This window comes from Microcaecilia unicolor, chromosome 9 (genome assembly GCF_901765095.1).
Source record: "Microcaecilia unicolor chromosome 9, aMicUni1.1, whole genome shotgun sequence".
Taxonomy (NCBI): domain Eukaryota; kingdom Metazoa; phylum Chordata; class Amphibia; order Gymnophiona; family Siphonopidae; genus Microcaecilia; species Microcaecilia unicolor.
The window spans coordinates 211,101,510-211,607,031 of NC_044039.1; the positions used below are offsets into that span (position 1 = coordinate 211,101,510).

The 505,522-nt window shown below is 44.1% G+C and overlaps 2 protein-coding genes across 3 annotated transcripts; one reads left to right on the forward strand and one right to left on the reverse strand.

The window, feature by feature from the left end:
* Positions 1-1,834: 1,834 nt before the first annotated feature.
* TTC8 (tetratricopeptide repeat domain 8) lies at positions 1,835-67,578 on the reverse strand. Of its 2 annotated transcripts, XM_030213766.1 has the most exons (14): positions 67,416-67,578; positions 50,935-51,055; positions 47,284-47,347; positions 43,374-43,533; positions 40,761-40,850; positions 38,971-39,015; positions 30,374-30,459; positions 29,975-30,062; positions 24,978-25,088; positions 18,543-18,679; positions 11,445-11,619; positions 8,374-8,496; positions 5,332-5,415; positions 1,835-2,503 (listed from the first exon to the last, which is right to left on the reverse strand). In XM_030213766.1, the coding sequence occupies exons 1-14, from the start codon at positions 67,515-67,517 to the stop codon at positions 2,387-2,389; spliced, it is 1,503 nt and encodes a 500-aa protein (XP_030069626.1). In that variant the 5' UTR covers positions 67,518-67,578; the 3' UTR covers positions 1,835-2,386. The 2 variants fall into 2 exon arrangements, with proteins under 2 accessions (XP_030069626.1, XP_030069627.1); XM_030213767.1 differs by lacking the exons at positions 43,374-43,533; positions 50,935-51,055; positions 67,416-67,578 and having other exon boundaries at positions 47,284-47,338.
* An 18,988-nt stretch (positions 67,579-86,566) lies between these two features.
* On the forward strand, positions 86,567-474,566 carry EML5 (EMAP like 5). The gene is made up of 45 exons (XM_030214976.1): positions 86,567-86,624; positions 87,328-87,529; positions 163,029-163,188; positions 168,838-168,936; positions 169,829-169,897; positions 195,886-196,071; positions 211,209-211,344; positions 220,477-220,678; positions 240,675-240,812; positions 241,245-241,501; positions 244,427-244,639; positions 262,014-262,181; positions 265,593-265,699; positions 266,740-266,858; positions 280,625-280,811; positions 291,263-291,368; positions 302,737-302,830; positions 311,928-312,028; positions 312,933-313,135; positions 329,132-329,243; positions 332,881-333,008; positions 334,019-334,160; positions 336,255-336,407; positions 337,202-337,333; positions 342,465-342,553; positions 345,080-345,256; positions 348,162-348,363; positions 367,627-367,753; positions 373,285-373,299; positions 380,160-380,168; positions 388,847-388,925; positions 399,468-399,597; positions 401,806-401,904; positions 411,570-411,590; positions 417,467-417,640; positions 421,129-421,337; positions 422,314-422,471; positions 433,282-433,396; positions 437,920-438,108; positions 452,061-452,233; positions 452,497-452,659; positions 457,507-457,610; positions 459,924-460,077; positions 471,715-471,815; positions 474,530-474,566. Exons 2-45 carry the CDS (start codon positions 87,333-87,335, stop codon positions 474,564-474,566), a joined length of 5,934 nt encoding a protein of 1,977 aa, XP_030070836.1. The 5' UTR covers positions 86,567-86,624; positions 87,328-87,332.
* Positions 474,567-505,522: the final 30,956 nt, after the last annotated feature.

The window sequence follows — 505,522 nt, forward strand, 5'->3', positions numbered from 1 at the left end:
TTCCACAATTTCTAGTGCAGTGCTAATCGGCGATGCCCGGTTACCACTGGGTTACCACAGGAACCCTTACTTCCACCTCAATGGGTGGCAGTAAGTGCTCCCCTCCGCATGGCCAAGTGGTAAGAATAATCTTACCGCATGGCCATGTCTTTTTTAGGGGTTTTAAACCGCTGCGGTAGAAAGAGCCCCTGCGTGAGGCAAAAACAGTTCCCCTGCTACCGCAGAGACCTTTTTACCACAGTTTGGAAAAAGGACCCCTTAGTAAATAACCCCTAAAAGCATTTGGGTTACTTCTACTTTTCAAATACTGCACAATATTCAGAGAGCACAGCTTTCTGTGTTATGGCTGCACAGTCAAACACGTAATGACACACCCTCTGATGATTTCCCTTTTAAAGTACGCAATGGATTGCTAACTGCTGAACAGGGAATCTATTTTTATAGGTTTCCCTATGGAATGGGATTATCAATAGAAATCAAACAAAATAAAACATGGAAAAGAAAATAAGATGATACCTTTTTTATTGGACATAACTTAATACATTTCTTGCTTAGCTTTCGAAGGTTGCCCTTCTTCGTCAGATCGGAAATAAGCAAATGTGCTAGCTGACAGTGTATATAAGTGAAAACATTCAAGCATTACTATGACAGTCTGACAGGGTGGGAGGATGGGGGTGGGTCGGAGGTATGCATGGGGACATCAAAGCATTTCATTGATAATCTAACAGGATGGTGTGGGAAGGTGAGAGGAGGGTGATAAACGGAGAAATACAACTTTATGGTTTATAATGGGCTAGAAAACCCATGCATACCCCCACCCTCCCACTCTGTCAGACTGTCAAGGTAATGCTTTGATGTTTCTCTTATATACACTGTCAGCTAGCACATTTGCTTATTTCCGATCTGACGAAGAAGGGCAACCTTCGAAAGCTAATCAAGAAATGTATTAAGTTATGTCCAATAAAAAAGGTATCATCTTATTTTCTTTTCCATGTTTTATTTGGTTTGATTTCTATAGATTCTACATGGAATGTTGCTATTCCACTAGCAACATTCCATGTAGAAGTCGGCCCTTGTAGATCACCAATGTGGCCGCGCAGGCTTCTGCTTCTGTGAGTCTGACGTCCTGCACGTATGTGCAGGACGTCAGACTCACAGAAACAGAAGCCTGCGCAGCCTTCTACATGGAATGTTGCTAGTGGAATAGCAACATTCCATGTAGAATCTCCAATGGTATCTATTTTACTGTCATAGTAATGCTTGAATGTTTTCACTTATATACACTGTCAGCTAGCACATTTGCTTATTTCCGATCTGAGGAAGAAGGGCAACCTTCGAAAGCTAATCAAGAAATGTATTAAGTTATGTCCAATAAAAAAGGTATCATCTTATTTTCTTTTCCATGTTTTATTTTGTTTGATTTCTATAGATTCTACATGGAATGTTGCTATTCCACTAGCAACATTCCATGTAGAAGTCGGCCCTTGCAGATCACCAATGTGGCCGCGCAGGCTTCTGCTTCTGTGAGTCTGACGTCCTGCACGTCAGACTCACAGAAACAGAAGCCTGCGCAGCCTTCTACATGGAATGTTGCTAGTGGAATAGCAACATTCCATGTAGAATCTCCAATAGTAGCAACATTCCATGTAGAATCTCCAATGGTATCTATTTTACTGTCATAGTAATGCTTGAATGTTTTCACTTATATACACTGTCAGCTAGCACATTTGCTTATTTCCGATCTGACAAAGAAGGGCAACCTTCGAAAGCTAATCAAGAAATGTATTAAGTTATGTCAAATAAAAGAGGTATCATCTTATTTTCTTTTCCATGTTTTATTTTGTTTGATTTCTATTGATAACCTTAAGAGTGGACTAACACAGCTACCACACTCCTCTACCTATGGAATGGGAGAAACTCTTCACAATAAGGATTCTAAAATAAAAACCCCACCCTTTAATTCAAGAAAATTAAAATATTTTATCTATTCCTTGCGTGGATAGGAGGCCTGTAAGGTCACTATCACATAACATACCTGCTTCTGTTCCAATTTGCATAACCTAGAAAGGAATGTATAACACATTCACTAAAAAGGTTTCAAACACTGGTGCTATTAGCAGGGCTACATTTTCATCGCAGCATTTTTCAGGAAAGAAAATCCTGGACAATTTTCAATAAAAATTGGTAAACTATGAAAAAGGAAGGATCCTCACAACTAAGAGAGAAAGCTGTCAACGTGGGCTACTGTTAAGTCAGGTTAAGTCGTACTATTTTAGCAAAGAGACTCGTTGCATAAAATTAGATTCTGCTAAAATAGAATGACTTGTTGTAAGATAACACACCTTAAAAGTAGCCCATGTCGATAACTTTCCCCCTAAATGCTGGATCACAGCATAGCGAAATGCTGCTTTAGCTGCTGGATGAGTTGCCGTGTGTCAGCGTGGCTGGGAAAAGCTGCCTCCGACTTCTTTGCGGCTATGTAACTGCTTTGAAGATCTCCAACCTGCAATAAGCAGAGCACAGATGAACACGTTGATTTGATTTTCTGCTAGAGGGAGGCAATTGCGTGTAAGGGTTGGATCTGGACGGTACCGAGGGATATCATGGTCCTGATGATTTTTTTTTTTGTTTTAAACTGGGCTCCGTTATATTTTTCTGTTTATTAATTTTGTGCCTTTGATATATTAAACTTGATGAATCGCTTTTTACAAAAAAGTGGCAAAGTGATGTACAATATAATAAAAACATAAGAAAAAGGTTAAAAGAACACCCATTCCAAAGAAAAAGAAAGAAACAGATGTAAAACAAGAGAGTACAGACAACCGCAGGGTCGGGAAATCCTAGGCAGTCCGCTCGGGTCTATGTGAATGGAAAAAGCTTTTTCAAAGAGGTAAGTTTCTAAGATAGTTTTAAATTTAGCATAAAAGTGCTCCAAATGAATAGGGGAAGGAAGGGAGTTCCAGAAGGAAGGGGCTAGCCAGAAAAAGGCTCGAGTGCAAGTGGAGTCAAGATGTGCTGCTTTTAATGGTGGAATTCTAAGCAGATTGTCATTGATAGAGCAGAGGCTTCTTGTAGGAGTGTAAGGGGATAAGGAGGGTGAAGAGGTAGGAAGGTGTGCCAATGCAAAATACTTTGTGCCTTGCTTACTAACATGCGTTAACCAGTTAATGGCCCTTATTTTAGGAGCACCCCATGTGGAAATAGAAACTTTTACGTGTGTAGAATGGCTTACACATGTAAAAGCTATTTTAGAAAGGGGACTTTTTCCATATGGGGATGACCTTCATATTTCCTTTGGTAGGATGCATGGCAGTGGCGGGCCTAACATATTGACACAGACGCCCTCATTTTACCAACTGTAGGAAAAAACTATTCTCTCTGCATTTATATCTGCCTGAAGGTACAAATAAGTGTCTGCTGTAGAGGAAGGTGTCAATGTCAAAGTCTGCCTTCCACCATCCACGCCTGCTGCCCCTTCAATTTCCCCTCCCTTTCAATGCACCTTTCTCCAATCACCTCCATATCTCCTCCAGGGTTAACAACCGAACCCCTTCCCCAATCCCTCCAAAACACGCGTCTACTCTACCGCAGGCCATTTTTCAGCGTGCCTTTGTAAAAGGCTAACCTCTGGAACCAACTTCCAGTGTCTTTGAGGTCTTGTACCCAGTATCTTCAATTCAGAAAGTACCAAAAAAACTTTCCTGTTTTGCAAGGCAGATTTATCTAATGTTATAGTTTACGGTTAAGATGAGATTTTTTTTTTTAAGTTTATTATTATTTTGCTTCAATTATTTGCAGTTCCTGGACTGATTGGTCCAGTTCTTGTGATCCGCCTTGAACTGAACAGGTATAGGCGGAATACAAGAAGCGGTATAACATAACTCCAGACTTCGTTCCTTTTATCTCGCCGCACCTTATGCCTGGAACAGACTTCCTGAGTCATTACGTCTAGTTCCATCCCTGACCGCCTTCAAATCCGGGCTAAAGGCCTACCTGTTTGATGCTGCTTTTAATTCCTAACATGTCACCTGCTCGTAACTTTTATCTTGTCTTCCTCTCTTCAATAGTCTCTTTTCCCTATGGGTCCTGTCTGTCTGTCCTACCCTTATCAAAACAGCAAAAGTAGAGGCTGACAAATGCGCAAACCAATAGGGAGATAATATAAAAAAACAGTTTATTCAGAATATTCATATCAAGGACCCGACATGGTCCGTGTTTCGGCGCCAAAGCGCCTCTACTTTTGCTGTTTTGCTTGGATTTTCCGTAGAGGCTCCTCCTGTCTTCTTGGATTTGTCCTACCCTTATCCCTTATTTGTCCTGTCTGTCTGTCCTGATTTAGATTGTAAGCTCTTTTGAGCAGGGACCGTCTTTTCTTCATGTTCAATTGTGAAGCGCTGCGTACGACTGGTAGCGTTATAGAAATGATTTATAGTAGTAGTAGTAGTAGAAGCCTGCCCTTGCAGATCAGCAACGCGGCCGCGTAGGCTTCTGTTTCTGCGAGTCTGACGTCCTGCACGTACGTGCAGGACGTCAGACTCGCAGAAACAGAAGCCTACGCGGCCGCGTTGCTGATCTGCAAGGGCAGACTTCTACATGGAATGCTGCTAGTGGAATAGCAACATTAACATTCCATATAGAATCTCCAATAGTAGCAACATTCCATTTAGAATCATTCCTATGTGTCCTTCTACCCTTATCCTTATTGGTCCCGTCTGTCTGTCCTGATTTAGATTGTAAGCTCTTTTGAGCAGGGACCGTCTTTTCTTCATGTTCAATTGTGAAGCGCTGCGTACGACTGGTAGCGTTATAGAAATGATTTATAGTAGTAGTAGTAGTAGAAGCCTGCCCTTGCAGATCAGCAACGCGGCCGCGTAGGCTTCTGTTTCTGCGAGTCTGACGTCCTGCACATACGTGCAGGACGTCAGACTCGCAGAAACAGAAGCCTGCGCGGCCGCGTTGCTGATCTGCAAGGGCAGACTTCTACATGGAATGCTGCTAGTGGAATAGCAACATTAACATTCCATATAGAATCTCCAATAGTAGCAACATTCCATTTAGAATCATTCCTATGTGTCCTTCTACCCTTATCCTTATTGGTCCTGTCTGTCTGTCCTGATTTACATTGTAAGCTCTTTTGAGCAGGGACTGTCTTTTCTTCATGTTCAATTGTGAAGCGCTGCGTATGACTGGTAGCGCTGTAGAAATGATTTGTAGCAGTAGTAGTATAACAACATGTGAGAGATAAGCAGAAAAAGCAGAGGGATAGGGCCGAGAGAATGTCACGGAACATGAGACCACTGTTTTAAGCTGGCAGATTTTTGAGATTATTACCTTGTTGGAGAGGGCTGCGAAATTGTAATGAGGTTCATACATGTGAGGTGCCAGACTTGAAGCAGTCTGCAGGAGAGCTCGTGCCTGTGTGGATGGAAAGTAAGAAGCACAGGAAAAAAAAAAAAAGAAGTTACCATTTTCAAAGCTCCAAACAGACTTCAAGTATTAAAAAGGGAAGTGGTGTCACCGGCAAACCACCTTTGGTTAAGATATTTGATGACTGGGTTTGCTTTGCTATAAATGACAACTGAAAGATACAAAATGGAAAACCCATTTGATTCCACGTTTTACTGATCTGTTTTTATTCCTCCCACATTTTGCTGCAGCCTCAGATTTTCTCAGGACTTTTATACCTCCACAATTGTCAGAGCAGCAGCACTAGTCAGATATACTTTTTTTTTTTTGTTTTTTTTGTTACATTTGTACCCCGCGCTTTCCCACTCATGGCAGGCTCAATGCGGCTTACATGGGGCAATGGAGGGTTAAGTGACTTGCCCAGAGTCAGAAGGAGCTGCCTGTGCCTGAAGTGGGAATTGAACTCAGTTCCCCAGGACCAAAGTTCCCCAGGACCAGAGTCCACCACCCTAACCACTAGGCCACTCCTCGCTACTATTGAGATTCTACATGGAATGTTGATATTCCACTAGCAACATTCCATGTAGAACTCGGCCCTTGCAGATCACCAATGTGGCCGCGCAGGCTTCGGCTTCTGTGAGTCTGAGGTCCTGCACGTACGTGCAGGACGTCAGACTCACAGAAACAGAAGCCTGCGCAGCCTTCTACATGGAATGTTGCTAGTGGAATAGCAACATTCCATGTAGAACCTCCAATAGTATCTATTTTATTTTTGTTACATTTGTACCCCGCGCTTTCCCACTCATGGCAGGCTCAATGCGGCTTACATGGGGCAATGGAGGGTTAAGTGACTTGCCCAGAGTCAGAAGGAGCTGCCAGTGCCTGAAGTGGGAATTGAACTCAGTTCCCCAGGACCAAAGTTCCCCAGGACCAGAGTCCACCACCCTAACCACTAGGCCACTCCTCGCTACTATTGAGATTCTACATGGAATGTTGCTATTCCACTAGCAACATTCCATGTAGAAGTCGGCCCTTGCAGATCACCAATCGGCTTCTGTGAGTCTGACGTCCTGCACGTACGTGCAGGACGTCAGACTCACAGAAACAGAAGCCTGCGCAGCCTTCTACATGGAATGTTGCTAGTGGAATAGCAACATTCCATGTAGAATCTCCAATAGTAGCAACAGAATCTCCAATAGTAGCAACATTCCATGTAGAATCTCCAATAGTATCTATTTTATTTTTGTTACATTTGTACCCTGCGCTTTCCCACTCATGGCAGGCTCAATGCGGCTTACTTGGGGCAATGGAGGGTTAAGTGACTTGCCCAGAGTCACAAGGAGCTGCCTGTGCCTGAAGTGGGAATCCAACTCAGTCCCTCAGTTCCCCAGGACCAAAGTCCACCACCCTAACCACCAGGCCACTCCTCCACTTTATTTGGGAAACTGTAACCCTGTTATAATTTCTTGCACTAAGATACTAAAATGGGTGAGATCCTTTTAAGAACTCAAGCTTCTTGCTGCAACCTCTACAGCATTCTCACTCCCCTGATCTAATACCTATGTTTCAGGGCCAAACGAGAAATTCAGAAAAAGAGATCTTAACCCTATTTGTCTATAAAACCATAAGCAGTTATCCTTTACTATGCTACAAACTGGAGTAAAAGGGAATTATTTAAACTGACAAAAACAGCATGTCTGTTTAACACGACAAGTGGGGAAAACATGCAGAGCATGGCTTATGAAATTCTTTCTAACCCCTCTGCACGTGTCTGCATGTGTATGTGTGCACGCATGAGGCTGAAACAACTGTGGAGGTGGGACGTAGATTTTGTAGGTTGAGGCAGTTGTGGAGGGTGGTGGTGGGACAGTTTTGAGGAGTCATCTTGGGAAATGGAGCGGTTTGCAGGGTGGTGAGCCAATTGACATAGTAACATAGTAACATAGTAGATGACGGCAGAAAAAGACCTGCACGGTCCATCCAGTCTGCCCAACAAGATAACTCGTATTTGCTGCTTTTTGTGTATACCCTACTTTGATTTGTACCTGTGCTCTTCAGGGCACAGACCGTATAAGTCTGCCCAGCACTATCCCCGCCTCCCACCACCGGCTCTGGCACTGACCGTATAAGTCTGCCCAGCACTATCCCCGCCTCCCAACCACCAGCCCCGCCTCCCAACCACCGGCTCTAGCACAGACTGTATAAGTCTGCCCAGCACTATCCCCGCCTCCCAACCACCAGCCCCACCTCCCAACCACCGGCTCTAGCACAGACCGTATAAGTCTGCCCAGCACTATCCCCGCCTCCCAACCACCAGCCCCACCTTCCAACCACCGGCTCTGGCACAGGGGAGGAGTCGTTCTCGAGGGTGGCAGCAGTTTGCAAGGTGTTGTAGCAGTTATGACAAGAGCCAGTTTGGGGGTGGAGCAGTTGAAGGGATGAATTTGGGGTTAGGAGCAGTTTGTGATATGGTGGCATAGTTTAGGGTGTAGTTTTTTGGGGGGTGGGGCACTTTGTAGGATGGTGAGGAAATTGAGGGGTAGCAATTAGTAGTTTGGTGGGGTAGTTGCAGGGTGGTAGAAGTTTGTGAGGTGTTGGGATAGTTTCTGGGGATGGGGTGGTTTGGAGGGGAATGAGAGAGAACAGGGAGAGGCAGTCTGAAGGCTAACTGCTGTGTTCCGCTGTACGTAAGTTTCTATGCCATAGATGATGGAACTCCTTCTCCATAGAAATGTACTGGACCAGTTTTGAAGGGAAGCCTATTTTCTTTGGAACCCTTGGCCCAACTTGACCAATTTTTGAACTCCATGGAGGCACGTCTATAAAAAGCAGCATTTGCACAGGAGATATTGGGGAACTGTACGATGCATTAATGCAGATATTACAGCCAAACTCATTTTAAAGAACCCAGAACCTTCCTTCTGCAGCAAAGGGACAAACCTGAGGTAGAACAGTTGTGATACTGACCTGCTCAATGTTGTTCTTGTGCATCTCCAGCACAGCTAAATTGTTGTAAGCCTCAGCATAGTCATTGTTATTGGCTAGAGTCAGCTTGAAACACTGATAGGCCAAATTTACATCTCCGATTCCCTAAAAACAATCGCGAACAAAATTACTTCTGTTGCCTGAAACATTCCAGGGTTGTCCTGCCTGCCAATGACCGATACATGACAGAGGATTATTTTGTATGAGCTCCTGGAGAGATGGCTGTCGGTCAGTGCAAGTTAAGGAACAAAATAAGTAAAGGTGAAGAGTCTTTAAAAGTATCTCCCTAAGGAGAGAATAAACTAATTTTACTTGTAGACTACTCTGAAAATGAGCAAAAAGCATGAAAACCGAAGGCAAATGCTAACAATGACTTGGGAAAATACAAAAGGTTTTCATGAAAATACATGAAATACACAAACCTAGTAATCGGTAAGGGATTGATTCATCCAAATTTGGGATTTAGAATGATTTCTAGTGTTAGTCCTCATGAAAGTAGGGAAATAAACAACAAGAATACAAGACGAGGACTTTTAATTGACTAATATTAATACATTTATACACTGGGGTTTTAGTTTCTGAAAGCTAGTCAAACATGTATTTAGTTCTGTAAAAAAGCATGACCTATATATTTTGTTGTGGTTAAAGATATTCATGAACTTTGGCAATTAAGAATATATCATATCCTGTGTCTAAAAACAGCACAGCGAAAAGCTACATAAACTCACTTTAGACAATGGCTTCGGAATTAATTGGCATGGTTACGACTCTGCTTCCTACATGCTGAAGTTAAGATTCACTACAAATATTCCTGCCATTCATTTGCAATCAACAGGTCTAATTCCTTTTGCTTGCCACAGTTATTTTGAGCATCTGAACTGCCTGTGACCCTTGAGAACCAGAGCTGGACATATATCTCCTCCAAACCCATTATCATTTCTAGCATCCATCCTCTTTCTCTAGACATATGCTGCTCTTCAAAGTGAAAGAACAGCTGTGGAGGATACTTTCAGCCTGTAATCTGGAGATTTTCTTTGTTTCATCAAATTTTCTTTTCAAAGGTGGAAGGTACAGCCATACTTCCTACTATGGGATACTGAAAAGTGGTTTAAGCAATTAAATTCTGCTCAGTGGGCCATCCTGAATATTTCCCCTGACAGCTGCGGCTCTATGCAGTAAGGTGGTATTCTTTTAGGGGAATGGGAAATGGGACTTGATATACTGCCTTTCTGAGGTTTTTGCAACTACATCCAAAGCAGTTTACATATATTCAGGTACTTATTTTGTACCAGGGGCAATGGAGGGTTAAGTGACTTGCCCAGAGTCACAAGGAGCTGCAGTGGGAATCAAACTCAGTTCCCCAGGGTCAAAGTCCACTGCACTAACCACTAGGCTACTCCTCCACTCATTCCACCAATAAGAGCCAACCTCATCAGTGATGTCACAATGGCTTGATTGCCCAATACTTGGCTCACTTCTGATATTGTGATGTCATAAGGGAAATGGGACTTGATATACCACCTTTCTGAGGTTTTTGCAACTACATCCAAAGCAGTTTACATATATTCAGGTACTTATTTTGTACCAGGGGCAATGGAGGGTTAAGTGACTTGCCCAGAGTCACAAGGAGCTGCAGTGGGAATTGAACTCAGTTTCCCAGGATCAAAGTCCACTGCACTGCGATACTGTTATAGAACAGGTTCTTGCCATGCAGCATCTAGCCCCACCCATTCTCCATCCAAACGTATGACACTGCCCTTATAGAATAGTGTTTGGTGTGCTTATGCGCGTTCCCCTGGAATCTATATAGCTCGACCGAAATTTCACACACAAATCCGGTTATATTCTGGATTTGCGCACACAATTTACTTAAGACAATCAGTACCGATAATTGCTGCTTAAGAAGCAATTATTGACACTAACTGGCATTTGTATTCTGTAAAGTGGTGTTTGAAAATTGTAATGCGCGCAGCCGAAAAGTGGATGTGACCACAGGCGTGGAATGGGTGGGTCATGGGCATTACAAAAATGTATGCACAGGGTTACAGAATATACCTGCTCACGCCTAGGCGCCAATATTTACACCAAGTAAATGGATGCACCTAGAATTAGATTTAGGCGCAGTTTATAGAACACAGCTAGGCGGAAGTTTTTTTGGTACCGATTTTTCAGGAGCCATATACAGAATCTAGTCCATTATGTGCAACTTTTCTCTGCGTTTGCATGTGTAAAGGGGCGTGTACATGTGAGTGCCTTGATATGGAGCTGCCCTTTCAGTGCCGGGGTGGTCTGAGGGCAGAGCTGAACGTTATGTGGTCACAGACAACATTCATAGTGCTGGTATCTGCATGGGTAACTAGACACGTAGGAGCACACAAAAGACAGTTCTATCTTTGCTCAGTTAGCTATGCAAGTACTCAAACTCAATAAAGGCTGGCACTCACATAACTTTTGGGTCTGCAGCTATGGGACAGATTCAGCCCACAGACGTCAGTGGCTTTAAAAGCACTGACCACTGCAGGCTAAATATGAGAGATATGTGCAGTGACCAGTGCCCCATGACACTGGCTGTGTCTACTGTGCATTGTAACTCTCTATACTACATGACACCAGGGGTATAGCCAGCCCTCCAAATTTGGGAGCACACAGGGGTGGACGACAACGTATTCCTCCCTCCTCCTCTTCCCCGCCCACCGAAAGTGCTAAACATACCTTTGCTGGCGGGGATGCCAAGGCCTAACCAGCCAAATAAAAATACTGGCGTCGGCAGCTGAATGCATGCCGCCGACTTCAGCGCTAAAAAAAAAACAGCACAAAGAAGAGGGAAGTGGCTCGTGCACCTGTATTTATTTGGCTGGCAGTGCTTCGGCATTCCCATCGGCAAAGATAAAGGCTGCTGCAGTTCTGGGGGGGGAGGGGAGGGGGCAGGCTCCCATGGCTATGCCACTGCATGACACTCGGCTGTCCTTTTCAGTAGTAGCACTGTTTGATGTTAAAAGTGAACTAGCAGAATTGCAGCCTGTACAGTCTCTACATACATTTAAATTTCTTACCATAGCCACATGCCCCAAGTTGTACCAAACATCTGCCGTTTCTTCGTCATTCTCAGCCAGAGAGAGCGCTCGCTCAAAGGAACTCAGCGTCATGTCATACTGCTGGGCATAGAAGCAGCAGATGCCCAGGTTGTTGAACAGCTGGCAGTTATACACACCCATCTGCAGGAGTCGCCTAGCTCAGTATTAGAAACACACAACATTAAAAAAAGAGTTTTCCTTTTAGAAGTGTTTTTATTTTTTAAGCTATTTGCAGTTATGAGTCCAGTGTAAGTATACCAAAGAAAACAGCATATACAGTGCTCAAGGGTTACCTTCTAGGAAATGTCCATCACTGGATTTCCCGATTGTGTGGAAGACTATCCTGGTCTGCCCACTGTTTCCTTTTCTATTACATATGCCATCTATTTTTGGCCACACCACTTGGTTCATGTACTATCTCTAAGCACATCGGGCATTGCAGCTTTCTGACGTTTGCTATTTAAAATATCCAAACCACACAAAGCACCAGGAGCCTCCAATAAACGGGACAAAGATCTTTAACTGTACACTGTTAACATAGTAACCTCCCAACCACCAGCCCCACCTCCCAACCACCAGCCCCGCCTCCCAACCACCGGCTCTGGCACAGACCGTATAAATCTGCCCAGCACTATCTCCGCCTCCCAACCACCAGCCCTGCCTCCCACCACCGGCTAAGCTTCTGGGGATCCCTTCCTTCTCAGCAGGATTCCTTTATGTTTATCCCACACATGTTTGAGTTCCGTTACCGTTTTCCTCTCCACCACCTCCCGCGGGAGGGCATTCCAAGCATCCACTACTCTCTCCGTGAAAAAATACTTCCTGACATTTTTCTTGAGTCTGCCCCCCTTCAATCTCATTTCATGTCCTCTAGTTCTACCGCCTTCCCCTCTCCGGAAAAGGTTTGTTTGCAGATTAATACCTTTCAAATATTTGAACGTCTGTATCATATCACCCCTGTTCCTCCTTTCCTCCAGAGTATACATGTTCAGGTCAACAAGTCTCTCCTCATACGTCTTGTAACGCAAATCCCATACCATCCTCGTAGCTTTTCTTTGCACCGCTTCCATTTTTTTTTTTTAACATCCTTCACAAGATACGGCCTCCAAAACTGTACACTGTTGATCAATCACATACATGATGACCCGACACGGGCTATGTTTTGGCACGAAATGCTTGCCTCAGGGGTCGTATGTAACAAAAAACCTTAAATAACAAACAACAGCTTTCCAGGCGAAGACACAAGAGGTGAAATCCTTATTCCTGATCAATGCTGGTATATCGAACACTGTGTCGTCATACAAACCGAGCGACTTGGTGTTCGATATACCAGCATTGATCAGGAATAAGGATTTCACCTCTTGTGTCTTCGCCTGGAAAGCTGTTTGTTATTTAGGATTTTTTGTTACATATGACCCCTGAGGCAGGCGCTTCGCACCGAAACATGGCCCATAACGGGTCATCATGTGATAGATCAATGCTGTACAATTAAAGATCTTTGTCCCGTTTATTGGAGGCTCCTGGTGCTTTTGTGTGGTTTGTACTGTGTTCTGTGGTTTGGACCCTCTCTCTGCTGTTTCACTATTTAAAATACCATCTCTACCAGTAATGGATTTAATAACATTACTGGTAGAGATTTCATCAAGGCAAACACGAGAGGCAGGAAGCACCGGAGGTGAACACAGTCGAAGAGGATAAGTCCCAGCAGAAAGTGGAAAGGTGCCCCACTTAAGTAACAAACCATCTCATGTGCAAAACCCCAAAGTGGCCATGTTTTGGCAAACGCCTGCTTCAGTAACTAACCAAGAGACAGTGTACGGAAAAAGAGCCAGAAAAATGGATGAAAGTGAATGAAAAACAATGAAGACTCCTTTCATCCATTTTTCTGGTTGTTTTTCCACACACTGTCTCTTGGTTAGTCACTGCTTCTCGTTGATATACCACCACCAATTTTATACATAGCCCTTTTTTTGCATACGCTTTAGCTCGACTACTTTCTAACCTTACTGCTCTGTTTGACCATGTTGCCGTAGCAATTTTAGCATTGACTGTGTTTCTTATTATTTGGAGTCCATTCTAAAACTTTTAGGGGTTTATCAGCACTTGGCCTCTGAATCTCAGGTGTTCTCGGTGGTTACTAAATCTTTTAAATTACTTTGGAGGCTGAAGCGTATTAGGCCCTTTTTCCCAATTGAAATTTTCAAATTATTTGTCCAATCTCTTTCCTTTACCCAATCTGAATATTGTAATTCCGTCTATGCAGGATGTAAAGAACGTATCTTAAGGAAATTGCAAACTGCCCACAATACTGCGGCTAGACTGGTCATGCATGTACCACGCTTTGAGTGGGCTACTCCTTTGCTGATACATTTGCCCTGGCTTCCCATTAGGGCCAGGATCATATTTAAAATCTGTGCTCATATTTCAGATTTTGTGTGGTATTGCCCCCGACTACATGTTGCCCCTTGTTACTTTGCCTTCTCACAATTCAATCTTTGGCGCAAGAGTATCTGTACCTTCATTTTCCTACCTGTAAGCTTGGTATGAAAGGGAAGATGCTATTGTTAGGAGATTTCAACCTGCCTGACGTGGATTGGAACGTCCCGTGGGCAGAATCGGAAAGTAAGGAGATCGTGGACACCTGTCAAAAGTGCCTTGCTCAGGCAAATGGTGACGGAACCCACAAGGGAAGGGTCGACGCTGGATCTAGTGCTCACAAATGGAGGAAGTGTTTCCAATATCTGGATGGGTGCCCACCTATGTAATGACGACAAACACACGATATGGTTTAATATAAGGGCAAAGGCAGTGGTATGTGGATGCACAAACTCAAAGCACTGGATTTCAGACGTACCGATTCTGGAAAAATGGGGGAATACCTGAAGAAGGACCAGTATTAATGCGTCTTCCAGACTTCGCCAGTCCAAATAAATCATGTCCAATATGATCACAGGTATTTTTCATGCCTTTGCCTTAAAGCTTGCACATTTTAGGGCAGAGTCTGACTGCTGGCGCTGTAAGCAGCCCTTTCCCGCCGTGACTCTCTGCCAGCGCAGGCGAGCCTCTTTTGGCAAGGTTGAAGAACGGTTTGTACCATTCTCTTTACCAGCAGCTGCTTCTGGGAATATTCCTGCCGCCTCTGCAATCGTCTGAATCTGGTGTAGCTTGCCTTCTTTATAGAATCTCAAGGCAAATGGGTAACCCCATCTATATCGAATTCCCTGAGAGCGCAGGAACTATGTGAAGTGTTTGAGTTCTGCCCGTCTTTTCAGCGTAGACGCCACTAGGTCTTGGTATATTTCAATTTGATAGCTGTCCCATTTAAAGTCTGCTATCTTGCAGGAGGCTTGCATGATTTTTTATCCTGAAGTCTGAAAAACAGGCTATCAGGTTAAGAGGTTTATTGGATCTTGGGGCCCCCAAGGACCGGTGCGCTCGCTCTATGCGGATTTCTGAGGGGTCTAGTGTTATCTGTGCCTCTGCTAGGAATGCACTTGCCATTTTTTGTATCACAGCCTTGCAATCAGAATATAATGGCGAGTCGGGCAGGCCCCGAAAGCGTATATTACAACGTCGACTTCGGTTCTCCAAGTCTTCGATCTTATCCCATATTTGAGGTGCCTCAACCTGTGCCTCCTTGTTTTGCTGTGCTAACATGGTAAGAGACTCCGCATGTTCTTCAAGTCGCTCATCTGCCTCCTCCACTCGGTGTCCCAGCACCCCGATCTCACCTGTCAGATCCGCCCCTAATATGGCCAGGTCATTGCACACTGCTTTTAGGTCTGTCTTAATCTCCTGCAGCCATTGCTTTATTTCTTCTAGGGGCTCCGGGTCCTGCTCTATAGATCCTCCAGAGAGGAACAGCAGCGGTGAATTCAGGGTGGCTCGGTGCGCCTTAGGATCGGGCGCTCGCGTTTCTCCGTCGTCCGCGTGGCTTGATGCGGCAGGCCCCGCATATGCGAACCCAGACAGGTCTGGTTTCGATGCCTGGGAACGTTTCTGTTACGCTTCTCTGTTTGTTCGGATATTTTCTCAGTGCAACAGCCACGGTGGTGCTTGTTTTTGCTCAAAGGCTAGCCGAAGCTCTCTGCCTAGGCAGCCATCACGTTCGATGATGTCACTTCCTCCTATACTACTGATTCCAATACACCTGAAGTGACTCCAACCCTCAGGCACCACCCAGCTATTAGAAAGTGGAGAAAAAAAGCCTCAGTAATACCACCCAGCCAGCATGGATTCTCCAGCTATAAGGCGTGGGCCCGGTAAACCATCATACGCGGCTCAAAATAAAACTCCACAGATTCTTATGCTGAAACGTTTACTGAAGAGTCCAAGTAACAAACCTGTGTACATGTACAGACCACAAAATACATTTTATGCTGCTTATCCCAGAAATAAGCAGTGGATGGCATGGATGGGCAGACTTATCTGCCTTCATTTTTCTCTGTTTCTAATGCAACATACTCCATTCGTATTATTTACAAGTATCTTACCTTTTTTTACATTTTGATATTATGTTCTTTTTACCAATAACATTGTTGCCCATTTTTATATGCTATCTATTTATATTGTTGCAGACTGTCATCCCCTGATGCTGGTGCTTGCCAATATGTGGCCACGTCCGGTTTTTACAAATGAGATGGTTCATCAATAAAGGCATTTCATGAAGACAAAATCGGTTTTGGAACCATCACTGCTATCTAATGGGATTGCTTTTCTTTTCTTTTTTAAAGCTCTTCAGCACACTGTACTGTATAATAATCTTTGCCAGCTATGTTGAAATTCACGGCTCTAGGCTGTTCTTTAAAAGAAAAGAAAAAAAATGAAACTCAGTGGGCAGAGGACGTTTCCAAAGGTCAGCATGTTTGTTGCATGGCATTCTGAGGGGACCATGCTCATGGGAGCTTAGAGGGAGACTCGCCCCAAAACACTAGAACTGAGTGTAACAAGGAACAAACACAGCCCCAGACCTATGTCATACAATTGCTTATTCTTCTGACGTCAGAAGGTAGTGGGTGGAGGACAAGAGAGCAACAAGTAAACACTCAAAGAACAAAAGCTGTATGTTGCAGGGGCCCAAGATGGGTGGGCAGAAGAACTCTGCCTTGTCCCAAAAGTGATTTGGTCTCTCCCTCTCTCGTCTGTATGCCATATGATCTCTGAAACATCACCCCCCCCCCCCCCCGGAATACCTTTTAAATAGATTTTCACCAGCAGTGAGCAGTGACTAATACACCTGCTCATGTTGGCCCCACAGCCTTCCCTCTGATGCAAATTCCTGTTTCCGCATAGGCGGAAATACATCAGAGGGAAGGCTGTGGGGCCGGTGCGAGCAGTATGCATAGAGTCACTACTCACTGCAGGCAAAGATCTGCTATTTACAAAGTATGCAGGAGGGACAGTTGTTGGGAGTTTTCGGACGGTGGGGCTTGGGGATCCCTGCCAGCCACATCATAGGTGTGGTGCTACTGGGTGGGCCTGAGGCCAAAGTGGGTGGGCCTGGGCCCACCCTTGGCTACGCCACTGGTATGTTGCAATTAATTTGGTCTATTTCCGTATCTTGAGTTGCTGGACTGGCTGTTATCAAGCCTGGATGTCAGAAAAACTCAACAGAAAGATGTTCTTCCAGGGGAACATGGTTCCATTCCCACTGCAGCTCCTTGTGACTCTGGGCAAGTCACTGAACCCTCCCATTGCCCCAGGTACAAAATAAATATCTGTATATAATATGTAAACCGCTTTGATTGTAACCACAGAAAAGCAGTATATCAAATCCTATCCCCTTTCCTTTCCTCATGTAGATCATGTAGTGGAGGAGTGGCCTGATGGTTAGTGCAGTGGGCTGTAGACCTGGGGAACCAGTTTCAATTCCCACTGCTGCCTAATGGTCAGCAGTGGGTTCCTGGGGAACCAGGTTCAATTCCCTCTGCAGCTCCATGTGACCCTGGGCAAGTCACTTAGCCCTCAATTGCCCCATATATAATATATGGAAGTGGAGGAATGGCCTAGTGGTTAGCGCACCGGTCTTGCAATCCAGAGGTGGCCAGTTCAAATCCCGTTGCTGCTCCTTGTGATCTTGAGCAAGTCACTTAACCCTCCATTACCTCAGGTACAAACTTAGATTGTGAGCCCTCCTGGGACAGAGAAATATCCAGAGTACCTGAATGTAACTCACCTTGAGCTACTACTGAAAAAGGTGTGAGCAAAATCTAAATAAATAATAATACTTAAGATTGTGAGACCACCAGGGACAGTGCAAGTACCTGGATAGTCATATGTAGACTGCCTCAATTTGTGCTTCAAAAGAGGCGGTATATCAAAAATTGAGAAATTTAAAACTTACTCTTTTGAAAATTATGGAGCATTGCCTTTTTCAACTCCCACTAAAAATGTTTTTTTTTTCCCCCTCCGATTGTATGTTGCACAAATCCCACTGAAAGAGACTTTTCCCCCAGATTGGACTAACCTGAATGCTGCTTTACAGAACTAATCCCAGTGTGTGTAACCAGAATCACACAGCTTGTGTTTCCATATCATCCAATCACTTCTCCACCCACCATGCCTGCCTGTCTTGTCTTTTTTTCTTCAGTGCTTCTCCCCAGTGGCGTAGGAAGGGGGGGGGCGGTGGGGCGGTCCGCCCCGGGTGCACGCCACTGGGGGGGTGTCGGCTCCGTTGGTTCCCTGCTCGCTCTGCCCCGGAACAGGTTACTTCCTGTTCCGGGGCAGAGAGAGCAGGGAACCAGCGGAGCTGACGCAGCTCCCAGCAACGTGCAGTCGGGGCGGATCGGCCCTACCGCCCCGTCCCTCACCGCTTTGCGATGTAAGTATGTGCTCCGGTGGGGGGAGGGTGCGCTGTGCTGCACCCGGGGGTGGGGAGGGGTGCGCAGCCGTGACCCGCCCCGGGTGTCAGCTGCCGTCGCTACGGCACTGCTTCTCCCAAATGGATTTAGCAGAATTATTCCCAGCAAACTACTGCTGTTGGAATTACAAAGCACAGAGTTGGACCTGGGACAACTGTGGCGTTTTGCTTACGCACGAATGTACAAAAGCAGACTTAACAACAACAGCTGGGAGCACCTGTAAAACCGAAGAGCTATCTCAGGTTGATCCGAGTAGAAATGGTTGCTTCCAATGCATGCGAGAGCTTCCATGTGAGTGTTATCCTGTTTCAGAACATCTTTGTAGTACTCGGTAGCTGTTGTCATATTCATTTCCTGTTTCCCCAACCAACAGTAAAAGGAAAGAAAAGGTTCATTTTTTTTTTATCACTTTCAAATTTTGGTAATGATTTGACATTTAATATACCTTCAATCAAACTGAATGCAAGTTACACTGCAACTCATAATTCTTTAAATATCTGCGGTCCCACATTCATTCTAAGTCCCCTAGGGTTCCACTTTTTACTGCAATATTAAATTAATGCTCTCCATTAATCTATAATTTCGCTAAGTTTTTAAGAATGGATGATAAAGCATTAAGATCCATGAAGAAGTAGTTGATTTATCCAGTGTACCAAATGCTGTGCGATCCTGCAATAAAGCTGAGGCTTCTTGCTCTGAAAATCCATATGCGGTTTGCCGGGAACTTTCTGCCATACTTGAAATCGTAGATTACTAAATACAATGGCCTACTGAACTTGCTATATAAAAACCTTCAATCAACCAATAAAACTATTGTATTTAATAATCTATGATTTCAAGTATGGCAGAAAGTTCCCGGCAAATCGCATATGGATTTTCAGAGCAAGAAGCCTCAACTTTATTGCAGGATCGCACAGCATTTGGTACATTGGATAAATCAACTACTTCTTTTTTTTAATATATATTTTTATTGAGGTGCAGGACATTCACACTTCAATACAACATATGTATATTCATAACAAAGCAAGAATATAAATACAAAGTGTAGGCTTACTTCATACATCAAAACTGATAACCAGACGCAACCTTTTATAAATGCCAACTCTCTGCCTGCCGCTTTATGCAAACAAAGACAAACACCTAACATTGCAAGCGTCTTATCCACCTTATTTTATTTGTAAACCCCCCCCCCCCCCCCAAACAGTTATCTCCTGCTTCCCCCCCATCCCATCTCCCTCTACCCCCCACCCCCACCCGCTCCTGGAGAAGATTGAGACCCTGCATGTAACACTGCATAAAGCTGCCACAGAGAACTGTACGCCTGGCCGCTCTTTTGCCCAGAGGACTGAAGCCGTTCCCTCTCCCAGCGAGCCATCTGTGTCGTCTTTACCGTCCAGTGGTGCACAGTCGGTGGTTCTTCTGCTACCCAATTCACTAGTATAACTTTCCTAGCCAGCATTAACACCACAGCCACAAAACGCACCTGGGAGGAAAATAGCCCCTGCGCTCTCAAATGTGTTTCACCTCCCAGGAGCAGTACCTTATAGGACCATTCAACTGGAACGTCTAGCATGCGCTCTAGAACCCCCAACCAAAACGTATGGAGTTTCATACATCCCAGAAAAGTATGGACAAGGGTGCCCACTCTTTGTTTACAGCACACACACTTACTATCCTCCCAAAGCCCCATTTGCTTCCCCTTCTCCCTAGTTATAAAAGCACCAGGTAACAATTTAAACTGCATTTCTTGTAAGTTAGCACTGAGTTACTTTGAATGCCCCCGTAAAGTATGCTGAAAGCATTCCCACTGTAACCTCTTCTCCCAACTGCTCCCCCCACCGCTTGGCTAAGCCATCAAAAAAGGATGCCTCCTTCTGCTCTTTGCCTAAGGCATACCAAACTGCAAGCTTATTAGCCTCCTTTGGGACCTGGCAAAAGATCTTATCCAACCAAGAAAAGGTCGGCCCGCAGGTTCTCTTAGAGGTTAATGTCGCACAGTAGTGCCTCCATTGCAAAAAGGGCAAGAAGTCTGCACTTACCCAAACTCCAGGTCTCCTGCACCTGCTGAAAAGTAGGAAAAGGGGCCCCCCCCCCCCCCCCCCGGACCCGTAAAATGTCCCACATACAGACATCCTTTCCGCACCCACGCCTTAAAACGCGTCACTCCCTGCCCTGCCGTGAACTGGGGATTATCAACTGCCACTAAGAAAGGAGAAGGACCCGACGCTCCCCCCAGCCCTCCTCTCCACCAAACCCAAGCGCGCCTCAGCGGGCGAAGCAGGGGATGCAGACCCTCCCTCCTTCCCGCCGGCACCTGCAAAAGATTAAAGACCGAGTGTAGTGATGACCCCTCCTCCCAAATAGACTGCGGTGCAAATAAATCAACTACTTCTTAATGGATTTTAAATGCTTTATCATCCATTCTTAAAAACACAGTGAAATTAAGAGACCAACAGAGCAGCATTAATTGAATATGGAAGTAAAGAGTGGATCCCTAGGGGACTCAGAATGAATGCGGGACTGCAGATATTTAAAAAATTACAAGTTACAGTATAGCTCGCATTCAGTTTGATTGAAGGTTTTCATATAGCAAGTTCAATAAACCATTGTATTGACATTTAATAAGAAATAAAAGAATCCATGATTAAGAATTTGACAGAATGGCAGTGATTTCACATTAACCTTATAATGAAGAGCTTTAAATGCAGAAAAACAATTGCTTTCTTGCTATGTCAAAGACTGAGGAGGAAAAAAAAAACCTGAAGCTACAAACAAACACTATTTAACAGCAACATTGAAAAGGCACATTCTTACTGCAGAGGATCTAAACCAAATAATTCTGTACGACAAAGCATGCACTAAATGCAGCCTGTAATAAAAGCTAAAAGATTTTCTAAATAGATGCCATAGTGATCTGTTTCATATAACCGGGGTAAAGATGCACTAAGAAGGTTTTTGTCATTTTTGGAGGTAATTTTATAGAGTCATTCCCGTGTGCGTACTTGGCCGCATATATACCCATAAATAAGCACCGTGATGTGAAGGTGTGTACGTTACTGATGGGTGTGTGCTTAGACCATTAAAATACACTAATCTACATGCACACGTATGTAATATACAGCCTTAATGTACACCAGCTCTCCAGCAGGAGTGAGTGACCATGCTGACAAGCAAGGCAAGGTGTGGCCTCTGCTACATATGCTGGCAGGTGTCCTGTTATAAGATCACCTATCAAGTGTCTAATAGGAACCTATTCTATGAAGGACAGAAGATGCTTACTTTCCTTTACAGGACACTAGTGTAACTGGACAGACGTAATTAAACTCTGGAATTCGTTGCCAGAGAATGTGGTAAAGGCGGTTAGCTTAGCGGAGTTTAAAAAAGGTTTGGACGGCTTTCTAAAGGAAAAGTCCATAGACCATTATTAAATGGACTTGGGGAAAATCCACTATTTCTGGGATAAGCAATATAAAATGTTTTGTACTTTTTTGGAATCTTGCCAGGTATTTGTGACCTGGATTGGCCACTGTTGGAAACAGGATGCTGGGCTTGATGGACCTTTGGTCTTTCCCAGTATGGCAATACTTATGTACTTTGCTTCTATAAGTAACTGTGCCTAGGTGCTGGAAATGCACATGTACCTTATAGTATTCTTTAAGTTATCGGTATGCCAGTCCCACCCACAGCGTACCTATACGTGCACCACCTACCTGTCAAATACACAAGACATGTATTTACAGACATATATATGCATATGTGCACATTGATATGCACTGTATATACCAAGATTCTAAACTTCTGCATACATATTTCATGCAGAAATATTAGCATCTACCTTATAGAATTACCCTTTTTGTTTATGGGAAAAATGCTTAGTGCATCTGGGCCATGAGAGCTACCAGTACCCGAGCCAGAGTGGTTTTTCTTCTAGAATATTTACAATTTGGAATCTCTTTAAAGACAAGAAATATTACCAAAATACTGAGACTTTCTTAATTAGCACAGTAAACTATTCTTACAATTGTGAAATATTTTCATCCTTTAATAAATTTAAGAAGGATGACAAGGCGGTTTTAATAAGGATGACAAGGCGGAGGTAGGCCTGCATTTTATCCCCTTTTTATCTTCCACAAGAATGGTCCTGTGGTTCCGAAATCAGGGAGTTGAGGTCCCATCATCAATATCTTTGTCCAATGGTCAAAGCTTTACAGTCGACTCTGAAACCAGAGTATTAGGGGTCTTACTTGATTCTTCACTCACCATCTCTTCCCATATTGATCAGCTATGGAAGAAAACACTATTCAAAATGAGACGGCTACATCTTGGCAGACCATTCTTCAACCAAAAAGCCTTTGCACAACTAGTCCAAATGTTAGTCCTACCTCACTTAGATTACTGTAACTTTCTATTTCTTGATATTCAGTGTGAATATCAGAAAAAAAACTTTAAATCATACAGAATACTGCTGCAAGTCTAATATACAGATTGAATAGAAGTACTAGTGTTTCAACTCATCTAAACAAAGCACACTGGCTTCCCATAGCAGAAAGACTCAGGTTCAAAGCTGCTTGTTTAGTTTTTCAAATCTTACGGGGCTTCACCTCTGAACTGCTGACTACGGCCGCTTTGCTATATCTGGTCCAGTCTAACAGACTGAAACAACAACTAATGCTAACCTCACCATTTCAGAAGACAATTCGAAATCAGAAGATTTTCAGTTCTCTATTCCCCTTATGTGGAGTCAAAATATGGAACTCTCTACCTATTCCCATCGGAACAGAAAACAGCTACCTCAGCTTCAGGAAGAGGCTAAAAACCTCTCTCTTCCCAAAGACTGCTTCGTAATAATCCATCATGACTTCTACTTCCTAGTATCATCCATTATCCTTTCCTTGAATGTTTTTAGTCTCTTGCCTTAATCCAATGGTCTCTTAATGTTTCTCATACCTCACAGTAACACTATCTGCTTTTGTCACGTCTAGAATGTAAACCGCACTGAACCCTGGAAAGGGGATATTAGCAGTATACAAGAATTGAATTGAACCTTCTCCTCTTCCCTTACAATGTTCTACGATAGTCCTTGCTAATCTGTGGTCTGCACCACTCAGTACAGCCTATGCCACCATGGGAGGCACTGGCTGGGCCTTTTTTAAGGTATGAAACTTGCCATCCTTACAAAGAATCAATGGAAAACTGCGCAATGATCTTAAGACCAAAGTGTTATGATGAGCAGGAGCCTAGCTTGGGAATCAAACTTTGATGAAACAATTAGTAACCATCAGCTTTACTTACTAAGTGAAGAACAATTATACATGGTGATTACTGTGCCTTAATAAAAGGTAGTTGCCTGTACACATAAGCATCGCCATGATGGGACACACCAAGGGTCCATCGAGCCCAGCACCCTGTCACCGACAGCGGCCAAAAGAACAAGCAATTTGTCCCGCCCATCCTAGAAATACTGTATTATTCCCTCGTCCATTCAATAACATTCTATGGCTTTTTCCTCCAGGAAGCCATCCAACCCTTTTTTGAAGTCCACTAAGTTAACCGCCTTATTTTTCCGGCAGCGAATTCCAGAGTTTACCTACGCATTGAGTGAAGAAAAATTTCCTCCGATTCGTTTTAAATTTACCACACTGCTGCTTCATCGCATGCCCCCTTGTCCTAGTATTTTTGGAAAGAGTAAACGCTCCACATTGACCCGTTCCATTCCACTCATCATCTTATAGACCTCTATCATATCTCCCCTCAGCCGCCTTTTCTCCAAGCTGAAGAGCCCCAGCCTCTTCAGCCTATCCTGATAGGGAAGTCGTCCCATCCCCTGTATCATCTTTGTCGCCCTTCTCTGCACCTTTTTCCAATTCCGCTATGTCTTCTTTGAGGTGCGGTGACCAGAATTGAACACAATACTTGAGGTGCGGTCGCACCATGGAGCGATACAACGGCAGAATAATATCCTTATTTTTGTTTTCAATCCCTTTCCTAATGATACCCAACATTCTATTTGCTTTCCTAGCCGCAGCAGCACATTGAGCGGAAGTTTTCAACGTATCATCAACGACGACACCTAGATCCCTATCTCGGCGTGTGACTCCCAACGCTGAACCTTGCATGACGTAGTTATAGTTTGGGTTCCTCTTTCCCACATGCATCACTTTCCACTTGTTCACATTAAACGTCATCTGCCATTTAGACGCCCAGTCTCCCAGTCTCGTAAAGTCCTCTTGTAGTTTTTCACAATCTTCCCGCAATTTGACTACTTTGAATAACTTTATGTCATCGGCAAATTTGATTACCTCACTAGTTATCCCCATCTCTAGGTCATTTATGAATATGTTAAGTACCAAGTACCAAGCTGTGAACAACCTATAGGGGCTGCCACTTGCCTGGGGGTTTCTTGGCAGACTGCTAGCAGATGATTTGCCAATGCCTTCCCCAGTCATATTTATCCCCAGGCTAAGGCTGGCTACTCATCTACGTACTAAGTGGATGGACAGCTGAGTTGGCCCGAGGCCGGCAACCAGATAGAAATTCCAGCACGGGATTCAAATTCAGGTCATGGGCACAATAGGCTCAGTAGCAATCAACTGTATCTTGATGTTTTAATACCCTACTGTAAATTCGTAAACCTGTTTACAGTAATACTCACCTCCTGAATCCTGGCGATGCCACAAAGAAGGTTTACTTCTCCTGGAAATCGATCTAACCCTTGTTTGAAAAGATTTAATGCTGTTATAGGTTGGTCCAAGCGCGTATATACCTAAAAAATGTAACGCAAAAATACACAATACAGTGACTTTTTATAACCGCCACAATGTTACCTGAATGTAAGTTCCTGAGTGAAAAAACAGGTTATGAAAAAGGAAGACTACAGCTTATGGATAAAGAAAAATGTTTTTAACACCAAGAAATTTCAAATTTTACTTCAAGCCTGCACAAACACTCTATGATTCTGTTATGCTACAAAAGAAATTTGTATCATTTTTAGCAAGTCCATGAAAATTTCTTCTTCCGGAAACTGATTTCTTTTAGGCATCTCACAAATTCTGGGGTCCTTTTACAAAGGCGCGCTGAAAAATGGCTTGAGGCCGTGCAGGCGCAGGTTTTGGCCACACACCGATCCATTTTTCAGCACACCTGTAAAAAAAGGCCTTTTTTTAAACATTTTTGCCAAAAATGAACGCACAGCAAAATCAAAATTGCTGCGCATCCATTTTGGATCTGAGATCTTACTAGCAGCCATTGACCTAGCGGGGTAAAGTCTCACGAGGTAACCGGGCAATAATGACCTACACGCATCAAATGCCACTTGGTGCGCGGCCAAAAAATACTTTTCAGACACGCGCCAAAAATGAAATTACTGCAACAGCCACACGGTAGCCAGGCAGTAACTCCATTTCAGTGCATGTTGGGCGTGCGTAGACGCTTACACAGCTTAGTAAAAGGACCCCTATATCTGTAGAAATGATTACTGCCTCTTTTTTGCCATCATTTTTAAAATCTGAATTATATAGAAGGGGTTGCTTTATTCCATCGCACCTGTTGTGCTCTTCATTCATAGACTTAGGTATACTGTCGTGTCAAAACTGATGCCTAGTCAATGTGAACATTATCTGAGATTCAGCTTTTTTTCTTTTTAGCTCCCTCTCTCTGGAATTGCCTTCCTAAAACTATTAGATTGGAAGAATCGTATATTAAGTTTCGCAGACTTCTAAAAACACATCTATTTCAGAATACATTTGAAAGTAATCTGGGATGAAAAAGGGGAACATGGGCAGAATGAATACGCAGTAACAAATCATATGTTTGCTATATAAACTTGTTATGAATGGATTGTCCACTGATGTTTTTACTTTTTAGAATGGATGTTTTTAGCTTGCTGTGCTTTCCTGTCAAATTAATGGAGTTCTTATATGTTGTTTTAAATTTGATATTTTATTAAGATGTAAACCGTTCTGGTTTGTGTATGCAATAAGAAACGGTATAGAAAATAAATAAACGATTTTCAGGTGCACCAATTGTTTAACTTAATGAGGAAATTTGGTTTTGAGCCAGTTACAACTCAGGCCTCTGGCTAAGAAAAGAATCACATAAAGTGTTCCTGCAGATGGGCTACATTTTAAATAGAAGAGTGTGTTTGCCCCATGGTTTACCTGACTACAGGAAAGTGAGAGTCAATAAATGAGTGCTAGGATAATAAAAATGCATCATCTACAACTTATTTGTTGTAAGGAGGTTGGAGGGCCTAAGCAGGTCAGGAGGAGGTATGGGGCCAGACTACATTCCCCACAAGGCCCTGAGAGAAGGAATCGGGGGGGGGGGGGGGGGGGGGGGGGAGGTCCCAAACCCCGGGAGGGACACCACGGGGGAGGGAGGGGGAAAAGGACTGGAAAGAGCAGCTGTTTTGGCAGACAAGGGCCAGAAGGGGGAGCCGTGATGACAAAGCTCAATTCCCTTGGGTCAGAAATCAGTACAGGATTCCTCCCACCTGGGAGGGGGAGGAGGTCTCTAACCAACAAACTAGCAGAGAAGCAGAGTTAATGGAGTGCTTGGAGGAAGGAGAGTCTGGAGGGCCCAGCACACCAGGTTTGGAGGAACCGGTTGAAATGAACTGTAATTGTACTCTGGGGCAGAGTTGCAGGGACTGAAGGCAGTGGGTGGTCACAGGAGTCAAGTAGCTGTGTTGTGGGAGGTGTACTGCCATTCTGCAACCACCCAAGAGGAGAGACTTTTAAAGCTGAAACCCAGGCGGTTGGAACCGGGAAAACTTGGATTTAAAGGGAAGGTTTTTCCTTTTTGTGTTTTGTTTTGGAACTGAATGGGACCTTAACCCCTTTGAACTGAGATTTGTGGAGGAGGGGAAATAAACTGCTTTGAACTAAAAGCTGTGTTGTCTGGAAGGACTTTGTTTTTGGACTGCTGAAGGGAGCCCACCATACCCCTGAGGGTTTGCTACCAGGATTACAGTTATTACATTGTTCACCCTTGATTTTAATAAGAGGGTAAAGAAATAAAGCCTTTTACTGCAGATGACAAGCGCCATTATCATGGTCTGATCTGACATAGAGCCCTTCTTCAGATAATGCTTTTTATAAGCAGGGAAACAGCAGGTGGCATTAATATGTCAGATATAATCTAATCATTTCATGTTAAAATAGGTGCATCAACTAATAAATGATGCATTTACCTCTAACGTATGCGGCATCTGTCTTGATTGAAAAGCGTCAAAGGCAGAAATAGCAAGAATCAGCTGAACAGGCTCAAAGGGCCCTTGATTCTCAAAGTCAGGCCTCTTTCTTCTCTAATAAGGAAAGAAAGTTCCATCCTGCGGAGCAAGGATAGGCCCACTGGCTCTTTCCATTATGCTGTAAAAGTCCCACAGAGAGGGAGCTAAATGACAACAGCAATTAGGATAACTTTAACAAGCCAGAAAGACTGGGGGGGGGGGGGGGGGGGGGGGGGGGGGGGGGGGCACCTGCTTCCACTTCTGTTTCTCTGCCTGACTAGGAGCCACTATGGCTGAAAATTCACTGGCTTAGTAGTGTTCAGCAGAAATACTGTGGCGTTCTTTTACTAAGGTGCACAGAAAAATGGCCTGTGCTGTTGTAGGTGCAAGTATTGGACGCGCAGGTCCATTTTTCAGCGCACCCGCAAAAAAAGGCCTTTTTTTTTCCTTTTTTGGCCGAAAACGGACGTGTGCCCAAATAACAAAACTGGCGCGCATCCATTTTCGGCCTGAGACCTTACCACCACCCACTGACTTAGCAGTAAGGTCTCACGCGTTAACCAGGCAGTAATCATCAGCGTGCGCACACTGCAGATTACCGCTTGGTTAGCGCCACGCGGTAGAAAATAAAACATTTTTTCTGCCGCATGTATCAGATGCGTGTAAAAAAATGGAATTACCGCCCAGGGCATGTGGTAGTCGGGGAAGTAGTTCCAAATTGACGAGCGTGGGATGCACGTAGGTGCCTACGCAGCTCAGTAAAAGGGCCCCTGTATTTGCAACCTTCAGAGAGGAAGAGATCTCATTACAGAGAGGAGGGGAGGGCATATGCTGTGAGCAGTGTAGACAGCAATGTACTATAACAGAAATATAGTATCCTTATGCTCTTCTTTACCATGCTCAAGTTTAAAAAAAAAAAATGAATCTTAGTAGGTTCTGATACCTCTTAAAGCTTGAGTAGAGAGGTGTGGTAGCCGTGTTAGTCCACTTTTAAAGGTAATCATCAATAGAAATAAAACATGGAAAAGAAAATAAGATGATACATAGTAACATAGTAGATGATGGCAGAAAAAGACCTGCATGGTCCATCCAGTCTGCCCAACAAGATAAACTCATATGTGCTACTTTTTGTGTATACCTTACCTTGATTTGTACCTGTCCTTTTCAGGGCACAGACCGTATAAGTCTGCACAACACTATCCCCGCCCCCCAACCACCAGGCCTGCCTCCCACCACCGGCTCTGGCACAGACCGTATAAGTCTGCCCAGCACTATCCCCGCCTCCCAACCACCAGCCCCGCCTCACACCACCAGTTCTGGCACAGACCGTATAAGTCTGCCCAGCACTATCCCCGCCTCCCAACCACCAGCCCCGCCTCACACCACCAGTTCTGGCACAGACCGTATAAGTCTGCCCAGCACTATCCCCGCCTCCCAACCACCAGCCCCGCCTGCCACCACCGGCTCTGCCACAGACCGTATAAGTCTGCCCAGCACTTTCCCCGCCTCCCAACCACCAGCCCCGCCTCCCAATCTTGACTAAGCTCCTGAGGATCCAAGATGATACCTTTTTTTATTGGACATAACTTAATACATTTCTTGATTAGCTTTCGAAGGTAGAAGGAAGAAGGGCAACCTTCGAAAGCTAAATCAAGAAATGTATTAAGTTATGTCCAATAAAAAAGCTATCATCTTATTTTCTTTTCCATGTTTTATTTTGTTTTATTTCCATTGATTACCTCTTAAAGCTTGTGAACCGTCTCCTGAAGACACATTTAGCCAATCAGGTTTTCAAGTTCACCACAATGAATATGCAGGAGATAAATATGCATAGATTTGCATACAGTAGGTTTATTCACTGTGGTGAACCTGAAAACCCAACTGGCTAGGCATGCTTCAGGAAAGGGCTGGGAAGCACGGGTTTAAAGAACTAACAAATAAGCTCTGGAGACCTCACTTACTGTTGCTTTTTTCTGGTCCTTTCAAAGCACACCATTTACTGAGACTCCACTTTTCACCAAGTTATAATTGCATTAAAAAAAGCAATCGCAGGGGGCAGGAAGTGACGTCAACTGGGAGATGGCTACCTAGCCGTCGAGCTCCTCCACACTTTGCTGCTATTAGCAATCATTAACGTGTCCAGACTGCTTCATTACCGATCTAGATTGACTGCCTGAGGGTCTAAATGCTCTGCGGAGAGGGGGAATCAAAAAGGCAGGCCCGCTGAATATCGCCGGATGGCTGGTTAAGTACCATTTAACCAGCCAGGTGCCATTCACGGGCAGTTAAATGGTTTTAAATATCAGCCGTTAAGAAATATCAGTACAAATGGCTGCTGGTTCCTATGAATAAATCAGCTCTAAAATCACTGCTTTAAGTAAGGTAGTTCAGTGAGATAAGACCAGCCATTGTTCACCTACTTTTGCCAAGTAAAGGAACGTATCTACCATATCTTGATTGCAGAGGGCCGATTTAAACTGCTTTTCAGCTTCCCGGTACAATCCTAACCTGCAGAAACAGTGAAAGAGGAAAAGAATGGAAAAGCAACAAGCTTTCTGGCCTGTGGAGTTGGAACTATATTGGCCTGCCTAAGGATTAACAATCGTGCAATTCTAACACTGCTGGCAAAGCAGGGTGCCGAGTTTAGTCCGATCACAGTCCATAAACTGAAGCAAGAACAAGTAATTGTGAACAATCTAGCGTACTCTTCGGGCAAGACAGTTTCTCGCAGCTGCCACCACTACACAGGTAGTTAGACAGCGGAGGGCAGGGAAAGGTCAGTCACAACAAAAGCAGGAATTTAGAAACTCTCTCCTTACCTGTAATAACATTTCCCAAGCTGCACTTTCCACCACCAGTCCTTGAACTGCGCATATTCTGTCGCGAGAGCTGCTAAATCCAAAGCCTTATAATTAAAATAAACAAAAAACAGAATACACAGTTTATGCTAAAATTTCAGGTTTCTATTCTTATTTTTTAAAGCAGAGTAGAGAGAATTATAAGGATGGGCATAAGGAACATGGGTATAATTCTGACTTTCTTACTGACTCCCTATGTAGTTTTATTAAGCTTACAGAACGATTATTGCATATTGAATATAACATAGTCCCATTTCACCTCTTTTTACAGACACACAGTCAGATTCTGTATAGGTTGTGGATCTCAGATCTGCACATAAACTAGTAAGCTAATCAGGTGCTATCAATAATTGGCAGTCGTTAAGCATTACATGCAGATCTGCCCTACGACCCATTCTAACACATGCACGCCTAAATGTAATGACGTGCAACTCCAAAGGGGGTGTGGCCATGCAAGGGACATGGGTAGGTCGGGGGTGTTCCCAGGATTTAGGCACGGTATTATAGAATAACGTCATTTATGTGCCTAACTGCCATTAGCTGGGTGTCAGAATTTACACCAGCTTATGGCAGGCGTAAACGCTCACGCTCAAAGTCAGGCGCGAGATGCATGCTAAGCTAGTATTCTGTAAAGGTCGTTCCGCACAGAGCACCCTCTGCAAAATACAGTAATACCTCGGTTTTCGTTGACTTCGGTTATCGTCGGTTTTGGTTTTCGTTGATTTTTTTTCTGCGAAACATTTGTCTCGGATTTCGGCGGCGTGCCCATGTGACCTCGCTAATTTTGCGAAAACGCGTTCTCCTGCTCAGTGTGGCGTTGTTTCTCGCGTCTAGCCAAACAATTCCATTGCTTTCCAGTGTTTTTGTGCTTTTTTAAAATTCATATGGAAATAATTGCCTCGGTTTTCGCCAATTGTTTTCGGACGGATTATCGACGAAAACCGAGGTATCACTGTACTGTCTTAGCACGAATCATCCTGGTGCTAACGTTGGCACCTTTTACTGAATTTCCCTCAAAGTGGGGCGTATGCTTTAATACATCTGGTCATAATTATGACTGCCAGTCAGACACAGATGTGCTGCTGCAATGTCCAGAGGGGGAGAAGGGATATACTTTGACAGAATCCACAGAAGAAGCTCCACTTTCTCTTTTCGCTTCTCTCCTCTTTCAATCCATGACTTGAGCTCACTGACATGCATTTAGAATGAGTTTGCCTCTTTTACCTAACGCACTATTGCTGAAGAACTACAAATTGCACATCTTTCAGCTACCACTACCATTAGATCAAAATATGCAAGACATTAAAATCCATCCATGTATCTTGGCTTGCCAATCTTGGCACCGTGCCATGCCGAGGATAAAAATACAGCAGCAAGACACTGCAGATATATTACTTTCCAAATCAAAAGAAACTGCATCTTTTCATAAATATTTAATATTTATATCCTCGTTTGATGTGAACTGACAGATTGTGGTGTAAGATGACAGTTCTGCGGTAGATACATATCACTGGGGAGTTCTCACGTGGTGCACTGAATTTTATGTTGGAAACCACAAAATGTATTTATTTATTTATTTGGATTTTGCGCACACCTTTTTCAGTAGTAGCTCAAGGTGAGTTTCATTCAGGTACTCTGGATATTTCTCTGTCCCAGGAGGGCTCACAATACCTGAGACAATGGAGGGTTAAGTGACTTGCCCAGGATCACAAGGAGCAGTGGTGGGATTTGAACCGGCCACCTCTGGATTGCAAGACCAAGACTGGTGCTCTAACCACTAGGCCACTCCTCCACTCAGCAACATTCCATGTAGAATCACCAATAATAGCAACATTCCATGTTCCACTGCACTAACCACTAGGCCACTCCTCCACTAGCAACATTCCGTGTAGAAGCCTGCCCTTGCAGATCAGCAATGCGGCCGCACAGGCTTCTGCTTCTGTGAGTCTGACGTCCTGCACGTACGTGCAGGACGTCAGACTCACAGAAACAGAAGCCTGCGCGGCCGCACTGCTGATCTGCAAGGGCAGGCTTCTGTTTCTCTGTCCCAGGAGGGCTCACAATCTAAGTTTGTACCTGAGGCAATGGAGGGTTAAGTGACTTGCCCAAGATCACAAGGCGCTGCAGTGGGATTTGAACTGGCCACCTCTCTGGTCTAACCACTAGGCCACTCTTCCACTAGCAACATTCTGTCTAGAATCTCAAATAGTAGCAACATTCCATGTAGAATCTCAGATAATATCAACATTCCATATAGAATCTCAAATAGTAGCAACAGAATCTCAAATAATTTATTTGGATTTTGCTCACACCTTATTCAGTAGTAGCTCAAGGTGAGTTACATCCAGGTACTCTGGATATTTCTCTATCCCAGGAGGGCTCACAAACTAAGTTTGTACCTGAGGCAATGGAGGGTTAAGTGAGTTGCCCAAGATCACAAGGAGCAGTGGTGGGATTTGAACCGGCCACCTCTGGATTGCAAGACCAAGACTGGTGCTCTAACCACTAGGCCACTCCTCCACCCCAAAGAATCTTGTTACTCTTTGGGGTTCTACATGGAATGTTGTGTTACACTTTGAAATTCTGCATGGAATCTTGTTATTCTTTAGAATTCTAGAATCTTTATTTATTTATTTAGATTTTGCTCACACCTTTTTCAGTAGTAGCTCAAGGTGACTTACATTCAGGTACTCTGGATATTTCTCTGTCCCAGGAGGGCTGACAATCTAAGTTTATACCTGAGGCAATGGAGGGTTAAGTGATTTGCCCAAGATCACAAGGAGCAGCAGTGGGATTTGAACCAGCCACCTCTGGATTGCAAGACCAGTGCTCTAACCACTAGGCCACTCCTCCACTCCTACTAGCATTAAGACTGCAGTTACCCACCTAACGTAATGCGTGAGCACCATCGCCAGTTGAATGGCTGGTGTAAATGCTCATGCCTTACTGCTGTCAGTTAGCATGTAACTGACAATATTCTAGAACTTGTGTGCTTAAGTGATAGGCCCGACCCTGACCTCTCCATGCCCCTCCCATTCCACAAGTTGCACGCTATGAATTTTGCACACTCGATTTGTAGAATACTAAGGGACTGCTAATTAGTACCAACTGACATCAATTACACCCAATTATTGGTCGTTAACACCTAACTCTGCAACAATATAATTAAGGGGCCCTTTTACTAAAGGCTTGCTGCATGGCAACCCAGAACACCTGCCAGCCCAACACAGGTGCCGGTAGTTCCGCCCCCTACCGCGCGCCATTTACGGTGCTACAGAAAATTGTTTTACCGCAGCAGTTACCTGGTGGTGATCGGGCAGTGCTGCATGCTGCCCAGTTACCACTGGGTTAGCGTGGGAGACCTTACTGCCACATCAATTCTGGTCGCCGCATCTCAAGAAAGATATAGTAGAATTGGAAAAGGTGCAGCGAAGGGCGACTAAAATGATAGCGGGGATGGGACGACTTCCCTATGAAGAAAGACTAAGGAGGCTAGGGCTATACAGCTTGGAGAAGAGACGGCTGAGGGGAGACATGATAGAGGTATATAAAATAATGAGTGGAATGGAACAGGTGGATGTGAAGCGTCTGTTCACGCTTTCCAAAAATACTAGGACTAGGGGGCATGCGATGAAACTACAGTGTAGTAAATTTAAAACAAATCGGAGAAAAGTTTTCTTCACCCAACGTGTAATTAAACTCTGGAATTCGTTGCCGGAGAAAGTGGTGAAGGCGGTTAGCTTAGCAGAGTTTAAAAAGGGGTTGGACGGTTTCCTAAAGGACAAGTCCATAAACCGCTACTAAACGGACTTGGAAAAATCCAAAATCCCAGGAATAACATGTATAGAATGTTTGTACGTTTGGGAAGCTCGCCAGGTGCCCTTGGCCTGGATTGGCCGCTGTCGTGGACAAGATGCTGGGCTCGATGGACCCTTGGTCTTTTCCCAGTATGGCATTACTTATGTACTTATCAATGGGTGGAGGTGAGTGCTCCCCCTGAAATAGCCACGCGACAAGTGCACACGGGCATTTCATTGTTCCACCTTTTACCCGCTGCGGTAAAAGGGGGCTCTATACAAATCAAAAACACATGCTGACGCTAGCGCAGGGCCCCTTTTAATGCAGCTTAGTAAAAGGGCACCAAAATGCCGTATTTGCTCCTAAAGAACCCACACAAAAAAACAAGTAGAAGATAGCAGGGAAAGACCAACTACTGTAGCCACTGCCTGCGCAGCTGTCAGCCACAGTGTGACCGCCTGCACGATAACTTGGTTGTAGGGGGTGGAGTCAGGAACACAGAAGGGCTCTTAGTTTCTTACCTTCTACCCCACACCATCTACAGATGGACAGGGGAAGGGTCAATCCTTGACATGGTATACGGTAGGGAGGGGGATGAAGGATTTTAGTTTTTCTATTGAAAGGGGATGCCACTTGGGGAGCACAGGGACTTTTTTCAGAATCTTCCAGAAGCACCGACAACTGTTTTAGGCAGCTAGTGCCCCCAAAGGTAAGTTAATTACACCTTAGGAGTGCAACGAACTATAAAAGGGTTATTATCACAATCCATATTAACATAGCAATGAGCTCATTTGCAAGTACTTGCATGTGACATTATATTACCATGCTTTGACCCAATTTATTTTGCATTCAAAGCTGCATGTTAATTCAATTCAATTCTTGTATACCGCTAATTTCCCCTTTCCAGGGTTCAGTTTACATTCTAGGTGAGACAAAAGCAGATACTGTGTGTTACTATGAGGTATGAGAAACATTAGAGACCATTGGATTAAGGCAAGAGACTAAAAACATTCAAGGAAAGGCTAATGGATGATACTAGGAAGAAGAAGTCATGATGGATTATTACGAAGCTGTCTTTGGGAAGAGAAAGGGTTTTAGCCAGGGGCGTAGGCAGCCCTGCCATTTTGGTTGGGCCCAGAGTTAACCTGGGTGGGCCCTTCCCACCCCCTACCCTTACCCCTGTACAATATAGTGTTGTTTTTTTTTAATGACCCAGCATCTGCCCATTTCTCTCTGAACCTCCTCCCCTGGTTCTACCTCAGAGCTGTTGCCCATCGCAATTCCTATAGGCAACCTACGCCAGCTCTGCAGGGTTCTTCTACCACATCCCCAGCAAAGAAACAAGAAGTGACATCATTGAGGGCAGGACATGACAGAGAGATGCCTGCAGGGCTGGCACGGGATGCCTATAGGAATTGCTGCCGGCCGTAGCTCTGAGGTAGACCTGGAGGGGGGGTTCGAGAGAGAGACGGGCAGATGCCAGGCCACCAGTGGAGAAGAGGGAAAGAGAGTAGTGAGGCCTCATGGGCTGCTGACTGGGTGGGCATGTGCCCACCCAGGCCCACCCTTAGCTACGCCACTGGTTTTAGCTTCTTCCTGAAGCTGAGGCAGCTTTTTTCTGTTCTGATGGGAATAGGTAGAGAGTCCCATATTTTGATTCCAAGTACAGGGAATAGAGAACTGAAAATCTTCTGATTTCGAATTGTCTTTTGAAATGGTGAGGTTAGCATTAGTTGTTGTTTCAGTCTGTTAGACTGGACCAGATATAGCAAAGCGGTCTTAGTCAAAAGTTCAGAGGTGAAGCCCTGTAAGATTTGAAAAACTAAACAAGCAGCTTTTAATCTGAGTCTTTCTGCTATGGGAAGCCAGTGCAGTTTGTTAAGATGAGTTGAAACACTAGTATATCTATTCAATCTGTATATTAGTCTTGCAGCAGTATTCTGTATGATTTGAAGTTTTTCTGATATTGACACTTAATGGCAATAAATAGAAAGTTACAGTAACCCAAGTGAGGTAGAACTAACATTTGGACTAGTAGTGCGAAGGCTTTTTGGTCGAAGAATGGTCTGACTAGACGTAGCTGTCTCATTTTGAATAGTGTTTTCTTCCATAGCTGATCAATATGGGAAGAGAAGGTGAGTGAAGAATCAGGTAAGACCCCTAATACTCTGGTTTCAGAGTCGACTGTAAAGCTTTGACCATTGGACAAAGATATTGATGATGGGACCTCAACTCCCTGAGTTTGGAACCACAAGCCCTTGGTTTTTTTTTGCGCATTCAGTTTCAGTTTATTGGTCAGGGCCCAGGTGCTAACAGCAGTCATACCATTCTTTACAGACTGAGTTGGATCTTTGTTTGATACTGTTACTGGTAAGAGACGCAGGATATCATCTGCGTAGGATAATAGTAGTTCATTAAGTCCTAGGTGTATTGAGGCAAGGGATGACATAAAGAGGTTGAACAGGATGAGTGAAAAGGGAGATCCCTGCGGGACCCCCCAGTTAGTAGACAAGTTGGAAAGTTGGTTGTTTTGCTTAACAGAATAACTTTGATTTGAAAGGAATTCACTGAATCATTCCAGAACAGTCCCTGTTATTCCTATCTGATCCAGACATTCGAGTAGCAATGCGTGGTCAACTGCATTGAATGCTGCCGATATATCAAATTGGAGAACAATTACTTGGTCGCCTTTGCATTGGTGGTGTTTGACATGTGTAGTTAGAACTAGCATTAATGTTTCTGTACTATGTGACAATCTGAAGCCAAATTGTGACCAGTGCAAAATAGAAAAATGTTCCAGATAAAATGAGAGTTGTTTACTAATGTAGATTTCTAATGCTTTAGTAAAAAGGTATGCTTGCCAGTGGACGGTAGTTTGCAGGCGATGTTACGTATAGCCCATATCCCTTCAGTGGTGGAGTGAGAACAATTTTGCACGTATCAGGAAGAAGAGAGCCGGTTTTTAACAGCTCATTGAGATCATCAAATAACAAATTTACCGCTTCCATAGGGATGGATTTGAGTAGTTATTTTGAGCATTGATCCAGGGAGCAGTTGGCTCGGGAGCATTTCAACGGTATGATTTCATCTCCACCACCGCGGGAGGTGGTGGAGATGAAAACGGTAACGGAATTCAAACATGCGTGGGATAGGCATAAAAGAATCCTGTGCAGAAGGAATGGATCCACAGAAGCTTAGCTGAAATTGGGTGGCGGGGGGAAGAGGGGTTGGTGGTTGAGAGGCTAGGATAGGGGAGGGCAGACTTATACGGGGTCTGTGCCAGAGCCGGTGATGGGAGGCGGGACTGGTGGTTGGCAGGCGGGAAATACTGCTGGACAGACTTATACGGTCTGTGCCCTGGAAAAGACAGGTACAAATCAAGGTAAGGTATACACATATGAGTTTATCTTGGGCAGACTAGATGGACCATGCAGGTCTTTTTCTGCCATCATCTACTATGTTACTATTGAACTTATATCTTCAGATGTTAGTAGTTGAAAAGTTTCCCAGTTTTGGTCAGTTTTGAGTCCTTGGGTTGTAGGATCTCCGGTGATTAAGGCTGAACTACGGGTTGGGCTATTTTCCTGTGTTGGAGTAGCCTTAGATAGTTCGGACTAATTTGGAGGACCTTATTGGCGAAATGAACACCTCTTAGAGAATAGGCTTGGCTAGGTCCTATTGCTGAAATGAAACTAATTCCTTTATGGGGGTTTAAAGAATAACAACTTGGATTTTTACCTGCATCATTGATTGGAAAATCATTAATTGTGAATACTGGTTCATTAAAAATATTTGGAGGTTCAATCAGCTCTTGGAAGCTGGTAGTTTTAAACTGTTCATAGTGCTGCAGCATGCGTACAGTTAGTCTCCCGCTCAATATTTTACTTGGAAGTACCTTCACCATGTTTTTCAGCAAGCTTATGTTATGTGGGATATTACTGAAGAGTGGGTTTTAGAGGAGATTTGACTGAAAGTGATTCCTTCAGCCAAGAGTGTGTCTGATTTCTATAAGGCTCTTGGATGAAACGTTATAAATGTCCCCTTGGCAAAGAAAACACATGGGAGCATGTCCGTGTCAGATAAAATGTTGGGCCATTTCTGGTCAAAAGGTCCCCATGCAACTTTATCAGCTGCTGTAAAGCAATCGCTATTATTCTTCAATCATCGAGTTCTTTGGACTTCTGTAAAGACAACTAAATGTAGTGAAGATTAAAGGATCAGCAAAGAATAGTACAAACAGGACCTTGGCTCCTGGAGTCATATGATTTTCTATTGTCCAAATGTTCATTTTTTTCTGGTTAGAGGTTTAGAACAGTCTGCTCAATTTTGCAACTTTATCCCCTAAAATAGTAATCTGTAAGTCCACTGTGTTAAAATATATATATTGTCATCTGAGGAATCTTTTCTGCTAGATTTTCTATTGTTCTTAGCATTGAAGATGGTAAGTTACTAGATGGAAAGATGATGCCAACTTTTATTTCCATTGCTGGTGGAATTGGTTGTGTCTTGTTAGGAAACATGACCGGTTATGGATTTTAAGTGTTCTAGCAAAAAAAAAAAAAAAAAAGTACTAACGCGATGAGATAAATTGGTCATTACGTTGGGGGTGGGAGAGGGGACTGTACGTTGTGCTTAATAGAGGTTTCTCTATGCTGCACACATTAATGTTTAAAAGTTTACTTGTTACATCCATCAGGGAGTGACAGAAATAACAGAACAAAACCCATAAGAACAAAATGAATTCTGAAATTGAGTCTTACATTCTTGACGTCATTTTCATGGTGGAAAATATATTCAAACAGGGTCTGTGAAGAGAAGATGTTAAACAAGGTCATAAATAAAAGAAAACCAGAAAGAACTGGGAGCCCTGCTATTCAAATTCCCATCATACCATACTAAAATCCCCTTCTCATAAGCATTACCAGTGGACCGTACAGGTCTTTTTCTGCTGTCACCTACTATGTTATGTTACCATACTGGGACAGACCGAAGGTCCATCAAGCCCAGTATCCTGTTTCCAGCAGCAGGCAATCCAGGGCACAGGTACCTGGCAGGACCCAAAAGGAGTAAAATAGATTTTATGCTACTTAACCTAGGAATACTGAAAAAAAACTCCTAAGCCAAACTCTGCTCTCTTCTCCAGCAGTTAAAACAAATACAAAATAGCAGAGAATATTAAACGGGATAGCGTAATTGACTACGTGAGGTACAGTCTTATATAGCTAACACGGCTGTTTTCATTTCACTCAACGGTGAATCGATGCTCGTGTGTATATTTCAATCATTGACTCTTCCCCCACCTGCCTATATCTTTTTCAAATTTTTCATGGACATGCATATACTTAAATACTTTCTAACAACACAGCACTTATCTGTTCATATTGGTGTGCTCTTGTGCCCCGACAGGTGCCTGTTTCGCTACGCTTTGTCAAGGGGGAGTATCACCAAATTGACCTGGATTGGCCACTGTTGGAAACAGGATGCTGGGCTTGGACCTTCAGTCTGTCCCAGTATGGCAATACTTATGCACTTATATATACTTATGTACTTATGTCCCACTCTCTATCATTTTCGTCACCCTTCTCTGTACCTTTTCTAATTCCACTATATCTTTTTTGAGCTGTGTTGACCAGAAAGAACTAACCAGTATAGTCTATCTAGATATTTCTTGAAAAGGACAGATCCCCTCAGCCATCAAGCATGATCACTTGTAAGATATACTCTTTATCCAGGATGGATCTTCTGGCCTCTCTCATTAGGATCTCACTATCTTCCAGTTTCTTCCATCACCAGGAACACAGCATACTCACCATGTACTTCCACTGCCACTCTTTCACCCTATGATAGATTTGCTTTGCCGTCAGCACGTGACATGAATACATGGTGAGCACATTTCTTTCCCAGTGAGTGCACACCCCAGTAAGCCTTCTCTGTCCTCTTCCCCTTTCTGTTCCCTATCTTACCCAGGCTGACATTCACTCTCTTCTCTCTTTTACTCCCTCCAGCTCCCTTCCACCATCGCTGGTGCAACCTGAACTCCAAATGAGGCTGAAAACACAGCCACCATCTCATCTGCCCCCCAAAAAGGTACATATAGATCTGGAAATTCCCATGTGTTCTTTTAAAGGAAAATTACAATAAAAAGTATGGACAAGGAGACCACAAACTTTGTATATGTCTGTTGCTTTATGTCAACTCTACATGGTTAATTAAGTTCTTTGAAAATTGGAAAATAAACACTTATAATACTTATACCATTGCTTAGGAATATTTGAGAAAACATTTTTTTACATTTTCTAAAAGTAGGTTGCAAAGTTTTTCCATCTTATCTACTTGAACACTAGGCCATAAAGGGGGCCTTCACTTTCCCTTGTGCAGACCAGTTTCAGGCTGGAACTTGAGATGGAAAATAACAAATCAAAGGAATTTGTGATAATTACTACCAAAGTGTTCACTGCTATTACTGAAAATTCACAGTGTGCCAGTGAAGGCCAACATAGCTTGAGTGAAAAATAAAATATGAAAGAGCATAAACACTGCAGGTACATACCTTTGCCAAGTTCGGTTTTTTAGCATATTTTGCTAAATTCAGTCTAGACAGATTAATAAATGGTCCCTCAGGATTGGTAAGCATTGAAGCCTATGGAAAAAAATATACATCTGTTGAAAGACTCCAACAAAATATCTACAGTAGTAAAAAAAAACATATAAATATAGAAAGAACACACACACAAAATGTATTGAGATAGGCTTTACCTTAGATTAAAAAACTGGAATTAAAATATGCTAGTCTGGTAAAATGGAGTCACAGAAAGATAGAGCTGGAAGAGTCCTCAAATAATTGTATAGCCAAGTAGGTCCTAAAACTCTTCCACGATAGGATTTCACCACCTGTTACCCTTACAAAATTCTTCAGCTTGCCTGCCTTAGTCTTCTTTTACAATGTAAGGAGAAATTAAGGCTTACCTGATAATTTTCTTCTAGTCTCACTAGACTAGTCCAACATGTGTGGGTATTATATCCATCAATCAGGAGGTGGAGACAGGAAAACACAGAAGTGTACCCTGCTGTATAAGACTAGTCTACAACTCAAGTACTGTACTTCAGTATTTTGATAACAAAGCAGTGGAAAATCCTGCCAGGAAATTCAAAGTTCATTCTTCATTCAATAGCTCATCACTTTAATTAAAAAAAAAAAAAAATGAACAGGAGTTAAACTCCGAGGAAGAATTATGAATTATAAACCAGGGTGGGAAGTTGGACTGATGTTGTAAGACTAAAGGAAAGAAAATTAGCAGGTAACCCTTCATTTCTCCTTCCTTAGCATTCTCACCAGACCAATCCAAGACGTGGGAGATAAAGTAGTCTTCACGAGGGGAAGGAATCAGGGTCTCTTGTCCATAGTACCTCTTGCCTAGCAGCAACATCTATTCTATAAAACTTGGAAAAAGGTGTGCAATGAACACCGTATCATTGCTCTACAAATATCCTGCAGAGAGACAGCTCTGAAGAATGCACCCTTAGCAATGAGGGGAGCTGTTTCCCTGCCAGGTGGTAAGATCAGCTCTTGCACATAGATTGCCTTTACCATCAACACAGATACGATGGGAGGCCACACGAGACAAGGCATTTTTTTTTTTTGACTGGTGCCAATTTTATGGAATAGGTTACCAATATTATTTACAGCAAATGTTCATTTAAGAAATTTAAATCTCTGCTAAAAACTTATTACTTTCCATTGGCATTTAATTTGGCAGGTAAGAGGCATTATATTTGTTACATTTGTACCCCACATTTTCCCACCTATTTACAGGCTCAATGTGGCTTACATAGTACCGTGAGGTAGTAGTTACCTCGGGTGGTGAAACAAATACAAAGTGATGTTATAGTCAGTGAGATAAATATATTATAGACACAGTAGGGAAGAGGAGTTATATAGAGTTCATTATAAGTTTTTGTTTCTTTGTGTTGCTGGGTTAAGGCATTTAATTTCGGTCAGTAGGGTATGCCTTTTCGAACAAGTTGGTCTTGAAGTTGAGGTGGTTATATGTTGTGCTTGAATACAGAATGCTGTGCATCTTCATAGTTTGGTTAGAATGTATTGTTTGACTCTGAATGGATGTACCGTATTTTTCGGACTATAAGACGCACTTTTTTCCCCCAAAATTTGGGAGGAAAATGGGGGGTGCGTCTTATAGTCCGAAGGTAGCGAGCTCCCTCCCCCCGAGTTCGGGATCGCCCTCCCCCCGGCCCTGTCACCACTTCTCCCCTACTCACGTCACGCGATGTTCCCTGGTGGTCTAGTGACGTCAGGGCAGGAAAGAGCCCCCTCTTTCCTGCCCCGACGTCACTAGACCACCAGGGAACATCGCGTGACGTGAGTAGGGGAGAAGTGGTGACAGGGCCGGGGGGAGGGCGATCCCGAACTCGGACAAGACGCACTGGAGCACCTAGGTTTTAGATGAGGGAAAAAGGAAATTTTTTTTTTCCTATTTCCCTCCTCTAAAACCTAGGTGCGTCTTATGGTCCGGTGCGTCTTATAGTCCGAAAAATACGGTATATCTTTCCTATGATCTGTTCAAGGCTAGCAGTATAGGAAATGTTAACAAACAATAAAGCAGTGGACACTTCTTGTGTTTTTCTACCTCCACTTCTTGGTGAACGGACACAATGCCCACACATCTTGGAGCAGTCTGCTAAGAATGGTATGGAAGCTTAAAATATTTATCTCATTAACAAGCTATTTAAAATGACTAAAATGTAAAGAGTTAAATCACTGAAATGATATAAGGAGGCAAGGAGCAGAGGCATTTCTTTTTCGCCAATAAGGAGCCCTGTGCAGACATTCCCTCAGACAGACCCAGTCCAACACCTGAATGTGTGAAGAGCAGAAGCCTGCATCAGACCAGGGCTGTACCACCCTCTCCTGTCCTGGAAGCAGATAGAGCCCGTTTTCATATTATCATTTAAATGGAGACTAGGCAGCAAGACCTTTTAGAAGAGCAACTGGTGAATGAATTTCCATAAGTGAAAAGCTATTTACCTGTGGAAAAAAAAAAAGTTTGAAAACTGCTCCCTCCCCCACTTAGATTGCTTTTGGATTTGTAAGTATCTAATTAAACCATGAAACCCTTTTTGTAGTAACATTGCCATATTTGCTTACTGTTCCCAGCCTGACAAATCTTCCAGATGCACTGGTAATAGGGCGAGCAGTGTGGGCTGTTCTTGGAGTTCTAATAGCTTGTTCCATAGTGCCTGGTCGTCCAGACTGGGTACTGGGACGCAAAAACCCAGTGAGGGGTCTTCCTGATTGAGTTATGGGCCTGCAGAGAACAAACTAGTGTCAACGCTGAAAACAGTTCAGAAATGTCTAGGTGCAGAGAAGAAAATAAATATTTGCTCTTAAGATTTATATTTAAAATTCACAGTCACTCTGCTTCAACGTTTCAAAGCTAGGAAACCTGTTCATCCCTATGGGTGAGTATTTAGCACTCAAAACAACACCATATTAGGTTTTCGTTTTATTTTCTTCATAATCTGGGGTTTTATGGCACCTTATTACATTCAGATATCCTGGTAGAACTATCAGAAAACTGTAGTGGAAGCCAGTGCCATAGCGAGGGCGGCTGACACCAGGGGCGGGTCACCGCTGCGCCCCCCCCCCCCCGGGTGCAGCACGGCGCCCCCCCCCCCCTTGGTGCGCACCCTCCCCCCTGAAGTGCGAGTGTGTGTGACAGAGAGAGAGTGAGAGTGCTGGGTGCGAGTGTCTCCCCTCTGTCCCCCCTCCAGCCACCCCAATGCTTTTCTCTCCCCTGCTCCCCCTCCAGCCATCCAGCGAGTCTCCTCTGTCCCCTGCTCCCCCTCCAGCCATCCAGTGAGTCTCCTCTGTCCCATGCCCCCCCTCCAGCCACACAGCGAGTCTCCTCTGTCCCCTGCTCCCCCTCCAGCCACCCAGCGATTCTCCTGTGTCCCCTGCCCCCCCTCCAGCCACCCAGCGATTCTCCTCTCTCCCCTGCCCCCCCTGTAGCCACCCAGTGAGTCTCCTCTGTCCCCTGCTCCCCCACCAGCCACCCAGTAAGTCTCCTCTGTCCCCTGCTCCCCCTCCAGCCACCCAGCGAGTCTCCTCTGTCCCCTGTCCCCCCTCCAGCCACCCAGCGAGTCTCCTGTGTCCCCTGCTCCCCCACCAGCCACCCAGCGAGTCTCCTGTGTCCCCTGCCCCCCCTCCAGCTACCCAGCGATTCTCCTTTTTTCCCTTGCCCCCCCTGCAGCCACCCAGCGATTCTCCTTTTTCCCTTGGCCCCCCTCCAGTCACCCAGTGAATCTCCTGTCTCCCCTGCCCCCCCTCCAGCCACCCAGCGATTCTCCTGTTTGGGAGGGGAAAACTAACTTTAAAAGGTAGACGGGGGAAGGTGGCCTGAGAGAAAGAGGGTTGCTGGCTCTTCTTTTTTCCCTGCACATGCAACACTGCCAGGTAAGCACTGGGCCAGCTTTACCTATAGGGCTAAAGACATCACAAGTTCAGGTGTTTGGTGCCCTTTATTTCTGACGCCCTGGGCCAGAGCCTCACCTGGTCCATAGGTTAAGCCAGCCCTGTTGTTATCTGCCTACATTTTTCTCTGTTTCTATAAACAATAAAAATGCCCAACAAAACAAAGTAACCCCAGATTCTATATATGGCGCCCAGATATGCGTTAGATACATAAGCTCAGAACTACCAATAATTAGGTGCTAACAACCAATGATTGAAGTTAATTAGCATCCATTAGAATCTGTGCACGTATCTGGCTGCATGTTATTCTATAAGGCAGTGTGCCTAACTCCCATAGCGTGAATCTCAAAATGGGGGCATGACCATGGAAGGGGCATGGGTGTGCTGGGGCGATCCAAAAGGTTGTGGGCATGGTTATAGAATACTGGGTCAGCATTTACACCAGGTTTCAGCAGGCGTAAGTCTGATGCCTAAAGGCTGCATGTAGGAAAGCACTAAGCATGATTTTATAAACAGCACGCACCCTTTAGAGAAACACGCTTAGTGCGGATCTTTTCGGAGCCCATTTTTAAGTGCAATTTACAAAACCGGCCCTAAATGCATAAGTTCTCGAAGGGAAAGTCTATAAATCATTATTAGCAATGAAGGTTTGAGAAGGCCACTATTTACCACTGAGGAAAAATAATAAGGAATTCATCTATTCCTTGGGATTCTACCAGGTACTTGTAAACCTGGACTGACCACTGTCAGACGTTAGATGCTGGTCCAATTCAGTACAGCCTCTCTTGATGCTCTGCTAGTAATTTTGTCCTTCCTTTTACCTTTGTAATGTATGGGAGCTTTGACTGAGCTTCATGCAAACTACTTACCCTGATAACTGCTCCTTTTCATTTTTTCATAGCTAACTTACATATTTTACCATCTGTCTTGATATATTGTCTGTGATTTAATGTTATTTTATGAATGCTCATTTGCAATCTGTCTTGATCTTTTTTGCTAGGTGGACTATAAATTTTAATAAACAGTAATATAGCGTCTCTTTCCTTAAGCTATTATAATATACTTCCTTCTTCTGATAATTATATCAGATTTGATTGCACGATTGTCGGTATTACCAAGCAGCCCCACTACTCCTTTGAATCAGGTTCTGCAATCCATAGAGAACAGTTCTAACAGCCCTTTGTTGGTTCCAGTACCTGCTGTTCCACGAAGCACCCATCCATAGCATCCAAAAGCTTTGCCTCCCAAGCATGCCCTGATGAGACATCTACCTACTCAAATATTTCTCTACCCCAGAGGACTCACAATTTAAGAGTTGGATTTACTAATGTATATTAACATATTAATGTGAATTAATGCAAAGTATACTTTTAGTTAATAAATAGCTGCCATTGACAATAGCTGGGCTTGCACTGTCACACTGATATATGTTAATAAATCTAGCCCTGAGCTTGTACCTGAAGCAATGGAGTATTAAATGGAGTATTAGACTATAAGCTCTGTCGAGCAGGGACTGTCTCTTCATGTTCAAGTGTGCAGCGCTGCGTATGTCTAGTAGCGCTTTAGAAATGCTAAGTAGTAGTAGTAGACTTGCCAAAGATCATGAGGAGCATTAAATGTGGCATGTGAACCTCTGCTCACAATTCACTGCTTTAATCACTATTCCTCTACTCGGTACTGGATATTATTCTAATCTCCACTGACAGCTGTTTCATAAATTCTCCTGCCTTTTTGTGAAAAAAAAAATATTTTCTTCATCTTAGTGACAGAGGCAAATGGCACCTTACTAGACTAACCAGTTTATTGAGGAATAAGCTTTCAAGAACCACATCTCACAGTGGACTCTGGTCCTCGAAAGCTAACAGACTAACAGAAACTCTTTTTGGTCTTTATCTTACTGCCCAGGCTAGGCCCTTTAAGTCTCAGGTCATCAATCCCTTAATTCTTCATCTTCCTTTCTCCTGAGAAATTCTTGCTTTTTAAACATTTACTAGCCGTTAAGCCCATAAAAACGGGCAAGATTTCCAGCTACCCTCCTCGCCGCCGCTCCCTCCCCCCTCCATGCCGGGCCCCCTGCACTGACCTGACAGCGCCTCTCACCTCCGTGTGAAAGCTCTGCTGCTGCCTGCAGCGCTTCCACACGGAGGTGAGAGGCACTGTCAGGTCAATGCAGGGGGCCCGATACGGAGGAGGGCGGGAGCGGCGGCGGGGATGGGGGGGGGGGGAGGATGGAGGTTGGTGCGCGCGATGTTCGTTTCCAGGCGGCAGCGTCCGACAGTGACTCCGACTCCGTTTCCCTCTCTGTTCCGCCCTCTGACGTCATCACGTCTTGACACGAGGGCGGGATAGAGAGGGAAGTCTCTATTGTGCATTTGCAGGTGAGTCGGTCACTTGTCGTTTATATGTTTGATACTTTTGAGGTCTTTGAAAGGCTGTATCAAACCTCTCCTTTAGGAAATAGATAATTGTGTTACTTTTTATTATTTAGAAAATAAATCAATACAGTGTCTACCAGTGGTCACAAGTTATGACCTGTTGAGAATTAACATATAAAACAGTTCACATGCAACTTTTGTGCTGTTACCTTACAGCGGGGCTGGGTCCTCCAACCTGACCTGTGCCAGGGAGCTTCAGAGATGTTCCAGGACCTGTACAATAAGACACAGTGCAATATTTTATTCATCCTTAGTGGAAGAGTGCATAAGCCTTTCAAGTGATCTTTCCTTGCAGCCACAGTATAATCAAATATTCCCCTTTGTGGTATACTGTTACAATGCAGTGCTATATTAATTATTCATGAAATGTAAAGAAAATATATTCCATATGTTTTAGGGTTAGCAATTACCAACACCATATGAGAATCTATGTTACAAGAGTTACAAAGGAAGGAGGGCGGGACACAAATGACAACTCTAGCAAAAAGAAAAAAACGGAGCCATGGATTTGACAGGTGTGCGGATGCCAAGTGTAAACAGGGTGCCCATGCACCTGGCAGAAGTGACTGACCAGAGTGGAACCTTTGGTCAGAGATTGGGGTAGGTGGGCAGCCAGCCAGGCCCAGCTTTGACAGGACAAGTATCCTGACACCCACCACACCTCCAGTGTAGTTGCTCTTTCTGGAACTCCGTAGGAAGAGGTACAAAGAATAGAGAGCAGGGATCAAGGGGCACTTCTGGTCAGCTCTAACGGTGAGGGGTATGTGCACAGTGCTGTCAGCTCCTACATACTTCAATTAGTTGTGGGTGCAAGGGCCAGCAAGGATTAGAAGTAGGGAAAACATAAAAGAGATTGCTGGTAGGGTATTGGCTGCCTTCTCCAGCAGCACTCCATATCGCTCATCACTCAACCGTAATGATGCTAAGCAACACCACAATTTCTCTCATATAATGGCAATGAATACTTTCATGAGACTATAGTTCTGTGAAGTGCATTCAAATTTTTAATTTTAGAAAGTTTTTAAGAAAAGGGGGGAAAAAGCCTCTGAAAGAAGCCCAACCACCAACCCAAAAGATAGTTAGTAAAAACGAGGATTGAGGAAAATCAATGGGCTGTTTTATCTTCACTGGCACAAAAAAAAAAAAAAATCCTTATTTCTTTAGGTATAAATGTAAAAATGCTAGCTTCACAGAACTGACTTCGGATGGATCCCCAAAAGAAATGAAAAATTACTTAATTTTCAAATGCAATGAACAACGTGCAAGTGGTCGGTCCGTCACACCGACTTTGGCCAGAACGTGCCTGATATTATTGGTCTCCCACGCCTTGAGACAGCACATAGCAAAACTCTGGCCAAAGTCGGTGTGCCGGACCGACCACTTGCACGCGTTGGCCGGACCGACCACTTTCACCCCCCCAGCGCGGACCGCCCCCCCCCCTTCCTACGCTACTGCTAACCGTGCTACCACCTCCTCCAGCAAAGTGTTCCAGAGATTAACTATTCATTGAGTGAAAAAGTATTTCCTCCTATTTGTTTTAAATGTTTTCCATGTAACATCCTTGAGTGTCCCCTAGTTTTTGTACTTTTGGAACGAGTAAAAAAAAACAAGAATTGATCCACTTCTACACCACTCAGGATTTTGTAGATCTCAATCTTATCTCCCCTCAGCCGTCTCTTTTCCAAGCTGAACAGCCCTAACCTCTTTAGCCTTTCTTCATACGAGAGGAGTTCCATCCCCTTTATCATTTTAGTCGCTCTTCTTTGAACCTTTTCTAATACCGCTATATCTTTTTTGAGATACGCTGACCAGAACTGAACACAATACTCAAGGTGCGGACGCACCATGGAGCAATACAAAGGCATTATAGTATTTTCGGTCTTATTCACCATCCCCTTCCTAATAATCCCTAGCGTCCTGTTTGCTTTTTTGGCCGCTGCCGCACACTGAGCAGAAGATTTCAGCGTATTATCTATGATGACACCCAGATCTTTTTCTCGAGCGCTGACCCCCAAGGTGGACCCTAGCATCAGGTAACTGTGATTCGGATTATTCTTTCCAATGTGCATCACATTGCATTGTCCACATTAAAATTCATCTGCCATTTGGACCCCCAGTCTTCCAATTTCCTAAGGTCTTCCTACAATATTTCACAGTCCGCACGTGTTTTAACAACCTTGAATAGTTTTGTATCATCTGCAAATTTGATCAACTCACTTGTCGTTCTGATTTCCATATCATTTATAAATATGTTAAATAGTACTGGTACCAGTACAGTTCCCTGCGGCACTCCACTGTTCACTCTCCTCCATTGAGAGAAATGACCATTTAACCCTACCCTCTGGAATGGTAATAAGTTCGTCTTAACATAGAACATGACTATAATATCCCAAATGGTACCTCTTGGTTAAGGCTGCCATGCAAGAATTGATTCAATTGGAGTGCCTAAATTTATCTTGGTTGGAAAGAATGCATGCAGTTCCGATCTCAGGAACCTTAAAAATCCTTGGAGTCACTATCGACCGCCACCTAACACTCGAAACTCATGCAAACAACACAACTAAAAAGATGTTCTACTGCATGTGGAAACTGAAAAGAATAAAACCACTCTTCCCAAGATCCGTCTTTCGCAGCCTAGCGCAATCCCTTGTGCTCAGTCATCTGGACTACTGCAAATCACTGTAAGCAGGATGCAAAGAGCAAATACTGAGAAAACTTCAAACAGCCCAGAACACAGCAGCCAGACTCATCTTCGGAAAACCAAAATACGAGAGTGCTAAACCCTTACGAGAGAAATCGCACTGGCTCCCACTCAAAGAACGCATTACTTTTAAAGTATGCACATTAGTCCACAAAATCATTCACTGTGAAGCCCCAGCCTACATGTCTGACTTAATAGACCTACCACCCAGAAACGCTAAAAGATCATCCCGTACTTTCCTCAACCTCCACTTCCCTAATTGCAAAGGAATAAAATACAAAACACTACATGCATCAACCTTTTCTTACATGAGCACACAATTCTGGAATACACTACCACGCAACCTGAAAATGACTTGCGAACTAACCAACTTCCGCAAATTATTGAAGACTCATCTCTTTGATAAAATTTATAGAAAAGATCAAAGCATATGAAGTCCACACACTGTTAATAAATTTACGCACACTATTAATAATTTTACCACATGCATACCATTACTCATAATATTTTTTTTTTAATAGAATGTTCTCCTATTACTATTCTGCTGTCCTATCATTCTTCTTGCTGTTTCCTTCCATTGTTCCATTGTTCTTTCAATTGTTCTTTCCCCTCGATGATACTTGACTTGTCTTGTCTTCGCATAACTCGTCACAATGTAATCAATAACCAAGCTGCTACAATTGTACTTCCATCTTTACAACATATTGTAAGCCACACTGCACCCGCAAATAGGTGGGAAAATGTGGGATACAAATGCAATAAATAAATGTTCAGTGGAATTTCAGTCAGCTCCTGGGGAAGAGGGTAACCTTCAAGCAGACGTGGAGAAAGTTCTCAGGCTACAACCCTTCAATTAAGATGTTAATGTAGTTCAGCTATCTATAGGAAGTGAGAAATGGACCAATGACTCCAGGGAGACGGGACTACGATGATAAAACCTGACAACTTTATTCACAGACTCGACACAGTACTGTGTTTCGGCCACAGGCCTGCCTCAGGAGTCTAAATTATTAAAATAAAAACACCAAAATTAATATAAACATCTTTGGGTGCTGTGAAGAGTATTCTGCAGTTACTTAATCTGAAATCTTGTACATACGTGCCACCTGAGCAATAGCGTTGTCATCCAAGATCATTTCTGCAATCCCTTCCTGGTCTACATCAATTTCATCCACATAGACCATCTCAGTCAATGCTCTTGTCTTCAGACTCCAAGCAGCCTGCATTAAAAGGCAAGATAAAGCAGAAGCAAATATGTGTATTTTTCTTCAAATAACTAGCAAAGCAACCTGAAACATTTCAAACTCAGAGTATGCCAATATTATATCCCTCAGTATTTTAATAAGGGCAATGTTACAAAAGGAGGAAGAAATAAAGTTGAAGCTAGGTCACAATAACATACGTGGAGGGGCATAATCAAAAGGGACACCCAAGTTTTTCTGAGGACGTCCCCGTGAAGGGGCGGGGAAACCGGTATTATCGAAACAAGATGGACGCGCATCTTTCATTTCAATAATACGGTCGGGGACGCCCAAATCGCAAAATTTAGGTCGACCTTAGAGACGGTCGTCCTTAGACTTGGTCATTTCTGATTTTCGGTGATAATGGAAACTGAGGACGCCCATCTCAGAAACGACCAAATCCAAATCCCTTTGGTCGTGGGAGGAGCCACCATTCGTAGTGTACTGGTCCCCCTCACATGCCAGGACACCAACTGGGCACCCTAGGGGGCACTTCAGAAATTGCTCTCAGGTGCATAGCTCCCTTACCTTGTGTGCTGAGCCCCCCTCCCCAAACCCACAACTGTACAGCACTACCATAGCCCTTACAGGTGAAGGGGGGCACCTAGATGTGGGTACAGTGGGTTTCTGGTGGGTTTTGGAGGGCTCACATTTACCACCACAAGTGTAACAGGTAGGGGGGATGGGCCTGGGTCCGCCTGCCTGAAGTGCACTGCACCCACTAACACTGCTCCAGGGACCTGTATACTGCTGTCATGGAGCTGGGTATGATATTTGAGGCTGGCATAGAATTTTTTTGAGGGTGGGAGGGGGTTAGTGACCAATGGGGGAGTAAAGGGAGGTCATCCCCGATTCCCTCCGGTGGTCATCTGGTCAGCTTGGGCACCTTTTCATGGCTTGGTCGTAACAAAAAAAGGACCAAGTAAAGTCAGACAAGTGCTTGTCAGGGACGCCCTTCTTTTTTCGATTATGGGTCGAGGACGCCCATGTGTTAGGCACGCCAAAGTCCTGCCTTCGTTACGCCTCCGACACGCCCCCAGGAACTTTGGTCGTCCCCAAGACGGAAAGAAGTTGTGGACACCAAAAAATCGGCTTTCGATTATGCCGATTTGGGCGACCCTGGGAGAAGGACGCCCATCTTCCGATTTGTGTTGAAAGATGGGCGTCCTTCTCTTTCAAAAATAAGCCTGATAATAACATAGTAGATGACGGCAGAGAAAGACCTGTACAGTCCATCCAGTCTGCCCAACAAGATAAACTCATATGTGCTACTTTATGTGTATACCTGACCTTGATTTGTATCTGCCATTTTCAGGGCACAGACCGTAGAAGTCTGCCCAACACTAGCCCCGCCTCCTACCACCGGTGGTCAATATACGATAAGGTCTTCAACATTTTATTTTGCAATTTCATGAAGATTAAGAGTTCATATTGCCTGTAGTATCTTAACATATAGCTCTGCACTTTTATTTGCGTGTGGAAATGTGACTGTCAAGCACATTATTCCACAGCTGCTTAATCCCTATAGCTTTAGGGTTTGATTGTGGGTTTTTTTTTGTTTTTTTTTTGGGGGGGGGGGGGGGGTTGGCAATCCTGTGTTTTAGAGTAGTAAAAAAAAAACTGTGATCTTATTAGAACGCAATAAAAAATGCAGAGCAAACCCTGACTAGGAATTACCCACAAAAAATTAAAAATAGGCCAGAACACAATACGAATATATTACTGATATAACCTCCAATTAGGATCCTAAAATATTTATTTAGTTGAAACATTATAAGATTTATCTGATGAAGCCCTCTGTAGCTGACCTGGCATTTTACCTTGCGTAACATGATATGGAGCTCTGAACTCTAAATGACATACAGTTTTTAAAATAGGGGTGTAGGTTTTCTCTCTAAATGAATAATTTCCATGGCCAGAACCCACTTCCTATGTCTACAGTGAAAGAGAATCTCTTCTCATTCTGTTCTAGGCATAGTAAAATTATTTTGCACTGGACTATCATCCACAAATGAGAAAGACAAATACTGATGAACTAGTTTTACCTTGTTTACATGGAGAGGAGGCAAAGCCTGCAGACAATGTATTTCTGGTTTATAACCCTAGTGTAGTCGCTGACAGAATTCAGGTTGAAGTACGGTACCACTGGCAGTAACAGACAACTCATATTTTTAAAGCCTGAAGGGTTTCACATCTGAGGTGTGCATCAGTACCTGGGGCTCAAATACCATGAATAAATAACAGAAGAGGATTTGAACAATCCCTTTAATGATATTTAGCTTTTACACTGCTATGGTTGAATAGAGGGAAAGAAGCTACAATGCACTGAATATGAGATTAGTCGACAGTGTTGCTAAACACTACTGAAAACATAAGTGAAGGCATACATCCCGATTAAACAGATCCCAATCCAAAGCAATGAAGAAACACAGAAACAGAGAAAATAATGGTTAATAAAGATTTATTTATTGCATTTGTATCCCACATTATCCCACCTTTTTGCAGGCTCAATGTGGCTTACATTATACCGTAATGGCGATCGCCATTTCCGGAATGAGAAATACAAAGTAGTGTTACATTAAAGTTCATAAATGTTAAAGTAAATTATAAAGTAGATTGGATAAACAGTTCATTACAGGCATAAGAGATAAGGAGGTAAGACGACATGGCCTATCAAGAATGCTCATCCATACTAACTACTAAACTCTACAATCTCTTCCTCTACTTTAGATAATCTTGGTACTTTGTCCCATGCTTTCTTGGCTTCAGATATGGTCCTCATCTCCACCACCTCCACACATTCACCACCCTTTCCATAAAGCAATTTCTTTTAGGATTACTTCCGAGTCTCTCTCCTCTCACCTTCATCCTATGCATCCTTAATCCTAAGCTTTCTTTCAATTGAAAGAGGCCTGCTCCATGTGCATTTATACAACAAAGGAAACGTCTCCTATTGTATCAATCCTCATCTGCCCGTCTTCTAGATTTTTAAGTCTGTCCCTATATGCTTTATGACCAAGACCACTGATTTTTTCAGTAGTCACTCTCTGGACTACAGTGGGGGAAATAAGTATTTGATCCCTTGCTGATTTTGTAAGTTTGCCCACTGACAAAGACATGAGCAGCCCATAATTGAAGGGTAGGTTATTGGTAACAGTGAGAGATAGCACATCACAAATTAAATCCGGAAAATCACATTGTGGAAAGTATATGAATTTATTTGCATTCTGCAGAGGGAAATAAGTATTTGATCCCCCACCAACCAGTAAGAGATCTGGCCCCTACAGACCAGGTAGATGCTCCAAATCAACTCGTTACCTGCATGACAGACAGCTGTCGGCAATGGTCACCTGTATGAAAGACACCTGTCCACAGACTCAGTGAATCAGTCAGACTCTAACCTCTACAAAATGGCCAAGAGCAAGGAGCTGTCTAAGGATGTCAGGGGCAAGATCATACACCTGCACAAGGCTGGAATGGGCTACAAAACCATCAGTAAGACGCTGGGCGAGAAGGAGACAACTGTTGGTGCCATAGTAAGAAAATGGAAGAAGTACAAAATGACTGTCAATCGACAAAGATCTGGGGCTCCACGCAAAATCTCACCTCGTGGGGTATCCTTGATCATGAGGAAGGTTAGAAATCAGCCTACAACTACAAGGGGGGAACTTGTCAATGATCTCAAGGCAGCTGGGACCACTGTCACCACGAAAACCATTGGTAACACATTACGACATAACGGATTGCAATCCTGCAGTGCCCGCAAGGTCCCCCTGCTCCGGAAGGCACATGTGACGGCCCGTCTGAAGTTTGCCAGTAAACACCTGGATGATGCCGAGAGTGATTGGGAGAAGGTGCTGTGGTCAGATGAGACAAAAATTGAGCTCTTTGGCATGAACTCAACTCGCCGTGTTTGGAGGAAGAGAAATGCTGCCTATGACCCAAAGAACACCGTCCCCACTGTCAAGCATGGAGGTGGAAATGTTATGTTTTGGGGTGTTTCTCTGCTAAGGGCACAGGACTACTTCACCGCATCAATGGGAGAATGGATGGGGCCATGTACCGTACAATTCTGAGTGACAACCTCCTTCCCTCCGCCAGGGCCTTAAAAATGGGTCGTGGCTGGGTCTTCCAGCACGACAATGACCCAAAACATACAGCCAAGGCAACAAAGGAGTGGCTCAGGAAGAAGCACATTAGGGTCATGGAGTGGCCTAGCCAGTCACCAGACCTTAATCCCATTGAAAACTTATGGAGGGAGCTGAAGCTGCGAGTTGCCAAGCGACAGCCCAGAACTCTTAATGATTTAGAGATGATCTGCAAAGAGGAGTGGACCAAAATTCCTCCTGACATGTGTGCAAACCTCATCATCAACTACAGAAGACGTCTGACCGCTGTGCTTGCCAACAAGGGTTTTGCCACCAAGTATTAGGTCTTGTTTGCCAGAGGGATCAAATACTTATTTCCCTCTGCAGAATGCAAATAAATTCATATACTTTCCACAACGTGATTTTCCGGATTTAATTTGTGATGTGCTATCTCTCACTGTTACCAATAACCTACCCTTCAATTATGGGCTGCTCATGTCTTTGTCAGTGGGCAAACTTACAAAATCAGCAAGGGATCAAATACTTATTTCCCCCACTGTAACTCCATCCTGGTTATATCCTTTTGAAGGCGCTGTTTCCAAAACTGCACGCAGTATCCAAATGAGATCTGAACTTAGAAGCACTATCTCCGCCCTTCTCCATTCTTCCTATACACCCAAGCATCTTTCTGACTTTTGCCTGCACCATTTCTTGCGATTTGTGTCGAAAGATGGGCGCCCTTCTCTTTCGAAAATAAGTCTGATGGTCACTATAGTTAATCCACTCTGGGTGATAATTGTATGTGAAATGCAAATGTTGTATTTATATTATCGTTACTCAGAAGTTGAAGGGGTGGGGGGAGGGGGGCCTCATCATCAATAAAGATCTCCGCCCTCCTACTATATGAAGTGGGAGAGATCGTTGGGGTTACACTTTGGAAAGGGGGGGATTTAAGGGGGGGAAGGGAAGTGGGGGAGGGTTATATGAACGGAGGAGGAAGTACATTGCGCTAGAGCTACTTCTGATTGGCTGTGGGTTACTATCATTCACAGTAATGAGTAAAGATTTTATACTAGTGGGGATTGCATTATTTGCCCCTTCAGGCAGAGGTCTCCGAGTTGTAGTGAGAATGTACCTCGGGTGGGGCTGGGCACCCGAGATCACCAACACTGGTTTCAATTTTAGGAATTACAAACACACAATGACAAGCAGTGGGAGTTAAATCCACACACTTTATCACATGGAATGTGGGGGGAATCGCTACTCCAGTGAAACGGGCAAAGATTCTATCAAGGCAGATATTGCATGTATACAAGAAACACGTCTATCTGAGGAAGAACACCAAAAATCGAAGCGGAATTGGGTAGGGGAGGTTTTTTCCTCTTCCTCATCAGGACGTAAAGGTGGAGTAGCTATCCTAATTAAAAAGGGATTGGCGGCTAGGGCAGAGCTGATAATGAAAGACCCTCATGGCAACTATGTGTTAATTCATCTTTGGCTCCAAAGTAGGGAATATCTCATTCTAGGTCTATATGGCCCAATAAATATGATCCTAAATTTTACCAAGCGTTGACACAAATTTGCTCTCCATATAAATCTCTTAAATTATTGGTTTTGGGAGACTTTAATTTAGTTTCTGACCCAGTGTTAGATTGTTCGGTCCCTAGAGCAGCTCATAGGTGAAGACCACACTCTCGGGCTCTGCCCCTTTTCATGAGATCTCTTAATCTTACTGACACGTAGCGTACCCTTCATCCTGGGGGACGAGACAAAGTGCCGCACGAAAGACTCCTGAAGAAATTGCAGAGTCATGGAATCGGAGGTAGGGTATTATTATGGATTAAGAACTGGTTGAAAGATAGGAAGCAGAGAGTAGGATTGCGTGGCCAGTATTCTCAGTGGAGGAGGGTAGTTAGTGGGGTCCCGCAGGGGTCTGTGCTGGGTCCGTTGCTTTTTAATGTATTTATAAATGACCTAGAGATGGGAATAACTAGTGAGGTAATTAAATTCGCCGATGACACAAAATTATTCAGGGTCGTCAAGTCGCAGGAGGAATGTGAACGAGTACAGGAGGACCTTGCGAGACTGGGAGAATGGGCGTGCAAGTGGCAGATGAAGTTCAATGTTGACAAGTGCAAAGTGATGCATGTGGGTAAGAGGAACCCGAATTATAGCTACGTCTTGCAAGGTTCCGCGTTAGGAGTTACGGATCAAGAAAGGGATCTGGGTGTCGTCGTCGATGATACGCTGAAACCTTCTGCTCAGTGTGCTGCTGCGGCTAGGAAAGCGAATAGAATGTTGGGTGTTATTAGGAAGGGTATGGAGTCCAGGTGTGCGGATGTTATAATGCCGTTGTATCGCTCCATGGTGCGACCGCACCTGGAGTATTGTGTTCAGTACTGGTCTCCGTATCTCAAAAAAGATATAGTAGAATTGGAAAAGGTACAGCGAAGGGCGACGAAAATGATAGTGGGGATGGGACGACTTTCCTATGAAGAGAGGCTGAGAAGGCTAGGGCTTTTCAGCTTGGAGAAGAGACGGCTGAGGGGAGATATGATAGAAGTGTATAAAATAATGAGTGGAATGGATCGGGTGGATGTGAAGCGACTGTTCACGCTATCCAAAAATACTAGGACTAGAGGGCATGAGTTGAAGCTACAGTGTGGTAAATTTAAACGAATCGGAGAAAATTTTTCTTCACCCAACGTGTAATTAGACTCTGGAATTCGTTGCCGGAGAACGTGGTATGGGTGGTTAGCTTGACGGAGTTTAAAAAGGGGTTAGATAGATTCCTAAAGGACAAGTCCATAGACCGCTATTAAATGGACTTGGAAAAATTCCGCATTTTTAGGTATAACTTGTCTGGAATGTTTTTACGTTTGGGGAGCGTGCCAGGTGCCCTTGACCTGGATTGGCCACTGTCGGTGACAGGATGCTGGGCTAGATGGACCTTTGGTCTTTCCCAGTATGGCACTACTTATGTACTTATGTACCCATCTCTGCCGAGTGCATGGAACTTTCTCCCGCATAGATTATATATTAGCAGACCAAAGGGTTTTTCCCTGGGTACTTGAAGCTGAAATTGGTCCTGAGGAAGTCTTGGATCATGCTTTAGTGTGGACTGATATAGAAGCCCCGGATTTCTTTCAGACTAAACCTGGGTGGCGGTTTCTGGCCTACTTATATCATAATATAGACTTTAAGAAATACTTTTACCTAAAGTGGAATGATTACGTACAATTTAATAAGGAGCATCTAGAGCAACAAACCCTTTTTTGGTCAGCAGCAAAAGCAGTGATGCGAGGAGAAGTGATAGCTTATGTCCATGCCCGTAATAAGAAAAACTCTGCAGCTATAGTATACTTAGAATCACAGTTAAGGAAAGCCAAGTCACGGTACATGCGGAGCCCAAATACTGTGACTCCAGAACAATTGCACACTGTTCAGGTGACACTTAATTCACTCCTCCATGAGCGGGCTACTCATTCTGTATTCTATTGTAAGTATAGGCTTCAGAGATTTGGTAACAGATCAGGACCTCTATTAAGTTTTCAACATTTTTATTGATGACAATCAAAATAAAATACATTCCACATCTGGCATAAATAAAATACCAACATAGCTTCAGGACCTTTATTAATGCGATTGGCAAAATCATGGGGGCCACGCAAAGTGATAACAGCAATTAGAGATCATAAAGGCTACATACGAAACAAAAGTGAGGAGATAGCAAAAAATTGTGAGAGAAAATCTTTGATAAATTGTATGATTCTCATAAAGCTCCAGATCCGGCCTCTTATTTGAACCAAGTTGGGCTTTCACAGTTAACCCCTCAGGAAATACAGGACTTGGAGGATCCCATAGACGGGAAAGAATTGCAGGAAGTGATCCGGTAATTACCTTTATTTTCAGCGTCTGGCCCAGACGGGTATACGGGAGAGTTCTATAAGATGTTGCCCCCCTCATTTTTAAAACCTCTCCATGCTTATTACGAACAAGTTATCACAGATGGCAAATTTCCTCCTCACTCAAATGCCGCCTTAATATCATTGATACCAAAACCGGGGCGCCTGGAACATCAGGCAAACTCTTATCGCCCTATCTCGCTTTTAAACGTAGAAGACCTTAAGATCCTAGCAAAAAATACTAGCAAACCGTATATCTAGGCTGCTCCCTTGATTGATAGGAGTAGAACAGGTGGGTTTTATCAAGTCTCGTCAGGCAGTTGGGAACGTTCGTCGCATGTTATTAGCAGGCCAACACAACGGCCCTATTATTTAGTCTTGACGCGGAAAAAGCCTTTGACAAAATGGGTTGGGACTACCTATTTGGTACTGTTCGCTATATGGGTTTTCAGGGATGGTTTTATAAAGGCAATACAGGTTTTGTATACAGACCCTGAAGCTTCTATATCGATAAATGTAGTACGTACAACCCCATTTAATATATCGCAAGACACATGTCAGGGATGCCCACTATCGCCCTTGTTATTTGTCATCTTGGTGGAACCTCTATTGCGAGCCCTGAAATTGGCGGGAGGGATTGCTGGAGGTAGGTGGGGAGATGGTGAAAGCTTTGGCATTTGCAGATGATTTAGTGGTGATAACAAGGAATCCTGAACGTTCACTAGACTGTATGCTAGTTGATTGGGGGTTTAGTCAATTTTCAGGATTTACATTAAACCTTCAAAATCACATGCTCTTTTAGTTCAGCAGGGTGGAACTGGTTGTTGGAGGGAAGGTTTCCCTTGTCCTGGGCGGGAGGCAGCCTTAAGTATTTGGGGATATACCTACCACGAGATTTGACTCAATTATATGTGAAAAATGTGTCTAAACTGCTCATAGATACCTGCAATAGATTGCAAATGTGGCAGGAATATCCTTTATCACTGTTAGGAAGAATAGCTTTATATAGCATGTTAATAATTCCCAAATGGCTATATGTTTTCCAAACTTTGCCATTATATCTCAAGCCAAAAGATTAAATACAATTAAACAAATACCTGCAATACTTTCAATGGCGGGGGAAGAAAGAAAGACTGCCCCTCAGCATTTTACAAGTGCCAGTTGAACATGGAGGATTGGGCCTTTTAAGCATACGTCATCTTACTGTAGCCAGTGGTATGAGGCACATCGCTGACTGGTATCGCTCCATGTCAGATTTCTCAGCTACTTCAATTGAAACGACATTAACTCAAAATACCCGCTTTAGCTGTTTACTGCATACCGGGGGCGGAAGCATACCCCCAGTGTTGCGATCTTCCTCAATATTTCCAACAGCTAAGGCAATACGGCGATGGATTTGAAGACACCATCATTTCTCAGCAAAGACTACTCCATATGTATCTATTTGTGACAATCCAAGATTCCCCCCTGGAGTAATATATAAAGCATTTCACAGATGGCGGCGGAAGGGGCTAGTTTATTTGACACATGCCTTGACGGAGGAAGGACGGCTTGAGCCTTTTGTGGAGTTGCAGAGGAAATTTTCACGGCCACTGTCTGATAACTTCCATTACCTCCAATTAAAACATTATATTGCCAGCTTGTCTTGGGAGGCATTGACCGAGGATGTGCAGGAGGAATTGGCTTCAGCGCTCTCCCTAGGTGCACAACAGAAAGTACCATTGCCCATACATGACAGGCCCATAAGAGACACTGCAATCGAATTAGACTTTTGTAAGTTTACCCAATTATGGAGTACAGATCTGGGGATATCTCTTCCAATAGAAGTGTTCAAGACCCATGTGTTATCTTTGCGCAGGACTTCCATGATAACGGCCCATTGGGAACTACAGTATAAGTTCATCTCTCCACGGCGGGCCTTCCATATGGGAATATCTGGCATTAATAATGAATTCGGTACGGGAGGGGGAGCCTTTGCCTCCTTCAATGAGGGAAGCTTGGTTGGCTGTCATCCCAAAGCCAGATAAGGATAAAACGGATTGTGCATCCTATCATCCCATCGCCATTTTATTTATTTATTTTTTATTTATTGCATTTGTATCCCACATTATCCCACCTATTTGCAGGCTCAATGTGGCTTACAGAGACCTGTTTTGGCGACGCCATTCCAGGATATCAAATACAATTGGTAATGCAAAAAGAATAAAGATAGGAAAAGAGATCTAAGCAGATAGTTATTGAAGGATGACTGTCAGAACAGGGTAGTTTGTTGAGGTGGTAAAAATTTTGGCAAAGGTACTGGCCAATCGTTTGGCAGGCATGCTTCCTGGTCTAAATATTTTTATTGGTTTTGTTATAAGAGAGAAAGTAACAACGAGTAACAATGTTTATCTAATACAGAATGTAGTGAAGTACAAATCTTCAGGTTCAATAACAGGAGCTTATATGAGAAAAACAGAGGAAGAGAAAAAAAACTGAGGATTTATTTAACACATAGAATAATTCATGCATATGTCACAAATACAAGATAACCTGCAATAGAAACACTACTCATCTTGCTATTGGGAAGTGTGACAATAGCAGAAACCATTTTTTCTTATACAAGACAAAGCGAGGTAAGCTTGAAATCATAAGTTCCACCATTCTTGATGAGTAGCTAGATGCAGAACTTTCCAATGTGAAAAAACTACCGTCAAAGCTAAAGAAAGCATGGTGTTGACAAGCATACGTTCATCGGAATTTAACATGCTTCCTAGTTTGATCCATCCGGACCAGGTAGGTTTTGTGGCAAAGAGGCAGGCCATGGATAATATTCGAAGAACACTAGATCTGCTTTATGTATCTCAGGTCTCGGATCTGCTGATGTGTCTCCTTGGATTGGACGCAGAAAAGGCCTTTGATAGGGTCCATTGGGGATACCTGGATAAGGCTTCGTTTGGGGTGGGTCCATTTTATTGTTTTTGGATTCAGGCTTTTTACACTTCCCCAAAGGCATGTGTGCCGAAGGGATCTGTACTGGGACCGGTGGTATTTAACATATTTATAAATGATCTGGAAATGAGAATGACAAGTGAGGTGATTAAATTTGTAGATAACATAAAACCATTCAAAGCTGTCAAAACACAAGCAGACTGTGGAAATTGCAGGAAGACCTTAGGAAATTGGAATACTGACTATCCGAATGGAAGATGAAATTTAATGTGGATAAAAGCAAAGTGATGCACATTGGGTAGAATAATCCAAATCATAGTTACCCGATCCTAGGGTCCACCTTAGGAGTCAGCACACAAGAAAAAGATCTAGGTGTCATTGTAGACAATACGATTAAATCTTCTGTACACTGTGCTGCGGTGGCCAAAAAAGCAAACAGGATGCTAATAATTATTAGGAAAGGGATGGTAAATAAGACCAAGAAGTAACTGAAGAAGGCAGGCTTGGGAACCTGCAGTAAAGAAACACACAATCAGGCTTGAGATCCTACAGTAAAGAAACCCACAATCAGGCTTGGGATCCTGCAGTAAAGATACCCACCCGTGGCTGTTACTGCATGGCTATCGGGCGTGGCCCCTATGGTGAAGGGGATGCTGGTTTCAATGTGATAACCAGTAATAGCTCAGCCATCATGGACCAACGCAATACATCACGCACACAAAATATAACATACTTTGACCTGAGTAAATGGCTACTTAATGGTGGAATTGCAAAACAAAAACATATTAGTGTTGTAGAGCACAATTTTCTCTTTCAGATGATATTGTTCACAAGCTGATTCAGGTAGACTCTTTTTTAATAATTGGCTTTGAACTTTGGTACATTTTACCATTTGCGCTGACAGTGCCAACTTTGAAGAGATCCTGCAGGGCGGTTATAGGTGCTGGTTAGTTGCAAATCTGGCAGTATTATGTCCTCAAGTCTGTGTCTTTGTTTGCATAGAAGTTGTTGCGGTCTGAATATTGGTCCAAATATGTTCCGATGAGTCGCGACCAATTTTGATGCACACTTTGAGTCAACTTGTTTGACTGGATTTTGCATCCATAATGTTAAAATGTATTTCATCGGAATTAGCATCAAAAACTGTACAGGATTTGAATTTTTTAGCCATTCTTACAAATGTGTTTGGATTTTATTAGACCCCAAAAATGGCATTTTGGTAAATGTCGCGCACTCATGGACTGACAACCTTTCAGAAAAGGGGGTCTAGATCTGCAACTATTGCAGCTAGAGACCTCAAATTTTGGGAAACTTCATTTAACACCTGACTCGCGCAACAGATAAAATTTGAACAAAATTGGAGACATGATGGTGGGAAGGTTTAGACCACTTGGCATGGAATGACCCTATTCTTTGTCTCCACCTCCTCCATTAGGAGGACGTTCCATGTATCTGCCAGCTTTTGGTACAGAAATATTTTCTTAGATTACTCCTTAATCTATTCCCTTTCAACTTCATCCCATGCCGCCTCATTCCAGAGATTCCTTACAGTTGAAAGAGACTTGCCTCCTATGCATTTATGCCACAGAGATATAGGTGTAATGAAACTCTGGAATTCGTTGCCAGAGAATGTGGCAAAGGCGGTTAGCTTAGCGGAGTTTTAAAAAGTTTGGACAGCTTCCTAAAGAAAAAGTCCACAGACCATTGTTAAATGGACTTGGGAAAAATCCACTATTTCTGGGATAAGCAGTATAGAATGTTTTGTACTTTTTTGGGATCTTGCCAGGTATTTGTGACCTGGATTGGCCACTGTTGGAAACAGGATGCTGGGCTTGAAGGACCTTTGGTCTTTCCCAGTATGGCAATACTTGTGTACTTATGTAGGTATCCACTCACAACAGGTCAATAGCTGGTTTAAGTTGGCACGCCTAAGTGCACCATGCAATGTGCACAACTGATAGTATTTTATAAGTTGTGTCTGTCGCTTGGTCACATACCCATGACCTAACCATGCTCCACCCATGTGTACGTCCCCATTGCTATACAGCTTTAGCATGTACCAATGCTGTAGCCATCTGGGGGCCTCAGGCCCCTCTGCTTTCCTGGCTGGTGAGGATGCCAAGCCCTGCCAGCCAAAGACCTGTCCTGCTTGAGTCATGCCTGCAGCAACACTTATTCCGAAGGCACGATTTGCCACTACTGCCGGCTCTCTCACAAATGCTCAGTTCAGGTCTGAGCATGCACGGAAGAGCCGGAATTAGCGGTGAAATGCACCTGCTGAATAAGTGCTGCTGCAGGCACGACTCAGGCCAGTGAGGTCTTTGGCTGGCAGCGCTTGGCATCCCAGTCAGCTGCCAAGGGTGGAAACCGGAGGGGGTACATAAGTACATAAGTAGTGCCATACTGGGAAAGACCAAAGGTCCATCTAGCCCAGCATCCTGTCACCGACAGTGGCCAATCCAGGTCAAGGGCACCTGGCACGCTCCCCAAACGTAAAAACATTCCAGACAAGTTATACCTAAAAATGCGGAATTTTTCCAAGTCCATTTAATAGCGGTCTATGGACTTGTCCTTTAGGAATCTATCTAACCCCTTTTTAAACTCCGTCAAGCTAACCGCCCGTACCACGTTCTCCGGCAACGAATTCCAGAGTCTAATTACACGTTGGGTGAAGAAAAATTTTCTCCGATTCGTTTTTAAATTTACCACACTGTAGCTTCAACTCATGCCCTCTAGTCCTAGTATTTTTGGATAGCGTGAACAGTCGCTTCACATCCACCCGATCCATTCCACTCATTATTTTATACACTTCTATCATATCTCCCCTCAGCCGTCTCTTCTCCAAGCTGAAAAGCCCTAGCCTTCTCAGCCTCTCTTCATAGGAAAGTCGTCCCATCCCCACTATCATTTTCGTCGCCCTTCGCTGTACCTTTTCCAATTCTACTATATCTTTTTTGAGATACGGAGACCAGTACTGAACACAATACTCCAGGTGGGGTGGGGGGAAGAAATGAATGCCTGCCCACACACACTGTGCTAGGCCCAACCAGAATTGGCCATCTAGCACTTACACCAGTAATTGCCAATTACTGACACCTCTGATGCACTTAAGTGTTGTTATTCTGTAATATATGCACTTAGCACCTAACACTAGATATTAGTGACAGCAAATAAACACCATGAGGCAATACCTCTTGTTTCTGTGTTACTAATTTTCAATACCTCAATCTCTAAGAATAAGACGGAGAGAAGCCACCAATTTATTTGGCTAACCTAAAAATTAAGTTAGTTGGATTTATATATTATTTTCATTAATAGCTCAAGGTAAGTTACATTAAGGCAGGACTACTCAATTCCTGTCCTCAAGGTCCACAGGCAGGCCAGGTTTTCAGGACATCCACAATTAATATTCATGAGAGGAATGTGAATGCACTGCCTCCCTTTTATGCAGAACTCTCTCATGCATGTTCATGGTGGATATCCCGAAAATCTGGCCTACCTGTTGACCTCGAGGACCGGAATTGAGTAACCTTGCATTCAGTTACTCTAGGGGAATTTCCCTGTCCCTAGAGTAGGGCTTCCCAAACTGAGTCACACAGGATGTATTTGGGGTTACGACTCAGCCTAGAAGTACACAGAGGTTGCGGACGTTGCAGTGGCTGTGACTATGGAGTCACAGGTCAAAAAATATCAGAGGCAATAGAGGACTAAGTCAGTGTTTCCCAAGACCGGTCCTGGAGTACCTCTTCCCAGTCAGGTTTTCAGGATAGCCACAATAAATATGCATGAAAGAGATTTGCATATAATGGAGGCAGTGTATGCAAATCTCTTTCATGTATATTCATTGTGGATATCCTGAAAACCTGAGTGGCAAGGGGTACTCCAGGACCGGACTTTGGAAACACTGGACAAAGTGACTTGCCAAAGATTATATATATACATATACACACATATTTTAACACTCAACACACCAAACATATAAATGGCAAGTGACTGACTCACCCGCAAATGCGCAGTAGAAACTTCCCTCTCTGTCCCACCCTCGCGTCAAGATGTGATGACGTCAGAGGGCGGAACAGAGAGGGAAACGGAGTCAGACGCTGCCTGCCGTTGCCGCCTGGAAAGTTGAAACGAACCAACATCGCCGGCGCACCAACCTCCACTACCCCATCCCCGATGTCATCGTAGCCGCTGCCTCTCCCGCCCCCCTGCACTGACATGAGAGCGCCTCTCACCTCTGTGTGGAAGCGCTGCAGGCAGCAGCAGAGCGATCTGCTGCTGCCTGCAGCGCTTTCACACGGACGTGAGAGGCGCTCTCATGTCAGTGCAGGGGGCCCGGCACAGAGGGGGGAGGGAGCGGCGGCGAGGAGGGTTGCTGGACATGGGGAGAGAGCAGGGCAGAGAGGAGGGTTGCTGGATATGGGGGAGGGCAGGGGAGAGAGCAAGGTTGGTGGACGGGCTGAGACCAGGGGAGCGAGGAGGGCTACTGGACATGGGGGGGAGGGCAGGGGAGAGAGGAGCAGGAGGGTTGCTGGACATTGGGGGGGGAGGGCAGGGGAGAGAGGAGCAGGAGGGTTGCTGGATATGGGGGGGAGGCCAAGGGAAAGAGGAGGGTTGCTGGATAAGGAGAGAGGGCAGGGGAGAGAGCATGGTTGGTGGACGGGGGGGGGGAGGACAGGGGATACAGGAGGGCTGCTGGACATGGGGGGGGAGGGCGGGGGAGAGAGCAGCAGGAGGGTTGCTGGACATGGGGGGGAGGCTAAGGGAAAGAGGAGGGTTGCTGGATATGGGGAGAGGGCAGGGGAGAGAGCAAGGTTGGTGGACGGGCTGAGGCCAGGGGAGCGAGGTGGGCTGCTGGACATTGGGGGGGGGGGGGGGAAGGCAGGGGAGAGAGGAGCAGGAGGGTTGCTGGACATGGGGAGAGATCAGGGCAGAGAGGAGGGTTGCTGGATATGGGGGAGGGCAGGGGAGAGAGCAGGGTTGGTGGATGGGCTGAGACCAGGGGAGAGAGGGGGGCTACTGGACATGGGGGGGGGGGGAGGGCAGGGGAGAGAGGAGCAGGAGGGTTGCTGGACATGGGGGGGAGGCCAAGGGAAAGAGGAGGGTTGCTGGATATGGGGAGAGGGCAGGGGAGAGAGCATGGTTGGTGGACGGGGGGGGGGGGGGGGGGGGAGGACAGGGGATACAGGAGGGCTGCTGGACATGGACAGGGGAGAGAGGAGGTTTGCTGGACATGGATGGATGGAGGTGAGAATTATTACATTTTTGCAAAACACAAATTTCCCCGTTTTAACGGGCTTAACGGCTAGTTCAGAAATAAAAGAGCAGAGTCCCTAATGTAGGCCCTTGGGCCCCCTACATATATTGCTGCTGCAGATACTCCCAGGCCAACCTAGTTCATGTCTCTCTCTCTACCTGATCGCAAGGCGTCTCCTCCAGAATCCGGCTGCAGACCTCAGAGCACAGCTGGAACTTCCTACGCCTGAAATAACTCCAAGCCTGGAGCAGCGGATCCATGTCCAGGCCCACCCCTCCCCCCGGGCTGCGGTGCCTCTTTCTTCCACTCCCCAGAGTGCCAGATCGGCAACCTGGACCTGTGGCGTCCTCAGTGCCCAGCAACCCCTCAGTAGGGGCCTGTCAGACAGGCACTCATGCACCGCCTGCAAAACTATAGATTTTTTTTAAAGCATGAAAGAATAAAAGCAAAGCGGGAGACCCCTCTCTGCTACTCCTTACGAACCTTAAACAAAAAAAAACCCTAATAACTCGTATTACATTAATATTACGAAATATACGAAGTGCAAAATGAAGCAGGCAGTGGTTAAGACCGCCAAGGGAGAATCTGTTAGGACCCTTGCACCAGCCCTTTTCTATGAGGTTTGATCGAGAACAGGAGGCGGCATGATGTCACAAAGTTGAAGGCACTTATTTGGTTAATCTCTGTTTCCCCTTCCGCGGGCAGCCGTCGTTCTGCGTACACTGAAAACAAAGCCAACAAACCTATGATGAGCTGCTGCATTTACGTTGTCGTTCTTTATTGTTGGCAGGGGCGTAGCCAGACAACAGATTTTGGGTGGGCCTAGGCAAGAAATGGGTGGGCACCAAGTGTTCTCCCCCCCTAAAAAAAAAATATCAGCTGGTGGGAAAACGCTTCTTTCCACCTTGGCAGCAGGAATGCACGGAAAACTGAGCATGCACAGGTGCCGGTGTTGTGGAGAGTAGCATTTTCGTTACCTTCAGGGGGAAATCTTCAGCTGGTGGAACTTGGGATTCCCACCAGTTACCACTAAACATGTGCTACTGTTGGGTGGGCCTGAGCCATAAATGGGTGGGCCAGCCCACCTGTGGCTACGCCACTGATTGTTGGTAGCATTTTTCTTTAATCTTATATTTTCAAACATGCCAGCTTGTGCAGCATACGGATGTACACTGAGGAAATTTAATAACGGAATAACTTTTCATAGGCAGAGTAGTAATTTGTTGTAAATCGTAATCAGTGTGTCATTTGGAGGGGCTGGTTATACGGATACTCTCTAGCATGATATATTCATGCAGATATTTTTTTTCTCCTGTAAAGGGCCACTAAAACAGACATCATGTTATGAGAATCAGGTGCTAAACATTCAGATTTTCTAATTATCTATTTTTTTATTTACTTATTTATGGCAGTTATATCCCACATTATACTTGATTTATGTTGAAAACCTGGGAGTATTTAACATTTTTTTTTATTCCTGTGTCTAGATCAAAAGAGAAAAATGGTATGTGGGAACTTGCTCCTTTTGTTTTGTGGAATGCAGTAGTATATCATAAAAATGCGCTTAATATTATTTATTACTACTATTTAAAATAAATAATGGGGGCAGGGCTACCTTCATGCAGAAGTCCACAGTCACTCTAAATGTGCCAACATTTTCCAGTTCTGTGAAGTATATTTATTTCTTCCAGTCAGTTTTCAACAGCATTTTCTCAGTTATTACCCAACTGCAAACACAATTATAATACTAACTAATCAGGGCCCTGTTTACTAAGCCACGCTGTAGGCGAGCTAGTGTTTTTAGCATTCGTTAAAAATTTGTGCACGCTAACGCTAGAGACACCCATATGGGTATCTCTAACGTTAGCACGTGCTAATTATTAGTACACGCTAAAAATGCTAGCACACCTTAGTAAACAGGGCCCTAAGTTTGGGATGTTACTGAATTATATTATTCTGTCTCACTGTATTTCCAGTTTTGGCACAGTATAAATCATCACAAGGACAAAATATAAGAAAACCAATAGACTGCATTAGGGGCTTATAGCATTAAAGAAAATACTCATTTTTATTATTTTGTCTTATGAAAACCACTTGTCCCTGAAACATGCTCAAAACAGAATAATACATTTGTACAAAATAGATGAGGGGAAGATGTGATTCCATGTGCCCCAATGAAAGGAAAATGTAATTTTACTTCCAATCTTTATAACACCAAACTTCCCAAGGCAGATAACAACAACAGTTAAGATTAACACATCAGTAAATGGGATATTCTCACTGAAATTTGGCCATATATTACTGTATTTATAGAACAGTGTAGAAAAAGGAGCACAAAATATAGCCTTTATTAGTGCTGTTTCCACCAGCTACAATAAGTTTTGAAGCTGTTTTAGCGATATTCAGTTTAGACTTCATGATATGTATATCTACATATGGGACGCTTTCAAATAAATTGAAAAGCTGTCAAATAAGTAAAAAAAAAAGTTTGTTCTCCACCTTTTAGCCTATCCAACTGGAACAGCTTTTGACTTTTGAAAGATGGACCATTTGTGTATTATTTTTCTACTAGCCGTTAAGCCCGTAAAAACGGACGAGATTTCCAGCTACCCTCCTCACCGCCACTCCCTCCCCCCTCCGTGCCGGGCCCCCTGCACTGACCTGACAGTGCCTCTCACCTCCGTGTGAAAGCGCTGCAGATCGCTCTGCTGCTGCCTGCAACGCTTCCACAAGGAGGTGAGAGGCGCTGTCAGGTCAGTGCAGGGGGCCCGATACGGAGAAGGGCGGGAGCGGCGGCGGAGATGGGGGGGAGGGGGAGGTTGGTGCGCGCGATGTTCGTTTCCAGGCGGCAGCGTCCGACAGTGACTCCGACTCCGTTTCCCTCTCTGTTCCGCCCTCTGATGTCATCACGTCTTGACGCGAGGGCAGGACAGAGAGGGAAGTCTCTACTGTGCATTTGCAGGTGAGTCGGTCACTTGCCGTTTATATGTTTGATACTATTCTATAGAATACAGTAATACATGGCCAAATCTTAGTGTATCCTGTTGGGTTCATCTTAACTGTTGTAATCTGCTTTGGGAAGCCTGGTGTTATAAAGATGGAATATATTGAAATTAAATGGAAGTAAAATTAAACTCTCACATCATTGGGGCACATGGAATCACATCTTCACTTCATCTCTTTTGTAGAAGTTTACATTTTGTATACACAAATAGATTATTCTGTTTTTAGCATGTTTCAGGGACAAGTGGTTTTATAAGTCAAAATAATAGAAATAAATATTTTGTTTCATGCAGATCTCTGGTTTCTTTAGACGTAACTAAATGGGCTATGTGCCCCTAATGCAGTCCATTGGTTTTCTTATATTATTTTCTTATGATGACATATCCTGTGCCATAACTGAAAACTCTTTAACACTTCTATCTGATCAATAATAAAAGGAGCTCAATGTGACCACTGTCCACCCTAAAAGGTTGTTTTGTGGCTGTACATGAGGAATGCTGATATTGCATAAATAAGTGTGTGCTTTTGTTCCTAGTCATGCATCAAAGATTATCTACACATGGGGCCCTGTTTACTAAGCAGCGTTATAGGCACGTTAAACATGTACATGCCTACAATATCCCTATAGGTGCCTCCATGGTTAGTGCGTGCGCTGTGTAGGTGTGCTAAAAACACTAATGCACCTTAGTAAACAGGGCCCATGGTAAGCTTTGACATAAATAAAAAGCCTGTCAAATAAAACCACTTACACACATAGGCAGTCACAAGCATTTGCTATTGTTTTTATATAGAAATCTCTTTATTATCATCATAAGCAAAAATAAAGGAATATAGGGCTGGATTCTATATATCACGCCTAAAAAATTGGTGCCGAAAAAAAAATATGCCTAGGTGTATTCTACAAAGTGCACCTAAATTTAGTCATACTTTATAGAATATGCCTACATTTCGGCGGTTTATAGAATATGCTGAGTACCTATCTGCATGGATCTATGTCGGTGATATTGGGTCTCCACTGCACACCATTCACTGTTGCTGAAAAGCTAAGTACCAACTTTGAATGTAAAGATAAAATAAGAGAGACTGAAATAATTGATATGAAGAAATGCTACAAGTAAAAAAAAAATCAAAACTTGGGATCGATGAGGATTTCGCTACCGCCTCTTTTCAAAATGCTTGGCTCACAATAGCCATTATAGAGGTCGGTATGATAATCTGAGGACCCTATAGTGAACGCCTCTGAGCTACTAGATTTAATGAGGAGATAATTGAAGCTGAGTATATTGAAAGCGAATGTATTCCTATGGGCATCTCTAGCGCTTAGCGTCACCTATTTTTGGCGCATGCTAAAAACGCTAGCGTGCCTTAGTAAAAGACCACAGTAAAGGAGAAATTAGACCTTACCTGCTAATTTGCTTTCCTTTAATCCCTCCGGACCGGCCCAGGATTGGACTGATGGGTTGTGCACGCCTACCAGCAGGTGGAGACTGAGAAAAAAACTCTGACTCTAGCGAGCCAATAGGAGCCCTGGTCATGTGACCCTAGCCTCAGTATTTTCATAACAAAGCAGAAAGAACAAACAGTCTGTGCCTCAAGGAATTCAAGCAGCCAGAGAGCACTAGTAAGTACGTGCTCTTATTATAATGGCTCACCGAGTACCCTAACCAGAGCATCGGTATGGCCAGATTATCCTGGCTCACCACGTACTCTAACCAGAGCAGCGGTATGGCCTTATCACAATGGCTCACCGAAAACCCTAACAAGAGAATCGGTATGGCCTTATCACAGTGGCTCACCGAATACCCTAACCAGAGCATCGGTATGGCCCAATCATTGTGGCTCACCACGTACTCTAACCAGAGCAGCGGTATGGCCTGCATAGAAAATGCATCATCTTTTTTTTTTTTTTTTTTTTTAAACTTGCAAACAAAACAGCTCTGCAACCAACAATTGAACATAGAAACTTAGACAGAAATATAGAACACGGGAGGGGCCTGGGCCGGTCCGGAGGGATTAAAGGAAAGCAAATTAGCAGGTAAGGTCTAATTTCTCCTTCCTTAGCATCCCTCCGGACCGGCCCAGGATTGGACTGATGGGACGTAACAAAGCAGTAGTCCTACGGGAGGGACCCCAGCAGACCCGCTGAAATCACTCGCGACGCAAAAATCGCCTCCTGCCGACACTGCACATCAAGCCTGTAATGCTTAGAAAACGAATGGAGAGAGGACCAAGTTGCTGCCTTACAAATCTCCGCTGGTGGAACCAATGAACACTCGGCCCAGGACGCCGCTTGCCCTCTAGTTGAATGAGCTTTAACAGAGTTCGGGACAGCTTTACCTGCCAAAAGGTAGGCTGACCCTATCATCTCCTTGATCCACCTAGATAATGTGGGCTTAGAAGCCGCCAGCCCCTTACGGTGACCGGCCAACAGTAGAAAAAGACGGTCCATGCGTCGAAAATCTTCCGTAACTGCGAGATACCGCTTAAGCACTCTTTTAACATCCAGAGTATGTAACTGTCGCTGTTCCTGCGTCCCTGAGGCCGATCCCAAAACAGGAAGAAACACTGACTGGGACAGATGAAAACGGGATACCACTTTAGGCAAAAAGGAGGGAACCGGATGAATAACCACACGCTCCTTGGAAAACTGCAGAAAAGGAGGTCTGCATGAAAAAGCTTGCAACTCTGAGACTCTCCGAGCCGATGCAATAGCCACCAAAAACACTGTCTTAAGCGTTAGATCCTTCAAAGAACATGCTTGCAAAGGTTCAAAAGGTGGTTTCGTGAGAGTCGAAAGAACCAGATTAAGATCCCAAGATGGAAAGACTGATCTTACCGGAGGACGAAGAAGGCTGACTCCCTTTAAAAAACGAGCCACTTCGGGAAGACAGGAGAAAGATTTACCTCGAATCCGACCTCTAAAGCAGGAAAGAGCTGCCGCTTGCACCTTAAGAGAAGAAAGAGACAGCCCTTTATCCAACCCTCGCTGTAGAAAATCCAACATCTGAGGCACAGATGCTCGAAACGGAAGGATGTCAGCCTCTGCACACCAGGCCTCAAAAATTCTCCAAGTACGAATATAGTTTAGCGAAGTGGAACGTCGACGAGACCTAAGCATGGTGGAAATCACCGGTCCTGAAAAACCCCGTTTAGCTAAACGGGCTCGTTCAAGAGCCAAGCCGTAAGACAAAATCGACCCGGATCTGGATGTGGAACTGGCCCTTGAACCAGCAAAGTCCTGTGAACTGGGAGCCGAAGAGGAGGCGCCACCAATAGCCGCTGTAGATCCGCGTACCAAGGACGCCGCGGCCAATCCGGTGCTACCAAAACTACCGGTCTTCCGTGATCTTCGATCATCTGTAGGAGACGGCCTATTAGCGGCCACGGAGGGAACGCGTAAAGAAGGTCGGAGGGCCACTGTTGCAAGAGAGCGTCTACCCCTGCCGCTCTTACATCCTTTCGACGACTGAAGAAACGAGGGACTTTCGTGTTGAGATTGGATGCAAACAGATCTAGAACTGGAGTGCCCCAGCGCTCCACTATCAACCGAAACGCCTGATCGCTGAGCGACCACTCCCCGGGATCGAGAGTGTGGCGACTGAGAAAGTCGGCTTGAACGTTTTCCACTCCGGCCACATGCGATGCTGAAATGGCCGAGAGGTGAATCTCCGCCCAGGCGAGGAGACTCTCCGCCTCCCGACACAATAGACGACATTTCGTTCCCCCCTGACGGTTGACATAGGCCACTGCCGAGGCATTGTCCGACAGAACTCTGACCGCTTTGCCTATTAGTAGAGGCCTGAAGTGCTGCAGGGCCAACCGGATCGCTCTGGTCTCCAACAAATTGATTGATTGAACTGCTTCCAGTTGAGACCAAAGACCCTGGGCCCACTGCCCCAGGCAATGCGCTCCCCAGCCTCGGAGACTGGCATCTGTTGTTAACGGTATCCAGCGAGGAGATTCCAAAGGCATGCCTACTGTGAGATTCTTCATCCGCAGCCACCAAAACAGCGAGCTGCGCTCTCTGTTGCGGAGAGGCAGACGCTTCCATAGTGACTCCCTCTGAGCGGACCAACGCGATAGAAGAGACCACTGAAGAGGCCTCATATGGAGTCTGGCCCAGGGTACTACTTCTATGGTGGCTGCCATGGATCCGAGAATCTGAAGATAATCTCGAGCACACGGATGCTGCTGTTGAAGAAAGGCCCGAATCTGAGACTGCAGTTTTTGAATCCTGGCCTGCGGTAGAAACACTCGGCCTTGTGTCGTGTCGAACGTGACGCCCAAATACTCCAGAGATTGAGAAGGAACCAACCGACTCTTTGACACATTTACTACCCAACCTAGAGACTGCAAGAACTGCATCACTCGTTCTGTGACACGACAACTCTCGTGATAAGACTTTGCTCTGATTAACCAGTCGTCTAGATATGGATGAACCAGAATCCCTTCCTTCCTGAGGGCCGCAGCCACCACGACCATAACTTTGGTGAAAGTGCGGGGAGCCGTCGCCAAACCGAAGGGCAGAGCACGAAACTGGTAATGCTGCCCTAGAATTGCAAAGCGCAAGAACTTGTGGTGAGCCGGACGAATGGGAATATGCAAATAAGCCTCTGTGAGATCCAAGGCTGTCAAATACTCTCCCTGGCGCACTGCGACTATGACTGATCGCAGGGTCTCCATCCGAAAACTTGTGACTCTGAGAGCGCGATTGACCGGCTTGAGGTCCAAGATAGGGCGAAAAGAGTCTTCCTTCTTGGGAACTACAAAATAAATGGAATACCGGCCTTGCCTGTACTCGGAAGGAGGGACTGGACAGATAGCGTGAAGATCTAACAGCCTCTGTAGAGTCTCCCGAACTGCCCTCACCTTGAGAGGAGAACGACAGGGAGACTCCAGAAAGGCGTCTGCAATAGGCCTTGCGAACTCTAAGGCATAACCGTCTCGTATAACTTCCAAGACCCACTGATCTGAAGTTATGTGGGCCCACCTCTGATAGAACTGAGAAAGACGAGCTCCGACAGGCACCAGAGGAGAGGCCCTCGCCCCTTCATTGGGAAGGACGGGTCTGTGATCTAAAACCTGGAGAGGAGAAACTCGCTCCTCTGCGAGTACCCCGAAAGGACTGTGTCCTATTGTAGAACCGAGATTTATGAGGTTGAAAACCCCGACCAGTCTGAAATCTACGGAAACCTCTACCTGGACCTCTACCAGAGAAGGAACCTCGACCGGACAGGCGGGGTCTATCTTGCGGCAATCGAGGAACTTTAGCATCTCCTAAGGAATTAACCAACTTATCCAATTCTTCCCCAAACAAAAAGGACCCCTTAAATGGAAACTTGCTCAATTTGGATTTGGAGGCCGCATCCGCCGACCAACCTTTCAACCACAGCGACCGGCGAGCAGCGACTCCCAACGCCAAAGACTTAGAAGATGCTCGCAACAAATCATATAAGGCATCCGCCAGAAACGCCGCTCCCGTTTCAATCCTAGCCACCTCTAGATCAATAGCTTGAAGATCATCCGAAGTCCTGTCCAGAACTCTCTCTGCCCACCTAAAACAGGCCCTAGCCACTAAGGACCCACAAATGGCAGCCTGTACTGCCAAGGAAGAAACATCAAAACTATTCTTGAGCAGAGAATCCAGGCGTCTGTCCTGAACATCCCTAAGAGCTGTTCCGCCATCTACGGGGACTGTATTCCGCTTATTCACCGCCGACACCACGGCATCCACGACCGGCACCTTAAGCAAAGACTTATCCACTTCAGGGACCGGATAGAGACGAGACATAGATCTGGACTGCCGGAAAACCGCATCTGGGGACTCCCATTGCGCTTTAATAACATCCCAAATATCCTGGTGCATAGGAAAAGTCTTGGTAGCAGACCTAGAGCCTTTAATCAAGAAATCGACCTTACGGACTGCCGAAGCTGGCTGTAAATCTTCAAAGTTCAAAGTAGAAGACACCATAGAAATTAGCTCCTGCAAATCATCCTTATGGAAAACTCTGGCTACAGCAGGATCTTCTCCCTGAGCAAAAGAAGTAGCCTCAGGATCTGGAGAAGAAGATTCCTCCCAGATATGTTCCGCCAGATCTTCCTCTTCTTCTAAGAAGGGCATTTCCTGCTCATGAACTGACTCCAAATGCTCCCGCCAATCTCCCTCCCTAGATCTCTTAGAGGGAGGGGGAGCAGCCATACTCAAAGGCCCTAGCTCAGCTGAAGAATCCCCTTTCTGCAGCAAAAAAGCTTGATACATCTGGAGCACAAACTCAGGAGGAAACCCCCCTGCCTGAGTAGGCCCAGCCTGCATCAGTGCTCCTGCAGAAAAAACATCCAACGGAGGTACCGAAAGCCCTGCAGGCTGCGAGGGAGAAGGAGAGGGCGAATTCAAAATGGCCGCCGTTCGCGCCAAAACCGGCCTTCCGGAGTCCGGGGGCGCGCCTGACCCTTCTGCAACCACGGGATCAGAGCGCGCCGGTGAAGAGACCGAACCAGCTGACTGAACCGCTGCCGGCAAAACCGGACCCGACGCTCCCGCTAGCGCTGTACAATACTTACAAGCGCCTGAAGATGAAACCCCCCGACGCTGACAAACGGAGCAGCGCTTAAGTTTTTCCGACATCGCTGACGCGCGCGTGCCCACGCGTGCGCGCGCGTACCCAATTCGCGCCGAAACTGTACTTTTTTTTTTTTTTTTCCTAAACAGCGCTTCAATTAACAACACAAATCCCCCGAAAACAAATAGAAAAGGGAGCCAGGCCAGGCAAAGAAAAAACTGTGCTCTTTATGGTTCTCTGCTGTGGAAACGCTAATCAGCCACACCACACACACTTGACAGTAACAGAGCTGCCTGCTCGTTTAATCAAAGGGGACTGAAGAGATCATAAGTACATAAGTACATAAGTAGTGCCATACTGGGAAAGACCAAAGGTCCATCTAGCCCAGCATCCTGTCACCGACAGTGGCCAATCCAGGTCAAGGGCACCTGGCACGCTCCCCAAACGTAAAAACATTCCAGACAAGTTATACCTAAAAATGAGGAATTTTTCCAGTCCATTTAATAGCGGTCTATGGACTTGTCCTTTAGGAATCTATCTAACCCCTTTTTAAACTCCGTCAAGCTAACCGCCCGTACCACGTTCTCCGGCAATGAATTCCAGAGTCTAATTACACGTTGGGTGAAGAAAAATTTTCTCCGATTCGTTTTAAATTTACCACACTGTAGCTTCAACTCATGCCCTCTAGTCCTAGTATTTTTGGATAGCGTGAACAGTCGCTTCACATCCACCCGATCCATTCCACTCATTATTTTATACACTTCTATCATATCTCCCCTCAGCCGTCTCTTCTCCAAGCTGAAAAGCCCTAGCCTTCTCAGCCTCTCTTCATAGGAAAGTCGTCCCATCCCCACTATCATTTTCGTCGCCCTTCGCTGTACCTTTTCCAATTCTACAATTCTACTATATCTACTATATCTGTGGCAGAGAAACCAATTTAGCCTCTTTTTACTTCTGGCTGCCTCTCCCCAAAGGTAAAATGCCCTTGCTAATCAAAGGGCTACCCTTCCCTTTGAAATTGAATTAGATAATAAGGGAGGAGGGGAGGAACAAGGGGGGAGGGACCCGGGACACCCGAGTTTTCACCCCTGAGGCTGAAAGTCAACCAAACTGAAAAGAACACCTAACAAGCCTCAAAGAATTCCTGTGGCACAGAATAAAGGCAGACTAAAGCCAACAATAAAGAAAAAGCTGAAAGACAATATAGAGAGACTAATGGGCTCACTCCTACCTGCTGGGAGACTGAGAAATACTGAGGCTAGGGTCACATGACCAGGGCTCCTATTGGCTCGCTAGAGTCAGAGTTTTTTTCTCAGTCTCCACCTGCTGGTAGGCGTGCACAACCCATCAGTCCAATCCTGGGCCGGTCCGGAGGGATGCTAAGGAAGGTGTGTTTTCCTTAAGCAGTTGTACTAGGCAATGACTTAATTTTGTTCTGCTTTACTGTGTTGAATTTTCTTTCCTTTTATATATGATCTGCCTTGCCTGCATGAAGATTCTATATTTGATGTAGCGAAAAATGCGGTCACGTAGAATGAACACAAATTAAATTTGTGGTTCAAAGTAATTCTTCAGGGAAAAATAAATTGAACCCTTACGTCTACAGAATACATTAGAAGTTCTGGCAGAGACCCATTTGTCAAGTATGCATTCTTCCCAATTAATATTTCCAAACTAATAAAGTGCCTTTGATTATTTGGAAATGTTCATTGGGAAGAATGCATACTTTGTGTATGGGTCTCTGCCAGAACCTCTAATGTATTTCAGTAACATAATTAAATGAAATAACTTCTTCTGAAGGATATAGGTACATGTGGAGATGGAGGAGATTACTTGTGGGGGTGGGCAAAATTTCTGTCCCTGTGCTGGTTGGAAGGTGGGAAGTGGAGTTTGAGAATGAGAGAGTAGCTGGACTGGGACTGTGGATCTGAGTTTCAGATACAGAGAAAGAGATACCAAACAGGGACAGATGGGCAGGGTGATGCATGTGAGTTGTTGAGTGTCTGCCTCTTCCAGTTTGCCTCTCACCCCACAAGGAGGCCGATGCTCAATGCCAGGCACTAAAGCCCACAACATAAAACCCCATAGCACTATGATATTGCAGAAAAAATAGCTAAGCAATGCTCAAAAGAAATGTTATGCAAATGATATGTACGGTTAATTGTATATAAGTATTGCCACACTGGGACAGACCAAAGGTCCATCAAGCCCAGTATTCTGTTTCCAACAGTGGCCAATCCAGGTCACAAATACCTGGCAAGATTCCAGAAAATACATTTTATGCTGCTTATCCCAGAAATAAGCAGTGGATTTTCTCCAAGTCCAATTTAATAATGGTCTATAGACTTTTCCTTTAAGAAGCCGTCCAGACCGTTTTTAAACCTCGCTAAGCTAACTGACTTTACCATGTTCTCTGGCAATGAATTCCAGAGTTTAATTACACGTTGAGTGAAGGAAGATTTTCTCTGATTTGTATTAAATGTACTACTTTGTATCTTCATCGCATGCCTCCTAGTATTTTTGGAAAGAGTAAACAAACGATTCACGTCTACCCATTCCACTCCACTCATTATTTTATAGACTTCTATGAATGCCAGTAACTTCAGGATCTTTGATATAGTGCTGTTGAAAATCACTGTTCATGTGGTCAACAAGAAGATGCTGGACTGGGGAGCTAGTGCTGACTGAGAGCCAAATATTAAAATACGGTACCTGCATATATTTCTGTTTGATATTTTGTATTATTTTGCTGTGCATTGCTTTGATGTTTGTTACATAATTCCCTGAAGTACCTATAGTGTACATAATGCCATCAGTAATAAAGGTACTGGGGGAAACAGCTGGTAGACAGTGAATGGGTCCTTCCCTGCTGTGTTCAAAATGGATGTGCAGCAATTTTGATTATGCCGCACGTCCATTTTCGGCAAAAGAAAAAGGCCTTTTTTACAGATGCGCCTACACTACCGCAAGCCATTTTTCAGCGCATCTTAGTAAAAGGACCCCTAAATGCTTCAATCTGAGTTGATATTGGCCAGTCTATTCTAAAGATACAGACAAAAAACACCATCGAAGGTGTTTCCAAGTATAACTGAACAATCAGTTATACTTGCACAATAGACTGGAAAAGCCAGACGATGAAAAAACTCTTCACGTAGAGGTACAAACCTCTTTCAATTTGTTTTGTGTTCGCTGTGATGCTGTTAAAGTCACTACCCACTATAATATTCATGCCAGACAAACCAAGTAAAGTAGTGAAAATTTTTTTCTTGGGTCATTTGGTCAGCGGCATACTGAGGGTGGTGCTGTGGGGGCGGTCCGCCCCAGGTGCACGCTGCAGAGGAGGTGCAGGAAGCAGCCGCACAGCTGTCGGCTCCACCAGGTCCCTGCTCCCTCTTACGTTACTTCCTGTTCTGGGGCAGAGAGAGCAGGGACCTGGCGGAGCCGACTGCTGCATGGCTGCTCCCAGCACCCCAGGAGGTAAGAGCAATGCACTGGGGGGGGGGGGTTTGAGATGATACGCTGGAGGGGGGGATGCTGCTGCATACAGGGGGTGACGCTGCACCTGGGGGGGGGCGCTGCATCGGGGGTGAGGGGGGGTGCGCAGCGGCAATCTGATCAGGGTGGCAGCCAACCAAGGAACACCACTGCATTTGGTAAATAGTGGCAGTATTTTAAAGGTTCCTCAAAACATCTCCCTTAAACTACTATCCACCTGCCATTATGATCTTTGATCACAATGTGTTCCTCAAAAACGACCTGTTTGTGAATAAGGATAGCTACTTCTGCCCTCCTGCTTACCGAGCAAGATGAACAGAAACATTTACCAACCCATTCTTGCACCAGTCTTCTGTGCTCTGTATCATTTAAATGGGTTCCTGCAGCATTGTTATTCCAGCACCCATTCTTTTCAGAGCTGTGAGGCCTTTTTTTCTTTTTATAGGTGAGCCTAGGCTACGGATTAAGAACATAAGAATAGCCATACTGGGTCAGACCAATGGTCCATCTAGCCCAGTATCCTGCTTCCAATAGTGGCCAATCCAGGACACAAGTACCTGACAGAAACCCAATTGGTAGCAACATTCCATGCTACCAATTCCGGAGAAAAGTCACTTCCCCCATGTCCATTTCAATAACAGACAACTGACTTTTCCTCCAGGAACTTGTCCAAACCTTTTTTTAAACCTAGATACGCCGACCGCTGTTACCACATCCTCCGGCAACGAGTTCCAGAGCTTAACTATACTTTCAGTGAAAAAATATTTCCTCCTATTTGTTTTAAAAGTATTTCCATGTAATTTCATTGAGTGTCCCCTAGTCTTCGTACTTTTTGAGAGTGTGAAAAATTGATTAACTTTTACCTGTTCTACACCACTCAGGATTTTGTAGACCTCAATTATGTTACCCCTCAGCCATCTCTTTTCCAAGCTGAAGAGCCCTAACCTCTTTAGCGTTTCCTCACATGAGAGGATTTAGTCACTCTTCTTTGAACCTTTTCTAATTCCGTTATATCTTTTTTGAGATACAGTGACCAGAACTGAAGGCAATACTCAAGGTGAGGTCACACCATGAAGCGATACAGAGGCATTATAATATTCTTGGTCCTATTTTGTATCCCTTTCCTAATAATTCCTAGCATCCTATATGCTTTTTCGGCAGACGATTTCAGCGTATATAGTCTACAATGACACCTAGATCTTTTTCCTGAGTGCTGACTCCTAAGATAGACCCTAACATCAGATAACTAAGATTTGGATTATTCTTCCCAATGTACATTACTTTGCATTTGTCCACATAAATTTCATCTGCCATTTGGATGCCCACACTTCCAGTTTCCTAAAGTCTTCCCGCAATTTTTCACAATCCACATGTGTTTTGACAACTTTGAATAGTTTTGTGTCATCTGCATATCTAATCACCTATCATTTATAAATTTGTTAAATTGCACCAGTCCCAGTACAGATCCCTGCATGCCACTATTCACCCTTCTCCACTGAGATAATTTGCCATTGAACCCTACCCTCTGTTTTCTTTCCAATAACTAATTCCTAATCCACAGAAAAACATTGCCTGCTATCCCATGACTTTTTAATTTTCTCAGGAGTCTCTCATGAGGAACTTTGTCAAAAGCTTTCTGAAAATCTAGATAGACTACATTAACTGGCTCACCTTTATCCACATGTTTATTTATGCCTTCAAAGAAATGAAGCAGATTGGTGAGGCACAACTTCCCTTGGCTGAATTCATGCTGACTTTTAAACCATGTTTGTCTATGTGTTCCATAATTGTATTCTTTATAATAGTTTCCACTATTTTCCCTGGCACTAAAGTCAAATCATATATAAAAGGAAAACAAATTGACATTTCGTCCTTTAGATTGTAAGCTCCTTTGAGCAGGGACTGTCCTTCTTTGTTAAACTGTACAGCGCTGCGTAACCAGTGGTGTGCTGGAGCCGGCTCTCACCGGCTCTGCAGAGCCGGTTGTTAATTTTTGAACAATTTAGAGAGCCGGTTGTTCTGCTCTCAGCTAGGACTTGAATGGAGTTTATTTTTTCACAAATTGCAGCAGGAGGCTGGAGGCACGCATGCCCAAACACACCAGCTGTCACCTGATATTGGTGCATGCGTGGTGTGTGGCAACCCTGCCTCCTCGTGCTGCACTGCAGGCAAGAGGATCGTGTGCATCCTGGAGTTCCTGATTCTCTCTTCCCTGCTCCTGCCCTTCCCACTGCCCCATGCATTGAACTTTGTTTCTTCCCTCCCATATCCGCTCCCTCTCCCTGCCTCCCTCCTTCAACCTCTCCCCCCCCCCCCCCCCCCCCCCCCCCCCCGCATTGGATCCTTACTTACTTGCAGGCAGGCAAAGGACACTGTCGGGACCAAGGAGGTTTGATGTGATGAGCTGCAGGCAGCCGATCTACTCCACCAGAAAGGAAACCAATTTGTTTAATCTTTGTTTTCACTCCCCCCCCCCCCACAGCTGTCCTCTAGTGAACTCTCAAACCAAACAAAGCAATCAAACCTACGATCTGCTGCATCCACATTCTCGTTTTTTTTTTTTAAATTCTTGGTCCATCTGTAACAAATCTAAAGCTGTTTCAATTGGATTGGCAGTGCCTTAAAAGGTGGAGGACAAAAGTTTTTGTTTCGGTTTTTTTTGTAACTTATTGGACAGATTTTTTTATTTATTTGAAAGCTTCCCATATAATATAAATATCATGAAATAACAATTGAATATCACTAAAACATCTTTAAAAATTATTATAGCTGGTAGAAATAGCAATCTTAAACTTTGTATTTTGTGCTAATTTTTCTACACTAAAAAAAATAATAATAAATACACTGTCTGTATACAATACAGATGGCCAAATTTCAGTGAGGATATCCTGTTTCCTGATGGGTTCATCTTAACTGTTGTTGTAGTCTACCTTGGGAAGCCTTGTGTTATAAAGATGATGATGGAATATATTGAAATTAAATGGAAGTAGAATTAAACTCTCCTTTCATTGGGGCACATGGAATCAGATCTTAATCTGTTTTGTAGAAGTTTACCTTTTAGATACACAAATGGATTATTCTGTTTTGAACATGTTTCAGGGGCAAGTGGTTTTATTAGTCAAAATAAAAATATTTTGTTTCTTGCAGATTTATTTTGTTTAAACATAAATGGGCCATAAGCCCCTAATGCAGCCCATTGGTTTTCTTATATTTTGTTCTTGTGATAAATTATACTGTGTCAAAACTGAAAACTCTTGTCTCTATCTGGTCGATAATAAAAGGAGCTCATTGTGAACACTATCCACCCTAAAAGGTTGTTTTGTGGCTGTACATGAAGAATTATGATATTGGCTAAATATGTGTATGTGTGTGTCCTTAGTCCTGCATCCTAAGTTTATATAATCCTTTCAAGAAATCCAGTTAATCTTTTAACTTTTTAGTGGAGCATAACCGCAGAGTCATCGTATGGTCGCATCTTCAATATCGTAATACTAGTGCCCATCTAAGGAACAGCCAGGTTATTTTGAGTTAGTCTTCACTTGCTTTCCTTGTGCCATCACTATTCAGCAGGTAGGCAGTGTCTTAAAAGATGGAGGATAAAGGATTTTTTTTTTACATTAAAAGAAGGTAAATTTGGATGTAAGGATTGTTTGAAAACACGCTCTCTCCCCGGGTATAGCCAGCTCTGCAAATGTTGTTTTTTTTTTGGCGGGGGTGCAGAGGTGGACGGGGGGGGGGGGGGGCACAGAGGTAGGTGGGGCGCAGAGGTGGACCAGGGAGAGAGCCTGTTTTTAAAAATTTACCAGCACACCACTGTGCGTAACCCTAGTAGCGCTCTAGAAATGTTAAGTAGTAGTAGTAGAAATTCAAAAGAGAAAAGTGGATAAAATGTAAATCATTGCCTAGTACAACTGATTAGGGAGAACACATCTGTACCAGAATGAACCATAGGAAAACTAATCCGTAATCCTACAGGAAACTGGAGGAACAGCAGCTATGGCATAATGGCAAAATAAAATATGTTGGATCCTACCCCCAAGCCAGAACTATAACCTGAGCAGGAACAATAACTACAGCAACAGAACCTGACACTGTCTTTGCCTTTATAAATTCATTTTATTGCTACTATAATTATTTTATAATTCTCGTATTCTGTACTACTAGTGAGGCAGCCTGGACAGAGAAATCATATTAATTTGCTAATTCTGTTTAACTTTGGTTCAGTCCTGCAAGTGGTAGAATTCCATCTGGTTTTAATTACTCAAATGTCTAGCTTTTGCTAGACTAGAGGTTAGAAAGGTCAGTGAGAAATAAAACTTTCTTTGTCCCTTTTTGAGTGATGGATTGTTAAGGCTAGTTCATAGGCATAATAATAAACCACATCTGGATGCCATTCTAAGCAAGGCATACTGGACAGTCTCGAGGGGATCAGCAAGCAGGCAGTTTTAAAAGATTAGGCTGAATGCTGTTTAGAGAGAAGGAGATAGTTTAGATTTAAATAATTCTTGATAATTTAGATTTTGTCTTATAAGGAATTCTGATTTCTGCTTATTTTAAAATATGTTTTATTCTGTTTACTTAATAAGTTCTATTTCTCCCTGTAAAATATCTTTTTAATTCAGTCTTTGTCTGCAGTTTAAGAGGTCATCTGGTTTGAATTATCCACAGTCCTAGCTAGTTCTGTGTATGAAGCTAAAGGTGAAAGAGGTCAGGAAAAGTCAACTCTTTTCCTTGATTGATTATAGCTAAGTGTAGGACTGGCCTCCTGAAAGTAATAACAAACCATGTCTGTGTGCCATTAAGCAAGACTAATCCCTTAATGAACCCAGCTAGTAATAATAAAATGCAGGAGATAGGTGCCACATTGTCTAGTTTGAGAGGCCCCAGGTCGTAGGTCAGTTTAGGAAATATCTGAAACCTATGTAACTGATATTTTGAGTAAATGTGTAGAGATAATTAGTTCAAGACAGGTTAATCAATCTATTCCTTACCATCTGGTGAGAAAGGGGGGCTAGAGGGGTTTAGGACCATATATAAATGAGAACAGAAGCAGTTTACGTTAGAGAAGGAGCCGAGACGAGAGAGACAAGACACAGAGAGTTGAAGAGAAGGAGAGAGCTAGCGCTGATGTTCTACTTTGTTTGCTGGCAAATAAAGAAGACTTCTCTCTCATTCTGCTAACAATAGTGGTAATTCCTGCATCACTAGCTCTTATCTTTATATTCATATTCAGTGGTTCCAGTCACTTAGGGCCCTGTTTACTAACCTGCGCTAGCATTTTCAGGGTGCACTAAAATTAGTGTACGCTAAATGCTAGAGTCGCTCATATGTTGTAACTTTGTCTTTAGCGCATCCTAATCATTAGTGCACGCTAAAAATGCTAACGCACCCTTAGCGCTACTTAGTAACCAGGGCCCTTAAGTTGGTATACATGGATAAAGTGGTGTGATTACCGTTAGTCTATTTTAAAGCATGGAAACAGAGTCGTTAAGAAAAAGAAACAAAAAGAATAAAGTGATACTATGTTTTGTTGGACAAACTTAATCCGTATAAACTGTAACTTTGTCACCACTGATGCATATAAGGTAGACCTTTTATTTAGTTGGTAAGTTATATTCAGAGCAACTTACATATACTTATGCCGGCCCAGTCTGCCCTTAACTCTGCCTCCAGGTCTAGGCACGTTTTTTGTGCATAAAATTATTTGTAGGAACCTGCGCGAATTAAAAAAAAAAACCCGGTTAACTAGCACTATGCGGCAAGTCCTAGGTTTAATAATCAGACACCACAGGCCATTCCCTGATCTACTGGTGCGCGAGCGTCGCCACCACCACGTGCAGCGCTCCCGCCACACGCCGTGACACGCATGCGCCAGTCGACCCTCTGATGCTGCTGGCTAGTGGATGTGTCGAAACGTGAGCCTTGCTGCAGCTGCCCGGGCAGGGCGTTAGTGCGGCTGCGCTGAATGATTTGAAGGAAAAAAGGAGGCGGTACTTGGACGTCTCGGAGGACCTTCTGGCTACATAGTTGATCAGTGAGAGGCTCGTACACTCGTTGCCGTGCAGCAGCTCTCTACTTCCAACTTGTCTGGGATCGCCGTCGACAGCCCCCCCTCCCGCAGCTTTCCTTCTCCGGCGCTCCGCCCTCCTCTGACGTAACTCGTATAATTCTCCAACGGAGTCCACACGGTCCGATTTCCACTCAAAGCGGGGGGCGCATCCGAGGGAGAGAGGTTGTGCCAGAGAGGGGTCGTCTGGGCTCAGGGAGGAGGAGGAGGAAAGCTGCGGGATTGGTGCTGGGTGATCTCAGGTATGGGCAAACTGAGCGAGGAGATACGTTTTGAGCGGGGAGAGCGCGAGACCACAGAGAGGGGAGACCTGTTTTTCCGCTGTCGGAGTGCACGTGAGCGTGTGAGGGCAGCCGAATGCGTGTGTCGCGCGGACAGGGGAGAGAGAGAGAGAGACGTTGGACCGAAGTGATGTGAGGGGAGTTGCGCGTGAGAGTGTGTGTGAGGGACAGCAGTCGAATGCGTGTGTCGCGCGGACAGGGGACAGAGAGAGGCGTTGGACGGGAGAGAAGGCAGCCCACAGTCAGGGGGGAGCCCTGTCCTCCGTTGTCTGAATGAGGTGTGTGAAGCAACCGAATGCGTGTGTCGCGCGGACAGGGGAGAGAGAGAGACGTTGGACCGGACAGATGTGAGGGGAGATGCGCGTGAGAGTGTGTGTGTGAGGGACAGCAGTCGAATGCGTGTGTCGCGCGGACAGGGGGGAGAGAGAGAGAGAGAGAGACGTTGGACCGGACAGATGTGAGGGGAGACGCGCGTGAGAGTGTGTATGTGTGAGGGACAGCAGTCGAATGCGTGTGTCGCGCGGACAGGGGAGAGAGAGAGACGTTGGACCGAAGTGATGTGAGGGGAGACGCGCGTGAGAGTGTGTGTGTGAGGGACAGCAGTCGAATGCGTGTGTCCCACACCTAATGCGCGTGCCTTGGTGTCTTCCGCTGTCCCGAGCAGTGAGGATGGCCGACAGAACAGCCCCGACCTGTCACCTGCGGCTGGAGTGGGTGTACGGCTACCGGGGCCACCAGTGCCGCAACAATCTGTACTACACGGCGGCCAAGGAGATCGTCTACTTCGTGGCCGGGGTTGGTGTGGTCTACAACACCCGCGAGCACAAGCAGAAGTTCTACCTGGGCCACAACGACGACATTATCAGGTAAGAGGAGGCTCCTCCCTACTTTTCAAGAGCCGGGTGGAATTATGTATCCCTGGCTCTTTAGTAGAGAGGTGTGGGAGCCGTGTTAGCCCACTCCTAAGGTTATCACTGGAAATCAAACAAAGTAAGACATGGAAGAGAAAATAAGATGATATCTTTTTTTTTTTTATTGGACATAGCAGATTTAGCACACCCAGGCGCTGTACAGCAGATCATGGGGACGTGTCGGCAGTGTTCAGCACCTTGGAAAGCTCCCTGTGGCTCGCCCCACGCCATTGGCACAGGGAATTTTTTCCCATCTCCGGTACTTAGATGGCTGGTCTGCAGTGAATCACAGAGGGCTGGCGGAATCATCCTAGCTCCCCCTCGCCCCTTATATTCACACTGCTTCTTGATAAGCAAATGCACTTGTTTGCACCACATGCACCCATCTTTCGAAGAAGTTGGAATCTGTGTGGTTTTTAAGCTCTCATTCCTCACGCTAGATGTATATGACTTTCAGAAGGTTTTTGTAGGGATTTGGCCCCTTATGCTGCATACTACTGCATATCATTTGCTGGTGGAAGGAAAGTGGTCGGTGCATTTTGAAGGGGTTCGGGATGCTGCATATTAATCAGGTTGGATGGAGATCTCAGGGTTTCTTCCCAATGCACCAAACCAATCTTCTGTTTTTCATAGTATTCAGAATGAGTATGCCTGAAATAGATCGGCATACAATAGAGTACATAAGTATTGCATACTGTGACAGACTGAAGGTCCATCAAGCCCAGCATCCTGCTTTCCAACAGTGGCCAATCCAGGTCACAAGTACCAGGCAAGATCCCAAAACAGTACAACACATTTTATGCTGCTTATCCTAGAAATATGCTGGCAGTACATGCAAAGCTGTCATATGCATACTTATTGTGGATCTCCTAACACCTGACTGTGTAGGAGTGTCCAAAGGACAGAGTTGAGAGTCACTGGTTTAGAAGGAAGACAGATCTAGGTCTTTGGCTTTCCAGTGCCCTAACTTGAAAGGGAACATTTTGACATTGAATGTGGTAACTCCCAAGCACCACAGAAAAATAGATTCATTGAGAGGGAAGGAGACAGAAAAATAGTAAGATTCATTGAGAGGGAAGGAAAGGCAGAGCATCTGCATTATCATCCTTACTCAGGGTGACAAATGTGCATGACACTTCTGTATTGTGACAACTGTGTTGGGCCCTAGTGACATGTCTGTTGTGCAGCAGGTGGTGTGTTGCTGCCAATAGAATGTTTCAAGTTAAATAATTAATTAATGCTATAGTTCATGTCATATTATCTGCTGAAACTGCTCAGATCACCTCTTCCCTATGCTTCGTAATCCCGGTGTTGTATCTGGAAAGATTTTTTATTCATTTATTTATTTTCAAGACTGTATAATCTAAAATCCTTGGTGTCTTACAATAAAACCATACACAATATAAATTCAGAAACTATAACATGACAAAGACAAACAATCATTTAGCCATTAAAACATCAAACTTAGTATAAAAATCCAAGATTAACTCAATCAGTCAGCACTTTTTACTATAGTAAAATCATAGTCCAGTAAAGTAAATGCTTCTGTTTTTTTTTAGTATCTCTAATCATCACCATAAATTTGCTGAAATAGTATTGTCTTCAGTTCCTTTTTAAATGTCAAGTGATATGGAGCATTTACTTTTAGAGTAAGATCTGTAAGTCTACAATCTAATGGTGCAAAAAGAGGGGACTTCTAGTAATATCTTATCAGCTGAACGTAAAGCTCTGGTAGGTTGGTAAATCTTCAAATTTGCTGCGATGATGAGAGGGATCGTATTATTCAGAACTTTTAAAGTATCTTAAATTTTATTCGTTGCTCCACCGACAATCAGTGCAGCGATTTCAAGACCGGAGTTCCTGTCAAAACCCAAGCTATGGTGTTTTGAGCCCCTTGCAAAGCTCTGAGAAGGTTTTTAGGTAACCCAATTAACAGACTATTATAATAGTCAAAGTAAGGAAAACTAATGCTTTGAATAACAAGTCAAAAATTAGAAAAGAGATTTCTCAGTCTTCTCACCAGTTTCAGTTTTAAAAACACTGAGCTTATTTCAGAAACTTGGAATTTTATTGTCAAATGTGAATTGAGCATTACTCCAACAATCCGGATATTTAAACCATCAATAGAAAAAAAGTGAGGAGTATTGACAGCAGAATAATCAGATAAAAGCAGCATTTGTGGCTTTGACAAATTGAGCTTTAAATGGTTACCTATCAAACATTGACCCAATTGTATGCAAATATAAAAGTAAAGCATCTAGAGAGTCATGAATGGTCTTGTCAGTCTTCAGTAGAAATTGGATGTCATCAGCATAAACAAACAATTATGGACACTATTTGGCATTAATTATAATTTATGCGCCGAACTGTCTAGGCGTATTCTATAATGTGATGTGTGTAAATTCTTAGTTGCATAGTTCAAAAAGGGGACATGGCTACAGACGTGGAATGGACAGGTCGTAGGCATTTCTACAATCTATATGTGTTATTATAGAATATACCTGGTCTGTACCTAATTTAGGCGTCGGAATTTACACCAAGTTTTACTTGGCGTAACTGCCCATGACTAAATTTAGTCATACGGACCGGTGCTTGGTGTATTCTATAAACTGCGTGGAAATTTAGGCTTATTCTATAAAGTATGCCTAAATTATGACGTACTTTATGGAATATGCTTAGGCGTATTTCATTTCTTTTTTAGACATGATATATAGAATCTAGCCCTTTGGGTCTAAATGTTTGTTAAGTGGCAATTATCAGTACTGATTGGCTTGTTAACTATGACTGTATTTGCACGTGCAACTTAAGTTATATTATATAGAATCCATGGGAAATTGTGTAACAATATGCAAAAGGGGAGCAAAAAGATGTTAAACAGAGTTGCTAAAAGAGCAGAGCCTTGCGGGAACCCGGCTGATCATCCAAAATCTTCTGAATTGATCTAATACTTTTGCAAGTCTCACTGATACTAGTAACATTTAGGGGGGAGGAGGACAGTTGTTTCGGAGGAGCTTAGCGAATAGGGTATATAGCATTCTCTTTTCACCTCTAGTAGGATTTAATAAGTACATTTTAGAGTAGGGCAGTGGTTCCCAAACCTGGTCCTGGAGGTACCCCAACTAGTCAGGTTTTCAGGATATCCAAAATGAATATTCATGGCAGAGATTTGTATGCACTGCGTCTACTGGAATAGGGTCTTAATGATTTCAGCTTGGTATTTAGTAGACAATTGTGCAGGTTAGAAAACTACAAGCATGACCACTGCTGGGAGGCCTCTGTTACCAGGAAGCACATGGCTGAGCTAGGCAAGTGAGGGTGAGCTGTATTTAACCAATATGTGATATATAACATCTGATTAAAGAAGCCCTGACTATTTGTGATCTTTATTTCTGAGATTTTGTTGGTAATTTCCAATTGATTTATGGACTGATGTTAACCACTTTAGAATAACTCTGCTAACTTTAGAATTGCTTGATTGAACTTTTTCATTCATTGTTCTCTACCTTTGAAGTAATAACGCACAAACTCATTGGAAGCCCATTAAAGAAGTTTGTGCTCCTGGCTTTTAATTCTCTTAAAGCTTAGGTTTAGAGCTGCCACAACAAATCTTCTATTTCAATATGGCTCTGGTCTACCTTTGCCTTGGCATCTTTCTGAACACTTGTGCTTGGAGGGGCTAAACAAACCCAGTCTAGTCCCACCCCCAAGTTCTCTAGTTGTTGGTTAGGCAAATTATTGGTAGGGCCATGGCCCCAGTGACCCACCCCATTCCACTGCCTATATGAGATCCCATTGCCTTGTGACCTTGGCTCGTGTCTTTTATGTGCTGCCAGTTTCCTTTTTCTTCTGCTTCCCCATGGCGTTTTCAAATGCCCATGACTTACAGAATTTAGATCTTTGTGCATTTTCTACAGTGTTGTAAAACAGTGTATTGAAAGCAGACAGTTATGTAACTTAATCACATTATTCCTTATCCCTGTTTCTTTTTTTAGTCTCTTATAAAGATGTATGTTATTGTTACTGTGTAACTTGAGAAAATGTTCATACTCATTCTTAGATTTCCCTTGTTTCTCTTTCCTATGAGACAATGGAGTTCTTTACAATTCCTTTATTATTTCAAATTGTAAACCACTGTGTTAAAATTATAGGAAAGGTGGTATAGTAAATAAACCATATAAAGAATATGATGGCGCTGTTAAAAAAACTATAATGTAACAGAGAGAGGGAACTAAGTACAAAAAAAGTCCAAGCAGAAAAACAGCACAAAGGGCCTTTAAAAACAAAGGGAACACAGTTCTTTCATCAAAAGAATCCTTTAATAGTAAAATGTGATAGTTTTTAAAGGCCCTTTGTGCTGTTTTTCTGCTTGGAGCTGTTAAAACTATCAGAAAACACAACCAGCCAATGGGATGAAGTAAAAAAAAAAAAAAAAAAGTCCTTTATTCAGAAGCACCAGTGACTGGACCCGACATGGTCTGCTTCAGGGGTCGCAATACAACTTGCCAAGCAAAGATAAAAAATCAGGGAAACCTGGTGTAAAACACTAGCAGCCAAGTAAATCTGTTTGTAGTGTCAGACGGACGCAGAAGTGCCTGACGAGCAAACAGCTTGGCAAGTTGTATTGTGATCCTCGAAGCAGGCGGTTTTACCTCCGAAACATAGACTGTGACAGGTCTAGTCACTGGTGCTTTTGAATAAAGGACTTTTTTTTACTTCAACCTGTTGGCTGGCTGTGTTTTGTGGCATCCTCTACTCTTACTTTGGACTAGACTTAGATTTCTCTACTTCTTGTATTTTTGGCTTCTCGCTGTTAAAACTGTGGCATGCTTTAGAATCCTGTTTACAAGAAAGTTGATGTGTAGATTCAAGCTTGTTTTTATTACTGCACTATTTTGGGTACTTGTAAATCTTGTGTAATATGTAAGAAAGGTAACAAAATACACAACCTATTATTTTTGTCCTTTTTTTGCCATAAAGTGTATATTTGTTGTACCTTGGGCTCCCCTTCATAAGAGTTGCCTAATTATTAGAGCAGGGGGAAGTTCAATTCGAATCCCACTGTGACTGTTTGTGATTTAGAGTAAGTCACTTAGCCCTTCTTGCTTCAGGTACAAACGTGAAAGACAATTCTGTAAACGGATACCTAAATTTTAAAGGGTCATGGGTTTGATATACTGCCTTTCTGTGGGTACAACCAAAACTGTTTACATATATTATATGCAGCTACTTTCTCTGTCCCTAGTGGACTCACAATCTAAATTTTTGTACCTGGGGCAATGGAGGGGTTAGTGACGTGTCCAGGCTCACAAAGATCTGCAGTGGGACTCGAATCCAGTTCCCCAGCCCACTGCACTAACCATTAGGCTACTCCTCCACTACTGCCAGACAACAAAGGTAGAAAAGGCATTTTATTTTGAATTTATTAACTGAGTTACGTTATCTTGAGAAATGTGCATAGCGGATGTCATTTTATTGTGTTCAGTAGAAAAAGAAATACATTTCTGGTTTTATTTCTCCACTATTGCAGTACATGGTGAGGTTCTGAGTTCAGCTTTTGTCTACATATTTTTATTTCAAAGTTCTGATCCCTTGTTCTGTATTTGTTGAGAGACTGTCAGTGTGATTGTAATGGTAGGTGGGAAGATTGGAGGAGAGGCAGAGAAGATAGGGAATTGGGAGGAGGAGGGGGCTTCTTTATTTTCTGCCCTAGGCCCTAGCATGTCTAACACTAGTCCTGACCCTTGCTGTAGCTGGTAGGGATCCCCAAGCTCCATCGGCTGAGGACCTTCTGGCAACCAAAACTCCCTTCTACTAAGGTTTGCAGACAGCGGCAGCATCCTTGAGCCACTGACAACTAAGCATACGCGGTTGCCGGCATCATTGCTGCTGCCTGCTAAGCTTGGTAAAAGGGAGTTCTGGCCATCTTTGGAGGAAGTCTTCAGCTGGCAGAACTTGGGGATCTTCAAGAGCCAAAGTATATTTTGTGTTGGGAGGTGCTGGGGGGGGGGGAGGGGTGGGGTGGAAGGAGGCGGGGCAGTGAGAACATTTTTCTGCCCACCCACTTTGGGTTCAGGCCCACCCAAAACTGGCTGTCTGGCTATGTCACTGCATGGCGCACTTTGGCACACCCTCTCATGCCAGCCACTGAGCTGCTCTAGGTAAGCGTGCTTATCTTCTGGCACACCAGTGCAGCATTGCACTAATATTCTCTAACAGCTTAGGCATGCCATTATGTAATTGACGCTAAGCATAGCCCTTAATGAGGCATCAGTTCATAGCATTTCTGCCTCAGGGGCCCTTTGACCAAAGTGCAGTAAAAAGTGGCCTTATTTTGTCCTTACATGGGTCATTCCCACAGGCTAAGGCCATTTTTACCACTGGAATTTTCTCTTTTCTCCGTTAATGATCACATGCTGATTTTCCCATTAGTGCATGAGCCCCTACCATTACTTAGGCAGTAAGGGCTCACATGCTAAGCACGTGCTAAACTGTTAGCATGCGGCAATGTAGCTGCACTAACTGATTAGCGCAGAACATGCCCACTCTCTGCCCCCAGACTCCAAAAATACATTTTATTTTTTAGCGCATGGTTAGCGCACGTACATGCAAAAATTCCAAGGGACACCTGAGTGCATCCCGCGACAAGCCCTTTTTTGCAGCGTAAGCACGTGTTGTTGCTTACCGCAGCTTCGTAAAAGGACCCATTAAATTGTAAACCCTCTGGAGATGGGAAAATGCCTACCTGAATGGAACTTACCTTGTGCTACTGCTGAAAAAGGTATGGACTAAGTCCCAAATCCCTTCCCTGTTTCATCCTTGATCTGCTTTTACATCTTTTGCTTAACACTGTAATATTTTTCCTACTATTAGCTTGTCAGTATTAAAATATTTTGTCATATTTTACATGATAAATCCTAATTTTGTAAGACCACCGTCAAACCCTCCCTTTTACAAAGCCATGCTAGTGGCTGCCGAGCGGCAATAGCAACAGCTCATTCAAAGTGAATGGGCTGTTTTGCCACTACCACACCGGCAGCCGTTAGCGCTGCTTTGTAAAAGGGGGGAAAGTTAGCAGAAATGATAATCTGCTACCGTGGGTTTCTTTAAATCATAATTGTTTCAATTGATTAGCATATTTTTTCTTTGTATGAGAGTTTTTTTAAATTCAGCAGGTTTTTTTATTTTATTCGAAGCCTGTGTATTCCAGTCAAAACAGAACAAAATGTTAGGATTCTTACAGCGACTGCTGTACAATGAGCGTTTTACAAGTTTCCTGTTTCTGGTTTCCATTTCTTTTGCTGGTAGAAAGTACTATATCTTGAAGTGGTACCTAAAAAGTTGTATTTGAAATTAAATTTATGATCTGGTGATCTCAGTTAGTCTCCTGTTAATTTCAAAGATTGTGAAGCCTGCAAGAAATATCTTCTGATGCACTACAAAGTTTGCCATTGCTGAAAGGGTACTTCTCATCTGTCTCCTGGAGGCACATCTGGCCAGTCAGGTTTTCTGAATTACCATAATGAATATGCATGAGACAGATTTGCGAATAGTGGGTCTCCATTATGTGCAAGCTTATCTCATGCGTAAATTCTGGTAATCCTGAAAATCCAGCTGATTAGATGTGCGTCCAGCTGTTATCTGGAGGGATGTCCCATTCAAGAGCTAAAGCAAAGCAATAGCTGCAGTGGACTTCATCTCTGGCTGCTATGGAGATGGGCTATATGTCTACAAGTGAGAGTGCATTAAATAGAACACACAATGGGGGGGGGGGGGATTCTATATATGGTGCCTAAAAAATCCGCGTAGAAAACATTTCCGCCTAAGCATATTCTATAAGATTTAGACATCATAGCTCTTAAATCTATGTACCTCCATTTACACCAACAAAAACATGGCGTATATCCCGTCACATAGATTTGGGCTTAATTGGCCATATTCCATGGCATCCCACAGATCAATCAAGAGACTTGTGGGTTGTATCCCTCTACCAGCAGGTGGAGATAGAGATCCTCCGAGGTTTGCTATATGTGGACCTGTGCAGCCAGCTGAACCTCAGTATTCTCTCTATCTAGCAGGTGGAGGGACATCTCTGTGCACTCTGGTTTGATCTGGCTACTGGTGTCCTTTGGGCCTAGTTTAGCACAGACAGGGATTGAGTGGCTGTTTGCAGCTTGTGGTGTACACCTGGTGGTGCCAGGTCCCACCCGGTCTCCCCCTACCTTTCCTCCGTCGCCCGGGGCTGTTGCCTGATCGGGTGTTTCCTTTCTCTCCTGACTAAAAAAAAAAAAAAAGGTAAGAGACTTTGTTTTTGTTTAATCATACGGAGGAACTAGACGTTCTGCCGAGTCAGTTTTGGGGCAGGCGTTTGTGGAGCATGTCCTAGTGGAGGAGTGGCCTAGTGGTTAGGGCGGTGGACTCTGGTCCTGGGGAACTGAGTTCGATTCCCACTTCAGGCACAGGCAGCTCCTTGTGACTCTGGGCAAGTCACTTAACCCTCCATTGCCCCAGGTACAAATAAGTACCTGTATATGTAAGCCGCATTGAGCCTGCCATGAGTGGGAAAGCGCGGGGTACAAATGTAAGAAAAAATTTCTTTTTTAAATGTCAGTGCCTTCCCTTCTGGCCTTCAATCAGATAACTGCCCATTGGGGGATACCAGAGATGGACTTAATGGCCACCACATTCAATGCGAAGGTTCCCCATTTCTTCAGCAGGGGACGAGAGCTGGGCTCAGAAGGCATCGATGCCCTTCTTCAACCTTGGCCTAGGGGCCTGCTCTATGCCTTCCCCCTTGGCCAATGGTGGGCAGGTTACTGACTCGCATTGCCAGTCATCCCGGTCGAGTGATCCTAGTGGCCCGGATTGGTCCAGACGACCCTGCTATGCAGATGTGATCAGGCTTCTGTTCGATTGTCCTTTTCTGCTACCGGCGCAGGGCGGTCTCCTGCTGCAGGGGCCAGTCACAATGGAGGATCCCTCCCCCTTTGGTCTTACAGCCTGGCCCTTGATAGGGTGAGGTTGAGAAGAAAAGGGTATCCGCACGAGGTTATTGCTATGATGCTGTGGGCTCGGAAAAGATCCACCTCGATATCTTATGCTAGGGTGTGGCGTACCTTTGATTCGTGGTGTGTGAGTTTGGGATTGTCAGTGGCTTCGGCTTCAGTATCGGTTATCCTCGCGTTTCTTCAGGAGGCTGTACAAAAATCACTCTCGTTGAGTTCTCTTAAGGTGCAGGTGGCAGCTCTGGCATATTTTAGAGGCCGGGTTCAGGGGGCGTCCATTGCCTCCCACCCAGGGGCGTATCTGCGTGGGGCCTCAGGGGCCTGGGCCCCCGCAGATTTCGCCCTGGACCCCCCTACCGCTGCCAACCCTCCCCCTCCGTTGCTCGCCTACCTTCGCTGGCGGGGGACCCCAACCCCCGCCAGCCGAGGTCCGCGTCCTCCTGCCGCTGCCGGCTGCCTTTGGTCCTTTAATTCTTCCATTGAAGCTGGCGCCGACGAAAGTTTCTTTTGAGTCTGACGTCGCTGCACGTTGTACGTGCAGGACGTCAGACTCAGAAATTGTTTCTGAGTCTGACGTCCTGCACGTACAACGTGCAACGTGCAGCGACGTCAGATTCAAAAGAAACTTTTTCGTCGGCGCCAGCTTCAATGGAAGAATGAAAGGACCAAAGGCAGCCGGCAGCGGCAGGAGGACGCGGACCTCGGCTGGCGGGGGTTGGGGTCCCCCGCCAGCGAAGGTAGGCGAGCAACGGAGGGGGAGGGTTAGCAATGGCAGCGGCTGGGGGGAGGGGGATCGGCAATGGCGGCGGCGGCGGCGGCGGCGGGGGGGGGGCTATAATGTGCCCCCCCTCTCTGGCCCTGGCCCCCCCTACCGCCGCAGTTCAGATACGCCCCTGCTCCCACCTGGATATGGTTTGTTTCTTGAGGGGCGTAAATTGTTTGCGCCCTCCTCACGTGCCAGTTCTGCCATCCTGGAACCTTAATCTAGTTCTCAAAGCACTTCAGCGTCCTCCTTTCGAACCCTTATTGGGGATTACGATTAAGGATCTCATTTCCACTTGGGGCAGTCCCTGCGATTGCCGGCCTTCCACCAGGAAGATTACCCTGAGCAATTCTGGGCTGCTCGCTGCCTCGATGTGAGACAGGCTCTTCTCAGGTATTTGGAGGTGATGAATGAATTTTGTCTTTCTGACCATCTCTTTGTCCTTTTTGGAGGCAGTAAGAAGGGTCTTATGGTGTCCAAAGACACCATAGCCCGTTGGTTGCGGGAGGCCTTTTCTTCGGCATACGTGGCATTGGGCAAGCAAGCCCCTTTGCAAGTTCGTGCTCATTCTACGCGAGCTCAAGCTTCCTCTTTTGCAGAGTCTCGTTTGGTTTCTCTGGAAGATATCTGCAGGGCAGCTACATGGGCTTCGATCCATACATTCACTTGTCATTATCGGGTGGATGTGGCAGCTCGTCAAGATGCAGTGTTTGGCTCGTTGGTGATTTCTGCTGGGTTGGGGGTGTCCCGCCCTACTTGAGGACTGCTTGGGTACATCCCACAAGTCTCTGGATTGTTCTGTGGGACGCCATGGAAGGAAAAATTAATTCTTACCTGATAATTTTCTTTCCATTAGTCCGAACAGATTAATCCAGAGGCCCCCCCCCACTGGGTTTACTGTCTGCGGTTTTGTTGCGGTTGGTTAGTTTTTTTTCGGGTTCCGTTGTTCTGAATGTTCCTTCATTTGATTAAAAAATAAATAAATATAGAAGTGGTAGAAGTATGTTGGGCAATTGGTCTGACAATGTCAGGAGAGTTTTCTATTGTTTCCATTCCACTGCTTTGGTATCCTTCATACTGAGGTTCAGCTGGCTGCAAAGGCCCACATATAGCAAACCTCGGAGGCTCTCTCTACCTCCACCTGCTGGTAGAGGGACACAGCCCACAAGTCTCTGGATTGATCTGTTGGGACTAATGGAAAGAAAATTAGCAGGTAAGAATTAATTTTTCCTTCTGTAACAGCAGGCGTAAATTTTGGAACGCCCACGATATATCCATTTCCCTGCCTATAACCGCGCCACTTTTTGCCTGCACGCATTAGAAGTTTGGCGCACTGCGTTACAGAACACACTCAGCGAGTTGTGCACATAAATTCTGATTATTGTTAATTGTGCTCATTGTTTAGAAGTATGTTGGGCAATTGGTCTGACAATGTCAGGAGAGTTTTCTATTGTTTCCATTCCACTGCTTTGGTATCGTTCATACTGAGGTTCAGCTGGCTGCACAGGCCCACATATAGCAAACCTCGGAGGCTCTCTCTACCTCCACCTGCTGGTAGAAGGACACAGCCCACAAGTCTCTGGATTGATCTGTTGGGACTAATGGAAAGAAAATTAGCAGGTAAGTATTAATTTTTCCTTCTGTAACAGCAGGCGTAAATTTTGGAACGCCCACGAAATGTCCATTTCCCTGCCTATAACCACACCCCCTTTTGCCTGCACGCATTAGAAGTTTGGCACACTGCGTTACAGAACACACTCAGCGAGTTGTGCACATAAATTCTGATTATTGTTAATTGTGCTCATTGTTTAGTGTCATCAGTGTTGGTTAACTTGTTAAGCCAATTAAGTTATGCACACTTGGATTTCAGAGTGGAACTCTACACACACTGTATAGAATCCGGGGGGAATGGGGAGAATTCTGTAAATGGCACTCAAAATTCAGTGCTGGGAAATATCAGTGCTAAGGACTAGATTCTATATGTGCCGCCTGAAACATCGGCACCGAAAAAAATATGCCTAGGCATATTTTATAAATTGTTCCTAAATATGCCTAAATTTCTGTGCAGATTATAGAATACGCCAAGCACCTGTCCAAGTGAGTAAATTTAGTCGCAGGCAGTTAGCCAAGTAAAATTTGGTGTAAATGCCAATGCCTGAACTAATTCAGGCGCGGTCCAGGTGTATTCTATAACAATGCGCATAGATTATAGAAATGCCCACAATCTGCCCAGTCCATGTCCATAACCACGCCCTTTTTCAACTATGCGACTTAGAATTTACATGCATCACTTTATAGAGTACGCTTAGTGTCAATAATTGCTTGTGAACTGACAGTTATCAGAGCTGACTGGCTTTTTAACTAATTAAATTGCGTATTCAGATCCAGAATAAGTTGTGCTATATAGAATCCAAGGGTAAGTGCTGTTCTACAAAGGACACGTGTCCTTTATAGAATAACGTTTGGAACGGATTCCCATGTACAAATGTGGGCACTGGACTTTGCAAGCTGAAATCTGGTGTAAATCCTGATGCACGAGTTAAGTGCAGATCCCCTATATTCTATTACACTGCGCCCAACTTTTTGAAACACTACTGACCTGCCCCTTCCATGGCCACACACCCTTTTGGGTTGCTCTATGGGATTTGGGTGCCCGGCATTATAGAATAGCGTGCAGCCAGATGAACGCAGAAATCCTAATTGGTGTCAATTAACATCAATAATTGTTAGCCCTTATTTATTGCTCATCAGTGGCTAATGATCTAATTAACTTGCGCACAGCTCTTGGACTGGTGCCCAAATTTGGGCAAAAAAAAGGAGGAAAACACCTCACGTAACCGTAAGCGGCAAACAAGAGTGAGGTGAGTCCAAAGAAGATATTAAGAATTCTTCATTGAAAACAGCATAAAAGTGACCCGACACGGCCATATTTCAGCACAAAAGCCTGCCTCAGGGGTCAGGATGATCTACATATTTATATTTTATTTATGTATTTATTTCATTCCTACAATAAGATGTGTCATTATTCTTTCATTCATACATTTAGATATGTGGTGGGGCATAATCGAATGGGGTGCCCAAGTTTTCCTGAGGACGTCCTCACGGCGAAGGTGCGGGGAAACCCGTATTATCGAAACAAGATGGGCGTCCTTCTTTCATTTTGATAATATGGTCGGGGACGCCCAAATCTTAACATTTAGGTCGTCCCTAGAGATGGTCATCCTTAGACTTGGTCGTTTCTGATTTTCGGCGATAATGGAAGCTAAGGACACCCATCTCAGAAGCGACCAAATGCAAGCCCTTTGGACATGGGAGGAGCCAGCATTCGTAGTGCACTGGTCCCCCTGACATGCCAGGACACCAACTGGGCACCCTAGGGGGCACTGCAGTGGACTTCAGAAAAAGCTCCCAGGTACATAGCTGCCTTACCTTGTGTGCTGAGCCCCCCCCAAAACCCACTTCCCACAAGTGTACACCACTAGCACAGCTCTTAGGGGTGAAGGGGGGCACCTAGATGTGGGTACAGTGGGTTTCTGCTGGGTTTTGAAGGGCTCACATTTAGCACCACAAGTGTAATAGGTAGGGGGGGATGGGCCTGGGTCCGCCTGCCTGAAGTGCACTGCACCCACTAAAACTGCTCCAGGGACCTGCATACTGCTGTCATGGAGCTGGGTATGATATTTGAGGCAGGCAAAAAAATATTAAAAAAAATTTTTTTTTGAGGGTGGGATGGGGTTAGTGACCACTGGGGGAGTAAGGGGATGTCATCCCCGATTCACTCCAGTGGTCATGTGGTCAGTTCGAGCACCTTTTTGTGGCTTTGGTCATAAGAAAAAAAGGAGCAGGTAAAGTTGTCCAAGTGTTCGTCAGGGACGCCCTTTTTTTTCCATTATGGATCGAGGACACCCATGTGTTAGGCATGCCCCAGTCCTGCCTTCGCTACGCCTCCGACACGCCCCCGGGAACTTTGGTCGTCCCTGTGACAGAAAGCAGTTGGGGATGGCCAAAATCAGCTTCCCATTTTACCGATTTGGGCGACCCTGTGAGAAGGACGCCCATCTTGCGTCCTTCTCTTTCGAAAATAAGCCTGATAGTCTCCCAACAATGCATAGATGTATATTTAATTTGTTTGTAATTTTAATACCCATGTATATATATATATATGTTTTGCTTTAGTACTCTGTTTATGTTTATATTTTCACAGTGTCTTTTCACGGACTGCCATTTTTGTTAGGTTTTACCCAAGTGCTTCTAAATATTATTTTTATTTAATTTGTTTGTGTATTGTATTTATTTATGTTTTATGTTTATTTTTATGTAGATCAACCTGACCCCTGAGGCAGGTCATTGTGCCAAAACACGGCCGTGTCGGGTCGCTTTTATGCTGTTTTCAATAAAGACTTCTTGATATGCTCCTTGAATTCACCTTACTCTTTTGTTTGCCGCCCAAATTTGGACACCATATATTGAATCTGGAGGAATAGTCTCTTTGCAGTGCATTTTCATGTGCAGAAATAGCAAGACAACACTGGACTCATTTCCTCCCTGTTCTTTGGACAGACTCTTACAGGTGCAGATATTTAATTTCGTCTCCTCTGTACTTTAGAATGTCTTGCATGAGATGCTGCCTTTCTCTCTTCCTTTCCCCACTTTCTTTTCTTCTTTTTCCACTCAGTACAATATGTGCCAGGTTGCCTGGATCTCTCCACGTGAAAATCTGCCGATGAATAGGCAGAGGACACAGCATTTTCTGAGCCACTGAAATCCTTTGTGCTCTGATTTAAGAAACAAAATGTCAGGCTGAGCTCATGTTGTATTTATAGAGCCTCTAGTCTTAAAAAATGGTCTTTAATAAATAGCACCCGGACTGCACATCTTCCAGAATTTACAAAACATCAGCAAAGAAGTAATAAAATAGAAATCTTTAACATGTAGCCTTATTGTATGCATCTTTTCATTTAGGTAAGTCAATGCTATGTGACATTAAAATCAGAAAAATAATTCTCTGATGAACCTGGCTGATACACTTTCATTTTCCACTGTTAAGCGGAAGCAATATGTTTAATTGCATTAGTCATAGCTGTGCTGTCTAGCACAAAACAGAATTTTGTTTTTCATAGATTTTTCTTCCGTCTTGATATGTAAGGGCATAGGTTGAAATTCACAGGGAATCCTACGCTGAAAAAAACATCTCTTCGTTAATCTGGATTTTCATTAAAGCGTTTTGATCAATTAATAGCCACACAGCCTATGGTGCTGAGAAGTCAGAGGTAAAACAAAACAAAACATGTTTTTAGTGGGGGGGTGGGGGGCTGGATTTACGTCTCTGTGTTTCCTTTCCCTACGGTGTAGGTTTGAATTGGTAAACCCAAGCTTCATGCAGGGATCAGATTAATGTGACAGCATGCAATATTCATTCACACAGAAATGCTGTCTTGATATTTGCATCCATTCTATATGCGGGAATTCTACCTTACATGACAGAGAGCTGGAACAGGTGCTATTTTAGAGGACAGGACACTAGTAGACCTTAACTAATAGTTAATTACTTCAGGGCCGCAGTGAAAAGTCAGGGTCCCTGACAAATTATGCTTGCTTTAAGGAGAATGCTGATAATAGCTGTAGTAGCAAAGTGGTTAACAAATGTTATCTCCTTCCAGCACAGGTTTTGAATTGTATCTTCTTCACTTCTTCCATAAATATCTGCTTTAGCTGCCAGCTCAGCTGTGCTCGGGGATCACAGAGATGCAAACTGATTTCTATCCATTCAGATTTCTTAACAATATGTCATTTGGATGCTTCAATAAAATGAGTCCTCTTTGAGCGAAATCAGGATGCAGGCTTATTTCTAAGTAGCAAAGTGAAGCATTTCCACTGCTTAAGAGGGCTGGGGATAAATGTTCTTACTTTAATCTGACACTGAGTATCAGTAAAAGATGAGTCACAGTGTGAGCTCTGTTAGGTTTTCTCCAGCATTTTCTAGTCTGTGTTTTATACTGAGAAGTGACAGTACACATCAGTGTGATTGCATGAGCTGAATTGGGGCAGGAGGCCTTAAGTCCAGCCAGACAAAGGGGGAAGTGAAACAAAACGCCTTTATTTAACAATTATTGAGTCCTGTTTCTTCACAGTGCAACAAAATAATGAGTAAGGTCTTTCTTAGGTTCAGAGACAACCTTTACACAAGCTTGTAAACTACTGGCTTTAACCCCACAGTACGAGCACGTATACACATCCACTTGCCAGATTTTACCGCATGGGTCTTCCACCAGATCTCAAGAAAAGTGTCCTTATGAAGCTTAAAGCTTAGCCTATCTTGATTCATGTCAGGTAGCTTCCACACACTATACTGTGGAGACGCACACTCCAGGGTGGCTTCTCTCCTCCCAGGGCCTCCCTGTTGGAAACCTCTGTTATGGGGCCCCCCCCCTGCCCTATTCAGCTTCAGGGCTTTTAGCTCCATCCTGATCTGAGCCCCCGCCCCCTGCCCTTGTGACTCAGCAACTGCCTCCGCCTCAACAGACTAGTGTCCCCTGCTGCAAGGAGGTTGAACTGCATCATCCGTGAGGGAGTACTCTTCACTCTACTGGCCGCTCCCTCACAATCAGAGTGAACCTGTTGTTGGAAGATAGGATGAGAAAAGGGTAGAGGTGGATGATGAAATGAGGGAAGGGGCATAAAGTAGATTATGTAATGCTGATGGATCTGTTCTTGCTGTTATAGTTGTTAAAACTCTAAAATTACAAAAAAAAAAAAAGCAGACTTGTTTTTACCTTTAAGGAGGTCTGTACGGTATGACCCTGTTATTGCTAAGCAACACATAGGCACAAATTGCTCCTTAAAAGTGTTTTATACTTTATGGGATTCCTGCTGCAGATAACTCGAGCTAATCTGTAGTAAAAGACCCCCTTAATGCTTTTATGAGCAATATCTCCTGTTAAAAATGATGAGGTCAGTGTATTCTATAAGATTTAGGCATGGCATATAGAATATTCTTAGTTGATATCCCAGTGCCTAAAACTACGTGCATCCATTCACACCAACAAAAACGTGGCGTAAATCCTTGCGTGTAGATTTACGCGGACTGGGCCATATTCTGTAACAACGTGCGTAAATTTGGGAACACCCTTGAAACATCCATTTCCCCGCCCATAGACACGTCCCTTTTCAACTGCACACTATAGAATTGAGGTGCAGTTCATTACAGTATACCTTTAGTGAGTTATGTGCGTAAATTCTAATTATTGCCAATTATTGCTTGTTAAGTTCTATTAGCAATGCTGATTGGCTTGTTAAGCCAATTAAGTTATGCACATTATTATGGAACACGCTTAGATTTAGGCACAGAACGCTAGGTGCGATATATAGAATCTGGCAGATATTGTGTATGCGGGTAGGCTACTTTCTTTTTTTCTTTTTGATATTTTTCCTTAATTCCTCCATATTTTCTGAAACCCCCTCACTCTTTGTGGAAATAGAAAGTGGTCGTTAATTGCTTTTTCATCAGATTGGATTTGATCTGTTTTTCCTTATTGTTGTTTTTTTTCTCCATATTTCAGGTATTCACTTGTATATTATTACTCATAAATTCAATAAATATAAAATTTTAAAAAAATGAATCCACAGAATCTCCGTTTTGCTTGAGTTTACTTGAGTAATCATTAACAATACAGTTTTCTTGCTTGTTTGGGGAAAAACAAGAAAAGACACTTGCATAGGGAAAAGTTAATGAATGTAGTTTACATATTGGTTTAAAGAAATTTTGGATTTTTAACACAGTGCAACATGAGGTTCCTTTTTCCTTCCATTTTAATTCATCCTTGAGATTGAAGGAGTTGATTATGGAAATAAATTATTTGCTGCACTGAAGGTTTCATTCTAATCAACTGCACTTATATTAGAGGAATGATTGCTTAATCCTATCATTGCCAATTGTGCAATTGAATTAGAAAAACCACTGTCACAGTGCCTTTTGAGAGAGACTGCCTGTCTATTGTGGACATATTTAAAAGTGTGTTTGAATGAATTAGAAAAGAAATGCTCTGTGAAACTCAGGCTACATTTTTTTTTTATTTGCATGAAGTCTTTATTGTCAAATAATACAACAATTCAGGTACATAGAACACCATGTATTACACAATACACTTTAAAGCACATCATAACTCACAAGGGCGCCTATTTGACTATGCAAAAAAAACAAACCAAAACTTCAATCTTTTTTGAGATTTATATTGTTCTCCTATTCCCAACCCTCCCTTAACCCCCCTCCCCCTAGGTCTAGCACCATCTTAATCTATATCATCATCTAAGTTATACATGAAGAATAAAAGGATCCCAAATCAGGCGCCATCTACTCAATTGGTTACGCCGTTCCGCTAGTAATCTTTCCATCTCACATACATGCCTCAATTTATGAAGCCGTGGAGCTGAGGGCTGCCTCTAACAGGCTGCAATTACAATTCTGGCGGCACACATGGCATGTCGCAACAAAATTTGCTGGGTAGAGGAAAGACCCAACAGTTTTGCTGAAAATAAGAAAAAGGTCGGATTCCAAGGAATTGGACCTCCAAGCCATGTCTGCAGTGTGTTACGAACAGATTTCCAGTAAGCACAAACCTTCCTACATGTCCACCATATGTGGCCCATTGTGCCCTCAACACCACAACCCCTCCAGAACAACCCTGAAGTTGTAGGGTAAATGCGCTGGAGATGCCCAGGCGTCAAGTACCAGCGAAACAGCACCTTTACCGCATTTTCCTTAAAGGGTACATGAGACGACACCCCCACCGCAGCCCGTTCCAATCTCTCCCATGTCGCCTCCTCCAGAACTACCCCCAGTTCCCCTTGCCACCTCTTCCTATGGAGCGTATAATTCGGGGTTTGCCTATTGATAATACTGTAGAGGCGGGATATCAGCCCACTTGTCTTAGCTGGTCCCTCGCAAATGGCCTCGAGGGCTGACTGTTCCCTAGTTACCACCTCCTGAACTGCCTGTGTCCTAAGGAAATGGGATAATTGAAGATAAGCATACTCATCGGTCCCCACTATCGGGAATTTCTCCAGGGCCTCAGGATACGACATTAAGGCCTTCCCCACAAACAGTTGACCCCATTGTCGCAAACCTTCCCCATGCCATCTGGTAAAGATGCCCCTTTCCGTACCTGGGTAAAACAATGGGTTGTATGCTATGGGAGACAACCGGGACAGCGCAGAGCATCGCTGTGGAAATAGTTTATCCCAATTTAGGAAGGTGCCATAGATAGAGGGACACAGTCCTGTCCCCAAGGTCCTAAGCGAGCCTGGGATCCACATGAGTGCACCCAATGGCCTCTCACCTATAGTATATTGTTCCAAGTGCACCCACTGACGATCGGGATATTCCTGGAACCACTCCACTGCCGCGCGCACTTGAACTGCTCTATTGTACCAAGCCAATTGAGGTACCCCAGCCCTCCCCTCCTCCTATCCTGATATGGGACAGTGCACGCCAAGCGTGGACGCTTACCTGCCCAAATGAAGCGCACAAGACGATCCTGTAATGCTGCAGGGTACATTTTTTTCACTATTTTAAATCCCAGATATATTATGATAACAGAGGGGCCTTTCTATATAATATGTTAAGTTTGGATTAATGCACTATAACACAGAATTTTGGTGTGCAGCAAGCCCAAAACTAATGCTGCTTCAAGAAGCGACGTTTCCAGAAATTTTTATTGCAGGTCATATGTTCACATTTAGATTAATACACGGTACCTGCTCCCAGTTAGTGTAGAAATGCTTACATCCAGATTCTATAAACGATGACTAAAGTTGTGCATGCAAATCTGTACACATAGCTGATTTGTGTGTTCATCTTAATTGTTTAACAAGCTAATCAGTGTCTATAATAGCTGCTAAGCAATTGGCACTAATTAGAATTTACACGTGCAAAGTTCCTTCTGGCCACGGCCATGGCCACTGCCTTGTCGAATTGTTTCTTCGCTTTCTTTTTTTTAAACATATTTTTATTATTTTCCATAAAGCCATCTGCAAAACATCATCCAATAATGCATCATAATACAAAAATCCAAGATCTATTGCCATAAACATGTTCCCCAACTACCCTCTCCCTCCCCCCTTCCCCTCGCCAGGAGTAATTTCATACTAATCATTTATTCTCCTCTGTAGAGGCTCAACAACAATTAAACAGATATCCCTCTCCATGTCATATATGAGGACCAATTTTTAAAAAACTTCACCACTCGACCTCTTTTCACCGCTGTCATTTTGTCCATTTTGCAACAAAAGTCCACTTTAGCAAATGCTTGTTCCAATGATGGTGCCTTGGTTTGCTTCCTAAGTCTCGCAATTAGAGTCCGGGCTGCTGTAACCACATGGGACAGAAGACAGTGAAATTAACTATGTATACCTGGCACAGGTATATTAAGTAAACATAGCCCTGGGTCCAAAGCAATAGCTATCCCCAACTTACATTGTAGTTGTGCAAGTAAATTTGTCCAAAATGTCTTTATAATTGGGCAATCCCACCACATATGCCAAAAAGTGCCCTTGGCCCCACATCCTCACCAACATGTCGCCTTCCCAGTCTTTAAGATTCGTGTTAGTCTGTGAGGGGTGAGGTACCATTGATATAACATCTTATATCCGTTTTCCACCAGGGGTGTCGCCACAGAGAAAGTCAGGAGTTTTTTTTAAATATCTTGAGCCATTTATCCTGCTCATATTTCACTGATAAAAGTGCCTCCCATTTATCTGTATATTGGGTTAGGGGGACAGATTGATGTAATAGTGCTTTGTATATCCTGGATAGTCCACCCTTTCCTGCCCCCACTCCCATCGCCCTCTCTAACTCTGTCACTGTTAGCCCTAGTTCATCCTTGGCTTTCCGGTGTATGAAATCCCGAACCTCCATGTAATAGAATATATCTTTGTTCGCTAGGCCATACTCCTCCTGTAGAAATTCAAACGAGTGACATTTACCTTCATCCCATAGTTGTCCCAGTACCCGCAAAGATGAAGCTGACTATTGTCCATACACTCCCTCCCTTACAGGTATACCTAAATAAAGACACCAGGGAAAAAGAGAGAGAATTTAGGTTGGTTATTCATCAGCTAGATACTTTAGTTAAAAAACAACAGTTTCTTCGCTTTCTGATCCTCGGACACCTACTCCCTCCAGGATATACACTCTATTGGCTATCTTTGTATCATTCACAAAAAGACAAACCTTTCCTTCTAACCCTTCAGCAATATCTCTCTCAAATATATTAAACAGTATCGACCCCAGCATCGACCCTTGAGGGACTCCATTGCTCACTTTCCTTTCCTCCCAGTGGATTCCATTTACCACAACCCTCTCGCCTATCGGTCAACCAGTTTCCTATCCTGTTCACCACTTTGGGCAATGGCTAGAAGGATGCTAGGCTGCATAGAGAGGGGTCTAACCAGCAGAAGAAAGGAGGTGTTTTGCTGCCCCTCTACAAGTTGTTTGTGAGGTCCCACTTGTAGTATTGAGTTCAGTTTTGGAGGCTGTATCTTGCTAAGGATGGAAAAAAAACTTGAAGCGGTGCAAAGAAATGCTACAAAAATGGTATGGGATTTGCATTGCAAGGCGTACGAGGAGAGTCTTATTGACCTGAACATGTATACCCTGGAGGAAAGGAGAAACAGGGTGATATGATAATACAGACATTCAAATATTTGAAAGGTATTAATCTACAAACAAACCTTTTCCAGAGACGGGAAGGTGGTAGAACTAGAGGACATGATTTGAGGTTGAGGGGGGGGGGGGGGCAGACTTGGGAATAATGTCAGGAAGTACTTTTTCACAGAGAGGCTGGTAGATACTTGAAATGCCCTCCTGCGGGAGGTGGTGGAGATGAAAACAGTAACAGAATTCAAAACTGCATGGGGTAAGCACAACAGAATCCTGTTTAGAAGGAATGAATCCACAAAGCTTAGCAGAGATTGGGTAGCAACACCGATAATTGGGAAGCAAAGCCAGTGCTGGGCAGACTTCTACAGTCTGTGCCCTGAAAATGGCAAGGATAAATCAAGGTCAGGTATACATTTAAAGTATCGCATACAATGAGTTTTTCTTGTTGGACAGACTGAATGGACCGTACAGGTCTTTATCTGCCATCATCTACTATATTACTATGTTACTAAGCATATTCTGTAAAGTGGTGCGTGTGAATTCTAATGCATAGATCACAAAAGGAGGTGTGGCTATGGGAGGGGCATGGGCGGGTTGGGGCATTCCTAAAATTTACATGCACTGTTACGGAATATGCCTGATCCAGGCCTAAATAAGACATGGACATGTAGACCAGGTTTAGTTGGCATGAATGGCTGCGCCTAAATTTTAGTTGTGGGACGGCTGCTATGGGTATTCTATAAACCATTCCCAACTTCAGGCGAAGTTTATAGAATAGCACTAAGCACTGTTTTCAGCACTGATATTTTTGGCACCATATACGAATCTGGCTCTTAGCGCCTACTATTTAGGAGACTAAGTGGTCCTGCATTAACTCTGTGTTAACCAGTTAGTGGATGGTAAGAGTAACACACTAACTGGCTAAGGCTTCCACACTTACTCTTCATTCATGCCACACTCCCTGACTGAAAAATTCAGTAATGCATAGTTCAGTGTATGGAAATGGGCAAACTACTGCAAACCCCAGTAACCCTGTCACATGGTAGCCTGTTTCCATGAGTTAACTGTGTGTTAACCCCTGGATTCCGTTTACGGTGCCCAGATTTGGACACACTTCTGAGACATGCGTGCAACTTAATTGGATAATGAGGTGTTAACCATCAATAATTGGATGCTAAAACCACCATCAATAATTAGATGCTAAAACCAATCATTGAGGTTAATTAGCACTGATTAGGATTTATGCCATTCTATAATGCTTAGAGCCTAAATCCAATAGTGTACAACCCAAAAGTGGGTGTGGCTATGGGAGAGGCATTGGCGAGTCAAGGGTGTTCCAAAAAGTTGCACCCAGTGTTATAAAATACTGAGTTTCCACACCCAGCTTGAGTGCCAGGATTTACAGCAGGTTTCAGCAGGCATAAGTTGGGCATAGAGTTGGGCATAGGAACTAGCGCTTTGTCCCCTATAGAATAGCGGTTAGTGCCAGTCTTTTCTGGCACCCATTTTTGAATGTGATTTATAAAATTTTCCCCCAACTGCTTAACACCTTTAGTAGAAGGGTCCCACAGTGTGGGTAATGTGAGGATGGATAATTCAAAGCTTGAAGAATGGTCTGCAATTTGACTGCTAAGATTTATTTTAAATTTACTACACTGTAGTTTCATTGCATGCCCCCTAGTCCTAGTATTTTTGGAAAGCGTGAACAGACGCTTCACATCCACCTGTTCCATTCCACTCAATATTTTATATACCTCTATCATGTCTCCCCTCAACTGTCTCTTCTCCAAGCTGAAAAGCCCTAGCCTCCTTAGTCTTTCTTCATAGGGAAGTCGTCCCATCCCCGCTATCATTTTAGTCGCCCATCGCTGCACCTTTTCCAATTCCACTATATCTTTCTTGAGATGCGGCGACCAGAATTGAACACAATACTCAAGGTGCGGTCGCAACATGGAGTGATACAACGGCATTATAACATCCTCACACCTGTTTTCCATACCTTTCCTAATAATACCCAACATTCTATTCAGTGGCGTTCCTAGGGGGGCGGACACCCGGGGCGGCGCCCCGCCCCCCGGGTGCAGCGCCCTCCCCCAATGCAGTGCAGACCCCCCCGGGTGCATGCCGCTGGGGGGGGGGGATGCCGCAGCGCGCGCCTGCTGCGAGTTTACTAACTTTGCTCGTTCGCTGCAGCTCCCTCTGCCCCGGAACAGGAAGTAACCTGTTCCGGGGCAGAGGGAGCTGCAGCGAATGAGAGACGTTAGTGAACTCTCGCAGCAGGCGCGCGCCGCGGCACCCTCCAGCAGTGTGCACCCGGGGTGGACCGCCCCCCCCCCCCGTGGTACGCCACTGATTCTAATCGCTTTCCGAGCCGCAGCAGCACACTGAGCAGAAGGTTTCAGTGTATTATCGACGACGACACCCAGATCCCTTTCTTGGTCCGTAACTCCTAACGTGGAACCTCGCATGACGTAGCTATAATTCGGGTTCTTTTTTCCTACATGCATCACCTTGCACTTGCTCACATTAAACGTCATCTGCCATTTAGCTGCCCAGTCTCATAAGGTCCGCTTGTAATTTTTCACAATCCTGTCGTGAGTTAATGACTTTGAATAACTTTGTGTCATCAGCAAATGTAATTATCTCGCTAGTTACTCCCATCTGTAAATCATTTATAAATATATTAAAAAGCAGCGGTCCTAGCACAGACCCCTGAGGAACCCCACTAACTACCCTTCTCCATTGTGAATACTGCCAATTTAACCCCACTCTCTGTTTCCTATCCTTCAACCAGTTTTTAATCCACAGTAGGACTTTTCCTCCTATCCCATGACCCTTCAATTTCCTCTGTAGCCTTTCATGAGGTACCTTGTCAAACGCCTTTTGAAAATCCAGATAAACAATATCAACCGGCTCCCCTTTGTCCACATGTTTGTTTACTCCTTCAAAGAATTGAAGTAAATTGGTCAGGCAAGATTTCCCCACACAAAAGCCATGCTGACTTGGTCTCAGTAATCCTTGTCCTCGGATGTGCTCTGTAATTTTGTTTTTAATAATAGCCTCTTTGAATGAAAAGAAGGGATTGTGAAACTTAATACAGTAGTTGGTAGGGATGGTTAGTCTGGATAGGCTGACATTTTCCTTGTTTTTATGGATGATTTTCACATACTATAAAATAAAATTTGTATCTGTATGTTATAAGTGGAAGGACAATGAGGTTACTCTGGGAAGACTCTGTACTTTTAAACCTATTACAATGCTGGGATAATATCAGTATTTCTTGCATGAGAATTTTGTCAGTATCACTTCACAAAAAAAAAAAAAGAGGCAAACCTTGTTTTTGTACTGCAGTTTGGGGTTTGCATAGCAACAGTTGCTATGTAACTTTTTTCTATGTCCTGAATCTAGCAGTTGGTAGGAAGCATGCAGACCTCCTGCTGGCAGATGGCACTGAAGAGGTTTGCAAACAGAGGAACAGCAACTACTTAAAGCTGCCAGCTGGATCCAGTATTTCAGGACAGGGTCATTCAATTCTTACCTGACTGCATGCATAGTTTTGTAGTTTTGATTTTTGTAGTTTTTTTTTTATTTTTGTAGTTTTGATTTTTCTAATATAGAGAGGTGTGGTAGCCATGTTAGTCCACTTTTAAAGTGGCCTAGTGGTTAGGGTGGTGGACTTTGGTCCTGGGGAACTGAGGAACTGAGTTTGATTCCCGGCACAGGCAGCTCCTTGTGACTCTGGGCAAGTCACTTAACCCTCCAAAACAGGGCCTCTCAACCCAATCCCTGGGGAAAAATGCAGTCAATTAGATCAGGATATTCAGAATGAATATTGTAAGCAGGTGCCTCTAGGTGCAGCCAAGGATAGAACAATCTCCTTCAGTCACAGGCTCCTGGTACAGTCAAGAAAACAAATGTCCACCAGCAACTTCAATTTTAAGGCTTTTATTCCATGCAGGTTTCTAGTAGACCTGATACACGGTTCCAACAGCAGCATTCACCTTCAATCTTAAACACATGTAAGCCACCTGAAAGTGTGTGGCAAATAGTCCCCTTTAAGCAGTAGGCTACCAGCACCTACCAGGATTCAATACAGGCTCACAGTCAGCTTCAGTCTGGGCTCTTTATCCAGTGCACAGTAAACAGTAGTTCAATTCCCAAGACAAACAGTTCAATCAGTTCATCATCCCAGTTAAATCACAAAGCAGCCTTTACTTTCAGGAGGTTTTGATACTTTAGGGACTTCCTCACACCCAAGGGATTTCAGCCTGCTTCAGTACTTTAGGGACCTCTCTTGCCCAAGGATTTTCAACCTGCAACTGTTTCTCTCCTCCTGAACTGAACTCCTCTGGGACTCCTTCCCACCTGCCTAATCAATCCCTGGCTTCTGCTCTCACAACGAATCATTCTCCTTCCACTAGCTTCCCCCACACCCATACCAGCTGAGTTAAGCATTAGACTAATGATGAGCTCCTATACACAGGGTTTCCTATCTCTCTTTCCCCCTAGTGGCAGCCACTCTACACATCCTCTACACTCTACACATCCTGCCAGCTTACACCCATGTCTTCCCCTATTGCAGCTAGGAGTCCAGTCCGGGTTCCTCATCTCACCCCCTGGCTCCTTGCCTGCAATGCCTTCTGGGACTTGTATTTCAAACTGACACTGCCTTAACCCAACTATCCTGGATGTGACTTTAGCACAATATGCATGAGAGAGATTTCAATATAGTGGAGGCAGTGCATCAGATTTATCGCAGTGCATATTCCATGTGGATATTTTGAAAACCTGAGTAGCTGGAAGTATTGTGAGAACTGAACTGAGAACCTTTGTTGCAGAAGAAAGGAAAGGAGGAGCAGTGGATTGTGGAGAAAGAGGAAGCAGTGAGAATAATGTAAGGTATGCCACACTGGGTGAGACCAAAGGTCCATTGAGCCCAGCATTCTGTCTCCAACATTGGCCAATCTAGGCCACAAGTAGGTACAAACACAATGACAGAAAATCACTCAGACTCATCTGCAAGAAACACAACTGCACCTTAAGTGGCCCTAAGGTTCAGGTAGTTCTGTCCCCAAGAAGGAATAATGCCAATGCAGAAATATGTAATATGGGTAAGTTACAAAAAATACTGAGGGTTACACAAAATAGTTATGTAGATAATGTATATATATCAAGATTCAAGGTTAAATTTATTTGATATACCACCTATAAGACGAGCAATCCAGGTGGTTTACAATACAATTATGTAAATAAAAAGAAAAGAAAAGAAATCCAATAAAAATAGGAAAGAAAAGAAAATGATATTTCACCAAAGGACTCACAGGTCACGGCCCCCACTTTCCCACAACTCTCAACACAGGCAAAGAGAGGAGTTCATTCTGTAAAGGCTTTTCTGAATAAGTATGTTTTTAAACTTAATTTAAAATTTGAAAGGAAAGGCTCCATTCTGAGATTTAAGGGGAGTCCATTCTATAGCGTATATATATGTTTCATAACTACAATACTTTCCTGAGACTACAAAGCAGCAGCTATATTAGGCTATAGACCATATGTCTGAGAATAACCAATCCTTAGCAAGCTAAGGACAAGTGATTGACTAGCCCCTGAACTATAGAAGAAATCCTGTTCTCTCAGCTTTAGAGATCTGTAGCTTCAGTGTCTGATGGGAGATGAATTGGTTCCTCTTCAAGGATCTAACTGTACACAGTGAACCTCCTGGTTAGTATCAGGTATAGTCCAACAAGTCCTTGGCAGCTGGATACTCAGTCTGGTAGAAGCCATAAATAATCATCTCCTTAATTCTTCCTTGTACTGAATTTAGCACAGAAATATACAGTTCATAGTCATTACTGACAACTCAGGCCCTCTCCTCAGAGAGATGTGTATGCCACCAGATCTTCTTCTCTTCTGGTCCTCCGGTCCAAGCCCGATGTCTGCTCTGTCCCAGTGGTCCACAGGTGACTATCCTGGACCAATCAGGAACCATATATATTATATCCAGCAGATGATATACAGTCACAAAAAATGAGGGGCTCCTGGGATTCCAGATGATCCTCCTTATGAGGAGTGATGCAGGATGCCTCACTAACAGGGTAGTTAACGAGGATTATCTCATTCCAGTGTTTCTGTGAAACTCTGTCCTTTACAGTGTCACATGATATACACTGGAGGGTAAGTGCAGGTGGACAGCATGTCCTTGGATGATTCCTAGAAATAAATCCGGCCCTTACTGCTCTTACTCAGAGACAACAGGAGGCCTCCCCAAGCCTACATGTAGCTTGTCTAAAACCCTTTTAAATCCAACTGTGCTTACATCTGGCAACAAATTCCACAGCTTCATTGTTGGTTGAGTTAGAAAAGTACTGACTTCAAAGCATAGGAGCCAACTCTGTGGGTGTTGTGGATGCTTGAGCATCCCCGGTATTGAACAAACTCCTTGGCTGTGTTGAGGGAGTAATTTCTTCTGGGTTAAATACCCCAATAATTTTGAAAAGTTGGCTTCTATGTTTCAAAGTATTAGGAATGAGCTGTGTAATGGTTGGGGGGGGGGGGGGGGGGGGGAGAGAGAGAAAAAACAAGCACTTTGAAAGACAGAGAAAATACATACTGTGAGGAGATGATTTGAGAATGAACAGTAGGGTGGTAGTAGGGAGGAGGCAATCATTGAGTATAAACAGTTTCAAGAATCATTGAGTATAAACAGTTTCAAGAAAAATAAAAATAAGAAAGAACTGAAGTGAAAAAGAAGAGAAAATTCAGATGCAAAAAATACTTTAAAAAGTGTTAACCAATCATTGTCTATCATTTACATTTGTTGTACAATTTTATCTGACTGCCACAAAGAATTCTTGTGTAGTAGACTTCACTGCATCAAAATATTGTGGTAAAGTATTCCCCTGGGAGTGAGAGAACATTTGCATATAAATTATGAGGTAGTTTCCTGATTGGCTGTTGAGTGGTAGGATTTCCAGATTGAAGTCTGTGTCCCATTTTCTTCTCATTGCTATCATGAGATGAAGGCCTTGTACATCAGAATGGTTTGGTTCGAGAGAGGAGGTGACCGCTGCATTCTGTCACTGCAGACTCCAGTGAGGCATAGATGCACGTACTGAAACCACCTTGCTGTGAAATTCATTTGCTTCATTTCAGTCTTTCACCGTGGCAACATGACACTCATGCTTTAAACCCTTGCCATTTGTACAGCTAAGAAAGAAAATACATTTCTCACATTGTAGACATTTATTCTTTAGGATAAATGGCATAGTTGGGCAGACTGGATAAGCCGTATGTTTTTTTTTTTTTTTTTTTCTGCCTACAGTTTTCTCTATTTCTATGTTAGGATGTCATTGTCCTTATATTTTTGTGAATTTACTTCACTTAAAAAATTTGAAATTTTATCAGTGAGGTCAGTATTTAAAGAGTTTCTCTGGTTAAGTTTTGGAAATAACCAGACAAACCTTGAGGTTTGAAATTTCCCTCCTGCCTTCCAGTTGAAATTTTGTCTAGGCAAATTTACCTGCAGAAAAGGAGGCTGCACTGGTGCGTTCCCAGTTCTGTCCAGGTATGCAGCAGGTCTGAAGTTATCCGGATAACTTTAATTTGGGTATTCGCCTGGCATGGTTTTAGTTTGACTATCCGGATAGAGTTAACGTGGCAAGTACCTCGGTGTTTCGAGAACACCATGGGGTCCTTTTACAAAGGCGCACTGAAAAATGGCTTGTGGTAGTGTAGGCACGGGTTTTGGGGGCCAATGATCCATTTTTTAGCGCGCCTGTGAAAAAGGCCTTTTTAAAAATTTTTTGCTGAAAATGGACGTGCGGCAAATGGAAAATCGCCGTGTGTCCATTTTAGGTCTGAGACTTTACCGCCAGGCATTGACCTAGCGGTAAAGACTCATGCAGTAACCGGGCAGTAATGACCTTCGCACGCCAAATGTCACTTGGCGCGCATTCGAAAATAAAAAATATTTTTTAGATGCACGTATCGGACGCGTGCCAAAAATGAAGTTACTGCAAGAGTCACGCAGTAGTCGGGCAGTAACTCCATTTTGGCACGCATTGGGCGCGCGTGCACGCTTATGTGGCTTAGTAAAAGGACCCATATACTTGGTATCAGCAGGTGCTAGAAACCACAGTAGAAATATCACTGTACAGCTCCACACTTTCCTCTGGTTGTAAAGTGAAATGGAGCCAATAAAGAATCAATGAACTTTATTCCTTTAGAGTAAAAGTATATATCTGAAGCAAGGGGAAAGGGGAAACTCAGAAACTTGTTTGTCAGATTTACACCAATTAAATAACACATGCCCCATTATTCCCAATGGGTTCTATCTACTAACTGTGCACTTAACTCTAGTTAATGTGTCTCTGTGTGTTAATATACATCATTAAATGACTCTTTAGATTGTAAGCCTTCTTGGGAAGGGACCTGTAAATTTCACCTGACTAATTCACCTTTAGCCCAGATTTTGGAATCTAAAATCTAAACATTGTGGGGAAATAGCACAACCCCCTCTCCTCTTACAAGGTATACAAAAAGGCAAAAATTCAGTGATCAATGTAAATCAATAAACATAAGACAAAGCTAAACGCAATTACAAAGAAAGGATAACAGCAGAGATTATTATATAATCATAGACTGTAGAGGCTGACCGAATTTCAGTTACAGGCCACAAAAGCAGAATTCATGTCTTCAGTTAAAAAGGCTTTTATTCTTACCACTTTGTGTTTTAAAGTGACAAAAATAAAAGCCTTTTTAACTATTAGAAGACATGTATTCTGCTTTTGTGGACTGTACTGCTCTTTCTGCAGAACTTTTGTTTTCCTCTTCTGGATTTCCTTGCCAAATTTCAGTTACAGCACCAAAACTGGCCCAGAATCCTTTTTCTGCCCGGTTTCAGTTTTGGCTGAAAGGTTATTTATATTTGTGGCTGTTTTCGGTTTCAGATGAAAATATCCATGTTTTTTCGATTTCTGCTTTGTCCCATTTGTCTGCCTCCTCCCCCATAGGCCCCTGGACCTATCTTACAACCCCTGATGTTCTAGGGGTATAGTTGGGGCAGGAGTGATCTCCAGTTACTTCTGGCCATTCCAGCTCTACTCTCAACGTGGCTGCCACAACTGTGGCATCGCGCCTGCCCTGACTATACCACTAGATGTATTATCTTATTAGAACCTAACGGTGTACTTCGCATATCTTCCATGTTGAACCGGAGGAAAAAGCCTCAGCATACTCTGTATTTTTTGGCTATACAGCTCTATAATTTGTTGGAGTTTTAACTGTCATCATAGACAAAAAACCTCCCGGTAGTCTTTAAAGTTTATACCCAATCTTAAATAAACTCAGGTAAAACACCACTTATCTTGTTGATCAGGTCGCTGTCCCGTGATCTGTCGCCTATTCTGTCAATTCCACGGAATAGGCGACAGAGCCTATAGCTGTATAGCCAAAATATACGGAGTCTGTTGAGGCTTTTTCCTCCGGTTCAACATGGAAGATATGCGAAGTGCACCGTTAGGTTCTAATAAGATAATACTGTAAGTAAGGGGTTCCTAACTTATCCTCAAGTGAAGTTTGTAGGTATACCACTAGATGACCAGGGATTTTAAAGTAGTCGGGGGGGGGGGGGGGGGGAGTTACTCTTTGTATTCTTTTTGTGTACTGAGAGTGCAAATAATTCAGTTATGTTCTTGCACAATAGCATATATGGTAGTTAGAGTGCTGCAAATAAATACTTTTGATGCAAAATTTTAGCAGGAGTTTAAGTCTGTAAATTTGGGATAAGTTCCTTAGGAATTTGCCTAAATAACAATGAACAACGGCAACGTGGCTACAGGGGCTGATAATTTGTTTTGATAGCACCAATATGGTGACAGCGTTTGGGGGAGGGGGGGGGAGTGTCGGCTTCAGCCTTTTGACATCATGCCGGCTCTTGTCTTATTAAACCTCTCTTGCATCACCTTGGCTGTTTTACACTTGAAAAAGAAACCCTATGAAACCATTCACCTGGCTTCACTTCAGGTTCTTGTCTTAACCGTAGACTTTGTCAGTATTCAATACCTTCTGCTTACTCCCTTTCTTGAGCTCTCAGGAAACCTTGGACTGTCAAGGTCCATATCTTGGGGTGGTGGACTTTGGTCCTGGGAAACTGAGGAACTGAGTTTGATTCCCGGCACAGGCAGCTCCTTGTGACTCTGGGCAAGTCACTTAACCCTCCATTGCCTGCTGCATTGAGCCTGCCATGAGTGGGAAAAAGTGCGGAATACAAATGTAACAAAAAATAATAATAAAATAAATCTCCTGCATCTGTTTTTAGCAGCCAATTCTTGCACAGCATGCCTTGGTGGGAGAGGACCCCATCCCCTCCTTACTCACTATTCCCTTGGAAGGAAGTTATACTACCTCTGGGAAATGGAGACTCGTCTTTCCTTTGCCCCAACTGGTGTACTGAATGGAGTAATAACCCCCCAGCTTCTTAAGGTACAAAGAACCTGCTGGTGAATTTCCATCTCCTAGCTCTTAAAGGGCAAGAGTTCTTTGGGAGTTTCCTGGTCAATCCTAGCTATTTACAAAGTCAGCTTCTAAGTTAATTGAGGGAATCCTGCCCACTGCCTTCATAGGATCTTGATTCTAGACTCCTCTCGCTTCTTCATAATGGAAGAACTTCATCTTCATTTCCCTTTAATTCAGTGAGGATTTTCTTTCATACTTTTAGGTTCAGTCTCTTGTCTCCCCTCCCTCCTTCTGATACCTGCTTTGAGGTTGGGAAGAGCAGCTGCTCTGTAGCATGGAATTTTATTCCTGGTTTTGGACTATCTCTTACCAGGCTTTTCCATAAACTGCCCTTAAGCTCATATACTTCCTTACCACAATATATAAAATCATTTTCTTGATTTATCCCTAAGATAATATCAAGTCAACAGTGTTGAATATGAAGAACAAGATCCCCGAGTTCAACTAAAGAGCATTAATTGCAGGTTACAAGAAACCAAGATAAGTAACTTAAAATTTGTGTTTGCCTTTATCAAATTAAATACAAACATTATCAAATTAGAAGAACAATGAGAAAATACTGGAATGTCCTATTACAGTATCCAGTTGTAAACAATTTGTTGAGCCAGTCTTAAACAAAAGGAATACAGACCTAAAGCTCTCCCTTGCTTAGAGTCTCTACTTAGCCCCAAAGAGGAGAATAAAACAGTTTTGAGATCTCGCGTTACATACCCGTAGTTGCTGTATGTATAAAATTTTGAGGGGTGTAAAGGTGAGGTGGGGATACAGATCAATGTTAATTTAAATGAAATAGTATTTTTCACTATGAAAAATCTCAGTGGAAATTTTCGGGAAGATCATGCCAGATCACTCACCCCAAACTTTTCTGAATTTGCTTCTGTTGCCCTGTTGCACCTGGAGTAGAAGGTCAGGGCAAGGCTGGCTTAACCATCAGGCAGACTAGGCAGTCACCAAGGGTGGAAGCTTCTTGAGAGTGGCAAAGAGCAGATGCAGTCAAAGCAAAGCAATAGCTGACGAGCCAGGCACATACTCCCTAACGCTAGAAAGTTGTGTGCCCAAATTTCTAGCTAGTGTGCAAATTTGAGTGCACGACGTATAGAATAAGTTCAGTTGCGGGCATAACTTAGGGCCCCTTTTACAAAATGGCAGTAAGCCCAATGCGGGCTTATCGCTCGCTAAAAAGGAAGTACCGCCGGGCTACTGCAGCAGTCTGGAGGTACTTCCCACTCCCCGATGTGCCGTCATATCCGGCACTACAAATATATATTTAATTTTGTAGTGCAGGTGTGTTCCTGGTAGTAATCGGTTAGTGCTGTATGCTGCCCGGTTAGCGCGGGAGCCCGTACCACCACCTCAATGGCAACGCAGCAAGTGCTTTACTTGCCGCATGGCCATTTCCTGCAGAAAAGCAAGACATACCATTTACCTGCTGCAATAAAAGGGGGCCTTGACGTGCATCAAAAACATGTGCCGACGCCAGTACAGGCCCCCTTTTGCCGCAGCTTGGTAAAAGGAGCCCTATATGAATTGCTTAACTGTTAATTGGCCTTAACAACCTATTATTGGCTGTAATGGTTATTAATTAGCAGTAATTGGCACTGATTTATAGTTACATGTGTAACTGCTTTAGTTGGTATTTTATAAATTGTTCTTTCAGATTCCAGAGCGCACAACTCCAAGGGGGCATGGAACTTGGGAGAGGCATGGCTGGATTGGGGATTATATAATGCTAGCAAGAACGCACCTAACTGCCTAAAGTTAGGCACGTAAATGCGGACTTACACTAGTATCCTGTAACGGATGTTTTGTGTACAACTGCCATTATAAAATTCGTGCTTAGCTTAGGCGATCTATAAAGAATTCTTCCCTTACTGTACACTGAAAGAGCCATCAGTGCACATCAGGGCATAGTTTGGCCTGTAGGGCAATTTTCAAATCATCTATTTACCCACGTAAATGGCTCTTAGAAAATGAAATGTTTTTTGTTATGTGTGTGGATCATCTATGTAAAGAAAGTTTAATATTAAAAAAATATGTTTTCCAGTTATGCATATTTATGGGATTATTCTGGAAGGGGTGGTGTTGGTATGATTATGAGTGTTGAATTTAATTATCAGTCTTTCAGGGGGAGCCTATAGGCCTGAAAGTTCACATAGGACACCTAATAGCCTTTCACCAGCCCTGGGAGGCGGCAGCTGATGGCTCCAACTGGTACCTTTTTCTTTGGGTTTGAGAAAATTACTACTTGAACCAGCCACCCGGCATCACTAGGCCTGCTGTGCTTATGGCTTATTTCCTGTTGGAAAAACCTCACGGCTCTTGCGAGTCTGACCTTGGATAACCTAGGAAGCTTCTGTACTATTAAACATGACTTCTGCTTCCGGCATGGAGGAAAAGAAGAAAATAGTGGGTAGGTGACATGCCCTATCAGAGGGGTGATAGGGATGGGGGTGGGGAGAGGAAGGGAAGTCTTGTGTGTCTATTCCAAATGCAAACGAGAAGAGAAGGTTATTGTGGACTGGTGAGCCAGGGACAGGGGTTTAAAACTTGGTGACAATTCCTGAAAATTGGGGACATATGGTTACCATAATTTGAAGCAAGAGGAGGCTGAAAGGCAGAGCTTCCCATTCCCAAACTGTGGGTTGGGACCCAAGCGGGGTCACAAAATCTGCATTCGGGGTCATGACCTGGGTGGGCTGTCCATAGCTGCATCATTATTCTGCACCTCTGGGGGGGTCACACAATTTTATTTGGCCATGTTCTGAGGTCATGGCCACAAAAAGATCAATAAGCACTTCTAAAAGGCAACCTGAGAATAGGACCCAGCTCGGCAATGCGGGATATCACCTATTGTGCGGTTCCCATATTATGTATTAAGGATTGTTCTTTGCAATATTGAACAGTATGAGGGAAGATGTGGTTTCACTTAAACCAGATGGTAGATTGCATCTTGTTTGCGACAGGATAGAAAGATTGTTACAGCAATTATTTTTCCTGGGCGTGCTTTCCTACTGAAGTAATCATTTTAGCACTGGTGGGAAGCCTGCAGCAGTTATTCAAGTTTTCTTGCTGCAAAGCTACAAACTGATAATAGAGCTTGTGCTGAGGGAAAAGGGCATTGTATCTATCACTGTCTGCCTTCTTTTCACCACTGGGTTACAGCGTCTCTAAGAAACAGCAGGGCCAGAACTGGAAAATTAGAAATTTGCTCCATTTTCTGCTGTTAACTATCTCAGTGGGAGACTGAAAAAGCAGTCTGTGTTTTCAGCCGACCAGGACTGCTCCCCTGTCTGCACGTAATGTCAAACCCAGAAGATTTTAAGGATTATTCATATGCCATTGTCAAAGAACAACATGGTTTTACACTGCTAAAAATGGAGTCTTTGTAGGCTGTGGTACCTTCTATTGGATGAAAATAAGGATTATTCAAAACATGATTTTATACATGGGTATTGAGACCAGCTAGCTCCCCTCTTCAGGTTGGGTTTATGTAATTTCAAAAACTCATATATAATGCAACCCTGGTTTCACCTCAAATGTTCTGGGCACCAGCTAGCCCTTTGGGTCAGCACCCGAACCACTGTCAGTACAAAAGTGTTAGCTTCTTACTGAGCTGGATGCAGGCCAGGACCAGACTTACTCTGTTATGCCGTAGGGTTAAAACCACACTTTTGCTTTATTTTCTGCAAATAAATGTTACTCTCACCCTAAAGAAATACTCAGGTCCAGGTTTTATGAAACAAACAAATTTTACTTGAGTGATTCAACAGGCAGATTATCCAAATTTCAGATTTTCTGAAAACAAACAGTTCAGTTTATATCCAAACTGATAACTTGCTCAAAAAGAAGGTTTTTTTTTGTTACGTTTGTACCCCGCGCTTTCCCACTCATGGCAGGCTCAATGCGGCAGGCAATGGAGGGTTAAGTGACTTGCCCAGAGTCACAGGGAGCTGCCTGTGCCGGGAATCAAACTCAGTTCCTCAGGACCAAAGTCCACCACCCTAACCACTAGGCCACTCCTCCACTGCAACTTAAGTGAAGGACAATGTAGTTAAATTGTAATAAAGATGCTGAAAGGGAGGATCTCATGGTCCTTGTCCTAAAAGTATCCCATTCTTTTTTGGAGAGAAAAGTTCAACTCAGTTTCCCAGTTGGTAGTGAGAGTAGAGCAATGGTTCTGTTTGGAATTTTGTGGTAGTTTATATATTGTAGAAGCAGATTGACATAGGGTTGAGAAACTTGAGACGGATTTTAGTCGAATATCTGATGAAGGGTATAGCTGTTCAATTTCTTTGATGAGCTGATCCCAGAAGACTTTCTGCGTATTGATGGCAAAAATCCTGAAAAGGAATAATGTTAGCATTGGACAACAGATTGGCAGGGTACCAAATATTAGCAGAAAGCCATAGTGAGCAAACCTTTACTCTTAAATTGAAAGTTATGCCATATAGATGTGTCTAGTGAATTAGACCAGGAGAGGTTTAGTATAGAATGGACTAGGTTGGTGGAACGAGAGGTGTTCTTTAGAATTAAGAGATCAGAGTATCTAAATTTGTTCATGGTAGGCAGCTAATGTAAGAAAAGAGGACTAAATTTTTCTTGTTCAAAAGTAACTCGTGGGAATGACAGAATAGGGGGAGGAGGAGTACCAAAATTTGGCTTGGGAAATATGAAAGGCTTGATGGTATTGTTTAAAATCGGGAATATTTAGGCCACCTAGATTACAAGCAAGTTATAATTTCTTTAATTGCAATTTGAGGTGTTGTAAATTTCCAAATGAATTTTGAGTTTTTTTTGTAGAAGGAGTCTTTAAATATGATGGGTATCATACTGAAGAAGTAGTTGATTTGGGGTGTCAGAACCATCTTAACAACTTCAATTCTGCCCCATGAGGAAAGAAAAAAGGTAGACCATGTGTGTAGGAGATGTTTGTCTGTCTGTAATATAGTAGATTAAGTTTTAAGGGTTTCTTCTGGAGAAGAACTGTAATGTATGCCTAGTTATTTCAATTTGTGGTTCCAAGATAAAGGAGTAGTGGGCAACTTGTGATTTTAGAACAAATTTATATAGAGGCATAAGAGCAGATTTGGACCAATTAACTTTATAGCCAGATATATTTGAAAATGAGTTGATGCATGTAAGGAGGTGAGGGATAGAGACCAAAGTTAGATATAGTAAAATGTCATCTGTGTAAATGGACAATTTGAAGGATTCATTTCTCGGTTGTATTCCTTTGATATTAGGGTTGAAACTAATATAAATTGCTAGAGGTTCAAGGACCAGGTTGAATAAGAGAGAAGAGGGCAGCCTTGTTTGAGTCCTCTTTGTAAGGAGAATTTTGGAGAGGAAATCCCATCCGCAAAATTAAAAGTTTGAGGGGGGGGTCATAAAGATATTTAATCATATTTATAAAGGTATTGTTGAAGCCAAACCAATGGAGCATTTTAAAAAGGTAGGGCCATTCAATATGATTGATTGCTTTTTCAGCGTCTAGAGATAAGGTGACTAATGGGAGGTTAATATCTGTGGAATGTGTTAGGATGTTCCAAAAGAGCCTGGAATTGTCAGATGGAAATCTGTCTAGTGTGAAACCGTTTTGGTCGCAATGAATGAGTGATGAGATGACTTGTTTTAGCCTATTAGCGAGAATTTTGGCGTAAATTTTATTATCTAAATTTATCAGGGATATTGGATGGTAATTTGAAGCACTGGCTGGGTCTGCACCAGATTTGGGGATAACAATTATTTTAGATTATAGAAAAGTACCCTTTGACCTTTAGAATGAATCAAACAGTCGTAGAGAGTAAGGAGTTAAGGGCCTAGTATATGAGCTAATGCGGCATAAAATTCAATGGTTAGGCCATCATTACCAGGCGATTTATTTCTAGGCAATTCTTTGTTTGTTGACAGAATTTCTGAGAGAGAGATGTTAGCATCTAAGGCTGCTAGTTGGGCAGAGGAGAGAGTGTGGTGTGTAAGATTATTTAAGAAGTCATTAAAGAGGGAGTCTGAAGGAGTAATTTCAGAACTGTAAAGTTTCTGATAGTACTCAGAAATTGCTGGACAATTTGAGTCAGAGTAATGGGTGGTACCATTTGAGTCTGTAATGTGAGTTATTCTGGTCTAATTTGTTCTATATTTAAAAAATTGTGCCAACATATATAGCCAGTCTTATTATTTTCTGCATAATATGTGGACTTTTGTAAGAAGATGGAAGAAATTGCTTCTTTACTTAAAATGGTGTTATATTTGTATTTGACTGTAAGGAGTTTATGGTAAGTCTTCTGGGTTCTTTTACTAAGGTGCATTGAAAAATGGCTTGCGGTAGTCTAAGCAAGGGTTTTGGATGTTTGCCGATCCATTTTTCAGCACGTCTGTAAAAAAGACCTTTTTAAAGTTTTTGTCAAAAATGGACATGTGGCAAAATCAAAATTGCTGGGCGTCCGTTTTGGGTCTGCGACCTTACTTGCAGCCATTGACTTAGCGGTAAAGACTCGCACAGTAACCTACGCATGTCAAATGCTACTTGGCGTATGTCCAATATGCGCATCCAAAAATAAAAATGATTTTTCAGACACTTGCATCAGACGCATGCCAAAAATGAAATTACCGTAAGAGCCACGCGGTAGCCGGGCAGTAACTCCATTTTGGCGCATGTTGGGTTCACGTAGACGCTTACACAGCTTAGTAAAAGGGCCCCTTAGGGTCCTGGGAGTGTAGGTAATCATTTTCTAGGTATTTGATTTCTTGTTCAAGATTGTCTAATTCTTTTTTTTTTTTTTTTTTTGCAATGCCAGCAGAATAATTAATTAATACACCACAAATAGTGGCTTTGTATGCATCCCACCATATGTTTACAGGATAGTCATGTATGCTGTTATTTTTAAAGTCATCCACAGCAGATTGTTTAATAGATTTCTCTTTAAGGAGGTCAGCATTAAATCTCCAGGAGGGTTGTTTGTTAGGAGAGGTGACGCTGGTTAGAGTGATAGAGACGGCAGGGTGATCTGAGATGTGGGTACTATGAATGGATGAGTCTGTAACCTAGAGAGCTTTTTAATCAAGAAGTGCTTGTTGATCTTTAGTCTAATGATATTGGCAGTTTGATTTGCTATCAATAAATTGGTCCAGTATTAGATTGAAATCACCCCCTAAAACAATATTGGAGGTATGGGAGTTATTAATTTCTAGAGCAAGAAGATCGAAGAATTCTGGGAAGGCTTTGTTTGGGGCATAATATTAATGAAAGTATAAGGGGTATTATTAATCAAGGCTTCTACATTGGACCATCTGTCTTCCAAGCCTTTGGATTGGTTAGTGATATATATTAGAAGGGATTTGATAGAAGATTGCAAGTCTATTTTTATTTTTCTTGATAGCAGGGAAGAAAGCAGCAAGTAGAAAGCATTTGCCAGGGAGAAGTCTAGTATCAGCATCTGATAGATGGGTCTCCTGGACAAAGGCTAAATCAGCTTTTAAATTGGAAAGGTTTAGTAAAAGCTTCTTCCTTTTTATTAGGTTATTTAACTCTTTAATATTAATGGATACAATTCTCATGGAGTAATTGTAGTAATATACTGTATATAATCTCTAAAGAAAGCAATAGCAATATATGTGGGAGAGAGGAGGTGAAGTCCATAGCACTGGTAATGGTGAAAAAGCCATAGGTAAAGGCACTGAGTGGAGATAGAAAGTTAAGATGAAAACCAGTTGTGATATAAGTGTTAGACCCCTAACTTTAAGGTTAACTAACAAGGCAGAGTTAGAGAATAGTGCCAAACGATTTGGAGAGTTGATGGCAGACTTCAGCAGTATATAAATCATATAACAAATTTTGAACAATATTATTCATTAAGCAAATGTTGTAAATTAAACAACTGTGACAGCATTGCTATTGTAGTTGAAACAGAGAAAGCATGCTATAAAAATTTACAGGATTAACCATATGTATTAGAGAGTCACCGTGTAGTAGAGACTTGCACGGGAACGGGGTTTGCGGGAATCCCGCGGGGACGGAAGCAGTTCTGCGGGGATCGCGTGGGGACGGAAGCAGTTCCTGTGGGGTTCCCGTGGGGATGGAAGCAGTTCCTGTGGGGTTCCCATGGAAGTGTATGCTGCACTTCCGCCAGCCTCTCACCTACCGAGTACCAAGTTCTTTGAGTGCTGTCTCCTCCTCCTCCTCCTCCTCCTTGCGTTAACAGCACAGATATGGAAAGTCTCCATTAAGGAGGTGGTAGAGATACAAATGGTGACGAAATTCAAAAAGGCATGGGATGAACACAGAGGATCTCTATTTAGAAAATGGAAGTTATAAAAAACCTAAACTTAAATGGCTGCATGTGTGTGGATGTGTCGCGTGACACTTAGATGGTGACTCCAGCTGTGATGAACTAGGGCCAATATCGGGAGATCTGTATGGTCTGTGTCTTATATATGGCAATCTGGTTTAGGATGGGCTGGAAAGGGTTTAGACAGCAAGTTTAGTGGCTGGAACCAGGGCTGTGGAGTCGGTACAAAAATCCTTCGACTCTGACTCCAACTCCTCAGTTTATGGTACCTCCGACTCCAACTCCGACTCCTCAGTTTTTAATATGTATTTTTTTTGCATGTTGACTGAAAGAGTGCAGCATGCAAGGCTGCATGTTAATGTTTGGGTTTAAAATCTATGTCATTGTGACTTTTTATTTTATTTATTAAAGAAACTATAAACATTAATCCTAAAGTTTAAACAAAAAAATACATAAAAAACAAGGTTATGTTTATTGTTTTTTTATCAAGTATAAAGTCATCATAGCATTAGCAAGTATAAAAATCTGGAACAACCACATCCTTTGGAAATTCTAGAACAACATCCTTTGGAAATTAAATCAAAATCAAAGTTAACCTATATAAATCAAAAACATTTGGAAAACCTAAAACAGCTTATATATTATTTAAACTTGGCATATATAGCTGTAGAATAGCTGTTAAACATAATCCAAAATTAACTAATATATTGTTCTTAGAAACAGAATTGCTTCTGCCAGATCCTCCTTCATAGAAGCCCTTAAATCTGATTTGATTATTTTCAGTGCTGAAAACAGTCTTTCAAAACTGACTTGGGTGGGTGGCATTGCTGTTACGGTTCTAGCTGCATCACTGACAATCTCTGGATAAACAATGATGGCTTCTTCTATAGTCAGTTTTGATGAGCGGTCAAACTTTTCCACTTCTTTTAATCCTTTAAAAAACTCTTGCATGAATTTCTTTATATGGACATTTACAGGTTGCTTTTCCATGCTTAACCGACATCGCTTTGCTTTTGAAGCTTCCATTTTGTCCAAATAGGCTTGAAAATTCTCTTCTTCATTTGAAGAGGATGAACCTGAGTTACCATTACCACCAGTATTTATAGCTTTAGCTTCATCCAGTGGTTTATGAGTTTCAGGTAGCAACCCTTTCATGCGAACTGCTATGTCATAGAGTGCCTGTTTTTCTGTAGCAATTTGGTCACTGCTCAACAAAATTCGGCTCATTGAATCAACATAAATAGCAGCTAAGAGAATTTGATTATCCAGCAAGAGCTCCTCTCTTTTTCTCATTGAAGATACAATGCCATCAGCAATTAACCTCCCACTTTTGTTAAGGTTATATATCAAGCCCTTCCATTCCAAGAAGAATTTACCTGGTGTTAAATCTTCATATTGCAGCTTCTTGGTAACAGCAAAAGGGTAAGAAAGTAGCCTTTCTAATTCTGTAACTTGAGCCCACTGGTTTTCTTTTAATGAAACATTTACATTGTCCAGTTCTTCAAGAAAGTCTTTTAGTTCAAGCAAATGCTTTATCATCAAGTAAGTGCTTCCCCAGCGCATTGCTTGATCCAAAATGGCTCCTTTTCCAGCACGTCTCTTCAGAATAGCATCTATTTTAGGGATCCTGGCTGCAACAGCTACTTGCCTCAACTTGCTAATTAGTGTAGCCGCATGACGATCCTTCAATCCATCACTTATTGCTAGTTGCAGAGTATGAACAGCACAACACAACACATATGTTGAATGGTAATAAGCTTAGATGCTTCTTCAGCAATATCATCCAAACTTTCAAAGCTTTCTTGAATTGCAGAACTGTCATCTTCTGATATTTGTATGCTGCTTTCTTCATCAACTTACTTCATTTTTTCAATTGTGCTTAACATATTTGAAGCATTCTCAGTTACAATACATAGAATGTGTTCCTTTTTAATTTCAATCTTCTAAAACACATTCCACTAACTTCTGCAGATACTCACTGGTATGATGTGCCTGAGTGTCCTTTACTCCTAATGTCCGGGTTATTGTTTTTTTTGTTTTCATCAGCAAATCTAACATTAATTGCAAAATAATTGACTCTGTGACGTGTGCATGCATCCATTTTAATAAAGACAAAACGTCCCTTCAGACTTTTTCTTAGTTCTTCCTTCTTACATTTGGCCTCTTCAAGTATAAGTTTCCTTATACTTTCTCGTTCCAGAGAAACTCCAAGCTTTTTAGCCATTTCTCCATTTAAGCCTAAAAAGGCTGGTTGTGAAAAAAAAGGTAGTGGTATACTATTCTTTACTGCCATTTCAATGATGTGGTTTTTGAATTTTTCTGGTGTCATTGTTATAGTAACTTTGTCAGCTGTAAAAAATCTTGATAGTTGTGTCTGGCCTCCAGTAGATTTCTGATCTTTTATTGACCCTGAAGTAGATGGAATGTTTTCATTGCTATCTTTCTCATTCACAGCTTCTAACACTTTAGGATGGAAACGCTGCAAGTGTCTTTTTAAATTTGATGCTCTTGTAGGTGCATTTTTTTCATAACCACTGAAACTGCTAATTTTTGCATCACGTGCTTTTTCACCATCATCATCTTCTATAATACATTGACATACATAATGTTTCCCATCTGTTGATATTGTAAAGTGTTCATAAACAGCAGACTTTGTCATGTTTCCTGACATTCTTTTTGCCATTATGAATGGTGTGCCACTTCCACTAAAATATAAAGCTCTTCTTGCAGAGAGAGAGGAAGTTGGGTTGAGTCTCTCTGCTGCCTTATCTGTGTGTGCTGAATGATCTTCTCTTGGAGCTTAAGTTCACTGTGGGGTCAGAGAGGAGGTGCTCTACAGCAGGTCAGTAAATGCAAAGGGAGACTGAGCAGAGGGAAGCTCTCCAGCAAAATAGTTCAGCTGGACTTCACACTAGTGAAACAACTAGGTACTAAGCTTTATTCACAGCAGAGAAGTACTTTATTCAAATGTATGGGGAGTCGGTACATTTTTGCCGACTCCAACTCCGACTCAATGTACCCAAAATTGCTGCTGACTCCGACTCCACGACTCCGACTCCACAGCCCTAGCTGGAACATGAGGACAGTTCTGGACAGACTTTTACGGTCTGTGTCCTGCAAATGAGAAGATGAATAGGCTGGAGTGGGCTTTGAGGGCAACTCCAGCAGTTGGGACATAAGGATAGGGCCAGGCGGACTTCTATGGTCTATGTCCCAGAAAAACCACAGAAAGACCATAATCAAGTATATAATATCACATTCAATGTTGATTTAATCATGAATTGATAATGATTGTGACTATTGGGCAGACTGGATGGACCGATCCGGTTTTTATCTGCTGTACTCTCTGCTTCCGGACTGATGTGCAGACCTCAGCTCTGACATGAGCATCAGATGTCACCTGACCTACTGACGCGTGCATTTGGTAATCTCTTAGCACACAGTGCCAGTGAATCAGAGAAGTCTTATATGTGTGTACCAGAGTGTTCCAACTTCTGTTCCTTCCTTGCCTGCAGTGCTGCGGCTCAAACCCAGAGACTGAGAGAGCTGAGAGGAATTTTTTTTAATATACCATTGAATTCTTATGGGTGAGGACAGGTTAAATTCTTGCGGGGACGGGTAAGATTCCCCGTGGAGATGGGCGGGGGCAGGTTAGATTCCCCACGGGGACGGGCGGGGATTGGATTTCTGTTCCCGTGCAACTCTCTACCGTGTAGTAAAACAGCTTTAAAACACATACTAAGTGGATTCTTAAAAGGAGATATGTGGATATAAGCAACATGGAGAAAACTTCAAAATGTGTTCAGAAATTGTTTTAAAGATTCCGGGTCGTCAAAGGAGTGGGTGGTGTTATGAACAGTTACCTGCATGTGGGCTGGATATACGAAGCCAAATTGAGCGCCCAGAGCTTTCAGTTGGTCTCTTAGTTGAAGGAATTGTTTATTGGCTACTGCCACATGCTGGCCAGAAGATTTCAGCATATTGTCTACAATGACACCTAGATCTTTTTCTTGAGTGCTGACCCTAGCATTTGGTAACTGTGATTCGGATTTTTCAGATCATGGTGGAAAAGCTATCTCTTCAAGGGGTCCTTTTACTAAGGTGCGCAGAAAAATGGCCTGCGGTAATGTAGACGTGTTTTTTGGGCACGTGCAGAATTATTTTTTAGTGCACCTACAAAAAATGCCTTTTTTGACAAAAATAGACATACTTCAAAATGAAAATTGCCGTGCATCCATTTTGGGTCTGAGACCTTACCATAAGCCATTAAGCTAGCGGTAAGGTCTCATGCAGTTACCGGGCAGTGATGGTGTACGCGCATAGCTGCCGTGCACCAGAAAATAAAAAATATTTTTCAGACGCGTATAGTGGACGTGCTCCAAAATTGAAATTACCACAAGGGCCACGCGGTAGCCAGGCGGTAAATCCAATTTGGCACATGGGTGCGCATAGGTGCCTACGCGGCTTAGTAAAAGGGCCCCCAAATTCTCTCTCTCTTAATTTACCTCAGGCCTTCTGTCTTCCTCTGGTTCACTTACATAGATATGTTTTACCCCCTGATGAAGCCAGTTGGTGAAATAGAGATCTGTGTAGAAGGGGAAACATTACAGAAAAATGTTTTTGCATGGAATCTACACTTGAGCAGATCAGTGAATGGATTACATTGTGAGAGTATTCTGCACAAAGACCCAAATTCAATACACAAGTGCATTCCCCCGGATTCTATATAGTGTGCTTAGATTTAGGTGCCAAAATCGGCATGGATTCTTTAACACTGCGCAAACTTAATTGACTTAACAAGCTAATGAGCGCTGATATCAGCACTTAACAAGCAATAATGAGCACTGATTGGCACGGATTAGAATTTAGGCGCATATTCTGTAATGATGTGCACCGAACTTCTAACACATGCAGGCAAAAGGGGGTGTGGTTATGGGTGGGGAAATGGGCATTTCATGGGCGTTCTGAAATTTAGACATCTATTTATAGAATATGGCCCAGTGCGCTGAAATATCAATTAAGCGTATTCTATAATTGGCGCCTAAATCTAGTGCTGATTATAGAATACACTTAGTCGGCACTGATTTCAGCGCCAATTTTTTTTAGGCGCTCCATTATGGGGTTTTTTTTTTACATCATGGGTGATCAGACTGTGTTTTGAAACAATTAGTTGGAATTGCATGGATCAGTGCAGTGATGGAGATATAATGTCGCCTGCTCAAACTGCATGTTTGAGGCACATTTGTTTCTAAGCCCCAACCAATATAAAAAATATTTTAAATTTTAGTATTGTCCTTGGTAGACAATGAAATAAAGGATTTAATTAATTTATAAAGCAATATGTCATAGATATTTTACAAAGTAATATTATGCCTTGTAGCGCTATAGAAATTATAAATAGTAGTAGTAGTAATATTAAACATTGGGTCTCAAAAACCTTTTCTGTGCCATCTTACTGGTGTCATGCTACTGTCTAGATTATTTTCATTCATTTGGTATGTTTTTCCTTTCAGTCACCTGGGGTAGAGCACCTAGGGCTCTTTTTACAAATTGATGGTAAGCCCAACACGAGCTTTCTGCTCTCTGAACAGGAACTACATCCTATTGAAAACACACCTTGTAGTGTCCACTGCCTGAACTTTTAGGGGCCCTTTTTACAAAGCCGCAGGAGGGCTAATGTAGGGGTAGCATGTGCCAAATTGGCACTACCGCTGGGCTACCATGTGTGCCCGGTGATAATTCTGAGTTTGCCGCACACTGAATCCCACGGTAGAAAATAATTTTCTACTGCGAGGCATTCCCGGCGGTAATCAGCAGTTGGCACGCTCTGCATGGTTACCACATGGGTAGTGCGTGAGCCCCTACTGCTAGGTCAATGGGTGGTGGTAAGGGCTCAGGCCATAAGTAAGTGCACGCTAGTTTTAATTTCAGTGCACTCCCATTTCCCAGCCCATTAAAAAAAGCCCTTTTTCTCAGCCACGGTAAAAATGGTCCAGCGCGCACCCAAAATATGCACCCACACTACCACAGGCCACTTTTTACTGCGGGTTAGTAAAAGCAACCCTTAGTTTTTTAACACAAAACATGCAAAGCTAAATTTAACTTTCAACAATTTTTTATTAATAATCCAGCATGTTAAACATAACTCACAAGTGTAATACAGCATAAATTGTGTATCACCAAACAAGATCATGTAATTCACTTTCAAATATTTAACATTTTTCTCTCCCCCCCCCCCTCGAATGAGATAATCATGCCCTGTACATTGCACAATAATATAAATGTAAACCAAACAAGTTGGGTGAATAATTCAAGAAGTATTTTAACACTAGTAATGTTATCTACACATAATCCCACTCTTTCAATTAGACTCTCCCCTTTCTTTTATATCAATTCTCTTCCCATCTTTCCCCAGGTAACCTGGTCTCTTATGGTCCCCTAAGACAATTGATGACATGCAAAGCTAAATTTAAGTGCTATGTACCAGTAGTCAGCTTTTCATCTGATGCATTGTAAGTCTGCTAGTGGGGAAACTACCTCAGACTTACAGTTAGGAATCATATTTCTTCTTGCGTAGTATTGATATTTCTAAATAGTCAATAATCTATTAGTAACTTAGGGGCCCTTTTTGTATCAAATTGTAACTACCACCCGGCTATCGAATACCCCGGGCTGTAATTCCATTTTTTTGTTACATTTGTACCCCGCACTTTCCCACTTATGGCAGGCTCAATGCGGCTTACATATTATATACAGTTACTTATTTGTACCTTGGGCAATGGAGGGTTAAGTGACTTGCCCAGAGTCACAAGGAGCTGCCTGTGCCTGAAGTGGGAATTGAACTCAGTTCCTCAGTTCCCCAGGACCAGAGCCCACCACCCTAACCACTATTGACACGTGTCCAAAATGTGCTAGAAAGTTTCTACCGCATGGCACTTTTCCGGCAGTAATTGGCAATGTACCCGTGCTGACGATTGCTGCCCAGTTAACACGTGAATCAAAAGAAAAAAAGCAGATTAAAAAAGACAAAAAAATAGAACAGGAGGGTAACAGAAGAAGTGGTTTATTACAAGTTACCCAACGTGGCCACGTTTCGCCCTCAGGCTGCGTCAGGGGTAAAAAAACTAATAGGGGTAAAAAGCAAAGTGAACCCCTAAAAGTAAGTCATACAACCACCTTACATAAGTGCTTCCCAAGCTTACTCAGCAAACTTCACAATGCTATGTTGACTGGCAGCATTATCATTCATAATTATCATTCATAATGCTGCCAGTCAACATAGCATTGTGAAGTTTGCTGAGTAAGCTTGGGAAGCACTTATGTAAGGTGGTTGTATGACTTCTTTTAGGGGTTCACTTTGCTTTTTACCCCTATTAGTTTTTTTTACCCCTGACGCAGCCTGAGGGCGAAACGTGGCCACGTCGGGTAACTTGTAATAATTTCTTCTGTTACCCTCCTGTTCTATTTTTTTTGTCTTTTTTGATCTGCTTTTTTTCTTTTGATTTGCTATTTCTGTGGCAGATCTTTGCCTTTTTTTGTTTCTGTCCAGTTAACACGTGAGACCTTACCACTAAGTCAATAGGTGCAGGGCGGTAAGGTCTCATGCTGAAAATGGATACGTGCTGGTTTTAATTTTGCCCTACATCCATTTTCGGCCACAAAAACAGTGGCCTTTTTGCAGACATGCTGAAAAATGGACCTGCGCGCGTCCAAAAACACACACCTACACTAGCGCAGGCCATTTTTGGCGCACCTTAGTAAAAGGGCCCCATAGTTTACAAAGAAAAAATGAAATAGAAAGTCATGCAGTCGATTTACTAACAGTGGTTATCAGCAAGGTCACCTACTGGCAATTAATGTATTGATGGTACTGTTGGGGCAAGACATATTGGATCCTCATCATTGTATATGAGTTAAGGAAGAAAGGAAGACAAAGGGGCCGATATTCAGATTGCGAGAGGGAGCCCGGCTAACTCACACGATCGGCGGTCAGGGCTGTTTCCAGTGACCAGCATTGAATATCCGGTTTATTTTTAGTCAGTGTAAAGTTAACCGGCTAAGTCGATATTCAAAGATAGTCGGTTAACTTTAAACTGGCTAAAGATATGCCAGCTTTTTAAGAGCTGGATTTGAATTGAATATTTGGTTATAGCTGGCTATATCACGCGATATAGCCGGTTATTTCCTAGGCGCTAACTGGGAAAATTCAGCAGGCGATAACCAGCTATCCCCTGCTGAATATTGCTGGATAGCCAGTTAAGTGCTGTTTAACCGGCCAGCTGTTGTTCCTGGCCAGTTAAATGGTTTTGAATATCTTTCATATTTGCTGTAGGTTTGGCTGCAGATTTGTAGTAAATTCCTCTTCTCCTGGATTACTACAGAGAAAACAGGAAATGAGAAGAAGTTTGAACTTGTAGATAAGACCATAGGAACATAAGAGTCTTGCATCCTGCCCCATGTGTTGACCAGTCTAGGTCGCTTGGCAGTACCCAGCAGATGCTTATGGGAAGACTTATTTCCTGTCACTCGGAGGAAAGAGGTGGTGATTCAGGTCTACCTAGGCAATAATTGGTAATGAACCTATTATCCAAAATTTTGTGCAAACATTTTATAAATCCAGCTATACTACTAGCCGTGATAGCAACCCACAGCAATAAAGTCTGCAATTTAATTGTGTGTTAAGTGAAGAGATACTTTGTTTAATTTGTTTAAAATCTACTACCAATTAGTTTCATGGGGTGTTCCTTAGTCCTAATACTATTTGAAAGGGTAAATTCCGTATGAAATCGTTCCACTCCTGTTTCATCAGAAGAGCTTTAAGCTATTTAGCCTTTCTGTCTGAGAGAGGTCTTCGTTCTCCTTTATTATTTTTGTTACCCTTCGCTTTACCATTTCTAGTTCTGCTATAATTTTTTATGAGCTAGAGTGGCTAGAACTGCATTCAGTACTCAGACGTATATTTATTCTGTAGATCCATACAAAGGCATTATGATATTTGCAAAATTATTTTCTGTTCCCGTCTGAATAATTCCTAACACAGTTTTTTTGAGAGCTGCCTTGAACCAACATAGAGTGTCTGAAGCTAAGTTTTGCTTTAAAAATGTACAGACTAAGGGGCCCTTCTACTAAGGCATGATAGGCCTAATGCGGGCCTACTGCGGGACGTGCTGAGGCGTCCCATGGTATTTTGGCCAACAGAATGTGCTTCTCCTATGGTAAAATTTTTTTTTGCCATGGGAGATGTGTCTGGGGCAGGGGCATAGCCAGACCTTGATGGGAGGGGGGCCAGAGCCCAACGTTTGTGTGTATGTGTGTGGGGGGCATTTTGGCCCACCTCCCTGCTGCTGCCCCCCCTCATCGCCGCTGCATGAAGGTACTTGGCTGATGGGGTTCCCTAACCCCCCTGCCAGCTGAAGCATTTGTCCCGCGCTGGTCTCGCACGGCACGACTGAGAAAAGCAGGGTATGCAATGCAGCGAGACCAGCGCTGGACAAACACTTCAGCTGGCGGGGGTTGGGGGCTGCCACCAGCCAAACCGAGGCCCCAGAGCCAATTTGGGGGGGCATCCCCCCCCCCCGTAGCTATGTCACTGGTCTGGGAGCGGAGAGTAGGTGTGCCTGCACTAATCAGGTAGAGCAGGCACATTATTGCATGCTACTTGAGTAGCGTAGCAATAGCACGGGAGCCCTTACTACCTCCCATTTAGATGACGGTAAAGGCTCCCGGCGGTATTGGCCATGTGCTAATGGGGAAATTAGTTGTGGCCATTAAAAAAAAAAGCCGACCGCAGCCATTTTTCAGTCACACTAGAAAGTGGCCAGTGAACATGATAAAACCCATGTGTTAATCACAGCAGTGGCCACTTTCTAGTGCGCCTTAGTAAAAGGACCCCCAAGATTACCCATGATATGTACCTTGTTTAGTTCTGCAGTATTGGTTATTGTATAATGCAGTTCAACTATTGAAGTCTCATTATTTTTTGTGGCATTACTTTTATAACAAGATTTTTTCACTAAAAATGTGCAGACTAAATACTGCAAGCTGTAAAATGCCATACTTTAACACACCTTGTCTACTTCCTTCATTAATTATATTATGTTAAACCTACTTTTAGTTGTGACTTGCTCAAGACCACAAGGAAAGAGAAATCAAATGAAAAGAAATAAATACATTTCATGCTATTCTATGTTTGGTTTTGTCTCTGAATTGATCATAATAAGTGAAGTGATATGTTTAGGGAAAAAAAAGCCATTTTCATTACTTAAAGCATTAGAGACATAAAGGTGTTGTTTCTGCATGATACAATAATTCTAAAACAGGAACCCTTCACCATTTAAGGTTTTCTTGTATGACTGGCTTTAGAGAAAAAAATAATTCTGTCTTTCCATTTAGTTGAGTGTTCTCAGAAATGCAGTGCAATTAGTAAAAGTGCTGGGAACTCTCTAATGTCCAAGGAATGGGTAATTTCTTATGCGTTTTGCATCTAAAGAAGATATTTTGCTGGCATTATTCAAAGATGTGATTATGACTGCTCTTGAATTTATGACTCGGTAAGTCAGGTTCTTGCAAGAATAATTGTATATCACCATCAGGAAGTCATTAGAATTAATCAGATTTAAATGCTTTAATAGCAGCCTATCCCCTTCTCTCTCTAAAAAATTGATATTAGACAGAGGTACAGTCATATGTAATAGAAACAATTTAAATCTTAAAGGAGCCCTTTGGTAATAAATCAACTTCAGAAAACGAACAGAGTGTAAGGGCTGATGCCAATTGAACAAAGTAGAAGTTCAATTATATGTTCAAAGCATCCGAATATGGAGCAAACCAAGGTGAACTTATCTGATTTGAAGCTAATGAGACGCTATATCATTGACTGCTTTCAATGTCCAACAAGGATCCCTGTTTCAAAATCTTCCTCAGGGACGCCAGTGCCAACTTGTGAACAAGTATCCTTATTTCCTGAAGTTTTTTTAAGGACACCAAGTTAAACTTAGGAATGGATCCTACTGCTACTACTATTTAGCATTTCTATAGCGCTACAAGGCGTACGCAGCGCTGCACAAACATAGAAGAAAGACAGTCCCTGCTCAAAGAGCTTACAATCTAATAGACAAAAAATAAAGTAAGCAAATCAAATCAATTAATGTGTACGGGAAGGAAGAGAGGAGGGTAGGTGGAGGCGAGTGGTTACGAGTCAAAAGCAATGTTAAAGAGGTGGGCTTTCAGTCTAGATTTAAAGGTGGCCAATGATGGGGCAAGACGTAGGGGCTCAGGAAGTTTATTCCAGGTGTAGGGTGCAGCGAGACAGAAGGTGCGAAGTCTGGAATTGGCAGTAGTGGAGAAGGGAACAGCTAAGAAGGATTTATCCATGGAGCGGAGTGCACGGGAAGGGGTGTAGGGATGGACGAGTGTGGAGAGATTCTGGGGAGCAGCAGAGTGAGTACATTTATAGGTTAGTAGAAGTTTGAACAGGATGCGAAAACGGATAGGGAGCCAGTGAAGCGACTTGAGGAGAGGGGTAGTATGAGTAAAGTGACCCTGCCGGAAGACGAGACGGGCAGCAGAGTTTTGAACCAACTGGAGAGGGGAGAGGTGACTAAGTGGGAGGCCAGCAAGAAGCAGATTGCAGTAGTCTAAACGAGAGGTGACAAGGGTGTGGATGAGGGTTTTGGTAGAGTGCTCGGAAAGAAAGGGGCGGATTTTAAGGATGTTGTAAAGAAAGAAACGACAGGTCTTGGCAATCTGCTGGATATGAGCAGAGAAGAGTCAAAGATGACCCAAAGGTTTCGAGCTGAGGAGACAGGGAGAATGAGAGAGCCATCAACAGAAATAGAAAACGGGGGGAGTGGGGAGGTGGGTTTGGGGGGGAAAATGAGAAGCTCTGTTTTGGTCATATTTAATTTCAGGTGGCGTTGAGACATCCAGACAGCAATGTCAGACAAGCATGCTGAAACTTTGGTTTGGATGCAAGGTGAGATATCAGGGGTAGAAAGGTAGATTTGGGAGTCATCAGCATAGAGATGGTAGGAAAAGCCATGGGATGAGATTAATGAACCAAGGGAAGAAGTGTAGATAGAAAAGAGGAGGGGACCAAGAACAGAACCCTGAGGTATGCCGACAGGCAGAGGGATAGAAGTAGAAGAGGATCCACCAGAGTGAACACTAAAGGTGCGGCGGGAGAGGTAGGAAGAGAACCAGGAAAGGACAGAGCCCTGGAATCCAAGTGAGGACAGGGTATCGAGAAGTATGCTGTGATCGACAGTGTCAAAAGCAGCGGAAAGATCAAGAAGAATGAGGATGGAATATTGACCTCTGGATTTAGCCAGTAATAAGTCATTGGAGACTTTAGTAAGCGCAGTTTCGGTTGAGTGGAGAGGGCGAAAACCAGATTGTAGTGGGTCAAGAATAGCATGTGAGGAGAGAAAATCAAGGCAGCAGTGGTGAACAGCACGCTCAAGTAATTTGGAGAGAAAAGGAAGGAGGGAGATGGGTCGGTAATTAGAGGAACAAGTAGGGTCGAGTGAAGGCTTCTTAAGGAGAGGTGTGACTACAGCATGTTTAAAGGCAGCAGGGACAGTCGCAGTGGAAAGTGAGAGGTTGAGAATGTGACAGATAAAAGGAATAAGAGTAGGAGAGATGGCATTAAGAAGGTGGGTGGAAATGGGATCAGAGGAACAGGTGGTACATTTTGAGGAAGAAAGGAGAAGTGTAGTTTCCTCAATAGTAACTTCAGGAAAGGAGGAAAGGGAATGAGGAGAAGGAGAGAGAGGAGAACGGACTAGTGGAGGGAGAGGTGGCGAGGTAGAGAATGCAAGGTTTATCTTTTGAACCTTGTCGTGAAAGAATTCAGCAAGGGTCTGAGGAGATAATGAAGGGGGAGTTGGGGGAGGGGGCACCTTGAGGAGAGAGTTCAATGTGGTGAAGAGAAGTCGAGGGTTAGAGCCAAGAGAGTTGGTCAGTTGGATATAATAATCCTGTTTGGCACGTAAAAGAGCAGATTGGAAGGAGATCAGCATGAACTTAAAGTGTAAGAAATCAGCAAGGGCCCGAGATTTCCGCCAGAGGCATTCGGCGGAGCGGGTACAGGAACGTAGGTAGCGGATATTAGAAGTCAGCCAAGGTTGGGGTTTTGTACGCCTTATAGGGCGGGTCATCAAAGGTGCAAGAGTGTCTAAGGCAGAGGATAGAGTATTGTTGTAAGAAGAAACAGCCTCATTGACAGACGTGGATGGTGCCACAGTAGAGAGGAGGTTTGAAACATGGGAGGATAGAGATGAAGGGTCAATATCGTGAAGATTCCTAGATAAATTAGATTAGATAACATAGGATGGGACTGGGAGGGAGGAGATTTAAGTGTGAAAGTTATAAGATGGTGATCAGAGAGGGGAAGATCAGAGGCAAGGAAACTAGAGGGTGAACAGTTGGAGGAGAAGATGAGATCAAGACAGTGACCATTTTGATGAGTGGGGGGAGGTGGAGCATAGTTGGAGATTAAAGGAGGACGTTAAAGCGAGTAACTTGGAAATATAAGAGTTGGATCCTCCATTTTGAAAATGTCAAGTGTGGCCCCGCCCTATTTACCCACATATAATTAGTACATAGTAAAAGGTCATCATTGCTGGATAATTCTTGGTATGACCTTCTTGGATTTTATATGCCATATAAGAAATCTTTACAACAATCTTTTCCTTATAAAGCTGTTCATTTGTGGTGTTCCCTTCCTATCATGTTAAGAACAATACCTACATATTCCTGTTTTTGAAAAAATGTGAAAACTTATCTGATATGTACTGCCTCTCCTTTTGTTGGTCCTTTAAAAGGTGCCACAGCCTATAAAGCATTCAGTCCTACATTACCGTTGCTGACTTTCATCACCAGAAAGCTACTGTGCACCGCAAGGACTCTACAGGATTTTGCCTGATAAAATACCATAATGGTACTTCATATCAGGTAAGAGTGTTTCAGTGGGAAGGGCCCCCAAGCAAAATATCAGAAAGGACTCTAGGGCAAAAGGGGTCCATCTCAAAAGATAAGGGAGTAGCTACAAGTGGCACCTTCCTTCTCTGGGCCCCCTGCACTGCTGGGGTATTTGGGGGGAATTTACACAATTCTCGGAGGACTGTGTTTATGAGGAGCTAGCTAAACTAAAAGTAGACAAAGCGATGGGGCCTGATGGGATACATCCGAGGGTGCTCAAGGAACTCTTGAGAAGTTCTGGCAGCTCCGCTGACTGACCTCTTCAATGCTTCCTTAGAGTCTGGAGTGGTCCCAGAGGACTGGAGAAGGGTAGATGTGGTCCCTTTGCACAGTGGCGTTCCTAGGGGGGCTGACACCCGGGGCGGATCACCAATGCGCCCCTCCCCCCCGGTGCAGCGCGACCCCCCCTGGCGAAAGGACACCCCCCCACCCCAGCGAAAGAACCCCCCCCCCCACGGGTGCACGCTGCTGGGGGGGTGCCGCGCGCCGGTCAGCTTCCTTTCTTTTCCATGCTCCCTCTGCCCCGGAACAGGTTACTTCCTGTTCCGGGGCAGAGGGAACATGGAAACGAAGGAAGCTGACCGGCGCGCAGCACCCCCCCCCCCCCTTGGTACGCCACTGCCTTTACACAAGGGTGGAAGTAAGTCAGTCTGACATCAATAGTGAGTAAACTGATGGAAACACTTCTAAAACAGAGAATTGTGAGGTCTCTTGGCTTCACTAGAGGCAGGTCTTATCAGATGAATCTGAGTGATTTTTTTCGACTGGGTGACCAAACAGTTGGACATGGGAGAGGCTCTGGGATGTGGTGTATTTGGATTTTAACAAGGCCTTTGACACAGTTCCGCACAGGCGACTCATAAATAAACTGAGTTCTCTCAGTATGGGACCTAGAGTAACTGACTGGGTAAAAAATTGGTTGAGTGGAAGGAGACAGAGGGCAGTGGTAAATGGAGCTTGCTCTGAAGATAAGGATGTTATCAGTGGAGTGCTGCAGGGATCGGTCCTTGGACCGGCTCTTTTTAACACCTTTGTGAGTGATATTGCAGAAGTGATGTCTGGTAAGGTTTGTCTCTTTGCGGATGATACCAAACTGTGCAACAGGGTGGACACCCTGGAAGGTTTGGATGACAGGAAGGACCTAGCGAAGCTTGAGGAACGGTCCAATATTTGGCAACTAAGATTTAATGCTAAAAAATGCAGGGTCATCACTTGGGTCACAAGAATCCGAGGGAATGGTACAATATAGGGGGTGAAGTGCTTCTGTGTAAAAAGGAAGAACAGGACTTGGGGGTTATTGTGTCTGTTGAACTTAAAGTGGCCAAACAGGTAGAAAAAGCGACGGTCAAAGCCAAAAGGATGCTTGGGTGCATAAAGAAGAGGGATGACCAGTAGGTAGAAGGAGGTGATGGTGCCCTTGTATAAGTCTCTGGTGAGGCCCCATTTAGAGTACTGCGTGCATGCGTGCAATTCTGGAGACTGCACCTACAGAAAGATATAAACAAGATGGAGTCAGTCCAGAGGGTGGCTACAAAATTGGTAAGGGGTCCTGGACATAAAACATATAAGGACGGGCTTATGATCCTCAACATGTATACGCTGGAGGAGAGGAGGAAAGAGGAAATATGATAAAAACATTTCAATATCTCAGGGGCATTAGTGAACAGGAAGAGATCCTTTTTCAAATGAAGGAAAACTCTGGAATGAGGGGGCATATGATGAAGTTAAGAGGCTCCTGGTGGAGGTTCTGGAGACGAGGACGGTGTCAGAGTTTAAGAAAGCATGGGACAAGCATTTGGGATCCCTTAGGAAAAGGAGGAGTTAAGAGTTATGGAGGAGGGGTAGCCTGGATGGACCATTTGGCCTTTATCTGCTGTCATATTTCAATATTCATAGAAACATTGAAGTACATACATGCTTCTATGGTTATAAATTTTTATCTATATCTCACCAGGGGAAGAAAGAAGGGGGAATTGATATCCTATATAAGGATTTTTTAAAATATTAGTTTAGAAGAATCATTTAGGTTACTATCCTTAGAGGTCTTGTCTTGTCTTGTCTGATATCGGACTCCTCATTAGTGGGCTGTTTGAGCTGTATTCTTTTTTACAGCCCGCCTGGAAAATGGTTGAATGCTAAGGATGATTTTTATGAATTTGTGGGAAAAAACATTTTAAACTCATGTTACAGCCTACTAGTGGGTGATATAAATATACATTTGGAATTAATAACTGATGCAAATGTGACTGAACTAATGACATTTCTGAATATTTTAAATTTCATAACATCTCAGCTCATCTCAACACCAATTTGATTTAATTACTTATTCCAATGTATCTGAGGGAGTAATACCTTTTTCAAAACCAACTTGGAATCGAGTTATCTGGACACATCACTTTCAGGCTTCTTTTAATATATATTGGTCAGCAGTATCACAGAATAAAATCACACCACCTAGGTCACTTCCAATAATAAAATAGTGCAGGTGAAAAATTGATCAAATTAAATTCTGGGAAGATATTATATTGCAGATTCCATTATCCAAGGTAGATCAGGGTGCCTGCTTGAATGATTGGAACAAATACTGTGAATTGGTATTAAATAATATAGCCCCAGTGTGTGAGAGAAAAATCAAGCATCTGGGTAATAAATGGTTTACGGTTGATTTAGCAGAGATGAAGCGTAACTGTAGAACTCTTGAGAGATTATGGAGAAAGGATAAATCACATCAAAATAAGAATGGGAAAGGGAAATGGGACTTGATATACAGCCTTTCTGAGGTTTTTGCAACTACATTCAAAGTGGTTTACATATATTCAGGTACTTATTTTGTACCAGGGGCAATGGAGGGTTAAGTGACTTGCCCAGAGTCACAAGGAGCTGCAGTGGGAATCAAACTCAGTTCCCCAGGATCAAAGTCCACTGCACTAACCACTAGGCTACTTCTCCACTGGCGAAGGGCTATAAATGCTTATTAAAAAGAAAGCCATTGTAAATGCCAAGAAAAAGCATTTCTCAGAAATAATAGAGACATCTCTAACGTGAGAAGACTTTTCAATATAATCAAATCTCTTACTGACCTGTCCAAGGTTTCTAAGAAATCAGGGGAATTACTACCAAAAGCTGATCAGTTAGCCTCCTTCTTCCAAAAGAAGATTCAGTCTCTATTTGAGCAATTACATACATATGATAATATTAAGGATAGACTATGTAATTATCTCCCTCTGGCTGAGGGCTGTTTGTCAGATTGTGGGGTCCTTTTACTAAGGTGTGCTGAAAAAAAGGCCTGCAGTAGTGTAGGCGTGAGTTTTGGGCGTGCGCAGAATCTTTTTTCAGCACACCTCTAAAAAAGGCCTTTTAAAAATTTTTGCCAAAAATAGATGTGCGGCAAAATGAAAATTGTCGCTTGTCCATTTTGAGTTTGAGACTCTACCACCAGCCATTGACCTAGCGATAAAGTCTCACGCAGTAACCGGGCAGTAATGACCTACACACGCCAAATGCAACTTAGCATGCATCCTATACGCACGGCACAGAATAAAAAAACATTTTCGGCCGAGCATATCTGATGCTTGCCAAAAATGAAATTACCACAAGAGCTATGCGGTGGCTGTGGTGTTAACTCCATTTTGGCGTGCATTGGGCATGCGTAGACGCTTATGCGGCTTAGTAAAAGGGCCCCTATATTTGGAGTACTTTTCACAAGGTTTCTTTAGATGAATTGGATCCTTTTACAAACATAGAAACATGACGGCAGATAAAGGCCAAATGACCCATCCAGTCTGCCCAAATTTGCAAAATCACACTGTTATTTAGACAACTGCCCAACCTATTTAATGAAACTGATGCCCGCAGAGTTTAAATAAGTTTTACTTCAATGGATTGATGATCATCTTAATACTGGTATGTTTCTCGAAAAGTTTGTTAATATTGTTTTAACACCTATACTAACCAAATTCTTCTGCAAAAGGAGATGTGGCAAACTATAAGCCTGTTACGTCTATTCCCTATTTTACCAAAATAATGGAGGCACTGATAGCTAAGCAATTGAGTCTTATTTGGATCAGTTTGGTCTACTACATGGTTCATAATCAGGCTTTAGTATAAACCATAATACAGAAACCTTGCTTGATGCACTATTGGATTATGTTAAAAATCTTTTAAGTTGGAAACAAGGTGCTGTTATAATGCAATTGGATCTATCTAGCGCCTTTGATTTGCTGGATCATGCAGTTTTGCTAGAAATCTTGGGCAAGTTCGGTATCTTCTTATCTTCTCAGCATAATAAATATAAACCTACCACTTTAAATATCCCCAACTACTCCCTCCTCATTTCGGATAGCCTAAAACTACTCGGAGTCACAATCGATCGGCACCTAACCCTGGAAACCCAAGTAAACTGCACCACAAAGAAAATGTTCTATTCGATGTGGAGACTTAAACGTATAAAACCTTTCTTTCCACGAGATGTTTTCCGCAATCTAATACAATCAATGGTATTAAGCCACTTAGATTACTGCAACGGAATCTATGCAGGATGCAAAGAACATTTAATCAAGAAACTTCAGACTGCCCAGAACACAGCGGCAAGACTGATCTTTGGAAAATCAAAATTTGAATCTGCCAAGCCCCTTCGTGAAAACTTACACTGGCTTCCCATTAAAGAACGCATCACCTTTAAGGTCTGTACCTTGATTCATAGGATCATCTACGGAGAAGTTCCCGAATACATGTTAGATCTGGTGGATCTACCACCCAGAAACAGTTCCAGTTTCTCCCGATCCTACCTAAATTTATATTATCCAGATTGCAGTGGCCTTAAATACAAATCTACCTATGCATCCAACTTTTCCTTCATAGACACACAACTATGGAATGCACTACCCAGAACCTTAAAATCAACTCAGAATTATTTAAATTTCAGAAAATTATTGAAGACCACCATGTTCAAAAAGGTATACCTTCCAGACTCAACCTAATCTTAATTTTTCCTGTTTTCAGCAAAATCCATGGACCTTATTATCTTGTATTACCCTGTAATAACTGTTGTTATCTCTGTTGTTTTATATGATATCTATACGCTTAATAACCTACTATTACATTGTTCATTTTTACTTTCTGAACTGTAGCCTACCCTATGGTTATGTGTAAGCCACATTGAGCCTACAACTAGTGGGAAATGTGGGGTATAAATATATTAAATAAATAAAAAGTAACATGTTTTGGCTTGGTTTAGGGGCTTTTTGAATGCTAGACCCTATTAAGTTCCAGGATGGTTTGACGGAAAGATGGTCATTACATTCAGGTGTACCTCAAGGTTCACCGTTGTCATCGATTCTGTTTAATGGCCTAATGTCATCACTAGTTAGACTCCTGGAGAAAGAAGGCTATAAGAACTATATATATTTTCAGATTATAGTACTATTATATTCCTTGTCTCTACCGATCTATATGATGTGTATAGTTCAATTTCCTGCTGTTTTTCACTTATTTCTAATTGGATGTCTTCTCACTATTTCAAATGAAATAAAGAAAAAACAAATTTTTTATTAATAGAGACAAAATCAACACAAGAAGTAAAATCTAAGCTGACTATTGATGGTGAAAGTTTTACACTAGATCAGTCTATAAAGATACTAGGTATTATTTTGGATAACAGGTTGACTTTGGAACCTCGATAAATTAAGAACTCCTTGTATATCATGAGAAGATTAAGGGCTATTCATACATTTCTATTGATTGACCAGTTCAGACTTGTACTTCAATCACTGATGCTTAGTAGGTTGGATTATTGTAATATTGTTTACTTAGGATTACCAAAGTACCTACTGAGAAAATTACAAACAACCCAGAATATTGCAGTTCGCCTGATCTATTCTCTCAGAAAATCAGACAAAATAATAGTTTACTTTATTAAACTCCATTGACTCCCAGTTGAGGCTAGGATAGCTTTTAAATTGGGATGTTTTTTTATGGAAAATTATGCATGGATTAGTACTGCCTTATTTGATATCTCTTGTGCATTATGCGTTAGGTGGAAAATTGTATAACACTCAAAATTCTCTCTTGTATGATTTTCCGAGCCCTAAGGGTATTATTTTGAAGAGATATTTTATGCGTCTGTTTGCGTATCAGGCAGCTAAGTTCTAAAAATCTTTATCCAGTAGTTTATGGTTTTTATCTTCTCTTTACATGTTTAAGAAGGGTCCGAAGACCATGTGACTAAGAAATAATGGGTGTTAGCTTTGTTGGGTTATTCTATATTTGTTACTGTGGTCTAGAGTCTTATTGTAATCTGCTTTGAAGTATGCAAATGGAACTAGGGGACTATAAGAAATTACCTCTAACTGTACCTGTAAAAGCTTGTAAGAAAAGCAACGGCAAGGCAGGCAAGCAGAAATGCTTATTAGCAGAAGCATCCACTTTCTGCCTCTGCAGAGCTATTAGTAGATTTCAGCTATCCATGCTGTTGTCCACAGTACTTTGTAATAGAAGCAGTGACTTGGTATAAGCCTCATATGCACACGAAAGAGTTTGGCTAGGCTGTGCTCTGCACGTTTGTAAATATGCAAAATTTATCATATGAAAATGAGTACACCCTTGGAAAATAGAAACAAATGGTTTTGACCAGAGACTCCTCTGCACAGTGACAGCTGTACTGGAGTAGGATGGTAGGGCAGATAGCAACATACCCATGGTCAAGTTGGTTGAGTTTATTTAGGGGCCCTTTTACAAAGGCGTTTAAGGGCCTAATCGCGTCCAGCGTGTGCTAAATTGGCATTACTGCCCAGCTACCGCATGCCCTGGGCGGTAATTCTGAATTTACTTGGTGGTAAACAGCAGTGGGTGCGCCGCACTGCATGCTTACCGCCCAGGTAGCATGTGAGACCTTACCGCTAAGTCCATTGGTTTGGCAGTAAGGTCTCAGTCTGAAACTGGACACACGCTGGTTTTCATTTTGCCGCACGTCCATTTTCCAGCCCCTTAAAAAAGGCCCTTTTTCCAGGACATGGTAAAAAAATGACCCAGCGTGCGCCCAAAAGATGCACTCGCACTGTCGCAGGCCACTTTTTGCTGCGGTTTAGTAAAAGAGCCCTTTAGTGTATGATGCCACGTGTCCGTGTAAGAGCTGTTTATCTTATCCTACTTTAAGTGACTGAAATTGATTAAGCAGTTTTGACAGTGGCTCATATCAGCTGTAGACATCTGCCAGATTTAATTTTATTATATAGTCTACTTTTAGCAAGTAAATTGAGGTTCGAGGCAGATGACAGCATCAATAAAAATCTTACTTCCACTTCCAGAACAGTTTAGTAAAGAAATATTAAATGTAACACTAGACCATTTATGGCATCAAAACTGAATTACTTTGTTTTCTTGTAAGTTTGTAGGTCCTGTGATTTTGTCACAGAGATGTACCCAAAAAGAATAAAGATGGGATCAGCTGTATTAACAAATGTGCCTTTTAGTGATTGGTTCTAAGGCAGCTAAGTCAATGGCTGGCAGTAAGGTCTCAGACCCAAAATGGATGCGCGCCAAATTTTATTTTGCCGCACGTCCATTTTTGGCAAAAATTCAAAAAAGGCATTCTTTTACAAGAGCGCTGAAAAATGGATCTGTGTGCTCCCAAAACCCGGTCCTACACTACCGCAGGCCATTTTTCAGTGCACCTTAGTAAAAGGACCCCTTTTATGTGTCACTATACTATTTGTGCCTAAAAGGGGCGTCCAAGGTTTCCTGAGGACGTCCTCGCAGGACGTCCCGGCGAAGGGGTAGGGAAACCCATATTATCGAAACAAAATGGACGTCCATCTTTCGTTTCGATAATACGGTCGGGGACGCACAAATCTTGAAATTTAGGTCATCCCTAGAGATGGTCGTCCTTAGACTTGGTTGTTTCTGATTTTCGGCGATAATGGAAACTAAGGACACCCATCTCAGAAACGACCAAATGCAAGCCCTTTGGTAGTGGGAGGACCCAGCATTCGTAGTGCACTGGTACCCCTGACATGCCAGGACACCAGCCGGGCACCCTAGGGGGCACTGAAGTGGACTTCAGAAAAAGCTCCCAGGTACATAGCTCCCTTACCTTGTGTGCTGAGTCCCCCAAAACCCACTCCCCACAACTGTACACCACTGCCATAGCCCTTAGGGGTGAAGGGGGGCACCTACATGTGAGTACAGTGGGTTTCTGGTGGGTTTTGAAGGGCTCACATTTACCACCACAAGTGTAAAAGTGGGGGGGGGGATGGGCCTGGGTCCGCCTGCCTGAAGTGCACTGCACCCACTAAAACTGCTCCAGGGACCTGCATACTGCTGTCATGGAGCTGGGTATGATATTTGAGGCTGGGATACAGGCTGGCAAAAAATATTTTTTAAATTTGTTTTGAGGGTGGGAGGGGGTTAGTGACCACTGGGGAGTAAGGGGAGGTCATCCCCGATTCACTCTGGTGGTTATCTGGTCAGTTCGGGCACCTTTTTGAGCTTGGTCGTAAGAAAAAACGGACCAAGTAAAGTCGTCCAAGTGTTTGTCAGGGACGCCATTTTTTTTCCATTATGGGTCGAAGACGCCCATGTGTTAGGCACGCCCAAGTCCCGCCTTCGCTACGCGTCTGACATGCCCCCTGAACTTTGGTAGTCCCCGCGACGGAAAGCAGTTGGGGATGCCCAAAATCGGCTTTCAATTATGCCGATTTGGGCGACCCTGTGAGAAGGATGCCCATCTTGCGATTTGTGTCAAAAGATGGGTGTCCTTCTCTTTCGAAAAAAAGCTTGTAAGCGGTTTACAATAAAAGCAATAATTGTATACATACATAATAAGATATCAGCTACTACAAATATATTCTATAAAGCAAAACAGTCATCACATTTACTCAGCATCATAACATTGTCTGAACAATAGAGTCTTTAAAGGTTTGCAGAAGGCATAATAGGATGAAAAAAATCAGAACTACAATTAGCCCAGGAATTCCAGGAATAAGGTCCAACATTTGAAAAAGCTTGTAATCCTGGTAATGCAAAAAGTCTTTTTTGTGAAGAACGCAATCATTGTGCAGGTAAATATTTAAGACCCTGTTTACTAAGGCGCACTAGCGTTTTTAGTGCGCGCCAATGCTAGAGACACCCATATATTCCTATGGATGTCTCTAGTGTTAGCGTATACTAGGCCCCTTTTACTAAACTGCGACAAAAGGGGGCCTGCGCTGGCATCGGTGCACGTTTTTCACGCGCATCGAGGCCCCCTTTTACCGCAGCAGGTAAAAGGGAAGTCTCTCTTTACTGCAGGAAATGGCCATGCGGCAAGTATGGCACTTGCCTTGCGGTCATTTCAGGGGGGGGGGGGAGGAGCCCTCACCGCCACCTATTGAGATGGCGGTAAGGGCTCCCACACTAACCCGGCGGTAAATGAGCAGTGTGCGGCACTGCCCAATTACCACCAGGTACACTTCTGGGGTACAAACAAATATATTTTTGTAGCGCCGGATATGACAGCTTGCTAGGGGTGGGACGTACTGCTGGGCTGCTGTGGTAGCCCGGTGGTACTTCCTGTTTAGCGAGCGATAAGCCTACATTGGGCTTACCACCACTTAGTAAAAGGGACCCACTAATTTTTAGCACGCGCTAAAACTGTTAGTGTGCCTACAACGTGGCTTAGTAAACAGGGCACTTAGTCAATTTCCTGGATAAATACAAAGGACAACCTAAAAACAATGCTTTGAAAACAAAACATAAAACTTTGAATTCCATCCATTTAGAAATAGGTAGCGAATGCAGGTTATACAAAATTGGAGTAATATGGTCAAACTTTTTGCACCAGATATAAGCTGAGCAGCTCTGTTTTGTACCTGCTGCAATCTCTGTAAGGTTACTTTCCTTGAACCAATCAATAAAAAATTATAGTAGTCTAATCTGTTTATAATGAAAGCTTGCACTAATATCAACAAATGTTCTTTAGCAAGTAAAAATTTCAGTTAAGTCAACAAACGCAGATAATAAAAACAGGCCATGCCTGTGCCTAAGTCTAGGTGCATCAATTTACACCAAAGAGAACTCAGTGTAAATACCAGCGCCTAAGTTAGGCATAGAGCAGGTGTATTCTATAACCATGCGTGTAGATTTTCGGGCCACGTTGTCTTTTTGGCAGCGTGCATTAGAATTTAAACGCACCAATTTACAGCATACGCATAGCAAATTGTGCACATAAATGGCCCGTCCAGTCTGCCCTTCCACATGCCTATCCCACACTTCCTTAAATTCTGGCGCAGTCTTTGTCTCCATGATCTCCACCAGAAGAAGGCCATTCCACACATTCACCCTCCTTTCCGTGATGGAATTTTTTTTTTTTAAGGTTCCTCCTAAGCATATTTCCTCTCAACTTCTTCCTACGCCCTGTCATTCTAGGGTATTCCTTCTTTTGAAAAATGCTCACCTCCTGTACATTGATGCCACTGAGCTATTTAAACATCTCTATCATAACTCCTCTCTCCCACCTCTCTTCCAGCGTATACATGTTGAGGTTTATAAACCTGTCCCCATATGTTTTATGATGGAGACCGGTTACCAATTTTGTAGCTGCCCTCTGGACCGACTTCATCCTGTTTATATCTTTCTGTAGGTGGGGTCTTCAGAATTGCACGCAGTACTCTAAATGGGGCCTCAGCAGAGACTTATACAGAGGCACTATCACCTTTTTTTTCCTGCTGGTCATCCCTCTCTTTATGCACCCAAGCATCCTCCTGGCTTTGACCGTTGCTTTTTCTACCTGTTTGGAAGCTTTTAAGGTCATTGGACACAATCACCCCCTTGTTAAGTAATTAAATTGTAGTCGCAAATCCAGAATACAACCAGATTGTGTGCGCAATTTCGACCATGCTATAGAGAATCCGAGGGTTAGCGTCAAATTGTGCATTAAAATTTATAGATCTAGGGGTATATGTGCTCTGCCTGTTAGTTTTCAGGACTGTCCCAACTCCTAAGACTATCTGATAGCATAAATAACTGATCCCTATTAACTTGATTCACACAGTTTATGAATTTATAAATTTCATATTCCTTCTCAATGTTTTTTTTCCTAAAGAGCCATAACCTGGTAAGATTTGCTGCAGAAGTGAGCCATCTCATTTCCTTAAATTAATTAAAACAATTAACATGCTGGCCCCCTGATACCTATTAAATTAGTTTTTTTCTCTCCCTGGGTCTATTTCTGTAACTCTGCACTCACTGGAGCAGCACAAAGCATTGTTCTGCACATTTACTGCCATACAGAACATACGATTTGATGGATGTGGCATGAAGCTCAGAAAATGCAACTTGCTAATGTTTAAGGGAACTTTTAAAAAGTGAAGAGGATGTTCACTCGTTCATCTTGATAATTCTGTTCTTCCGAGCTTTTAATTCGTAAGCATCTGGCACATGAGTCCCACCAAAAAAGCAGGCACTTGCATTGTCAAGAATGGATCTGGGAGACTGCTAGTATCGGTAGCTGTTTAGATCATATTGGAACACCAGAACCAAACTGGCATGCTGGAATTTCTCTGTTTAACTTGGGGGTCGATAATGAGCCAGCAGCACTCTGTATTTTGCTAACCACTGTAGACATTAATCCGAGAAATTCAATGCTGTGCCATGTCCAGGCTTCCGCATTGAATTTCCAGGTTTGTAGAGCTGGCTAAAGCATAGTGTTGTAGCTAAGGTGGGCTATGGGGGCCTGGGCGTCCCAAATTGGCTGTGGGCCTCAGGTTTGGCTGGCGGGGGTCCCCAACCCCCGCCAGCTGAAGTGTTTGTCCTATGCTGGTCTCGCTGCATTGCCTACCCTTCTCTTCTCGGTCGCACTGTGCACACTCATTTTAGTCAAACTGAGCACACACGACACTTTGCGCATTCTCAGTTTCAATAAAATGAGCATGTACAGCGCAGCTGAGAACAGGACAGGCAATGCGAGACCAGCATGGGACAAGCGCTTCAGCTGGTGGGGGTTGGGGACTCCCGCCAGCCAAGGTATCTTCATGCAGCGGTGGTGGGGGGTGGAAGCGGCAGTGTGGGACAGGAAACAGCAGTGGGGGGGGGGGGGGTGGCGGGGAGGCGGACCAAAATGTCATATCAGAAATGTGCCCATTTATCAGTTTAAACTATACATGTTTATATTGGATATTATTTATGGGTTTTGATTTTCAATTAGTGTTTAGTTTGTTTTTTTTAATCTGTATTTTATCTGTTTACACGCCTGAAGCAGGCCTTACAACCAAAACACAGCCCATGTCAAGTCAAGCTTGTATTGATCCAATAAAATTGTGTATGTGACCCACCTGGTTTCTTTGTATTTCTGTCATCCCCGCTGTTGTTTACTCTTGTTATTGGTCTGTGAATTGGTTCTTCTGTTTTTTTGCATCCCTCCATACAGGATAACATAACATAGACTTGTTTGCTAAGCAACTGAACCAGCCTGCCCAGTCACAACTGAACTAAAATGATTTTGCTGCATACTTTGCCAACAAAATTAAAAGTCTTCACCAGGATTTACAAGCAGTCCCACCCAGTCTCCAGCCAGCTAACCCAGAGCGCACAAACTCGCCCCCTCCTGACACAGACATATAGGACTTTTTAACCCAATAACAGAGGAGGGCCTTGACAAAATTCTAAGAAACCTTTGTCCAACTACCTGCTCCCTTGAACCCTGCTCATCAAAGATAGTGCAGCAGGCAAGCAAGGTCCTCATTGAAGGCACCACAAAATTCATGAACTCCTCTCTTTCTAATGGGCAACTACCAACAGCATTAAAAAGGGCAGTGGTGCGTACTTTGCTAAAGAACAACCAACCTTGACCAGGACAAACTTGAAAATTACCGGCCAGTATCCAACATCCCATTTTTAGGGAAACTTATAGAACAGTCTGTGATCAACTCAGTGATTGTCTAGAAGAGAGAAACTGGCTAGATCCATGTTAATCTGGATTCAGACCCGGTTAAAGAACAGAAACAGTCCTTGCATCCCAACTAGATGATCGCAGAAACCGAGAAAGGGGATTTGCCTCAGTACTGCTGAATTTCTCAGCAGCTTTTGACAATATGGATCACGATATTATGCTAGCACGACTGGCAGAAACAGGTATCAGTGGAACAGTACTTGCCTGGCTCAGATCCTATCAGACAGGCAACAGTCCATAGTGTTCGGAAGCACCTCATCACCACCGTGGGCATTGACCTGTGGGGTACCAGAAGGATTGATACTGTCATCTATTCTATTCAGTAACTACCTCAAGCCACTAGCCAAGCTGATTCAGTCAATGGACATTCGGTTGTACATCTATGCGGATGACGTGCAGCTACTCATATGCATTGAACCTGACTTACACACAGCCCTGAATAAACTGACTACTTGTCTAACATCAATTCAGGAATGGGCTAAAAACAGCAAACTTTGCCTGAACCCAAGTAAAACTGAGCTTGTATGGGTCTGTAACACAAGCGAGGACATACCTGACATCAAAATCTCTTTTGGGAAATATGAACTCCTCTCAAATCACAAGTCAGGAATCTTGGAATACAGCTCGATTCAACACTTACTTTGATCCCCCAAATCCAAGCAACATTCAAGAGCATCTTCTATCACTTGCAACAACTATGCTGCCTGTCTCCTTACACTGAGAAGGCAAGCCTTGTCTCAGTTGTGTGTGCATAACATCAAGGCTGGATTATTGTAATGCACTCTACACTGGTCTGACTGCAAATGGTTTGCACCAGCTCTAGTTGATTCAGAATGCTGCAGCAAGACTAATAGAAGGTTGTAAGTGACGTGACCGCATCACATCATTTTTGCATAAACTTCACTGGCTACTAGTACAATATAGAGCCAAATTTAAAACTCTCTGTTTGACCTTCAAGGCTTTTAAAGGAAATGGCCCAGAGTACTCGAAGAAGAACAGGATCTCCATCTACACACCTTCAAGGTCACTAAGGTCCTCTGAAGGAGTTTCCCTAACCACACCCTCTCCAAAGGACATCACACGATGTGATACCCACAAGTGAGCCTTCTCCAGAGTAGCCCCCACACTCTGGAATACACTCCCTGAAAGGATTTGTTTAACACAAGACTATCTCTACTTCAGGAAATAGGTGAAAGCCTGGCTCTTCAACCAGGCCTTTAACGAAAGAAGTAACTGACACTGGCTGCACATATTATAGCAGGACATGTTTACATAAGTACATAAGCACTGCCACGCTGGGAAAAGACCAAAGGTCCATCAAGCCCAGCACTCTGTCTCCGACAGCGGCCAATCCAGGCCCCAAGAACCTGGCAGAAACCCAGAATTTAATAACGATCAATGGACTTTTCCCTCAGGAATCTGTCCAGACCCCCTTAAAACTTAGCAAGGCTAGCTGCCATCACTACCTTCTCCGGCAATGAGTTCCAGAGTCTAACCACACGCTGAGTAAAGAAAAACTTTCTCCAATTTGTTTTAAACCTACCACATTCTAATTTCATCTTGTGTCCCCTAGGTCTATTATTGTTAGAAAGCGTAAACAAACACTTCACATCTGTCCGCTCTACCCCACTCATTATTTTGTAGACCTCTATCATATCACCCCTCAGCCGCCTTTTCTCCAGGCTAAAGAGTCCTAGCCGTCTTAACCTCTCCTCATAAGGTAGTCGTCCCATCCCTTTTATCATTTTCGTCGCCCTTCTCTGCACCTTCTCCAATTCCTTTATATCTTTTTTGAGATGAGGCGACCAGAACTGAACACAATACTCCAGGTGCGGTCGCACCATGGAGCGATATAACGGCATTATAACATCCTCATGCTTGTTTTTCATCCCTTTTCTAATAATACTCAACATTCTGTTCGCCTTCTTAGCCGCCGCAGCACATTGAGCGGAAGATTTCAACGTTCTGTCCACGATGACTCCCAGATCCCTTTCTCAGTCCGTAACTCCTAAAGCGGAACCTTGCATGACATAGCCGTAATTCGAGTTCCTCCTTCCCACGTGCATAACTACTCCTACTCTAGCCAAGACGTTCAAGCACCTTTCTGACCTCATTTGCAGCTCTCTTTAACTAGTTCCTTATTTTCTTACTCCTGTTACTCTGTGTTATCTATCTATATGTTCCATGCTGTCAGTTAGCAGAGCCAAATGAGCTGAGTTGCGGTGAGAAGTGTAAAATAGTTAGTTAAAATAGACTAAAACATTGAAGAGAGGCATCTAAATGTGTTCCTAATTTTGTATATGGGCTTAGGTTTTGTAACCAATAAAAAAAAAAGCTGCTATCAAATATTATAAAACATATATTAGGCTAATATCCTTAATACGTAGCAAGTTTTAAAATATTGGAAAACTCAAAAACACTAAGATGGAGTCAGCAGTCCAGCAGCGAGAGGGGTGCTATCCAGTCTTTTGCATTGAGTGTCACATGTATGATTATCTCCCAGTTGGTGAGATGTCATATGTTTGCGCCCAATGCAAAGAGCTCCTAGCTCTTAGAGAACATGTCCGTTCTCTTGAGGCTAGAGTAGCAGACTTGGTGGAGCTGAGGGAGACAGAGAGGTACATAGAGGAGACCTACAGGGATGTTGTAGAGAGGTCCCACCTCCAGTCTAGTAGCCCTTGTGCTACCTTGGAGGAGGGAGGTCTCCTAGAAGGAGAGCATCACCCTGGTGAAGTAGGAAGTACTCCTTTAGCCAGGACCTGCCCACCAGGGGATGTACTATCCTCTCGCACTGAGGATATGTCTCCAAGTGCTGCCCGGGAGGGAAAGGTTAGGACAGCTGTTGTAGTTGGTGATTCGATCATTAGGCATATAGATAGCTGGGTGGCTGGTGGACGTGAGGATCGCCTGGTGACTTGCCTGCCATCACCTAGATAGGATTTTAGATAGTGATGGGGAGGAGTCAGCTGTCTTGGTACATGTGGACATAGGAAAATGTGGGAGAGAGGTTCTGGAAGCCAAATTTAGGCTCTTAGGTAGAAAGCTCAAATCCAGATCCTCTAGGGTAGCATTTTCTGAAATGCTACCTGTTCCACGTGCAGGGCCCAAGAGACAGGCAGAGCTCCAGAGTCTCAATGCGTGGATGAGACGATGGTGCAGGGAGGAGGGTTTTAGATTTGTTAGGAACTGGGCAACATTCTGGGGAAGGGGGAGCCTATTCTGAAAGGATGGGCTCCACCTTAACCAGGGTGGGACCAGGCTGCTGGCGTCGGCATTTAAAAAGGAGATAGAGCAGCTTTTAAATTAGAAATGGGGGGAAGGCCGACAGTCGCTCAAAAGCGCATGGTTCGGGAAAAGGTATCTTGCAAAGATACCTCACAAACAGGGAAGATAGGGTTTCTGGATAGTGAGGTTGCACAACAGACCATGGTAGGCCAGGTGCCCTTAAATACAACTAAAGATCAGACAAAAGATGTCAAATCAATAGTGTCAGGTACTAAGCATCATGCAAAAAAGAACAACAAACATACTCTGAAATGTCTATATGCAAATGCTAGGAGTCTAAGAAATAAGATGGGAGAGTTGGAATATATTGCACTAAATGAAAAATTGGATATAATAGACTGGTGGAAGGAGGATAACCAGTGGGACACTGTCATACCGGGGTACAAAGTATATCGTAATGATAGGGTAGACCGGACTGGTGGAGGGGTAGCATTGTATATTAAAGAGAGCCTTGACTCAGATAGATTACAAATTCAGCAGGACACAAATCACACCTTTGAATCACTGTGGGTTGAAATTCCATGTATAAAAGGGAAAAAAATGGTGATAGGAGTGTACTACCGTCCGCTTCGCCAGGATGAGCAGGTAGACACAGAAATGATAAAAGAAATCAGAGACGCGAACAAAATGGGCAATGTGATAATAATGGGTGACTTCAATTATCCAAATATAGACTGGGTAAATGTAACATCGGAACACGCTACAGAGATACAATTCCTTGATGAAATCAAGGACAGCTTTATGGAGCAACTGGTGCAGGAGCCGACGAGAGAAGGAAAAATTCTAGACTTGGTCCTTAGTGGAGCGCATGATCTGGTGAGGGACGTTATGGTACTGGGGCCGCTTGATAACAGTGACCATAATATGATCAGTTTTGACATCAACCTTGAAGTAACTGTACACAGAAAGTCAAATACGTTAGCGTTTAACTTTAAAAAAGGAGACTATGATAAAATGAGAAGAACGGTAAAAAAAAAAACTTAGGGGGGCAACTGAGAGAGTAAAAACTGTACAACAGGCGTGGACGCTGTTCAAAAATACCATCCTGGAGGCCCAGGCCATACATATTCCGCGAATTAGAAAAGAAAGACGGAAGTCCAAAAGACACCCGGCCTGGTTGAAAAGTGAGGTGAAGGAAGCTATTAGGGCTAAAAGAAACGCCTTCAGAAAATGGAAGGAACCGTCTGAAAATAACAAGAAACAGCATAAGGAGTGTCAAAGCAAATGCAAGGCGCAGATTAAGAAGGCCAAGAGGGAGTATGAAAAAAAGATAGCATTAGAGGCAAAAAAACATAGTAAAAATTTTTTTCGGTATATTAAAAGCAGGAAGCCGGCAAAAGAATCGGTTGGGCCGCTGGATGACCGAGGGGTAAAAGGGGCGATCAAGGAAGACAAAGACGTAGCGGAGAGACTGAATGAATTCTTTGCTTCAGTCTTCACCGAGGAAGATTTGGGTGGGATACCGGTGTCGGAAATGGTATTTCAAGCGGACGAGTCGGAGAAACTTACTGACTTCACGGTAAACCTGGAGGACGTAAATGGGCAGTTCGGCAAACTGAAGAGTAGCAAATTTCCTGGACCGGATGGTATTCATCCTAGAGTACTGATAGAACTGAAAAACGAGCTTGCGGAGCTACTGCTAGTGATATGCAACTTATCCTTAAAATCGAGCGTGGTACCGGAAGATTGGGGGGTGGCCAATGTAACGCCCATTTTTAAAAAAGGCTCCAGGGGAGATCCGGGAAATTATAGACCGGTGAGTCTGACGTCGGTGCCGGGGAAAATGGTAGAGGCTATTATCAAAAACAAAATTACAGAGCACATCCGAGGACATGGATTACTGAGACCAAGTCAGCATGGCTTTTGTGTGGGGAAATCTTGCCTGACCAATTTACTTCAATTCTTTGAAGGAGTGAACAAACATGTGGACAAAGGGGAGTCGGTTGATATTGTGTATCTGGATTTTCAAAAGGCGTTTGACAAGGTACCTCATGAAAGGCTACAGAGGAAATTGGAGGGTCATGGGATAGGAGGAAATGTCCTACTGTGGATTAAAAACTGGTTGAAGGATAGGAAACAGAGAGTGGGGTTAAATGGGCAGTATTCACAATGGAGAAGGGTAGTTAGTGGGGTTCCTCAGGGGTCCGTGCTAGGACCGCTGCTTTTTAATATATTTATAAATGATTTAGAGATGGGAGTAACTAGCGAGGTAATTAAATTTGCTGATGACACAAAGTTATTCAAAGTCGTTAAATCGCGACAGGATTGTGAAAAATTACAAGAGGACCTTACGAGACTGGGAGACTGGGCGGCTAAATGGCAGATGATGTTTAATGTGAGCAAGTGCAAGGTGATGCATGTGGGAAAAAAGAACCCGAATTATAGCTACGTCATGCAAGGTTCCACGTTAGGAGTTACAGACCAAGAAAGGGATCTGGGTGTCGTCATCGATAACACACTGAAACCTTCTGCTCAGTGTGCTGCTGCGGCTAAGAAAGTGAATAGAATGTTGGGTATTATCAGGAAAGGTATGGAAAACAGGTGTGAGGATGTTATAATGCCGTTGTATCGCTCCATGGTGCGACCGCACCTTGAGTATTGTGTTCAATTCTGGTCGCCGCATCTCAAGAAAGATATAGTAGAATTGGAAAAGGTGCAGCGAAGGGCGACTAAAATGATAGCGGGGATGGGACGACTTCCCTATGAAGAAAGACTAAGGAGGCTAGGGCTATACAGCTTGGAGAAGAGACGGCTGAGGGGAGACATGATAGAGGTATATAAAATAATGAGTGGAGTGGAACAGGTGGATGTGAAGCGTCTGTTCACGCTTTCTAAAAATACTAGGACTAGGGGGCATGCGATGAAACTACAGTGTAGTAAATTTAAAACAAATCGGAGAAAATTTTTCTTCACCCAACGTGTAATTAAACTCTGGAATTCGTTGCCGGAGAAAGTGGTGAAGGCGGTTAGCTTAGCAGAGTTTAAAAAGGGGTTGGACGGTTTCCTAAAGGACAAGTCCATAAACCGCTACTAAACGGACTTGGAAAACTCCAAAATTCCAGGAATAACATGTATAGAATGTTTGTACGTTTGGGAAGCTTGCCAGGTGCCCTTGGCCTGGATTGGCCGCTGTCGTGGACAGGATGCTGGGCTCGATGGACCCTTGGTCTTTTCCCAGTATGGCATTACTTATGTACTTATGTACTTATGCAAGGACTTATTTTTAAAGCAATAAGGCTATAAATGCAAGTCTTATTACTAAAAATGTATTTGAAGAATTTGTTTTACTGTCTGATAATTTGACCACTATTAGGGGTTTGCTTTGCTCCCTACTCCTATTAATTCTTTTTACCCCTGACGCAGCCTGAGGGTGAAACGTGGCCACATCGGGTAACCATTGTAATGTAACATACTATCCACCTTATAAATGAAAGAGAGAAACGCCTAGATTTCGACCCAAATCGGGAGATAGACGTTTATCTCACAAAAACGAATAAATCGGTATAATGGAAAGCCGATTTTGGACGTTTTCAACTGCACTCCATCGCGGAAGCATACAAAGTTGACGGGGGCGTATCGGAGGCGTGGCGAAGGTGGAACTGGGGCATGGTTATCGGCCGAGGAGAGATGGGCGCCTTTTGCCGATAATGGAAAAAAAGTATGCGTTTGTAGCTAGAATTTGGGGCACTTTTCCTGGACCCTGTTTTTTCACGAATAAGGCCCCAAAAAGTGCCCTAAATGACCAGATTACCACCAGAGGGAATCGGGGATGACCTCCCCTGACTCCCCCAGTGGTCACTAACCCCCTCCCACCACAAAAAATGATGTTTCACAACTTTTTATTTTCACCCTCAAATGTCATACCCACCTCCCTGGCAGCAGTATGCAGGTCCCTGGAGCAGTTGTTAGGGGGTGCAGTGGACTTCAGGCAGGTGGACCCAGGCCCATCCCCCCCTACCTGTTACAATTGTGCTGCTTAATGCTTAGTCGTCCAACCCCCCCAAACCCACTGTACCCACATGTAGGTGCCCCCCTTCATCCCTTAGGGCTATAGTAATGGTGTAGACTTGTGGGCAGTGGGTTTTGAGGGGGATTTGGGGGGCTCAACACACAAGGGAAGGGTGCTATGCACCTGGTTGCTCTTTTACCTTTTTTTTTTGTTTTTGTAAAAGTGCCCCCTAGGGTGCCCGGTTGGTGTCCTGGCATGTGAGGGGGACCAGTGCACTACGACTCCTGGCCCCTCCCACGAACAAATGCCTTGGATTTATTCGTTTTTGAGCTGGGCGCTTTCATTTTCCATTATCACTGAAAAACAAAAACGCCCAGCTCACAAATTGTCGAATAAAACATGGACGTCTATTTTTTTCGAAAATACGGTTCGGTCCGCCCCTTCACGGACCTGTTCTCGGAGATAAACGCCCATGGAGATAGACGTTTTCGTTCAATTATGCCCCTCTAAGCCATACTTTGTATTGTTGTTTGAATATTTTTACTGCTGTATTGCTTATGTTTGACTTATTCTTGCTGTACGTCGTCTTGAGTGAATTCCTTCAAAAAGGCAGTAAATAAATCCTAATAAATAAATATAGACATAGACGCCAAAGAGGCGCCCTGATAGGTGAAGGGTCATAAGAACGAAGACCTTTTGCAGCAGCTTATCCTGAAGAGGTTTAAGCCTTAGGTAAAAGGGCTTTTTGGGTACTGATGATGGCAATTTGCCAAGTACTTGGATGATGACAATTGCTTCTATGGATGGTACAACGCAGTTTTAAACAGGCCATGTTGACGTGTACAGTGAGGGTATCTATAGTAGTCATCGGAGGTCAGGGAGAGGGTTGGGAGTTGGGGAGAAAATGTAAAAATGTATGAGGACACAGATATAACACAGATATTCTGTAATCCGTGTTTTGTTTTGTGATTTTGTACAATGTGCTATGATGGTCAATAAAGAGATTTAAACATAAATATAGACATTCTGCATATATGCTTCTAAGGCCTTAGCAGAGGAAATTAATTTTTAAATATGGTCTTTGTCTTGTTTTACAGCTTGGCTTTGCATCCTGAGCGAGCTCTGGTGGCCACAGGACAAGTTGGGAAAGAGCCGTTTATTTGTGTCTGGGACTCGTACACAGTTCAGACCATATCAGTACTGAAGGATGTGCACACGCATGGGATAGCTTGCTTGGCATTCGACTTAGATGGGCAGGTATGTTCACATTAATATTCTTATTCTCCAGCTTTCCTTTGCTGAGTTTCATATATTTTCTCCTAAGAGTTCTTTTCTGCAGCCTCTCCCCCGTAGGTCTCTTTAGATGGCCATGATACTCAGCGTCTAGAATTTTCATGTTTTTTTGCATGCATTTTCCCATTTCTTGAGAGGTTGCCGTCCCACTGGGGTCACTTGTTCCTAATGAAAATACATGAGTCTAAATGATGATACTTTAAAAGCTGTGGTTCATATCCTGTTTTGAAATTATCATATAATTGGGTTCTGCACAGTAATTGTAAAATTTGCTGAAAAGTGGTATTTTAAAACTCTGTTGCTTAAGGTCCTAGAACTCCTATTCATGATATACACGTGTAAAAACTGGCACATGGACATATAGCATTCACCTGTAAAATCCAGTTTAAGAAAGTAGATTTCTGTACATCACTACTACATGCTTGTGAAAATGGGGGGGGGGGGGGGGGGGGTATTGTGGGCGAAGCTAGGGCAGGACTAGGACAGAACTACAACATTTGTATTTTTATTTCATTAAGGGAATACACATGAATGTCCTGACAGGTAAACTTCAGAATTTACACCTGCTCATTCCAGCAAAAAGAGTGCTGATAAGGTGCAGTGAAAGCTGCCCTTTTACCTCACCTTACAGGCTCTTCTCCCCAATGATGTCCAAGCCCTCTGATCAGAACCTCCTCCCCCCTCCAATGATGACTACAGTTACAGTTTATTCACACTTTATATACCGCTTCCCTACTATAGTAGTTGAAGCGGTTTACAATAACAAAAGTAAGAACATATTAAAATATCAAAAGAACTCCATAAAAATAGTAAAGCACAATCACCCAAGACCATTCAATCATACAATATAAAAATAAAGATAATATTTATCTTCCTCTACATCTTCATTTGTATCTAAGCTCACCGATATTTCAATGAGGCTAACCCACAGGAAATGAGACTAAAAAAGCCCTCTGAAAAAAGTACGCCTTCAACAACTTCTTAAACCGATCAAGGGATTGCAGCTCCCATAGCTCTAGTGGCAGAGCATTCCACAGTTGGGAAGTCAAACATAAGAACTCCCTCTTATATGTAACCTCCAGCCGAGCACAGGTTACTGCTGGCACTTGTAACAAACATTCAGCCCCAGAACACAATATAGTACTAACAACTTACGCAATGTCAGTGTTATGATAAATTTTGTGTGTCAAAACCAAAACCTTGAACTGCATCCTATAATACATGGGTAACAAATGATGATTTATATATAACGGGGTAATATGATCATACCCACCCAAATCCCCCAATAAACGAATCCCCGTATTTTGCAGAGTTTGCAACTTACGCAATTCCATCTGAGCAATCACAACATGGCATTGACATAGTCCAACTGAGACATAAATAAACTATGCAAAAGAACAAAAAAAGAATCGTGACCTATCATACTACTCTTGGATCACAACCCCCCCAGCTCATAACCATCTTTGATCAGAAGCCTCCTCCATGCCCCTCTTCCTTGACCAAACCCCTCCAGATCCCCTACCCATTCCTGGGTCCTACTGTGAGGTAATCGTTGGTAGTGTAGTAAACCTGGATTTGGTCAACGGGAAGGGGTTTGGAGGGGTTTTCTGGACCTCCGGTCTGAAGAGAGTGGGGGATTGGAGGGGGTTCTGATCTGGGGTGGTTATCAGTGGGGGACGAGTTGTGATCTGGGTTAACAATATCAGGAGGAGGGGTGGTTGTGATTGTGATTGTGGGAGGATGACATCTTGGGTGGATTCTGATCTGGGGGGTAACATTATCTCGATGGGTGGGTTGTGATCAGGGGGGAGGTTCCTTTAAAGTATTTTTTATCATAAGAACATAAGAATAGCTATACTGGGTCAGAACAATGGTCCATCTAGCCTAGTATCCTGCCTCCAACAGTAGCTAATTCAGGTCACAAGTACCTGACAGAATCCCAAATAGTAGCAAGATTCATGCTATTGATCCCAGGGATAAGCAGTGGCTTTCCCCATGTCTATCTCAATAGCAGAACATGGACCTTTCCTCCTGGAACTTGTCCATATCATTTTTAAACCCACATACACTAACTGCTGATACCACATCTTCTGGCAACAAGTTTCAAAGCTTAAATATTCGTTGAGTGAAAAAATATTTCCTTCTATTTGTTTTTAAAGTAGTACCATGTAACTTCCATGAGTGTCCCCTAGTCTTTGTACTTTTTGAAAGATTAAAAAGTCCTAAACCACTCAGTATTTTGTAGACCTTTATAATATCTCCCCTCAGCCATCTCTTTTCCAAGCTGAAGAGTCCTAACCTCTTAAGCCATTCTTCATATGAGAGGAGTTCCATTCCCTTAATCATTTTGGTCATCCTTCTTTGAACTTTTACTAATTCTGCTATATCTCGACCAGAATTATACACAATAACTCAAGGTGTGGTCGCACCATGAAGCAATACAGAGGCATTATAATAATCTTTGTCTTGTTTTCTATCCTTTTCCTAATAATTCGTAGCATTCTGTTTGCTTTTTTGTATGGCACCACACACACTGGGCAGAAGATTTCAGTGTATTGTCCACGATTAAACCTAAATCTTTTTCTTGAGTGCTGACTCCTAAAGTGGAACCTAGCATCATGTAACTATGATTTTGATTATTCTCCCCAATGTGCATCACTTTGCACTTGTCCACATTAAATTTCATCTGCCATTTAGATGCCCAGTTTTCCAACTTCCTAAGGTCTTCCTACAATTTTTCACAATCTGCACGTGTATTAATAGTTTTGAATAGTTTCTTGTCATCTGCAAATTTAATCACCTCACTTGTCATTCCCATTTCCAGGTCATTAATAAATATGTTAAATAGCACCTGTCCCAGTACAGATCCCTGAGACACTCCACTGTTCACCCTCCTCCACTGAGAAAATTGGCCATTTAACCCTCTCCCCTGTTTTCTATCTATTAACCAATTCCTAATCCAAAAGAGAACATTACCTCCTATCACATGAGTTTTTAATTTTCTCAGGAGTCTCTCATGAAGGACTTTGTCAAACAATTTCTGAAAATCTAGATACACTGCATCAACTGCACACCTTTATCCACATGTTTATTCATACATTCAAAAAATGAAGCAAATTAGTGAGGCAAAACGTCCCTCAGCTGATCCATGTTGACTCTGCTCCATTAAGCCATGTTTATCTATGTGTTCAGTGATTTTATTCTTTATAATAATTTCCACTATTTTATCTGGCACTGATCTCAGGCTTACCGGTCTATAATTTCCCAGATCACCCCTGGATCTCTTTTTTTAAAATAGGCATTAAATTGGCAACCCTCCAATCTTCAGGTGCTAGGGACAATTTTAACGACAGGTTACAGATCACTAACAGCAGATCTGCAGTTTCATATTTGAGTTCTTTCAGTACCTCGGGGTACATCTTCTTCTGTAAAGACTGAAGCAAAGAATTAATTCAGTCTCTCTGCTATGGTCTTGTCCTCCCTGAGTGCCCCTTTTAACTCCTTAATGATGTAATGGTCCCACAGATTCCCTCACAGGCTTTTTGCTTCTACCTGAAAAAGTTACAACTGGGGCATTCGGCACTGCTCAACCGTCCTCTCTCCTTTGCCACCAAGAAGAATAGACATGACCAGCTATTTCTTTGACAATTTGGAATTTATTATGGCCACAGCCAAGCACTTTACATTACATCTTATAAATCGCATTTACTTCTGTTTGCATTTCATAAATTTCTATAGCATCACAACTCATAGGAAAACCCCTAGATACACAGCTTGTCATTCGCTTCCTGTTTTATCGCGCTGCCGGTTGTGCCGTCAAAGCCCACCCCCCCTGCTATAAGGTCTGTTACTTATAGCACCCGCCGATTAGGGTATCTCCCGTTTAAGGACGCACCCTGCATAATCTCTGGGCCTCCCGGCCGTTTAAGCCAGGAGACAATATTATCAAGCTAAGTGAACTTTGACCTGGCCCCTTGCCGGTCTTAACCTTGCACTTGACCTTGAACGTCAGCCAGTATTCCCCGCTCCCGAGGAACCATTCTGTGGCAACATGCTGTATACCCCCCCCCCCCCCCCCCCCCCCCCCCCCCCCGTAGTTTTACCTAATCCCTCTCCTCTGGCTTGCTGCTGCCTGCCGGAAAGACCTTTTCTCACCTGCTGTCCCTCTTTTAAGCCTTCCTTCCCCCTTCCCCCCTCCCTTTCTCTCCCCTGTTTTCTTTAACCCTTTCCTTCCCGCTGGCCTGCAGCCCAGTTGTGTGCGGCCTCCCTATTTGGTTTGGCCTCCTCCTTTACTATGAGATTTTTGCCTCCGTGGTAAGTTTCTTTTTGTATTCTGTTTTGGCCTTCTTTATCAATTCTTTGTGTCTGTCTTGCCAGTGTTTATGTTGCTTCTTGCTTTCTTCATTCGGATCCTTTTTCATATTCTGAAAAATGCTCTTTTGGCTCTAATAGCCTCTTTCACTTTTCCCTTTAACCATGCTGACTGTCATTTCTCTTCTTTCCATCTTTATTAATACAAGGAATATATATGATCTGGGCTTCCAAAATGGTATTTTTAAATGATGTCAATCCCTGATTTACAGTCCTAATCTTTGCAGCTGAGTCTTTCAGCTTTTTTTAACCATATTCCTCATTTTGTCATAGTCGCCCTTTTGAAAATTTACACCCCTGTTTATTAAGCTGCACGGCGATGCTGATACAGCCCGTTCAAAGTGAAAGAGCTGTGTTGGTATTACTGCATCAACAGCTGCTAGCACGGCTTAGTATACAGGGGGGTTAATGTTTTATGATTCTTCAGGAGACCTTTTATTTGTACATTTTGTAAATTTTTTTCCAGTTAAAGTGATGTCTTATTTTTATCTGTTTATGTTATAGAATAGACCCCTGAAGCAGGCGTTAGTTATGCCGAAACACGGGTCATCAATAAAGTATACTTTTTCCATTCTTGAGAGCCCTTTGTGCTTTTTTTCTGGACTGCTTGTGCTGTGTACTTTGACCCTCTGCGCTGTATGTTGCTTAATATTTATTAGAAAATTTTAGACGTTAGAATCCCCTTCCAGATTAATGACTACTGAAATCCTGCACACAGGAAGAGTTGAATAGGTAAAAAAAATGTACACTTTTCTCAAAAGCTTACTGGTTCCCAGTTCAGAAGTCTGCTACATATATTTGGCTCCTGGAAGGAAGGAAGATATGAACTAGCTGATTTGATCTTTTCTCGTCTATATTTGTCCTCAGTATTGGATATGCATTTGTTGTAAAGGTCTGAATCTTTGAAGGTCCTAAATTTCTACAAAATCTGTGACCCAAGTACATAAGCCAACAGTATCCAGAAAAATATGATTTGGTTCAGAGATATAGGTGGGAGGAAGAGGGCGGGATATTGGGAAATGTATTTTTCTGCATTAGTTTTTTCACTCTTGCATTTCTCATGAGAGATGCCCACATAAATCTTTGTGAGTGATTTTTTTTATGTCAAAACAAATTCCAAACACATTTGCCAAAATATAGGGTAAAGAGCTTGTCCTCCATGAAATTAATCTTTAATTTTGATAAATTACTTTTATTGTATTTTTACACTGGCCTTCCTTTGCTCTTGCCTTCAAACCTTAGCGCTTGGTGTCTGTTGGCCTGGACTCGAAGAATACAATCTGTGTATGGGACTGGAAGAAAGGGAAGATGCTGTCCATGGCCCCTGGTCACACCGACAGGGTAACTGCTCATTATTTTTACTTAGCTTTGCATGCAAACTGTAAGGATGTGGAAAATGCAAAATACGGTTTATTTCACATTAATCCTTGCCAATGTGTAAATAACTGCAGTAAGCTGTAATAGGATAAATTCTGTACAAAATGCAGAAAATTGTCAAATCAATTATTTCCACAATATCTTGTCAGTTTTAAAAGTAATATTAAAATAAAGATAGCAGCCATAGCTTGGGATGCATTGAAGGTAGTTCACATGACCCCTTTGGGGAATGGATTAAGAGGGTAATTACTAACATGCGTTAAGGGAATAACATGATTTTAATTCTTGTTAAACAGCAAAATTGTGCCTTATTTTACCAGGCTACCGAGTAGCGAAATGTAAAACATGCAAATGCATGCAGAACACCTCATTCTTATGTAAATAAAATAGGGCCTCCTGTGTTGAATTTTGCAAGCTGCGTTATTTCTGGAAAAATAATGCCAACTCAAAGCTGCTGTTTTTCCTGCCCAGGAACATTGGGCTAGAAACATACAGCCCGATTTGCATTTTGCTGACTGCCACCGGCATTGTGCCCAGAAATCAAATGCCAAGCCATGTCCAGACTCCAGAATTGAATTTCCAGGTTTGCGGAGCTGGCTAAACCATAGCCTGTTCAGTGCGATATTCAGCATTTAACTGACTATGATGAACTGCATCAAAGTAGGACTGATTTTTTTTTTATGCAGTTACCTTGGCCATTAAGTGCTGAATATCGGCACTTAAACAGCCAAATGCTTCACACACTCGTGTTTCTCCTCTTCAAACATGGCCTCTTTCACAGATATTGTGAAACACAAGCATGTTTGTCTTCACTTTATCTTCTGGGTCTTGACTGCAGTCTTGATTTTTTTTCCAGATATTTGATATTTCTTGGGATTTGTACCAACCAAACAAACTTGTCAGTTGTGGTGTTAAGCACATAAAGGTACCGTACCAAGGTCATATTTTTTTATCCTTCCACTATATGCTGAAATTCATATTTTTCAAAGTGTATTTTATGCTAACATTTCTTGTTTGTTTTTTGTTCAATAATCTACTCTCTCCACAGTTCTGGGTGAATGACAAAACAATTTACATAGGCAATAGCAACAGAACAAAATATAAAGACATTATAGTCCTTTATTAGACAAGATCATAGTTAGGGTCACTTACCACAGAATGTCATAGTGCACACTGTTTGCCAGATTGAGCAACAAAACATTGTCTCAATAAAAAAAAAAAAAAGCCTCTAATCCAAAACTTACCACCCTACTCTGGAAATGCTGTTGAAATGTGAATGCCTGTAAATTAGAGATGTGCATTTGGATTGTTAGAGCACCTTAAAAAAATGTAGGGCCCAGCATTCAAAAGGGTTTAACTGGGCAGAAGAGGCCCCACTGAGCAGGCCGGCCACCGACATTTAATGGCACTTATTCAGGCAGTGCTGCTCACTATCTGCTCTAATTACCCATGTTAAGAGCAGGCAGTGGAAGGTTAAAGATGGGAAGGAGCCAGCACTTAGGACAGCCTTTTCTGGCCCATGCCTGCTTATCTTGGCTGCCTAGCTAAGCGGGCACTGGCACCCACATAACTTCCTGGTCACCATTCCGCCCTCCTTTTCCAGTCCTGGTCCCCCTCCTTTCTGATTACCCTATCTTCCCCACTCAGTTCCCCATACTACTCCCCCCCCCCCCCGGTTCTGATTCCCCCTAGTACCCTATTCCAATTTCATCATTCCTGCCCCCCCCCCCCCATCTGCCCTGACTCCTATCCACCTCTGGGTCTTATCTAACCTGGTTGTCTAGTGGTAGGAGCAGTTTCCTTCCGCTCTCACCCTGTCTGGCTCCCGGTTCAAAATGGCAACGCTGATCCCTAGGGGTAAGCCTTCAGCATACCTTTGTGAATACTGGCTGGGTCCTACATAAATGCTGGAGGCCAAGACCTGCCTGGATAGGCCTGGATATTTAATGCCAGTACCTTTGTAGAAGCAAGGCTATGTATGGGAAGGAGTGGCATTGAGTGGTGTAGTCACAAATTCAGAAGTGTAGTTGAAAGCCACGCCCATACCTGTAACCACACCTACCTCTGAAACCATACTGGATAGGCCTGGATATTTAATGCCAGTACCTTTGTAGAAGCAAGGCTATGTATGGGAAGGAGTGGCATTGAGTGGTGTAGTCACAAATTCAGAAGTGTAGTTGACAGCCACGCCCATACCTGTAACCACACCTACCTCTGAAACCATACTGGATAGGCCTGGATATTTAATGCCAGTACCTTTGTAGAAGCAAGGCTATGTATGGGAAGGAGTGGCATTGAGTGGTGTAGTCACAAATTCAGAAGTGTAGTTGACAGCCACGCCCATACCTGTAACCACACCTACCTCTGAAACCATACTGGATAGGCCTGGATATTTAATGCCAGTACCTTTGTAGAAGCAAGGCTATGTATGGGAAGGAGTGGCATTGAGTGGTGTAGTCACAAATTCAGAAGTGTAGTTGACAGCCACGCCCATACCTGTAACCACACCTACCTCTGAAACCATACTGGATAGGCCTGGATATTTAATGCCAGTACCTTTGTAGAAGCAAGGCTATGTATGGGAAGGAGTGGCATTGAGTGGTGTAGTCACAAATTCAGAAGTGTAGTTGACAGCCACGCCCATACCTGTAACCACACCTACCTCTGAAACCATACTGGATAGGCCTGGATATTTAATGCCAGTACCTTTGTAGAAGCAAGGCTATGTATGGGAAGGAGTGGCATTGAGTGGTGTAGTCACAAATTCAGAAGTGTAGTTGACAGCCACGCCCATACCTGTAACCACACCTACCTCTGAAACCATACTGGATAGGCCTGGATATTTAATGCCAGTACCTTTGTAGAAGCAAGGCTATGTATGGGAAGGAGTGGCATTGAGTGGTGTAGTCACAAATTCAGAAGTGTAGTTGACAGCCACGCCCATACCTGTAACCACACCTACCTCTGAAACCATACTGGATAGGCCTGGATATTTAATGCCAGTACCTTTGTAGAAGCAAGGCTATGTATGGGAAGGAGTGGCATTGAGTGGTGTAGTCACAAATTCAGAAGTGTAGTTGAAAGCCACGCCCATACCTGTAACCACACCTACCTCTGAAACCATACTATCTAATTATGATTCAGTCCAGGATTAACCATTAAACAAAATAAGCACATGCTTATGGCACTAAGGGAAGGGAGACACCATAGAGTTTTTTTTTTTCCCACTAGCTCTCATGCCCTTAATTCTTTCACTACAGCACTACACCCATTATCCAACATGAATTTCCTTGTTTTTCTAATCATAAATATATATGATGTTTTGTTTCATACAATAATAATATTTTTCAGCACTTACTGAGTCTTAATGTCTTGTCAGCTAAGCAATGGAAGAGCCTGGGGGCACCATTGCTGGGCTGTGCTTAGAGCATCTGTTGACCTTAATCCATCCCTGTTGTGATTATATAGTACTCCTGTTCCTAGGGATTTATAAATTGAGTTGGCAGCAGTCAGTGATTTTAAAGTCTTGGACCACTGTGTGCTGAATTTGACCCAGATGTTTTGTTTAATTATGTATCACCTACAAGCCATTGAAAGAAAATTATCAGGTAAGACATCATTTTACTGTACTCTGGTCAAAACAAAAGGAGTTTTCACCAGCTCTAATTCAGAATGCTGCAGCACGATTGATAGAAGGCTGAAATTGGTTTGACCGCATCTTATTTTTCTGCAACCCCCCCCCCCCCCCCAAAAAAAAAAAAACATTTCCTTCTATTTGTTTTAAAAATATTTCCATGTAATTTCATTGAGTGTCCCCTGGTCTTTGTTCTTTTTGAAAGAGTGAAAAATCAATTCACTTTTACCCGTTCTACACCACTAAGGATTTTGTAGACTTCAGTCATGTCCACCCTCAGCCATCTCTTTTCCAAACTGAAGAGCCCTAACCTCTTTAGCCTTTCCTCATATGAGAGGAGTTCCATCCCCTTTTCATTTTGGTCGCTCTTCTTTGAACATTTTTTAATTCCACTATGGGGCTTATTTTTGAAAGAGAAAAATGTCTAAAAAGTGGCATGATGCCGCATTTGGACATTTTTCTCACAAAAATGTCCAAATTAGTATTTTTGATACCTACTTTTAGGTGTTTTTCTATGAAGTCCGTTAGAAGTGCTTTCAAATCACAAGGGGGCATGTCGGGAGTGTTTCACTTGGACATTTTACAGCCATAATGGAACAAAACAAAATCGTCCAGGACTAAAACCAAGATATTTTGGTGTAGACCTGTTTTCAGAATGAATAAAGCACAAAAATGTGCCCTAAATGACCAGATGACCACTGGAGGGAATCAGGGCTGACCCCCTTTCACCCCCAAAAATGTGAATAAAAGTATGATATACAAGCCTCTATGACAGCTGCAGGTGTCTTCGATTTAAGGTACTTTATAAATGCCAAAATAAATAAATACACCATCATCACTGCTTGTTCTGTACCACCTAATAAGCTTTGTCACTATTCTTTGAGCTTCGCCAAGGGAGAACCACCAACAGAAATGGCAGCATAGATTTTGAAATGTTTATGCTTTAAAGAGCAAAAGAAGAGTGAAATGAGTTAATATATCAATATTTCATTATGGAGTGCCTGTCGTAAGCTATGACTTGAATCCAATTGAAGTCTCAAGAGTCTGACTGAAAATCCATACTGCCTGACAAATTATAAAGTAGAGCTGGCTCAGTGACTAGGGACACCTAGTCATGTGTTCTAAGGGAATTAACTGTTCCCACGGACACTACATGGATAAAACTTGTACTTAAACACACCTTAAGGTCTGATTTACCATTTTCCATGGGGAAGAAAGCTCAGTTAATCAGGCCGTTCTGGGCGTAATTGGTGGAGCGGGCTAAATATATGAATAGAGAAATACTGGTTAGCTGTTTTTTATTCCGTAAACGGCGCCGTTTGTAGATTAGTACTCAGCGTGCATTTTTTTTTCAGCACCCAAATTTGGGTGCCATTTACTGAATTTAGTCCTCTATGTATAGCTGAGTAGTTTAGTTTGACAGCTTTTTCCTAGCTTAAATCGCACTGCTTATCTTTATGGATAGGAACTGAATATTGCTTCTTTGCAAAATCCTAGCCAAAAATGCCCCTCCTCCCCTGAGGTACTGTCTGGATATTGCTGGAGCATTTAAAGGGAATTTCTGGTAGCAATATTCCTGTGATCGTACTGAAAATTCATGGACAAGAGGACTTAGGGGCTTTTTTAGTAAGAACCAAATTCTATAAATGGTGCCTTAAAAATCAGCACTGAAAAACCATGCGGTTAATGTGACTCTACAAACTACACCTAAAGTTAGGTGTAGTTTTTAGAATATGCTCATGCACCGTTCTTGCAACTAAATTTTTTGCGCACCCATTTAGGCCACCTAAAACCAAGCCTAAATACCTTCACCTAAGTTAGGCGCAGATCAGGTGTATTCCACAATAGTGCGCACAGTTTTTTGAAATGCCCACAACCTGCCCATTCCACATCCGTGGCCATGCCCCGTTTTCGACTGTGCGTGTTGGAATTTACCCATACCAGGTTGTAAAATATGCCTAGAAAGTTGCACTTGTACATTCTAATTAAATCCAATTAGTACTGCTAATTGATAAGTACCAGTTATTGTCGCCGATTGGCATGTTAATTAAGATGTGCATGCAATTTGGCCACGTGGCCAAATTAGCGCGCACAAGTTGAGGTGCCATTTATAGAATTTAGGGGTAAGTGCTTTAAGCATCAACATGGAAATTAGTGCACGAGCATGGTAACTGTTGCTATGCTGGCATTACAGCGTGCACAATTTCTTGCATTAACTCCATGCCTTGTCAGGAAGCAGGAATTGGATGGGTTATGGGTGGAGAACGGGCACGGACAGGACATTGCAGTTAGGACATGGTACTTACCGTGTGCTGTCCCTAGTGCATTTAGCACAGGCTACTTACCGTGTCCTTTCACTAGTTCACTTAGCACAGGATACTTACTGTGTGCTGTCTCTAGTGCAGTTAGCGCATAGTGCTTACCTTGTGCTTCACTAGTGTTGTTAGAGGAGGTGAGGTTATTGTTTGCTCAAGAGATGGTGTAAAGTGCTTCTGTGCTAATTGTGAATAATCTAAGCAAATGGTAGAGAACCTTTCTGTGCAGTAACTGCAGGGGACATTCTGGGCAACCCCCAATAGTTATCACACAGCCTTTGCACTTACTGCACATTCATTTATGTCAGCACAAAAATATACTGCCTTATATTTTTATTGGTAACCAGAACTCACATTCTATATATGGTGCTCAAATTTGGGCGCAGTCCTGAGATGCACTCTCAACTTACTTGGTTAATAAGTCAATTAACAGCAATAATTGGGCACTAAATTTTGGGAATTGGCACCAATTGGGATCGGCGTGTGCATCTTGCTACGCGCTGTTCTGTAACACTGCATGCCCAAATCCCATAGCGTGCGACCCAAAAGGGGGTGTGGCCATGGGCGAGTCAGGGGCGTTATGAAAATTTGCATGTGGTATAGAATACCAGGGATGCATGCCCAGTTTGGGTGCCAGGAAATATACTGGGTTTTAGCAGGCACAAGTCGTGGTGCCCAAATTTGGGTGTGGGAATTTGTTCTAGAAAGGGCGCTCAATACAGAGCGCCCTTTATAGAATAGTGTTGGGTACTGATTTTTCTGGTGCCCAAATTTGGGTGCATTTACTGAATATTGGGCTGAACATTTTTTGCTTTTAACCCCTAATTAGATTCTAAATATGTTTAACTAGGAGAGTAATTTAGACACTTGTTTAGAATAGTGCTTTACTTTTTGTCTTTTGTGAACATTATCTTTAAAAAGCAAAAGAATATAACTGTGGAACAAGCCAAACTGCTCTTGGAACTCAGCACTAGGAGGGGATTAGCAGTAAAAAGATGGAATCATGCTTTCTATTCTGGTGCACAGTGCAAAATTACAATTGTTCTGTAACTTCTCTCCTGTGGTAAACCAGTGAATGCATAAAACTGCTTTTCTATACAAAGAGGACATGATACTCAAAGGCAGTGACTCCATTTTACTCTTCTGAAAATAGATTATAAATTCTTTTTATTCTCTCATTGATATCAATTCACTGAAGCTCATAAATTGTTGCTTTTGTGAAAAGGAAATGCATTTTAATCTGAGCCATATTCATCTTAAAGTAAAAACCTGAGGGACAAGTACAGTATGTGCACAAAGGAAGAGCAGGACTTGGAAGTGATTGTATCTGATGATCTTAAGGTGACCAAACAGGTACAAAAGGCAGTGGCAAAAGCCAGAAGGATATTTGGATGCAGCTAGAGTAGCCAGAGGTGAATTTCTGGGTAGACTGGGTGGGCCCACACATTTCCGCCCCACCCAAATACTTTGGCTAGTGGAGATCCCAAAGCCCCACTAGCTGAAGACATCCTCCACCAGCATTCCTTTGGGCCACGTGAACACTGGGAAAGTTTGCAGCGTGTTTCTGTCCACCAATGCCTGCACCCAGGGGCATAGCCAGAAGTTGATGGGGGGCTGGGAGTGGACTGGGGGGGCTCAAGCATTTCCTCACAGTGACCTGGATTGACCACTGTTGGAAGCAGGATACTGGGCTAGATGGATCATTGGTCTGACCCAGTAAGGCTATTCTTATGTTCTTATTTTTTGTACAGAACCTCTTCCAAGGCAGAGGGTTGAGCAGGTCTTCTATCAGAGACTGTACACGCTGCATATTACCTTTATACTGATTGAGACTTATGACTGTAAATGCTTTATGCTGAGAACTGATGTTTTCCCCCTTTACCATTCAAGTTTAAATAACCCTCATTTTGGTTGTAATTTCACCTTCTGGCCAGGACTGACTTATTGAGTGAGTGTTGAATGAATGGATTTTTTGTTCCTTTTGACCTCCCAGCTTGCTGGTCCCAGCCCTGACCTCCCAAACCAGTCCAAAATTTACTAATAGTAACCCACCCTAATGCTGACCAGATAACCAAGGTCTGCAAAAAGAAAGATATTTTGTTGCATTATTTAAAAACAAAATAGCCTCTGTTACATGTTATACGTCAAATTTAGATTAAGGTGGTTGGTCTTTGTGTTATCTGAGCTACTTATAAATAAGACCACCCAGTAGCAGGGCCTTCAAACCCAGTAAATTTATTATGAAAACCACAACAGGTCTTTAGGTATCACCTAGATCTAGGATACAAAGGCCATTATTTTAAGAACCCCTATTTGTGATTTGAATATGTATAAACCAGCATTTAGATATGTATATTGCATTGGCCTGTACCAGCAAATATTTGCAGGTATCGGAGGGCTAACAAACCTCTTGATGAAGGGTGTAGGAGTCCTTGTGGGCAGGTAATAGCAAGATAGAAACCTTGCCCCATTGCAATCCAACTTAAAGCGTTTAAGCTTCAGGCCAAGAAAATCTGTGCCATGGGGAACAGCAGTTTGAGGGTTATCATGGCTTTCTCCCACCCAGTCTAATTGGAGCCTGGGTATTTTTCTAATTGTCTGGACTGATATGGCATGTCCTTTTTGCAATATTTTCTTACATTGTAAATTTTCCTAATTTTCTGTAAGCCACATTGTGCCTGCATAAGTGGGAAAATGTGGGATACAAATGAACCATAAATAAAAAATACATGACTAAATCCCGAATTTATAAAGCCAGGATATACATGTCCAAATCACAAAAATGTGCATATTGCAAGGGGGCATGGTCTGGATGGGGCTAGGATAGAGCTAAAATATACATGTGCTTTCCCCATTTCAGAAGGAGAATGCACACCTATGTTCCTCTGATATCAATGCCGGGTTATTTATCTACTCCTGGGGACACCTAGGTTATATAAAGGTGCTTGTGTTGTACGTTGCTCTACTGGAGGGATTAGGAGAGGTTGCCACCTTAATCCCCTATTGTGTTTTGTCCCCCTCCCCCCCCCCCCCGCCCCCAAAGTGATACTGACACGTGATATTATGTACTGTGGCAGCTTAGGAAAACAGGTGTGTATGTTTCTACACAGGAAAGTTTCAAGTTGACTTTCTATCCCCCCCCCCCCCCCCCCCGGGTACTCCGTCAAGGCTGCTTACATTCTAATAAAAGAGGGGAGAAATTCTGTGTAACACGAGATAGAATAGTTCAGGGACAGGGGTAGAAGTACAATATTGATAGGAAAGAGTGAAGGGTAAACACAAAAGAGGTGCACTAGTGACTTCCAGAGTCCAAATGATTGTCCAAAACATTTTGGCATAAGTGTGAAGGTCTGTCAGCAGAAGGCATCAGAGAAAAGGAATGTCTTTAGATCAGTTTTGAATTGGTCAAGAAATGTCTGTGTAAGGAAGTGTTGAGGTAGTAAATTTCATAGCTGGGGGCCCTGTACAGAGAATATGGAACCTCTAGTGTGTTCATGTGTAATGTCTTTATAGGTGAGCACTGTCAGATGGTTCTGATGGGGAGGTCTAAGGGCTCAAGATGGATGATAAGGTATTATATAGCAAAAAAAATGTGCTTGCTCCCCTGTGGTTAATATTTTGAAAACTAAAAGAAGACGTTTGTAGGTTATTTGTGAGTGAGAGGTATTCAGTTTGCTGCTTTTAAATGTGGTGTGATATGTTCGAATTTGCCGACCTTGTTGATAAGGCGGAGGGCTGTGTTCTGGACTAGCTATAGTCGTCAAAGGTGTTTCACTTTGATGCCTCTCTAGAGAGAATTTCAGTAATCTAGCTGACTAATTACAAGTGAATGGATGAGACTATTTAAAGCTGGAGGATGCAATAAAGATTGAACTGAATGAATTAGTCAAAGCTTATAGAACTACCGGTGAACCACTTGTCCCATTTGTAGTTGAAACATAAGTTTGGTGTCTAGGATCACACCAAGGAGTTAAGTAGTGTTTGCTAATGGGATTGTACTATTATTTAGAAAGACTGGCTGTTCAAGAGTTTTTACGGCGTTATTTAGGAAAAGATGGTTGTCCCTAAGCCAATTTAGCTGTGCTAGTTTTCTATTAATGATGGTGATCTCATGGTAATCTAGGGAATAAAGAACACTGAGAGGCTGGATGTCATCTGCATAGACAAACATTGTTATGTCAAGTGACTGTGCCAGGGTGAGTAGTGGAGCTAAGAAAATGTTGAATAGTAGTGGGTACAGAATGGAACCTTGGGTTACTCCTGATTCTGGAGTGTACATGGTAGATGTTTCATTTCCTTGGTAAACTGTATTTTCTGGATGCCAGATAATCTTTAAACCAGTCATAAATAGTGTCATTGAGACTAAGCTCGTATAGGCGTCGAAGAAGTAAGGTGTGGTCGATAACGTCGAATGCTGCCGTAAGGTCTAACAACAGGAGACAAATATATTTAGTGTGGTCAAGGTGGTAGTGTATGAGTGTGGTAATCCCTAATATTGAGGGTGTACTACTTCAGTGATTTTAGCTACAAATGGTAACTTAGCTATAGGGTAGTAGTTTGCTAGCTGAGAAATGGACACAGATGATTCTGAGCTTGGGGGTGGATGGTCGCTATTTTCCACTGTGTAGGAACTGGTGTGAACCATTGTGAAAGGAATATAAAACAAAAATGAGAATGTTATAAAGCCTGTGTATTGCTCCACAATGCAACCGCATCTTGAATACTGTGTGCAAGTTTGGTATCTGCACCTCAGGATCTCAGGTGGGAAGGGAGAGAAGAGGAGTGATGATGGACCTGGGAGGAGGGGGCTGCAGGGAAGGGGAGAGAGAGAAAGACTGGGTGGGGGGGAAATGAGTAGGGAGAAAAGGGGAGAGGCCCTGGACCATAGGAGGGAGGAAGAGATGCCAGACCCTTGGGGAAAAGGCTTAACCATTAGACAAGGTGACATCTGAGGCTGGGGATTTTGGTGCTGTTTACCTCCCTGAGCCATTGCCTCACTTGGTTAAGCCATTTGGGGACTTTACCCCCAGTTTGGGAACCACTGGAACAGGGTTATCTCTCAACTCTCTCACTGTCCCAAGTCCCATTAGACAAGTTGATATTTTTAAGAATTTTGTGGTAGTCCTTTTGTAATATTTGTTCAAATTAATCTTAGTTTAGCAGGTAAAGCAGCTTCTGAGCTAGGAGGAAGGAATGCCCTGAGCTTGATCATTCTATACAGTGAGCTGTTTGGAGCTGCTGGAGCAGGGACTGTAAGGACAGGAGCTTAGGGCAGCCAGAACTGGGACTATAAGGACAGGAGCTTAGGGCAGCCGGAGCTGAGACTGTAAGGACAGTTGCCATACATTTGGTAAAACGATCATTACTATGGGCAGGCTGTAAAAAAAAATGTAGCCAAACAGAAAAGGAAATAGGAAGAAAACAAATAAGAAAAGCAACCTAATGCTGGTGTCTGATTTTTTACTTGCCCCTTAGCATTATTATAATTGCGCTGCTGGGAATTAAATATCTTGGGAAGAACCTGGTTTTCAGTTATACTTAGTCATCTTCATACTACAGCATTTACCAGTCTTGTGCACCTTTGACATTTTCATTAATTTGCAGTCTGATTATGATTCATTTCTCTCTATGCACACTGAAGCCACATGAAACCTAGCAGGTGTAAAAATATTCCGATGGGATTCAGCATGTGTCTTGTCCGGTCACATTCTACTGTTGTGTCAAACAGTCCTTGTAGTGCTGTTTCCATAGCAACAAGGGCATTAAAAGCTAGGGCTAGATTTGCTAAAAGGCGTTATCATGTTACCACACATTTACATGCATGAACGTATGTTATTTATTGCACGTCTCATTTTATGCAATGGGACCTGGCTGTTGTTAATGTCTATTAGTATGTTAACATTCATGATCACAGTTGTGCACTGCAGTAAGGGGTCCTTTTACTAAGTTGCGCTGAAAAATGGTCTGCGGTAGTGTAGACGTGTGCTTTGGGTGTGCGCAGAATTATTTTTTAGCACACCTACAAAAAATTCCTTTTTTATTTTTTTGCCGAAAACGGATGTGCGGCAAAATGAGAATTACCGTACATCCATTTTGGGTCTTACTGCCAGCCATTGACCTAGCAGAATCTGGGTGGTAATGACCTACGTGCGCCAAATGCCACTTGGTGCGTGTCCATTATGCACGCTCAAAAATAAAAAATATTTTTCAGACGCGCATATCGGACGCGTGCCAAAAATGAAATTACTGCAAGGTAGTCAGGCGGTAATTCCATTTTGGCGCACGTTGGGCACGCGTGGACGCTTATATGGCTTAGTAAAAGTACCCCTTTATCATTCTTGACGTAATTAACTTTTGTGCCTCATTTTGAATTGTCCAGGTGTGATTAGTATTAGTAGTAATACATAAAAAAGTTTTGAAATTTCTGAAAAATTGTAGGAGGTGTTCTGTGTATTGTGTTGCAAAATCAACAAACTGCAGTATATTATTAATGGATAAAAAAAAGAGAAAAACAAAAATCTGTATTGCTGTAGTGATTGAGCAAAAAAAAGTCATGGTCTTACTGATATTCGATACTTTTATATATTGTATTTCTGGGAAACTATACTGCTGAAAAATATATTTCTCTTAACTATTGCCTAAGAAAGGGGAAGGGGAAGGGATTTTGAATATAACTCACATCTTGTTTAGTTATAGCTCAAGGCAATTTACATTCAGATGCAGTAGATATTTTCCTGTTCCCAGAGGACTATATATTGCAAGCCTAACCACACGGTTACCGCAGGGTGCAGAATGCAGAGCGGGGTTGAGCGTGCGAGTTAACACACACACAACATATGGCCTCACACTGTAATGTATGGTAATAAACTCTTTTAAATATTCTGTACAATGTAACGTGTGTTCCGAGAGTTTTTGCAACACAGATGCAAGTATTTTTTTCATCAGGTCTGAGGCAGCATAGAAGGGTTCGCGGAGAGGATCTGATGCCAGTTTTTCAGATTTAACTGCCAGTTTGGCTTATTTTGCAACCAGAAGGAAATTCCTGCAAGTTACAAAGGCAGATGGGAGATAACAGACGTGCATGTGTCCGAACAAAACCAGAAGTAAAAGCACATATTGGTGCCTTTTCTTCTGCACTTAAATATGAGCCTTGTGTTAGTGTGTGTTAGGCACGCCCCAGTCCCGCCTTTGCTACGCCTCTGACACACCCCTGTGAACTTTGGTCGTCCCCGCAACGGAAAGCAGTTGAGGACGCCCAAAATCGGCTTTTGATTATGGCAATTTGGGTGACCCTGTGAGAGGGACGCCCATCTTGCGATTTGTGTCGAAAGATGGGCGTCCTCTTTCGAAAATAAGCCTGAAGATGAATGCACAATACCCTAAAAACCTCTGGTTTTCCAGCATTTTGCCATGCAGTTAATGCATAGAATATTTAATTACGTACATTAACTAGCAGAATGATGGTGGTTTACATTAAAGATGTTAAGATTAGAAAGGAACGCCAGTCGGTGTGATAGACTACTACTGCTAGTGCTACTACTTATCATTTCTATAGTGGTGCTAGATGTACGCAGGAAGGGGAGACACCTTAATGTCAGTTTGCAAAATTATTGGATTGCTGGTTTAATCAGAGACTTTGAAAAGAAGATTACTTTGGAGGCAAAAACACAAAATAAAAGCTTTTTTTAGGTATATTAGAAGTAAGAAGCCGGTAAAAGAATTGGACCGCTAGATGACCAAGGGGTAAAAGGGGCACTCAGGGAAGACAAGGCCATAGAGGAGAGATTAAACAAGTTCTCTGCTTTGGTTTTCACCGAGGAAGATGTGCGATAGATACCAGTGCCAGAAATGGTATTCAGTGCTTGCAAGTGATAGACATTCCTTCACATGTAGAGCTATATATGGGCGTGTTGCATGTGGAGAGAACATCCTGCCATTGCCACACATGTTTTCTGGACAAGGGGAGATGTAGTGATAAGCCATTATTAAAATGGACTTGGGGACAATCACTGCTTATTTCTAGGATAAGCAGCATAAAGCTTATTGTACTGTTTTGGGATCTTGCCATGTACTTGTGACCTGGATTGGCCACTGTTAGAAACAAGATGCTGGGCTTGATGGACCTTTGGTCTGTCCCAGTATGGCAAAGCTTATGTTCTTATTTGAGAAGATTTACCAAACAACTTTAGAGGGAGCACATCCCAGATGCGTGTCTGTGTCAACCAGTTCTGAAAAGGAAAGAAGTCCAGAAAGTACTTCCTATATATCTAGTTTGCTTTATTAAACTTTGAAGCTAGCACTGCCCTTCATTTTAGTAATTACTTGTTGACCATGTGGCTCAACAAGCTTGGGGTAGTAAAATCATGAAAAGCGCTCTTCAAAAAAAGTTGAAAATCAACAAGAAAATGTTAGAGAAAAAGGTGGCAATGCTTTGCGTTCCACACATCCTGTATGCGTTCCAATGATGTCATACACATAGTAACATAGTAACATATACATAGTAACATAGTAGATGACGGCAGAAAAAGACCTGCACGGTCCATCCAGTCTGCCCAACAAGATAACTCATATGTGCTAATTTTTGTGTATACCCTACTTTGATTTGTACCTGTGTTCTTCAGGGCACAGACTGTATAAGTCTGCCCAGCACTATCCCCGCCTCCCAACCACCGGCTCTGGCACAGACTGTATAAGTCTGCCCAGCACTATCTCCGCCTCCCAACCACCAGCCCCGCCTCCCACCACCAGCTCTGGCACAGACCGTATAAGTCTGCCCAGCACTATCCCCGCCTCCCAACCACCAGTCCCGCCTCCCACCACCGGCTCTGGCACAGACCGTACAAGTCTGCCCAGCACTATCCCCACCCCCCAACCACCAGCCCCGCCTCCCGATTTACAATTGTTGTGCCTACATTTAGGCACAACAATTTACATCAGTGAAAACCTGGTGTAAATCCCCACACGTAAATTGGGCATGGATCTCCCTAATTCTATAACATGCATAAATTGCAGGAACACCCCAACCTGCTTATACTCCTCCCATTTCCACGCCCCCTTTTTGGGTCTGCGCACCAGAATTTACATACACCTACCTTTTATAGAATATGCCTAAAAAGATGCATGCATACATTCAAATTTATTGCCAATTAGTGCCAGTAATTTGTTGTTGCTCAGTTATCAATACTAATTGCCTCGCTATTCAATTAAGTTCATGTGCAGATTGGGTGTGCAACCAAATGGTGAGAGCATGATTAAACACAAGGAGCTTTCTTCCCCATCTACTGTCATGGGTGGGGCTGCCTCATGCAGAGACTATAAAATAAGAAGGAGGATCAGATATAATCACTGGTTCTGTAGAACGCCACCACACCTTCCTGGGTTCAATACCAAGAAAGGAGCACAAAAAGAGGAAAACAACAAAATCTTCCACAGGAAGTCCACAAACAACCAACAAGTAGTGGAAGTCACCAAGAAAAAATGTTTCAAAGACATACAAAATCTTCTAAAAACAACAGGTGTTAAAATCCATAGGGTTTATTGATTCAACATAGGTTACATCTCAATCCAAAGAAAGACCCAACACGGGCTGTGTTTTGGCATTCAAGCCTTCCTCAGGGTTCCTATTCCAAATCAGTTTGGATTGAATACATCTGTTCTGCTTATCTCCATGGCATTGCTACTTGCTAAATTTGACTGGTTATCCTCAATATTTGGTTGGGATTATTCATTTGTTTCAGCAGCCTTAGGAATAGGACCCCTGAGGAAGGCTTGCATGCCAAAGCACGGTCCGTGTTGAGTCTTTCTTTGGATTGTGGTGTAACCTATGTTGAATCAATAAAACCTATGGATTTTAACACTTGTTTTTAGATTTCTACATCTTTGAAACATTTTTTCTTGGTGACTTCCACTACTTGTTGGGTTGTTTCAGTGTCAAAAAGACTTTCTTTTCAATACTTAAAGCTCAGTAGGATCCAATCAGTGATGTACACTTGTGTTGGGGGAGCAAATACAATTCATCCCTGCTGCTAGGACTACAAGTTAACACACTAATCTCTGATAGATAATGCTTTCTGGTGAGTTTAATCATTCCACAGACAAGGAATCTCAGATGCTGATGCAATGATGACTAGTTTAAGGCTTTATGTTGCTAGAGTATTACAATGTACAGTATGTATCAGAGAAATAAGATGTCTTTACAAATTATTACAGCTAGAGTGGGCAAAAAGTATCTAAATAATAATGCAGTCTTTTTTTCCTTTCGCTTCTTACAATGCACAGAAAACAAACACTTCTCTCCCTGTTTCCTAAGATGGTCACAAGAAGCAGTCTGTTTAATTTGTCTGACAGCACAAGCTGTTCTTTCAGAACCTAACCAAAACTACCAGAGAGAAAGAAAACTTCTCTCCATCTCAGCCAAGGACACTTTTATCAGAGTCTGGGCTATGAGCCAAGGCTGTTCTTGCTGTTGTAAGGCTGGTACAAGTAGCATGAGAACTGAATTAGCATGAGGAACTTTACCATTCTGAGTTTAAATGCAAAGAGCTTATCAGTAAATATCTTATCTTATCTGATTATCTTGGTGAACAACTTCAGATTACTGTGAGGGTTAGTACCAGTAATCACCACTGAGTGTGGTAGGATAAAGACATGTATAAAGTAACTGTTTAGCACTCTGGAATTATAAAACCATAAGGTTCATTTTCAAAGCTCATAGATTTACAAAGTTGCATAGGTTCCTATGTAATTTTATAAGTCTATGTGCTTTGAAAATGACCACATATATCTCCCACTTAGCTGTCCTTGTCTCTAACCCTCTAAATCTATATCGTTCAACTACAAAACACACAGGGATCTGTATTGGGACTGATACTATTTAACATATTTATAAATGATCTGGAAATTGGAATGATGAGTGAGGTGATTAAATTTGCAGATGACACAAACTATTCAAGGTTGTCAAAACTCATGCAAATTGTGAAAAATTGCAGGAAGACCTTAGCAAACTGGAAGACTGGGTATCCAAATGGCAGATGAAATTTAATATGGACAAATGCAAAGTGATGCATGTTGGGAAGAATAATCAGAATCATAGTTACCTGATTCTGTGGTCCACTCTAGGAGTCAGCATCCAAGAAATAGATCTAGGTGTCATTGTAGACAATACATTGAAATCTTCTGCCCAGTGTGCGGCAGCGACCAAAAAAGCAAACATGATGCTAGGAATTATTAGGAACGGGATGCAAAATAAAACCAAGAATGTTATAATACCTCTGTATCGCTCCATGGTGCAACCTCACCTTGAGTATTGTGTTCAATTCTGGATGCCGTATCTCAAAAAAGATATAGCGGAATTAGAAAAGGTTCAAAGAAGAGCGCCCAAAATGACAAAGAGGATGGAATGCCTCCCATATGAGGAAAGTCTAAAGAGGTTAGGCTTCTTCAGCTTGGGAAAGAGACGGCTGAAGGGGATATGATTGAGGCCTATAAAATCCTGAGTGGTGTAGAACGAGTAGAAGTGAATCGATTTTTCACTCATTCAAAAAGTACAAATACCAGGGGACACTTGAGGAAGTTACATGGAAATACTTTTAAAACAAATAGGAGGAAATATTTTTTCACTCAAAGAATAGTTCAGCTCTGGAACTCACTTCTGGAGGATGTGGTAACAGCGGTTAGTATATCTGGGTTTTAAAAAGGTTTGGACAAGTTCCTGGAGGAAAAGTTCATAGTCTGTTATTGAGACGGACATAGGGGAAGCTACTGCTTCCCCTAGGATTGGTAGCATGGAATCTTGCTACTAATTTGGTTTCTGGCAGGTACTTGTGACCTGGATTGGCCACTGTTGGATAATAGTCACAGTGATTTTGATGTAGTGTAGTATTGTGGTTTAAAAATTTGTGATAATAATAAAGCTTCTACATATTGTACTGGATTAAAAGTGGAGATTGATTAGTATTTATTATATAGGTTGTAACCACTTTTATTTAGATTGTGAACCCAGTTTATTTTTTAATTCATATTCATTGTGGATATTCTGAAAACCTGACTGGCCAGGTGGTCCCTGAGGACTGAGTTGAAAACCACTGCTCTAATCTAGTGTTTCCCAAGTCCGGTCCTGGAGTATCCCTTGCCAGTCAGGTTTTCAGGACATCCACAATGAATTTGCAGGAGCTTGATTTGCATACACTTCCTCCATTATATGCAGATCTCTTTCATGCATATTCATTGTGGAATATTCTGAAAACCTGACTGGCAAGGGGTACTCCAGGACCGGACTTGGAATGCACTGCTCTAAACTATGTAGAAGAAACAAGCCTTGGCAACATCTTAGAAAGCTTTTAGCTAGAGCAGTTTTATATGTGGTTTAAAGAGACAATGTTTCTTGCAGTCAGGTTGGCTGTAGAAGCCTGAATCTTAAAATATGGCAGGATCTTTCCAGCCATCATCAGGGTATCAGCACTGAATATTGCTGGCACCTGCATTATTTCCAGTTCTTCTCAACTCAGCTTTCAGAATACCCTGCTCCTGCCTAGATTCAAGATGGTCGGTTAGTGGCAATATTCAGCGGTACTGCCTGGTTAAATGCTGCTGAATATTGGCAGTCGGCCCGCTGAGTGTGATTTAAGTGGGCAGGAGCCACTCCTGTCCATTTAAATCACTTTGAATATTGACCTCAAAATATGTAGATTGGCCAGTCGCTTGAGGAAAGAGCTTTTGTAGATGTTTGGTTATGTCTTTGTCTGTGGAGAGAAAACAAAATCAGTGACTGGTGGTGATATTCTGGCAGTTTTTATATTTTGACAGGTTTGCATCCTCTCGGCAGTAGGAACCGAAGCTAGCAAAGATAATACAGCTTCAGCTGATGACAAACTGATACCTAGTCAAAATATCACCTCAGGGATTAAACTGCCACTTCCCTCTCCCGCCCCCCCCCCCCCCCAAGATATCCACTACTAAAGTAGTTTTATTGAATCAGTGGTTAGGGTTGAAATTGAGTTGCCTCCATACTCTAGTCTAGCTTGTCCTGAATGCACTTTCTTGGCCAGAGCATGCAATGAGATTAGTTTATTGTCCTCTAGGGCTTTCTTCTCCAACACAGTTTTCTACCTTTGATGCCTATGCAAAACTTTGCTTGTATTATTAAAAAGAGGTGCTGGAATCCAGTCTTCCTTGCCAAATAATATGATGGAAAGGCTGGAATGGGTGTCATTTACAACAAATCAATTTGAGAATAAATAAAGGTAGCCAAGCCTGAAATATAATGGCTATTCAAAGATTTCACAAGGCAGATTGTATATACCATTATCATTTCTCTAAGTAAGGCTGCTAAGTCACTCAGCCAATAAAACTTGAGTGGTAATAAATTCTATAGTGTAAATTGAATTTAAACTATTTCCCAGAAAATTACCTTTTGTGCTTTATGTTCAAACTACTTCTGTTTTCTCAATTTCTGTGCAATTGGCGCATTTATGATTACACTCAACAATTTAAAAAAATCAGCTCAAGTGTTAATCTCGTTATTCCAATTTAGAGTTTATCCTAGGGATATTGTCAAAAAAGTAATAGAACCCTGTATAATAGGGATTGGCTTGTACAATCTCATGATTCCACTGATACAGATTCAGTAGTATCATGTGTGTTGAAATATACTACATTGTCAGGATAGCATTGTAACATTATAAAAGTACACTCTGCATTTTCGGATACACGCTGTATGATTGCCTACTCAAGGAATTCTAATTTAGCAGACAAGCTTTGTAAATCAAACGTGTGAACATCTATGATTGGGCGTGGCCGCTTATCATTTTCTCTGCATTGGTCCATCCATTGCTGCTCCTTGTGATCTTGGGCAAGATCCATTCCCTCAGGTACAAACTTAGATTGTGAGCCCTCCTGGGACAGAGAAATATCCAGTGTACCTGAATGTAACTCACCTTGAGCTACTACTGAAAAAGGTGTGAGCAAATATCTAAATAAATAAATTCTGTGCATCTTCTCTATCACCATCTGCGCAAACAGGGTTTGTAGGCCCAAAGCCTCTGGTAGCCACTGCTGAAGTGTAGTTCTCAAATCCTGGTCCTTTACAGAGTCTGGTATACCGATGAATTGCAGATTATTATGTAATTCTCTGTTTTCCTGATCCTTTAATTAATCCGTGAACATTTTATTGGCTGTCTCCAGAGTACGTAAGCATTCTTCAAAATCATCCACTTGTTCAATGTGATGTGCTAGCCTTTTCTCCGCTCTTTGAAGTCAGTTAGCATGTAGATCTAAACCCTCCTTGATTTCTTCAAATGTAGTGTGAATCTTTGCTAGTTTTTCCTCCATCACCTCAGTTAAATGATCTTGTTAGGTCCTTCACTGCAGCTTCTTGTAGCATAAAAATGGTGCTCCAATCTTCATTGCTATCTTAGATTCTTGCGCCAGATTCTTCTCCTTCACTCTCCACTGTGTTTGCACTGACATCTTCTCTTTGAAATCAACTGAAATGCTTGCTTGGTGTGCAGGGATGTTCCAGTGTGTCAGCAGAATGCAATAGTCTAGGTTGCAAGCACATTTTGCTTAACAATTAGGTTTTAAGGCAATATACTCCGGAGCTGTGTAGTTGGGTCAGGGCTGCCGAGAGACTGAGCCACCCCCCCCCCCCCCCCCCCAGGATCGCTGCCACAACTCAAATACCTTGGGGCTGGCGGGGATCCCAACCCTGCCAGCAGAAGAATCTAGTGCTGCTCTTCACTCCATGCATGCTCTGCTCAAGTGGCTGCTTTTTTCTCTCATTGCTTATGCACGGTTTCAAAACCAAGCATGCGCCTAAGGGGAAAAGCAGCCACTCGGCACAGCGGTAGAGGCTGAACGAAGAGCAGTGCTGGTGGGGGGCCCGGCACCGGAGTTTTCTCTCTCCTGCTCCTGTTGGGACGTGATCATCCGGGTCTCATCAGGAACAGGAGAGAGAGAGAGACCCTGGCGCTGGGCCCCCCTTGAAAGCCGGACCCAGGGAATTTTGGCCCCCCTGCTTCCCCCCTCCTCGGTGGCCCTGAGTTGGGTGTCCATTCAGCTCTCTTGCATCACCTGACTTCCCCTCCCCCATATGGTCTTTATCTGCTTTCATTTTTCTCAGTTTCTACGATAGATGATAGATTTTACACACTATAGTTTTGCACTATATGAAAACTTGCTGAAAAGATTAAAGATTGCACAATGAAAAATGAGAACAAAAATGTGTGTTCATATTAGGTGTTTGTGTGTTTTTATTTTTGGAAATATATGTGGCTGAAGGGTTAAACTAATACTGTTGTGCTAGCACTGGGAGACATTTGTTAATTCTACTTGTAATACCCAGTAGAATGGGTATTACGATAGATTTTTCGAGAGGAGGGAGGTCCCTGGTTAGGAGGAGGCCCAGCCCAAGGGGAGAAGTTCTGAAATAGAATGCAGGAGAAAAAAGTTGCCCTTGTAGAGAACAACAAGGAGGGAGGAGTTACAAAGGTTGGAATTATGCACATGAAAGGGTGGGTGGTGGGGTGGTCTTTGGTTGTCTGACAGCCCCCTGCCAAGAGACCAGGAGGAGGACAAGGGGAATCCTGAGTGAGGAGAATGACCCTTGGCTGTAAAGGAGGGTTGTGGATCCTGAAAATGACAACTGGGATACCTTGTGTGGTACGGGTGGTCAAAGGAGAGACCCAGCCCAGAAGCAGGGGATTGGTGCTAGCGAGAGCTCAGTCCCAGGAGCAGGATAGATCCAGAGAGGAGTCACCGCTGGTAGAGGGTCAGACCAGAGGAGTGTCTGAGCCCACAGAGATTGGTTTTGTGCCGAGAGGAGAAACAGCTACTGAGAATAGCACTGCCCTGCAGGATAAGCATAGATAGGTGAACTGTATATATGTTCATATTTGGTGCCCACGAGGTATCCCTGTAAATATACCTGAGAGTAGAAGTGGTACAGGAGTTCCCCTGAGGAACCCCAGAAGGATTGGATCTAAGTTGGAGCTTATATGCTGTTTGGACTGCTTAATAAAGGTTTAAAGTACTGCCTGTTGCAGAGCTGGAAGAAATAAATAGTTTCAGTTTGCATAAGCTGTAACTATAGTGTATCTTTGAACATGAGGGAACAAGTGCCTCCCAAGCCCCCAGATCGCTATTCAGGACGATAAACCCACTCTCAAGCTCAACTGCAAATGAACTGGAATGGATGAGTACGGTAAGAGTGGCCTTGAATGTGAAACTGAACTGAACTTTGCTTTGTGGCCCAGGACCGGAGTTACCGCATGGGTGAGACCCGGGTTACATACTTGTACTTTATAGTATTCTGATTTATCACCGGTTCTCTTGATGCAGAATAAAGACTTCCATTAGCTTGATTACTACTTACATCAAAAGGTTCAGAAGGAGATGTTTTGCCAGTGCTGAAGTATCTTTGACCAGCAGCAATTAGTCATAATTGGATGACTCAAAACGAGAAGCTCCCCCTCCCCTCCCCTACCACAATCAGGGTTTGCTTCATTGCAGAACCTTAGTGTTTGTATTAAGCCCAGAAAAGAAAACTTGGCTCATTGCAAATTGTGAAGTAATGTAGGAATGATAAAAATATGTATTTGTATTGGCCTTTTAGAATTACTCGGGTCCATTTTTTCAGGTGTCACTGGCTATTTCATTGTTGTAAATTGCTGCTTTTCAAGAAGAGACCTGTGTAGGCTTGAAATTCCTTTGTAGTTCTGATGACAGACAACCCTCATATCTTTGTAGGGAATCCAGAACTGGAATTAGGCCGGAGTGTTTTTTTTATATTGTATGCCTCAGAAGCCTTCAGTAGTCTGATGTGCCAGGATGTTTTCAGCCTGGTAGTTTGAAAACTTGGGTAGCTTTTTGACTATTAATATTCTTAATTGACCTAAAAAGTGGGAGGAAGTGATATCAGCTCTCCTGATGGCAGCTTGAGGGAGTAGCTCTGCCTCCCCTGCTTTTATGTGCTATTATTTTTGCTGTTATCTAAACTTAATTTGAGAGAAGATGTATAGAAGAGATTTCTGGGAATGGAGAGATGGTGACTAACCATCAAGCAGCGGATATTAAAAACCCACTGCTTTCCTCTCATATACTGGGAAATAAGGCTGCACAGGGGTGGACTGACCAGGCATCTGGGCAGTGCCTGAGGGCCCAGAGGCTCTAGGGGGCCCAGAGGCTGTGCCCGGTTGCCCGCCGCCGCACATTACAGACCTCCCCGGTCCTATCTTGAAGGGCCCTGGTGGTCTAGTGGCCTCTACGGGAGCAGGAAAGAATCCCACTCTTTCCTGCCCACTGTCGCTACTCTGCATGGCAGTGCAGAGGCCACCGTGTTTTAAAAATGGCTGCAGAGATTGCCGAGACCCACGAGACTACCATGGTAAGTCTCGGCAGCTATTTTGAAAACATGGAGGCGCCACCACCTGGCACAGTAGCAATAGCGGGTAGGAAAGAGTAGAGTTCTTTCCTTCCCTTAAAAGGTTGCATGTGTGTTTGCATCTCAAGTGGTGCTTAGATGGCAACTCTGGCTGTATCAAGGCTGGTGCTGGGCTGGCTTCTAAGGTCTGAGTCCCGCATATAGCAATCCAGTTTAGAATGGGGCTGTAGAAAGCTTTGACGGAAACTTCAGTAATTTGAATCTGGAGGACAGTGCCGGGCAGACTTTTACAGTCTGTGTCCTGCAAATGACAAGACGGATTCAGATAGGCTGGAGTGGGCTTTGACAGCAACTGCAGTAGTTGAAACATAAGGACAGAGCCGGGTGGACTTCTATAGTCTATGTCCCAGAAACAAGAAAGAAAAACCACGATCAAGTATACAATATCACATTTATTGTTTATTTAATCTTGAATTGATAATGAATGTGACTGTTGGGCAGACTGGATGGACTATTCAGGTATTTATGTGCCATCATTTATTATGTTACAAGAAATTTTACAAAAATCTTAAAACTAAAAGTACTAACTTACTATAGAAGGTCCTTTTACTAAGCTGCATTAGGTACTAACATGCACCTAACGGAACAAAACAAAAAAAAAAGCCTAATTCAAGATGCACTACGTTCTGTGTTTTGGGATATACGAGTTTTTTTCAGGCACAGTAAAAATTGGCCTTAGCATGCAGAAAGACTTGTGTAAAAGTACCCCTAGGTTTTTATATAATATCCAGCTGTCTGTTTTATGGCTCTGTTTCCTTGTTGAGTATTTTATTTACTGCATTTGTATCCCACATTTTCCCACCTCTTTGCAGGCTCAATGTGGCTTACATTATGCTAATGGCGATCGCCATTTCTGGAAGGAGAAATACAGAATATTATTGCATTTAAAGTACAGAAAATATAAAATAAATTAGAAGTAAATTAGATATACAAATCATTTCAGGTATAAGAGGACAAGGGTAATGTGTAACGTTCAATAATGACATTATGATTATAGTAAACAAATAGAAAGAGATCAACGGTAACTTGTTCTGGTAAAAGTTTTGGTGTCATTGCGCATGGATCTCCTTTTCTGTTTAGCCTTGGTATATTTTATATCGTCTTCTTTTTCTTGGAACAACATTTTGCCATGTCCCTGGCTTTTGGAAATCATTTTTCTAGCAGATCTATGATTACTGCACACTTTCTTCATCATGTTCAGAAGTGTTAAGCTGGAGAAGTTTGTAGAAAACCCAGATCTCTCCTTGAGAATGAAATAAAATCAGAGCAATGACTCAGCCTGTGTTAACCGACACCTATATATTATCTTGCGACATGCATTTCCTACCACTGCTGTTTTAAGCTTAAAAAATGGGGATAAGGAAAGCACTTCATCAAGACCGGAAGAGACTGAAGCATTCGTGCTCCAGTACATATTGCCTTCCAGTTCACTTTACTGTAGATGGCTCCCATCTCAGTGAAGACATCACATTTACAGGACGATAAACGAAGCAACAAATTATGCTCTAATGGTCCCCAGGAACATGTCAAATGTGCTGCAGTCTTGAGATACGGTCTAGGGCCATTTTATCACATTTTACTTCACACACACTCACACTGTCACTATTTCGCTTCAGTGTGGTCTATTTAGCAGGTGATTTATGCTGAATTATAAAATACGGCTTTTTTTTCCTCTGGTAGAAAAGAAAGCTATTTCCCTGCTGCAAGTGTGCCCTTCTGTACTGTGGGGCTCAAGGAGAAAAGAGAGAAAACATCTGTGTATTAGCCATAATTTAAAAGCACTTATTTCTACCTGCTTTCTTTCACAAGTCTGCTTGGGAGAGCAAGAGAAAGGACAAGGAAGGGACAGGAGTGAGATCCTGTGAAAACTGCTAAGATAATTACCTCCCACTGCTTTCTGTGGTTCAGTCCGATATAACAAGCTCCATCCACAGAAATGTTACTTATCCCTTCTCTTAGGGCTCCTTGTACAAAGCAGCACTAGCAATTCTGGCACAGCAAATGCAATGAAGCTCATTCAGTTCCTCTGGGCTTCGTTGCATTTGCCGCAGCGGAATCGCTAGTGCGGCTTTGTAAAAGGAGCCCTTAATAAATAGGGAGGAGCATAGTAGGTGTTCTGGTAGAGATGTTCACAGAAACATTTTTTGGTTCCTTTTCATTTCTGAATTTTTTTCCCTCAATGTTTGCAGTTTTCTTTTTGTTCAGTTCAAACTTTGTGGTGATAAATTTTTAAATGTGTATTAGAACATTTTAAGACATACAAATGAACTTTACATATGTTAATTTGAAAGTTAAATGCACATTAATCCTACTGTTTACTAAGTCGCAGTAGTGGCTGTCGTGCGCTAATGCCGACACAGTCCATTCACTGTGAATGGGCTGTCGGTGTTGTCGCACAGCTTAGTAAATGAGGGGTAAATTATTTTTGCATTCAAATATTTTTTAGGTAGTCTAATAAACAATGCATACTAACAAATGCACATCCCTGAATACAGGTTGCACATACTGTTACCAAATTCCTTATTGCCCCGTTATGGTTACATGTTAGAATGTTCTTGCTTGTGTGCTGTTAAGTTGCTAAGAGGTCCTTTTAGCAAGCTGCGGTAGAAAGTGGCATTAGCACATTGTTACGTGGGTTTTCCCCGCATATTAAGGCCATTTTTACCGCAGCAGTAAACTTTTCCATTTTTCCTATTAATGGCCATGCGTTATTGTCGCCATTAGCGCATGACAAAAACAATTACCGCGTGAGCACTTTTACTAAAGGGTTGGTGTGCAGCAACAGGCTTGCCGAGTGGCAATCCAGAACTACTACAGGAGCCCAGTAGTCGTTCCCACCCCCAGTGCTTGCCATTTCCGGCGCTACAAAAATATTTCTATTTTTGTAGCGCTGGTGCTTACCCGGCAGTAATCCTGCTGCCCGGTTATCACCAGGTTAGTGCGGGAGCCCTTACCACCAACTCAATGGGCTGTGGTAAGTGCTTCCACCAAAATGGCCATGCAGCAAGTGGTTCATTTACCGCACGGCCATTTCTTTTCCAGCACAAAAAACAGCCTTTTACCCACTGTGGTAAAAGTGGGGCCTCAGTGCACATCAAAAACACACACTGACTTTAGCGCAGGCCCCCTTTTACCACAGCTTAGTAAAAGTACCCCCTGTTCTGTAGGATGTGAGGGTTCACGCAGTAATCGTGCAAAAATGCCCACTCTCAGCCCCAGACATGTAAAAATTAATAATTTTTTTGTGCATGGTTAGCGTCCGTTGATTTCAAACATACCATAGGACGCCTGAACACCCCGCATTAAGCCATTTTAAGCTGTGGTAAGAGTACGCTAGTGCTTACTGTGCTTAATAAAAGCACCTCTAAATTACTGTAATTTACATTAAAAAAATATGTTATTGCATATTTCTATGGATTTCTTGAACTCCTATTTAGTACCTGAGATAGAAACTTATTAAATGAATATATTAAATCTTCCAAAATAACAGGTTTTTTTTTGGGGGGGGGGGATGTGTTCTCTTACAGTTCTGGAGTTTGTGTGGTAATTCCTTAACACCAAAGCGTGGTATGTTTGGTAGAACGGGTGATCTCCAGACCATACTGTGCCTAGCTTGTGCAAGAGATGAAGTAACATATTCCGGTGCTTTAAATGGTGACATATATGTGTGGAAAGGAACGACCCTTGCACGGACCATCCAAGGAGCACATGCTGTAAGTTCATCCTTCCGAGTGCGTTAATTACCAAGCATGGCTGAATGTCAGCATGAAGGACTTTGCTGAAGCAATGCTAATTCGCATCTACATAAATAACTTCTATTTTTAGATTAATGTTCTTAAGGGGTTCTTTCCAGCTCAAGGAATTTATGGCTGGATACTCAGAGCTAAATTGAGATGGTATGGATTGAAGCCAGTGCCTGAGTTTCATGGGAGATGCTGTCCTTAAGCTTCTGCATTATTTCAGTGCTTAGATTTAACTGCTGAGATGAAAATAATAAGGCCAATTCTATAACTGGGATCCCACAATTACTTGCCCCTTGTGCATTAATTTACAGAATACTAACATGTGCATGTGTAAGTATATACTTTTCCGTGAAGGTGCTGGCAGGGTGCCTAAGCCAGTGGTGTAGCCAAATAGCCAATTTGGGTGTGTCTGAGCCCAAAGTTGAGTGGGCATGAAATTCTCCCACCCTCACTTGAGGATCCCGAAGCCCTACCAGCCTTGAAGATCTCCTTTGCCTCAAACAGCCAGTATTCTTCCAAGTCAACGGCACTTTCCCCTTTTCCCAGCGGGATGTTCATGCTCAGTGCTTTCACATGCATGAAACTGAGCATGCATAGAGGGGCCAGTGTCGACGTCAGCTTGAGGACAATGCAGCCGACTGCTGCTTAGAGAAGAGTGCTGGCTGCCCGAGGGAGGAGGAAATCTTCAACTGGTGGGGCTTGGGGATCCCTGCCAGCTACAGTAAGAGTTACAGAATCTTGGGTGTACCGGAGTCCAAATTGGGTGGGTTCCATCCCATCCAAGCCCACCCATCGCTACGCCACCATCCTAAGTGCTATTCGGTAAGGACATGCATAAGTGGCATAGCATGTAAATACAAGGGGGGTGCGTACATCGGTGGGCAACGAGGAGCTCATTTACGGATTGTGAGGACTCTGTAAGGAGTCCAGTTCCAGTCATGCTGAGACCGGGACGGGGAAGAGGTTTTCCTTTGAAATGTAATGATTCTTCTTCACTAATCCCTTCTATACAAAAGGTTCGCCCTCTAGTGGTCAAAGCCCCAGTGAAAACACTAGTTAGGGAGAGAAACTACCAGTCCCAGAAACCACTGGGGCATCAGCAGGACTCTCAGGAACTGGAGGGAGGGGTGAATGAGTGGAAAATGAGTTCTGATCCAGGGAATGAGCAGCAGCTGGGGGAACCCAGAGTGGAGGAGGAGATGGAATGGGATATAGAGGAAGGAGGAGTAGAGAAAGAGGAGGAGTGCATGGAGGTTGGAGGGCTTGCTCAAACTTCCTCAGGAAAGGTAAAGGCTCTGGTGGTGGGAGTGTGGCCCAAGCTGTGAATACTTGGAGAGGAGAAAAAAGTCCAGTGGGGAAGCCACTGGTGGAAGAAGCTAACCCATAAACTATCTAAGGGTAGAAGATAGTGCTGATAAGGGGAGGCTACAATTGGGAGCAAGACAAAGATTTGCTGTTTGTGATATTCTGAGTTAGGATTGGACTGTGTTAATAAACTGAATGTGGAAAAACTGAACTGACTCTTGCATTGTTGATGAGGAAACTGCTTGAAGATTAAGACTGTATTAAAAGGTGCTGAGAAAATAAAGACCTGTGGTTTTCAAGAACTATAAGACTGCTGAAGTTTTGTGTGTCCCAGTCGTGAGCTGACCCTGGGCACAGGTCAGCTGGGGAGCAGTTAAACCAGGACAAGCAGTGCAGCGAGGAGGTGGTTTGGAGCCCATACCGGGGAAACAGTCAGCCAAGCTAAGCAGGATTAGCTCTGGCCACCATGTGAAAGGGAGACCCAGCTCACAGGATGTAACTTACAGCATACTGCAAGTTATGCATGTCCCTGCTGCATTTAGGCACCCACAGTTATGCTAGATATATGGCTGGTATAACTGCAGGCATGTGACTGGTTATGTTAGTATTCTGTAATGGAATCTGGGCACCCAGATGCCACTATAGAATGGGCTCTCGCCACATGTCTTTGGGGCACCTAAATGGAGACGCCCAGTTATAGAAGTGCCCTAAATTAGACTAATTTCAGTAAATGTGTTAAGAGCGTTCTGGCAGCCTAGCTCACTTTTTGGGCCTTATGGTTTTACCTGCCATCAGATTCTGTGTTTCTGCTTATCTCCTAATGGATCATCTGACGATGAGTTCAGCTTGGAATGAATCTAATTAGACTGATTACCAGACCACCATCAGTGACGGCAAGGCCTGAAATGGAGGCCAGCACTTTGAACAGATGTTGAGTATGTTTTCAAGTCTAAACTTAAAGCCCACCTCTTTACCACTGCTTTTGACTCCTAACCACTGCTCACTTGCCCTATCCTTTCATCCTCACCTCTTAATTGTTCTGTCTGCCTGTCTTATCTAGATTGTAAGCTCTTTGAGCAGGGACTGTCTTTTTGTGTATGGTGTACAGCGCTGCGTATGCCTTGTAGCACTATAGAAATGATAAGTAGTAGTAGTATATACGGGGCAGTTGGAGCAGTGGGAAGAAAAGGGTTGGCAGGTCAAGTAAAAGACATGGAGGAATGTGGGAAAAACATGAGGAGGGATATAGTGAAGCTTGAGGAATGGGCTAGAATTTGTCAGCTACAGATTTCATGCTGAAAAATGTAGGGTAAATTAATTTGTGTTGCAAGCACCCATGGAGTGGTACAGTATAGGAGGTGAAGTTCATTTGTGTATAGAAAGAAGAGCAGGGTCAGGGGGGGGGGGCTTCATATCTGATGAAATAGCCAAACAGACAGACAAGGCAATGGCAAAAGCTAGAAGATGTTTGTGTGTGTGGAGGAATATCTAGCAGAATGGCTTCTGTCAATGTCTCTGGTGAGACCTCATTTGGAGTACTCTGTGCAGTTTTGGTGATCACATCTTCAAAAGGATAGAAACAAGATGGAGTTGGTCCAGAGGGAAGCTACTAAAATGGTTCGTGGCCATCATCCTATAACATATGGGGACAAACTTAATATCTGTACTCTGGAAGAAAAGTAGAATGAGGAGATATAATGACGATATTTAAATACTAATATATGTATATATATTTCTCCGAGGACAAGCAGGCTGCTTATTCTCACATGTGACGTTGGCCCAGGAATCGGCATTTTGCAAGCAAAAAATTAAAAAGTTTTGCCAGTCTTCTGGTGCGCGTGCAGCACATGCGCAAACTGATTTCCCACCCATCATGTGAGCACTTCAGTTTTTCTTTCTCCGCGTTGAGGTGCAGCAGCATTAGTTTCTGCTCCTCTTCAGGCCCAGGAAGAGTCTTCACTCGTTGCGAGTTCGTTCGCTTCTTTTTCTTTTCTTCTTTTTCTCTTATAAGATTAAAAAAAAAATAAGGTTTCCATAGTTTCCTTTAGTTTTTTTCACCTATTTTAAGTTCTCTTTCTTTTGCGTCACGGCCGGCCTTTAGGCCGCGTGGTCGGGTTCTCCCCTTTTCTCTTTTGTGCCTTTTTCTGTTTTTATGCACAATTGTGTCTTTTGATTTTAATGACCTCACCAGCAGATCAAGGAATAAGAGAACATATCATATAAATTAATAATATTCAGCATTCACACTTTACAGTGCATATGAGCTTTATTTATTTATTCAAAAAAATAAAAATGAACTTCAGATAGTTCAATCGAACTAAAAATAAACTACTCTATAGAAAGACTCTTTTTAGTAACACAATTTGATCAATTATAAACACCTACAACCATCTGTGTGTGCAAACAAAACAAAAAGTCAACCAACAAATGCTATCCTTACGGTTCTAACTTACACCCCTTCTATATAAAAAGCTTCATTACATACAACCAAGCAATGTGGTATCACTACAAAAGACAGGGTCAAACGACTCAAAGTCCTAATTTAAAACAAAAAGACTACAACCCCCTAAATCATCTCCAGATAAACAGCATCTTCACTTAAAATGCTTGGGACGTACAACCCACAGCTATAAAAACTGAGATAAATTATAACAGACCTACAGCCAATACACCTGGAGAATTAATCGCGGAAAGAAATGTTTCCTGCTCCTGGCAAAAAAATAATGAGAAGCAAGCTTCAAAGATAAACTGATGAAACATTTTAGCAAATTTCAAAGGATCCCCACGGTTATGGGAAAGGCACCCAGCATAAGGGAATTCTACTCATGCTCCTCTTCTAATGTAATATGTATTACACAATACAAAAAATGTGAAGATAGATACTGCATTAATGAAACACGCCAGAAGCTAAAGGCAAGAATAAACCTACAGAGATGAAAGAGAACACTTCACAAATACCAACAAAGCAACACCTCAGAGGTGGGCTAACAGTTTTCAGGTCCAGATCACTGTGGTTATGGCCTTATGGTCAGACCATCCACAAATCAATTGGGCCTCACAACGGCGAGGAAGCATGTAGATTAACCTGAAACTATATACAACTAGCTGAGAGTGCAGCCTGGAACAGAACAAATTGGGCCTAGGGAGGTGAAGTTGGATTCTAAACCCCAAACATATTCTGCAGTACTGACTGCCCAAACCAACTGTCGCGTCGGGTATCCTGCTCAAGGCAGTAGTGCGATGTGAATGTGTGGACTGAAGACCACGTTGCAGCTTTGAAAATCTCTTCAATGGAGGCTGACTTTAAGTGAGCCACTGATGCAGACATGGCTCTGACATTATGAGCCGTGACATGACCTGCCAGTCAGCCCAGCTTGGGCATAAGCAAGGAAATGCAATCTACTAGCCAATTGGAAATGGTGCATTTACAGTTGCTGACTCCGCTCCTGTTGGGATCAAAAGAAACAAACGACTGGGCGGACAGTCTGAAGGGCTTTGTCCGCTCCATGTAAAAAGGCCAATGCTCTCTTGCAGTCCAAGGTGTGCAAGCTGCCTTCGCCAGGGTGAGCATGAAGATGGGGAAAAAATGTTGTCAAGACAATCGACTAATTTAGATGAAACTCCGACACCACCTTCGGCAGGAACTTAGGGTTGTGATGAAATTTAGTATAAGGTGCATCCACTACTAGAGCCTGAAGCTCACTGACCCTACCAGCTGAAGTAACAGTCACCAAAAAAATGACCTTCCAGGTCAAGTACTTAGATGGCAGGAATTCAGTTGTTCAAGAGGAGCTTTCATCAGCTGAGACAGAACGCCGTTGAGATCCCATGACACTGGAGGAGGTTTGACAGGGGGCTTTGACGAAAGCAAACCTCTCATCAAGCGAACAACTAAAGGCTGATGATAAGCACTACACCAAGATGAACCCTTACAGAGTTGGTCTTGAGACCTGAATCTGACAAGTGTAGAAGCAGGGTCTGTGTAGGACAAGAAAGGGGATCTATGGCCTTGCTGTCACAACAGACGGCAAACCTCCTCCATTTAAAAGAGTAACACCTCTTAGTGGAATCTTTCCTGGAAGCAAGCAAGACTCAGGAGACACCCTCTGAAAGACCCAAGGAAGCGAATTCTAGCCTCTCAACATCCAGGCCGTGAGAGCCAGAGACTGGAGGTTGGGATATAGAAGCGACCCCTCGTTCTGTGTGATGAGGGTTGGGAAACACTCCAATCTCCATGGTTCCTCGGAGGACAACTCCAGAAGAAGAAGGAACCAAATCTGATGCGGCCAGTATGGCACAATCAGGATCATGGTTCCACAGTTTTGCTTGATTTTCAGCAAAGTCTTCCCCACCAGAGGTATGGGAGGATACGCATACAGAAGGCCTGTTCCCCAATGTAGGAGAAAGGCATCTGACGCTAGTCTCTTATGGGCCTGAAGCCTAAAACAGAACTGAGGGACCTTGTGATTGATTTGAGTGGTGAAAAGATCCACCGAGGGGATGCCCCATGCTCGAAAGATCTTGCGGGCTATGTCCATATTCAGCGACCACTTGTGAGGTTGCAGTACCCTGTTCAGCCTGTCGGCCAGACCGTTGTTTACGCCTGCCAGGTAAGTGGCTTGGAGAAACATGCCATGATGGTGCGCTCAAAGCCACATCTGGATGACTTCCTGACACAGAGGGCGAGATCCAGTGCCCCCCCCCCCCCCCCCCCCCGCTTGTTGGATGTAGTACATCGCAACCTGTCTGTTTGAATTAAGATAATGTGGTTGGATAGCCGATCTCTGAAAGCCTTTAGAGCGTTCCAGATCACTCGGAGCTCCAGGAGGTTGATCTGAAGATCTGTTTCCTTGAGGTATCAGGCTCCCTGAGTGTGAAGCCCCTCTACATGAGCCCCCCACCCCAGGAGAGATGCATCAGTCATCAGCACTTTCTGCGGCTGAGGCATTTGGAATGGATGTCCCATGGTCAAATTGGATCGAATCATCCACCACTGAAGAGAATGTGCAAACTCGGTGGACACATGGATGGCGTCTTCTAGATTCCCCATGGCCTGATGCCACCGAGAAGTTAGGGTCCATCGAGCAGGTCTCATGTGTGTAGCATGTACTGTGGAGGCCATGTGGCCCAAGAGTCTCAACATCTGCTGAGCTGTGACTTGCTGTGACGCTCGAACCATGGACACTAGGGACAGAAGGTTGTCTGCCCGTGCCTCGGGAAGATAGGCTCAAACCGTTGTCGTGTTGAGCAACGCTCCAATGAACTCCAGTTTCTGAACTGGAGTGAGATGGAACTTGGGGTAATTGATTACGAACCCCAGTAGTTCTAGCACCTGAATAGTCATTCGCATGGACTGCTGAGCACCTGCCTCCGAGGTGCTCTTCACCAGCCAATCGTCGAGATAAGGGAACACATGCACTCCCAGTCTGCGTAACAATGCTGCGACTACCACTAGGCACTTTGTGAATACTCTGGGTGCAGACGCCAGACCAAAAGGCAGCACACAGTACTGAAAGTGCTGAGTTCCCAGCCGAAATCGAAGATACTTCCTGTGAACTGGAAGTAATGAGATGTGAGTGTAAGCATCCTTTAAGTCCAGAGAACATAGCCAACCGTTCTCTTGAATTATGGGAAGAAGGGTGCCCAGGGGGAAAACATCCTGAACTTTTCTCAAACTAGAAATTTGTTCAGGCCCCTTAGGTCTAGGATGAAACGCATCCCCCCTGTTTTCTTTTGCACAAGGAAGTACCTGGAATAGAATCCCAGCCCTTCTTCCCCTGGTGGAACGGGTTCGACTGCACTGGCCTTTAGAAGGGTGGAGAGTTCCTCTGCAAGTACCTGCTTGTGCTGGGAACTGTAGGATTGAGCTCCCAGTGCGCAATTTGGAGGTTTGGATTCCAGATTGAGAGTGTATCCTAACTGGACTATTTGAAGAACCCACTGGTCAGAGGTTATGAGAGGCCACCTTTGGTGAAAAAACATCAACCTCCCCCCGACTGGTAAGTCGTCCGGAATGGACACTTTTAGTGAGGCTATGCTGAACTGGAGCCAGTCAAAAGCCTGTCCCTTGCTTTTGCTGGGGAGCAGAATGGGCCTTAGTCACATGCTATTGACGAGAACGAGCGCGCTGTGGTTGAGCCTGGGCAGGCTGCCGAGAAACAGAAGTGTACCTACGCCTAGAGTAAGTATAGGGGGCACTCCTCCTCCCTCCAAAAAACCTGCTAGATGAGGAGGCAGTAGCAGAAGGCGCCCGGTGGGAGAGAGAATCTATAGCATCATTATGCTTCTTGATTTGATCAACCTGATCCTGTACTTTTTCTCCAAAAAGACTGTCCCCCCCCAGCAAGGAACATCCGCCATCCGCTTCTGGACAGAATGATCCAGGTCAGAGACACGCAGCCATGAGAGTCTGTGCATCACTATACCTTGAGCAGCGACTCTGGATGTTATGTCAAAAGTGTGAAAAGTACCCCTGGCCAGGAACTTGCGACAATCATTGTTTACTGGGACAGAGTCAGCATGGATTCAGCCAAGAGAAGTATCGCCTCACCATTTTGAATAAATATGTGGATAAAGGTGAGCCAGTTGATGTAGTGTATCTAGATTTTCAGAAAGCTTTTGATAAAGTTCCTCATAAGAGACTCCTGAGAAAATTAAAAAGTCATGGGATAGGAGGCAATGTTCTGTTGAGGATTAGGAATTGGTTCATGGATGGAAAACAGAGGGTAGGGTTAAATGGTCATTTTTCTGAATGGAGGAGGGTGAACAGTGGAGTGCTGCAGGGATCTGTACTTGGACTGGTGCTATTTAACATATTTATAAATGATCTGGAAATTGGAACAACAAGTAAAGTGATTACATTTGAAGATGACACAAAACTATTCAAAGTTGTTAAAACACATGCGGAAAAAACCTTAGTAAATTGGAAGACTGGGCATCCAAATAGCAAATGAAATTTAATGTGGACAAATGCAAAGTGATGCACATTGGGAAGAATAATCCAAATCTCAGTTGCCTGATGCTAGGTTCCACCTTGCAAGTCGGCACCCAAGATCTAGGTGTTGTAGACAATACACTGAAATCTTCTGCCTAGTTTACAGCGGCTGCCAAAAAAAGCAAACAGGATGCTAGAAATTATTAGGAAAGGGATAGTAAATAAGACAAAAATATTATAATGCCTGTATATCACTCCATGGTACAACCTCACCTTGAGTACTGTGCTCAGTTCTGGCAGCCGTATCTCAAAAAAGATATAGCAGAATTAGAAAAGGTTCAAAGAAGAGCGATCAAAATTTTAAAGGAGATCAAACTTATATGAGGAAAGGCTAAAGAGGTTAGGACTTTTCAGCTTGTAGAAGCAACAGCTGAGGGACGATATGTTAATGCAGGTCTATAAAATCCCGAGTGTTGTAGAACAGGTGAACATAAATCAATTTTTTACTCTTTCAAAAAGTACAGAGACTATGGGGCCACTCAATTAAGTTACATGGAAGTACTTTTTAAAACAAATAGGAGGAAATATTTTTTCATTCAATGAATAGTTAAACTCTGGAACTTGTAGCCAGAGGATGTGGTAACAGTGATTAGCGTATGTGTGTGTAAAAAGGTTTATACAGTTCCTGGAGGAAAAGTCCATAGTCTGCTATTGAGATACACATGGGAAGCCACTGCTTGCCCTGGGATTGGTAGCATGGAATGGTGCTACTAATTGGGTTTCTGCCAGGTACTTGTGACCTGGATTGGCCACTGCTGGAAACAGGATACTGGGCTAGATAAACCATTGGTCTGACACAGTATTGCTATTCTTGTGTTCTTAGAAGGCAAGGATGTCAGGAGAATGAGCTTATATATCCAAAAACAGATAAAATGATTTATGTATATTATAAGGGAATCAGTATTATAAAACATGGCATTTCTCTTCAAAGTCAATAAGTCTCTTGGAAATCTGAATCTCAAATTTGAGAATTGAGCTTAAAGTAATTCTTGATAGGTGCTCTTGGCCATTCAGACTGCCTAGTTGTGCCTCTGCTTTGTCACTTCATAGCCTACTCAAATATTTGTTTGCTTTTTCTCCAAGCCTCCTCCCTTCTAGCTTCATATCATGATCTCTTATCTATGAGCTGTTTTTTTTTCTATAGAAAATTGTCCTTCTGCTTCATAGTAAATGTCATTACAAATTCAATTCAGCATTTATATGTAGCAAAACTGGCATCTTTCCATGTAAGCATTCATGAATTTGCAGGCAGAAAACCAGATGTAGCTTTCACTAATGTGTCCACCTCTAGGGTTGATGCTTTCTGTGTTACATTGTGTGTGTGTGTTTGTTCTTTACCCTTTGCTCCATATTTGCTATTTAAGATTATTTTTACTGCACATCTTCAGCTGCACTTCTGCCTAGTGAAAATATTCTGTCATCTTAAAGCTACAGCAGTCTATGGTTGTAATTCTATAAATTGGCACTTTACTTTAGGTACAGATATCAAAACGGAATGTTCATTCAAAAACCTAACCAGTTATTTAGTAACTACACAGACCTTATTGAATGAAAAAAGTGTTCAACAAAATAATGCATTTAAATTTCTAAGATGGAGGAAAAGACCTCAGAGACTGTCTGCGGACTTTTATCTATTGTAAGAGATTATTGTCTCAACAGATATTAAGATAATCATTGGTCTAAAACCTCCATACCCTACCAAATAAACTTTATTTTCTTAAGGACTTTACTTTAGGCTTAATGGCACACCTAAGCCAGCACAAATATGCATTGGCACCCAAAAGTTAGGTGGGCCTACTTATGGCTGGAATAGGCGGGCACACCTAAGTGCAGCATGCAGTGCACACTGCTAATAGTATTCTTTAAATTGCATGCATAGCTTGATGATGCCATGAGTGGGAAAGTGAAGGGTACAAATGTAACAAAAAAAAATACACACCTGCTTCACCCATGTGTGCGTGCCCTTGAGAATTACACACTGAGTCCTTTTACCAAACTGCGGTAAGCACTAACATGTGCTTACCACAGTTGAAAAGGGCGTCCCAGTAGATCTTTAAGTCTGTCCCCGTATGCTTCATGACAAAGACAATTGACCATTATAGTAGTCATCGTCTGGACAGACTCTATATCCCTTTGAAGGTGCCGTCTCCAGAAGTGTACCCAGTACTCCAAGTGTGATGTCACCATAGACCTTATACAAAGGCAATAGCACCTCTTTTTCTTGCTGACCATTCCTCTGCCTGTGCACCCAAGCATCGTTCTGACTTTTGCCATTGCCATATATAGAAACAGAGAAAATGACAGCAAAAGAAGACCATATGGCCTATCCAGTCTGTCTAACCATACCATCTACTATCCCTTAGAGATCCTATGTTCTTGCCTCATGCTTTCTTTGATTTCAGATACAATCTTCATCTCCACTGGGAAGCCATTTCATGCGGCCATCACTCTTTCTGCTTTTACAGTCTCTTCAGTACAATCATAAGTCCTTGTGTGATAACTACATGATTTAGACACTGTTAGCAGTGAAAATATACTGCCAGGGCAGAGTTTCCTGAGATGTTTTACGAATTAAACCCCAAAGGAGTCATGAAATTGATTAAACTCGTGCTGGGGCTGAGGGAAGAGAAATATTCAGTGGCATCTTGGTTTTGAGACGAGTGCCTCGTATACATGAATGGACATTTTGGGCCCTATATTCAGCCAGCGGCAGACAGTGCTTTTCCTGTCCACCGCTGGTGTTAAACCCTGGTGTTCATTGCTGTTTATAGTTTATTATAATTTACTATACTGCTCTGACAGGCAGAGCAGAGCGGTTTACATACTACCAGTTAAGAAAAGGAAAGGAAGTCCATCAATAACAGGAAAAATAAACTTTCACACTAAAGGAAAGAAAAGTAAAACCAGGGATAAAGGAAGTAAGGAGGAGAGAGAGGGAGGGAGGGAGGGAAGGGAACGTAAAGGATTGGTGGGGGGAGGGGGGGTTCGCTGGTGACTCCTGTCAGTCTTCGTCTTCGAAGACCTGTTTAAATAGCCACGTCTTCAGTTCGGATTTGAAACTACGAAAAGAGAGATTACTGTGAAGAAGAAGGGGAAGATTGTTCCAAATGTGTGGTAATAAGAAAAAGAAGGCACCACGTCTAGTAGATTCAAGACGAGCAAATTTAGGACTTGGAAGGATCAGACGGGGCCGTTTCTGGTTAACTTTCTAGCAGTGAAAGATAGACCTGCTATTTATGCAGCCTTTATGCTGCCGATTTTAACAACTGAACATAACTGGATAAGCGCTGAATATCCGCACTTAGGGGTCTACTACTACTACTACTACTATTTAGCATTTCTATAGCACTACAAGGCATACGCAGCGCTGCACAAACATAGAAGAAAGACAGTCCCTGCTCAAAGAGCTTACAATCTAATAGACAAAAAAAATAAATAAAGTAAGCAAATCAAATCAATTAATGTGAAGGGGAAGGAAGAGAGGAGGGTAGGTGGAGGCGAGTGGTTACAAGTGGTTACGAGAGAGAAGAGTCAAAGATGACCCCAAGGTTTCGAGCTGAGGAGACAGGGAGAATGAGAGAGCCATCAACAGAAATAGAAAATGGGGGGAGCGGGGAGGTGGGTTTGGGGGGGAAAATGAGAAGCTCGGTTTTGGTCATATTTAATTTCAGGTGGCGTTGAGACATCCAGGCAGCAATGTCAGACAAGCACGCTGGTTTGGATGCAAGGTGAGATATCAGGGGTAGAAAGGTAGATTTGGGAGTCATCAGCATAGAGATGGTAGGAAAAGCCATGGGATGAGATTAATGAACCAAGGGAAGAAGTGTAGATAGAAAAGGAGAGGACCAAGAACAGAACCCTGAGGTACGCCGACAGGCAGAGGGATAGAAGTAGAAGAGGATCCACCAGAGTGAACACTAAAGGTGCGGAGGGAGAGGTAGGAAGAGAACCAGGAAAGGACAGAGCCCTGGAATCCAAGTGAGGACAGGGTATTGAGAAGTATGCTGTGATCAACAGTGTCAAAAGCAGCGGAAAGATCAAGAAGAATGAGGATGGAATATTGACCTCTGGATTTAGCCAGTAATAGGTCATTGGAGACTTTAGTAAGCGCAGTTTCAGTTGAGTGGAGAGGGCGAAAACCAGATTGTAATGGGTCAAGAATAGCATGTGAGGAGAGAAAATCAAGGCAGCGGCGGTGAACAGCACGCTCAAGTAATTTGGAGAGAAAAGGAAGGAGGGAGATGGGTCGGTAATTAGAGGGACAAGTAGGGTCAAGTGAAGGCTTCTTAAGGAGAGGTGTGACCACAGCATGTTTAAAGGCAGCAGGGACAGTCGCAGTGGAAAGTGAGAGGTTGAGAATGTGACAGATAAAAGGAATAAGAGTAGGAGAGATGGTCACTGAATATCCGCGCTTAGGGGTCCATTTACCAAGCTATGGTATAAAAGGCCCTGCGCTAGTGGAAGGGGTTGTTTTTGCTGTGCACTGAGGCCCTTTTACTGCAGCGGATAAAAAGGCTGAATAAAGAAATGGCCATGTGGTAAGAATTCACTTACTGTGTGGCCATGCGGGGTAGCTCATGGCGCTGTTCGATTACCATTGGGTTAGCACCTGCGGAAATATTTTTCAAATATTTCCACCAGCATGGGAAGTGGCGCTCGCTAATGCTGGAACTTCTGCTGGCGCCCATGTTGGGCCGGTGGTACTCCAAAGTGACAAACAGTAAACCTGCGTTGGGCTTACTTCTGTTTTGTAAAAGGGGCCCCTTAACTTGCTATGTCGCACAATATAGCCAGTTAGCAGCTAGCCGCTACTGAGGATATTTATCAGGAAATAACAAGTTATCTTCCGCTGAATATCCACAGTTTACTATTTAACCGGTGAGCAACCATGTCTGGCTGGTTAAATAGTTTTGACTATTTGAGGGTTTATATTTAAGATAATTTAATTTTGCATAAAAAAACTATAACAAATAACATTTAGTATTCACAAAAGGATTTAGGATTATAATGAGGAGAATATTAGAGCAGTTAAAAAGTTCTGAATGAAGCATGAAGAATTACTGCAGAGGATCCTCTCATCAGAGGTCCGTAGATTTAAATTTTATAAGCTTTGAAGATTTGTCTCCATTGAGTCTGTTTGAGAATGAAAGTATGCTTATTAGGTATTTCATTAGTATTATGCTGACATCACATTATATCTCTGTTATTTGAATTTCAGTGCTGTTAAATGTTTAAATTTTTGATCCTGTTTCGTGTTAATCCTCTTATTAGGTTTCAATTTGCTGTTTTCCTCATTCAGGACCCCTTTTACAAAGTGGACTTACCGCTCGCTAAAAAGTAATCGCCGGGTTAGCGCGGAAGTCCTTACCAAGACCCCCCCCCCAGAAATGACCGCGCGGCAAGTGCTTTACTTGCCGCATGGCCATTTACTGTAAAAAATCAAGATCTACCTTTTACCCACTGCAGTAAAAGGGGGCCTCGGCGCACATCAAAACACACACTGATGCCAGCGCAGGCCCCCTTTTGCTGCACCTTGGTAAAAGGGGCCCTAAGGGCCCTGTTTACTATTCCGTACTCGAGGCGCATTAGTGTTTTTAGCGCGTGCTAAGCATGTAGATACCCATAATATAAACAGATCAAAAAAGACAAGATCTAAAAACATAATACAATAAAATATAATATCAAATCAATATCAGTTAAAAACATTCAGATTAAATATGCATGCAATAAGATAATAATTTTAATACAAGACATGATATCAACACAAAATATAATAATATCAACACTAAATGTATATCAATAGAACTGCATAGGACAGATGGGTGGAGATATACAACACTAAAATAACTGAATGACCATACATACTAAATATCACCTACCTAATAGGGGTAAAAAGCAAAGTGAACCCCTAAAGGTAGTCATACAACCACCTAAAAAATACAAAATAAAATAAATAAATAATCTCTCATAATGCTTGGCCTCAATTGCCGTCTTTTATGCACATTCAGTGATCTAAAAATATTGAAATTAATATTCACTTTGTTAAAAAGTGAGAATCAGTGTGTTGATATCCTGTCTTGTATTAAAATTATTATCTTATTGCATGCATATTTAATCTGAATGTTTTTAACTGATATTGATTTGATATTATATTTTATTATATTATGTTTTTAGATTTGATCTGTTTTTATTTTATATGATGTGATAGTGTTTTTAGATATGTTTTATTATCAAATATACAATGGTGAAGTTTGTTTTACTCATTATGTATTTTTATTTTGTAGTTTTTTTTACCCCTGACGCAGCCTGAGGGCGAAACGTGGCCACGTTGGGTAACTTGTAATAAACCACTTCTTCTGTTACCCTCCTGTTCTATTTTTTTGTCTTTTTTGATCTGCTTTTTTTCTTTTGATTTGCCATTTCTGTGGCAGATCTTTGCCTTTTTTTTGTTTCTGTCTGATACCCATAATATTCCTGTGGGTGTCTACATGGTTAGCACGTGCAAATTAAAAACGCTAGCACACCTTAGTAAACAGAGCCCTTATTGTATTTCTGTATATTTGGTCGTTATACTATTGTTATTCTTTAACAAAATTGTAAGTTTTATGTTAAACTGTACCTGCTGTTCACCGCCTTGGGTGAATCTCTTCATAAAGGCGGTCAAGAAATCCCAATAAATGAATTAATAAATTAATGTGTTCTGTTTGTACTAATGTTTGAAGCATGTGTTTCTGTTTGTGTACTGGATCACTTGACTCTCCTACAGAGGTTCATTTAGTGTGTGGTTAACCATGTTTATTATTTGTAGGCAGGAATTTTCAGCATGAATGCCTGCGAGGAGGGTTTTGCTACCGGTGGCAGGGATGGCTGCGTTCGGCTCTGGGATTTAAATTTTAAACCAATTACTGTGATTGATCTCAGGGAAACAGACCAAGGATACAAAGGTAGGAATCCAAGAAACCATTAAAAAACCAAGGTGCACTAACCTGAAACAATACAGTGTTTCTGGGTTTGTTGCACAGAAACATTGTACTGTCTGTATTCCAAAGAATTGTGACGTTAATGCCAGGTGTTAACTCCAGCACTCTTTTGTTTTAAAATTTCTGTGTCAGACTGTCACGGTCAATGTTCAGAACTATTTTTCTAGATAAACAGCTGCTGTTACTCGAATAAACGGCTTAGCCAGCACTGGTTGTAGGTAATTTCCAGCACCTTCCATGCGTTGCTCACACTCCACCCTGGCACTGTCAGGGTAGTGCCAGGGTGGTCTGCAGTGATTTTCAGCAGTACTATTTGCATAGTTGTAGGATGGTCCTTGGTTGGAGGGTAATGCTGGCAGTTATTCGGGAAGCAGGGATATTCAGACTGCTGTCAGTATAAGTACCCAGATAAAGTAAAATCTTCTATCTTAAATTTAGGTGTGGAGGAGTAGCCTAATGATTAGTGCAGTCACCGTGCGGCAATCTGGAACTACCGCTGGCACTGGCGGTAGTTCCGCCCCCAACATGCGGTATTTCCAGTGCTAGCAGAAATATTTGAAAAATATTTCCACAGGGGGCTATTTGGTGGTAATAGAGCAATGCCGGGTTAGTATGAGAGCCCTTACCGCCACCTCAATGGGTGGCGGTATGAACTACTGTATTTTTTAGGGTATATTTATCCCTCCCAATATGGTGATTTACCCACCAATACCTAGGAAGAAACAAATCACCCAAGGCTGCATCAGTTTGCTCTTTATTAGATACCTTATGAAGTATTTGTATTATTAGCAGATCAGTGATATCTCACTGGAAGTACAGAACATTGCTACACAAAATTATTTCTATATCGGAGACTCCAAAGAATATATAAGCAATCATATGCTTTTATTTATTATTCTCCAAATAGATATATAAAAGATTCAATACTACTTATGAGAAAGCAATAGGATTACTTGCCAATGCAGATACAATTGATTGGTTTCTCATGAGAGAAAGCAGCCCTGCTTGCACAAAGGTACTGGCTGTAACTGTCTCTCTCCAAAGAAATAGGAAGTACACTCATTTTTATATGCCCATTTAGGATACAGACAAAATGACAATAACACACCTTATTGGATATAATATATTGTAGTCACCACCTTAGTGACCATATATGGTACCATTTACTGTACATGCTTGGCTTTTTTTTAGCATTGCTCGGAAAGCTTGGTCATCTTCTTGCGAGACCACTCAGTTCTACATTTCTGACAATATCTTCTTGGGTGTAACTGACTCTGCCCTGTTGGTAAACCGCACCATCCTGTTTTTGAGGTTTTTGCACCCTAGCCCCTTCCTCATTTTGCTGCATGGTTGTGTCCCAATAGCTCAGGAGTTTTACTAGAACGCCAGAGTTCAAATTAAAGTTACAGGCCTCTAAACTTTTTTTGTCATTTTTAAATCCTGAACCAAAGTCAGCTGTAATGATAATAGACACTACCTCCAAAATGGCCGCGTAGCAAGTGCAGATGTACCGCACTGCCATTTCTTTTTTGTGGCTTTTTACCCACTGCATTAAACGGGACCCTGGTGCGTGGCAAAAACAGCTACCTCCGCTAGCCACCACTTTGATTGTAACCACACAAAGGCAGTACATCAAATCCCATCCCCTTTTCTTTTCCTTTTTGTCCAGATTGCCAGCTTGATAGTGGTTTGAATCTTGCCACAACCCTTGCTGCTCTACCCAGAAATTCAGCATCACATACAATTTAGGTATTCGGATAGCAGTGCTAAATATCCATGTGTTATTCAGCTGGCATTTTAAAACAATGCTGACCCATCATTATCTGGTAAGGTTAAAATGTAACCGATTATGTCTGGGAGGAGTGAGGGGCTTTCCTTGGTCATGGCCTAAAGTTAACTGGACAACCTGAATTTCAGTTCTATCCAATTAGCATTATCTGATTAAGCCGGACCACTTAAAAGGATTTGGGGCTCTTTTACTAAGACGCACTGAAAAGTGGCTTACGCTGGTGTAGGCGCGTGTTTTGGATGTGCGCAGGTCCATTTTTCAGCATGCCTGGAAAAAAGGCCTTTTTTGTGGCCGAAAATGGATGTGCAACCAAATTAAAACCATTTTCAGCCTGAGACCTTACCGCCATCCATTGACTCACGCGCTAACCGGGTGGTGTCAGCATGTGTAAACTGCCATTTACCGCTGAGTAAGTGCCATGTGGTAGAAAATAGAAAATATTTTCTATCGCAGGTTTTGGACACGCGTCAAAAATGGAATTACCGTCCAGGACACATGGTAGCCGGGTGGTAGTTCCAATTTGACGCGCATAGGTGCCTGTGCACCTTAGTAAAAGGGCCCCTTGTGATTTAACCAGGTAAGTCAGCTGGATATTCAGGTAACTTTAACTAGATATTTCACTGCTGAATATCCACCATCATATTTCCAAAATAGCACCAACAGTTTGTCCATTCCAATGATTCTGTGCATTTTCTGACACTTTTCTTAATGGAAGATAGAACTGAAAGTGAAAACATTTTCATGCAGAAACTGCTAATGGATCTAATTATGTTATTTTGGCATTACAGTCTTAATTTGCACATTGTGGCATATTGGCCCTGGACCATAGCCAGCATATTTGTAAATTATCTTAATGCTGTTGCCATGCACTTTTTGAAATTTTATTTTTTAATCTGGAGAAGTATGTTTTCATTTGGATGGGTCTGGTTATTTTATTTAATCAATGGGTTTCTTCTGTTTTCATATTAAGTATTCCGTTCATTAGCAAAGTTGGAAAATATACACTACCTACGTTGCTATTCTTAGAGCACATTGGGCTAACTTTTGAAAATAATTGGGTCTGCCAGAACGGTTTGGGCAGTGGAAGCACTGGGATTTCTACTACTCTGAAAAGGACTGCATATACCCCATAAAATACTTAATTACTCTGACCTTGTATTTGTCATGACTGCTTTACACAGTCTGAGAACTAACAAGCTACATGATCAGTAAGACACCCATGATTAAGTAGATATAATAATGTAGTCTTTATTAAACCATCTCACCCAAAGTAGTACAGGCAATTAGGCGTTCATCTCTGGAACATGATGGAACAACGCTTCACACAGCAGGTGCAGTCTGTCCTCTCTCTTCAGCCTTCAGCCCCAATACCCTTCAGACTGCCCTTTTTATACCCTTTTGGCTCTATTCATCCCAATGAACCCTAGTTTTCTCACCAGAACTCTTTGGCCCTTATCAGTTGATAAGAATGACTTCACATGTTCCCAAGCCTTCCTCTAGCCCCCCTTTTGGATGTTCTCATCCTACTTGCACCTGACCTACTGTTGTCTTCCATTAGCCAAAACATCTTCGCTCATGACTTCTCGCAGGTGCCGGTCCCAGCATTGTTGACAGAGCAGACTCCCCCCTCCCTCTATCTGCTCCCAATTACCTCATTTCAGCATTTGCTGCAGTGAAATGTATTTTGTCAGAGATGATCTTTGATTTTTACAGGCCTAGTTCTTAGCCTGAGCCATTGGCCTGTATTTCACTGAGAGCAAGGGACAGCATATTTCTACACTTTATAAGGAGACGCCTAGTTTTAGGTGGCAAGAGCGTTCATAAATGCCGGTATCTTAGTCATTTGTACATATACGTGAACACATTTGTGTATAAATGAGTAATTTACAGCTAAGTATTCTGTGTGTGCCTTGATGTGATGATACGTACTGTTGCCACCCTACTGGTTAGGTTGCATGTGTGGTTTGGCCTGGTGAAGTCCAGAATGGAGTTGAACTTGATTCTGCTACAAAGCAGCTTCACAGGACAGAATTTCTGCAACAGTCTTTAATTTTATTCAAAAGAGAACAGCCAAGCACGCTTTAAATGCTGCCACCTTTATACATCTTGCCAACATTTGCTAGCAAGGAGTACGGGTAGCATATTTCAGTAGTCGCTTTTGTTTTATCTTATTTCTGGTCATATTTCATGTAGTGACATTTTGTACTAAAAGGGTGGACACTGTGGCAAGTGATTGATGAACTGTTATAAGCTTTGATCTGAAATAGCTGTGCGTTAAGAGATCTTATAGCCTTTTTGATTACCATCTGATGCCTTTGTGTCCTTTCATTATATTGCTTTTAGTTTATCTAAATGTAATGTAACTATAATATTTTGCCTCTATTTATAGTTCTCCCTGTTTCGTCTTGCCTTTATACTTCAGGCAGACTTAGAGATTACATTGGTCCCCATCCACCTTCTGGATTTGTGCAGACCAGCTGGTTTCCCTGTATTTTCAGTTCAGTTTCTGTGACAGTCTGTAATCCAGATTAAAACCAGGATTAAATTTTACACAATTCTCTGTAATGTCTCCTCACAGGGTGTCTGCATACACTTATCTGGAATTCAAACTGGTCCTTAACCACAATCTTTTTTTTTTTTTTTTTTTTTTAAATTTCTTCTATCCCAACACCTTCGCAGGAGCCCCAGTTTCCTGGTCAAGCACTCTGGCTCTGCAACAAACCTCTGTTCCAACAGCTTGCTCCATTACCTTCATCAGCTCCTTTTAGCATTGCATCCAGCTGTATTGCTTCCACCTAACTGAGACTCACTGCCCTTAGGTTTCTACATAGTAACATAGTAGATGACGGCAGATAAAGACCTGTATGGTCCATCCAGTCTGCCAAAAAAGTATGAAGTGATACATCATATGTATATTGATCTTGATTTAGCCTTGCCATTTTAAAGGCATAGACCATAATGGCTTTACTTTAAAAGCCCAGTACCCCTAATATGCTCCAGTACACTTTTCTTCACAGAAATCCTGCCCTTTTTATTGGCCTCTATCTTCCAGGGCTTGAGAAGGTAGAAGGGGAATGGTCTTGGCCTATTAGTTGGCAAATAGAACCCTCCCATGTGATCATTTCCCAGAACTGAGAAAAAAACAATTAGTTCTTCTCACAGCTCTCCATTAGTTCTTATAGGGGGTCTTTTACTAAAGCTTAGCTCGAATTATCTGCAGCAGGATCCATTTTCTTCCTGTGGGCCTGCTGCTGATAACTCGAGCTAAGCTTTAGTAAAAGACCCCCATAATCATAACTTTCATGTCTTCTTCAGCCATCATTGTCCGTAACTTCAGAGATAGGGCAAATCTCTGTTTCCTCTGGGAGGTCTCTCCTCTGTAATCTGTCATTTCTAATTGCCATCCTCCCTTCTGTAGCTTCTGAGTCCCATCTCTTTCCTTTTTTTTAAGGAACTGCCTGATAGGATTGGTTCAGGGACTACATTTCCCAGCCTGCCTACAGGTTCCTTCCCTAAGGTTGGGCTTCCCTGTATCACTGCATCAGCCTATGCCTTCCTTTCCCCAACATTACCACTAGCACGTTCCCCTCCCTCCCTCCTCCCCTACACCCAGATAGAATTCAAACAACATTCCCACTGTAACCATGAGTCTGAAACCGTGCTGTAAATAATGACTTTTCAATAACCTCTTAAAAGAGGCAGTTTAATCTGCTCCAGAAGTGCAATCCAGGCATGAGCATTTCCACCTGTTTTTTAAAATGTTTGCGCCTTAAACGTAGAGATGTTTTTGCCTACTTACGGTAGTATTCTGTAAAGGTTCAAGGTTGCATTGATTAACCACCTAAAGCCAAGCCATCAAAGCGGTGTATAGTACAATAATATTCCAAAGGAGGAAATAGAAATACAATATAATAAAAAAGAAACAGAGGTTCTCCAAGCCTACTGTGCCTCACACAGTTGTGTTCCTAGGTCAGCTGCCACTCGGTGCGGATCAACGCTGCGCAGCACCCCCCAGCACATCACCCCCCTCTCCCCCCCCCCCCCCCCCCCGACGCATTGCTCTTATCTTCTAGAGGTGCTGGGAGCAGTCATGAGGCTGTCGGCTCTGCCGTTCCCTGCCCCGGAACAGGAAGTAACATCAGAGCAAGCAAGGAACTGGCGAGCCAACAGCTGCACAGCTCCTCCCTTCACCCCCTTGCAGTGTGCACCCGGGGCGGACTGCCCCCACCACCCCGTCCTCAGTACGTCACTGGCCTCACAAGATCCCATGATCAACAGCAGTCCACATGCTCCATTGAGAGACTACTTCATGTAGGCACCTATGTTTCTTTTCAGACTAGGCTTCAAATAGGCATTTGCTAGTGCCTTAATCTAGACACCCCCCCCCCCTTATATAATTACCTTCAGTTTGTGTGCCCCATTTGTGACCTCATATTACTAGAGAAATCTCAGGAGGACTTTTCTTTAAGCCACATCCTGACTTCTGAGAGTTGGTGATGGGTTGAATGTAGTACAGAGAGAGGAAGTTTAGAAAGTAGGCCCAGGAAAACTCTGCATTCAAACCAGCAGACACGAGCAACTAGAACTGAGACCCCAAAAAGTCACATTATCAATATCATAATGGAAGAGACTCTTCAGCGCTGGAGGGTTCAAGCCACTGGGAATATAAATTTTGTTCATTTTGTCTTCTATGGAGATTGTTAGGTTAAGAACATAAGAATTGCCATACTGGGTCAGAACAATGGTCCATCTACCCAGTATCCTGCTTCCAGCAGTGGCCAATCCAGGTCACAAGTACCTTGCAGAAACCCAATTAGTAGCACCATTCCATGCTACCAATCCCAGGGCAAGCAATGGCTTCCTCCATGTCCATCTCAATAATAGACTCTGGACTTTTCCTCCAGGAACTTGTCCAAACCTTTTTTAAACCCAGATATGCTAACCGCTGTTACCACATCCTCTGGCAACAAATTCTTTGAATGAGAAAATATTTCCACCTATTTGTTTTAAAAGTATTTCCATACAATTTCATTGAGGTGGGGGGGTATTAACACTCGTCTAGTTTTACTTTCATTGAGGTTGGATATATTAAGTAAAATTAGATTGTTGATACTCTACTTTCTTTCTCTCTGCTTGAATGCAGAACAATTGTATACAAAGGGCCACATTTAAGGTTCAGGCAAAAACAAGATGAAACCCATTCAAAAAATCTGCAAAGTCAATTTTCCTGAGCAATTTAAAAAAATAGCACATCTTTCACTCAAGGATTTAATTTCGTACAACTAAGGGCTCCTTTCATAAAGCCACGCTAGTGATTCTGGTGCGGCAAATGCGATGAAACCCATTCAATTTCTATGGGCTTTGTCGCATTTACTGCACCAGAATCATTAGCACAGCTTTGTAAAAGGAGCCCTAAGTTAGAAAAAACAATCCACAGAAAACCACTACCTCTTTTAATTGTTTTTCAGGGTGTGATGTAGTTTGGTCTCGCTTCTTGGCATATATTGTACATTCATATTTGCCAGGAAACATTTAAGAGAATTGCTTTCATGCACTTATGAAGATGAGTAATATTGTATGTGTGCATTATGGATATGAATGTACTGCCAACCTTTATTTTATTTATTTATTGGAATTTATTACCTGCCTTTATGAAGAGATTCACCCAAGGCGGTGTACAGCAGGTACAGTTTAACATAAAACTTACAATTTTGTTAACAGCATAACAATCGTAAAATAACCAAGAATAAACATAAATATAATAAGGGGCCCTTTTACTAAGCTGCGGCAAAAAGTGGTCTGTGACAGTACGAGCACGTCTTTTGGGTGCACGCCGGGCAAGTTTTTACTGCATCCTGGAAAAGGGCCTTTTTTAAGGGGCCAGAAAATGGACATGCAGCAAAATAAAAACCAGAACGTGTCCATTTTTGGCCTGAGACCTTACCGCACACGTTGGCTTAGCAGTAAGGTCTCGCGTGCTACTCAGGCAGTAGGCATGCAGTACCGCCGGGTAAGTACCACACAGTAGAAAATAGAAAATATTTTCTACCGCGTATTTTTGGCGTGCACCAAGTTCAGAATTACCGCCCAGGGCACGCGGTAACCAGGCGGTAATGCCGATTTGGCACACGCTGGATGTGCATAGGTCCTAACACGCCTTTGTAAAAGGGCCCCTAAATGAGGTAAACTTGAAAACAGTAAATTGAAACCTAATAATAGAATTTCTGTGAAACAGTATCAAAAATATACATACTTAACAGCAGTGGAATTGAAATACCAGAGATATAATACAATGTTAGCATAATACTAATGAAGCACCTAATAAGCAGCATTAGAACATTCAATTAATGTAGTGTAAGGGGTTACTGAGAAGACTGTCGGAAAGCGAGAGCAGCCCCAGGGAGGGAGTATAAGACGTGCAGATCCCTTATAGACGGGGAATGCGCCCTCTGGTGGTCAAGAGGCCAATTAGAATAAGGGATGAGCCTAGGAACCACGATTCCCACAATGCACCTGACAACACAAGAGGGGGAGGAGCAGGAGTGGGAGATGGTCTCTGATCAGGGTGATGAAGAGCAGCTGAGGGAGCCCTGGGAGGAAGTAGAGGAGATGGAATGGGATAAAAAGGAGGAGAATGAGGAGGAGAGGATGGAGGTAGCTGCATTCATGCAAACTGCTGGTACCAAGGTGAGAGGTTTCCTGGCTGCTGTATTTCCTAAACTGTCTAGAATTGGAAAGACAGAATGGATGCAGCTGGGAAGAAACCTGTGGCAGCAGGTAACTCAAAAGGTTAAGAATATGGGAAGTTAAATACCGTGTGTTGTAAGAAACTGGTGATTAACAAGATAATTAGTGGCTACCTGAAAAGAGAAAGTGATGTTAAAGGACTGAACTATAAGCAAGCTAGTGGATATAACCCTGTGTGACATTGTGAATGGGAACAAATGTCAAGGAACCTGAGATAATGCAGTATGCTGTGCTGTTGAAGTTGCTACAAACGAACTGGTATAAATAAATGAGAAACCTTTATTATAAGAACGTTGGAGTCCCTGTCAGTTTATTGGGTTATCACTGAAGTACAAGTCAAAAGAACAGTGAATCCAGAAGGTCCTGGCTGTGGGAGAAAGGATAGCAGGTGTTGACCGGTGTCTAAAGAGATAGAAGCCGATGTTGAAGCAAGTCTGCTAAGCAGGGTTGACCTGGGCCAAAGAGTGGAAGGGTGACCTGCTGACAGTAGATATGATGCTAAAGATTTTCTACAATACAAAACCTTATTATCTCTGTCAATCTTATTATCTTTTCTGTAGGTTTATCCGTGAGAAGTGTTTGCTGGCGAGGAGACCACATCCTAGTGGGGACACAGGATAGCGAAATCTTTGAGATTGTGGTGCATGAGCGCAATAAACCTTTTCTGATTATGCAGGGGCACTGTGAAGGGGAGCTGTGGGCCTTGGCAATCCACCCTACAAAACCACTAGCTATGACCGGAAGCGATGATCGTTCAGTCAGGTCAGCAAACAATGCAAACTGTCTAGAGTTCATTTGGCTGAAGGATTTTTTATTTCATAAAGATGATAGAAGAATTACAGATTGTTTATGGTTTACCTTTCTGCTAATAGATTAAATAATACACTTTTTGCTTATTTACAACCCAAACTTTTACTGACTTCTGTTCAGTCTGAATTGAGGCACCAGTCCTCAATTTTACTTTGAACTTGTTTCATTTATTTTGGCTGGAGAAAGGAAATTTTATCTTACCTTCACATTACAAATAACTCTCCTCATGCCCTGTGATCGGAGCTGGATCTATATTTACATCTAACCCTCCTCCTGGACAACAAAGAAAAAGCCTGCAGCAACCTGCATCAGTTGGACCATCCAAGGATATCAGAACCAGAAACTATAAAGTGCCCACCTACAATGAGTGAGTTAAAGTTTTATTTTAACTATATAACTATTTCTAAAATTCTGAATCTGTTAGATTCCTTAAAACTAAAGTCAGCCATCAACCTCCTCTGCATTAAGTCTCCAAAGAAATTCACATAGAAGGGCTAACTACAGCCATTTGTTTCTCTATTGCTGGAAGCCTTTGATCGCAATACTCAAACAGCACTGTATTAGCATTTCCCCGGCTATATTCCAAGGTGTGCTTAAGGTCAAATACCTAACTGCTCAGATCACCGCCTCCTCCTCTCTCCATTGCCTGCAGTAATTCCAATCCTGCAACTTGAATATTGAGAATTATCTGGATTTGTAACCGAGAGCTACACTGTGGCCTGTCCATTCAAAGCTGCACGACTGACTATAGAGGAATGGCAGCCTAATAGAGGAACCCAAGGAGTATTTAAGGTCAACTAGCTCCAAAAGCTATCACCATGAAGTGGCTCACATGGATTTGCTGAGCCTCTTTGAGCACATCGGGCGGCAACCTACCAGATAACTTAGTGCCTACTCGTATCCCCGTAATCTATAACCCGTCTATAAAACCCTGCACTAAGAAACACCCTAATTATAATGTCAGATATCTGCTAGACAGTGCTAATATATACCATCAGAACACTACTATGATTACAGACCAGAACCAAATGGCTAACATTCAACGGCCTAAAATACCTCGTTACCTTTGCAATTATCCAAACAATTCTCCCCTTTGGAACACGTCTCAACTCACTCCTGTCCCCATATTTATATTAATGCCAGGTCTGTAGGAAACAAGACTTTCTTACTCAGGGATCTGCTAGAATCTTCAGATCTGGGTTTTCTGTTTATCTCAGAAGCATGGCTCACAGAAGTTGATAGTCCAATGCTGCCCCACATCTACCCACCTGGTTATGGTATTCTTCATTCCCCAAGACAGGGTGAAAAAGGAGACGGACTTGCTCTTATCTTTAAGTTTTTTTCCATGTGTCTTGCTAATATGTGCCCCAGCTTGAGACCCATCCACTGGAATAGTGGTGGGCCAGGTTACATAGCTTAAACTGCTGAAAAGCACTGACTAGGCCTGAAAATCAGATGATGGCCTTATAGTTGAGAGCCTGCAAGAGCAGGACTGCTTGGTGAATCTTATTGAAACCTAGTACAACTTTCAAATTCAGTGTAAGAGTTAAGATGAAGGAATTAATGGCAGAAATGGTAAAAAGTTTGGTTCATAAGATGGAGTCTGTCCTTATAAGATGGCACCCAGATCACAAGATGATATGAGACTGATTTGTCCATATTAGGATATCTTCATATAAGGAGTTGTTGACAAAAAAGGAAATTACACAATAATTTGCAATAACTAAACGGAAAGGAGAGGTGGGCACCTGACCTGCGGTTGAGCATGAATCAGAAATAGGAAAAAAAAGTATCTCTCCATAGAATTGTATTGGGGAGATTTGCTATATAAGGGTTGCAAATCTGGACAGGCGTCGGAGTCATTCCCCAACGCCTGTCACCGTCAGCGAAGCTACGGTCGGTTGAACTGAGAATTTGACTGATGTCTGTAACAGATTGAAACCTCATTCGGTAAGAATAAAGACTTATTCTATCTGTATCTATTTCAGTCTTTGAATCAGTTCTTTGCATCTTACATCTATTTCCCTCAATGCACCTACACACTCACAATAGAAACTAACACCTGTTCTCAAACATATTAGGGTTGACAATATGTGGCCAAAGATACACATAGATCCTAGAAGACAGAAAGTCGAGGTCATGGGAGTTAGATTTGAATTGCGCCTTCTGTCACCCCCTCTACACCTCCGTGGCCGGAGGAATTCCTTTGGTCCCCTGTTCACCTCACCGTGGAAAGGGATTCCCCGTAGGTCTAGAGAGGGGTGGATAAAACAACTCTTAAGAAAACAGTCTTTAGTTAGTTCTGGGGTTTTCCCTGAACTGGAATACATGCTTTGCAAATTCTGCGAATATTCAAAACAGGCAAATCAAATTGCTCTACTCCTTATTTACCGTCCTCTGCGAGCTTGGTCCAAGGCAGAACCTCTATTTGAAGAGATTACTTCCTCTGCCATGTGTGAAGAAGGGAATAAGGGAACAGAGAGGGGGGGGGTACTGGCGGAGGAGAAGATAAGGCCCAGAGGAGGGGACAACACGGATTCTTAGCTCAAGGAGTTCCATGTGTCAGGAGAAGGCATAGATCATTTTCCCCAGAGGGCTGGAGGCAGGGTCAAAACTATGATTCCCAGCAGGCCTTGAAGGAGGTCTTACACCAGAATCAAAGACTTCCTATCCCAGCAGCCCCCAGTGGAGCCCAAGGGAAAGGCAGGTAAAGGTGAAACCCAAGACACGGTCGGGAGGCCAGGAATGGAGGGGGAGCCTCTAAGCAGAACTAATCAGGGGGAGGAGGATCAGCTGGAGAATGGGTGGGGCGAAGAGCTCATGGAATGGAAGGGGGAAGAAAAGGAGGAGGAAGTGAGGCAAGAGGAGCCGATGGGTAGTGCATCTCTGGCAAGATCCAAAGGTGGAAAGTTCAAACAGGTAACCGCTTGGTGCGGGGTCTTGGTAAAAAAAGGAAGGCAGTGGCTATCATGGAGGAGCCAGAAAGTGACGGGGTCAAGTGGGAGGAAGCCAGGAGATAGAACTGGCCAGAGAAGGGTGGGACCCCTGGAGGCTCTCTCCCTCTGAACTGCTGGTGGGATTTTAAACTGCTTGTTTTTGAACTGCCTGTTTGAAAGCGCTTGTTTTCTTTGAACTGCTTGTTTTTGGAATTGCTTATTTTGAATTGCATCATTGTGACTGCTGAGATTCATGAGCTATTTTGTTTTGAACTGCTTATTTTGCATTGCATCATTGTGACTGCTGAGATTCATGCCCTGTTTGTGTTGAACTGCAGTATTGAAGCTGATGGGGGATTTCTGAGCTGGGTGTTTGAGCTGCATTTTTGGAAGCTGTTGAGATTCCTGAACTGTTTTGCTTTTGGAACTGCATTATTAAAAACTACTGGGGGTTTTTTGAACTGTTTGTTTTTGGAACTACATTCTTGAAACTGCTGGAGTTATTCTCCTGACTGTATATTTCGGGAGCTGTGCTGAAATAGTGCTGCTGACGTACCCCAGGTCAGAGGGCACATCTGGAGATTACAAGGTGTATTCCGGTGGATTATCGTATATAAAACTTGGGCCAGAGGCCACAGTTTCCCTTAAAGTAGCGGAGGGATCTTTCACACATGTCACAATTTTCAAGGATAATTTTCCTAGGGGACTTAAACCTACCCTTGGAAAATGATGCAGACACCAATGTCCACAACTTCAAATCATTCCTGAAGGACTGTGAACTAACTACATTCTCCAAGGGTGCAACTCATGAAAAAGGCCATATGTTAGACTTCATGACTTCCTATCCTAATAGCTTGATTAGCTCATTCAAATGGAAGCCAGTACCATGGTCTGACTACTTCCAATTGGATTTCACCATTGACATCTGTATATCAAGCTTAACCAGACACAAGTCATCCAAACTCATCTCCACCAGAGGTAAAATTTATAAGGCCATTTTCTGATCTGAGCTAACAGATTCCCTCACTACCACATCTTCTACACATGGTTCAATCCAATCCCACTGAGACACCATGGTGAAAGCCATACTAGACAAAATTGCTTCATTTACCACTAAAAAGGTCAAGACATCCAGAAATTTGCCATGGTTTACAGAGGAACTATTCCTCCTAAAAAAGGAATGTGGACACCTAGAAAAGAAATGGAGAAAGAACAAAGATACTACTGATAAATCTAAATGGAAGTCAGCCTCCCAAAGCTACAAAAAGAAGGTAGCTGACTCAAAACGCTAATACTGTAGCAGCCTAATAGGTCAAGATGATCTTGACAAATAAAAACTTTTCTTCTTAGTTAAAAATCACTAGCTTCTACTAATAAGGATGATTATTCATACAGAAAACATGTCCCACCACCCAAGACCTAGCTGATCATTTCACCAATAAGATCCTCCAAATTAGGTCCGAACTATCTAAATCTACACTGAGGAAAATAGTCCTACCTGTAGCTCAGCCTTAATCGCTGGAGATCCTACAACCCAAGGACTCAAAACTGACCAAAACTGGGAATCTTTTCAACCACTAACAGTTGAGGACGTAAGGTCAATGCCCAAAACACCTACTCAAATCCATTCCTATGGAAGCAGTAAACTGGCTACTCCATAATCTCAGTTAGTTGCTAAAAACTGTCTCTCTTCCTCCTGACATAGGCAAAATTGTTCTCTACTACCGAAGGGATCTGGGCTAGACGTAACATCACCTGCAAACTACTGTCCAGTGACAAGCATACCCCTTTTTACTGAAGTATTAGAAACCTACATTAGTAAACATCTCTCTTTATATCTGGAAAAATTTTCTGTTTTACTCTGGTCACAATTTGGCTTCAGATCGTCGCATAGTACGTAAACATTACTGCTAGTTCTAAGTATATATGTCAAACAATGTCTATGCAAAGGCAACCAAGTAATTCTTCTCCAGTTTGATATATCGGCAGTGTTCAATGTGGTTGACCATGCGCTGCTACTCGAATGCCTGGATCAGATAGGAATAACAGGAACTGTGTTCAAATGGTTCAGCGAATTCCTTTTTATTCTGTCCAGCAAAACAACCAACTTTCCAACCTCTGGTCGCCTAACTGTGTGGTCATCTCCCCTCTCACCTATCCTGTTTAATCACTTTGTCATCCCTTCTCAATACACCTGGGACTTAATGAACTACTATTATCCTACGCAGATGACATCCTGCTTCTCTTACCAGTGACAACATCAAATATAGATCCAACTCAGTCTGTAGCAAATGGTATATCTGCTTTCAGCACCTGGGCCCTGACCAATAAACTGAAATTGAATGCACAAAAAACAAGATTCTGTGGCTCTGAAATCAGGGAGTTGAGGTCCCATCATCAATAGTCTTGCTTGACTCTTCACTCACCTTCGCTTCCCATATTAACCAGCTATGGAAGAAAACACTATTCAAAATGAGACAACTACTTCTAATCAGATCATTCTTCGAGCAAAAAACCTTCACACTACTAGTTCAAATGTTAGTCCTACCTCAGTTGGATTACTGTAACATTCTGTTTCTTGGTATTGTGTCAATATCAGAAAAAAAACTGCAAATCTTATAGAATACAGCTGCTAGACTAATATACAGATTGAATAGATATATTAGTGTTTCAACTCATCTAAACAAACTGTACTGGCGGGTGGGAGTGGCACCGGGCCCCCTTTGAAGGCCTGGGCCCTGGTGATTTTGTCCCCCCGCCCTCCCTCTCGGCGGCCCTGCACAGCAGGGTACCAAAATGCAGCGTTTTCAAGGATTTTTAAAAAAAGGGTAGCGTGTCACAAGAAAACTGAGCCCGATAGGCAAAAACTGATTTCATTTTCGAATTCAGCACCCATGACTTAGCTAAGAACACCATTCACATTCTTTGTAACAAAAATGCCGTTTACCAGTGAAATCAATTTAGAAAGTTAATAAAGAAACCAAAGTATATCCCCTAAAACAGTTCACCGGCATTACAATTAAAAAATAAGAAGGTAAAATAGTGATTGAAACCAATAAAATCACAGAGAATGGCTTACCCTGTTGGTGCAAATCTAAGCACTTCACCAACATGGATCACTATTAAAAATAGGATAAAAACAAACTCTCTTTCAGCTGAGCATGAACCTTGTGAAATTTGCATTGAGCTAAAATAGTTAACAAGGAGAAAAATTACTGCAGTAGATTTCTCATGTGTGTATCTTCCTGGGTCCATTTGAAACAGTGAAAACAAACTTGCTGTTACAGCCAATCTTAAATACTGGGCCCATGTGAATATGCATGAGTAATTGTAAAAAAACAGAAAAGATCTGAATAAAACAAATAAAATCCATCTCAAACCTCTAAAACTTGCTTAAAGCTAGCAAAAAGTACTCAGAAGAGTTAAAGATAGATTAATGTAGCTTGTAAAAGGTCCCTGGTGGGGTGGTCAGACTAAAAAAATCATTGAGGAGCAATTAAATTACAAATCAAAAACTAAACCAATAAAAACTGTGCTGAGATGTTTATAGGTCTACACTGACTAAGGGGCCCTTTGACTAAGCTGCGTAGGCATCTACGCGCGCCCAACGCACGTCAATTTGGAGTTACTGCTCAGCTACCATGAGGCACAGACAGTAATTTCATTTTTTTACACGCGTCTGCTATCCATGTTGGAAAATATTTTTTATTTTTCTATGCGCGGTGGAAACCAGGCGGTAATTGTCATTCTACGCACTTAGACGATTACCGTACAGTTACCGCGTGAGATCTTACTGCTAAGTCAATGGCTTCCAGTAAAGTCTCAGACCCAAAATGGATGTGCACCAATTTTTATTTTGCCACATGTCCATTTTTGGCAGGTGCGCTGAAAAATGGATCTGCGTGATCCCAAAACACACGCCTACACTAGCAAAGCCCATTTTATGGTGCACCTTAGTAAAAGAACCCCTAAAAGTGCTGAAAAAACCCTGAAGGAAGCTCTTAAAAACAACTAAAATAATCTTTACAAAGTGGTGGAATGCATTGAGACCGATTTTATGCATTCCACCGATGTCTACTAATACACCAAGGATATGGGTGACTGAATGTAGAGGAACAGGATTATTGCAAAGGTGGATATGTTGAATGAATTGTTTAATTGAGTGATTGGTAAAAAGAATTTGGATTTATTGGGGTTAAGGATGAGGTGATTATCTTGTAAGCAATTGGTGATCTTAAGTTTATCATTGATGCCTGAGAGCTCAGTGTGATTTCAATGGTCTGCCACAGAAAGGAGTTGAATGTCATCATAGACATATAGGATCTTATTCTATAAAGGTTATGCTCCTAAATTTACACTCCTAAAAATTTCTGCTCCTAAATTGCGAGCTTAATCTATGCTCCAAAATAGAATAGGCTCATAATTTAGGAGCATAAATTTTAGGAGCATAACCTTTGTAGAATAAGGCCCATAGTGTGAATCAAAGAGATTGGGCAAAAGGGAGCAAAGGTATTAAACAGAGTGGGGGACAGTATAGAACCCTGGGGTACTCCCGATGCAGGGGAGAAAGGAACAGAAGTAGAGTTATTGTAGTGGACACAATACGTACAATTTGTGAGAAGATTTGAACCAATTCACGTAGACAGTTGTGCGCGTAAATTCTAATTAATGCTAATTAGTGTCAATTGCTTGTTAATTGGCAATTATCAGCACTGATTGGCTCATTGATCAATTAAGTTGCGTGCGTAAATCCAAAATACAACCAAATTTGCACACGAAGATATATTCTTTCATCGTAACCTACCTTGAATCTTTACGAACAGAAGTGGGCTATAAATGCCAATTTAAAATAAATAAAATACACTACATAGAACCCAGTGACTCCATAAATTGAAGGATCACATTCTAAAATGTAGATTACTGTAAACTATCCTTTATCATTTCAGACAGTAAATGTGTCCTATACATAAATCAATTTTTGATAGTAGTGGGCGTTCATACACATATGGCTATCAAAATTAAAATCATAGCTCCTCTAAATCTGTCCATTTTTTTAAAGTTTTTAATTGCAAATAAAAGCCTCTTGTTTTAAGTAAAGTCTGTTGAATAACATGCACTCCCATATGTCATTTGAGCATTTGGCAGTTGTGTGTTATTGATTATTTCATAAAGCATTATATTGCTAATTATTATTCAAATGTTTCTATTTATCTCAAAATATGGTTCACAAAACATCCTGACACAACTGCGTTTCAGCAGCCACTTGTTTCAGGCTTCAGGGAGAGTCATGCTGAAGCTGCTTATTTTCCTGCTTATTGATTTAGATGAATTCTGCCAACGTTGTCGCGTCCCGCGCTCCTACCTGCTCCTCCGCGGCGAGGGGTAGCGGCCCGGAGGCCTCGGTGGGGAGTCAGGGGCCGCCGCAGTGATGGCCGTTCCGGCCGGGACCGAGTCCGGAGGCCGGCGACTGCGGCCGCCGGTCTCTCGGTCGCCGGCTGTGGGGGCTACGTTCGCGCCGCCGAAGGAGGTGGTGCCGAGGCACGATGGTCGACGTCTTCTTCCTTCCTGGGCAGGAGGGCCCGGAGCTCCGCCTCAGAGGCGCAGGATTGGGAGGCCAAGTTGGTGGTCCCGCCTGGGAAATCGGACAGAGCCAATCGGAGGGGCTCTGCCGATGCCCAGGGCCGGATTGGTCGGCTGTCCCTGCGGGGGCGGCTGATGTTGTGCTATATTTAAGGAGGGGAACTGAGCTAGCACTTTGCTTCAGGTTCTGTTCCCGAAGCCAGTCTCCGTGGTTCCTGTGTTCTGTCGTTTTCCTGGTTTTGCTGATTCTGGAATTTGGACTGTTTCCTGGTATCTCTGCCTAGCTGCCTGCCTCGACCTCCAGCCTGACTTTGACTTCTCTACTAGCCGCCTGCCTTGATCTCTCGCCTGACCTCGACTACGCCGTTAGCTGCCGGTCCTGATCTGCTGCCAGTGTTTGGACTTGTCTTTCCTCCTGCCCGCTTCTCTCCCGGTTCCAGCCGAGGTCAGTCCGGTAACCCCGCGGTTCCTGAAGTCCCGTTGACCGCCTGCAGCTGGGGGCTCAACCCTTGGTGAACGGCGGTCGCCGCGGGTGAAGACTTGGGGTTGCGCGGCTGTCCTTTGAGGTCCTTTTGGGCCTTGCGGGACCTAAGGGCTCACCCTCTTTGCGGACAAGACAACGTCTTCAAAATCAAAATTATATACTGACTTCAAAAGACACTAGCAGGAACAGATATATCAGATTTAGCAATTCTAAAGTCTAAATGACCCTATTTTATTAAATCTGAAATGTGTTCTAAAATCCTGTCGTCATTAGGTGAAGACAACTGCGGCTAATATCTTTTTTCAAACAAGATGTATTTGGGCTTTTGGTCCAGATGATGATATTGCCTCATCTGGACTATTGCAATGTCCTTTATTCCAAATATTTAAAGAGGAAGGGTTAACCAGCTAATGTGCTTGTAATGGCATGCGCTAAGTGGTTAACGCGGAGTTAACCTGGGAGAACGTAGGGGCCATTTTACAAAGCGATGGTAAGCACACTGCTGGCTTACCGCGCACAAATCTGGAGCTACCGCCGGCCCAATGTGGGCGCTGGCAGTAGTTCCACCCACAACGCGCAGCATTTCCAGCACTAGTGGAAATATTCAAAAAATATTTACACGGGCCACATGGTTATTGCCAGTTTAGCGCGGGAGCCCTTACCGCCACCACAACGGGTAGCGGTAAGTGCTCCCCCCCCCCCCCCCCCCCCCGGTAAGTGAAATCTTACTGCATGGCCATTTGTTTTTCAGCTTTTTTACCCGCTACAATAAAAAGGGCCTCAGCGCATGGCAAAAACAGCTACTGCTGCTAGAGCAGGGCCCTTTTTACCACAGGTTAGGAAAAGGGCCCCTTCGGCACTGAAGAAAAATCTGTGCTGAACGGTGTTCTATAATGGGTATTTTGGAATCGGCACCCTTTTTAGAATAGCATATAATGCTGAATCCACCCTCAAGGAGGATTTACACCAACTGAAACCAGGTATAAATCCCAGCGCGCAAGTTGGGCGCAGATCTGCACTGTTCTGTCACACTGCACATCTTTTAATGGAATGGCCATAACCCACCCATGTTCCTCCTATGGCCACGCTCCCTTGCAGATCCGCACAGAAACAGATGCTATTCTATAAATGGGCACGTTGGTGTGTTTTTCACAGATGTGCCGTTTCAGCACCGTTTCAGTGCCATGCATCCATTAGAAGAAACTAATATTCGGTGCCATATAAAGAGTTCCCCCGTTAGTGCCTCTTAAATAGGAGGAGATAATGCTCGTGCATCAACTTTTCCAGGTAACAAGCACTAATGCGAACATTAGCGCATGACCTGAAAAAAAAATATAAAATGTGCTATACCCACTTCCTAACATGTTTTATTAAAAGGGTCTCTTATTGTTTTAGGGGTCCTTTTATTAAGCTGCGGTAAAAGAGGGCCTTCTCTAGCATCAGCATCATGCTGAGGCCTCCTTTTACCGCAGCAGGTAAAAGGATGTCTTTTTTTCTCAAAAAGAAATGGCCATGCAGTAAGTGAACCAGTTGCTGTGCTGCCATTTCAGGGGGAGGGTGGGAGCACTTACTGCCACCCATTGAGATGGCGATAAGGGCTCCCGTGCTAACTCAGCAGTAACCAGGTAGCACCACTGGGTAAGTAACCGGTGCTTCTCTTGGTGTTTGGGCTTTTCTCCGAGGACAAGCAGGCTGCTTGTTCTCACTGATGGGTGACGTCCACGGCAGCCCCTCCAATCGGAAACTTCACTAGCAAAGTCCTTTGCTAGCCCTCGCGCGCCCGCGCGCACCGCGCATGCGCGGCCGTCTTCCCGCCCGAAACCGGCTCGAGCCGGCCAGTCTTCTTTTGTCCGCACTCGGTACGGTCGTGTTTTCGCCGTGTCGAGCCCCGGAAAGTCGACCTCGCGCGTCCAATTTGTTTTGAACGTGTTTTTTTTCCTTCGGGAAAGCTTTGTCCTAGTCGGGAAGTGCTCCGGAAACCCCCCGCCGGGTTTCGTGTAAATCCTCCCCGTACTTCCAGCTTTTTTGCCCCGGTAAGTTTTCTTTCGTCGTCGGGGTAGGCCTCTTTTCGGCCTCGGTCGAGATTTTTTCTCCCTCTAAATTTGGTGCTTCAAATTTCGCCATTTCGGCTTTTGATTTCGCCGGCGTGATTTTTCCGCCCATGACATCGAAGCCTTCCAGCGGCTTCAAGAAGTGCACCCAGTGCGCCCGGGTTATCTCGCTCACTGATCGACACTCGTCGTGTCTTCAGTGTCTGGGGGCCGAGCACCGCCCTCAGAACTGCAGTCTGTGTTCCCTGCTTCAAAGGCGGACTCAGGTAGCGAGACTAGCCCAGTGGAACGTGTTGTTCTCGGGCTCTTCGTCGGCATCGGCACCGGGATCTTCGAGTGCATCGACGTCGTCAGCGTCCAGACCATCTTCCTCGGCCGCCCCTGCATCGAGTGCATCGAGGCATCGAGCCTCTGCATCGGCGCCGAGACATCGGATAGCTGCATCGACGTCGGTGGTACCAGGACCTCGTCTGCTGATGTCGTCGGACGGTGGTGCATCGGGTGGAGTGCAGGTGAGGGCTGTCCATTCCCCTGCTGGTGGCGGTGAGCCCTCGGGTGGGTCTCCGCCTACCCTGAGGGCTCCTGCGGTACAGCCCCCCCGAGATCGACCTTCTTCAGTCTCGGCCCCGAGGAAGCGACGGATGGATTCGACGTCCTCCTCGTCGGTGCCGGGGAGCTCCGGTGACATGCTTCGGAAGAAATCGAAGAAGCATCGACACCGGTCTCCTCCCCGTGTCGGCACCGAGAGCTCTGGGTCGCCGAGGGATTCGGCACCCAGCAGGCATCGGCACCGAGAGGACCGCTCACCCTCTGTTCAGGAGGTGTCGATGCGCTCCGCTCTGGACAGCCCGGAACAGCCTCCACGCCCGGAACAGGTACTGACGTCGACGCCTGCATCGACCTCTCAGCCTTTCTCTGCAGCCGCTCTAAACGAGAGCCTCCGGGCCGTTCTCCCAGAGATTCTGGGAGAGCTGTTGCGCCCTACCCCTCCGGTACCGGCGGTGCTTGCGCCACCGGTACCGTCGAGCGTGGCGCCGGCTGGCCCATCGCCCAGGTTGAGGTCCCCGACGTCGGTACCGCGTGCGGTACCGACCGCGGCCACCTCCCAGGAAGGCTCCCCGACTACGTCGGCGGAGGGAGCTTCGCCGATGCGGGCGAGGGAGTCTACCTCTCGACGCCCCCATCGTGGACGGGGTTCCACGGAGTCGAGCAGGGCGAGGTTGCAGACACAGTTCCGTGAACTTGTGTCTGACACCGAGGGTGAGGCCTCGTGGGAGGAAGAGGAAGATCCCAGATATTTCTCTGACGAGGAGTCTGAGGGTCTTCCGTCTGATCCCACTCCCTCTCCTGAGAGACAGCTTTCTCCTCCCGAGAGTCTGTCTTTTGCCTCCTTTGTCCGGGAGATGTCTACGGCCATCCCCTTCCCGGTGGTTGTGGAGGACGAGCCCAGGGCTGAAATGTTTGAGCTCCTGGACTATCCTTCTCCACCTAAGGAAGCGTCCACTGTTCCCTTGCACCATGTCCTGAAGAAGACATTGCTTGCGAACTGGACCAAGCCATTAACTAATCCCCACATTCCCAAGAAGATCGAGTCCCAGTACCGGATCCATGGGGACCCAGAGCTGATGCGCACTCAGTTGCCTCATGACTCTGGAGTTGTGGATTTGGCCCTAAAGAAGGCTAAGAGTTCTAGGGAACATGCTTCGGCGCCCCCGGGCAAGGACGCTAGAACCTTAGACTCCTTTGGGAGGAAGGCCTACCATTCCTCTATGCTCGTGTCCAAGATCCAGTCTTACCAGCTCTACACGAGCATACACATGCGGAATAATGTGCGGCAGTTGGCGGGCTTGGTTGATGCTCTTCCCCCTGAGCAAGCCAAGCCTTTTCAGGAGGTGGTCAGGCAGCTGAAGGCGTGCAGAAAATTCCTGGCCAGAGGAGTTTATGACACTTTTGATGTTGCGTCCAGGGCCGCTGCTCAAGGTGTGGTGATGCGCAGGCTCTCATGGCTGCGTGCCGCCGACCTGGAGAATAGAATCCAGCAGCGGATTGCGGACTCGCCTTGCCGTGCGGATAACATTTTTGGCGAAAAAGTCGAGCAGGTGGTAGAGTCTCTCCACCAGCGGGACACCGCATTCGACAAGTTCGCCCGCCGGCAGCCTTCAGCTTCTACCTCTACAGGTAGACGATTTTTCGGGGGAAGGAAGACTGTTCCCTATACTTCTGGCAAGCGTAGGTACAATCCTCCTTCCCGACAGCCTGCGGCCCAGGCTAAGCCCCAGCGCGCTCGCTCTCGTCAGCAGCGTGCGAATCAGCAAGGCCCCGCGGCTCCCCAGCAAAAGCAAGGGGCGAGCTTTTGACTGGCTCCAGCAGAGCATAGCCGACATCCAAGTGTCAGTGCCGGGCGACCTGCCTGTCGGAGGGAGGTTGAAAGCTTTTCACCAAAGGTGGCCTCTCATAACCTCCGATCAGTGGGTTCTCCAAATAGTCCGGCAAGGATACACCCTCAATTTGGCCTCACAACCTCCACATTGTCCACCGGGAGCTCAGTCCTACAGCTTCCAGCACAAGCAGGTACTTGCAGAGGAACTCTCCGCCCTTCTCAGCGCCAATGCGGTCGAGCCCGTGCCATCCGGGCAAGAAGGGCTGGGGTTCTATTCCAGGTACTTCCTTGTGGAAAAGAAAACAGGGGGGATGCGTCCCATCCTAGACCTAAGGGCCCTGAACAAATATCTCGTAAAAGAAAAGTTCAGGATGCTTTCCCTGGGCACCCTTCTCCCCATGATTCAGCAAAACGATTGGCTATGCTCTCTGGACTTGAAGGATGCCTACACACACATCCCGATACTGCCAGCTCACAGACAGTATCTGCGATTTCAGCTGGGCGCACGCCACTTCCAGTACTGTGTGCTACCCTTTGGGCTCGCCTCTGCGCCCAGGGTGTTCACAAAGTGCCTAGCTGTGGTAGCAGCGGCGCTTCGCAGGCTGGGGGTGCACGTGTTCCCATATCTCGACGATTGGCTGGTGAAGAACACATCCGAGGCAGGAGCCCTGCAGTCCATGCAGATGACTATTCGCCTCCTGGAGCTACTGGGGTTTGTGATAAATTACCCAAAGTCCCATCTTCTCCCAGTGCAGAAACTCGAATTCATCGGAGCCCTGCTGGATTCTCGGACGGCTCGCGCCTATCTCCCAGAGGCGAGGGCCAACAACTTGTTGTCCCTCGTCTCGCGGGTGCGAGCGTCCCAGCAGATCACAGCTCGGCAGATGTTGAGATTGCTGGGCCACATGGCTTCCACAGTTCATGTGACTCCCATGGCCCGCCTTCACATGAGATCTGCTCAATGGACCCTAGCCTCCCAGTGGTATCAGGCCGCCGGGGGTCTAGAGGACATGATCCACCTGTCCACGAGTTTTCTCGAATCCCTGTATTGGTGGACGATTTGCTCCAATTTGACTCTGGGACGTCCCTTCCAAATTCCTCAGCCTCAAAAAGTGCTGACCACGGATGCGTCTCTCCTGGGATGGGGAGCTCATGTCGATGGGCTTCACACCCAAGGAAGGTGGTCCCTCCAAGAAAGCGATCTACAGATCAATCTTCTGGAGTTGCGAGCGATCTGGAACGCTCTGAAGGCTTTCAGAGATCGGCTGTCCCACCAAATTATCCAAATTCAGACAGACAATCAGGTTGCCATGTACTATGTCAACAAGCAGGGGGGCACCGGATCTCGCCCCCTGTGTCAGGAAGCCGTCAGCATGTGGCTCTGGGCTCGCCGTCAAGGCATGGTGCTCCAAGCCACATATCTGGCAGGCGTAAACAACAGTCTGGCCGACAGGTTGAGCAGGATTATGCAACCTCACGAGTGGTCGCTCAATTCCCGTGTGGTGCGACAGATCTTCCAGGCGTGGGGCACCCCCCTGGTGGATCTCTTCGCATCTCAAGTGAACCACAAGGTCCCTCAGTTCTGTTCCAGGCTTCGGGCCCACGGCAGACTGGCGTCGGATGCCTTCCTCCTGGATTGGGGGGAAGGTCTGCTGTATGCTTATCCTCCCATTCCTCTGGTGGGGAAGACTTTGTTGAAACTCAAGCAAGACCGAGGCACCATGATTCTGATTGCTCCCTTTTGGCCGCGTCAGATCTGGTTCCCTCTTCTTCTGGAGTTATCCTCCGAAGAACCGTGGAGATTGGAGTGTTTTCCGACCCTCATCACGCAGGACGAAGGGGCTCTTCTGCATCCCAACCTCCAGTCCCTGGCTCTCACGGCCTGGATGTTGAGGGCGTAGACTTTGCCTCTTTGGGTCTGCCAGAGGGTGTCTCCCGCATCTTGCTTGCTTCCAGGAAAGACTCCACTAAGAGAAGTTACTTCTTTCATTGGAGGAGGTTTGCCGTCTGGTGTGACAGCAAGGCCCTAGATCCTCGCTCTTGTCCTACACAGACCCTGCTTGAATACCTTCTCCACTTGTCTGAGTCTGGTCTGAAGACCAACTCCGTAAGGGTTCACCTTAGTGCAATCAGTGCATACCATTACCAAGTGGAAGGTAAGCCGATCTCAGGACAGCCTTTAGTTGTTCGCTTCATGAGAGGTTTGCTTTTGTCAAAGCCCCCTGTCAAGCCTCCTACAGTGTCATGGGATCTCAATGTCGTTCTCACCCAGCTGATGAAACCTCCTTTCGAGCCACTGAATTCCTGCCATCCGAAGTACTTGACCTGGAAGGTCATTTTCTTGGTGGCAGTTACCTCGGCTCGTAGAGTCAGTGAGCTTCAGGCCCTGGTAGCCCAGGCCCCTTACACCAAATTTCATCACAACAGAGTAGTCCTCCGCACTCACCCTAAGTTTCTGCCAAAGGTTGTGTCGGAGTTCCATCTGAACCAGTCAATTGTCTTGCCAACATTCTTTCCCCGTCCTCATTCCTGCCCTGCTGAACGTCAGCTGCACACATTGGACTGCAAGAGAGCATTGGCCTTCTATCTGGAGCGGACACAGCCCCACAGACAGTCCGCCCAATTGTTTGTTTCTTTTGATCCCAACAAGAGGGGAGTGGCTGTAGGGAAACGCACCATATCCAATTGGCTAGCAGATTGCATTTCCTTCACTTACGCCCAGGCTGGGCTGGCTCTTGAGGGTCATGTCACGGCTCATAATGTTAGAGCCATGGCAGCGTCGGTAGCCCACTTGAAGTCAGCCACCATGGAGGAAATTTGCAAAGCTGCGACGTGGTCATCTGTCCACACATTCACATCTCATTACTGCCTGCAGCAGGATACCCGACGTGACAGTCGGTTCGGGCAGTCAGTTCTTCAGAACCTGTTTGGGCTTTAGGATCCAACTCCACCCCCCGAGGGCCCTGTTTGTTCTGTTCCAGGCTACACTCTCAGTTAGTTGGTAAATTTTTTAGGTCAATCTCAGTTATGTCCTCGCCGTTGCGAGGCCCAATTGACCAATGTTGTTGTTTTGAGTGAGCCTGGGGGCTAGGGATACCCCATCAGTGAGAACAAGCAGCCTGCTTGTCCTCGGAGAAAGCGAATGCTACATACCTGTAGAAGGTATTCTCCGAGGACAGCAGGCTGATTGTTCTCACAAACCCGCCCGCCTCCCCTTTGGAGTTGTGTCTTCCCTTGAAGTGTATTGTCTTGCTACATACTGGACTGGCCGGCTCGAGCCGGTTTCGGGCGGGAAGACGGCCGCGCATGCGCGGTGCGCGCGGGCGCGCGAGGGCTAGCAAAGGACTTTGCTAGTGAAGTTTCCGATTGGAGGGGCTGCCGTGGACGTCACCCATCAGTGAGAACAATCAGCCTGCTGTCCTCGGAGAATACCTTCTACAGGTATGTAGCATTCGCTTTCTCACCACTAGCATCATGGGAAAGTGATTCAAAAGACAGCATGTCCCAGGATGCATGTGATCTTCTGAACTTGTCTTCCAGAATGCTCAGCAAACTTTCCCATGGCCATATGATGTCAGTGGAAAACTCTTATAGTCCCAACACCTGAATGTGATTGGGAATATGTACACTGTAATTTTTTTGTAAGATTTCTATTCTCTGTGATTGCACTATGGAAATTTTGCCTTTCATTTGGATATGAATTACAGTAGCTTCATAAGCTTATAAAGCAGCATATATTTTAATCATAAGACACCCAGGACAGATACAATAAAAGTGATCTATTACCCACCTCTCAGCGAGGACTATAATTTGTTCTACTTGTAGGATTTCCCACCATGATTAGTATGATTTCACTGAGAAAAAAATGTTAAATAGCTCTATCCCTCCTGTCATCCTCTGAGATGGGTTTCAAAGGAAGTATTATTTGCTGAAGTAGAGAAATGTAAAGTAGCTTTATTTCCTTCTGGATCACATGAGGGCTTTTTAGTTAATAAGATCCAACTGCAGCCACTTGATTGAAGAGCTGGCTCCTTTCCATTAGGATAGTGAGGAGGGCAACTATTTATTCTCTGGTCCCAAAGAAGGCAATCCCATTAACATGTCAAACATTTACTCTCTTGAAATTGCCTTGCAGTGATGAATGAGCTTTTTAATTTTATTGATTAGGTTTTTTTTATTTATTACATGAAATGAGTGAAATAGAAGAATGTTTCCAAAGTGCATCAACCTGACAGGTGATATTCATAAAAGGAATAACAAAAGGTGCGATGTTAACACGTTAATCTTGGAATATACAGTCTTCACAAAATAATCACAGGCTTTTTCTCCTGGGACTTCTGTCCATATCGACTCAGTAGGAAAATAACGCATAAAGCTTATCTACAGGAATTTTTTGTGTGTAACATAACCGAACACTAATGCTTAGAGGCCCTTTTATTAAGCCGTGTAGGCGCCTCCGCATGTCCAACACACATCAATTTGGAGTTACCACCTGGCTACCATGAGGCCCAGGCAGTAATTAAGTTTTTTACGCGCGTCTGCTACACACACCAGAAAATCATTTTTATTTTCCTGCACGTGGCGGAAACCGGGCAGTAATCATCATTCTACGTGTGTAGATGATTACAGCACGGTTACCACGTGAGACCTTACCGCTAAGTCAATGGCTAGTTGTAAGGCCTCAGACGCAAATTGGACACCCACCAATTTTTATTTTGCCGCACATCTATTTTCAGCAAAAATAAAAAAAGGCCTTTTTTTACAGACGCGCTGAAAAATGGATCTGTGCATGCCCAAAACACGCACCTACACTAGTGCAGCCCATTTTTTGGCGCACCTTAGTAAAAGGACCCCTTAATGAGCTGCTCTGCATGATTTTGTATCATAGCACTTTTTCTCCTTTATTCAGCAGCTTTACAGGCTCTGTGACTGGTTCTCCGTCCTAGTACTTTAGGGTCAGAGACCATGCTAGTCAGAGATCTTTCTTTCAGAAGGATAAATAATTAGATTCTGTCCCCTTGTATTGATGTTAAGGCATTGGCCAGGGACTCGAGCCAAAAATCTGGTCCCCTTGCTGAGAAGTGAAGAGGCTGGGGATCTGGAGCCAAAAATCAAGATCCCCCACCTCTCCCTGGGCTTGGTATTTATACCCTGCACAGTTACTACATACTGCCTTTATCCACGTGTTTATTCACGCCTTCAAAGAAATGATGCAAATTGATGAGGCAAGACTTCCCTTGGCTGAACATATGCAAACTTTGTCCTATTAAACCATGTTTCTTTACGTTTTCCGTAATTTTAAGTAATACCTTTCTTATGCATTCACCTTGAATATGGACATCAAAGTGGTGTTGCTAACCAGCCATTACTTCTGAGGATTTAATTCATAGATAAAAAATTACCATTTGATAGGATCCTTTAAGAGAGTAATTCTATAAGAGGATGCCAAATTATAGGTGCTAAGAGTGCGTCTATGTGGAGGGCAGCTCTTTTTTATGCACCAAGAACATATCTATTTAGAGCCATTCTATTTAGAAAAGTATGTGACTATTGTTTTTGTAGAATAATAGCACATATCCCCCAATATTCAGAATGAAATGACCGTCTGAAGTGCACTTAGCTGGCTCTCTTGTGGTATTCAGCGGCGGATAGCTGACTTTTCCCCGCTGAATATCGCCGGTTAGCAGCTAAAAGCCGATTATATCATCCGATATAAGTGGCTATCCGGCAATTTTCAGTGTGCAGCTGGCTAAGTTTATAGGTGGAATAACTTTGGCTGGCTCCAACTTAACCAGCCAGCGCTGAATATCGGCTTGGCCAGTTAAGTTGAAACCGGCCAAATTTAAACCGGATATTCAATGCTGGTCACCGGAAACGGCCCAGCATTGAATATCCAGGCTTGGTGCTGACTGCAGGAGGCAGCCCAGCTATCTCCTTCAGTCTGAATATCGGCCCCTTAGTAACATAGTAGATGATGGCAGATAAAGACCTGAATGGTCCATCTAGTCTGCCCAGCAGTCATACTCTTTATGAATTCATGATCAAACCAATAATGAATGTGGTATAAAATACTTGAAAATACTGGTCTTTCTTTGCCATTTCTGGGACATCCAAGACACGGGTCGTGTTTTGGCCTAAAAAGGCCTTCCTCAGGACTCTTCTGTTGGGTGTGTGAGGATTCTAAGCAAGCCTTAATGAAATAGTCCAAAACAGAACTCGTGTTGAGTCTGGGATGTTGTAATAAAGCCACATTATTTTGGACATCGTCTGCTGCTCTATTTTTTGTCACCCTCGCTGTGTTTGACTGGAATATTGGCTTGTACACATGCATGTTTTCATTTACGTGTGCAAATAACTAGAATACCAGCATTTACTTGGGTACTTGTTGTCTAAATCTAGGCGTTTTTTAATAGAGTTACCCCACAGGGGTTCGAAGTAGTTTAATAGAACTGCTATGTAGGCTTCTCAGTAATTGGTAATATGCCAACCTGACTTTAAGTGCTTCTGTTTGTCATAGAATATGGAGCTTGATAGATCATGCATTGATTGCCCGATGTAATATGGAGGAACCTATTCGCTGTGCAGCTGTCAGTACTGACGGGATCCACCTTGCACTTGGAATGAAGGATGGTTCTTTCACAGTACTTCGAGTCAGGTAGAGTACAAAAGAAAGAAATGAGAAATGCATTTCATGTGTCCGGACAGCTTTGGGGAGCTCTTGTGATCCTCTTCCAAGCTGCGCCCTCACTTCTTTGGCTAACTGGCTAGCTGTCCTCACTGCCCTAACGCCAGCCTTGTACCACACACAAACTAGCTGGTGTCAGTATGGAAGCTTAGAGGAGATATTCAGCAGCAGTGTTAGTTCTGGATAAACGATTTAAAGGCTGTAATTACTTTGAAGTTTAGCCCTTTAGTTGCTAAAAATGAACAGAAAGGAGGCATAAACTAAAGACGTGTGATCAAGTGTTCATAAAACATATCTTGTATGATTAAAAGATATTTATGTCCACTTCTTTGTGGTAAACATTCAATTGTACATGCTAACAACATTTTTCTGTATGTCACATATTGTTTTTCTGTAACACAGAGACATGACAGAGGTGGTCCATATTAAGGACAGAAAGGAAGCTATCCATGAGCTGAAGTACTCACCAGATGGTGGTTTCCTTGCTGTGGGCTCCAACGATAGCTCAGTTGATGTTTATGGAGTTGTTCAGAGGTACAAAAAAGTTGGAGAATGTATTGGGTCCCTGACTTTCATCACTCATATGGACTGGTCGTTAGACAGTAAATATTTGCAGACCAATGACGGCAGTGGCAAAAGGATGTTTTACAGAATGCCAGGTATTTCATTTTATTATTTGATTGTTTTATATTACGTGAATCCAAATAGCATTTGTTTAGAGCGGATCATAAGTAAATGCACTAGATGATTATTTATCTTCTACTATGTCATTGTGTGCTGTACCTGTATGAGCATCCTTCCTTCCAATTACCTGTTTCAACTGTTTCTTTTTATATTATTGTGATAATCAATAAAAATTACTAACCCCCCCCCAACAAATAAAACAAGTAAATACACTTAACACATAATAGCCAACAGGTAAAAATGGCAACGAATCACTGATGGCGGTAAATAAATAAGTCTTCACTTTTAAAATTAAATATTATTTTTTTGCTGCTGGAAACCCGAGTTACGTTAAAGTATGTCCTCAGAGGGATTATAATCTAAGGGACATGTTTTTTAAAGAGTGCTAGGATTTTTGCACTTAAAACGAGTTAACAGGTGAAAACAACACGCCTTAAGTGCAAAGGTTCTGTAAAAACGCTTGGGAATGTAACCAGCATTCCCCCTGCAGATTCTGCACAGAAAAGTACTCTAATGCTCCTTACTTTTGGGTGCTGTGAGCACAGATGCACCTAACAACACTTCCTGACATTGTGTTAGATGAACCCGCATTAAGGTTCTCTTTTATCAAGCCACGCTAGTGGTCCCTGGTGTGGACATGCTGACAAAGCCCGTTCACTTTGAATGGGTTTCGTTGGATTACTGCACTGGGAAAGAGGCCCTAGCTGCACGTGTGATAGTACGTTACCTACTGGGAACTGACTGCAGTGTGCAGTCCCCACTCCTTCCCGTGCTAAGTGCCAAACCTTTATTGCATGCTTGCACTACCAGTTGGGGGGGGGGGGGATTCTATAAATGGTGCTCAGATTCTGGCACTGCAAAAAATCGGCACTACCCTCCAGATTCTATACAGGGCCTAGAGTACCATGCGGTTCCAAGCGTAAATCTAGGCATATTCTATAACTACACATGTAGATTAATCGTTTAACAAGCTGTTAAGTGTTGTTAACAACTCTTAACAAGCAATAAAAAGCACTAATTGGCAAGAATTAGAATTTACGCAGGTACATTGTTAAGAATATTCTGTAATGTACTGCACCTAAATTCTAATGCGCACAGGCCAAAAGGGACGTGTTTAGGGGGTGTGAAAATGGGCATTTCATGGGCATTCAAAAATCTATGCGCATTGTTATAAAATAGCTATGCAGGTAGACCCTACCTCCAGGCTTACCTGTGTCCCTGGTGGTCTAGTGGATTTGTTAGGGGCAGGAGCATAGCCCCCTTGCTCCGGCCCCATGTAGCACTACTCTAAGATGGCTGCCATGACCTCTCGCAGCAGCTCATGGTACTTTGTGTAATACCGTGAGCTGCTGCGAGAGGTTGAGGCAGCCATTTTAGAGAGGCACTGCAAGGAGCAGGAGTGAGGTGGCTGCGCTCCTGCATCCAATGACACTGCTGGACCACCAGAGATACAGGTAGGCACTGGGACCTACCTTCATGGCTGGGCGGGGCAGGGGGCTCTTGCTGGGGGGGGGGTCTTAATGCAGGCTCGGGGAGGGGGAGGGAAAGAGGGGATATTGTCGGGAGGACGGGAGGGGGCTTGAGGGCTTTTTTTTTGGCGGGGGTGGGGGGGAGGAAGAAAAGAAGTTATGTGACTGCCAGCCCGAAATTCAGAGCTGGCACCTGCATACCTATGCGGCCTTATTTACGACCGCTTTTGAACTGTCCGGTTAAGTTTTGCTGAATATCCCCACTTAAGAGGGCAGGAGAGGCTCCTGCCTGCTTAAACCGCTTTGAAGATTGGTCCCAATGCCTGCACTTTCGTGAATTTAGTAATACAATGTACTGATGAAAACAAGTAATGAAGCATGGTGTTGCTAAGCAAGAAATGTTTTTACAAAAAGTTTTTAAAAAGGGGGAAAAAGATTAATAGGGCATATATATATTTAAAAAAACACATATACTAAAGGATCCATGACCATGTGCACCTGACCACCTAGAAAACTGTGAGTTAAGCAGTCTGGATGCAGGAATTCTGAAGATCCTTCACATTAGGTTAAACTTATATTAAACTCTACTTGTGCTTGGGATGAGGTTTGAAGGTATTGATGTAAATATTGAGGAGCATATTGCCACTATTTGGGTATCTGCCAGGTACTTGTGATCTGACTTGGTCACTGCAGGAAACAGGATACTGGGCTAGATGGAACATTGGTCTGACCCAGGGGATTGGGCCCTATACTCAATGCTAAATAACCAGCCAGGAACAGCTCCTGGCCGGTTAAATAGCACTACCCAGTTATCACCGCATGGTCTTTTCTTTTTTTGGCCTTTTTACCTGCTGAGGTAAAAAGGGCCTCAGCATGCAGCAAAAACAGTCACCACCATTAGTGCAGGGCCCCTTTTACTGCAGCTTGGTAAAAGGGCCCCAAAGATAAGACAGATTTTTATGCGGTCCCATTTGTGCGTTAATTCTGGCTGCTTAAGTGCTGACTCTGCCCCCAAGCCACATTGAGCCTGCAAAAAGGTGGGAAAATGTGGGATACAAATGCAATAAATAAATAAATAATGCCTCCAAGATAGCCAGCTTTGTGTTTGCACCATCCACAATATTCAACGGCACTTAACCAGTGAAGCTTGGCTGAATATTAGCGGCTTGCCCAGACCAATAAAGTTATCATGATTTGTAGAGGTGTGATGAGGGCCACAGCTGTAGCTGGAGTCTGGACTCTCCTGTTTGATGGATTTGTGGTCTGACCCAGCATGGAATTTTTTCAGTTCTAATGTTTTATGTTGTATCCTGAGGTTTTGATGTTAAACAAACAGTTACGTCCAGTTGAGTCTATTACCTGGGTCAGAGAGTGCTTATGGTTAGCAGCTGCACATAAAGATAATAAATGCTATTTTTTAATGCATTTTAGGTGGAAAAGAAGTTTCAAATAACGAGGAACTGAAAGGCATCCAGTGGGCTTCATGGACATGTGTATCTGGCACAGAGGTGAATGGTATTTGGCCCAAATACTCTGACGTTAATGATATAAATTCAGCAGATGCAAATTTTCCTGGCCAAGTCTTAGTTACAGCTGACGACTATGGAGTAGTAAAGTTATTCCGATATCCTTGCTCAAGAAAAGGTAATTTTTTTTTCTGCTTTGCATTTACCGTGGAATGCTTTGGGCTAAATTTTCAAAAGCTTCCCGAAGATTTGGACATGTAGGGGGTAATTTGAAACATTCAGAAAGTGGCTATTATAAAACTGTGCAGAGGTGTATACACACTTAAAGAATTGGTGCAAGGAAATGCTCTTAGCATGATCTACAAGTAGGAATTCCCAGGGCATTACTGCTATTAAGAAGTGCTGAGTCTCTGATGGTGTTTCATCTGAGGCATTAAACATATCTTTGCAGTCTCTGCACGCAAACAAGGCTTTTCATAAAATTGCCCCACACTATGCCCCGGATTCTATAAAGGGTGCTCACATTTGAGCATAATCCTGACATACGTGCATAACTAAATCGGGTAACAAGCCAATTAACGTCCTTAACTGGGCACTATCGATGTTAATTGGCACCAATTTGGATTTACAAATACATCTCGCTACGAGCTATTCTCTAAAGCTGCGTGCCAAAATCCCATACATGAAACCCAAAAGAGGGCATGGCCATGGCAGGGGAATGGATGGGTCAGGAGCATTCTGGAAATATGTGCAGTTATAGAATACCTTCGACGCATGCCCAAATTGGGTACCAGGAATTTTCAGCAGGAGTAAGTTCTGGTGCCCAGATTTGGGCGTAGGAATCAGCACTAGGCACTGTTTTATACATGGCACTCAATCCAGTGCACCTTTAATAGAATAGCGCTGGGCGCTGATTTTTTTATGGTGCCCAAATGTGGGTGTGGGAATCAGGGTTATACACTATTCTATACAGGGCACTCAGGGGCCCCTTTACAAAGGTGTGTTAGGTTCTACGTGCGCGCAGCACTCCGTACCAATTACCGCTGAGTTATCGCCGCACAAGCCATTTCCAGGGGTTTCTTTTTCCCCCGGAAATGGTGCGCGTTCGGAGTGGGACTACTGCCGGCGGCCGCGTTGGGTCAGCGGTAGACCCGAAAGAGCAAGCAGTAAGCCCGCATTGGGCTTGCTTTGTAAAAGGGCCCCTTAGTTAGTTAATAAATTAATTTAATTTATGTTGCTACCAAATCTTTGCTCCAGTATGAACCATTTTGCAGGTTCTCTCCTCTTGATGGGCAAGAGTGCTAGGCTTGGTTTTTGGTGAGTTGCAAAATGACAGAGATCCCACACATTGCCACAGAGAGCTAAACAGTATCATTCATTATCCTGTTACATTTCATGATGCTCAGGAGTTGCCTGTGTGGGTTTTTTTACCATCCACAAAATATATAGCATGGCGTTCCCTGTGGTGCTGTATATATTACACTGTTTTCAACTTATTCACTGGTGGAGTCTGTGAGCACTGAATTATTAAAAAGATTACTTCCGCTGGAGTTAATTGAACAAGAGAATGTCTGCATCGTTTTATTGTAGACTTACTGGTAATTCATAAGAACCCCTTCAGAGTTCTAATTTTACTTTGTATCTCTCTATCTCTTGAATTCTTATGTTTTTCATAAACCACCAGCTAACAGAAATATGAAGGCGATACAGTCTATCCAGTTTGCCCATCCATACCAACTACTAAGCTCTACAATCCCTTCCTCTCCCATAGAGATTGTCTTATTTCAAAAGCCAAAATGATTAGGAATGAGGATGTTTTCACCCTGGCAGAGCACAGCAATAACTGTGTTTGGAACCCATCTTTCACAAATTTATCTCTTTGGTCTTTCATGATATATCAAGTGAAGGAAACTTGTGCCGGGAGTTCAAAATATGCAAAAGCATAACTCATTTTTGTTTTATGTTTATAGGGGAAATAGGCCACCTGGAGATATGAGAACTATCATGGTTTTGATTTTGGTTTAGTATTCAGCAGGGCAGTCACTGCAAACAAATATATGGATGAGTTATCAGTAATATCTTTATGTAAATGATTAGCCAGCCTGTCTGTATAATTCTGGAGTCTGTACATGAGTTCCTAACTTTATGCAGATAACTTTATCCATATAATTTTATATAAATAGGTTAGGAGAGGAGTCAAACACAGCAAGGGTGACAAAAGAAAGAGCACCCTGATGATATCCAAATAATTGTCTTTATTATAGCATCCAAGACTCAACACGAGCCGTGTTTTGGCCTAAAAAGGCCTTCTTCAGGAGTCTAAAAACACATCTTCTAATGGATGTTGTGTTGATTATGAGCTAGTCTTAATGGAAAACATTAGGTGCCTGCAGGGCCGTGCCGATGCGGTAAGCGAGGTAAGCGCCGCAGGGGGGCGCCCACCTCTGGAGGGCGCCGCCGCGGTGCTTACCCTCGCCCCGCCGAGGCCTTTAAATCTTTTGGTCGCCCCGGGTGTCACCAGAAAGGGGGGTGCCGCCGCTCCCGCTGCTCTTCATCCTGGCACCCCCCCCCCCCCCCGCACCAGCCCTTTAAATTTATTTGCCGACGCGATAGTGAGCGCAGCACCTCGTGTGGAAGTAAAGGAAGCGGATCCGATCATCTCATTGGGCCTTCCCTCACTGTCCCGCCCTCCTCTGACGCAACTTCCTATTTCCTCTAGGGCGGGACAGTGAAGGAAGGCCCAATGAGATGATCGGATTCGCTTCTTTTACTTCCACACGAGGTGCTGCGCTCGCTATCGCGTCGGCAAACAATTTCTTTTTAAAGACGGGTGGCAGGGAGAAGACCAGGCAGGGTGAGGGTGGGGGACAGATGGGGTGACCGTGAAGGTGGGGGAGGACTCGGATAGCAGAAGGGACTGGGTGGGAGCCAGATGGGGTGAGGGGGACTCGGATGGGCAGAAGGGACTGGGTGGGAGACAGATGGGGTGAGGGGGACTCGGATGGGCAGAAGGGACTGGGTGGGAGACAGATGGGGTGAGGGTTGGGGGCACTTGGATAGCAGAAGGGACTGGGTGGGAGGCAGATGGGGTGAGGGGGACTCGGATGGGCAGAAGGGACTGGGTGGGAGACAGATGGGGTGAGGGTGGGGGGCACTTGGATAGCAGAAGGGACTGGGTGGGAGACAGATGGGGTGAGGGTGGGGGGCACTTGGATAGCAGAAGGGACTGGGTGGGAGGCAGATGGGGTGAGGGGGACTCGGATGGGCAGAAGGGACTGGGTGGGAGACAGATGGGGTGAGGGGGACTCGGATGGGCAGAAGGGACTGGGTGGGAGACAGATGGGGTGAGGGTGGGGGGCACTTGGATAGCAGAAGGGACTGGGTGGGAGACAGATGGGGTGAGGGGGACTCGGATGGGCAGAAGGGACTGGGTGGGAGACAGATGGGGTGAGGGTGGGGGGCACTTGGATAGCAGAAGGGACTGGGTGGGAGACAGATGGGGTGAGGGGGACTCGGATGGGCAGAAGGGACTGGGTGGGAGACAGATGGGGTGAGGGTGGGGGGCACTTGGATAGCAGAAGGGACTGGGTGGGAGGCAGATGGGGTGAGGGGGACTCAGATGGGCAGAAGGGACTGGGTGGGAGACAGATGGGGTGAGGGGGACTCGGATGGGCAGAAGGGACTGGGTGGGAGACAGATGGGGTGAGGGTGGGGGGCACTTGGATAGCAGAAGGGACTGGGTGGGAGGCAGATGGGGTGAGGGGGACTCGGATGGGCAGAAGGGACTGGGTGGGAGACAGATGGGGTGAGGGTGGGGGGCACTTGGATAGCAGAAGGGACTGGGTGGGAGCCAGATGGGGTGAGGGGGACTCGGATGGGCAGAAGGGACTGGGTGGGAGACAGATGGGGTGAGGGTGGGGGCACTTGGATAGCAGAAGGGACTGGGAGGGAGACAGATGGGGTGAGGGGGACTCAGATGGGCAGAAGGGACTGGGTGGGAGACAGATGGGAGAAGGGGCATGGAGCTGGAACTGGGGTCTGAAAAGTGAGCAGGAGGGAGAATGGGGTCATGCCTGGGGCAGGGGTGGATGGGAGAATCAATGGATCTGGAACTAGGGGCAGCCGCAGGTGGGAACTGGGAGCCGAAAAGAGGGGGCAGTGAGAGAGGGGGGATAGATCCTGGATGGAATGGGGAGTGAGAGGGAGGGCAGACCCTGAATGGATGGGAGGGGGAAAGAGAGAGGGCAAATGGTGAATCGAAGGAGCAGAGAGAAAGGGCAGACAGTGGATAGAAGGGAGTGAAAGAGCAGACAGTGGATGGAAGGGGGCAGAGATAGAGGGCAAATGCTAGAGGGAAAGGAGAGAGAGAGGGCAGATGGTGGATGGAAGGGGGAGAGAGAGATGGCAGACTGGGGCAGATGGTGGATGGAAGGAGCAGAAATAGAGGGCAGATGTGGATGGAAGGAACATTAGAAAGGGCAGACACTGGAGAGCAGAGAGAGCGAAGACAGATGCTGGATGGAAGGAAGACGGTGAAAAGAAGATAAGGAAAGCAGAAACCAAAGACAACAAACTGTAAATATATATTTTTATTATTTTGCTTTAGGATATAGTATTTTAGCTGTGTTAATAAATGTTTATAAATAGAACATGTAAATAAGGTAATCTTTTTATTGGACTAATTTTAATACATTTTGACTTAACTTTCAGAGAACAAAACCCCCTTCCTCAGATCAGGATAGGATACTGTAACAGCACTATACTGTATTGACCTGAGGAAGGAGATTTTGGCCTCTGGAAGCTAAATGTATTAGTCCAATAAAATGGTATTATTTTATTTTCTGTATATGTTTTATTTCTATTTGTTAATTTGTAAAGTGGTGATTGGTATTTGTTAGTTTTTTCAAATTTACATCTGCTGTCTTTATATTTTGCACAGTACTAGGGGACATTTTCTGTTTCTGTGGTGTTGCATTGTATGCAGAGTCTGGCATCGGGGGTTCAGTTTAATTTTTGTCTAAATAGAAAGTTTATGATTACTTATCCTATAGTGGATTAGGGTGTATCTGTGTTTGAAAAAGACATGGCTTTCAGTTGGCATTGACTGTGCAGGATCTACGATCTGTACTATTCTGTCTGGTTTCGTTTTACAATAGGTGAATTGATGTTCTAGTGCTCACTGTAGTGTTTAAGATGCTTTCCTTTTCCTTGTGTGACTCGTAGAAACGACTGCTTATGGTATGGTAAAATTGCTCTATAGGTCGTGAGTGTTTTGTATTCTCGGTATGCCTAGTACTGGATTTGGGGGGGGGGTGTTAAACAATGACCGGCCCCGGGTGTCAACTACCCTAGCTACGCCACTGCTGCCGACGTCTCCCTTCCCTTGCACTCGTTGGTTCCCTCAGTGTCCCGCCTTCTTCTCAGAAGAAGGCGGACACTGAGGGAACCAAGAGCGCAAAGGGAAGGGAGACGTCGGCAGCGCTCCGCTTTCACTGACGCTGCTGCGACCGGAAGTAAAAGATTTAAAGGCCCCAGGGTGCGGAGGGAAGGGCAGAGAGGCATGGATGGGAGGGCAGGGCCCAGGGAGAGGACAAATTGCTGGAAGGGAAGGGGAGGGGAGAGAGGATTGCTGGCTATGGATGGAGGAGGGAAGGGCAGAGAGGGACAAGGATGGGCATGGGGGCCCAGGGAGAGGACAAATTGCTGGAAATGGAGGGGAGGGGATAGAGGAGGCAAGGATTGCTGGCTATGGATGGAGGAGGGAAGGGCAGAGAGGGACAAGGATGGACATGGGGGCCCAGGGAGAGGACAAATTGCTGGAAATGGAGGGGAGGGGAGAGAGGAGGCTTGCTGGCTATGGATGGAGGAGGGAAGGGCAGAGAGGGACAAGGATGGACATGGGGGCCCAGGGAGAGGACAAATTGCTGGAAATGGAGGGGAGGGGAGAGAGGAGGCTTGCTGGCTATGGATGGAGGAGGGAAGGGCAGAGAGGGACAAGAATGGACATGGATGGGAGGGCAGGACCCAGGGAGAGAGGAGAAATTGCTGGAAATGGATATAGAGCAAGAAATGAAGAAGAAAGGAGAAAAGTAAAGAAATAAATGGAAAGGAAGCCCTGGAAATGGAGTTAAGAGGACATATAGCAGCAGAATCAGATATTGGACCAGCATGATTGAAAAAAGAAAGTCACCAGACAACAAAGGTAGAAAAAAATTATTTTATTTTCATTTTAGCATTTGGAATATGAGAATTTACATCTGCTATCTTATTTTGCAATGTATAGCAATTTGTTTCTAAGAATATTACTGACAATTCCTTTCAGTGTGGCAAGTGGTGAGCGATCATTTTCATGGGGGGGGGGGGGGCGTGATCATTTTCACGGGGGGGGGGGGGCGCCAACTGATAGTCTGCAGGGGGGCGCCAGAGACCCTAGGCACGGCCCTGGGTGCCTGAAACCTTTTGCTGCTATCTTGCAAAAAAATGTGTGAACGTTCAGACTCTACAGAGTACAAAAAAAAACCCAAATAGGTTATGCTTTTAAAGTTAGGTCTGCTACTTGTGCATGCAGACTACATCTGTTTGAGTGGGCATAAGTCTGAGGAGGAATTTTTGGCTTGTATGGTGAATTTAGGTTTTACTGAATTGGGAAGGACTTGACCCATATAAGAATAAATGGGAGATTTATGATTGATCCTGTTTCCTAGACTGATCATAATCTTATTTTGTTCCATGTCTGCTGATTTTTGTTATCAAGGTACAGAAAATGAGGGCCCTAACCTTTGTAAGGTGCGAAATTGGGCAACACTCTGTCTTCTCTGGTGGATAAGGTTACAGTTACTTCAGAGGATCTTGGTTTAGTTCCCAAGATAGCCAAATACTTGTCAGAATGGTATATTATGTAGTGACATTTTAGATCACCTTGCCCCAATTAGGGCAGTTGGGATCAACCTGTGGTATTTGGGGTATAGGCTGGTTCCAAAAAGAGTGGGTGTGTAGAGGTGACATTCATAGTGCAAATGTAAAAAATTGCATAGGGCAAAGCTGCTGGCCAAATGCAATGAACGTTGGGAGCAATTCAGTAAAGGACACCTATTTGGCCGCTACAAAATTAGCGCCAAAAATAATGGTACCAAGGGTATTTATTATAAGGACCATTTTGAAATACGGGAATAAGGCTCTACTTATGCACAAAAATGTATCTGCGATCACTTACTCCATGTCAATAGCTGACATAAGTGTTCACAGCTATGCAGCACTTCATATGAGCGTAACTCATAGGGGCCAACTTTTCAAAATGATTGGGGACACTAAACCCAATGGAAATTACCACTCCCTGGATACAAACAAGGAGTTTGCTCAACTCAATAGGGGGGGGGGGGGGCTCAAGCACCTACAGATCTGGCTGCTATGGTGTAACTTACAGTATTCTGTAATTTATATGAATATCCAGTAGAGCCACCCATGTAAACAGTTCCCTTTCACATACCCCCTAAAGAAAATACGTACATAATTTATAGAATCGCATGGGTAGTATTCTGTCACATATGTAGGTATGTGCTGCCCACACATAGGCACAAATTTATTGTAGATACTATCAGGTAGCTGTTAATGAAGCTAAGAGAAACTAGAACAGTTGTCCTATTCAGGGAATCAAATACACTGTTGGTTTCTGACAGTAAGAGATTTAAAGAAGGGTTTGCAGACATTGGTGGTCAGTCTTTACTCTCAGCCTCAGATTTCTTGTGATTTTTTTTTCGATGCTATAAGCCAAGGGATCAGCTTTTATCTTTTGGGAAGGTTTCAGAGGGGTTATTGGCGATGTTTCCAGCTGGGCTGCAGTGATCCAATTCTTTGATCCCTTGCCAGTTTTCTTGGCTAAGAATATGGTTTTGCCCCCTTTGACACAAATTACTAATTTTACCTTGCAAGAGGGTATAATGCCGGGGAACATTTATGCAGATGTTAGACCCATGCTAGAAAGTGCCTAGGCAAACCCTTGTTCCCGTGTAAGGAAGTGCCTAGGCAAACCCATGTTCCTACGGCACTTCCTTCTTGGGCCACCTTAACAGAAGTAGGTCTAGGAAACCTGGACAGAATGGCATGGCCCAGAACAGGAAGGATAAAACGTCTGAATAAGAGAATGTCTAACTCGTATTATCGAAACAAGATGGGCGTCCATCTTTCATTTCGATAATACGGTCGGGGACGCCCAAATCTCCACATTTAGGTCGACCTTAGAGATGGTCGTCCCTGATTTTCGGCCATAATGGAAACCGAGGATGCCCATCTCAGAAACGACCAAATCCAAGCCATTTGGTCGTGGGAGGAGCCAGCATTCGTAGTGCACTGGTCCCCCTCATATGCCAGGACACCAACCGGGCACCCTAGGGGGCACTGCAGTGGACTTCACAAATTGCTCCCAGGTGCATAGCTCCCTTACCTTTGGCGCTGAGCCCCCCCAAAACCCACTACCCACAACTGTACACCAGTACCATAGCCCTAAGGGGTGAAGGGGGGCACCTACATATGGGTACAGTGGGTTTCTGATTTGGCAGTGTAGTTTGTTATTGGAGAACAAGCTAGTTCTTTGGTAGTTTTGTTGCACGAAGGTTTGATTTTTGAAACAAACTCCAAAGTGGTTAGGGGTACATTCATGGCTCTGTGTTTGCTGAGGCAGGTATGAAATTTGATAGTTCAAGATAATTTGGCCTCTTTAACTTGCATGTTTTTTTTATTATGCATCTTGATTACTGTAATAGCCTGTATGGTGGTTCACAAAAAGCAGTGGGAACCACCATCAAACAAGCAAATAGTCCAAAAAAATGCTGTTTGTTGAAGATTCACATATAGGATTAGTTCGTACATAGGACTCTACATGGGCTATATTTTGGCACACCTGCCTTCCTCAGGAGTCCACAGGGTACAGTGCGTTGTTCAAATCCTATGACGAGCTATAGAGCTTAGTCTCATGTAAGATCAATAGTTGATTGAATCGTCAATAAAGAGCACTTTTTTGGACTATTTGCTCGTTTGCCTGGTGGTTCCTCCTGCGTTTTGTTGCTGTCTGCAGTTTGTGGGATCTCTTTATTTCTTTTGTTTGTGTTGTGGGGTTCACCAAAAACACAGATCCAGTGATTCCAGTTATTTTAGAAAATGGCATCTCATTTATTGGTACAAAAGAAGAGAAAGTAGTGGTCATCTGATACAATTGCTGAAGCAACTTCATTGGATCCTGATTGAATTTTGGTTGCAATTTAAAATACTGAGTTTGATTCATGGGGCAGTAAACTAGTAAAAATGAATGTCGTATCTCCCAACTTGATTGCTATAGCCTTCCCAACAAGGCTATTTGTCCTTTCTGGCAGGGCTTAAGTTGAGGTGCTCTCATCATCAGGCTTTTGAGTCTGCTGGCCTCAAATGTGGAATTCTCTTCCCAAGGATGTCTCAAGGAGAAGGATTATCTCTGGTTTCAAAAGATATTAAAATTAGGACTATTTCTAAAGGTATATGTGTATATTTCTACCTGCTCTGGAATGGGCGCAAATTGTTTTTTTTTTCTTTCAGAGGTTTTGTTTTGTTATTGTAATTTTATTGGACTATTTTAATTGTATCATGCTTCAAATGTGTTTAGTGAGGCATATAATCAAGTGAAATAAATAGACAGGAAACTTATGTGGATAACAGCTGAATATTGCTGCCATCCTCATAATTATTGGCCCCTACTCCCAGAACAACTCTGGCCACTCCTTAGGTTGTTTGGATACAAGTTATTCAGCCATAGGTACTTTATAATATCGACCCCACGATCTTCTGGTGTAATTTCGCTTGAACAATGTTTACCTAGAAGGACCTATTTTGGGGCTAATTTTATAAGTGACTTCTGTGGGTACAGTGTAATTTTGCACACTCAGATAGGTACTTATAAAATTGCCCAGTTGACAGTTATTGGTCAGCTTTTCCTAGAGTTTCTGAAACTTTAGTAACCTCTTTGCTATCTAAACTAATTTTATCTTCCTGTCCTTTAGATTCATGTGTTGTTTAGAAAGCTTCCCTCTGATGCTTTACTGTGGATTTCTACTTTTATAAACCATTATATACATTGTGGTTTCTTCTCACCCTCTATGGATAAGATTATTCTCAGTATCAAGATCCTAGTTTACCATCAAATTGTAGGCCCATTGCTAACATTCTACTTTTTACAAAGCTTATGGAATCTATTGTTTCAAGACGGTTAACAACCTATATTGATGAGTTTTCTATCTTGCAGACTTTTCAATGTGGCATTAGGCCATTTCAAAGCACTGAATCCCTACTTTTAGCCTTAGCTACCACGATACGGTTTATTCTCAGCAAGGGAGGAAGGGCTGTGCTTTTGCAGTTCGATCTATCAGCAGCTTTCGGCATGGTGGATAATGATGCTTTACTGGCCCCATTTATAGGACAAGGGATAGAGAGAAGTGTGCTAAAATGGTTTAAGAGTTTTCTTCAAGTTCATTCATATGCAGTGAAGCTACAAGGTAATCTTTCTTAATTTTTGTTCTCTAAATGTGGTGTCCCCCAAGAATTACTACTGTTCCCTGTGATTTCCAATATTTTTATGAGTACAATGGTATTGGATAAGGGTAAATATTTATATTCTTATGCAGACAATATATCTATCCTTCTGGATGTGAATTCAGATACATGTGTTAGTCTCTCAAACACTGTTTCTTATATTTCTAAGATTCATTCATGGGCTGATAGATTTCGGTTGAAGCTTAAGTCTTCTAAGACCAGGCTCTTATGGTTTGGAACACTAATTCCATCTTTTCCTTCTTCTGTTTTACTCGAAGGAAATATAGCTCTTCCTTTTAAAGGAACCTCGAAAATTCTGTCAGTCATTTTGGACTCTCTTCTTACATTTCATCCTGAAGTAAATAATGTTGTACAAAAGTGTTTTTGTTTTTTTTTTTTCAAATTGAGACAATTAAGATCTGTGCGGGCACTTTTTGAACAGAATTTTGCAATTCTGACTCAGGGCCCTGTTTACTAAGACGCGCTAGCATTTTTTAGCGCGTGTACAAAATTAGCATGCACTAACTGTGTAGGTGCCCCTAGGAATATTTTGGGCGCCTACACAGCGCACGTTAATGGTTAGCGTGCACTAAAAATGCTATCACGCCTCTAGCGCAGCTTAGTAAACAGGGCCCTCAATGTGTCATCTTGTCATATCTGGACTACTGCAGCTTCTTGCATGCTGGCATTTTATTGGGTTTGCAAAAAAAGATATCAGTTAGTCCAAAACATGGCTGCCCACATGCTCTTTCAGAAATCTAGATTTGATCATGTCTCGCTGCTTCTAAGAGAGCTACATTGGCTCCCAGAAGAACAGATTTTAAAATTTTTCGTGAGGATATTCCTGAAGATTTCTTGACCATTGTATCTTTTGTTAATGTAGGTTTCCTGTTAGACGATCAAGAATTTTTAAGCTTATGTTTCCCTCTTTTAAAGGTGTTCGATTAAACAGAATGTTAGAGTATTCCTTTTCTTATAAGGCGGCTTCAATTTGCAACACTCTGCCTGAGGTTATACGATTTTCTGATTTATATCTTTATATTTAGAAAACGTTTAAAGACTTTTTATTTCACCGATACCTGAATGGTTCTGAGTTCGCTCTTTTCTTTCTGGTTCTCTAGGTATTGCATCCTGTAGTTTATTTCTTTTGTAAACCACTTTGGGACTTTTCTAAGGGTAGAAGGAGGTAGCCAAGATATGTTAAATGCCCCCATAATGGAAGATGAAGTATCATGGGCCATAAAGCAGGGACCTTTGGGGAAAGCCCCGGGAACAGATGGGTATAGAGGAGAATTCTATAAAATGGTGAGGGATGAAGTAGGGGTACCCATCACATTAATGTTTAATGCCATAGTGCAAGAAAAACAAATGCCCATCTCCCTGAGGACAGCCCAGATCATCGTGCTCCCAAAACCTGGACGGGACACACAGAAACCAGAATCTTATAGGCCAATCTCGCTACTCAATTATGAGGCTAAACTATTTGCCAAGGTTTTAGCAAATCGATTATCGCGAATTCTGAAGACTCACAGGTGGGATTTGTACAGGGTCGAAATATTACAAAAAATGTGAGAAAGATATTGGTAACATTGGAGGCGGTATCGGAGCGGGCCACACCGTCGGTGCTGGTCAGCTTCGATGCCGAAAAGGCATTCGACAGGGTAGTATGGGACTTTTTGTTTGGAACGTTAGATGCGTATGGAATAACAGGGTTTTTTCAGGAGGCAATTAGAGCATTATACTATCTTCCACAAGCCCAGGTGTGGGCGAATGGAATATTGTCCCCTCCCTTTCTCATTTGTCGGGGAACAAGGCAGGGATGCCCACTATCACCTTTATTATTTGTATTAACATTAGACCCATTGATTAGAAATATTCAACAAACACCCGATGTACAGGGAGTTAGGATGGGCACAGAAACTTTTAAAATAGCAGCGTTTGCTGATGACTTATTAGCACATGTGACTCAGCCAGAGGAATCATTACCAGCTCTCATTGAGTGTATGGCAGAGTATGGCGACTTTTCAGGTTTTAAGCTAAATCTAGAGAAGTCTGAAGCTATGCAGAGGGAGGGAGCCCACATTAGAGAATGGCAAGGACAACTACCGTTAAAATGGGCGGAGGAATCGTTCAGATATCTGGGAGTGCGCTTGACTATGGATACTACAAATCTATATAAAATCAATATAGAAAAGTTGTTACAGGACACCAGCAGATCTCTCGAGAGATGGAACCATTTGCCCCTGTCCTTAATAGGCAGAATTAATTTATTTAAAATGATTATATTCCCAAGGTGGCTCTACATATTGCAGGTATTGCCACTACATATACTGGGTAAAGACATCAGAAAGTTAAATAGAATAACCCGGAAGTTCCTGTGGGGGGGGGGGGGGAAGAAATCAAAAGTTCGTTTTGAATATCTGTATGATGGCTGGGCGCAGAGGGGAGTGGGATTACCCTGTATAAAACGATACAATCAAGCATGCCTGTTGCGACATCTTAGGGATTGGCTGCTCAATACAAACCAGTATACGCCGACTAGATGGGAGGGAACACTATTTGAGCCCTGGCACTTGAATTTCATATTGCAGGCCAAAACAAAAAATTTACCATTAAACTTTCGGAAAAGCATATTGCTACTGCCAATGAGAAGCATTTGGCGATCGCTCATGCAGATGTGGAAGCAAAACCCCAATGTTAGCGATCAGCTTCCACTAAGAGGAAATGGGGACTTTCCGCCGGGAATGGAGAAAGGTATATTTGATAGGTGGTCGAGGGCGGGGATTACCTTGCTCGAACACCTAGTAAATGAGGAGGGAGGGTTGTATGGCTTCCAGGATCTGCAGCAGAGATTGTCTTTAGCCAACCAGGATCATTACTCATATAGACAACTACATCATTACTGGTGCAGTATGCACCAAGAAGCAATAGGCACAAAGCTTGGTTGCAGGCTTCGTGAATTTTTAAGGGGAGATGCGCACGGGCAGGTATCAATATCGAGTTTACATAGAGCTTTAGTATCACTGAGTCCCCCCCGTACCTACGAGATACTTAAAGAGGCATGGAGAAGGATCTGGGATACGAATTGAAAGGAATAAATTTTGCAAAATTGATAAAAGATATACCAAAACAAGTAGGTGGGGCAGAGTTACAGGAGAGTCAATATAGGGTAATACACAGGGGATACATAACACAAAAACAAGCAGCAAGAGCGGGTTGGATAGGCGAAGCTCAATGCTCCAAGTGTAATAGAGAAAGTAATACCTTTTTGCATGCATTCTGGAGATGTGCTCGAATAAAACTATTTTGGGGAGCGATACAGAACTATATTGAACATCTCATAGGGCAAAGATTACTCCCCTCTTGGAGAGGAGTGTTGTTGAACAAAAGGGATGCGTATGGGATATCAGACAGACATATAGAGCTATTTTTATGCAAGGCATATGCAGTGGGGAAAAAATGCATACTTAGACACTGGATGCAAGAAGATCCACCCTCCTTTTGGTACTGGAGAAATAGGATGCATGAATTAATGCTTTGGGAGGCTAGGACGGCTTATGGTACTCCAAAGAAAAGAAAGGAGTTTATTAATATATGGAGTAAGTATTTGCAAAACATCTCCCACAAAGCACGAAGTGCGGTGCTAAATAGACTTGGAATGCCTTAGCAAATGGGGTGTTCAGGAGATAAGCACTCCAGGTTGTAAATGGGTATAGTCCTGTAATAGATATTGGGAAAGACTAGACGCTATGAAGTAAGAAGATTATTGTGAAGATGTTAACCCGGGGGGTGGGGGGGGCGGGAGAGAAAATGATGATAGAAAATATTGATGATGCAGTTACGATGTACAGTGGGGGAAATAAGTATTTGATCCCTTGCTGATTTTGTAAGTTTGCCCACTGACAAAGACATGAGCAGCCCATAATTGAAGGGTAGGTTATTGGTAACAGTGAGAGATAGCACATCACAAATTAAATCCGGAAAATCACATTGTGGAAAGTATATGAATTTATTTGCATTCTGCAGAGGGAAATAAGTATTTGATCCCTCTGGCAAACAAGACCTAATACTTGGTGGCAAAACCCTTGTTGGCAAGCACAGCGGTCAGACGTCTTCTGTAGTTGATGATGAGGTTTGCACACATGTCAGGAGGAATTTTGGTCCACTCCTCTTTGCAGATCATCTCTAAATCATTAAGAGTTCTGGGCTGTCGCTTGGCAACTCGCAGCTTCAGCTCCCTCCATAAGTTTTCAATGGGATTAAGGTCTGGTGACTGGCTAGGCCACTCCATGACCCTAATGTGCTTCTTCCTGAGCCACTCCTTTGTTGCCTTGGCTGTATGTTTTGGGTCATTGTCGTGCTGGAAGACCCAGCCACGACCCATTTTTAAGGCCCTGGCGGAGGGAAGGAGGTTGTCACTCAGAATTGTACGGTACATGGCCCCATCCATTCTCCCATTGATGCGGTGAAGTAGTCCTGTGCCCTTAGCAGAGAAACACCCCCAAAACATAACATTTCCACCTCCATGCTTGACAGTGGGGACGGTGTTCTTTGGGTCATAGGCAGCATTTCTCTTCCTCCAAACACGGCAAGTTGAGTTCATGCCAAAGAGCTCAATTTTTGTCTCATCTGACCACAGCACCTTCTCCCAATCACTCTCGGCATCATCCAGGTGTTCACTGGCAAACTTCAGACGGGCCGTCACATGTGCCTTCCGGAGCAGGGGGACCTTGCGGGCACTGCAGGATTGCAATCCGTTATGTCGTAATGTGTTACCAATGGTTTTCGTGGTGACAGTGGTCCCAGCTGCCTTGAGATCATTGACAAGTTCCCCCCTTGTAGTTGTAGGCTGATTTCTAACCTTCCTCATGATCAAGGATACCCCACGAGGTGAGATTTTGCGTGGAGCCCCAGATCTTTGTCGATTGACAGTCATTTTGTACTTCTTCCATTTTCTTACTATGGCACCAACAGTTGTCTCCTTCTCGCCCAGCGTCTTACTGATGGTTTTGTAGCCCATTCCAGCCTTGTGCAGGTGTATGATCTTGTCCCTGACATCCTTAGACAGCTCCTTGCTCTTGGCCATTTTGTAGAGGTTAGAGTCTGACTGATTCACTGAGTCTGTGGACAGGTGTCTTTCATACAGGTGACCATTGCCGACAGCTGTCTGTCATGCAGGTAACGAGTTGATTTGGAGCATCTACCTGGTCTGTAGGGGCCAGATCTCTTACTGGTTGGTGGGGGATCAAATACTTATTTCCCTCTGCAGAATGCAAATAAATTCATATACTTTCCACAATGTGATTTTCCGGATTTAATTTGTGATGTGCTATCTCTCACTGTTACCAATAACCTACCCTTCAATTATGGGCTGCTCATGTCTTTGTCAGTGGGCAAACTTACAAAATCAGCAAGGGATCAAATACTTATTTCCCCCACTGTATGTAAGCAACAGTGACCTGTTCTTAGGTTAACGAAGTGTTTGAATTTATGGATTATGTTTACAATGTTTATTGTCATCAATAAAAACCGTTGAAATATAAGGGTAGAAGGAGGTATATAAGACTAATGACTAGAATAGAATAAGCAGGGCCAGTGCAAGGATATTATCCACCCTAGACTAACTTTCTGCCTTGTTGTCCTTCCCCCCAATTAACCTTTAGATCCCTTGGATCCCACCTCCAACATTCATGAGAATAATCTGGGTAAATGGTCTATTTGAAAGCTGTCTAAAAAAAGAAGCCACACGAAGTGTGGAGGTTCACTTAATCCCCTAATGTCAGTTAACGGAGACCGTATACTGTACGTATAATAATAAACAGTACTGTACATATGTTTATCAGATGTCAAGCGTCTTTGGGTCACAATGGTTAAATGCACGCTCTGGTTAACTGCATGCATTTCTTTGGTCCCAGGCCCTTGCACTTAAGCGGATTTCACTGTATATATAAAAGTACTCATAGGATCCCTCTTTTCATGTACTTTTATATGTGTATATGGCAGCAAATTTTGCATAACCCTCTTTCTAAACGTGTTGGTTTTGCCACTAGAAAGTCTTGTAAAATTGCCCCACACAGGGATAATTTCTAATCATTTCCATGAGAAAAGGGAGTACATTATCCATAGAAATGGCCTGTTACAAAATTATCCACTCAACATACAGGTAAAAGTGCACATGTATCTGAGAAGAGGCGTTCCTGAGGATTTGTGTGTAAGCACATGTGACCAAAACTAGGATCTTCGATTTCTTCTGAAACCAAATCTGCGACCGATATGGCCACTCGGTTTAGGTGGAAACCGAAGCCAAATACAAAACTGCACCCTCGCAGCTCCCCGTCCCAAGGCCCCCTCCCCCTCGCTCTTGCCCAATACGGTTCCATTCTCAAGATGGCTGCCTGGACGGACCTCCCGTGGCAGTCATGCGAGACTGCTGCTGAAAGTTCTGGCAGCCATTTTCAGAGCCGGGCGTGCGCAAGAGCAAGTGGGGACAAAAAGGTAGGCCCAGGAAAGGGCTGCCACTGAGGGTGGGGGGCGGGCTCAGGATGGAGGCAATGCTGCTTGGGGGGAGGCTTGGGAGAGGGGAGTTGCCGCCCGCGGACCTGTCTTCTGCTAAGGGGGGCTGAGATTAATCATGAGGGGGGGAGAGAGTTTTGGTTTCAGCCAAAAATGCATTGGCATTTTCAAACCAAACCCGAATTTTGGGCTGATGTCAGTGCTAAATCCAAACCAGAAACCCAAATTTTATATTTTCAAAAGCGTGGTTGTATATTTTCCTAAAAAGAAAATAAAAAACCAAGTAGTTTAAGTGGGAACATTTGTCAACTTGGAAATTTTGTTGCATAAATTTTGTTTGCTTTAAAATTTATGCAAGAAGTTACAAAATTACCTTTGAAGAGCAGATAGAAACAAACTTTGATTCTTTCATGACCTGACATAGTGTGCATTAGGTTTACTCAGAATGTTCAAATATCAAGTGCATACTTCTTTTTTTTTTTTAGGGTCAAAGTTTAAAAAATATCTTGGCCATTCAGCTCATGTGACTAATATCAGATGGTCACATGATCATCAGTGGGTTATTTCCATTGGTGGAGCTGATCATTCTGTCTTTCAATGGAAGTTTATTCCTGACAGAAAACTTAAGGAAGCTCTTCATATAGCACCACAAGGTGAGCATTTTTTGTGTGTACAATGACAACTAATTAAGAAGCAGATAGTATTTGAGAATGAGTTGTACAGTAATTAAAACAAAACACCTGAGAGTATAATTCAGTAGATGGCATTGTCATGCCTAGAGAGGCATAGGAATGAAGGAGGGTCCAGGTAAAAGAGTTGTTGGTGCAGAAACAACTTCTTAAACAAAAAGCTCAACCAAATCATTAGAAGTTGGGTTAACCCTGCAGGGTCCAAGACAATACTTCACTGAGAAAACCATGATTCAGTGGCTCCAATAAAACAAGTACCACTGTGCAGCACCAAGATGCCAGCGTTTATTCCAGAAAACTCAGAAACAAAGTAAAAATGAAAATAAATGCCATTGACAGGATAGCAGGAGCTTGGGAACATCGAAACCAGATTATGTTAAAGTATTCTTGTCCCCCACAGTTTCCAGGGCAAGTTTGCCCTCATTCATGGCAAAAGCCCTGCAAAAAATCACCGAGGTCCCAGGCTTTGAAACTTTTCAGCCAGGCTTAGGGGTAAAACTGTCCAAATGTTTGCAGGAAAAATAAAAACAAATCCAGTCTCCCTTTCTTACTTAGGACCAGGGGCGTATCTGAGGTTCGGCGGTAGGAGGGGCAGGGGCTAGAGTGGGGGGGCACATTATAACCCCCCCCCCCACCGCCGCCCCCCATCGTCGTCGTCGTCGTCAACCCTCCCCCCTACCGCCATTAACCCTCCCCCGCCTACCGCCAACCCTTTCCCCGCCTACCGCCGTCACCTACCCCGAGGTCCGCTTCCGGTTTTTTAAACTATTACTTCAGCTGGCGGGGGACCCCAACCCCCGCCAGCCCAGCCGAGGTCTTCTTTAACTTCTTCATCCTCGTGCTGTTAAAGCTGCATGATGCATCCTTCCAGTTGGACGGAGTTTGACGTCGCAGCACGTTGACGGTAGGCGGGGAAAGGGTTGGCGGTAGGCGGGGGAGTGTTAACGGCAGTAGGGGGGTCCAGGGCGAAATCTGCGGGGGCCCAGGCCCCTGTGGCCCCATGCAGATACGCCCCTGCTTAGGACAATAATATTTCTAACTCGGGTTTCCACATTACAGGCAGCTCTTCAGTCCAAGCAGTTCTCATTTTCCTCTCAAGCAGCTCCAGAGTAACAATACACCACAGTAGCAGTGCAAACAGCACAGCCAAAGCTGAAGCACCCCTCCCCTTCCTCATATGGTTTACATATGCTGTGTTTGCCCACCAAATAACCACCTTAGCAGGGTGCAGGAAGTTTAGTAGTCCTTTATATAACCAAAAAGTACCTTGTTCAAGATGTGTATATTTCATCAACAGAATCCCTCTCTTGCTCAGGTCTAGGCTGCGAAGAGGGGAACCATTCTATTCATGGCTGCCAAGAGGGAGGGGCAGGGTGGACAAGATCCCCCCGGACCCAGCGCAGGATCAAGAGAGAGAAAACTCCGGTGCCGAGCCCCCCCTTAGAGGCTGGGGAGGAGCAGACACATGGCTTCAGAGCCTCTGGTTTGGCTGGCAGGGGTCCCCAAGCACCTCAGGTAGAAGCCTTCCAATGCTGTTCTCTGCCGTATTGCCTGCCCTGTGGCTGTTTTCTCCTCATGTCGCACATGCTTTGAGCATATGCGACCTAAGGGGAAAAGCAGCCACAGGGCAGGCAATGTGGCGGAGAACAGCGCTAGAGAAAGGCAGGGATTGGGGACCCCGCCAGCCAAGGTATGTGGACTTGCGGCGGGGGCAAGGAGGTGGGGCAAAATGTCCCCCCCCCCCCACACACACACACACACTTTGGGCTCCACCCCCCAAATGTTTGTGGTCTGGCTATGCGGCAGTCTGGGGGGGGGGGGGCAGCAATGGCAGTCCTGAAATGGAACTGAGCTTCTCCCCTTCCTCTCCCTCTCCCAAGGACAAACAAACCTCTTCCTCTGTTCTTTGGGAAGAGGATATGCTAGCTTGGGAAGCCGTTTCTTGGACAGGGAGAGATCTAGACTGTTTCTCACCATCCCTGTCACAATATAGATGGTGCAATCGTGGCAGGGTTATGTGTGAGAAGAGCAGAGACTGAATGCGGTTCCTTATTTGCATAAGGTAGTGGTGGTTGTCCCTGTTAGTCTACTTTAAAGTTAATAAATAGGAAAAAAAACAGAACAAGAAAAAGAAAATAAGATGATACCATTTTTATTGGACTAAGTTAATTTATTTTTTTACTTTCTTTTGAAGGCCAGAACTTTCTTCCTCCGGTCAGGAAGATGGATCTGACTTTTGAAAGATAGTCAAAAATATATTGTTACCTCAATAAAAAAGTATCACCTTCTTTTCTTTTCTTTCATTCTATTATTATATATTACCTTCATATACATGTCAGTAGAGGCTGAAGCTTACTTGGGGGTCCTTTTACTAAGGCTCACTAATGGGATTAGCGCGCGCTAAATGCCACGCAGCCCACAGGAATATAATAGGCTGCTTGGCAGTTAGTATGTGCTGGGGGACCTTTTACTATGCTGCAGGAAAAAGGGCCCTGCGGTAGCGGCAGGGGCCATTTTCCCCTTGTGCCAGAGCCTTTTTTACTGCAGCAGGTTAAAAGCTCTCCAAAAAAAGTCATGCAGTAAGAAAACCCTTACGGTGTGGCCATGTGGCGGGGAGCACTTATTGGCTCCCATTGAGGTGGCAGTAAGGGCTCCTGCGGTAACCTGTTGGTAACCGGGCAGATTATCGCCGGGTTAGCACCGTGCTACAGAAAATAAATTTTCTGAAGTGCCAGAAATGGCGCACACTCCAGCTGGAACTACTGCGTTGGGTGAGCAGTAGTTCCGATTTAGCATTCGGTAAGCCCACATTGGGCTTACCGCCACTTTGTAAAAGACCCCCTAAATCCATTAGCGCACCTTAGTAAAAGGACCCCTTAGACTTATAATAATTAGGTCTGCCTGTGCATCTGGGCACATTTGTGTTGAAAAGCAGGGCGAAAAAGTGTGGCCATATAGAAACATGACGGCAGCTAAGAGTCAAATGGCCCATCCACAGCAACCACTATCTCCTCCTTTCCTTAAGAGATCTTGCGTCTGTCCCACACTTCCGTAGATTCAGACACAATCCTCGTCTCCACCACCTCCAGCACTCAATAGTGGGACCAGCCTTGTATGTGGAAATCAATGTACCATTTCAATAATGGGAAAAATGTATTCACGTGCTCATTCTACGGCTTTTCTTTTCCTATAAGACCCTGAACTGCCTCGTGATGCAATTTTCTGGACTGCTGAGATACAAAATTTTCTGCTTCTACATAGTAACATAATAGTGGACAGCAGACAAAACAAATGTCCCATGCAGCTTGACCAGTTATTCCTGTCCTCACTTCCAGCAGCATATGAAGATTCTCTTTTCATTTCTCTCAATTTCAGAAAGTTTGGTTGACTCTAATAGTGATGAATCTGATTCGGATCAGTCTGATGTTCCAGAGCTGGACTCTGAAATTGAGCAAGAATCACAGATCACATACCGTCGACAGGTAATTTTTTTTTAAGTTAAATGGATGTAGTTATTTTATCTCTTAGACTGTCTTATATGAGCAATATGGGGGTTATTTTATAAACTTATCAATAACTAATTTGCCTACAGAGATGGTCTCCCCCTTTTGTGTAAAAGGCTCTTATCACAGGTTTCAATAAACCTCTGAAACCAACTGCAGCCTAGTGGAGAAAAAATCTTTGCAGCCAAAAAAACCAGAGAAAAATATTCAAATAATAATGCGTCTGGTTAATGTCAACACAATACTGATAAAGATTTAATATATAAAAAGATATACTACATGTGCACGGAGAAAAAATCTTTCACTTAGCTTCTCCACCCGGGTGGTAACCACAACAATCAGCTTCCGCAAAATATCCAACCGAGACTAGCTCCAATGAAATTACGCCTTTACGGTATTTTGTAAGCCACATTGAGCCTGCTAATGGGTGGGAAAATGTGAGATACAAATATTACAAATAAATACATATATCCAACCAGGACCAGCTCCAATGACGTAATTTCATTGGAGCTAGTCCCGGTTGGATATTTTACGGAAGCTGATTACTGTGGTTACCACCCAGGTGGAGAAACTAAGTGAAAGATTTACAGGCAGTCAGAAGAGAGGAAGATATGAAGTTCTACTGAAGCTAGATTGCCTGGGAGAGGTTAAGAAGAGTAGACTGGGGGGCAGAAGTTGAGAATCTAAACTGTTCTGGCCTGAGGAAGGCTGAAGGTTACAGGATAGTCAGTAGCAGAAGGTGTCGAGCTTCCAGTTCCAAGTCAGTGATATTTGCTATGAAGTCTGTGAAGAAGGTGTCTTCACCTAGAAAAGGGAACAGGACTGCACTGAAAGGGGTGAAGATTAGTCCTGAACCAAGGGTAGCCTGTTTTGTTGTGCAGATTTTTTTTTATTGCTGAACTGTTTATAGATGTGGATTTTTGTTTGCTATAAAAAAAAAAAGTGGCCAGAAGTACCCCTATCAAGCCTATTTGTGGGTACGAGTGTAGTCATCATGTTTTACATCTTATTTCGTAAAGGTTTACAAAGAAGATCTACCTCAGTTGAAAGAGCAATGCAAAGAGAAACAGAAAAGCACTGCTACCAAAAGGAAGGACCGTGCTCCGGTCAACAGTATAAGGTTACACTTCGTCCATGGGTACGTACCGCTGCTGTATCTCCTTTGTCTAGGTTCAATTACTGAGCATTCTGTGCAAACACAGCAGTTGCAATAAAAGGGCAGTTCTATAAATTAGGCCAGGTTTTCAGGATATCCACAGTGAATATTCATGGAAGAGATTTGCATGCAGTAGAGGCAGTGCATGCAAATCTCTCTCATGAATATTCATTGTGGAGATCTTGAAAACCTGACTGGCTAGAGTGCCTCCAGGACCAGGTTTGGGAACCACATTTATATGCCATTATGCACAGAAATGTTTTGAATACTAGCATATACATACATATGTGCATATTTAAATTCATATAGAGTAGTATATGCCTAAGCATATATGCTCAATTTACATAGCACATATTTGCAAAAGGGGCATACTTTTGGGGAAAGCATGGACGGGGCCTCCCACTTACTTGCATAACTTACTGAATACTGTAAGTTACGCACATCCCTGCTATATTTAGGCATCACAGCTCTATGGCTAAAAGTGTGGGCACCTAAATGTGGTTACGTTAAAGAACAGGATCGCACGTAAGTGGAAGCACCCAGGTATAGAATTGCCCGCTAAGAATATACCGAAACCTCGTGACTTTAGCTCTGAACTCAGACAGAGAGCGGAGCAGTCCTTCCTTTTCTTCTTATGGTGTTTAAAGTTACCAGTGGCAATGTAACTTAAAAATTGTGGGATGGGATGCCCAGTTTACCCGCTCTTTTACTTTTTACCTTCTCAAAGAAGCTGGAACAACCCACAGACACCGGTGAATTCTGAACATTTGCTGTCTGTGAGGTAAAGGAGATTGGAAAGACTTCCAGTTCTGTAGGGATTCTTAGACTACATTTGATTGTGTAACTTCCACTCAGACGGTTCTTCCCTGGAGTCTCTCACATGCTGGAAGAGTCCCTGGAACAGGTTTTCTCTTTGGGCCATAGGCACAGTGTCAGCTGCACTGAGCAGATGGGCCTTTTCTGTGTAGAGTTATACGTTTGAAAACCAAAGTTGATATATACAGTCTTTTGCTTCCACTTTACCTTATATCCTGTGAATGAACTACAGATACGTCAGGGATAGACTTATTGACTGTGCTACCTTGTCAGGGTAGAGATTTCATGAACCACAGATTCTTCACTTCATAGTGAAGACCAGTACCATCTCTATGCTGGTGACTCCCAAATCTACCTCTCTACCCCCGAAATCTCAACCAGCATCCAGACCAATGTTTCAGCCTGCCTACCGTATATTGCTGCCTGGATGTCTCAACGTCATCTGAAACTTAACATGGCCAAAACCGAGCTTCTCATCTTTCCCCCTAAACCTACCTCTCCTCTCCCCCTTTTCTCTATTTCTGTGGCTGGCACTCTCATTCTCCCTGTCTCATCAACTCGTAACCTTGGGGTCATCTTTGACTCCTCTCTCTCCTTCTCTGCTCACATACATCTGCACTGAGCTTTCATCTTGTTCCTAAATACATTTTAAAGTTTGTTTACTTCTTTTTAGGCTTTTATACTGCCTGATTTAATTACAGGTAATTCTGGTACAGTCATGACCAAAATGACATTCCCAGCCACCTAGGGGATTTCAGGGGCATAGCCAGCCTTTCAATTTTGGGGGGGGGGGCCCAGAAGTGGAATGGGGGGGCAACACATTCCCTGCTTACCCCCAACCCCACATGCACTAAAAATACCTTTGCTGGCGGGGATGGTAAAGCCCCGTCAGCCAAAGAAATTCAGGGTCCAAGCCACTCGTTTGCTTCTTGTACTGCAGCTGTAATCAGAAACCGGTGGCGTACCTCCAGCCATCGACTCCAGGACTCTCCACGTGTGCTCAGTTCTTGTGCGAACTGAGCATGCACAAGGAGAAGTCCCAGCATCAGTGGCTGGAGGCATCCACCGGCTTCTGATTACAGCAGCAGTACAAGAAGGAGATGGCTTGGACTCCGAATTTCTTTGGCTGACGGGGTTTTGGCTTCCTCGCCAACCATTTAATAAGGTGTTGCAGGTTTGGAGGAGGCCTGAGCCCAAGGAGAGGGTGGTCCAGCCCCACCCCCCACCATGGCTATGCATAGGACATGTTTCAGTATATATAAAGAGGGGTGGATTAGCAGAAGTTTGAAACTTGTGAGCAGTAGCAGCAGTTGTCAAGGCTTCAATCCTGTGTCTGTTAAGAAACCTGCCATACTTCATAACTGATATTTAACCCATCCCCTTTCCTTTGTAACTGCATCATATTAGGGTCACAAGTTTCTTCAGTGGTTCCCACGAGAGCCATATTTTAAATCTGGCATCTGAAGTAGGCTTCTACAATGGAGTACACCCAAGTTACGAGATAAGATGGCACAGAATGATTTTCTAATATTCTTTTGTACTGCAATTCCATTTTAATAATTTATTCTAAACTGTTCTTTTCTCATATCCCCAATGCTAAATTCGGAATCCTGTGGTTTGTATGCGACATGAACAAAGCATTCAGAAAGTCAATTTTCTTTTGCTTTTTTTCTTTTTCTTAAGAAGCTTAAGGGGTTTTGCCTTGCAGTTAAAATGTCATTCTTTGTGCAAATCCCTGTTGTTGATATCTGGCAGGTTTTGCCATTTGAAGGTCAAGCTAGTCCTCATTCTGCAAGAGCCTTGCCTCCCAAGAGAAAAGCGTAAGAAACTGAGCAGTCACACTGTGCGAATACTCACAAGAGATTTCTGTTTTCATTTTTTCATAAATGAGAGTAAACAATAGTACGAGGATCACTGTAAAGGACTCCAAAATATGAGGTCACCAAACAGATAAAGAGGAATCCAATAAGACCTATATGGAAATATAATGTTTGATTTCTTACAGAATATTTCCAAAAAATTTTTCAAAAAAGCAAGTTTATCAATAGAAATCAAACAAAATAAAACATGGAAAAGAAAATAAGATGATACCTTTTTTATTGGACATAACTTAATACATTTCTTGATTAGCTTTCAAAGGTTGCCTTCTTCGTCAGATCGGAAATAAGCAAATGTGGTAGCAGATAGTAAATATAAGAGAAACATCAAAGCATTACTTTGACAGTCTGACAGAGTGGGAGGGTGGGGGTATGCATGGGGACATCAAAGCATTTCATTGATATTCTAACAGGATGGGTGTTGGTAGGTGAGAGGAGGGTGATAAACAGAGAAATACAACTTTATGGTTTATAATGGGCTAGAAAACCCAGATCCTTATTAATTCCTGTCTGTTGGGTGTCAAAATATTCAATCATTCTTACTTCAAAGGTCTTACGTTCCTGTATTGTTTTAAAATTACCTTTCAGTATTCTTACTGTGAAATCACTGGTGCAGTGTTCTGGTCTTGTAAAGTGTTGGCCCACAGGGGTGGGGGCTTGACTGGCACCAGCTATTTTCATGTGATGTCTGTGCAGATTGAATCTTGTCTTAAGCATCTGGCCTGTTTCTCCAATATAGCATCCTTCGTTACATTTTTTTACACTGAATGATATATACCACATTGGAAGATGAGCATGTAAAAGATTCCTTTATGTTGAATATTTTTTCTTTGTGAATGACTGTGTGGGCCTGTGAAATGTTTTGACATAGCTTGCAGCTGGATATGTTACAGGGAAACGTGCCCTTTTCTTTTTCAGTCTGTGTTGGGAGTTTACTTCTGATCAGCTTGTGTTTTAAGTTTGGTGGCTGTCGGAAGGCCAGCACTGGTGGGAATGGGAATATCTCTTTCAGTAATTCATCTTCCTGGAGTAGGGGCTGTAGGTCTCTTATGATTTTCCTCAGTTTCTCCAGCTCTGGGTTGTATGTCACTACAAGGGGAATTCTGTCTGTGGCTTTTTTTTCTTTGTATTGTAGCAGATTTTCCCTGGGTGTTTTGAGGGAGGAGGCAGTATTCTTGGAGATTATTTTGGGATTGTAGCCTTTCTGTTTGAAGGATGCAGTCAGGGTTTCAAGGTGTCTGTCTCTGTCCTCTGGGTCCGAGCATATACAGTGGTATCTTGTGGCTTGGCTGTAAATAATGGATCTTTTTGTATGTGAAGGGTGGAAGCTGGAGTTGTGGAGGTAGCTGCATCTGTCTGTGGGTTTCTTGTATATAGATGTTTGTATACAGCCATCACTGATTGAGACTGTGGTGTCCAAATAATTGACTTTTTCTGGGGAGTAGTCAATTTTGAATCTGATTGTAGGATGGTGTGTATTGAAGGAATAGTAAAATTGTTTCAGAGTTTCTTCCCCCTCCGTCCAAATCATAAAAATGTCATCGATGTACCGGTAGTATTTTAGAGGTTTGATCTGGTATGTATTCAGAAATGTCTCTTCCAGCTCAGCCATAAAAAGGTTGGCATATTGGGGTGCTGTCCTGGTGCTCATCGCCGTGCCCATTATTTTGTAGATAATAACCCCTGTGGGCCAACACTTTACAAGACCAGAACACTGCACCAGTGATTTCACAGTAAGAATACTGAAAGATAATTTTAAAACAATACAGGAACGTAAGACCTTTGAAGTAAGAATGATTGAATATTTTGACACCCAACAGACAGGACTTAATAAGGATCTGGGTTTTCTAGCCCATTATAAACCATAAAGTTGTATATTTATTTCTCTGTTTATCACCCTCCTCTCACCTACCAACACCCATCCTGTTAGAATATCAATGAAATGCTTTGATGTCCCCATGCATACCCCCACCCTCCCACTCTGTCAGACTGTCAAAGTAACGCTTTGATGTTTCTCTTATATATACCATCTGCTACCATATTTGCTTATTTCCGATCTGAGGAAGAAGGGCAACCTTCGAAAGCTAATCAAGAAATGTATTAAGTTATGTCCAATAAAAAAAGGTATCATCTTATTTTCTTTTCCATGTTTTATTTTTTGATTTCTATTGATAACCTTTAAGAGTGGACTAACATGGCTACCACACCTCTCTATCAAAAAAGCAAGGAAAAGACCTCAAAACGCCCGACCACGTACATTAAAATTTCAGCGGCTTTAACTGGGGGCGTGGTGTTCATCACTGGTCATAAAAACCTTGCTTAGAACAATTACTTCCATTTTTCAATTTTATTTTCAAAAGTAATTTTATTCTTTTTTATTCTTTAACCAAAAATGTTTTTATATTTTCTCAATGCTAACTTCAAATTTTGTTTGATTTGAAGAACCTTTACTAATTCTTTATGAGATACTATGAAGCAGCTATTTTCACATATAAAGTAAGGTCGAGCACTTTTCTGTTGCCCACACATATAAAGTAAGGTTGAGCACTTATCTGTTGCCTACACATATAAAATGACAATTATTTTTCAGTCACGCATATCAGACATGAAATTATTGCGATAGCCGGGCGGTAACTCCATTTTGGCGCGTGTTGGGTGCATGTAGACACTTGCACAGCTTAGTAAAAGGGCCCCGTAATGAATTATAGTATCAAAACTGAAAATTCATGGGTCAGTATTCAAAGGGACTTACAGGTTTAGCAGCAGTCGCTAACCTCTGGATTCTATATAGTGTGCCTTGCTTTCCTCGCAGAAATCAAAACGTATTCTATAACAGTGCGCATAACTTAATTGGTTAATTAGCTAATCAGTGCTGTTAATTGGATGGTAACAAGCGTATTCTTTAACGTGGTGCACCTAAATTCTTAGTTGCTTAGTTGAAAAGGAGGTGTGGCCATGGGCAAGGTGTGGGCTTTTCTACATTTTATGTACATTATTATAGAAAACATCTGCTGTGTGCCTAATTTAGGCAGCAGGATTTATGGCAAGTAAAAGATGGCCTAATGAGTAAAATCTCTATAGATTGCCTAAAGTTAAGCGCCAGGATGATGTGCACTAAGCGCAAATTCTGTTACAGTTAATTAATTTATAGTCCACCAATACCGGTAAGACAGTTCATAGTGCGTTACAACCAAGAGACTAGAACCAAATACGTCTAGGAAATACAAATAAATCCATTATAACAATCACATAATTAAATTTTACAAAATAGGAACCTAATTCTGGTTATAATCCTTATGATCTAGTTCCTCATCACATATTTATTAAATAGAAGTGTCTTCAGTCCTTTTCTAAATTGACTATAAGTAATCAAATGCTTCAAACCAATAAAAGAGAATTCTATAAATTAGCAGCTTGATAAGCAAATAAACTAGTAAATAACTTTTTTGATGTTATTCGTCTGGGACTAAGAAAGGAGAAAAGAAGATGAGCCTCGTGTACAGTAGAATTGACCCACACAAGAATATTTAACTAAAGAAAGTATATATCGAGGAATCAAACTTTGAACTATTTTAAACAATAAACTTCCCATCTTAAATAATACCCTCTACTGAGGATCAGGGATTGTGCAACTAATCTAAACAGCAAATTTGCCTTTATAGATTGCTAGCATAAGTCAAGAGTTGGGCGCCTAATTTTAGATGCGAGTACTTAAACCATCTCAAAGGCTGGAATAAATACCATGCCAAATTCTAGGCAATTGGTACATAACTGCTGGTATTCTATAAGCTACACACGTTAGTGCTAGGCACACCCCCTGACCCCCCTTGAGGTTGTGAGATCTGGATTTTGTGTGCACACTTTATAGGATACTAATAGCAGTTATGCAGCTAACTGCTAGTTAGTGCCAATTAAGACCAATTATAACCAATAATTACTACTACTAATTTCTGTAGCGCTACTAGATGTATGCAGCACTGTACATATTATATGCAGGTACTTTCTCTGTCCCTAGGGGGCACACAATCTAAGTTATTTGTACCTGTGGCAGGTCACAAGGAGCTGCAGTGGGAATTGAACCCAGGTTGCCAGCATCAAGGCCTGCTGCACTAACCATTAAGCTACTCCTAATGTAATAATCCTACTTACATAATACTTACATAATATACATTGCTTTTGACTCGTAACCACTTGTAACCACTCGTCTCCACCTACCCTCCTCTCCTCCTTCCTGTACACATTAATTGATTTGATTTGCTTACTTTATTTTTGTCTATTAGATTGTAAGCTCTTTGAGCAGGGACTGTCTTTCTTCTATGTTTGTGCAGCGCTTTGTACGCCTTGTAGCGCTATAAAAATGCTAAATAGTAGTAGTACTCCTCCTCCTCCTCCTCCTCCATATAATTGGTTGTTAATGCCAATTAGCAGATAATTATTCAATTTAGTTACATGTCCAACTGATACTATTCTGGAACTTGCACATGCAACTTTGCATGATAAGCATAAAATTGGATACAAAAGGTTGTATAATTAGGGGGTAAAAGTATAAGTCCCTATCCATACATTTTCAAGAAAACTGGGTAGTGCTGATGAAAATTCCCTCTAAATACTCCAGCACTATCCAGATACTGTCAGGGTAGAGTGAGGGCAGAGCATGGGTGTTCCATAGAAGACGACCGAAACTGCTTTTTAAAGTTATGGCCAAAACTGAAACTGCCAGCAAAATAGTCTGAAAGCTTTTGGCTGAACCCGAAACTGCAGCCAAAACTCATCATGTGGTTTCAGCCGAAACCAAAATCCAAAGCTGAAAACTCAATTTGGTTGTGTGAATGTGAACTAGTGAAGGCTGGGGATTGTCAAAGCTTGCAGTCTGCATCTCTCTGTTATACCCACAATATCCAAACCAAAATATAATAATTTAATAATGAAAGACCGTTGTTTTACTTCCAAGCCAGATAGACTCCACACACATGGACCACAGCTTATGAAAATTGAAACTAAAAGCCACAGTGGTTTTCACAGTGGCTCATATATGCCACAGAGTGGCTAATTTCTAAGGAGCTTATCATCCCAAATTTACAGATTTAAATTCCTGCTAAAATTTTGTATCAAAAGCATTTTTCTCTGAGGACAAGCAGGCCTATTTATTCTTACATGTGGGTAACGTGATCCCACATTGCCCAGTCTGGAGCTTATAACAGGCTTTTAAGCTCCTGCCCCAACTACACCCCTAGACCACCAGGAAGTGTAAGATAGACCCAGGGGGCCTACAGGGAGAGGCACAGTTGTTAACCCTTTGAAGCAGAGCTATGAGTAGGGGACACTGCGGGGGTGATTTTATAAAGTTTCTTTTGCATGTAGTAGGCATTCCTGGGGTGTAAATTGGGTTGGCCAAAGGTGAGATTTTGATATACATGTGTATTTTATAAAATACACAGGTAACTCCTAGAATAAAACGTGCATGTACACCATCTTGCTTCCTATTGGGACTGCTTCTTGGTGCTTATTTTAGAAAGGCACATAATAAACTAGGCTTAAAATAAACACTTTTTTGGACTTTTCACATAGACTCCCATTATAAAATTGTCTCCTAAGAAATTAATCAAGGACCTCATTTCCAGATTTACTGCACCCCTGCTAGCAAGTACATAAGTACACAAGTTGCCATACTGGGACAGACTGAAGGTCCATTAAGCCCAGCATCCTGTTTCCAACAGTGGTCAATTCAGGTTACAAGTACCTAGAAGGATACCAGGACAGTACAATACATTTTATGCTGCTTATCCTAGAAATAAGCAGCGGATTTTCCCCAAGTCCATCTTAATAATGGCTTATGGACTTTTCATTTAGGAAGCTACCCAAACCTTTTTTAAACCCCGCTAAGCTAACTGCTTTTACCACATTTTCTGGCAACGAATTAGAGTTTAATTACACTTTGAGTGAAGAAATATTTTCTCTGATTTGTTTAAATTTACTAGTTTAAAATAGGCACCGGCAGAACTCCGTTTTGGGGAGCAGCTGCTCCCCTGGCGCCCCACCTAGCTACGCCACTGTTTGTAGTATTATTGTGTGCCCCCTAATCCTAGTATTTTTGAAAAGAGTAAACAAGCGATTCACGTCTACTCGTTCCACTCCACTCATTATTTTATAGATCTCTATCATATCTCCCCTCAGCTGTCTTTTCTCCAAGCTGAAGAGCCCTAGCTGCTTTATCCTTTGCTCATAGAGAAGTCGTCCCATCCCCTTTATCATTTTCGTCACCCTTCTCTATACCTTTTCTAATTCCACTATATCTTTTTTCTGAGATGCGATGACCAGAATTGCACACAGTACTCAAGGTGCAGTCGCACCATGGAGCAATACAAAGGTATTATAACGTCCTAAATTTTGTTTTCCATTCCTTTCCTAATAATACCTAACATTCTGTTTGCTTTCTTAGCCGCCGCTGCCACACACTGAGCAGAGGGTTTCAATGTATCATCAAGGGTACATTGGGAGATTGTCATACAGTGCATGCTCTGCTTGTTATACAATTCTCAGAGCCTGCTGCTTGCCACTGGCAGAGAAGGGTTTTAATCTAGGTACGCTTTTCTCCATTTAGTGTATGTTAAATTTTTAATGTACTGCTGTATATATTTATCCCCATTTCATGTTAGATAGAACATAGAAACCAGAGTTGAGACATGCAAGTTAGGACGTGTCAGATTCTGGTGTATATAGAGAAGGATCTGCTCACATAGAGGCTTTTCTGAAATACATATGGGAATACACCTCAATGTACTAGCTGTGTGCAGCATCAGCAAACATTTTACATGCTGTATGTCAATATCTAAAGCATCAGTGGAGCTCAGCCATATATGCGTCTAAGTTGGCTTTTTAGAACTTAGATACAGATACTTAGGGGTCATTTTACTAAGGTGCACCGATAAATGGCCTGCGCTGTTGTGGACGCATGCATTGGACGCACGCGGGTACATTTTTCAGTGCGCCTGCAAAAAAGGACCTTTTTTGGCCGAAAATGGACGTGTAGCAAAATGAGAAATGACTTGTGTCCATTTTGGGCCTGAGACCATACCACCACCCATTCACTTAGTGGTAAGGTCTCAAGTGTTAACCAGGCGGTAATCGTCAGTGCGCGTACAATGCCAATTACTGCTTGGTTAGTTCCGTGAGCTGGAAAATAAAATATATTTTCTGCCATGCATACTGGATATTCATAAAAAATGAAATTACCGCCCGGGCCACGCGGTAGCCAGGCAGTAGCTCTGAATTGGCATACGTTGGGCATGCATAGGTGCCTATCAGGCTTATTTTCGAAAGAGAAGGGCATCCATCTTTCGACACAAATCCTTCTCCCAGGGTCGCCCAAATCGGCATAATTGAAAGCCGATTTTGGGCGTCCTCAACTGCTTTCCGTCGCGGGGATGACCAAAGTTCCCGAGGGCGTGTCGGAAGCATAGCAAAGGCAGGACTGGGCATGCTTAACACATGGACGTATTCGGCCGATAATGGAAAAAAGAAGGGCGTCCCTGATGAGCACTTGGCCGACTTTACTTGGTCCATTTTTTCTTGCAACCAAGCTTCAAAAAGGTGCCCGAACTGACCAGATGACCACCAGAGGGAATCAGGGATGACCTCCCCTTACTCCCCCAGTGATCACTAACCCCCTCCCACCCTAAAAAAAAAATACTTTAAAAATATTTTTTGCCAGCCTCAAATGTCATACCCAGCTCCCTGACAGCAGTATGTAGGTCCCTGGAGCAGTTTTAGTGGGTGCAGTGCACTTTAGGCAGGCGGACCCAGGCCCACCCCCCCCCCCACCTGTTACACTTGTGGTGGTAAATGTGAGCCCTTCAAAACCCACCAGAAACCCACTGTACCCACATGTAGGTGCCCCCCTTCACCCTTTAGGGCTATGGCAGTGTTGTACAGTTGTGGGGAGTGGGTTTGGGGGGGGGGGGTTGGGGGGCTCAGCATCCAAGGTAAGGGAGCTTTGCACCTGGGAGCAATTTGTGAAGTCCACCGCAGTACCCCATAGGGTGCCCGGTTGGTGTCTTGGCATGTGAGGGGGACCAGTGCATTACAAATGCTGGTTCTTCCCACCATTTGGTCGTTTCTGAGATGGGCGTCCTCGGTTTCCATTATCGCTGAAAACCGGGGGCGACCATCTCTAAGGTTGACCTAAATGTTGAGATTTGGGTGTCCCCGACCGTATTATCGAAACGAAAGATGGCTGCCCATCTTGTTTCGATAATACGGGTTTCCCCGCCCCTTTGTGGGGACGTCCTGCGAGGACGTCCTCAGGAAAACCTGGGCGCCCCGTTCAATTATGCCCCTTCAATTAGCTTAGGAAAAGGGCCCCTTAGGAATGTATGTGTGCCATTTTGGAAACCTGCACATCTAAATGCTGCCAATTAAAAACAGAACTCATAATCACTACAGTTGATTTTGGGGCACAAAAAAGGGGATGGCCTCCATTAATCCCTCCTGTCTAGTGCTGCTCAAAATGCTTTTTTTTTTTTTTAGTACATTGGATGAATATATTTTGCACATTTTGTGACATTTGTATGGATTTCACAGTTTGAGTTTCACAGAAGTAATATTCTGGACTTTAGTATTGATACCTTCATGAAGAATTAAGAGCAAGATAAGTCTATTTTTGGTGACATTGTATAGTTGTCTCTAAGGCATTTGGAGAACACAGGTGCTATGATGGCTGCAAAGCATTGCCAGTTTCGTTTGATTGAACTAGAGCACGTTCCACTGAGCACCTTCACATTATATTTGATTTTATTTTTTTACTTTGGTGGGATTGACATATATACTGGAAACATTTTTTGAAGACTGAATATTGTTTGTTTTTTTTCTTCAGTATTTTTTATTGTTATACTTTTACAAAACCTACATGTTCCCCTGGAGCAAAAGTAAATCCCAACACAGTTATTATAAATGTGTATTTTCCTTCTGAAATGGAGAATATACATGTACTTTTTGGTCTTTCTCAAACCACGTCTGCTTGTCCATATGCACAAATTGCAGATTTACATGTGTACAGCTGTGTTTTTTTCAACATTTATTCAATAAATCCCTTTATTTACATGTATAAATTGTGAACAGGGCTCTAAGATAAGGGCCTTTATGTATTGATCTGTACATTGCTTCAGGCTTAGAAGGATTAATGATTTCTTAAAAAAGCAAAAACCTGGGTTTTCATTTAGAAAAATTTAGGACTGTCAATTCAGTGAATGCAATGTTCATTTGTTGTTTTAATTTTCTCTTTTCTCAAGAGTTGTCTCAGAGCTATGGCCCAGCTCTAAAATCTGCCGAAAAATTATGCCTGCACGTGTAACATAATAGCAGAAAAAGACCAAATTAGCCTGTCCAGTCTTCCCAATTGAGATTCTTCCACATTGGTTCGTCCAGAAAAATAAGCACAAAGTGCTCTCAAAAATGGAACAAGTGTGCTTTATTGATGACCCAACACAGGCTGTGTTTTGGCATGACTAACACCTGCTTCAGGGGTCAATTCAAGCAACACTATATGCATGAGTTGTTTCTGAAATTATAGATATTGTGGCTTAATACAATAGTAGTCTGTTCTGGAGAACAACAGTAAATGAATGCTGTGGTTCCATTCTTGAGAGGCCTTAGTGTTTATTTTTCTCGACTGTGTGTGCTATGTACCTTGACTCTCTCCATTGCACGCTGCTGTCCACATTGGTTAGACAGGTTCAAAAGACCCCTGTGCTCTTTCTCTCTTCCCACCAGGCTCTTTACTTGATCCTTCAACCCCTTTCTTACCACTGCTCTCCCCTATTGGGCATCTCTGCTTGTAGACCGTTTCAGGCCTTCTCATCTTCCCTTTGATTCTTACAGGTTATCTGCAGCCTTTTAAAAGGTCGATGGAGTAAAAACATTCTGAGAGACATTTTAGAAAGGACGTCCAACTCAGAATGTGGACGTCCCAGTCAGTATGTCACAAATGGACAGTCATCTCACCTGTGCTTGAGAACAGGATACAGCCTGTTCTAAAATACATGTAAGATGGACATCCATGTGCTGGAAATGTTCAGCATGAACAGACATTTTAGAAACTGAAACTTACAAATTATGAGCAAGGCAAAATGAGGGACATGGACATGTGCGTGGCAGCAGATGAATGTCCATAATATAAAATGGCCACATACAAATCAAGCGGAGGAATAGCCAAATGATTAAAGCAGCTAGCTGAGAGAACAGAGATTGAGAGGTTGCTGGTTCAAGTCCCACTGCCCAGCTTCTTGTAATTTTTTTTTTTTTGTGTGAGCAATCCAGGGACCAAAGAATACCTACTGTTACTTCCTTTATCTCCATTCAGTGGTGAACTTAACAATCCGGGCACCTTTCTGTAAGCTGGACGTGACAAGTACCAGGTCAGGTCTAAATACAGACGTCCATCTTTTTAGACTTGGACATCCTTTTCCCTTCTGTAACTGGAGTTGGATGTCTATATTTTGGACCCTCCTACCCAAACCATGCCCACACCACTTCCCTTTACCATATGGATGTACTGCAGTGCTAAACATCCATATCCTGCCTTTGTAAAATTGGAATTTGGACGTTTTTTAATATGGAGGTCTAAATGCCAGTTTTCAGACATCCAAAACAAGACTAGAGCTTCAAAAATAGCCACCTCTGTGTTTTATTTCTAAACGTTACTAATTATTCAAAGGTTGTAAGACTTTATGAGGGAATTTTATAACAGGTCAGCTAGGTTGGAAAGCTAAATTGGTGCCTATTTTAATCCTCTTTCATCAAGATGCATAGACAAAGGAGCCAAAACCACATGTAAAATGCAACCTTGTACATTTTGGCCTGCTCAAGAGCTGATGCAATTATGCACATTTGAAGTACATGTGAAGGTCTGTATTTTATAACCTACACGCACCTCATGATTCTTCCCATTCTCTGCCCAAACTCCTCTCCCAAACATACCTACACCCAAGTCACATACAAGTATACACTTGTCATAACATATGCAAGGAATGGTTAGACTGTATTTTTCTCTTTCATTAGTTACCGAGGCTATGACTGTAGGAGCAATCTGTTCTACACACAGACGGGTGAGATCGTGTACCATGTTGCAGCAGTGGGCGTGGTATATAACCGGCAGCAGAACACGCAGCGTTTTTATTTGGGACATGATGATGACATCCTCTGCCTGGCTCTCCATCCCCTGAAAGACTATGTGGCAACAGGCCAGGTATGGTAAAGAAGATGGGTCATCACGTACTGAAAAATCCTGAATTATTTCACTGAATTTGCAATTTCAGTATGTTTCTTTTTAAAGGTGCATGATAGATCTTTGGTGATGTATGAGTAAGAGGCGTGTCTTCATATATACAGTCTATATATGCTTTTAGAGGCCGACTGAATTTCAGATTCAGCACTGAAACCAAACCGAAATCCTGGTGCAGGTTTCAGACGAAAATGCCTGTCACTTTCGGCTGAAACCCAAAACTCTTTCCTCCCCCCCCCCCCCCCACCTTGCAATCACTCCCCCACATCCCACCTATAGGCCCTTCCCGGACCTAGCTTAGGAAGGCCTGGTGATCTAGTGGGGTCTTCAAGGGCAGGAACAAACCCCACTCATTCCTGTCCCATACCTCTGCTCCATCACGATGGCTGCCAAGTCTTCCCACCATTTTGCATTGGAACTATTACTGGTTCCAATTGAACAATAGCTGCTGGGACTTCCTCTGGCAATCTTGTGATGCTACTGTGAAAAGTCTTGGCAGCCATTGTGATGGAGCAGCAGCGCATGACAGAAACGAGTGGGGTTCATTTCTGCCCCCGAAGATGCCACTAGACCACCAGGTCTTTCTATCGTAGGGATGAGGAGGTCCTATAGGAGGAACGAGGGGAAGTGATCGTGGGGGAGTGGGGTAGAGAGATGATAGGCCACCGCCAGGGAGATTGGCTTAGGAGGGGGACTTTTTTGTTAGGGTGTGGAGTTTTGTTTATGGTTTCGGTTTCTGCCAAAACTGAATTGCTAATTTTCTGAAACCGAAGAACCTGGGTTCGGTCGGACTCTACATGCTTTAGGGGTAATTTTCAAACAGCACCTATAGTTGCAAATTACATGGGTGGTTTAAAACATGTATTTTAAGCAAATATTCAGAGAAACTACCTGCATTGTGTCCCTTTGAAAATTACTAAATACAAAGTAGCAGGTTGTCATTATTATTATGAATGTATAATCATATAAACAGTCAATGAAAAACATACATTAATAATACAAAAATAAACAAAAACAATAAAAAGGTAATCACATTAGAAACCAATGTCTTAAGCCACCCTTTCTAAAAGCAGACAGGTCCCCTTCATTTCCTATCTCTGGTTTCACAGTACCTATTTGGGCCGTGGGGGGAGGGACAAAGTAGCATGCACTGGGCTAAAAATCAAATGTGTGGGTGCTTTTCTCCTCTGACCTAACATGCCCACAGGATCATGTCTTTTTAATGCATCTAAAAGCATGCTTCTAGCCACATTATAGAAGGGGATTTTCTGTCAGGCCATTTTACATGGGTAAATCTCTATTTACTTGGATAAATACCTTGAAAAATTACATAAGAATAGCCATACTGGGTCAGAACAATGGTCCATGTAGCCCAACATCCTGCTTCCAACAGTGGCCAATCCAGGTCAAAAGTACCATACAGAATCCCAAATAGTAGCAAGATTAATGCTACTGATCCCAGGACAAGCAGTGGCTTTTTCCATGTCTGTTTCAGTAGCAGACTAGGAACTTGTCCAAACCTTTTTAAAATCCAGGTACATTAATCACTAATACCATATCCTCTGGAAACAAGTTCCAGATCTTAACTGTTCATTACTTGAAAAAATATTTCCTTCTGTTAGTTTTAAAAGTAGCATCATATGACTTTCTTGAGTGTCCCCTAGTCTTTGCATTTTTTAAAGAGTAGGTATGTTTACCCGGTCTACACCACTCAGTATTTTGTAGACCTCTATCATATCCCCCCTCAGCTGGAGAGTCATAACCTCTTAAGCCTTTCCTTATATGACAGGAGTTCCATCCACTTAATTGTTTTGGTTGACAGAATTGCACACAGTACTCTAGATGTGGTCGCACCATGGAGTGATACAGAAGCATAATAATATTCTTGGTCTTATTTTCTATCCCTTTCCTAATAATTCCAACATTCTGTTTGCTTTTTTGGCTGCCGCCACACACTGGGCAGAATATTTCAACATATTGTCCACGATGACACGTAGATCTTTTTTTTTTTTATGCTAACTCCCTAGGGTGGAACCTAGCATCAAATAGCTATGATTTGGATTATTGTTCCCAATATTCATTACTTTGCACTTGTCCACATTAAATCTCATCTGCATTTGGATGGCCTGTCTTCCTTCAGTTTTTCACAATCAGTATGCTTTTAACAACTTTGATTAGTTTTGTGTCATCTGCAAATGTAATCATCTCACTTGTCGTTCCCATTTCTAGATCATTAATAAATATGTTAAATAGCACCGGTCCCAGTACAGATCTCTAGGGCACTCCACTATTCACTCTCCTCCACTAAAAGAATTGGCCATTTAACCCTACTCTTTGTTTTCTATCCATCAACCAATTCCTAATCCACAACAGAACATTACATCCTATTAGAGAATGACATGGGGACAGGGACCCGCAGTAACTGCAGGGATGGGAACAGGGACCCGCAGTAACCGCAGGGACGGGGACAGGGCGGGGACAGAGCCCATGGGGACTTGTAGTGGACAGAGCCCACAGGGACAGGGCGGGGATGGGGGCATAGCCAACGAGGACGGGGACAAACTTTGTCCCTGTGTCATTTTCTACTTTGAATCCTGTTAATGAACTGGACTGTTATTTGAGTGATTCAGACAACGATATTTTGAATTTTTGGAAAAACAAGCAAATTTGCTGGCCACAACTAGCAAAATTTGCTTGGGTGGTCCTGTGCATCCTCTTGCCAGCACATCTTCTAAGAAGACATCTTCTATTGCAGGAAGGACTGTGGAAGACAGGAGAGCTAGACTGAATCCTGAGATTGTTGATGACTACTTATTTAACAGGGTGGATTAGGATTCCTTGGGGTAGTAGAAATCAGCAATTGTTGGGGTTGGAAGGGTAAAGGGTGGTGTTGAGGAGGATTATTATAACTGCTCCCTGTTATTATTCTATTGTATTTGTAATTTATATACAATAGTTGTACAGTATATTTATTTTTATACTTTAACAAAAAGATTTAAATATAAAATCATAATTGTTAGAGGCTTCTGCAGATGAGGAAAGAGCACATAGGGATGGGGCGAGGACGGAGACAAACTTTGTCCCCATGTCATTCTCTACCTCCTATCCCATGGGTTTTTAATTTTCTCGGGAGTCTCTCAAGATGGACTTTATCAAACACTTTCTAAAAAATCTAGATACACTACATCAACTGGCTTATCCACATGTTTATTCATACATTCAAAGAAATGAAGCAGATTGGTTAGGCAAGACTTCCCTTGTGTTCTGTGATTTTATTCTTTGTGATACTGTCCACTATTTTGCCCATCACTAACATCATGCTTACCATTCTGTAATTCCCAGATCAACCCTGGATCCCCTTTTAAAAATAGGCGTTACATTGGACACCTTCCAATCTTCAGGTACTACAGGTGATTTTAATGACAGGTTACAGATCACAAACAGCAGATCTGCAGTTTGATATTTGAGATTTTTCAGTACCCTGGGGTGTATACCATCCGGTCCAGATGATTTACTACTCTTTAATTTGTTGATTTGGCTCAGTAAATCTTCCAGGTTCACCGAGATTTCTATAACTTCCTCTGCACTGTCACCCTTGAAAACCATCTCTGGTACAAGTAGATCTCTTACATCTTCTTCAGTAAAGAGCGAGGCAAATAATTCATTCAGCCTGTCTGCTGTGGTCCTGTTCTTCCTGAGTGCCCTTTTCACTCCTTGATGATCTAAGTCCCATGGACTTCCTCATAGGCTTTCTGCTTCTGATATACCTGAAAAAGTTATTACTATGAGTTTTTGTCTCTGAAGCAAGTTTCTCTTCATATTCTCTTTTGGCCTTCTTTATCAATGCTTTGCATCTAACTTGGCAGTGCTTATATGTTGCTTCTTGTTTCTTCAGTCAGTTCTTTTTTCCATATTCTGAAAGGTGTTCTTTTGACTCTTTTGGCTGTTTCACTTCTCCCTTTAACCATGCTGGCTGCCATTTGCTCTTCTTTCTACCTTTATTAATATGTGGAATACATCTTTTCTGGGCTTCCAAAATGGTATTTTTAAACAATGTCCATGCTTGATTCAAAGTTGTAACCTTTGCAGCGGAGCCTTCCGGGTTTTTTTTTTTTTACCATTTTCCTCATGTTATCATAGTTAGTCTTTCAAAAATTAATTGCTACTACAGTAGATTTCCTTAGTGACTGCTCTCCAGTTATTAAGTCAAATTTCATCATGTTATGATGACTCTTTCCCAGTGGACCCAACACTGTTACCTCATGTATTAAGTTCTACATTCCACTAAGGACTAGTTCTAAATTAGCTGCCCCTCTTGTCGGCTTCTGGAACAGTTGCTCCAAGAAGCAGTCATTTATTATGTCTAGGAATTTTAGCTCCCTAGCACTCCCTTATGTGGCATTTAACCTGTTACTCTTGGAGTAATTGAAATCACCCATGATTATGCTGTTGCTAAGTTTTTCTAATTTCTATTAACATATCTTCATCTGTTTGATCATTCTGTCCTAGTAGACGGTAGTATAATCTTACATGTATATTCTTTTCCTTCACACATGGAATTTCTGTCCATAAGGATTCCACGTTGCAGTCTGTTTCAGGCAGAATTTTTATTTTGTTTGACTCAATTCTCTCTTTAACATACAGCACAACCCCCCCCCCCCCCCCCCCCCCCGCCACTAATTTGTTCCACCCTGTCATTGTAATGCAAATTATACCCTGGTAGCAGTGTCCTATAGATTGTCCTCCTTCCACCAGGTTTCTGAGATACCTATTATATCTATATCTGCTACATACTCTTAACTCTTCTATCTTATTTCTTTTAGCCTTCTAGCATTTGTGTACAGACACTTTAAAGTGTGTTTTTTTCCCTTGCATCTACAAGCTGCGCAGAAGTTGACAGAGATAATTTGCAATCTATGCTCTGTTCTATCCTTAAACCTTCCTGGCTTTCTTTTCATCTTTGTTGAAATGTCTCTGTTTGGATTTTCTAACTGTCCTGTTATAATAATATCCTTCACTCCGAACCATGCGCTTCTGAGCGACTGTTGGCTTTCCCCTTATTGACCAAAAGCTTATAACAATCATAAGATACTCAGACAAATCCTGTCAAGTCCTACCTGTACAGAAGCAAGAGTCTTCTCCTTGCAGCTTTACTCCTACGCTTTGCTAACCATAAATGTATTTTTTCAGATGTTTCACTACCTAATACATATTTGATCAAGCAATGGTTTTAAAACACCATCTGTGTTAGGAGAAGAAATCTTCTTAAACCTGGGATTCTTTGAAATTGTATCGTCACATTCCTTAAACTGCTTGAATGTCCAATGGGTTTTCCAAAGAACCTCAGAAACAATTCATGATATGTATTTGTTGAAATAGTGTAAAAAGAAAGTGTCATATGCAGTTTGTTTTTACATGATCGCTGTCTGTCCAAGTGGACAAATGAGGCAAGTGTACAGCAGTGCCAGAAAACCTCAAAAGTATTCTTAACCAGGGTGCTGCTGAAAATTAGATGGCATCTCATGCAAGCTTTCTATTGGAGAATTGCATACATTATAGAAGTCAGCCTATGGACAGATAGAGAAGGCGACAGAAAGATTTCCTGAAACAATAGTAGCTGTGATCTGAAACTTGACAAAGTGTGGAAAATGTAAAATAAGCTGACAGGCTGGTTACATCACAGAAGCATGATAGCAGGGAACAACTGCATTTCTTAAATTACAGTGGGAGATGTTTTACACAACATAGCGTGTGTTATATATACACACTATATAGGCAAAAAGAAATGCATTCTACAATATTCTCGCAGGGACACCTACATTTGTGAAAACTTCAGGATCTGACCTGTTTTTTTTCTTTTTTGTAAATATTATGGGTCTTATTTATTGAAGTGCAATAATGTTTTGCAATTGATGTGCCATAGCAAAATGTCAGTGTTAACTGCAAAACCTCTGTGTTTTTTGAGAACACCCTCAATTTTTTTACCATTCAGGTTACAGATAACATTTCTGTGAGCTACATCTCTTGAGGTAGCATTGGCTGCTTCATGTTTATCAGCTATGTTAGCAATTTGGGTTAAATTCTCAAAAGGCACCTGAAATGTAGGTGTGGGGATGGTGTGTGTTAAGCACAAATTCTATAACACGCAGTTCCGCGTGGAACTGTCGTTATAGAACAGTAGTGTTATTCCGCAGGTCCATGCCAAGCATTAAGCATGAGCCCTTAGGTCAGCCAAGTGACTGGTGTAAATGCTTGTACTTAGCTGTAGGTAGTTAGGCGCATAACTGCTAGTGTTATAGAACCTACACATGTAACACTTAGCCACGCCCCTGACCTGCCCACTCCCCTCCTGGGTCCACAGTTTATAGAATATTGACTAAGGTCGTTATGTGCCTAACTGCCAATTAGAGCTAATTAAAGCCTATTAGCATCTAATCAAACAATTAAGGTAGGCACATAACTGACCTTATTCTATAAATTATGCACTAAGCCTGGATTCTCAATATGGCACCAAAGTTGTACACTGAAATTTGGGCATGCAACTTAATTGATTAATGAGCCCCTAACTTGCAATAATTGAGGGCTAACAACCAATTATTGTAGTTAATTGGCATCAATTAGAATTTGCACGTGCAACTCGCTGTGTGCTATTCTATAAGGCTTAGTGCCTAACTCTCATAGTACTTATCTGAAAAGGGGGCGTGTGAAGGCAATTGCGCACAGAATTTGGCCTAAGTGCACCTAAGTTGGCCGCCGTCATTTACGGCTGCTCCCAAAGTTAGGTTTGGGATCCGCACCTAAGCACTATTCTATCTAAGACAAGTGTCAGTGCCATTTAAGAATTTCCCCCTAAGCGTAAATTTGGGCACCCAACTTTATGGAATTAGCCACATTAACTCTAAAACATGTGTCACACCTCCTTGTGTTAGCTGCTTAACATGGGAATTGCCTCAAATTAACCATTAAACCACTGTATTAACTATTAGCACACAGTAATTCCTGCATTAAATAGCTAAGACTGCATTATATAAGCCCCGGCCACAACACAAGAAGTTCATGTTTCAGGCACAAGTTGCAGTACCACATTACAGCCCAATAAATGAAGTGCAACTATTTCTAAAGATGTCTGAAATTGTATTTCAAAATAGATGTCCCCGAGGAAGAGTAGTTTCAAATTTTTGAGGAACCTAATTTTTAGAGTCTCTCCAACAGACAAAAAGGTTCAATGACAGATGACAGAGAAAAGCTTCAGGATACCAGATTTGAAAAGTCAGTGGGTGGGCACTGGCACACTTTAATTTTTATTTATTTATTTATTTACAACTTTTTATTCTGCGCTATCCCATAATTCTAGGCAGGTTGTAATAGATACATACACAGCAATTTTATGTACCTCCTACAGACCAACATTACTAACTAAATCACGTTAAAATCACATCAACATTCTAAAGCTCTGACAAAAAAAAATAGGTTTTCAACTGTTTCCTAAACTGTCAGCAGAGCTAATTTATCTGATTTCCACTGGCAGCACATTCCACGATATTGCACCTCCTACATAAAAAATGTTAGAAGGTTTGGGCTGAATTAGATACATAGGGTCACGTGTGTTGCATATGTCTTAATAGAGCATATTTTTTTAAAAACGTTGAGTAAAACTGTTGCTCCAGATCCAAAATTGTATATATTGGGTAAGAGATAAATAACTCATTTGTCTGCTCACATTAATGACCTGTGGTATTACCACATTAAATGCAGTCAGAAGCACCATCAGTTATGCAGTGGTGGGTTAGAGCTAATATGGAAGGAATCAGTCCTTTGCTTTTGGGGAAATTGTATAATACTTTGCCAACATAAAAAGTAAAAAAAGGTGCCTACTTTATATAAAGACAACTTGCTTAAAATGGGCACCCAGAACTTTCCCTTGTAGTGCACAAATCATCAATTTATACCTGCTTCAAAAAGTCTGTAATTGCATGTTTTCTATATGAAAATGGCAACTCCATTTCAAACCCATCCAAATTATGCCCCCTAGGAATACCTATCTGTGACTCACTTAAAAGGATTCACATTTTATGCATATATGCAGCTGCACAAATGGAACCCCCCATGATAAGAACAGCCGTACTGGGTCAGACCAGTGGTCCATCTAGCCCAGTATCCTGCTCCCAACAGTGGCCAATCCAGGTCATAAGTACCTGGCAGAATCCCAAATAGCAGCAACATTTAGCACCGTTCCATTCTACCAATCCCAGGGCAAGCATTGGCTTCCCCATGTCTTTCTCAATAGCAGACTATAGACTTTTTCTTCAGGAACTTGTCCAAACCTTTTTTAACCCAGATACGCTAACCACTGTTACCATATCCTCCGGCAGCGAGTTCCAGAGCTTAACTATTTGTTGAGTGAAAAAATATTTCTTCCTGTTTTTTTTAAGTATTTCCATGTAACTTCATTGAGTGTCCCCTAGTCTTTGTACTTTTTGAAAGAGTAAAAAAAAATCGATAATAAGTAAAAAAAAAAAAATAAAAATTTAAAAACCAAGAAAAGAGCAAACAGCCTGAATGACTTGTTAGAAGGCGAGATCTACTTACTAACCAGCAGTAACACAGTTCTTCATGAATCCTACAGTAAATGTATTTCTATGTTGCTGCAGCAACACACAGATAGTGGACTCCAAGTTGGGTCCACTATCTTTTTCTAAAAGGCACAGAATGGTGTTTATTAAAAAAAAAATGAAAAATAACCCCCATCCCCAGTTCTTTTTCAGATATCCTTGACCCCCTGGTCTCTTTTCAATCTCCTTTCCTGGAACCACACCCTACCCACTTTAACTTTTTAATTAGCCCCACCCCCTGATCACTTTTCAAATACTCCCACACCACTGATCCTTTTTTAAACACGCCCATCCCTAAACTTGCCCCCTAACCCCAGATCCTTTTTTCAAACTAACCTCAGGAACTCGCCCACTCCTCACACCCCCCAGTACTTACCGTTGATATCCCTGATGAATAGTGAGAAGAGTGGGAACAATTCCTAGTTGCTCTTTCCCTAACTGCTTCTTGACTCAAAATGGCAGGCGACCTTATCTTGTGGTACTATCTCTTGGGGATCAAGCTGCTAAATGAGGGAGCACCTGACAGCCCTAACCCCTTGGGGCAGTATCACAAGACTACCATTAGGGAGCTAAAGCCACAATTTTGAATCGGCAATCTGCCCAAGGATAGTTCTGCTCCTCTTCTCCCCAAAAACACGCCAGGAGGACCCCTGGTAGGTGCCAGGTGGAGGTGCTGGGGGGGGGGGGGAGGGAGGTTATTAGTAAGCATCAATCACTTTAAGTTGCTCTCAGGGAGGAATGTTAAAAGGCAGAGGTGCCATTGTGGATCCTGACATCATCCCGGGCAGCAGCGGCTGGGGATTGTTGCTGCCTGGGAACACTATTGGAAGCGCTACACACCCCGAGAGGGCCCAGGAAGGGGGGGCTTGAGGAGGTTGGGAAAGTTCGGGGGGGGGGGGGGAGCTATTGGTGTCATGTCAAGTTTATCAGGACTCTTGTGGGGATTCGGGAGGGGGATCAGAACTGTTGGGGTGGGGTCAGGAGAGGGGACTTGAGGATGTTTGGCAGTGGAATGTTGTAATGCAGGGTGAACCAGGAGGGGGATCTTGTACGGGGGAATAGGAGGGAGAACTTGAATTGCCGGGGGGATAGGAGGGGAATCAACACTTACTGCACTTTCCAAGCAGGACCCCCTGGACATCCTAGATAGCAGGTCTTAAATACCAATATTCATCTTTTAGAACTTGCACATCCATTTCCCTGCTGAAATGGAGAATGAATGTCTGTTTTTTTAAGCCCTCCCAAGTCCTGCCCAGATGCACATTCCTTAGTTTTGGGCATTCATATCTTGGCTTTGTAAAATCGGGATTTTGGCATCTATGGACAGCAGTTTGTGAATGTCTAAAACATGAATAGTGTTTCTAAAATAAGCACCATAGGCTGAAATTTAGGAGCCTAATTTAGAAGCTCAGCTTTTTATGAATATTGTCCATCTCTCGTCCTCCGCAGCATCTCGGCATCTGCCTGCCTGTCACTGAACCCCATCCCTCCCTGGTGTACTTTACAGGCGTCCCCAGTGGCTGCAGTGATTCATTATTGCAGCCTTCTCCAGCCCTGCAGGCTCCCTTTGGCTGGGTCCCGCCCTTGCTTTCATAATTTCCTGTCTGGCTGGGGGGGGGGGGGCTATGGAGTGCCGTGCAAGGGACCATCAAAGTTAGCTCTGGGCCCATGCAAACTACTGGGTCTGGCTGTGCCACTGATGTAAACCTGGTAGGATTTGTCCCTCTGAGACTTTGTGTGGAGAGTTCAAATATACAAATAAGAGCTGAAAATTAAAGTACAATATTTACCTTTTATTTAAAGGTGGGTCGTGATTCTACCGTTCATGTCTGGGATGCAGAAACTATGAAACCTCTTTCAGTATTAAAGGGCTATCATCTGTATGGAGTCTCTGCTGTGGATTTTTCAGGTATTACTATTTCTATTCTTCTTCTTCTTAGAAGATATTTTCATGGTGGTTCGGTGGCAGCTGTGGTAGTGGTGCATGCTGTTTTGCAGAACGGGATTCAGGCCCCAGTACTAAGAAGCAAATTCAGGCGCTAGAGGCCATTAATGCCAGACTAGCACCCACGTTTGCAAGTGCAGAATACTGAGAGCCGGCGAGCTCATGAACCAAGGAGCGAGCCAGCTCACAGCGCAACAAGCATGCACATGATTAGGTCGCTCCCTAATCCTCCCCAGTGCTCAGTAGACAGTGCGCAAAACAAGGGTGCTCTTTCTGCTGTCAACCCTACGCCAGCTTGCAAGGGAAGTCTTGCTTTCCTGCAGGAAATGGTTGCGTGGCAAGCCAGGAGGGAGCCCTTACTGGGCTACTGCGTTAACCCGGCGGTAACTGGACAGTGCGTGGCACTGCTTAATTACCACCAGGTACAATCCAGCACAACAAAAATAAATTTTTGTAGCACCGGAAATGACGGCGCACTAGGGGTGGAAAGTACCACCAGGCTGCTGTGGTAGACTATGCGGTACTTCCCGTATAGTGAATGGTAAGCCTGCATTGGGCTTTCCTCCGCTTAGTAAAAGGAGCCTTATGGGATTTAGGCACCCTGCGTGCAGATCTAATTGGTGCAAATTAACATCAGCAATTGGTTGTGAGCATCCAATTAATGACATTTAACTCGTTAACCAATTAAATTATGCGCTCATCTCAAAGTTACATCCAAATCCATCTGTTGCACTGCAAAAGAATTTCATGGTGATTTCTATTAGAGATGTGCTGTCATTTGAAAGGATGTGGGAAATGTCATCATTTCATGCGGCTTTTATCCAGGCATGACAGGAAAAGCCTGAAATGTCTGCAGTTACAGTACTTTAAATAGTGTGACCTATCGCTCAATAGTGTGCAGTAGTGCTCAGTAATGTGATATATATATATATATATATATATATATATATATATATATATATATATTTAATTTCTTATATACTGCCTTCAAGCACACAAGATATTGAAGCAACCAGGTAGAGTAGATATTTTTCTGTGCCTGGAAGGTTTATATTCTAAGGGACCCTTGTACTAAAGTTTAGCACGTTCTAACAGAATTAGTGCATGCTAAATGCTAAGATGTCCATAGGTATAAAATAAGCTTCTTAGCATTCCATTAGTGCTCACTAAGCTTTAGTAAAAGGGCCCCTGAGTTTGTACCTGAGGCAGTGAAGGGTTAAATGACCTGCCAAGCTCACAAGGCAGGTCACTGCAACTCCTTGTGATCTTAGACAAGTCATGTAGGGCTAGATTCTATATATGGTGCCTGAAAATTCAGCGTGGAAAAAAAACGCCTAGGTCTATTTTCTGAAGTACACCTAAATGTTATAGAATAGGCTTAAATTTCCAATCAGTATATAGAATACGCCAAGGGCCAGTCCACGCGACTAAATTTAGTAACGGTCAATTACACCAACTAAAACCTGGAGTAAATCCCGACGCCTAAATTAGGTGCAGAGCGGATGTAATCTATAAAACACATAGATTTTACAAGAACCCATGACCCGCCCATTGCAAATACACAACTTAGAATTTGTGCGCACCACGTTACAGAATATGCTTAGACAGTAGTGTGCATAAATTCTAATTAATGCCAATTAGTGCTGATTGCTTATTAACTTCCAATTATCAGCGCTGGTTAGCTTGCTAACTAATTAAGTTATGCATATTGCTATGGAATACACTTCAATGTCCGCGCGGAAATCTCAGTGCAGTATATAGAATCCCAGGGTTAACCTTATCAGTAGGCATGTTATTGAAGAATGGTGCAGTAGGGTACAGTATCCCCCAGATTCTATTAGGTCTTCCAAATGTGCATGCAAACTAGTCAATTGGGTGCTACCAATTATTGGATTAATTAGAGTTGATTGGCACTAATTTGGTTTACACATGTATCTTACCTATGCCCTATTCTATAACGCTGTGCCCCCAAAGTGACTTGTGCTCCAGCCAAATGGGCATGGCCATGTGAAGGGCTGGGCGGGTCAGGGGCGTTCCAAATATTTAGGCGCAGTGATATAGAATACTGGGGTTGCGCACCCAACTTGTGCAGCAGGATTTACACCAGGTTTCAGCAGGCATAAGTCCTCATGCTCAAAGTTGGGCGCAGGACTGTGCACTAAGCGCTATTCTGTAAAAGGCGTTCAGCTTCGAGCACTCTGTATAGAGTAGCACTTGGTGTAGATTTTTCCCGGTGCCTGTTTTTCAGCACCATTGATAGAACAGTGCGCACTGTGAAGGCAGTTCTATAACTGGGTGCATTCAAGGCACACGTAAGTGCACAGAAAAAGCAACACTTATACTTGTAAGTGCACTACATGCTATTCTATAAGATAGCTGTAACACTCTGAGATCAAAGAGACTAATTTTTATAAGTGAGTATCAAAATTTGACACATCAAGCAAGATCCCTTAACCAAAAAAGGTTGTAAAAATGATAGTTGGAAAAAATTATTCTATATGTGCTATATTTTTATAAGAATTTCTTATAAGAATTTTTTGGACTGTTAGAAGGTTTGCCCCAATAAATTCTTTCTTCATCAAGCAACTGCCATAATTCTTCATAAAATCTATATTTTAGTCAACATTTAAGAAGTTATTCAGCACTAATGGCTCCTTTTACTAAGTCACGCTAAAAAGTTGCCGGCGGCACCATTAGCACATGGTCCAGGCACTTGTTACCGCGACTCTAAAATGGCCAAATTTGTGTGTGCTCCATTAATGGCCACACGCCAATTTCCAAATTAGCACGTGGCTATTACTGTGTGAGCTCTTACCATCACCTATTTAGAACGTGGTAAGGGCTTGCGCGCTACTCTCGCGGTAATGTCTGTGCATTGCCTGATTACTGTTAGGCACGCCTACTCCACCACCCCCCCCCCCCCCCCACGAAAGAAAATAATTTTTTATTTTCTAGCGCGAGAAACGTCCCTACCGTGCCTTCATAAAAGTGCCCCTTAATCACCTAAGTTAAGGGGCTATATCAGACCGCATAAAAGTCAAGTCTTATCTGTCACTTAAGCGGTTAAGTGCTGAATATTGGCACTTAACTGTGTAAGAGAGCTGGCCCGCATATTCAATGCCAATGCCTGGATATGGCCTGACAGTGAATATCTGGGAATAACGCCAGCTAAATAAAATGCTCACTGCTGCTGACGGAATATCTTTCCTTAATACTTGACAATCAAAAGGCTCTTACTGTAATCCAGTCATGTCAAAACAATATCAACAGTGGTTCACTGTGTAAATAAACTAATAAACGTGGAAGGAAAAATGGAGGAAAAAGTCTCATAAATCACTGGGTCGACACTACGCTGTTTACTTAGGGGAGCCTAATTCAACAACTCTTCTGTGATCGATATTGACAAAAAAAATCCCTCCATCCAGGTATCTTGTGGCATTCAAAAGGAGATACTTAACTAAGAATTTAAATTATATGGCGTGACTAGCATAAATAAAGCAGGTTGGCTACACCTCCACTCTACAACTTGCTGTTTTTTAATGACAAGACTGTTATGTAATCTTGCTTCCCTTTTGCTAAATTGCAGTATGGGAATAGAGAGACATATATCCAAGGTCATTCACAATGGGAGTTTCTGATTCCTGTCTGCAGTTGCAGGACTGGAGATGTAACTGAGAAGGTGGTTTAAGTGTTTATGCACCCAGTTCGTAATGCAGAAGGTTTCAAGAAAAAGAGTCTCTTGAACAATGATGTTCAGCTTTGCCCATTTAATTCTGTCCACGCTCAGGATTCTGTTCATCTTTTTTCCATGCTCTCTGCTTTTCATTTTCCCATGTGAGGCAATTAGCCTCCACAGCTTTGGCAAAGGAAACGAAGCAAAGAATGTAGTGGAAATGAAGAATGAAAATAAAACAGCACTGTCAAGCAGGGGATGCAGGCAGCAGCCTGTGGTTAAACACGTATTACAGTCTCATCTGGTCTCACACTAATGGATTCCTTTATGCCTCCTGAACGCGCTCTGTTAATGTCACTTCATCTTTTCCTGGCAAAGCAGTGAGGAGAAGTTGGTGACTTGAGTAGCATCTTGCAAGGAGTGATACCCCCGATTAGCCCCTAGAAAACTACCTTTTACGTTACCACTAGCCTCTTGCGTTTGCACTAGAGGTGCAGTTACTGTTGCCAAGTATATGCTTGATGTAGAATCTCAGTCTTTACCTCACCTGTTTAATATAGTCAACTTTAATAGGCTTTTCTCAATTTTCAGCTACAGTCGGTCGGTTCTGCAGTGGCATAAATTAATAGTAGAGAGTCCCACACTTTTCTATTTCCAGAGACTGCTGCTAGGTTCCTTGAGAGTTCAAGTGGCACCTTTGGCTTGTTTTAGAGGCCTCTTGGAAAATTCTTCCATTACATTCTATCCAGATGCTGTGCTTTCCTCAAGGGCATTAGCCATTTGCATCTTCCTCATCAGAAGATCTGTCCAGAATGGAGTTTGAATTTAGTTCTTCGATCTCTTCAGCATTCTCCATTAGAGCCACTGAAAAAAAACTAAACTCAAGGATTTTACTTTAAAAACATTCTTTTTGGTTGCAGCTATGTCAGCCAGAAGGATTTCAGAACTTCAGACCCTCTGTTGTAGAGATCTATTTGAGGCTGGAGTTTCTATTTGTACAGTTCCTTCCTTCCTTCCTTCCTTCCTTCCTTCCTTCCTTCCTTCCTTCCTTCCTTCCAAAAGTAGTATCAGTCTTTCATGAAAATCAGAACATTAATCTTTTCAAAAGGAAGATTCTGATTCTGATTTCTCTCTTTTACAATTGATGGATGTCAAAAAAGTGCTTATGAGATACTAGAAGTAACTAATGAATTCTGTAGAACTGATAAATTGATTGTTCTATTTGCTAAAACCAAAAAGGGTGTGAAGCAGGTTCAAACGCTACAGAACTATAGCTTGATAATTAAGAGATGATTTTTTTGATTAGGAAAGACGTCTCCTAGCCTTTTGAGAGCTTATTCTGTTAGGGGAATATCTTCTTCTTGGGTAGAACATTCTGTGGTTTTTGCCTTAGAGTAGCCACTGGTCCTCTCTTTAAACCTTTTCAAAACATTATCGATTAAATGTTTTATCTAAGAAGGATACTTTCTTTGATGCTTCAGTTCTAAGAGCAGGGGCATCCACTTTCTTCCCATCTTGAGGACTGCTTGGTTACATCCCACAAGTTCCTGATCTGGTGTGGTGCTAAGGAAGGAGAAATTAGGTTTAGTTGCATCAGACCAGTTCAGCTACCTGCCCATATACTTGTATATATGTTCTTTCTGTCAGCAATCCTTAATTGAAGAGCACTTTTCCAAAACTTGTTCAGTCCATTGTTTGTCAGTTTTGAGTTATGTAATTAATTTCGTTCATCAAGGCGAGATTCATTTACTGTAGCTTTTCACTCAGTCCAAAAGCCGTTACCTATTTTTCTCAAAACTGCTGCTGATGGACTAAGTGTTTTGGAAAAGTTTTTTTTCAATGGTATTCTTTCTGGGTTGTTGCAAGTAAACTGTTTAACTGTTTTTCCTAGAAGAAAAGGAACTTTTATTCTGGTTTTTACAGTTCGTTTTGATATTTGAATACAGAACTATTTGAGCTTCACAGGTTCCTAATAAGGCTCAGCAGAACTCTGTTCTGAATAACTTTTCCATCTCAATCGCACTCTGTTCTGAATAACCTTTCCATCTCAATCGCTACCTTTCAAAATCCATGTCATAAGATCAAAGCAGGAGGGCTCCTCCATGGGTACTGGTTCCTGACACAGAAGATCCGGAACCAGGGGCAGTGGAAACAGCTTGTCTACAAGCAGATGAACCAGATCCGCATACCACAGCCACCTGGGCCAGTCCAGGGCCACCGGAATCACCCACCCCTGGTAGCAGAGAATGTGATGCAGAACCCTCCCGATCAACGGCCATGGTGGAAAAACATAGAGGAGATTCTCCAGTGGCCAGAGCTACAGCAACACGTCTAGGCCTTCGGACCTGGCCTCCCGAGCTCTGCTGAAGAAATGAGCCACCCTGACGTTGGCCTGAGTTGCCTTCAGATCTATGGACAGTGTACCCCACCACTCCATGATGGCGCAAGACACTGTTGGAGACAGCTGCCTCTCCACAGGGTCCAGAAAGTTCCTGATGAGAAAATCTGCTTACACATTAAGATGTCCTGCAATGTGCACCCCTGACAGGAACTGCAGATGGCATTCCACCCACATGCAGAGGGGGTGATTTTCAGCTGCAAGCACAACACTTCGGATGCCTCTCTGGCGATTGTTGTGCGCAACCGCCATCATGTTATCAGAGAGCACCCAGACTAGCTTGCCCTACAGCAGTCCTCGGAATGCCTCCAATGCCTGAGCCACTGCTCTGAGCTCCAAGTGATTTATGGGCTATTGCATCTCTGCTTCGGACCACCGGCCCTGAGCACTGCATTGCAATGTGCACCCCAGCCCTCCAGGCTGGTATCTGTCAGCACCAGAATCCACAGCGGAGATGCCAATGGCATCCTCTTCCACAAATTGTTGTCCTGGAGCCATCATTGCATATTGAGCCTGACCTGCAGGGTCCAACGCAATTGTTGAAGCAGATGCATGTGCACTCTTACCTGTGGAACCACCTGCATGGCTGCCATCATGGAATCCAGCACCTGCACATAATCCCATGTGCATGGGCACAGATTCCTGAGGAGTCCCTGGAGTCGAAAATGTTCTCCTTGGACGACATCTGTCCAGTGGCCACCTGGGCCTCTCTTCACTCTTTCAGTAAGCATTATCGTTTGGATGTAGCAGTGTACCAGGATTCGTGGTTCATAGTGGCGGTTCTCTCTGCGGGGTCATCGAATCAAAACACCCCCACCCTCCCCATTTAAGGACTGCTTTGCTACATCCCACTAATTTCTGGCTTCATCTGCTGCTGATGCAAAGGAAGGGAAAATTATGCTTTTACCTGGTAATTTTCTTTCCTTTAATCTCAGCAGATGAATCTAGTATCCCGCCATCTCTGCTGTATTGTTACCCAGGTTCTTTCCTTGTTCTGCATGTGTCTTCTGCTGGGGAAAACAAAAACAAGTGATTCTCTTGAAATAAATTCTGGGTCAGGCTCTTGCACCTGCTGACTCTGCAAATGGTTAACTATGGCATTGGACCACAGTCACCGAATTTCGGTCTGTGGATGGAACAGAGGCCAGCCGACTAGGCAATGGTGCATAAGCAAGTGTGTCCCGGGGGTTGAATCAGGCTCGGGTTGGTGCTTAGGTATTCAACATACTGATGAGGAGCTATATGCCATATATCACTGGTTTTAAGTCAATGATCGCTATCTCCACTGCTGGTAGACAGACACAACCTACTAGTTTCTGGATTCATCTTCTGCGATTAAAGGAAAGAAAGTTACCAGGTAAGGATATTATTTTCGCTTATAGGACATTTAGGTTCTTGCACTTATAATTGACCTTAGAGCCAGTGTAAGTGTGAACAGCTAAATGATGCAGGTAACTGTAAGTTACATGAGTAAATGGGAGACCACTTATGTCCCGCTCATTCTCCATCCCGTTGCAAATACTGCTGTGTAACTTAAGCGGGTATTTGTAGAATACTACTTAGGAGCCATGCTGGCATATATGTGCATACATGCCCACATTTATTTATTTATTAAGATTTATTTACCGCCTTTTTGAAAGAATTCACTCAAGGTGGTGTACAGTAAGAATAAATCAAACATAAGCAATAGACAATTACAACAGTAAAAATATTCAAATACTATTTACAATGTCAACACAATATGTAACAGAACATTTTAATAGACAGCGTAGGGTATAAGCAAAAATGGAACGTATAGATAGGTGAGAGAGTAAGAGGTTTTAGAAAATAACGTGACTAAATTGAAGAAAGTTGCACATGAGGTCAGAGAGATGATTAAATGTTATCTCAGCTAGGGTAGGAGTAAATAAACATGTCCTGCTGCAGTATGTGCAGCCTGTGTCACTCGTATGTGTGTATGAGACTAAGAAGTTAGTTAATTCTTCCACTAAAGGCCTGGTTGAAAAGCCAAGCTTTCACCTGCGTTCTGAAGTTGAGATAATCTAGTGTTTAAGTAGAGGCTTTCAGGGAGTGCATTCCAGAGTGTGGGGGCTACTCTGGAGAAGTCTCGCTTGTGGGTATCACATCGTGTAATGTCTTTTGGAGAGTATGGTTAGGGATACCCCATGGGAGGAACTTAGTGTACTTGGAGGTGTGTAGAGGGTCATCCTTTTCTTCAAGTACTCGGGGCCATTTCATTTAAGGGCCCTGAAGACCAGACATAGAGTTTTAAATTTAGCCCTGTATTGTACTGGTAGCCAGTGATGTTTTTGCAAAAATGGTGTGATGTGGTCATGTTGCTTGCAAGCTTCTTTGAATCTTGCTGCACCACTCTGAATCAGTTGGAGCTGGTGCAGACCCTTTGTAGTCAGACCATTGTAGAGTGAATTACAGTAATCTAATCTTGATGTTACCATGGCATGCTTTATGCATATATGCCAGTATTCTAAACATTTACTTGTGCAGTGGGTGCATAAATGTTAACACCTGGGTTATAGAATTGCTCCCATAGTGGCATAGAGGTGCCACACGGTTGAGAAAGAACTGTCACAGAACTTCACCAGTTCCAGAGTATCTCCACCTGTAAAGATGCTGCACGTTCTACAGTCCAGGGAAGTAAGCAGGGTAGAGAGTGAGAATGGAGAAGATGACAGGAGCTATTATACCTCCAGATCTGGAGCAGAAAGTAGAGACTGTAAACCAGAGACAAATTGGATTGGAAGGATCAACCATGGAAAGCAGCAAGATCCTAGCTAATTTCTCTCTGGAGGTTTTATGTTATGGATGGTATTGCCAATTTAAAGAAAGCTTTTGTGTCTGATGTTCACGCGTGAAAGCAGAGAGTGGGTGTGTTGGAAACTAAAATTGCGTTCCAGCACAAAGTGAATATGTCTGTTTCTAATAATGTTGTACAATTGCAGGAAAAGATTAAGGACTATCAAGATTTCAAATCTGAGGTGGTTAAAATAATATAATTGCTAGAAGGGTAGAACATATCCAGACTATTTTGCATTCAAAAAATATTGGCGTTATTAACTTTTAACATACGCAGGCTATTTTTGGTCTGGAGCTATTTAAAATTGACATAGTAGAATATTTACCCTTCTAAGGGCTAGATTTATTGCTAGGTGGTAATGTGTTACTGTATGCTAACATTCATTAACGTGCTATTTACTGTGGCTCCTATTTTTCCTAATAATATGCATTAACACTCAGTAGCACCCTTGAGTAAATACACCCTAAATCTGACACTCCTACGAAGACATCTGCTGAGAGAGCAAAATGGCCCCAACCTCAGGTCAGCCATCTCAATTTTCAGTACAAGCAGCAGTGAGGTAGGATTTTAGTTTAATTAGCTGCCATTAAATATACTGCCTTTAAAATGAGAATCAAAGTGCTTTACGTATCAGTGGAGCAAAAGAGAAAGGAGTGGAACCATAATAAGAATAGGACAGGGAAGTCAAATAAGCCAGAAAAAAAGGAAGGGAGAGTAAAGATGAAGGCCATCAAAAGTCAATCTGGTGCCCAAAAACCTGGAAAGGCCAGAGAGAAGAAGTGGGTCCCTTCCCTTAGGAGAAGACAGAGATATGTTTACCTTGATCCTTCCCAGTTGGAATCGTTTTTTTGTTGTTGTTGTTGTTGAGAGAACAGGAAAGGATGGTAAATAAGGTCAGTAATTAAGGGGCCCTTTTAAAAAGCAGCGGTAGGTCTACCGTACAGATAGCACATGGCAAAACAGCACTACCACGGGACGTGCCCAGGTCCCCTGCAGTAGTTCTGTATTTGCCACACAGCATTTCCCACACTAGTGCAGGGGGAACGGTGTATGCATGCCCAGCAGTAATCAGCCATCGCCGTGCGCTGACCAATTACCACTGGGTTAGCTCGTGAGCCCTTCCCGCCTTCTAAATAGGTGGCGGTAAGGACTCAGACAGTAAATTACCATACACCAATATTTTTATCAGTTCACAGCCATTTATGACCTCCACTGAAAAGAATTGAAATTCCAGCTGCGATAAGTGGCCTTGGCACATGGCAATTCCACGCACCCACACTGCTGCAGTATTTTTCTTTGGTTTATTTATTCTGATTCTCCACCTGTTTCTCCTTGATGTGGTCTAGCTTTTTCCTTATAATTGTATCATTTTGCAATATAAATAAAATTCAGATTTAAAAAAAAAAGTGGCTGGCAACAGGGTGGATTTAGGGCAGGGAAAAATGTTATTAGTTTAGCACTGATTTTCACCACTGGCCACTTACTTTTATTTTTTCAGGCAGATGAACACAGCTAAATTACAATTGTTTGTTATCTTAAATATTTTTTTAAGACCAAAATGGTAAGGAAAGATAATATACAAATTGTCAATGAATTTTTACAGCTATTACTCACACCCACCCCACAACCCATATAATAAACTCCCACAAAGAAACCCAGCAAGACAAAGCAAATTCAAGAGGCCTGGATTCTTATGACCTCCCAAATATAGGGAGAAAAGGGAAAGGGAACTTGATATACTGCTTTTCTGTGGTTTTTGTAACTACATTCAAAGTGGTTTACATAGTATATATAGGTACTTATTTGTACCTGAGGCAGTGGAGGGTTAAGTGACTTGCCCAGAGTCACAAGGAGCTGCAGTGGGAATTAAACTCAGTTCCCCAGGATCCCCTGCACTAACCACTAGGCTACTCCTCCCCAAAAACCCTACAAAAAAAACTGGGGGGAGGGGAGGGAATAAATAAATATACTGCATTGGCGCGCCTCAGAAGTCTTCAGAGTATTAAGAATTTGTTTGTTCTCTTAAATCAGACTCTTTCAGTGATGTAACATTTTCTTTACAATAGCTAACATCTGTGCATTTCATATCTTGAAGGCAGAATGAAAATTAGCTCAGGGTTTAACTGTATCATAATTACGAAACATCACCAATGTGTGTAAACTACCATTGTGAAGCCAAGAAAATTAGCCAGCCTCTGAAACTGCTCAGCTGGCCAAATATTCCAAGACTCGCAGTAGGGCTGTGCAGTGAAAACATTTTAATTTTTGTCATTTAGATGTGTTTTGCATCTGGCAACAGCATCTGTTGTTGAGGGTTAGTCTGTCTGTCCGTACACGTAGTTTTGTGTGAGTTGTTTGTTACCATCTTGTTTTTTTCCACTCCTTTCTTGTTATGCACCTGCCTCCTGAAAAGCACCCACTCAGTCCATATTTTCCTTGTTTGCAGCGGACGGCAAACGCCTGACCTCAGTCGGTATAGATGACAATCACACTGTTATTCTCTGGGACTGGAAAAAAGGAGAGAAGCTCTCTGCAGTCAGGTAAGAGTTAACTTATTCCAGACCAAGCACCAGTACATATAATTTCACTTTACTGAGGTCAGTTGTTAAAGCAAGTTATACTTTTACCAGCGGCCAGTAGTATCTAAGGGGCTGATGCTCAAAATGTAACATTGGCACTAGAGTGATTAGTGTCGAACTAGCACCGGCATTAGTGCAGAATGCTCAGAGGGCTCTAATGCAGGAGACACTGTGCGCGCCAAAAATTAGCGCAAATAACATGCAAATGTAGTCAAACAGATGTTAATGATGTCATTTCCTATTCCCTCCCAATGCTCAGAGAACAGCGCACAAAACAAAGCTGACCTTACCGCTGTTTTATGGCTTCAAATCCAGTCTGTTTGCAGCCAATCAGTGTGATAGTGTGAAAAGACAATTTTGTAACGGGCTAAGATTAGGTGAAGAGGAGATGTGGAAAAAGTTAATAAGATGTCATCAGCATAGAAAAAGAACTTTAGGTTGAATTCATGTATAAGCGTAGCTAGCGGGCTCAAGAAAATATTAAATAAGAATAGAGGTAGTGTAGAACCCTGGGGTACACCACAGAAAAGGGAGTTCTCATCAGAGGTAGCTCAGGGGTAATGAGAGAGAGAGAGAGAGAGAACGGTCGTGTAAGTAAGAAGAAAACCAATTAAGAGCAGCACCAGAGAGACCTATAGTCATATCTATTCCAAGCTAAGAAGTTGAGTCTCGGCTATATTCTGTTTCACATGGTGGTGGGATATCCAGGCAACACTGTCAAACAAGCAGGCTAAGATTTGGACCTGAATTCCTGGTGAAAATATCTGGTGTAGAGGGGTATATCCAAGAGTCATCAGCATAAAACTGGTACTGAAGACCATGAGAGGAGATCAAAGCACCAAGGGAACAAATATACAGAGAGAAGAGGTCCCAAGACAGAGCCTTGAGGTGGGAGGATCCACCAGAACATACACTAAAAGTTTGATGGTAGAGATTAGAAGAAAATCAAGGCAGAACAGAGCCCCCAGATCCAAGAAAGGACAGTGTATCAAGGAGTAGGTAATGATCAACAGTGTTAAAAGCAGCAGATATATCAAGAAGGATGAGGCCAGAGTAAGGGACCTTTGATCTGGTTAGGAAACAGGTCACTAGAGACATTGACAAGGGCTGTTTCTGCAGAGTAAGTGGCATAAGTCATGCCTACCTTGCTGGTGCAGACACTTACACCTCCTGTCGAACAGGTGTAAATGTCCATGCCTAGATTATTCAAGGAATCACATAGATTATAATTACACAATTACTTATGAACCTATGCTTTGCCCAAACTTCATCCCATGTACGTTTACGCCTTTCAGTTTTTTATAAGAGGGAGCAAAGAGAGGCCAAAGATCTGCAGAAAATGAGAAGCTGGAGACAACAGCATGTCACATAAATGGACAGGATCAGGGTTCAAGTTTTTCATTGAATGAAATGATCTTAAGATCTCACAAGCACAGGTAGCCCAACGTGGCCACATTTCACCCAGTACAGGGCTACATCAGGGGACACTAGAAGCAAATTATTTTCTTCATAATTTTCCCAAAATACACGTCCCACAGCAGTCCAAACTTTCCACATTAGAAGAAGTGAATGCTATACTCCATGTTTGACTGGATAAATATTGTGCATGGCTATAGGACAATTTGGGAATTGTAGAATGTCTTCACCATATGATTAAGATAGCAGGAGAGGTGTTTTTTTTATTTTTTTTTTTAAATACCTCTTCAGTGAACTGGCTCTAGTCTCTTCAAGAAAATGTTTCATTGTTTTTGATAAGTCATTTTGAAAGTTTTATTTGTTTGAGAGTTGTTTGATTACTGATTTTTAAAGTGGAGCTTTTTTTATAGACCGATAAATGATTACACTTCTGCCCAGTGTATGTTGAATACTTCATGAGATTGTGAACATTGTTATACAGAGGTCTTTTTTCTCCACTTATATAAATGTTTCTAGATATATAGAGACTGAGGCAGGACTCACTTTGATTTGTGGTTTGTTTGATTATAAAAGTACCCCCATAGTGATGAGAATTTTTCATGTGTCCCATGGGTTTGATTTCTTATGCTAAATATTTCACTTTTAGCAAAACCAATTGCATGAAAGCAGATCAGAAAAGCAGTAATAAAAGCACAGTTTAAAATAATGAGTAATTACAACCCTTAGGTCATCTGTGATCCTGACAATATATGATAACTTGTATTGGACTCATACGAGAATAATCTAAAGCTGTTTTAGTCCATAGGCCTCTTATCAGATATAATAATCTATTAAGAATCCAGGATTAGTGGTACACAGAAAGTGCCTAGGTCAATTATTGGATTGGGTCTTTTGCACCTCAAGTTTGCTAGTGCTGGGAATGCTGAAGAGATAGCATGCATGCCCTCTGAGGGAAAGGAAAGGAAAGGAGGGAAACAAGTGCTGGTCATGGCTACATTTGGTCCCTGGATTAGGTGCTGGCCTAAGTTGTAGCTCATGCCCTAGGCAAATCTCCAGGTGTGGCCCCCAGCTTGCAGGGCGGCTCCTAGCTAATAGCCCTCCCCTATGGTGCCCAGTATCTCTCTCTTTCCTTACTCCCTCCCTTTGGTCTCCAGTATCTCTCTCCACCTCCCCTGCCCCCCTTCCCCCTATGGTTTTCAGTTTCTCTGTCCTTCCCTATTCACCCACCGTGGTGTCCAACATCTCTCTCATTCCTTCTTTCCGTCCCTCCACCTCCCTTATGAGGTGTTAAGCATCTTACCACCCTTCCTTCCTGTTTGAGGGCAGGAGCCAGCAGGCCTTGAGCATGTGCGAATGCTCAAGACCCTGCCCCGGCAGAGATGTATCTTCTATAGATGCTGCGTCCTGCTCCAGAGGAAGGGAGGTGAGATGCTAAACACCTCAAGATGGAAGGAGGGAGGGAGGGAAGGAAGGAGAAGGATGCTGGAGACCAAGTGCTGGTGCTAGTAAATTTTGCTGCCCTTGATACAGGTGCCCTTGCACATGGTTCCCAGACTCAGGGCCATTACCAAAATGACTAGAATAGGAATAGTGGGAAGGTGGGCCTTTTAACAAAGGTGAAAATCCTTGGGTAGTTGTGAATGAAAGGCCATCACACCAGGATCCCAGCATTAGTTCTAATTCAACAGGGAAAAGGAGAATGAAGGCCAAAAAAGTAAAACAAATTCCAGTTTTCTCCAAAACCTGTGAGCTTGCTAGAACTTAGATATTAGTTCAGTGTCCCAACCATCAGATCTCAGTTGCTCCCAAAATATTATACTGGTACAGTATAGCTGGAAATGTGGAACAAACTTTCATCTAGAAGACTTAAAATGCTGGAAGAAAATGGAAAGGGGAAGGAGTATTTAATTTCTGTTTGTTGTTTTTGTCCAAGTTTATTTAATCAACATTTTAATTCAATATATCAAAAATGTAACAGAAACAACAGCAAAATGTATGCTTATACATAAGGAAAAATCCTGTAATACGTGGAGGGGCATAATCGAACGGGGACGCCCATCTCCGCGAATTGGCGGGGCATCCTGTATTATCGAAACAAGATGGGTGTCCAACTTTCGTTTTGATAATACGGTCGGGGACGCCCAAATCTCAACATTTAGGTCGACCTTATAGATGGGCGACCTCGGTTTTCGCCAATAATGGAAACCAAGGACGCCCATCTCAAAAACGACCAAATCCAAGGCATTTGGTCATGGGAGGAGCCAGCATTTGTAGTGCACTGATCCCCCTCACATGCCAGGACACCAACCGGGCACCCTAGGGGACACTGCAGTGGACTTCACAAATTGCTCCCAGGTGCTTAGGTAAGGGTACCTTCAGTGCTGAGCCCCCCAAACCCACTCCCCACAACTGTACACCACTACCATAGCCCTTAGGGATGAAGGGGGGCACCTACATGTGGGTACAGTGGGTTTCGGGTGGGTTTCGGAGGGCTCACATTTACCACCACAAGTGTAACAGGTGGGGGGGGGGGGGGGTGCCTGAAGTGCACTGTACCCACTGAAAACTGCTCCAGGGACCTGCATACTGCTGTGATGGAGCTGGGTTTGACATTTGAGGCTGGCATAGAGGCTGGCAAAAAATGTTTTCTTAATTTTTTTTTGGGTGGGAGGGAGTTGGTGACCACTGGGGGAGTAAGAGGAGGTCATCCATGATTCCCTCCGGTGGTCATCTGGTCAGTTCGGGCACCTTTTCGAGGCTTGGTCGTGAAAAAAAAGGGACCAAGTAAAGTCGGCCAAATGCTCATCAGAGACACCCTTCTTTTTTCCTTTATCAGCCAAGGCCGGACATCTCTTATCCACGCCCCCGTCCTGCCTTCACTACGCTGCCGATACGCCTCATGAACTTTGGTTGGCCCCGCGATGGAAAGCAGTTGAGGATGCCCAAAATTGGCTTGCGATTATGCCGATTTGAGCAACCCTGAGAGAAGGACGCCCATCTCCTGATTTGTGTCGAAAGATGGGTGCCCTTCTCTTTCGATTATGCCCCTGATAGCGTCATAAAAAGAAAAACTAAATTAAAGTCAGTTAAGTTAAGCCCTTAACTGACTTCGACTGAATGCCTAAAATAATAATAAAATTTCTGACAAGTTACTGACAAGCTGATTTCAATTATTTCTCTAAATTGTACTATAAAGTGCCAAGTTTTTCTGCCAAGCAAAGCTCAAATTTATGTATTTGTAAAACAGATTGTCACCATGCTTGTAAAGAAAGTGATGTGTTTGTCTTTCCAGTTATTAACCACAGATTTGATAGCAATTGCTAATAGAATATTTACTAGTCTGGAGTCCATTGGGAAAAGATCTGATTCTATCACACGGGATCCAAAAATAATTACTTTCATGGATAATTTGTCACTAATGTGAAAAATCGAACTTATTTTATCCCATAACTGTGACATAAAGTGTGATGTACGGTGACACTCATAGACCATGTGTTTAATTTCAGTCCTTTAATAAGTGCCAACACTACCAGTCCATTCACATTGAGCAGCATTTTAGAAAGGACACTCAAATCGGAAATAAGATGTCCAAGTTGGGACGTCTAAAGTTCTGCTAGTATTTTAGAACAGGATCTGCTGGTGTAGAGCCTGTTCTGAAATACTGGGACATTCATGCACTAGCTATGTGTGGTATGGACGTCCATTCTAGAAAAACAGATCTCTAAAATATCAGTGTACATGAATGTCTATGTGGGAGCACATATATAAGTACATAAGTAATGCCATACTGGGAAAAGACCAAGGGTCCATCGAGCCCAGCATCCTGTCCACGACAGCGGCCAATCCAGGCCAAGGGCACCTGGCAAGCTTCCCAAACATACAAACATTCTATACATGTTATTCCTGCCGTGTTATGAAATGACAGCATAGATGTTCATATGCAGAAACACGTCTGTGTGAGCCATTTTAGAAATATGAACATCCATTTTTGCTGAAGATGTCACACAGCCTGGTATCCCTTGCCAGTTTCACTTTCGGGTGGGTGGGGGGGAGAGGGCATGGACATTAAACACTGGGAGATTAAGGCAGTGACCTCCTTTAATCCCTCCAGTGGAGCACTGCTCATTCGGTGCACTTTTCTGATATCTCATGAAATGAGATTGAAAGGGGGCAGACTCAAGAAAAATGTCAGGAAGTATTTTTTCACAGAGAGAGTGGTGGATACTTGGAATGCCCTCCCGCAGGAGGTGATGGAGATGAAACGGTAAAGGAATTAAAAAATGTGTGTGATAAACATAAAGGAATCCTGTTCAGAAGGAAGGGATCCTCAGAAGCTTAGCCGAGATTGGGTGGCAGAGCCATTGGTGGGAGGCGGGGCTAGTGCTAGGCAGACTTCTATGGTCTCTGCCCTGAAAATGACAGATACAAATCAAGGTCAGGTATACACATAAAGTAGCACATATGAGTTTATCTTGTGGGGCACTGGATGGACCGTGCAGGTCTTTCTTTGCCGTCATCTACTATGTTACTATGAGGGGCATAATCGAACGCGAACACCCATCTCCATGGGCACCTATCTCCAAGGATGGGTACGCGAAGGGGTAGAACAGACCGTATTTTTGAAAAAGATGGGCGTCCATCTTTTGTTTCGATGATATGGTTGGTGCCGGGCAAATGCATCAGATTTGGGCGGATTTGAGCTGGGCGGTTTCATTTTTCAGTGATAATGGAAACTGAAGGTGCCCAGCTCAAAAACGAACAATTCCAAGGCATTTGGTTGTGGGAGGGGCCAGGATTCGTAGTGCACTGGTCTCCCTCAAATGCCAGGACACCAACCGGGCACCCTAGGGGGCACATGTAAAAAGAAAAAAAAATTTAAATACCTCCCAAGTCCATAGCTCCCTTACCTTGGGTGCTGAGCCCCACAAAACCCACTGCGCACAACTCTACACCATTACCATAGCACTTATGGCTGAAGGGAGGCACCTAGATGTGAGTACAGTGGGTTTTGGGGGCGGTTTGGAGGGCTCCCATTTACCAGCACAAGTGTAACAGGTAGGGGGGGATGGGCCTGGGTCCACCTACCTGAAGTCCACTGCACCCACTAACAACTGCTCCAGGGACCTGCATACTGCTGTGATGGAGCTGGGTATGACATTTGAGGCTGGCATATAGGCTGGGAAAAAAGTTTTTAAATTTTTTTTTTTTGTGAGAGGGGGTTAGTGACCACTGGGGGAGTCAGGGGAGGTGATCCCTGATTCCCTCTGGTGGTCATCTGGGCAGTTGGGGTACTTTTTGGGGACTTGTTCGTGAAAAAAAGGGTCCAAAAAAACGACCCAAATTCTCGCTTCTGCCGCCCTTTTTTCCATTATCGGCCGAGCACGCCCATCTCTGTTCGGCCGATAAACACGCCCCAGTCCCGCCTTCACCACGCCTCCGACACGTCCCCATCAACTTTGTTTGTTCCCACGACAGACTGCAGTTGGAGGCGCCCAAAATCGGTTTTCGATTATACCGGTTTGGGCACCCACGGGAGAAAGGCACCCCATCTCCTGATTTGGGTCGAAATATGGGCGTCTTTCTCTTTCGAAAATAAGCTGGTATGTATCTACGTGTCCTGGGTAGCAGGTCTAAATTTAGACATCCATCTTTTAGGACATAGACGTCCATTCCGCTTCTGAAATGGGGAATAGATAGCTATACTTTGTGCCCACCCAAAACACACCCAGATCATGCTTCCTTTCCATATGAATGTTCTTCAGTTTTGGATATTCATATCCCAGTTTTGTAAAATTGAGATTTAGGCATCCTTTCAATATGGACATCCAGATGCCAGTTTATGAATGTCTAAAGCCTGAACAGTGCTTCTAAAATAACCACTATTACCTCAGAGGAGGACGGGACACAGTGAGGGAAGGCCCGACAAAGACGAGGAGAAGGAGATTTGCTTCTTTTACAAGCAGGGCGGATGGCCTGCGACGCTGCTTTGCCGATTTTTCTTTAATGGCAGAGGGCTGTCGTCTCTCGACGGAGCTGGTGATCGGGTCGGGTCGGGGGGTGTCAGATGGGAGAAGGTGGGGGTCTCAGATAGGAGAAGGGGACTGAGGTGGAGAGGGGGGTCTCAGAGGGGAGAAGGGGACTGGGGTGGGGGTCTCATAGGGGAGAAGGGGAGGCGGTGTTCAGAGGGGAGAAGGGGACTGGGGTGGGGTGGGGGTGTTCAGAAGGGAGAAGGGGGGCTGGAACTGGGATCTGAGAAGGGGCCATGCAAGAAAATGAGGGGGGCCATGCCTGGGGCTGGTGGGAAAATGGGGCTGGGGCTGAAAAGGGGGTCCCTAATGCAAGGCATGTGGATGAAGGGGGCTGGAACTGGGGGCTGAAAAGAAGGGTAGGTGTGATAAGGGGGTAGTACTGGAACTGGGGGCTGAAAAGGGGCAGGGGCTGAAACTGGGGGACTGGGGGCTGAAAAGGGGACAGGGAGAAGTGGCTGGGGCTGAAGCTCGGGACTGGTGAGAGAAAAGGGCTGGGGCTGAAACTGCGGACTGGTGGGATAGTGAAGCTGAAACTGGGGGCTGAAAAGGGGGGGCAGGTGGGAGATGTGGGCTGGGGCTAGAACTAGGGGCAGGTGGGATAAGGGGGCTAGAACTGGGGGCTGAAAAAACGAGCAGAGAAAGAACAAAGACAGATGCTGGATGGAAGGAAGACAGTGAAAAGAAGATGAGGAAAGCAGAAACCAGAGACAAACTAAATAAAATATATATTTTTATTTTTTTTGCTTTAGAATAAAGTAGTATTGTAACTGTGTTAATAAATGTTTATAATAGAACATGTAAATAAAGTAATCTTTTTATTGGTCTAATTTTAATAAATGTTGACTAACTTTCGGAGAACAAAACCCCCTTCCTCTGGTCAGGATAGGATACTGTAACAGCACTATACTGAATTGACCTGAGGAAGAAGGTTTTGGCCTCTGACAGCTAAATGTATTAGTCCAATCAAATGGTATTTTATTTTCTATATTTGTTTTATTTCTATTTGTTAATTTGTAAAGTGGCGATTGGTATTTGTTAGTTTTTTCAAATGTACATCTGCTGTCTTTATATTTTGTACAGTACTAGGGGACATTTTCTGTTTCTCTGGAGTTGCATTGTATGCAGAGTCTGGCATTTTGGGGGTTCAGTTTGTCTACATAGAAAGTTTATGATTTCTTATTCTATAGTGGATTAGGGTTTATCTGTGTTTGTGAAAAAGACATGGCTTTCAGTTGGCATTGACTGTGCAGGATCGACGATCTGTACTAATCTGTCTGTTTTCGTTTTACAATAGGTGAATTGATGTTCTAGTGCTCACTGTAGTGTTTAAGATGCTTTCCTTTTCCTTGTGTGACTCATAGAAATGACTGCTTATGGTATGCTAGAATTGCTCTATAGGTCCTGAGTGTTTTGTATTCTCTGTATGCCTAGTACTGGATTTTGGAGGGGGGTGTTAAAAAATGACCAGCCCCGGGTGTCAGCTACCCTAGGTACGCCACTGGCCATATTACTTTATTGAAAATCTGGTGCACATTCACAGCAAATGTTAAGCATTTCATCTCCTTTAGCATCAGTTGTTGATACATTGGGATATATTTTGTTTTTCATTACAGAGGAAGCAAGGAAAAGATTTTTGTTGTGAAGATGAATCCTTATATGCCTGACAAACTCATCACAGCTGGAATTAAACACATAAAATTTTGGCGCAGAGCAGGTAAAACAAAAAAAAGTTTCTGTTTTTCTGAGATGGAAGCAGAGAAACTGATGCAGGCAAAGTCAAGGTTCACCCATTATGCTCCATTTCTGCTTGTCAGTTTGGGAGCAGTTGGCAGTCCTTTGTATAATCTTTGATCTTTGCCTTTTCACAGGATATTGTTTCCAAAAGTGTTTTGTGCGTACCATGACAATAATGAACTTGACTCCTAAGCTCAAGTACTTAAGCTAAGGATAAGCACCATTTAATTCTGGAGGACATGCAGTTAGTGTAGAATTTTTTTTCCTATTATACTTCAGTTGTGGTGATCACCTTGCTCAGATTTGGTATGGGTGTTGTACAACAAGATCACCCTGTGGAATTTATTCATTCCCTCCCAGATCTCATTTCTCACCTCATTTCTCATTCTCTGTGCTTCTCCCAAACCTTTTAGAATTCTTGTATCATTTTTGCTATTGCATGTGTCCAGCATCTTTTCTGCATTACTGTTTCAAACAAAGGAAACAAATTATATCAAATCTCTGCAGAACAAATTGAATCTGTCAGCTTCCACTCATTGGTTTGGAACAGTGGCCACTCTGGGCTTTTCCTTCTCATTCACCCAATGAATAGTTAAGCTCTGGAACTCTTTGCCAGAGGATGTGGGTTTAAAAAGGGGTTGGACAAATTCCTGGAGGAAAAGTCCATAGTCTGCTGTTGAGACAGACATGGGAAGTAACTGCTTGCCCTGGGATTTGTAGTATGGAGTGTCGCCATGATTTGGGTTTCTGCCAAGTATTTGGAAAACAAGATACTGGACTAGATGGACCATCGGTCTGACCCAGTATGGCTACTCTTATGTTCTGTAGGAAGTTGATATTTTCCAAATCAGCCTTTTTTTTTTCTTTGTTTTCATTTAAACCAGGTGGAGGGCTGATTGGGAAGAAAGGTTGTATAGGTGCTGGAGCCAAAGCTGATACAATGATGTGTGTGGTGTATGGCTGGTCCGAAGAGATGTCCATTTCTGGGACTTCAGCTGGAGATGTCTGTATCTGGAGAGATGTGTTTCTGATAAAAACAGTCAAAGCACACGATGGACCAGTATTTAGCATGCATGCTCTGGAAAAGGTGAGTAAAGAAAGTAAAGTGAGTAGGTTTCTACTGGATTAAACTGTACAGAGGGTGCTTGTGTTTGTGTCAGGCTATGTAATATCGAGTGTCCCTTTACTGTGGCATGTATCTTCACAACCACCAAACAGCATACATGTGGTTATTAAAATATATTGGTGTTCTCCAGATACTGCAATTTAAGTTCATTTCATCTTTGAAGTGGAATTGTCCTTGATGTAGGTTTTCTGTGATGAAATGTGCCGGACAGTCTCAAGGACTGCTGTGTACAATTTCTGTTTGAGCCCTTAACTAGCAGGATCACCCACTTCTGTGAACAATGTTTAAAATTCTCGGGTTTGATACTCAGCGCAGTAAGATATTCAATGCTTGGGCATGACCAGCCTCCGATATTGAACATATGAGTTAGTGCGGCAACCCAGAAGTTAACTGTGCACCTACCAATAGTCATACCAGTGCCCTGTTAACTCAGCGGATAAAGTTAGGACAGAGTTTTTGCTGTTCTAACTTTATCAGCCCACTTAGCTGGATACAAACTGAATGTCGCTTCTAAATGACTAAGTAGAGGCTCTGCCCAAACTTCATCCCCAGACTACCCCTAACATAGCTGGTTTCTTAATGGCCGGTTAGAGCCGATATTAATCATTACTATCTGGTGAAGTGCTGCTTAATATTAGCAGCTGGTCAGCTCATTAGGATTTATCTGGACAGGAGCCTTTGCTTTCCCATTAAACCCCTTTGAATTTTGAACGTCTCATGTTTAACTCTTTTCCAAATGGGCTCAGTTGAAACAATCAGTCATTGAACTTCTACCATTTTCCAGCTTATTTTGGTAGCTGGTCTTTACCAAGTTAGTATTTTTTGTATACTTTTAACGTTGCATGATTTCCTTCAATTTCATGTTTCTCATTATTCCATATCCCAATAAATACTGCCTTCATAGTATGGACGGCAGCTCCAGGAGCCCATTATGTACAGACTATCCAGGGATTTAAAAAAAAAAAAAAAAACCCCTCTTTAGAAACATAGCCCTTAATCCATTGAATAATGTTGTCTTGTACATGCAGGATGTCAAAATCATATAAATATAATAAGCCGAGCTACTGCTGAACTGCGGGAATGTCAGGGCAGGGTGATAGAGCATACACTTCTAAGTTGCAACTTTATAAAATGGGAGAGGTGGACTCACCTCAGTGTGGTAAGTGTGGGGAGCCCGAGAGCAATTATTACCATGCTATGTGGGACTGTCCGGAGATAAAGGCTTTTTGGGCAAAAATTTGTAACTTTGTGGGGCATATAATGAAGGTCCCTATGTCACTGGGGCCTGAAAACGTACTGTTGGGAGTGGGGGCGCTGAGAGGGGCTGGTGCTGTCCATTATTACGCGCTGCTATATAAAGTGCCTCTAATAGGTAAAAAATGCATCTTAATTAACTGGGTAAAACAAGAGGCTCCTACATACTGGCAATGGCGTAACAAGCTACATGCGTTCATACTATTGGAATTAAGAGATGTTCGTCTGAAACTTAAGCGACAGAGAGAGTTTTACTTAACCTGGCAATGCTACATACATGCCCTTGCACCGCAGGCCCATAGTGCCATTCTTAATCAATTGGGTGACCCCCTTCTGCATATACAAGAGAGGCGCTTACCAAATGCAGGTGACGGTTGACTCCCTTTGTTGAGGAGATGAGATTCTTATGGTGGGGAAAGGGAGGGAGGTTAGGATTCATGGGGTTGGGGGGGGTGAGTTAGGTTGGAGAGGGTTTGGGGAAAGGGGCCTTGGGGGGGGGGGGGAATTATAAAAATGCTTGATGGCATGTAGTAACTGTATAAATGTATGTAAGATATCGCATTTATTGTCCTGTATATTATGGATACTGACTATGTACTGTGAAATGTTCCATCAATAAAATTATTGAAATATAAACATAATAAGCAGTTATCCAGAACAAACTCCTTAATAACAAGCAAGGCAGTGGAGGGTCAAGATCAGGGGTGGACTGACTATTTGGGAGCCAGGCAGTGCCCAAGGGACCAGAGCAGCAACTTGGAGGGACGGGATTGGAAGTGCAGCTTAGGGGCATGCATAGAGACCACAGCCCTGTGGATGTTTTCTTTTCATTGTCGCTGCTGATCCCAGGAAGCAGCAGTGGCTGAAGTGTGGTGGGGGGTGGGGTAGAGGACAACAAAAAATACTGGGGGGGGGTGGATATGGAAGAGGAGAGAAGAGATGCTGGATGGAAGAGAGATATGCTGGATGGAGGAGGTGGAGGGCAACAGAAGATGGTGGGGGTAGGTAGGGAAAGAGAGAGAAGAGATATGGATGAAAGGGATGTAGGGCAACAGAAGATGTTAGGGGATGGGAGATAGATAGGGAAGAGGAGAGAAGAGGCACTGGATGGAGAGGGTGGAGGGCAACAGAAGATACCAGAAGTGGGAGGTGGATAGAGAAGAGACACTGAGAGGAGAGAGATGGAGACAGGTAGAGATGCTGAATGGAAGGAAGCGACAAGAGGGGAGAAGCTGGGTGGAAGGGGAGGGAGAGAGGGGGGGTATACTAGATTGAAGGGGAAGTTAGAGAGGGGGGGATGCTGAATGGAACGAGAGTCGAGGCAACAGATGATGCCAGGAGGGGGGTTGATAAGGCAGAGAGAGAAGATATGCTGGATGGAAGAGAAGGAGAGAGATAGAAGAAGAGAGAGGGGAGATGCTGGATGGAGGAGGAGGAGTGCAACAGAAGATGCTGAAGGGAGGTTGATAGGGAAGAGGAGAGAAATGCTGGATGGAAAGGGAGGAGAGAGGGGGGAAATCCTGGATTGAAAGGGGAGAAGGTACAGAGGGAAGATGCTGGATGGAAAGGGGAGAGGATATGCTGGATGCATAGGCAGTGGAATGGAGTGGGCCACAGAGACCATGGCCCCATCAACATGTTGACTAACACAGTATCAGCAAGCGGAGAACTTGGAGGCAGGACTGGAGATAGGTTTGTTGACCCTTCCAACCAAAAAGATGTTCAGTTTCCCCTAGCTGGATGGAAAGGGGAGGGGGGAAGAGGGAGTCACTGGATGGTAGAGAAGAGAGATAGTGGGCAGATGCTGGATGGAAGAGGAGGGAGAGAGAAGTGAGATACTGGAGCCTGGCCTGGAGGGGGAGAAAGGGAGGAGATGCTGGATGGAAGAGGAGGTAGAGAAGGGGAGTTAAAGACTAAGGAATAAGAGGAAGGGAAATGAGAAGGCCGAGATGATGGAAATAGATGGAAACTGTAGAGGAAAATTGAAGACTGGATGATAAAAATGGATAAAATCTGGACAGATAGCCAGAAAAATAAATGGAAGAAAGCTGAAAGGAAAAGATCAGTGTGGGAGATGGATGCAGTGGAGGAGAGAGGAGAATGACAAATGGACAGGAAACTCTGGCGAGAGAGTTAAGAGAAGACAGAGGAAAGCAGAAACCAGAGACTGGAACCAACACTATTAGAAAAATTAAGGAGTCAATATTCAGTCCACGGCAGTAACGGGCTCCCAGCATTGAATATCCAGGTATGACCTTTGACCTGGAAGTTAACTGGGCAGCAGCCAATATTCAGACTTGTTCCTGGTTAACTCACCACATAATGTTAAAAGAGCTGTTTTGATATCCTAACTTTATGCAGTTACTTAGCCACTTAGCAGACTGAGAATTGCTGCTAACCGGCTAAGTTTCTGCTCCACCCTAATTCCGCTGCCGGAGCACCCGCAAACTATCTGGTTTCAGCATAGGTGGTTAAAGGGAATATTCAGCAATACTTTCCAGTTAAGTGCCACTTAGTATCACCGGATAGCCTTGTACAAGCCATTAAAATGGCCTGGATCCTCTGCTGGCAATTTAAATCGCTTTGAATATCGACCCCTAAATGGCCAGTCAACAAAGGTAGAAAAAATTATTTTTAATTTAGGATGAAGTAATGTGGTAACCATGTTAGTCCACTCTAAAGGTTAATGAATAAAAATAAAACAACAAATGGAAAATAAGGTGATACAATTTATTGAACTAAATACATTTCTTGACTAGCTTTCAGAGGCCAAATCCTCCTTTCTCAGGTCAGGACAGGGTACTGCTGTTATGATATACTGTCTTGACCTGAGGAAGCAGGTTTTGGCCTCTGAAAGCAAGTCGAAAATATATTAAGGTAGTCCAATTAAATGTATCAACTTATTTTCCATTTCTTAAAATTGTTTGTTAATGTGTAACGTAATGATTGGAATATATCAGTTTTTGAAATTTATATCTGCTCTCTCTATATTTTGCACAGTACAGCGAGGTGTGTGTCTCTCTGGTATTACATTGTATGCAGAGTCTGGCTTCTTGTGGGGGGGTCAGTTTAATTTTTGTCTACATATTTCTATATTTAGTTTAGGTTTACTTATTCTGTACTGGATTAGGGTCTATCTGTCTTCTCTGTGTGTGAAAGAGACCAGGTATTCTGTTAGCAGTGAATGTCTGTGTAGGATTGATCTGTACTAATCCAGCTTGTTAGTTTTCCCAATAGGTGTATTGATGTTCAAGTGCCTTTTCTTAGGTTGGTCCTTGCTATGTGACTTCTGGAAGTTAGTGCTATTATGGTATGATAGAATTCCTCTCTAGTTTCTAAATGACATTTGTAGGGTTTTGTATTACTTCACAATATGGCTGATATGCCAAAATTTCACCTGTTGGAGGGAGGTCATGACCCTTATTGCCTGGGGGCCCAGATCACTGTCAGTCTGTTCCTGGTCAAGATAAACAGTACAACATTGCAAACTGATTTATTTAAAATACTTCTAACCACACTTTTCATAGTTCAATTCGGAGTACAAAATTACATACATAATAATTTAAAACAACCAACATATAATACAGTAGAATGACACAATCCAGTGGCGTAGCGAGGGCGGCTGACACCCGGGGCGGGTCGCCGTTGCGCATCCCCCCCCCCTGGGTGCAGCACGGCGCACCCCTCCCTCGGAGCGCATTCTTACCACTGGCGCTCCGCCCCGAGTGCACGTCGTCGCTGGGAGCTGCGTCGGCTCCACTGGTTCCCTGCTCTCTCTGCCCCGGAAAAGGAAGTAACCTGTTCTGGGGCACAGAGAGCAGTGAACCAGCGGATCTGACACCCCCCCCAGCGGCGTGCACCCGGGGCGGACCGCCCCACCGCCCCCCCCCCCTTCCTACGCCACTAACACAATCACACAGATCTTCCTTCCATCGGTAACAAGAGAGCAAGTCACCATAACTAATTTATTGTTTTCATTTATAGCCTGCCAATCACCTAGGCAGATTACAAAGCAAAATAAAAACTTATACAACAATTATACAAAATAAAAACATATACAGAAGGCCTAGCAGCTCACAAATCAATTACTCACTAGGGAATGCTTGCAAAAAAGATGTGTTTTCAAATACTTCGTAAACTGTGTAATCCTCCTTCAAAAGCACAAATATCCAGGCAGTTTATTCCACAACAGTGGACCAGCCACTGAACAAGCTGGCATTGTAGTCTCAACATTATGTGTAGCAGCTAAACTTTGAATTGACATTTGCATTGCATTCTCAGACCTCAACTGATGCCTCGGACGGTGTAATAGCAAGACCTGGGACAAATCCATGGAACTATTGTATGAAATATCTGATGAATCAGTGACAAAATCTTATACTGGATTCTAAAGTCCATTGACAACCAATGCAGTTGTTTTAAAGCAGTCATGTAATATATGTGAACTTAAACATCCCCATTATCAGTCTTGCTGCTGCATTTTGAAAGACCTGTAAAGCTCTACACTGGGAAATAGTAATCCCCCAAAACAATGCATTACAATAATCCACTTTTGATAGAATTAAACTCTGAAAAATGATGCTGAAGTCATAAGTGGAAAGCATTGGTTTCTATTTACTCAGTATCCAAGGTTAAAAAAAAAGGAAGACCTCAAAATGTCTGGTTTGATGGATGAAATTGTGCGATATGATAATTAAACAATCATTTAAAAAGGGATATTTCTGATATCTAGTCTGTATATATAGAGAGAGTGGAGGAGTAGCCTAATTGTTAGTGCAGTGGTCTAAATACCAGGGGAATTGGGTTCCATTCCCAGTGCAGCTCCTTGTGACTCTGGGCAAATTACTTAACTCGCCATTGCCCCAGATACAAAGCAAGTACCTGTATATCCTATATAATAATTTTCACCTCCAACGTTCTGTCTTGCTGCCTGTGTTCGTGGCTGAGTTGGTCTGCTAGGCTCTGAAGCCAGGCTGACGTCACCTTCCCAGTATGACGTCCACACAGCGAGTCGGCTGCCTTCCCTGCTCTAAGCCCCTCCGAGTTCCACATCCCCCTCCCTCCCTCCATCCCTCCCTCTCGCTCTCGGAGTTCCAGACCCCCCTCCCTCCGATTTCCAGATCCCCCCTCTGAGTTCCTGACCCCTAGACCCCCCCCTTCCCACCGCCAACCCTCCCCCGCCGCCGTCGCGTGCCTGTGCTGGCGGGGGACCCCAACCCCAGCCAGCCAAAGTCCTCTTCTCGGCTGCGCAGCATTGCTTGCTGAATGATATGATTAAGTTTCTGTGCGTGTGTTGTATGTGCAGGACGGCAGACGCACGCACAGAAACAGATTCAAACTTGATCAGATCATTCGTCAAAGCCGCGCAGTTGAGAAGAGGACTTCGGCTGGCGGGAGTTGGGGTCCCCCGCCAGCACAGGTACACGTGTCAGCGGTGGGGGAGGGTTGGCGGCGGGAAGGGGGGTCCAGTGAGGGTCGCGGCAGGGGGGTCCAGGGGTCAGGAACTCGGAGGGGAGGTCTTGAAATTGGAGGGAGGGAGGGTCTGGAACTCGGAGGCAGGGTCTGAAACTTGGAGAGGGAGGGAGGGGGGTCTGGAACTCTGAGGGAGGTCTGGAACTCTGAGGGGGGTCTGGATCTCGGAGGGAGGGAGAGAGAGAGAGAGGGGCCGGGAACTCAGAGGAGAGAGAGGGGGGGGGCATGGAACTCCCAGGAGAGGGGGGGGCATGGAACTCCCAGGAGAAGGGAGGGAGAGGGGGGGCCTGGAACTCCGAGGACAGGGGAGGAGGGGGGGAATGCACCACCTGTAAAAAAAAAAACAAAAACAATCAGGCCCGTAGAGAAGACCTGGAAACATGGACAAAGTGGTGAGTTGCAGGGGAGTGGGAGAGGGGAGGGAGGATGGCCTGGAAATCGGAAGGGAGGGAAGGGGCGTGGGACTCGGAGAGAGCGAGGGAGGGTGGGGGATAACCTTGCTAGCACCCGTTTCATTTCATACAGAAACGGGCCTTTTGTACTAGTAATATATAAACCACTGTGATTGTAACCACAGAAAGGTGTTATATCAAATCCCATCCTCTTTCCCTTAAAAAATATATATAATAAAGCATAAGAGCAGTTCTGAGTTCTACCTTGCTTGCTTTTTGGCTACCAGACATCTAGGATCATGTGTCTTTTGGTGTATTTTAATGCCGAAATTAAATCTTGGAGCCCCGTGTGACATTTTCTGAGTGAGAAACTCAGAACCAAGCAGTTAAAATTAATTGCTCCATTCATGATTTATGTGCATACCCAGCACCCCACTGAGTCTTTAAGAAGGAACCTTCACAATTTAGTGGTGTAAAAAATCCAATTTGCTGCCACCCAGGGGATACCGCCAGCAGTTGTGTGACCTTTCCAGTATGAAGAGCAGATTTTGCACTGAAATACTTTGATTTAAGATCAGCAAGAGTGCACCGAGCAGCTTGGTCCATCTCTATCTTTTATTTTGGTGGACAAGTAGCTTGAGAAAAATAGCATCAAGTTAATTATTAATATAGAGAAATACAGAAAAGGAGAGAGTTTAATATGTAGAACCAGACTATCGTTAATTGAGGATGCATCTCGTGCACTTGTCTGACAGCCTTTTGGCCGATTTGGGAGGTCATTTTAGAAGGGGTAGGCACCATGTGCACACGTATGAAGCTGATTAATAAATAAGTGTCCATACATTTATAAGTAGTGATTTTAGAAAAGTTGCTACCATATGTATACCTGCAGTATGGAACGTTTTTAAAGGGGACATTCTGAGCATGGTGTTCTTATTGTATGTAATAGTCCTTTCTCTCTAATGCTAATTTTAAAAGTTTCCCTGCTCCTAACTAGTTTTGGGGAGCAATATTCTATTCATGAAATAAAAACTAAAAGAGCAGGTAAACGCAATGGGGGATGTTATTTAAGTATACAAGTGATTCATTGCTTCCATTGTAATGGTGGTGTGAAAGAGGAACAGAAGAAGTGTAGAGTGAATGATCATCAGTGAGAAGAGTGACAGGGAACTTCTCTACTACTACTACTACTATTTAGCATTTCTATAGCGCTACAAGGCATACGCAGCGCTGTACAAACATAGAAGAAAGACAGTCCCTGCTCAAAGACCTTACAATCTAATAGACAAAAAATAAATAAAGTAATCAAATCAATTAATGTGAACGGGAAGGAAGAGAGGAGGGTAGGTGGAGGCGAGTTGTTACAAGTGGTTACGACTCAAAAGCAATGTTATAGAGGTGGGCTTTCAGTCTAGATTTAAAGGTGGCCAAGGATGGGGCAAGACCTAGGGGCTCAGGAAGTTTATTCCAGGCGTAGGGTGCAGCGAGACAGAAGGCGCGAAGTCTGGAGAAGGCAGTAGTGGAGAAGGGAACAGATAAGAAGGATTTATCCAGGGAACGGAGTGCACAGGAAGGGGTGTAGGGAAGGACGAGTTTGGAGAGATACTGGGGAGCAGCAGAGTGAGTACATTTATAGGTTAGTAGAAGAAGTTTGAACAGGATGCGAAAACGGATAGGGAGCCAGTGAAGGGTCTTGAGGAGAGGGGTAGTATGAGTAAAGCGACCCTGGCGGAAGATGAGACGGGCAGCAGAGTTTTGAACCGACTGGAGAGGGGAGAGGTGACTAAGTGGTAGGCCAGCAAGAAGCAGATTGCACTAGTCTAAACGAGAGGTGACAAGGGTGTGGATGAGGGTTTTGGTAGAGTGCTCGGAAAGAAAGGGGCGGATTTTACGGATGTTGTAAAGAAAGAAACGACAGGTCTTGGCAATCTGCTGGATATGAGCAGAGAAGGAGAGAGAAGAGTCAAAGATGACCCCAAGGTTTCGAGCTGAGGAGACAGGGAGAATGAGAGAGCCATCAACAGAAATAGAAAATGGGGGGAGCGGGGAGGTGGGTTTGGGGGGGAAAATGAGAAGCTCGGTTTTGGTCATATTTAATTTCAGGTGGCGTTGAGACATCCAGACAGCAATGTCAGACAAGCACGCTGAAACTTTGGTTTGGATGCAAGGTGAGATTTCAGGGGTAGAAAGGTAGATTTGGGAGTCATCAGCATAGAGATGGTAGGAAAAGCCATGGGATGAGATTAATGAACCAAGGGAAGAAGTGTAGATAGAAAAGAGGAGGGGACGAAGAACAGAACCCTGAGGTACGCCGACAGGCAGAGGGATAGAAGTAGAAGAGGATCCACCAGAGTGAACACTAAAGGTGCGGAGGGAGAGGTAGGAAGAGAACCAGGAAAGGACAGAGCCCTGGAATCCAAGTGAGGACAGGGTATCGAGAAGTATGCTGTGATCAACAGTGTCAAAAGCAGCGGAAAGATCAAGAAGAATGAGGATGGAATATTGACCTCTGGATTTAGCCAGTAATAGGTCATTGGAGACTTTAGTAAGCGCAGTTTCGGTTGAGTGGAGAGGGCAAAAACCAGATTGTAGTGGGTCAAGAATAGCATGTGAGGAGAGAAAATCAAGGCAGCGGCGGTGAACAGCACGCTCGAGTAATTTGGAGAGAAAAGGAAGGAGGGAGATGGGTCGGTAATTAGAGGGACAAGTAGGGTCGAGTGAAGGCTTCTTAAGGAGAGGTGTGACCACAGCATGTTTAAAGGCAGCAGGGACAGTCGCAGTGGAAAGTGAGAGGTTGAGAATGTGACAGATAAAAGGAATAAGAGCAGGAGAGATGGCATTAAGAAGGTGGGTGGGAATGGGATCAGAGGAACAGGTGGTACATTTTGAGAAAGAAAGGAGAAGTGTAGTTTCCTCAATAGTAACTTCAGGAAAGGAGGAAAGGGAATGAGGGGAAGGAGAGAGAGGGGAACGGACTAGTGGAGGGAGAGGTGGTGAGGTAGAGAAAGCAAGGTTTATCTTTTGAACCTTGTTGTGAAAGAATTCAGCAAGGGTCTGAGGAGATAATGAAGGGGAGTTGGGGGAGGGGGCACCTTGAGGAGAGAGTTCAATGTGGTGAAGAGAAGTCGAGGATTAGAGCCAAGAGAGTTGATCAGTTGGATATAATAGTCCTGTTTGGCACGTAAAAGAGCAGATTGGAAGGAGGTCAGCATGAACTTAAAGTGTAAGAAATCAGCAAGGGCCCGAGATTTCCGCCAGAGGCATTCGGCGGAGCGGGTACAGGAACGTAGGTAGCGGATATTAGAAGTCAGCCAAGGTTGGGGTTTTGTACGCCTTACAGGGCGGGTCATCAAAGGTGCAAGAGTGTCTAAGGCAGAGGATAGAGTATTGTTGTAAGAAGAAACAGCCTCGTTGACAGACGTGGATGGTGCCACAGTAGAGAGGAGGTTTGAAACATGGGAGGATAGAGATGAAGGGTCAATATCGTGAAGATTCCTAGATAAATTAGATAAGATAGGACGGGACTGGGAGGGGGGAGATTTAAGTGTGAAAGTTATAAGATGGTGATCAGAGGAGGGAAGATCAGAGGCAAGGAAACTAGAAGGTGAACAGTTGGAGATCAAGACAGTGACCATTTTGATGAGTGGGGGAGGTGGAGCATAGTTGGAGATTAAAGGAGGACGTTAAAGCGAGTAACTTGGAAATTTAAGAGTTGGAAGGATCATTAGCAGGAATATTAAAGTCACCAAGGATGAGAGAGGGGGAGGAAGGATCATGGAAGAAGGCAAGCCAGGCGTCAAAGTCACTGAGAAAGGATGAAAGGGACTTATCAGGGGGACGATAAATGACCGCTATTCGAAGAGGCAGAGGAGAGAAAAGGCGGATAGAGTGGACTTCAAAGGAGGAAAAACAGTGAGATTGAGGTGGAAGAAGGGGTTGAAATCTGGAGGAGGGAGAGAGAAGTAGTCCAACACCGCCCCCACGGCCAGCAGGGCGAGGAGTATGTGAAAATAGATAACCACCATGGCACAGGGCTGCGACTGAAGCAGAGTCATCAGGGCAGAGCCAGGTTTCTGTTATGGCGAACAGATGGAGGTGACGCGAGATAAAGAGGTCCTGGATATAGAGGAGTTTGTTACAGATAGAGCGGGCATTCCATAGGGCGCAAGAGAAGGGCAGAGAAGAGGAGGGGAGTAGAGGACTAGAGATGAGGTTAGAGAGGTCACGTTGAGATCTGTAGAGTTTGGATAATAGTTGGTGAGGAGGGCCAGGATTGGGATTGATGTCACCAGCTGAGAGTAAGAGAAGGAGTAAAAGAGAGCGGAGGAGAGTAGGAGAGGTGTGGCCACGAAGGCGTCGAAGGCGAGAGGTATTTAGGTGGAATGGGGAAGGCAAAATGGAGGGAAGAAAGAGACGGAGATTAAAAGCCAAGAGGGAGGAAGAGGGTAGGAGAGAAGGTGAGGTGATGAAGTCAATGGATGGGCAGTGAGTTCCTGTAGCGGAGAGAGGTAGGGGGTGAGGGAAAAGATTTGGAAGGGACAGGGCTAGGAAGAGAATGTGAATAGGGGCCATAAATGACTGAGGTACTTTAGCAACTGGGAAGAAGATTAGATGTAAAGAGAAAAATGCCCCGGCACCTAGAGCGGAGGCCCTGAGTGGATCGGAGTGGACCTGGGTGTCACCCCGGAGAAGGCTGTAAGGATATGCAGATGAGCTGCAAGTCCTCCACAGCACCTGAAAGGCAGCCGGTGGTAGAGCTGGGCACCTCTCAGCTGAGGAAAGGCTTACCAGGGGTTAGGCCGAAGCCAGCATTCCTCCCCCTGAGGGTCGCCTGATAACACATCACTCTTCCCACCCTCCCTCCTTTTCTACTTTCTACCACCACTGTGATGTAGAGGGGCATTTTCAATATGACTAAGTCCGATTGGATGTTATGCAAAAAACATCCAAAATCTGAATGGGAAAGGTCATTTTCGAAAAATCAAAATTTCTTTTTTTTTTTTCCCGAAAATACTGTTTCAAACAAGGTTTTGTGATTTGGATGTTTTGTTTTTTGTCCCATTTTCGAAAACCCCCCAAAAACATTCAAATGCAAAACACACAAAATCAAGCCATTGGGATGTAGGAGGAGCCAGCACTTTTAGTAGACTGGTCCTCCAGACATCCCAGAAAAGCATTAGACCACCCTTGGGAGCACTACAGTGGACTTCATAAAATGCTCCCAGGTACACATTTCACCATTGCTCCCTTATCTTGTCTGCTGAGCCCCCCCAAAACCCACTACCCCCAATTGTACACCACTACCATAGCCCTTACAGGTGAAGGGGCCACCTATATGTGGGCACTGTGGGTTTCTGGTGAGTTTTGGAGGGCTCACAGTTTCCTCCACAAGTGTAAAAGGTAGGGGGAAGTTTGGACCTGGATCCACCTGTCTGCAGTGCACTTCACCCACCACTAGACTACTCCAGGGACCTGCATGCTTTTCTAATGGACCTGAGTATAACATCTGAGGCTGGCAAGTAATGTTTTAAATCATCATTTTTTGGGGTGGGAGGGGGTTAGTGAACACTGGGGGAGTAAGGAGAGGTCATCCTTGATTCCCTTCAGTAGTCACCTGGTCATTTAGGGTACCTTTTTGTGCCTTATTTGTTATAAAAACAGGTTGAGCTCAAAACTTAGTTTTAGTTCTGGACGGTTTTGTTTTGTTCCATTATGGCTGAAAAATGTCCAAGTGTTAGCTCCAAACTCTTAAAGGCAGCAACATAGGGATCAAACGCTCCCTGGGGGACCCATTTAGACTTGGATAAGACTAAGGAACTGTCTGATTTTTAAAAGTGTCTAGCCATAATTCAGTTAAATTTAAGTCACTGCAGATAATACATATTAATGAGATTCAAACATGAACATGCATGTGTACCCTGCAAGCCACCTTATAGCTGGAAAAATAACCCCAACCAAATATTGGGTTATTTTAGTGTGCTAAGGAGGATCAGGCCACAAAGTCATGGCCGGATGTTGTTGAGCAGTGTTTAAAGGGGACAGCCAAAGTTCAACCAAGGTGCTCTTCCAAATCAAAAAACCCCTTTCTGAATGGCCCTCCATGAGTTAGAGCCCTTCTGACTGGCCCCCATTGAAGGCCCTTCCCAATTCAAGCCCCCCTCCCATACATGTTAAGGGACCTTCTATAGGAGAAGACTTTCCAAGCAGACCCTCTCCCCCCTCCGAATGTTCTCCCTCACACCCGGAAGCTCCCTCAGAAGTAACATTCCACCACCTGGAAATACTCCAAAATGATAAGGGCCCCCTTACCTTCAGGCAAGACTGATTCTCAGTCGTTCCAACTTTTGCAGGTGCCAGGTCCAAAATGGCACCAGCAATCCTTGGTGGTATCCTTGCAGTACTACTGATAAGGCCAGATTTCAGTTCAAGGTAGGGGTCACTGGTGCCATTTTGAACCTGGTGCCAGCAAGGACAGCAGCAACTGGAGAGCATTTCTGCTCAGACTCCACTAGACCCCAGGAAATCATGAAGGTAAGCCTGTATGTGGGTGGGTGGGGGGGCTTCCAGGGAGGAGCCCTTACAATTTGGGGATATTTCTGGGTGGGAGGGGAACAGCGGGGGGGGAGGGGGCTGTTGGAGGAGCTTCCGATATTGGAGAGATTTGTCAGGAGGGGATATGACTTATGTGGGCCATTTGAGAGGGGGGTTGATTTGAGGGGGCTCAGGGAGCACCTTCGTTGTACTGTGGCTGGCCTCTTTAAGCAGGATCATGTTGCTCTGGTACCTGAACCATTCCCCCCGAGCTGGGGGGGGGGGGGAATGGTGAACATTTTGGGTTCTTAATGCAAGCCAAGGTATAACATTAAAGGGTTCAGTCTCAACAGAGACTGCCCTCTCTCTTGGTAAGGTCACCAGCTCAGTCTAGATCATCTGAAAAATGTTGGCTAGCCCGTTGTATAGTACCAACCGTTATCGCCTACTAAATAGGAAGCGGTAAGGGCTCCTGCGTTAACTTTTTAAAGGTGCAGTGTGCTAATGTGAACATTTGCGCATGACATTATTTGGAAAATGCCCTATATAAAAGTGTTGCATAAAATCTGTGCTAAGCATGCAAGAAAGTTCCACGTTAGGGTGTATTAAGCCTATATTTTCAGCATTAGAAGAGCTATATGTAGTTTTGCTTTCATGGTTGAGCTGAACTATATTATCAGCGTTGCTTACCATGTACTTTATGGGGTGAAGAGTTCATATTTGGAAAGGGTTTAATTACGTGACTTCATTAGAAAAGAACAATGCAAATGCACAAATTATTGGTAATCAATTAAGCATTGCCCATGGTGTGAGCATTAACCATCCATGAATTTGGACTGATAATTTCATTTATTGATTTCATGAGAAGGAGAACATAGTGTCAGCAAGGTAATTATAAAAATAATTGTCACTGTTAACACAGAAAAAAAGTTTGCAATTCAATATATTTGTATGATTTCTGCTGCCTTACAAGCAAGAGCGTAATTAAAGCAGGCCTTGATACATTGTTTTTCAATTTAGGAGTCAGCAGCAGAGACCTTTCCTCCTCTCCCCCTTGTTTCCACTGAAATTGAGGAATTGTGTGTGTGTGGGGGGGGGGGGGGTGACTTCTGAGATATACCAAAGGTTCTGCAGGCCATGGGCAGAAATACACAGCCAACAGCCCCACTCCCCACCCAGTCTCTCTCTCCTCTACCCTGTTGTCACCTAGTCTCGCTCTAGTATCCCTTTCTACCCACTAGTCTCTTTCCCTTACTCCACCATCTCCATCCTCCCTTAAATCAGTTACTCCCACGGCCCCAATCCTTCCACCCCAGCTAACCCTCACCACAACCAGCCAGCTCCCCTAACCCCTACTTCCACCCTAGCAAGCCAGTTAAACCTCCGAGCTAGCCCTCACCACCCAGTAAGTAAGCCAGTCAGTCACCCCCAACCCCTAATCCCCAACGTGTCAGTCAGCCTTCCAATCCATACCACCACCCCAACAATTCAGAAAGCCTCCATAATCTCTACTGCAATTGCAGGAGGCAAGGAGAGAAAGAGAGAGAGATGTCGAACCCTGGTGAGGAAGGGGAGTGAGGGGGATACTGGACAATGGGAGGATTAAAGGGTCAGGAAGGGAGGGAAGAGAGAGCGAGAGATGTTGGGCCATAGGGGGAGGAGGGGAGGGGAAGGACAGCAGGAAAGAGAGAGGGAGAGATGCTAGACCATGTGTTGAGGGGGAGAGGAGAGATGCTGGACTGGGGGGAGGGCAAGAAGGAAATGAAATAGGACAGAAAGATGATGGGGAGTGGAGTGGAAGGGACAGGGAAATGTCAGGCTACAAGGGTGGGTAGGAGAGAGAGGAAGGAGATACTGGTCAAAAGGGTGGAGGGAGGAAGAGAAATTGAGATGCTGAGAATGGTGGAACCACTGGGAGAGGACAAAGTTGAGGGGGGGGGCAGGGAAGTAGCAAGGAGATGAGTGCAGAGTGTAGAAATGTGGTAGTGGAGAGTAGATGAACAATGGAAGGGAATAGGAGCCTGAGGAAGGAGTGAGATGGGAAATGAGGGAGCTAGGGGGTGAGAGAGTTGATAGGTAGGTGAAAAGTAAAAAGGAGTTAGATTGAATATTTTTGAGAACATGTAAGAGATTATTTTTGAAGGTGTAAGTTGATAACATGGGATCCTCAGCTAGTGTGACTTAATATGTCATTATTCTTTTTCTGCTGTTTGCTTGTATGTGCACGTTTCATCAATTTATTTGCCAGGGCTTACTGCCAGTATGTTACATATAGCACAGCTTGAATGCCATGTTCTGTTTGCTGCAGGGATTTGTGACTGGTGGAAAGGATGGGGTAGTGGCCCTTTGGGATGACTCCTTTGAACGGTGCCTGAAAACCTATGCCATCAAGCGAGCATCCCTGGCTCCTGGCTCCAAAGGTCAAATCATTTACGATTATTCTATTGCTAACATTATTATTTACAGTAACAATATGAGTCTTATTTCTTTATACACTTTCAGGAGACCTTTTACAAAGCCGCACTTGCTTTTAGCGTGAAGTAAAAATCAGCAGGCCCATGGCCTCTCAGCGTATACCGCCAGCTGATTTTTACCGTGAGCTAAAAACATTAGCACGGCTTTGTAAAAGACCCCCTCGGTTAGTACAAATCTTTTTAGAGGGAAAGAATTGTACTTTTTTTTTTTTTTTTTAAAGTTAAGTGATTTTGATGCTGTTAGTGTTTCTTCTTTATTTCAGCTATTAAGGTCCATTTTTAATTTGGGGGCCTTTTTACCAAGCTGTGGTAATCACTAACGCATGCTTACTGCAACTTAAAACGGCCTATCACGGGGTGCGCTGAGGCATCCCATGGTACTTTTGACATGTGCATGTGCTACTGGTGTGCTAAACAAAAATTTAATTTTTTGTGCTGAGGGAACATTTCTGTGCTAATCAGTTACTGCAGCTACATTACCGCATGCTAACAAAATAGTTGTCAGTAAGGGCTTGTGCTAATTTTTGTTACTGGCCTCACGCTAAAGGCAACATTAGCACATCGCCATTTAAGTGGAAAATGGGTCACTTTTTGCCACATCTTTGTTAAAGGGCCCCATAATTTGTAAAACAAAAGGATTTTAAAAAATACTTTTCCTCCCTTCCTGACTGCTCTCCACACACTTCTGTGCCTATGGTAAACGTGTTACTGAATAAGGCCTGCAAAGTGATTTAGATTAAAGGAGTCTGATTAAGAATTTCATAGGCAGATGATCAAAAGCCCCTCGCTGTTCCAAACAGCACTCTAAAAATAGTGCAGGGCTATACCGCCCCTATGATCAGAGATAATAGCATGCAAATTTAAGCATGCTATTATCTCTGATCATAGGGGGGAAGTGTGGGAGGATTGTGCTTGAGCACAATCCTCCTGCACTAGTTTGATAGGTCCAGACTGTCAAAAGCCAGGACCTGTCAAGCGAGGAGATGGAGGGCCATGGGACCCCCAGACCTCCGCTATCCACCACCCCAAGCCCCCCCCCCCCCAGATAGCGACACAGGGGAAGGAGATCCAGTGGACCTCCGGCCCTCCGACACCCTCCTCCAGTAGATCTCCTGCCCCCCTATCCCCTCCAACTTCCAAAAAAGAAGCCCTGGTGGCCCAAGTGGGCTGCGGCTTCAACCCCAATGCTCCCTGGTGGTCTAGTGGAGGCCTCCCGCCCTCTTACCTCTTCACGGAGGAAGGAGTAGCATACTCCCTCCTCGTCCAGTTCTGCCTTCAAAATGGTTATGCCCTACCCATTGCATTCTGGAGTTTCTCCCTTGTATGGTAGGGAAGCCCCAGGATGCATTGGGCAGAGTACCACCATTTTGAAGGTGGCGCTAGACAAGGAAGATGTGTGCTACTCCCTTCTCTATGAAAGAGGTAAGAAGGGAGAGGGGAGAGCTTAGCTAGACCACCAGGGAGCATGGGGGTTGGAGCGGCAGCCCACTTGGGCTACCATGGCTTTTTTGTTGGGGGGGGGGCGGAGGTCTGCCGGACCGCCAGCCCCCCGTGTCATTGTCTTGGGGTGGACCCCCAAGGTAGGTGACAGCCCGGTCCGCCTGACTCTCCTGATGGGAGGGGGTGTGGGGGCAGGAATAGACCCTTAGCCCTAATGCCAGTTCTGAGCTGGCGTAGGGTTGTGTTATTCCGCTCCTACAATCAGAGTGCTGTGCTCTGATCATAGGTGCGGAATACTGGATGCTCTTTCATGATGGGCGCTGTGAAAATGTGGACATTAGTACAATGCTAGTGACCTCTAGAGTCCGCATTTACTTTTGGTCATCTAGGTATTAATGTGTTAGTTGTTACTTAAACTAAAAATAGAACCTGACTCTATAATAGACAAAGGTCTTCTACCTCAGATTTCCAATGGAATTCTTTGCACATTTTGTTATCTTTAATTGTGCCAGCACAAACTGTTATATAAATATCAGGCAATATTTAGTGGAACCAAATCTGCATATAGTTATCTGGATACATATCCAGATGTATTTGTGTAGATATTCAAACAGATATATGGATGTGTCTGAGCTGCCAAATATCACGATTAGGGAACAACAGTGCCAGGAAATACCACGGTAGCAGCTTAGAAAAAAAACTTTCCAATGCTTAACAGTAATAGCATGTAAATTATATACTTGCTGTTAGCGTTGGGCATTGTGAAGTTAAGGAAGAGGAACGTGCCAGGCGCATACGCACAAGAGCTGTGCAGTAAGCACAGATCTTATGCGCGTGCTCGATCAGAAGCACAAACTCTTGCACGCACTAGTCCCGGGCTCCAATTTCCAGTTAGCTTGTTATGTTTGGCTGCTAAGAAACAAAGGGGGTGTTTGTGTTTTGCACCTGGCTAGAATTACAGAAGATTTAAGTGATTCTTTTGTTGGTTTCAACACACCACAAGTTAATTCTGCAGTGTTGCTTAATTCTTGCCATTAGGCACAGCAGTTCCTTTCAAAATTATCTTTGCAGTAGCTTCACCGCCATCCACGAGCTGGCAGTAAGTTTTCTGCTGCAAGGGCACAGTCTACTTCTGTATTGGGGTGGGGTATCGGATGAGCTCATTTTCATGTGATTTGTGGCCATCTTTTGGTGCAGGTGTTATTTCCCATGCTAGTGCCCTCTGAACATTATGTGTGACCTTACGCCGGTGCTAGTCTGGCACTAATCACCTCTAGCGCTGGCATTTTCTGAGAATTGGCCCCACAGAGATATACAGATACCTACCTGGATATCTGCAGGCCTGCTAACTCTGCAGCTGAGATAGCCAGATAAAGTTAGCTAGATAATGCTGCTTATCACTGTAACCCCGCCTTTGGACCACCCGTGACTTCTTTTTTATGTATATGGATACATTTTGGCCAAGCACCGACTTATCCAGCCAAAACTTGTCTGTTGGCAAATTTTTAAAATAAAAGATTTATCCAAGTAACTCCCAAAGATACCCCCAGAACTCCTTTTGAGTACTGGCTGCATAGATGTTATCGTACAGCTAGTCAAAGCAGCATTCCAGACAAATCAGATGATGTTGGAGGACCTAGTCATGGTTGATGTATATGTATTTATCTATTTATTTCAATGTTTGCAGACAAAAAAAGCTTGTTTTTCTGCTGAGTATCATGGAACCAAGAGCAGAGCAACTGTTTATTTATTATATAATTATTTCTCATGATTGATATATAATGTATTGCAAATAAAGCTGTTCAATAAATTTACAGACATATCTAGTTGTCAGCAGATTTTGTACTATTAAGAGCTCAAGGTTTGTACAGGTTAAATGCCTGGACCAGTCTTTATTAATCATGGTTCCAGTGTGGTTGACACCACCACTGAAACTTGACCTTTTTTATTTAATTTTTGCACAGTCATAATTACACCGGTTTGTGTGTGACAGAAAATCAGTATCTTTTTTCCTTCCTCTTTAAAACTATATGCTATGAAATTGTATTTGCCTTAGTTTCTTTGTGTGGCCAGCAGATGGCCTCCGTAGCTTTGCTTTGGATTGTGGTTTTCTAGTAACAACCTGCCTCACTGAATATTGCAGGCTTGCTGTTAGAAGATAACCCTTCCATTCGTGCCATATCGTTAGGACACGGGCATATATTAGTGGGCACAAAGAACGGTGAAATATTGGAGGTGGACAAAAGTGGACCAATAACCCTGTTGGTTCAGGTAAAAAAAAATTCTTCTTTCCCTCATTTTCACTTTCTACAAGTTTCCCTCGTTCTTTCGATGGTAGCAGGGGTGTAGCCCTCCAATTTTGGGGGTTGTCCAGAGGTGGACTGTAGGGGCAACACATTCCCTCCTCCCTCCCCCTGCACGTTAAAAATACCTTTGCTGGCGGGAATGCCAAAGCCCTGCCAGCCAAAGAAATTCGGGTCTGAGCCACTCATCTCCTACTGCTGCTTCTGGAATCGGAAACTTGTGACGTTCCTCTAGTCATCTATACCGGGACTTCCCGAGCATGCTCAGTTCTTGTACGAACTGAGTATGTGCAAGGAGAATCCTGGCATCGGCAGCTAGAGGCCATTAGTTAAATTTTCAGTTGGCTTCTGATTACAGCAGCAGCACTAGAAGGAGCTGAGTGGCTCAGACCCTGAACTTGTTTGGCTGGTGGGGCTTCAGTATACCCACCAGCCATTTAATGGGATGCTGTAGGTAGCCCAAAGTGGGGGGGACCCAAGCCCCAAGGCTCTCCGTGGCTACGTCACTGGATGGGAGAGTGACTTTCTCCCATGCAGTGACACCAGCGTGTTTTATTCCCCTTTTTTATTATTATTATTATTACATTTGTATTTTTTTGTTACATTTGTACCCCGCGCTTTCCCACTTATGGCAGGCTCTATGTGGTGGGCAATGGAGGGTTAAGTGACTTGCCCAGAGTCACAAGGAGCTGCCTGTGCCTGAAGTGGGAATCGAACTCGGTTCCTCAGTTCCCCAGGACCAAAGTCCACCACCCTAACCACTAGGCCACTCCTCCACTCCATCCCACATTATCCCACCTTTTTGCAGGCTCAATGTGCTTACAATTCATCGTGGATACTGGAAATAGAAAAGAATTTACATTTGGTTTTACAGCAAGTTTTGGGTACATGATGGTGAAATACATAATATTGGAAATAGAAAAGAGTATACTTTGACTTTGCAAACAGAGTTACCTATTGTATTTGCATTTTATACAGGGCCACATGGAAGGGGAAGTGTGGGGTCTGGCTACCCATCCTCATTTACCTATATGTGCCACTGTAAGTGATGACAGAACCTTAAGGATATGGGACCTCTCCCCTAGTCATTGTATGCTAGCTGTGCGGAAACTGAAGAAGGGTAAGTGCTTCACAAGAAACATGAAACAATTAGCAGTGGCTGTCTTTTCTAGTCTTTGATGCCTGGGAAAGCAGAGAGACAGCAGACAAGCCTCTTTCATTGCTGTGTCTGCTGTTAGCTAGAGGTAACCATGCCTTGAATGGTCTTTTTTGAAGCTCTATGGCCATTAGTCCATGGTCAAGCCTGGGAACGTTTTGAAAGAAATGTAGGATACTATTCAGTGTTAATCTTGAACCATAAATGAATCAAACTTAAACCAAATGAAAGAGTGTACCATCTCAGTATTTATTTATTGCATTTGTATCCCACATTATCCCACCTCTTTGCAGGCTCAATGTGGCTTACAATACATCATGGGTACTTCAGATGGGAGTTCTACCCTATACATTCCCATAGGCAAACTCTTTTGCGTTAATGTTCAATAGGGTGATATCTGTATATGGATAAAGTATTCATATAAAGTTAGCTGTATATTCAGAATATAATCAAATAACTACGTACAGACATATTGGGCTAGATTCATTAAACAGTGCTCAAAAATCGGCACTCAGTGCTGTTTTACATTGAGCACTCAAAGATTATCTCTCCCCCCCCCCCAATTGTAGAACAGCACCAAGTGCCAATCAAAGCACCCAATCTGGGCGCACGTCTCCGGTATTCTGTAACACTGCGCACAAGTTTTAGGCACACCCCTGACTCGCCCATGACCACACCCCTTTTTGAGTTGCACACTACGGGATTTGGGCACACATTGTTAGTGTGTATATGCATGTAAATGCCAAAAATCCACCTAAGAGCTATACTGTAAATACAAGCGTATTTTACTTAGCTCATGCACAGAGGCGGAGGCTGGGCAGAGCATGGGCAGGCGCACATTAACGCGTTTAACTTATCTAATGCTTTAAGTTATGTGCTTATCTCCAACATTTAGTTGTGACCATTTACACCAGCTCTCTGACTAATGTATTTTAGCTGTAAAGTAAAGTAGCCACTTATGTTCCTTTATAGAATTGGCTCTTACCAGGTGCCTTCTGGACATGTAATTATAAGCTCCCAGTTTTAGAATAATCTCTTTAATGTCTAAGGGGCTGATATTCAGACCATAGGAATTAGCCCTGATTTTCAATGTCAGGCCGTTTCCAGTTTATTTTTCGCCGGTTTGAACATAACTGGCTAAATCAATTTTCAGACTTAGCTGGTTATGTTCAAACCGGCAAAGACACCCCATGTGTTCACGCAGCCAAATATAGCTGCTAAAGTGGGGCTGAAAATCGGGAGATAGTCGGTTATATCGCCCGATATGACCCGCTAGCCGGCAATTATTCAGTGAGAGATAGCCGGCTATCCCCCACTAAATAACACCAGATAGCCGGCTATCCCCCACTAAATAACACCGGATAGCCAGTTATAAGGCATTTAACCGGCCAGGTGCCGATCGATCCTGGCCAGTGAGATGCTTTTGAATATCAGAGGGTAAGTATATAGAAATAATCAGTGGAAAATATATTTGGTTGATTCTTTAAAAGTGAAAATGATAATGTTCATGTGTCCAAGGCCCTTATTTAAAAGGCTGATGCTGGTTGTAGATTTAGATTTTGGTGATTCAAAGCCCATAGTACCATTACCTCCACAGTACCCTTCTCCTCTACTGTCAACTCCAGACTCCGTTCTTTTTATCTTGCTGCACCGTACACCTGGAATAGACTTCCTGATCCAGTGCGTCAAGCTCTATCTCTGGCTGTCTTCAAATCTAGGCTTTTAGCCCACCTTTTTGAAGCCGCTTTTAACTCCTAACCCCTATTCACTTGTTCAGTACCCATGTCTGTTGTGTCATTCCCACCTTAGTAATTACCTTATCCCTTATTTGTCCTGTTTGTCCTGATTAGATTGTAAACTCTATTGAGCAGGGACATGTTCAAGTGTACAGTGCTGTGTACGTCTAGTAGCGCTATAGAAACAATAAGTACTACTAGTAGTAGTGCCTACTAGTTTCCTTCTTGCAAATGCAAGTCTGGAGCTACCACTTGTATTCTGAAAACAAATTAGCCTGTAGAATTCCTCTCTACCGTGTCTGTGTCTCAATATATATTTCAGGTGGCAGATGTTGTTCCTTCTCCCCTGATGGGAAGTCTTTGGCTGTAGGCCTCAACGATGGAAGTTTCTTGATAGTGAATGCAGACACTCTGGAGGATCTAGTCTCTTTTCACCACAGGAAAGACATTATTTCAGACATTCGATTTTCCCCTGGTAAGCGAGACGGTTTGCGAGATTCCCAGTTAAAGTCTCCCGTTTGTAAATGATTGTTCACACCTCAAAAACTGCATTTCCTAAATCACAGTCATTTAATTGCGGTCTTGTGTTAAATATAAGAAACAGAGTCCACTGATCTAATGTGCTCGAGTGCTGTTCACATGCTAAAACCAGTGGCTTAGCTATGGGGGGAGGGCACAGGGGCTTGGGCCCCCCAAACTGGATCTGTGCCCCTGGTTTGGCTGGCAAGGGTCTCCAACACCCGCCAGCAGAAGCGTGTTTTCCAGTGCTGGTCTCCGGTGCTGCTTCATTTCCTGACCTGCTGTCTCTTCCCCTCACATCCAGCACGCTCATTTTAGTGAAACTGAGCATGCTGGACATGATGTGAGGGCAAGAGAAAGCAGGGCAGGAAATGCGGCGGCGGTGGCGCCGGACAACGCGCTTCAGCTGGTGGGGGTTGGGGACCCCTGCCAGCCAAGGCATGTGCGGCGGCGGCAGTGGTGGGGACCCCTGCCAGTCAAGGTATGTGGAGCAGCGGCAGTGGTGGATGGGAGCGACAGGGTGACGGTGGAGAGGGAGGCGGACCAAAATGTGCCCCCTCACTTTGGGCTGTGGCCCCCTCCCACCTTGAGGTCTGGCTATGCTCCAGGCTAAAACCCTGGGGAATTAATTTTGAAATGTTTTTGTTTCAAATTTGCCATAAGGAGGGACAGTAAAGAAAAATCAGTTTTGACTGTACATGCAAATTTTGTCCGTTTAAGTGATGTTGTATCCTTGCTGATGTGTTCTAGGGACCGGGAAATATTTAGCTGTGGCGTCCTATGACAATTTTGTGGATCTCTACAATGTGCTGAACAGTAAACGGGTTGGAGTCTGTAAGGGAGCCTTCAGCTACATAACACATTTAGACTGGGACGTGAACGGTAAGTAATGTTGCCTCTGAGCTTACAGGGCTCATTTATCCAGGTTAACCTTTCAGTCTTACTTTTACAATAAACTGCTGTGAATTGGAAGTTGATTTATGTATCTTTCACTATTGACCTTGAGCGGTCCTTTCTCAATCCCGTGCACACTGCACAGTGGAAAATGTATCCTATCAGTAATTAGAAGTTGAGCCACTTACTTTTGTTCCACATAGGACACGCATTCTGCATTATATCTTCTTGTCATATTCGTTTAGAAGCAAAGTGGGAATAAGGAGAAGTAATTGGTCACAAGAGACACTGTTATGCTATTACAAATGAGGGCAGAAAGTAGTGCAGTGAATTCTGAACAACAAAATTGTTTGTTGCAAATGCATTTCTGTAGGGAATTTAGCTGGTTTAGATTTTAAAAGCAGTCACAGGACATGACAAAACTGGAGACCATTTTACCAATAGCCACAACTTTTTTAAATGATATTTTTAGATTATTTTATGCAGTGGAGTTCCTCAGGGGTCAGTGCTGGGGCTTGTTCTGTTTAATATATTTGTGGGAGATATTGCTGAGGGGTTGGAAGGAAAAGTGTGCCTTTTTGCGGATGACATGAAAATAGCCAATAGAGTGGATACCCTGGAGGGAGTAGAAACGATGAGAAGGGATCTCTGAACATTAGAAGAATGGTCGAGGGTCTGGCAGTTAAACTTGAGGGATGAGAAATGGATCAGCTGTTTCAGAACAGAATTTAAGTTTTAAGAGACATCACTTTAGCCACGAAGCACGATTTTCACTAACAGAGCTTTGGCAGTTTACTGAGAAGGACCCAACGGTGGTCTCGTAACAAGGGAATACAAATCCAGCTCCAAGCTAAGTACCTATTTTGATAACTTTGCCGTGTTGTATACATTACACCCATATGGCGTCTAGCTAAACCCTCAATAGACATTATATAACGAGTGAGGGAGGGCTGGAGTGCAATGATGTTGGGTTCTGCGTGTTGCCTTTCAGTAGTCCAGCCAGAGCAACATGTGTTTTACTGAGCGCTCATTAAATCATAAGTTGAATATCACAATTTAGATTTTTATTTTGTGCACAAATCACAGCATATAAAAAGATTAAAGAAAGAATACGAAGAGTTCTACAACGGTTTCTATTATTCATTTATGATAGTTAAAATTTAATGCCAACAAGTGTAGAGTGATGCACTTGGGGTGCAGAAACCCAAAAGAGAGATACCAGATAGGAGGGGAGAGATTAGTAAGCTCGACTCAGGAGAGAGACCTTAGGGTGTTGATGTCTGAGGATCTAAAGTTGAAGAAACAAGGCGACGGCCGTGGCCAGAAGGATGCTAGGCTGCGTTGAGAGGGGCCTAAGCAGCAGAAGGAAGGAGGTGTTGATGCCCCTCTACAAGTCATTGGTGAGGCCCCATTTGGAGTATTGTGTTCAGTTTTGGAGGCCGTATCTTGCTAAAGATGTAAAAAGACTGGAAGAGGTGCAAAGAAAAGCTACGAAAACGGTATGGGATTTGTGTTGCAAACCATATGAGGAGAGACTTGCTGACCTGAACATGTCTACCTTAGAGGAAAGGAGAAACAGGGGTGACATGATACAGATGTTCAAATATTTGAAAGGTATTAATCTGCAAATGATCCTTTTTTGGAGACGGGAAGGCAGTAGAACTAGAGGACATGAATTGAGGTTGAAGGGGGGCAGACTCAGGACTAATGTCGGGAAGTATTTTTTCACAGAGAGGGTGGTGAATATGTGGAATGCCCTCCCGCGGGAGGTGGTGGAGATGTAAATGGTAATGGAATTCAAAGGAATCCGGTTTAGAGGGAATGATTCCATGGAATCTTAGCAGAGATTGGGTGGCGATGCTGGTAATTGGGGAAACAAAACGGGAGCTGAGCAAACTTCTATGGTCTACGCCCTGATCGTGACTGAATAGATAGGGATGGGTTGGAGTGTAAATTTTAAGGGGCTTTGGCGTTAGCTTCAGAGTACAAGAAGAGTGCTGGGTAGATTTCTACGGTCTGTGCCCTGAGATAGGCAAGGACAAATCAAACTCGGGTATACATATAAAGTATCACATACAATGTAAAATGAGTTTATCTTGTTGGGCAGACTGGATGGACCGTTCAGGTCTTTATCTGCCATCATTTACTATGTTACTGTGTTACTCTTTGGGGTTCTACATGGAATGTTGCTACTAATTGGGATTCCGGAATCTTGTAACTCTTTAGGATTCCAGAATCTTCAGAACTTTAGTATAAGTACAGTACTGGGCAGACTTCTACGGTCTGTGCCCTGAGAAAGGCAAGGACAAATCAAACTCGGGTATACATATAAAGTATCACATACCATGTAAAATGAGTTTATCTTGTTGGGCAGACTGGATGGACCATACAGGTCTTTATCTGCCGTCATTTACTATGTTACTAAATAATTTTGAAAGGCAAACCCTCCTGTTTACAAAGCTGCACTAGCAGCTGCCAGGCGGCAATGCTGACACAGCCCATTCAAAGTGCCCTTCTCACATAAGAACTGTGCCACGGCTTCCTCCAGCCTTTTTAAGACATAGCAAGTTGCATCCTGATAATTTGATTTGTTCTAATTGGTTCCTTAAAGCTGATTAAACTTTGATAAGTCTGGGGCATGAGTTCCTGGGTATGGTACTTCTGTTGCCCACCTTTGCTTGTCCAACCACATTACTGACCTTTACTCTTGTAGTTCTTCAGCCTTCTATCATCTGGCCACTGGCCTCTAACACTAAACTGTGTTAAGTCCTGGCAACTTCTGAGTACTGGAGGGCTCAGCCTAAAGGGAAAGGCAGTTGTTATATGTGAACCTGCACAACCTAGGTCTTGGGGTCTCCAATGTTCCCTACTAAATTGTCATTCAGTAGTGACAGTGTTTAAACATTATTTACTAACTATAACATCAAATAACTTTTTGTTAAAAAGTTATTGCCTCTAGAATGGTGCATGGTAGTACAGTATAGTTTATTACTGTGTACAGTTAAAAGCAATTTTTAAAATCTTACTACTTTTCATTAACGGACAGATGAATAAGTGTAAATCTTGGTCTGAACTTCCAGTACTTAAGGACTGTCAATCAATTAGATTAGCAGTAAATCCCTAATGAATATTTATGGGAGAGATTTGCATAGAATGGAGGTACTAGGCCATGCGTATTCATTAAGGATGAACAGAAAATCTGAACTGTTGGTGGCCCATGAGGACCAGGAGTGAAGGCCAAGGAGCTAAAACACTATGAATCCTGTTTCCAAATTGCGCTAAGGTTTTTAACATGTGTTAAAACTTAGCACACGCTAACTGTGTAAACACCCAGAGGAATATTATGAGCATCTACACAGCGTGCGCTAAAAACGCTAGCGCGCCTTTGTAAACAGGGCCCTAAGGAAATCATTTTAGAAGCCTTAATCCCCCAGATTCTATAAATGGTGCTCAAAATTGTGCGTACAAATTTTGGCACGCACCCAATTTGCACACGTAATTTATTTGAATAATGAACCAGTTAGCGCCAATAATTGGCCATTAACAATTATTGGTGCTAATTAGCAACAATTTGCATTTACGCATCTTCCTATTTAGTATTCTGTAATGTTGCGCATGTAAAGTTTTACGCACGGATCCAAAAAGTGAGTGTGTCCATAGATGGGGAATAGACTGGTCGGGGCGTTCCTAGGAATATGCATCTATTTTAAAACATTTCACACACCAGCTTCTGCACATGCTTTGAGGCACAAGCAAGTGTGCCAACTACTTGATTGTTTGGACCTAGGGTGCCACCTGTGATTCAGGGGGCAATTATGATAACCTCTGTAGGGGTTGTTTCACTCAACACCATAATTTGCTTCTCTTTTATATGTAGCTTTGTAAAATCCTGCACACACATGTGTAAACATTGGCAAATACACCTATATGTTTCAAGTTTTGCGCCTACACATGTAGATGTCAGTGCTTAAATGTGTAAAACCCAAGTGATGCCAATTTTGTTTTGCACTTTTTCTGTATGTGCCAGCAAATTCATGTGTTTTTTGCTGGTGTCCTTGTATGTATTTTACAAAACGTTCCACCTTCAGTAAAGCCTTTTGTAAAATACCAGGGGAACTGTGGATATCCCAATTCCTACTTCATTGTTCTGTTAAAATGGAGCTTTTTACATATTAGCAAAAATGTTTTATTGAAGATCTTTTAACTTTGGAAGACAGTTTGAGACTGATAAATCCCACTCACCCGATCCTACCAAAATTTTCAGCAGCACTTACCCAAAATGCTGATGATGATCCAGTGAAATCACCTTGGCACTGTCTTAGCAGTGCAAGAGCAGAGTCTTGGTGGAGCTGTGAGTTACCCAGGGGCCCTTTTACGAAGCAGTGGTAAGCCAAACACGGGCTTACCGCTCGCTAAAAGGCCAGCCCGGTGATAGTTCCTACTCCAGCAAGCACCATTTCCGGCGCTGCAAAAATATTTAATTTTTGTAGCACTGGTGTGTACCTGGCAGTAATCAGGCAGCACTGTATGCTGCTCAGTTACCACCAGGTTGTGCGGGAGCCCTTATTGCCACCTCAATGGGTGGCGGTAAGTCCTTCCCCCCCCCCCCCCCAAATGGAAGCACTTGCCGCACAGCCATTTTTTGAAAAAAACAAAGACCTGCCTTTTACCCACTGCGGTAAAAGGGGTCCTCAGCGCGTGTCAAAAACACATGCCGACACCAGCACAGGCCCCCTTTTGCCGTAGTTTCGTAAAAGGACCCCTCCCCAGTTAGTTGCAATATCCAGTCCACTAACTGAGTAACTATTTTGGTAAAGTTAGGACTGCAGAAAAATCTGGCTTAACTCTATCCAGGTGTTAATGTGGGTACTGGTATAGCATTGCCAATATCCGGATAAGTGCTGGCAGCTACTTTATCCTAAATATTCAGTGCCATGGCCCAATTCTGAATATCTGGGTATAAAGAGCCCATTGCGGCCAACGTTTAAAAGAAACAGTGACTGCTGCAGTCTGGATATTGACCCACATGTTTTTGGAGCTATGTTCAACCATTTAGCACATATAGAAGCTGTCCTTTCCCTTTCTCTCTATATATCTGTCATTCTTTCATGTCTTGCAGGAAAGCTTTTACAGGTCAATACAGGTGCTAAAGAGCAGCTATTCTTTGAAGCTCCTCGTGGGAAAAAGCAAACCATTCCAAATCAAGAGGTAAGCAAACAACTCCATCTCACAAATCTGGGAGTATCATAAACACTTATAGACATGGAAGGCCACAGTACCTGTTTCCTCTGGCTACTACTGCTTCTTTCTTAAGCTTGGTTACCTGGTTACGATAGCAGATCCTTAAACCATCCCCCCCCCTTTCCCCCACAAATAGGATTGACCAGAGGAACATTGAAAAGGGATTGCTGGAAACAAGAAAGTGTTCCCATCAAATAGGTTTCTCCACCTTCTTCACCACAGAACTTGGACTTATTTCTACTACACCTTGTGTTCTTGCCTACAGTTTTTCCCCATGTTCCAGATCTTCTAGCATTGCCTTGCCCTTTCTAGGCCAACCCTAGATCATGCACACTGCACTTAGAATTTCTTTAGGGAGCTTTGGGCTCCCCACTTTTTTAGATATCATCGGTTACTACAGAACTTGGACCTCAGGACCCAGACATTGCACACCTTCGACTCAGAACTCAGAATCTAACCAAGTGCGTAATCTTGGATGGGAACCTGACATCCACCAACCTGCTTTTCATCCTCCAGACCAGGCTTTTTTTCTACCCAGCCAAGCTGGAAGTTGCCTCTGCTCTTAGCTCAGGCTGTGGAGGAGGAGGGTGAGGCTGGGGGAAAAGAGGAAAAATGAAAGCTTGTTTAGATATTAGTTTATATATTTAACACACGTGACTTCAAGGAGTATTGATATGTTTTATGAATTTGTTTGCAGTGAACTTTGCTTCCATTTTGATTCAGCAAAAATTAGAGCCATTTTTTCTTCTTACCTTAAAATCTCTCTTTTTTTTTTTTTTTTTTGTGATCCAGATCTGCAAAGCAAAGATAACTCATGATCTTGCTTGTACTAAAGATAAACTAGCAGTATACATTACCAGAAATCTATTGGGTTTTCATGTGGCAGAAAGCCAGTGATGTGTGGCTATGGAGGATAATTATAAATGTTACATCTTGATAAAAAATTAGAAAAGATGATATTCCTGCAACCATATTCCAGCTTGGGTCTGGCAGAAGGTATTCTGCCATGGACAAAAAATAAGAGAAAATAAACTAATGAAATTTAATTCCTTTGACAGGGAAAAAAGTAATATAAACGTAGAACTGTGAGATGAAAGTTCATTTCCATTTCCAACAGAGATCTGGACAGCAAAAAAAAAGCAAAATAAGATGAGAGTACGGAAGCATGGTTCACAGTTCTAATCTATAGTAACAGGGAAGTCTTTCTATAGTTGCAATCTAAGTGGTTTACATATATTCAGGTACTTATTTTGTACCTGGGGCAATGGAGGGTTAAGTGACTTGCCCAGAGTCACAAGGAGCTGCAGTGGGAATCGAAGTCCGTTCCCCAAGATCAAAGTCCACTGCACTAACCACTAGGCTACTCCTCCACTAGCAACATTCCATGTAGAAGCCTGCCCTTGCAGATCAGCAATGCGGCCGCGCAGGCTTCTGTTTCTGTGAGTCTGACGTCCTGCATGTACGTGCAGGACGTCAGACTCACAGAAGCAGAAGCCTGCGCAGCCACATTGGTGATCTGCAAGGGCCGACTTCTACATGGAATGTTGCTAGTGGAATAGCAACATTCCATTTAGAATCTCAAATTGTAGCAACAGAATCTCAAGAGTAGCAACATTCCAGAATCTCAAATAGTAGCAACAGCAACATTCCATGTAGAATCTCAAATAGGGGAAGGGAAATGGGACTTGATATAACGCCTTTCTGAGGTATTTTTTTTGCAACTACATTCAAAGTGGTTTACATATATACAGGTACTTATTTTGTATCTGGGGCAATGGAGGGTTAAGTGACTTGGCCAGAGTCACAAGAAGCTGCAGTGGGAATCGAAGTCCGTTCCCCAAGATCAAAGTCCACTGCACTAACTACTAGGCTACTCCTCCACTAGCAACATTCCATGTAGAAGCCTGCCCTTGCAGATCAGCAATGCGGCCGCGCAGGCTTCTGTTTCTGTGAGTCAGACTCACAGAAGCAGAAGCCTGTGCGGCCACATTGGTGATCTGCAAGGGCCGACTTCTACATGGAATGTTGCTAGTGGAATAGCAACATTCCATGTAGAATCTCAAATTGTAGCAACAGAATCTCAATAGTAGCAACATTCCAGAATCTCAAATAGTAGCAACAGCAACATTCCATGTAGAATCTCAAATAGGGGAAGGGAAATGGGACTTGATATACCGCCTTTCTGAGGTTTTTTTTTTTTTTGCAACTACATTCAAAGTGTGTTACATATATTCAGGTACTTATTTCATACCAGGGGCAATGGAGGGTTAAGTGACTCGCCCAGAGTCACAAGGAGCTACGGTGGGTATCAAACCCAGTTCCCTTGGTTCTCAGGCCTCTATACTAACCATACTTCTTCACTCCTTTAACATTGTATTTGTAAATACTGCCTGTATTTTTTAAATTGGAGAAACTCTTTAAGAACTGGGAGTTAGATTGACTGAAATTCAGAAACTGAAGCGTGCTGCACCTTTACTGGTTTATTTTCTTTAGGAAGAAAAGATAGGATGGGCATCATGGACCAGCGTTTTAGGTTCTGGCTGCGAAGGGATCTGGCCAATAATTGGAGAAGTCACAGATGTAACAGCTTCATGTCTTAGCAATGATCATAAGATACTGGCCACTGGAGATGATTTTGGATTTGTGAAGATTTTTCGATATCCTGTTAAAGTAAGTACTTTTTCCCTAATGATCAGCAGATTGAAAGCAAACCATAGATTATTTTCTTCTATATGGCACCAAAATTAAGCTCTGGAATCTGTTGATAGGAAATGTGATCAAAGCAGCTAACATGGCGAGATATCAAAGAGGTTTGGACAAGTTCGTGGAGGAAAAACCTATTAAAGATTATTAGCCAGTAGCCTTGGGAGAGCCATTGCTCATCCCTGAAAATGAACATGTGACATGGACCTACTTTTGTGATCTACCGGGTATCATAACTCAGAATAGTCACTGTCAGACACAGGATGCTGGGCTCAGTGGACCTTACTCAAACCCAGCATGGCTTCTGTTTTCAACCCAGTCCTCGGGGCTTACATAGCAAGACTAAACTAAATGGATAGTGCCAGCACGGTCACCGGCCAGTGGGATAATTGTATAACAAGGGTGTCAAGAATGCTCCTAAATGACCAGAATACAGCATATACAATGTATTTGTGTGCAAAAAAAAAACAACGTTCCAACTAATAACATGAAAACTATCAAAACTGTTTAACTTATTTAAATAAATACTTTTAAATACTTTTCATGGGAAAAGTTAAGTATGAAGCAAACATTGTAAGTTCATCCTAATGAATTATTTTTATATCTTTTATTGGATCAGAGTATGAGAAATTACATTTCAGTATTGAAATTCGTTTATATAAATCATATCCACTTACTTAAAGAATATATTTAAATGAACAAAAAGTAATTAAATGATATTTGTATTTGTACCTCTTTGTTAAATTGAGGCATAATAAAGTGCAATATGGGGTGAATTCTATATATGGTGCCGAAAAAAGCGCTATTCTGTAAGCAGTGCTTAAAGTTAGGCATAAGAATAGTGCTTACATCCGGGACGCATTACTAACTTTAGGCGTGACCATTTTAACCAACTGTACACGCTTAAACCCCTTTTCTGTAGCAGCGTGCATAAATGCTAGGAGCACCCCTGTTCTGCCGACCCTCCCATTTCCACACCCTCTTTTTATTTTACTCGCTTATAAAATTTAGGTGCGAATCCCGTGCCTAAATTTACATGCGTAAGTCCAATTAAATCTAATTAGTGCCAATAATGGCTTGTTTAAAAAACAGACACTAATTAGCTCATTTAATTTAATTGCGCATGCAAGTTGGGTGTGCACACAAATTTCCACACTCAGTTTTTGACGACTTTTATAGAATTAGGGGTATTTGATTTGTGGAACTGAATCCAACTGCTATATTTAATCTTATAAAAAAATTTAGTCTACAATATTTTTGCTGGAGATCATAAAATTAACTGCAGTAAAACTATATATTTAATTTGACCTTCTGTAATTTCTTTCTTAACTGGTGTAACTGATAAGATGTTAAGATGAGGCTCTACTCATTTAGGAATATTCCGCCCAATATTTAAAAGAAAATGGCCGCTAAAACAGCACTTAGGCAGCTGTCCGGCGACATTCAGTGCCAGATAGCCAGCTATCTGGCACTGAATATCGCCGGTTAGCGGCTTAAAGATAGCTAGTTATAGAGGGTGATGTAATCATCTATCCGCCGATTTTCAAAATCCACCAAGTTTGGCGGCCACAATAGGTAGAATAACTTTGGTCAGTCTGAGTTTAACCAGCCAGCACTGAGTATCAGCTTGGCAGGTTAAAGTCAGACCGACCAAAGTTAAACCAGATAGTCAATGCCAGTCATCAGAAACAGACCGGCATTGAATATCTGGGTTTAGCACCAACCGCGGGAGACAGCCCGGCTATTTCCCGTGGTCTGACTATTGGGGCTATTAGCACATTTACAAATGTTAGAGACTAAGTGTAATAAAGACAATTCTGTAAGGCACGCCTAAAGTCAGGTGCCAGTTGCGCCCCAAAGTTTATAGAAAAGTGGCACTTCTGCGGGGGATTGGCACCATTACTTGGCTCACACGTTTGGAAGTCTTGGCGCTAGTCTATAAAAGTAGCGCGTTACTTGCATAACGCAGGGCCAAAAGTGGGCCATACCTGGGGGCGGAGCATAGCCATGTTGCCAAGCAAAGTGAGCGATGTATAGAAAACTGTTAGATGCTCACGCTGCATGGCGCACTTAGGCACGGCAGCTTCCAGCCACTGACTTGGTGTAAGTGCTCACGCCGGTTAGGTGCGTCTCAACACTGTTACAGAATTGGTGCTAAGCAGGCCCCATTTTGACATGTTAATTTAGGTCTAACAAAAAGGAAAAACAGGCACTCCCACAAGAAACAAGCCAAGCAAAAAAAGGTGGGCATGACCAGTGCAGTAGTTCAAGGTAAAAGCACAAGTCCTGTATTAAGCATATACAATAGTGCTTCCTTGAAGTCAACACATCAATAGGATGCAAAAAGCATTTGCTTGTAGGTGAACTCAACATGGTCCGTGTTTCGGCCTATGCCTTCATCAGGAGTCCAGATACTCAGCCAAAACGAGAATACACTGCAAAAGTCACAAAAGTACTATAGACGTGGCTTCAAATCCCTCCAAGTATTCTCCAATCTGCAGAAAAAGCCAGTTTTACCCTGGACTATCACATTGGTCATTCCCACATTAGTTTAGGTGCCACTTTATAGAAGTGCCCCCAATGATATTAATAACAACCCCTGACTGTAAGTGTTTTATTTCTCTTAGGAGTTCTTTTACAAAGGCGCGATAGTGTTTTTAGCACACGCTAAATGCTAGAGACGCCCATAGGAATATATAGGCATCTCTAGTGTTTAGCGCACGCACTATAAAAGCTAATGTGCCTTTGTAAAAGGACCCCTTAGTAAATAAAGTTATGTGAGTTAATCCGATTGCTCCCATTTTTTAAATTCTAGTTTTAAGTGGGAAGAGCTGATGAGAGAGTTTTATTTTCTGTTTCTGGGTTGTTACAGGGAAAGTTTGGGAAGTTTAAGAGGTATGTGGCCCACAGTACCCATGTGACGAATGTTCGCTGGACCCACGATGACAGCTTATTGGTCACTGTTGGAGGCTCGGACACCTCACTGATGCTCTGGAGCCATGAGATGGAGGGACATCGCGAAACCAGGCAGTGTGACAGTGAAGAGTCTGACCTGGACTCCGAGGAAGATGGAGGTTAGTATGAATTTAAAAGCTGAGGCAGAAATTAAGTCCGAGTTCCTTCACTAAAATCTGTTTGTGTGTGGGCTAGGCCTTTACATTTATGTGGATTTCTTCTGTGGTCCTAATTGACTCTCTCACTAGTGATTTTCTGCAAGGTCACCAACCCAGAAGCTTTTTGACATCTCTCTTTCTCCTACCTCTCAAGCTGGGACCTTTCTTTTTTTTTTTTTTTCAAAATCACTCTGGGGTCCTTTTATTAAGCTGTGGTAAAAAGTGTCCTGTGCAGTAGTGTGGGCATGTGTTTTTGGCGCACGCCAGGGGCGTATCTGCGTGGGGCCACAGGGGCCTGGGCCCCCGCAGATTTCGCCCTGGCCCCCCTCCCCGCCGTCAACCCTCCCCCACTGCTTTCTTTTGCTGGCGGGGGGCCCCAACCCCCGCCAGCCGAGGTCCGACCCGCAATCTCCATATTTCGTCTTCCTCCGTGGCCATGTGCTTCAAGGAAGTAACGCTGCCGAACTGGATTCAACCAATCAGCACTGCAGCGTTACTTCCTTGAAGCACATGGCCACGGAGGAAGACGAAATATGGAGATTGCGGGTCGGACCTCGGCTGGCGGGGGTTGGGGCCCCCCGCCAGCAAAAGTAAGCAGCGGGGGAGGGTTGACGGTGGGGAGGGAGTGGAGAGAGGCGGCGGGGGGGGGGAGGGAGGCAAAAATGTGCCCCCCCTCTCTGGCTCCCCCTACCGCCGGATTCCAGATACGCCCCTGGCGCACGCCGGGTCATTTTTTATCGCATCTGGGAAAAAAGACATTTTTTTATGTTTCAACATTTTTTTATTAAGACAATGCAACTTGGGGGTCACGTGATGCCAGCAGGCGGATAAGACGCTCTCAAGCCCTGCTCCGACCCTGGTGTAATATTCTGCTTAATTAACCTGTTTTCTCGAACCCCCGCCGCAACGAAAATAGCCTACCTGCAGCTGACACGGTCTGGAGTGTTTGCGGGTGAGGTTTCGGGGTTGGGAAGGTGACCGAGCCGTGGTATGCCGGCAAAAACACCGAGGCCTCCCAGAGATCGTGCACAACCCATGAGCTCCAAGATGGCGTCCCCGGTGCCCAGTAGCGCGGTGATCACGTTGCAGGAGGAGGCAGTTCGCGAGTTGACAAAGCAGATCACAGCGGTGCTGGATGATAGACTTTCTAAGTTGCAGGCTTCTGTGGACACGCTAAATGAAAATATGGAGAGGCAAACAGCGCAACTTCAAAGTGCAGAGGAACGTATTGGTCGTCAAGAAGACAGGTCAGAGGCCCTGGAGGGAAGAGTAGAGCAGGTGGAAGCTCTGGCGAGGCAACTGACGCAGCTAACAGACGACTTAGAGAACAGGAGCCGCAGGAATAATGTTAGAATAATCGGTGTCCCTGAATCAGTGAAAGATGGAGACCTGGAGGAAGTGACGTCACTGAAGCAGATGGCTGCCTAGCGTTCTAGCTCCCGTTCCTCGATACATATAAAAGCTATAAAAAGCCATCACCAACCTTTTTGGAACTTTTTGCAGTGTTCCCCGCTGTTCATCATCGATAACAGAATGAGCAAAGCGTCTTCGGCGCGAGCTAAAGAGCAGGAGAAGTCAGCTGGCGGCGGACCGGCTAAAACCGCGAAGCGCCACGAGGTAATGGCGCCGGTCTCTCCTTCTGACTCTGATTCGGCGCTCTCACTAGCAGAATCGCGGAAACCGCATATCAAAAAAGGGATCTCAGGCGAACTTCGCCAGATTTTGAGCGGTATACAATCGGATATAAATAAATCGAAGGAGGAGATTTTGGATAGAATGGAGTCGCTGAGCTCAGACCTCCGTGAACTGGGGAGCAGAGTTGAGGAGGCAGAACTTAAGCTGGAAGAGCACTCGGAGTCTATACAAACATTTGAGACCAATCTCCAAACCCTAGATCAAAAATATGTAGATCTAACCTATAAACTGGATGATCTTGAAAATAGGGGACGGAGAAATAACCTTAGATTCCGCGGAGTCCCGGAGGGCGGAGAGACAGAGAATGTTATTCACATTGTACAGACACTGTGCGCCAGTTTGCTGGGGGCAGATGGAGCAGGGGTAAAGATTGAGATCGACAGAGCACACAGATCCCTGGGCCAGCGGCAGGAAAATAGAACACGGGACATTATCACCCGGTTTCATAGGTATGAAACAAAGGAACAACTGCTCAATTGCGCCAGGAAAAAGCCCAACTTGGACTATGGCGGGACCCGTATATCTGTTTATCAAGACCTATCACAGTTTACCTTGCAACAAAGACGTTTGATGAAGCCAGCTCTGGACATTTTGGCCAAAGAACAGATTGCCTATAGATGGGGCTTCCCCTTTTCCCTGATTTACTCACTTCAGGGTGTTAAGATGAGAGCTACATCGCTGACAGAGGCATGGAAATCCCTGCACGGGGCAGGCCTGGTACAGACAACCAAACCACCAGGCGCTCTGGCCCCAGCCACGAAGACAAAGCTTCAAAAGTGGCAGAGGATTCCTGCCACTCCTAAAAGGAATATTCCAAAAAGAAAAGTGGCTGTGGAAGAAACTTGAACTTGGCCAGAAGAAAACTAGCCGAAACTGTTTTCCGGGTTGGTAATGTTGTAGAGAGTTAGGTAAAATACTCTCTGTTTCAAGTTTGACAATACAATGTACTTAGTTTATTATTGCTATTATATGCATACTTGAACCTTAACTTTAAAGCCCATAGAGTATGTAATAATCATGGCTGTGAGGTATAATGTGTATAAAGCTGCATAGTTATGTGAAACTAAGAAGAGGGGGAATGTAAGGTGATGGCAAATGGGCAGGATCCAATCAAACATGCGGGCGTTTACGAGTGCTCGAGTTGTGCCCGTGCCATTGGTGATGACATAGGATATCGGGGGGGGAGGGGGGGCTGGGGTGCCTGGATGCAGGTGTGTTATTTCCTCATTTCCCACTATTGGGACTTGATCCCTCTAGTCGGTGTTAAACAGGAGGGGATGGGGTGGGTATGGGTAGGGGGAGGGTCATTAAAAGGGGGGGGGAGGGTTAGGATAGGAAGGGAGCACAATTGGTACTGGATAACACAAAAACATGAAGTGGAGGGTTCCCACTTGGTGAGGGGTAGAACAGATGGTGCAACACCACAGGTATGAATACAGACTTAAAAATCTTATCATATAATGTCAAGGGGCTGAATATGCCTCAGAAAAGGCAGAAGTTCTTCAAAGAGATGCAGTTGCTTAGGCCGCATATTATACTATTGCAGGAGACTCATCTCCGCAGGGCACATGAGAGACTGTTAGCTCATCCAGAATACCCAAGCGTCTTCTTTGCCTCCTCTGCCGATGATTCCAGAAAGCGTGGGGTGGCAGTTCTGTTTCATAAAACAATCTCGGCCCAAATAAAGAAAATCAGACGGGATCCGGGAGGGCGTTTTTTGCTTCTGCAAATTGTCCTGGGTCAGGTAGATCTCACACTTGCCTCTATTTATGCCCCTAATGAGCACCAGGGAACTTTTTACACTAAGGTGAAAAACATACTCGCTACGTTCACTAGGGGTTCCCTGATTATGGGGGGTGACTTTAATGAAGTTATGGATCCTGGGGTGGATAGATCTGGGAGACCACCACAACCGACATCTAGGGATTCACTGGCTTTGGGTTCCTTGGTCCACTCATTAGGTACCCTAGATGTTTGGAGACTGAGTCATATGACAACCAAGGACTATACCTTTTTCTCCCCTGTACATAAGTCATACTCTCGAATCGACTACATTTTCCTGGATGTTACACTAGCAGAGAGGGGCCCGAGAGCAGAAATTGGCAGTATAACAATCTCAGATCATGCCCCAGTATGGGTGGTTTTACCGACTATCAAAGCAGAGGTTAAAGACCAAAGATGGACACTTAACACAGACCTATTATTGGAGGAGGAAGTGGTGGAGGGGTGTAGGAAGGTCCTGAAAGAGTATCTGGAGTTAAATATGGAATCTGGCCCCCCCCTCAGTGTGGTGTGGGATGCAATGAAGGCAGTCTCAAGAGGTCACTTTATACAGATAGCTAGTAGACGTGCTAGGGTGCGTAGGATCCAGCTGGCGCAGTGCTTGGAAAAGATAAGGAAACTGGAGGCACAACACAAGTTGGGAGGCTCCCAGGCTGTTTTGGAAGAGTTGCGCGGGCAGAGGCTCCAGCTGGATTCTATTTATTCAGAACAGCTAAGTTGGTTACAAACCAGAAACAAAGTTAGATCTTATGAATTCACTAACAAGGCAGGTCGACTCCTGGCCATAAAGCTGCGTAGGCAAAGAGTAGACCGAACGGTCCCTCACATAAGGGGCTCGAAGGGGGAGTTGCTTAACACGTCTGAGGCCATAAGGAGGCGCTTTAGTGAATTCTATCAGAAACTCTATGCGCAGGAGAACAATCCACCTGAAAATGCTATTTCGGAATATTTGGCAGAGAGTCAATTGACTTCTTTAACTAGTCAGCAAAGAGCAGCTTTAGATGCACCGGTCACCCCAGTTGAGGTACAAAAAGCCATCCAACACTTACCATCCTGCAAGTCACCAGGTTTGGATGGATTCCCCAATGAATTTTACAAGAAATATACCATTGAATTGTCCCCACTGCTAGCCGATTTATTTAACTTGATAGGGAAGGGAGAGTCTCTGCCCGCTACCATGTTGGAAGCGTGGATTGCGGTGTTGCCCAAACCGAATAAAGATCATAATGATTGTGGATCCTTTCGCCCTATATCTGTTTTAAATGCTGATGTCAAGATCCTAGCTAAAGTCTTGGCCAATCGGCTGGCTCCCTTGCTCCCAGCGGTTATCCATCCTGACCAGGTGGGATTTGTCCCTTATAGAAAAGCTACTGATAATACTAGGAGAGTGGTTGATTTAATATATCTGGCTAAGAAAATGAAGAGACCTCTATGCCTCCTTAGCTTGGATGCCGAAAAGGCTTTCGATCGGGTGCATTGGCCATTCATGTATAGGGTGATGGAGACCTTTGGAATAGGACCACAGTTTTGTAAATGGATACAAGCATTCTATAGCTCCCCTAAAGCTTGTATTCGGGTGAACGGGGGTAATTCGGGGATGATACCCTTGCATAGAGGCACTAGACAGGGTTGCCCTTTGTCCCCCCTATTATTTGCCATGGTTATGGAACCATTTGCAACCCGGCTGAGAAATAATCCAAGCATATCAGGACTAACTATGGGTGGGAGAACTCATAAACTAGCCCTTTTCGCGGACGATGTCCTGTTATTTGTTACGAACCCCCTGTCCACTTTCCCCGGGCTTCTGCGGGAGATAGAGGAATACTCGACCATGTCGGGATTTAAAGTTAATATGTCCAAGTCTGAGGTCTTGAACATAACCCTCCCGACGGAGCTCAGGGACTCACTGAGGACCTCCTATGCATTTAGATGGGCAGATAAGAGCATTCGTTACCTGGGGGTTAACTTGACAGCAGACCTCTCTGATCTCTTCTCGGCCAACTATAAAGGTTTGGCAGAGGCTCTCATAGAAGACTTGGGTAAATGGGGTGACATTACCCTTTCGTGGTTTGGTCGAATAGCAGCAGTAAAGATGAACGTTTTGCCACGCCTATTATATTTATTTCAGGCTCTCCCAATCAATATGCCACGAAGATTCTTATCATCCTTACAGGACCGTATAATGCGTTTTATTTGGGCAGGGAAGCGTCCACGTATGGCACGCACGGTTCTGTATCAAGGCAGGGAGAGGGGAGGGCTGGGTGTACCCAATTTGGCCTGGTACTACAGAGCAGTTCAGGCACGAGCAGCAGTGGAATGGTTCCAAGACTACCCAGACAGGCAGTGGGTACAGCTTGAACAATACACCCTGGGCGATAGGTCACTGGGGGCCCTCATGTGGATTCCGGGTTCATTTAGGTCACTGGAGACAGGACTATGCCCATCAATATACGTCACCCTTTCCAATTGGGATAGCATGTTCCTACATCGCCGCACAACGCTATCCCGTTTATCCCCCATAGCCTACAACCCATTGTTTTACCCTGGAATGACAAAAGGAGTATTCACAAAATGGTTCACTGGGGGCCTACGAACGTGGGGTCAGCTATTCGATGGAGAGAAACTGTTGTCCTACCCTGCAGCTCTTGAAAGATTCCCGATAGTGGGGTCTGATAGATACTCATACCTTCAACTGGCCTCCTTTCTTAAGACAAGCGCAGTTCGGGAGGTCATGGCTAGGGAACAAACTGCGCTGGAGCTTATTTGTGACGGCCCACCCACTACGGCTGGGGTGATCTCTCGCCTCTACCGCATTATTAATAGATATTCCCCGAGCTACACGCTCCACAGGAAGAGTTGGCAGAGGGAGCTGGGTATGGTAATTGAGGAGGCAACATGGGAGAGGATGGAGCGGGCAGTTACGAGGGTGTCGTCTCATGTGCCCTTTAAGGAAAATGCTGTGAAGCTATTGTACCGTTGGTACTTGACGCCTGAACGTCTACAGCATATCTATCCCACATTGTCAGGGCTGTGCTGGAGGGGTTGCGGAGTAAGGGGCACAGCTGGTCATATCTGGTGGACCTGTAAGAAGGTCAGGGCCTATTGGAGATCGATTCATAGCAGGCTACAACGGTGGACGGGCAGCCCATTGCCATGGAGCCCAACTTTCTTTCTATTCCATGGGGGGGCGGTGAGTCTTCCCAGTGCTCAGCATAAATTTGTGGGACAAGCCATAATCGCCGCAAGAGTAATAATTGCCGCGTACTGGAAGCGGCCGGTGACCCCGCCTATCACTAGATGGGTCCAGAAATTGAGATACACCTGTGAAATGGAAAGGCTTCTAGCGGAGAGGCGTAACCAACTAGACAGATGGCATCAGATCTGGGACCCTTTTCTTCTTCATGTATAACTTGACCAAAGTTCTTTGTTAAGGTTGTGCTGGAAGGGTGGGAGGGATGGGGAGGGAGGGTGGGAAGGGCATACCTGTGTTGAGAGGTTAAGAGGAAGAGACTAGTAACATAAATGAAAACACTGGAAAAGTGAAGTTTTGAAATCACAAGTCTGATTACTTTATTTGCTATTTCAACATAACAAGAATATTGTATTCTTTTCTTTTTCTCCTTTTGATATACAAAGGAATTGTTGTTGTGTTCTATGTTGCATAACCGTGAATAGTTGAGATCATTCTGGCTTACTTAAAAGGCTTGTAACACGATTTGCACAATGTATTATGTACCAGACGTTTTGTAACATTTATCAATAAAGACTTCTAAAAATTAAAAAAAAAAAAAAAAAAAGATGGAGACCTGAGGGATTTTGTGACCCGCTGGATCCCTGAACAGCTGAAATTGGACCAGGCTGTGGGGGCACTACGGGTGGAACGAGTGCATCGCGTGGGAGCAGCGCGGGAAGGTGAACAACGCCCGAGACCCGTCCTGGCAAGAATTTTAGATTATGCAGATAAAGAGAAGATCATGCAGGCGTTTAGAGTAAGCAGAGCTTTGGATTACAACGGAGCACGTGTCCTGCTGTTCCAGGATTACTCTGCACGAGTGTCGGATCAGAGAAAGAAAATGGGACAGCTGTGCAAGATACTTTATGATCAGGGAATTCGGTTCTCAATCCTGTATCCGGCCAAAGTCCGTTTGCAGTATGAAAACAAAACCCTTTTCTTCACAGACCCGCTGGAGCTCAAGCAGTTCGTGGACAGGCTCCAGAAAAAATAAAGGAGGAGAGGACTGTATGCCCTGGAGCAGATTAAGGAGTGTGACCAGAAGAGGAGAGTTTACTGTGGGATTGTGAGTTAACCTTTAAACAGGGAACACATGGAGAGTTAATGTGAACTATTGGGCGCCGGAGATTTCACGGCAGTCCTGAGAGAGGCAGAAGGGGAAGGCTGGTTAAGATGTATTCTGTTTCTGAGCTGGTTTTTGTTATGTTTGTGGGTGGCTTCCCCTGGTTGGACCCTCTTGTGAGGCGGGGGCTACTTCCAATGTTTGGTTGTTAACTGTTTGGGAATCAATGTCTTGATATGCAATGTTTTCTTTATGCAGTGTTGCGGGGGGGGGGAGGGGGAGGTCGAGCTGGGTGGGGGTAAGGGTATGGTTGGAAGAGGGAGGAAAGTGGAGTATGAATGTGGGGGAACGTTTGATAAGACGATTGTGGGGGAATTTGAGTTGGGGATATTTTAGAAGCAGGGTTGAGGGGGGGAAGGGGGGGGCCTGGGAACACTGGAGGTTAAGCTCTGGGTTTCCAAGGGGGGCAGGGAAGGGTTCTCAGGTATCGGGAGAAGAGACTTTTAATAGGCGGAGAAGGAAGTGGATTGATAGGGAACTGATGGGAGGGTCGAGCTGGGAGGCCAGCCCATCTGACAATTGTAAAAAATTTAATGAGTATTCAAAGAATGACAAAGCATGCCATCGGCAGGATTGCGAATAGTAACTTTAAATGTTGATGGAATCCACTCTCCTGTTAAAAGGACACGCTTATTGCAACATCTAAAAAGGCTGAAGGCAGATGTGGCACTATTACAGGAAACCCACCTGAATAAAGCAGAACACGAAAAATTGAGAAGGGATTGGGTGGGAGAAGTATATGCTGCCTCATATAGCGATCGTCAGAGAGGAGTAGCAATACTGGTTAAAAAATCTTTGGCATTCACCTTGCACGAGCTGATACAGGACTCAGAGGGCAGATGGGTGATAGTAGCTGGAAGTTTACAGGGGGTCAAAGTAGCCCTATGTAGTCTTTATGCACCAAACCTGTACACACATCAGTTTTTTGTACATGTCCGATCGAAATTGGCAGCGTTTGAAGACTACCCCCTAATTGTAGGAGGGGACTTCAATATTACTAGTGACCCAACTATTGACTGCCAGCCCCCAAGGCCACTTTTAAAAGAACATTTTAATAAGGGAGTCAATTACCTAAGTGCGGAATTGGCATTGGTAGACGTATGGCGCACCTTACACGAGGAGGAAAGGGATTTCACTTTTTATTCCCATCCACACAAAGTGCATGCTCGTCTGGATTATGTATTGCTATCAGGGGCTTTGCTGGGCAGAGTGCAAGCAGCGGCTATAGAGGAGGCGACAGTGTCAGATCATGCGCCGGTGTGGGTGGATGTTGAGTGGGGCACTGGTGCTCGTCCGGCACGCTGGCGCATGAACCCAGCGCTATATCAAAGTGCTGAGTTCCAAGCACACCTGAAAGGAGCGTGGGATGAATATGTGGCTGAGAACAGGGTGGAGGATGTAGGACCCAGAGTATATTGGGAGGCGGCAAAGGCAGTTCTTAGGGGGAAAATCATTGCATATACAGCAGCTAAGCGCAAGAAGCGGGATCAAGCATTGCTCAGTGCAGGGCGCAGGTTAGGAGAAGCGCGCCGGCAATATCTAACACGACACATAGAAGAAAACAGACGGGCATACATTGCTTGCAGAAAAGAGGTGCAGGCCTTGCTTAATGAACGAGCATTATACAGCATTAAATTGTATAAATATGGCCTACATAGATGGGGTAATAAGACAGGGAAATTGCTAGCCTCTTTGGTGCGGCAACGTGAGGGAAAACATTATATAACAAAATTAAAAGGAGAGGGGGCCAAAAGTATTACTTCACAGGAAGACATACAAGGAGAATTTGTGAAATTCTATGCATCTTTATATGAGTCTGGTACCTTCTCTAGTCAAAGATGCGAGGAGTTCATGCAAGGACTACGGCTGCCGCGCTTAGCGTTAGAGCAGGTGGCAATGTTATGTGCGCCTATAAAAGGCAAGGAAGTACAGGAAGTGATAAAGCAATTAAAATTAGCTAAGGCCCCTGGACCAGATGGATTGGGGCCAGAATTTTATAAAATACTCCAAGGTCAATGCATACCCGCATTTATAGACATGTGTGATGATATTCGTACGTCCCAGGACATGGGGTCCAATCTTAACCATGCATATATTACCGTGTTGCCCAAGCCAGGAAAAGATAGGGAGGTAGTGGGGTCGTATAGGCCTATATCTCTTATAAATCAAGACCTTAAGATATTGGCTAGCATACTGGCGGCCAGGCTGGGGGAACTGCTGCCTCTCATGATACATACTGACCAGGTGGGGTTTGTGAAGGGCAGGTATGCAGCAGCTAACATTTTAAAAGTATGCCGCATATTAAGAGAGAGAAAATTTCGGCGAGGGGATTCGATTTTAGCCAGTTTGGATGCAGAAAAGGCCTTTGACAAGGTCTTGTGGCCATACCTACTCTGGATTCTGCAACGGTGCGGCATAAGAGGGGCTTTTCTAGATTGGATTCGAGTGTTATATAGTAATCCAACGGCTCAGCTGCTGGTCAATGGCGCTCTCACATCTACTATAACACTGGGGCGGGGGACACGGCAGGGATGCCCGCTCTCGCCCTTGTTGTTTGTGTTGTCTCTGGAGCCACTGGCCATCCGGTTGCGACATGATGAACGAGTGCGGGGCTTAAGCACGGGGGGCATAGAATATAAGGTCAATATGTTTGCGGATGACATGTTGTTACTACTGGATAATGCTGCACAGTCGCTGCCTGTAGCAATGGAGATAATTAAAGAGTTTGGGGAGTTTGCAGGGCTACGTATCAACTTTGGAAAGTCAGAGGCGTTGGCAATATCGAACCCTTGCCATAGTGTCACTTTAGAGACCTTTCCGTTATTATGGGCTCACACTGGAATAAAGTATTTGGGGGTGTACTTGAGTTCTGATATAGAGTGGGTATACAGGAAAAATGTCATAGAAAAAATAGAGATGATAAGGAGAATATGTGTACAGTGGAGAGACCTCCCGGTGAGCTTTCGAGGGAGGATAGCGTTGGTTAAGATGGTTCTCCTCCCCAAACTACTGTACCCATTGCAAATGATACCATTGTGGGTGGAACGGCGGGAAGACACCATATATCGTAGTACAATAGGCACCTTCATCTGGCATAATAGGCGCCCACGAATTGCATTTGCTCAATTAGTCAGAATTCGAAGGGAAGGGGGGTTAAGGCTCCCGGATCTCAGACAGTACAATGTAGCAGCTTTGATGAGGTGGCTGCATGAATGCCATACTGGAGAGGACAGGTACGCGCCCAGGGAATTTTGGCAGAGTTGGTGCGTTCCTCTGGATGTGTTTACAGTATTGGGAGGGAATACGGGAACCCACGGGTCGCGTTACCGCAGGAATCCTTTCTTAAAAGCGCTGGGGAAGGCTTGGAGATGGTGGAGGGGAGTGATAGGAGGTGGGGGAAAGAATTATCCCTTTTTCTCGTTGGTTGATAACCCAGCATTCCCGGCAGGGCTAGGGAAAAGTAATTTTGAGACATGGGTAGAAGGGGGTTGCAAGTATATAGGGCAGTTGGTAGAGTTAGGAGATCAGGCTTTCCCATCCTTTGAGCAAGTTAAAAACATATGGCATCTCAATAATAAACAATTTTTTCAGTACTTGCAGGTACGGGACTATTATCAGAAACTGACACGAGCAGTAGGCTCCCCAGTTCGGTTCACGGGGTTGGATAAAGTGTTTTTGTTGACCCCATCGAAGTCGAATGGGGTGTCCCAGTGGTATAAATACATGGACGCTCATAAAAGAACTCAGCCATTGATGCGATTGGCGATGGGTTGGAGTGATATCCTTGGGGAAAATGTCACACAGGAAAGGCTAGGGAAGGCTTTTGACAAACTCCATAGTATTACACCTAATGCGGCGTTGCAGGATATTCAATTTAGAATATTGCACAGGGTGTATATTACCCGCCAACGGGGGAAGAAAATGGGACTATGGGCAGATGATAGATGTGTCAAATGTCAGGGAGGAACTGGCACATTTGTTCATTCGTTTGTGGAGTGCCCGACCCTGGCAGAGCTTTGGACACATGCACTAGAGACCATTGAAAAAGTTATAGCCAAACCATTTTTATGGTCTTTCTCGGTTTTGTTACTGGGAGAGTCAGAACAGTTGAGGGAGGAAGGTTTTTTAGAAGCACAGAGCCGGTTTGCTCTCCTCGCAATTCTGTTGGTTAAAAAATGCATACTGCAGGTTTGGGCGCAGCCGTCTCCGCCGTCTGTGCAGCAGTGGCACCGGACGATGGGGGAGATGGCGGAGTGGGTAGCGTTGCAGTATAAAGTGACATCCAAAAACAAACAGAGAGTGTATCAGGGATTGTGGAAAACATATACACAGCTATGTAGCTTGAATAGCGTGGGGGATCCTTAATACAATCCACCAACACCTCTGAACTCATTAAGAGGTACCTGAGAGGGGGAGGGGAGGGGGAGGGGGGAGAGGGGTGGGGAAGGCATTTATATAAAAAATGAGAAAAGTCAGAAGGGGTGTAGATATGGATGGTCTTATAAAGAGCGTTGGTCATTTTTGGAAAGTAATGATGGACAAAATGTTTGCATATATTTTGGACCGTGTATGTATAGAGTTTTCATGTTCAGAAATGTATTATGTGCTTATTTGCCTTCTGGCACCAATAAAGATAATTCAAAAAAAAAAAAAAAAAAAGACAATGCAACTTGAACACTTGCAGAGTATATATACAATGCTCTACTAGAATACAATGCTCATTTAAGCCAGATCATATACATCAACAGCTATACCTGACTTTATTTATTACTTTCCCCCCTCCCCCCTTATGAGTACAGATACCACTTAGAGATTTAAACATTCTCAATAAACCAATTGCAAACAACAACAACCTATATTGAAAACAAGTGAACAAAAGACTAACCCTCCATATGAACTAGGTGACTTTCCCTTGAAGTCAACCCTCCCCCATCTCCTCCGAACTTACAAGTAGCTCTGGTTGAAAAGAGTCTGTGTCTTGTACTCTCTCCAACCTGCCATACTATTACTCCACCACTACACAGCTAACAGTTTACCAGGACATTTTTTTTAAATTTGCAGAAGTCTTTATTATGCATTGCAAAATAAGTACAACATCTCCTCAAGTCAATACATTAGAATAAACTACAGTTCCACATAAACACTCAAGGAGTATTTGACAAAAGAAGTATCATTGAAATAACAATGCTATAACAGATGCATACTCTACTTCAAATTTCAATACTATAAATCGCCCCAACCCTTGTCCTAACCTCCCCTCTCACCCTCTCCCTACACCTTCTCCAACCTCCCATGTATAGCCCAGTTAACCAGAACATTTTTGTAGAAAAGGTCCCCAAACCCTTTCCCATGCGGGCAAAGTTTTTCTTCTTACTGCAGTTAGTCTCTCCATTTCACATATGTATCGCACCTTAGTGTTCCAATGCACCACTGAGGGAACTTTGGGCGACTTCCAATTCTGTGCTAAATTTATACGCGCTGCATGCAAGGCTCCTCTCATCAGAAGCCACTGGTCCAACGTAAAGCCCTCAGGCCGCTGCCCAAGTATGAAAATTAAAGGATGCCACTGCACAGATTTACCCACCCAAACCTGCAGACGCGACTTCACCCCCTTCCAATAGGCCTGAGCTTTAGGACACGACCACCAAATATGACCCATGGTCCCCACTCCCCCACATTTCCGCCAGCAGTCTTTGGGCACATGGGCAAACATATGATGTAGTCTGACCGGTGTTAAATACCATCTATAAAAGACTTTGATAGCATTTTCCTGCATTGCCACTGCTATGGAAGATCTCAAAATCCTTTTTTCCAACACAAGCCATGCTGCGTCTGATAGAGTAAACTGTAATTCCTGTTCCCACCGTTTCCTGTGCAATACATAATGTTTAACATTTATCACCTGGTAGGCATACAAGTGGGATAACATGCCGCGTGTTATGTTCCAATTTACACATAGCTCTTCCATAGGATGTGTGTCACGCATCATACAACCTTTATAGACTTGTCCTAAAATGAAATGTTGTAACTATAAGTAGGCGTAACGATCATCAGGCCGAAGCCTGAAATCTTCCACCAACTTCTCAAAGGTTACCATGTTACCACCCACATGTACCTGTCCCAACATATCCAAGCCAGAGTCTGCCCACCTGCTAAATGTAGTATTTCCTATGCCAGGTTCAAACATAGGGTTATCTACTATTGGGGCCAAGCCTGAAACCGGAGGTTGATGCTCTGGAAACATAAGGTCCCAATAATAAAAAGTAGTCTGTACTGTAGGCGGTACCAGGACATTTTTTTAATGGGCGTACACTAGAGTTAAAACTAGCATGCACCTATTTACAGCCTGAGCCCTTACTGCCACCCATTGGTCTAGTGGTAAGGTCTCACGTGCTACATGCGTGGTAACCATTCGGTGCTCGCCAGCTGCCAATTACCACCAGAAACACCATGTGTGGTAGAAAATAAAAAAATAATTTCTACCGCTAGAATGAGCGAGCCCCAAATCCGAAATTACCACCAGGGGGTGTGCTAGCTTGGTGGTAGTCTCGTTTTTGCATATACTGCATGTGCTTAGGCCCTATCACAGCTTAGTAAAAGGGCCCCTCTGGATGCTGTGATATTCCACCTGCCATCTCAGCTTGATCCAATCTCCTTTCCTTTTCACTGTGTTTTTTCTTTCCTTGTTGTGCTTTCTGAGATCTCGTCATTATCCTTGTTCTTCTAGAATCATACATATTTATTTCCTCCTTTCCCAGCTCTCCTTCTAATATTTTATCAGTGCTGTGAGTTCAGTGTTAAAGACCAAACCATCGGTGTAAGAAGCAAAGAAAACTTACCTTAGTGTCTTATAGGTTATCTTATCCTTAACTACTGAGAAACTCCCTTCCTCTTCAGGTTTATTGTTTTGTTTTGGGTTTTGTGGCAAGGCCTAGAGAACCCTCATTTTATTTAGATTTAGTTCACACCTTTTCCAGGAGTTGCTCAAAGTGACTTACATTCAAGTACACAGGGCATACAATCTAAATGGCCTTTTATTAAGCTGTAATAGAAAATGCATGCTAAGGTCATTTCTACCTTAGCCTTAAAATAGACTTTTTTTCTATTTATTTTTCAGGCTGTGTGCTAATGTTAGCATCAGCACATGGCAACTGAATAAAAATAATGTGGAAGCACTTACTGCCTCCTCCTATTTAGAAGGCTCTAAGGGCTCCTATGTTAAGCCCATGTATATCAGCCAGCACACTAATAAGAACATAAGCGTTGCTGTACTGAGACAGAGCAAAGGTCCATCAAGCCCAGTATCCTGTTTCCAGCAGTGGCCAGTCCAGGTCACAAATGCCTTGCAAGATCCCAGAACAGCAAAGCAGATTTTATGCTTCTTATCCTAGAAATATGCAGTGGATTTTCACAAGTCTATCATAATAACAGCTTATAGACGTTTCTTTTAAGAAGTTATCCAAACCTTTTTTAAACCCCGCTAAGCTAAATGCTTTTATCACATTCTCTAGTAATGAATTTCAGAGTTTAATGACACATTGGGTGAAGAATATCTTCTCTGGTTTGTTTTAAATTTACTACTTTGTAGCTTCATTGCATGCTTCCTAGTCCTAGTATTTTTGGATAGAGTAAACAAGTGATTCACCTCTACCCGTTCCACTCCACTCAATATTTTATAGACCTCTATCATATCTCTGGTTTATGCTTCCATGCCCATTATCTGCCCATGATGACCTCAGCCAAAAAAAATAGTTAAAAATTAAACAGTGGGCACTAACTGTGCACTGATGCCAAAAGTAGCACAGGATTGGTCATTTATTTCTCCGAGTTAAGAACATGTTATTCCTGAACACAGTTTAGTAAAAGGGCCCCTAAGTTTGTACCTGAGGCAATAGAGGATTCGGGGGCCTTTATACAAAGACTCGCTAGCGACAGGAATCACTAGCACGATTTAGTAAAAGGGGCCATAAGTGACTTGCCCAAGATCACAAGGAGTAGCTGTGGATTCTGAATGAGGCTTCCCCAGCCATCACCCCAGTGTTCTAACCACTAGGCTACTCCTCCACTCTGTTTTAGTTTGAAGACACTCTCCTGCACATGTGCTGCTGGTCCTCTCCCTCACAGTTTGGGCTCAGAGAGAGCAATATGTACAGGGGAAATAAATTCTTCTCAGTTGCAACAACAGCTGGCTTTACTGATAGGAGCCCTGGCTGCTTTTTCTTTTGTTCTTACATTTGTACCCCATGCTTTCCCACTCATGGCAGGCTCAATGCGGCTTACAGGTACTTATTTGTACCTGGGGCAGTGGAGGGTTAAGTGACTTGCCCAGAGTCACAAGGAGCTGCCTGTGCCTGAAGTGGGAATCAAACTCAGTTTCTCAGTTCCCCAGGACCAAAGTCCACCACCCTAACCACTAGGCTACTCCTCCACTCTGTTTTAGTTTGAAGACACTCTCCTGCACATGTGCTGCTGGTCCTCTCCCTCACAGTTTGGGCTCAGAGAGAGCAATATGTACAGGGGAAATAAATTCTTCTCAGTTGCAACAACAGCTGGCTTTACTGATAGGAGCCCTGGCTGCTTTTTCTTTTGTTCTTACATTTGTACCCCATGCTTTCCCACTCATGGCAGGCTCAATGCGGCTTACAGGTACTTATTTGTACCTGGGGCAGTGGAGGGTTAAGTGACTTGCCCAGAGTTACAAGGAGCTGCCTGTGCCTGAAGTGGGAATCAAACTCAGTTTCTCAGTTCCCCAGGACCAAAGTCCACCACCCTAACCACTAGGCTACTCCTCCACTCTGTTTTAGTTTGAAGACACTCTCCTGCACATGTGCTGCTGGTCCTCTCCCTCACAGTTTGGGCTCAGAGAGAGCAATATGTACAGGGGAAATAAATTCTTCTCAGTTGCAACAACAGCTGGCTTTACTGATAGGAGCCCTGGCTGCTTTTTCTTTTGTTCTTACATTTGTACCCCATGCTTTCCCACTCATGGCAGGCTCAATGCGGCTTACAGGTACTTATTTGTACCTGGGGCAGTGGAGGGTTAAGTGACTTGCCCAGAGTCACAAGGAGCTGCCTGTGCCTGAAGTGGGAATCAAACTCAGTTTCTCAGTTCCCCAGGACCAAAGTCCACCACCCTAACCACTAGGCTACTCCTCCACTCTGTTTTAGTTTGAAGACACTCTCCTGCACATGTGCTGCTGGTCCTCTCCCTCACAGTTTGGGCTCAGAGAGAGCAATATGTACAGGGGAAATAAATTCTTCTCAGTTGCAACAACAGCTGGCTTTACTGATAGGAGCCCTGGCTGCTTTTTCTTTTGTTCTTACATTTGTACCCCATGCTTTCCCACTCATGGCAGGCTCAATGCGGCTTACAGGTACTTATTTGTACCTGGGGCAGTGGAGGGTTAAGTGACTTGCCCAGAGTTACAAGGAGCTGCCTGTGCCTGAAGTGGGAATCAAACTCAGTTTCTCAGTTCCCCAGGACCAAAGTCCACCACCCTAACCACTAGGCTACTCCTCCACTCTGTTTTAGTTTGAAGACACTCTCCTGCACATGTGCTGCTGGTCCTCTCCCTCACAGTTTGGGCTCAGAGAGAGCAATATGTACAGGGGAAATAAATTCTTCTCAGTTGCAACAACAGCTGGCTTTACTGATAGGAGCCCTGGCTGCTTTTTCTTTTGTTCTTACATTTGTACCCCATGCTTTCCCACTCATGGCAGGCTCAATGCGGCTTACAGGTACTTATTTGTACCTGGGGCAGTGGAGGGTTAAGTGACTTGCCCAGAGTCACAAGGAGCTGCCTGTGCCTGAAGTGGGAATCAAACTCAGTTTCTCAGTTCCCCAGGACCAAAGTCCACCACCCTAACCACTAGGCTACTCCTCCACTCTGTTTTAGTTTGAAGACACTCTCCTGCACATGTGCTGCTGGTCCTCTCCCTCACAGTTTGGGCTCAGAGAGAGCAATATGTACAGGGGAAATAAATTCTTCTCAGTTGCAACAACAGCTGGCTTTACTGATAGGAGCCCTGGCTGCTTTTTCTTTTGTTCTTACATTTGTACCCCATGCTTTCCCACTCATGGCAGGCTCAATGCGGCTTACAGGTACTTATTTGTACCTGGGGCAGTGGAGGGTTAAGTGACTTGCCCAGAGTCACAAGGAGCTGCCTGTGCCTGAAGTGGGAATCAAACTCAGTTTCTCAGTTCCCCAGGACCAAAGTCCACCACCCTAACCACTAGGCCACTCCTCCACTGTTGCTACTATTTGAGATTCTACATGGAATGTTGCTATTCCACTAGCAACATTCCATGTAGAAGTCGGCCCTTGCAGATTACCAATGTGGCCGCGCAGGCTTCTGCTTCTGTGAGTCTGTACGTGCAGGACGTCAGACTCACAGAAACAGAAGCCTGCGCAGCCTAGTGGAATAGCAACATTCCATGTAGAATCTCCAATAGTAGCAACATTCCATGTAGAATCTCCAATAGTATCTATTTTATTTTTGTTACATTTGTACCCCGCGCTTTCCCACTCATGGCAGGCTCAATGCGGCTTACATGGGGCAATGGAGGGTTAAGTGACTTGCCCAGAGTCACAAGGAGCTGCCTGTGCCTGAAGTGGGAATTAAACTCAGTTCCTCAGTTCCCCAGGACCAAAGTCCACCACGCTAACCACTAGGCCACTCCTCCACTCCTTTTTCACCTGGATGTCACCACTCCCCTTTCTCTGTTCTATACAGAGTTCCATAATTGTGGGTGAGAATGGAGAATCAGAAAGCTTAGAGCCATGCAAATCAATGATCAAAATGATGTAAGGTATACACGGACTATTTGCACCTGCTACCCACCACACAAATCCTAACAAGAACTAATTAAGTTGGTAACAGTTCCCAGTGGCAGATAGCCTATCAAATGGCATGCATGAATTTTACTAGATTGCATATTGAGTTAATGAGTATGCTAATGAGCCAAGACTGATTAGACTTCTTATACTGCTTGTCCCTGGGATCAGTAGTATGAATCTTGCTGCTCTTTGGGATTCTGCCAGATATTTGAGACCTGAATTGGCCACTGCTGGAAGCAGGATTCTGGACTAGATGCAACATTGGTGTGACCCAGTAGGGTTATTTTTATGTTCTTATGGGCCAGGGGATCATCCCTAGTTAAGGGTTTTGTGCCATTTTCATTACTACATAAATTAGAGGAGAAAAAAAGCCCTCAGAAACATAGATTTTCCAAGCAATTAATGTAGTATTGTAACAATCAGAATTCAGTGCACTCTGGACAGTGTTGAGCATGACTTGCAATGAAGCAAAGAGCACTTTTAATATGTGGTGTGCTGTCTTTTAAAGTGTATTTCCCCTGGTCTTGTTTCATGGATTCTCATTCCAAAATTAGGCTATGACAGCGATGTGATCAAAGAGAATGAAATCAATTATACCATCAAAGCCTTATCTACAAATATTCGACTAATGCAGGGAATCAAGCCTCACCTACAGCAAAAAGAGCCCTCACTGGATGAAAGGTAACAGAAGTTATATATTTCATAGGCTCTCACTGCAAAAATCAAATCCGCATGTACTTTATTCAAATGCACAAATGCATTCACACTAACAGGGGTGTGTTACAGGATTGCCTTTGAACCTGCGGATTGGGACACAAATCTCTTCATACTGTGTCATGCCTATTTATGAGAAATATAAACAATTAAACCATACACCCAAAGTGCAACATGTAAGCCAATTGAACATTTCAAATCGAAGGGGACAATTCTGTAAAAGATGCTTAGATATAGCTGCCTCAATGAGCACAGGGAGCACCTATGACAAATCAGTTTGAAGCAGAAAATTATTGCTGCTAGGGGATTCCTTTATCAGAGGCATTAGTCTTATGGGTCCTGTAGCAGCATGAGCGAGAGGGGGTCTAGAGCCTTGATTAACAGCAGCCAGATAGCGGGTTAAAAGTGAAACAGAGCAGTTTATTAGTGTACAGGAAGAGAGGGTGACATGTTAGTTTTACAGATGAGGAGAACTAACCATGCAAAAAGTCAGTCCTTGTTGTCAGGAAATCTCCTGGTGATCTCCTGCTTGATTTGTATCTGCCATTTTCAGGGCACAGAACGTAGAAGTCTGCCCAGCACTAGCCCCGCCACCCAACTACTAGCCCTACCTCCCACCACCGGTGCTGCCACCCAATCTCCGCAAAGCTTCTGAAGATCCATTCCTTCTGAACAGGATTCCTTTATATTTATCCCACGCATTTTTGAATTCCGTTACCGTTTTCATCTCTACCATCTCCCGCGGGAGGGCATTCCAAGTATCCACAACTCTCTCCGTGAACAAATACTACATTTTTCTTGAGTCTGCCCCCCTTCAATCTCATTTCATGTCCTCTAGTTCTACTGCCTTCCCATCTCCGGTAAAGGTTTGTTTGCAAATTAATACCTTTCAAATATTTGAACGTCTGTATCATATCACCCCTGTTTCTCCTTTCCTCCAGGTTATACATGTTTAGGTCAGCAAGTCTCTCCTCATACGTCTTGTAACACAAATCCCATACCATTTTGTAGCTTTTCTTTGCACCTCTTCAATTCTTTTTACATCCTTAGCAAGATACGGCCTCCAAAACTGAACACAATACTCCAGGTGGGGCCTCACCAATGACTTGTACAGGGACATCAACACCTTCTTTCTTCTGCTGGTCACACCTCTTTCTATACAGCCTAGCAACCTTCTGGCTACGGCCACCACCTTGTCACACTGTTTCGTCGCCTTCAGATCCTCAGATACTTATCACCCCAAGATCCCTCTCCCCTTCTGTACATATCAGACTCTCACCGCCTAACACATACGTCTCCTGTGGATTTCTACTCCCTAAGTGCATCACTTTGCATTTCTTCGCATTGAATTTTAATTGCCAAACCTTAGACCATTTTTCTGCAGATCTTTTTTCATGTTTTCCACTCCCTCAGGGGTGTTCACTCTGTTATGAATCTTGGTATCGTCCGCAAAAAGGCAAACTTTACCTTCTAACCCTTCGGCAATGTCACTCACAAATATATTGAACAGAATCAGCCCCAGCACCGATCCCTAAGGCACTCCACTACTCACCTTTCCCTCATCTGAGCGAATTCCATTAACCACCACCCTCTGGCGTCTGTCCGTCAACCAGTTCGTAATCCAGTTCACCATGTTGGGTCCTATTTTCAGCCTGTCAAGTTTATTCAAGAGCCTCCTGTGGGGAACCGTGTCAAAAGCTTTGCTGAAATCTAAGTAGACTACGTTTATAGCACATCCATGAATCAATTCTCCGGTCACCCAGTCAGAATTCAATGAGATTCGTTTGGTAAAACCATGTTGTCTTGGATCTTGCAACTTACTGGCTTCCAGGAAATTCACTATCCTTTCCTTCAGCAGCGCTTCCATTACTTTTCCAATAACCGAAGTGAGGCTTACCAGCCTGTAGTTTCCAGCTTCTTCCCTATCACCACTTTTGTGAAGAGAGACCACATCCGCTCTTCTCCAATCCCACGGAACCTCTCCCGTCTCCAAGGATTTTGTAAACAAATCTTTAAGAGGACCCGCCAGAACCTCTCTAAGCTCCCTCAATATCCTGGGGTGGATCCCGTCCGGTCCCATGGCTTTGTCCACCTTTAGATTTTCAAGTTGTTCATACACACTCTCTTCTGTGAACATTTCTATATCCACTCCATTCTCATATGTACTTTTGCCAGTCAATCGTGGTCCTTCTCCAGGATTTTCTTCTGTGAATCTGTGTATCTGTTTATATATGAAAACAAATCTTTCTAAATAAACAAAAGCAAGAGAAAAGGGAAATGGATATGGTTATCCAAGCAAGTGGTTGAAAAAAATAAAGGCAAAAGAAGTGGCATTCAAGAAATATAGAAGAACACATCAAAACGACCACAGAAAAAAATTATCAGATAAAACGTTTAGAAACAGAGGGAAATATGGCCAGTAGTAGCGCAGATAGAAAAAAAAATGGCTTAAGATGTAAAAAGAGGTGCCAAGTTTTTTCAGATATATTGGGAAAAGGAGGCAGGCTGAGAGCCATATGTGGAGAATGATAAGGAGAAAACATACATGCTAAACAAATACTTCTGGTCACCGTTAATGGAGGAAAATCCTGGAGAAGGACTGCGGTCAACTGCCAAGGGAATATATGGCAATGGAGTGGATATTGCACTGTTCATGGAAGAAAGTGTTTATGAACAATTTGAAAAACTAAAAGTAGATGAAGCTATGGGGCCGGATGGCTTCCAAGAACATCAAGAGAATTCGGTGAAATCCTGGCGAGACCTCGTAAGGATTTATTTAATAGATCTGTGGAAATAGTAGAGGTTCCGTGGGATTGGAGAGAAGCAGGGGCAGGGAAGTAGTGGGAAACCATAGGCCAGTAAGCCTCGTTTCAGTGGTTGGAGACTTGATGGAGACTTCTGAAGGAAAGGATATTGAACTTCCTAGAATCCAATGGGTTGCAAGATCCGAGGCAACATGGTTTTGCAAAGTTCAAATCTGCAAATATTTAATACCTTTACTGAATACATTTTTATACCATTTTCCTGGTAATAAGTCACAAACGCTGCCGTTGCTGCCTGTTATGATAAGGGAATTGCAAGAACTTGAGAGTTAGAGAGTTAATTTGATAAAATGGGAATACTTAATACACTAGAAAAGGAGGAGGTGGCACGTTTGCAGACTACTTCATTGGTTTACAATAAAAAAAACAATTGCAAGAAATAATAGAGGAATGTGGTAGCCATGTTAGTCCACTCTTAAGGTTATCAATAGAAATCAAACAAAATAAAACATGGAAAAGAAAATAAGATGATACCTTTTTTATAGGACATAACTTAAATGTATTAAGTTATGTCCAATAAAAAAGGTATCATCTTATTTTCTTTTCCATGTTTTATTTTGTTTGATTTCTATTGATAAGAAATAATAGGAATGGAAGAGGGGAAGGGTAATCTGTAGAGATAATTACATTAAAATAACATAGAAGTAAAGGTACTCTAAGTATAGGTTCCAGCCCCCCCCCCCCCCCAAGCATACACATTGGAGCTGATTTAACTAACTGATTTAACTAAGATATATGGCTGTAGCTATGGGAAAATTTATTACAGAGATACAAAGGGATTTGTAGCAGTGGCATGGGAGTTATTTGTTCTGCTCAGAGAGAGTAGCAGCAGTTAAAATGAATGTGCTACCTTTCTGCTGTATTTGCTTCAGGCCCTGCCCATAACACTTCCCAGGGAGGATTTAAATAAATTGCAGAGGGAAATAAATAAATCTGTTGTGTGTGGACTGAAGAGGCCAAGGGTGGCAAAAGAGGTTTTGTATAGTAGTAAGGTGGGAGGGGGGATGGCCTTACCTAATTGCAGACTGTATTCGGCAGACCAGATGAAGCACATGCTGGATTAGGAACTGGGGGGGGGGGGATAGGCGGTTGGAAGCTGGCAGTAAGGATGGAACTGGAGTGATAGCAGAAATACTACTACTACTTATCATTTCTATAGCGCTACTAGACGTACGCAGCGCTGTACACTTGAATATGAACTGAAATAGTTTCCGTAGGTCTCAGAGGGAAGGTATTGCGTGAGGTAAATGTTCAACTAATTTACCATTCATTTAATGGGAGTCTTGGGGTGGGGGAAGATGAAAAGGATGAAAGGTCTTCAGGATGAGCTATTACGGAGAAGAAACCTTTATGGGAGGAAGGGAGCAAGGGGTATTTTTGAGAGATGGGCCCAAAAAGGTTTGCACAGGCTCTTTCAGATGGTGGGGGAAGATGGTTTTTTAAAGTTTGGTGAATTGGAAGAGGAGTGTGGATTAAGGTCGGAGGAATTTCTAGCAGTCTAGGCAAATCCTCATATTGGGGAATAAAAAAGGGACCAGACTCAAGCAGCCTTGAGCACAAGATGGAGGAAAGATTTTTGGAAAGTGAAGTCTGTCGTCACCTTTCAATTAAACTTTGCAAGAAAAGCCTTTGGGGGCAATTCTATAACAGGACACCTCCATTTTAAGCACTCCAGTGATACTCTGGAAGGACCAGTTCCATTACAGAATACTAGATTAAATTTGCGCGGCCATTTATGTCATGTGAAAGGCAGGCGTAAATGGCTGCTCCTAAATGTGCCATGCTATGGATAAGATTTGGTAAACGAGTACCAAAGAAATGCATGCTAAGCACTATTCTATAAATGGCACTCCGAGTTGGGCATCTTCTGTACAATAGCGCATAGTGCCAGGATCCACACCCAATCTTTGGACACAGTCTTCGTGCCTAAATTAGACATGGACCCCCCCCCCCCCCATTATGTAATACTATGCCAATCTTTAGTTAGTGCCCTTGACCCTCCCATGGCCACGTCCCCTTTTCAGTTACACACAAAAGTTTTTTCGAACACATCTTTATAGGATTGCGCCTAGCAAGGTGAACGTGTAAACCCAAATTGTTGCCATTAACGCCAATAATTGATAGTGCCCAATTATTGGCGCAAATTGACTTGTTAATTAAATTGCACACTCAATTGTCATTTAATTAACAAGCCGATTAACGCCAATAAGTGGGCACTAACAATTATTGGCATCGGCAACAATTTGGATTTACACACTCATCTTGCTAGGTGCATTTTTGAGCACCATTTATAGAATTTGAAGATATGCGCTTAACCTGTAGTAAACTGGAGACACGCCCATGCCCCTCCCACATGTACACAACCTTGCACTTATGCAACTACCTTATAGAATAGTGAATGGTGCAGTTATTGTAAGTGCTGCTTTTCTGTGCACTTACACATGCAAGATGTGCATAACTGCAAGTGCCTAGTTATAGAATTACCCGTTTTCTGTTCACCACAAATACATACGCCTTTCCTCGCCATTTCATTTGACGGAATACACTTTTTAGTTGCTTTATTGTTGTATGTACAACTAACATCTGTTCTTAGCTTTTCTAATTGCTAATCCTTGCTTGCCTTTTTTTTTTTTACTTTTTGTCTCTGCTTCTTTTTTTTTTTTGCTTCCCATGAAGGCAAGGGATAGTCAGGTAAGTAGCAAACTCTTTTCCAAATAGGTGCATTGTTTTCATTGTGTCAGTCCTGCACTGTAGTTTATCATGGACAAACGGAACATAAGGAATATTGCCTATTGCACATACCTCAGACCAAGAAAGCACTTTAATTCAAAGAAAGGATCTCCTGTATCACCCAGGCTGGGGACATGGCAGCCCTAAAAATGTATCACATTTCATTAAGGCAGTTGAATACATGCAAATGAAAGGCTTATTTTATCCTGTTTTGATTCTAAAGTAATGAATATAAATAAAATAAAACAAACAACAACAAAAAAAAGAGCATACCTTATTCCGCTGAAAAAGTATCATCTTAATACATTTTTTGACTACCATTCAAAGGCAATAGCTTTTTCTCCAGGTCACAATCCAGCTTATTTTCGAAAGAGAAGGACGCCCATCTTTTGACACAAATCGGGAGACGGGCGTCCTTGTCCCGCGGGCGCACAAATTGGTATAATCGAAAGCCGATTTTGGGCACCCCCAACTGCAGTCCATCGCGGGGACGACCAAAGTTCACGGGGGCGTGTTGGAGGCATAGCAAAGTCGGGACTGGGGCTTGTTTATCGGCCGAGGACAGATGGGCGTCCTCGGCCGATAATGGAAAAAAGAAGGGCATCCCTGGCAAGAATTTGGTCCACTTTATTTGGTCCCTTATTTTTAGGTCCAAGTCCCAAAAAAGTGCCCGAACTGTCCAGATGACCACCGGAGGGAATCGGGGATGACCTCCCCTTACTCCCCCAGTGGTCACTAACCCCCTCCCACCCTCAAAAACTTTTTTTGCCAGCCTCTATGCCAGCCTCAAATGTCATACTCCAGTCCATCGCAGCAGTAGGCAGGTCCATGGAGCAGTTTTAGTGGGTGCAAAGTGGACTTCAGGCAGGCGGACCCAGGCCCATCCCCCCCCCCCCCACCTATTACACTTGTGTTGGAAAATGTGAGCCCTTCAAAACCAAACCGAAACCCACTGTACTCACATGTAGGTGCCCCCCTTCACCCCTTAGAGCTATGGTAGTGGTGGATAGTTGTGGGGAGTGGGTTTTGGGGGGCTCAGCACCGAAGGTAAGGGAGCCATGTACCTGGGAGCAATTTGTGAAGTCCACTGCAGTGCCCCCTAGGGTGCCCGGTTGGTGTCCTGGCATGTGAGGGGGACCAGTGCACTACGAATCTTGGCCCCTCCCACGAGCAAATGCCTTGGATTTGGTCGTATTTGAGATGGATGCCCTCGGTTTCCATTATCGGCGAAAACCGAGGGCGCCCATCTCTAACGCCGGTGATCTCAGCATTTAGGTCGACCATCTCTAATGTCGACCTAAATGTTGAGATTTGGGCGTCCCCAACTGTATTCTCGAAATGAAAGATGGATGCCCATCTCGTTTTGAAAATACGGGTTGCCCGCCTCTTCACGGGGACGCCCTTGGAGATGGGCGCCCATAGAGATGGGCGTCCCCATTCGAAAATGCTCCTCAATGTGTTTTTTCCCTTTATATATTCTGATATTTGTCATCTTTTGCTCATTTCTGACCCTAAGAAGAAGGGTATTGCCTTCAAAGATAGAAACATATTAAGTTAGTCTAATAAAAATAGTATCATCTTATCTTCTTTTTCTGTTTGGGTTTATTGTTTGTTTTATTTCTGTTCATTACCTATAAAACTGAACTAATGCAGCTACCACACCATTATATTCTGAAAGAAAATCCTGTGTAGTATTGACGGAGCTTGATTTTTTCATGGCTTTATATTAAGTACCAGAAGGGAAGTCGTGTAGCTCACTATCCAGCTCATTTTCGAAAGGGATCGCCGGCGATCTTCCGACACAAATTGGGAGATCGCTGGCAATCTCCTGATCCCGGCCAAATCGATATTATCGAAAGCCGATTTTGGCCGGCCCCAACTGTTTTCTCATCGCGGCACCGGCCAACCTTCAAGGGGGTGTGTTGGGAGGGAAGCAAAGGGGGGCGGGGTGTGGTTACGAGATGGCCGGCTTCACCTTATAATGAAAAAAAATGGCCGGCTCGAACGAGCATTTCACTGGCTGGACTTAGTCCATGTATTTTTAGGACCAAGTCTGAAAAAAGTGCCCCGACTGACCACCGGAGGGAAGCGGGGATCACCTTCCCTTACTCCCCCAGTGGTCACCAACCCCCTCCCACCCAAAAAAAAAAACCTAAAACTTTTTTTGCCAGCCTGACATGTCATACCCAGCTCCTTGACAGCAGTATGCAGGTCCCTGAAGCAGTTTTTAGTGGGTGCACTGCACTTCAGGCAGGTGGACCCAGGCCCATTCCCCCCCCCCCCCCCCCACCTGTTCCACTTGTGGTGGTTAATGTTGAGCCCTCCAAACCCCCCCAAAACCCACTGTACCCACATGTAGGTGCCCCTCTTCACCCCTTAGGGCTATGGTAATGGTGTAGAGGTGTGCGGAGTGGGATTTGGGGGGGCTCAGCACACAAGATAAGGGTGCTATGCACCTGGAAGCTGTTTGGGTTTTTTTTAAATAATTTTTTGAAGTGTCCCCTAGGGTGCCCGGTTGGTATCCTGCCATGTCAGGGGGCCAGTGCACTACAAATCCTGGCTCCTCCCAAGCCCAAATGCCTTCCCTTTCCTCCACTCCATCCATGTCCAGCATTTCTCCTGCCCTCCCCTCCATCCATCCATGTCCTGCAACTCTCCTGTCCTCCCCTCCCATCCATGTCCAGCAATTCTCCTCTGCCCCTCCATCCCATCCATGTCCAGCGATTTTCCTTTGCCCCTATCCTATTATCCCCTCCCATCCATGTCCAGCGATTCTCCTCTCTCCCCTTCCCTTTTCTCCCATCCATGTCCAGCGATTCTCCCCTGCCCTCCCATGTCCAGCGATTCTCCTTTGCCCCCATCCTTCCCTTCCATCCCATCCATGTGAAGTAACTTGCTCCAGCCTCCACCTGCTCCCCTTTTCAGCCCCCGAGGTCCAGTTCCAACCCCAGCGCCGAATCATCTGCCCGCCCTCAGCTCCCCGATAGCCCTCCTTTCCTTCCTTCCGCATCTCTGCATTTAAATCTTTTATTTTTACCTCAAGTCTTGGAGGCAGTGAAAGCAGCAGGCTCTGCTTGCCTCCAGCCTTCCCTTCCCTTTCAGTGTCCTGCCTTCTTCTGATGTATTTCCTGTTTCCGCAAGGGCGGGACACTGAGAGGGAAGGGAAGGCTGGAGGCGAACCGAGCCTGCTGCTTTCACTGCCTCCGAGACTTGAGGTAAAAATAAAAGATTTAAACGCAGAGATGCGGAAGGAAGGAAAGGAGGGCTATCGGGGAGCTGAGGGCGGGCAGGTGAGCTAGCGCTGGGAGTCTGTGACCCAGCAGCTTGGGGGGGCGGGGGGGGGGCGGAGGAGAGGCAAGCCGGCTCGCACTCCCAGAACAACCAGCTCACAAGATGCCAAAAAATTTAACAACCGGCTCTTGCGAGCCAGTGCGAGCCTGCTCCAGCACACCACTGGTAGTAAGTGTCACTGAATATAACCAGTTAGTGTTTTTTACTGTCTTAACACACACAGAGTCAGCTGCTGCATATAATGGACAATGCATTTGTGTTTTGTTTTGTTTTCTCTGAAAATTTAGACCTATGCTAGAAAACATTTCTCTAGCAAGGAAGCATAGCAAACAAAGACAGACATATATGCAACGTTTGTGAAACAAGAGACAGACAGGGTGGATTAAAGGCGATCAGTCTTTATCCACCCAACACACACAAATACTGACATTGAAAGGAACTCAGCAAAGAATGTGGAGAGATTTTTTTTTTTTTTACTGTCTTAAGCCATTTAACCAGCCAGGAACTGTTTCTGCCCAGTTACATCACTTTGAATATCGACCTCTCTGTGACAAGCCATGTGCAAGAGTAATCTTATTCAGTGGAGTGAATGATCTGTGCATTCCTATCTTTCTACAATAATGCTTGACACCAATGGCAAATGCAAAAGGCTTTATCATCAATCACAATGGGCGACATTTTTTCTTTTAAAACTTCCTAAAACATTTTTATTGAAAATATCTTCAAGAATGCTAACATGGTGAGAACAGGATTCAGAATTGTTATTACATTGTCAGACATTATTGATTTTTGCAACTCCATGAGGTCTCTAAGTATTCATTTAGCATTTTATTTATTTATTTGGATTTTCCTCAACCTTTTCAGTAGTAACTCAAGGTGAGTTACATTCAGGTACACTGGGTATTATTTTCACCTTCATACACAGTGAGGACACTCATTTCCTACTATAATACTCATTAATAGTGAAACTGATCAAACTGGCATCCTGTTCAGTAGGCAATAATTCTTTAGCCAAATGTGTTCTGGTGATCTGCCAGTAGATGGCAGTCTTCTTCCTGTGTATACGTGGTTTTTGTTTTGCATGAAGAGGGATGAGGGATGCCTGTCTGATAACAGCTCTCTTTAATGATGAAAGCTGAAAAAATACAGCTCCCTATAGGGACAGCTTAAGCTCCAGAGAGGGTTTAAATGTATCTGCAAATGGCTGACGTGACCTCTGATGGCAGCCTCTTGGAGTCTTGATACTACACAAATACCACAAGCTGCTGCAAAAGGTTATAGCAGTGATTTCCAGAAAGGGAATCGGACGATATACTGCCTTTCTGTGGGTTTTGCAGTGAGGGAATGGGACGATATACTGCCTTTCTGTGGTTTTTGCAACTACATTCAAAGCAGTTTATATAATATATACAGGTACTTATTTGTACCTAGGGCAATGGAAGGTTAGGTGACTTGCCCAATGGGAATCAAACCCAGTTCCCCAGGATCAAAGTCTACTGCACTAACCACTAGGCTACTCCTCCAATTACCCCCAGGTATTCGGTGCCGGTGTCCAGACGTTAAAAAAATTGCTGATCACTGCTGGCTGAATATCAGCTGGTTTACGTGTACACACTATTGGGTAAAACCCCTCTTATAAAATTACCCTACGCACATACGGCAGTATAGTTTTAGAGCTTCAGCTACATCCTCTATTCTTCGTATTGAAAAAACAACCTTTCTCATCAGATAGGCACAAGACTTGTACCCCCCCCCCCCCCCCCCCCCCCCCCCCACTGCCTGTGGAGATAATTTTATAAAGCATTTGCAGTGTGTGTAGGTTGTTTTGTAGGCTGTTATAAGATTGCACAGGGATGTATACAGGTAAAACGGATGTGTCCACTTTTATATGATATGAGCGTAGTTCTTCCTTGGGGCAGAGGTGGCATTGTGATGTACACATCTTCAGAGAAGGCGTTCTTTTGTGCATGAGGATTTAGGTACGACTGGGACTTGTAGTGCCTGTTTAATAAAGGCACATATGCACCTGTGCTGCCTGTACAAAATAACTTCCACATAATTTCTCTCACTAGAAAAATTGTATATATATATTTTTATCAGACCTTCAGAGGTGTTACTCAGGAGTTATTTGAACTCTGCTGAGATGTTCACACCGTGCTCTTCATGGGTCCAAAATTATCCCAGTTTTCAGTTCCCCATGTCAGCTTTAAGATGGGTATCAAGTCTTCATCTTATTTTGGAAAGTCCATATATTTATTTATTTATTAGGGTTTATTTAGTGCCTCTATGAAGGAATTCACTCAAGGCGGTGTACAAAAAGAATAAGTCAACCATAAGCAATAGACAATTACAGCAGTAAAAATATTCAGATATCAATAAAAAAGATGGTATAGTATGCTATGTTACAATGTCAACACAATATGTAATAAAACATGTTAATAGACAGTATAGGGTGTAAGCAAAGATAGATAAGTTGTAAATCTAAAAAAGTATTTTATATATAAAACTTGAAGATAAAATTGAGCATAAATATTTATCATAAGAAAATTGGGATAATTTTGGACCCATGAAGAGCATAGTGGGTAAATCTCAGCAGAGTTCAAATAACTCATGAGTAACACGTTTGAAAGTCCAATAAAATAAAAAGATCATATAAATTTTCTAGTGAGAGAATACATGTGGAAGTTAATAGAGCTCTCCCAGACTTCAACTTTTTTGCTATATTAATACCTCATGAGGTTCTTCTGTCTATATAAATGTTTTAATAGAGATTTATATTGAAAAAAAAATATTTGCCAATTACTATAAGAGCCTTTACAAAAAAATGAGACTTTACACGACATAGACATAATTGAAATCTTATCACTTGACTGATCAACCTCCTTACCACTAATGAATAAGCATAACCACTTCAATCTCTATGTCGAATATGGTCTCTCCATAGTCGATGACCTAAAGAATGATACAACCCAATTTCGTACTCAGGAACGTTCATGTATTACTATAATTTATTCTTCCAATTTCTTACTCAGGAATTTTCATGTATTACCATAATTTATTCTTCCTTAACATATATATGCACATGATATATATCTATACCATGATCTGTTCACGTATGTTATGTTACGTGTATGTTACCATGTATGTATGCAACTTAACACATTACCATTTGTACATTCTGTTACCCGGAAATGGCAACCGCTATTACTGCAAATGTAAGCCACATTGAGCCTGCAAATTGTTGGGAAAATGTGGGATACAAATGCTAAAAATAAATAAATAGTTATAAAATAAGCACCTTTTTGGAACTTTGTCTTAAGTGGATTTTTATAACAATACACCCTTTGTGCCACTCTTGCACAACGACTTGAATTCCCTCCCAACAGGGCCGTGAATGACTTTTCTACAGCATTCCCAGTACTGTCCATGGGCCATCAGGCAGACCTCTTTCTGACTTTTAACAAGGTTTTTCTTATACTGGCAATCTTGTATATATAATCATTTTCTTTCTCTTACCTGCTGCTGACTAGAGGTTCCAGGTAATTCTTTTCTTTTCATGTCTTAAGCATTCTCCCCCCAGATTCTATAGAGGTCGCCAAAATTTGCATGCCAAATTTTGGGTGCGATCCTGAGATGTGCGCACAACATAATTACTTAGGGAGCCGTTTTACTAAGCTGCGCTAAAAGGTGGCCTGCGCTATTACTGTGGGTTTCCCATGCGCTGAGGCCACCTTTTAACATGGGGGTAAAATGGCCGATTTTTGTATATCGGCAATAATGGCTACACGCTAATTTTTCTATTAGCGCGTGAGTCCTTAACTCACCTGCTTTCTAGGCAGTAAGGGCTCATGCACTAATCACATGCTAATGGGTTAGCACATGGCAATGTCCACACGCTAACTCATTAGCACTGAATACGCCCACTCTCTACCCCCCCCCCCCCAAATACGCCCCCAGCAATAAAAAATAAAATGTATTTTTTAGCACATGGGAAGCATGCACACATGCCTAAACTACCACGGGATGCCTCAGCGTGCCCTGCGTTAGGCGTTTTTAACCTGCGGTAAGCACGTCTTAGTCTTTCAGCTTAGTAAGAGGGCTCCTTAGTGAGCCAATTAATACCAATTATTGGCATTAAAATTGGCAATTATTTGAATTTACGCACGCTTCTGCCTTCACGCTATCCTATAAAATTCCACACTGAAATTGTCTCATGCACAACCCCAAAGGGGGCATGGGCTGTCAGGGGCATTTCCATAATTTAGTTGCAATGTTGTAGAATTTTGGGGTTGCATGCCAGATTTGCACCTGGTTTCACTTGGTGTAAGTCTGCACGCCCAAAGTTGGTCACGGGAATTGTCACTAAGTGCTATTCTATAAAGGGCGCTTGGCATGGAGTACTCTTTATAGTATGCAATTTCAGTGCATATCTTTCCTGCATCTGTCAGCACTGTTTACTGAATCCAGCCCTCTGTTTGTTCGTCTTACCATCATCTGTCATACGCAATTACTGGGTTGTCTGCAGTCTTAGGGCTGCTTAGGCCTCAGTTTACTGGTCTTCAGAATGTTCCAGTTGTATGTCAGTGTGTACATCGTATCACCATTGCATCATTGCCCGCTTGACATTATTGACCTGAACGACCAACCTTTCTAGCTGTGTTTTTCCCATTTTCCTTGCAAAACTGATCAGCTAGTGTTTGAACCAGATACAGTTCCTAAGGAAGGTCACACTCATATAAGGCAATAACTTTCAGTGGAGAGTAATTTATTTCTTTTGAGTTTTCTTCACGTAAGAGACTGTTTAAACTTTTATTTAAAGGGAGACCTAAGAGACTGAATGGAAAATGTGAGAGCGAATGGGATGGTAACTCAGAACCTGGCTGTAGAAGTTGCCGTGCTTGTTTTAAGGACTCTAAGAATCACAAATTCTTTTCAAATAAAGGGTATGCAGTTCTTTTCAGAGCTGAAGAACGTTTGAGGGAAATCACGAGGCCTTTCTTATACAGCCAGTACTAGTTTACCTTGTTTAAGCACAACTGCAAGCTTATGCTTTCTACAAATGTTGCAAAGGGAGCTCATTTTAGACCTAAGGGTCCTGTTAGTTAAAGAGCAACAATTTTTTGCACCTGCTACATGTTAAAAGCAAACATTAATGTGTGTTAAGTGCCAAGACCGCTTGCTAACTGTTGAGGGAGTGCCCAGCATGTACCCATGGAGTTACTACACAGAAAATTTCTTTACCATGTATTCAGTTAGTACAGATGCACTTACCCTGGATTCTATAAAGAGCGCCAAAATTTAGGCACCTAATTAGTTAATTAACAATAAATTATTGGAGTTAATTGGCATGCGGCCATCTGCTCTACACTCTGTCCTATAACATGCATGCCTAAATTTCATAGTGTGCAATTCCAAAGGGGGTGTGGCCATGGGAGGGGCATTCAGATTTATAGAATACCTGCATTTGCATACCTAATTTTCATCAGTTGGATGCAGGCATTTACAGCAGCCTTTGACAGGTGGCTGACGCCCAAAGTTAGGTTGAGAATTGTGCCGAGCACAGCGCCTGTTACAAAATACTATCTTAGCACAGATCATAATGGCACCTAACTTTGGTTAAGAATTCAAGAAATTTGGAAGGTAAAACACTAGTATATTAATAAGGTCAATAAAAATGTTTACCACAATCTAACTGGAACATGGTTAAGTTACTATAAATAAAAAATATCTCTCTATATAAAACTCACCTCCAACGTTCTAATGAAGCCGGAAGCTGTAGTTGTGTAGATCGCTGTTTGCCCATGAGTGTCTGCCCCGCCCTCGTGTCACAACGCACCTAGAGATTCAATAGGTTCAAGAGGATGATTCATAGTCTTTTACCCTCTCTCAGATTGGCCTAGCAGAGTGGGAAGCTCTGGATTTTATGCTCAAGAGAACCATCATGTTGGGTAGGCTGTATTATTTGCTGCAGGAGGACCTGGATAGGCTGCTGGTGTTTCCTGAGGTAGACACCTTACTTTCTGCAGAGACAAGACACTGTTGGCAAATCTGACTCTGTCTGCTGTACCCTTGGACCCTCAGTTGGTGCCCACTATTGGCTGAAGCTGATATAATGGATCTGGTATTACGTTTCCATAATCTTGTACATTAGCATTTACAATATAGAAATAATGAACCTATAACACAAAAAATAACCCATAATATATAACAAAATAAGTAATGGTATTCATTGGAGTTCAGGTCAAGACACACTGCAGGTTACCCATTCGTGTCCTATAACAAAATCTTTCCCCCAAAATTGTACGCTGCCCAATAACTTACTACTAAATAAAATTAAAGTGCACTCAGATCAAAATGTATGATAACATCTGCTAGTTCACAAATATATTTATTCTGGCTGATATACAGAGCAATTTAAGTGGCAGGAGAAGCTCCGGCCTGCTTAAATCACAGTGAGCTGCTCATCTGTCAGTACTCAGTGGCACTAAATCAGGCAGTGCCACTGAATATCACCTCTGACCGCCCATGTTAAAAGTGGGCAGGTCAGGGGCAGTACAAGCTGTCCTAACTTGGCCGTGTTAGGTATGTGGATCCTGGCACTAAATATCGGACGGGGGATTCGAGGTTGGGGGGGTTGTTCGAGGGAGGGGTTCTGAATAGTGGCGAGCTGGAGAGAGGGTGCTTGGAAAGAGGGAGGCTGCTTTGGGGGCTCAGAGGGGGAAGTAAAACAAAATATTGGGACCCACATAAGCTCTGGCACACACTGTGGGACAGATGACAGAGGGTTGATGGTAAATGGAATCCATTCAGAGGAAAGGAAGGTGAGTAGTGGAGTGCCTCGGGTTGGTGCTGGGGCCAATTCATTTGTGAGAGACCTTGCTGAAGACATTACGATACTGTTTCCAATTAGATCTAAACTAGTAGATTTACTACCAGACATCACAAGATGCATGTCTTTTATTGGAGCTTGGCTGGGTAAGAATTTCCTGCAGCTTAATAAAGAAAAGACCATATTTCTGCTGATTGAGAAAGATGAAGTTGATGATGATTTCACACTTATAGGGCTAGATTCTGTATATGGCGGCTGAAAATTCCACACGGAAAAAAAATACGCCTAGGCATATTCTCTAAAGTATGCCAAAATTTTATAGAATGGGCTTAAATTTGCACATGGTATTTATAATATGCCAAGCGCCCCTCTACATGACCAAATTTAGTTGTAGCCATTTATGCCATGTTTTACTTGGTGTAAATCCCAATGCCCAAATTAGGTACAGAGCGGGTGTATTCTATAACAACGCATATAGATTTTAGAAATGCCTACATGATGCTCATGGCCACACCCCCTTTTCAACTATGTGACTTAGAATTTAACACACTACATTACAGAATACAGTTAGTGAGTTGTGCGTGTAAATCTTAATGTCAATTTGTGCTGATAATTGCTTGTTAACATCCAATTCACAGAGCTGATTAGCTAGTTAACCAACTAAGTTACGCACTCTTATAAAATACGCTTCGATTTCCATGTGGAAATTAAGGCACGATATTTAGAATCCCTGGGATAGTGAATAATACAACATACACATTAGAAATATCAAGTAAGATTTTTTTTGGGGGGGGGGGGGGTTCCTCACTGATTGGAAAATGACCTTGATGGAACAAATAAATCATTTGACAAAGTTGTTTTGGGTAATGCAGAAATTGAGAAGAATTAGGGAATATATTAATCGTAGACAGTTTCAGTTGGTAGTTCAGTCTCTAATTTTGAGTAAACTGGATTACTATAATATGGTATATTTGGTGGTGGCTAAAATTCTTTTAAAACGGTTGCAAACTATACAAAACTCACGAAATGTTTCTTCACATATTACTCCATTTTATGTAATGACCCATTGGCTCCCACTCAAGGGCAGAATTATGTTTAAATTAGGTAGTCTAGGTTTCAAAATATTGTATGGAGCTATATCTGGTTTTATATGGGAAGATGCATCTTGTACGACACTCTAAATTTTTAACATTTCCTGGTCCTAAAGGTGACTGTTACTAAAAATTATTTCAGACAATTTTTATGTATCAAGCAGCAACTTTTTGGTTTCACCTTCCAAATGGGTTTAAAGCTTTGTCCAGTTTTGTTAGCTTTAAGAAGATGCTTAAAACGTATCTTTTTAGGAAACATGTTTTGAATACAGTGAATTAGTTATAATTTTGTTGATAAATTCAATGTATGCTCCTAGATGTTTGGTCTAGTTCCCTCTTATTGTTATCCGCTTTGAACTACATTTGGTAGTAGCAGACTATAAGCTTTGTAACTGTATAAGCAGGGGCATTAGAAAAAAGAACTTTGTGAGTTAATATCAAAATTTTGTACTGTATTCGGAAAATGATTGGGAGCCAGTAGTAGTGTTTGAATACAGGCGTAATATGATTGAAACGACATACCAGAAAGGATGCGAATGGCAGTGTTTTGCACCGACTGAAGTTTCTTGGAAAGGGAAATGGGACTTGATATACTGCCTTTCTGAGGTTTTTGCAACTACATTCAAAGCGGTTTACATATATTCAGGTACTTATTTTGTACCTGGGGCAATGGAGGGTTAAGTGACTTGCCCAGAGTCACAAGGAGCTGCAGTGGGAATTGAACTCAATTCCCCAGGATCAAAGTCCACTACACTAACCACTAGGCTACTCCTCCACTGGAAGACCAACATAATCAATATTGCAGTAATCAAGTTTGCTTAATACTAACACATGGAGGAGAGTGGCACAAGCATCATCATCTAAGAATGAATGAAGGCATCGAATAGAGCAGAGAGAACAAAAACATGAGCATACTACAGCAGACATCTGAGGAGTGAATGGCAATTGAGAATCAGTAGTAATTCCTAAATATTTCAGAGAGTCAATTACTTGTACAGGGGAACCTCGAATTAGGGGACTAAGTGATGGGGTTAATGTTGATCTCGTTAACCAAAGTGCCTGAGTTCTGGAGGGATTAAGCACCAAATGGTTCATGGAACGCCATTGGTCAATAGAGTCGAGACATCCCTGCAGAGCAGAAAGACTAGGTGCAATAGGGTCCAGAACAGAAAACAGAAGAATATCATCTACGTAAATGTAAAAACGGAAATCCAGATATTGAATCATAAGAGCCAAAGCAGATAGAAAACTATTATATGTTATATGTTATATGTTATAATGCCGTTGTATCGCTCCATGGTGCGACCGCACCTGGAGTATTGTGTTCAGTACTGGTCTCCGTATCTCAAAAAAGATATAGTAGAATTGGAAAAGGTACAGCGAAGGGCGACGAAAATGATAGTGGGGATGGGACGACTTTCCTATGAAGAGAGGCTGAGAAGGCTAGGGCTTTTCAGCTTGGAGAAGAGACGGCTGAGGGGAGATATGATAGAAGTGTATAAAATAATGAGTGGAATGGATCGGGTGGATGTGAAGCGACTGTTCACGCTATCCAAAAATACTAGGACTAGAGGGCATGAGTTGAAGCTACAGTGTGGTAAATTTAAAACGAATCGGAGAAAATTTTTCTTCACCCAACGTGTAATTAGACTCTGGAATACGTTGCCGGAGAACGTGGTACGGGCGGTTAGCTTGACGGAGTTTAAAAAGGGGTTAGATAGATTCCTAAAGGACAAATCCATAGACCGCTATTAAATGGACTTGGAAAAATTCCGCATTTTTAGGTATAACTTGTCTGGAATGTTTTTACGTTTGGGGAGCGTGCCAGGTGCCCTTGACCTGGATTGGCCACTGTCGGTGACAGGATGCTGGGCTAGATGGACCTTTGGTCTTTCCCAGTATGGCACTACTTATGTACTTATGTACTTATGTACTTATGTACTTATGTACTTATTAAAGAGAAGGGGAGAAAGACTAGAGCCCTGCGAGACACCACTGGGAAGAGTTTAAAAAGAAGAAGTACCATGGGGTGTCTGAACTACAAATTTGCGATCTCCAGAAAAGAAGTGAACTAACAGAGAACTGTTCCAGAGACACCTAGGGAGATGAAGCAAGAGATTAAAGAGGGTGATCCATTAAGTCGAAGGCAGCAGTTAAATCCAGGGGGAAGGAACTTGGCCTTTCTGTGGGTTACAATTAAAGCAGTGTATTATATACAGGTACTTTTTTTTTAACCTGGGGCAATGGAGGGTTAAGTAACTTGCCCAGAGCCATAAAGAGGGGTGGCAGTGGGAATTGAACCCAGTTCCCGAGGTTCTTAGCCCACTGCACTAACCACTAGGCTACTCCTCTATCACATAATCAGTGTAATTTAGAAGAGAGGTGAGTATGGTTTCAGTAGAGTGACCACTTCTAAATGCACATTGTCTGGAATGCAGGAAATTGAAGCAGAGGATGACACGGGCTCCAAATCTGAGTGTGCCAGTGATGCAATCAGCTGTCAAGAAATGTGTAAATGGATGCTGGAGCTAAGAACAAAGTTCAAGTTAATGCAACAAAACTTAAAGGAAATCCTGGGTGATATGAAAAGAGATTGGAAAAATAAGCGTGAATCAAGTGGAAATGGAGGGTAGAGTGGTGCAGTGTGAAGAACATGTGGAGGACCTGTGTTCCTTCTACAAGTTTCAGGGAACTGATATTCAAGCACTGTTGGATCATGTTGAGGAGTTAGAAAACCAGAAGGCACAACATCGAAATTCAGGTGTGGCTTTTAAGGATTGCACTGCGGTTGTTCAAGAGATTGCTCACCATATTCCAAAATCCTTAGCAACCATGCTGATAAAAGTGGACAAGGCAAATAGAACACTTGGCCCTAGGAAAGAAAACCAACCTAAAGACATCATAGCTTGTTTTCATGATTTTAGACTCAAAGAACAAATACCTGGTGAATGCAAGGAAACTAGGATCAGCTCAGTGGAAAACACTAAAGCTGGAAATCTTCCAGGATCTCTCTGCAGTTACCTTACAGAGGCGAAAAATAAGGGCAGACTTGAAAGGCTTAAAAGCAGGGGGGAAGAGAAGAGCCACTGGAGAAGTTGGAGTTGCAGCATAGAATAAGAACCCCAGGACCAAGCATGACCTATGAATTATTACAGCACTCTGCTTGGGAGAGGATCTATAGACTTGTCCACACAGACATTACATGGTAACTACTCTGTGCTCTTAAAAGGTAAATATTCAGCCGGCGGCGGTCAGAGACTTTTTCATCGCCGCCAGCTTTATGCAACGATATTCAATACCAGGCAGTGTCCGGGTACCTGCATTAAATATTCTGGGGGGGAGGGGGGGGACAAAATTCCCCGGGCCCGGCCTCCAAGGAGGGCCCAGCGCCAGGAGTGCCAACAATCACCGTGGTTACAGGAACAAAACTTTTTACTGCCCTGCGGGAACGGTAAAAAGGTTTGTTCCCACAGTAAAAAAAAATCTCTTCCTCCCTGCAGGTCACACCTTCAGGATCCTGCAGCTGGCAGCAATTCACAGTGAAAGGCCATGTCCATGGCCTTCCTTCTGCCGTGTCCCGCCCTTTCTACTGCAACTTCCTGTAGTGTCAAAACAGGAAGTTGCAGTAGAGAGATGGTGCCATGGGACACAGCAGAAGGAAGGCCATGGAGACGGCCTCTAAATCGCTGCTGGCTGCAGGAGGCTGTACGTGATAGCAGCAGGGAGGAGGAAGGGATAGGAGAAAAGCTGCAGTGGCCAGGAGAGAGCAGCAGTGGTGGTGGTGGGTGCAGTAGCAGCAGTAGGGGGGTGTGGGTGACACCTGAAGATTTTTTGCCCCGAGCCCAGCGTTGTCTCGTGGCGGCCCTGATGAGGGATACCATGGCAGTTCAATTACCCATGGCAGTTCAATTACTGATGAGGGAGGCACAAAGGCAACATCTTACCTTGAAACTAATAACTCTATGAAATTATTTGGCCATCTTCCTAGTCCTTCCAAAAAGCACTGAAAATACTCAGAAAATGCACCAGAGGGCTTAGGTACCATGGTGGCTTTTGAAGGTTTTGGACATGAACAAATAAGATTACTCCTCTTAGGGTGAGTTATCCAAACTCATCTTTACTGTTGGGGCCCTGAAAGATAAAGAACCAGCAGTCAATATGTCCATGTGTTTATCCAAAGACAAATGATAAAAGCAATTTAACAGCTTTCCTTCTGCAGATAATAGATCGTAAGACTTTGCTTTAGTGCAGAGTGGGTGACGGACGACCTTTTCTTATTCACAGTTCTCTGTTTCAGACCACCTGTTAGTAGGGCACTGCCACAGCCTGAAAAACTGCAGACAAATAATGTTGGCAAAAAAAAGAGACCCATTGAGGTAAGCAGAAGAAACGAAAAGACTCAAAGTAAATGCAGTCTGCTTTAAATCTCGCTTGTAAATTACAAGACCTTTTCTGCACCCTTGACTTGTATGCCTATGATCCCTTTCTGACCAGTTTGTATGCAAGTTACAAGAAACATGTTTGTGTACCCATTAGCAAGATTAAATGTGCTGATTTCTTTTCCAAACTGTAAGTTCATCAAAAATTTAAATTTTACATGTCGCTGTCAAGTCAACACAACCATGTGTTTACAGTGTTTTGCAAAAATCTTCACACCCTTGAACATTTTTCACATTCTCTGTCTAAAAAATGCTATTCAAAATGCAGTAAAGAGGACTTTGTTTTACTGATGTGAAAGAACAATTACAGAAATATTCATAAAGAAATCAAGAATAAGAAACCAAAGGGTCTAGATTGCATAAGTCTTCACACCCCTTGCTCCTTTGCAGCAATAATAGCCAGGAGCCAAGTGTCAACTGTGCACAGTAGGACAATGCATTTTTTGTTCATTCTTCTTAGAAAACTGTCACTTTTGACACAGAAGAATTGCCCGGAGTTCTTGGCTTTTGAGTGTAGAGTCCTGACTCTTGGAGCTGGTTATATGCTGAAATTTTTTTGTCTATGTTCTATAATCTTGGAGGGTAAATCAGATATATAATTTGACCAGAAACAGCTTCTAGAGTTTGTATTTTCCAGAGAATGTATTACTGCAGTAGGAAGCAGCAACGCAGAATTAGCCTCCTAATTCCATATATAGCGCTCAAAATTGCATGCCCAATTTGTATACACAATTACTTTAGGGTCCTTTTACTAAGGCACGGCAAAAAGTGGCCTGCGGTGGTGTGGGCGTGTGTTTTTGGTGCGCGCCGGGCCAGTTTCTACCACATCTGGAAAAAAAGTCCTTTTTATCAATGGGCTGGGAAAAGGGCCTGCAGTAAAATTGAAACCAGCACGCACCTATTTATGACCTGAGACCTTAACGCCACTCATTAATTTAGCAGTAAGGGCTCATGTCCTACATGCACGGTGACCGGTTGGCACGTGCCAACTGCTGATTAACGCCAGAAATGCCGCACATGGTAGGAAATAAAAAATTAATTTGTTACAGCATTATGGGCACGCGCCTAATCCAATATTACTTCCATGGGGATGCGCTAGCCTGGCAGTAGTCTCATTTTGGCACAGAGCCTACCGTGCCTTTGTAAAAGGGCCCCTAACACCAATAATTGGGCACTAATAATTATCGACACTAATTGACAATAATTGGAATTTACACGTGCATCTTTATAGTTGCTATTCTGTAAAGATGTGTGCATAAATTTTTCTGTGCAGATTAGAAAAGGGGGCATTGCCATAATAGGAGGGGCATGGACAGGTTAGGGACGTTTCTAGGATTTACGCTCAATGTTATAGAATTCGAGATATCCGTGTCTAATCTAGGTGCGAGGATTTATACCAGGGCTCAGTTGGTGTAAATCCTCATGCTCAAAGTTGAGTGTGGATCCTAGCACTAAGCGCCATTCTATAAATGGGGTCCAATCTGGAGCGCAGTTTATAGAATAGCACTTAGTTTGCATTTTTTTGCCCCCAAAGTTGTGCTGGTACGGTTGGCTGTCCTGTAATTTTGCTGCAGCCTATGTCAAGTGTTTTTTTTTTCTCTAAATGTGACCTGCTGAGCGAAAAGGTACCGAAAGTGGCGTTACAAATAACAAAGATAAAGGCTACAAAAGTTTGCAGTTTGTAAATTTGGCCAAATTTCATTTTTGAAAGTTTTGTATACTATAGGGTCAGTGAATGGGACTAGGCAATTTTTTCATAACTTTACTGTTTTTTATGTACTACAGCCTAAAAAAAATAGGGTATGTGATTTCTAGGGTTAATTATTTTTTTATTGATAAACTTCTCATTTTTTAAAGCTGTCGATAGTCCATACCTGAGGCTTAAAGTTTGTAGGATTATGCAGTTGATATCCCTCTATCTTGTGGTATAAATAAGTCACATACCCCACTTTTGGTACCTTTAAGCTTAGTGAGTCACAAATATATTTGAGGGCTCTTCTTGTTTTTTTTTGTGGTCTAGCTCTCAGATTCTGTATATGGCACTGAGATTTTGCCTCCAAAATCTGCGCATAGAACAAATTAATTAGCTTATGAGCCAATTAATTACAGTTGATGTTAATAATCAATTGTAGCATTTAATTGGCAATAATTGAAATTTCTGTGTGCATCTGCCTACACCCTATTCTATAACCTCTCTAGAGCCAAACTCAGAAGAGAGCTTGGCCAAGCAGCAGAGGTGTTCCTAAAAGTTGTGCACAGTGTTATAGAATAGCCCCATTTCTGCCAGCATTTACACCAAGTTTCAGCTGGCGTAAATACCTGCACGCAACTTATGGCGTTGAAATGGGCTCTTAAGTGTTATTCTATAAATGGTGCTCAACCCGGAGTGCCATTTATAAAACAGTGCTCTGTGCCGATTTCTTCTGGCGCTGAAATCTTGGCATCATTTATAGAATGCCCTCCAGCACGTCCAAATCTATCCAGCCAGAATCAGGGCACAAACCGTAGTATGTCCGGCACTGGCTTTGCTTCCCAATTACCAGTGTTGCCATATAATTGCCACTAAGCGTGTTAGCCGGGGAATGTAGATTTTTGAATATAGATCTCAATGGGATCTCATGACTTTTCGAAAAATGCTAACGACCTTCCTCTTTAGCAGATTTCTGGAAGTGGTTCCTGATCTTCCTGTTTAGGCCGATCTGACTGCGCCTACCATTCTGTCTCTGTCTCATCCAGGCATTGCAGTGTCGTTATTCTCTGTAATTTTTGCTGTACTTTAGCCTTATTTAACAGTATTGTTAGCCACATTGAACTCAGGTTGCTGGGATAATGTGGGGTATAAATGTCATAAATAATTTAAAAAAAAAATATATATATATATATATAAAATAATAAATGTATAGTAATCATGTTGGTTAATTTATATTTTCTTATTGTGATTTACTTTGATTTAGTTTAATGAAAACTTAATATACCACCTTTCCCACATATCAAAGCAGTTTACAACAATCAAATAAAACCAATAAAATACAGTTCAGAAAGGAACTACAACTTGAAAGACATAGAGAAATAATAGGAAAGGCAGAAAACAATTCAAGAAAGAGCTAGTAAATGAAACCTGCTTGCTGTCCCACCATCCGGACCTCCCCTAGGGATCCCCCGAAAAAGCTTTGGTGAATAGATGAGTCTTTAAAGCTACCCTAAAGCGTTGATAACGTTGCTCGGCACAGAGAGAAAATGGAAGTGAATTCCAGAGGGATGGGCTCAAATAGGAAAAAGCAGAGTGCTGAGTAGCCTGCAATCTAGTGTGAGAGAGTGTCAGAACAGTTAACTGTTTCCTAAAAGATGAGCGTAGTGTTGTATAGGTGTGTAGGAAATAATTAGAGACAATAAGTAGGACATGGTTTGAGAAGAGAGAACTTTGACTCAATCTCAGAATTTTATATTGAATACAGTAGGTGATTGGGAGCCTTTGATATTGACTGACTAAGTAAAGGCGTGACATGGTCAAAGTGACAAGCACCTGAGAGAATGCAAATCGCAGTATTCTATACTGATTTTAGTTTCTTTAAGAGTACAGATGGCAGTCCAGCATAGGACACATTGCAGAAGTCGAGCTTAGATATCACTAGAGCATGAAGTAGAATAAAACATGCATCTGAATCTATAAATGCGCACATGGTGCAGACAGAACATAATGAAAAAAAGCATGAACGCATAACAAATGAAAATCCAGGATTAGATGATAGCCATAGATCAATAGAATCTAAGCACGATTGTAGTGGAGAGAGATTAACTAATGTAGGGTGTTGGGTGGAAACCAACAGAATATCATTCACATAAATATAAAATCAAAAACCTGCATTCTGGATTAATAGTACCAATGGTGAGAGAAATGTTATATTGTTATACTTATACATTTCTGTAGTGAATTAATCTTGAAAGCATAAATAGAAAGGTTAAAAAAGAAAAGTAGCACAAGCTCTTTCAAACTGGATGGGGAAGCCACACATGATCCCCATCCAGTCTTGCCACTGATTTTCTATTGGATTGAGGTCTCTGGGCTCTCATTGGGGTTCTTCTTGCTAAGCCACTCTGTTGTTGCGTTTGCTTTGTGGTTGAAAGTACTTCTCTCTCAGTCTGAGGTCTGCGGCAGACTGGAACTGGTTTTTCATCATGATTTACCTGTACTTTGCACCATTCATCTTGTCCTCAATCTTCACTAGCCTCGCTGTCCCCTGTGCTGTAAAACTTCCCCATTACAGAATTCTGCCACCACCATGCCTTACTGTAAGGATGGTGTTAGGATCATGATGTGCTGAGTTTCATTTACACCATACTAAGGAGGTAATTCTATAAAGTGTGTGCTTATAGGTATATACTAATTTTGTGCATAAATCATAGTTTAATGACATATATATGTCCACTGCAACTCTTTGTGACTCTGAGCAAGTCACTTAACCCTCCATTTCCCCAGGTACAAATAAGTACCTGTATATACTATGTAAACTGCTTTGAATGGAGTTACAGAAAGGCGGTATATGACGTCCCATTTCCCTTTTCCTATTTGAGATTCTACATGAAATGTTACTAGTGGAGGAGTAGCCTAGTGGTTAGTGCAGTGGACCTTGGTCCTGGAGAACTGGGTTCAATTCCCACTACAGCTCCTTGTGACTCTGGGCAAGTCACTTAACCCTCCATTGACCCAGGTACAAATACGTACCTGTATATACTATGTAAACCACCTTGAATGTAGTTGCAAAAACCACAGAAAGGTGGTATATCAAATCCCTTTCCCTTCTGTAAATATTCTCATATCTTACATAGCACACATGTTACATGTAGGTGAAAACACACGCTGAGTCTGGGTGGAGCATGGGCTGTACTCACATTTGTGTAACTTATAGAATACTATCTAGCTGATATTCAGCCAGGGACGGTTAGCGTTTTTATGTTTACCGCCAGCTGTATTCCCAGACATTCAATGCTGGGCACTGGCATTGAATATCCAGTTGTACGTTGGCTGCTAAAATGTATGTGGTTAAGAGTAATATTAGGCACTTAATCGCATAAGCTGAACTGCTTAAAGATAGTACTGCTATTTATGCGGCCCAATTTAAGCGGTTTTATTATGCAATGGCCAGATAGCGTCACTTAACCACATAAGTGCCAGATCCACCCCTGGAACGCCCTCGATAGCCGGTTTTGTCTTGGACACTAACCGTAAATATTCAGTGGCACTAACCAGTTAAGTGCTGCTGAATATTAATGGTTAGCTACTGACAAGTGATTTAAACACTCAGGAGCCTCTCTAGGCCATTTAAATTGCTTCAAATATTGGGCAGCGTATCTCTGACAATGCCTGCTCACACCTAAATTATAGATGCGTATTTTACCTGTTATTTTACTAGTATTCTATAGAGGAAAGTAGGCAGTTGTTTTCCTTTATAGAAGAAGCTCCTATCAGGCACCCTCTGGACACTTAATTCTATAACTAGTGTGTAATCCTGTCCCTTGCCCCTGAGGAGGGGAAAACACTTCAGCCCTAGAGGCTGGAATAAGAGAGACAATCAGACTTAGGTATAGGCGCAACCAGTAAAAATCTTTATTGGTAACTCACTAAGCCAATAGAAAATAATTGTTCTCTCTGGAGCAGGTTGTCACCCAGTAGACAGACGCACAGACTGAATAACAAAATCTGCTCAGCAAAACTTTCTCAGTTTTCATATACATACTGTTATGTTTCGTTTCTCCTAAATGAAGTGATTTCTCCTAAACTAACTTATGATCATATATGGATTTTTTTGTTTCCTTCCATTACACAGTATAGTAATATACAAAAATGGCAATTTCCTCTATTCTATCATCCTCTCCTGCTTGTGTTCACATGCACACTTTGTGGCCATTGGCTAATCCCTTATCAGTAAAGCGTGCTCCCAGCGTGCCAAAACCATGTAGCAAACTAGTATGAAACACCTGGTGTTCTGCTCTCTCAACACATATTACTGGTTTTATTCTAATTTACTGTGTACTCTATATACTCTGATTGGAACATTCTTCTGTATTTCTTATTCCGGAAATGGCAATCGCCACTACGGTATTTGTAAGCCAATTTGAGCCTGCAAAGAGGTGGGAAAATGTGGGATATAAATGCAGTGTACAAACAAAAAGTGAGGAGAGTAGATGAGGATACCAACGAATGTATATTTATTGATTTAAAAATTAAAAATAGAAAAATGACACTGTGCATAAAAATGACCCATGTCATTTTTATGCACAGTGTCATTTTTCTATTTTTAATTTTTAAATCAATAAATATACATTCGTTGGTATCCTCATCTACTCTCCTCACTTTTTGTTTGTACATCCCACGGTTTCGTGAGGGTTTTTACCTCCTTTTTGTTTTTGCTTGGATATAAATGCAGAAAATAAATAAATATTTCTGGTAGAATATCTTAGACTTTGCAGGTTCCTCAGTCTCTCATCACCATCAAGGTTATATCCATGTGTATCTGCCATATATGGGCCGCATAGCCTGTTCCTCATGAGTTTGCACTCTGCTTACATGCAGCTGCAGGGAGAAAGTAAAATTATGCTGATGACAGAAAAACTAGGAAATCTGAGGGCTAGCAGGGCCATCTTACAGGCCTAGTATTGGGAGGAATATACATTTCCCTCTTGAAAGGTCAAAGAGCTTGTAGCTTTTCACACACAAGAAGGTGAGAGACTGGGTTCTTCAGGAAGTGTCATACCAAGTGCTCAGAGACAAAGAACACAAGGGTTCACAAAAAAAAACAATATAGGAAAAATCTGGCACATTTAACATGCACTAAATTTCACATATGAAAATACACTAGGAGCCTTATAATCTCCATATTGCTTAGCACTGAAACCAAAAAAGTTCAACCTTGATCTCATAAGACTACAAAACTTTTTCCCTCATAAACAATCCCCTAAAATGACGCCTTAAGTTGTGTGCGCTAATTTGTCCACATGGCCAAATTGCACGCACAACTTAATTGATCAACAAGGCAATCAGCACCGTTAATTGGTATTTAATAACCAATTAGCATCACTAATTGCCTTTAATTAGAATTGACACATACAGCTTTCAAGGCGTATTCTATAATGCGGTGCGTGTAAGTACTGATGCATGCTGTCAAAAAGTGGGTGTGGCCATGGGCGTGGGCATTTCTAAAAACTATGCATACTATTATAGCGCAGATATCTAGGCTTGGTTTTAGGTGGCCTAAATGGGTGCGCCAAAAATTTAGTCGCAAGAAAGGTGTTTGAGTATATTCTATAAATTACGCCTAACTTTAGGCATTGTTTATAGAATCATGAACCGCGTGGTTTTTGGGTGCCGATTTTTAAGATGCCATTTATAGAATTTGGCCCAATATCTCTAAGTGTTTCTTGGAAATGCTAGATGCGACACATCATATGGCTTTTGTTTGTGAATTAGCCTTGAAATTGTTAAACAGTCAGCGGTTTCCCCAATCTTGGCCAGAGACCTCTGTAATTCTTTTAAAGTAATCTTAGGCCTCACAGTGACCCTCCTCAGCAATTTCCATAAACCATGGCTATGGATGTAAGAGAGCTTGATCAAGGCACTGTGTTGGTGGTGCCAAACAGTTTCCACTTTACAGTAATGGACCCGGTAGTGCCCCAAGGGCAGTGCCAGACCAAGGCAAGATGCTGCCTGAGGCGGAGTTAAATGCCGCTCCCCCCGGGCCAAGATGCCGCTCTCCACCCCATGCTGAGATGCCTCCCCCTCCTGGGCCGAGATGCTGCCCCCCTGCCTATCTCCAGCCCATTTGCAGCATTTACCTGTGTCATCACTTTCCAAACCTGGCAGTAGCAGCGATTCCCATACGCTGCCCTGCTGCCAGCACCTGCCTCTTCCCTTTACTGCGGCTGCCTGAGCCTCTGACGAAACAGGAAGTTACATCAGAGAGGCAGCCACATTAAAGGAAAGAGGCAGGTGGTAGCAGCAGGGCAGCATATGGGAATTGCTGCCGGGTTTGGAATGTGACGAAACAGGTAAACGCAGCAAATGGGGTGGAGGAAGGAAGGAAGGAAGGGGGAGATGCCGCTCCCTGAAGAGTGGGAAGATGCCACTTCCTGAAGAGTGGCACTTGAAGCCCCCGCCTCAGGTGGTCTAATGTTTGGGCCGTCCCTGCCCAAGGGATATTCCAACACATTGAAATTTCCTATAGCTTTCCCCCAATCTGAGCAGTTTATTTATTTATTTATTGCATTTGTATCCCACATTTTCCCACCTTTTTGCAGGCTCAGTGTGGCTTACAAAATAACTTTATCTCAGAGCTCTTTCAGCAGCTCCAGTATAGAATGTTTAGACCTTTACTTCAGATTCACTTTATACAACAAAAATAGCTTGCTTCTTTATGTAGGAGTATTCATATCAGCTCAGCTACTGTGATTGGTGAGCTCCAATTAACTTATGGGCTTTGTTAAGGCAGTGTTTTGAAAATGGAGCTAATCTGAGTTTGCAGTGGCCAAATGTATGGAGTACAGGCAGGACCCTTTGGTTTCTTATTCTTATTTTATTTTAAAATTTTCTATAATCATTCATTCATTAAAATATAGAGTATGTTGTGTAAATCTATGAAATGAACTCTTTTAATTGACCCTGACTTGTAGTTTATAGACAGTACAATGTGAAAGATTTTTACAAAGTACTGTGATTCTAGATAAAACAAGGTCAACATGCTTAATCAACTGTGTGAGTTGCTGTTTTAAAGAGATGTTGGTTTAATCTCCTGGAAAGTTCCAATGATGTGATAAATGCTTGAGCCACTCTACTTGTCTCATTTACTTCCTAGAGACATAAAATATTAGTTCTAAAAACGTATTTTAGGAATAAAGAAATGCTATTTTGTGGTCAAAGGATTCAAATCTTTCCTGATGTGGCTCATTCCACCCAGTTGAGGAGGAAACAATTTCTTGATTTAAAATCGCGGGTGTTAGCTATGGGGGCTACCTTTTTCTTAAGATACCCCTGTAAGTGTTTGGTCAGCTGACAAGGGAAGGATTATGTCTTTTTTTGACTCAACACCAAGTGGAAAATTTTCTGGGAGGTAGAAAATAGTTATCTTGGTTTATTACCTTTTTAGGCGGGTTTTGGGGTTTGTTCTTCATTTCATGATGTACTTCTTAGATAGTTTGGGAAACCAAGGGCCCTGTTTACTAAGGCCCACTAGCGTTTTTAGCTCATGCTAAAAATTAGCACTTGCTAATGCTAGAGACACCCATATATTCTTAGTAAACAGGGCCCCTAGATCGATCTAGTAGTCTCCTAGTGGTTTACCTTCTTTTAATCTCTTTATTATTTGTAGTTCACATATCCCTCTTGACGTGGGCTAAGGCACCTATTTTGTCTGGTTTAAAGAGATTTTATTTTATTTGTATAATTAGGAGGATTTTCTATACATTTTTGTTTGGAAAAATATTGAAATTTCAATAAAATAAAATAGAGATTTTGAAGGTGAATTGTAATGGGATATATGCTATTTAGAGGGGGATGAATTATCAACGTAGGCTACGATTAAGACAGGTTATTTTACTCTTAACCCCTGTTATTAGTAAGTCTCATTGTATAAAATAGGACCTGGGCTAAAATAGCACAAGTTAGTGGTAAAAAAACAACAACAAAAACACATCTTAACTGTAGCCCACTTTGATAACTTTCCCGCTTGGTGTGAAGAGTTTATCTCTTTATCTCTGGTATCAGAGCTGCTATTGTGATGTCATAATGCCTCATTCCACCAATGCCTAAGAGCCAACCTCATCAGTGATGTAACAATGGCTTGATTGCTCTATACTTGACTCACTTTTATTATATATAGCAGAGATTTTGATTTCTAGAGATATTTGTTTTTTTTCTTTAATTGAGGGAGGAAATTATCAACATGGGCTACTGTTGAGAGGTTATTTCCCAGTTAACCTGGGTTATATTAATAGCTAGGTCTCATCGCATAAAATGGCACAAGTTAGTGGTAAAATAACATATCTTAACAGTAACCCACATTGATAATTTCCCCCCTGAATATCATTGGTATGTCATGATTTGCTTTGTCAAGCTTTGGCCTTCTAGTCCTTGAGGGCTGCCGGTGGGGCAGGTCTTTCTCTTGCATATAATTAGCGACATAATAAAAACCTGGCCCGTTGTCAGCCCTCAAAGATGGGAATGAGGACCAAGGATATAACAAGATGAAAGCCATGGTTCAGCTTAGATAAAAAAAAAAAAGAGGAGATCATTAATATATTGGGCTCCAGGCCTCTTTACAAAATTATGACTTTGTGACGTATTCATGTCTTTTTAGAGGATTGTGTGTTGCCTGTGGTTTTGACAAGTTCAGGATGGACTAGAATCCCTAGAGTTAGAATGGGCTGACTGGCACAGTCGAAGAACACAGTGGTTACTGATCTAACTGGCTCTTTGCACCTGTGTACTAGGACATGATGTTAGAGCTGGTGTTTGGATACCGAGGTAGAGATTGCCGGAACAATGTTCACTATCTGAATGATGGAGCAGATATCCTGTATCACACTGCATCTGTGGGATTACTGTATAATATTGCTACAGGTAAGGAAGACAAAAGAGCATTAAGCTTGCATTTCACAGTAAACTTCCTAATACTGATCTGCCAAATGTGCCTCAGCCCTGCTTGGAAGGACCATCACAAGGATTAAAAAGATGTGAAGTCATTGATAGGAACACCTTGCTTAATCTCACCAGTCACTTTCCAGGACATGTTTATATACAGTAATCAAAGAGGGATCTGGGTCATAATTATAGGCACCTAAATTTTTGCCTGAATATAGGTGCTTACCTTTAAGTTTAGGAGCCTAAAACTGAGGCCATTGACTCACTTATGTATAGGCTGCCCAATTAGATGCCCCACGCTGCAATTCACTTTGCATGTTTAAGTTTAGTCACCTGACCTGACCCTTACCCTGGCCAAATTCAGGCACCATATAAATTCAGATTCCTATATTTAGCAACTGAGCTGGGAGTAATTTTTAATAAGATAAACCTAGATGACATACCCTAGATCTTTTGAATATTGCATTAAGAGTGACCAAGGAGGATAGGCTAAGTGAGTCTTGGTTCTAGTCCTATTTTTTCTTAAGAAAATCAGATAGGGAATCATGATTTTATCCTTGCATGCGATGGGTTACAACCAAGACTTGTTCAACCAGTCTCCGCTGACTGGGTGCTATATGGTCACCTGGTTTGTAGAAATCCCAGAGATGATGATGATGATGCACCAGTTCCCCTATGTCTCTTCAGGTTTCAATGCACATGCCTTAGCACGTTTCTCAAAATATTTGATTTTGTGGTTATTCCAGCTCTTTAACAGTTCATTGGACAAGATCTGGAATGCCACTAAGGTAAACATAAGTAGGAAAACAATTTCACTGTTAATACAACTTTTGGCAATATACAAAAGATGATAGATGCTGCAAATAGACATGATAACAACAGGCAGACTCGATGCAGGTTAGGCTTATATCTCATACAGTGACAGAATAGATACTGAAGGGGAAATTAAATATAATTATGCATAGATATGGCTCTTCTTTACAGCAGTGGTTCTCAACCTTTTTTCTGTCATGGCACACTTGATGCCCACATGCATGACCAGGGCTTTTTTTGAGGGGGTACTTGGGGGTACTGAGTACTGGCACCGTTTCCATTGTCTGCTAAAATTGACCCATTTTCCCCAAGTTTTAATTAAACAGCTCAGGCTCTACAAACCAATTCTGCTTGTCATAGATTCTGTGCCTGGTTGCAGGGGGCTTGGCTATTGTGGGATGGGTCCCTCAGTGATCACCCCACCCCTGAAGGGTGGCCAGGCATTTGAGTACCGGCACCTTTTTTGCTAGGAGAAATGCACTGTGCATGACACACTGCACATTGGATCATTATTGGGGAGAAGGGAAACTCTCACATGGCATACTAACTGAACTTCTCTCCCCCTCTCAGACTTACCCTCAACAACACCTACCCAGACTCACCTGCTCTCTATAAACTTCTTCCTCCTGAGGTCCTTCTCTCTGCCTCTTTCAACCCCTTTCACTCCTCCTGTCCTTCTCTTAGTTTACTCTCTGCCTATTTATTTATTTATTGATTGATTGCATTTGTACCCCACATTATCCCACCTTTTTCAGGCCACATTATCCCACCTTTTTGGAGCCAAGGTGGGGGAGGAACCTTAGTCTATCTCTTCCTCCTCTGTAGCTGGCAGTGACATTAAGTGCAGCCACTGGGGAGGGAGCAGAATCCCACATTTTTGCTCCAGGCTGGCAGGAAAGCAGCTGCAGAGATTTAAAGTACCTGGTTTCCTGTTCTATAAACTCCTCAATCAGCCAACTTATGTGTTTTTTATACAAAACATGGGATTGCTGTATATGTCAAATTTGCAGTGACACATCACCCGGCTTTTGGTGCACATCGGTGTGTTTTGATACCCTGGTTGGGAACTGCTGCTTTACAGGGAATTCTTTGTACGTACTAACACAGTAAATGAAATGTACCATGATACACAGGTAAACAAACTCAGATTCCGAAAATTCCTGACTGTTTAAGAGGTGAAAATACAGTGTAGAAAATTGACTTGTGAAAAGAACAATTTCTTGACTTAATAACTTTGTTTACATGCCAAATCAAAACCTATTTGCTACATTGGAGATGGCTTTCATAAATTAGCAAGCATCAAAAGAATGATCAGGTTGCATGCCTAGCAATTTCCTGCTGTACAAGAGTCTAAATAGACCCTGTGCTTTACAGGCTCGCAGAGCTTTTACCAGGAGCATAGTGATGACATTCTGTGCCTGACTGTCAACCAGCATCCCAAGTTCATCAACGTAGTGGCAACTGGCCAAGTAGGTATGTTTGTATTTCCATAAAGAAAGAGAGCAAATATGAGTGTGCAATCACAAGCAGTGTAACCAATGTGTTTGCCATGCAGTAGACAAAGCCGTGCCATGCACAGGACTGTGATTCGTTCTCTGCTCCATCTTTACTCTTCTTATTTGGAAAGGATTTTTAAACTGAGTTCCCTAGAAGCCATAATATATGTATGCATTCTTCTGTTTAAAGCAGCATTTTAGCGTACACCGAGATGCAAGTGCCTAAATCCTGGATCTTTTATTGAGTTCTCTAATATCTTTTCTGTTCTCAGTTAGATATGTGGGGCACTATTGCTGAACTCAGCAGTGCCTAGATAACTATAGCTCCGAAACACGGGAGGAATGGAGGAATTAATCTTCAATTCAATACTCAAACCATCTCCCTAATTGCAAATTATTACTCTCTTAGAGTGAGCTGAATATTATGTCTTAGGTGGAAAAGGTCTCAGAACTCTTATAAGCACTAAAATCTTGTTTTCGCTTTACTCATTTAGTCACTGGCATAAAAAACCTCCTTTAAGAACACAGTTCAATCTTCTATGATAACCTTTCACTTTTCCAGAAATATTTATAAATTTTTCAAATGCAAACAAGGAACTTATTTTTGCAAAGGCGCACTAGTGTTTTTAGTGCATGCTAATGATTAACACACACTAAATGCTAGAGATACACATAGGCAGTGGTGTGCTGGAGCCGGCTCGCAAGAGCCGGTTGTTAAATTTTTAAAAATCTTACGAGCCGGTTGTTCTGCATGGCGAACGACTCCAGTAAACAAGGTAAGCATGGCAGGAGGGCGCCACAAGTCATGCTTACCTCACCTCCCACAGCCCATGTTTGCCTGCGCCCGCCCCGCGCCATCCTGGGGGGGGGTTTAAATCTTTTTTATTACCTCCGTCGAAGTGGCCGCATCATTGAAAGCCCTGCCCGTCTCTAGCCTTCCCTTCGTGAGTTTGTTACCTCAGAGTCCCACCTTCTGACATCATTTCCTCTTTCCGCGAGGATGGGACTCTGAGGGAACGAACTCACGAAAGGAAGGCTAGAGACGGACAGGGCTTTCAATGATGCGGCCGCTTCAACGGCGGTAATAAAAGAGATTTAAACCCCGCAGGGTGGCACAGTGGCAGGAAGAAAAAGGAGGATGTTGGGGGGGGAGAAGAGGGCGGGCAGGTGGATATGAATGAGAGGAGAGGATGGGGGCGAAGGAGAATCGCTGGACATGGATGGGAGCGGGAGGGGAAGGCTGGGGAGAGAGGAGAATCGCTGGGTATGGAGGGGGCAGGGGCGAGAAGAGAATTGCTGGGTATGGATGGACGGAGGGGGCAGGGGAGAGAAGAGAATTGCTGGGGATGGATGGAGGGGGACGAGAGAGAAGAGAATTGCTGGGTATGGAGGGGGGCAGGGAAGAGAAGAGAATTGCTAGGTATGGATGGAGGGCAGGGGAGAGGAGAGTTGCTGGACATGGGTGGATGGAGGGGAGGGCAGGAGAGAGGAGAGTTGCTGGATAGGTGGATGGAGGGGAGAGGAGAGTTGCTGGACATGGATGGATGGAGGGCAGGGGAGAGGAGAGTTGTTGGACGGGTGGATGGAGGGGAGGGCAATGGAGAGGAGAGTTGCTGGACATAGGTGGATGGGAGGGGAGGGGAAAGAAGAGCTGCTGGATATAGGTGGATGGAGGGGAGGGGATAGGAGAGTTGCTGGACATGGATGGAGGGGAGGGCAGGGAGAGAGGAGAATTGTTGGACATGGATGGAGGGGAAGGAAGGGAAGACAGGAAGGAGATGTACATGGATGGAGGGGAGAGAGAAGAAATTCTGGACATGGATGGAGGGGGAAGGGAGAGAGAAGAAATGCTGGATATGGATGGAGGGAAGGGAAGAGAGAGGAAGTGAGATGAATATGAATGGAGGGGAGAGAGGAGAAATGCTGGACATGGATGGAGGGCGGGAGGAAAATGCTGGACATGGATGGAGGAGAGGGACGGGAGAGAGAAGAAATGTTGGACATGGATGGAGGGGAGGGAAGAGAGAGGAAGGAGAGATGAGGGAAAAGGAAGAGAGGAGAAAAACCGTGCATGCTTCAGGATAAATTGAAGCATTTAAGTCAGGATAATAGCATGGTCTGAAAAGTTCTGACAGAAGAGGACATTTCTCTGGGTAAGTGACATTATTTTGCTCTGTGCTTGGTGACTTAAAGATTGGGTTTAAAAGAGGAATTTTAGGTTATTGATAAACACAATTAGGATTTAAAAAAACAAGCAAACTTTATTAACTAGTCTCCATACCCTTTGCCCCATAGTTTTAAAACTTGAATTTTCTGCCACAGCATTAACATATGGACTCTAGACGGCACAGCAGAGCCTAGTTCAGTTCTCTTGGCCACCCTGTCAGTGTCCTGCTGTCCTCTGATGTAATTTCCTGTTTCCGCAAGGGCAGGACACAGAGGGAAAGGAAGGCTAGAGGCGAGCCTGCTGCTTTCACTGCCGCCGTGATGAGGTAAAATAAGTTTTAAACGCTGGTGGGCAGGTCAGGCTGGGGTTGGAACTGGAACTTGGGTGCTGAAAAGGGGCAGGTGGGGTTTTGGGCGAGTCTCTAGACATGGATGGGAGGGGAGGGCAAAGAAGCATTGCTGGACATGGATGGGAGGGGAGAGAGGAGAAATCGCTGGACATGGATGGGAAGGGAGGGCAGAGGAGAATCGCTAGACACGAATGAGAGGGGAGGGGAGAGAGGAGAAATCATTGGACATAGATGGGAGGACAATCGCTGGACATGGATAAGAGGGAAGGGAAGACAGAGGAAGGAGATGCACATGGATGGAGGGGAGAGAGGAGAAATCGCTGGACATGGATGGGAAGGGAGGGCAGAGGAGAATCGCTGGACACGAATGAGAGGGGAGGGGAGAGAGGAGAAATCATTGGACATAGATGGGAGGACAATCGCTGGACATGGATGAGAGGGAAGGGAAGACAGAGGAAGGAGAGGCACATGGATGGAGGGGAGAGAGGAGAAATGCTGGACACGGAGTGGAGGAAAGACAGAGGAAGGAGATGCAAATGGATGGAGGGGAGAGAGGAGAAATGCTGGATATGGATGGAGGGGATGGAAGAGAGGTAGTGAGATGAACGGATGGAGGGGTGGAGAGCGCGGAAAATGCTGGACATAGATGGAGGTGAGGGAAGAGAGAGGAAGGAGATGCATATGGATGGAGGGGAGAGAGGAGAAATGCTGGATATGGATGAAGGGGAGGGAAGAGAGGTAAGTGAGATGAATGGATGGAGGGGTGGAGAGAGAGGAAAAATGCTGGACATGGATGGAGGGGGTAGAGGAAAAATGCTGGACATAGATGGAGGCGAGGGAAGAGAGAGGAAGGAGATGCATATGGATGGAGGGGAGGGAAGAAAGAGGAAGGAGATGCATACTGACGGAGATGAGGGAAAGGGAAAAGGAGAAAAACTACATATGAATGGAGAAAATAGCAAAAGCTGGATCCACTCTATACCTTCTCCAGTCAAGTTCATGGCGGACCCAGCTTTTACCTATGGATGTAGGGCAAGAAATGAAGAAGAAAGGAGGAAAGTAAAGAAATAATTGGAAAGGAAACCCTGGAAACTGAGTTAAGAGAACAGATAGCAGCAGAATCAGAGGCTGGGACCAACATGATTAGAAAAACAAAGTCAAAGGTAGAAAAAATCATTTTATTTTCATTTTAGTGTCTGGAATATGTCCAATTTGAGAATTTACATCTGCTGTCTTATTTTGCAATGTATAGCAATGTGTTTCTTTCTGTTTTTCTGGTATTGTGCTACATGCAGAGTTTAGCTTCTTAGGATTTCAGGTTAATTTTTGAAGAATTTGAAGAGGGGCTATCTGTGTTCTGCATGTGTGACTGCAAGGCCACATGTCTGAATAGGGATCTGTTTGTTAGGTTCTGAGATTTTGATAACATATTGTTTCAGGTTTGGCAAGACTGTTGGTGTTAGCATGAGTTATCCAGTTCTTCCCCAAGTGGGACTACGACTCTTTACTTTTGGTGGAGCAGGGCATCTTGGCCTCACAGTGCCATTTCCTTTATAATGCTCTTTTGCTCATCAAGAAATTGATTCTGTCCTATTGGGTGGCAGAAGATTCACCACAACTATCTGCAGCTATGGTTTGTCAATATGAGAGAAATGGCCTGTTTTGAACTTAGGATCTATCAGCACAGCAGTCCCACTTTCTCACACAGCTGGTGATAAGAAATGCTGTGGCACAAGTTTTTTACACTTGTACCCTGCAACTACTTAGACAGTAGACTCATTTTGCACACCATTCATGTTCGATTTGGTATTGCTCTGTTGTTATTGTTTTATCTAACTGTTGCAATAAAATATATTTCAAAAAAAACAAAAGAAAGGTGAATGTAGTTTAAGACTATTTCTTTTTTGATGGTGGCAGGAGAATATTAGGTTGCGTTCATTCAGCACCCCCAATTATTTTGAAAAGTTGGCTCCTATGTTTCCAACAGTGGCCAATCCAGGTCACAAGCATCTGGCAAGATCCCAAAACAGTACAGTGTAGTAGCGGCTGTAGGACCTCATAAAAGGTAAAAGTGAAAGCACTTTATTTATGTACACAAGGGCAATAATCAGCCCTTTTTCCTCACAGTCTCTTCAAGCAGAATCCCATTTTCAGTAGCCTGTTCCTAACATGGCTATACACTTCAATATATAGTAAGCTTCTCTAGCATAATCACAGTTCCAATAGCCAAGCGATAACTGACCTACCTTGGCAGTCTCCAGTTAATCTCTCACAAAATCCCTGGAAGCATAGACATAAGGCTTCTTACAACAGGGCATAGGAATCTGAGCTAGGGCCTCTTCCCTCAGGTACTGCAGCCAAGCCAGAACACCTTAGGAACTGGAAGATCCTTGTTCAGGACCTCCCCATCCTGTTCTGCCAGAGGGCTTTTAACTTCCTGCTCTGTGCTTGAGCCCCGCCCTCCTGGCCAGACAAACTAACATATCTACTACTACTACTATTTGACATTTCTAAAGCGCTACTAGGGTTACGCAGCACTGTACAATTCAACATAGAAGGACAGTCCCTGCTCAAAGAGCTTACAATCTAAAGGACAAATGTACAGTTAGTCAAGTAGGAGTCATCAAATTGGGGCAGTCTAGATTTCCTGAAAGGTATAGAGGTTAGGTGCTGAAAGCAACATTGAAGAGGTGGGCTTTGAGTAAGGATTTGAAGATGGGTAGGGAGGGGGCTTGGCGTAGGGGCTCAGGAAGTTTATTCCAAGCATAGGGTAAGGCGAGGCAGAATGGGCGGAGCCTGGAGTTGGCGGTGGTAGAGGAGGGATTTGTCCTGTGAGTGGAGGTTTCGGGCGGGAACGTAAGGGGAGATGAGGGTAGAGAGGTAATGAGGGGCTGCATACTGAGTGCATTTGTAGGTAAGAAGGAGAAGCTTGAACTGAATGCGGTATCTGATCGGAAGCCAGTGAAGTGACCTAAGGAGAGGGGTGATATGAGTATATCGGTTCTGGCGGAATATAAGACGTGCAGCAGAGTTCTGAACGGATTGAAGGGGGGATAGGTGGTTAAGTGGGAGGCCAGTGAGGAGTAGGTTGCAGTAGTCAAGGCGAGAGGTAATGAGAGCGTGGATGAGAGTTCGGGTGGTGTGCTCAGAGAGGAAGGGGCGAATTTTGCTGATGTTAAAGAGGAAGAAGCGACAGGTCTTGGCTGTCTGCTGGATATGCGCAGAGAAGGAGAGGGAGGAGTTGAAGATGACTCCGAGGTTGCGGGCAGATGAGACCGGGCGGATGAGTGTGTTATCAACTGAGATCGAGAGTGGAGGAAGAGGAGAAGTGGGTTTTGGTGGGAAGACGATAAGCTCGGTCTTGGCCATGTTCAGTTTCAGGTGGCGGTTGGACATCCATGCAGCAATGTCAGATAAGCAGGCCGATACCTTAGCCTGGGTCTCCACGGTGATGTCTGGCGTGGAGAGATACAGCTGGATGTCGTCAGCGTAAAGATGATACTGGAAACCATGGGATGAGATCAGTGAACCCAGGGAAGAGGTGTAAATTGAAAAAAGAAGGGGTCCAAGGACAGATCCCTGGGGAACTCCAACAGAAAGCGGGATGGGGGTGGAGGAGGATCCATGAGAGTGTACTCTGAAGGTACGGTGGGAGAGATAGGAGGTGAACCAGGAGAGGACAGAGCCCTGGAACCCAAATGAGGACAGTGTGGCAAGAAGTAAGTCATGATTGACAATGTCAAAAGCGGCAGATAGATCGAGGAGGATGAGGATGGAGTAGTGGCCTCTGGATTTGGCAAGGAACAGGTCATTGCAGACTTTAGAGAGTGCTGTTTCTGTTGAGTGTAGAGGGCGAAAACCAGATTGAAGCGGATCGAGGATGGCCTGAGAGGAGAGAAAATCAAGGCAGCGGCTGTGAACGGCGTGCTCAAGTATTTTGGAGAGGAAGGGTAGGAGGGAGATGGGGTGGTAGTTGGAGGGACAGGTAGGGTCTATTCTTCTATCTATTCTTAAGGTGTCTCCACTTCAGTGAGGGAATGTTCCTAAGGAAGCCCTGCCTTGTACCACTCACTCTCTCACAGGCAGTGTTCAGGGGACAGTTGCCTGTTAGTTAGATGCTCTTGTTCCTTTACACATAAAGGGCATTTCTATAACTGTTGCCTGCATTTACGTGCCCCTGGCATGTTTAAATGTATAGAATACTAGAATTTATGTGCATAAGTATACACTTACCCAGGACAGTGCTAGCAAGGTGCCTAAACTCTGTTCTGTAAGGGCATGGATAAGTGGCATAGTGCATAAATGCAAAGAGGTTATACACATGGGTGGAGCATAATCAGGCAATGGGCAACCCTTCCACAGAATAGTGTAAATTACACACAACCCTGCTGCACTGAAGTGCCCTCAGTTACACCAGGTCGAAATAAAAGATGCACCGATACCGAATTACAGTAGTATTCTAGAACAAAATCTTGGTTCTCAGATGCCATTCTAGAATGGGCTCTCACCACACGTCCTCAGGGCCCCTAAATAGAAGCGTCCAGTTATAGAATTGTGCCCTTATTGGGTGATTTCCATTAGAAGGTCTTAAAGCTCAAAGGAGTTACATAATCAGGGGGAGTGGGGGTATTTAAGAGATTGTAACCACTTCTAACATCTCTAGAACAGCGTTATCTGATCAACTGTTGAAGAAGTGATAATTGTTTATGTATTATGGAAATTGCATTAGGGGTTAACCCTCAAGTGTTTCCAGGTGCTCTTAATTTATTGCAGTAGTATATACCTGGGAATTTTGCCCTTCATTACATAGACCTGAAGGACGTGGTCAGCCTTACTGTAATAATTAGCATGATGGTGCTGCTGCTGTGTTTGTGATAATAAAAGATTGTAATGTTGTGATGATAATGTATAAACATACATGTGGGAGAAGTAAACAAGACAAACAGATTTCACAACTTCCATGTGTAAACAATGCGGGCTTCCATGATTTACTGTCCCATTTTACAAACCTAAATTTATTTATTTATTTGTTACATTTGTATCCCACATTTTCCCACCTATTTGTAGGCTCAGTGTGGCTTACATAGTACCGGAGTGGCGTATGCAGACTCCGGTGAGAACAAATACAAAGTGATGTAGTGGTAAAATAAAGTTCCTGTAAATGCATAAGTTCCACCAATTAAGTAGGTAGGCTTCAAATGTACTTCTTTTTAGAGATGAAAATAAACAATGAGGCTTTGAGGAGAATTACTCCCTTAATCCCTTGTGTCTGAAATTATATTTTTTCCATAAATGTGTGCAGAGGTAGACTGAGAGTGGTCTGAGGCCCCAGGCACTGAAGATGGTCTGGGCCCCCAGTCCGGCCGCTGTCCAACACACACACACACCCTACTGCCACCAGTGGTGTAGCCAAGGGTGGGCCCCAGGCCCATCCAGTAGCAGCACACCTATGATGTGGCTGGCAGGTATCCCCAAGCCCCACCAGCCAAAATGTCCCAACAACTGTACCTCCTGCATACCTTGTAAATAGCAGATCTTCGCCTGCAGCAAGCAGTGACCGATACATACTTCTCGCACCGGCCCCACAGCCTTCCCTCTGACGTGTTCCTGCCTATGCAAAAACAGGAAGTTGCATCATGGGAAGGCTGTGTGGCTAACATGAGCAGTGTGTATATGTTTCTGCTTGCTACTGGTGGAAATCTGCTATTGAAAAGGTATGGGGGAGAGGGGAGATGTTTGAGAGACCATATGGCATGCAGGTGAGAGAAGGAGAGACCAAATTACCTGTGGGATGGGGTGGGGCTCTTCTGCCTATTCATCTTGGACCCAGGCCCACCCAAAATTGTGTGTCTGGCTACGCCCCTGACTGCCACAGCCAATGTCCCCACTGCCCTGATCTCACCTTAAGGGCGCTGGTGGTCTACTGGTCTCTCCTAGGTGAGGGGGGAGCATGTTCTTTCCTGCCCACTGCACTGTCAATATTCCCCCACCTGCTGGCGCCGCTGTGTTTTCAAAATGGCAGCTGAGACTTTCCGTGTTAGTCTCGCAGGTCTCAACAGTCTCACGAGACTTCTGCAGGGAGTCTCGGCCACCATTTTTAAAATACAGCTGTGCCAGGCAGGAGGAATAGCGACAGCACAGTGGGCAGGAAAGAACATGCTCCCTCCCCCCCCCCCCCCCCCCCACAGAGGCCACTAGATCACCAGCAGCGCACCTTTAAAAGTAGGACCGGGGAGGGCTGTAGAGTGTGGCGGGCATCCCGGCAGAGCCTCTGGGCCCTCGAGCACTGCCCGGTTGCCTGAATGGTCAATCCGCCCCAGAAGGTGTGGCCCCTTTGTAAAATGTGGAATGTATGCGGCCCATTTGAAATCTCTGTCTAATGTGGATCTCCACATGTAAATAGCAGTTTACCAAAACTGCCATTTACACGTGTACAATCTACACCTGGTAATGCCGCTAAAATACCTTCATAAAATTTGTCTTTTCAAATTTCGTATCCGAAAGATTTAATATGTTCTGCTCTGTGGATTAACTCTTTGCAAAATGTTACTTTTTAGAGTTTGATTTTGATCAAGAGCTTTTCTCATGCCTGTGTTACTAAAACACATAAACACATTTATGCTGCTTTTCAGTAAATCTATTGGCTTATGCAATTAGGTCCAGTTTTCATGAGTGGGTGTGTATGGGGCGCTGGAGGTCTTAAGACAATGGGGTTTGGTGGGTGGTTGGGTAGGTAGAATCATTTATTCTTTAAGGGGATTAAATATTATTGTGATTGTCACTTTTGTGCCTCAGTTTGAACTTTTTTCTGGAAAAGCATGTTATAGAATGATATGAATAGATAATTAAATAATTGTTTTTGGTATTCAGGTTTTCAAAAATTTTATCAACCCCGTGCATTTAAAAGGATCATTATAAAAACAGATTCATCTTTCAAGTGCCACTGTGGCCCCAACTTGTATTTTTTTAATGGTATTTTCTACCCTTCTGTGACTAGACCCAAGATGGAGTATAATAAATATGTCACAATATGAATACATCATGAGACATAATCTCCACAATTGCTTAAATTGATTTATGCTTCCCTGAGCACTGGTCTAATTCTCTCTGTGCTTTTCGATTGCAGGAGACTCAGCAGACATGTCAGGTAAGGGAAACTATTAGATGATGTAAAGGACGAATGATACAAAGAGTTTGGAGAGGGGGGAAATAGCTTTTGAGCAATGTAAGTGCCAAAATGTGTAAAACATGCTTGCAATGGTTTTATCTCCTGCTTTGGAAACTCAAAAGCTAATAAATCAGTTGGGGTTAAATGGTGCAGAGAGAGAAGATGGAAGAGGATGATTGACTGACAGTAAGTGACCAGACCTGGCAAATGCCTGCAGACCTGTAAGCAGTGCTGGTGCTGAAGGGCCACTATAACATTATTTGTATTAGCCATAGGTGTTCAACATGCAACATTTACAAGCAGTGTTTTATTGTAACTAGCTATTCTCAAATCAAATACTATACTATTTCTGGAATTGTTTAACTGATTAAACAAAGAGGATACTTTTATAAAGCATTTTCCATGGATAATGTGTGCTTATCCTGCAGAAAAGAGTAGGCACATGGAAACGGTGCACTCGCTTTTGTGTACCAAAAAACAGCAAGGCAAACGAAGATCCAACGTGGAAACAAACAAAGCAGATACGTCAATAGCGTAATTCAGACGTTATTGTAAAATAGGTGCCTGACACAGACTGTGTTTCGCCCACAAGGGCTATATCAGGGGCTCTAAAATAAGGTCTTCATATCGCTTGGATGACTTTATTGTCGCCAAGTGTGGTGAACAAGGTAAAACAGCATGAGTGACACTGAATGTGAGAGTGCGAGTGAAAGATATATTGGTCCTGTGTACCCTGAGGCAGCATTAAGCAAAACTCTGGCCATCATTGGTAGGATCAGCTACAGATGTCAGCACAGGTCTTACTTTTTGCACTTAAATTTTGATTTAGCTGTTTTCATTTTCATTGCACAGAGCACTCTTGCAGAACTTAGGAGGTTTGTAAGCAGATGAAGTCACTGCAAATAAACCCTAGTTACATGAATAAGTGAAAGGTTTGGCTCTGAAGTTTTTTCCTCCTATCTTTTATGTAAGAGAGGGGAACTTAAGTGTGTTTGAATTTGTTTTGTTTATTATAAGAATAGCTTGCCATTTGTTTTGGATTTTGTACTTACATAGTAACATAGTAGATGACGGCAGAAAAAGACATGCACGGTCCATCCAGTCTGCCCAAAATGTGTTATCTTTTGTAATCTGCTTTGAATTGCTGAAATAAAAGCAGAATATAAGTAACTTTGAGGCATATTTTCAATGCACTTAGCCTTCTAAAGTTCCATAGAAACCTATGGAACTTTGGAAGGCTAAGTGCCTTGAAAATATGCCTAATAGTAACATAGTAGGTGACGGCAGAAAAAGACCTGTACGGTCAGGGCCGTGCTAACCTGGTAAGCGGGGTAAGCATGGCAGGGGGGCGCCTCATGTTCAAGGGCGCCGCCGCCGCCACCGCCTGCCGAGTCAGTGTTGTGTTTAATAAAATTAAAAAACACATTACAAACCTCTCTCGCGTTGGCGCCTATATGCGCATGCGCTGCTGGCTCGCTCTGGCTTCTGCCTTCCCGTGCGCTGCGTCGTTCGTCTGTTTAGGCTGTTAGCACCGCCCCAGCGTGACGCACGGCGTGACGTCATCGCGCCTGGAGCCTTGCAGGCAGTCCGACTCCGAAGGATGACGACGCGTTGAGTGCACTGACTGCTGAGAGAGGAGAGCCGGCGCCACTGCTGGATCACTGGATGATTAGCTGCTGCTGCTGCCCGCTCCTGCAGCGCTCCGCAAGTCCGCCGCATCGGCATTCATTTTGTTTTGTTTTTTTAGAGAGAGTGGTGGACAAGGTCAGGACATCATTGGCATTGGTAAGGACGGTTTTGCCTTAACGTTTCATTATGGCTGGCTGGCCTACACTTGTTGTTAATTGTAATATTGATAAAGAAAAAGTTACATTGAGGCTGCAGTTGGGGGAACTGGAACGTGGAACCAACCAGGCCAGCTGGGGAAAAGAAAGACAAGACAAGGAGGAAATTTCTGTGGGGGGAGGGGGGGGATGGGAAGAGAACAAGCTAGACTCGGAGGAACGAAGGAGGGGAGAGTAAGGAAAGGAAAATAAGAGCTGATGAAACAGAAAGGCAAAGAGGAATTTGACCCAGCCTCACTCCTACGTTACTCAGGGAGAGAGGGGAATTGCTGGAAAGGGATGAATGGAGGGGGCAGGGGACAGAGGAGCATGGATGGGCATGGATTGGGAGGGCAGGGCTCAGGGAGAGAGGGGAATTGCTGGATAGGGATGAATGGAGGGGGCAGGGGACAGAGGAGCATGGATTGGGAGGGCAGGGCTCAGGGAGAGAGGGGAATTGCTGGAAAGGGATGAATGGAGGGGGCAGGGGACAGAGGAGCATGGATTGGGAGGGCAGGGCTCAGGGAGAGAGGGGAATTGCTGGATAGGGATGAATGGATGGGGCAGGGGACAGAGGAGCATGGATGGGCATGGATTGGGAGGGCAGGGCTCAGGGAGAGAGGGGAATTGCTGGATAGGGATGAATGGATGGGGCAGGGGACAGAGGAGCATGGATGGGCATGGATTGGGAGGGCAGGGCTCAGGGAGAGGGGAATTGCTGGATAGGGATGAATGGAGGGGATGGATGGATATGGATTGCAGGGCAGGGCTCAGGGAGAGAGGGGAATTGCTGGATAGGGATGAATGGAGGGGGCAGGGGACAGAGGAGCATGGATGGGAGAGAGGAGAAATTGCTGGACATAGAGGGGAGGGAAGAGAGATGAAGGAGATGAAATGAGGGAAAAGGAAGAGAGGAGAAAAACTGCACATGGATGAAGAAAATAGGCAGAAGCTGAGGACCAGAAATGAAGAAGAAAGGAGGAAAGGAAAGAAATAAATGGAAAGGAAGCCCTGGAAACGGAGTTAAGAGGACAGATAGCAGCAGAATCAGATACTGGGCCAGCATGATCAGAAAAAGAAAGTCACCAGACAACAAAGGTAGAAAAAAAATCATTTTATTTTCATTTTAGTGTTTGGAATATGTCCACTTTGAGAATTTACATCTGCTATCTTATTTTGCAATATATAGCAATTTGTTTCTAAGAATATTGCTGACAATTCCTGTCAGTGTGGCAAGTGGTGAGCGAGCATTTGCAGGGGGGGCGCCAACTGATAGGCTGCAGGGGGGCGCCAGAGACCCTAGGCACGGCCCTGTGTACGGTCCATCCAGTCTACCCAACAAGATGAGAAGAGTTTTGGAAATATAAATATAATTGTTCAACAGCACCAACTAATGATAGTATCAAATTCAGGAAAGAAAACATTCTGGACTTTGCATTTCATTTTCTTCACATAGGTAAAAAAATGTCATTTCAGCCATGGAATTCATATTTTTATGAAGGATAGCTGGGGCAGCACTTTTATTATGAGTTGATGTGAGCATCAGCCAGCCATTGTATTGCTTCTTCACCTTGGATATAGTAAAGTTTCATAGGGACCCTTTCACTAAGCTGCGTAAGTGTCTATGTGCACCCAACGCGCCAAAATGGAGTTACCGCACAGCTACCGCATGGCTCTTTCAGTAATTTCATTTTTGGCATGCGTCCGATACACTCAGCCAAAAAAATAATTTTTATTTTCTGCTGCGCGTATCGGACACGGACCAAGTGGCATTTGGTGCGTGTAGATCATTACCGCCTGGTTACCCCGTGAGACTTTTCCACTCGGTTAATGGCTGCAGTAAGGTCTCAGACCAAAAATGGACGCATGGCAATTTTTATTTTGCCACATGTCCATTTTCGGCAAAATTTTTAAAAAGGCCTTTTTTACTGGTGCTCTGAAAAATGAGTCTGTGCATTCCCAAAACCCACACCTACACTACCACAAGCCATTTTTCCTTAGTAAAAGGACCATAGTTGTTCCTCTAAGTGTCTGGTTCGAGTATCCTGTTTTTGGGGGGTTTGATGGTCTCTACTTCTGGTCAGATTGGTTCCATGTTTCAGGACAGGTTGAGCCCATTCTGGTTCCTTCCTATGATTTCAAGGACATAATCTCATTAAGATAAGCAGTGCTACAAGTTCACGCATGCAATGATGTGAAATCAGAACCGGTTCAGCCTATCCTGAAAAAAAAAAAGATGGAGCCAGATGTGTTCACCACAGTTTACACTCTTGCTGTTCTAGAAGTCTGTTCACAAAAACACAAAACTCCCCAACAGAACCACAGAGAACGGGGAACAAAGACACCACACCCAAAAGTAGGCCATGAAAAATACAAACAGTAGTCTTTGTGGCACTGTGAAGCAGCATAAAACCCAGGACAGTAATAAATATAATGGTCCTCATTTGATACGGGTGTGGTCTTATATTTCCAGACCACGTCATTGGTCATCACCCTGGTAAAATATAAACACTGGTACACAAGCCTCACTGCCTTTACCAGTATCTGTGACTCAGATTACAAACAGATGGATGTCACCCTGTGCTTTTAATGTCTGCTACTGACAAAGCAACATTTGTATCCATGGACATAAAGGAGGGCATTCTATAAATGGGACCGAGATTTTAGCACCGGAAAAAAAAAATCAACGCAGAGTGCTATTCTATAAACAGTGCAACAGGTATAGAGAATGACACGGGGACAAAGATTGTCCCGGCCCCATCCCTGCAGGCCCTGTCTCCGTCCCTATGGGCTCTGTCCTCATCTGCAGAAGCCTCAAACAATTATGATTTTATATTTAAATCTTTTTATTAAAGCATAAAAAGGAATAATATGCTGTGCAACTATTGTTTATAAATTACAAATAGAAAACAATAATAACAGTGAGCAGCTATAATAATCCTTCTCACCACCCTGTACCCTTCCAACCCCAACAATATCTAATTTCTACTACCCCAAGGAATCTTAATCCACCCTGTTAAAATGTCCAGGGATACAAAGTACAACCTGTTCTGTATGCTGTAAAGGGGAGAAATACACCCTATGAAGCACTGTCTAGCTCTCCTGTCTTTCACAGTCCCTCCTGCAATAAAAGATGTCTTCTTAAAAGATGTGCTGGTAGTAGAATGTACAGCATCCCCCATGCAAATTTTGCTAGTTGTGGCCAGCATGTTTGCTTGTTTTTTCCAAAAATTCAAAATATCATCGTCTGCATCACTCAGACATAAATAACAGTCCAGTTCATTAACAGACTTCAAAGTAGAAAATGACATAGGGACAAAGTTTGTCCACGTTCTGAGACGTCCATAGGAATATAATGGACATCTCAGCATTTAGCACCAGCTAAAAATACTAGCGCACTTAGGGCCCCTTTTATTAAGCCGCGGTAGGCTCTACGCGTGCCCAACGTCCACCAAAACTGACTTACCGCCTGACTACTGCATGCCTTTTGCGGTAATCTCATTTTTGGTGTGCGTCCACTACATGCATCCTGAAAAATAATTTTTTTCGGATTCCCATAGCAGATGCATGCAGGTCCTTACCGCTAAGTCTATGGCAGGCAGTAAGTTCAGACACCCAAAATGGACGTGCAGCAATTTTGATTTTGCCGCACATCCATTTTCGGGAGGGGGGGAAGCATTTTTGGTACGTGCGCTGATAAATATTTCTGCGCGCGCCAAAAATCCGTACCTACACTATCACAAACCACTTTTTACTGTGGCTTAGTAAAAGGACCCCTTAGTTAAAAGACCCCCTCAATGTGTATAGCGCTGGGTTTAGAGTTTTGACAATGATTTTTGCTATAGTGACACCATGAGAAGAGGCAGGATGCTTTTAGCATGGGATTTTCCTTTTTCAAAAAAGCCCTTCGTAATCACGCTTACAATGAGTCTTGGAAAGTCAGAAGCTTTTGCAGCCTTTGATTTTTTTTTTAATCCCTTAGTGTTCTCTTCATATATTTCATATAATTTCTCTTCCACTTTACAATTTCAGCAACAGCTCCTTCTATCCATGTGTGGGATGCAATGAACAAACAGACTCTTGCAGTGCTGAGGTGCTACCACTCAAAGGGGGTTTGCTCAGTCAGTTTTAGTGCCACTGGCAAACTCCTGCTGTCTGTCGGGTTGGACAAGGAGCATACCATTACCATCTGGAAGTGGCAGGAAGGTAGGAAAGTATTTGTTTACAGAGCATGAGGTTCTAACCAGTGGCGTAGCTTCGTGGGGCCTGGGGGGGCCTGGACCCCTGTCAACGACCCTTTCGACCCCCCCCCTCCTGCCGCCAACCCTCCCCCGCCATCACCGTGGGCTACTTTTGCTGGCGGGGGACCCCAATCCCCGCCAGCCGAGGAGGTCCTCTTCTTCCCGCCCTACGAAAATGCAGCCCAGGGACATGTTGGTACCTCATGACCTGCTGTATCTGCTATTGGTTCTCTTTTGATATCTCTGTTAACAATTTATTTACTGAGAGCCATCTGATTCCCAAGGTATTTCATATAAAGGATCAATAGACCCCTGACGCAGGCCTTTTTTGGCCAAAACACGTCACGTGTCGGGTTGTTTGATTGTTTTGAATAAAGACCTTGTTCTGAGAGACGCCCACTGTGAGAGGACTCTTATTGGATCCACTGTTGTTCGTTTGTCCTGCACGTACAACATGCAGGACGTCAGAAACAGAATGAAGCCTTCATGGGAAGAAGTGGACCTCCTCGGCTGGCGGGGATTGGGGTCCCCCGCCAGCAAAGGTAGCCCACTGCGACAGCAGGGGAGGGTTGGTGGCGGGAGGGGGATTGAGAGGGTCGTCGGCAGGGGTCATCAAAGTTGGCGGCGGCGCGGGGGGGGGGGTCGGCAATGGCGGGGGCGGCGGCGCCGGGGGGGGGGCTAAAATGGGCCCCCTCACCTCGGGCTCTGGACCCCCCTCCCGCTGAAGTCTAGCTACACCCCTGGTTCTAACATGTAGCGTAGTAAATGACAGTCTATCTACTCTGCCCAGACTGACACTTTCTCTGGTTTTCTGCCACTGAGGATAGATAAGTTTGTACATTTGTGGCTGCCATTGCAGACTAACATAAACATACAGAGTAACATAGGGGGTCTTTTACTAAGGCCCGCTCACGTTTTTAACATGTTCTAAACGTTAGAGACGCCCATAGAAATGCACTGGCGTCTCTAGTGCGCGCCTATTTTTAGTCTGCGCTAAAAATGTGAACGCACCTTAGTAAAAGACCCCTTCAGTAATAACGGCAGATAAAGACCTGAATGGTCCATCGAGCCTGCCCATAGTCACGCTCATTATCAATTCATGATTAAACTAACAATGAATGTGATATAAAATACTTGATAATTGTCTGTCTTTTGGCGTTTCTGGTACATAGACCGTGGAAGTCCACCCAGCACTGTCCTTAGGTTTCATCTACTGGAGATGCCATAGAAGCCCACGCCAGCCTATCCAAATCCATCTTGTAATTTGCAGGACACAGACTAAAAGTCTGCTCAGCACTGTCCTCACATTCCAATTACCAAAGTTGCTGCCCTCTCCAGACCATCCTAAATTGGATACGGCATATAGACCTTACAAGTTTGCCCTTAGTTCTTCAGAGCCGGAATTGCCATCTAAGTATCACTTGACACATCAACTCACATGCAGCCATTTAAAAGTTTTGTCTTTGATGCCATTCATTATCTAATTAGAGATCTGTGCTCTACTAAACCCTAATTCTGTAATCTTAGCACCTAAATGTAAGTTTCATTTGCATGCTAAAACTATAGAATACGAGCACTTATGTTTTATGAATGCAAAATTCATGTAAGTGCTATGTGCTCAGCGGTATTCGGTAATGTAAGCGTGCAAGTCACATAGCATAAAAAATGCAAGGGGGCATTTATAGGAGGGGGCATGGGTGTGGCAACATTTTATGCACAGAGGTTATAGAGTACTGTCATTTACACACTGAAGTGCTATATTTAGGGTTGCACGTTTACACCTGCTATTGACATGGTGTAAGTAGTCTTTCCTAAATGTAGGTGTCTAAATGCTGACTTAAACTAGCATTCTGTAACAGACTCTGGGCACCCAGATGCTATTTGCATATCCATTCAAGGTGTGTGTGTTGCGTGTACACCCCCTGTCAGACTGTTTATGTATATTCTCCACCGTGGAGGGCAGGAGGGAGAATGAAGATAAACTGTCTGATATCTCTCACTTCCCTTCCTGGCAAAGCTCTGCAATCCCACCCCCACCCCCACCCCATGCCTTCAAATCACCTCTGCTCCATTCTTCACCCGGGCAATGGCACCCATAGGCTGCCTGCACTGGGATTTTCTCTCTCTCTGAACCGTCCAGCCCCTTCTGATGTGACTTCCCTATTTTGTGAAGGGAGGGATGGTTCAGAGTGCGAGAAAGTCCAGGCGCAGGCAGCCTATGAGTGTCTCTGCCCGGGCAAGACTGGAGTGGAGGTGATTTGAAGGTATAGATGAGGGAGGGGTGGCGGGAGACATACCCCATGTGAAAAATTCCTGGATATATTGCTACCAGATGCCATTATAGAATTTGCACCCAGCACGCTGCATTTAGGCACCAAACATTTGGTGCTCTTTATAGAATTTCCTCCCTATTATAATTCTGGAACGCATTGCCACGTAACCTAAAAGCGACCTATGAACTGACCAACTTCTGCAAACTGCTGAAGACCCATCTTTTCGACAAGACATACCACAAAGACCAAAACATGTGAAATCCCCACATATATCTAGCAAGCAATGTCAAGAACGCCATACATTATATCATTATCATGTTTTCTATTACCATGCAACCCAAAACACTTCTGTAACACTAAATGTCAACTTTCCTTTCATTTCCACTACCCACGATATATTGTAAGCCACATTGAGCCTGCAAAGAGGTGGGATAATGTGGGATACAAATGTAATAAATAAATAAATAGTGGATGGAGGACAAAAGTGTGATCTGTAAAAACCCTGGAAATATCCCTTTACTATGTAGAAAATACATTTAAGAAACCAATCAAACATATGTGGGGTTCAATTTGTACATTTCATGCTATTATAAGACTGCATCAGGTAATGAAGCTGGTTATCTGAAGACATCTTGTCCATCCATGTGTGCAGCAGGGATTTTTCACTGCAAATTGTCATGTAGAGGTGCTGGGTTTGATTCTCAGCTCAGATTTCCGTTTTGTAGGGAAGGCTAGGGCTGAGAATACTATGGAACCAGTGTTCATGGCTCCTGGGGTGGGGGAGAGAGGGAGTCCTAACCATCATGCACCAGTGACACCAGATGGCCACATTTAGAGCCCATAATCTCAGCCCTGGTTCAGAATGAGCGCCATATCCAAATGGGCCCTTGGTTCTTGCCGACCACACAGTAAGAAACTCACTCCATGTGGTTTACTCGGCATGATACAAGAGTGGGTTGTCATTGCCTTCTCCCAAGGCATTGAGGGTTAAGTGTCAGAATGAGCTGGAAGCCCAAAAATGCAGGAGGAAAACTGCTGCTCACCTCCTCACGCCTCACATAAAGTGAAACAGTGAAACTAGGAATCATAGCACAGCTACTGTACCCATGCTAGTAAAGAGCTAACTTTGAATTTGTAGATTTAACCTAAAATGGATATCCTTTCTTATGTTTGTTTCCAGGTGCCAAAATTGCCAGCAGAGTTGGCCACTGTCAGCGCATTTTTGTGGCAGAATTCAGACCGGATTCAGACACCCAGTTTGTGTCAGTGGGTGTAAAGCATGTGAGGTTCTGGACCCTAGCGGGAAGGGCTCTGCTCAGTAAGAAAGGAATGCTGAGCTCCATTGAGGATGCCCGTATGCAGACAATGCTCTCCATAGCCTTTGGAGCTGTAGGTACCCAACAGAACTGATCAATGCCACCTACACCACATACAGATGTTTTATATTGGTGCGGGGAATGGATTAATAATATTTTAGATAGAAATTGTGTATTTCTGAACACAAGCTAAATATTTACTTTAGCTTTGATCCATGTGTGGACTTTGTATACTGTCAGAATTGCTCACGCAGATCATCAGGCTCTCAGTACCAATCTTAGATCTGATCTTCCTCTTCCCTGTAGTAAATTCAGATGAAAATAATGGCAGGGCATTAAAGGGTGTTCCCCTTTGGTCACACCCTTTCGGCTGCATGCTTGCAGGGAGGTTTGCGTTAATGTTTAGTCACTGGTGTGTTGATGATGTCACCAGAGGGGGCAACTCTCAGATTACATGAATAATTTTATTGTGTAATCATAATAGATTGGGTACAGCCAGGCGATATTTAGAACATGTGTCCTAGCCCGGCACATGTTAAGTATAAAATCATTTTTATGAATACATTTCAATTTATGGCAGCCAAATGGTGGAATCAAGCTACCTTTGAAGCTTTGGAAACTGACGCATTATGGACTATTTCGGAAATTGTTTACATTTTTTTTTTATACTTTGGGCCTCTTTTACCAAACCGGGCTAGCGATTCTTGCATGGCTGTGCAGACAAGGCCCATTCAAAGTGAATGGGCTTTGTTTGCATTATAGGGCCAAGAATTGCTAGCGTGGTTTGGTAAAAAAAAGGTTCTACATTTGTAATATCTAATAACTAGCTTATTTTGATTAGAATTAACTATTTTTTAATATTCCTGGGTATGCACAGCTTCTTAATATTGTGGCCCACACTGAATCTCTGATTGGGAAGTTTGTGAGATATAAGAAATGATGTAATGGTAATAGTAACCATGCATAAAACTTATGTCTTTTGCTGCTTTTCTTGTTCTTGGGCTTATCTGCAAGCATGTGTTGACTCTGCTCTTTCCCCCCTGTTTCAGAATAATTTGACCTTCACGGGTACTATCAGCGGAGACGTGTTTGTCTGGAAAGATCACATCTTGTCCAGGATCGTGGCCAAAGCTCATAATGGGCCTGTGTTCACCATGTACACCACACTCAGGGATGGCCTCATAGTGACAGGGGGCAAGGAGAGACCGTAAGTCCCTACATCTCATAAAACTGCTACTTAGGGGCTTATTTTCAAAAGAGAAAAAGTGGCATAAAGCAGCATTTGGGTGGTTTTCTCACCCAAATGTCCAAAGCAGTATTTTTGAAACCCATTTTCAGACATTTTGCTATACATTTCATTCTCAGTGTGTCCAGATCTCAATGGGCAGTTAAGTGTGGGATTTGGGCATTCCTAAGACTTGGACGTTTTTCAGCCATAATGGAACAAAATGAAAATGTCCAGGACTAAAACTAAGACGTTTTGAGCTAGACCTGTTTTAATAACAACAAATATACTCATGTATACCGCAATAGAATGACTGCGGTATACACGAGTAATATCTGCAATTCGGGTTGTCTAGTTTTAATAACAACAAAGCCACAAAAAAGTGCCCTAAATGAAAAAGGAATGACTTCCCTTACTCCCCCAGTGGTCACTGACCCCCTCCAGACCCCCCAAAGATGTAAAAGAAACCGTAAATATCAGCCTCAGATGTCATAGCCAGTCCTATTAGAGCAGCAAGCAGGTCCCTGGAGTAGCCTAATGGTTGGTGCAGTCCACTATCGAGGAGGGGACCCAGGCCCATAATCCACTCTGTTTCACTTGTGGTGGAAAGTGTGAGCCCACCAAAACCCACCAGAAACCTACTGTATCCACATATAGGTGACACCTGCAGCCATAAGAGCTATTGTAGTGGTGTACAGTTGGGTACAGTAGGTTTTTGGTGGGTTGTAGAGGGCTCATTATACAATATAAGGGAGCAACAGTGAGATGGGTGCCTGGGAGTTTTTAGATGAAGTCCACTGCAGTGCCCCCTAGGGTGTCCCAGTACTCTGCTGGGATGTCTGTGGCCAGTCTGCTAAGAATGCTGACTCCTCCTACATCCCAATGGCTTAATTTTGTGCGTTTTTCACATGGCTTTTTTTTTTTAATGGACCAAAAAGATAAACGCACAGAGCACAAAATCTAGTAAGTGGCCATTTTTGAAAAAAACAAAAAAAGACATTTTGCTGTTTCGGAAATGGCTTTATTTGCTATTCGGTTTCTGGACATTTTGAGCAAAATGTCCAATGTTGGACTTAGACGTCATATTGAAAATGCCCCTCTTATTGTATCGAGGTCTATGAGACCTACTCATATTATTATTCTTACCCCTATTAATCCCAAGATCAAGGACAATCTAGAAGTGACTCATAAATATCTGAATCAGACTCTAATTTAACATGGAAAATATATCCAATAAAAAAGTGTGTATCTGTATTCTTTTTTGATTCATGTCCCCTGATTCTGTTTCTTTAGAAAATAATAGGAACTGGCCCATGTCTTTGGAACTCACTCCCATTGGAGGTACGATAGAAAAGGGTCTATTCCACCTTCCATAAGAATTTTAAGGAATGGCCATTTGGACAATTAATTGATATGTGAATGGATTTATTGATAATTAAGAATTTGCATTGGGGTTTTATTAGGTATAGCAGGAAGAATTGATGAATTAGTGTTTTGTACTTTTTATTGCAACATACTTCAGGCTAGTTGGTGAAGTGGGCCCATCAAATACTGGAAAGTAAGTATAAATAAGTGGGAGGAGGGAAAGTAAGTCACTTGTAAATTTTAGAATATTCCAAATTTAAAAGCTGTGATGCTATATTGCGTTTTAATGAAGTGTGTTTGCTGTATTAGTTCATTTTAGTGTCCCAGGGTATGGGACATCAGATGTGAAAGATACAAATCTCCCATGTTTCCAGTGGTTGCCCTATTCCTTTAGAACAGCAGTCTACTGCATGTCAGACCAGTAACTGATCATTTAGTTTTACACAAACATATGAAAACATAGGTTTTTCTTACGGCGTTGATTTGATTGTTGATGTTTTTTGCGTTGTCTGACTTTTATTTTCTTTATTGTTTCCTCTTTTATCATTCTTTTTATATTGAGTTGAGGTTCTAATTCTGTTCTAAATTGCCCTAAATATTTTTAAATAGAATCAATGTATACATTAAATGAATGAATGAATAATATAAATAAAACACATAAGGTAATTATTTCTTATTGGACTAACTTCATACTGTTCAATATTTTTATAACAATAAACATTTTTTAGTTTATTGCCTTTGCTTGTCTGGACTAAGAATCCTGGTGATTTGTGTGTTGGGTCTGTGAATGCTTTCTGGGAACTGTGGGACCACTGGGAGTGTGGCCCCCAGTAACCTAGGAATCACTGGGGATAATTTGAAAGCGGGAGATTCGCCCAGAGGCGGTTGTGACCAAGTCGGTGGTAGGAGGGTGCTAGTGTAGAGCACAAGTGGCAGATGCAAGCAGACCTGAGCTGTGCTGGGGATAGACCCTCTAAGTGGCCGTGGGGTAGCCCTGGCAAGTGACTAGGTGTTTTATGACAAGTGGCTACAGGTGTTTTTGGCTTTGACATTAGTACACTGGCCACTGACAGGTGGCTTAGTTACACCACTCCTTATACCAGTAATGATATTATTGGAAATTTAATTTTTTTTATCTCCATCATCTACTGGCAGGGGAGGCCCTGTGTCCTTGTTAGTAAAATTCCTCAGTAAAAAATTTTTTCTGCACAATATTATATATAATAATTTTCTGTGATATCAAAAGATTATCTCTTATTCATCTTACTTATACCTTTTAGTCTGGGTGTTAAATTTTTCCCTCTTCTAGAACCCGCCCAAAACACAGCAGCCAGGCTGATATTTGGTAAAACTCGATTCGAAAGTGCCAAACCCCTCCGAGAAAAGTTGCACTGGCTCCCAATCAAAGAAAGGATTATCTTCAAAATCTGCACCCTGGTCCACAAAATCATCTACGGCGTAGTCCCAGGATACATGATAGACCTCATAGATGTACCAACCAGAAACAGAATCTGATTATCACGATCATGCCTAAACCTACATTACCCAAATTGTAAAGGACTTAAATACAAAACAACTTACGCATCCTGCTTCTCCTACATAAGCGCACAATTATGGAATGGACTCCCAAAAGCTGTGAAAACAATCCATAACCATCTAAACTTCAGGAAAGCACTAAAAACCAACCTCTTCAAAAAGGCTTACCCCACCGATCCACCGTAAATCCCCACACCCAGCACCACAACATAACCAAGGATCGTACTGGACATTCTCCGAGGACAAGCAGGCTGCTTGTTCTCACTGATGGGTGACGTCCACGGCAGCCCCTCCAATCGGAAACTTCTCTAGCAAAGTCCTTTGCTAGTCCTCGCGCGCCCGCGCGCACCGCGCATGCGCGGCCGTCTTCCCGCCCGAAACCGGCTCGAGCCGGCCAGTCTTCTTTTGTCCGCACTCGGTACGGTCGTGTTTCGCCGTGTCGAGCCCCGGAAAGTCGACCTCGCGCGTCCAAATTTATTTTGACGTGTTCTTTTTCTTCGGAAAAGTCTTTAAAAGTGTCGGGAAGTGCTCCGGAAACCCCCCCCCCCCCGGGGTTTCGGGCCAACCCCTTCCCATACTTCCAGCTTTTTGCCCCGATAAGTTTTCTTTCGTCGTCGGGGTAGGCCTCTTTTCGGCCTCGGTCGAGATTTTCTCCCTAAAAAATTTTTTGGTGCTCTTTTTCCGTCATTTCGGATTTTGATTTCGTCGGCGTGATTTTTCCGCCCATGACATCGAAGCCTTCCAGCGGCTTCAAGAAGTGCACCCAGTGCGCCCGGGTAATCTCGCTCACTGATAGACACTCGTCATGTCTTCAGTGTCTGGGGGCCGAGCACCGCCCTCAGAACTGTAGTCTGTGTTCCCTGCTTCAAAGGCGGACTCAGGTAGCGAGATTAGCCCAGTGGAACGTGTTGTTCTCGGGCTCTTCGTCGGCATCGGCACCGGGATCTTCGAGTGCATCGACGTCGTCAGCGTCCAGACCATCTTCCTCGGCCGCCACTGCATCGAGTGCATCGAGGCATCGGGCCTCTGCATCGGCGCCAAGGTATCGGGTGACTGCATCGACGTCGGTGGTACCGGGACCTCGTCTGCTGATGTCGTCGGACGGTGGTGCATCGTCAGGAGTGCAGGTGAGGGCTGTCCATTCCCCTGCTGGTGGCGGTGAGCCTTCGGGTGGGTCTCCTCCTACCCTGAGGGCTCCTGCGGTACAGCCCCCCCGAGACCGACCTCCTTCGGCCTCGGTCCCGAGGAAGCGACGGCTGGATTCTACGTCCTCCTCGTCGGTGCCGGGGAGCTCCGGTGACATGCTTCGGAAGAAGTCGAAGAAGCATCGACACTGGTCGCCTCCCCGCGTCGGCACCGAGAGCTCTGGGTCGCCGAGGGAGTCGGCACCCAGCAGGCATCGGCACCGAGAGGACCGCTCACCCTCTGTTCAGGAGGTGTCGATGCGCTCCACTCTGGACAGCCCGGAACAGCCTCCTCGCCCGGAACAGGTTCTGACGTCGACGCCTGCATCGACCTCTTTGCCTTTCTCTGCAGCCGCTCTGAACGAGAGCCTCCGGGCCGTTCTCCCAGAGATTCTGGGAGAGCTGTTGCGCCCTACCCCTCCGGTACCGGCGGTGCTTGCGCCTCCGGTACCGTCGAGCGTGGCGCCGGCTGGCCCATCGCCCGGGGTGAGGTCCCCGACGTCGGTACCGCGTGCGGTGCCGACTGCGGCCACCTCCCAGGAGGGCTCCCCGACTACGTCGGCGGAGGGAGCTTCGCCGATGCGGGCGAGGGAGTCTACCTCTCGACGCCCCCATCGTGGACGTGGCTCCACGGAGTCGAGCCGGGCGAGGTTGCAGACACAGGTTCGTGAACTTGTGTCTGACACCGAGGGTGAGGCCTCGTGGGAGGAAGAGGAAGACCCCAGATATTTCTCGGACGAGGAGTCTGAGGGTCTTCCTTCTGATCCTACTCCCTCTCCTGAAAGGCAGCTTTCTCCTCCTGAGAGTCTGTCTTTCGCTTCCTTTGTCCGGGAGATGTCTACGGCCATCCCCTTCCCGGTGGTTGTGGAGGACGAGCTCAGGGCTGAAATGTTTGAGCTCCTGGACTATCCTTCTCCACCTAAGGAAGCGTCCACTGTTCCCTTGCACCATGTCCTAAAAAAGACATTGCTTGCGAACTGGACAAAACCCTTAACTAATCCCCACATCCCCAAGAAAATTGAATCCCAGTACCGAATCCATGGGGACCCAGAGCTGATGCGCACTCAGTTGCCTCACGACTCTGGAGTTGTGGATTTGGCCCTAAAGAAGGCTAAGAGTTCTAGGGAGCATGCTTCGGCGCCCCCGGGCAAAGACCCTAGGACCTTAGACTCCTTTGGGAGGAAGGCCTACCATTCTTCTATGCTCGTGGCCAAAATCCAGTCTTACCAGCTCTACACGAGCATACATATGCGGAACAATGTGCGGCAGTTGGCGGGCTTGGTTGATGCTCTTCCCCCTGAGCAGGCCAAGCCTTTTCAGGAGGTGGTCAGGCAGCTGAAGGCGTGCAGAAAATTCCTGGCCAGAGGGGTGTATGACACCTTTGATGTTGCGTCCAGGGCCGCTGCTCAAGGTGTGGTGATGCGCAGGCTCTCATGGCTGCGTGCCGCCGACCTGGAGAATAGACTCCAGCAGCGGATTGCGGACTCGCCTTGCCGTGCGGATAACATTTTTGGAGAGAAGGTCGAACAGGTGGTAGAGCATCTCCACCAGCGGGACACCGCATTCGACAAGTTCTCCCGCCGGCAGCCTTCAGCATCTACCTCTACAGGTAGAAGATTTTTTGGGGGAAGGAAGACTGTTCCCTATGCTTCTGGTAAGCGTAGGTACAATCCTCCTTCTCGACAGCCTGCGGCCCAGGCTAAGCCCCAGCGCGCTCGCTCTCGTCAGCAGCGTGCGCCTCAGCAAGGCCCCGCGGCTCCCCAGCAAAAGCAAGGGGCGAGCTTTTGACTGGCTCCAGCAGAGCATAGCCGACATCCAAGTGTCAGTGCCGGGCGACCTGCCAGTCGGGGGGAGGTTGAAAGCTTTTCACCAAAGGTGGCCTCTCATAACCTCCGACCAGTGGGTTCTTCAAATAGTCCGGCAAGGATACACCCTCAATTTGGCCTCAAAACCTCCAAATTGTCCACCGGGAGCTCAGTCTTACAGCTTCCAGCACAAGCAGGTACTTGCAGAGGAACTCTCCGCCCTTCTCAGCGCCAATGCGGTCGAGCCCGTGCCATCCGGGCAAGAAGGGCTGGGATTCTATTCCAGGTACTTCCTTGTGGAAAAGAAAACAGGGGGGATGCGTCCCATCCTAGACCTAAGGGCCCTGAACAAATATCTCGTAAAAGAAAAGTTCAGGATGCTTTCCCTGGGCACCCTTCTCCCCATGATTCAGCAAAACGATTGGCTATGCTCTCTGGACTTGAAGGATGCCTATACACACATCCCGATACTGCCAGCTCACAGACAGTATCTGCGATTTCAGTTGGGCACACGCCACTTCCAGTACTGTGTGCTACCCTTTGGGCTCGCCTCTGCGCCCAGGGTGTTCACAAAGTGCCTAGCTGTGGTAGCAGCGGCACTTCGCAGGCTGGGGGTGCACGTGTTCCCATATCTCGACGATTGGCTGGTGAAGAACACATCTGAGGCAGGAGCCCTGCAGTCCATGCAGATGACTATTCGCCTCCTGGAGCTACTGGGGTTTGTGATAAATTATCCAAAGTCCCATCTTCTCCCAGTGCAGAAACTCGAATTCATAGGAGCTCTGCTGGATTCTCGGATGGCTCGCGCCTACCTCCCAGAGACGAGAGCCAACAACTTGTTGTCCCTCGTCTCGCGGGTGCGAGCGTCTCAGCAGATCACAGCTCGGCAGATGTTGAGATTACTGGGCCACATGGCCTCCACAGTTCATGTGACTCCCATGGCCCGCCTTCACATGAGATCTGCTCAATGGACCCTAGCCTCCCAGTGGTATCAGGCTACTGGGGGTCTAGAAGACGTGATCCACCTGTCCACGAGTTTTCTCGAATCCCTGTATTGGTGGACAATCTGGTCCAATTTGACTCTGGGACGTCCTTTCCAAATCCCTCAGCCACAAAAAGTGCTGACAACGGATGCGTCTCTCCTGGGGTGGGGAGCTCATGTGGATGGGCTTCACACCCAAGGAAGTTGGTCCCTCCAGGAACGCGATCTGCAGATCAATCTTCTGGAGTTGCGAGCGATCTGGAACGCTCTGAAGGCTTTCAGAGATCGGCTGTCCCACCAAATTATCCAAATTCAGACAGACAACCAGGTTGCCATGTATTACGTCAACAAGCAGGGGGGCACCGGATCTCGCCCCCTGTGTCAGGAAGCCGTCAGCATGTGGCTCTGGGCTCGCCGTCACGGCATGATGCTCCAAGCCACATACCTGGCAGGCGTAAACAACAGTCTGGCCGACAGGTTGAGCAGGATTATGCAACCCCACGAGTGGTCGCTCAATTCTCGCGTGGTGCGACAGATCTTCCAGGTGTGGGGCACCCCCTTGGTGGATCTCTTTGCAACTCGAGTGAACCACAAAGTCCCTCAGTTCTGTTCCAGGCTTCAGGCCCACGGCAGACTGGCATCGGATGCCTTCCTCCTGCACTGGGGGGAGGGTCTGCTGTATGCTTATCCTCCCATACCTCTGGTGGGGAAGACTTTGTTGAAACTCAAGCAAGACTGAGGCACCATGATTCTGATTGCTCCCTTTTGGCCGCGTCAGATCTGGTTCCCTCTCCTTCTGGAGTTGTCCTCCGAAGAACCGTGGAGATTGGAGTGTTTTCCGACCCTCATCACTCAGGACGAAGGGGCACTTCTGCATCCCAACCTCCAGTCTCTGGCTCTCACGGCCTGGATGTTGAGGGCGTAGACTTTGCCTCTTTGGGTCTGTCAGAGGGTGTCTCCCGCGTCTTGCTTGCTTCCAGGAAAGATTCCACTAAGAGGAGTTATTTCTTCCAATGGAGGAGGTTTGCCGTCTGGTGTGACAGCAAGGCCCTAGATCCTCGTTCTTGTCCTACACAGACCCTGCTTGAATACCTTCTGCACTTGTCTGAGTCTGGTCTCAAGACCAACTCGGTAAGGGTTCACCTTAGTGCGATCAGTGCATACCATTACCGTGTGGAAGGTAAGCCGATCTCGGGACAGCCTTTAGTTGTTCGCTTCATGAGAGGTTTGCTTTTGTCAAAGCCCCCTGTCAAGCCTCCTACAGTGTCATGGGATCTCAATGTCGTTCTCACCCAGCTGATGAAACCTCCTTTTGAGCCACTGAATTCCTGCCATCTGAAGTACTTGACTTGGAAGGTCATTTTCTTGGTGGCAGTTACTTCAGCTCGTAGGGTCAGTGAGCTTCAGGCCCTGGTAGCCCAGGCCCCTTACACCAAATTTCATCATAACAGAGTAGTCCTCCGCACTCACCCTAAGTTCCTGCCAAAGGTTGTGTCGGAGTTCCATCTGAACCAGTCAATTGTCTTGCCAACATTCTTTCCCCGTCCTCATTCCTGCCCTGCTGAACGTCAGCTGCACACATTGGACTGCAAAAGAGCATTGGCCTTCTATCTGGAGCGGACACAGCCCCACAGACAGTCCGCCCAATTGTTTGTTTCTTTTGATCCCAATAGGAGGGGAGTGGCTGTAGGGAAACGCACCATTTCCAATTGGCTAGCAGATTGCATTTCCTTCACTTACGCCCAGGCGGGGCTGGCTCGAGGGTCATGTCACGGCTCATAATGTTAGAGCCATGGCTGCGTCGGTAGCCCACTTGAAGTCAGCCTCTATTGAAGAAATTTGCAAAGCTGCGACGTGGTCATCTGTCCACACATTCACATCTCATTACTGCCTGCAGCAGGATACCCGACGCGACAGTCGGTTCGGGCAGTCAGTTCTTCAGAACCTGTTTGGGCTTTAGGATCCAACTCCACCCCCTGAGGGCCCTGTTTGTTCTGTTCCAGGCTGCACTCTCAGTTAGTTGGTAAATTTTTTAGGTCAATCTCAGTTATGTCCTCGCCATTGCGAGGCCCAATTGACCATGGTTGTTGTTTTGAGTGAGCCTGGGGGCTAGGGATACCCCATCAGTGAGAACAAGCAGCCTGCTTGTCCTCGGAGAAAGCGAATGCTACATACCTGTAGAAGGTATTCTCCGAGGACAGCAGGCTGATTGTTCTCACAAACCCGCCCGCCTCCCCTTTGGAGTTGTGTCTTCCCTTGAAGTGTATTGTCTTGCTACATAGTGGACTGGCCGGCTCGAGCCGGTTTCGGGCGGGAAGACGGCCGCGCATGTGCGGTGCGCGCGGGCGCGCGAGGACTAGCAAAGGACTTTGCTAGAGAAGTTTCCGATTGGAGGGGCTGCCGTGGACGTCACCCATCAGTGAGAACAATCAGCCTGCTGTCCTCGGAGAATACCTTCTACAGGTATGTAGCATTCGCTATATACAATCTACATTCCCTTCAACCCTCATGGTGCCTGATACACACCTACCTCATTAGACTATAATATAACCTGTATGTGTTATCGACCGAATTGGCATTTCTGCATTGCTTCTTTCTCTGTCTGCATCAGCCCTACTTCTTATACTATTTTCTAGATGCAGTGCCGTAGCGAGGGCGGCTGACACCCAGGGTGGGTCGCCGCTGCGCACCCCTCCCCCCCCCCGAGTGCAGCGCAGCACACACACCCCTCGGCGCGCGCACCCTCCCCCCTCCGGAGCGCATTCTTACTGGCATAGAAAGTGAGGGACGGGCGGGAGGGCCGATCCGCCCCGAGTGCACGTCGCTGGGAGCTGCGTCAGCTCCGCTGGTTCCCTGCTCTCTCTCTGCCCCAGAACAGGAAGTAACCTGTTCCAGGGCAGAGAGAGCAGGGAACCAGCGGAGCCGACACCCCCCCAGCGGCGTGCACCCGGGGCGGCCCGCTCCACCGCCCCCCCCCCTTCCTACGCCACTGTCTAGATGCGTTTTTTCTCAGTACCAACTTTTCTTCTGTTTGAGGCTCTTTTCCCTTTTCTGCATACACTTTTCTTCTGGTGCTCCTACCAAGGTCTCCTCTTCTCTCTCTCTCTCTCTCTCTAGAAAAGCCCTCAGTTGTTTTAAGATATTCACTTAATTACTTTGACCTTTAAAATTAGGGATCTAAATTTGCATTGATTCCTTTTTGCAGCTTTTTCTGTGGCAATGTTCCACTTTCTTCCAGTTTTTGGTGGTGTGTGGACTTTGTTGAATATTCAGACTGAAAATATATATATACGTCCATTTTAAAAATTAGCTCTGGGAATTTACATACCTAAATTTATACCTACTCTTTCACATACACAAATTGCTCAAATTTACACATAAATGCAAACTGCGCCCCTCTCCCACCCCAAGAATGCCACAGTTGAGTTGAGTTTGTTTCAAGTTCTATGTCTGCAGGCTGAATATGCTTAACTTTCTGCACATATCATGCACATAATTTTTTCAACGCCTGCTTTGCATAAAGCACTGCTTTATCTGCTTTTGAAAATTACCCTCCATGAGGGAAAGGGATTTTAACTCATTACTAAACACACAGTTCTACAGTTTGTCACTTACACCCTGCAGACCTATCAGTTCCCCCTCCCCACCCCCTCTTCTTTTCACCAGCCTTTTCATACCACCATGGCAATGTAATGTGTGATTCACTAGTGTGTTGGGGCTTCGTTATCTATTGTTGTGATCTACTCATTGTCTTTAAGCCTGAAGAGGGGACTGTTAATTCCAGCAAAATTAGTCAAGAAGAGTATTAAGTTAGTCCAATAAAAAAGCTTTCACATTATATTTTTTCATGTATTGAACTTAAAGATTTTTGCCTTTCAGTGCATTTGAAGTTGATGCAGAGGTTTGGGTTCTTATATTAGGTCAAAGGAAGGAGGGGCTGTGAAACTCTGGGATCAGGAGCTGAAGCGATGTCGTGCGTTCAGGCTGGAGACAGGCCAGACAACAGACTGTGTCCGCTCAGTTTGCAGAGGCAAGGTGAGTGTGCCTCTGCTAAATCTAATAACATGTTACAGGTTCAATGAATGTGCTCTTCCTCACCTAAGGTATAGGAAGTATAATCTTAATAAGTCATCTACAAGGAGAGTTTATCATTCATATTCTTCCTGGGCTGGGGGTTAGCCAAAGTTCATTCAGGATGCTGCAAAGACCTCCATCCCAGGGCTGTGGCATAGCTACGGGTGCATTCTTGCCTTGGGCCCACCCATTCTAGTAGCCCCCAAAGCACCGCATTGGCAGTGCTTCACTCCTCTCTGTCTCTGTAGCAGCTGCCCGTCTCTCTCTATCCCCCCCCCCATCTACCTTTGAGCCGTCGTCCGCACCAATTCCTGTAGGCGACCTGCGCCATCCCTGCAGGCTTCTCTTTACCACGTCATGCCCTTGATGATGTCACTTCCTGTTTAGTGGCAGGGACACTATAGAGGGAAGTCTGCAGGACCGGTGCAGATTGCTTACAGGAATCGCTGCCAGCGACGACTTGGAGGTAGACCAGGGAAGGTGGGGTTTCAGAGAGAGAGAGGCAGATAATGGGCAGGGGGGGCAGAGAGAGGAACAGATGCTGGGCAGAGGGGGAGAAAGATAGCGATAGCAGGGGCGGAGGAAAAGGATTTAAAAAACTTTATATATGTATGAGAGTGGGGGGGGGGGGGGGGGAGAGCCCACCCAGGTTAACTCGGGGCACACCTGAAATGGCAGGTCTGGCTAGGGGCTCCTAATGTTGAGTCTAGCTGTCTCTTAATGGTGACATCTAGAGAGTAATTCTGTGTAAGGGATGCCTACTTTTAGTTGCCAAGTGTGCACCTATGTAGAGCCTACTCCATGCACCTACTTTTCTTGATACACTACAAGCATAACAGATCAAATACGCACCTATATTTTAGGCATGAGCACTTACACCAGTTTCTAGTCTGTGAAAGTATGCGCATAGATTATAATGTTTTATAATCTATGCATGTAAATGTTAGCCCTGCCCATGAGAATACCCACCTGCAAAAGTACTCACCATCAGATAGCCAGAAACTGCTCATTTATACGCAGATGTGTTCACATAATGCACATAAACGACTAGAATAGCAGCATTTATACACGTTCTTGCCTCTTAATCTAGGTGGCTTCTTATAGAACTTACTGGCCAAGACTGCTCCCCTGAAAAGCCTCACAAGTGGCACAGTCACGCTGAATGTTGGAAAGGGAAATATAAACACAGGGCTAATACCATAAATTGTTGTGGGTGAAAGCTTATGGCACTGTAGTCCAACAGAGGCAGGTACCAATTAAGCCCAAAGCCTAAAAGAACAGGAGGAAGCTGCCAGACAAAAAATAAAATCTATAAAGACAAGATTGACTGGCCCTCCCATCTTTTAATAATAACTACAGGTGAAAATACAAACAAAAAAAAACATGCAGCAAATTTTCTGCTGATCTTTTAGCATAGTCAAGAAAACCAAGCTAATAAAATCTTCGCTGGAAGCCAACTTTTCAACTTCCTAACGAAATAATCGAGTAGCAACTTGGGATCTAACAGAGGAAAACACTGTTGATGGGATACTGAGTGTGCATGTAAGAGCAGACTTCTGTTCAGCTTTGCATCTTTCCCTGCTCTCTTGGAGCTGGACTCAAAAGGGGAAGAAAAGGCCTTCTTCGAACCATCCTACACCCTAACATCCCCTTCTCTGCCTCCCTCCTTCACTCGTCAGAATTTGCCCAGTTCTGTATTGGGGTAACTCCTGTTAAGTGCCCCTAAGCAAGCCGTAACTATTCAAAAATGGCATCTGGGCGCCAAGATGCTGTTATATAACCCACCATCGGTTTTGCTCGCTGCTCAGTAGGTGCTGTCTGTTGGAAAGCTTTGGCAGCCTTTCTTTAGCTGTTTGAATTAGCCACATTGCTGTAACTGTTGTTATGTGTTGGTAACACTTACCGATCTTTGAAGGAAGAATGGACTTACATCCACGACCCCTGATGAAGGCGCTTTGCCGAAATATAACCCGTATCAGGCCCTTTAATTAACTTTAGATAATAAACCATCTTCGGAGTCCCACTGTGCTTTTTTCACTTTTCAGTTCAATTCTTGTATACCGCTAATATCTCCTTTCCAGGGTTCAGTTTACATTCTAGGTGAGACCAAAGCAGATAGTGTTACTGTGAGGTATGAGAAACATTAGAGACCATTGGATTAAGGCAAGAGACGAAAAACATTCAAGGAAAGGCTAATGGATGATACTTGGAAGTAGAAGTCATCATGGATTATTACGAAGCAGTCTTTGGGAAGAGAAAGGGTTTTAGCTTCTTCCTGAAGCTGAGGCAGCTTTTTTCTGTTCTGATGGGAATAGGTAGAGAGTTCCATATTTTGATTCCAAGTACAGGGAATAGAGAACTGAAAATCTTCTGATTTCGAATTGTCTTTTGAAATGATGGTGCTAGCATTAATTGTTGTTTCAGTCTGTTAGACTGGACCAGATATAGCAAAGCGGTCGTAGTCAGCAGTTCAGAGGCGAAGCCCCGTAAAATTTGAAAAACTAAACAAGCAGCTTTGAACCTGAGTCTGTCTTCTATGGGAAGCCAGTGCGCTTTGTTTAGATGAGTTGAAACACTAGTACTTCTATTCAATCTGTATATTAGTCTTGCAGTTGCAGCAGTATTCTATATGATTTGCATTTTTTTCTGATATTGACACTTAATACCAAGAAATAAGTGAGGTAGGACTAACATTTGGACTAATAGTGCGAAGGCTTTTTGGTCGAAGAATAATGTAACTAGACGTAGCTGTATCATTTTGGATAGTGTTTTCTTCCATAGCTGATTAATATGGGAAGAGAAGGTGAGTGGTTTCTTGTGCTTTGGACTCCCTCTGTCCTGTTCAGCTTCATATTTAGTGCCAGCATAAGTATGGTAAGTGTGCATAACTTACAGTATTCTGTGAGTTGTGTGTAATTGGCAACCCTGCCCATGCTCCGCCCATGTTTCTGCTCCCTGTGCAGCTACCCACAATATCATCCTTATAGGATAGCACATAGTGCACTTTTCTGCCTACTCATACCTGCCCAGTGATAGAATCACCCTTGCAGTGTCTACAGTTAGAATATTTAGGGGCTAGACCAATGTTTTTCAACCAGTGTGTCGTGGCACATTAGTCTGCCAGAATGGAGTAAGTTTTCTTGTCTCTAGCAGTTGGTGGCAGGAAGCAGCGATTCATACAGCCTGCTCATACCAACCCCGAAGCCTTCTCTCTGACATATCTTCCTGTTTCCACAAAAGTGGGAAGCGTCAGAGAGAAGGCTCTGGGATTGGCACAAGCAGGCTATATGAAATCACTGTGCGCTGCCATCAATTGCTAGTGACAAGAAAACTTTTAAAAGGTACATGGGGGGAGGGAGAAGGGGATAATCAAGAGAGACAAGGGGAGATGCCTGGTCACCAGGTGGAGAGGGAACAGGAGGGAGAGATGGTGAACTATTTTTGTGGTTGTTGGGGGAAGAAAAGGCAAATGCTGGACTATTTGTGAGGGTGGAGGGAAGAGAAGGTAAAACTGGACTCTTTGTGAGGTGGGGAGAGAAGGTAAAATGCTGGACTATGAGTGGGAGGGAAAGAAGGTCAAATGCTGGACCATGTGTAGGGGTGTGCCTTGACAATTTTGGTGCTGTGTACATAAGTACATAAGTAATGCCACACTGGGAAAAGACCAAAGGTCCATCAAGCCCAGCATCCTGTCCACGACAGCGGCCAATCCAGGCCAAGGGCACCTGGCAAGCTTCCCAAACATACAAACATTCTATACATGTTAATCCTGGAATTGTGGATTTTTCCCAAGTCCATTTAGTAGCGGTTTATGGACTTGTCCTTTAGGAAACCATCTAACCCCTTTTTAAATTCTGCCAAGCTAACCGCCTTCACCACATTCTCCGGCAACGAATTCCAGAGTTTAATTATACGTTGGGTGAAGAAAACTTTTTTCTCCGATTTGTTTTAAATTTACTACACTGTAGTTTCATCGCATGCCCCCTAGCCCTAGTATTTTTGGAAAGCGTGAACAGACGCTTCACATCCACCTGTTCCACTCCACTCGTTATTTTATATACCTCTATCATGTCTCCTCTCAGTGTAAGTGTGCCGTGAGATGAAAAAGGTTGATGAAAAATCTCTGGGTTAGACTATTGTGTTCTAGAATCTTGCTGTAATCCACTGTGAACTATATAGATGGGAAATGGTGGGCTATAAGTAAATTAACTGTAACTATAACTGGGCTCATTTTCAAATCACTTAGACACACAAAGCACCATAGTAAGCTTTGAAAATGAGCCCCATATATGTCACACAATCAACTGACAGTTTAAGTGTTTTATTTCTATCCATTTGGGAAGATTGATTATGTATGTTTATTTTTAATCTGATTAGTTTAATTGGATTGTAGAAATGTGTATAAATAAATAAACAAACGGAATTGAGGTACTGTCTACCAGTAGTGCAGTAACAGCTCTGATTACTCTTCTACGCTGTTTCAGGGAAAGATTCTTGTTGGAACTCGGAATGCTGAAATAATTGAAGTTGGCGAGAAGAACGCGGCCTGTAACATTCTAATCAATGGTCATATGGACGGACCTATCTGGGGTCTGGCGACACATCCGTCCAGAGACCTTTTCCTCTCTGCAGCTGAGGATGGGACAGTCAGACTCTGGGATATTGCTGACAAGGTTATCTGTAAACCTCATACCCATAACTTATTACAGTCTGGGGTCTCTTTCTTATTGCTAGAAAATCATGTTGGTTTGTTGGCCACTGACCCTTCTGGGGACCTGGAATGGAATATGACTCAAACCTAATGGGCAGTGATACAGTTTAATAAGCTGTGAGTGAAAATTCAGCGGACAGTGTGCATGCACTGAAAAAAACGTTTACTTCCGATGCAGTAAACTACTGCTTGAAAATCACCATGATGTAAAAAATGTGTACAGAAAGAAAAACAGCCACACTGCCATAGTAACATGCTGCCGTTTTCTGCATCACGTAAAAGTTATTTTTTTCTTTCTCCTTTTCATATTCAGTGAGTGAGCCAATCCCTGTTCACTACTGACAAGAGGTAAAAGAAAAAAAAAAAACTTTCCCCTGAGAGTATCTGCTCCAGGCACCCAGCATAGGGAAGCCCTGAACCTGAGACTTTTTGAAGATATATCACTTCCTTTGGCAAGCTCACCCATAACGGGTGGGGAGGTATCCGGGACCCACTTGTGTCTCTATGCATTGGCCTAGGTGGACAGTAGAAGGAGTACGGGGGAGGGGGAGGAATGCAGGCCTATTTGGGCCACCAGGAACCTTTGTCAACCAGGGTCATCTAAGGTGAAATGCTGCACTTCACCCCAGATTTTTTATTTTATTTACTTAGCGCATTTGATATACTGCTCAAGCCTACACATAGGCATAGAGAAGTTCACACACAGCTACTTTCTTTCTGAAATGAGCTCACAACAGAGGTGTCCCCCCTCCCCCCGTGGCTATACCACTGGTTCACAGTCTAAGTATTATTTGTATGTAGGGGCAATGGAGGGTTAAATACCTTGCCCAGGGTCACAGTGGGAATTGACCCCAGTTCTCCAGGATCTCAGCCCACTGTACACCATTAGGCTACTCCTCCACTCCAGGGGCAATGGAGAGTTAAGTGACTTGTCCAGGATCACAAGGAGCTGCAATGGGAATCGAACCCAGTTAGTTCCCCTGGATCTCAACCCAATGCCCCAATTGCTAGGCAGCAGCAGGAATCAAACCCAGTTCCCCAGGTCTGCAACCCACTGCACCTAACCACTAGGCCACTCCCATTCTAGAATGCGTAATAGCAACCCTGTTTAAACATTCAGTACTACAAGGAAAGTTAAAAAAAACATGTCAAAATTTAGTGTGTGGGGTTTTTTTTAACATAAGCAATTTTGAATTTTGCTTTTTTTGTATGCACCACTCTATAGAGCAGTGATTTTACTGATGTTTTTTTCATGCTAAAAATTATTACTACATCAGGAGCAAGTTTCATGCAGGAAAATCAGAAGTAAACTGCAGCAATAAGAAATAGCAATGCTTATTATATCGGGCCCATAGTGATCTTAGTTAATCCCCAACAGACTTATCCTTGCTTCACAAAACCTACTGATGAGTTGGGAGGGATTATAATAGGACCAGAGAAGTTTGGAACTGCAATAAACAGAAATCTAAAATCTGTTCTTGGAAAATGCCATATAACGCTCAAAACATAAGGATGGAAACAAGGCAGCAATTACTTATACATCATCTCAGAGTGGCAGACAGGGAATCACTGATGATGAAATATGCTACTAAATATTTCTATAGCACTGCTAGATGTACACAAGACTGTGCAGGCACAAAAATAGAGAGAGTCCCTTTCCCATGGAACTTACAGACTCATGGGTACACACAGACGACACAAATAATTTCCAGTAATCACTAAAGTATTATAGTGTAAACATGTTTAATGTGGGAGAATTCAAATAAAACTTAGGACAACTCAGCAGTTTTAGATTTAAAAGCAGTCTTAGAGAGGTAGAGTAGGCCTTGAAGCAGAATTTGAATACAGCAGATATAGAGCAAAACACCAAAATGAGAAGGCATGTGGAAAGGAATTCTATCACACAGGCGCTATTATTTACACACTGATTATTTATTTATTTATTTGTTACATTTGTATCCCACATATTGTAGACTCAATGTGGCTTACATAGTACCGGAGAGGCATTTGCCGGCTCCGGTGAGAACAAATACAAAGTGATGTGGTAGGATAAAGATCATGTGGCACAGCCGCAATTAGGGAATCGTACAACGGAATAGTTGAGTTGTGTCCATTACGTACTTTAGTTTTGTTGTGTCGCAGAGATCAGGCATTTAGGTTGGATCGGCAGGGTATGCCTTTTTGAATAGATTCGTTTTTAGTGATTTCTGGAAGTTTTATGTGGTCCTGCGTCATTTTCAAGGCTTTTGGTAGTGTGTTCCACAGTTGTGTGCTTATGTAGGAAAAGCTGGATGTGTAAGTTGATTTGTATTTGAGGCCTTTGCAGCTTGGGTAGTGCAGATTTCGATATATCTCTAGAAATGGAAATCACTATTCTATGTAACAAAAGTGAGCTAAGTATAGGCCAGTCAAGCCAGTGTGATATCACTGATGAGTGTTGGCACTAGAGAGCTGCACGGGGACGGGGTTTGCGGGAATCCCGTGGAACCCGCGGGATTCCCGCAGGGACGGAGGCAGTTCCTGCGGGGATGGAAGCAGTTCTACGGGGTTCCCGCGGGGATGGAAGCAGGTCAGCGGGATTCCCGTGAAAGTAAAGCTGCACCTGCACCAGCCTCCCATCTACTGAATACCAAGTTCTTTGAGTGCTGTCTCCTCCTCTTCCTCTTCTTCCTTGCTTTAACAGCACAAATGTGGAAAGTCTTCCATTAAGGAGGTGGTAGAGTCACAAATGATGACGGAATTCAAAAAGGCATGGGATGAACACAGAGGATCTCTAATTAGAAAATGGAAGTTATATAAAAGTTAACCTTAAATGGCTGCATGTGTGTAGATGTGTCAAGTGACGCTTAGATGGCGACTCTGGCTGTGATGAACTAGGGCTGATACCTGGCAGACTTGTATGGTCTGTGTCTCATACATGGCAATCTGGTGTAGGATGGGCTGGAAAAGGCTTAGACAGCAACTTCAGTGGCTGGAATATGAGGACAGTACTGGACAGACTTTTACGGTCTGTGTCCCACAAATGAGAAGACGAACAGATGGGAGTGGGCTTCAACGGCAATGCCAGTAGTTGTAACATAAGGATAGGGCCAGATAGACTTCTGTGGTCTATGTTCCAGAAACACGAAAGAAAGACCATAATCAAGTATATAATATCACACTCGTTGATTTAATGATGAATTGATAATGAGCATGACTATTGGGCAGAGTGGATGGACTGTTCAGGTCTATTTGTTATCACTTACTAAGTTACTATTAATCCTCTTTACTCCCAGGCTGGTGCACAGACCTCAGCTCTGACACAGGCATGAGAATCAGATGTCACCTGACCTACTGGCGCGTGCATGTGGTGACCTCTCAGCACACAATGCCAGTGAGTCAGAGACAAATCTTACATGTGCACACCAGAGTGTTCCAAGTTCCAACTTCCGGTCCTTCCTTGCCTACAGTGCTGTGGCTCCAATCCAGAGAGAGACTGAGGGAGCTGACTGGAATTTTCTTTTATGTACCATTAAATTTTACGGGGATGGGTGGGGATGGGTTAAATGTTTGCAGGGATGGGTAAGATTCCGGTGGGGACGGGTAAGATTCCAGCAGAGACGGGCGGGGATGGGTAAGATTTCTGTCCCCATGCAACTCTCTAGTTGGCACTTAGGCATTGGTGGAATGAGGCATTATGACATCACAATAGCAGTCTTCACACTCAGGGGGGAAGTTATCAATGTGGGCAACCATTAAGACATGTTATTTTACTACTTATCCATGCTATTTTAGCACAGATCCCATTTTATGCAATGAGGCCTAGTTACTAATAACTGGGATTAACAGTAAAATAACACATTTTAACATTATCCCACATTGATAACTTATGCTGTGCTGTACCTATATGCATAGCTTATATGGAGGCATATTTTCAAAGCACTTTGGGAGGCTAAGTTCCATAGGTTTCTATGGAACTTTGGGAGGCTAAGTGCTTTGAAAATGAGCCTCATAGTGTGCATTGGAGAGGGGGCAACACATAGGTGAAGAATGGTGTGACTTATAGAATACTATAAATTATGCACATATCTTCAGCATTTAGGCATGACATTTACAACACCTGCTCTATGGCTGGCAAAAGTGCTTGCCCCTGTTAACGTGTATGTAAGTGGTTATGCTAGTACTGTATAAAGGAAAGTAGCTGCTTTCATTCCTTTAGAGACTAGGTTTCAGGTTTATTAAACACTTGTTATCCCACACTTCAATGAAAAATACAAAAAATACACCTATGTGGTTTACATCTTATAACTAAAGAGAATAGAAGGAAAAAGAAAAGAGAGAGGTGAAAAATAGTAAGGGAAGGGAGCAGCAGAAAGATGGTATTAGTAGACAAGGAAGGGTAGATATGCCTGAACTGACCAGCAGGCCTTTCTTCAGGGAACGCTTTGAGGTCTATTTTAAATTTTGGCAAGGTGGTCTGCGTTCTAAGATAGAGGGGCAGGGAGTTACATAAGGCTGGGCCTACGACTGAAAAGATGGAGTTGAGTCATACGTAATGTGCCAGAAAGAGGGTACAAACAGTAAGTGTTGCTGAGATGATCGGAGGGTGCATTGAGGAGCATACGGAGGCAGGAACTGTGCCAAAAAAGAGAGAGTACCTGAGTGTTTAATTTTGAATACCAACAGAATAGGCTCATACCAGGTGCTCAGTGAGTGCCTACGTATCCTGTTATAGGACTACGTGCTTTATTTATTTAAAGGATCATGGATTTAATATACTGCCTTTCTGTGGGTACAACCAGCAGTTTACAAAGCGGTACTGATTTATTTAGGCTTGAAATACCACCAAAATACACATGGTGAGAGGAATTCTATAAATAGCACTCAAAAATCAGCATAGCATGATTCTGCATATGCCCTTTATAGAATAGTGCTTAGCGCCAATTCCCATGCCTAGCTCTGGGCCCCAGGCTTACGCCTGCTGAAACCTGGTGTAAATCCTGGTACCCAAATAGCGCGCGGAGACCTAGTATTCTGTAATACTGGTCTCAAATTTTTGAAACACTCCTGACCCGTCCATGCCCCTCCCATGGCCTAGACCCCTTTTGGGTTACGTGCTTTAGGATTTAGGCGCCCAGCGTTAGATAATAGTGTGCAGCCAGAGGTGCATGCAAATCCTAATTATTTCCAATTAGCATCAATGATTGGCTGTGTATCCAATTATTGATGGTTTACAGCTCATTAATCAATTAAGTTGCATCCGCATCTCGGAACCACATCCAAATTTGGGTACCATACATAGAGTTCAGGGGGGTGCCACTAGGCCATTTACAATAAAAAAAAAATGAAAGAGAAAAAAAAAGTTTATAATAATCTACTACTACTACTACTTAGCATTTCTATAGCGCTGCCAGGGTTACGCAGCGCTGTACAAGTTTAAACATGGGGAGGACAGTCCCTGCTCAAGAGAGCTTACAATCTAAAGGTAAAAACTATGTAGTCAGTGTAGGTATCAGGAATGGGAAGGTGGTTAGGCACCAAAAGCAAGGGAGAAGAGATGGGCCTTGAGTAAGGACTTGAAAATGGGCAGGGAGGGCTCAAGAAGAGTTAGCAGAAAAGTACCAATCAAAAGGAGAAAGGGAGAAAAATAACCAATAAGAGAGAAGAAAAGAAGGACAAGCGTGGGGTAGAGAAAAGGAAAGAAAGAATCAGGACTGCAGGGTGGTGGAGGGGTATCCAAAGGCTGGTTGATACAGCTGGGTTTTTAGGAGCCATTTGACATTTTTAAATGAATGTTCAGCACGGATCTATTCTGGCATCGAATTCCACATGTGCGGGCCAAAAGATAACTAAAGGCAGTGAAGCATGTGATATCCAGCCATATTTGCGAGAGAAGAAGTACAGCCAAAAGAGATGCCTGAGATGAGTGAAGGTAACATGAAGAGAGTATAGGTGATGATGACAGAGAATCTGGAGTAGAGGGAAGATTTAGGTTTAGCTTTATTTATACTTGATATACAACCAATCACAAACAGGTTTTAGCAGTTTACAAACAATGAAGCATAAAAGAAAAGAACTTCATCAGGGAAAACCATCCACACCAAGAATCTGTACCATACCATATCCCCCCATCCACCACCATCTAAACAGTAACCCGCGTCTCCATCTATCTCGCATTGCTATATGAAATCATAATACCTCAACCTGAAGCAGTTACCCCAAAAGCTTATGTAAAATAATATATTTCTGATAAACTTTAAATTGTAACAATGAACCTTCATTCCTGATAACTGCCGATGAAGTGGTTCCATAAATGTGGCGCAAGACAAAAAAATGCACTATTCTGAGTGCTTTCGCGCCATGATCATTTTCTGACCGCAGAATCTTGCGGACACAAAGGGTAACTTTTAAATACAATACTGAGAAGTTTGAATTTAATCCTGCATTTCGGTGTTCTGAAAGACAGAGAGCACAGAGAAAATCAAGCTTTCCCAATGAGCAGAAGTCACGAGGAGAAATGTAAGGTGAGTTAAGAGAACAGAAGTAGCATGGACTGAAGGAGTAGCCTAATGCTTAGTACAGTGAGCTGAGATCCTGGGGAACTGGGTTTGATTCCCACTGCAGCTCTTTGTGACCTATAGCAAGTCACTTAGGGGCCCTTTTACTAAGCCACGGTAGGCTCTTCTTCGCGCATGCAGCATGTGCCCAAACAAGACTATCGCCAGGTCAGCACACCCCCCTGGTGGTAATTTCAGATTTGGCATGCACACATAACTCCTGGGTGAATTATTTATTTATTTCCTCCCACGCGTGCCGTTTCTAGCAGTAATCGGCAGTTGGTGCGCGCCGACCAGTCACCGCACATGTAGCACATGAGCCCTTACCACTAGATCAATCGGTAGCATTAAGGACTCAGGCTGGTTTTAGACACGTGCTGGTTTGTTTTACCGCATGCCCTTTTCCTGTCACATTTTAAAAAAAAACTTTTTTGCAGACGCGGTAAAAGCTGGCCTGGCGCGCGCCCAGTACACATGCCTACACTGCCGCAGGCCGTGTTTTACCACAGCTTAGTAAAAGGACCCCTTAATCCTCCATTGCCCCGGTACAAAAAAACTTAGATTGTGAGACCACTAGGGACAGAGAAAGTACCTGCATATACTGCCGGATTCTATACAGCGCACCTAGACATCTGCACTGAAATCCAGGTGTATTCTATAACAATGCACATAACTTAATTGGCTTAACAAGCCCATCAGCGTATTTAACAGCACTTAACAAGCAATAATGAGCACTAATTGGCTGTAAAATGAGACTGTAAACCACTTAGGTGTAAGTGCTATATAAATACATGAATGAAATTAGAATTTACGTGCATAACTCGCTAAATGGGATTCTGTAATGAACTGCGCCTAAATTCTAAAGTGCACAGTTCAAAAGGGGCATGGCTATGGATAGGGAAATGGGCATTTTGTGGACATTCAAAAATGTACGCAGATTGTTATAGAATATGGCCTCCACCCTTTTTATAAGGAGACGTTCATTAATTGAGAGCAATGCTTTTGAACTTTCTACGGTATGTTTTGGCGGTTCCTTCTCTTTCCCACCAAGCAAAGTGTTTTGCATAGCGGTTCTATCATACCAGTTCACACACTGGTTTGTAACTTTCATAAGAAATATTGTTCTTTCCATCAAGTTGTGTTTGAGAGATTGTACAGACTCCTGAGGCAGGCCGTGTCAAGTCTATACAGTTGTACACTAAAACTTGGGCACACTAAGCATTGTCAAGAGACTTTTTTTGAGTCATTTTCGCTGTTTCCTGTGTGCTTTCAAGTGTGCGAAATTTAGTGTTCTGTGCATATATCTAATACATGGTTTATGCATGTCTGAAACGTGAATAGGGCCTGTAAAATGAGGGTATATCAGAAGCCAGATAATTCTTAGAACATGTAAAACAGCATCCTCTCTGCCATCTGTTGCCAGCAAAGTGTTTAAATTAGTGCTTCCATATCATCAAGCTGATCAATCCATAGACTGGTGGGTTGTGTCCATCTACCAGCAGGTGGAGATAGAGAGCAAACTTTTGCCTCCCTATATGTGGTCATGTGCTGCCGGAAACTCTCAGCAGGTGGTGGTCACACACAGCAGCAGCTCTGGCTAGGCCTCCAAGCCTAATTTTTAGGTTTTGTTGAGTGCCTGGGGTTGAGGGCTCTTTTGAGCAAGTGCAAACCTGGTGGTGCCAGGTCCCTCCTTTTCTCCCCCCTCCCGCTGGCTCCGTTAAAAAAAAAAAAAAAAAAAAAATTTTGAACGTCCTTAAAGGCGTTTATTTCGACGTTTATTTAAGCGTCTATTGCAGCTACTCACTGGGACACCAGGTCGTTACAACTCGGAGCGGACAGCAGGTAATTTTTACCTTTTTATAGCGGGCAGGGGGTTCCCCGATTCTTCTCCTCGTGGCATATGGCGTCGGAGGGCGAGGGCGCAAAGGGTCGCTCCCCGGGTCGCTTGAGCGCTTCTAGAGGGGATGCGGGGGTCTTAAAGCCTGATTCGCCCTTGTTGGGTGACAGTTTGGTGACCGATGAATGTCCCGGTCCTTCCTCCGGCGTGGCGGTTTTTCCCGCCATAAACGCCCATCCCCCGCTCCTCGCCTCCGCCATCTTGGCCGGCCACGCGGCTCGGACGGCTTCTTCTTGGGCCGCCCTTGAGGTTGGAGACATTAATGCCATGAACGCCCTTAATTTGGGCGACGGCACAGAAGCGGCTAAAGTTAAGAGCCGTTCTTCCCGCGCGGTTCCTTCGCGGAGTTTCGCGCCGGACGCCATTTTGGATGCGCAGCATGTCTCTCCCCCGCTATTGCGAGCGCCGGTTGAGGGTGCGTCTAGGGCTGTTGCCCAGGCTGCGGAAGTGCACAGTTTGGGGGGTTTCTCCCCCGAGTTTGTTTTGCTGCTGCATCAGGCCTTCCTCATGCACAACGCTGCCCCTGCTCCCTCGTCTGGTAAAGAGGTTGAGGTTCCCAGAGGTAAACGTCCTCGGGTTGATTCCCAGGCCTTGGAGGAATTTGTCTCCTCCGATGTAGATGAGGGCAGCGTGTCTGAGGTCTCCCAACGGTCCTTTGCGGATTCCTTGGAGGAGACGGATCCCCGCTCGGATGGAGCGGATGACCCCTCTGCAGCGCGGCTTTTTAGCCCAGAGGATTTGCCCAACCTGTTGTTACAGGCCATGGACACTTTGAAGATTTCCTCTCCGGAGGACGTCTCTCCCTCAGCCCCTGTTGGCTCTGCCATTATGCTGGGGACGAAGCGCCCGCCTAGAACCTTCCACGTGCATGATGCCATGCACACCTTAATTTCGGCTCAATGGGATGTCCCAGAAGCGAGCCTTAAAGTGGCTAGGGCTATGTCCCGCCTCTATCCTTTGGCTGTGAGTGAACGTGAGGCCTATCTATGGCCTACCGTGGATTCTTTAATCACTGCGGTGACTAAGAAAACGGCGTTGCCGGTGGAAGGTGGCACGGCCCTAAAGGTCGCCCAAGACAGAAGATTGGAGGCGGCCTTAAGGTCGTCCTTTGAGGCGGCTGCTTTAAGTTTGCAGGCCTCAGTTTGCGGCTCCTATGTGGCCAGGGCGTGCCTGACTATGGTGCAGCGGGCTTCCCCCTCGGATCATTCCTTGAGGGCTGATTGGCCGGCCCTGGAATCGGGCTTAGCCTATTTGGCAGACTTGCTGTATGATGTCTTGAGGGCCTCAGCGAAAGGCATGGCTCAGACAATCTCTGCGCGGCGGTGGCTTTGGCTGAAACATTGGTCTGCTGACCACGCCTCTAAATCCCGCCTGGCTAGGTTGCCTTTTAAAAGCAAGCTGCTCTTTGGGGTCGAGCTGGACAAAATTGTGACCGATCTCGGCACGTCTAAGGGCAAGAAATTACCAGAGGTCAGGGCTCTGGCTAGTACTCGTCCCGGTACCTCCAGAGGACGGTTGCAGGAAGCCCGTCAGTACCGCCCGGGCAAGTCGGGTTCCTCTGCCCCCTCTTCCTTCAAGAGGAATTTCTCCCCCAAGCAGCATTCCTTTCGCAGAGACCGCCGTCCCGGAGGTGCTCCCTCCGGTCCTCCCCCAGGGTCTCGTACCCAATGACGGGGTCTTGGTCCACGCCCCAGTGCAGATTGGAGGACGGCTGTCCTCGTTTCTGGGCGAGTGGACCACAATAACTTCAGACGCGTGGGTGCTGGAAGTCATCAGAGACGGCTACAAACTAGAGTTCTGCCGACCCTTAAAAGACGGGTTTGTACTCTCTCCCTGCAAGTCTCCGGTCAAAGCTGTGGCAGTGCAGCAGACCTTGGACAATCTGATCCGCCTGGGCGCGGTCGTTCCGGTGCCAGAAAGTCAGCTTGGCAAGGGACGTTACTCCATTTACTTTGTGGTACCAAAGAAAGGAGGTTCTGTCCGGCCTATCCTCGACCTCAAAGGGGTCAATCGGGCCTTGAAAGTGCGGCACTTTCGCATGGAGACTCTCCGCTCTGTTATAGCGGCAGTGAAGGCAGGAGAGTTCCTGGCATCCTTGGACATCAAGGAAGCGTACCTGCATATTCCCATCTGGCCTCCTCATCAACGCTTTCTGCGTTTTGCAGTCCTGGGACGACACTTCCAGTTCAGAGCCCTCCCTTTCGGGTTGGCTACTGCTCCGCGGACCTTTTCCAAAGTAATGGTGGTCATCGCGGCCTTCCTACGAAAGGAAGGGGTACAAGTCCATCCTTATCTGGACGACTGGTTGATCCGAGCCCCCTCTTATGCAGAGTGCGGCAAAGCTGTGGACCGGGTAGTTGCTCTTTTGAGCTCCCTGGGATGGATCATCAACTGGGAGAAAAGCCAGCTGCGCCCGACTCAGTCCCTGGAGTACCTGGGAGTTCGATTCGACACCCAAGTGGGCAGAGTGTTCCTGCCAGACAATCGGATTGTCAAACTTCAGGCTCAGGTGGACCAGTTCCTAGTAGCCTCTCCCCTTCGGGCTTGGGACTATGTGCAGCTGTTGGGCTCTATGACGGCCACGATGGAAGTTGTGCCCTGGGCCAGGGCTCATATGAGACCACTTCAACACTCTTTGCTGCAGCGCTGGACTCCGATGTCGGAGGATTATGCTGTGCGCCTTCCCTTGGACCCAGCAGTGCGCAAGGCGCTGAGCTGGTGGATGCAGACAGACAAGTTGTCTGCGGGAATGCCTCTGGTGACCCCAGAGTGGATTGTCGTCACGACGGACGCCTCGTTGTCGGGCTGGGGAGCCCACTGCTTGGGAAGGACAGCGCAGGGGCTCTGGTCTCCTGCAGAGGCAAAGTGGTCTATCAACCTCCTGGAACTCAGAGCCATTCGGTTGGCGCTTTTGGAGTTCATCCCGGTACTGGTGTTGAAGCCTGTACGGGTCCTGTCGGACAATGCCACGGCTGTGGCCTATGTCAACCGCCAGGGAGGTACCAAGAGCGCCCCTCTAGCCAAGGAGGCTATGAATCTTTGCCAGTGGGCGGAAGCGAACCTGGAGCAGCTTTCAGCGGCCCACATTGCCGGAGTCATGAATGTCAAGGCGGACTTTCTCAGTCGCCATACCTTGGAGCCCGGAGAGTGGCAGCTATCTGCTCAGGCGTTCTTGGACATCACGAAGCGCTGGGGCCAGCCGAGCCTAGATCTGATGGCGTCATCGGCCAATTGCCAAGTGCCGCGCTTTTTCAGCAGAGGACGGGACCCTCGATCCCTGGGAGTAGATGCTCTTCTCCAACAGTGGCCGACACAAGAGCTTCTCTATGTGTTCCCGCCCTGGCCCATGTTGGGCAGGGTGCTAGACCGGGTGGCAAAGCATCCCGGCAGGGTAATCCTGGTGGGTCCGGATTGGCCCAGGCGTCCCTGGTATGCGGACTTGATCAGGCTCTCAGTCGACGATCCTCTGCGGCTGCCAGTGGAGCAGGGCCTGTTACATCAGGGTCCCGTGGTGATGGAGGATCCCTCCCCCTTTGGTCTTACGGCCTGGCTATTGAGCGGCAGCGTCTGAGGAAGAAGGGCTTCTCAGACAAGGTCATCGCCACTATGCTGAGAGCGAGGAAGCGCTCTACTTCTACTGCTTACGCCAGGGTTTGGCGTATCTTTGCAGCGTGGTGTGAAGCAGGCTCACTTTCTCCCTTCACTGCTCCAATTTCTTCAGTGTTGGCGTTCCTGCAAGAAGGTCTGGAGAAAGGCCTGTAGCTCAGTTCCCTTAAAGTCCAGGTAGCGGCTCTGGCTTGCTTCAGGGGCCGCCTGAAGGGTGCTTCCCTGGCTTCGCAGCCAGATGTGGTGCGCTTTCTCAAGGGAGTTAATCACCTGCGCCCTCCTCTGCACTCAGTGGTGCCTGCGTGGAATCTCAACCTGGTACTAAGAGCATTGCAGAAGCCGCCTTTTGAACCCTTGTCGAGGGCATCTCTGAAAGTCCTGACGTTGAAAGCAGTCTTTTTGGTGGCTATCACTTCAGCCAGAAGAGTTTCCGAGCTCCAGGCGCTCTCATGTCGAGAGCCTTTTCTGCAGTTCACTGAGGCAGGAGTGACTATTCGCACAGTGCCTTCCTTCCTGCCCAAGATTGTTTCTCGCTTCCATGTGAATCAGCAGCTCTGTCTCCCTTCCTTTCGTAGGGAGGACTACCCAGAGGAGTACTCTGCTCTTAAATATCTGGATGTGAGACGAGTCATCATCATATACTTGGAAGTGACCAATGATTTCCGGAAATCGGATCATCTGTTTGTCCTGTTTGCAGGTCCTCGTAAGGGTCTGCAGGCTGCTAAGCCTACAGTGGCAAGATGGGTCAAGGAAGCCATTGCAGCGGCTTATGTGGCCGCGGGGAAGGTGCCGCCTATCCAGCTGAGGGCTCACTCCACGAGAGCTCAGGCGGCCTCGATGGCAGAGGCCGGATCCGTCTCCTTGGAAGAGATATGCAAGGCGGCAACTTGGGCTTCGGCTCATACATTCTCCAAGCATTACCGTTTGACTGTGGCTGCACGGGCGGAGGCCCGGTTTGGAGCTTCAGTGTTGAGGTCAGGGATTTCAATGTCCCGCCCTGGGTGAGTACTGCTTCGGTACATCCCACCAGTCTATGGATTGATCAGCTTGATGATATGGAAGGTAAAATTATGTATAATCATACCTGATAATTTTCTTTCCATTAATCATAGCTGATCAATCTATAGCCCCTCCCAGATATCTGTACTGTTTTTATTCTGGTTGCATTTCAGGTTCAAGTTTAGTCTTCAGTTACTTCAGAAAGACTTCGTGTTCAAGTTTTTTCACTTGGATTCTTCAAGAGTTAAGACGAGTTTGTGTTACAGTGAGCTGCTGCATTCCTCTCCCCTCCGTTTTACGGGGCTGGATTGAGACTTAAAATTCTGCCGGCACTCCCTCCCGCTTCGTGCGGCTGTAGGGCAGCTTTGTACCCCTCCCGCTTCGGCGGTGTTAGGGTCAGTCAGCTCCTCCCGCGGTTGCGGTTGCAGGATAAGCCAGATCCCCCCGCATCGGCGGGTGTGGTGTCCCTCCCCCGCTCCGCGGGGATGAGCTGGACGGATTCCCCTCCCCCACTTGTGTGGGGATGAGCTGGGTTAATTCCCCTCCCCCGTTTCGGCGGTGGTGAGCTGGGCAGAGTGTCCCTTCGTGGGTGTAATTCTCTAAGTGCTGAGTCCTGCGGATGGAGCTTTGATATCGACATACTGAGGAGTTTCCGGCAGCACATGACCACATATAGGGAGGCAAAAGTTTGCTCTCTATCTCCACCTGCTGGTAGATGGACACAACCCACCAGTCTATGGATTGATCAGCTATGATTAATGGAAAGAAAATTATCAGGTATGATTATACATAATTTTACCTTCTAAGACTTACTTTATGTCATGAATTCATTGGCATCTAACATTTGTTGGGGGGGGGTGTTATTTACCCTCACAGAAGATGCTGAACAAAGTGAATTTAGGGCATGCGGCTCATACTGTTTGCTACAGCCCGGAGGGCGACATGGTGGCCATTGGCATGAAGAATGGGGAGTTCCTTATCCTGCTTGTGGCCTCTCTGAAAATATGGGGGAAAAAGAGAGACCGGCGGTCTTCAATTCAAGATATCAGGTCAGAGCAAATGCTGGAAATCCTTTTAGCGATGGTGAGGTTTTGCTTAGTGCCCAGATGCTATAATTACTAACCAGCTGTATGTAAATATAGCTCATATATATTCATTAGGGATTTCCTGAACATTAGACTGGTTTATGACCCCCCCCAGGATTGCCCCTACTGTAGATTTTCCATCAGAGCAGAGTATTCATTGATGACAGTTTGCAATTGTCAGTATCAGCACTTTTCTTAATTATCACTATTATTATTTTTGGATGCAGGTTCAGTCCAGATTCCCGGTATCTAGCAGTTGGGTCTAGTGAGAATGCAGTGGATTTCTATGATCTGACGCTGGGCCCGTCACTGAACCGTATTAGTTACTGTAAAGATATCCCCAGCTTTGTCATCCAGATGGACTTCTCTGCAGACAACAATTACATCCAGGTAACAGATACTGCAAAGATATGGACTTTTTATACATTTACATAAAATCAGTGCATTGTTTTCTAGCAAAAACGGTGCTGGCACTCAAATGCCGGGCTGTCCTTCAAGAGTGGGATGATCACTGAAGGATCTACCTCACAGTAGCCAGACCCCCTGCAACCAGCCACAGAATCTATGAAAACACAGCATTGATGTGCAGAGCCGGGGCTCTTTCATTAATACTTAGAGACAAAGGGCAGTTTTATCAGGCAATGGAAAAGGTGTCGCTACTCAGATTGTAAGCTCGGCCGAGCAGGGACTGTCTCTTCATGCCCAGTGTACAGCGCTGCGTACGTCTAGTAGCACTATAGAAGTGATAAGTAGTAGTTGTAATCTTTGGGATTCCAGAATCTTGCTACTCTTTGGGATTCTGTATAGAATCTTATGACTCTTTGGGATTCTGGAATCTTACTACTCTTATTTATTTATTGCATTTGTATCCCACATTTTCCCACCTCTTTGCGGGCTCAGTGTGGCTTACTATACGATATGAATGATGGAAATACAATTTGTTACAACTTGATTATGGATTACATTGTGAAGACAATCAAAGTGTTGTTAAGGAATATAAACACTGGAACCAAACCTTGAAACATTGGAAGGAGACAGCGGGAGGTTAAAAGGGCATTATGTATGGTATACATATTTCTGTGAGTAAGGGTATGAGTGAGGTGAGACTACGGGGGATGAGAGTTCAGAAGTGGATGTATTGATGCATTAGTGAACAGTGAGTGTAGACTTTGAGGCACATTTTCAAAGCACTTAGCCTTCCAAAGTTCCATAGAAACCTATGGAACTTTGGAAGGCTAAGTGCTTTGAAAATATGCCTCTTTATGTGTTTTGCTTCTTTCCGTAGATTTTTTCAAAAAGATGGGTCTTCAATAGTTTGCGGAAGGAGGTTTGCTCGTGGATTGTTCTCAGGTTGCGCGGCAGTGCATTCCAGAACTGCGTGCCCACGTAAGAAAAGGTTGACGCGTGTAGCGTCTTGTATTTTACGCCCTTGCAATTAGGGAAGTGGAGGTTGAGGAAGGTTCGGGATGATCTTTTGGTGTTTCTGGGTGGTAGGTTTATTAACTCAGACATGTAGGCTGGAGCTTTGCCGTGAATGATTTTGTGGATTAATGTGCATACTTTAAAAGTAATGCGTTCCTTGAGTGGAAGCCAGTGTAGCTTCTCTCGTAAGGGTTTTGCATTTTCATATTTTGGTTTTCCGAAGATGAGTCTGGCTGCTGTATTCTGGGCTGTTTGAAGTTTCCTCAGTATTTGCTCTTTGCAACCTGCGTATAGTGAGTTGCAGTAATCCAGATGGCTTAATATGAGGGATTGCACTAGGCAGCGAAAGACGGATCTTGGGAAGAATGGTCTTATTCTTTTCAGTTTCCACATGCAGTAGAACATCTTTTTGGTTGTATTGTTTGCATGAGTTTCGAGTGTTAAGTGGCGGTCGATAGTGACTCCAAGGACTTTTAGCGTTTCTGAGATTGGAAGGTTTAATTTTGGTGTGTTTATTTGCCTTATTTGTTTGTCTTGATTAGATTGTAAGCTCTGTCGAGCAGGGACTGTCTCTTCATGTTCAAGTGTGCAGCGCTGCATACGTCTAGTAGCACTATAGAAATGATAAGTAGTAGTAGTAGTAGTCTTTGGGATTCTGGAATCTTGCTACTCTTTGGGATTCTGTATAGAATCTTACGACTCTTTGGGATTCCGGAATCTTACTACTCTTTGTCCTTGTCCCTTATTTGCATTATTTGTCTGTCTTAATTAGATTGTAAGCTCTGTCGAGCAGGGACTGTCTCTTCATGTTCAAGTGTATAGCGCTGCGTACGTCTAGTAGTGCTATAGAAATGATAAGTAGTAGTAGTAATGCATGTAAGTAGTAGTAGTAATGTAGTACCTCCGAATACTCCCTGAAAAAAAGCCCTGTATAAAATAGACAGTGCAAGGTGACCAAATATTAGGCATTAATGCACATAAAGTGCACACTACTGGTTAAAAGGTGATCCTTTTTTCACCAACTCCTGCAAAAATGTTCATTTCAGCATGCTGGTAACACTAGACAAAATTTCAGCGAAAAAATGAAGCAAAATATACTAATGATGAGCTGAAAAGAGCTTAACTGACCCAAACAGTTGAAAGTATGTGGTATCAGGTTAATGGCTTGCTTTTTTCTTCTGTTTATAGTGGAGAAAAAGACCTTGGTAGTCACCGCGTGGCAGCAGAACAATAAATGCACTCAATGCCCGCGTTTCTTTGACTCCGTTATTATCACTGGTCAAAAAAACTCCACTTGTGTGTAAATATGGGCTATAAATGAAGTAAACTATATCCCATCAAAAATGGTCAAAATCGTGATGCTTAACAGTTGCTTAAACAAATAATGTTACTTAGCTTTTTCAATTTTGCCCAACGGAGCTCTCCGTTTCACTCTGAATTTAGTTTCCTCAGGGGGCCAAGTAACTCATGGCAAATCATGATGCCTTATGCAATGGCGTACACTACACATGTGACAGGAGCAGGAGAGGGCCCCGGCGCCAGGTCCTCCTTGGATGCCCGGGGAATTTTGCCCCCCCCCCCCCCCCTTTGACTCCATCTCGACAGCCCTGGTTCTTATCCTCTGTTACATAGTAACATAGTAGATGACGGCAGAAAAAGACCTGCATGGTCCATCCAGTCTGCCCAACAAGATAAACTCATATGTGCTACTTTTTGTGTATACCTTACCTTGATTTGTACCTGTCCTTTTCAGGGCACAGACCGTGTAAGTCTGTCCAGCACTATCCCCGCCTCCCAACCACCAGCCCCGCCTCCCACCACCGGCTCTGGCACTGACCATATAAGTCTACCCAGCACTATCCCCGCCTCCCGCCACCGGCTGTGCCACCCAATCTCGGCTAAGCGCCTTAGGATCTATTCCTTCTGAACAGGATTCCCTTATGTTTATCCCACGCGCGCTTGAATTCTATTACCGTTTTCATTTCCACCACCTCCCGCGGGAGGGCATTCCAAGCATCCACTACTCTCTCCGTTAAAAATACTTCCTGACATTTTTCTTGAGTCTGCCCCCCTTCAATCTCATTTCATGTCCTCTCGTTCTACCTCCTTCGCATCTCTGGAAAAGGTTCGTTTGCGGATTAATACTTTTCAAATATTTGAACGTCTGTATCATATCACCCCTGTTTCTTCTTTCTTCCAGAGTATACATGTTCAGGTCATCAAGTCTCTCCTCATACGTCTTGTAACGCAAATCCCTTACCATTCTCATTATTGTTTTTATTCTCATTATTGTTTTTATTGTACACTGCCTAGATCTACCCGTTAGTTTAATAAATAAATAAAATAGTGTGTTGGAAGTTTCCTGTCTTTTTTTTGTAGAAATATACCTTTAAACACAGACTTCCTCCAGGTCAGGAGAGAGTTGAACAATAAGTTTAATGTTATCTCTAGACCCTCATTCCTCAGACTTGACACTCCACCTTTACCTTTTTATGTCAATGTTTTTTTTTATTAAAGAATATATCAATATAGAACAATGCAACATAATAATATGAACTTAAAGAAAAGCTCACAAATCTGACAGTTTTTATAACCTATGAATCTTATTTCCCATTTGATAGATCATCCTGCTTATAATCGAACGAGAAAAACGCCCAAGTTCCGACCTAAATCGGGAGATGGACGTTTATCTCACAAAAATGAATAACGCGGTATAATCGAAAGCCGAACTTGGACGTTTTCAACTGCACTCCATCGCGGAAGAGTACAAAGTTGGCGGGGGCGTGTTGGAGGCGTGGTGAAAGCGGGACTGGGGCATGGTTATCACCCGAACAGAGAATGGGCGCCTTTCGCCAATAATGGAAAAAAAGTATGCGTTTGTAGCTAGAATTTAGGGCACTTTTCCTGGACCCTGTTTTTTCACGAAAAAGGCCCCAAAAAGTGCCCTAAATGACCAGATTACCCCCAGAGGGAATCGGGGATGACCTCCCCTGACTCCCCCAGTGGTCACTAACCCCCTCCCACCACAAAAAAATGATGTTTCACAACTTTTTATTTTCACCATCAAATGTCATACCCACCTCCCTGGCAGCAGTATGCAGGTCCCTGGAGCAGTTGTTAGGGGGTGCAGTGGACTTCAGGCAGGTGGACCCAGGCCCATCCCCCCCCCCACCTGTTATAATTGTGCTGCTTAATGCTTATTAGTCGTCCAACCCCCCAAACCCACTGTACCCACATGTAGGTGCCCCCCTTCACCCCTTAGGGCTATAGTAATGGTGTGGGTTTTGAGGGGGATTTGGGGGGGCTCAACACACAAGGGAAGGGTGCTATGCACCTGGGAGCTCTTTTACCTTTTTTTTTTGTTTTTGTAAAAGTGCCCCCTAGGGTGCCCGGTTGGTGTCCTGGCATGTGAGGGGGACCAGTGCACTACGAATCCTGGCCCCTCCCACGAACAAATGCCTTGGATTTATTCGTTTTTGAGCTTGGCGCTTTCATTTTCCATTATCGCTGAAAAACAAAAATGCCCAGCTCACAAATTGTCGAATAAAACATGGACGTCTATTTTTTTCGAAAATACGGTTCGGTCCGCCCCTTCACGGACCCGTTCTCGGAGATAAACGCCCATGGAGATAAGACGTTTTCATTCGATTATGCCCCTCTATATATAATAGATAAATACTCTGTAATATCTCATCAGAGATAATGTACCAAATTGTGATTAATCTAATAAAAACGTTTCAAATTGTGTGTAGTATATGTAAAGCTAACAACCCTTCCCCTTTCCTGTACTTAACATTTATTTTTCTATCATCAAGGTCTCCACTGGTTCTTACAAGCGACATGTCTATGAAGTGCCTTCAGGAAAACCTTTGATGGACCAGGCTGTGATTGACAGGATTACATGGGCTTCCTGGACCAGGCAAGTACCATCTGAACTGAAGACCTGGGTGTTGAAGTAGGCTCATGAAACACATTGTAGAATGAAATTTTTTTTTAATTTCTGAACAGAATTAGAGATACCTGACTGGCTAGTAAAGTTAGAACAGGCCAGTCAAGCGTAAGATGCGTGTGGTACTGATCTGAAGATTCCTGTCTCCATGCCTTGGTACAGATAGGAGTGAGAGTGAGGGGCAATTATGAAGGCTTCTTTATTGATTGCTTTTGGGAGTAGAACTGGCTTTGAGAATGGTCTGCTCCTTCTTGCATAGCTGGGTCAAGGAAAGATACAGAGGAAGATTTCTATTTCAAAAGAGAAGGACGTCCATCTTTTGACATAAATCGGAAGATGGACGTCCTTCTCCCAGAGACATCCAAATTGGTATAATCGAAACCCGATTTTGGACGTCTCCAACTGCAGTCCATCGCAAAGACGTCCAAATTTCAAGGGGGCATGTCGGAGGCGTAGCGAAGGTGGGACTTGGGCATACCTAACCCTTGGACGTCTTTGACCCATAATCGAAAAGAACAAGGATGTCCCTGATGAACACATGGACGTTTTCACCTGGACATGGTTTTTTTTACGAGTAAGGCACAAAAAGGTGCCCAAATGATCAGATGACCACCGGAGAGAATCGGGGATGACCCGCCGTTACTCCCCCATAACCCCCACCCACCCTCAAAAAACATCTTTAAAAATATGTCGTGCCAGACTCTATGTCAGCCTCAGATGTCATACACAGGTCTGTGACAGCGCATGCAGGTCCCGGGAGCAGTTTTAGTGGGTACTGCAGTGCACTTCAGACAGGCAGACCCAGGCCCATACCCCCCGTACCTGTTACATTTGTGGAGGAAACAGCGAGCTCTCCAAAACCCACCACAAACTCACTGTACCCATATATAGGTGCCCCCCCCCCTTCACCCGTAAGGGCTATGGTAGTGGTGTACAGTTGTGGGTAGTGGGTTTTGGGGGGCTCAGCACACAAGGTAAGAGAGCTGTGTTCCTGGGAGCATTTTATGAAGTCCACTGCAGTGCCCCCTAGGGTGCCGGGTTGGTGTCCTGGATTTGGACGTTTTGCAAAGATGTCCAAATTGCAACTTGGACGTTTCTTTGGAAAATGCCCCTCTAAATGATATAGAAATAATAATGATGATGATGATATAGGTTAAGGAATTGTTTTAGAGCATTCTGCTTGTTGGAAGTGAGAATAGCCTGAATATTCCTACTTGTATGGGGGAGAGACAGAATTGAGTTTAGAAGGACCTGAAAACACTGAGCAGGTGATGATTAGGTCTTTTCTAGTCAGTGTATATTTCTTTTCCACTTTGGGGGAGGAGGCTTCCCAGGGCCAGTGTATTAAGCTGCACTGTCCTTTAGCACGCCTGTTTACTTTCCAGAAGTAAATATACTTCCGATATAGTAAGATTTTTTGCATAGAAAAATCTGCAATAAAACCACTAGCAAAAGGGTAGTGCATTGAACATGCAAAATGCAAGAAAAAAAAAATCCAAATTTGAAATTGCTCTCACTGAAAATAAACATTTAAAAAACTACAGATTGAGGTGTCAATTAAATTCATAAACAAACAACATTTTTTCAGAAATAAATATTACATTTTAAAAGTGTGCTCAGAACTTTAGTGCCACCCAGTCTGGGGAACACCCACCAGTCCCTTCATTGCACACAAAGTGGAATGAAAAAAAGTCCGTGGCATGACTTTTTACTTCCCTAGTAGTGTTGAATCTTTACTCTAGCTCAAGAGCAAAGGGTCATCTGAAATGAACCACTTCATCTCAGATGACCCTTTATGATTATATCATTCTGATGGTCCAGTGGACTCTGAATACTTCCCCCTCAACCACCCCTCACCAAGACCTCTCATGCCCCCTGACAAAGAACTCCCTGCTGGCTCAGTGAAGACATCTTCCACCACCACCACCACCACCACAAACATAGAGCTCCTTGATGGCCCAGTGGGTCCTAGAGAGAGGCCATTCAAAATGAACTTTGGTCACAATGGTATAGAAATGCTGATGATAATGATGATGAAATTGCAGATCAGAGATGACCATTTGCTGTGCATGCCGGTTTCAGATCAGATTAAGAAGGAGTAGCCTATCTACTTGTTCTGTGCTTTTCTAGTAAGGATTTACCTAGCAGCATCTTCATTTCGGGATCCATTTATAAGTGTCCCATGACCCACATTTGTGAGGATCCATTCAGTCCCTTTGCAACCTGAAGCTTTGCTGGAGAAATGTAGTAGCCCACGAAAAAATGTTTGTCTCTTTTTTTCAGCGTATTGGGGGACGAAGTCATTGGAATTTGGTCCAGGCATACCGAGAAGGCCGATGTGAACTGTGCCTGCGTTTCTCACTCAGGAATCAGTCTTGTAACTGGAGATGACTTTGGCATGGTCAAGTTGTTTGACTTCCCATGTCCTGAAAAATTTGTAAGAATCACTTTACTTGGCTTTATTTATTTATTGGATTTATTAACCGCCTTTATGAAGAAATGTACTCAGTGCAGTCGGTGTACAGCAGGTATAGCTTCATATTAGAACTTATATTGTATTACTAGCATAGCCATAGTAAAATAACCAAATGTCAGCATAAAACACACATGAGATATACTTGGAGATAGGCAAATTAAATCCTAGTAACAGCAATAAGATATGATAGTATGTCAGAAATATGCACATTGAAACAGCACAGTAGAACATTAACAAAAATATTATGTCATCAGAATAGAAATGATACCCCATAATATCATGGTAGAACATTCATATAACGTAGTTATGATACTCACAGTGTCAGCGCAAAACAAAGAAACATCTTCATAGGTAGCAGAAGGGACAGACACAGTTGAGACATATATGGGTGATACATAGTGTAACCAGGTCACCCTTCCAGGTGGGAGCCGGGGTCAACCCTGCTTAGCTTTCACTGGCTTCCGTCCGCTTTCCTAGCCAGCCACCGCACTTTTGCTCTCTCTCTCTCTCCACCTTGCCAGCTGCGGAGAAACTCAGTCCCACTCCGACAGTAAGAGATGGGAATAACTAGTGAGGTAATTAAATTCGCCGATGACACAAAATTATTCAGGGTCGTCAAGTCGCAGGAGGAATGTGAACGATTACAGGAGGACCTTGCGAGACTGGGAGAATGGGCGTGCAAGTGGCAGATGAAGTTCAATGTTGACAAGTGCAAAGTGATGCATGTGGGTAAGAGGAACCCGAATTATAGCTACGTCTTGCAAGGTTCCGCGTTAGGAGTTACGGATCAAGAAAGGGATCTGGGTGTCGTCGTCGATGATACGCTGAAACCTTCTGCTCAGTGTGCTGCTGCGGCTAGGAAAGCGAATAGAATGTTGGGTGTTATTAGGAAGGGTATGGAGTCCAGGTGTGCGGATGTTATAATGCCGTTGTATCGCTCCATGGTGCGACCGCACCTGGAGTATTGTGTTCAGTACTGGTCTCCGTATCTCAAAAAAGATATAGTAGAATTGGAAAAGGTACAGCGAAGGGCGACGAAAATGATAGTGGGGATGGGACGACTTTCCTATGAAGAGAGGCTGAGAAGGCTAGGGCTTTTCAGCTTGGAGAAGAGACGGCTGAGGGGAGATATGATAGAAGTGTATAAAATAATGAGTGGAATGGATCGGGTGGATGTGAAGCGACTGTTCACGCTATCCAAAAATACTAGGACTAGAGGGCATGAGTTGAAGCTACAGTGTGGTAAATTTAAAACGAATCGGAGAAAATTTTTCTTCACCCAACGTGTAATTAGACTCTGGAATTCATTGCCGGAGAACGTGGTACGGGCGGTTAGCTTGACGGAGTTTAAAAAGGGGTTGGATAGATTCCTAAAGGACAAGTCCATAGACCGCTATTAAATGGACTGAAAAAATTCCTCATTTTTAGGTATAACTTGTCTGGAATGTTTTTACGTTTGGGGAGCGTGCCAGGTGCCCTTGACCTGGATTGGCCACTGTCGGTGACAGGATGCTGGGCTAGATGGACCTTTGGTCTTTCCCAGTATGGCACTACTTATGTACTTATGTACTAATCCAAGTTCTTTATTGTTACAGATGTCAGCCTTATTGAAACACCTCCAACTATCAGCAAACTTCAATTCATTTCCAATTACAGGCTTTTGTTTTAAATCCTCCCCAAACCTCCAGCCTCACTATCTTCACAGCAGATAGTTTTGGAGATTTAGCTGGAACCACCTCCCCTCTCACCTCCTACAGTTTAAGTTCCAAAATGCACATGCCTTTCTGTCTTAAATCCCTTCCCACCTTCCACAGCACTACCTCTTGGGAACAGACAATATGGTAGCAAGTTGTGCTTTCCAGTTGCTTCCCCACTGCTTTGCTCCCAGCTTCCCCCAACTCCACAACCGGGGCAATGCTGAGGCCACAAAAGCTCTCACCCTGTCTGCACGGGTTAGAGCCAAACCACCCGCCTCCATACATTCCTCCTTACCTTCTCCTTCTGCCTCTTCTTTCTTCCACTCCATCTCCTCCTCCTCCCCAAGCTCCACCAGCTGTTCCCCATCTCCAGGATCAGACCTCATCTCCCAATCAGTCATTCCACCCTCCCCCTCCTGGGAGTTCAGCTGACCCTGCACTGGCTTCTGGGGAGTGTAGTTTTTCTCCTGTGTTACAGCTTTCCCTGGCAGTTTGATCCCTAGAAGGCGCACTGCTCTCCTAGCTGGGCTGAATGACCGGGGATGATGCCGGCTGAAAGAACCACTATCCCCTTTCCCTCGCACCCGCCCTCTGGAGTGCTCACAATAGACATTAGGATAAATAAGTGGGTAACTAGGTTGAAGGGAAATTAAATGTACAGTGGAATAAGGTTTGTGGAATCCATCCAGCAAGCTGTTCCAGATTTGGAGTGAGTGGATAATTAGTCATCACAACTGTTAGAAGCTTGAGAGGAGCCAGGTTTTTGCTTGCTTCCTGAAGTGGAGGTAATCTTGTTAGGTGTAGCCCTTCTGTGAGTGAGCTTCAGAGTGTGGGGGCTACTGATCACAAGGCTCACTGGCAGGTGTCACATTGCATCATTTCCTTTGATAAAGGTACGTTTAGAAATGCTGCTTGAGAGTAATTATTATCAAAAGTGCAGTGTTTCAAGTTATTTATATCATATGATGATGTGTTTTGTCAAATGTGATCATGTATGTTGTATTATGTACCACAATGAATGATCTCCAATCCATTTCCACAGCTCACAAGATTTTATAAATGTTAAAAATGAAAAAGAAAATTAAATACTGGCCACATGTAATACTTAATTGGCCTACTTCCAACAATCCCAAGTAGAGCATGTTCCATTTAAGAAGTGTGCCCCGTAGATAATTCAAATTCTTGACATGGAATATCTCTAAATACAGAGATAAGCAACTTTTCAAACTAAATTCTTTTTTCCTCCCAGGTATGTTGCCATCAATAGGATGTCCAGACGCCCTGCTGCATTCATTCATTCATTTGTTCGTTTATTTATTTATGATATTTATATCTCACATTATCTCAAATAGGATTCAAGTTCAATATGGCTCACAATATAACTAAAGTAGAACTGACAAGGCATTCTGATTACATAGAACAAAGTGTGTGTGTGTGTGTATATATATATATATATATATATACGTACAAAATTATAGCATGAAATGATAGATATAGGGCCCCTTTAACAACGTGGCGGTACCTGTACCTCCACTTTACATAAGTACATAAGCATCGCCATGCTGGGACAGACCAAGAGGCCATCGAGCCCAGCACCCTGTCACCTACAGCGGCCAAAAGAACAAGCAATTTGTCCCGCCCATCCTAGAAATACTGTATTATTCCCTCGTCCATTCAATAACATTCTATGGCTTTTTCCTCCAGGAAGCCGTCCAACCCTTTTTTGAAGTCCACTAAGTTATCCCGCCTTAACCACCTTTTCCGGCAGCGAATTCCAGAGTTTAACTACATGTTGAGTGAAGAAAATTTCCTCCGATTCGTTTTAAATTTACCACACTGCAGCTTCATCGCATGCCCCCTTGCCCTTGTATTTTTGGAAAGCGTAAACAGACGCTCCACATCAACTCGTTCCATTCCTTGGAAAGCGTAAACAGACTCTCCACATCAACTCATTCCATTCCACTCATTATCTTATAGACCTCTATCATATCTCTCCTCAGCCACCTTTTCACCAAGCTGAAGAGCCCCAGCCTCTTCAGCCTATCCTGATAGGGAAGTCGTCCCATCCCCTGTATCATCTTTGTCGCCCTTCTCTGCACCTTTTCCAATTCCACTATGCCTTTTTTGAGATGCGGTGACCAGAATTGAACACAATATTCGAGGTGCTGATATAGGAAAAGGTGGAAGCATATGCGGTTTTGTACTTGAGACCAGAACACGCAGGGTAATGGAGGTTCTCCGAGGACAAGCAGGCTGCTTGTTCTCACGACTGGGTTGACGTCCACGGCAGCCCCCTCCAACCGGAACAAAAACTTCGCAGGCGGTCCCGCACGCAGGGCAGCCCACCGCGCATGCGCGGCCGTCTTCCCGCCCGTGCGCGACCGTTCCCGCTCAGTTTTTTTCGTTTCCATGCTGGAGAGAGACGTGTTATCGTCTCTCTCTCTGTCAGCCCCGGAAACCGGATCGCGGCTTAGCCGCGAGTTTTTCTCTTTTTGTACTCGTTCGCGCTTCTTTCCTTTCTTCTGTTTAAAAAAAAAAAAAGAAGTTTGTCACCTCGTCGTCTTTAGCCGCGGGGGCGCCTCGTTGCGGCCTTGTGGCCGCGCGGTCGTTTTCTTTTTTCGGGTGTGCTTTTCACTGCCACCATCGACGACTTTGACTTCGCCAACGTGATTTTTCTTTCGATGTCCTCGAAGGTCCCGAGCGGATTCAACAAGTGTCGTCGGTGCGGCCGGCAGATCTCGCAAACTGATACCCACGCTTGGTGCCTCCAGTGCCTTGGGCCGGAGCATAATACCAAGACGTGCACCTTGTGTCTCGGCTTGCGGAAGCGGACACAGGTGGCGAGGCAAGTTCTTCGGGACTGTCTTTTTGGAACTTGCGCCGGCCCCTCGACTTCGATGGCATCGGTGTCAACAGCTGGATCTTCGGTACCGGTACCAATGTCGACGAAATCGGCACCGACGATGGCACCGACCCCAGGAGTTCAGGTACCGTTGGCCCGCCGGCCTGCTGGCGACGGCGGGGGTGAGCGGCCGCACGGGCAATCGGCCCCGGCCACTCCCTCTACCCAGGGCCATCGGGACCGAACCCTGTCAGACCCGATCCCTCGAGGCCGGGGGGTTCTACCTCCTCGTCATCTCTACCGCCGAGCGCCGATAACGGGCACCGAAAGAAAACCAAAAAGCACCGGGACTACCAGCTCCGGCGCCTTGAGAGAGGTTTCGACGCCGAGGAAGCGGCAGTGCCGAGAGGAGCGTTCCCCCTTGGTTGAAGAGGTGTCACTGTGTCAGTCCGTGGGTGCTTTGGTACCGTCTCCTGGACCCGAGCAGCTTCCGGCACCGATACCCACACCGGCCCCCCTGCCTTTCCCGACAGCGGACCTTGACGAGTGCCTCCGAGCCATCCTTCCGGGGATTCTGGAAGGGCTGATGCGCCAGGCTCTGCCGGCACCGGGGGTGCTTGCACCCCCGGCACCGTTGATGGAGGCGCCGGTGTGCTCTAGCCCGATGCCGCGGCCCCCGACGACGACGCTTGTGGTGCCGGTGTCGACCGCCACACAGGTGTAGTCCCCGTCGATGGAGGGAGCTTCATCCCCGCCGGCGCGGGAGTCCACCGCTCGACGCCATCACCGGGGACTTGGTTCCTCGCAGTCGAGACGGGCCCGGTTGAGGTCTGAGCTGCAAGAGCTCATGTCCGACACTGAGGAAGAGGCCTCGTGGGGGGAGGAGGAGGACCCCAGATATTTCTCCTCAGAGGAGTCTGTGGGCCTTCCCTCCGACCCCACTCCTTCACCGGAGAGGAAGCTCTCGCCCCCTGAGAGCCTCTCCTTTGCCTCCTTCATCAGGGATGTGTCTATATGCATTCCCTTTCCCGTGGTCTCTATGGATGAGCCGAGGGCTGAGATGCTCGAGGTCCTCGACTATCCATCACCACCTAGAGAGTCTTCCACGGTGCCGTTGCACAATGTCCTCAAAGAGACACTGCTTCGGAACTGGCTGAAGCCTGTTTTACTTGAACCCCTCTCCACGCCCCCGGGAAGACCCTTTTCCACGGAGGTGTGCAGAGGGTTTGTGCCTCCACAATCTGTTTGCGGCGTTGTGGAGGCATCAGAAGGCTCTGTTCCAATCTAATTCCCATGACCACAGCTTTCTGTCTATCTGGATTTAAATGATTCCTTGGCCATTTGTGTTCCCACACATATTCTATTAGAATGTAACAGTATTTTGTACACAGAATGAGTGTCAGGTGTGTTTTTAGATTAATTTGTAGAATAATTGGAAAAGGAAGATTAGATAGAAATTAAGACAAACATTGTTTTAGGAAGATAAGTACATTTTATTTCTTACCCAAAGACAAGTCTTCAAGTTGGTACAAATTACAGATTCTGGATGTAACCGGACAGAGCTTCGCTGCTTCCAAGGCGTCGGGGAAGGACTCCGAAACTAATCCAAAATCTCCCTTCTTTTATACCCACAGCTCTTAATAGAAGTCTATGGCAGGACCTATTTTTTTATAATATTTCACAATTTCTGAGATCATACTTTCGCATCCGGCCAGGTGCTTCCGTTCTTGTAAACAACTTGTTCCTTAATACCAAAAATATCTGTTCTAGCTATTACAAATTATTGTGCAACTTCCTCTTTTGTCAACATGTTTTCTCCTCTGCCAGAACATCTTATTTTTAGCATATCAGTTTCACTTCCCCTTTTTCTATTATCTTATGATCTAAGTTTCATCTTATAGAAAGACAAACTCCATTTTAATAAGTGCTACATTCAATTAGTACCTGATTTTATTAAGACTCATCTATAAGGCCATTAGTAGGTTATCAGGCCTAGTTAGTGCTTTTCAGCTGTACAAAGCTATGTAGCTTGGCGCACCACTATTCCAGTGGATAGATCTTAAACTAGAACGCATATTAACTTGCAGGAAAAGCAAGTCCTTGCTCAGCCAGTCATAGATTTTTAAACCTAGCTGGTATTTTTACAGCCTGAGTCCTAAAATCTGGCCTTCCACCCTTCCGGTGGGCATCCAGTGAGGGCCTCTTGCTGTAGTATAATTATACAAGCCATTATCTAACCCCACCATCCCCAAGAAAGCGGAGTCCCAATACAGGATCCACTCTGACCCAGAGTTGATGTGGCCTCAATTGCCTCATGACTTGGCGGTCGTGGACTCTGCTCTCAAGAGAGCACGGAGTTCGAGGGATACCGCCTCGGCGCCCCTGGGGCGGGAGTCTCGCACTCTTGACTCGTTTGGGAGGAAGGCCTACCAATCTTCCATGCTCGTGACCCGCATTCAGTCATACCAGCTCTACACGAGCATTCACATGCAGAACAATGTGAGGCACCTGGCGGACCTGGTTGACAAGCTCCCTCCGGAGCAGTCCAGGCCCTTTCAGGAGGTGGTCAGGCAGCTGAAGACGTGCAGAAAGTTCCTGTCCAGGGGTATCTATGACACCTATGATGTGGCATCTCGAGCTGCGGCCCAAGGTATAGTGATGCGCAGACTCTCATGGCTGCGTGCCTCTGAGCTGGACAACCGCACCCAGCAACGGCTGGCGGATGTCCCTTGCCAGGGGGATAATATTTTCGGTGAAAAGGTCGAGCAGTTGGTGGACCAACTACACCAGCGGGAAACCGCCCTCGACAAGCTCTCCCACCGAGCGCCTTCAGCATCCACCTCAGCAGGTGGACGTTTTTCCCGGGCCCGGCAGGCTGCACCCTACGCCTATAACAAGCGTAGGTACACCCAGCCGGCCCGAAGGCCTCAGGCACAGGGACAGTCCCAGCGCGCTCGTTCCCGTCAACAGCGTGCGCCTAAGCAGCCCCCTGCGCCTCCACAGCAAAAGCCGGGGACGGGCTTTTGACTGGATCCATGGGAACATAGCCGCCATCAAAGTGTCCGTACCGGACGACCTGCCGGTCGGAGGGAGGTTGGAAGTTTTTCACCAAAGGTGGCCTCTGATAACCTCCGACCAGTGGGTTCTTCAAATAGTGCAGTGCGGATACACCCTGAATTTGGCCTCCACTCCACCAAATTGCCCGCCGGGAGCCCAATCCTTCAGCTCCCATCACAAGCAGGTACTTGCAGAGGAACTCTCCGCCCTTCTCAGCGCCAGTGCGGTCGAGCCCATACCACCTGGGCAGGAAGGGCAGGGATTCTATTCCAGGTACTTCCTTGTGGAAAAGAAAACAGGGGGGATGCGTTCCATCCTAGACCTGAGAGACCCGAACAAATACCTGGTCGAAGAAAAGTTCAGGATGCTTTCCCTGGGCACCCTTCTACCAATGATTCAGAAAGACGATTGGCTATGTTCCCTGGATTTAAAGGACGCTTACACTCACATCCCGATACTGCCAGCCCACAGGCAGTATCTCAGATTCCGCCTGGGGACACGGCACTTTCAGTATTGTGTGCTGCCCTTTGGGCTCGCCTCTGCCCCACGGGTGTTCATGAAGTGCCTCGTGGTGGTCGCGGCGTATCTACGCAAGCTGGGAGTGCACATGTTCCCGTATCTCGACGATTGGCTGGTCAAGTACACCTCAGAGGCAGGGGCTCTCCGGGCCATGTAGTGCACTATTCACCTCCTGGAGCTGCTGGGGTTTGTGATAAATTACCCAAAGTCCCATCTCCAGCCAGTCCAATCTCTGGAATTCATAGGAGCTCTGCTGAATTCACAGACTGCTCAGGCCTTTCTCCCCGAAGCGAGGGCCCACAACCTCCTGTCTCTCGCTTCCCAGACCAGAGCGTCTCAGCAGGTCACAGCTCGGCAGATGTTGAGACTCTTGGGTCATATGGCCTCTACAGTTCATGTGACTCCCATGGCTCGTCTTCACATGAGATCTGCTCAATGGACCCTAGCTTCCCAGTGGTGCCAAGCCACCGGGAATCTAGAAGATGTCATCCGCTTGTCCCTCAGCTGCCGCAATTCGCTGCACTGGTGGACACTTCGGACCAATTTGACCCTGGGACGTCCATTCCAAATTCCGCAGCCCACGAAGGTGCTGACAACGGATGCATCTCACCTGGGGTGGGGAGCTCATGTCGATGGGCTTCACACCCAGGGACTATGGTCCCTCCAGGAACAGGATCTTCAGATCAACCTCCTGGAGCTCCGAGCGATCTGGAACGCACTGAAGGCCTTCAGAGATCAGCTGTCCTACCAAATTATCCAAATTCGGACAGACAATCAGGTTGCAATGTATTACATCAACAAGCAGGGGGGCACCGGATCTCGCCCCCTGTGTCAGGAAGCCGTCGGGATGTGGCGTTGGGCCTGCCAGTTCGGCATGCTTCTCCAAGCCACATACCTGGCAGGCGTAAACAACAGTCTGGCCGACAGACTGAGCAGAGTCATGCAACCACACGAGTGGTCGCTCCATTCCAGTGGTACGCAAGATCTTCCGAGAGTGGGGCACTCCCTCGGTGGATCTTTTCGCCTCTCAGACCAACCACAAGCTGCCTCTGTTCTGTTCCAGACTACAGGCACACGGCAGACTGGCGTCGGATGCCTTTCTCCTCCATTGGGGGACCAGCCTCCTGTATGCTTATCCTCCCATACCTTTGGTGGGGAAGACCTTACTGAAGCTCAAGCAAGACCACGGCACCATGATTCTGATAGCGCCTTCTTGGCCCCGTCAGATCTTGTTCTCTCTACTTCTGGAGTTGTCCTCCGAAGAACCGTGGAGATTGGAGTGTTTTCCGACTCTCATTTCGCAGAACGACGGCGCGCTTCTGCACCCCAACCTTCAGTCTCTGGCTCTCACGGCCTGGATGTTGAGGGCATAGATTTTGCTTCGTTGGGTTTGTCTGAGGGTGTCTCCCGGGTCTTGCTTACCTCTAGAAAGGATTCCACTAAAAAGAGTTACTTTTTCAAGTGGAGGAGGTTTGTCGTCTGGTGTGAGAGCAAGGCCCTAGAACCTCGTTCTTGCCCTGCACAGAACCTGCTTGAATACCTTCTGCACTTATCAGAGTCTGGTCTCAAGACCAACTCAGTAAGGAATCACCTTAGTGCGATTAGTGCTTACCATCGTCGTGTAGAGGGTAAAGCCATCTCTGGAGAGCCTTTAGTAGTTCGATTCATGAGAGGCTTGCTTTTGTCAAGGCCCCCTGTCAAGCCTCCTGCAGTGTCATGGGATCTCAACGTTGTCCTCACCCAGCTGATGAAACCTCCTTTTGAGCCACTGAATTCATGCCATCTGAATTACTTGACCTGGAAGGTCATTTTCTTGGTGGCAGTTACTTCAGCTCGTAGAGTCAGTGAGCTGCAGGCCCTGGTAGCTCATGCTCCATATACCAAATTTCATCATAACAGAGTAGTCCTCCGCACTCACCCTAAGTTTCTGCCAAAGGTGGTGTCGGAGTTCCATCTTAACCAGTCAGTTGTCTTGCCAACATTCTTTCCCAGACCACATACCCGCCCTGCTGAACGTCAGTTGCACACATTGGACTGCAAGCGAGCGTTGGCCTTCTATCTGGAGCGGACACAGCCCCACAGACAGTCCGCCCAATTGTTTGTTTCTTTCGACCCCAATAGGAAAGGGTCGCTGTCGGGAAATGCACCATCTCCAATTGGCTAGCAGATTGCATTTCCTTCACTTACGCCCAGGCTGGACTGGCTCTTGAGGGTCATGTCACGGCTCATAGTGTTAGAGCCATGGCAGTGGCCCACTTGAAGTCAGCCACTATTGAAGAGATTTGCAAGGCTGCGACGTGGTCATCTGTCCACTCATTCACATCACATTACTGCCTCCAGCAGGATACCGGACGCGACAGTCGGTTCGGGCAGTCGGTGTTGCAGAATCTGTTTGGGGTTTGAATCCAACTCCACCCTCCAGGACCCGATTTGTTCTGTTCAGGCTGCACTCTCAGTTAGTTGTTCTTCGTAGGTCAATTTCTGTTATGCCCTCGCCGTTGCGAGGTTCAATTGACCTGGGTTCTTGTTTTGAGTGATCCTGAGAGCTAGGGATACCCCAGTCATGAGAACAAGCAGCCTGCTTGTCCTCAGAGAAAGCGAATGATACATACCTGTAGCAGGTGTTCTCCGAGGACAGCAGGATGATTGTTCTCACCTACCCTCCCTCCTCCCCTTTGGAGTTGCGTTTTTACTCATTCCTTTGCTTGTCATTCAACTGAGCGGGAACGGTCGCGCACGGGCGGAAGACGGCCGCGCATGCGCGGTGGGCATGCCCTGCGTGCGGGACCGCCCGCGAAGTTTTTGTTCCGGTTGGAGGGGGCTGCCATGGACGTCAACCCAGTCGTGAGAACAATCAGCCTGCTGTCCTCGGAGAACACCTGCTACAGGTATGTATCATTCGCTTTTAAGTAGGAACGAGAAGATCTAAGCGAATTCCTTGCTGGTAAGTTGACAAGGGCATCCATATATGCTGGAGCTGCTCCGTAGAGGATCTTATGGACTAGGGCGCAAATTTTAAAAGTTATTCGCTCCTGCACAGGAAGCCAGTATAACTTCTCACGGAGTGGTCTGGAACTGGTGGGCTTTGATGCTCCAAAGATAAGTCGAGCTGCTGTGTTTTGGGCAGTTGTAGTTTTTTGAAAAGTAGGTCTCTGCACCCTGCGTATATGCCATTGATATGTCATCATTCATGATTCCAGCAAAACACATATCAAAAGTTCCCCTTCCCCCCCCCCCCCCCCCCCCCCCCAAGCAACCCAGCAAAGTTGGATGGTATAGCTATTAAATATCACCATACACCTGGGAGAAAATAGAAAGTCTTTCTCAGGGTCAGCTGTAATGCCCCAAAGTACCCCATCAAAAGATGAAAAAAGTTGATGTAATTATATGATAGATAATTGTGTATAATGTACTTTTACATAGACCTTTGCCTGTAGAAAATTTAATGTATCAGAGCAAGATCTTTCTCTTGTTTTTCCCTAGGCAAAACACAAAAGGTTTTTAGGTCATTCAGCTCATGTAACAAATATACGATTCACGAGCGGAGATCGATATGTGGTTAGTGCCGGAGGGGATGACTGCAGGTAGGCCTTTTCCACCGTACTGACAGCATTTTGTGTTCATTTATTTTTATAGCAATGATGTATTTGGAAAAATGAATGTAGTATATAAAAAAGGCCAGTGCTACAGAGGAAATGTCAGCTGAATCCTCTTCCCCCAAGATAAAAGCACAAGTGTTACCTTCTGAAAATATAACAGTTCTTGTAATTGTACTTTTTGTGCAGGAGTGTTAAAAACAAATGAAAAATATTTTGCTCTAACATTTGTGTAAAACAAACACTGGGCCTTGTTTACTGAGGCGTGTTAGCGATTTTAAGTCTCCTACAATTAGTGCACGCGCTAACCGTGTAGGCGCCTATAGGAATATTGTAGGCGTGTACACGGTTAACACGTGTACATGGTTAACGCACGTTAAAAATGCTAATGCGCCTATAACATAGCTTAGTAAACAGGGCCCATTGTTTTCTGCATTAAGATGTTTGTGTAATTTCTGTTATAGTTTTAGGGCTTTTTTTATTGAGATAATATTTTTGTAGAGGACCAAACACTGTATGAAAAGAGGTCAACAATTTAAATGGACCCAGGGATGTTCAAAAATCATTACCAGTTCATTGTCCATGTTTGACGGGATATTTCTTCCTTTGTATACCATAAGGGGAATCTACTCTTAGCGCTGATTCTTATTCTGTGATATGTGGGTTCTGTATAGCTGCGGAGCGTCTTCCTTCTGCAGTCTAGTGCTAAAATCTCATCCTTCCGCTGTTCCCACACAGTTTCTGAGGTCTTCCCACTTTAGGGCATCTGGTTGTAAATATACAAGAGGGACAGTATTAGTCTTTAAAGGACATCTTGTTTAGGAGTAGCCAAGTGGTTAGATCAGGAGGCTGAGAATTATTTTGTAGCCTCTTGTTTGGACAGAGATATCATATAAAATAGTGAATTCAAAAAATAAGTAAGGAGAAGCCTGGTTCAAATCCCACTGCTGTTTCCTGTGAGCTTGGGCAAGTCACTTAACCCTCTACTACTTCGAGTACAAACTTAGGGGCTTGCTAATGGAATTAACATGCACTAAACGCTGCATGTCCTATTTTATACCTATGGGCATGTGTATGCTAATGTCCGTTAGTGCGTGCTAGGCTTTAGCAAAAAGGGACCCTTAGATGGTAAGCCCTCACCTTAAACTATTACTGGAAATGCATGAGTCTAAATACATATGAATAAATGAACTAATTAACAATCTTTAATAGTAAGAAAAGGAACAGATTATGATAGAGATGGATGTTGACAGAACAAAAATTTATAATAAAAGAAAATTCCAGTTCTGGTGCAGTCCCACCTCAGTTTATGCAGTGGGATTTACAAAAGGAGTACCGTAAGAAGGCAATTTTCAATGGAATGTTTATCAGTCTGAAAACTGCTCCTCCCCCCCCCCCCCCCCCCATATTATTATCACCACTGATGTATGCAGCACTTTACAATCACATCTAATCAATATATCCTACTCTTTGGAGCTTACAATCTAGGCAGGACAGATGAGTGGAAGATATAGGTCAGTACAAGTAAGAAATGTTCAGGTAGAACAGAGAAACCATGATTAGGTAGCTCTAAACTTGATGAATTATAGTTTGTATTGAAATAGAAGCAGTTTAAATTGTGTGAAGCTGCATGCAATGTGGGTTTATTTTAGGGGTTTCCAGGGGTAGAGGGTATGGGTTAAGCATGCATCAGATACAAAAATATAACCAACAGGGAAGCACAACAGCATGAACTGCAGGAACTCAAGTTATATAAAGCACTGATGGTCCCATGATCCCTCCTCTGTCTACTCATGCACTTCCTGTTTCAAAGGCCATCCTTCTGTCCTGCCTAGATTGTAAACGCCAATGTTTGTAAAGTGCTGTATAAGCAATCTGCCTGACTCTTGTTTATGCCTGTGTCTTGTTTATGCCTGTGTCAAGTCATTTAAGCAGGTATTACCAAATCAAATCTCAGAACAACTACAGACTCTACAGAACACTGCTGCTCATTTAATCTGCTGTGCTAAACATTATTTTTCAGGTGTTTTGTGCTACATATTCAATAAGCATTTCACCTTTCAGGCTATTAAAGCCCACTGTAGAGCTTTGGGTTTTAAAAAGCAGATGTAGTAGCAGAGGCGGACTGAGAGTGGTCTGGACCCCCTGCCTTGCCGCTGCCCGACACCCCCCCCCCCCTACTGGCGCAGCCAACGCCCCCACTGCCCCGGTCCTACCTGAGGGGCCCTGGTGATCTACTGGTCTCTGCAGGGTGGGAGGGGGGGACCTTATTCTTTCCTGCCCATTGTGCTGCCTCTATTCCCCCACCTGCCAGCGCCGCTGAGTTTTCAAAATGGCGGCCAAGACTTCCCGCAGTAGTCTCGCGGGTCTCTCGAGACTTCCACAAGGAGTCTCAGCCACCAATTCTAAAGTACGGCAGTGCCAGGCAGGGGGAATAGCAGCAGCACAATGGACAGGAAAGGACATGTTCCTCCCTGCAGAGACCACTAGATCACCAGCGGCACGCCTTTAAAGGTAGGACCGGGGAGAGCTGCAGTGTGCTGTGGGCATCCGGGCATAGCCTCTGAGCCCCCTAGAGCCTCCAGGCCCTCGGGCACTGCCCGGTTGCCCAAATGGTCAGTCCACCCCTATGTAGTAGTTATTCTTCACAAATTCTTACAAGCATATAGCTTAACTATCAATTTCTCTTTACTTCAATGCAGTTTATTTGTCTGGAAATGCGTGCACATGCCTCACTGAATGAGGAACTTGGAAAACCAACCCCAAGAAGAATGAGTGAGGCTGGCTTGGAAGAGTCAGCGCTGCAATCAAATCGAGTCTGCAGTCACCCCGGGACGGAGGGAGCAGTCCCTTGTGAAAGAGTGCAGAGTCTGGAATCTGTCCAGGTGGAGAACTGCAGACATACTGAAACCACATTTTCCTTGCATATCGAAGGCTCATGTTCGGATTCCAGCCATTCTAAGCTGCTGATACAGGAGCTGAAGAAAGATCAGGTGCTGGTTATAACCTCCTGTACACTGGTGTTTTTAATGTTCAGTGAGAACATTAGATTCCCGTGAAGTTCTTCAAACTGTGTTAGAGACAGTTGTTACAGTGATCTCCAGCTCCTTCTGGGAAGAGACATCATGCAAAAAAAAAAATAATAATAATAATCCGAGAAGCTTAATAGACAGCATTGAAACAGCTCAATATAAGGTCTAGCATTTCTGCAAGGGACTGATGAATTTTGCCCGGGAAGACAGAAACTCAGCTCCCTCCTCTTACCTGAGATGTTGTGACTAAAGCAGCTCAGGTCATGGTCACCTCTGGTGAACGCATGCATGAACCCATTCCTCACGTGCAACCATTACATTAGGTCTTATGTCAGTGGGAAGACTTGCTGCTTGCTGCACTCAGTGCCTTGCCCATGGCCCAGAATCTCAACTCGTTTCCTGCCTTGCAAGTCGAGTCGTGTTCTCCATGTACAGTACAGTGCATTAATGCCATACATTTTTGTTTCAATTGTACGACTGAACGGACGTTAACTGATGTGTGCATCGTACGAGTATCTGGAAAGACTCATTCCATGTAGCATCTTGGAAGTGGAGATGTCAGGAGAGAGGAAGGGTTACCTGATGCATTGAAAAAAGAAGTGTACTCAGCTGCGTAGAAATAGGAATTATATTTTTTACTTTCACATCTCCTCTTAGGGGAGAGGTTTACTTTTTAATAAATTGTATTTTTTACAGAAGTCTTTATAGAAGCCCAGGGCTAGCTGGAAGAGGTCTGTCACTTATTTACCTCTTTCAACCTCTCTAGTAATTTAACTCTGACTAGTCTACGTATTCTTTGTCCTGTTTTGCTTTGAAGTACTGGATTTGTGTGTAGGAAGCTGACTGGCAGGAAGTCAAACGTGCCCATGGCCAGGGGACTGCTGGAGCACACAGCATTTTCCTTTTGGCATTTCTTCTCACTCATGCATTGGGCCGGCACTAAGCATTTTCAGAACAGTAGCTGTGTTCTCCAAGGGCAAAGAGAAAATAGTGGGCTATACAGAGACAATCATCTGAAGCTGTGCCAGGAATCTGTGTGTATTGAACATCGCATAGCTGAAAACTCCAGGATGCATCCAGCCTCATATAAAATGCTCCCCACACAGTAAATCAGGATCAAGGTTGGATTGGGCTTTGATGGCAACTCCAGTGGTTGGGGAGTAGGACGAGTGCCAGGCAGACTTCTACAGTCTGTGCCCCAAAAGATAGAGATTTACACCAGTGTTAATCATGAAAAGGTGTCAGATGCAACTCTGGCTACAGTGTTGGGCAGACTGGTTAGATCGTACAGGTCTTCATCTGCCGGCATTTACTGTGTTACAACAAAGCATAAAACAAATTTTGCCCACCAAGACAGTACTTGAGCTTCAGTCCCCTACCAAGAGCAGGGAAATATCCAACACCTGCAGGAAAACCCTGAGATGACAAAAGTCATTTTTGATTCAGTCTCTTTCCTTTGAATGTATATAGTGCTGTACGTCCTTGGGATGTATTCAGTCACTATGATTTGTCTGATTCAGCTATGCTGAGATGTTGCACTAGTGAACACTGTGGCTGTCTGTAGTAGAGAAAAAAAAATTCAGTATGCTCCGTGACCATAATTATATCATAATTATAATAATCCTGGATGCACAGAAGGCACTGTATAATGGGGACGTCCATTTCCCAAAGAGCTTGCAATCTAAATGAGTACCTAAGAAAATGGCAGATAAAGTGACTTGTGTCCGTGGTCAGAAGTGCCAGAAGCAGTGCTGAACTCTGGTTTCTCAACCCATTGCTCTAACAACTATATCACATTCTCCTATGATAGAACCATCATATACCGAATGTGCATTCATTTGAAATTATGTTTGCCATGTCATTTCATGTCAATGTGCATCATTTCCAGCGCTATGGAAAATCTGTAATTTCTAGTATGGCACTAACCCGGTAGTTATCATAGGAGCCCTTACTGCCACCTTAATGGGTGGCAGTAAGTACTTCCCCCCCCCCCCCCCCCCCCCCCGTAAGGCCACGTGGTAAGAATAATCTTACCGCATGTCCATGTCTTTTTTAGGGTTTTTTTTACCCACTACAGTAAAAATGTGTTGGAAAAGTCAAATTGTCTAATCACAACTTGTTGACCATAGCTCATGAACTTTCTAAGATCACTGAACAATGTACCCAACAATGTCTTGGTGCTGTAGCCTTTCCTAAACCCTGATTGACTTTAGTATAAAAGGTTAAACTTCTCTGTTTGGAGAGTTGCAAAGCTACTGTACTTTCTAGAATCTTGACGTGCAGAGGTAAAGAGGCCACTGGCCTATAATTGGTAACATCTCTCAAGTCTCCCTTCAGGTTTTTTGGAATGGGTGTGAATACTGTTTTGCCTAGTTGTTTGGGGAAGATGTCATTATTTAAAGAGTATGTTATCCATTGCTTTCCAAGTCTCACATAACTCTCCGAAGAGTGTCTTAGCAAATAGACTGGACAGCACATGTACTGAGATTTGGAATATTTTAGCACTGCTCTTCTGAATTCTTCTGAGACTGGAAGAAATCCAGTCCAGAACCTATCTTCTGCATATTCCATTTTCATCCCTCTCATCATAACCCCACTGGAGAGAATTTCTTCATAATCTGGTTGATCCACTGTTTTTCCTTTAATTGCTAAGTTTGCATCTGTAATCATCTTTTCAAAATAATGTGCCAAGGCCATCGTGGAGGGGAGAGCAGTCGTACAACATAATAGATCTTCGGGTTTCGCTAGCTGATCTAATATCTGGTACAGTTTCTTCATGTCCAGTTTGCCCTTCTCTACCTTCTCTGAAAAGTAGTTTTGTTTAGCTGTCTTTATTTGACATTTGTAAACATTTGTTGCTTTTCTCCATGCTTCTCTATCTGATATACTATGAGTTTTTTCTCCAAATTCTCTCCAGCTTTTGAATTCACTAATGTTTTCATTAAACCAGCATAATTTCTCTTCTTCTTTGGAGCTATTTCATTTAATATCGCCTCAGAAATGTCATTCCATTGATCAATGCTAACACGATAATCTTGTTCACTTGATTTATCTTCTATCTTTAGCCAAAAGGTTTCATGATCAATTCTGTTTCGTGCGTCCAGTAAATGAAAGTTGTTATACACCTTTCTCCCAATGTTGGCTTCTTCCCAATGAGTTGGAAAATGGTCTGACCATATTAGGGGAGACCAGCCTCTACTAGTTTCACCTGATACTCATTTTCTGTGGTCCAAACCACAAAATCTAGCTGATGACCGTGCCAAGAAGTAGTTTTCCTTTGAAAAGCTGGTTCATGTTGCATTGAGTCAGGCTGCAGAATCCATATTGGTTCAGCAAAAATGGTTCAGGCTTAACCAGGCCTCAGACCAGCAAAGTTGAAACAGCAGGGAAAGACCCCCTACAGCCTTCTCTACAAGAGGATATCCGGGCTATGCTGGTGTGTACTCTGAGAAGAGGTGAGCCTTGCGTCTATGCCTTATTAATTATCCTGATTTCTAAAAGAGTTTTCACAATTTTATGTCTATGGGGAAAAACGTCTTATAAATCAAACCAGTAGTCACAGTGGGGACAGTATTCCAAAACATTTTACCAGAATAACCAAGCACTTACCTGGATAAACTCCTCAGGCTGAAAATTGCCTCCTTTCTATGATGTTTTCACAAAAACTCATACTATGCCATGGCAAAAACGAGAGTGGAAGAAGGAGTTCCCTTTTGATAAGTAGCTTGCAGATGCATGGCTATAAAGAACTTGTAAATTCCCCAAGGCATTTGAAAATTACTCCTATCATTCGTCTTCAGCCTTCTTTAACATCTGCTGGCTGGTTGTGCTTCCTTAATATCAAGGGTCATAAGAATAGCCACACTGGGTCAGACCAAAGATCTATCTAGCCTAGTATCCTGCTTCCAACAGTGGCCAATCCAGGTCACAAACACCTGGCAGAATCCCAAAGATCAGTGGGTCCCCTATACAGGCCATTTTAAATCACTGAAAGCAGTAGGTGGGTCCCTCTCAGAATATTCTGGACAGTATGGGGAGGGGCCTCCTGGGGGTTTGTTGAGTTGCTATGCTGTAGTGCCATTGTCTTTTAAAGCCACTGGAGTTTGGGAATTCTGCCTCTCTGGCTGCGTTTGCTACTGCCATACATTAAAAAATGGGGCCAGTTTCAGACACAGGCAAGAAGAAAATGGCAGGCTAGAAAAATAAGTTCCAGGGACCACAAACAACCCAGAGTTTGGGGACCCCTGCCTTACACCACAGTTTCCTAACTAGTTGACTGTGTCCTGTGGTGATTTTCCTGTACCACTCTGACCACAGATAGACACACAGCAAGTGGCAAACAAAATTCCATACTTAATAAAATCTCCGAGAACAAGCAGACATAATATTCTCACAAGTGAGTGATGTCATCCACAGAGCCTGGTGCAGACATTGCCAAGTGAACTGTCACTTTAAATCTATGAGGTCCTTAGGTTCATGTTTGGCTGTCCACCAATGAAAGGAACAATGCCAAGATAGAAATATATTATTTATTATAGATATAAAATAATGCAATATGGCAAAGCAAATACAAAAATGGAAATATGGAATGCCCTACCCAGATCCATTTGCTCAATTAACAATTATCTACCCTTCCGGAAATCGCTGAAAACCTATCTATTCAAGCAAGCATACCCAAATGATCTAACCTAATCTTGTGAACCCTTTACCTAACACCTAATCACTTGACAACGACTATGACTTATACCACATCTTCCATCAACTCCCCCTATGCTATCCCTCAAACTATTCCCTCCTCCGGCCACTCCCACCCCCTTATCCCTTGCTCATTTCAACCTTCCCTTCCTGCCTCTCCTTCCCCCTTCTTACTTGCCCATCCCACCTATCTGCATATCTCCATCATTATTCTGTTATACCACAGCTTGTACTCTCTCTGCAATACCTTGTAACCCCTATTACTATGTAAGCCGCACTGAACCTGCCTTGAGTGGGAAAGCACGGGGTACAAATGTAACAAATAAAAATAGATTGCACAATATACATTAAGGATTATATCAACAAATATACTAATATATGTGTATATGTAACTACACAACTATAATATACAAAGATTGCCAGCTTATCGGCAAAATTAGGCTACTGACCACATGTCCTAAGACAACCAGTCCTTCACAGGCAAAAGCCAAACTAACTAAACCTGAGCCATAAGAGGAAAAATTCATGCTTCTCACTCTTGTGGTCCATAGGTTCGGAATCCAAATGACGTGGTGAATCAGATCCTCCTCTTCCTCTAGGCTCTAGCAGTCCACCTGCGAGCCTCTTTGGTCAGGTATTAGTCCAATGTCCTTACGGTGAACAGCCAGTTACACAGTCTTTGGGAAAGCCACAGAGCTGGTTCTGAACTTGTGCAGTGCTCAGCACAGAGATAGTTACAGGTGTTTAGGTAAATCAGTCTCTAGCTGCTGAGAGATATGCATACACTATGAAATCTTCTTCTCTTTTGTCTGTCCTTCTCTCTTCCTCATGCCCAGCTGTGACACTCCCCTCTAAGTCCAAAGATGACCATCATGGACCAATCACACACCATCTACCAAGGTCACATACGTTCATGACAATGAGGGGTCTTGTGGGCATATATAGCAAGAGCAGCTTATCAATAAGTAGCAAACTCCCCTCCATGGTTCACAGATGTTCCCGGAGACTCTGACTCTGTAAGGCACACTCCTACACACCTTCCCAGGCGTTAGCTGAAAGGCTAGTGCACATAAACAACATATCCTTGAAGTCACCAGCCCAGCTGTGCCAAGAAGTAGTTTTCGTCTGAACAGCTGGTTCATGTTGCATTGAGTCAAGCTGCAGAATCCATATTGGATCAGCAAAAATGGTTCAGTCTTAACCAGGCCTCAGACCAGCAAAATTGAAACAGCAGGGAAAGACCCCCCTACAGGCCTTCTCTACAAGAGGAAATCCGGGCTATGCTCAAGGAGGAGATTTCAGGGCTATGCAATCTACTCGGGCTTAAACGGTGCTTGTGCCAGCCTCAGCCCAGCCTGAGAATACATCGGAGAGGCTGTCACAACAGAGGTCCTGCACACCGGCTCAGTGTCAACCATTGAGGGCAGCATGAATCCCACTGACACATGCGTCGACGTTGGCAGAGGAACTCTCCTGGTTCAGAGACACATCTGCCTCAAAGTTCTTCCACACAAAGCCAATGCTCTAATCGTCACAGTTTTCCATGTACTTCTCAAGACAAGTACATTGAAGAGTCAGACTCGGACATCTCCTGGGAGTCAGAACAAGAGCCACACAACCTCTCAGTCCTATGGCATACCATCTGAACCTTCTCCACCACCTGCAAGGCGTAAGTCTTCCCCAGAAAGTATATCCTTTCCTGGTTTTGTCTGCAAGATGGGCCAAGCCATACCTTTCAAACTGGAGACTGAAGAGGAACCTCGTTCAGAGCTCTTTGACGTTCTAGATTTTGACCCTCCTATAGAGGGAATAATTATCCCCCTTCATACAGTTATAAAAGATGCTCTTTTCAAAAACTGGGAAGCTCCGTTAACAGTTCAGATTGCTCCAAACAAAAATGATACTATGTACAGGATACAAAAATGTACTGGGTTTGAAAAAAAAAATTATCTATCATTCCTTATTTGTGGAATCTGCCTTAAAGTGCACTTGCAGTGCGAGATCTCATGCTTCTGCTCCTCCAGGCAGAGACGGTAGAAACTTAGACTCTTTTGGCAGATGAACATTTCAAGCCTCTATGCTAACCATCTGCTAACCATTCTCTATAGTGATGGATGATTCCACAGAATCTCACTCAGGGACTTCTGTTTCAGCCCACTCCACATCACAAAGTTCTCACCACAGATACCTCCATGGTAGGTTGAGGAGCTCATCTCAATGGTCTTCATACACAGGGTTCTTGGTCCCCGTGGGAGAAATGGCATAGCAATCTCCTAGAATTACAAGCAGTCTGGGCAAAATTGGAATATTCTAGGGCAAAATTGGAAGTTAAATCATTTGAAAATTCTGGTCCCACCCAGAGAATTGCCTTAACACAGTAGTTAGCTGGCACTTGGGACTTATAATCCCACCCACCCCAGGGTTTTCCACTCATTTATAGACAAACCAAACCTCATTAACTTCATCATACACAGGCAGTCTTACAGACTGTTAACCCCAACTAAGTACACCTGTTCATACCCAATTCAAGAAATCAGCATGACTTTTATTCTCTGCAACAATTGTGGTACTTTAGTTTCAAGGCCAATCATCTGGAGACTTAAAGCTTGCCCTATCTGTCTTCAACTATCTAGTTTTAAACAAGAGCTCAGTAAAGTAATGCAAGAATTGGATACAATTAAACCAGCTTCTAGGACTGCACAGAGAAATAGCTTCTCACCACTCCCTCAAAGAATAAAACCACATAAGAACAGATGGTTCACAGTAGGCTCAGGCAGACTTCATCATGTGACACAGAAGCATCCGCCCGCACAAGTGTTGCCACTAAAGAATTCTTTTGCTCCATTATAGCACTGTAATGCTCCTGAAAATAGAACTGAAGCAGAGGAAAAAGCAATAAAGTTGGAACAAAAAGACATGAAGGTACCCAAAGTGAAAAGACACCCCCAAATCACTACTGTTAAAACACACACCAAGAAATATAGGTGGAAAGCAATGGCCACAAATGCTCATAGTCTAAGCAATAAAGTTCATGACCTTCAAGCCCTGATGGTGGAAGCAGACTTAGATGTTGTTGCAATCACAGAGACATGGCTCAACAGTTCCCACGAATGGGATGCAAGCATACCAGGCTATAATCTATTCAGGAAGGATAGAGAGGGTCGTAAAGGTGGAGGAGTAGCTCTGTATGTGAGGAATGATATCATGGCGACTGAAGTGACAGGGACCTGGGGAAAAGAAGAAGCGATATGGATCACCTTAAAAAGAGAGGATAGAACTTCTGTCCACGTGGGTGTTGTCTACAGACCCCCCACACAATTAGAGGAACTAGATAAAGATCTGATTGCAGATATTCAAAAATTAGGAAAGAAAAAAGAGGTTCTGTTGATGGGAGATTTCAATCTGCCGGATGTAGATTGGAAGGTTCCGTCTGCCAAATCGGAAAGAAGTAGACACATCGTGGATGCTTTCCAAAGTGCTCTGCTCAGACAGATGGTGACGGAACCCACGAGGGAGGGAGCGATGCTGGATCTGGTGCTCACAAATGGGGATAGTGTGTCAAATGTGCGAGTGTGTGCACATCTGGGAAACAGTGACCATCAAACGGTTTGGTTTGATATAACGGCTGAAGTGGAGGGCGGCCACTCTAAACTCAAAGTCCTGGATTTCAAGCGTGCTGACTTTAGTAGAATGGGGGAATACCTGAGGAAGGAGATGATGGGCTGGGAGGACGAACAGGAAGTGGAAGGGCAGTGGTCCAGGCTGAAAGAAGCAATAAATAGGGCCACAGACCTTTATGTAAGGAGAGTAAATAAAAGCAAGAGGAAAAGGAAACCGATATGGTTCTCCAAGCAAGTTTTCTGAGAAAATAAAGGCTAAAGAGTTGGCGTTCCAGAAATATAGAAAATCTCAAGAAGAGGAACATGGGGAGGAATACCGGATGAAACTGAAAGAAGCCAAGAGAGAGGTACGTCTGGCGAAGGCGCAAGCGGAAGAACAAATGGCTAGAAATGTAAGGAGGGGTGACAAAAATTTCTTCAGGTATATTAGTGAAAGAAGAAGGACTAAAAAGGGGATTGTGAGACTAAAAGATACAGCGAACCGCTATGTAGATAATGATGAAGAAAAAGCCAATTTACTAAATAGCTACTTTTGTTCGGTTTTCACTGAAGAAAATCCTGGAGAAGGACCACGAGGGACTGGCAAAAGTACACCTGAGAATGAAATGGATATAGCACCGTTCACAGAAGAGAGTGTGTATCAACAACTTGGAAAGCTAAAGGTGGACAAAGCCATGGGACCGGACGGGATCCACCCCAGAATATTGAAGGAGCTCAGAGAGGTCCTGGCGGGTCCTCTTAAAGATTTGTTTAATAAATCCTTGGAGACAGGAGAGGTTCCGAGGGACTGGAGAATGGCGGAGGTGGTACCTCTTCACAAAAGTGGTGATAGGGAAGAAGCTGGAAACTACAGGCCGGTAAGCCTCACTTCAGTTATTGGAAAAGTAATGGAAGCCATGCTGAAGGAAAGGATAGTGAATTTCCTAGAAGCCAACAAGCTGCAAGATCCGAGACAACATGGTTTTACCAGAGGGAAATCGTGCCAAACGAATCTCATTGAATTCTTTGATTGGGTAACTGGAGAATTGAATCATAGACGTGCTATAGACGTAATCTACTTAGATTTTAGCAAAGCTTTTGACATGGTTCCTCACAGGAGGCTCTTAAATAAGCTAGATGGGCTGAAGATAGCTCCCGAAGTGGTGAACTGGATTAGGAACTGGTTGACGGACAGACGACAGAGGGTGGTGGTAAATGGAGTTCGCTCGGAGGAGGGAAAGGTGAGTAGCGGAGTGCCTCAGGGATCGGTGCTGGGGCCGATTCTGTTCAATATATTTGTGAGTGACATTGCCGAAGGGTTAGAAGGTAAAGTTTGCCTATTTGCGGATGATACTAAGATTTGCAACAGAGTGGACGCCCGGGAGGGAGTGGAAAGCATGAAAAGGGATCTGAGGAAGCTAGAAGAATGGTCTTAGGTTTGGCAATTAAAATTCAATGCGAAGAAATGCAAAGTGATGCATTTAGGGAGTAGAAACCCACGAGAGACATATGTGTTAGGCGGGGAGAGTCTGATAGGTACTGAGGGGGAGAGGGATCTTGGGGTGATAGTATCCGAGGATCTTAAGGCGACGAAACAGTGTGACAGGGCGGTGGCCGTAGCAAGAAGGTTGCTAGGCTGTATAGAGAGAGGTGTGATCAGCAGAAGAAAGGAAGTGTTGATGCCCCTGTACAAGTCGTTGGTGAGGCCCCACCTGGAGTATTGTGTTCAGTTTAGGAGGCCGTACCTTGTGAAGGATGTTAAAAAAATGGAAGCGGTGCAAAGAAAAGCTACAAGAATGGTATGGCATTTGCGTTCCAAGACGTATGACCAAAGACTTGCTGACCTGAACATGTATACCCTGGAGGAAAGGAGGAACAGGGGTGATATGATACAGACGTTCAAATACTTGAAAGGTATTAATCCGCAAAAAAATCTTTTCCGGTGATGGGAAGGCGGTAGAACGAGAGGACATGAAATGAGATTGAAGGGGGGCAGACTCAAAAATATGTCAGGAAGTATTTTTTCACGGAGAGGGTGGTGGATGCTTGGAATGCCCTCCCGCGGGAGGTGGTGGAGATGAAAACGGTAACGGAATTCAAACATGCGTGGGATATGCATAAAGGAATCCTGTGCAGCAGGAATGGATCCTCAGAAGCTTAGCTGAAATTGGGTGGCGGAGCAGGTGGGGGGAAGAGGGGTTGGTGGTTGGGAGGCTAGGATAGGGGAGGGCAGACTTATACGGTCTGTACCAGAGCCGGTGATGGGAGACGGGACTGGTGGTTGGGAGGTGGGAAATACTGCTGGGCAGACTTATACGGTCTGTGCCCTGAAAAGACAGGTACAAATTCAAGATATGAGTTTATCTTGGGCAGACTAGATGGACCATGCAGGTCTTTTTCTGCCGTCATCTACTATGTTACTATGCCCTCAAAGCTTTCCAGGACTGCCTCCTCAATCAGATAATTCTCATTCACACAAACAACCAGGTTGCAATGTATTATCTGAATAAACAAGGGGGAACAGGTTCTTATCTCCTTTGTCTACAAGCAATCCAGATATAGACTTGAGCAACTTCTTGAAACATTACTATAAGAGCCATTTACCTAGCTGACAAGGAGAATGCTGTGGCAGACATATTGAGCCGAGTTCTTCAGCCTCTTGAGTGGTCCCTCAGCTTGCCTGTAGCTCATTGCATCTTCCAGCACTGGGGGGCCATAGCAATAGACCTCTTTGCTTCTCAGAACAACAAGCTTCCCTGCTTCTGCTCTAGGCTCTATGTTCCTAACCGTGTAGCCCCAGATGCCTTCCTTCTTTTGGGAACAGATCTTCTATATGTCTTCCCCCACTGCCTCTTATTGGAAAAACTTTTCTCAAGCTGCGTCAAGACCAAGGTACCATGATCTTAATTGTGCCCTACTGGCCACATCAGATTTGGTTCTCTCTTCTCCTTGAGTTATCATCCAAGGAATCATTGAGGTTAGATCCCTTTCCAATCCTGGTAACATAGAACAAGGGGTCCCTCCTGCATCCATACACCTCCTCTCTGGCCCTAATGGCGTGGTTCTTGATGACATAGCTTCTTTAAATCTTCCAGATGGTGTCTGTAGAATAACCCCTAGCCTCTAGGATGCCTTCTACACAGAAATGTTACCATTTCAAGTGGAAAAGATTTTCTCTCTGGTGTGCAAACAGAGCACTATATAACTTCCCTTATGGAGTACCTCCTCCATCTTTCTAATTCTGGCCTCAATTCTGTATATTTTATTGTTCTTCACCCTGGATAAGGACGGATTATAAATAATAAGTCAAATCAAACCAAATGAAAATTAAATCAGAGTACACTTGAGTGTTGTTAGTGCTTACCACTCAGAGGTTGATAATAAACCACTTTCTATTTATCCCTGGATAGTTAGATTCATGAAACACATCCAGTAATGTGGTATCCCAATGTCATACTCACAGCTCTCATGATGTCGCCATTTGAACCACTCCATTTGTGTTTTCTGAAATTCCTCACTTGGAAGATACTGTTCTTAATAGCACTTCTGCTAGATGAGTATGCAAACTTCAAATTCTTGTGGTGGACCCGCCTTACACTAAGTTCTACCACAAGAGAGTTCTTCTACAAACCCACCCCAAATTCCTCCCTAAAGTGGTATTGAAGTTTCACCTCAATCAATCCATTGTACTTCCTATCTTCTTCCCTTAGCCTGGAGAAGTAGCACTGCATACCTTAGACTACAAGCATTATCTAGCATATTATCTGCAGTGTACTAACCTCATAGGAAATCCTCCCAGCTTGTTGTATCTTTTGACCCTAACAGATTGGGGATTCCCATCACCAAATACTATCTTGACTTGGCTGGCTGGCTGTATCTTCTACACGTATCCACAAGCTGGGCTGATCCTTCATAGCCATGTCACCACTCACAGTGTAAGAGCCATGGCAGCTTCAGTAGCCCATTTCCTCTCTGCCTCCAATTTACAAGGCAGCAAAGTGGTCTTCTATCCACACCTTCACTGTTCACTACTGTCTGGAGCAGCATTCCAGGGGGGATAACTGGTTTGGTCAAGCAATCCTGCAAAATATTTTTACTACTTAAATGTCAACTCCACCCTCCAGCCCTTTTTTTCTACCAGCCTTACTTACTCCTTCAGTTACCTAGTCCATTATTGACATTGTGACTCTGGCAGCTAATGAGTCCCACATGAAAATATTATGCCTGCTTTTCCTCGGAGAATGCAAAATTACTTTCCTGTAGCAGGTGTTGTCCAAGCACAGCTGGCTTATAGTCTCACATACCTCCACCTCCTTGGAGTTATCTTCTTAGCTTTCATATTATACTGCTGGTCCCATGCTCAAGCATCGGACAGGAACGCACCCGAGCATACGCAGTGGGGGCACTGCCTCAAAGTGTTTTTTAAGTGATAGTGCACTATGGCAGTATCCACACTGAGCTCCATGGAAGACATCACCCACATGTGAGAATATATATTCTGCTGTCCTCAGAGAACAACTGCTACAGGTAAGTAAATTTGCTTTATCTTATACAAGTGGCATGAAGATCCGAGATGACAGATCTTGCGGAGCGGAGACCAGTCCTCCGATCCCCGAAAACTTGTGAGGAGAGGCGTTTAGCGTGTGAGAGTATTGTGCAGCCATCCTCCGAAGGCAAAAATTTGAATATTATGTGCAAAAATTACTACCTGAAATCTTGCAGTCCACTTCATTTTCTGGCTGCAAATGGAAGTTTGTACATAGCCTGCTTCTGCATTTTAAGGAAGATACTTGGAAAGTTCTACTTTTGGTCGACTGGTTTTGGTGCTGCATTGCCCGCTTCCTTTATGGCCATCTTGATCGAAAGGAAAAGCAGACTCCTGATGTAGGCCACCAGGCCGAAACACAACGTTGTGTCGAGTCGTTTTTAATGTGAAATTAATAAACATTTTTTTGTCTTAATATTCAATTGACTTTGGTTGGTTCCAGTTTTTTTGGATAGCCTGGTTTATATTCCCACTTCTTTTTATTTTCATTTTATGCTTCGTGGGATCTACTGAATTCTCCACATACATGGATTCTCTTTACAAATAAATTAAATAAATAAATCAGATTATGTGGAATATGGTCTCGGTCTCTCAAATTTCCTGCTGTATATAATTTTCTAAGCTGCATAAGGTGAAACTGTGTCACCTATAGAAATGTATTGGGCCAGGGCCATTTGGGTGGAGGGGGGTGCCTATTTTTCCATAATATGCTGTCTAATCAGGCCCATTTCCAAATTGTGTCTTTTCGCCAGTTTTTCTCCCATACCAAGTTTCATCCCATTCCATTAAATTTTCTAAGAGTTATTTTGCACCATACGTTCTTGCCCCAATTTGTATACTTCTTTCCAGCCTACGTTGGGTCAGAAAGAATAAAATTGAACTATTCCAACAAAATACTAAGACCCATGACTCTCCTAATATAGGGAATTATCAACGGTAACCCCTTTCCAGATTACAGAGATTTTCAACATGCCTCATCATATTTTGGTGGAAAAGCAACAAAGAATTCAATTACTCTTAACAAAATAAATCTGTTTATCTCTTTCTGCCAGTATTTCACATTAGTAAGGGTCATGTTTGGGGTTTTTTCAGTCTTTCTCTTGTATATTTACACTTCCAGCTCAAGTAGAGCCAGCTTCTCCTCAAGCTCTGGTGCCATAAGCATTCATGGACTTTTGTCTAGGGATTTTCCTCTTCTCTATTCTGGCCTAGCCAGCAGAGCAACAGTTCACTATCTGAAAGGTTTTCTTTAGGACATGACCCAAGTGAATAAGCCAGTAGGTGTCACTGTTGCATGATGGCTGGGACTTCGTTCCTGGGAGTAAAAAAAAAAAAAACACGCCTTCTTTGCAGCATTCCGTGACCTGGCTGGCTTTGCTGAGCCATCAGACTGGGCCTCAAGATCATGGTTTGTGTGTTCCAATATCCTAAGAATGAACCACTATTATAAAGTACCTATAAATGCTTTTTTTTTTTTTTCAATTATAACTAAAACCTCTCAAAATCCAATCTGAACCTCTCTTGTTGGCATGTGGGTCAGTCCATCAGACGGATTCATTTTCCCTAGCACGTACCTCTGTGTGGAGAAATGCACATCAACGATCATCAGCTTTTTGACAGACATTAAAAATCAAACAATTACTGCACACGGTGTGCACTGAGGTTGGATCATGGTAGTACCCCAAAACGAGTACTTTGTATTTCTCTTTATTTATGTTAAGCCACAAAATGTGTACAAATGTTCATAAAGATCAATTTCCAATTCAAGACTTATTTGTCAGAGTTGAGTTTGAAACATGTAGCAGCATGTAACTGTCTTTTGATTTCCAATGTTAAAATGTTTGTATGAAATCCTTTTGTATATTTTTGTGAAATTCTAGTCCCCTACTAACACAAATTTAATAAAACAAATATTAATATCCTGATTTCAAAGCTAAACTTCTGACTATTTTAATGTTTAAATACCAATTCAATAGATTTCTCCGAGGACAAGCAGGCTGCTTGTTCTCACGACTGGGTTGACGTCCGCGGCAGCCCCCACCAACCGGAAAAAGCTTCGCGGGACGGTCGGCACGCAGGGCACGCCCACCGCGCATGCGCGGCCGTCTTCCCGCCCGTGCGCGACCGCTCCCGCCAGTTACTTTTTTTCCGCGACTGAGAGAGTCGTGTTTTTGCAACTCTCTCGTTTCAGCCGCCGGAATTTTCGACCGCGTTTACGCGGGTCGTCGCTCTTGGCCTTTTCGGCCTCTTCTTCTTTCGTTTCGTTTTGTTATCCAAAAAAAAAAAAAAAAAGAATTTTGCGCGTGTGGAGCACGCGCTCCTCCCTTTTCCCTCGCTTTCTAGCGGGGACGCCTCGTTGCGGCCTAGTGGCCGCTCGGTCGGTTTCAATTTTCGTGGTGTGATTTTAGCCACCATTGCCGACTTTGACTTCGCCGACGCGATTTTTCCGTCGATGTCCTCGAAGGTCCCGAGTGGATTTAAAAAGTGTGGTCGCTGCGGCCGGCCGATCTCGCAGACCGACACCCACGCTTGGTGCCTCCAGTGCCTCGGGCCGGAGCACAATCTCAAGTCGTGTGCTTTGTGTCTCGGTCTCCGGAAACGGACTCAGGTTGCGAGGCAAGTTCTGCGGGACCGTCTTTTTGGAACTTGCGCCGGCCCCTCGACGTCGACCTCGACGGCATCGGTATCGAAGGCCGGTTCTTCGGTACCGGTATCGATGCCCGAGACATCGGCACCGATGGCAGCGACCCCAGGAGAACAGGTCCCGTCGGCCCGCCGGTCCGCCGGCGAGAGTGGGGTAGAGAGACCGCGTGGGCAGTCGGCCCCGGTCACTCCCTCAACTCGTGAGCCACGGGACCGAACCCTGTCGGACCCGGTACCTCGAGACCGAGGGGGATCGACCTCCTCCTCCTCCATGCCCTCCGGCACCGGTGACGTGCACCGGAAGAAGGACAAGAAGCGCCGTCACCGGGAGCCCTCGGTGCCTGACGAGGAGTCGACGCCGAAGCGTCATCACAGAGAGGAGAGATCTCCGTCGGTGGTGGAGGTACCGACGCGTCGGGGTTCCGGCACCTCGGTGCCGTCTCCTGGCCCCCAGCAGCTTCTGGCACCGACACCCTTACCGGCCCCACCGCCTTTCTCGGCAGCGGGCCTGGACGAGTGCCTCAGAGCCATCCTTCCGGGGCTCCTGGAAGGGCTGATGCGCCAGGCTGTGCCGGCGCCGGGGGTGCTTGCGCCCTCGGCGCCGATGACTGTGGCGCCGGCGAGCTCTAGCCCGGCGCCGGGGCAGTCGACACCGCCGCCGCTTGCGGTGCCGGTCTCGACAGCCACGCAGGTGGAGTCCCCGTCGACGTCGATGGAGGGAGCTCCGTCCCCGCCGGCGCGGGAGTCCACCGCTCGACGACACCGAGGCCTCGGTGCCTCGACGTCGAGCCGGGCCCGGTACCGGACTCAGCTACATGAGCTAATGTCCGATACCGAGGATGAGGACTCGTGGGGGGAAGAGGAGGACCCGAGATATTTCTCCTCAGAGGAGTCTACGGGCCTTCCCTCGGACCCCACGCCGTCACCGGAGAGGAAGCTCTCACCTCCTGAGAGTCTCTCCTTTGCCTCCTTTGTGCGGGATATGTCTATAAGCATTCCCTTTCCCGTGGTCTCTGTGGAAGAGCCGAGGGCCGAGATGCTCGAGGTCCTCGACTATCCATCACCACCTAGAGAGTCCTCCACGGTACCGCTGCACAATGTCCTGAAGGAGACGCTGCTCCGGAACTGGGTGCGACCATTAACTAATCCCACCATTCCCAAGAAAGCAGAGTCCCAGTACAGGATCCACTCTGACCCAGAGCTCATGCGGCCCCAGTTGCCCCATGACTCAGCGGTCGTGGATTCTGCTCTCAAGAGGGCACGGAGTTCGAGGGATACCGCCTCGGCGCCCCCGGGGCGGGAGTCTCGCACTCTGGACTCATTTGGGAGGAAGGCCTACCAGTCCTCCATGCTCGTGACCCGCATCCAATCTTACCTGCTCTATATGAGCATCCACATGCGGACCAATGTGCAACAGCTGGCGGACCTGGTCGATAAGCTCCCGCCGGAGCAGTCCAGGCCTTATCAGGAGGTGGTCAGGCAGCTGAAGGCGTGCAGAAAGTTCCTGTCCAGGGGGATTTTTGACACCTGTGACGTGGCATCTCGTGCTGCGGCCCAAGGTATAGTGATGCGCAGGCTCTCATGGCTGCGTGCCTCTGACCTGGACAACCGCACCCAGCAGAGACTGGCTGACGTCCCTTGCCGGGGGGATAACATTTTCGGTGAGAAGGTCGAGCAGATGGTGGACCAACTGCATCAGCGGGAAACCGCTCTCGACAAGCTCTCCCACCGGGCGCCTTCAGCACCCGCCCCCACGGGTGGGCGTTTTTCCCGGGCACGGCAGGCTGCACCCTATTCTTTTGCAAAGCGTAGGTACAACCAGCCGGCCCGAAGGCCTCGTCAGGCACAGGGACAGCCCCAGCGCGCTCGTTCTCGTCAACAGCGTGCGCCTAAGCAGCCCCCTGCGCCTCCACAGCAAAAGCCGGGGACGGGCTTTTGACTGGATCCACGGGAACATAGCCGCCCTACAAGTGTCCGTACCGGACGATCTGCCGGTCGGAGGGAGGTTAAAATTTTTTCACCAAAGGTGGCCTCTCATAACCTCCGACCAGTGGGTTCTCCAAATAGTGCGGTGCGGATACGCCCTGAATTTGGCCTCCCTGCCTCCAAATTGTCCTCCAGGAGCTCAGTCTTTCAGCTCCCATCACAAGCAGGTACTTGCAGAGGAACTCTCCGCCCTTCTCAGCGCCAATGCGGTCGAGCCCGTACCACCCGGGCAGGAAGGGCAGGGATTCTATTCCAGGTACTTCCTTGTGGAAAAGAAAACAGGGGGGATGCGTCCCATCCTAGACCTGAGAGGCCTGAACAAATTCCTGGTCAAAGAAAAGTTCAGGATGCTTTCCTTGGGCACCCTTCTGCCAATGATTCAGAAAAACGATTGGCTATGTTCCCTGGATTTAAAGGACGCATACACTCACATCCCGATACTGCCAGCTCACAGACAGTATCTCAGATTCCGCCTGGGCGCACGGCACTTTCAGTATTGTGTGCTGCCCTTTGGGCTCGCCTCTGCCCCACGAGTGTTTACAAAGTGCCTCGTGGTGGTAGCGGCCTACCTACGCAAGCTGGGAGTGCACGTGTTCCCATATCTCGACGATTGGCTGGTCAAGAACACCTCGGAGGCAGGAGCCCTCCGGTCCATGCAGTGCACTATTCAACTTCTGGAGCTGCTGGGGTTTGTGATAAATTACCCAAAGTCCCATCTCCAGCCAGCTCAATCTCTGGAATTCATAGGAGCGCTGCTGAATTCCCAGACAGCTCAGGCCTACCTTCCCGAAGCGAGGGCCACCAATCTCTTGGCCCTGGCTTCGCAGACCAGAGCGTCTCAGCAGATCACAGCTCGGCAGATGTTGAGACTTCTGGGTCATATGGCCTCCACAGTTCATGTGACTCCCATGGCTCGTCTTCACATGAGATCTGCTCAATGGACCCTAGCTTCCCAGTGGTTCCAAGCCACCGGGAATCTAGAAGATGTCATCCGCCTCTCCACCAGTTGTCGCACTTCACTGCTCTGGTGGACCATCCGGACCAATTTGACCCTGGGACGTCCATTCCAAATTCCGCAGCCCACGAAAGTGCTGACGACGGATGCATCTCGCCTGGGGTGGGGAGCCCATGTCGATGGGCTCCACACTCAGGGTCTGTGGTCCCTCCAGGAAAAGGATCTGCAGATCAACCTCCTGGAGCTCCGAGCGATCTGGAACGCACTGAAGGCTTTCAGAGATCGGCTGTCCTGTCAAATTATCCAAATTCGGACAGACAATCAGGTTGCAATGTATTACGTCAACAAGCAGGGGGGCACCGGATCTCGCCCCCTGTGCCAGGAGGCCGTCGGGATGTGGCGTTGGGCGTGTCGGTTCGGCATGCTCCTCCAAGCCACATACCTGGCAGGCGTAAACAACAGTCTGGCCGACAGACTGAGCAGAGTCATGCAACCGCACGAGTGGTCGCTCCATGCCAGAGTGGTACGCAAGATCTTCCGAGCGTGGGGCACCCCCTCGGTGGACCTTTTCGCCTCTCAGACCAACCACAAGCTGCCTCTGTTCTGTTCCAGACTTCAGGCACACGGCAGGCTAGCGTCAGATGCCTTTCTCCTTCATTGGGGGACCGGCCTCCTGTATGCTTATCCTCCCATACCTTTGGTGGGGAAGACCTTACTGAAGCTCAAGCAAGACCGCGGCACCATGATTCTGATAGCGCCCTTTTGGCCCCGTCAGATCTGGTTCCCTCTTCTTCTGGAGTTGTCCTCCGAAGAACCGTGGAGATTGGAGTGTTTTCCGACTCTCATTTCGCAGAACGACGGAGCGTTGCTGCACCCCAACCTTCAGTCTCTGGCTCTCACGGCCTGGATGTTGAGGGCGTAGACTTCACTGCGTTGGGTCTGTCTGAGGGTGTCTCCCGGGTCTTGCTTGCCTCTAGGAAGGATTCCACTAAAAAGAGTTATTTTTTCAAGTGGAGGAGGTTTGTCGTGTGGTGTGAGAGCATGGCCCTAGAACCTCGTTCTTGCCCTGCACAGAACCTGCTTGAATACCTTCTGCACTTATCAGAGTCTGGCCTCAAGACCAACTCAGTAAGGAATCACCTTAGTGCGATTAGTGCTTACCATTATCGTGTGGAAGGTAAAGCCATCTCTGGAGAGCCTTTAGTCGTTCGATTCATGAGAGGCTTGCTTTTGTCAAAGCCCCCTATCAAGCCTCCTACTGTGTCATGGGATCTCAACGTCGTCCTCACCCAGCTGATGAAACCTCCTTTTGAGCCACTGAATACCTGCCATCTGAAGTACTTGACCTGGAAGGTCATTTTCTTGGTGGCAGTTACTTCAGCTCGTAGGGTCAGTGAGCTTCAAGCCCTAGTAGCTCATGCTCCATATACTAAATTTCATCACAACAGAGTAGTGCTCCGCACTCACCCAAAGTTCCTGCCGAAGGTGGTGTCGGAGTTCCATCTTAACCAGTCAATTGTCTTGCCAACATTCTTCCCCAGGCCGCATACCCGCCCTGCTGAACGTCAGTTGCACACATTGGACTGCAAGAGAGCATTGGCCTTCTACTTGGAGCGGACACAGCCCAACAGACAGTCCGCCCAATTGTTTATTTCTTTCGACCCTAACAGGCTAGGGGTCGCTGTCGGGAAACGCACCATCTCTAATTGGCTAGCAGATTGCATTTCCTTCACTTACGCCCAGGCTGGGCTGACTCTTGAGGGTCATGTCACGGCTCATAGTGTCAGAGCCATGGCAGCGTCGGTGGCCCACTTGAAGTCAGCCACTATTGAAGAGATCTGCAAGGCTGCGACGTGGTCATCTGTCCACACATTCACATCTCATTACTGCCTCCAGCAGGATACCCGACGCGATAGTCGGTTCGGGCAGTCGGTGCTGCAGAATCTGTTTGGGGTGTAATCCAACTCCACCCTCCAGGACCCGAATTTATTCTGGTCAGGCTGCACTCTCAGTTAGTTGTTCTTCGTAGGTCAATTTCTGTTGTTTCCTCGCCGTTGCGAGGTTCCATTGACCTGGGTTCTTGTTTTGAGTGAGCCTGAGAGCTAGGGATACCCCAGTCGTGAGAACAAGCAGCCTGCTTGTCCTCGGAGAAAGGGTATGATACATACCTGTAGCAGTTGTTCTCCGAGGACAGCAGGCTGATTGTTCTCACCTACCCTCCCTCCTCCCCTTTGGAGTTGTGTTTTATACTTTATTGCTTGTCATTCAACTGGCGGGAGCGGTCGCGCACGGGCGGGAAGACGGCCGCGCATGCGCGGTGGGCGTGCCCTGCGTGCCGACCGTCCCGCGAAGCTTTTTCCGGTTGGTGGGGGCTGCCGCGGACGTCAACCCAGTCGTGAGAACAATCAGCCTGCTGTCCTCGGAGAACAACTGCTACAGGTATGTATCATACCCTATCATTGGGAAAAGGAACTTCCTTTCTGTTGCTGGTCTCTCTATAGAACACTGTGGGCTGCCTTAAGAGCAGGAACTTGGGGACAGTTGCACTTCAGCCCCTCTCAAGTTAAATGCAATTGGATTTCTCAATGTCTGCAAACAGTAACAAATGGGGAAAGCATGCTATGTTACACTTAACTTATATTCCACTACTTTCCTAAAACAAATTCTAAGCGGATCGCAACTCTAAATCTCTATAATAGAAGAAAAACAAATGGACCAGCATTTAATACAGAAGAAAATACAATTAAAGCATTCTTCTAAATTCCTTCTCTAAAAAAAATCAGAGGCTTGTGAAACATAAACTATGACCTAATTTTCCGAATGCTCAGAGGCAGCAAATTCCATACTTTTACTGCTTGATATAAGTATGACAACTCCATAATCAATTTAAATCGTACACCCTTTACAGATGGATAATTTAACTTCCAGCACCGTTCTCTGCATGCTGAACAAAACACAGATGAGAAGTCAAAATACTTAACAATTAGAACTATCTCCGTATAGAGATTTAAATATAAGACAGGCTAAGTTAAACCTAATTCTTTTATCTATAGAAAGCCAATGCAACACTTCCAAGAGTAGTGTAGCTCTTTCATACCTACTCTGACCAAAGATTAGTCTGGCTGCTGTATTTTGCAGGAACTGTAGCTTGTCAATTGATTTATTCATCATCCCTCCATATAGAGAGTTGCAATAATCAAAATAAGGAATCAAAATAAACTGTGCCACACTTCTGAAACTATTAGGAGATGAAACTGAATGTACTGCTCTCAGTTGTCTTAATTTGAAAAGAACTTTTTACCACAGCACTTATCTGTAATTCAAATGACAACTTTGAATCCAGGATAACCCCAAAACCTTAGAACGATCGTCTATTTTAATCTCCTCTTCAGATTCTAAAACCAAATGCTTCTGAGGCAACAGGTTGTATGCACCAAATCACACAATTTTTGTTTTTAACCTATTTAATTAAAAAAAATATCTTTACCCAAGTAAGGAAGAGGTTGGGAATTACAGACCTGTCAGTCTGACCTCGGTGGTGAGTAAGCTAATGAAAACGCTTCTAAAGAGGAGGGTTGTGACATTTCTTGAACTACATGGAACGCGAGACCCGAGACAGCATGGCTTCACTAGTGGCAGGTTGTGTCAGACAAATCTGTCTTCTTCGACTGGGTGACCAAACAGTTGGACGTGGGAGGGGCGCTTGATGTGGTATACTTGGATTTCAGCAAAGCCTTTGACACGGTTCCGCACAGGCGACTGATAAATAAATTGAGTGCCCTCGGTGTGGGACCTAGAGTAACTGATTGGGTAAAAAATTGGTTGAATGGTAGGAGACGGAGGGTGGTGGTAAATGGAGCTTGCTCTGAAGAAAAGGAGGTAGTCGGTGGAGTACCACAGAGATCGGTCCTAGGGCCGGCTCTTTTTTAACGTCTTTGTGAGCGATATTATGGAAGGGCTGTCTGGTAAGGTTTGTCTCCTTGCGGATGATACTAAACTCTGCAACAGGGTGGACAGCCTGGAGGGTGTGAATGACATGAGGAAGGACCTAGCAAAGCTAGAGGAATGGACCGATATTTGGCAACTAAGGCTTAATCCCAAAAAATGCAGGGTCATGCACTTGGGTCGCAAAAATCCGAGGGAACGGTACAGTATAGGGGGTGTAGTGCTTCAGTGTGCGAAGGAAGAGCGGGACTTGGGGGTGATTGTGTCTGACGACCTTAAAGCTTTCAAACAGGTAGAAAAAGCGATGGCCAAAGCTAGAAGGATGTTTGGGTGCATAAAGAGAGGTATGACGAGCAGGAAAAAGGAGGTGATAGTGCCTCATTTGCAGTACTACGTGCAGTTCTGGAGACCGCACCTACGGAAAGATATAAACAGGATGGAGTCGGTCCAGAGGGCAGCTACAAAATTAATAAGCAGTCTTAAATGCAAAAAATTATAGGGACAGGCTTATGAACCTCAACATGTATACCCTGGAAGAGAGGAGGGAGAGAGGAGACATGATAGAGACGTTTAAATATCTCAAGGGCATTTATGTATAGGAAGAGAGCCTTTTTCAAATGAAGGAGAGCTCTGGAATGAGGGGACATACAACAAAGTTAAGAGGGAATAGGCTTAGGAGTAACCTAAGGAAGTATTATTTCACAGAAAGGGTGGTGGAGGCGTGGAATGGCCTCCCAGTGGAGGTGGTGGAGTCGAGGACTGTTCCAGAATTTAAAAAGGCATGGGATAAGCATATGGGATCGCTTAGGAACAGGAAGAATTTAGGGGTTACAGAGGATGGGCAGACTGGATGGGTCATATGGTCTTTATCTGCCATCATGTTTCTATGTTTCTATCAGTCTTGACTATTAAATCTTTTATCAAGTCTGCTGATCAGACTCCTGCCATCTGTAACATCCTTCCATCATGTGCCCAATTGCTCAAGCATCTTACTATTACTGCAACAGATTCATTCATTGTTGCTGGAATCAAGAAGCATTTCCAACACTTAATTGACACTTAGGCCCAGATGCACAAAACTTTAATGACCCTTTAACGAGGAAATTTTGAAACATAGCATGCATTAAAGGCCATTTTCTGACGACGCTAGCAGCTAACGAAAATGGAATGCAAACGAGAAACTACCATTGAAATGTGGACAATTCAGAATGCACTAACCATACCGACGATTGCAACGAATCATTTTCCGTGAGAAATTTAACATCAGCTCAGACCTGTCGTTAAGGCCTGAGCTGTCACCTCCTCACTTCCCCCTGCACCATGAAAATCCAAGCTGGCATGTTTAAAAACAAAAGTGAGATAAAACACAAACACGAGCCACTTCCCTCTGCATGAAATAAAAAATGAACACAAAATCGAAAAAGGATCAGGAGGGGGCAAAGGTGCAGTATGGACGGCCTTGCCCCCCCCCCCCCGAGGTCGCCGTTGCTCCCCACTTCAGCTCCTATAAAATAAAAAATTAAAACAAAAACGTTTAGCAGCCCCGGTCCCCCTCCCTTCCTGTCTCTCTCTGTACTCCTCCCATAGCTCCGCCCCCTGGCATCCTCTGCCCCTGTGCCCCGCCCCCCTGAGGTCATCGCCACCACTCCCCCCTCCACTGGACCCCCCCTCCGCCTTACCGGCCCGCGCAGCGCCTCTCACCTCTGTGTGAAGGCGCTGCACGGGATGGAACGGCTGATTGGCGATCACTGCTGCCTCTGACGTGTCTCTGTTCTTCCTGGGCCCGCCCTCCTCTGACGTAAGTTACATAGATAACTAACGTCAGAGGAGGGCGAAAAGGAGGGAAGGATGATAGAGTTTGCAGGGCAGGCAGGGGTGGGGAGACAGAAGGCAGGAAAAAACAGGTTTAATGCTCTGGTAGCCTGGCCATTTAAAAAACAGCCAGGCCAGCTGAAAACCGACTAGTTGGCAAGTCACTGTTGAAAATGTGATGGTGAAACAGCACCCCCCACTGGCATACTGTAGGTGGAGGACTCTCCTCATAAAGTTAGTTAGTAATTAATTAATTAATAAGCAAGCAAGTTTTGCTAACTTCCTCCTATGTTTATCAGCAGCAGACTCTCAAGACTGGAAGAGCCCCTGGTTAAACCTACAATTAACATTCTATAGTATATTCCATTTGACAGTGCTGGTCCATTCTAGTGACTTTAGAGCAACTGGTTTACAAATGTTCCCATTAAATAATAAGTGTTTCCTCCAATACATATATGCAGATTCTGAAAGCATGAGGTTCTTTAGTGGAAACTTAGCTGGACTAGAGCAGGCTGTCTTACTTTGCAGGTCTCCATTGTTGGTTTGGTAGAGAATCAAACAATACATTTGACCATGCGTTTTTTAAAATTCTCCTATAATGATGTGAAAGTTTTTCCTGTCCTCCTGATTTCCCTTATTATTGCATATATGTCACACTGAATGGGAAAGGGAACCTGAGTAAACACATAACACACATTTTTTACATTATTACTTCATTTATTTAAGGAACAAAATTATCCAACACCCATATGGAAAACTGACCCCTTAGTTACCCAATCAACCGACAAAAATTTGATAATTATATTCTGCTAACTGAACATAGCTAGCCTTATTAAATATAGACCTCACTATATTTTGAACGTTACCATTAGAGTGAAGTAGTTACCACAAAGTTTTTCTACAAGAATGCTATGCCACAATCAAAGGAAATTCCAGATATGAGAAAAAAGTTGCTGAAATATACAGAAACATAAAAAATGAAGGCAGATAAAGACCATATAGCCCATCCAGTCTGCCCATCTACTAACCTTTCTTCTCCCTTAGAGATCCTATGCACTTGTCCCAAGCTTTCTTTAATTCAGATACAGTTTTCATCACCACCACCTCCACCGGGAGCCCGTTCCATGAATTCACCACCTTTTCCATGAAGTATTTCCTCAGGTTACTTCTCAGTCTATCCCCTTTCACTTTCATCCTATGTCCCCTCATGCCGGAATGTTCTTTCAATTGGGACTCACCTCCTGTGCGTTTATGACACGTCACAGTCACTCACACTTACTACAACACACTCCTGGTTAGCAGGGCATCTTCCAGGAGCAGGAACCAGCCGTGCTAAAATGCGGCAGCCACACAGTCACAAGTGTAGCCAGACACCCAATTTTGGGTGGGCCTGGGCCCAAGAGGGGTGGGCAGAACTCTGTTTTGTCCCAGAAGTGAATTGGTCTCTCCCTCTCTCACCTACATAACATATGGTCTCTCAACCATCCCCCTCCCCCAACATACCTTTTAAATAGATTTTCACCAGCAGCGATCAGCAACTAATACACACTGCTCATGTTGGCCCCACAGCATGTATTAGTCGCTTCAGGCGAACATCAGCTATTTACAAGGTATGCAGGAGGGACAGTTGTTGGGAGGTTTCGGCTGGTGGGGCTTGAGAATCTCTGCCAGCCACATCATAAGTGTGCTGCTACTGGGTGGGTCTCAGCCCAAAGTGGGTGGGCCTGGGCCCATTCAGGCCCACCCTTGGCTACGCCACTGCACACAGTACCACAGCCTCCTCCGAGTGGCGACATAGAGCCTGGGGGCAGGGAACAGCGATGCAGGAGAGGGGAGACGTTGGGCTGACATCACCTAGATGGAGTGCTGACATTAGACGTGCATGCCTGTTTCTACCAGCCTCTTCCTTCCCTCAGCACTTCAGCCAAGAGCCTGCCGTGTGCTGGTGTCTCTGCATTTGTTCTTCTACTATTAACTGCCTGCCTAGACCCAGGCTGGACCTGACCCTGGCTGATCTTTGCCGTCAAGATCCAGACCGGACCTGACCTTGCCTGATTGCCACCTGCCAAGACCCAAATCAGACCAGACCCTGCCTGATCGCCGCCTGCCAAGACCCAGACCGGACCTTGCCTGGCTGCCACCGGCGCCCACCTGGGTCAGACCTGATCTGTTGTCACCCCCTGGGGCAGGATTCACCTCCTAATGGGGTTTCCCGTTCTCCACCTCCTCAAGTCCTGCTGGTCACCTGAACCCTAGGGCTCAACCCTTGGGGGACTCTAACTGGTGTAAGTGAAGCTCTTAATAGGCTGAACGCCGCTCCCTTAGTGGGGTGGCACAAGGACTCGCACTTTATCATCCGAGGAGACGAGACAGATAGCCGAAGCCATGGGCTCGTCAGACAAGCTTTTCCTCAAGATCTCAGGCGCTGCAGCAACAGAACCAACTTCAACATCTCTCTGGGGTATTACAAGATATGTGTTCCCAATTATATGCATTATGATCCATTCTGAGGCAAGCCCCGGCACCGGTGGCCTCTGGACCTGTCGCCTTGGCACGAGTACCTGACCCTCCATGCTTTGATGGATCTCCCCAGGTTTGCTTGCCAAGGTGTCTAAGATGGTGGCGGAGGGCAGTACCACCGTGGTTACTTTGGACAAGGCAGTTGTACTCAAGCTGAAGAAACATCTTAATGGAGATAATGGAAGACAAGCTCTCCCAAATCCACCACAGCATACAGGAGATCAAAGACAGATTTGATGCACATAACCAGTGTTTCCTTCAGACTGAAGAGCGCATCGTGCAGCAGGAAGCTCAGACAGGGAGCTTGAACACAGCGCTCATCAACTGGAGGAAAGAGCGGAAGATTGTGGAAACCGCAGTTGGCAGAACAATCTCTAACTTGTGGAACTCCCTGAAACTGTGAAGGATGGTGACATGAGGCACTGGCTGGAAGACTGGATTATGACCATGTTGAAGCTTGGTGGAATCTCTCACACATACCAAATAGAGCAGGTGCACCACGTGGGCCGGAGACAACAGGAAGACCACCGTTCTAGAAGGTTTTTTTTTTTTTTTTGGCCTTTTTGAATTATGCGGATAAGGTGCACATTCTACAAAAATAATCAAGCCATTCAACCTATATATTATGAAAATTCTAAACTCCTGCTTTTACAGGATTTTTCAGCAGCAGTAGCAGCTCGGAGGAAGGCCATGGTGCCCTATTGCTCTGATTTGTATAAGTGGGGTTTTAAAGTACTCTGCAATATCCTCTGAAAGTGTGTTTTCTTCATCACAGTATGACTATCTTTTTTGACACCCTAAAGAAGCTGGATACTTTTATTCAGAAGCTGCCCAGTGCTGAGCCCCAGGAGTGAGGCTATTTCAGTGGGGGCTGTTTTAACTGCTCTACCAGTACCCTGGGAAAAGGCTGCTGTTTGCCATGCAATATGCTGTTGCAACTTAGGGCTCTGAGCTGTCTGCCTCTTTCGGTGACATGGGGATGTTTGCTTGAGTCCTGGCGGGGGCCAGCTTGTGACTTTGATTATTCTCTCATCAGGGGTGATACACGTGCTTTTCACTGTCTAGGCCTCATTACATCTGATAGGAGACTGGCTGGCCTCCACTATGAGTAGTAGTACCAGGGTGGTCTATATGCACTATATTGTTTGCTAACAATTCTTGTGCCCTCACCAGAATTGGAGCAGTTTGGTGGTGACCTCTGCCTCTGTTTTGAGCCTAGAGGGGTTTTTTTTCTAGTCAGGGGACCATGGATGAGGCCACCCACGATTCCTTTTTCTCAGGATTGCAGCTTCCTCGGTTTTGTGACGATCAGGTTCAGGAGTTTAGTAGGCCTATCACTTCAGAGGAACTTCAGGCGGTCACTAAATGGCTTAAATTAATTAAGGCACCAGGGTCTGATGGAATGGGACCAAAATGTTATAAAATTTTGAATGATTTGGTGGTTCCCCCTTTAAGGGATATGTTTAATGGCCTTTTGGAGGCTCAGAGTCAGGCTAGGCCAAATTTAACATGTGATTCTGCTTCCAAAACCTGGAAAAGACCCAGAACAATCAGGAGGAGCAGCCTACTGGTTAGGGCAGCAGATTTTGATCCTGGGGAATTGGGTTCAATTCCCACTGCAGCTCCTTGTGACCCCGGGCAAGTCACTTAACCCTCTATTGCCCTAGGTACAAATAAGTATGCCCCTGCTAGTTACTAATAACTGAATTAACAATAAAATAACATGTCTTCACCGTAGCCCAGGTTAATAGCTATGCCCCTTAGTGACTTAAAAAGCCAAAGTTATGTGTCACTGGGGTTGGCATTTTAGCTGAAAGCACATATGTAAAGTTGGCACATAAGTGCTTTAGAAAATTAAACTGATCCGCTGCTTTTTACCTTGTACAAATGTTGTAGGTTTATTTACATGCATACAACTGTATTTTAAATGCAAGCCCCTTTCCAACCTCACCCTTTGGAAATTAACTGCTCAGTCTAGGTAAAGTTATGTGTATACCGATTGTATGAGGGTAATTCTATAACAAGGCATCCTCTACAGGTGCTGGCTATGGCAACTATTTTAAGGAAAATGTACATATGTGAGAACATAATCACTTACACTAGCCCTATAACTGATATAAACTCAAATACAAATCAACCTATGTATCCAGCTTTTCCTACATAAGCACACAACTCTGGAACGCATTACCAAAAGCCGTGAAATCAACTTATGATCACCTAAACTTCCGGAAATCATTAAAAACTAACCTGTTCAAAAAGGCATACCCTACCGACCCAACTTAAATGCCTGTACCCTGCAACACAACAAAACCAAAGCTTGTAATGGACATCTAATAACTCTTCCTCTCAATGATTCCCTAATGTGTCTGTACACATGAACCTTATTCTACCACAACATTACTGTATTTGTTCATACCAGAATTGGTGAACACCTTTACGGTACTATGTAAGCCACATTGAGCCTGCAAATAGGTGGGAAAATGTGGGATACAAATGTGACTAATAAATATGCTATGTAAACCACTTTTGAGTGTAGTTGCAAAAACCACAGAAAGGCAGTATATCAAGTCCCTTTTCCATTTTGTCCTGTATCTTTGCTAAATCAGGATGTTAAGATATTGGCTGCAGTGTTGGTGGGCAGATTAAAATCCTACTTGTTGCTGGACATCTACGAGGATCAGGTGGGTTTTGTCCCAGGCTGCTACGCATCCATGAATTTGTGTAACGTTATGCTTTGTCTACTATTACATTCTGTTGAAAGATCAGAAACCATTCAGTGTGACACGGGGAAATCAGGAGCAGGGTGAGAACTTTTTCACATCGCTGGTCATCTTCTAGTATTCAAATAAACATGCTAAATAAGAAATGCCCCTCAAAGCGCCAGCAAAGACTGTCCTGCTCCAAGTGGAAAATAGAGACTTGTCCATGAACAATCTGAACCTCAGTATATTTCTGGAGCTCTTCACTGGTCCAATGAAGGATAATTTTTCAACAGAACTATAATTCACTTTTTTTTTTTCCAGTTAACTGGAGGAGTGGCCTAGTGGTTAGGGTGGTGGACTCTGGTCCTGGGGAACTGAGTTCCATTCCCACTTCAGGCACAGGCAGCTCCTTGTGACTCTGGGCAAGTCACTTAACCCTCCATTGCCCCAGGTACAAGTAAGTACCTGTATATAATATGTAAGCGGCATTGAGCCTGTCATGAGTGGGAAAGCACAGGGTACAAAACGTTTAAAAAAAAAAAAAGATATATTTGGCTATGAACTAGAAGGTTGTTTATTTAGACACAGAAATGTCTTTATTTCCTTGCAAACGGGTTGTTCAGTTTGGTAGTTCCCAATACATTTTTCTCTGATTCTACTGAGATTGTTTAAATTATCATCTGTAGAAGAGCTGGGGGTAATGGGAACCCTATATGTTTGAGGGTTGGTTTGTACATCCTGTTTTGTAATGATGCTTGTCAGTTCTGCTCTGTTATATTTCTTTCTGCATGTCCTACTTGGGATTTAAACTGCCCTCCCACTGCCCCAATGTATGTGAACTACTTATATGGGAGAAGGTGTGTTCTTTTTCTAAGTCCTTATTTTGCACACTTTAATTTCCCTATCCAGTTCTGTTACACTTGTATTGAATTTGGAAAATTTACATAAAAAATCTGAAAGTAGGACAGAGATGTATCCTGAAGAAACAGGCCCAGTAAGAGATATGTCACCAGATAAGGAAATCAGTCATACCTTTTGAAATAGATGATTGTTAAGAATGAAAACTCCAAAGGCATACACTATTACATGTCTTGAAAGCCAAATTTTGAGTTGAATATATTTAAATGTTTTTTATGTAAAAGTCAAAATGTTTATGAAGAAACAGGAGAATACCTCTACAAAGATCAAAACAGGTTCCAAAGGAGTAGAGGAAGACACACTTCACACGTCTTCGCTGCTCCATGGAAAAATTACTGAGGG

Excerpts from the sequence above, each read along its gene's own strand:
- TTC8 (XM_030213766.1), bottom strand. The coding sequence starts at position 67,517 with ATGGATCCGCTGCTCCAGGCTTGGAGTTATTTCAGGCGTAGGAAGTTC. Across the intron at positions 30,063-30,373 it reads CTTGGGAAATGTTATTACAG|GTTAGGATTGTACCGGGAAG; the intron begins GTAAGGAGAGAG and ends CTGTTTCTGCAG. Across the intron at positions 2,504-5,331 it reads TCGCAGCCCTCTCCAACAAG|GTTGGAGATCTTCAAAGCAG; the intron begins GTAATAATCTCA and ends TGCTTATTGCAG.
- EML5 (XM_030214976.1), top strand. The coding sequence starts at position 87,333 with ATGGCCGACAGAACAGCCCCGACCTGTCACCTGCGGCTGGAGTGGGTG. Across the intron at positions 244,640-262,013 it reads ATATCCTTGCTCAAGAAAAG|GGTCAAAGTTTAAAAAATAT; the intron begins GTAATTTTTTTT and ends TTTTTTTTTTAG. Across the intron at positions 422,472-433,281 it reads ACAGGGGGCAAGGAGAGACC|GTCAAAGGAAGGAGGGGCTG; the intron begins GTAAGTCCCTAC and ends TTCTTATATTAG.